Raw genomic sequence first — 460,595 nt, forward strand, 5'->3', positions numbered from 1 at the left:
CACACTAGTTTTCCATTGCCCAGAAATTAAAACCCTATAGTATCTCATTGCTTCCTCTTACCTAAAAACATTTAAGTCACTGTGTTTAGTATCCTTGGTTCTTGTGCTGTTTTCTGTAACTATGCTGCCTCAAGTCACTTCTTGTTGAAGAGCTAGCAGTTATGGGACAGAATTTGCTGCGTGGAATGTCACTTGAGTTCAGTTTGTCAATAGAAAAGCACTTCACCATTCGCAGCCAGAGCTGCTCTGGTAATCAGCAAAGGCCAGATTCCAGTTGGATCCCCATCTCTGCTCAGCCCCCTTCTCCTGTCTTTTCCTGTTATCCTCAGCCTCTTACCGGTTCCTCTGAGAGCACTTCCTCAATAAATCACTAAGCAAGAAAGAATCCCTGCCTCGTGCTCTATTTCTAGGAAGCCTGAAGTAAGACAAGGCTTTATTAAAATTGCAAAGTACATCTAGGGTAGTGATGCCATAGGAAGATGAATATTGTTAAATGCCTCCAGTTTGGTGGCTTTTTACAAAAACGTTCACTTTATCTTTGAAAGGTATCACATTAGTAGCCTTTCATGACAATGCAGGTTTACACACTGATTTTTATAAAATTATTATTGTGAAATTTAGGGGGAAGATGAGTATTAAATTTACAGAACAGGGTTAATCTGGCTGGGGGAGGAGAGTCTTACATGTAACTAAATCACATGTCAACTAAATTTAAGAAATCATGCATTTGTTTAGTTTGTTTCATTGTTTCCTAAAACCACATTGCAAGTTAAGAGAATATATTGTCATGACTATAAATGCTTTGTTGAATTTGATCTGTTTTTGTAACTATGTATGAAAAATGAGACCTAACAGCCTTTATTCAGAATCATACTTTATATTGCTTATAAGTGGCTCTGTAACAGTTCATAAAATTATATAGCATGTTTGGATATGATGAAAAGTTAGCATTATCTAATGCAAAGCCAAAAGAGAGAGATGTTGGAGAAATCTAGTCCAATTCTTTTATTATTCAGTTGAAAAAATTGTAAGTTACAAATATTAAGTGGTTTGTCCAAAATCAGAATGGTAATTGGTGTCAGATCTGGAACCAGAAAGTAGAACAGGGTTTAGGAAACATATTCATTATGAAGTTTAACTGTTGTAATTGTGGCTATTATTGAAAAAAGAATAAAAATGCATTGAAAATGAAATGGATAATTGACAATTATCAAAATAATTGTTTCAAATGACTCACTTATCTACATAATTCAGACAAAAGTCAGCATTGTAGTTTCTTCCTAATTAAATAGATATTTAATACTAGTTTTCCATGGCATGCAAATTAAAACAGAAAACCCTTTAGAATCTTACTGCTTCCTCTGATTTAAAAACATTTAATTCATTGTTTTAAGTAGTATCCTTGGGCTGCCTCAAGTCACTTCTTGTTGGAGAGCTAGCGGAGTTACGGGACAGAATTTGCCAGTGCTGTGTGGAATGTCACGTGAGTTCAGTTTGTCAATAGAGCAGCACTTCACAAACTTAATGTTCATAAGAATCATCTGGAAGTCTTGTTAAAAGGCAAGTTTTAAAGTGCATGGCCACAAAAATGAAATTAATAAGATTTCAGAATTTTATTATGAGAATTATATAATCAAGAATAAATATTTGGAAACAGTTTAACAAAAGAAGTGCAAGACTTGTAACTGAAAACAAAATAATTGAAACTGAAAGCAAATCATTATTGACAGAAATTGAAGAAGATCAAATAAATGGTAAGCTAGTCCACATGCATGAATGGGAAGATGATGTTAACATGGTAGTACTCCCAAAATTGGACTACAGATTCAACACAATCCTATCAAAATCCTAGCTGTCTTTCTTGCAGAAGTTGACATCGCTGATTATAAAATCCATATGGAAATGCAAGGGAGGCAGTAAGAAGAGCCAAATCACTCTTGAAAAAGAACAAAATTAGAGAACTAACACTTTAGAGTTCAAAATTTACTACAAAGCTACAGTAAACAAAACAGTGCAGTACTGGCATAAGGATAGAGATATAGGTCAATGGAATCTAATGAAAGTACAGAAATAAACTAATACACTGATGGTCAATTGAATTTTAGCAAGGTTGCAAGACGATTTAGTGGTAAAAAGAATAGTCTTTTCAGTCAATGATATGGAGACAACTGGATATCTACATGCAAAATAATAAAATGGGACCTCTACCTCACATCTTATACAAAAAAAAAAAAAAAAAAAAACTCAAAATGGACCAAAGACCTAAATATAAAAGGCAAAATTATAAAACTCTTAGCCAAAAACATAGCAGTAAGTCTTTGTGACACTGGATTAGGTATAATACCTCTTAAATATAATACCTAAATACAAGTAATAAAAGAGAAAATAGATAAACAGGACATCATTCAGAAAAAACTTTTGTATTATGAAGAATACTATCAAGAAGTAAAAACCCACAGATTGGGAGAAAATATTTGCAAATCATATATCTGATAAAGTTATAGTATCCAGGATATATAAAGGACTCTTACAACTCATCAATAAAAGACAAGTGACTCAATTAAAAAATAAAAGATTTGAATAGACACTTAGCCAAAGAAATAAATAAATGACCAATAACACAAGAAAAAAATCTCAACATTATTAGTCATGAGGGAAATGCAAGTCAGAATTACATTGAAATACTACTTCACACTCATGAGGATGGCTCTAATCAAAAACATGGACAATACCAAGTGTTGGTGAGGATGTGGAAATGTTGGAACCCTTAGACATCGCTGATGGGAATGTGTAATAGTGCAGCCATTTTGGAAAACAGTCTTGCAGTTTCATTTTGAAAAACAGTCTTGTAGTTTCATTTTGAAAAACAGCCTTGCAGTTTCTCAAACGTTTAAACATAGAGCTATCATATTATCTAGCAATTCCCACTCCCAGGTGTATATATACCCAAGAAAATTGAAAACATATATTCACACAAAAACTTCTATATGAGTGTTCATAGCAGCATTATTCATAATAGTCAAAAAAGGGAAACAAGCCAAATGCCCATAAATTAATGAATGAACAAAATGTGGTATATCCATAAAATAGAATATTAGCTATAAAAAGGATTAAAGTAGTGATACATGCCACAGCATGAATAAATCATAGAAATACTAAACGCAATGAATTAAATGTTTTTAAATAAGAGGAAGCAATAAGATTCTAAAGGGTTTTCTGTTTTAATTTTCATGCGTAGAAAACTAGTATTAAATATCTATTTAATTAGGAAGAAACTACAATGCTGACTTTTGTCTGAATTATGTAGTTAAGTGAGTTATTTAAAACATTTATTTTGATAATTGTCAATTATCCATTTCATTTTCAATGCATCTTTTATTCTTTTTTCAATAATAGCCACAATTACAACAGTTAAACCTTATAATGAATATGTTTCCTAAACCCTGTTCTACTTTCTGATTCCAGATCTGACACCAATTACCATTCTGATTTTGGACAAACCACTTAATATTTGTAACTTACAATTTTTTCAACTGAATAATAAAAGAATTGGACTAGATTTCTCCAACATCTCTCTCTTTTGGCTTTACATTAGATAATGCTAAATTTTCATCATATCCAAACATGCTATATAATTTTATGAGCTGTTACAGAGCCACTTATAAGCAATATAAAGTATGATTCTGAATAAAGGCTGTGAAGTCTCATTTTTTATACATAGTTACAAAAACAGATCAAATTCAATAAAGCTTTTATAGTCATGACAATATATTTCTTAACTTGCAATGTAGTTTTAGGAAACAATGAAACAAATTAAACAAGTGCATTGTATATACAGTCTGTTGTTGAACCAAACTTTGTTATGCAACGCCATGACCGTATTTAAAGTGTACAATGCAGTGGAGTTTCTTGTATATTCACCATATCATATGATCATCACACTACCTAATTCCAGAATATTTTCATCACTCCAAAAAATAAATCCTGGACCCATTAGCAGTCACTCCTCATTTGCTCCTTCCCTAATCCCTAGGCAACCGCCAATCTCCTGTCTCTATGAATTTGTGGATTTGCCTATTCTCAACATTTTATATACATTCATGTAAATTTCATATAGGTGAAATAATACTTGGCTTTTATCACTTTAAATAATATTTCCATGAAATTTACATGAATTTTAAAAATAGAAGAAAGCTTATAGAATAAGGGTATAAAGCATATGTAACAAACCTGCACGTTATGCACATGTACCCTAGAACTTAAAGTATAATAATAATAATAAATTTTAAAAAATAAAATAAAATAAATAAATAAAAGAATAAGGGTATAAAGAAAATATTTTTGTATGATGTGTTTATGTTTTAAGCTGTTATTGTGACAGAGTCAAAAAGTTTTAAAAAGTTAAAATATATAAAGTTTACACTAAGTTAAGGTTAATTTACTATTAAAGAAACAAAAACATGTTTCATAAGTTTAGTGCAGGTTTAGTGTACAGTGTTTATAAAGTCTACAGCAGAATATATATACAGGAATGTCATAGGTCTTCACATTCACTCACCACTCTCTTGTTGACTCACTCACACAAACTTCCAGTCCTGCAAACTTCATTCACAGTAAATGCCCTTTATAAGTGTACCATGTTTTGTTTATTGTACCATCTTTTTACTGTACCTTTTCTATATTTAGATTCACTAATACTTACCATTGTGTTATAATTGCCTACGGTATACGGTAAAGAGTATAGTAACATGTTGTACAGGTTTGTAGCTTAAGGGCAATAGGCTTATAGCCTTGGTATATAGGCTATGCCATCCAGGTTTGTGTGAGTATGTACCCGATATGGTTTTGCTGTGTCCCCACCCAAAGTCTCATGTTGAATTGTAGTAATCCCCATGTGTTAAGGGCAGGACCAGGTGAAGATAATTGAATCATGGGGGTGGTTTCCCCTATTCTGTTCTTGTAATAGGGAGTGAATTCTCATGAGATCTGGGGATTTTACAAGTGGCTTCCCCCTTTTCTCGGTTCTCATTCTCGCTCCTGCCACCATGTGAAGAAGGGCGTGTTTGCTTCCCCTTCCACCAGGATTGTAAGTTTCCTGAGGCCTCCCCAGCCATGCGAAACTGTGAGTCAATTAAACCTCTTTCCTTTATAAATTACTCAGTCTCAGATATGTCTTTATTAGTAGTGTGAGAATGGACTAATACAGTATCCCTGTTGTTAAGCAATTCATGACTGTAGATAAACCTTACAGAATATGAAATAGCTTATATGTAAATTTTTAAAAACTCATGTCTAGAGTGGGGCTCAGGATTCTGGTTTTCTGAAAGCTCTGGGGTGATATTGATGCTCCTTGGGATTAAAAAGGGCTTATAGAACTCATTTCAAGGTCTGGTAAGGGATATATCACTGTACTTCTGAACATAACACTAGTGATATATAATTTTTCTGGAAAGGGAAGTTTCTCTTATATCTACACTGTTAAGGTAGTAACTCTGAACAACAGCTCTTGGGTCAATGTGTGATGTATGTATCTTGCAATGTGACATAGACCTGGCATCATTAAGATGGTATCTGTTTCACGAGGATCACAGTGGGCTCTAGTGGAGGGAAAATCAGAGATACAGAACATCCAGGAAACTGGACAGTAGGCTGAAAACTGTGTCAAGCAGGGCCCTACCATGAAAATAGAAACAATTCTAAGGTATTTAACACAGAGGAAAATTTACTGGGAATTGGTCATACAGGTGATAGAGGAACTGAGTTGCCAAATGGAGTGGTGAGATACCCTAGAGTTTACATATAGGAGGAAACTACTAATAGCCCTTCACTGGAAATCAAAGGAAAGTGCTGTGTTAAGGAAGTCTGTGGGCCAGGTTATACCTAAGAAATTGAAGCCGCAGTGAGTCTGTCTGGCAGGAGCTGGAGACACAGGAGGACACAGCTAGAGGCACCACACAGAGAGGGGAAGAGACACCCTTTCTCCCACCCTCCAGGTTCCTGGAAGAGCCTCCCACTGGATATTGGGTGAAGCTCTTTGGGAACCAGCTATCTCGTGAGCCTAGGAAAGAACCTATGGGTATCTATCCCCCAAAATGCACTACCCACAGCAAGGAAAGAATAATGGTTTGGAGGGCAAATAGGCCAACACTGGCATAAGACCATTAAGGATAAGGTGCATTTGTAATTTACCATCATAAATGCCAAGGAATAACAAAATGGAAATGGCTACCTTGAAAAGCTATCAGCCTTCATGCTTCCCAACTTTGGTTGCACGTTAGAATCATCCAGGGAGGTTTTGAAAATTCCTTGCCCAGGCAGCACCCCGGACCAATTACATCAGAATCTCTGGGGATGGAACCCAAGCATTAGTATTTATTAGAGCTACCCATAATATTCCAACATCCAGCCTAGGTTAAGAACCACCACTTTAAAAAAAAGAGATTGTGCATATAATATTTCTATGTGACTTACTACCAGGAATTATAATAATAGAGGTCATCATTTTTCTATTAGCCTTGTATTTCAGTAGCAAAATAACTACAGCAAGAGGAAAAAGGAAGGAAATAAGGATAGACAAGGAATCTTTGCAAATTGAATCATTTTTATGGTGAATATAATATTGTAGAGAGACACATGTAAAAGGTAAGCAAAATGTTGGGGCAGCAGTCTATAGCAGAGGAGCAATTCAAAGGGAGAGTCTGATTAGGAGGATGGAAAACATCAGTCTAAGCTCATGGAAACAAGAGAAATTGAGGTAATACATTCAAGAGAAATTGGACAAATCAGCCAGACACTGGAAAGAGAGCCACAAAGAAGAGAAAGGGCAGAACTGGGGAAAGTGAGAGGACCCAAGCACATCATAGAAAAACTACAAGTAGGGTTGCAGTCAGTAGGCATGTGCATGTGCTAGTTCTGGTTGCTCAGGCAACAGAGGCCCTTTCCTCATGTTAATGGCAGTATAATGAGGAAAGCCACATGCAGATGTAGTAAAGAATAATTAGAGGTGAAGTCACACCTGGTCCAGGGAGCGTCTTCCTTTGGGGAATGCTAAGTAGGAATTTGGGTGAGATTTATGTGAGAGGTTATGAAGGTGTAAAGGGGAAAAATTTGATTTTTGTGTGAAAGCAGGAAGCTGAACCTTCTGTAGAGTGTCTGGTAATGGGGTATGAACCATGTGTCTACTTCTCCATATTGTTTCCTGATGCACTGTGTAAGTTCACCTGGGGATGGGGAAATCCAGACATCTGGGGCTTGGTTGGCTTTTCATTCAGGTAGCAGAAACACGCTGATTTTAGATGCAAGAGGGAAAATTACAATCTACAAAGATCACCCTGGCCTTCTTAAGATACGTATTTTTTTTTTTTTTAACTCAGTTGTCCTGCTTCCCAAATTATGGGAAAAATTCTAATTTTGTGTTTAACATTTGAACATTTAAAACTATTGTTTAATATTGTGAAACGACTATCTCTACAAATTGTCTTTGGTATTTGAATCCATTTTCCAGTATTTTTTTGTGTATTATACAATAAATTTATGAGATATGTTACTTTTTAAGCGGTTTCTTTATCAGTGATTGAAGCAGAAGACAAAATGTTTAAAATCTTAGAGGAATGTTTCAGAAACTTGAATGTGCATAAGAATCACCTGGAAATATTATTAAATTTCAAATTCCGCTGGTCTGAGGTGCAACCTGCCATTCTGCATTTCTAAGTAGCCCCCAGGTAATGCTGTTGCTGCTGATCAAGGACCTCACTTTGAGTTGCAAGATTTTAATTGATTATGGTAGTTACTAGAATCTATAAATGGTAATTTGATAGTTAAATATTAATCAAACATAATATTTTTGTTTTATGAACTTTTTTCATTTGTGGAAACAATTTTTGTCTGATTTATTTTCCTTTTATAAATTATACAAGTAACTTTTTTTTAAATTCAAAAATTATAGAAATATATAGAGTAAAAGTAAAAGTCCATCTTTATTCTTCATTGAAACCTTTTCTCTTTTCTAATTTCTCTTCTCTGTGGATAATATTTTGGTACAATAAACATACATATAAATATGCACAAATACACACATATGAAAATAACTGAGAGTAGTATAATGAATACTTTGGTATTTATAGAGAACTTTTACAATGCATTTAGAAGTGGATACACACATGTGCACACATCCATGCATATAAAATAGAAAAGAGGATCACATTATGTGCAATTTTTTTCCATGTGCTTTTAAAAAACTTCAAATTGACATTTTTTCATGTCCATGTTTATTTAATTTTGTGACTGCATACTATTCCATTCTATTGATTAAGGTTATTTCCATTGGTCACTTTTTAAAATAACAATCATTTTTACATGTATTTTTGCACATATGTATTTTAGTAGGCTAATGGCTAAGTTAAAGTTAATTTTTAATTTGACTAGCAATGCCAAATTGATTTCCAACATTGTGGAGTAGGAAGCTATTTTCCTACTTCCTCATGGAACATTGAATATCAGAACTCTTTTAAAATTTTTGTAAACTTTATAAATGTTTGTTGTTATTTTTAAATTGCATTTCCCCAATGTGAGTTTGAACATTTTTTCATACATTTACTCACCATTTTTTCTTTTGAAAATTGCTTATAGACCCTATTCCCATTTTTACTTTTATTGAGTTGTTTGTTTTTAATATTGATTGGTGGGAACTTTGTATGTGATGGATGTCAATCTTTTGTCCAATATTTGTATACACACATGTATATTTTTGCCAGAGGCAGCATAGCATGCTGGTAAGTAAGTGAGGAGCATTGGCTCTGAGTTTGCATCTTGGTTTCACCACTTGGCAGCTATGCGATCTTTGACAGGCTATTTAACTTCCCTGTATTTCAGTTTCCTCAACTGTGTAAAGTGTAAATGGAATAATAATGGTATGTACCACATATTTAAATACCGTTTATTTATTCCTTTTCTACTCACATGAATGCTATCTTTATTATAATATTTCTGGCTGTTCTTATGCACTTACTCTTAGAGATAGCATTTTGAATCAACTGGAATAGCTTCATTTAAAATTACCCTTAGAGTTTTAATAGGGATAATGCTGAATAGATAGATTAAGAAAAAATTTAAAACTTATAAATGTGAGACTTCCCATTTCAAGCCATGTTACTCACTTTCTTATGTTTAGGTTTATTTTTCTGACCTTAAATATGACTTTTTAGTAACTTTAAGGTTTTGTGGGGAAACGGGTATTATGCTTTTGTTGTATTTTGAATGGTATCTTTTTGTTGATGGCTCATTGTTGCTATATTGAAATGATGGTTTTTGTATGTTTTGTTATTCCTAGACATCTTGCAAATCTATTTCTTTAATGTGTTTTTATTTCATTATTTTAAATTTTAATGTGAAAGGATTTATTTTTTTCTAGTATTTATCAATGTTTTGGTCTCTTTTTATAGGACCCTCAGGAGTATTTTGAATAATGGGGATTTGTGGAATTATTGCCTTGCCTGTGATTTTAATGAGAATAAGTAACATTTTATCACTGGTTTGACAGTTTTCTTGAAGGCAATCTGTCAAACTTAGGAAATGTCCTCTTTTTCCCAACTCCCTGAGAGTTTTTAATTTTTTAGACAGCGGTGGCTAATATAGTCTGTCAAATACTTTTCCAACGACTGTTGAGATAGTATATGTTCAGCTCATTTATTCTGTTAATCCAGTGCTTTAAGCATGCATGCATTTCCTATTACTACAACATTCTTGCATTCCTAAAGTAAACCTTCCTTGATCGTCATGCATTGTTAATACTTTAAGATGTTGTTACAATAAATTTGAAAATATTTTATTCATTATTTTTATTTGCATCGAGCTTAATGTTTATTCTCTTTACTGGTGCTCTCTTTATTGGGCATAATATTAGCATTTGTCAAGCCCACATGTAATTATTTAGGAAGGTTTTCATCTTTTTAGTGTTCTGGAATAGATTATAAATGTCAAAGGGATTATTTATTCATTAAAATTTTTATAGAAATCCCTACCCATAAACCAGTAAGACTTGCTGTCAAATTAGGGAATATGGGGATGCAAAGACTAGATCTTTGATTTTCATCTCAAGTTCTTCAATAATGTTGATTTTCTAAGCTGGGCATGGTGGCTCATGCCTGTAATCCCAGCACTTTGAGGGGCCAAGGCCAGCGGATCACCTAAGGTCAGGAGTTTGAGACCAGCCTGGCTAACATGGCAAAACCCCATCTCTACTAAAAATACAAAAAAGTTAGCCAGGCATGGTGGCAGGCACCTGTAGTTCCAGCTCCTTGGGAGGCTGAGGCACAAAAATTGCTTGAACCCGGGTGGCGGAGGTTACAGTGAGCCGAGATCATGCCACTGCACTCCAGCCTGGGAGACAGAGTGAGACTCTGTCTCAAAATAATAATAATAATAATAATGTTGATTTTCTAATTTGAAGTATATTGAAAGTCAATAAGCAAACATTCAAAACACTCGTATGACTCTCTTGAATCTTTATTATTTAAATAGTTTTCTATTGTACTTGAAAAGATTCGAGGTATATCCCTCTGTGTCCAAAAGGTCAGTATAATATTATGTACACATTATCTTCATAGCACAACTATTTGGAATAAGCTTTTCTTCAGAGATGTATTGGCATAAAGGAGCTCTGATTTGTTTAAATATTTTAAAAGGTATTAAAATATCTTTTCGTTTGAGAACCTCCCCTATATACTCAGGAAAGCTCACCTTTTCAAAACCTGAGTGTTAACTATTTCCAAACATTCTGTAATGTTTATCAAAAACAAAAAATAATGAATACAGATGAACATTATTTTGGAGAGCCCCATTGTCTTCATCTACTCAGATCATCCACAATCACTGGTGAGGAGGCAGAATTTTGTCACTGGGACAGCAGTCACTTGACCCAGAATCCTCTACAGATTCCCTCCAGGGAGCCCTTCCCATTGGCTCTTTCCTAATCATTTCATGTTTTTTAGTTTCCTCAGTAAACCCTTGGTCTTAGCAAGAGTCTTTATTCCCCTATTATAATTATCACCCTAACTACAGGCAAGAAAAGAAAAATAATCTGCCACTTATATCAGTCAACTATTGCTGCTATAATGCTACGTTATAGATTCACCCACAAATTTGGTGGTTAAAATAGTAAGCATCTGCTCTCATGCTTAGGTTCTCGAGTTGACTGCTATTGACTCATTTAGAATATGCTTGATTGGGCAGCTCTATTTCTGTACTTATGTTCCAAGACTGAAGCTCTTGGCTATGATGGGTTCAAGTTCGCTCCACGTTTCTTTCCAGGGCCTAGGCTAAAGGAGAAGACATAGCAGCCCATGGGACATGTTCGTTTCATGGATGATCACGATTGCTAAGAAGATAAGCCAACATACAGGTTATGCTATGGCTGCTAACAACTTCTTTTCCAAAGTAAGTTAGATGGCCAAATCTAGAATCAACGGTGGGGCAGTTCACTCAGTACACTAGACAGAGGTATGCATTTATAACTTAATTAAGAGGAAATGAAGAATTGGGGTGAATTTTAAAAATCTATGATACCACTGAGAGTATTTCCTTTCTAGTTTCTCTCTGCTCTGCCATGCTTCCAACCGTGGTGAAATCCACTGCGTTTAAGACCCATTTTCATATTTTGTCACCCAACTTTTCTATCAGAAAGCACTCATCTTTGAGTGGTTCCGTCTTAGTTATGAATCAGAACAATGACTAGTAAGAGAAAATTTAAAAATACCCATCAGTCCCCATGTGGTCTTCACAGAAACAGAGCCAAACTGTTGTTATTTAACCTAGTTCAGTGAGGTTCTTGGTTTATAGGTGAAAGCAATAAACATGTTGATTTCTTTTCTTTCCTCATTTGTTCTTCAGCAACAGCAAAGGGGATTTTCATTAAAGGGATCCAATTCCAGTTTAAAGATTTGGTCTGCAAAGTTTAACAAATAGTCTCAGTTTCAGAGTTCATTTTAACTGCCTCTAACCTTTTACTAATTAACTTATCTTCTTTCCTTCTAGATGCCAGAAGAGGGCTGTTGCTATTGTTTTTCTCTGTGCTTAAGGATTTTTGTCCTTTGCAAAATAATCTCAGAGTGTATCATAGAAGCAACTGATGCCCCAATCTATGCCCCTCAGCCAAATGTGTGGATTCATTGCAGTTGCGCGACACATCTGTGTCTTTCTACCTCAACCATCCATGCCTCTCTGCCTGTGGGGCTTTCTTGGCACTAGAGGAGTTTGCTCTGCCTGTATGCAGGGCAGCCTAGAAGTGTAATGGGTTTAATTTCCCCAGCAGCAATTTTCAACCAGTGAGAAACTGGAACTGGTGCAAAAACAGTCCAGCTTCCCTATCCCTCTTTGGGCCACACTCCCAGAAAGCTTGAGATAGCAGTAACCTGCTCCCTTGTGCACACCTTTCATTGGCTGTCTTCCCTTTTCTACTTCACTCCTCACTCCCTTGTTGCACTTCCTGGGATCACCTCTCAAACTACCTGGGGCATTGTGACAAGCATCTGTAGTCCCAGCTACACAGGAGGTTGAGGTGAGAGGATCACTTGAACGCAGGAGTTCTAGTCCAGCCTGGGCAACATAGCAAGACTCCTGTCTCTTAAAAAATAAAATAAAATACATGTATCTACATCCTTTTCTCAGGATTGGCTTTTGGAGGAGCCTAAAGTAAGACTGTAAGCAGGAAACGCTGAGAGCTCTCCCTAAAAGGCACAAAACTCAGAGAAGCTAAAGCAATAAAGCAACTTAATTTATGTGTAGATAAAAAGCAACTTAATTTATGTGTCTCAGAGATGGCATTGTTCTGTCAGAGCTGGCAAGTTAAAAAGCAGCCAAATACAAAAAATGTGCACAGAAGAAAAAGAAAAACACTCATCCAGGTGTTGGTCTGTGTTTAAAGCACAGAGAGGTGCAGTTTGGTCTTAGGCTTCTTCTGTACCCTGGTACATTAGTCTGTTCTCACTCTGCTATGAGGACATACCCGAGACTGAGTAATTTATAAAGTAAAGAGGTTTAGTTGGCTCACAGTTCAGCATGGCTGGGTAGGCCTCAGGAAACTTATGATCATGACAGAAGGGGAAGCAAACATGTCCTTCTTCACATGCCAGCAGCAAGGAGAAGTGCCATGCAAAATGGGGAAAAGCCTGTTATAAAACCATCAGATCTCGTGAGAACTCACTATCATAAGAACAGCATGAGGGTAACCACCCCCATGAATAAATTGCCTCCCACCAGTTCCCAGCTCCAACACATGGGAATTACAATTCAGATTACAATTCAAAATGAGAATCTGCGTGGGAACACAGCCAAACTATATCAACTGGCTTCTTCCACTCCCTAACTAGTATTACCAGATCTTTTCTCTCTATGGGTGCCCCTTTCTCTGACTATTGCCCAAAAGGGATGAATATGGTCCTTTGCTCATTATTTCAAGAACAATAGATTTGCATGAGACTCATGTGCTTCTGAGAGTTGATGTTGAACCACTCTTGTGTTGTAGCTCACATCCTCTTGGCCACATTTTTACAGCAACCAGCTTTGTGATAGTGTCACCGCCAGCACCTTGCATCAGTTGCAGCACTTATCTCTTGCTTCTCTGTTACCATCTGTTAAGATGCCTTCTGCAAACTACTCAGCCATTCTGAAGCAGGTGCAACCTTTGAAGTCCAAGATTGTGAACACCTTCTGGGCCAACATGACCAATGGTAGAAGAGAGCCAATGGATCATCCTTCCTCTCATTTGTCCTTCTGGTGGACAATTTTGAAGTGTATTCTGTGTAGTTTCTCAGAGTGTCCCCTGGAGAACTGTGTCTCATTTGCTCACAGCATTGTTCAGATTAACACATCTTCGTGGTTTTACTTTTTCCTGCATGTACACACTTGTGTCCAACCCAACTTTCTGGGGAACACTATGCTGCTTGGGTCCACATTTCCCTGTTTCTCCCTTCCTAGTGGCTCCTCACATACCCCTGGACCAATTGTTCTGACATCAACATGGTCTCCATCCTTAATGGTCTCCACCCTTAAAATGTAAAGTTTTAAAAATGAGAGTCTTGCTGCTGACTCACTACTCTGAAGGTATTAACCATGTGTAAAATATTGAACAAATGTTTATAACTCTAACTTGTTGAATACTTGTTGACATACTTGTTGAATTTGTTAAATTTTAAAAAACTTCCTGATTATACTTGTTAAAATTTTGAGAACTCTAATTCTTCCTCAAAATTGGTCCTTCATTCATTTTCACTTCTCTTTGGAATGTACAGTATTTACAACTATGGCTGCAGATTTTTTTGGGGGGTGGTTATTGATTCAGAAAAAAATGCTTATTAATATGTCACTTGGGCAGGCACTATTAAGAATACAGAGTGACTAAAATGCAGTTGCTAAAATTTAAGGATAATCTAATGATGAAATAGGAAAAGCTTTACAAATAACCAGAGCAAGTGAAATACAGAGTATGATCAGCATAATGAATAAAGTGTTGACATAATACATAATACATGAAGTCCTAATACATAATGTTATGGTGACAAGAGAAGCCCATCTGGTCAGAAGCATAGACTGCACACTGTTTTTCGGTTGGCTCATGAAGGATGCTCCTCTTGGGCTGTGCTGAGACTAGCAAAGGCAATTGGCGAGTTTTTTTTTTTTTTTTTTTTTCCACAATGACAAAATGTTTGTATTTGGTTGGCTAAGACATTTTGAAGAAACATTTTTCAATTTAATTGTTAAGAACATTTTGATGGCTCTCAACATCTCAAGCTCCAAGGATATTTCAACAAGTTTCAGTGCTGTGTCATCAAACAGCATGTTTCTCCTTTCCAAGGTTGAGCTTTTAAGAGTTATGGGGTCTATTTTTCCTGAGGTCATGAAGTCCTAATACATGCACTTTTGAAGCATGATGACTCTTCATGCCTCCTGGGTATTTCTGCTTCTTTATGAGAATTTCATTGTTATTCATGTGTGGATGACAGTTTGAATGACCTAGAAAGAACAAAACATAAAAGTAATGATTACATAATTCATGCCTTCTCTAATTAACTATGTTTTATTTTCTAAGAGCTGCAGATGTTATATTACTCATAAAAGTCTGTTCATATATTATTTATGCCACACGAATAAAATGTTTGTTAGCTTGAAACACTTAAGCAAATTCTCTGGGTTTCTTTAAATTAAAAAAGCAGGTATGAGGGTATACTAACCTTGTGTCTTTTGATTTTCTGTATTCTGAAGGCTTGACATCCAGGGCCTTGCTCCTGCCTCACAGGATTCACTAATTTCTAGAGATAGTAAGTCAACAACTCTCCTGCTAGCAAACCTTTCAAACGCAAACCAACCAATTCAGAGCCCAATCACTTCCTTATCAGGTCCTTCTCATACACCAGTCTCTCCACCTGCCCAAATCTCCCCAGGTACCAGACAAGGAAGGATGAGCCCCGTGCTCAATATTATTTTTACAAGATAAGCCCATACACATTTCACAATAAGTCTAAGAAGAACATGGGAAGAACAAATATCAAGCTCTGAACAGTGGTGACCTCAAGGGCAGAGTATTAGAGAACAGATTTTTGAGTTCTCCCTTTCATAGGATTTTTTTTTTAATGTGAGAATATAACACATTTTTATTTTTATATTTTTTCACTATTTTCAAATTTTTAAAAATATAAAGAGAACTGGTGAAATTAGTTTACTTAAGCACATACTTCATAGCTTTGTAAATATTTTTATATCCTCCAAAGTTTCAGTCTCCTTTCTAAAATAAAATGAATACAATTAAATGAAATTTTCTCCTTGTAATTACACCTGTAAGACTGATAAAAGGTATGAATTTGGTGGGCAGGAGGAGCGTGCGAATTATGGTACCAAGTTGGGAAGAAGGAAGAACACAGAATTCTATCCTATTTTTTCATTTTAAATTAATGCCATTTGGAAGGGGAGGGGGACAACCACATTGAAGGAAGAGACACCCTACTGTGTTTTCTTTGATTTGAGGTGCATAAATTGTAAGTAAATAAATACTGTCTTAAAAGTTTTTTATGACACTCTTTTGAAAGACATATTTGAGAGTTCTATATATTGTCTTTCTCCCCTGAGCCCCACCTGTCCCTCCAGGGATCTTTGACATTTAAGGTTTTAGGAAACAAGGCACTTGAAAATGAGAAACTAAGAATACTGAGCCAGGATCAAGATGCAAATAATTTAGTGAGAGCCTTAAACAAAATTAGGAAGTGACCAAAATGAAGAAAATAGAATGAAAAAATGACCAAACTCGGTCAAACATTTGGATATATTTTTAGTGTTTATTTTCAAGGATTCAAGTGGTATTATCTTTTAACCCTGCAATTTCTCGCTGTGGCTGCATGTGGAGATTACATCTGGAATAGGATGAGGCCTGCTATAAATGTGAGGCCTGAACCCTGCCTCTCACCCTCCCCATGGCAGGCACTGATGGACAGACCTCACTAACTCCTCCATCACTGAGAAACACAGAGTGGAAGCTGTGAGTCCACTGTACTATGCATGTGCTTAGAAAATGTCCAGTATTCATTTCCATATTTCTTATGATAATGAGGCAAATTTTATCTCACTTTCATGAAGTAATAAATTTAAAATGAAATTAAATGAAATAAAACGTTCTTATCTGTTGGGGAAGCTATGAGCAAAACCCAAGAGAAACTGTTGCACCTTTCTTATGTGGGGTCAAAGCAGTGCAGTGAGGAAGCGATGAATGTATAAAGTATTTTCACTTTTTAAAACACTCGTCTATGCTGTGTAAGTGTCTCTAGCTTAGTGTCTCCTAAATTGACATGCACCTGATAAATGACTATTGATTGAAAAGATAAATGAACAAATACATGATGCAATTTTGGGGAGGAGGGGACCATCTTGTAAGCCATCCAAGAGGACTGAAAATTCATGTTGAAGTAGGTTATTCAAATATTAGTTTAAGTACTATGTACTTGTAGGGAATTCCTTATTCCTACTGGTTATCAAAGACAGCCGCACTAGTTATCATGACAGACAAACAGATCAGCATGGCGATGGTACGATTCTTTCTTTTGGCAATATTAAATGCTTCTGTGTCTCTCACTACTTATTGGGAACCCAAATGTGGTCATATATATCCATGTTGTAGATAAAATGAGGGATGACTGTGCTATTTGAAACTGGCTTCCTTCAGCTGTGATCGTATAGTGGTTAGTAGTCTGCATTGTGAAACTGACGTTCTTCAAACTTAATGGGAAAATCTAATTACCACTCATAATAGAACCCTTACAAAGATATTAACCTTGATGCTTTGATCTAAAAATATTTAAGTATTTAATTTTTAATGCAATTCTCTTAACATTTAAAAATAATCTAGAACATGCTAGGTGTTACAGATTTCTAAAACAATGAAACATGGCCCTGACCTTGTGAAGCTTGGGGTTTAGTAGGGGAGTCAGGGCTATATATACTATCACAATACAAAATAATGCTATACTTAGGAGTGTCAACAAAACAATATTAACTCATAGAGGTGGTGATGATATAGGAGTTAAGAAAAAATTATTTAGGCAGATAGTAAGGGTATGGAAATCCTTGGTAAAGTTTTCCTTTTAATGAAAACCAGCCCCCAAATCATTTTCTTTTCTAACAAAGAGCAGCCTGTAAAATCGAGCTGCAGACATAGACAAGCAAGCTGGAAACTTGCACAAGTGAATGCCAGTAGTTGTGCCAAGAAGAAAAGTCTACCTGGGACTAGGCATGTTCAAAATGGTGACTCCATGTTCCCTTCTTTTGCCAGCTATGCGTACAGTAAGGAGCAGACAAGATGGCCCCAGCAAAATGAAAAGCTGATTTGCATAATAAGATTAGGGTGGGCTGGCCAGCCTTCCTTGTGCACTGTGTAAATGTCACACCTGGTCCAACCAATCTGTGGGCCCTAGTAAATCAGACACTGCCTCTTCAAGCCTGCCTATAAAATCTGGTGCAGTATGCCACAGGCTGGTTTTTCCCTTTCAGGAGCCCCTCTGTCTCACAAGAGAGAGAGAGCTATTCTCCTTTCTCTTTCTTTTAGCTAGTAAACCTCCACTCCTAAACTCCCTCCCCTTGTGTGTCCCCTTAATCTTCTTGGGGGAGAGACAAACCTTGCGTATTTACCCTGGATAATGGCACAGCTTCAGTGAGGTCACTAAAATGGAGAAATTTTAATTTGAACTTATTTATTTATTTATTTTTAGTTTCAATCTGTTTTTGAGTTCACTGGTTAAAAAAAGAGAAGAAATGAATAAGTGAATAAATAAACGTAATGCCTCTAAGAGACAACAAGGGCAAAGGCAGAGAGGAATTTAAAAACATGGTATCACAGCACACTCACTGTGCAGTAGCTGGAAATAGAATATAAATCATACATTGTTCTTCAATGTCAAATTACTGAAGGCCATATGGTATCTATTTGGCTTGTTTAAACTGCACTTTCAAATACAAGAAACAAAACAAATTGTATTTCAACTTACTTGCTTCTTTCTTAAGGAGGAACCTACCTACCCTTTCTAATCTCCTTGTCTAGAGGGAACAAACAGGTTTGCATCAGCAGCTATTCTGTTGGTGTAATATGCATGTCCAAAAATAGCACCAAATCAAATAGTTTTAATCCTCAATTTTGTTAAATAGCTGGATATACTGGATATTTTTCCAAAATAAATCTAAGTAAATATTGAAAAACAAATACATATACCAACATGGTATACTTTGGAACTCTGAGTGACAGTCCATGGGGTAGCCAGGCAGGTGTAGAAACAGATGTTGCCCAGCACAAAGTCTCTGGGTCTGTTTCTTCCAGCCTCCACCCATCATCACTCTGGCTGGACTGTTTGATCATCAGCCTTTGTGTTCTACTCATGATTGTACCTTTTATTCTTTATTTTTATTTATTTATTTATTATTTTTTTGAGACAGAGTCTCACTCTGTTGCCCAGGCTGGAGTGCAGTGGCACGATCTCAGCTCATGGCAACCTCCGCGTCCTCGAATCAAGCAATTTTCCTGCCTCAGCCTCCCAAGTAGCTGGGACTACAGGCACCCGCCACCACACCGGGCTAATATTTTTTTGTGTGTTTTTAGTAGAGACAGAGTTTCACTGTGTTAGCCAGGATGGTCTCTATCTCCTGACCTTGTGATCCACCCGTGTTGGCCTCTCAAAGTGCTGGAATTACAGGTGTGAGCCACTATTCTTTGTTTTTCTCCATTTGTCTTACTACAAATAAATATATAATCTAATTTCCCAATAAGCCCATATTTTTAAAAAAATCATATATGGACATACAGATAGTTCAGAAAGGAATGAAACGAAAAAGGAACTTCTCTCCTTCCCCTGCAAGTTTCTTTCCCAAAGAAGTAATTGGTATCAATTTCTTGTGATTGCTTCTAGGAAGCGAATGTGTAAATATGTGCTACATTCTGCGACTGGAGTCAATCCTGGGAATTCTGTTTTTCAATACAATCCTCAATATCAGGAAAAATTTCCAATTTATTTGTAGTGTGCACCATACTTTCTTTGGGTAGTTTTATGTTCCTCTCTGTTTTTGGTTATTCTTCATTTTCAAATTTTAATATTGTGTTTTTTCCTTTTGGTGACCAGGTTCATTAGCAAGTTACTTATAGACGACTTCACTCTTAGTTACTTATTTTCAATCTATTTACCCACTTTGTTTCCTAATTAATTAATTTTGCTTTTATCTTTATTATTTTCTTCCTTTTCTTAGGTTTATTTTGTTATTATTTTCTAACTTTTGGTCTTGAGTAGCTAAATTCTTTTGTTTTTATTCTTTCCTGCTAGTTATATAGATATGCAAGGGTAGGTATTTTTCTCTGCTTTTAATTTCTAATATTTATTGTTTTAATTATAATAATTTCTAAATACTTTGCAATTATAATTTTGATTATTTCTTTGATCTTAGACATTTATAGGAAGAAAATTACAAATTTCAGGGTGGTTGTAGTTTTTCTCCCTGATTTTCATTATTATCTTTTATGTTTTGTGTGTGGTTGTGTATGCACATCAAGAATGTAGTCTGTACTATTTCTGCTTTTCCCCTAATATACAGCCAATTGCTTTATAAATATAAGTGATTAAAGTGAAGTATATTCTATAAGACTATAGAATTTAATATATTTTCATTATCTTACCTTCAATTATTTTGTGCAGAATTTCAAATTTTTTCTTATCTATATTTTTTTCCTAGCATTTCTTGAAATTTATGGTTTTGTCATTGTTTTTGCTACGTTATTTATTGTTATCTTATTATTTAGGTAAATGCGTGTTCTAAATGTTTCATCTTTATGTGTTTAAACTCTTTTAGACTCTTCCTTGAATTCAAACTTCTCTGACATTAGTATCATACTTTCAAATTTGTATTAATATTTTCCTGGTCTGGATTTGTTTAAGCTTTGAAAGTTTTTACCCTTTTAGAATTTCCCTATATTATCCATGTTTTATAGGATATGTGTTTGCTCCTTTTTTTTTTTTGAGATGGAGTCTCACTCTGTCGCCCAGACTGGAGTGCAGTGGCGTGATCTTGGCTCACTGCAAGCTCCACCTCCTAGGTTCACACCATTCTCCTGCCTCAGCCTCCTGAGCTACTTTTTAATTTAATTTGTGAAAATTTTTTATTCATTTTAATGTATATCTTGACATGTTTGAGAGCAAAGTTATATTTAGACTTAGTTCTGTCATCCTGACATCTTTTCTGCTTTTGATACTATATATTCAATTGAACTAGCTTTTGAATCTGCAAACTAATATTCATTTTAGTTTTGTTTTTATTTTTTCCTCATTTGGACTCCAGCTTTTGGTACTGGCAGTACTATTTGAACAAAGCATTTTGCTACTTTGTTTTTACTGCTTCTTACTTATACCTTCTTTCACTATTTACTTTTTACTATGTACAAATTTACTAGTTAGCTAGTCTAAGGTATAGGACAACGAGACAAGAAATTCATTTGCTTACTTAATTCAAACACATTTTACAGAGTTTCTATAAATGTGCTTAAGTCAATGAATTATCTCACAACTACAAAACCACTGTAAGTTTGATTAAATCTAGCATGAAAACAGCAGTTTCTGTGGGGGGAAAAATTAAAAGTTTCTTAGAAAGCACTGAGATATTCTAAAAAAACACTGCACCCCCAGCATGAGTTGGCACAACTCAAAAGCAGTAGATGAGAATGATAAGTAGATATTACTGCTTATAAGCTTATGGGTCAGCTGGATGTTCTTGTGATCTCACCTGGACTCCCTCATGCATCTGTGGTTCACTGTGGGTCAAGTATGCAGCTCTGCTAAACTCGGGAGCCTCTCTCCATGTTTGGGAGACAGGTGGCTATAGCTGGTCCAGGCTGGCCTCCCCTGGGATGGTTGCGATCTGCTCTTCATGTGCTCCCATCCTCTAGCAATCTTCTGAAACTTGTTCCCAAGATGCTGGCAGGACTCCAACAGAAAGGGAGCAGAAGTGCCAGGTCCCTTGAGACCCAGGCCAATCTCAAGCTGGGTCTCTTGAGATGCAGGTTTAAATCTCTATTGGCCTCACCAAGTCCAGAGGCCAGCCCAGATTCAAAAATGGAGAAACATATGCCACCACCCTCTGCAGGGAGGAGTTTGTTGTAGTGTCACATTGTCAAGACCACAGATACTTGAGGAATTGAAATGCTTTGTCAATGGGCGCTCCATATACTGCTACTTGGAATTAGAATCCTTTTGTCTTCATGCTACCCTCACCCTGACTCATGCAGGCCAGGCCTTGTCAGGGCCTGGAGCATTTTTCATTAAAAGGAAGACTGTTTCATCACTTTAAAAAGATAGAATGAAGTCTGCTGTGTGGCAATTCATTTGGGGGCTCTTATTAATGTGTTGTTCTGTGACCTATGTCAGTATGTTCACTTTGAAGTTTCAAGATGATCTCCACCCTAGGATAACTGAAAATGTGTACATACCAATTTATGAACTTTGCAAAAGACTATGCTTTTCAAACTAAAGACAAAATTGTTGGAGAAAATTTATATTTATTCACATTTGTATTTTATATTAGTGTTTATAAAACATATATTTAGGAAAGTTGGATTTTATACATAACTGCTCATTGATTTTATTATAGTCATGTCTGTTTTCAGGGATTGTATTTTTCACTGAATGATTAATTTATATCTCTGAGATCTGTGATATATAAACACAGTTCCATGATTCCACAGCAGTTATGTTTATATTATTTTTCTCGAGCATACTGTAAGTTCTCTCCAGTTAAATGAATCTAGCTCTAAGAAACATAACACCTAGGAATAAAAAGTCTTTCCAAATACATTGCCTAAATTTGGCAGGCTTACTTCAGAAACATAGTCTTGTTTGTGTGTGTGTGTGTGTGTGTGTGTGTGTGTGTGTGTGTGTTTTAAGACAGAATCTTGCTCTGTCACCCAGGCTGGAGCGCAATGGTGTGATCTCAGCTCACTGCAACCACCACCTCCTGGGTTCAAGTGATTCTCCTGCCTCAGCTTCCCAAGTAGCTGGGACTACAGGCGTGGTGCCACCACACCCAGCTAATGTTTGCATTTATAGTGGAGATGGGATTTCACCATGTTGGCCAGGCTGGTCTTGAACTCCTGACCTCAAGTGATCTGCCTGCCTTGGCCTCCCAAAGTGCTGGGATTACAGGCATGAGCCATTGCTCCCGGCCTAAGTCTTGTTTTAAAATAAAAATGCACTTGGCTCTTTTGAACTTGTCAAAACTACCAATGACATGAAATCACTTATTATTATTTGTTATTATTATTAATTTGTTATTAAATAAAATCCCTAAAGATCAAAATTCAAAATGAAAAATAAATCCAGGATATATGTCTCAATCATTTATTTCTTTTCTTTTCAGCAAACCATTCACACATAAAGTGAAATGGAGAATTTTAGCAATCCTTAAGTAGTTTAACAGGACTACTTGACTGAATTTTAGTAAGTCTCGAGATATTTATGGAGATAATTATCACATATATTAAAAATGAGGAAAAAATTACTTGATTCAATGGGATATTTCCTTTGTGGTCAATATCTATTAGGTGGTATTATGCAATGGAAAATTTGAAACAATTATTGTGTACCAAATGATTCATTAAATGATTAGCTAGTTGATCATATTTATTATAATCTATTTCAGTCAATGGTCTCTAAGGATGAGAATTAATATAGGAATGCCATTAGCCATTTATAAATGAAAATTTTTGCTTTATTCTTAATGGCAACTGACTACTAGCTAAAGGCAAAGTACATTAAGTAAGTAAACCCAGTAGAAAAAAACTAGAATCTATAGAGACTGTAGTCTAGACAAATTGCAGTTATGTAATTTCAAAACTACCTAACAATGTTTTAGTCAACAACCACATATATGACAGTGGTCCCATAAGATCAAAATGAAGCTTAAAAATTCCTATTGTCTAGTGAAATCGTAACCAACACAACATCACAGCACAATGCATTACTTAACGTTGTTTGTGGTGATGCTGGTGTAAACAAAGCTACTGTGCTGTCAGTTACATGAAAGCATAGCACATACAATTGTATGCAGTACATAATAATGTATAATAATAATAAATATGTCACTGATTTATGTATTTACTATACTACAGTTTTTTTTGTTGCCTTAAGGCACGCTTCTTCTACTTATTAAACAAAAAGTTAATTGTAAAACACCTTCAGGCAAGTCCTTCAGGAAGTATCCAGAAGTAGGTAGGCATAGTTACCATAGAAAATGACAGCTCCATACGTGCTATTGCCCCTGAATATCTTCCAGTGCGCAGGCAGAAAACAGTGATCTTGATGATCCCGACCCTGTGTAGGCCTAGGTAAATGTATTGTTTATGTCTTAGTTTTCAACAACATAAAAATGAAAATAGAATTTTTTTCCAAAAATATGGATACAAAGAAAATATTTTTGTACGGTTGTATGCTGTGTTTGTATTTTGAGCAAAGTATTATTTTTAAAGAGTTGAAAAGTTTTAAAAATTAAAAATGTTTAAGTTATAACAAGCTAAGGCTATTATGGAAGAAAGAAAAATATTTTAAATGAATTTAGTGTAGCCTAAGTGTACAGTGTATATGACGTCTACAGTGCACAGTAAGGTTCCAGGCCTTCACATTCACTCACCACTCCCTCGCTGAGTCAGCCAGAGCAACTTCCAGTCCTGCAAGCAGCATTCATGGTAAGTGCTCTTTACTGGCATATACCATTTCTTATCTTTTATACCATATTTTTACTGTACCTTTTCTAGGTTTATTTATGTTTGATACCTCTGTGTTACAATTGCCTGCAGTGTTGAGTGTAGTAACTTGCTGTACCGGTTTACAGTCCAAGAGCAATAGACCATACCATATAGCCTAGGCATGTAGTAGGCTACACCATCTAGGTTTGTGTAGTACACTCTATGATGTTTTCACACAATGATAAAATCACTGAACAATACATTTCTCAGAAATTATCCCCCTCTTTAAGTGACATGTGACTTTGGTTGTATACATAAGGATATCTATTTTATAATTAATATTTCCAATTTTGTTTTCTGATAGTATCTCACGTAATGAACACAGCAACCCATTAGTCAGTTCAGGCAAGTTTTACTAAATAACTATATAGACTTGTGAGTTTACATGACTTGGCCAAAGTTCAGAGCCAGTCTGTGGTTGACTCATTTTCCTTGCACCAAAGCCCCTGTTCTCTCTACCAAGACAGTACTGCATTTGGCCTCATCTGTGTGCACTTCTGGGAGAGCTTAGCCATTATCAGGGATGATGGAGGAAGAGAAAGAAACTCAAAGAACGTATCGTGGAACAATTTCCAGCCTTGAAAAATGGCATAGAAAGAACTCAGTTTCTTCTTTCCAGTAAGTGGACCTGATTTCTGTTCAATGGAAGTCATTAAAAAAACTCAAACATTTAAGAATATGGACTTCAAATCCTATATCAAACTTCACTCAGGCAATGTTAAGCCTGCATTTTATTTTACATAAAATAAGAATAATATTGGTAGTATTATTGATTATGAAAAATTTTATTCTGTTACATTTTATGGGTATATTATATTGTTGTTCAGCAGATATATATTCACCACCTCCCTCCATGACTTCTGTAGACAGCATGCACTTCTTTGCCCCACTGATGTTGAGCCCAGTCATGTGACTTTCTTCGACCCATGGAACATAACCCAAAGTGACAATGTGCCAACTCCAAGTCTGCACTGTAAAAGTCAACATGTGTCCCTATGTCCTTCTTGTGCTCCAGCCATCCATCACAAAGAGAAGATCATGCCTCATGTAGCTGCCAGTTCAAGAAGGAAGGGGGACCTGTGGACCAGGCATTGGGCCCAACCTGCAGCTTGGAGCCCAGACTAGCCACATTTAGTTTAGGTCAGCTGAATCTCAGCAATGCATAGTGAAATCATTGGTAATAAGGCTGGAAAGATAGTGTCTAGAAAACTAAGAATACCAGATAAAGTTATTCACAATTACTCTATTTTAGGTGAGTGAGAATTATTACAAGTCTTTGAGCACAAATTTTTCCAAGATTATTCTGGCAACAATGTGTAGGGCATAGGGCCAAGACTTCAAATGGAGTCTACGTCTATAGCTCCCAGAGAAGAAATAAACCATGCCGTTAGTTTGATGCTAGGATTTTGAGCATGCATGAGACAATGTGAAGAATAAATGGGCTTTGGGAAGAAGTCATGCTTGGAAATTTACAGCATGATGGCTTAATACCCAACAGAAATAATGAACCTGAATCTCTGAGAATATGATTGTCACCTAGTTCAGGAGTCTCCCTTAAGAACAATCACATAGTAAATATTCTGCAATTGTTTTATTTTGTCTTTACTTTGGTATCTCTTGATAAGAACCTTCAGGTTAGGCTTTCAGGTCATTGTTGTGTTTTTACATTTGAACAATCTTCTTAAGAATTAACTGGCCGGGCGCGGTGGCTCAAGCCTGTAATCCCAGCACTTTGGGAGGCCGAGACGGGCGGATCACGAGGTCAGGAGATCGAGACCATCCTGGCTAACACGGTGAAACCCCGTCTCTACTAAAAAATACAAAAAACTAGCCGGGCGCGGTGGCGGGCGCCTGTAGTCCCAACTACTCGGAAGGCTGAGGCAGGAGAATGGCGTGAACCCGGGAGGCGGAGCTTGCAGTGAGCTGAGATCCGGCCACTGCACTCCAGCCTGGGCGGCAGAGCGAGACTCCGTCTCAAAAAAAAAAAAAAAAAAAAAGAATTAACTGCCATTAAGCATGAAGTGAATTGTTGACTCGCCTTGTTCAAGACTGAAAGCAAATCTGATAAATGTGCTACTGAATTGTTATGAATTGTTTTTAATTTATCTAAGAACATACCATACTTATTTGTAGGATTTCATGGTGTGGCTTACTAACATTGAATTCTTCATTACAAAAAGCTAGCTAATCAATGTAAATATACTATGGCTTGAGTGTGTCTCTCAAGATTCATGTGTTGGAAACTTAATCCCCCATGGTAACAGTGTTTGGAGGTGGGGCCTAACAAGAGGTGATTTGTTCATGAGGGCTCTGTTGTTATAAATGGATTAATGTCATTATTGTGGGAATAAATTAGTTATAAAAGCAAGTTTGGCCACATCTCTCTCTTGCTTTTATGTTCTTTTGTCCTTCTGCTTCTGCCGAGGAATGATGTAGCATGAAGGCCCTCACAAGATGCTGGCACCATGCTCTTGGACTTCTCAGCCTCCAGAACCATGAGCAAAATAATTTTTTATGAATTACTCAGTCTCAAGTATTCTGTCAGAGAAACACAAAACAAACTAAGATAAGATACTTCATGGTTATCAGTGCCAAGAACAAACCAAATGATCAGACTAATATAATTCAATGACTGAGAACCTAGGGCAGTAGTTTTCAATTGTAGCCACAAATTACAATCACTTGGTGATGTTTTTAAAATCTCCATGTCAAGGCTTTACCCTAGAACCAAAAAACTATTATTTTTAAATACCTTGCTGGTGATTTTATTATGCAGCCATGGTTGAGACTGGGCATATATGTCCTATCCAGTTTTTAAAAGCCAAATAATCTGGAGAGTTTACGTATACAAAATACCCCTGTGAAGACCATCATTCCCCATAGCCTAGTTTTTATAATCAGGCAAAAAAATAAATTATATATACAATTCAATTACATAATTGAGTTATGCCTATATAGATAGATATCTGTTATATCTGTATATAGGTATCATTATATTATCTATATTATTATCTACAATTATATATCTATAATATAATTATATAGATAATTTAACATAATATAATTATCTATATACAGACAGATATAACAGATATCTATCTTTATAAGTAGATATATTTATATCTACATATATTATATACATATAATGAGATTAACCCAACACAAAAAATGGAAAAAATATGGGGAGGTGGACAAAACCACAATTATTGGGTGGAAATTGTGCTCTGAGTGCTTCAAGGTAACTGGTTTTGAAAAAAAGTCATTTTTTTTAAAGAAAAATAATTTTATAGATGTCGACACAGCTGGCTAGATTATTGGGATTTTGAAATGATCCTCTTTAAAGTCAATTTGGAGACTTGTCCTGTATTTAACAGCACTGCAGCAATAAATGTGACATTTTATAATTATAAAAAAAATGCCAGGGCCAGGTGCAGTGGCTCACACCTGTAATCTCAGCCCTTTGGGAGGCTGAGGCAGGCAGATCACTTGAGCTCAGGAATTCAAGATTAGCTTGGGCAACACGGTGAAACCTTGTCTCTACAAAATAAAAAGATACAAAAATTAGCAGGGCATGGTGGTGCACACCTGTAATGCCAGCTACTGGGGCTGAGGCAGGAAGATAGCTTGAACCTGGGAGGGCAAGACTGCAGTGAGCCGAGATCACACCACTGCACTCCAGGCTGGGTAACAATGTGAGACCCTGTCTCAAATAATAATAATAATAATAAAAGCCAGAATATAATTGATCTAATTTCTTTTTTATTATTTTTTATTGTGTTCAAATATACAGAATGTAAAATTTACCGTCTTAGCCATTTTTCAAGTGTACGGTTCAGGGACATTAAGTTCATTCACATTGTTTTGCAACCACCACCACTGTCAATCCACAGAACTCTTTTTCTTCGGACAAAACTGAAATCCTGTACCCATCAAACAACAATGCCCCACGTCCCCCCTCCCCAATCTCTAGCAACCACTATTCTACTTTCTGTCTCTATGAATTTGACAACTCTGTATACCTCATATAACTGAAATTATATGGAAGTATTTGTCTTTTTGTGACTGGCTTATTTTATGTAACATAAAGTCTTCATCCGGGCACGGTGGCTCACACCTGTAATCCCAGCACTTTGAGAGTCCGAGTTTGTCAGATCATAAGGTCAGGAGATCAAGACCATCCTGGCTAACATGGTGAAACCCCGTCCCCATCTCTACTAAAAATAAAAATAAAATAAAATAAAATAAAAGTTAGCTGGGTGTGGTGGTGCGTACCTGTAGTTCCAGCTACTTAGGAGGCTGAGGCAGGAGAATCTCTTGAAACCAGGAGGCCGAGGGTTGCAATGAGCCAACATCGCACCACTGCACTCCAGCCTGGGTGACATAGTGAGACTCCATCTCAAAAAAAAAACAGTTTTCAAGATTTATCCATGTTGTGGCATGTGTAAGAATTTCCTTCTTTAATGCTGAATAATATTTCATTGAATGAATACACTACATTTTGTTCATACATTCGTTCATCAATGGACACTTTAATTTCTTCTGCCTTTTGGTGTTGTAAGTAATGTTGCTATCAACTTTGGTGTACAATATGTACACCAATATGCTTTCAATTCTTTTTGGTATATGCCCAGAAGTGGAACTGCTGAATCACATACACTACTTTTTAATTTTTGTGGAACTGGCATGCTCTTTTCCACCGTGGCTGTACATAAAGTGGCTGCACCATTTTATGTACACAAGAGTTCCAATTTCTCCCATTCTCAACAAAACTTATTTTCTGCTGCTCTTTAAAAATAGTAATCACTCTAATGGGTATAAGGTAATATCTCACTGTGGTTTTTATTGAGCATCTTTTCACATCATATTGGCCATTTGTATATCTTCTTTGAAGACATATCTATTGAAATCCTTTGCCCATTTTTTAACCAAGTTTTTATTTTTGTTGTTGTTGAGTTGTAGGAGTTCTTTATACATTTTGGATATTAATCCCTTGTTAGACACATGATTTGCAAATCTTTTCTCCTATAATGTGGGTTGCCTTTTTACTCTGTTACTTGTGTCCTTTGATAAAAAGTTTTTAATTTTGAAAAAAAATTCACTTTTTCCCTGTGTTTTTGGTGTCATACCCAAGAAACGAGTGACAAATAATTCATTTACTTTTAGCAAATTCTGTCTGATAAGTCAAAAAAGATTATTTACAATGCAAAACAATTAGATTGTCTGGCTTTTCACATTCAAAACACAGGATATTAAAAATAAACAAAATCGAAGTTAGCAAACTCTGGGACTTTATTGAAACTTTAACTTTTGAAAAAACATTACTTTTTTTTGTTTAGTTAATTACTTTACCTGAGGTTTCTAGTTCATGTTTAGTTCATGGATGCTTTCAAATAGAAATAAAATGAGAACTCTTTTGAAGTCTACATCTATGTGTTATGTGTCTTTGTTTTGCCAAACCCCCTAGTAGAGTTAATAGCAAAGAATAGCTACTCAATATACCCTTAAAATAATATTAACCCAGGTGGTACTCTTTGATAGTATTTACACCATATATTCATTTTATAGTTGAACAAATTGATATCTTGGGAGGCAAAATAATCCAAGTGATTAATACTGAATATAAAACAGATACCTTGCTTGTACATAGAACAAAAATACTTGGGTTTAGATGTTTAGATAGCCTGTCTGAACACACAGGACAATGGATACCTGTGGGATGTAGGTGTGCATATCATGTTGCACTTTAATTGTGAGCAGGTGGTGCAAGGGGGACATGAAGATAAATGTCGGGCCCCCAAGAAAATTTATTCTAAGAATTTACCGTTAGTCCTATAAGTGCTCCTGAAAACTCTTACCCTGCCCCTTGAGGCTTCCCACAACTCATGCATTTCCCAGGTATTAGCAAAGTATAGTGACAGATGCTGAGAAACCATCTGTGTAAATTGCCCTCTTGGCCGACCAGGTGTCTTTTCTTCCCCCCTCCCCCCGCTCCAAGATGAAGTCTTGCTCTGTTGCCCAGGCTGGAGTGCAGTGGTGCAATCTCGGCTCACCGCAACCTCCCCCTCCCAAGCAATTCTCCTACCTCAGCCTCCTGAGTAGCTGGGATTACAGGTGCACATCACCATGGCCAGCTAATTTTTGTATTTTCAGTAGAGACGGGGTTTCACCATGTTGACCAGGATGGTCCTGCATTCCTAACCTTGTAATCTGCCCACCTCAGCCTCCCAAAGTGCTGGGATTATAGGTGTGAGCCACCGCGCCCGGCCAGCATCTGACTTTTAAACTCATTTTGTTTGATAACATTTATAGTAGTTTAGGCCTTAAGGGTACTTCCAAGGCATTAGTTTCATATGTCCTTCTTTTCAGATGGAGAAAAAGAGGCCAAAGGAGGCAGTCACTTGATACAAATAAACGGCCAGTAAGTGGTGTGGTCCAGATCCTAAAGGGACTCCCAGATCCAAATGCTTTTACTGTTATCCCTCTGTATTCATGGGGGATTGGCACCAGGATCCCCAGTGTTGCCAAAATCTAAGGATACTTTAGTTCTTTATATAAAATGGCATAGTATTTGCATTTAATCTATGCACATCCTCCTGTATACTTTAAGTAATCTCTAGATTACTTATAATAGCTAATACAGTGTAAATGCTATGTAAGTAGTTGTTATACTATATTTTTAAAATTTGTGTTATTTTTGTATTGTTCTTTTAAAATTTTTTTGAATATTTTTTCATACATGGTTGGTTGAATTAACAAATGTGGAATCCATACATAGAGAGAGCCAACTGTATATTGCTAGAAATGTCACCAGAGGCAGAAACAAAAAAGGGACTATAGATATGCATTCCAGGAACTGACTTTCTCCTTGTCTTCTAGAAGCTTGCTCACCCTCAGCCTTCCACAAAGGCAGAAAATCTTTGGCTTCTAGCACTCTGACTCTCCCAAACCTACTAATAAAGCCATGAGGATCCTGAACATGGGGACTTCCTTACTCCAGCCCCAGGGCCTCTTTAGCTGAATCCACTGCCACCAGAAATGTGATGGCTGCACTCTTTCCCAATTTTCTCCACTCTCAGCTACCTTTGATGAAGGGGGCTTCATTCTGTAAAGATTAGCATAGCTTGCTACTGGAGGTTTTCCTGTTGCCGTATTCACAAAAAATTGTATTGGCAAGATTGACAATTTTCTAAAATGCTCAAATTTATCTGACCTTACAAATAACATCCACTGGAAAATTATCAGACATCTGTGAGAGTCATTTTGGGTTGAATTAAATTTTTGATGTGCTGTGAAATTGGGTCAGTGCATTAGAATTACATTTTAATCGTTACGAATGCACTCATAAAATGTTGTTCTTCCGTGCAAATTGGCAACACTCCCAGACTTGAGGAAGCTTTGAAGAGATGAATTTCAAAATTCCTGATTAGCAAATATGTGCAAGAAGTCAAAAAAGACACATCAAGAATTTTTTAATAATGTACACAATAATTCTTGATTTATCTTACTATTATGATCTTAAATGGGGTATTTGCACGGAAAAAGGCAACATTATTCAACGCTTTGTGTAGAAAGCAGGAAATTTATAAAAGGAGAAGCTGATCTTTCTCCTTAGAGTTTGTGGTTCCTGTGAAGTCATTGTACTTAGTCAACTGTTTTCTGGATTGCTTAACAGAGTAAAAATAGGACAAAGCAATGAAAGTTGTGGAGACTCAGATTTCCACTGTATGTTATAAAGAACTTCTTAACAACACACTGCCTTGTGAGGGAAAAAATTGCAGCTCATGCAGAATGGCTAAGCAGAAGGTGGACAACTATCTTTCAGGGATATTATAGAGGAGGAGTTTCCAATCTTTTGGCTTCCCTGGGCCACATTGGAAAAATAAGAATTGTCTTGGGCCACACATAAAATACATTAACACTAATGCTAGCACATAAAATACACTAACATTAGCACATAAAATACACTAACACTAACGCTAGCTGATGAGCAAAAATTATAAAAAAAATTTCATAATGTTTTAAGAAAGTTTATGAATTTATGTTGGCCCACATTCAAAGTCATCCTGGGTCGCAGCCCCACAGACCGCGGGTTGGACAAGTGTCTCATAGAAGATACCGCATAATATTGGATGAGAAGTGGACTCAGTGACTCTCAAGACCCTTTTGAATTTTAAGAGTGGGCTGGCGTAGTCTAAAAAATAGAGCCAAAAGGTTCCTAGGTTGCCTGGTGGAATCACTGATGAGTAATAAGTCTCAGAAATGAATTTTCACCTAACCGAATTTATAAGTTAGTAGTACTAAACTTACCTTTCTGGAACCCACATAGAAACTAAGGGACAGACAGCTTTGGATGCAAAAATAACTCAAGTGGAGCTGGAGGAACCTGGCAGGTTACACAAACTTAAACTCCTTGCAGGGTCAGCAGGTCCTCTGAAGCCAGGTATAAGACAGGAGTGTAGTGGATGTTGAGGACCAGCTTCAGAACATGTTCAAAACGTAAAGCATTTTTGATTTCCTTTCTTATCAAATCATTGCCATCAACCCTAATCCCTTACATTAGAAACACATAGGAGATAAACAAGAGAACTCTGGAGCAAATGGCCAAGACCACACAAGAAATCTTTGTTGGGGTCCAACCATGACCCATCCCCAGTGAATGTTAGCACAGTAGAGTGTAGAGTTTTCTTCAGTTTCTAAAAGCTTACACAAGGCAAAGGTGAATGTTCACCTCGGTGCCCTTCAATTTCATCACATCCTGCATTTACATCATGTCTCTTTTCCATACTCCTCTTCCTTACCCCTGCCCCTGAGTTCTTCCCCGTGATACCTGACTTCACCAGTGCCTCACATGCAGGACCTATTCTTCTGCCTCCTCTGAATCAACATTTACCTAAGTTATTACTCATCCCTCTAGTCCCTCTACATATGTTATGGAGTAAAATAATGGCAAGATTTAAAGACAAACAGAAACATGTTCTGGGCGCCTCTTCCCAGATATTTGCATAGTAGTCAAGTTTTCTTATAACTGAAAAACCATTTCATTAAGTACTGCTTCCATAATTGTAAATTCTATGCAGGTAATCAGCAGTTAAGGGTAATTTTTTTTTTTTTTTTTTTTGAGACGGAGTCTTGCTCTGTTGCCTAGGTTGGAGTGTAGTGGCGCGATCTCCCGGGTTCATGCCATTCTCCTGCCTCAGCCTCCTGAGTAGCTGGGACTATAGGCGCCCGCCACCACACTCGGCTAATTTTTTTGTATGTTTAGTAGAGATGGGGTTTCACCGTGTTAGCCATGATGGTCTCCATCTCCTGACTTCGTGATCTGCCCGCCTTGGCCTCCCAAAGTGCTGAGATTACAGGTGTGAGCCACTGAGCCTGGCCAGGGCAATTGTTTAAGGTATTCTTCGGTTGTGCATCCCCCATCCCACCAGGTAGGTCAGCCCCTCTACTTCTGTGCATAAACCTGGAAATGATGCAATGGAGATGATTTTAAAATCCCTTACTACAATCTGTACTCATTCAACAAAATTTAATCAGTTTCTTCTGTGGAGGAGCTATTGTACTCTTCAACAAGCAGCATTACTGATCTATGGATAACATTATTATACTAAAGCACTTTATTTTTTTTCTAAAAGTTTATGCATTTATGGCCTCTGAGGTTAAGCCTATTGTTTTTCCTTCACTGAGTATGATTTTGCTATATTTTTAAAGGAATTCATTTAGGTGTTATTTGACATTTAGACTGAAATGATTTTTCAGTTTGTTTGGAAGAAATACTTTTAAAAAGTTAAGAAGTCAGAAGTCTACAAGTCAATGGAGATAAAATATGAAAACAAGGACTTGGTTTTAAGAAGTTGTAATCACAACTGCTAAAATTAAATCAACTTACTAGAACCTTCTGAAAACAAACATATATGCAAATACTGTAAAATATATGGATTTATACCACAAAAACTCAAACACAGGGAACCTATGGTAGCCATTTTTTCTATCAAAAACCAAGGCAAAACTGGTCTAATTTGCTTCCATTGAACCAAAGTTGTGAAATAGAATAGGGATGATCAAAGCATCCATTTTCTCAAACTTTCTCTTACACCAAACCTTTTAGCCAAACTGCTAGAGAAGATTAAAACCGAAGTTTCATCCTCTTTTTCCCTTTGTCTAATCAGTGCTTGGGAGAGAAAATAACATAGGTAGGATTCCTTGGTTTGCTGGGTAATTGAGACTCTCAGCTAAAAACAAAAACTTTTGTAGTATTTATAGAGGATGACAACTCCAGTTTTGAAATCTAGAAGGCAGTGATTAAAAGAATTTGTTTTTCTCCTCTCAAGAATGTATCGTACTTGCATTAAGAAGGAAAATGAAGCTCGGTGTCTAACATGCTCACCTTAAAAAGTACCTCTCAGTCAGGTGGGTGCAGGGTTCTGGGAAGTCCTCACATGCCTCCTCCACCGCAGGGAGCTCCTCGCTCTTCAGAAGAGGGGACCACTCTCCTTGGGCAGGGAAGACCCTTCTCCTACAGCTGGAAAATGGACCGGAAGCAGCTTGGAGCTGACTTTCTTTGCGCCACCTGCCAAAGGCTCCTCAGTAGCATTGCGAGAATCCAGCGCCCAGAATCAGGGCTGGTTGAAGTTACAGTTTTTTTCCATCTCCGCTTTGAAAATACAGAAAATGACCGAGATGAAAATACCAATGACAGCCATTAAATAAAAGATAATAAAAATGGCCAAAGCAAGCATGAGATCCACAATGAAAATAATCAGTTTTGCCAACATGTTGGCATTTCTTCTCGTTCACAGAATGTATTTCAAAAGTCCCAAAGGCACCTACCATGTGATTATGTCTTTGTAAAATGTGGGCAGGAATAAGGACATTTCTAAACATGCTGAAGAGTGTTGTAATTCTTCTAAGTATCTACCAGGAAGGCTGGTTTAATGAAAGTTTTGATTTCCCAACTGGTACAAAACAGTGGCTAAAGGTAAAGTGTGGAATATTGATTCGCTGTGGGGACTCTAATGGGGAGAAGTCCAAGAATTTATTTCATCCTATAACTGTGTAATTACTGATTTTAATTTCCACAGGGTATAGACACCCTAATGTGCATTTATAGCATAAAAGGCTATTATAGATATCTGATGTTTCTTAGAAAATTAAAATGTGCCAGTCCAGTGTAAAGGGAAAATAAAGCCATTTTCAAACATGCAAAGCTTCAGAAAGTTTATTTCTTTTGTGTATTTTTTTTAAAGTTACTAGAGAATATAATTCAATAAATTATTTTGCTTGCTGAAAGAGAAATACTTGGCATGTAAGAAACTGCAAATTTAGCCAATAGAGCAATGAAATTAAATCCCAGAATCATAGCTCAGCAGCAGACATAAAGGCAATAAATTCAAATTAGGAAAGGAACTTAGTGAGCTACCAGAGATAGTCTTTAAGAAGACAGTCACTTTCGTATGTTAAGTGGTATGATGAAAAAGCATGATGATCTAAAAATAAAATGGCCAGTATATATCTTAGTTAACGAGGTAAATGAAAGGTAAAAAGAGAATTCAAGAAAAACCACAACGTTGAATAATGAGCCATGATCCTCATATGAAACAAACTAAATTGAAGCACAATTCTGAGAAATTGATAGAATACAGGAAATGAGACTTTATTTGTCCTTAATATTCAGAATGTTTCTTCTTTAAGTAGCACAGATTGAGAGTGGGAGATTGTACTTCCAAAGGGTTCAATCACACTGCTTGACTGTACAATGAAATTGCCAAACTCATAATATTTCAAATACTGTCACATGTTTTACATTTCTAGAGACCTAAAACAAGACAAGAAAATTAAACTTATTAAAGAGATAGAACAAAATAAAAAGGTTATGAACTTTAACAATTTAAAAGTAATGATATAGCTTGACAAAAGTTGGGAGGCATGTGGGAGAGGTGGAGAGAAGTGAGGGAATATTAATTTCCACACCTTGCATAGCTGGAATTCAAAGGATATTGTCTAATACTAGTGTAAGAAAAGAAGAGTAGGTATAGTTTTCAAAATAATAAAGAAGACTGATGGGAGATCTAAAAATACATATTTAATGAGATTTGTAAGATAGAATGCGTAGCACAAGATGTTGAATTCTTCATCTTTTTGGCAGGAAATTAGCAAATACTGTTTAAAACTGCTAAACAAAAAATTTGATTTATTTAGCATATTATCTAGATCTTTACTGTCCAGTATGATAGCCACTAGCTACATGTGGCCATTGAACACTTGAAATGTAGCTAATCTGGGGCCGGGCGCGGTGGCTCAAGCCTGTAATCCCAGCACTTTGGGAGGCCGAGATGGGCGGATCACGAGGTCAGGAGATCGAGACCATCCTGGCTAACACGGTGAAACCCCGTCTCTACTAAGAAATACAAAAAAAAAAAAAACTAGCCGGGCGAGGTGGCGGGCGCCTGTAGTCCCAGCTACTCGGGAGGCTGAGGCAGGAGAATGGCGTGAACCCGGGAGGCGGAGCTTGCAGTGAGCTGAGATCCGGCCACTGCACTCCAGCCTGGGCTACAGAGCGAGACTCCGTCTCAAAAAAAAAAAAAAAAAAGAAAAGAAATGTAGCTAATCTGAATTAATATGTGCTATAAGTATAAATACAGTTAAGATAAAACATAAAATTTAAAATATTCATTTTTAAATTTGACTATGTCGACTATATGTGAAATAATAAAATTGTGGATAAATGAGATTACATAAAATGTATCATTAACATTATTTTCACCTGTTTCTTTTTACTTTTTAAAATATGGCTACTAGACAGATTAAACGTGGTTCACACTATGCTTCTATTGAACAGCAGTGATTTAGAATTTCCAAGCTAATCATCACAAGAACCAAAACCAAAAAATGTTAAACATAGTCCTCTTTGCAAAGTAGGACAGTTGTAGGGATAGAGAAAGACTTTATATTTTTATTTTGTGCTCTTTTGCGTAGCCTGAATTTTTATTATCAAGTCCATGCATTTATTGACTGAAATACACATAAAATATAATGTATAATGAATAAAAATTATAATACATTTTTAAAGAGTGTATTAGCGGGGTGAACTGAAAGCAAAAATCAAACAAATGAAATAAGAAGAGTAATTTAGACAAAATGTAAAAACAACACACCTATAGGAAAAGAACAAAAGAGAAGTGTAGATAATTATAATTATATTTTAGATACGTTTTAGATATTAAATTTAGATTTTAAAACGTATTATAGTAATCAATAGTGCATTTTTTTAAACTTACCATCCAGTTTTAGAAATCACTGGGTAGTTTTCTACATATTGGATTAAATAATAATTTTTAATAGCCAGTAGAAGATGGCAATGTAATGATTAATACAGTGTACTTAGCATTATGCTTAAGTAATACACACATGCTCCAATTTAACAAAGAGATAAATTTGGCAGTAATCGTTCTCACTAAGGAAGCTTGTCCTCAACTAAAAGAACCAATGAAGAATTTCAGAATTGAACACCCTCAAGTATTACCTCAGCTTCCACTCCCTAATTTCACAGAACTGCTAGAGAAGTAACAAAGGCAGGGAAAGGATCTAGATTTTTCTAATTGCAATTTTTAAGGATAGAATGAAAGTAAATTCACATGCAACATTTACTAAAATCAAATGTAGAATCAACATTTCTCAGGAACATCAAGTAAAACTAAATAAATATTACTATTAATTGGAAAAAATACTGAGTTCAGTCTTTCATAATGAAGAGCAAATTTTTAGAGGTCACTGGGGAGAAAACTCTGTTCCTTTAAGAATTTGTTCCATCAAAAATGCCAGTAAAGTTGTGAGAGGAGCAGACAGAAATGTAACATCCATATGAATCAGCTGTCCTTTTGAATATTTGTTTTTAAATTTGCTCCACTGTGTGATTTTAAAAAGAGAGGAATATATCCCACTTTCACTTTCAGTTGTTTTAATTTCCCTTTAGATCATCCTTCCTTTGGCCAAAACTTTGTTTTCTACTGATACTTGCATATGATGGCCTATGCTAGTAGGTTAAATATCCTCAGCCTTTAAGGTATCTGACGGTGAATTTTAATTAAAAATAACTTCTTTTAAAGAATAGATTTTGAAAGAAAAGATAGAAAAAGATGAAAAGATAGGAAAAGAGAAAAGGGGAATTGAGGCATTAAGAAACATCATGAAATTCAAGGCCGGGCCCGGTGTCGGAAGCCTGTAATCCCAGCACTTTGGGATGCCAAAGCTGGAGAACTGCTTGAGTCCAGTTTGAGACCAGCCTGGGAAACATAGTGAGATCCTGGTCTTTATAAAAAATAAAAAAATAAGCCAGGCATGGTGGCTTATGCTTGTAGTCCCAGCTACTTGGGAGGCTGAGGTGGGAAGATCACTGGAGTCCCCACTGCACTCCATCCTGGGAGACAGAGGGAGGCTCTGACTGAAAAAAAAAAAAGAAAATAAAAGAAAGAAAAAAAGAAAAGAAAACGATACAGGAAGAGTTGGGCTCAGAGAAGATTATAGCAAACTTCACCTCCTCTACAGATTTGGAACTCCAGGTGCCTGGCTAGTGTGAGACCATGAGGGCATGAATTGGAATTGTGGCTTTTAATGTCCTTCCACATAAAAACTGGTGTGATTTCAATTGTAGATTGATTTGTGGCTCAAGACTAAAAGGATCACAGAAATTCTTTTCATCAAGTTCAAGAACTTTGGGTTCTTATCATAAAACAGATTTAAGAAAAAGGTTTTAGATCTAGGACTAAGTATGGTAGAGAACAACAGTGCTTTAAGATATAAAGAGGTTTGCTGACATGTATTTTATTGATGGATGAGTTTTTTCTGAATATAAATCAGATCTTATTTTTAACTGCCAAAAATCACGTTTAACTTGTCACCCTAAAGAGCTCCCAAAATATACTTCCAATTATTTAAAATGCATTTTAAACTAGTAGCAATGAAGGCTGCAGTCCATTTAAAACTACTGCAGTTGACTGTTGCAGCTAAATCACCCATTTAATATCTCTTACTTTTCAGATCATCAAATGCCATAAGACTTACTATAAATCTTTTCACTTCCACCCCAAAATGATTTCGGCAGATACATTGTGAATTAAATGATGCTGTAACTTGATTTATGTACATCTGGACTTTCAACCCAATGGCTTCCCAGAACTCAATCAATCTTTATGAAGTCCTGGTAACGTACTCGAAAAGGACTGCAATGCAGTGAGTTATAAATGAAGCCTGGATTTTTGCCAATGTTACTAAATAAGGAGCTGTGCGACCTGGCCCGTGCTTTATAGCTGCTGATGGAGGAGCACTTCCACTTTGGGCTCAGCAGCTCCCTGGGCTATGTTTCCTGCCCTCTCAAGTCAACTACCATGCCCTGAAATGACTTTTTATTTTTTTCACTGTGCCACTGCTGAGAAAGGTTGAGAAGAGTTTCAATGCTTAGACTCCTTGAATTTTTATTTTATAGAGTTAGTTGAAGTTTCTACAGCTTGCTTGTATTTTCACCCTATTAATTTATTCAGATAGGAGCCTCCTTATGCCTAATATAATGTAATTCAGTAAGTCTGATCATTACATTTTCATTCCCAATATTAGGGGACTCTCCATTCTTTTTTTTTTTTTTTTTTTTTGAGACGGAGTCTAGCTCTGTTGCCCAGGCTGGAGTGCAGTGGCCGGATCTCAGCTCACTGCAAGCCCCACCTCCCGGGTTCATGCCATTCTCCTGCCTCAGCCTCCAGAGTAGCTGGGAGTACAGGCGCCCGCCACCTCGCCCGGCTAATTTTTTTTGTATTTTAGTAGAGACGGGGTTTCACCGTGTTAGCCAGGATGGTCTCGATCTCCTGAACTCGTGATCCGCCCGTCTCGGCCTCCCAAAGTGCTGGGATTACAGGCTTGAGCCACCGCGCCCGGCCGGGGACTCTCCATTCTTACAAAGGATTAAACTTTCCTTCCCCATTGACATCAGGCTTGGCCACATGACTTGCTTTGGCCAATGAAATGTGGTCAGAAATGTCAGAAGCCAGTTCTGAGCCAAAGCTCTAAGAACCACTCTGTGGTTTCACATTATTTTCTTCTCACAGCCAGTGGCCCGGTAGGTCCCAGGTAGGGGCTGCTCATTCAGCCTGCGTGGGTTCCAGATACAAGAGCCTAAGTCAATCTATGATTGACATGTAAAATGAGAATGAAAGAAAACTGTTTGTTGTAGGCCACCAAAATTTGGAGGTGGGGGTGTCTTTGGTGACTGTAGCATAACACAGCACAAGCTGACTCATACAATAAGCATCCCACATAGGAACTGTAAGAAACGCTTGAACAGGAATAAACCAAGAAAGCTCAGCAAAGCTTTAGCCAATGAGAGTGGTATCTTATTTTCTTAAGATTTGGGACTTCTATACTTCTGTCCTATCATCCTTACGTATCCTTGGGAAAATATTGGAGACTGCTCAAGTTGCTTTCAGGAATGCTATATTGCCTATACTTGAAGGCATCTAGTAATCTCCTTTTTCTTGCCAAAGTGAAGACAGGTCTGAAATCTTAAAGTCTGAAGACCACTCTCTTTCCCCTTTTTCCTTGAAGTCAGCATTAAACTGGCCACTATAGACTTCTCAGACAAGAACTTGTAACTGGGAAGAGTCTTGGAAGAGCAGGCTGACTCTATTTATTCTGAAACCTACAGAGATGGGTGGGCATGAAATTCCAGATAGCACAGTGGTCAAGTGCAGAGAAATATCTGTGGTAGACCAATCTACCACAGTCTGTGTGTAGATCAGTCTAGATGGCACTTATATTCAAGGGAGATGTAATTTCTGGCAAGTCAGGAATTATCCAAAGAAAAATGAAATGTGATTCAAGGAAGATCATCAGGCCACAAATCATTAATGCCTTGGTTCTAAATTCAGTTGCACCTTTAATAGCTTGTTATATAAACTTTAATGTCCATTTTTGCCTCTAAAAATGATATGCAATGATTGTGTGAGTTTTTCAGACTATCTGAGTTTTAATTCCAGCTAGCTTAGTTGTTGTATATCCTTGGGAAGCAACTTAACTTTTCTCTATTTTAGTCTCTTTGTTGGAAAAGGGGGAAAATAATAGTACCTACCTCATATAGCCATTACAAGATTAAATAATTTAATAGGTATAAAGTGCTGGAAAAGTGCCTTAAGTATTCAAACTTAAGCTGGCGTTATTAGCGATCTTTCCTATCTTAAAAAGTTGCTTAGATTATCAGGTGCATAGAAAGAACTTTATAAACTTTATGAAGCATTATTTTCATTTTTTGTATATATTTTTTAGAGAGAGAGTCTCACTGTGTCACCCAGTCTAGAGTACAGTGGTGCAGTCATAGCTCACTGCAACCTCGAACTCCTGGGCTCAAGCAATCCTCTTGCCTTAGCCTCCCCAGTAGCTGGGACTACAGTTGCACACTACCACACCCAGGTGTTTATTTATTTAAAAAAATTTTTTTAGAGATGGAGTCTTGCCATGTTACCCAGACTTTTCTCAGATTCTGACCTCAAGCAATCCTTCTGCCTCAGCCTCCAGAGCTGCTGGGATTAGAGGTGTGAGTACCATGCCCAGCTGAGACATCATTTTTGTTGCTCCTTATTTCTCACTTTACTGTACAATGCAACTTATTTTTCTTTGTTTGCAACTCTTCGAGGGGTAGCAATAATTGAAGATACTTAATGAATTAGTTTGAAGAGGCCGGTATCTTCTTGTATGTCCACTGGAATCAGAAACAATTTATCTCCACAAATCAGTCTGAAAATTCATGTCAAATATGGTAAAATATTCTTAATTTGGTTGATAATTTGTGTCAAATTTTAATCCCAAGGTGACTTCCTCTTCACAACTGGACATCTTTCCAAACCATGAAGACTGATTTGACTAAACTAACACTAGGATGATAAATACCATCACAGATAAAAAAAGAAACAAATCCATTCTCCATGCCTAAAGCAGTACTTTAAAGAGACTTTGCTATTTATTAACTATTCATATTGCTGCTTTTTCCTGTACCATAGCTAATGCTTCTTTTGAAAACTATTTTTAATTTTATGGAAGTTTATTGCAAATTATCTTTTTACTTTATAAACTGTATTAGTCCATTTTCATGCTGCTATGAAGAAATACCTGAGACTGGGTAATTATATAAAGAAAAGAGGTTTAATTGACTCACAGTTCCACATGAATGGGGAGGCCTCAGAAAACTTACAATCATGGTGGAAGGGGAAGCAAACATGTTCTTCCTCACATGGTGGCAGGAGAGAGAAGTACAGAGTGACAGGGGGAAAAGCCCCTTATAAAACCATCAGATCTTGTGAGAACTTGCTCATTATCACCAGAACAGCATGAGGGGACTGCCTCCATAATCTCCCTCCCACAAGGTCCCTCCCCCAACATGTGGGGATTACAATTAGGATTACAGTTCAAGATGAGATTTGAGTGGGGACACAGAGCCAGATCATGTAACAAACTTCAAGAACTATTTCCAAATAGTTCTCTTCCCCCCACCCCCAAAAGATAACTGTGGAATAATTCTACCAAATGTTATGGAAATCAAATGTATTCTGAGGAGCTTCTGAATATCCTCTATTTGCAAAGACTCCTATTCCAGTGGGTGTATTTATCTCCTCTGCATGTGGATGTCTTTTAGGATCAGCTGAGCAATATGAGAGATCTATTGAATCCTTGCAACCTTCATATAAAAACGACATGTTGGCCATAGCTTTGGCCTAGAACACAAAAATTGAGCACTTCAGTTCAACAAGACAGTGATAAGTGGTGGAGCTCAGACAAGAGAGACAAAGAAATGACACTGCCACCTTTTGGAGAATTCAGAAGTTAGGGAAATGTGTTTGTCTTGTGCTCTTTCTGGAAAATATTTTCCCCCTATGCGGCATCGTGTCTTTTGCTGGGCATTACACATAGCAATAGCACCACCTATTGCCTATTCTGTTGATTTGCTGTCAGGAGGATTTTCCTAACGACTCATATACAGATACAGAGGATGCAGCTTACAGTTTGGCATTTATCACCCTACCGTTGTTATCTTAATGAGCATCTTTGTTGTACAGCAGTTTTATGGTTAGCTCAAAAGCTCACCACTCTTAAAAAGACATTTTAAAATAAACCATTTCTTAGCTCCTAAACTCTCTCTTCTTCAAAATAACAAATTGTGTCAGTAGAGGGTGACTAAGTGATTCATCTCAGGAGGTATCTAAAGTTAACTTTAATAACACAAGCTAACTAACTAACCTAATTCTGTTTTATTTCCTTAACCTCAAGTACTGTTTCTGCTTTCAGGAATAGACATGCTAGAGTTATGAGTTGATGTTAGCTTCTTTTTTTTAAATGCAACTACTCTTTTTTTAAGTACAACTACAAGTTGTACTTGGTATTTGTATGCAATGGAATCTTGGAAGAGTTTTATGAATATGTTATTTATTTAAAGATCCTTATTGGAGAAGGCATGGAAATTCTGTTTTATTCCTACTTTTGCTGAATTGTGAAACTGACTGGATGAAATATGAGTCAAGATGGTTTTGAAGTTGTGTGTAATGATCTTCAGATCCAGAATGACTTCTAAAGAAATAATTAAAGTGAGCATGAATAGTCTTACCTACAGCTTCGTGATGTTGGGCTATATTAAGGCAATGACTCACACACAGTAAGGGATGTGAAATGTTTGAAAAACCAGGGAAGGGAAGATGGAATTAGTATAGAGATTATCGAATCACAGCACATGAAGTGCAGGCTCAAAGCAGAGCCTAGGACAGGGATCCCTGTGTCTGTGTGATGTACTGAGAAATCACTCTTCAGGGTAAACCCCCAAGGGGATTAAAAGAGATGAGGAAGGATTGCAAGGATGTGGTCTCAGGCAAGGTCTAACCTCAGGCAGATCCCAACCTGAGGCAGATCCCATGGGGGGAGCTCTAAAACATAAGCCCCACCACAGATTTATGTCCCCATATCACTCAGTCATTGCTGTTTGTCCATGGTTATGTAGAGGGAAGACAAAACTTTCCTGGCAAGACACCCCTTTTGCGCTGAAAGTAGTCCTCTGGGGAAAGAGTGCCTGGAAGCCATTTGGCATCTAACCTTCACAGCAACTGGGTGATGGGCATATGGAATGCCTAGGAACTGAAGGTAGACTTCAGACAAGAGTGCAAGTGGAAAGAACCCAGGCTGTTGCTGATGAGCTACACGAGGCATTAAATGCAAAAGACAAAGAAAGGACTGATGGGAGAGACAACTGCTTTTTATTCTTACCTAACATGTGGACAAAGCAGGGGTTAGGGAGACTGACCCCTGCACAGTCTAAAATCTGTGTATGACTTTAGACTCCTTCAAAACTTAACTACTAATAGCCTACTATTGATTAGAAGCCTTTACTAATAACATAAACAGTTGATTAACACATTTTGTATGTTATGTGTATTATCTACTGTAGTCTTATAATAAAGTAAGCTAGAGAAAGGAAAATGTTATTAAGAAAATCCTAAGGAAGATAAAATATATTTACTATCCATTAAGTGGTACTGGGTCATTATAAAGGTTTTCAGTCTCATCATCTTCCCATTGAATAGGCTGAAGAGGAGGAGAAAGACAAGAAATAGGTCTTGTTCTCTCAGGGGCGACAGAGGAGGAAGAGATGAAGGAGATGAAAGGGGAAGCAGGAGAGGCAGGCACACTGAGTGTAACTTTTATTGAAAAAGCATGCATTTAAGTGGACCTGCACAGTTCAAATCCATGCTGTTCAAGCGTCAGCTGTGTATTATCAGCCAGTTACGTTTAAAATAAAATTTTGAAGCTGGATATATAATTCATTGCAAACTTATTTCTAATTTAACCAGACTAGTTAGAGTTATAACCCCTCACCCCAGAGATTAATTAGAACTTTTTCCTGCCAAAGGATCATGAGCAGGTGCCTCAACCATTTATTCTGTAGATAGCTCTGAACCAAGTTGAATCTTAGGCTAGGAAGCAAGACAATATAGAAGAATGACCCTTGTGTCTAGAATCACATAACTTATTTCAGCCTTGACTAGCGCAATTTAAAATGGATATAACAAAACTGTATTAATCAGTGTCCCAACATAAACCAAATGGAATTCTCGCGATAGGATAATTCCAAGAAGTTTTAACAAAGGGGCTGTTTACAAAAGTTTGGGTATAGGGGAACCATAATAGAGGGTGAAGTTGGTTGCAGCCACAATGATGAAGGAAGTGAGTGGTTCCCAGAACACAGAAGGAGAGACTCCTGTAGAGTTTGCTGCCTTGCAAGGAATGGTGACTTTTAGTAGATGGATGGAGCTAGCCCAGGATAATCTGTCTCTTCCCTCCCTCCATTTTTTTGGGGCTCCCAATTGGCCCAGAGCAAACAAACAAAGTCAGAGGACACAGCAGTTCCACAAATGTAGCCAGCATAGGTCTGACTTCCGGGGAGGAGAGTAGGATGACAGAGGAAGAGAGAGGATCTTTATCTTAAGGGGCAAATGGAAGATGTCAGGCACAATTACTGAGGTGTCACAAGGTCCAAACTTCAATCATGAGCATCAAAGCATTTTGTAATCCACAGATGGCTATTGATACATGGGATAGTGGTTACTTGGTTGTTGTTTATTATTATTCTTGGCAAGCCCCTTCTGATTTAGGAAGCAGTTGTTTAATAGATAGGAGATTCTGTGGAACTTAAAAGAATAAGCATTTGTCATCAACAATTGAGAGAGTTGGCTTGAACATCTGTAGAACTTGCCTCAATAATGAGCCATATTTTTCCAACTTTTTCAGTATCTATTGATTCTTTGTTTTCAGAACTGAGCAAATTAGTGTAGAAAGCATGCATTTATCTCCAGAGTTTAGGAGATTACATTTCTAAATTTTGTATTTATAATCTATTTTGCAATCATAATGTCAATAGAGATTTCGTCTTAGTTTCATGTTTAAATGCATTTGAGATTTACTATCAATCATTTTATTTAACATTTCTATTCCTGAGTTCTTCATTTTTTTTCAACTCCAAATTGACTGGACTTGATCCTCAGGAATTTCTTTTTTTCCAAAAAGAATTCACAAGCATGATAGGTTGTATACTTGAAAGGTTTGTTTCATCTTTACATTTGAAGGGAAATTTAGGGGGTATAAAATTCTTGGGTCACACTTTTTTCTTCTCAGTGGTTTATAAATATTACTCTAATCCTGTGGTACTTATTATTTCTGGAGGGAGACAGAAGCTAACCTTTTTCCCATGTATGTCACTTACTTTTTCTGTCTATAATTCCCATATGATTTTTTATCTTTGAAACACTGTAATTTCAGCAGGATATATGTTGGTGTCTGTGTTAGTTTGTTTTCACGCTGCTCATAAAGACATAGCTGAGACTGGATAATTTATAAAGGAATGAGGTTTAATGGACTCACAGTTCCACATGGCTGGGAAGGCCTCGCAATCATGGAGGAAGGCAAAGGAGAAGCAAAGGCACATCTTACATGGTGGCAGCAACAGAGCTTGTGCAAGGGAACTCCATTTGTATAATCATCAGATCTTGTGAAACTTACGCACTACCATGAGAACAGTATGGGGGAACTGCTCCCATGATTCAATTATGTTCACCTGCCCCACCCTTGACATGTGGGGATTATTACAATTCTCAGTGAGATTTGGCTGGGGACACAACTGAACCATACTGGTGTCCATGGGAGGCTGACTGATGCCCCCTCTCCCCAAAGACAACCACATCTTAATCTCTAAAACTTCTGCACATGTAACCTTATATGGAAAAAGGACTTAGTAGATGCAATTAAGGATTTTGAAATAGTGAGATTGTCTTAGATTAATCTAGGATGTGTCATCACAGTGTCCTTGAAAAAAAAAAAAACAGAAGGGGACATGAAGATGAGAGCAGGGCTAGGGAGGAATTTGAAGATGCTATACTGCTGGCCTTGAAGATGAAGGGGCCCCGAGGCAAACAATTCAGGCAGCCCCTAGAAACCAGAAAAGGCAAGGAAGTTATTCTCCCCCGTAGCCTCCAGGAGGAAAGCAGCCCTGCTGCCTCCTTGATTTTAGCCCAGTGAAAACCATTTTGGGTGTCCAACGTCCAGAACCACAAGATAATTAACTTGTATTGTTTTAAACTGTTAAGTTTGTAATAATTTATCACAGAAGCAATAGGAAGCCAACAGAGTCCACCAAAATGTATCTCCCTATAGTTCCCTTTGTATGTCTTCTGTAACTATCAATTCCTTTATAATTGTTTTCAATGCTCTTTTCCATTTTGTTTTGTGTGATGTTTTTCAAGCCTGTCCATCATGATTTTGATTACACTTTCCACAGTGATGTTTCAATACCTGTTGTTACTAGTGGGCCCTTTATCTCAAGGAATGCTTTTATATTTTCATTCTGTTTTTTCTTTAGGCTCCACAAGTTGATTTTTCATCTACTTTGTCTTACAATTTTGTTGCTTGAACTCTTAGCTTTTGTTTGATGACATCCCTTAAAGGGGTGATGTTTTTTCTTTTTGTTTCTTTCTTTTGTAGTCATCATGGTACATGTCATTTTTTTGAAAATATGGGGACCTGTAAGTTTCTCTGGGACTCCTCTTGTTATACACCATGTTTTCTTCATCTGCCTTTTACTTACATTATATCCTTTCCTTATTTTTATTTGGTGGTGTCTGTTAACAAGTCTCAAACTGGTACCTAATTGATATGCATTTTGACTGAGTACAGATATATGCTACATAATTTGTAAGGGAGTAAATCAGGGAGGTTCTGTGACAGTCTGGCTCTAATAAAATCTGTTGTTTCTGGCACCCTTTTAATACACATGATTTTCCTTTGGGCCTTTCATATATATCTCTACTTACAGCCTTCAAGAAATTGATATGGTTCACAACTAAATTTTTTAATTGCAAGCTGTCATTTGAAATTGACAATCACTTTCTCTTTTTTTCAGCATCGCAACCAGAGTTCTTGTATCTCACTTTAAGACTGGTAATGCAAAGCCATGTTTGTGCAGATTTCAGTTTGGGGCAACTACATTTCCAAGGTTTGAGGTTGTAGCTCCCTTTTCCTTTCTTTCTTTTTTTTTGTACAGTTTTAAAAATTGAGACAATTAGCATAATATAAAATTCACCTTTTTAAAATGTACAATCCCAGAACATTTTTATCACCCCAAAAAGAAACGTTACACTTGTTGGCAATTACTTCCCATTCCCTCCTCCCCCTAGTTCCTGGCAACCACTAGTTTACCATCTCGATGTATTTACTTATACTGGACATTTTGTATAACTGGAATCACACTGTGTGTGTGTGTGTGTGTGTGTGTGTCTGGTTTTTTTCACTTAGCAGAATGTTTTCAAGGATCATCCACATTGCAGCATGTATCAGTACTTTATTTTTATTACCAAATAATCCTCCTTTGTGTGAATATACCACATTTTATTAATCTATTCATTTTTTGATGGACATTTGTGTTGTTTCCACTTTATGGCTAATTATAAAGAGTGATGCTACCGTGAACATTTGTGTACACATTTTTGTATGGATATATTTTTAGCTCTCTTGCATACTCCTTTCTCTTTTGAACATTTTCCATCTCTGTTTATTATTCTTTTTTGATACGTTTCAAGAGGGAATTGAAATAAAATGTTTTTACTTTTCCATCCTTTGTCAGAAATATCCTTATCTTATCTAAACCACAGTTATGAAAACCAAAATCCAAAAGCTTACGGAAATTGCTGAGGGGCATCAGTCAGTTAACAATAGAGCTGGCAATAGAGGGCTTTTTGACTTCAGGACAGAGCATTTTATTCTCAGTTTCCATTATGTTCCCATAATATCTTGATTATTTTCTCCAAATCCTTCAGTTAGCTATTGCTGCATAATAAAATATCTTTATGTTTAGCAACACAAAACATAAACCATTTATTATTTCTCTGGAGTTTTCAGGTCAACTGTGTGGTTCTGCTGATCTGAGCTAGGTCTGGTGGGTCTCACTCACTCATTTTGGTCAGCTCTGCTGGTTGGCCAGGTAGCTTCATTGATGGTTACTGTGCTCTTTGACATATCCAGGATCTTGGCTGGGATGACTTTATTGCTGTTTCTCATGACCTCTCATCTTCCAGCAAGCTAGCCTAGACTTGTTCTCATGGCAAAGGCAGGTTTCAAAAGAGAGAAGAAATATGCAAGTTCTTTGAAGGCCTGGACTCAGACCTGGCACACCATCCCTTCCTTACACTATGCTGGTTCAAACTAGTTACATGGCCGGGACCAAATTCAAAGGGTGGAGAAATAGACTCCACCTCCTCCTGATGGGAGGTGCTGCATCTTAGTCTGTGTGGGTGTTATAGCAAAGTACCATAGTCTAGGTGGCTTATAAACAGCAGAAATTTATTTTTCACAGGTCTGGAGGCTGAGAAGTCCAAGATCAAGGTACCAACAGATTCAGTGTCAGCTGAAGGCTCACCTTCTGGTTCATAGAGGCTGTCTTCTCACTGTGTCCTCCTATGATAAAAGGGGTTGAAACCACATTTGCAAAAGTTATATCAGTGAGAAAATTATAACAGTAAGCTAAGATAACCCAACCCCCATGTTGCCTTCCCTTAATTATTCCTGGGCTATTGGGCCAAGCTAAATTTGGAAGACATTTAGGCTGTAGTGTAAATGATAATTGGCCTTGCTTTATAAAGCTAACGGGAAGCCATCAAGCTGGGGGAAGGAGTGGAGCCTGAGTCCTGCTAAGGTGCAGACATAAACAATTGTCAGCCATTTTGCTGATGTTATAAGATATGCATCTTCTGCAATTACTCCTGTGAATATCACCGTTATTGTAGGTTGGCCTTTTGAGATAACTTTCCACTTTTTTTGCATGTCTGACATCTGTGGGTCCACTTGGACTGCCAACCCAGCTCCTATGGCCCTACTCAGAAGCCATTCAGCCATCAGGAGGACAGCTTCAACCTCCTGTGATTTCATCTCCTCCTCAACCAATCAGCAGCAAGCACCTGTTACCGGGCCAACTCCACCCCTTCCACCAAAATGCCTTTGAAAAACCCCTAACCTACGAACTTTGAACAAGATGCTTTGAGTACGAACTCCATCTCCCACATGGCATTGCCAGCCTCGTGTCTATTAAACTCTTTCTCTACTACAATGTCTGGCCTTTCTTTATGCAGTGGGCAGGAAGAACCCCTCGGGTGGTTACAGGGTGACTGAGCTCCCTAGGCCCGTTTTTAGAAGGCCACTAATCCCATTGCTGAGGGCTTTGCCCTTATACCCTAGTTACCCTCAAAGGCTTCCCCTCCTATTACCACCACTTTAGGGGTTAGAATTTCAACATATTAGTTCTGTGGGGACACAGATCATAGCAAGTTGCATGCTCCCATAACGTGGATACAGGAAGGGGTGAAAAATTGGGGTCATTTGGCAAGCAATCTACCATAGTGCTTGTACTAGGAATTATCTTGCCAATAATCATATGACAGTTGACAGGGAAATGGCAAAGAAAAAATAGTTTGAAGAAAAATAAAACTAGCACTGTGTATGGAGTTCTTATTGGAGTCAAATACCTATTTAGGGTTTTCTAGTAACACTTTATTCTAGATAGGCTGGTATGCAGGCTGTCCTTCAAATCTACTCCAATTCTCCTGGTCTCCACCATGGTTTTGATGGTGCTTCTTGTATGGCATGGTGTTCTGCCTTTCCAAATTCCACCAGCTCTGGACTCTCAGCAGCATCTAGAATGTTCCTCCTATAACACATGTGGAAGTTGATTATACAAATTGTGCCATTGTTGTCACACCCAACTAAATCAGAGTTGAGGGGCCAGGAATAAAAAGCACATGAGACACTTAGCACCTGATCCAAAAATTTTATTTTCCACAGGCCCAGCTGCTGAAACAGCCTGCTGTAGACCTAAGACCAGTTTTACCTCATAGCTACTGAAATGACCTGCTATGATTCTAATACTAGTTTCACCTACAACCCTCACTTACCATTAAGAACCTACCAGCTCCCAAAAGCTTCCCTAGTGCCAATGAGCTTTCCTTCAAAACAGCGTACAACATTTCCATTTCTAATAAATGCCCCAATCTTCAGGCATACTGAAGGCCACCCAGTCTGTGTGTATACCCCAAATTGCAATTCTGCGATTCCCAAATAAAACATTTAATTTAGAGATTTGTCTCTGTATTTTATTTTGACTTTGACACACATTCCTATAATAAATTTACATGTCTGCTCACCACATCCTGCCCCACTAGACCAAAACTCCTTGATGACAGAAGCATTGCCTAATACCATTTTGAATCATCTAGACTGTGGAAGCAGTTTAATAAATGTTTGTGAAATTAATAAATTAATGAATGAAGCCATAGCTGCCTTCTCTGACACATTGCGATTTTTCTCCTATGGCTTATTTTATCTGTATTACTCCATCTTTTTCCCGTTGTGATATATTGTACAATCTGTGTGTATACATACATATATGCACACATATATATACACACATGCACAAATACACACATTTGTGTATGTATACATCTTAATACATACACCTACATTTTTGGTCTTGTATGGTTATTTAATTATTCCATTGTTGTTTGCTTTAATTAACTAATAATATGTAATATTCTTAACTCTAATTCTTAATTTATATTCTACATAATTTTAAAAAGAATTTGAGTTGACTTTTTTAAAGATATAAAATCGGTCATTATAGGTAAATATTTTTTGAAATGGAAGATCCTTTTAATGGTAGCAATGTTCTGCAAACTCAATTTCATATCATTGCTTTAGCAATTATAGTAAGTAGGGAAAAAAAACTAGAGATCATATTTACAGAGAAACTCTTCTAAGAGGAATTGACATGGCTGCTTATATAAGGAGTGTCATGGAATATAATCAATATCATCTATAAAAGTAGTTTTGTAACATAAGCAGAAAATTGCCTCACATGGCCATTTTTCACACTGACCTTCAATTAAACCCAAAGTATTAAACCATAGCTTAATGAAGGCTTTCTGTGGAGAGCCAAGCTCAAGTGGCCCGGGAGAGCTTTTTTCAGGTGTTCCAGCTCAATAATGGTAAGGCTTAAAGAATACAGGATAACAAGGAACTGTTACACTCCTGAAGAAATGCCCTCAAGAATCTGCAACCTTCCTTTCTAATGGAACGATTTCAAGATCAATGAGTTTAACATTGAACTCTCTAAAACATTCCAGAAATATAGGTTTTCCTTATTGATTGAAGTGTGATCCACAGTAAAGTTCAGATACAGGTTACTAGAATATATTACTGACATATTGATAAAAATTAGTTTCACAATAGAGGGCTTCTAGCAAAATACAAGAGGATCAAAGAAATGCTTCCAAGATATATTTAAGCAGGTATGCTTTCTCGCATATCTCAATGATCTGCTCTTTATGAGTAAAGCTTTTTCTTTTGTTTCCCCAAATTTAATAATGCAACCAATGAATCCATGCTGAATACATGAATGAAGACACTGGAAGCTAGGATTTTGCTACAGTGGGGCCATTATTGATGCTAAAGATGCAGGGAATAAGGAAGGCAGATGCACTGGCCATTTTCTTTTGCCCTCCTTCCATATCCATTCTCAGCCTTCTCTGCTCTGCTCTGTGCCCCGGGAGGCTCATGACTCTAAATGGCAATACCTGCCTCCCTTGCACCTTGGCTTTCTTTTGGATTTGAGCAATGGGAGGCCCTTCTGGAGATCCCATGGTGAGAAAAGAGCTCAGAGTCATTTCTTCCCCACTCCCTGTCAGCTTTGACTTTCCAGTTCTAGAAATGGCTGAGTCCTTGCATAACTATAGCATCTAACTGACAGTTCATCTTCCATGGCTCCAGCTCTCACTTGGCTGGATAACTTCATCACTGCCCTGCATCCTTTCAGATCTATGGATGATAGCCATGGATGCCTCATCTTTCCTCTTTTTGGTTCCTTTAACGCTGCCCATGCCTCTGTTAATAGATTCTTCATTTGATGTCTTTCACTAAATCATCTGAATAGAGTGCTGTTTCCTGCTAGAAATCCACTTACTAATTATCTATTGCAAATTTGTATTCAATTGTCATATCCTATCTCCTGTTTTAGTAGAGTTCTAGCAAGGAAACAGTGATGAGGAGTTTAATGTTATTTATAAAATTATATAACCTGATCATCTGTTTAGAAAATAAACGTATATTTCAGAATATTTGCTAGGCCACCATAGAGTTAAAGTGTGAGTGGAAGGCAAGATTTAGGTATTGCAATTAAAAGAATAGTGGGAATAAAGATGCAAGTCAGCTCCAACCTGGGTATGATGCTGTAGATATGTGCAGGTGTGCGTGTGTGTGTGTGTGTGCGCGTGCACGCTCATGTGTGTATGTGCATATGTGTGTGGTGTCTTTGCATGAATCAGATTAGGTGAGGGGATGAGATAATCCAGATATATGTTTTCCTGCAACAAACACTTGGCTAAGTATTTTAAGGTAGATATCAGGAAAAGAAAGCATATGAATTCCTATTTTAATTTCATAACCATGACAAAGGATTAAGTGGTAAATAAAGACCCAATGAGAATTAACTGGCAAGACGGTGGCTTCAAGGGAGAAACCCGTATTTTTGGTTTTTCTAGGAGCCAGAATATACAGGCTTTTCTTTCTCTCCCAGGAGCTACCACTACCGTGCCTATCAGGACAAACTTTTCTTTATAAGCCTCCAACTTCATCTTTCACAGAGTGATGTAATCAACAGATGGAGTTAATTGAAGGCTGGAGAGGAGAAGGGACTTCAGCAGAAGCTACCAGTCACTCTTTGATAGAGTCTGGATCCTGTCTGTGTGCTCACTTTTTCCTCCTTATTGGACATTCTTTCCTTTCCAGGGTTACAGTTAAGATTCATTGAGACAATGTTACATGAAAGCCCTCAACACTGTGCTTCACCTGTAGAGGGCAAGCAGTAATTTTATTTTTCTCTTCTGTTGCGAAGGATGATGATGGTGTAGTGTCTGAGGACACAGATCTGAGCTTGAACCCGGCCTCTGTCTTTTTAGCCCTTGTTAGCTAAGAGATCTTGAGCAGATTATTTAACCTCTCAAACTTTCAGTTCCTCATTGGAAAAGTGAGAGATCAGAATACGACTGGATATGTAATTCATGTGCAGCAAACACCATGTCCGTCTAAGCCCGGGTTTTCTCATCACGATAATTATCCTGATTCCATTGGATTGTTGCTGGGAGTAAATGAGATGACACATGTGCCAAGAACCCTCAAGGTATGTTAGTCTTAACCCTTTCCTCAACCCTCATGACTTTGATTTATGAATGAATGATTCTATGCCACACAGAAGAGCCCAGTGGCAAGGCAGGTTTGTGTCCAGTTAACTTGAGTATAGGAGGCCCACCAGAGTATTTTAGGCATTTCATTTGGCCCTAAAATTTTTTTTAAAAAGGCAGAAATGGGTAAAGGCACAAAAATGGGAAAGCACAAGACCATAATCTAGTGTTTTTGCAGGGAGAGAGCAGGAGAAATATTGAGGAATGATGACTAAAGCCAAAATAGGAGGGATGACCTTGAATGCAAGGCCAAAAAATAGGTTTTTATTCATTAAATGGTACAGAGCCATGGAAAGTGCTTAGGACAGTCAAAGATCTGATCATACTGGATCCAGGAAGGAAGTCAGGCATGAAGAGGGATCATACATACTTCCACATTTTGAATGAAATCATTATTACTGTCTACTGAAATGTGAGAGTATAAGCGAGTCCCACTGAGTCTCATCAACGTGAGTGGGAAGAGAGGGGTGGGTGGTGGGAAGAGAAAAGATTATTTTGCTAACTGTTGTGTCCTCAAAACCAGCATGAAAAAGGACCTTGAGGTGACTTCCCCACGTGCCACAGCAAACATTCTATAGGTTACTTTGCAACTTATGTTCTATTTGCTCACCTTCCTCCCACCAACCAGACCCACTGTTTGCCCTTTCCTGCCCTGTTTTAGATACTGGGAGGGCATGCTGGTAATGGTGTCTATGTACTTCCTGGCCTAGACTCTTTTGTCCTCTGGTTTCTAGTTGGATTTGAGAGTCAGCAGCAAGAGACAGGATGGTAAAAGGAGAGAGGGAGGTCAGGGCATTTATTCCCTTGACTCCCTCTCTGTCTTTGCTGTTTTTGTGGCAGTGGTTGCCTTGAGGTCCCTACTCTTATTAGCTTCATTACCGCTGCTTCCTCCCCTTTCCCCTTCAGGCCTATGGTGGTAATAACCTCCTACCATGGCAAGTCCCTGGATGCCATAACAATCCTGTGGTTTCCCTTACCCTACACATACCTCCTAAGAAATCTTCTCATTAAAGTCTCTTGAGCAATCTTCATTAGGTCCTGTTTTCTGTTTTTTTTGTTTGTTTTATTTTGTTTTTGAGATGGAGTCTCCCTCTGTCGCCCAGGCTACAGTGAAGTGGTGCAATCTTGGCTCACTGCAACCTCCGCCTCCCAGGTTCAAATGATTCTCCTGCCTCAGCCTACCGAGTCAGTGGGACTACAGGCATGGGCCACCATGCCTGGCTAATTTTTGTATTTTTAGTAGAGATGGGATTTCACTGTGTTGGACTGGCTGGTCTCGAACTCCTGACCTCAAGTGATCCACCTGCCTCGGCCTCCCAAAGTGCTGGGATTACAGGAGTGAGGCACTGTGCCTGGGCTCAGGTCCTATTTTCCAACAGGATCTTGACTTACACAGTTGCTAAGCCCTGATACTGATATTAGTGCCAGGACATTCAAACATCCAAGAGGTTTTGCATTCATCTCTATTTATTTCCACTCACACTTCCTCTTGTCTTGACTATCTCAGTAAATGGTTCCACCACTCACTCACTTGTTCAAACCCAAAGGAACTATTATTCTGGTTCTCTCCACTTATATTGGCCAATCAATCTATTGCAAAGTACCGTAACCTCTTTCTGCAAGGTATATCCTAAATCTGCCCATTTCTCCTCATCTCCTCTGCTAACAACTTTGTCCAAGCCTCCATCATCTCTATCCTGGAACGTTTCAGTGGCCTCTTGACTGTTCTCTTTAATTCTTCCTTCCAATTCATTTTATACCCAGCAGCCAGAGGGACATTTCTAAAAAGTAAATCAGACTACATCATGCACCCCTGCTTCCTCCAAAGCCTTATGTTGCTCTTAGATTAACATCAGCATCTTGGCATGAAATAAAAGTCCCTTCATCATCTAAGTTCTTAAATAACCCCTTACCTCCCTGCCTTTTTCTTCCTGGGATGCAACTACCGAAGCCTTCATTCTATCTTTAGAACACATCACATTTGTGTTCTCAGGGCCTTTGCTCTTGCTGCTTCCTCTGCTGGCATCTCCACCCACAGCTTGTAGGTATCTGGCTCCTTCTTGTTATTCAAATCTCCACTTAAATGTATCCTCCTCAGAAAGCCACTCCCTGATGGATCATCCACTGGAATTCACTGCCCTTCTCTGTTACTATCACATCACATGTTCATTTTCTTCATTGTCTCAAATTCTCATGGATGCTTTTTGAAATTTCCTTGTTTTTTTATTAGTTTATTTCTTGCCTCTCTCAGTTTCTCCAGAATACAAACTCTAAGGGAGCCATGGTGTTTGTCTGTCTTGTTCACCACCTGCACTCACAATGCACAGAAAAGGGCCTGGCCACAGTGAGTAATCTATACATATTGGTTGAATGTGCAAATGAGGAAACATCCTAAAAATTAAGAAAAAAGCAGAATATAAAACTCAAGTGGCCAATCAACAGTTTAAAAGAAACTGAATCTGATTACTTTTCAGAAAAATGCAAGAATTTTTTTAAAAAAAAGAAAGAAAAAGAAATGCTAAACTCATCCATCTGATGGGGAAATTTTTTTTTTAATCTGCTAAAACCAAGTCTTGGCAAAGTATTGAAAACAGTGAAACTTCTAATCATTGCCCTGAGAATGTCAAATGAGACACCCATTTTAGAGAGCTATTTGGCAGAATAAAATTGAAAATGTGCTTAGCATTTGACTTAACAATTCCACTTCTGAGAATTCACAGTAGATACATGATTGCATATATGCATAAGCAGATGTTAGGAGAGTGTTTATTGCAACAAGTGTACATTACAGAAAAATTAAATCAATCTAAATGTTCATTAATGAGGAAATAAATGAAATATAACCTATTTATATGGTGAAATACTATACAAAAACCAAAAGAAATGACTGTTATGTGTATGTACATAAACGTATAAATATATGAAAATCAAATTGCTAGATCTCCAAAATATAATTTTAAGAAGAGGCAAGATACACTTTGATACTATTTATGTAAATAGTAAACACATATATTTTATATTCTATTATATTTATTGTTTATGTGTAAAACATGGAGTGGAAAGAAATCCACCATTGACCATTGTTCCCTCTGGGGAAGGAGTTAGAAAAAACCCAGGAGATTTCTGACTGAAAGGGACCACGTTTCTAATATTTTATTTATTTCTGAAAGCAAATATAATCAAATATTAACAGTTGCTAATTCTGGATAATAACTATATGGGCGTTTTTACCATTTTAAAAATCATATTTAGTAATTTTTAATTTATAAAATTAAAAATAAAATAATTACTGTGACATAATAAGAAATATATAGGTAGTCTCTGTCCCCAGTTCCCGACACAGAATTCCTAAAATCCTTGTAATTCTGGGGGACAGAAGCAACTTTTGTACTAATGAGGTGGCTCTTAAAGGTTGAGGGCTGATCACCCCAGGAACCAACTATATGATTCGAGGGTTGAAAATTCCAGCCCCACTCCTGACCTCCAAGGAAAAGAGAGGGGCTGGAGATTGAGTTAATCTCCATAGTGCCAATGATTTACTCAATCATATTTATGTAAAGGGGCCTCCATCATAACCCTAAACAAAAGTGTTCAAAGGGCTTCCACGTTGATGATGCATCCCCATGCTGGGAGGGAGGGTGGTGCACTCCAGCTTCACAGAGACAGAAACTCCTGTGCTTCACCTCGCCCTGTGCCCCTCCCCATCTGGTTGTTCTTTTGCATCATTTATAATAACCGTTTTAAAAAACAGTAAGTCAAGTATTTCCCTGAGTTCTATTAGCCATTACAATAAAAATCCTCTATTAGTAGCCAAGTCAGACAGAAGCATGGACAACCTGGGGACCCTTTACTAGTGATTGGCACCTGAAGTTGGGGGCAGTCTTGTGGGACCGAGTCCTCAATTTATGGTGTCTGCACTAACTCTGGGTAGTTAATGTCAGAATTGAATTAAATTGTAGTACTCCCTGTTGGTGTCTTCAGAGAGTTGGAGAATTGGTTGTTGGTGAGAAAACACACACACACATATTTGGCGTCAGAAGTGTTGCAAGTAGAGAAACAATTTTCTGTTTAAATGCCGCTAAAAATGGAGTAAATTATTTGGAAGTGGAAGCCGATGAGACAGACCATCAGAAAAAAGCAGAGACAAAGAGGAGCTGCGTCAGGCTGTTATCTGCACTGAAGGGTCTGGGAGGGGATGCTACTAGGCCTTGTGCCGTTTACTGGCTGGGCCCGTACACCCACGAGCCTGTGCTGCCAGTGTCCGTGGCTGCACAGTTGTCCTGTTTTCTGTAGCCTTGCTTGACCTTGCAGCCCCTGAGCTGGGTTACAGAAGACCGGAGGCCATTCTCAATTCTTGTACTCTTCATAAGGTCTGGATGAATGGCTGAGATGACAGTTCGTATGTCCATGGGGATTTTATTTCAAATACTTCATTAAGTCTTCCAGTACTTAAGATGAATTCTCCGAGCTTTTCCTTAGAAAGCCTAACCCGGTGAGGTCTGTAGAAGAAGAATGGATTCAAAGTAGTTCAAAGTGACAAAAAAATAAATTCTAGACCCAGGAAGGAAAAGATCTCTTATTTTTACCATCCATCTGATCTCAATTTGTTGAGGCCCCCTAACCCTAATATGAAACAGATACACTCATTCTACAATTGCAACAACAGCAACACAAAGTGTAGTGCCAAGAACCAGGAAATGTCAGTACATTTAATAGTTTGACTATATTCCCCCTAAAATTATAGGATTATGACTGTCTGATCATCTACAGGGAGAAGATTTGAAATCCAGAAGTCAGCTGGACCCTGCAAGGGAAGCCAAGTGCACTGCCTAGTAAAGTGAACCCATCTGCCAGAGACACACTCTGCTATCTAGACCATGTTGCCAAAGGCAGGCCCAGTACCTAGACAGAGAAAGCTGTGTCCAAAGACCCCTCACCGTGCTACCTGGAAAACCATAGTAAAAGCCCCTGCCCCTATCCAGATTCATGATGATTTTTATATGGAAAGTTTCAAAGAACTAGACAGAATTGGACAGGATACCGAGTTCCACCATTGAGTAGCTACCGTGGGCTATGAGTAAATTACTTAACCTCTCTGGGCATTTCTTGTTTTGCATGTAAGATGAGATCTAGAAGTTGAAATAATGCATTACATGAATCCACACTAGGCATGTTGTCAAGGTCAGTTCCTTTTCTCTGAGCCAAGGCAGGCTTGGCTTGGCCTTAATGGCAATACCTGCTACTCCCTTTGGCCAGGGCCTGCCTTTATGATGCAAGATGATGGCTGTAGTGAGTGCATTGATGATCCCCTGTCCCACCACTCTCATGAGGTTTCTAGCCCTGAATATGCTGCCAACTGTCTTCACTACCCAGGAACTTAGGCTAAAGTGAGGCTATGGGCCATTTTTTCAATACCATACTCAAGCACTTAATTAAAAAAAAAATTTTAGACGTATGTGTTATTTAAGAGCTTGCAGTTGCTCTTATCCTCCATCCATATGTAAAGTAGCACAATCACCATAGCTTATCACCAGGAGAGGTTGGAAAATTACCTTGGAAAAAAATTCAATTCCCTTTGCTTTCTCCGCCCATTCCGGAGTGGCTGCATGTTTGCCTGATATAATGCATTTGGTGGCAAACAAACTGGTAGATGTTATCTCATGTAATTTTGGGATATTGTTTCATTAGTGGGTCAAACAAGGATTGACTGTTTCCCATTTTCTCACTCATATCTTTGCCCAAATTTATTTATTTTCCTCCTATTTACTCTTTTGCTGGAAATATTTTGACATTTCAACTTCCTAATAGAGATGGGTGACTGAACACATTCATTTTCTGTCCCCCTGTAAACCTTATTCATATAACAGTAAACTAATTTTTTAAATTATACTTTAAGTTCTGGGGTACATGTGCAGAGCATGGAGGTTTGTTACATAGTTATACATGTGCCATGGTGGTTTGCTGTACCCATCAACCCATCATCTACATTAGGTATTTCTCCTTAATGTTCTCCTTCCCCTAGCCCCCCACCCCCGACAGGTCCCCGTATGTGATGTTCCCCTCTCTGTGTCCATGTGTTCTCACTGTTCAATTCCCATTTATGAGTGAGAACATGTGGTGTTTGGTTTTCTGTTCTTGTGTTAGTTTGCTGAGAATGATGAGTAAATCAATTTAAAAAAAAGGAGGCCGGGCGCAGTGGCTCAAGCCTGTAATCCCAGCATTTTGGGAGGCCGAGACGGGCGGATCACGAGGTCAGCAGATCGAGACCATCCTGGCTAACACGATGAAACCACGTCTCTACTAAAACAAAAAAATACAAAAAACTAGCCGGGCGAGGTGGCGGGCGCCTGTAGTCCCAGCTACTCGGGAGGCTGAGGCAGGAGAATGGTGAAAACCCGGGAGGCAGAGCTTGCAGTGAGCTGAGATCCGGCCACTGCACTCCAGCCTGGGCGACAGAGCAAGACTCCGTGTCAAAAAGAAAAAAAAAATAATTAATTAATCAATTAAAAAAAAAAAAGAATGCAAAATCTCTGTGAATTGTGTAAAAAACAATTTTCATTCTGTGATGGCCTTCATTGATAAGCATCTATTTGAAGTTAATCTAGCACTGAGCGAGAGTCCTTGCTTTCTAATTTGCTTTAGTTTTTCAAGAAGCATTTTTAAATTCCAAGTTGCAAAAATAGAGATGCAAACCTGTGCTTGTGATTCAACGGTAACTATTTTAGCAATTTATCATTGTTCTGGTAACATGATCATCAACTTTTAAGGCAATTAGGCTGTGTAGAAATCACCAACATAAAGGAAAAGAAAAAATGAACAGCAGTTGGTCTTCAAAGCATTTCTCTTTTGCATGACAAGGACGATGTGGGCTTAATCAATAAATTGGCATAATGAGAAAAATTGTACCTCCTTTAACTTCGAGGGCAAAAATTATTTTGGCACATCACTTGGAACTGCTGTGGAATTTTTAGGCATAAAATGTAATGAAATCACATAGGCTTATAGGAACACTCTAAATGCTGTTTTGGGGACAAGTAGTTAACCTAAGCATTAATGCTGGCAATACCAAAATACTAACATAGCTTCCTAAGTATGTTAATTTTAAAACAGTTGCTCAACAAACATTTTTTGATTACATGTTATATTTCAGGCCTAAAACTCACTACAATACCATAAAGATCAATGAGTCATTATTGGTGATGTAAATTTATAAATGTATCACATGTTATTTTTAAGTCACAACTTTTCCTCTGCCCAATACTCAGACCTTACCTGAGTAATTAAAATAAATAGAAAGCAAAGTTCAAAGGGAAATTTAGTATGCCTCCTTTCCTTTAAAATTTCTGATTGCTTAGTTTTCCAAGGAATCTTTGTAAGTTAACACAGTGTGCATGTGTACAAAGGAAGCACAGTCATTTTCTTGGTGGAACAGGGAATGAAGAAAGACTCCTGGGGAAGAACATGGAAACTAAATATTGCTAGAGACAGCACAGATTTTAGAAACTGGATGAAATTAGGGTAATATAGTTTCTGGTATCTTATAAAATTTATCTTATAAAGTGGAGAAACCAGAAAAGGCATACATATCTGATTCCAATATGTATTTTAATACAAAAATAAGTCCACCCAGTGCATTTTTAAAAGCTAACTGGGGCTGAAAGACAAATCTCTGTTTGCACAGTTCAATTCCCATTTCTGTCTTGCCCTGAGATTGTACATTTAATTCACTGAATTCTTAATTATAAATTTAAAAGGTACTGTTTCACTAGATCTTTAAACATTTGAAAGCTTCTATATAATTGTCATCTTAGCAGAAAAATACTCTTCTTTCTACAGATTCTTAATCTCCAAATTGCATGTGGGTATATATATATACTTGTGTGTGTGTGTGTGTGTGTGTGTGTGTATGTGTATATATATAGAGTCCACTTTCTATATATCATAGGTTTGGAAAAATACATCAGGAAGCCATTTGTGTTAGTTATTGCTACTGATGGAGTTCAAGACATACTACCTCAAAATATGGCACCTTGGCATATTGAATTTGTGAAGCTGAAGGAATCTGAGGAAAGGGCAGAAGCCAGAAAGTCATTCTCACCTTCACCTCACCATTCTTTCCTTAAGCAGGTCATAAAATCTAGAAAGAATTATCTGACTTTCCCTTGAAGCAGATCATAAGACTCCTATTTGAGAGATGTCCTCTTCATACTCAACTAAAAGAAATATCTTTATCTCTGAAGATGCAGCGTCACAGAGAAGAATGTGAACAAACAGGGCTTGCTAACTTCCTCCCAGTTTATACCACGAGATTATACCCCCTTGTCTATTACATTTCTCTATTACTGTCCATTCTTCAACAAACAGCATAAAAATATACAAGTTTAACTGTTTAACTGTTTCTTTGGGTCTTCATTTCCTTATGTAAAACCTATAGCTGATGGGTTTTTTTCCTCACTAATCTGTCTTTTGTTATAGGGGCCCAAGCCATGAACCTAAGATAAGTGAGAAAAATGTTTTCTTCCTCTGCTACATGACCTAACAACCATCTCAGAACCGAGTGACTTAAAACAACAATCATTTATGATTTGTCAGGCCTCTACAGGTGGGTTGGGTGTTTCTGCTGATGCAGCCTAGACTCAGCAAGGCTCACTTGTGTGTCTGTGGTCAGGTGTGGGTCAGCTAGGTACTTGTGGTAATCTTAGTTGGACTCTCTCACATGTCTGTCCCTTGGTTGTCCTAACTGGGCCAACTCAGCCTGCTCCTTTAGTCTCTCATCCTTTAGCATGCTAGCATACATGTTCTTGTGGAGAAGGCAAAGGACCAAGAGTGAATGTGTAAATGTAAAAAACACTTTTTCAAGTCTCTGCTTGCCATTGTCCCATTGACAAAAGTAAATCACATAGTCAAGTTCAAGACCAGCATGGGAAGGTGTAACAAAAAGAGAAGTTCAGGAGAGAATGAGAAAAGGAGTGTGACCTTCGGTGGAGGAATTCCAAAAGTCTGAAAAAAAAATCCCACAGAAAAAGTAACACAGAGAAACATACCCCAAACTCTAGGAGATTTGCTTTGGTGAGCATTCTGTCAGCCTAGAATGCTGCCATTTGGTTTCTCTCACTCAGGTCTCAGTTTGCATGGTCTCCGTTGAAGAGGTCTTGCCTCACTATGCTGGCTAACTAAAGACACTTCTCCCTTTTTATGGTTTGCTATCACAGCACCCTTTTGCACCCTTTACTAGCTGCCAATAATGAAATAATAATCTATCACAATATTTATTTCCCCATTTGGTTATTGATTTTTCCTGTTTTCCTTACTAGAGCATCAGGTCCAGTGACATTGGAACTGGCTTGTAGCAGCTCCTGAGGACCAGTTGCTAAATTTCCAGGAATTCTGTGAAGTGTTGACATCATGTTCGTAACTTGAAATAAGGCACAGTGGGAATATTTACTTCATTGAAAGTGGCATGAACTACAAAACAGTTCTTTGATTCTGGGAGAGGTGAGTGAGGAGAGACAGATGTTACACCTTTACCAGCACATTTTGGTCATACTTGCATGAAAGCAGCAGTGGTGTGTCTTTTTCCTCATCTCCTCAGTGTCTAACACACAGCCTTCACATATTAGCACTCAATAAATATTTGTTGAATAAGTGAATGAATTGATAAATTAATGGACAAATACACGAATGAATGGATGAATGCCAAAGGGCAAATAGGTAGAAAATGGTTCTAGGTAGTAGATTTTCTGATTTCTAATCCTTTGAGGGCTCTGATAATTTTGTAACATTGAGAATTCCCACCTATCTGACACCCAATGGGCCTTGACTTGCCACAGTGCAGCCCTCCATGCCTGTCATTATGATTATCTTAATTAACCTTGTTTACCTGGAGGCTATACTTGTACTGACTCAACTACCTGCATCTCTCCTAAACCCCACCCCATCCTGACACCACAATATGTGATGACATATGTTCTGATGACCCTGTTACTCTAGTCTGGGTGATCTCTGGATTCTGCCTAATTTACTCCTCATCCTATTGGGACTCTTTAAGTTCACTTCTTCATAGGAAACTCAAGACTCTGATGATCTTGCATCTCCAAATATGTTTTGAACCCTTCCATGTTCTCAAATCTCTACTGACACCACCCCAGTCTTAGCCACTGTTATCTCATGCCAGGACAGCTGCTGGATGCTCCTAACTGACCTATCTCATTCACTATTGACCATCCTCCATCCACACTCTCAACTACCACCTTAACACCCACCTATCCCCACCCCAAGTAAAAGATTCCCAGACCCTCCTGCTCCTAGGATGAAGTCAGTGCTCTGTATGGTGGCCAGCAAAGCCTGTACCCTTGGGGCCCTACATACCTTGCTAGCTCTTGAACTGGGCTTTTTGTGTTTCAGTCACTGGAGTCTTCTTTCAGGCTCATAAATTGTCATACTTCCTCCCTTCACAGGCCCTTTGACATGTTCTCCTCTCTGTCTCTAATCCACTTCCTCCACTTACCCTTTCAGATAACTTCTACTCGTCCTGCACCATCAAACTTGACATTGTCTTCCCGGATATGTCCAGCTGCAATTCTATGGATTAATAGAACCATTTTTCTCTCTGTTTCAGAGAGCATTGATCACAGGTGCTGTTTGTATGAGTATTCGTTTTCATTATTAGGTTTTACAAGCATTTGCTTACCCTCCATTCTCCTTACTGGATGGCTACACAGTGAGAAGTTAGGTGCAGGAGCCAGACCTGGGTTTTCTCATCATTGTCTTTCTCTTACTCGCTTTCTCTCTCTTTCTCTCTCTGTCTCTCTCTCTCTCTTTCTCTCATTTGCTGGCTCCCTCTCTCTCTCTCTCACTAGATCATAGAATGGATGAAAAAATGACGGGAATGCCACAGAGATCAACATAACTAGGTTATCTATTAACCCAGGAACATTTTATTTTATGTTTTCTCACAGGAGTATAAGACTATTCAAGAAACAGATCTCTCTGATTTCCTCCTACCCCTCATATAAACATTCCCACATTCTAATCCTCCCCAGTTACAGCTCAGACAATTGCTGTTCAGCTTGTGTCATCCTTGCTACAATGAAATCTCTCTTCTAAGTTCGTCAGTGCCCCAATTTTGCCAAGCCCATAAATCTCTCATTTCTTTTCTTTAGAGACTTTGTCATAGCATTTGACACTATTTGTTATCCTCTCTTTTTTTTTCCACTGTTAAAAAATTTGATTATAGTAAAATGCAAATAACATAAAATTTATCATCTTAACCATTTTTAAGAGTGAATGAATGACTTTTACTTCAGTAACTTATGTACGGTTCATATTCTCATGACAATAGTGCCAAGTCAACAATTAAACCCTGTAGGATGCCACTGCTTATGCCTTCTTTTTATGCTCTTTCTTATCTGTTGATTCCATTATACAGGAATAATGCAGAATTAGAATCATGAAAATGATTATAGAAAGAATATTTGAGCAAAACTAAGACATACTGTGAAATGGTCACTTTAATATAATTATATGTTAGGTCATAGAATTATGGAATGTTCGAGGTGACAAAGATCTAGGTATCACCAAGTCTATTTCAGTCACTTTACAGGGAAGGAGGCTCTAAGCCAGGGAAAAGATGCAACTTGTCCAAGTTGCATAACTAGTTGGAATCAGAAACCAGCTTTTCCTTTATGTCTGAAGTGACAGTCATAATTTTTTAAATGGTAAGTAACAGCAAACAATTGACACTAACTTCTGGAAAATTATCAGCAATGCGATTGAGAAGCTGGTAGATTGCAGTCATGGCTTGATCTAGGGCTACCAATAGTTTTGTTTCATTCAACTTTCTCTTTTTCTTAACCATTTTTAAAGTGTATTGCTCAAGAGTTTTCAGTCCATTCACATTGCGCACCTAATCTCTACATCTTTTTGATCTTGTATAACTGAAACTTTATACCCATTAAACCATTCCTCATTTTCCCCTATCCCCAGCCCCTGGAGACTATCATTCTATTTTCTATCTCTATTACTTTCATTACTTTCGTTACCTCATGGAAATATCTATGTCCTTTCCTTTTTGAAATTCTTTACTCTTTTGCCTTCCATGACATCAAACTCTCCTGGTTTCCTCTACAGCCTCTCTCCAAAGTTCCCCCTTCTTGGCACTTGTTTTCCTATGATAGTTTGGGTTTCCCCACAAGCTGACCCTGAGATAAGAATTTGAGTGCAGTAATTTATTTCAAAGGGCAATCCCCTAAACAGTGTTATGGAAGTGGAGAAGTAAGACAAGGAAGGGAAGCACTGATAAAATATGTATTATCAATAAAAGGTACATTTGTAGACATTTGGAGCTCAATTCCACTGGGGGCTCTGTGAAACAGTGTAGGACATAGTTCAGGGTTGTCCCAAGCAAGCAGGGAGGAGGCTGGGGGAATCTATCTACCAACAACTCCCAGCTTTCACCAGCTGAGGGCTCTTCCTAGGGTAATTAATTCTATGGCATTTCCAGCCTGTTCACTGCATGTGCAACCATCTTCCAAGTACAGAAAGGCCTCAGATAGAGGGTGTAAGTGCTAGGAGAGGAGATCTGAGGGGCACTAAAAATATCTGCTCATGTCGCCATTTGTTCCTTACCCCTTTTTCTCTACACATGGTTTTGGCTGTTGCATCTTAACAATGCTCCTGTCTTCCATTACCTTCCATTTACTGAAAACTTCCAAATCTTTGGCCCAGATTTTCTTCCTACGATCTGACCTCTTAAGTTTATCTGTTTACATCTACTTCTGGGGGAGCTTATGGCATCTCAAAATCACCAAATCTCCTCCTCTAATTCTAACTTTGGCTATTGGTAACCCTGCTCTGGTTCCTGCCCTTCCCCCAACCCTGGCTAATGGAACTGTGACTCTGCTGGTCTTTTGGGCCTCAGCATCCCCGCTGCTCACAGCACTTCTTAAGGATAATCAGTTATTAAGACCTATCTATTCTAATTCCTTAAAAGCTCTCTAATCCATCTCTTCCACTACCACATTTATTTTCTTAATTCAGGTTCTTATCATCTCTCACCCTGACCACTGCGGTATTCTCCTAACTGGACCTCCTCCTACCTGTAATTTAAACTTCATCCAGTCCATACCCTGAGTAGCGGGAAGAGTGACTTTATTTTAAGTTATAAGAATTCAATTGTTGCAAATCAGGTCACATCACTCTCCTCTTTTAATTCTTTGAGTGTTGCAGTCATTTTTAAACTCTGTTTTATTTGATCAATTACAGAAAGATGGCCTTTTCTCTTTTGCTAGTTTCTAGAGGAAGTGGTAAACCATAGACTTAATCCTTTCTTAAACGTTTGGGAGATCATACTTATAAAACCGGTTGGATCTGGGGGCATTTATGAAGAGGAGGTCTTTTCTTGAATTCTTACTGGTCCATTTTAATTCTCTCTGATTTGTGACAATTTATATTTTCTAAGAATTTGTTCATGCCATTTATATATTCAAATTTAGAGACAATAATTTACAGTATTCTTTTTTATTTTACATTTCTGTTGCATATATATATATATATAGTCTATCCTTTTTACTTTATGGATTTGTTTATTTGCAAATTCCCCCTTCTCCTCTTCAGTCTCCCCAGAAATCTGTCCTTTTTATTAAGCATTTCAAAGAGCTAGTTTAATTATTGCTACTTGCCATTATTTCTATTTTTCACAATTTCATAGATTTCTGCTATTACCTTTATTTCTATGTCCTTGCTTATTGGATGTGCTTTCCTGCAACCTTTCCTTACTCTATTTGAATGTTTGACTCACTTTTTTTCTGACTTTTTGGTTTCTTAATACATGTTTTAAGCTACACATTTTCTTCTGTGTTCTACATTTATGTTCCCAGAATTTGACATGTGGTGTTTCATTCATTCCTAAATATTTAATTCAGGTGTTTTGTAGAGTAGGGAAGTAGGAGTGAGCAATCTAACCTCTTAGATTCCTGAATACTGTCAAAGGAGGAATCTCTTGAGCAAGATTCTAGGAGAACAAAGCAAAGAGGTCATTAGAGACACTGAAAGCTAAAATATCAATTTCTTTCATGTGTTTAAATGTAAGCAATTGTTTTGGTTTCTCAACCTTCATCCCTAGAAAAGGGAAGAAAAGGACCTTTGAATGAATGAAAATGAATCTAATTCATTTCACTTTAACTGGTCTGTTTTCTAGGATTAGCCCTTGTTCTGGATACAAATCAGAGGTAACATTTTGTGAGACTTCTTTCACATTTGTTGTTATTAAATAAGAGAAATAAAACCTTTTATCAAATAATATCATGAGCTATTTATCTTGATTACAGTAACCTTAGCTGGTTTCATCTTACAAATGTCACATTGTTTTTCTTGCAATTAAAATAATTAAATTATATACTTGCTGTTAGACCGATTTGTTTTTTAGCAGTTTCTGCTTTTCTTGTAAAGTAAATACATTGAGAAAGTTCAATCATGGGATCTAATAAAATATAAGAAATTCTTTCTAATTTTTAATGCAAGTCTTACTTCATTAATCTCAAAAACAGAACAGCAGAATACAACATGCACACAAACACAAATATACTCTCATACATACACACAAGTCCAGATGTGTAAATAAGTATATATTTCAAAGAAATGGCAAGTTTTCTCTCATATTTCATTGTTTATAAGTAATTCATAATTTTAGCTACATTGAATAATTACAAATTAAGTAATGGAAAATAGTATATTGATTTGTCATTTTCATTTTATAACATCATAATTTTTTCTCATGTTTTTGGTAATATGTACCTCAAGATACATTCAGTAAGACAGGTGTTTTCATATGTATCATAACATACCTGTTTGTATTGATTTTTGTTTTTTTGTTTTTCGGGTTTTTTTTTTTTTTTTTTTTTGAGATGGAGTCTCGCTCTGTTACCAGGCTGGAGTGCAATGGCATAATCTCGACTCACTGCAACCACCGCCTCCCTGTTTCAAGTGATTCTCCTGCCTCAGCCTCCTGAGTAGCTAGGACTACAGGCATGCGCCACCAAGTCCAGCTAATTTTTGTATTTTTAGTAGAGATGGGGTTTCACCATGTTGGCCAGGATGATCTCAATCTCTTGACCTCCTGATCCGCCCACCTTGGCCTCCCAAAGTGCTTGGGATTACAGGTGTGAGCCACCACGCCCAGCCATCTGTTTGTATTGATAAATAATGTCCCACTTTTGCTGACAGAGAAAATGGGTTTGGCTAATAAGTTTTAAAATTAGGCCTAGCTTTGCCAGTTAGGTCATTCAGGGGACGTTTTAACTCATCTATCTATACCTCTGAGATTTTGATGAAAAAAAAATGTATTGAAGGCATGTGATATCTTAAGACATTTTAAAAGCATTTAAGAAAATGCTTTTTACAAAGTACAATATAAAGTACAGAAATAAGCAATATTTTGATTTTCCAAAGCTTTTCGGAGTATATCTGTGGTTGAAAGAGTAATACACCTTGTAAATAGTAGTTGATTAGCCTTTTTGCTATTTCTCCCAGATATTGGGATTTTGAACTATTCTAGGCATTGGGATAGAAATCCTTTTACAAGTCTGAGGATTTCCATTTATGAGCTTTCAGCAAAATTGACAGAGGGCTTCATAAAGCTCATAGCTGATAGAACCATTAAAAGGGTTGTATGATGGACAACAATGTGATTTTGGCATATATTTGGAAAGTTCAAACAATTGAATGCCATTGCTGTATTAAAAATCCCTTTTACTCTTATGTACTTGTTTATAAGAGCAAGCTTTCACAGTGACTATACATATATATACATGTAATAATACAAATAGAGTCCATGATTAGACCTGTGTTCTTTTCGCAATAAAGAAATATTTATGGGCCGAGTGAAATGGTTCACGTCTGTGATCCCAGCACTTTGGGAGGCTGAGGTGGGCAGATTTCTTTAGCCCAGGAGTTCACGACGAGCCTGGGCAATGCGGCAAACCTTGACTCTAAAAAAGAAAAATAGCTGGTGGGGTGTTGGACACCTGAGGTCCTAGCATCTCATGAGGCTAAAATGAAGGATTTCTTGAGCCCAGGAGGTGAAAGAGGCTGCAGTGAGCTATGATCACACCACTGTACTCCAGCCTGGGTAACAGAATGAAACCCTGTCTCAAAAAAAAAAAAAAAATTGTAACCTTTATAGATATCCACAAATACATGAATTGGGAAACGGTCCCATTTATCTCATTAAGAGATACATTTCTGATAAAATTTACTTTTATGTTTAATACTTATTTATCAAAATTTGTGATAGTTTTATAATACTTTTATCAATTGTGAATCACTAATAATTATAATTTTATTTCAATATATTTTAAAATATTTCACACTTTATGATCATCAACAAAAAACTTCAATTTGTTATATATATTTTTGATGCTCATAAGAATGTAGAATGACTAAAAACAATTTTCAAATGTAAAATAAATTAGGATAAAACTCTGTAGGGGAATCATACTAAAAATTTGATTTCAGGTAATAAAAGAAATGATGTAAATTTTCTGACTGTCATTGGAGAGTTTGTTCTTTTTGATGAATGATGCTAAATTTTAAAATGTCATTTAGTATTGGGATTCCTTTGGGTATATTTAAAATATGATGTAAGAGTGTTATTACATCATTGAATTCAATTTAAAAAGTTGTGAGAGGATCTATACCTTTTCCAGATTAGTTTTGGAATATGGCAACAAAATATTTAAACAAAGCATGAGGATTGCTTGAGCCAAGGCATTTAGAACCAGCCTGGACAACATAGTGAGACCTTGTCTCTACAAAAAATAAAAAAAGTAGCATGTGTGGCACACACCTATAGCCCCAGCTACTCAAAAGGCTGAAGTGGGAGGATCGTTTGAGCTTGAGAGGTTGAGTCTGCAGTGAGACCCTGAGTGAGACCCTGTCTCAAAAATTTTATTTTAATTTGGAAAAAATAACATTCAAAGACCATTATTTTGAGATGCCACTTATAGGGAAACAGGCTCACATGTGGGCAGTATTAGGGCCCATACAGCATCCCAGCCACAAGTGGTAAGAGTGCTTTGAAACTGGGATGAGTCATGGTAGAAGTTCCATGCAAATATCTCAGGAACAAAGCCCTTTGGCATACTGGCTGCCAGCACAGCCAAGCTCTCATCTCAGTTTTCATGACTCTTCAAGTGAAACTCAAGTTCTTACAATTCATGGCTCCTGCTATTATGAAAAATTATCCAAAACTTTGCATTTTCATGTCGTGCTACAGTATTATTTAATAAACCTGCCTGCGGTTCATCTGAGGCTCTAGGGCAGTGTGGTCCAAGAGAAATCTCTGTGATGATGGGCATGTTCTCTATGGGAGCTGTTACATATGGCTGAACACCTGAAATGTGGCTAGTTTCGCTAAAAAACTGAACATTTAGTGTACATAAGTTTAATTAATTTAATTTGAAATTTAAATAGCTACATGCAACCTGACTACTGTATTGGATGAAACAGCTCTGGCATAATGTACCTTTTTTTGATTCACTATTTCCAATTGATTAGGGCCCAGACTGTAATCAGAAAAGTTAAATGTTAACTTCTCAAAGACTGGTAAATTACAAATGATTTCTGTCCTGTACTACAGGGCAATAAAACAGGGCCACAATTGTATTTCCCTGTAGTACATTAACTAGATTTGTATCTAATTAACAATCTTATTTCAACATTCTTTCACTGATAATATGTGCTTCAGTCTATCTAACCCTCCTTTGAACCAGGTTTACCATCCCACTGTTTCTGCCATTAAGGAGTTTCTGCTACAAATTGACACACCTTTCCTATGTATTTATGAGAAAGTAGTGCTTGTGAAGTTTTCGGAAATTATACTCTGGTGTTGCATCCCATCTGACTTCACTTACTATTTACTGAGTTCTGCTAGTCCTCACATTTTGCTCCTGGCTATGATCCTGAAGCAACCGCTAATCACTTAGATTTGCTTGGGACTCAATTTCTATTTGCATTTGCTAGAGGAAAGAAAGTGGCTTTAGAAGTCAGATAGAGTGGATTAAAAATCCAGCTCTGGGTGGGTCGCAGTGGCTCATGCCTGTAATCCCAGCACTTTGGGAGGCTGAGGTGAGTGGATCACCTGAGTTCAGACAGCTTGAGTTTGAGACAGCTTGGCCAACATGGTGCAACCCCTTCTCTACTAAAAATACAAAAATTAGCCAGGTGTGGTGGTGGGCGCCTGTAATCCCAGCTACTCAGGAGGCTGAGGTAGGAGAATCACTTGAACCCGGGTGGCGGAGGTCGCAGTGAGCCAAGATTGCACCACTGTACTCCAGCCTGGCTGACAGTGAGTGAGACTGTCTCAAAACAAACAAACAAACAAACAAACAAACAAAACAAAAGAAAGAAAGAAAAGAAAAAAGAAAGAAAGAAAGAAAGAAACCCCAGCTCTGTTGCTTATATCATTGTATAACCTGAAAAAAATTATGATGGTAAATATAATAGGAACTGTCTAACATGGTTGCTATGAGGAACAAATGATGGTAATTTGCTCAGTGCACTGCCTAGCAATTGTAGGTGTTCAATGAAAAATACTGCTTCACTGGTTTGAAGTTTCTAGCCCTATCTCCTTTCTCCATATCCACTGGCCTTTTGCGTTGCAGAGTTCCCTCACTCTGGAAGCTTTCTTCCATCCCCACTTTTTTCTGAATGGCATTTACCAAAAGTCACCGTTATGGTCTGAATTTTGTCCCTCCAAATTCATTTGTTGAAGTCCTAATCCCCATTACCTTAGAATGTAACCATATTTGGAAATAGGATCTTTAAAATGGCAATTAAGTAAAAATATGATCATTAGGGTGGACTTTAATCCAGTATGACTGGTGCACTCATAAGAGGAGAAAATTGGGACATAGGCATATACAGAGGGAAGGCTCTGTAAAGACATAGGGAGAAAATGGCCATCAATGAGCCAAAGAGAGAGGCCTCAGAAAAATCCAACCTTGATGACACTTTGATCTCAGCCTCCAGGGCTGTGAGAAAATGAATTTCTGTTGTTTAAGCCACCTAGTGTGTAGTACTTTTTTATGGCAACCCTAACAAACTAATTCTGTTTAAAGATGAAACATCTATCATCTCAGTTAAAATGTAGAGGTCTGTTAATAAGAAAAATACTTTGTCTATTAATCGTTTATACTACAGCATGAAGTTTAAAGGTTTAGGCCAAGTATTGAAGTGAAAAAAATCAGGGAAATGAGACAGGAGACTTCGGTTTCGAAAGAGTTACTGCAGAACTGTCATTGGGTTAGGGGAAAGGTCCACTGGTGGGTCAGTTTGAAGCCTCTGCTCTAGGATGGCTTTGACCTGAAAAATTCAGCTCTCTTTCTAAGGGCCTCTCATCCTTTCGCAAGCTAGCTCAGGCTTGTTCTGCTGGTGGTGGCAAGGATGGAAGAGTAAAAATGGAAGTAAAGTCTCTGGAGGCCCAGCCTCAAAACTGTAACACTAGTTTTAGCTCATTCAATTCACCAAAGCCAATCCCAAGGCCAGTTCAGAGTTACTGGGTGGGGAAATCTCTTGATAAGGAAGAGTGGCAAAGTCACATTGGAAAGATAGTGGATTCAGGAAGGGGCAGATAATTAGAATCATCTTGTAATATACTAAAATATAAGCTGATTATATATTACATTTTGATGTTTTTGGAACTTCTGCACTTTTTTTTGCGTCAGTGCCTTCATAATATATCTTTATATGTCCTTCGAACAAGATGTGCTTTGAGAGATGTGAAATGTGGAAAATTAAAAATTATGCAGGTTGAATTCTCATTCTCTTCAGTGTCCACCTAATACAAACAGTTATTTTAAGCATGTCAGAACTGCCAACAGATAAGGATTGTGCTTGTTTTTATAAAGAAACTGAGGCTTTGATACTTTGCAGGGAGAAAGATAGCTCAGGATATGGGTGAGAATGAGGGCAGAATGAGAAATTCCTCAATGGACATCCTTTGAAAAAGTCCACATTTGAACCTAGGGAGGAAATTAGTAGACCTACTAAATACCTGAAGGTGATATCCATGAGTCCAAGCCCAAGAGGGCATACAGGAAATCAGAGAATGACCCATCAGGGCCAGGTACCAACCTACTTCATTGGAGCAAAGAGTTGCACTTATTACTGAGAAACCTGCAGAGCAGAGGTCTGCAAACTGTTTCTGAGAAGAACAAGACAGTAACTATTTTCATATGGTCAGAGGTCTTATGGTCTCTGCCACAATCACCCAATCCTGACCTTATAGTGTGAAAGCAGTCATAGACAGTAGGCAAATAGACTGGGTGTAGTGTCTTGTGCTTGTATTCCCAGCACTTTGGGAGGCTGAGATGGGAATATTGCTTGAGCTTAGGAGTCTGAGACTGGCCTGGGCAATATAATGAGACCCTGTCTCTACAGGCTACAGTGCAGCCTCAAACAACTGCACCACTGCACTCCAGCCTTGGTGACAGAGGGAGACATTGTCTCAAAAAAAAAAAAAAAAAAAGAAAGAGAGAAGAATGAAGACAATTTTCAAACTAATGGAGATAGCTGCATTTCCTTCATTTGTAAATTTACTTACAAAACATTATTTATAAATACACTTCATTTACAAAAATAGGTGATGGGGCCAGATTTGGCCTATGAATCGTAGTTTACCAATTCCTGCTCTAGAAGAACATTCTTCTGTCATTGAAAAATACCTCATTGAGAATGCAAGAGACTTCTGATACTGAAGACTCAAGTAAATAAAATGAATGAGAATAATTAATCAACAGAAGAAAATAAGAGTCCTCTAGAAAATGCAGAAATTGAGGTAACACGTACTTGAAAGGTGGTTTCGACCTGTTGGGAGAGGCTAGTGATTCTATGAGAACTAAGAAACAACAAATACAGAAACAAGTAAATACAGAAGAGCAACCATGTGTTTCAGGCGTGAAGAATGTGATTCTTTCAGGCAGGCCTGAAACAATGGATCGTGGGATGCCACAAGCTACATTCCCTGTAGACTGCAGGGCAACCCTGATTCTCACGAAGAGCCTTGTGAGTGAATAACTCACAGTGCCTTATCAAGAAATTGTTCATCAGCCATTTTCTTCTGGAGGATGTTTCTTCTAGAAAGAGACAAAATGAAAGACAGCACAACAGTTTTATCAAACTTTAAGACTACCTTAAAATCAATAAAAATTGTCAAATATGAACAAAAAAAGCAGCAAAGACTTTTTTGGGGGAGTGAAGATCAAGATACAAAAGAAAAACTTCTATGAAGAAGTTTCTAACTGGAATCTTTTCAAAAATGAATAAAATAGCCAGTGAAATGCTGGTAGGAAGTGTACTTGTTGTTTTTGGGAAAACTGGAAAGTATAAAACGCAAAACACAAAAGAAAACAAATAAAACAAAATCAAACAACCAGAACAAGGTGTTGGAAGGCAAAAAGTTGATAAAATATCACAAATATTTTCAAGGAATTTTTTGAAACTTTCAAAGCCTTAGTGAAGCTAAGCTCAGCAAAGAGAAGGTGAAGTCTGGCCTCTGAAGGTTAAAAAGAAAAATCTAAGACCTAAAGAAGGCATGGAGCCGTACCACAGGAAGCAGAAAACTGGATGAAGGGAACACTTGACTGAGAGAACTAATCAAACTACAGTTTATTATAAAATTCGGAAAGGCCTAGAGGAAGCTTGTTTTTTTTTTAACCACACACAAAAAAGAATTTGACATTTTGAATAATTGCATTGGGCAGCTGAAATAACTGGCAAATCACCAGAGTGAGAAGATAAAATAAATCAGAGATGACGGATGATATATATCTCCTGGATAGAATCTTCGTTAACAATAGCTAGAGAAGATTGAGGCCATTTCCCATCCAAGCTGAAGGATAAGGTGTCAACCAAGCATGGACTGGAAGAACAAATAAAGAAAGTGAGTTTTGCTCACTGCGTTCAGCAGAGCTCTCCTGGAAAATGAATGCAAAACCTTGCAGCACAGTGTAGAAATCCTGAAGGGACATAAAGACATACTTCTGTAAAAGCAGCTGATTTAGGAAGAGAATACATGGAGAAAGAGAGCAAAAGCAATCAGCTACAAAGGAGATACAAATTATAGAGGCAGAGAATTCAAGAAACAGAGGAAGAATTGCAGAAATTAGCAACGTCCGTATGCAATTCATAAGAAAGCCCATCATTACTTGAGATAAAAAATAATACCAATGCATAAAAAGAGAAATACTCCGAAAACCACAGACTCTAAAACTCAATCCAGGAATACATAATCATGACAATCCCCCCTGCAACAAAATTTCTAACTTGGGGGACAAACTATATTATGCATTAGAATCACCACGAGGCTAGGGCTAGATGAAACAAGGATGGTTGGTCCTCATTACACGTTTCTGATTCAGTAGATCTAGGGTGAGGTCTGAAATTTTTAAAGAAATTCTTGACCAGACGCGGTGGCTCACACCTGTAATCCCAGCACACTGGGAGGCCAAGGCGGGCAGATCACAACGTCAGGAGATTGAGACCATCCTAGCCAACATGGTGAAACCCCGTTTCTACTAAAATACAAAAAATTAGCCCGGCGTGGTGGCGCGCGCCTGTAGTCCCAGCTACTTGCGAGGCTGAGGCAGGGGAATCGCTTGAATTCGGTAGGCGGAGTTTGCCGTGAGCCGAGACGGGGCCACTGCACTCCAGCCTGGCGACAGAGTGCGACTCTGTCTGAAAAAAAAAAAAAAAAGAAAGAAAGAAATTCTCTGGTGATGCTTATGCTGCTGGTCTAAGAACCACACTTTGTGAACCACTGCTGTAAACCAATCCTGGTCACATATTAGAGTTACCTGGACCAGTTGCACACCTATTAAATCAGAATCTCTGTGGGCGGGGCTCAGGTATGGATATTTTTTGAAGCCTTCATAGGATTATAACATAGCCAGGCTTAAGAACCACTGCAGTCAGCCAAGTGTATTCGACCAATACACTAAAATTGGAAACATATTTGCTGTCATCCCTACTGGTGACATATTCACCTTTGATGTCTTTCTTTTCTCTTAACAGAGGAAATTTATCCAGAAATGAAAGTGTCCAATGCATGATCCTCCACCTAGTCTTAGAGAATCATCTGATTTGTCAGTGAAATAGTAGCTGCCTCTGATTTGCGTTCTGGTGAAGCTTCAATGAGAAACTCAAGGAGCCACTTAGAGGATAGATCATGGATTTAATTCCAGTGCCAAGTCCCCCACCTCCTTAGCCATCCTTTCACCCTTTCCTAGGTATGCTGAGATCTCACCAACAGGAGGATGCCCATCACCTTCTGACCTATCTAAACCTCTTCCCAAAGCCCAGGGAACTCATCTGTTTTCACTCTTTCTTTTACCTCTGGTTTTTGCTGTGCATTTATTTCTAGACCTAAGTAAATTACCTGGGCTTTGACCTGAAATAAAGAACTTGCCTTTCACCCCTGTGAGAATGGATTTGGGCATCCAAGATTTAGATATTCAGACTCTCCTGGTTCAAGAAAGTGCATTTTGTCTTATCTTAGATCAATATCTCTAACTTCAATCCGTAGACAAAATCCACATAGCTTTTCACCTCTACCTTAGCAAGATCCTTTTCAGCTTTGGGTTTATCCGCATCCCTACCACATGTGTGAGCACATGCATGCACACACATCCACACTTCATAGCAGTGCAAAGGACAATTCATAGGTCTCCCTCAGGCTTTCTCGTTGTTTAAGACAGTACATAGATGATTTGAACATTTCACTTGATTCAAAATCTCATATTTTTTCACTTTTCTTGACGTAAAATGTATAAACAGAGCAATGCCTAGCTTTTAAATACAAAATTGGATGAATTTTGACAAATGTAGCATTACCCAAATAGAAATTTTTGTCATCTTAGAAAGTCCTCTTATGCCTCATTTCAGTCAATTCAATAAGTAACCTGTTCTGATTTCTATCACGATATATTAATTCTCCTGTTCTTGAACTTCATAGAAATGAAATCATACATTAAGTACGTTTGTGTCTATCTTTCTTTGTTCAGCGTAATGATTATGAGATTCACCGCATTGTGTGTCTCAGTAGTTCATCCTTTTGTGTTGCTGAGCAATATTTTATTATGTGAATATAACATAATTTATCCATTTTCCTGTTGATGGACATTTAGGTTATAACAGATTCTGGCTGTTATAACAGGTTCTTACTGTTATCAATAAAGCTGCTATGAAAACTCTTGCACAGATCTTTTTGTCGACACATGTTTTCATTTCTCTTAGATAAATTTTCTTCCAGGAGCATCAGGTTGTAAATGTTTTAACTTTACAAAATATTTTTCTTTTTTGTGAAATTGATTGTACCATTCTATATCCCAAAACAGCAATGTGTGAGAATTCTAGTAGCTCTCCATATATTCTCACTAACATTTGGTGTGGTTACTCTGTTGGTTTGGCTTTTTCTTCTTCACTTTAACCACAGTAGGTGGTTTGAAGTGCTAAGCTTTACTATTTTTGCAGAATTTTTAAATGTATGCTGACCTGAAATTGTTCGTATTTGAGCTGAGAAAAGAAATTTTGAGGTTCATACTTAGTGTTTACAATTTTGCTGTAAAGGCGTAAGGATGATACAATGGACTTTGGGGACTTAGGGGGAGAAGTGGGTGGGGGCAAGGGATAAAAGACCACAAATACGGTGCAGTGTATACCGCTTGGGTGACAGGTGCACCAAAATCTCACAAATCACCACTAAATAACTTACTCATGTAACCAAATACCACCTGTACCCTAATAAGTTATGGAAAAAAATAAAAATAAAACTTAAAAAAATAAAAATAAATAAATAAAACCTAACTGGGTACCATGCTCAGTACCTGGATGATGGGTTCAGTCATACCCCAAACCTCAGCATCATGCTGTATACCCAGATAACAACCCTGTGCATGTACCTCCTGAATCTAAAAGTTAAGATAATAAAAAATAATAAAAATAAAACTTTGCTTTATATGCAAATCATCTTTTGAGTTTCAGTCTCCCTTATAATATGATTTGACTGGCTTAAATTTAATTATTTAGATCTTGCAATAGTAAACTATGTACAGTATTATAGAAATACATAAATGCCTTTTAAATAAAGATAACTTAAATGACCAGAAAATGGAGCATGGACTGGAAGGGAAAATTGGACTATAGAGCGTAGATGAACCTGATTTAAAGGTAAAACTTGGCACTGAAGACTAAATAAAGGAAGGTTGTGACATTCTAGATCAGTATTTGGTAAATGCCTATTGTGAGACTAACCTGCAAGTTCCATGAGCATTTCTTTATTGCTTCTTCAGCATTAAAACACAACGAAAAGTTTCCTAATTAGATTAATACTAAAATAGTGTTAATTTGTTTTTGTAGTACATGCTTTCTATTTTCTTTTATTGTTTTTATTAACTTTTTGAGTGGTATGAATTTAAAATTATTTTTCATAAGTGTTCTGCATGAAACAATTGCTCAAAGTGAGAAAATCTGGTGTGCATGATCGACAGTAGTCATCCTCCAACTTCAGTGAATGTCAGAACTTCGTAAAAATACAAAAGCTCCAGCCCTGTCCTACTTCAGGAGACCTGGTCGTATTCTTTATTAGTTGTCCGGGGATTCTGGGTTTAATAACTACTGCTCTAAAGCATGTTCCAGCAGGAGACCGCATTGAAAGAAAACAAAATACAGCTTAATTATGGTGTAATGTCAGCAGTGGCCGACAGGTGGAGCACTCGTTCACAATGCTAGCGAAATGGGAGTATTAGCATAACAAGCCATTTCCAGAGAAAAAAGTAACAAGTGGAAATAAAAAGTACAGCTATATTTGTAGAATAATTAAAATGACCTTTCTTCTTTAATGTCTTTGAACTTGTGACTCCTAACAAATCTTCTAGAGAAACATGTAGGGACTTCCACTCTTGAATCTAAAAGTATTTCTTTCAACACCAAAAGTTTCGCCGTCATCTTTCCTAAGAAAAATTCAGTTGTGTCAAGATGAAATCATCAAGAAAATGCTCCATGCATTATCCTGCACTTGACTTCACCAACAGGTCAGAAAGTGGTTCATTCTGCTATAGTTGTGGCTCACTAGGCTGATTAGCCTGAAAGGCTCACACTGGGAATTACTTCGAGGATTAAAAGGCTGCCTCTTAGGCCTGGCTTTAATAAAACGGATCAATTGTGGTGAGTCTGGCCACACAGTTAGCTTGCTTTGAGTTTGCTGAAAAAGTACATGCTAGGTGGAAGAGCACAGATTATTTTCTGGGCAACAATAGGCAAGGATAATGACTTTACTCCAATGCCCCAGTCAAAGGCAGTGATTTTCCAGATATGTGCTTGCAAGTAGAGTTCAAATGTCCAATTCAACTTGGAATTGTTCCGCATGCTCATATTTTCCAAATAAAGGGGTCGAATAAGCCTGGGAAATACACTTTGTTTATTCACTGATCATGAGTAAACATTTGCTCTGCCAGACAATGAGTAAGAGCTGAGCATTAAGATATAAAAGATATAGCTTAGGCTTGGAGAAGCCAAGTGATCAACTTGCAACAGTAGAGTGACACTCCTCACCCATGTAACTGATCATCCATGCCTGCCTTTTTCACTGCTCCATCCTTTTGGCCTAGCATAATGCTTAGCCCATGGCACTTACTTACTTACTTTCTCAACTATGTAGTTAATATGTTTATAGAACGTATCCCAGATCTGTAAGAGAGCACAAAGGACAGGTACATAACTCAAATGCGGGTGTGAGACCTTGAAGATGTTCCCGTGGATTAGTTTCCTTTGACTGGCTATGTTTATAGAACAATCTTTACATTTGGGATTTTATAGTAAAACGGATATTACTATGCCCATATTCCTTCAACACTCAACTTTTATGCTACAGACAATTTACCGGGAACATCAAACATTCACCACCTGAGGGCTTCTTCCTGGTTTTGGAACACACCCAATTACTGCCTCAGTTTCCCCAAAGAAGCCCTCAACCAGCGACTTACAGGAGTTGGTGGATAAATATCCCAACTTTCTGACTTTGCAGTTGAGACAGCTCTGAAGTTGTTCTACACTGTCCTTTAGAGTTCCTCTGCAGGACAGAGTTTCTCTTCTTGCCCATAGTGGTAACTGGTTTGATAACACACACTTTATCAGATTCTTTCCATTCTCTGTCTCACTTCCCTTTTCCCTACTAGTGCTTCCTGGCATTAACTCCCACATTAAAAACTCACACTCAAGTTCTTGTCTTAGGATCAATTTCTGGGGGAACCCAACCCAAGGGTACTTATTAGCTATCCTTAGGCAGGTGGATGAGAGTTTGGGAGGTGTTGGGGACATGCTTACAAACAGAAGCATGAGGGAACTTGAGATTGTGAATAGTTTGCAATTGACGGAACATAGGGCACAAGGGTTGTAAGTGATAGTAATGGATCCTGCATGCTAATCTAAAGAATTAGGTGGGCGGATCACGAGGTCAGGAGATCCAGACCATCCTATCTAACATGGTGAAACCCCGCCTCTACTAAAAATACAAAAGTTAGCCGGTGTGGTGGCAGGCGCCTGTAGTCCCAGTTACTCGGGAGGCTGAGGCAGGAGAATGGCATGAACCCAGGAGGTGGAGCTTGCAGTGAGTCGAGATTGTGCCACTGCACTCCAGCCTGGGCAACAGAGCGAGACTCCATCTCAAAAAAAAAAAAAAAAAATTTGCATCTTAGATTATGCAAAATTCTAAGAATGGAGGCATTGGGGATCCACTGAAATATTTGCTAAACTAAGGGAAAAAAACATGTTATGACCAGCTATAAGGTTCAGGCAAGTATATATGAAGCTTCCAAAGTGAACAGACAGCATGTCATTCACTCAAAAACAGACACACAGACTGACGGAACAGAGTAGAGAACCCAGAAATAAAGCCACAGCCATCTGGTCTTCAGCAAACTTGACAAAAATAAGCAATGGGGAGAAAACTCTCTATTTAATAGATGGTGCTGGGATAACTGGCAGAAAAATGAAACTGAACTCCGACCTATCACCATATACAAAAATTAACTCAAGATGGATTAAAGATTTGACTGTAAGACCTCAAACTATAAAAATCCTAGAAGAAAACCTAGGGAATACCCTTCTCAATATCAGCCTTGGCAAGGAATTTATGGCTAAATCCTCAAAAGCAATTGCAACAAAGCTAAAAGTTGACAAGTGGGACCTAATTAAAGAGCTTCTACACAGCATGAAAAACCATCAAGGGAGTAACAGACAACATACAGAGTGGGAGAAAATATTCACAAACCATACATCTGACAAAGGGCTAATATCCAGAATCTATAAGGAACTTCAGCAAATCAACAAGCAAAAAAACAAATAAATCCGTAGAAAAGTGGGCAAAGGACACAGACAGACACTTCTCAAAAGAAGACATACATGTAGCTAACAAACATGAAAAAATGCTCATCATCACTAATCATCACATAAATGCAAAATCATAAACACAATGAGACACTATCTCACACCAGTCAGAACGACTTTGTTAAAAAGTCAAAAAATAAAAGATGTTGCTGAGGCCACAGAGGAAAGGGAAAACTTATACACTGTAGTAGGAATGTAAATTAGTCCAGCCACTGTGGAGAGCAGTTTAGAGATTTCTCAACTAAGAGTTGAGGTATCCTTCAACTCAGCAATCCCATTACTAAGTATATCCAAAGGAAAATGAATTGTTCTACCAAAAAGATATAGGCAAGTGTGTTCACTGCAGCACTATTCATTTGATAGCAAAGGCATGGAATACACTCAGGTGCCTATTAATGGTGGATTAGATAAAGAAAATGTGTTACATATACGCCATAGAATACTAGGCAGCCATAAAAAAAAAAAGCAGAAAAACAAAATCATGTCCTTTGCAGCAACATGGATGCAGCTGAAAACCATTATCCCAAGGAAACTAATGCAGAAAAAGAAAACCAAATACCACATGTTCTCACTTATAAGTGGGATCTAAACATTGAGTACACAAGGACATAAAGATGGGAACAGTAGATAGCGGGGACTACTGGCGGGGGAGAAGAGAAAGAGCTGAAAAATTACCTATTTTGTATTATACTCACTATCTGGGTGATGGATTCATTCATACTCCAAACCTCAGTATAACACAATATACCTTTGTACCAAACCTGCGCATATACTCCCTGATTCTAAAATAAAAGTTGAAAAAAGAAAAAAAAAGTGAATGGACACAGGGGTACTCCTTTTAGAATGTGATAAAAATTGTCATTTTCTCCACATAAAAATGCGCATAAACACATACATACCATCTTGCAAAGGAATTCCCAGATGTTCACAGATCCATTTTGAAGCAGTCATGGACCGCCTCGAGGTTTATGGAAGGGGGAATAAGAACTCTATGAGCTGAGTAAGAAGACAAAGGAGGCCAAGGAATTGAGGAATTGAGAACAATAACCTCCAAAGTATATACAGGAATAAAGAAGGTGGAATAAAAAGCTGCCATACAACAGGAAAAGACTCAAAGCAGAGTCTTACAGAGAAAACCAAAAGATTCTCTTGATTGAGCTACTTTTGAGTAGTAGATTTTGGAAGAAGATGATAGAAGACTATTGCTCTTTTGTTCTCTCAGTTTTTTAGTTGCTCACTGACAGTGAAAAAGAATGATAATTACCAACCAGGAGATATTCCATGGCAGTGGACACAAACCAACCTTTCCCAAGTGAAATTCAGTTAATAGAAGTATGCACTGGCTCCGATAATGTTAGTTGTTGTTAGGCTATCTGTCAACATCTAAAAATAAGGAAGTTTTAGATACAATTTTGAATTTCCAGATTTTTTTTTTTTAGGATTAAGTATCAAAGTATCAAGGCCAGCATTCCCAACCAGTTTTCATGATCTGGGAGAGCTGAAAGGTTTTGGCCCCCATAGGCTATTGTATGTTGCTCTCCAGTTGGCCACAACCACTTTTACTTGTTGACATGTCCTGCCTGTCTCTTATATACTTTAAATCTTTTGAGTCTTTGCATTCTTACAGTAAACATTCATATCTCAACAGCCACCCCAGTATTCTTTAATTCATTCAGTTATTCATGAGCATTTATTGAATGACTGTTTCATGCAAGAAACCATTTCGGATGTTAGAAATACAAAGACAAAGCTATTTATAGAATGCCCCAAGCTGTTTATAGAATAGCTAATAGTAGCAAAAAAGAAAGAAAAAAAAAAGGAGACTAACAAATCCTGGTTGTCATTTGTACAACAGGGCTCAGGGCACAAACTTTATATTATTGTGCCTTGATCACAAAATTTAAATGTCTATTCTTTCTTGATAGGCCATTACTCATTCACAGGTTGGGTCAATTACTGAAAGAATTATACAATCACTCATGTCTTTCAGGAGTGGAATGAAGAAGAGCTTGAGAAGGAGCTCTTCTGAAGGAGAAGAAGAAAGTAATTATTTAAGAATACTGCAAGGCATTCTCACTTATTTGTGGGAGATAAAAATTAAAATAACCGAACTCGTGGAGATAGAGATAGAAGGATGGTTACCAGAGACTGGAAGGTTAGCAAGGATGGGAGTCTTGGCGGAAGTGGGGATGGTTAATAGGCACACAAAAAAATAGTTAGAAAGAATGAAGAAGACTTTTATTTGCTAGCACAGCAGAGTAACCACAGTAAAAATGTAAAATTACATTTTTAAATAATTAAAAGAGTATAATTAGATTGTTTTTAGCATGAAGGATAAATGCTTGAGGTGAAGGATACTCCATTTACCCTAAAATGGTTATTATGCATCACATGCCTGTATCAAAATCTCTCATGTAATTCATAAATGTACACACCTACTGTATACCCACAAAAATCAAAAATAAAACAGAATAAAGAATAAAGAATAATGCAAGATAAAGCAATCAGGAAGTTTTCCAGGATGGAAAAGAGAAGGGAGGATGCTTTTGGATCTTCACAGTCAGGCTGGCGCACCCATCTGCCAGGGTACCCATACCTCAAGTTCTGTAAACATTGGTTGCCAATGATGCATGACTGCCCTGTTCTGCACAGAACTGCCCTTGGCCAATGGGAGCTGCCTTCTACAGTAGGTTATAACCCTTCCTTCAGATGGAAGGGGATATCCAGCAGCCATGGGTATGACAGATCAGGATAGAAGGGTACAAATCACACTGCAGAACTCCATGTGGGATGAGGCTGAAGCCGAAGGCCAGTTGAGAATGTGTCCTTGCTTAAGTTTTTTCTCACGTTCTGACCTGTTCCTCTACTCCTTTTCTCCTAAGAACACTTCCTCAGTCACCTAGTCCTGAATCTCTGTCTCAGGCTCTGCTTCTAGGCAATTCTGGCCAAAATGAAATACAAAGACCAACAAAATATTTGTTTCTGATTGTATCATTAGCAGAAAATAGCACAATATCAGCATCTTAGGATGGGATCAGATTTTGTGAACTTAGATCACAACATGAAGACATGCTAATGGAACTGCTTGATTTATATAACACAAACTCAAAATTAAATGTGTAGTTCTCTTTAGAGACAATAGTATACTGTCCTAGGATTATGTACATTTCCACATTGAAGATGAGAAGTTGTTAACTTTAATTTCCAATGAGAAAAATGTGCCAGTCGCCTTAGGGTTCTGAGGGACTTCCTGTGAAAATGACAGCAAAGTTGATGTCTGTTTGTGCTGGGCAGATGGATTAGGGTCCTAGGCAAAGTCAGTGATTATTAGCTCTGGCCTTCTTATTTCCAGCAAATGCTTGACCTACAGATCATCTAGATTCTCATTAATTCAGTAGATGAGGAAAATGAAGTCAAAATGGAAAAGGCTGCAAGATCATGTTTTTAAACATTAAGGGAAGTCTTCATGTCCTTGTGCAAAAATTTTAGCAGCCGCCTCATTATCTTTCCTTCTACTGCTTTCAAATCTCCTCCTACTTCTCTTTCCACCTCCACTTATTTTTCAGACCACATGATGCTGGGAGGTAGTCTGCATTTTCAAAGGACTGAGAAGAATTAGAATTCAGTATTTAGAAATTTCCATTTTTGACCAAATAAATATCAGGATTATCTTGTCTATTCCAGCTTTTCTTAAATGCACTTGCACATCTGGAGTATGCACCCAAGCTCCCACACACACTCAATTACTCACTTATTCACATTCTCTTCTCCAAGTTGGTTTAAAAAGGTACAATCCTATTTGAGCAAAGAGGCAACTGGGCTTCTGCTGGAATGACACAAAAGCCAAGCAGAAGGAAAAGAGAAGAAAAAGCAAACCAGTTATTGTCCAATTGGAACTGTTGAATATCAGATGCTCAGACAAGTACATAAAAAATTCTTAAAGTTGTCAAGCATCATGTAGAACATTTTCTGAAGCGTATCAATCTTCTGTCACCAGGTTTTGCGTCCATTCCCAGAGTAAAAGCATACGTTGACAGTCTCAGCTGGGAAACAAAATTTCCATTATTTGCATTCTTACCTTTTTCAGGTAAGTATCCCATTCCTGCTGTGATGGTTAATACTGAGAGTAAACTTAATTGGATTGAAGGATGCAAAGTATTGATCCTGGGTGTGTCTGTGAGGGTGTTGCCAAAGGAGATGAACATTTCAGTCAGTGAACTGGGACAGGCAGGCCCACCCTCAATCTGGTGGGCACAATCTAATCAGCGGCCAGCAAATATAAAGCAGGCAGAAAAACGTGAAAAGGTGAGACTGGTCTAGCCTCCCAGCCTACACATTTTTCCTGTGCTGGATGCTCCCCGTCCTGGAACATCAGACTCCAAGTTCTTGAGTTTTGAGACTGGCTCTCCTTGCTCCTCAAGCTTGCGGTCAGCCTATTGCGGGATTTTGTGATTGTGTAAGTTAATATTTAATAAACTCATATATATATATATATGTGTGTGTGTGTGTGTGTGTGTGTGTGTGTGTGTGTGTGTGTGTGTATCTCTCTTTTTTTTTTTTTTTTTTTTTTTTTGAGACAGAGTTTTGCTCTGTCACCCAGGCTGGAGTGCAATGGTGCAATCTCAGCTCACTGCAACCTCCACCACCCGGGTTCAAGTGATTCTCCTGCCTCAGTCTCCCAAGTAGCTGGGATTACAGGCACATGCTGCCATACCCAGCTAAATTTTTGCATTTTAGTAGAGACAGGGTTTCACCGTGTTGCCCAGGCTGGTCTTGAACTCCTGAGCTCAGGCAATCCACCTGCCTCAGCCTCCCATAGTGCTAGGATTACAGGCATTAGTTCTGTCCCTCTAGGGAATCCTGATTAACACACCTGCCAACATGATCCCCCTTGTTCATTTTAATTTCTCCATAAAACATATCTCTACCTAACCTGTTATTTTATTGTTTGTTGTTTATTGTTTGTCCTCTTCTCCCACCATAAGAATATAAATGCCATAAACCAGGGATATTGTCTGTTTTGTTCACTCTTCCATCCCCAGTCACTAGATTGGTTCCTAGCATGTAGTAGGTGCTTAATAAATAGGTGCCAAATGAATGCACAAATGATAATGGCAATCTCAGATGTATGGATTGCAAATTAGAAAAATGTGGAATGCAAGAACAACAAGTAATAAAAGAAACATCTTGAAAAGTATCTACACCATTCTAGAAATATCTTTATCCCATTTTCTAATTGTTTAGACAGATGCCAGTGCATTCCTTCCTTGTAGTACTGAAGCAGATCATGAAAGCAAATCCTGGGAAGGAATTTTTTTTTCTTCTTAGTAAAGAGTTAATTCTTGGGGCCAAAGTAAGCAGACCATACAACGTGCTGTTTTCAGTTAGGCGCTGAGGGTAAGAAAACAGTATGAAATGGCCTATGGCTGAATATAAGCCACATCTCTTGTTAGCTGTGAGACACACTTCAGTTAGGTAAGTCCAGGCCCAGAGTGAGAGGAAATCTAAAATGACTCAAATAGCACTTACATATTTCTTTCTTTCTCATGTAACAGCAGTCTGGAGCTACTAGTCCTGAATTGGAAATGCAGCTTCAAGGTCACCAGGAACCTAGGCTCTTCCTATTTTTTGGCTCCACCATGTTAGCATATGGCCTTCATCCGCAAGGTCACCTTGTGGTTAAAGATGGCTGCCAAAGTTTAAAAACATCGAGTGATCATAGAAGGTCTGACAAAAGAAGGGAGTCAAAAGGGTGACAAGTTCTTATCTTATAAATTGCTTATTTGCTTGAAGTCTCAGCTCTCATTTTCCATTGTCAAGTTCTATACCACCTTCCTGTATACATCTCCTTGGCTACATGCTAGTATCCTGGCCATACCTACCTTCAAAAGAGGCTGTTATTTTTATTTTTCAAAAATTTTTGTAGAGTTGGGGTCTCACTCTGTCACCCAGGCTAGTTTCAAACTCTTGGGCTTAAGTGATCCACCTCAACCTCTCAAAGTTTTGGGATTACAGGCATAAGCCATCATGCCTGGCCAAGAGAGGGTTTTAGCTAACTGCATTGGTACCCTACATGGAACTGAGTCTCTATTGCAAGAGAAGAAATGGAGAATAGGTATTGGATAGCAAATTGTAGTCTCTCCCGTACCTCAGGTTAAGTTAGTTATTCTTTTCAAGCCTCAGTTTTCTCATTTGTAAAGTAGGAATAAGAAAGTTATTGAGAACACTGCATGAAATAATGTATACAAAGTCTGTTCAGTGCCTGACACATAGTAAATGATTCATGTTAAGGATTAGTGTTAATTGATGGAATTGTTTTTGTTATTACTATCCCTGGCCTTCCAAGAGTTTAATATTTTCTAGGAAAGACAAGTCAAGCAAAGAAAATATGTAAATGACAGTGAAATTCAGTAGAGAATTTTATTTCTGAATCGGTAGGGCAAATGAATATTACAGGTATGAGCAGGGACTATGGGGTTGGGGAAGCTTTTAGCTGTGTCAAGCAAAGCTGGTAAGGTGTCCCGAAATGTCTTCAACAGCACTTTTCTGAAAAAGCCTTTTTATGCTTGTGATTTAGTTTGCTGAGGATAAGTCAATAACATAGCATCATTGATAAGAGTCATTATATTTACATTCCTAGTAAGCTAGCAGCCACTTTGTGATTGGATAAGGAGGAAAGGGGTTGTTTTGCTATATTTTTCTCTCTGATTTTTCCTGACGTCTTTAAGGAAGAAAAAAGGGTGAAGAAGCTGCATCCAAACAGAGAATTTCTTTATAGAAGGCAGTCACAGAATAATTCCCATAATTAAGAATCCATAATAAACAGCTGCGATATACTTCTACCCTGATAAATTGATCTACCTAGAGTTAGACCAGTGTTACTAAAAGTGTGGCCCGTGGACCAGCAACACTGGCATCATCCGATAGGTTGTCAGAAATGCAGATTCTCAGGCACCATCCCCGACCTGCTGAATAGGAATCTGCATTTTTCAGGATCCCTGTGTGATCTGTGTGATCTCAGTTTGAGAAACACTGCTATACAATACACTTCTGCTTTCCAGAAGTTAACATTTGAGGAGAAATAAAACATAAAAATTAGCAAAAATAGCAAAACAGGAAATGCACACAAGCTTTCAAGTGATTCCAGGATAACAAAGGATCCAAACTGATCTGATACCAAACTGATGTGAACATTTAAACTGTGCCAATCCAAGAGAATTTCATTAGGAACAGCTATTGTTTGTTTGCCTAATATCCCTTACTTTTTCTGAGAACTGCAGCATTCCCTTCTGGCAACTTTGGCATTCACTTTATCCACATAGTCCTCATGTTGTAAACAAAGAAAGCCTTTTATCTGACAGCCTCAGCCCCCAGCCCTGTTCATGAACCCACACTCCCTGGGAGGAACCTGTGCTGTGGAGAACAGTCCTTCATTAAGAATAGGAGAAACGCCAGGTCCTTGTTGATGGCTTCTGTTTGCTTTACTAGCATTGTCTTCAATCCAATTTTCTCTGGAGGGAAACTATATAAGCCACTTGTCCATTTTACATGGTTTTATTTTGTTGTAACAAGATCATCTATAAATCACTTAAACTGGCACCTGTAAACTCAAATCTGTCATGACACACAGAAGTCCAGCAGGGGCGCTATTGCCAATTCCTCAGCAATGTAGCATTTCACTCTTTTTCCTTGGGGTACTTTGGGTACGTGTGTGACACTTGACCTTCCTGTGGATACATGACATCTAAACCAAGGGAGGGAACCAATGCAAATGGGCATATTAAATATTTTTGTTTCCTATATTTTCTTCTGGCACCCAGTGGATTGTTTTTAGCAACCTCACAGCCCCTTAGACGCCTCTGGTTTAAATTCCAAAACACTGCCAGTCGCAGCACTCACGGGTACCTGGGAGTAGCATAGCTTGCTTATAGGAAAAGATCCTAAGGAAGTAAATGTCTTTTTGTGTGCTGAAAACGTAAAGCTTGTTAAAAAATACTGCCCAGAAGTGGATCAGGAAGCGTAAGTGAAGACTTTATCAGATGTGAATAATTGTGTCTTTGTTCAAGGGAGTGTGAGAGCTGCAGAGACTGTGGAACCTCATGTTGTCAGCTTGGACAGAATAAATTATCTTCTGAAAATCTGTGTATGTAGGTGTGGCCGAAGATGGTGGTGGTGCTCCAGAATTAGAAGTGAGAACAATGTCTGTCATGGAGCTGAGAAGCTGGAATAGCTGGGGTATTTTATAACAACATACAGCTCATGTGTGGCCCACATATAGGTACATAGAATACTTCAAGCTTTCACAAAACTTTTTGCTTTCTCTCAGTGGACTCGATATCAATGATTTTTTTTTTTTTTTTTGAGCTCTGATAGCATTGCACTAAATTCTGAATTTACTGTAGATCCCCCTAGAAATTAATAAGTTAATCAGGGAAATGAACTTCACCTCATCAAATTCTAAAGTATTTTATTGCCTATACTTGGCATAGATTTTTAAAATTAACAAACAGTATAATTGGCTCTCTTTCTGGTGTATACTTCTATGAGTTTTAATACTGTATAGATTGTGTAACTACCACCACATAAGGATACAGAACATTTTCTTCTGCCTAATGTACTCCCTGAGAGAGATTTCTACAGCCTCTCCCAAGCCAAGATAATGGCTTAGATTTGCCTTAGACTTGTGCATTCTACCTTCACAAAGATTATGCTCCTCAGTGCCTACAACATCCCCTCGTCCATAGCAGTTGTTGCTGCTACCCTGTCCATGAATGGCTAAGTTACCTAGTCTCCCTGTGACTTCATCCACCTATTTAGATATACCCTAATAGCTTTTTAAATTTGTTTCCCCACTAAACAGTAAGCTCAGTCAGGGTAAGAGCTATATCTGTCTTGGGTATAGCTAAACTTTAGACCATCAATGTCTATATAATAAAGGAACAAATAAATGAATTCTATTTTAGTGGAAACTATTCAAAGTCCTCTCTGTATTTACCTGACAATTACCATGTGTATCAGTTAGCTATTGCTGGGTAACAAACCACCCAAAAGCTCAATGACTTAAAGAAAGGGTCAAAAAGCTTTTTTGTGAGGGCCAGAAAGTAAACATTTCAGGCTTCGCAGGTCAGTCTCAATTGCAACTACTTGTTGCAACTACAGTTATAGGTAACTCTGCCATTATAGCATGAGAGAAGCCATAGTCAATATGTAAACAAATGAGTTTATCTTTTGCTATGGTATGAATGTCTGTGCCCCTCCAACATTCATGTTGAAACTTAATCCTCAGTGCAGTAGTGTTAAGAGGTGGGTAATGGCTACAAAAATACAGTTAAACAAAAGAAATAAGTTCTACTATTTGATAGTACAGTTGGGAAATTGTGGTTAATAATAATCTATTGTATATTTCAAAATAGCTAGACGAGAAGAATTTCAGTGTTCCCAACACAAAGAGAAATGTTTAAGGTGATGGATATCCCAATTACCTTGATTTGGTCATTACACATTGTATATCAGTATCAAAATACCACATGTATCCCAAATATATGTACAATAGTATTAATGCCTTATAAAAGGGCTTGAGGGACCAAGTTCATCCTTTCCATCTCTTCCATCCCTTCCACCATGTGAAGATACAAGACAGCATTCACCTCTTCTACCGCGTCAGGATGCAGCAATAAGGCACCATCCCTGAAGTAGACAGAACAACTCTCACCAGACACGAAATCTGCTGGTGCCTTGGACTTCCCAGCCTTCAAAACTATGAAACATAAATGTCTGTTGTTTAAGCCACCCAGTCTATAGTATTTTGTTATAGCAGCAGGATCAGGTGAAGATAGCTGTGTTTCTATAACACTTCATTTACAAAAAGAGGCAGCAGGCCAGATTTGGCCCATGGGCCAAGGTTTGCTAATGCCTGGCTTAAAGCAACAGCCATGTAATTATTGCTGATCAATTTATGGGTTGGTTGATCTTGGGCCACTCATTTGTCTGTGGTCAGCTTGTGGGTAAGAAGAGGGCTGGATTTCTCAAGGATGGCTCATTGGTCTGCCTGGGATTTGGCCTGGCTATTTCTTAGAGATGCGATGACAACTAGCTTAAGCTTGATCACACAGCAGAAGTAGAACTGAGAGAGAGAGCACACTAAAGTGTACCAGGTCTTCTGAATTTTAGTCTCAGAAGTGGCGCTTGATCACTTCTGCTGCATTATGTTGGCTAAGTAAAAAAAAACTCCACCTCTTGTTGGAAAAGGCTTCAAGTTTACATTACAAAAGGGATGGTGAGATTTGGAGCCACTTTAATAATCCACCTATCATATTATCTCAGGATGCTATCCATAAAGAATGGCAACCCAACCTTGCAAGCAGCAGGACTACTCCTCGTGGTTGCTCACTGCAAGGTCTGTGGCCATTTGCCACCCAGATCATCCTTCCTTGACATTATTTCCATTAATCTTTCCATATCCATTAATTTTACTACTATAATTAATCCAACAACTCAAACTGCCTCTCAAGAAGAAAGAGTAAAACATGTTTTGAATGTGCAATAATTAATGGAATATTGTTCTCAAAAGCTCTTCTCAAGGAGCCTACTAGCAGACGAACTTTGGTCACCAAGAGCTAGATACATACCCACTCGCATATAAAATTAAAATAACTGACAATAACTTTGGCAAGGATATAAAAGCATAAGAACTCTTATAATTGCTGATTGGAGTGTAAAAAGGTGTGTTTTGGAAAAAGATTTGACAGTTTGTTATAAACTATCCAGTAATTCCAAGGAAAATAAAAATATATGCCCAGAAATGTACTTGTACACATTTATTCATAGCAGCCTTATTCATGAAATCCCGCCATGAAACAACCCAAATGTCCATCAATAGAATGGATAAAGATATAATCATATAGTAGTATGCTACTTAGCAATATAAATGAACAAAATATTGATATGTATGACAAAATAGATGAATGTCAAAATGAAGTACAGTGAAAGCAGCCTTACGCAACAGAGTACATACTGATAGACACATTTCTATGAAGTTCTAGACCAGGCTAAACTAATCCATGATGAATGAATCTGAACACTGATTGTTTCTGAAGGTGAGGGAAGGCAAGAAGGAATTTATGAAGGATGGAAATGTTCTATAACTGGATAGAATTTTAGGATACTTGGGTGTATGCCTTTTCCAAAATCCATTGCTAAGATCTGTGCATTTCATTGTATGTAACTTTGCCTTAATTTTAAAATTAGAATAATTAGATACTAGATCAGATGAGGATGATTGCTTATATGTCCAGATCTGACAGTGTGGAATGCTCTGTGGCCAAAATCGAGGGCTGACTCCCAGCCTGAAATGAACCCATCCACGTGCCATGGGCAAAGCAGCCGGAAACTGCTGCCTCTCCTATGACAGGGCTTGGGAGGCCCTGCTGAGTTACCATACCATACAGGGGCAGCAGCAGAGAAAACATCCAAGGCTCTCAAAGGCGCTGGTCCCAGAAGACATCATCAAGAGGGTCTGGACAGCACATAACAGTAAGCTTTTTGCTAAACAGATGTCATCTGTCAGAGTAAGTGAGAAACAGAGAGATGGGCAGAAAATTTCTCCCAATGCTTCCAAATGGCTGACATTCCTCTTAGGGATTGAGGCAGGATCAAAGGCAAGTGGAGAAAATCTTTTTCTCCACAGGTTTCTACCAAGTTAGGCTGCAGAAGAAAACTGCACGTGTGTCTTTTATACCATTAAAAAGTCAGATTTTGGAATGCCACTTAGGCCAGTACCTCTTTTATTTGCTTTAGAACTGCTTCTTCTCCAAGCTTCTTCGAATCTTTGCTACTCCTCAGAGTTTGCTGCTCAGTGAAAAACAAAACTGAGGCCATCAAGCAAGAGTCCCTTGCCCTCACTTGCCCCCACAAAACCTTCCTCCCTCCATTCTCAAGACAGGAAGCATTGCTTCTCTCATCCAAGACTAAACCTTCTCCTTATTATCTTACTCCCATACTCTTACCTATTTCAGCCACTTCCTTCATTTATTCCTTTTCTCTTCTGTAACTTCCACCAATCCTCTGTGTTGGTTCCTTCCTCTTCATCTATAAACTTATTCCATTCTTTTCTATCCTAAAAAAACCCTCCCTTAATGTTGCATCCTCCCCCAGACACTACTCTTCTCTTTCTTGTCACAGCTCAGCATCTCCAGAGTGTTGAATCCTCACAGCTACTCCTTCCTTTCCATCTGTCCACCCACTGACCCACTGCCTCCTGCCTCCACCATTTCACTCTAACTGCTATCCTGTGGGTGAAAATACCTCCCACTCTCCAGACCCAGTAGATTCAGCATTTCAGCTATTCCTGACCAGAAGACAGAAGCAGAGTTTCAAGTCAGAATGTTAGGTCGGCATCCTCACTCAAACACGAAGTAGTAGATGATGTAATCTTAGGCTAGTTAGTTAACCTTAGCCTCGGTTCTTCTTTTGTAAAACATTGATAATAATGATGAGTTTGGAGTGGTATGTTGAAGATTAGCAATAATTTATGCAGTAGGTGCCCCATACTTTTTATTATTATTGTCATCATGATTATATCTTTCTTGACCTGCTATGACATTTGACTTTGTAGCTATCCCTTCATACTTAAAGCTCCCGAATGGCCTCCAGGATATCACACGCTACTGCTTCTCCTCTGATAATCATTATTTTGTGTTTTCTAGCTGAACTGTCTTCTCTTCCCTGACAGTTAAATAACTGGTGTTTTCTGGAATCTCTTCTTCACTCATTCTAGGCATTTTTCATTGCAATTTTCCTTGTTCTTTTGGGCTTAAATACCCACTTAAAAGCTATACCCAAAGGTCCCTAGCCCTTATTAATCCCTAGGGATTTAAACATACAGGTAGAAATTCCTCTGGATATACCCACATGATTGTTCAGGGGGCATGTTTTCTGAAATGTTTCAGTTGACATCAATGTTTGCACCATTTCTTGTCCGTACCCCAGCACCCACATCCAAGTTTTCTGAACACAAAGGGTTGAATTTTCAAAGGAGACTCACAGAGTTATAGATCCTACCCAATATTAAACATCACTAATAATTCAAAGGAAACAGAAAATCAACAGGCACAAGTGAAATGTGAATTTCTTGGAGGAATCTGACAAAGTGAGGCACAGATCCCAAAAGGCTATTTTTCTTTTTCATTTAATTGAATATTTGTTTCAGGCAAGTTACTTCCTAAGCAATGTGTGTAGAGAAACTATTCACGCAAAGAGATCCATTCCTGTGTTAGAACAGTCCATTTATATTCTCTCAGTTACAGTTTATGGTATGACCCTTCATTTTTCAGCCATTCATGACCTACAAATACATAAATTCCAATTTCGTGTTATGATAAATAATCAAGAGAAACCAGACATATCCCATTAAAAAATGTATAAGTCAGGACTCCCTGGTATCATTCCACCAATCAACACCATTACTATGTTTACCAGGGGGTCTTGTCTTGGAGTCATTACCATATTCACATGAAGACTGGACTGAATTCATTACTTCTGGATGTCTCAAGCCTGCTGTTAATCTTTTCATTTCCATAACAGATCTTGAAATTCCACATTCTCCATTTGTCACAGTTTTGTCAGACAACAAGAAGCTAAGTGCTTTCTTAGAAAGGGCTCCTTAATTTAGATTATTAAAAGTTTATTGAATTTTTCCTGTGAGAGAGTGGTTTTGTAGGGGACAAGGGGAAGAATTCACACATGTTTGATACCTATCATAATGTACACACCATTGTTCTATATACTTTATTAATTTGCTTTCTTTGAAACAGATTAATGTAATTAGAAGATTTTAAAATCTTTTGGAAATGAACTCATTTTCATAAATAAAATAATTACCTGCTTTGAAATGTGTAACTCCTCAGAAAAGGTAGTTCTATTGTTGATTGCAGCGCTTATCAATCTGTGTTTTAACATACCACATCCCCTGCCACTACTGATTTTGATATACTTTCAAATTGAAGAATGGTTAGAAAACTTTGTGATATGATTTCAAAGGTGTAAGCAATCTCCAATCTTGTTTAAAACTCCAAATTAATATGTTAATTCACTTGAATATTAACTTAATCAAAAATCAATATTTAAAGTCATATCAGGAGTGGGGAGGGGAATGGGAATGAGAATACATTTGTGAAAAAGGAGCACCAAGAAAGCCACAGAATAAAATGAGACAACATATGAATTATGATTTGTAGGGAGGAGCAAGAAGCCAATAGCAGATCATTGCCACTTCCTAGAACAGAAATAATGGATGACCAAATAGCACTGTAGGAATAGAAAGAAGGGGTAAGAGACAGTAGATATTACTCCCTAGAATTCAGCACCAGAGCAGTGGGGGGGCCTTAAGCCATCAAAGTAATCAATCTAATATATCTATTATTTGTGAGTGGTTATTAGTAAGCAAATATTCTTTCCATTTAGGGATTATCCCCAAATAAGTATAATGCAAAGCCTAGTTTCAATCATGGAAGACAAAAGGAACAGACATTCTCTTCCATTCCCTGGAACCTAGGGCATGATCACGTGGCCTAGTTTGGGACAACAGGATGATCCCTCCCAGATTTTGAAAGACCCAGACCATGGCTCCTATGGGAGTGGGGGCCAAAAGTTCCCTGAGAAGTGTCCAGTAGCCAACAATGGTGCCCTAATAGGAGTCCATGATTTAGCCAGCCGCCTAGCTACCCTTGACTACTGTTCATTTTTCAAACTTGTTTCTCTAGAACTTTTGTTCATTCTAAAAGCTAACCAAGATATTTCAAATACATGAATTTTTTTACTTAAGTTAGCTAAAGTCATATTTGGTAGTTTTCACCATAAAGTCTATGGTCTGCCACCCCAGGTCTTCCATAAAGCAACCCACGTGGTCCTAACTTCTGTGGAGCACAGTCATTGCTGCGTTCTGAAAGGCCCTGGGTAAAACAGATGTTTCTCCAGAGCAGCTGATAGCAGCTAGGTAAGGAGAATCACCACCATATAATTAACAAGATGTGCACGTATCTTAACAGTCAGTTTTAATTTTCAAATCAAAACCTACTGACACAAAAGAATCTCCCACGGAAAAAATATACACATACATATAACTAGCTAGCTAGATAGACAGACAGACTGATTGATTATTCATCCCACATTTATTGTGTTCTTACTATGGACCAAACTGCTTAGGCCTTAGGCATAAAAAAGACAAACAAGATACCACCCCTCCTTTTCAGGAGCTCACAATCTTGGTAAGAGACTGAAATGTGACGGGGTTATGGCAATAACTTTTCTAGGTGCCAAGATGGCAATATTCTTAGAGGACTCAGAATGTCACAGTACAGCTGGGTGCTGTGGCTCACGCCTGTATTCCCAGCACTTGTGGAGGCAGAGGTGGGGGGCTCACCTGAGGCCAGAAGTTTGCGACCAGCCCGGCCAACATGGTGAAACCGTGTCTCTACTAAAAATACAAAAATTAGCTGGGCAGGGTGGTGTGTGCCTGTAATCCCAGCTACTCGGGAGGCTGAGCAGGATAATTGCTTGAACCTGGGAGGCGGAGGTTGCAGCCTGGATCGCACCACTGCACTCCAAACTCCAAACTGGGTAACAGAGTGAGGCTCATCTCCAAAAAAAAAAAAAAAAAGAATGTCACAGGACAGGTGACTTTTCAGCAGGGTTTAAGGGAGTAAGAATTTTTCAGATGTGCAAGAAATGGTAAAAATATTCATGAGTACAAGAAAACGCTTTAAAGGAAATGCACTTTTCAGTCATACATAGGGCCATTCATGCACTGTTTATTTGTTGATATTTAAATTTCCATTTTCTGACCTCTAAATCAGTGATTCCTCAAGAATTCTCCGTTTAATAGGGATTAAATGAGAAAACACAGAGGAGGTACCTGAGATGATGTGGGCATTTACTTAACGTTGGTTCCTTTCTTTTGTTATTGATGTGTTTAAGAACACTCTTCATCAAGGCTGTGGTCAGATTCCAAGGAAGCCCAGTGCTTGTTTTATTGATGCATAGTATTTACACATATTTACCAGGTGCATGTGATAATTTTGTTACATGCATGGACTGCATAGTGATCAAGTCAGTGTATTTGGGGTGTCCATCACTTCAAGTATTTATCATTTCTATTTGTTGTGAACATTTCAAGTCCTCTCTTCTAGCTATTTCGAAATATACAATACATTGTTGTTATAGTCACCCTCCTCTGCTATTGAACATTGAACTTATTACTTCTATCTGAATGTTTGTATCCTATTAATCAACCTCTCTTCATCTTCCCTCCCTCCCTGACACACACCAAACCCTTTCTACCCTCCAATATCTATTATTCTACTCTCAGTTTCCATGAGATCAACTTTTTTAGCTCCCACATGTGAATGAGAATATGCACATTTCATTTAATACAGTGACACTTGTTGCTGCAAATGACATGATTTCATTAGTTTTTATGGCCGAATAGTATTCTATTGTGTATATATAGCACATTTTCTTTATCCATTCATCCTCTGATGGACACTTAGGTTGATTCCATATCTTGGCTATTGTGACTGGTGCTGCAATAAGCCTAGTAATGCAAGTATTCCCTTGATATACTGTTTTACTTTTCCTTTGGATAAATACCTAGTGGTAGGATTGCCAGATCAAACGGTAATTCTATTTGTAGCTTTTTGAGGAATCTCTACATTGTCTTCTGTAGTGGCTGTACTAATTTACATTCCTACTAAAAGTATATGAAAGTTCCCTTCTTTCCACATCCTCACCAGCATCTTTTTTTGTTTTTTTTTAATAGCCATTTTAACTAGGGGGAGATATTTCATTGTGTGAAGTTCATTGCTTTATAGAAAGTCTTTTCCTTTTTCTTCTGTCAAAACAATTAATACATTACCTGAAAATGTTTTTTAAATGCATTAGTCAGGTAGAAGAACACATAGAAGGACTTGTAACTGAAAAAGTATTAAAGTAAATTATTAAAGAGGAGGACAAGAAAACACTGGAAGTCTTTTATGTAGTTACCAAGTTAAAGAATAGCACCCCTCTACTATCCAGGATCAAGTTGGATCTAGCACTCTCCTTGTTTTATATGAGGAACTAGGAGCTGGAAACCATGCAAAGCACAGCCCAAGCCTCATAATATCTTCCACTATTTTTCTTCCTCTAGTTTTCAACCTCACTGCTATAGGAATTTTAATCCCCAGTGTTGGAGGTGGGTACTGGTGGGAGGTGTTTAGATCACGTGGGTGGATCCTTTGTGAATGGCTTGGGCCATCGCTTTGGTAATACCTGAGCTCTTGCTCTGAGTTCACAGGAGAGCTGGTCCTTTATGTGGCACCAGATGGGTGCAGGGGCTCACACCTGTAATCCCAGCACTTTGGGAGGCTGAGGCGGGTAGATTACGCAGTCAAGAGATTGAGACCTTCCTGGCCAACATAGTGAAACCCCATCTCTATGAAAAATACAAAAATTAGCTGGGCATGGTGGCATATGCCTGTAGTCCCGGCTACTCAGGAGGCTGAGGCAGGAGAATTGCTTGAATCCAGCAGACAGAGGTTTCAGTAAGCTGAGATTGTGCCACGGCACTCCAGCCTGGGTGACAGAGCAAGACTCCATCTCAAAACAACAACAACAAAAGAAAACAAACAAAAAACCTGTGGCACCTTCCCCTAACTCTGTCTCTCTCGCTTGCTCCTGCTTTTGCCGTGTGACATGCCTGTTCCCTCTTCCCCTTCTACCATGATTTTAAGTTTCCTGAGGCCCCCCAGAAGCTGAGCAGATCCCAGCACCATGTTTCCTATAAAGCCTACAGAACCATGAGCCAATTAAGCCTCTTTCTTTAAAAATTACCCAATCTCAGGTATTTATAGCAATCCAAGAATGGCCTAATATACCCACCAATCCCAAATCATTTCTTATTTCAAAATAAAAGCTGAATGGAATCCAGAAATGTGATCACAGAGCCGGTATGACAGTGTAGGATTTTTTTTTAACATGAAATTCTGGAAATGCTGCTTTTCTTTAATGTAGGAGGAAAATAGCATTTGGCTTAAAATTGTTTTCCTGACATGTTACTTTATAATAATAATGCTCAAATACTTTCCAAATGATTAAAATGAAACTATTTTAATCCTTGTCACTTAACATTAACATTAACATTAACTTAACATTAACTTTAGTCCCTGTCACTTAAATATCAGGCTGCTAATGGTCTCTGTTTTTCATTTACTACCCTTTACATACTATCTGTGATTTCTATGCTACTCTCTTCCTTATAGTAGTGTTTATAACCAACAAAAGCTTAAAATTAATGAAAGCAAATAAATTGAATATTAAAATAGACAAGACTTTTAAAAGTAGAAATGGAAAATGATATGCTTCTTTTAACAACAACAGGAAAATTAATTTACTAACAGCGTCTAATCTCCACATGCCTTCTGATTTTATTCTTACACATAAGAGGTATTTTCTAAATGGAAAACGTATTTGGCATAATGCAAGGGCATGTGAGATTTTACTCTCTGGCACTCCTTGCTGAAGTATTAACATCAGCTTTTATACGGTAGGAAATCAGATTAAGGGTAGAAGAAGCAGTACTATGCAGGGTGAAGTCAATAAAACCTCAAAAAGTTTAAGTATGTTTAGATGAAAATCACTTAATTTACACAAGTCTTAACCATGGTAAGTCTGGCATCTCCTTAGCTCCATTTTCCCTAAGTCATTTATGAATGTTCCAGCACCTCGGCTGTGTGGCATTACAAGGGGTAAGCCCATTTTCTCCAGCTCTGCTATGCAAAGCACAAAGGCATATCCTCCAGAGCCAGTCAAGACAGAAGTCTCTCATTGGCTGCAGTTACTGGATAATTCTTACTCTCACAGTCTTCTACATAGGGCAGCAGAATGTGGGATAATTTCTTTTGTCTCTTGGATATAAAATGGTCATTTTAATCCTCTAGTGACAATAAACGATCTTATATGCCTTTCAAAACTGACAGTTAAAAGTAAAACAAAAAAAAATTTTTTTTTTCACCTTCTAAGCATGTTCAAATATTTACGATAAAAGAGAAAATCAGAACATGACAATTCTTTTAATATCCTGTGTTAGGGAATTTTCCTATTGAAAAGGTTTATTAAAGGAAAATCTCCTTTACTTGCTGTCTTTATTAGAACTATATCCTTTTTCACAATGGAGGAACCAAGGAGACTAAGAGTTATCAGCATAGTTTTATTAAATTAAAACGCATACAGCTAAAATGCAAAATTATCATGATGTTGGGGGTATATTCATTTAACTATATTATTCAACAAAATATATTTTTATTAATTATAATAATACATATTATTTTATAATAAAACTATTATCATTGTATTAGTTATCAATTACTGTGTAACCAATTACCTCAGAAAATATTTTAGTATTGCTTGATATGCTTTGGCTTTGATTTCCCACTCAAATCTCATGTCGAAGTGTAATCCCCACATGTTGGAGGAGGGGCCTGGTGGGAGGTGATTGAATCATGGGGGCAGACTTCCCCCCACTTGCTGTTCTCATGATAGTGAATGGGTTCTCATGAGGTCTGGTTGTTTAAAGGGGATAGCACATCCCTCTTAACTCTCTCTCCTGCTGCCTTATGAAGAAGGGCTTGCTTCCCCTTCCCCTTCCACCTTGACTGTAAATTTCTGAGGCCTCCTCAGCATTGCCTCTTGTATAGCCTGTGGAACTGTGAATCAATTAAACCTCTTTTCTGTATAAACTACCCAGTCTCGGGTAGTTCTTTATAGCAATGTGGGAATGGCTTAATACATTGCTGTTCAAAAAATAACCCTCAAAACTTAAAACAAAAAACTTTCACTATTTCATATTTTCTGTGAGCCAGGTATTTGGGAGGCTTAGCCAGTCAGTTCTGGCATGGAGTCATTCATGAGGTTGCAGTCCAGGTGCCATCAGGGTTACAGTCATCTGAGGGCTGGACGAGGCTAGAGGACCTGTTTCCACGATGTGCACTCACTTGAGTGGCAACATGGTGCTAGTTGTTGGCCAGAAGTCTTAGTTCCTCACCACTCGGGCCTCTTCATGGATCTGCATGAGTGTCCTCACAATATGGTAGCTGGCTCCCTGCAGAGCCACGGATCCAAGGGAGCCAGATGGAAGCTACAATGAACTCTATAACCTTGCTTTGGAATTCACATGCAATGATTTTCTGGATATCCTTTTGGTTATAGAAATCAGCCTTATTTGATATGGAAGAAAACCACAGGAGGCCATAAAGACTAAGAGGTGGGGTTTTGGGGAGCCATCTTGGAGGTCAGCCACTATAGCCATTTACAAAGGAAAGGAGATTTTTAAATGTGTATTCTATTTTTTCAATAATACTTACAATTCTATGTTTAAATATTCATCATTAGATCTCTTATGCCATTACTTTCCCAGTCTGGAGATGTTTTTATTTTTTTCAATTCTCTAGTGTTTTCATTTTTCCAGAAAGGGTATCATGATATATAGGCTCTACATCCTTGCATAGAGGAGAATGTCTTTCTCTTATCTAATATACATTGGAGGTTTTGGCATTCATTTCAACCTCCTTCTAGCTTACTGACAGGTATTTTATACAACAATTTTTCTCAAATTATCCATGGTGCATAACAGTTTCTTTTCAATCTGCCACAGACCAATACTTTTGTAAAATACGATAAGTACTAAAAAATAATAAAATTTAAAACACAAAAATAAGCCTCATTTAAAAATTATTATATTCAACAGACTCTACTACTCTGTTAAATAGATAAAAGATTTCTAAAGAGCTACTTTTAATTACTGTGTGTACCATTTCTTTGACAACTAACAAATTGAGACCTGTTGCCAGTCCATGAAACACATTTTAAATAGCACTGCTATGTGGCTAGAAAGCTGAATACTGCATTTCCCAGACTTCCTTGCATCTAGGGTTTTGCATGTGGTCTTCCTGTCAACCAGAAATACCCTGAGATATGAAGAAGTGAAAATGAAACCATAATTCCATGGACACATGGGAGACAGAAGAATTTCTGGCAAGTATATCCCAAATACAGCAGACACAGAAAGACAAATATTAGATGATATAACTGATATGGTTTGGCTATGTCCCCATACAAATCTCATCTTGAATTGTAGCTCCCCAATCCTCACGTGTCATGGGAGGGACCTGGTTGGAAGGTAATTGAATCATGGGGTGGGTTTTTCCTGTGCTGTTCTTATGATAGTGAATAAGTCTCATGAGATCTGATGGTTTTACAAAGGGCAATTCCCCTGCACGTGCTTTCTTGCCTGCCTCCATGTAAGACATGCCTTTGCTCCTCCTTCACCTTCCGCCACGATTGTGAGGCCTCTACAGTCATGTGGAACTGTAAGTCTATTAAACCTCTTTCCTTTATAAATTACCCAGTCTGTGGTGTGACTTTATTAGCAGCGTGAGAACGGACTAATATAATCACCTATATATGGAATCTAAATATGTAAAATGTGGTGAGTACAGCATGGTAAATAAAGTTAGCAGTAATGTATGGCAAATGGTAACTATCATTAATAATAAGGTATAATAAACTTAAAATTTTCTAAGAGAGTAGCTTGCAAGTATTCTTACCACACACACATACTTGGAAACTACATAAAATGATGGATATATTAGTTTGATTGTGGGAATCATTACAAGAGGTAATATGTACTTCCATCAAAAAGTCATATTGTATACCTTAGATACATGTAATTTTTTATTTGTCAATCCTACCTCAATAAAGCAGGGAGGGGCAAAGCATGGGCATGTCTTGTTTTATTATGGTTCACTTTACTGCACTCCACAAATATTGTGTTTTTTACAAATTGAAAGTTTGTGGCAACCCTGTATTGAGCAAGTCTGTCCATGCCAGAGTTTTCTTTTTTTTTCTTTTTGAGATAAAGTCTTGCTTCTCTGACCAGGCTGGAGTGCAATGGTGCAATCTTGGCTCACTGCAACCTCTGTCTCCCAGGTTCAAGCAATTCTCCTGCCTCAGGCACCTCAGTAACTGGGATTATAGGCATGTGCCACCACTCCTGGCTAATTTTTGTATTTTTAGTAGAGACATTTCACCATGTTGGCCAGGCTGGTATCAAACTCCTGACCTCAAGTGATCCACCCACCTCGGCCTCCCAAAGTGCTGGGATTACAGGCACGAGTCACCACTCCCGGCCATCTCCGTCCACACCAGCGTTTCCAGTGCCATGTGCTCGTTTTGTGTTTCTGTATCACATTCTGGTAATTCTCTCAATATTTCATACTTTTTCATTATTATTATATCTGTTGTGGTGATCTGTGATGTTGCTGTTGTAATTTTTTGGGGGGTGACGCAAACTGTGCCCATGTAAGATGGGGAAATTAATCGATAAATGTTGTGTGTATTCTGACTGCTCTATCAACCAATGGTCCTCCCATCTCTCTCCCTCTCCTCAGGCATCTCTATTCCTTGAGACACAACAATATGGAATTTAGGTAAATTAATAACCCTAAAATGGCCTTTAAGTCTTCAAGTTAAAGCAAGAGTCACACATCTCTTACTTTAAATCAAAAATTAAAAATGATTAAGCTTAATAAGGAAGGCATGTTAAAGGCTGAGACAGGCCAAAAGTTAGTCTCCTTGTGCCAGACAGTGAAGTTGTGAATGCAAAGAAAAAGTTTTTGAAGTAAATTAAAAATGCTATTCCAGAGAACAAATGATAAGAAAATAAAACAATCTTCTTGCTGGTATGGAGAAAGTTTGAGTGGTCTGGATGGAAAATGAAACCAGCCTCAATGTTTCCTTAAGTCAAACCCGAATCCAGAGCAGAGTTCTAATTCTTTTCAATTCCATGAAGGCTGAAAAAGATAAGGAAGCTGCAGAAGAAAGGTTGAAGCTGGCAGAGGTTGTTTCATGAGGTTTGAGGAAAGGAGCTGTCTCCATACAAGTTATCCAGATCTAGGTAAGCTCATTGATGAAGGTGGTTCTCTAAACAAAAGATTTTCATTGTACACAAAGCAGCTGTCTATTGGAAAACAATGCCATCTAGGACTTTCATAAGGAGAAGTCAATTCCTGGCTTCAAAGATTCAAAGAACAGGCTGACACTCTTGTGAGGGACTAATGCAGCTGGTGAGTTTAAGTTGAAGCCAATGCTTATTTATCATTCCAAAAATTCTAGAACTCTTAAGAATTATGCTAAATCTACTCTGCCTGTGCTCTAGAAATGGATCACAAAGCCTGGATGATAGCACATCTGTTTACAGCATGGTTTACTGAATCTTCTAAGCCAACTATTGAGACCTATTGCTCAGAAAAGAAGATCCTTTTTAAAACATTACTGCTCACTGACAATACAACTGGTAACCCAAGACCTCTGATGGAAATGTACCAGGAGATTAATATTTTTTTCATAACTGCTAACACAATATCTATTTGGCAACTCATGATTCAAAGAGTAATTTTGATCTTCCAGTCTTGTTAAGAAATATGTTTTGTAAGGCTTTATCTGCTATGGATAGTGATTCCTCTAATGGATCTGGGTAAAGTGAATTGAAAACATTCTGGAAAAGATTCACAATGCTAGATGCCATTAAAAACATTCATAATTCATAGGAGGAGGTAAAAATATCAACATGAACAGGAATTTGGAAGAAGTTGATTCCAACCTTCATGGATGACTTTGAGACTTTATTGGAAGAAGTCAGTGCAGATGTAGTGGAAATAGCAAGAGAACTAGAATTAAAAGTGAAGCCTAAAGATGTGACGGAATTGCTGCAATCTCTTGATAAAACTTTAATCGTTGAGGAGTTGCTTCTTATGAATGACCAAAGAAACTGGTTTCTTAAGATGGAATCTACTGCAGAAGATGCAGTGAACATTATTAAATGACAACAAAACATTTAGAATATTACATAACTTAGTTGTTAAAGCTGTGGCAGAGTTTCAAAGGATTGACTCCAAGTTTTTTTTTTTGTTTTTTTTTTTAAGAAAAAAACAAGAGGTATATTCAAACTACAAATACTTGACTTGAAGGAAAAACTATGTAAGATTCTTATTTTTTTTTAGAGTAACGTATCCCTACTTAAAGACAGATGGTCCTACATATAACAGCTATGTACAAGACTAGTTGTAAAATTGTTATTGGTTTTACAGTGATAAATGTAAAACTGAAAAAATCTGTATGACTCATTTTGCTGGGATATACACTTTATTGCAGTGACCTGGGACTGAACCCATAATACCTCTGAGATATGTCTGTGTGTCACAGGAGGACTCAGATCTGAAACAGATGGATCAGAGACACTGGGGTTCTCTTTCTACTGTATAGCTGCCAAAGAGTGGGTGGGTATGGTTAGTTGTTTTCTCTGACTGCGTGGTTCTTGAGTGTATGATGGTCCTCCCAGAAATTCTGTAGATGAGCAAAGATCTTTTAGCAAAGGCTTGTCTGCTAAAACTCCCTAGAGAAGATTCTTTTGTCTGCCACTAAGAAACCTTATTGATGTAACTGGCTACCTGAGTCTTGCATTAGTCTTTTCTCCATAAGCCAGTGTAAATAATGCACCATTAGTTTCCGATTTTTAAAAGCTGTAGATAAGTCATATGAGGAATTTTCTTTTTTACTCACTATTTTATTTTTATTTCCTCTTTGATTCTTGTAAAAGTTTGTTTCTCTCTCCTTGAAATGAAAAATGCCACCAAATATATATATTTCTTACATATTTTTCTTTAATTTGATCTCATTTATTATAACCTCCTTAGAAATAATGATTTAATTTCTCCTCTGGCTTTAAAAAGCAAATAACTTTTTTATTTTGTCGTTATAATTATTGTTATTTTATTTTTTTTTGAGACAGAGCTTTCCTCTTGTCACCCAACCTGAAGTGCAATGGCACGATGTCGGCTCACTGCAACCTCTGCCTCCCAGGTTCAAGTGATTCTCCTGCCTCAGCCTCCCCAGCAGCTGGGATTACAGGCACCTGCCATCACACCTGGCTAATTTTTGTATTTTTAGTAGAGATGGGATTTCACCATGTCAACCAGGCTGGTCTCGAACTCCTGACCTCAGGTGATCTGCCTGCCTCGGCCTCCCAAAGTGCTGGAATTACAGGCGTGAGTTTTTTTTCATTATTTAATCTGATTTTTTACATTATAGATAATAAATTATTGGGTTGTTTGCTTTCTTTTTCTTCTTCTCTATCTCTTTCATTTCTCTACTCGTCTTTTTATGTCCTAGAACTTTACCTCTGCATTCTTGGGGTTTTTCTATTTAAAGACTTGCTTTTCTGCAGTGTCTTATTATTTTTAAGAAGGATTATTTTATGACTTATTGACATGGAGTATTTTGAACATTTTAAAACTGGATAGAATTGCATAATGAGCCCCCATGTATTTCATCCATCCTCAACATCCATCCATCCATCTATCTATCCATTAATGCCTTTTATTATCTCTTATCTCTATTTATTGACTAAGACTGATTTTAATTATCCTTTATAGATTTCTCTAAGTTCTTACCATATTCTCGTCTTTTACATTTTCTGTCTTCCTTTAATCTATTTTCTTTCTACTTGGACTCATCTTACCTTATATTTGAGTTTTATTTTTTAGAATGTATGATTTCCTGAATGTCATTAAAGGTGTAAAGATGATACTTTTCATCTTTATGTTTATTTTCTAGACTTTAGAGTATTTTTTAAGTATACGGGCTTGCTCCATATCTTAGAGATGATACATCTAATCTTTTATTTACTCCATCTTTTTTATAGCCTCTTTTTTTCCTGACTAGTCATCCCTGAATGTGGACTTGTCCATGAAGTTCTTCTACTGCCCAGAAAGAGCGTGCACACTTCCTTAGTTCCCATCAGCGTGGTGGGAAAGATATTCCTACAGAGGCTGAAGAAATAACGTTCTGGTGCTTTTTAATGCTTATCAGTGCAGATCTTTCACCTGGGGAACAATCTGTTGTTCCCACTACAATAAAAAATATGGCGTTTCTTTGATAAAAAATCTTAATTTGTCCCTCCTCCTCCTCCTCTTCCTCCTCTTCCTCCTTGTCCTCCTCCTCCTTCTTCCTCTTCTTTGCTGGAAGACATGCATATCTGGCCCACTGTAAATATGTGTGTCAAAAGGTGCTGCTAGAGTCTATTTTTTCTAACTGCTCAATTCAGAATTCAAATATAATCACCATCCTCCATCCCTCAAGCCCCACCTGCTTTCATCCTCATGTTTATTACTTTGGTGCACTTCGATTTAGTGCCACAAATCACTATTGTAAACATCTTAACACCTTCATGAGGGTGGGGGTGACATGAAAGGGCTCTGCTAGAAAACAGCTCCCATGTAATAGCTACATGGGTGGAGGTGGGGGCTCCTCCCTTTAGGGACCAAATTCCTTCATCTGTAAGTTAGGTACAGAGTGGGGATAGACAGGGAGAAATCTTTTTCTTTGCTTTTCCCCTAGATGGCTCCACCATGCTGCTTCACACACTCATCCTAGCTTTGGATAAAGCAATCTCCTCCTTTAATTTTAAGATTAGTGTAAAAATAAGATAGTCCAAAGTGATTAATAAGACTCATTATAGGCTGTGCTCTATGCTACGCATTATTCAAGGGTCATCTCACTATACTCCCACCCTATAAGGCAGGTACTATTATTATCCCCATGTTATAAGTGTGTAAGCTGTCACTTAGAAAGATTAAGGATGTTAATCAGGGTCATGTAGTCTTAAAGAGTAGAGGAAACTTTCAAATCCAGTGAGCCCACTTTGGCAGCTCAGGCTCTTTGTTGTTGTTTTAACTATGCTAGGCACCTTATATACATTTTCATGTTTAATACTAATAATCATTTTTATTTAAAGACTACAAAATTTTTTAATGTTAGCATAAGTAGGCAATATCAAAAAGTCTCCTTATTATCCTTAATGACTATATGGGCCAAGCGTGGTGGCTTATTCTTGTAAACCTAGCACTTTGGGAAGCTGAGGTGGGAGGATCACTCGAGCACAGGTGTTTGACACCAGCCTGAGCAACATAGTGAGACCCTAATCTCTACAAAAAATAAGAATAATAGCCAGGCATGGTGTTGCACACCTGTGGTCCAAGCTACTTGAGAGGCTGAGGCAGGAGGATCACTTCAGCGAGCCTAGAAGATTAAGCTGAGTTGAGCTGTGGTTGCAGCACTGCACTCCAGCCTGGGTGACAGAGCAAAACCCCGTCTCAAAAATAAAATAATTTTTTTAATTTAAAAAAATGTAAAAATTGTATCACTCCATTATTCTTCCATTTCAAGTGGATCATTTTGAGATATATATACATGGTCTACGCCTCATTTTTGTCCTTCAACAATAAATCTTGGAGATTTTTTTCACTCCAAATCATAAAATTCTTTACCCTGATACCAAAACCAGACAAGGACACAACAACAAACAGCAACAAAACTATAGGCCAATATCCCAGATGAACATACATGCAAAAATCCTTGAGAAAATACTACCAAATCAAATTCAACAACACATCAGAAAGATGATACACCATATTCAAATGGGATTCATTCCAGGGGCAAAAGATGGTTCTACATATGCAAATTGATCAACAGGATACATCACATCAACAGAATGAAGAACAAAAAGCATACAATCACTTCAATAGACACAGAAAAATCATTTAATAAAATTGAATACCCCCTTATGATAAGAATGCTAAAAAATTTAGAAGGAATACACATCAACACAATAAAGACTATATTCAACAAACCCACAGCTAACACCTTACTGAATGGGGAAAAGCTGAAAGCCTTTCTTCTAAGAACTGGAACAAGAAAATGATGCCCATTTTCACCACTCTTATTTAACATAGGACTGGAAGTCCTAGCCAGAGCAATAAGGTAAGAGAAAAAAATAAAGGGCATCCAAATCGGAAAAGAGAAAGTCAGATTGTTCCTTTGCAGATGACATGATCTTCTACCTAGAAAAACCTAAAAACCAAAATTCTCTGGAAAAGGAACAATGAATGCAGCAAAGTTGCAGTACACAAAATCAACATACAAAAATCAGTAGTATTTCTATACACCAATAATAAAGTAGCTGAAAAGGAAATCATTGTCTTTATTTCTTTTTCAGCTACTTTATTATTCAGCTACAGGCAATGATTTCCTTTCCATTGGCAACCCAATGAAAGCAATCCCATTTACAATAGCTACAAAAAATAAAATACCTAGGAATAAATTTAACCAAGTAGGTAAAAGGCCTCAACAATTAAAACTACGAAACATTGATGAAATAAATTGAAGAGGACACAAACAAATGGAAAGGCACCTTTGTTCATGGATTTGAAGAATTAATATTGTTAAAATGACAATACTACCCAAAGAATCTAAAGGATACCAATGACATTCTTCAAAAAAATAGAAAAAGCTGCAGTAGCCAAAACAGCATACTATTAGTATAAAAAGAGACACATAAACCAATGGAACAATATAGAGAAACCAGAAACAACTCCATATATTTACAGCCAACTAATATTTTACAAAGATGCCATGAACCTACATTGGGGAAAGGACATCCTCTTAAATAAATGGTGCTGGGAAAATAGATATCCATGTGCGGAAAAATGAAACTACATCCGCATCTCTTACCATACACAAAAATTAACTCAAAATAGATTAAAGACTTAAGCATAAGATCTGAAACGATAAAACTACTAGACTGGAAGAAAACATAGGGAAATGTTTTAGGACATTGGTCTTGGCAAAGATTTTATTGCTAAAATTTCAAAAACACAGGCAACATAACAAAAATAGCTAAATTAGACTATATCAAACTAAAAAGTTTCAGTATAGCAAAAGCAACAACGGAGTGAAGAGACAAGAGATAATCTGTTTAACAGGAGAAAATATTTGCAAGATATTTGTTCAACAAAGGACTAATACCTAGAGTATAAAAGGAACTCAATATAACAGTAAAAATTTTTTTAAAAATCAGATTTAAGAGTGGGCAAAGGATCTGAACAGACATTTCTCAAAAGAAAACACACAAATGACCAACAAAGATTAATATAAGTATATTATAGCTTTGATATATTGAATGTACTTTTTAAGTGCTCAACATGGGCCAGTTGTGGTGGTTCATGCTTACAATCCCAAAACCATGGGAAGCCAAGGCAGGTGCATTGTTTCAGCCAAGGAATCTGACTGGGCAACATGGCAAAATCTCATCTCTACAAAAAATACAAAAATTAGCCGGGTGTGGTGGTGTACTGCTGTAGTTCCAGCTACTCAGAAGGCTAAAGTGGGAGGATTGCTTGAGCCTGGAAGGTCAAGGCTGCAGTGAGCCATGATCACACCACTGTACTCCAGCCTGGATGACAGAGCAAGATTGTCTCAAAAAAAAAAAAAAAAAAAAAAAGTGTTCAACACCACTAATCATCAGGGAAATGGTGCAAATCAAAACCACAAAAAAATATCATCTCACCCCAATTAGAATGGCCACTATCAAAGAGACAAAAAAATAACATTTGCTGACATGGATGCAGAAAAAAAGAACTTTTATACACTGTTGATGGGACTGTAAATGGGTATAGCCATTATGGAAAACAGTGTGACGGTATTTCAAAAAACTCAAAATAGTGCTGCTATATGATCCAGCAATCCCACTAGTGGGTATCTATCCAAAGGAAAGGAAATCAGTACATCAAAGGGATTCCTGCACTCCCATGTTTATTGCACACTATTCACAGTAGCTTAGATATGTAATTAACCTACATGTGCATCAATAGATGAATGGATAAAAACAGTGTGGTATATATACACAATGGAACACAATTCAGTCATAAAAACAGAATGAAATCCTGTCACTCGTGGTAATGTAAATAAGCCTGAAAGATATTACGTTAAGCAAAATAAGTCAGACACAGAAAGATAAATACCACATGTTCTCATTCATATGTGAGAGCTGAAAAAAAAATTGAGCTCATTGAATGTGGGTTACAGAGGCTTGGAAGGGTAGGTGGGAGGGAAGAGTGTGGAGAGGTTACTTAATGGGTACAAACTTACAGCTAGATAGGAGGAATGAGTTCTGGTATTCTGCAGCACTGTAAAGTGAATATGGTTAACCATAATTTTATGTATATTTTCAAAAGCTAGAAGACAGGATTTTGAATGTTCAAAGCACAAAGAAATGAAGTGTTTGAGGTGATCGATATGCCAATTACCCTGATTTGATCTTACACATCATATACAGGTATTGAAATATCACTTCGTATCCCATAAATATGTACAATTATTACCTGTCAACTAAAATTTTTTAAAGCATAAAATTCTGCCTCATTCTTTTTAATGCCTATACAATATTCTATTTATGGGTATACCATTATTAATAGTGCCTTATTCTCATTTTTCAGCTATTGTAAACATTAAAGCAAATAATAAACTTAGACATATGTCACTTCACACATGCATACGTGTAACTGCAGAATATATTTCTTGATGTACTGATAATCAAAAGGGTGGGTAAAACCCACTTGAGCGTTTTAGTAATGGTGCTTGGGGGTGAGGCAGAGTGTGCTGATTACAGAGGTCATGGAAGTACTGGGAAGACACATGGGAATATGTAACAATCTGAGATTAGCTGCAGCAGGAAGCCGCTACCACCCTAGGCTGATGTGAGATAGGGAAGAGGCAGTGTTAGTGGAACCCAAGGGATAGGTGTTCCTGTACAGGTTGGAACCATCATGGCATAGAAGAGCTGGAGCCACACAGGGAGACAGGGCTACTAAGATATCATCCGCTCAAGAGGAAGAAGGATGACAGAAGGACCCTTCCTGCACCTTTCTAACCACCACCAGTGCCACCATAGGTGAAATCCCATCGGAGGGGGCTGGCTGACCCATCCTGAGGTATAGAATCTGCAGGAATCAGCCTCGCCTCACCTCTAATTCTAGGCAGAACAACAAAAAAAGGGTTACAGGAGAGATAAGGAATATATCTGTAGACTGTCAGGCCCAGGTCTAGTACAGTCAACCTTTGTATTTTTTAATTCACCATGCATGTTCTCTCCAGTGAACATGTATACATTTCTGCTCATCAATCCAGCCAAGGAAACACAAAGTTCCATCAGACATGGTATTCACCTCATGTTCAGGATTGCCAGACATAAGCAATCTTCCTAGATAGGTTCACATGTGGCTCTTTATGATTTTGTGAATTTGACAGTCTTACAAAATAATAGAGAATATTGAAGGGGAAAGAAAAAACCAACTGATTAATATAGAGTTTTTTTTCTTTTCCTTTTTTTTTTTTTAAGAGATGGAATCTCTGTTCTGTTCCATTGGTCTATATGTCTGTTTTGGTACCAGTACCAAGCTGTTTTGGTTACTGTAGCCTTGTAGTATAGACTGAAGTCAGGTGGCGTGATGCCTCCAGCTTTGTTCTTTTGGCTTAGGACTGTCTTGCCAATGCGGGCTCTTTTTTGGTTCCATATGAACTTTAAAGTAGTTTTTTTTCCAATTCTGTGAAGAAAGTCATTGGTAACTTAACGGGGATGGCACTGAATCTATAAATTACCTTGGGCAGTATGACCATTTTCATGATATTGATTCTTCCTATCCATGAGTATGGAATGTTATTCCATTTGTTTGTGTCCTCTTTCATTTCATTGAGCAGTGGTTTGTAGTTCTCCTTGAAGAGGTCCTTCACATCCCTTGTAAGTTGGATTCCTAGGTATTTTATTCTCTTTGAAGCAATTGTGAATGGGAGTTCACTCATGATTTGGCTCTCTGTTTGCCTGTTACTGGTGTATAAAAATGCTAGTGACTTCTGCACATTGATTTTGTATCCTGAGGCTTTGCTGAAGTTGCTTATCAGCTTAAGGAGATTTGGGGCTGAGAACAGAGGCCTCAGAAATAACACCACACATCTACAACCATCTGATCTTTGACAAACCTGACAAAAACAAGAAATGGAGAAAAGATTCTGTATTTAATAAATGGTGCTGGAAAAACTGGCTAGCCATAAGTATGTTTATTGCAGCACTATTCACAGTAGCAAAGACTTGGAACCAACCCAAATGTCCATCAGTGACAGACTTGATTAAGAAAATGTGGCACATGTACACTATGGAATACTATGCAGCCATAGAAAAGGATGAGTTCATGTCCTTTGTAGGGACGTGGATGAAGCTGGAAACCATCATTCTCAGCAAACTATCGCAAGAACAGAAAACCAAACACCACATGTTCTCACTCACAGGTGGGAATTGAACAATGAGAACACTTGGACACAGGAAGGGGAACATCACACATTGGGGCCTGTTGGGGGGTGGGGAAAGGGAGGAGAGGGGAGGGATAGCATTAGGAGATATAACTAATGTAAATGACGAGTTAATGGGTGCAGCACACCAACATGGCACATGTATACATATGTAACAAACCTGCATGTTGTGCACATGTACCCTAGAACTTAAAGTATAATAAAAAAAATAAAAATAAATGAGATAGAAATAATAATGGAATTATAATATCACCAGAACAATAATTATTTTAGGCAGAAGCATGAACTATCATTAAAAATACTGAGTAAAAATTTGAAAATAAACAGCGTTTCCCCAAAAGATGCATATTAAACTCAGAATGGGAAAAAAGTAGCTTTATAGTGCAGAAACTTGGCAGATACCATCTTAACTGAGTGATCAAAGTCAAAATCACCATTAATGATGGTGTGTCTCCTGATATGATGTACTGAGAAGGCAACAGCACCTCTGAGGTTGATACAGTTTGGCTCCGTGTTCCCACGAAAATCTCACATGGAATTGTAATAATGCCCATGTGTCAAGGGTGAGACCAGGTGGATGTAATTCGGTCACAGGGGTGATTTTCCCCATGCTGTTCTCATGATAATGAGTGAGTTCTCATGAGATCTGATGGTTTTATAAGCATTTGGCATTTCCCCTGCTGGCACTCTTTCTCTCTCCTGCCGCTCTGTGAAGAGGTGCCTTCCACCATGATTATAAATTTCCTGAGGCCTCCTCTGCCATGCAAAACTGTGATTCAATTAAACCTCTTTTTTAAAAAAAAAAAAAGAGAGAGATGGAGTCTCACTCTGTTGTCCAGGCTGGAGTGCAATGGCACGATCTCGGCTCACTGCAACTTCCACCTCCTGGATTCTAGCAATTCTGCTGCCTCAGCCTCCCAAGCAGCTGGGACTACAGGCACACCCCGCTATGCCCAGATAATTTTTTGTATTTTAGCAGAGACGGGTTTTACCATGTTGCCCAGGCTGGTCTCGAACTCCTGAGCTCAGGCAATCCACCCGCTTTGGCCTCACAAAGCTCTAGGATTTTTAAAAAAACACACATAGTGTTATACTCCTTACTTCTTTAACTGGCCTTGATGTACAACCTTAAGGTAATTATTTAAAGTTTCTTCTGTACCTGTAATTATTTCCTCCTTGTCATTTCCAGAGTTTACCTGTGTTTGCTTTCTACTCTTTTCCTTGAAAGTCAGCTAAAAGTCTCTCTCTCTCTGGATTTATTTATTTCGGGATTTTTGCAGTGTGATCAGAGCATATTTTTGTTAGTTTTACATTTCAAATATTACTTATATTTTTCTCTAAAGTATAATATTCGATAACTTCTGTGAGTATTCCTAGGGTGCTTATCTAGAAGAATTAATATTCGGTTTTCAGGCAAGAAGCAATGTGTATGTATATATAAACATGCATATGAACCCATGCAATCAATTATATCGTTTAAGTTTTATAAATTTTTATTTTTTTCTACTTATTCTGTCATGGAATGAAAGAAATAAATAAAAATATTAGATTATAAAATTTTTATGTCCATTTCTCAGTATTATAGTTTCAGCTTCTAAAATGTAAGTACTACATTATTTGATGCATACATATGCATACGTCTTAGTTCTTCATTGTGGATTGCACATTTTGTTATTATAACGTTCTATTTGGGAATTATCTAATATATTTTAAACAGTTTTATTGGGATATAATCACGTATAATACAATTCAACCATTTAAGGTGTATAATCCAATGATTTCAGTATATTTACAGATACGTGCAATTATACTGACAATTTTAAAACATTTTTATGATCTCAAAAAGAAAGCCTGAAATCTTTAGGTATCACTCTCCTATTCTTCCCTGCCTCCCTCTCATCTGAGCCCTAAGCTACTACTAATTTACTTCCTGTCTCTGTAGATATACCCTTTCTGGATATTTCATAAAGTCTTTTGCAACTAGCATTTTTGCTTAGCATAACGTTTTCAAGATTCATCATCCATGTTGTAACATGTATCATTCCATTGTGGTCAGAGAAGACACTGTACTGTCTGAACTTTGTTAAATTTAGCAAGGTTTATTTTTGGCCCAGCATAAAGTCTATTTTGGAGAATGCAGAAGAATCAAGACAAATGTGTGGTCTACTGTTGTTAAGTGTGGTCTATAAATGTATGTTAAGTGTAGTTGGTTTGTAGTGTTGTTCAGGCCTGTTTCCTTGTTGATCTTTGGCGGAACTGTATTCATTGGAATACAGTAGAATATTCAAGTTTCCAAGTGTTTTGTTGTTGTTAACGATGATGATAAACTCCCTATTTCTCCTTTCCTTTCTGTCAGTTCTTGCCTCTAGTATTTTGGTAGTCTTTCATTGTATACAAGCTTATAATTGTTATGTCTTCCTGATGGATTGACCTTTTTATCATTATTAAATTTTCGTTTTTATCTCCAGTAACATTTGTTTTTGTTTTAGAGCCAAATTTGTTTGATATTAGCACAGTGACTCCAGCTTTCTTATGGTTGCTGTGTGTATGATTCATCTTTTTCCAACTTTGATTTCCAGTGTAGTATTTTTGAGTCTAGAACGTGCCTCCTGTAAATAGCATATAATTGAATATTTTTAAAAATCCCATCTATTTCTGTCTTTTTATGCGGTTGTTCAATCCATTTACATGTAATGTGTGATTATTGATGTAGATGAATTTACAACTGTCATTTGACTTTTTGTTTTCTAAATGTCTCATTCTTTTGGTTCCTCTATTTTCCCTTTATTGCTTTCTTTTGTATGGAGTGAATATATTCTTATGTGACATGTTAATTTCTTTAGTGATTTATTTTACTTTATTTCTTGAGTTATTCCTTTTGTGGTTGTATCAAGGCTTTAATTATAAACACCAAACTTACCAAAACCAGCTTCATATTTATACTAACTTAATTCCAGTGACATAGTTTTTGTGCTATTATAACATTTACAAATGTTACAAACCCACAATAAATTGTTATAAACAGAACTTTATGATTTTATGCCTTTTAAAGAATCTAAAAGAAGAAAAGAGAGCAAGTATATATTTATAGATATTGCTATATTAATATCCTCATTTATCATTTCTGGACCTCTGTTTCTTCCTCTGGATTCAAGTTACCACCAGTAACTTCTTTCACCCACCTCCTTTGTGCTGTGTTTGGCAAATACATTATTTTTTTTATGTCATAGGTCAAACAATTCATTATATACATATTTTTATACAATTACTTTAAAAATAATTAATAGAATAAGGGACAGAAATACACATTTATAGTATTTATAATTACAAAATTATCATCACCATTGCTCTTTATTTCATCATGTGAATTTGAATTACCATATGGTGTCACTTGCTTTCAGCCTGAAGAACTTCCTTTCGTATTTGTTATAAGGCAGACCTCCCAGCAACATTTTCCCTGTTTTTTTTTTAATGAAAATTCTTCAGTTAACTTCCAGTTTTTGAAAGACAGCCCTGCTGATTATAGAATTCTTGATGAACTATTGTTTTCATTTTGAGCACTTTGAATGTTTTCCCATTGCCATCTGATCGCCATTGTTTCTGACGAAAATTCAGCAGTTAATTGCATTGGGGGTCTATTTAAAAGACAAGTTAGTTTTCTCTTGCTGCTTTCAAGATTTTCTTTTTTCAGCCATCTTCTTGTCTTTGGTTATTAGCATTTTTACCATGAGGTGCTTGTTTGTGGATCTCTTTCTATCCTACTTGAGATTCTTGGCTATATAGATCAATGTTTTTCAATAAATACTGGAAGTTTTTAGTCATTTATTCGATCATTTTTATCCTCCTTCCTATTTATTCTCTCCTTCTGGTTCTCTCATTACAGATATGTTGGTTCCCATAATAGTATCACACATTTCTCTGAGGCTCTGTTCACTTTTTAAAAGAATAATTAATAGACTTTATTTTTAGTACAATTTTAGGTTTACAGAATATCATGCGCGTCCGTGTGAAGAGACCACCAAACAGGCTTTGTGTGAGCAACATGGCTGTTTATTTCACCTGGGTGCAGGTGGGTTGAGTCCGAAAAGAGAGTCAGCGAAGGGAGATAAGGGTGGGGCCGTTTTATAGGATTTGGGTAGGTAAAGGAAAATTACACTCAAAGGGGGGTTGTTCTCTGGCGGGCAGGAGTGGGGGTCACAAGGTGCTTGGTGGGGGAGCTTTTTGAGCCAGGATGAGCCAGGAAAAGGAATTTCACAAGATAATATCATCGCTTAAGGCAAGGACCGGCCATTTTCACTTCTTTCGTGGTAGAATGTCATCACTTAAGGCGAGGCAGGGCATTTGCACTTCTTTTGTGATTCTTCAGTTACTTCGGGCCATCTGGACATATACACGCAAGTCACAGGGGATGCGATGGCTTGGCTTGGGCTCAGAGGCCTGACACAGAATATTTAAGGATATAATACGAAGACTTCCATATATCCACTCCACCCAATTCCTCTACCCTAGCACACAATTTCCCCTATTATTAACAGTTTGCACTGGTATGGCACATGTGTTACTGTTGATGAACTAATATTCGTACAATATTATTACCTATAATCAGTAGTTTACCTTAAGGTTCTAGGAACTCCAAGTTTAAAACTGTTTATACTTTGTGTTATACAGTTCCATGGGATTTGACTAATTATGAAACATATCTATTACTGTATTTTCATACAGAATATTTTTACCACCCTAAAAATCCCTTGGGCTTAACCTGTTTATCTCTATCCCACCTTCCACCAAACCCCTGACAACTACTGGTCGTTTTAATGCCTCTATTATTGTTTTGCCTTTCCCAAAATGTCATATAGTTGAAATCATAATATGTAGCCTTTTTCAGAGTGTCTTTTTTCTTTCTTTTTTTTTTTTTTTTTTTTTGAGACGGAGTCTCGCTCTGTTGCCCAGGCTGGAGTGCAATGGCCGGATCTCAGCTCACTGCAAGCTCCACCTCCCGGGTTTACGCCATTCTCCTGCCTCAGCCTCCTGAGTAGCTGGGACTACAGGCGCCTGCCACCTCACCCGGGCTAGTTTTTTGTATTTTTTTTTTTTTAGTAGAGACGCGGTTTCACCGTGTTAGCCAGGATGGTCTCGATCTCCTGACCTCGTGATCCGCCCGTCTCGGCCTCCCAAAGTGCTGGGATTACAGGCTTGAGCCATCGCGTGTGGCAGATTGTCTTTTTTCACTCAGCAATATGAGTTAAGTCTCCCCCATGTCTTTTCATGGCTTGATAGCTTATTTCTTTTCTCCCTCTGTTCTTCAAGTTGTGTAATCAATTTTGATCTATCTTCAAGTTTACAAATTCTTTCTTCTGCCGTTCAAATATACTGTTGAGCCCCTCAAGAGAATTTTCATTTTCATTTTATTTTTCCCTTCCAAAATTCCTACTTTGAAAAATCATTTCTCTTTATTGTTGTTTTTTATTTGATACAACATTGACATTGTACCTTCTTGTGCTCTTTAAATTGTGATTTCGGTTTTTTGTTTTTTTTTTTTTTGACCATATTTATAATGGCTTCTTTGAAGTTTTGTCTGTTAAATCCAACATCTGGTTTATCTTACAGGTATTTTCAGTTGCCTGCTATATTTTCAGCATATTGATCATGCTTTGCTGTTTTGTTTTTGGTTTTGTTTTGCATGTGTTGTAATATCTTGATGGAAACTGGACATTTTAGATTATATATTGTAGCCACTCTGAGTACCACCTCTACCTTTCTAGGGCTTATTATTGTTATTTTATTGTCTGTTTATTTAGTAACTAGATAGGCTATTTTAGCGGTATCTATTTTCCTCTCGTATTGTTTAACTTATGATAACCTTCAGGGGCTGCAGCCTTGGATGGGCCTATGGTCACCTTGGGATAACTGGCTCTAACAGAGCTCTCTTTGTCTATCACTTCCCTAATCAAGCCCAGCTGTTAAGAGCCTTTAATTGCTGTCTGATTGCTCTGTTGTTTTCAATAGTATTCTAGGGCATAAATTGTTCTGCATACTAACACTATCAAACTAAAGTCAGTGTTTTAGATTTGCTCTGACCTCAGGAAAGATTTTTCTTAGATGTCTCCTTCCCCATTTTTCTGGAAAATCCCCTCATCCACAGTTTAATCTATATCTCCAATGAGTAGCTACTATTTTCCCAATACCTTTCACCACGAACTTTATCCTTCTTGAGAATGCCCTCAGGATTAAACATCTTCACACTCTGTTGCAAATGAAGCCACTTGCTTTGCGAAGAAACTAGGAGTTACCTGTTTTAAGGCCTACTTCGACCTTCAGGCAGAATCACTGAGCCAAGGCTCTGGAAACTGGCAAAGGGTAGCAGATAGTGGGCAGTATGGAACAGTGATGTACTACTCTCTAAGTGACATCCCTGCTTTAGGAGCTGAGCTTTAAGCAGAAGAGGAGACAGTAGTCTCAGTTAACCTCTGCTTGCTTCTCCTAGCATGAAACCATGGCTTTACAAATGGAAACAAGGAACCCCAGTAGTCTCAAAGGTGCTGTGCCCCAACAAGAGCCTCCGTCTGACCAGTGGAGGCTAGCAGGAGGAGGGAAACCTCCCTCTTGGCTAAACGTTCAAAGAACTTAGCCTCATCCACAGGTAGCTGAAGGCAGGGTGAGTAAGGCTGAAATCCTCCCCTTTCCAGGAAGCTAGCCTTCCAAGCTAGGAACTGGGGGTAGGAGGAGCCTTGGGTTCTTGGCTACACTACACTGGAGTGAAGTTTTTGTCTTGCTGAGCTGATGAGGGAAGGAGAGAATGGTCTTGGTTCAAATACTACAGACTCTCACTGTTTTTAGTGAATTTTGGCAGAATATCTTGAATAGTTGTGTCATTTGCTGTATACCCTTAGAACCATTTCCAGAGAATGTAAATAGTGTGTGTGCATATATATATTTTTATATATATATATATATATATATACATGTATAATTTTTACCAGTGTCACCGGGGAGTAGTCCCACAAACTTTCTCATGTCATGCTGAAAGATGACCTTGTAATCATCCAACAGGTTCTTCCTGCCTGCTGCACAGGAAAAAATTAATTCATGGAGACCATGGCATTGCCATACAGAAAGAGTTTAATTGACGAAGGCCAGCCATGCCACTTAGGAGGTGGCATTATTACTCAAATCAATCTCTCTGAAGACTCAGAGGTGTTATAAATACAGTTTTGGTGCCGCAAAAGAAATAGCACTTGAATATAAAATTTTCTTTTTAATTCTCAGTAAAGCAAGTGACTTCTCTAGAAGGGTGCACCCTTACAGATGGAGCAATGGTGAGCACACACTTGGACAAGGGAGGGAAAGGGGTTCTTATCCCTGACGCACGTGGTCCCTGCTGCTGTGTCTTTCCCCTATTGGCTAGGATTAGACTGCACAAGCTACCCTAATTCTGATTGGCTAATTTAAAGACAGTGACTGGGTGAGTGGTTTGGTGGGAAAAATGGTTATGACAGAGCAGGTAACTGGAATGAGTCAGAGTGGAGTAGGTAATCAGAATGAGTCTGGGTGGAGCAGGTAAATCAAAAAAGGTTGCTTTACGAGGAAGTTAAGTTTAAAAGTAGAAGGCAAAGAATTGAACATACTGACATACTGATTCTTTGAAAAGAAATTGAGAACTCATATCTAACAGAGGTTAGGGGTTTTCAAGGATAGTTTGGTCGGCAGGGGACTAGGGAATGGGGAATGTTGATTGGTTGGGAATAAAATCATAGGGATATCGAAAACAGTCCTTGTGTGCTGAGTCAGCCTCTGGGTGGGGCCACAGGAGTAGTTGAGTCATGAGTCCAGAGTCCAGGTGGAGTCAGTCTGAAATATATCTCAAAACAACCAATCCGCTGGGCATGGTGGCTCACGCCTGTAATCCCAGCACTTTGGGAGGCCAAGGCGGGTGGATCACAAGGTCAGGAGATTGAGACAATCCTGGCTAACAAGGTAAAACCCCATCTCTACTAAAAATACAAAAACAAAATTAGCCGGGCATGGTGGTGGGCACCTGTTGTTCCAGCTACTGGGGAGGCTGAGGTGGGAGAATGGCTTGAACCTGGGAGACGGAGCTTGCAGTGAGCAGAGATCACGCCACTGCACTCCAGCCTGGGTGACAGAGCTAGATTCCGTCTCAAACAACAATGACAACAATCTTAGGTTTTGTAATAGTGATGCTATCTATAGGAGTAATTGGGGAAGTCACAAATATTGTGACTTCTGGCCACATGATTCCTGAGCAGTAAGGGATTATAGAAACTACACCCACATCTTAGCAGAATTCGGGACCCTCTCATAATCCTAACCATGTGGTCTTTCATTCGTTTTACTTGCAAAGGTGGTTTATTAGTAGTTTTGGAAAGGGCTATTATGGTCTTTGCCTTAAGGTTAAACTATAAACTAAATTTCTCCCAAAGCCAGCTCAGTCTACACTCAAGAATGACCCATGATAACTTGAAAGTTAGAAGCAAACTAGAGTCAACTATGTCAATTTCCCCTACTTTTATAATTTTACAAAGGAAGTTTCAATCTTTCTCTTATCAAACTGATGCTTTCATCTGTAAATTCAACTTTGTCTGGCATTAAGACTGTGATTTCTGTTTTTCAGTTTGGATTAGCATTTTCTCATGCTTTTGACCCTTTTTTATTATTATGTTTCAGATCTGTCTTATGTATGCTACAGATAGCTGGATTTTGTTTCTTGGTCTTAATGTATAATCTTTTATTTTGAAATTTTCCTTTTATCTTCAATACCTAGCACCATACTTAGCATTTATTAACTGTTTAAGGAAGGAAGGTTGATTTCTCTCCTGAGTTCTGGGCAGGGTGGGATCCCTCTAGGCCTCATTGGAAAGCCCCATGAGTAGCTAAATGCTGGATGCTGCTTAGAGATCACTAAGATCAACGTCTCTGAAAAAAAACATTAACAGTCTTATCGAAGTATAATTGTCATACAAGAAATGTCCCTATTTAAAATATATAATTTGATAAGATCTGACATACATCTATATGTCACATACACACACACACACACACACACACACACACACCAGGAAACAATCACCACAATCAAGACAGTTAACATGTCTATTGCCCCCAAAAGTTTCCTTGTGTTTCTTCCCAAATGAATCGTAACCACTGCCCTCATGTAGCATATGTGCTAGTGTTTATTTATCTTGATGCTGTATATATCTAATCAGGTCCAAATACAGAATAGCTCAATCAGATCCTTTGGTGTCTTATGATATAATTATTTGAATGTCTTAGCCCAGTGGGCTGAGAGAACTGAGTTTGTTTAAAGACTCAAGATCTATTTTCAATGACCTTCCCTAGTACTGGGTAAAATAATTAATGAAATTGTTCAATTCATCCATTTTTCTAGGAAAATGAAATCTCATGTATTTGATCTTACTACTTGCAGAACTACAACCCTCTGTTTCTCCTGACTTTTCCATATTTTAATATTTTCCTTTTGTACTCGTCTGAATGATTCTTTGAAAGAGAATGTTTTCGTGAGAATGAATAGGGGAAATAGGCTCCTTGTTAGGTATTGCCAGCTGCTCAATCTAGTTCTCCAAAGCGTCCAGAATAAATATATTTTTAAAACCTTCCAGAACATATTTGTTGAGAAGCGTCATGGCTGGCTAAGCTTGCCTATTTAGTATAACAGATGTTAATTTGTTTACCCAGAATAAAGGAAAAATCTAAGTATATTTGTTCATAGTGTCGCATGTGGATGACACAAGCATTTTTATTAGTCCAGACAGAGTTTGTATTTTATTTTTATGAGAATATTTTGCCTAATACATTTTATGTTCAAATATTATGAATTTATGGCATATTTTAAAAAAAACTAACAGGAATATGTAAAGTAGTTCTACTGAACCTAGAGTTCTCTGTTATGTGTAATTAATTTCAAATCTTGGTGGGGGTAGAGGGGAGAGCTACTATTTTAATTGGCCAAGTGCACAGACTCTAGAACAAGATCATCTGAGGTATGATAACTATCCTGCCTGTTACTACCCGTGTGACTTTGGGCAAATTGCTCAACATCTCTGAGAGATGATTCCACATCTTTAAAATGGAGACAAAACCTACCTCACAGAGTCTGTTTTTCACACTGATATAAAGATACTATCTGAGACTGGGTTATTTACAAACAAAAGAGGTTTAATGGACTCAGTTCATCATGGCTGGAGAGGCCTCTGGAAACTTACAGTCATGGAGGAAGGTGAAGGGGAAGCAAGGCATGTCTTACAGGGTAATGGAAGAGAGAGAACACACAGGGGAAATGCCAGGTACTTACCAAACAACCAGATCGCAGGAGAACTCACTCACTATCGAGAGAAAAACATGGGAGAAACCGCACCCCCGCATGATCCAATCACCTCCTACCAGGTCCCTCCCTCAACATGTGGGGATTACAATTTGAGATGAGATTGGGTAGAAAATCAGAGCCAGACCAAATCTCAGAGTAATTAAGAAAATGAAGTGTGATGATACATGTACAATACTTACAACAGTGTCTGGATCACAATAAGTGTTATTTATGTTAACTGTTATTTTGTGTATAAAAATAATGCTATTTGAAATGAATGTTTTCCTTTATGTCATGATTCAAAAAGCAAGCCAAGTCAGTTATACATTTGAATTTGGAATTTAGCTTTGAATATATTAATATTAAAATATTATTATGTGGTTTACATTATTGTTGAATGTTTTTTCATCAGTTTGGGACACAGTGACAACTCAAAATATATTAGGCAGTGAAAGTTAAAAATAGTTGACTATTTGGAGGGAGCTCTGTCCAAGAATGTTGAGTGAAAAAAAGAAAGCAGATATTAATTATTTCATGTTGTTCTACTGAATACTTGTTACTTAGGTAAACTCTCAGCTTTGTGGTCAGAAATCTTTGTTTTAGGTAGATCTGGCTATTTTTCCCAGTATTTCTTAGCCTAATGCATACATATAAAGGGCCTTTTGTAACCATCTGTTGACTAATTAAAGTGGCATGTTCCTATGCTCCTTGATCCTCTGTACTCCTGAACCCCATGTGACCCTGTATGAGTAACAAGAGGAGGAGGGGCCATGATGGAGAATGTGGCAATGGTCATAAACATGTGCATGAGCTTGCTACTTGCTACTTCCTGTGATGACCATGCTCTGGAAATGGTCCCTTAATTCCAGAGGGCAGATGCTTATCAAATGGTACTAGTGGCCAAAACAGCAAGTACTCATCTGTGTCCATTTCTTCATTTTTTTTTTTGGCTCAAAGCCACGTTATATCTCCCAGCCTCCCTTTCAGCTAGCTGCAGTCATGTGATGAGTTCTGATCAATGGGATGTGAGTAGAGGCTATGGATGCCTCACCCATTAAAAATATGGCATTCTTGATACTCATCCTGTTTTTCCCATCCACTGACTGAATAAGTGGATTTCAAGGACCTAGACAGGGGACACATATGGAAAAAGTCTGGCTTCCTTAAATAACAGATTAAGTATCTGATCTCTTTCAAATAATGCTCACCCCTTTATCACGGCTATTAGGAAGACTGTATCCAAGTCCATTGCTGGGTAAAGTTATGAAGAAAACAACTTCTTATAAGAGAAGACAACTTTTTTTCTCAGATTCTCTATACTCTTCTCCCTTTGATGATAATAATTAACTCTTATTGAGTATGTATCAAACATTATGCTAATTTGTTTGTTAATTCTAGATATCATGACATTTACCCTCCATATCAACCATATACAGTATTATGCACACAACTGAAGGAATGAAGCACAGAGAGGTTAAGTTATGGATCACTAGTGGACAATGAAATCAGGATTTGAACTCAGAAAATTCACACCTAATCACCAAACCAAATGACTCACCAATACACTCTAAGTGTCCAGTTTCTCTAGTTGTGCATACTATCTACAGGACTTGCTGTCTCAGATGACTTCCCAAAGCACATAACTTTCCACCTGTTATGTCCTTCAAAACACCCTACCCTAAATCCCATTCTTCAAACATTTATTATGCAAAGAAATTAATGGATTAATTAAAATTCTATTTTGAGCACTCACTATATTAAAAGGATTAGTGTTAACTGTAATGGGCTTGATAAACTTGGCAATATTATGATTTGCTACCTGAATTCCAGATAATTTCAGTCTCTTTATCATCTGGCCACCCTATGCTGATCTAAAACCAAGAAAGTTAGAGTCCTGGGGTGCGGTTTGGAGAATCTTCAGCCCATTATTCTTATGAGTAATATAAACTATATCCAAAGGTATCAGAGAAGTAGGTCCAACTGAAGAGCAAAATGGGAGGGTCAGCAGTGAGTGGTGTTGGGAATCCACAATGAAATAAACAAGAGTTAGAAAGCTGGAGGTGGGAGAACAAAAACATGCGAAAAGAGGTAGGTGGTCTGGCATAATTCCAGAAATGAGTTCACAGTGCACTATACATTTTTCATCATCTCCTGGAGTATGTCTATATGACGAATCTGGGATCGCTCGAAGGGTCTGCAACAGGTATGGGAAAATGTCATATAATTGCATAACTGGTACATAGGGGAAAAGTAATGAATATGCTGATGGAAGTTCAGATAATGTAGTATGAGGGTAAATGTCTTCTGTCTGAAGGATATCCATACAGATTTTTTGAAAGAGGTAACTATGGTGTTGGGTTTTCCTGAATGCACAGAATTGGGAAAGTGGATATTGGAGAAAGGGCAAAAAAGGCACCACAATAGGTAGTGGAACCTGTATAAGCAAAGGCATAGAGATAGAAATGTTCAAGCTGTGCAACAGAAATAACACATTGTAGAATTTTCAAGTGTAAATTACACAAGGGGTAACACTAAGGGACAAAGGTGAGAGCTAAACAAGGGAAATGGAGAGCTGACAGGTTATCTGCAGTCATAGTGGATCCTATCAGAGAAGAAGAGCTCCTCAAGTAAAAGAATTTAGGGAAAGAAGGAAAGGGGCCAAGGATAGAAGAAAACTTTGGGAGAAACTTTAAATGTATTTGAAAAAGAGCTAAAGAAGAAGGACTCAATGGAGATTTTTAAGACATTGGGGTGGGGAGAATAGAAGTTGCAAAGTGCTGACTAGTACTTTTTCATTGAACATTCAGCTCTCACCCGCAAGTGACTGGAGCTGTACCATGAACTGGATATAAAAGGCTTTGCACCAGAGTTCTTCCATGAGGCTCCATCTAAGGCCAGAGGGATTAAGAAATAAATGACAATGATGAAGTGGAGGTGTGGGTCGAGGCTATTTTTCTCCAGGGAAATACTTAGAGGCTCAGAGGAATTGCATAAGGGAGAGCAGATGCGTTTTTAATTAGGGAACACTTGAACAGGTTTCCAGCCAGGAGAAAGATAGACGGCACGGAGGAGAAGGATAGAAGAAGATAGTTGATGGAGGAAAACAGAGAGTGCAATTTAGCAAGAAGGAATCATGGGTTAATATAGAAATCCCATTGGTGGAGAAAGTGCAATGGAGGAATCCAAAATCACATATTTGACAGGACATCAGGTGTCCTCAGAGAAGAAGGGGTTGAAGGTTGGAGCCCAGGAAAATGGAGAGGTTTGGCATAGGATTTGGAAGAATATCTGCAAAGATTGTACTCAATTTTAGTCCATCAATCACCACATATTTATGAAGCATCTAGTCTGTGCCCTGGGTTGTACATTGCAGCTTTCCAAATTGCTGGCAGTTGCTGCCAACTTGGCAATATCAGAAAATGTTGAAAAATGTGTTCTCTGCTCCATCATGGAAGTCACTAATAAAAATAAGGAGTAACTTAGGATCAGGCCCCTAAAGCACCCAACTTGCTCTTTCTTTCCTGTTTAAGACCAATGCACTGAAGGCTCCATTTTTAAGTCAATGTTGTTTTTTGTGTTTTTTTTTTTTTTTTTTTTTTTTTTTTTGAGACGGAGTCTTGCTCTGCCGCCCAGGCTGGAGTGCAATGGCCGGATCTCAGCTCACTGCAAGCTCCACCTCCCGAGTTCACGCCATTCTCCTGCCTCAGCCTCCCCAGTAGTTGGGACTACAGGCGCCCGCCACCGCACCCGGCTAGTTTTTTGTATTTTTTAGTAGAGACGGAGTTTCACCGTGTTAGCCAGGATGGTCTCGATCTCCTGACCTCGTGATCCGCCCGTCTCGGCCTCCCAAAGTGCTGGGATTACAGGCTTGAGCCACCGCGCCCGGCCTTAAGTCAATGTTATTTATAGTGCTATTTCATTGTGACCAACATTTTGCATGCTTGGCTATGAGTTCATCTTCTTAGCTTTTTATCACAACTGGGCATAAAATCATGCATGGTTTCACAACATATTACTCTCTCATTATAATAAAGATATGAAGTTATGAGTGTTCAGTGGTACAGAAATTACCATTTTGACTTGAAGATCAACGAATTTGTGGATCAATGATTTAGTTAAAATGTAACAATAAAAGAAAATTAGAGATATGGGGCAGGAGTTGAAAAGGACAAAATTATCAAGATAGACTGAATAAACTTATAGAAATGGTGAAATTGAAAATATTGGAGGACGTTAGAGGGCAACAGACACTGTCCGTTCTTTACCAATATCCCTTCAGCATTCACCTTCCCATTGCACTCTGAGGCTTTCTCTGGTTTCCGGGGCATCACTGGCTAGAACACAGGCCAGGCCAGAAGTGCTATGAATTAATGCCCATGGGAGAGTCCTTCAACCAATAATGGATATGATTTAGCATATAAATATTCCATGTTCATCATCCCCAAGGTGAAACAACTCAAAAGCACATTCTACCTCATCTCCTGGAGGTTCCCAGTAGGTTGAGCCCCAGTTGCCCACAGTGGCAACCTATTCGTCAACACATATTAGATTTCTTTCACTCCCTTTCTTACTGCCCTCTTCTCTACTCATTTTCCACATTGGCTTCACCAAAATGATGATTGCATTTAAATCTTTGTCTCAGGGTTTTCTCTAGTGGAATTGAGCCTAAATCAGAGAGGGAAACCAAATTCCTCTGAAGAAGAAAAAAAAAAGAATCCTCCAACATGTACTATTTCTTCCCTGGTAAACCACATCCTGTTGAACCACCATCTACACAATTCCCCAAGATAGAAACCCTAAAATTATCATTGAGAATTATCTCTTCCTTCTATCTTATATTCAAATCATTGACAACTTCTACAGATCTATCCTCTAAATATCTCTCAAATCTACTTATTTCCATCTCTGTCTGCACAGCATAGGTCAAGCTACTTCATCTCCCACCCAGACCTCCTAACTGGTTTCTATATTCATTTTTATTTTCTTCCAATTCTTTCTCCACTTAGCATCCCCAAAGCAAACTTCTCGAAGCTAAGTCTAATTTTTTACATCCCACACCCTGCTTAAAACCCTTCAATGGCTTTCCATCTGTCTTACATTACAGCCAACACTCCTTAACACAGCCTGCAAGATTTTACATAGTCTGGACTCCCCCTACTTTCCACATTTCCAGCTTCCCCTTAAACCACACTTTTTTTTGCTTTAAACTTTCCAGCTCTCTACTCCTTCTTACATTCAATGCCTGTATGTTTCCTGCTCCCTTGCACCAAGGGATGCAGATTTTCTTAGAAAAGTCTTTCCCTGCAATCTTTCCCCTCCTGTGACCCCTTGTCTAGTTAATGCCTACCTTGTCTTCAGTTCTCAGGTTCAGAGTTACATTCTCTAAAAATTTTCCAAACATCTTTTATTAGGTTAAATATCTCTTCTACGGGCTGTTATAGAAATATGTTACTCTACTTTTTTTCCACCATTGCAATTTTTACATTTAAATTACTGATTATTAAAGTTAGTCTCCTTGTCTACACTTTAGCCTCCTTGATGCCAAGGAAGATAAGCCAATGAATGCATGCCTGTGAATTTTATATTTATCACTGTAAGAAACAGGAATAGTCTGTGGGGGAAAGGAACGTAGCTTCTGGGGAAACAAAAAGGACGCATGAAGGGGAATCATGCACAAGCTCTCATATAGGATAGCTTTGCTGTTCTGCCCTAACGTTGGTAAGATTACAGAACAGAAACTTGCAATGAGACTAATATACTTGCCTCTTTAACATTCTCCAACAATGTGGTAACAGGATAAAAATAAAGCAGATTATCTAATGCTAGGGAGAGTAAATACAGCAAATTAGAAGGCTGTGGGTGTGTAGGATGTGGTCATTGTCTCTTTTTTCCAAAAAGAAGTAGAGACAAGGTCTCGCTATGTTGCCCAGACTGGTCTCAAATTCCTGAGCTCAAGCAATCCTCCTGCCTCAGCCTCTCAAAGTGCTGGGATCACAGGCATGAGCCACCATACCCAGCTCATATAGTCATTCTCATATGTGTTGCTAATGTATTTTTAAGATGTTTTGTTTTCTCTTTCCCCGTTTCTGGGAAGAGATCTTCTTTAGCATAAAATTGTCCATAAGCTATGCTCTAAGAGTTGATATATATTCACGAGAGAACATTTTCTTGATCTTGGAGGCATTTTTCTGGGAGAGAACTGGAGGACCTGAAAGCTGCCTCCAGAAGCTCTGCAGTATATAAATGACCTAATAGAGATTCATCTCTATGGGATGGATGCAGGACCAGAAAGAACCTAGTGATGGAGAAGTGAGATCCTGGTGGTAGGTGGCCCAGAGGGAAAAAACCCATGGAAGGGTCCAGGAAACAAACTATGAATGAGGGAGACCACCTAACATGTACCTAACATGAACCCTGGAAAAACCAATGAGAAACTTGATAAGAAAATTAAAGCTCTGTTTTTCACAGAGATTCGGACTCCGTGTGTACTTGTGTCCATCTAATAGTGACTTTGTTGTCATGGATTTATTCCATGTCCTTTTTTGAGACTCTGTCACCAAACTGGGGTGCAATTATGTGATCATAGCTCACTACAGCCTTGAACTCCTGGACTCACTCAGTCCTTCTGCCTCAGCCTCCCATTTAAGGATATAACTAAAGAATTGCATGCACTTAAAAAATCTTGCTGAATGAGTGAATACAACATCATGTGGCCATTTCAATAAGCACAGAAAGGATGCTTCAAAAGAAAGATTAAGGGATTTGGTTAAGTAAGTGGAAACCTTAACTTGAAATATCTTCCTTGGGAGAATAGGAAATACAGTAGATAAAAAGGTTCTTTTGTAAGGGTTAGAGGAAACTAATTTGGAGACCTAGAAAAGTGATAGTAGGTGATTCACTTGGATGATTGTGATCTACCACCAGGATCTCACTTCTCCATCACTAGGTTCTTTCTGGTCCTGCATCCACCCCATAAAGATGAATCTTTATCAGGTCATTTATATACTGCAGAGCTTCTGGAGTATATTGAGTAAGTATATAATATAGGGTGGGATGGAAGTCAAGGATACAGAGGAGTGGCAAACCAGTATTAAAAATGATAAAGACGAAAGTAGATGAAAAGAGATATAACGAAGAAAAAAATACAAACTGAAGTAAATACATAAAAGGATGAAGATTTGAGGTAGAAGATAGTTGCAAATACATGAAGTCAAGTATTTTTACATTTTATATATAATAACTAACATTTTATGATTGAGATGGTTCATTTGCTTTTGTGGCATAATAATTAACTTTTTAAAACTTATTGTTATTGCTCATTAACATACACTTATTTTCAAGGTGCCTACAAATGAGCCTTTCATGAATTGTTCCAAAACGTTTCCAGATACAGAGTCATGCTAGTGTGTCTCTGTTTTCCAAATTTAAAAAAAGGAAAGTACTGCGGATATTTAAGAAACTTTCTCTCCTAATATGGAGGATCCACAGTCATAAAAAATCTGGAGCTAAATCATGAGAGGAAAATTATATTTCAGGTCTCCAGTAATATTATACTTGCAAAGAGCACCATTGGTGGATTATGATAGAGAGAACTGCTCCATATCATGTGGTATAACTCCATCTGCTGTCTTTTAGCAAGCATCCAGATGGATTCCGTTTCTGGTCTCCAGAAAAACGAGACCAATCAACAGGAAAAGCTGTGTCTCTGATTATCCATCACAATCATCCAAGGAGAATCACATTTTTTTTTGTTTTGTTTTCTACCCATCTTTTTTGTGAAGAGACCTGTGGTTTTATTTTTAACCATGAAATCCGTCTGTGCATTGATGAGCAATGCCAATGCCAATGGTCTGTTTTTCCCCTGGATGTGTTTCTTATGGTGGTTAGGAAAGCCTACCTTGAACATGTCTTTCCTATTCTCTTTCAAAAATCTTTAATTCAGTTTCCTGAGGGACTGTTTATGCTTCTGGTAATTATAAGACTTAAATATACTTATGATATTATTATGACTTGAAGAACATTGCAGATTGAGGAACCAAACAAATGGCTTGAATTGGAATACAATGCTGATGAGAAATAAGACTTATAAAAACAAACTCATGTTTGAGCATTTTTATTTATGCACTCAAAGTACTTATTTATGTTATCTCTTTTTCACATCGGTTAAAATTGTATCACCATCTCTATAACATGGCTGGTATCAAAAAGAAAGAACTCTGTAGATTTCTAACTTACACATATTCACAGACATACATACATCCCCCCCACTTCTCTGGGATAGATCCACACTGTTAGTAAATTTAACATATTTATTTTTTAAATCGATAACATTCTAACCAAAGTTTAGGAAGAGTCTAATGAAAATGCTTATTTTCTTTTATGTCCCAATAGTGACTGCTTTAAGCTAAAACTTTGTTAGAGGTTACTTGCATTTTAGATTTTTAAAAATTCCCATTTCTTTTTTTTTTTTTCCCGACTTCTGAGAAAGAAGAGTGACTGTTGCCACAAATATCTTTCCCCCTTCTTCTCTTTCTTCAATAGTAAAGCTTTCATTTCAGTTGGGCATGTGACTAATTGGAATAAAGATTTTTTCCAGCCTCCCTTGCAGCTGGGTCTCGTCATGTGACCAAGTGTTTGGCAATGGGATACAAGCAGAGGTAGGGTGTGCACTTTCTGAGAAGTGCATTGCATCTCTGCTTCGATCCTCACACCTTCCTTAGGCCGTCACGAGAGACTGGATTGGTTGGAGCTCCAGCAGCCATCCTAGAGTATAAGATAAGTCTGAGAATAGAAGCCATGCCTGGCGGAGCAAGATAACAGTGCCTTGGGTCTTTAACACCATGGAGCACCATCTTAACTCTGGATTGTCACCCAGAAGACCTATTGAATGAATTTCTGTTTTAGAAATAATAGCCTTATTATTTTGGGATTCTCTATTACCCAGGGCCTATTATATATGTTTTTTAAAAATTGGATAGTGTCCTACTAATAAAAGATGATTCTAGCAGATGTCATTGCCAACGGTGGCCCTAATACTGATACATATATGTGCAATGGAAATTTTCAAGAGCACTAACTCTTTTAGTATTATCATTAGGCAGTCAAGAACTTTTAACATAAAGAAAAATTTAAAAGAAAATGAAGTTGTATGCGTGTTATTTTATCGTTAAAGATTCTTTTCTTTTTCAAGTTCCCCTTCCACATTCTATCTACTAACCTGAACTTATGTAACTCAGCACCAAAAACTCTGACTTCAACTGCCAGCACCTGTTAATGCTTGCTTGTTCGGGAAATAGAAACTGCTCTTCTTAAGAGAGGGGCAGGAGAGATGTGTTGGAAAATTAACACACACCTCCCAACTCAGGAGAAGCCCTGAAACAATGACTGAAAGGACACCATGTGTAAGTATCCCAGCTCCTTTGTTCTTTGAGTGAATTAACTCAGAGTCCTTTGTTCTATACTTGCTCGCGGAGTTCTCCACTGGGATTGAGATCAGAGTGGTGACTGACTTGCTAGCATGCCCTTTGTTATTTTATTTATTTATTTTTTTTTTTTGAGACAAAGTTTCGCTCTTGTCGCCCAGGCTGAAGTGCAATGGCGCAATCTTGGCTCAATGCAACCTCTGCCTCCTGGATTCAAGTGATTCTCCCGCCTCAGCCTCACGAAGTAGCTGGGATTACAGGAGCCTCCCACCATGCCCAGCTATTTTTTTTGTATTTTTAGTACAGACGTGGTCTCACCATGTTGGCCAGGCTGGTCTTGAGTCCTGATCCACCTGCTTCGGCTTCCCAAAGTGCCAGGATTACAGGCATGAGCCACCACATCCGTCTGCCTGCCCTTTGTTGACAGCCTTTTTTTCCTTTGCCTCAATTCTCTACTCCTCTATGCTTGTTTTCTGGGTTCACATCCTAAATAAACTATTACATGTGAATCTTTATTTAAGGATCTGCTTTTGGGGACTTAGAAAAATGCAGACTCATTTGGTGAGTATTTAATATATTGTGGAGATGGAAGTTAGGGAAACAGAGGAGTGGTATAACCAATATTAAAGGTGATAAAGACAGAAGTAGATTAGGGGCACTGGAACAAAGGCATAATACTTACATATTGTGTGAGTGGCAGCAAAAACATTTATGATCAGGGGAATAATATAGACAATGACATGACATAGTTGCATAGTAAGCCAAGAGTACTTTTGCCTCTTTTTACTTCAGTCTTCAACGGTAGAACAGAGCAAAACTTTAACCACACCCCTACAAAAAAAAACAAAAAAAAAGGATTAGTAAAGTCTTGAGAAAATGTAACCCTAAAACCCTTAGAAGAGTAGGTTTTCACATCCTTTAAATAAGATTAATTGGCTTAGGATGAAAGTAAGCTACAATAATTTCTTCAGAAGAATATAAACAGGAATCACTGTGCTTAATATTTTCCCCCAGTATTGACAAAGTGCCCAGATATATAGCAGTTAATTAATAAATATTTGTTGAGTAAAGTATGGTGGAGAGGAGAGTGAAATAAAGTTAGCAGACTGGTGAATCCAATGCACTATGTTAGTTATGGAAAATCAAACATTGCAGTTGGAGAATATATTTGCGATACATAACCAATAAAGGAATTAAATTCAGAATATGTAAAGAATTACAAAGGCATTAACCCATAGGAAAAACATGGCCAAAATGTACTCCACATGATCATACCTAAACGGTCAATAATCATGTGATAACATGTTCATCTTCGTTAACAGAGCAATGCAAATTCAAACAACAGTGTAATGCCACGCCTTCTAACTAGATGGATTTAAAATAAAAAGATAGTGTAAAGTATTGGCAAAGCTGTGGAACAGCTGGAACTCTCATATACCACTAGTGGAGGGGTAAACTAGTACAACTAATTTAAAAATTTCTTTCGCAACATTTACTAAATAAATGTCAGCATATATACCTCCTATGGTCCAACAACTCCACTTCTGGGTATACAGCCGACAGAAGTGCATTCATGGGTTTATCAAAAGACATGAACTAGAACATAATGTAGCAACAATATCAATAATAATCCCAAACTGGGGACAACCCAAATGTCCATCCACAAAGGAATGAGAGCATAAATTATGCTATAGTCAATGGACTGTTCTACCATAATGAAAATGAATGAACTACAGTTGCACACAGCAACATGTATGACTCTCATAAACATAGTATTTGAGTGAAAGAAGTCAGATACTAAAGTACAGACTGTATGATTCTAAATACATCAGTTCAAAAATGGCAAAACTACTCTATGCGGCCAGAAGTCAGGATGGTAGCTATTTTTGGGAGAAGGTAATGATTTTAAGGGAACAAGACGGGGTGCTTCTGAAGTGTTAGTTATTTCAGTAATTCTTTGACCACTCACTAGTTTGGGAATTTGCTGGAAGAACTAATAAAATTCAATATAATATTATAGTCATGGTTAAGATTTATTATAGCAAAGGATACATGCAGTAATAACAAACAATAAAAAGATACTATACGGGCAAAAGCTAGAAGGTAAGTAAGTAAGAAGGTAAGTAAGGACAAGTAAGTAAGCTTACTTGTCCTCCTTCTCTGAGGAACTCTGGATACATCTCCAGCTGTGAACTGCAGGGATCTGTGTGAGATAACCATGCCCAAGAGTGCTTGCTTGAATTTTGTGATCCAAAGTACTTAAATGGAGTTGGTCACATTCCTTCCACGTAATCAGCCATGGTGCAAACCCTACACCAGGTCCTGGGTGCACATCACAAACCTTCATGTTTTTCATGTTTACTGTAAACATGTTGATAACTTGGTTCATCTTGACCCATTACTTTGAGCATGTAGATTAGTGTCATTAGCCAGTCAGTATGTAACATTCCAGTAGTTTAATTCTCAGAGTTGACCAAGAGTCATTGCCATGGCTACAGAGATAAATGAAAATTCAGTGAAACACATCCACTGCATAAACTCCTTCTGTTCACTTTTAATGCTGTCTTCCTTGCTTTGGGACTGATTGTATTGGTATGTTTAGTTTGTGGTTATGAATGCAGATAATACTGAAAACACTATTTAAAGAAATTATTCAGATACTAGTAATTCAGAACCATCACTTAGAGCTTGTTCGAGCAGATAAATGTTTTTTTCCCCAGGTTCCTGTGAGATTATTGAGACCCTGGGAAGTTATCAAAATAAGTTTGGGAAGCCATTGGGTAATATCAAAAAACAGAGGTTACTCTAAATATAGGAATTATTAAAGTGATGTGAAGACAAAGAGAAAGAGAATTAAATTTGTGATGTTGAGTTTCAGAATATGTTTAAGTAGGCATGTGGTAGTAATTTTGTTAAAACAAAAGATTGTATTTGGATGTTTTGGCTATTCCTTAATATGTTTGAAGTGACCAAATAATCAAATTAAAAACGAACTTATGATCCAGATGTAAACCTTTATAGGAATTTAATTGATTGCATATTCTGCATTAAAAGTTACCAACAATGATTTTTAATAGATTTTATTTTTAGAGAAGTTTTAGGTTCACAGCAATACTGAGCAGAACATACAGAGATTTCTCATATACCCACTCCTCCCACATATGCACAGTCCCCCCATTATCAATATTCCTCACCAGAGTGGCACATTTGTTAAAATCGATGAACCTACCCTGACACATTATCATCACCCCAAATTCGTAGTTTACATTAGGGTTCACTCTTGGTGTTGTACATCCTATGGATTTGGCCAAATTTATCGTGATTTGCATCCATCACTACAGTATCATGGCAGAGTAGTTTTAAATGTTTATGTGTTATGTTTATAATTTTAAAATTGAACATTAAAATATATATGCAATAAAAAGTCGGTAGTTCTGAGTTATGGCACCATTTTACTACTTATTAATGTTATGACTTTAAACAAGTTTTTTAACCTTCTGCTTTCTTATCTGTGCAATAAACAGGGGCAATAGTGTCAATGATATAGTCTACAGGGTTTTTCTAGCAGTACAAGTTTATGTTTTAATAAATTACTGCCTCAGTACCATTGACTAATCCAACAAATAGTTTGTGTATCCACTATAATGAAGGAGTTAGGCTGAGTGATATGGGGAAAAAAAATGCTGGAAAACAGGATTTCTGGTTTTGAGAAGCTAAATTTGGTGAGCAGGGCACCCAAACACCACAACTTGTAGCAAGGGAGTGAGGCTAGCATGAAACTGGAGAATTAAGAAAGACCACATTGTTCAGGTAGCACCTGAAAGGAAACATCGTGAACCAATAGGATTTTAATAGCGAAAAGAAGAGTAAGTTCATGTCAAGGGAACACTTAAGCAAAGGCTTCCATCATGAAAATGCTTAAACAGAAAATAGTCCATTTTTTTCTGACTTGGGGATTGAGAAACAACTACAAGGAAATGAGGAAGGAAAGAAAGATTGATATCAAATCGTGAAAGGCCTTAACTTTCATGCAAAGGATTCTGCAGTCAATGAAGACCTAAGAAGGTTTTTTAGGATGATGAAGAACATAATTAAATCTGGTTTTCAGATTCATATTTCCCAAATGTAGCAGGTTGGGTTGTGCAGAAAGCAGACTTAGAGCCGGAGTTTAGTGTTTAAGATGTATATTAGGAAGTGTCCTTGGGACACAACCCCTAAGGATGGAGAAAGAGGAAGCAGACATGAGAGCTAAAGGCTGCCTGCCAGTCACATTCCCAGGGGCAAGAAAACAAATCCTTCCTTGAAGGGGTATCTATGTGGTACATCAGGGCATCTGCCACATCAAATTTGTGCTTTAGAAGCACTCAGGGACTGTGAGAGGCCCAGGTTTCACTCTGAATTGGTAGACATCAAATACAGTCAGACACTATTATTTTAAATAAACTTCCCAGATGATTTTGATGCACAGAAATCTGATAACTACTCTTTTAGACATTCATTCAAAATCATTCAGTGAAGACTCCGAGCCAGGACTTTGAGCTTTGCTTGTAGGACACGTCCTCTGCCTTACGGTACCTTCCTTTGATACAACAACTCCACGAAAAAAGCAGAACTGGCATCTGTATTTTGCAAATAAGGAAACTAGCTTAGAAAGCATAAGTGACCATGCCCAAGGTCAAACAGCTGCTAAATATTATTCAGTCTCAAACTTGCCCCTTCTCACTCCGAGTCTTTCTCCCTTTCCCTCTCGTTTCCTCTCTCCCTTTTCAATATATTTTAAATTTACCGCTGTATAGGTCATAATGTTCTTAGAAGAAAATGACTGTCCTTATTATCCTTAGAAACATTTCCAATGTTATGTTTGTTGCCCATCTTACAAAAATAAAAGTTTGTCCCTGTCATGGTAAAAATAGACTCTCTGCTATATTCTATCTGGCATAGATGGCCATACAGTCCTGGCTTTTCATCCTGGCAACAGCTTTTGCTTTAACTCCCAACACCAGATACTGAAAAGAAGGTGCAATACTCTCTCATCTGTCTTCTCTGAATAAATCCTTCTTAGATCTTCATAAGATTCTGATGGATCTTCATAAGATTGAGTTGAGTTTTCCAGAAAAAGGGGAGCCTTTTAAATTCCCTTCCAAGAGGCAACTAAGGCTTTAGGTGGCATCAGTGAGGATGTGCTTTAAAAGAAAAAAAGTTAAAATGAGAATAGGATGAATTTAATGGGCAGAGAGTCTGTTGTTGTTGTTTTTAATGTGAGTATGTGATACCTTCTTCAAATCTTCCATCAATTCCTTGATTCTCTCAAAATCACTGCACTTGTGCAAAACAGAGAGGTGCCCTACAAACCCTCCAAATGAATCCATGCTGTTCTTGATGCTGACAGCTTTACTAAATGACAAATGAGTCTTAATTTTTCATCAACTGAGCATGGCCTAGGGACAGTGATGAAGATACTCTGGATACACCATTGGTAGATGAGGTTGTGCTTTATTTTCTACCCTTCTAACTCAAAATTAAACCATGGTTTGGAGACACATTAGGGGACAATCTTTACATGGCAGTGTTGATGATGACGTTTTTCTTCTTAGAGAAAAAAAATGTCCAGTACTGATGTTCATCAGCATGCTGGGATTTTAGCAGGTTAGAAGCAATTAAGTACACTTGTGTATTAGCAACTTACACAACAAAAGCTCTTAATTGCTTGTCTGGCACAACTTGAACTTTCTGAGCTATGACGTATAAGCAGTGAATGCTTTAATGTTTCAATATCTGGCAATCTCATTCAGAATTCCTAACCTTGTTCTGGAGTGAAGTTTGACCCAAATCATTCAAGGGCATTTCATCCAGATTTTACAGACTCCCACTGAAGTCCATGGCCTTAAAGTTACATGGGTTTATTTCCCTTTCGGAAAGAGGATAGAGCTCACCAAATGGCATAAAGTAATTTACTGTTGCTTAAAGCCACAGGCACATACGGCTCAGTTCTACAGAGCTTTAGCTATCATCTTTAACCCATACAAATATATTTTTCTTCACTGATTTATAATGCCACCCTTATTATAAACGAAATTCTCAAATGTATTTGGGTTTATTTCTAGACTCCTCTGTTCTATTGATGTCTGCCAATTTCATATGCTGATGTCAAAATATTGTGCTGTGTGTGTGTGTGTGTGTGCGCGTTTGTGTGTGTGTGTATGTAAGAGACAGGGTCTCACTATGTCCCCAAGCTGGAGTACAGTGGCACCATCATGGCTCACTGCAGCCTTGAACACCTGGGCTCAAGCAATCCTTCCACCTCAGCCTCCTGAGTAACTGGGACTACAGGTGAGTACCACCACACCTGGCTATTTTTTTATTATTATTTTTTATTTTTGTAGAGACAGGGTTCCTCAAACTGGTCTGGAACTCCTGGCCTCAAGAGATCCTCCCACCTAGGTCTCCCTCGTAGTTAGGACTACACGCATGAGCCATCACACCTTGCCTCTAAATGTTTTAATTTTGGTTTCTCTCAGGCTAGAAAGAAAAGAAGGAGAACTGTATGAGTATTTGTGAAAGTGGACTGACTCCTCCCTGCTCAGGACAGCAGCTGACCCACCGGCCTTCTCTAGGCTGCTTCTGGTTTTCTTCGTGTCACATCTCTAGGCTCTCTTTCTCAATGTCCTTATGGTCATTTCTTCCTCCACTCACCCCTTTCATGTTGGTGCTTGCCTGAGTTACATTCTTGGGCCTTTCTCATTTGATGTAGTTTTCCTGGGCAATCTTAACTCTATTTTTGGTTTCAGGTAGCACCCACACTGGTATGTCTTCCACGCTTCCTTGCCTGGCCCCAGATTTGTGCTTCTTACTGCCTCCTTGACTGGTCTGAGACTTTGGGGGTTTCTCAGGCCACTCAATCTCAACATGTTAAAAAAGTAAAGCCCTACATATTCTACTCCAAACTCACTCTTTCTCTTTCATTAACTGTCTCTGCCCCAGTAGCGCCACCATCTAGGAGCTATCCCAGTCAAATGTTTGGAAGCTATCTCCAAGCATATTAGTTGTGACCCTATCATCTACATCCGTTTGGATACATCTTCCTGATCCTACCTCTTTAATGTTCATTAAATCTATTTCCTTCTTCCCACTCCTACTTCCACTGCCCTATTTGAGCCATTAGGTATTCTTCTCAGGGGCTACACCTGTAGCTGCCTAACTGGAGTCTTGCTGTATCTAATCCATTGAGAGGCAAGTGGTATTTTATTTTATTTTATTTATTTTTGAGACACAACCTTGCTCTCTTGCCTAGGCTGGAGCACAGTGACATGATCATAGCTCACTGCAACCTCAAATTCCTGGGCTCGAGCTACTCTGGCCTCAGCTGCCCAAGTACCTGGGATTATGGCGCACCCCATCACACCCGGCTAATTTATTTTTAAAAAAATTTTTGTAGACAGACTCTCACCACATTGCCCAGGTTGGTCTTGAACTACTGGGCTCAAGCAATTCCCATTCCTCAGTCTCTCAAAGTGCTGGGATTATAGATTTGAGCCACTGTGCCCAGCCTGCAAGTGATATTTTAAAGATGTCAACCTACTTATGTTGTTCTTAAAACACTTCGACGTTGTCTATAATCTTCATGATGAAATTGAAGTGCTAAGGCATGGCATCTGAGGCGTTCGCCATCCAGACCCTCCCTATCTCTCTATATTCACTGACTCTGCCCTGGCTTACCAAATGCTTGCCTTTCCTGAATGTCCTTTCATGTCCGTGTGCCTTTATAAATCCTGTTCCCTGTACCTGGGACAGTATTTCTCCCAAATCACCAAAGTCAAGAGGCTTTAACTCACCCGGCTTACATTAATTGCCTTGAAGACTCAGCTCAGGGTATTTCATTTTGCAAGGATTTTCTCACGACTTTAACTCCAGCTAGGTCAGGAGTCTCATCTTCGAGACATAAAATAAATATGAGCAATCCTACTCTGGCATAGGGTTTAGAATATTGGTATGTTTATGAGCCTCCTTTAAATAGACTTAGTTTCTGGAAGACTCGTGTTCATTTTAGGGTTGCCAATACCTTTCCTAGTAATTGACTTATAGGACTGTGCTGCCCAACATGGTAGTCATTAGATACATGTGGCTATTTAGACTTAAATTAAATAAAATTAAAAATTCAGTTTCTGAGTCACACTAGTTACATTTCAAGTGCTTAGTAGCCACACATGGCCAGTGGCTACTGTATTATTCAATGAATATATAGAACATTTCCATTATCACAGAAAGTTCTGTGGGACAGCATTGACATAGGAAGTGCTCAGTAAATGTTGGTAAAATAAGTTAGGGATATATGAATTACTTGTGTTTGTTTGTTTTGAGACAGAGTCTTTCTCTGTTGCCCAAGATGATCTCGGTTCAATGCAACCTCCACCTCCCACATTCAAGCAATTCTTGTGCCTCAGCCACCCAAGTAGCTGGGATTACAGGCATGCGCCACCATGCCTGGCTAATTTTTTTATTTTTAGTTATGTTATGTTATGTTATGTTATGTTATGTTATGTTATGTTATTGAGCCTGTTGCCCAGACTGGAATGCAGTGGTGTGATCTCGGCTCACAGCAACCTCTGCCTCCTGGCTTCAAGAGATTCTCCTGCATTAGCCTCCCAAATAGCTATGATTACAGGCACCCACCACCATGCCTGGCTAATTTTTGTATTTTTAGTAGAGACAGGGTTTCACCATGTTGGCCAGGCGGGTCTCAAACTCCTAGCCTCAAGAGATCCCCCTGCCTCAGCCTCCCAAAGTGTTGAGATTATAGGCGTGAGCCACTGCACCTGGCCATGAATTACTTTTTAATTGAAATTCTTATTGAGATAATTGTAGATTCCCATGTAGTTCTAAGAAACGCAGAAAGAGCAGTGTATTCTTAATCTAACTTTCCCCAACATCTTGCAAAACTATAGTACACTATCACAACCAAGATCTTGACATTGATGCAATTCAGTAATCTTACTTAGATATCTCTGGTTTTGCTTGTACTCATTTCTCTCTCTCTATATATATACATGTATATCTATATATATGTATATATGTATAATACAAATATATGTATTATATATAGTATATAATATGTATAATATATTATTGTATATGCATTATATATAATATATAATATGTATAATATATTATATCTGTATATTATATGTATTATATATAATGCATATATAAGTATTATATATTATATATAATACTATATTATATATAATACATTAATGTTTAATACATGTATGTATATATAATAAGTAATATATACATATATGTATATATACACATACATATATAGTTAACTACACACACAGAGAGAAATACATACACAATACAATACATACACAAATACATAAATATATATACACACATACATACATATATACATACATACAGGTGTGCACCACCACACCCGGCTATTTTTGTATATGTATATGTATTTGATGTATATGTATATGTATATGTATGTATGTATGTATTTCTCTCTCTGTGTAGTTCCACAATTACACCCCATGTGTATTTCATATAGTCACCATCACAGTCAAGACATAGTTCTATCACCACAGGATACCTCCTGTCGCTATTTTATAACAACATCCACCTTCCTCCTGCACCTCTCATTCCCTCCTTAACCCCTGACAACTATCAGTCTGTTCTACATTCATAAAATTTTGTCATTTCAAAAATGTTATATAGATAGTATATAACCTTTTAGGGTATTTTTCACTAAGCATAATTCCTTGCAGATTTATAATCCATGGTGTGGCACAAATCAATCACTTCTTTTTATTGCTGAGTACTCTTTCATGGTATGTATTAATATGTACCACAGTTTGTTTAACCATTTACCTATTGAAGCCTGTCTCCAATTTTTGGCTATAATAAATAAAGCTGCTCCGACAATTCTTGTTCATGTTTCTGTGTGAAAGTGAATTTTCAGTTTTCATTTCTCTGAGAGGAATGTCTGTCTTAGTTCATTCAGGCTATTATAACAAAAGACCAAAAACTTCTAACAAAAGATACAAACAACATACATTTATTTCTCACAGTTCTGGAGTCTGGCAAGTCCTAGATGAAAGCACCAGCAGATTCAGTGTCTGGTGAGGGTCTAAGTACAGTGGTCTTCTCTCTGGAATCTCACATGCAGGAAGGGGAAAGTAGCTTCCTCAGCGCTTACATAAGGACACTAATTCTTTTCATAAGGGCTTCACCTTCATGACCTCATCTAATCCTAATTATTTCCCAAAGAACCCATCTCCTAACACCATCAAACTGGCATGTAGGATTTCAAAATATGAGTTTTAGGGGGATGCAAGTATTCACCCCATAACAATGCCCAGAAATGTAATTGCTGGATCATATGACAACAGTATATTTAGTTTTGTAAGAAACTACCAAACTGTTTGTTCAGAGTGGTTGTACCATTTTACATTCCCACTATCAACGAATGATTTATACAGTTTCTCTGCATCCTCACCAGCATTTGGTGTTGTCACTATTTTCTATTTCAGCCAGTCCGATAGGTGTCTAGTGACATCTCATTGTGGTTTCAATTTGAATTTCCCTAATGTTTAATGACATTGAACATCCTTTCGTGTGCCTATTTGCCATCTGTATATTCTCTTGGGTGAAATGTCTGCTCTTGTCTCTTAACCATTTTCTGTTTAGATTTCTTTTTCTGTTGAGATTTGAGAGTTCTTTATATACTCTGTATGTCAGATAGATAGTTTGAAAGTATTTTCTTCCAGTTTGTACCTTGTTCGTTCATCCTCTTCACATGGTCTTTCACAGAGAATACGTTTTTAATTTTGATGAGGTCTAATTTATCAGTCTTACTTTTTATAGATCATGGTTTTGGTGTCAGGTCTAAGAACTCTTTCTGAGACCTAGATCTCAAAGGTTTTCTGCTAATTTTTAGAGCGTTATGTTTTACATCTAAACCCATTTTGAGTTAATCTTTGTGTAAGGTATGAGGTTTAGGTTGAAGATTTTTTTCTGTTCAGTTTGGTTTTGATTATAGTAAAATATTCACAACATAAAATTTAACATTGTAACTATTTTTAAGGGTACAGTTTAACGGCATTAAGTACACTCCCCTTGTTTTGCAACCATTACCACTATCCATCACTACAACTTTTTAATCATTTCAAACAGAAACTCTGTATCTATTAAGCAATAACTCGGCATTCCTCCCTTTCCCTAGCCTCTGGTATCCACTAGTCTACTTCTTGTATCTATGAATTTGACTATCCTAGACACCTCATCTAAGTGGAATTACACAATATTTATCCTTCTGTGTTTAGCTCACTTAGCGTCATGGCTTCAAGGTTTATCCACGTTGTCACATGTATCAGAATTCCATCCTTTTCAGGGATGAAGATTATCCCCTTCCATGTGCATACCACGTTTTGTTTTTTCATTCATCTGTTGATGGTTGGGTTGTTTCCATCTTTTGGCTATTGCAAATAATGCTGCAATAAATATTGGTGTACAAATATTTGCTCAACTCCTTGCTTTCAGTTTTTTGGGTATATACCCAGAAGTGGAATTGTCTATGTTAATTCTATGTTTATTTTTGAAAAACTGCAATAGTGTTTTCTATAGAAGCTGTACCATTCTACATTCTCACCAGCAGTTCACAAGTGTTCTAATTCTCCACATCCTTGCCAACGTCTGCTATTTTTTGTGTTTTTAAAGTAGCCATGCTAATAAGTGAGAGGTGGTATTTGTGGTTTTGATTTGCATTTCTCTGATTAGTGACGTTAAGCTTCATATCAGGTGCTTATTTTATGTCTTCTTTGGAAAAATGTCATATAAGTTATTTGCCTATTTTATATTAAAGTTTTTTTAATTGTTGTTGAGTTTTAGGAGTTCTTTCTATCTTCTGAATGTTGATTCCTTACCAGATATATGATTTGCAAATATTTTTTCCCATAATACGGGGTGCCTTTTCGCTCTGTTGATTGTGTCTTTTGCACAGAAGTTTTAAATCTTATGTAGTCCAACTTATCTAATTTTTCTTTTTTATTCTACACTCTTGGTGTCGTACTAAAATTATTGCTAAATTCAAGGTTGTGTAGGTTTTCCTTTATGTTTTCTTCTAAGAGTTTTATGGGTTTGGCACTTATGTTTACATCTTTGGTAAAAATGTAGCTAATTTCTGTATATGATGTTAGGTAACAAAGGGCTCATCTTCACTTTTTGCAAGTGGATGCTCAGTTTTCCCAGTGCCATTTGTTAAAAAGACTGTTCTTTCCCCACCCTGAATGGTCTTGGCAACCTTGTCAAGAATCATTTGACAATATGCAAGGGTTTATTTCTGGGCTTTCTATTCTACTTCATCAGTCTATGATTTAATGCCAATACCATACTCTTTTGATTATTGTTGCTTTGTAGAGAGCTTTGAAATAAAAATGTTAGTCTTTTAACTTTGTTCTTCTTTTTCAAGGCCTGTTTTGGCTGTTATCAGTCACTTGAGATTCCCTATGAATTTTAGGATAGATCTTTCTTCTGCTGCAAAAACATTTGGATTTTGCTAGGGATTGCATGGAATCTGTAGACTGCTTTAGGTAGTATCGATATCTTAACAATATTAGGTCTTCCAATCTATGAACATGGGATGTCTTTCTATTTATTTATGTCTGTGTATTAGTCCATTCTTGCATTGCTATTAATAATTACCTGAGACTGGGTAATTTATTTTAAAACGAGGCTTAATTGGCTCATGATTCCACAGGCTGTATAGGAAGCATGGCTGGGGAGGCCTCAGGAAACTTACAATCATGGTGGAAGGCAAAGAGGAAGGAGGCACATCTTACATGACCAGAGCAGAAGGAAGGGAGTGAATGGGAGGTGATACACACTTATTAAAAAAAAAAACAAACAAAAAACAGATTTCACTCACTATCATGAAAAGAACAAGAGGCAAATCCACCCCCATAATCCAGTCACTTCCTACCAGGCCCCTCCTCTAATACCGGGGATTTCAATTCGACATGAGATTTGGGTGGGAACACAAATCCAAACCTTATCAGTCTGCTTTAATTTCTTAAGAAGTATTTTGGGCCAGGCATGGTGGCTCACGCTTGTAATCCTAGCACTTTGGGAGGCTGAGGTGGGTGGATTACCTGAGGACAGAAGTTCAATACCAGTCTGGCCAACGTGATGAAACCCTGTCTCTACCAAAAATACAAAAAAAAAAAAAAAAAAAAATTAGCGGGGTGTGGTAGCACACGCCTGTAATCCCAGCTACTTGGGAGGCTGAAGCAAGAGAATTGCTTGAACCTGGGAGGCAGAAGTTGCAGTGAGCCGAGATTGCGCCACTGCATTCCAGCCCAGGCAATAGAGTGAGACTCTGTCTCAAAAAAAAAAAAAAAAAAGAAAAAAAAAAAGAAGTATTTTGTAGTTTTCAGCATACAAGTCTTTCACCTCTTTGGTGAAGTTAATTTCTAGGCATTTTATTCTTTTTAATGCTATTGTAAATAAAATTGTTTTCCTATTTTCCTTTTGAGATTGTTCAGTGTTACTGTATAGAAATGCAACTGATTTTTGTGTGTTTATATTGTGTCCTGCAACTGGGTTGAATTTGATATTAGTTCTAATGGGTGTGTGTGTGTGTGTGTGTGTGTGTGGACTTGTTAGGATTTTCTACATAAGAGATCATGTCATCTGCAAACAAAGGTAATTTTAATTCTTCTTTTTCAAATGTGGATGTTTCTTCTTTTTTCTTTTTCTTTTTATTTTTTTGCCTGATTTCTCTTGCTAGCACTTCCAATACCATATAGAATAATAGTGGTGAACGTAGGTATCTTTATCTTTGTCCTGATCTTAGAGGAAAAGCTTTCAGTCTTTCACCATTGATTGTAGCTGTGAGGAGGTTGTGTTTTTTGTTTATTTGTTTTTTTTTCTTGTGTGTGTGTTTGTTTTTGCCTATATATGTTCAATTGTTATAGCACCATTTGTTGAAAAGCTATTTTACTCCAATAAATTGTTTTTTCACTTTTGTCAAAAATTGGTTGTTCATATTTATATGGGTCTATTTCTGGGTTCTCTATTCGATTCCATTGATCTATGTGTCTATCACTCTGCTATTACTATGCTGTCATGATTACTGCAGCTATAGAGCAAGTCTTAATGTTTGGATAGAGTGATTCCTCCTATCTTATTCTTCCTGGTCAAATTGTTTAGCTATTCTAAACCCATGCCTTTCCATATAAATTTTAGAATAAATTTGTCTATATCTATAAAAATACACTGACAATTTTGTAGAAATTTCACTAATTATATAGATCAGTTTAGGAGAAATTGATACCTTTGCTATACTGAGTCTTCTAATCTATGAATATAGTATGCCTCTCCATTTATTTAGGTCTACTTTGACTTATTTCATTTGTATTTTGTAATTGTCAGCATACAGATACTGTATATAATTTGTTAAGTTTAAACCTAAGTATTTCATTTTTTTAGGAGCAATTGTAAATGGCATTGTGTTTTAAATTGTATTTTCTGTACGTTCATGATTAGTACACAGAAGTAAAATTTTGCATGTGTGTTGATCTTTTATGCTGCAACTTTCCAGAACTCATTTATTATTTCTAGGAGTTATTTGGTCGATTCTTTGGCATTTGATTCCTAGACAATCATGTAATCTGCAGATAGAGACAGTTATTTTTCTTGCCTCATTTCAGTGAGCTAGAATTCAGCTAGAATTTTCATTACCATATTGAGTAAGATTGGTAAGAATAGTCATGCTTTCCTTGTTCTACATCTTAGGGGGAAAGCATTCAGTCTTTTCACCTGTAAGTTTGATGTTAGCCAGAGGTTTTTTGTAGATGCTTTTTATCAAGTTGAGGTCATTCCCCTCAATTCCTAACTTGCTGAAAGTTTTACTCATAAACATGTGTTGGGTTTTGTCAAATTTTTTTCTGCATCAATTGATGTGATCATATTACTTTTTTTCTTTTTCAGTTTTTAGTATGGTGAATTACATTATTTTTCAATAGTAAATCTGCCCTTAATTCCTGAAAGAAGCCCCACTTGACAATGTATAATTATTCTTATACATTATAAGACTCAGTTTGGTATCTTTTTTTTCGGGATTTTTGCATCTAAGCGGTAGCACATGCCTGCAATCCCAGCTACTTGGGAGGCTGAGGCAAGAGAATCGCTTGAACCTGGGGGGCGGAAGATGTTTGTTTGTAGTTTTGTTTTCTTTCCTACTGAATTTGTTTGATTTTGGTATCAGGGTAAGAGTGGTTTCATTAAATGAGCTGGGAAATATTCTGTTGTCTCGAGAAAATTGTGAAAAAAATGATGTAATTCTTATTTCACAGTTGGTAGATTTCCCCAGTAAAACACTCTCACTAAATTATAATTAAACACTTCATATTAAGAAAAGTTTATAGCCAGATACCTAAATAGACAATATCCTCTCAATTGCTGATTACAGGTTATTTGTCAAGTTTAAATCTCTGGATATTTCATTTTAGGGAGCTTTTAAGTTATGAATTCCAATTTCATCAGTGGTTCCGGGACTATTCAGCTTACGTATTTTATCTTACTTGAGTTTTTGTTAGTGTGTGGTTTTCAGAAATTGTCTATTTATTGTAAGTGGTTGAATTTATGAACACAAAGGTTTTCCAAGTATTTACTTAAACTATCCTTTTAATGACTTCGGGATCTGTACTTTTAGTCCCTATTTTATTCCCAATGCTGGTGATTTGTGTCTTCTCTTCATTTTTGTCTAAATGAGTAATTTTAATCCAGACTTATTTTAATTATCTGTTTTCATTCCATTTTCATACTCTGTAAGGCTTTTTTTTTTAATTAAAAAGCTATTTTTAGGAACAAGGTCTTTGTTTTTCAGGCTGGCATTGAACTCTTGGGTTTAAGTGATCCTCCCACCTCAGTCTCCTGAGTAGATGGGACTATAGGCATGTACCCCTGCACCCAGCTTTCTGTAAACTTTTAATACATTAAAAAAAGAAATAATATTTTGGGATATTTTGAAGAAAATAATGGCTTATTTTTAAAACACATACATTTATTGTCTAACATTTCAAGCAATTCTAAGGAATATAGAGAAGCAAACAATCAACTCAAAATCTTTTCGTCAAAAATATCCCTTGGTTTATAATATTCCATAAATCTTCCTGTATAGAAAGAGATAAAAGTATAAGGTAGGATAAGTTGACAGATATACTTTTTCAAGTATCATCCATATGTGGATGATAGCACACAAGCTACTTTAAAACTAAATTATATTTAATCTTATTAAAATTAAATAAGAAAAGAAGCTAAAATGTGCCTGTAGTAATTTCTCAACTTCAGAAAAAGGCTTTTTTTCATATCAAGGGAGATAAGTTTGAAACATATTTCCTTAAAGGTAAGAAAAATAGACTGAAAAAAGCATGATGAGATTGGAGGTGGGGTTTTCTATCTATCTGCTGCAACTTTAATAATGTACATTGACCACTTGATGAGGAAATTATTATACTTAAACATCCTTACAACTCCCTTCCTTCTACCTTCAGGTTTTAGTAAGTTATCCAATGATATTGACATTGTCAAGGTTTATATTTATGTTCTGATTTAAAACTGCCAAACACAGTGGTTTAGTCTTAGATTTATTTTAAAATAAATATGATTATCATTATCACAACATTTGACCACAGCTTCATCGTTCATGAGATTTATGTTTTAAATTTATCTCTTAGTTGTATAAATTTGATGATGAAGTAGAATATTATAAAGGTTTTTGTCTGCTGTGTATACTGATTTATTTTGTTTGAGAAAAATTGACTATTGCCTTGAAAATCTGAAGAACACCAGTGTAGGAAAACAAACATTCTTAGGTCACCCTTTCTTTCCCTTAGAACACCCTCAGGCATTGCTTGATGCTGTGAAGAAATCTAAATGTACACTGATTTTCTTTTTCTTATATGTAAATTGCCTTTTCTGTCTGGATATTCAGAACATTATTTGTCTTTGAAGTTCTGTAACTTCAGTAGGATATATTTTAGGGTTAATTGTTCCAGATTGATTCTTTTTTTTCCCTGAGACAATTGTGTTCTTTCGTTCTCCTGATCTAACACTCTCTATTTCAGGAAATTAACTTTTGTGCTTCCATTATATCTTTGATCACTTTTTTCTTTTCCATTTGATCCTTTTTTTTTTTTTTTTTTTTTTTTAACAGCAAAGGTTGTAAAAAGTAGTGTTCTGGTAGATATGTAATAATCAGTTGTCTGAAAACAAACAAACAAATAAACAAAACCCTGATTTGTAGCATTTGTCCATTTGTGTGGGGGTAAATACTTCCACAGTGGCTGATTTCAAGCTGTTACTGAAAATGGAGTTAGGAAGCACTACATATCCCCGATCAGCTCTTGCAAGCTGGTGTAAGCCAGCTCCTGCATACTACTGGTTGTACATGTGTTGGATCTCCTTTGTTTGTGTTTCATAAAAATGGTCTGTGATTTGTTTTATACCTTATTTGTTAGTAGCTAAGTACTTGTCTATCTATCACTGTGTTTTCAGTTGTGGCTAGTCTTTTTTTTTTTTTTTTTCCTATTCTCTTTCTCTCTTTCTTTTTCTCTTTCTTTCTTTTTTTTTTTTTTTTTTTTTTTTTTTTTTTTTGAGACAGAGTCTCACTCTGTCGCGCCCAGCTTGGAGTACAGTGGCGCAATCTCAGCTCACTGCAACCTTTGCCTCCCAGGTTCAAGTGATTCTTTTGCCTCAGCCTTCGGAGCAGCTGGGATTACAGGTACCCGCTACCACACCCAGCTAGTTTTTTGTATTTGTAGTAGAAACGGGTTTCCCTATGTTGACCAGGCCATTCTTGAACTCCTGACCTCAGGTGATCCACCCCTCTTGGCCTCCCAAAGTCCTGAGATTATAGGAGTGAAACACCATGCCCGGTCCTTAGTCTCTCATCTTTTGAGTGGTTTAATGACTTTTATTTTTCCCTGAACTCTGCTAGTTTATCTTTCATTTAGTCTTATTGTCTTTAAATCCTTATATTTCTTTATGGTGCTTTTAAAAAACATGATTCACATTATACTGCCTTTCATTCCTTTGAAACTCTGGGAAAAATTATTTGTCTGAACGTTTTTTTCTGTTTCCTTGGGGGAATTCTTCTTTAGAGACCTATACTTCATATGTTTTTTGTTTATGTTCCTTGAAACATTCTTTTCCATGTCCTGTTCTTTCCCTACCTCCACTATCTGAGCAAATGTCCTGTTTCCATTCTAGACTCCATGCTGGTTCCCTAATGGTTGTGGATCATCTTTCAAGAATTCCAGCCATTTGTAGATGCATAGCATGGAGAAGGTAAAGAGAATAAGTCGGGTAGTCTGAACCTGGGTTCCAGCATGCTGTCTTACATCCCTGTCAGACAGTCTACCAAGTTCTCCACCCCTCAGGTTCATCTTGTCACAGTTTTTGGTGTTAACGAGATTTGTTGACATTAGTTTCTCATGAAATCTTTACTAGTTGGTAGCTCTGTTTTATTGAAAAACACACTTCTATTTACTTTCAAACACTTATTCCTACCCCATTACAAATTATAAATACAGATTTTGACAGTAGAGAAAATTATGTCTTAAATGGTAGACAATAAATACATGCCTGCTCAATAAATCATAATTAAACTCCTCCTATAAAAAATGCATACAGTCAGATACCTAAATAGATAGTATACTCTCGAAGGCTGATTATGGGTTATTTTCCAACTTTTAAATCTTTGAGCCAGAGAGAAAGTCTACTACTTATTTAAAAATAAAGTTTTACAATCTCTCTGACAAATCAGTAGAGTTCTACTTTGTGTGTTCAAAAGTGCTGTATTCAATAAATATATCAATGTGGTGGACAAAGTAATGTTTTGCCTAAATTCCCCTTAAGTGAAGGATTTGTTACTGCAGCTGTAGGGACTACAGCTGACGGAGGTCTTTAGCTGTCATTGCCTTTAAGGATTGCCAGAGCTGCCTGTCTTAAGTTCATGCCCCTCCTAGGAACAGCCCATGCTCAATGATTGATGTGGATATAAAAGACTGACTATCTCAGACCAACTCATGGTCATTCTGAAGAATCATCCTAGCTAGTGAGCTCCCTAAGGGGCTGACAAAGACTGCAATTGGCCTGCATCACAGCTTAGCTTCCACCTCTGCCTGCTCCTGCTTCCTGTATCACTCCCACCCACAGATGTTGGTCGTTAGTCAAATACTGCAGACTAAACTTTCAAGAAATGACATTACATACAAAGAAAACCCTTAGGAATTCATGCAATGCAGTATTTACAGAAATAGTATTATTATTCATCTATAATTTTTACCTTGCATGCTTCCAAAATAAATTTGAGGCAGCTAACAATCATCATCATATTTAACTAGCAGAAACAAACGTACGAACACAAACTTTATGTATAACAGGAAGGCTATTTTAAGTGATTAAAGTTCAACATTCCAAATAAAAATTTTAACTGATACTAACCAATGACAAACTCTATCTCAGTAAAAATATGTTCTGGCTTTTGCATCTATGTGAGCACACATATAAGAAAATCAAAAGTAGAGAATACTTATGCATATAGTTGTGGGTGTGACAGTGGTGGCAGTGGGTAGGTTGTTAGGGCTGTGTGCAGCTTTGAGAAGGAAGAGATGAATTTAGAGGCTCTTACTCCTCTAAATGGAAAAAGAGAGTATGATACACAAGGACACAGGACTACTGAGGGAGAAAAGTAATCATCCATTTATCCTGTGGTTTCTGTTTTGAGATGGCCAGTACGATATTAAAGGTACTAAGTGAATGGAAAACAAGCAAAGGGAAATGATAACTGTTATACTATTAGCTAGAAAACTGTCTAAGGTCATTGAGTATAGTAGGGAATGGCAAGATACAAATCCTTATTTTGTAACCTGCTATCTAGTTATGGGATCAGATTCCGTATCCACTACTAGCTCATAAGGGTACCCTTGTGGCAGCTGAAGACAGACAAGGGCGTGGTTTCTTCATTTCCAAGGGTGAAACCTCAGGACTACTTCGTGAATGTCTTTCATTCACTAGAGTCTTGATAATGCTGGAGACTTCAAGAGTCTGGGAGGTCAGTAGGCAACTGGGAAGTTTAAGTTGAACCGCCAAATATCATTGCAAACTTCAGCCCAAACATCACTCAACACAAAGGCTTGTCATCTCTTGGTCCAAAAATGCGCTATATGTTTGTCATAATCTGTCAGTTTTCTTAACTGGGCAAGCCCAAGCTCGCTATTAGACAATAAACACTTTGATGCCCAGTCTGAGTTTTTGTCCCAGCTCAGGAAAGGCAAGGGGACAGCCAAGGCAGACTGGTTCAGACTTGATCAGGGCAGCTCAACCAGCAACTGGCTTACTAGTCAACTAGCAAAGTGAGCATGAAAAGGTCCAGGAATCCTTCTTCCCCTGGGCCTTAAATTGTAAATCAGACAGCAGCCAAGGAGAAGCTGGGTGGTCAGAAGCTTCGTGGAGCCTACCCCCACGAAGACTCCTTCCAGGGAAGGCCCAGCAACCCCAGGCTAGAGGAGTCTCTGTGGACACCAGAGACCATTGCTGGGCTGGCGGATTGAAGGATGACCACTCAGAGGTCACAGATAAGGGGTTATCTAGATCCTTGCTATTCAGAGTGGTGGGAGGGCCAGCAGCAGCAGCATCACTTGGGAGGTTGTTAGACTTGCAGAATCTCAGGACACAGCCAATTGAATCTGAATCTGCATTTTAATTCACAGGCACATTAAAGTTTGAGAAGCACCGGTCCAGGTGGTGGCAAAGCAGCCAACCCGATGTTCTGCTTCTCAGCCCCTCCTCCTCCCCACCTCTGCTAGCCTCTTAAGCAAAGCTCAATCCTGCAATGGTCCTGAACAAAATTTCTGCAAATCCCGAGTGCTGGGGGAGAGGGCGTGCAGGAGCTGCTCCCGCCGGGGACCGCTGGGAGTAAGCGTGACTGGATTGGTCGCCTGCTCCAGCTCCCGGCTCCTGCACCCGGAGTGTAGACACGCCCCCCGACCCTCCCCCTCACCTCCACCCCCGGCCGCAGCTACCGCCTGCCTCCCGCCGGCTGCAGCGAAAACCCGGAGCAGCTGCGTGCGCTCATGGACAGTCCTCCGAGGAGCGAAGCCGGGCAGCTGGGCATGCTCAGTAACTGGGGGAGGTTTGGGTGGAGAGTAGAAAGCTGTGGCTCTGCCTCCCACCCCCTCCCGCTGGCCCCCGCCCCCCTTGCCCCTACCCAGCCCGTAGTAGTTCCCCAGCGTGCGCCCGGGGAGACCGGGAACATGGCGCTGGGAGCGCTGTAGCAGCTGAGAAGGGGCTGAGGCACCGCCGCTTCGCTGACAGCCGGCCACCAGGTAGGCAGGCGCGCCTGTCGGGGCTGCCTGGGTGGGTGTCCGCGCGAGGAGAGGCGCCTGCGGGGATGCGCGCCGCTGGTACCCGGAGCATCTCGCTTTGACGGGAGAGGATGCGAAGAGGACCTCCGTGACAGCGCGATCATGCATCTCCTAGGAGATGCAAAGGCTAGGGACCTGCTGCCTGGAGGGTAGGGATAGGGGACCGCCCACCCCCAACCCTTGCGCTACTATCCAGCCTGGGCTCTCTACGGGTCAAATAAAGGATAGTTCCATTTTGCTGGGCGGGAGGGCGTGGAGGAGAACCCCGGATTCCAGCCCTGAGATCCTGCTGGTACCCCGAACCGCTCGCAAGCCCAGCACCAGTTCTTTGTGTGTATACAGCCGCGCACACCCTGGGGGTGTCACGGCGCTGCTTTTCCCGAGGAGTGCTGGACATATTGCCAGGGCAGGATTCCCGTATGGTTTTTGTCTTTTGGCAGGTGTGGACTGGAGGATGCAATAGCTGAGCCTTTATGGGGCTGTGTTTTCCTTTGTTATTTGTGTGTGTGTGTGTGTGTGTGTGTGTGTATGTGTGTGCGCGCGTGTGTGTGTGCGCGCGCGCGCGTGGTGGGTTGTAATGGAGAGAGAGAGAGAACTTCTGCTTGTGGGCACCCTTGTGGGCAGGGCGTGGAAGAGGATCTCGGTTCCAAACTCTTGTCAAAATTGTGTGCCATGTCAGCCTCCTAGAGGGTAAACTTGAGAAGTCCAGGGATCATCACTGCTCAGTTTGGAGGATAAGCGCGATCGCCCTTCTTGAAACCGTGTGTGTGTGTATATGGAGCTTTCAACTCGGGCTGAGTTAATTTGTCAACATTAGATATCAATTAAGGAAACCTGAATCGCTGAGGCTATTTATGGTGATCTTTTTATGGCCAGAATAATAAACAAAAAGAAAAGTTGGCACAAAGCCAGAGGAAAGTGTCATTGTTAATAGTTGATGACAGCTTGAAAGACTGAACACACTTTTAGGGAAATCAGGAAACCTGGCATTCTACAGAGTTCTACCAAGATATAGCCACAGGGTCTTAGGTAACTCACAAAATCTCTTAGTGCAACCGCTTCTCTTTTGGGGCTTGGAGGCTGTAGACACTCTTTTTCTTACCTGATACAGATGGACAAGATGCTTTTTAGAAGCCCCTCCCACACTAGAATTATATGAAAATGACACCCTATAATAACAGCTCTGCCACCTTAGATTTGTGTATCTGTTATATTCAATAGTACAACAACTCAATGTTGGGGAGAAAGGTAAACAGGTTAGTTAGGGAGAAAGGTAAATTTAAAGTATGGGTTTATCTTTTGCTTTATAATATAAAGGATAGGCATCTTGGATATGAAGTTTGGAGACAGTTTCCTCTGCACTCGTGCTATTTATTTTTATAGTCTTGTTAGGTGGCGAGAATGAGTCAGTATCATCAAAATGAAGTGGAGGAATACATAAGGAAAATGCATTTAAGTAAATCAAAGCCATAAATGTCCAATCTGATGATAATACCTTGACTTGGAATACATATGTGCAAGGCAGGTGCACTGCTAAATGGAAGCAATAGAAGCCAATGGCAAGTTCCTGGGTAATGCTGACCTTAGACTAAAAATTGTGTGTTCTTCTGTGAATAGGTAGAGATTGTACTAGGTCTCTGCAGCTTGTTATTTTATTAATAATGTGAGTTTTAATTGCTATTAATTAGATATCAATTGAAAATTGATATCTAAGCATTGAATCAGTTAATATCTAAGCACTGAAAATCTAGTCTGGCAGTGCCTTTCCACTCTGTCAGGGCCTGCTGAAATGCTGTAGGTATGGGAGGCAGGCATTTGAAATCTGACTCTTCTGTGTTTAGCTTTGTGATTCTGGGAAAATTACTTAACTTTCCTAAGCCTCAGTTTCCTCACTTATAAAACAGTCCTGGGAATAGTAAGACCTACCTAGATGAGTAGATGTATGGATTACTCATAATTTAAATCACCAGGAAAATGGTGATGACCATTATGAGTAAGAGGGAAATGGATATTTACTGAATCTATACTATGTGTCCTATATAATGATTCAGGCTCAGTTAATTCCCTTAAATTTCCCAACTATATTAGTTTCCTAGGGCTGTTATAACAAGTTACCAAAACTGGGTGGCTTAAAACCACAGACATTTATTCTCTCATAGTTCTGGAGGCTAGAGGTCCAAAATCAAGGTGTTGGCAAGGCCGTGCACCCTCCAAAACCTCTAAGGGAGGATTCTTGCTTGCCTTTTCCAGCTTCTGGTAGCCCCAGGTATTCCCTGGCTTGTGGCAGCATAACTCCAATCTCTGCCTCTGTCTTCACATGGCATCTTCCTCTCTGTCTCTGTCCCTGTGTCCAAATTTCCCTCTTCTTATACGGACATCATTCATAGTGGATTTAGGACCTGTTCCTTATTCAGTATGACCTCATGTTAACCAGATTACATTTGCAAAGGCCTGACTTCCAAACGTCATATACACAGGTTCTGGATGGGCATGAATTCTTGGGAGACACTCTTCAGCCCAGTACACCAACATCCCTCTGAACTGTGTTTAATGACCACATTAACATTATGTTAGCATAAGAGCAGAAGGTAAAGATAGAGTAGCATAGGTTCAGAAAATACTTTAAAGATTATTTAAGGGAACTAACCTATTTGAGGCTTTATATACACAACCATGGTAGGGAAGAGCAGGGTTCAAAGGTACCTCACTTATACATGTCACTTACCTGGGAGCCACGACAACCCAGGACCTGGGTCTTCTAGAGTATCTCAAACATACTCTGTCCCCAAATGATTTGTTGATGTTGCCTTCCATCCTTTTTGCTACCCTTCCAAGCAAATGCAAAACAAACAAAATGCATTAAACAACAAAAACAATAATAGCAACAAAGATAAGCTAACAACTTTCTAGTCCTTCTTAACCTGGTAAATGGCACCACTATCCATGGAGTTGCTTTAACCAGAAACCCAACCAGAATCACCTTTGACACCTCCATTCCCTTGACCCTCCACATTTAAAACCATCATATAGTCTCATAAATGCTATTTTCTATATAGATCTCTAAATACATCTTAATAAATTCTTTCTATCCCCGCCACCACCACTATCAAACTTCAAGCTACCATCTCTTACCTGGACCACTAGTATAACTTCCTAACAAGAACCTTGGTTCCTTGCCTGGCTCTTCTAATCCTTCATGCAGAGCAGATAGGATAATGTCAGTTCCCTACATAAAATACCACCCACATACCTGGGACAGATTCCAGAGACTCCTAGAGCCTTTGGTACTTGGCCAGCCTCATCTTGTGCATCTCTTCCTCTTGATGCTGTCACACTGACCCTCTGTCTGTTTCTGAACATCCCCAACCATCTTCCCTCTATATTTTACCAGTGTGGGTCATACTCATCCCTTGGGCTTCCTTGACCTCTCTTCCCCACCAACCCAACTCTCTCATCATCCTTTTACTTTTATTCCACACACTTATTCCAGTTTGCAATTGCCTGTTTGTTTGTTTGGCTATGTCTGTAAGCTCTATAATGGCCATTTATTTTATGTCTTATATGCAGAAGGTCCTCAATAAACATTTGGCGAATGAGTGAAGGAACGAATACTCTGCCTCATAGCATTTTCCTGTGCCAACTTAAAGATCTGATTTTTAGAAGGTTTTTTTTTTTCTAGTGTAGAAAGAGCAATTTAGAACCTTATTCTGACTTCAAAAGGGGAGTATTCTTGGCTTTAACAAATGCATCTTTTAAGAACTGATTTAGGCTAGAAGTTAAGAATTGAGTCAAAATATTTTTTTGGCAACTGAGGTTTTTGTAAAAATACATCAATCAGTCAACAAATATTCTGCAAATATTTATTGCATGTGTATATTTGCCATGCTAAGGCCCTTGGAAGACAATGGTGAGCTAGACTTTCAGTCTTCTGGAAATTTATAGTAAACAATAATTAATAATCATTATGTATAATAATAAATAAATAATACACTTAATTATTTGTTGAGCTTCTGTTATATGCCAGTGTCTCTTCAGTTCCTGTCCATAATCATCACTATAGCCCTCTAATCTTTCCCAATAACACAGAACCCCACACTTACTAGGAGCACAACAAATATTTTGTGAATTAATGATTTGTTGGTACTATTATCCTGATCTTTTGAAACAGGAAATGTATGCTTATCTGGGGAAAAAGGTATCTGCTCATATATAGAAGAGCATGCAATTGCTTTCTCACTATATATTTTATATATATTTTAAATAAAACATTTAAAAAATGTTTTATTTAAAAAATCATCCTGGCCATTATCTCTGGAGTTAAATTAGGAGACAAATTACTCTTTATGTGGCAACAAGTTGCTGGTGTGTTTCTGTCAAAATTCTGAATTGTTTTATTTTGTTTAATTGTTTTAATTTGTCCTGTTTAATCCAAGTGAGAAGTGACTTAATGTCTCTCATTCAGAGCCCTTTTTGTAGTTTTGAATAGTAAGACTGAGTGCCCAAAGAAAATGAATGTAGTTCAGCAGAGGAACACGTGTTATGTTTTAGATTTCTAAAGTGGCTTCAATTTCAGGTCTTTATATTCATCTCATAAAAGGGTGATTTTAAAAAAATAGTAAAATAGTATTTAATACCTATGCTTAAGTGAAGCTTCTCATATAAGTAACCAAAAATTAGACAGTGTGTCTTGATTTTGTTTAAAAGTGATGGATACACCATGGGATCAATTAAAACCTAAAGGAACTGGTATGAAATTTCAGTAAGGTTGTTTGTTATAAAATACATGTTCAAAAATCGATGGCCACCCTAAATGCCAGTGTTTTATTAACTAAAAAGTAGAAGGGAAAATGATTCTATTCATGAATTAACTAATATATATATTGAGTAGGAACAATAGAAAACGAACATAAAATACTTGTGAATAATAAGAAATATATAAAAGCCTTTGTAGAAAGCTATACAATTTTACTCAAACCAATAAACTGAGAAGCAAAAAAAGAAAGATATACCTTATGCTTTGGTGGAAAGATGAATATTATGAAACGGTTATTTTTCCCAGATCAATTATATAGTTTTATTACATTGGGATTTGGGAGAACCTTACAAAATGATTCTAACATCCATCTGGAAGAATCACTATATAAAAATAAAAGAAAACTTTTCCAAAGAATAGTAGTGGTGGTGGGGAAGGTGAGTGGTGGTGGTAAGATGGGAGGTGGTGGTAAATACAGGTGGTGTGGGGAGTGGAGTTTTGGGGATGGTGGAGGTGGGGGAAGTTTGACGGTAGAGATGAATACATGAAGGTGGTGGATGAGGTGGTATGGATGGGGGTGGTGGGTGGTGGATGTGGGTGGTGGGGTGAAGGTAGGTAAATGGGAGTGGTAGTGGTAATGGGTGCCATTGTTGAAACAAAAATAAATTTGATCATTGAACTACAATCATTATAGCAATGTAGTACTGGTGTAAGAATTGATTAATAGCTCAGTGGAGTAGAAGAGCCTGGAAACAGATTTAGGTCATTCTTAGAACCAGAAATATGACAGAGAAAGCATTATGAACCAGGGAGGAGTATTTGACGAAAACGTCATGGAACTTGGCTAAGTGTATAGAAAGCATTCAACTAAGAACCTCTGTTTACATGACCCTCCAAACGAAATTCCACATAAATTTTAAGTTTTTATGCAAGGTGGAAAACAAAGCTAGAATAAAATATTTAACTAACTTTAGGGGAAGTACTTTTTAAATATAAAATCAATGGGAAGAATCACAAAGCAAAATAAAGATTTGAATATATTTTAAACTTTCATATGCAGAAATGCATGCATTTTAAAGCAGAACAGAATCATGGAAAACAATATTGACACCAAACGTGATATGACAGTTCATGATAGCCTTGAGGAACTCTTGCAAATCAGTGAGTAAACAATAGAATAGCACCCCAATAGAATTGTCCAAATATCTGAATGCATAATTCAAAAGGAAGAAATAAAAGACCAATGCACACATTTAATAAATGTTATTACTATTAATCACAGAAATGCAAATTAAAATAAAAATGAGGTGCTGTGTTTTATGTATTAAATAAGTAAAAAATACAAAAAATAAACTCAATACTGGCAAGGATGCAGTGAGAAGGACAATCTCTTTCATTACTTGTGGTGGGAGGGTTACATAATACAACCTTCCTACAGAAAAGTTTAAAAATACTTATCAAAATGTCTGCCAGGCACGGTGGCTCATGCCTATAATACCAGCACTTTGGGAGGCCAAGGCAGGTGAATCACTTGCGGCCAGGAGTTTGAGACCACCCTGGCCAACATAGGAAAACCCCTTCTCTACTAAAATACAAAAAAAAAATAGCTGGGTATGGTGGCACACTCCTGTGATCTCAACTTCTTGGGAGGCTGAGGCAGGAGAATTGCTTGAACCTGAGAGGTGGAGGTTGCAGCAAGCCGAGATCGCATTACTGTGCTCCAGCTGTTTATTTTAATAATTGAAATTAATTGAAATTAAAATGAATGACATTAAAATTAAATGAAATTAAAAAAAATTGTCAAAAGCTTTTAAAAGTTCTAATTATTTGATGTGCTATTCCGCTTGCTTTTTATTTTATGTTTGCTTTTGTCTTTGGTAAAGAAGTAGATGCAGGTAAAGTTGTGTATTATAATATATTTCATAGTAATAAATATTAAAAAGAACCTATATAACTAGAACTTGGGAGCTTGGTAAAGATATTTAAGGTCCCAAGATAACAGACTACTATATAGGTATTAAAATTAATCATTTTGAAGATTATATAGTGACATGAAACAACCTTCACCACAATTTTAAGTGGAAAAAAACAAAATGCACTACTACATATATTGTATTGTTAATACGTGTTTTGTGAAATGAAAACGTCATGCAAGTATATTAAAAAAAAACAGAACAAATTCAAAAGTTAGGCAATCTCTAGTGGTAGAAGTATGGATGGCTTTTATTTTGTTATACTTTTCCAAATTTTAAAAAATGTAGTAGGTCGGGCGTGGTGGCTCACACCTGTAATCTCGCCACTTTGGGAGCTTCAGGCAGGTGGATCGCTTGAGCTCAGGAGTTTGACACCAGGCTGAGCAACATGGCAAAACCCCTTCACTACAAAAAATACAAAAGTTAGCTGGGCATGGTGGTGCATGCCTGTAATTTCAGCTACTCAGGTGGCTGAGGTGGAAGGAATGTCTGAGCCCATGAGGTGCAGATTGTAGTGAGCCAAGATTGAGCCACTGCACTCCAGCCTGGGCGACAGAGTGAGGCCCTGCCTTGAAAAAAAAACAAATTAGCCAATGATGTGTTGTTTTATGAATCAGAAAAAAACCCACTATTTTACAAATAAGCAGTGATATACATTTAGGTTGTAATTATTCATTTATGTAACAAACATTCATTGATTCTCTCTTGTGTCAGGGGCTCTGCCAAGTGTATCAGCAATGACTTTTAGATTGCATGCAAATGAAGGAAACTCTGCCTAACTCCAGCAAAAGGAATTTACTAGAAGGATATCAGGTAGCTAAAAGAATTGCCAGGAATGTGGCAGAGGGTAGGGAATCTCACACACACACACACACACACACGCACGCGCACACACACACACATCCCAAAACAGCTTGGAAGCAGACGAAGCTAGTTAGCTCCAGGTCTAGATATCAGGAGCTTTGGAAGAGACTCTAGCCAAGAATGACTTGTTCTGAGCTTGACCACAGTCCACTGGTTGCTATGCTTGGGGTTCTTCCCCTACACCCAACCCACTGGGCATAGGATAGGAGTGGGAGTACCTTGATTAGTAGGCCCACTACCCTTTTCCAGTGAAAGAAACACAAGAGATGTGATGGGTGCTAAAAAACCAAAACCAAAACAAAACAAAAAAAGACAACAGAAATGCCCATTACCCTAGGACTTAGGGGCAAACAGGGTTGAATACCAGTCATCCCTCTCTTCCCTTCCCACAGGAAACATTTGCTATGACATGGGGGTTTAACTTAAGGTTCATGGTGTAATGTTCACTGTGATGTGCATCATTGAAGGTACAATATGGGTGCCCCACACAGAACGTACTTTTTCCTCTTGGAGCCAGCAGTGACATGTCAGGAAGAGTGTGGCTTTTCAGCTTGATCCTCATATACCAGCAGGAATTTTGAAAGGAAGGTCCCATTTTCTCAGGTAAGAGAAAATCCTAGAAAGGTATAATCTGAAAGAAACAGTGAAGCAGAAGCAAGAGATACAATTTGGAAATAGATCAGGCACCAGCACGGGTCTGGCCTTCTTTTCTGAATGATCTTACATTCAGCAAGCCCAATAGTCATGTTTGAGTTTAGTTCACCATGAATATGGCCCTCTTGGTTCAATTAGCTTTGGTTAATAAAGTTATTATTAACTAAATATGAAAAGATCATACTCAGATCAGTGCATATTCTTACTGTAGCTCTCATGATAAATAGGAAATGTCTGTGGCTGTCCAGGTAACTTAACAATCATGTTGTTGCTTTTATAACTCTTTATAAACTTTTCTGTGAAGAAAGATGATTTGTAAGTGGAAGAGAAAAAGGAGGTAATTGTTCTTCACTTGCACTAAAAACAGGACAGAAAAAATAATCTTAAACTAGCAAGAGAGGTACCTGTACCGGTCCCTGCATATTAGAGGGCTCTGCTACTCTGTACTCCAACTTCTCATCAGCTGGACAGCCCTGCTCCTCTGCAACAAAGACCCCACGTTTCCCCTGGAGCCCTTTGCCTCCCTCTGAGTCTTGCTCTGTGTAGCTGGGACCTTGGAATTCACTGCTCATGGGGCTCCTGGGCCCCATGGGGGCTGAAAAAAGACTGTTGGTGGGAGGTGTAAATGGAGCTTGGACTTGTGGACTTTGTAGTCTCCACACAGGTGCTGAAGGCCATGGTTGAAAGAGGAAGGGATGGGGAGGAGACCAGAGACTGGGTCTCCTTGCTTTGCTATGTTCCCAAATTTAAGTATTCTAAATTTAAATCTGGCTTCTAGGTTGTTAGGAAGGGATTATTTGTTAAGCCAGGAAGATATAACACGTTTAAATTAACATTTTTTAGCTTGATTTATAGTATTTAAATATTGAGATCTGTAATATGTGGGACTCCTTTTGTACTCTTGTCTCTCAAATGTTAGGATCAGGCCTGCTCAGGTAACTGTTTTAGAAAGGTACCACTCAATTGTTGAGACGCACATGCATAATTAGCTAATTGTGCAATGGCAATGTAGATGATAAGAAAAATATACTTTTTGTGATTATAGCTAACATATTGAACAAGATGTGTTAAGCCCACATCCAAGTGTTTTACCTGTGTGTATTAATTAGTCTTCATAAGAGCCCCATAAAATAGGTCACTCAAGGCAAAATATCATTCAGCTAGATAGAATCAAGAAGCCCCGGATCATCTGAATCCAAAGGCCATAAACACTGTGGTATACAACAATTCAATGGATAAGAAAAGTTTTGTTTGAGGTCCTTGAACCTCCAATAATTTAAAAGTCATTGGATTAATCAACCCACTTTGACTCTCCAATACTGTCAAATCCTCAGATTCAGCATTCCTGTTCGTGTAGATTTCCTCATGAAAAGGGAGAGTAAATGCATGGACTGCCTTGCTGTGTTTGGTATTATGATTAACTGAATGTTCCAAACCAAAAATCAATATTTCGTTGCTTGTATAAGAAGCAAATTTAACTTACCTTTTTAAACAGATGTCCAGTTGTGGGATTTCCTTTGCTAATTTTCAACGGAATTGCCATTGTGTCATTGATGATAAAGGTAAATTGGCCATAAGGTAAATTGGCACTGGTTCATGCCCCTACTACTCTTCTATTACCCTATTGTCCAACTGAACCAAGAAGACTTTCTGCAATCGATATTGGTTCCATCACTCTTTTGATAACAACTTACATAATGGGAGAAGGAAAGGAGGAAGGGAGGGAAGGGGAAAGAGAAAAACACAGACAGAGAAACTCCCACCTTTGGTTCCAAATATGAGATCTCTGATAGACACAACAGTTATTAGCTTCATTTCCAATTAAAATTCAAGGTTGGCATACGATTAAGAAATTATTTAGCTGTTTTCTAGTGGGAACTTCCTGTGTTTGTTTCTAATGGTCACTGGAATCGTGCAAATGGTGTTTGTATAATACTGATTTTTTAGCTAATTGTTTTTAGCTGTCAGCTCTGTTGCCCCCTTATTTTATAGCTACATTACAGTTTACTGACCCAGGAAGTGAACTTCCTGAAAGAATAGAACATTTACACTTTATTTGTTTAAAAGAAAGATTCTTCCTCTAAAGTAGGAACAGTTGTTATGTGGGTATGATTTAACTTCTAAAAATAAGAACACTGATGGAGCAGGGGGATTTAAAAAATTTTACAGAAACACAACTTAGAGTTTTTCTCATCCTGGTGGTTTTTAGGACAATGTTCTCTCTTCTTTAGGTATTAGAGATAGGGAAACAAATAAAAAAAAGAATTTGCCAATAATATTTGAATAATAGTTATTCATGCCTTAAGTAGTGGTTTAATCCTTTTTGAGAGTTTTTAAGATAACAGCTACCTACCTGCAAGTTGTGTGCTATCTCTTTAGGACTCCAAGTAGAGTCTACTCTTCTCCCACCCTCACAGCCAAGCGGTATCTAAATTGCAACTTGGTTGGGCACGGTGGCTCACCTCTGTAATCCCAGCACTCTAGGATCACCTGAGGTCAGGAGTTCGAGACCAGCCTGGCCAACGTGGTGAAACCCTGTCCCTACTAAAAATACAGAAAAATTAGCTGGGCATGGTGGCGCACGCCTGTGATCCTAGCTACTCGGGAGGCTGAGGCAGGAGAATTGCTTGAACCCGGGAGGCAGAGGTTGCAGTGAGCGGAGATTGTGCCACTGCACTCCAGCCTGGGCGACAAAGCAAGACTCTGTCTCTAAATAAATAAATAAATTGCAACCTAAAAAACACTTTTTGCATGTGCCCTTCCCTGTCTCCACTGCCACTCCCCTTTGCATCTCTCAATTAGATCTTGTGTCAGCCTCCTATCTCTTCTCTTTCATTCCTACCCCCAAAATGATCTTCTGTTATCTGAGTATCACCCCTTCATTGAAAAGTTTCCGTCCAGCTACCACCTTCTCCCACCCCACCCCTATCCCAAAATCCTCCCACGTGGTTCTGGATTGTTCTTCTCAAACAGACATCACAATGTTTTGTAGATTTTTTTTTAAACTTAACTCCCTTCTTGCACTAAACTGGGAAATCTTCTAAAGCAGGCATCTTGTTTCTTCATCTTTGTATCCCCAGCACCTGGCTTTACACCTACACATGTTAGGTCTTTAATAAATGACTATGGATGAATGGATATTACCCAGGCTAAAAAATTTGAATACGAATGAGAAAGGGTGGTGCCATGATTTAAAGGGCCACTCAAGGCAAAATATCATGCAGTTAGATAGAGTCAAGAGGCAGAGTCAAACCCTGTATCATCTGAATCCAAGACCATCAAAGCTATGGTATGCAGCAACTCAGTGGATAAGAAAAGTTCTGTTTGGGGTCCTAAACAAAAGTTGGCTAATCTAAAATTAACTAATCTGAAAGTTATCTCATCCATTTTCTTTAAAAATACACAAACTAGTTTCACACTAATATTAGTTTTCTATTTTCTGTGAATAAAAAAGAGGCAGAGAGAAAGATTAAACCCTCTACCTGTTTCTGGTTGGAGAAAGACAAATATTCCAATATTGGATGTGGATATAAGGTGGAGATTCTAAACACATGGAAAAGAGAGAAAGTGATGAAGCAAACTATAAGCTGAGAGCCGGCTTCCCAACAATAGAGCAAATAAACTGAGCTTCTTGAAAAACATTGAGAATAATTATTTGATTGCTAGATGCAGCTTAACACCTACTGCTCTATTGTCCCAAACCTGGTATGAATATGCCTAATTGGTGGTGTGATTCCTGCTCAAATATCACTTGATTTGTGTAGTGAAAGGTGGGGTTTTATATGGTTCTGCCCAAGTCTTCGGCACCAATGTTTCCATAGCAACAGATGCACTATGAAATGAGGAAGAAATCAGAAAGTTTGGGAGAGAAATAAATCAAAGTGAGTGATCCCAGCAAGGGGTTCCCCAGGGTGAGTCCCAAGGGCTTTTCAGGCTTCTGGTCAGATATGTTTACGGCAGAATTCTCGGAGATAGAGGATTCTAGGATGATAAATGCCAGGGATTTTTTAAAGCAATATATGGGTACTATCTATGACAGCAGTTACCTTGCGTGCTTCAGCTTGGATTTCTAAGGCAAGGTCCTGTGTTGGGATATTAGGAGTCTACACTCGTTGAAAGAATCACTTACCATTTAGAGCCTACTAATCCCTAGGTAACAGGATATGAAAACTGGAGATTTTTACTGTCTTTTAAATCGAATTGAGCTATTCTTCTAAAGTTGGAAGGTGTAGAACACTGTGAATTCTATTAGGTACTAAATATTTGACTATGTCAATTTAGAGCAGTATCTAATTTTGTGGTATAAATGTGTTCTGTTTAACACAGACAGTGTGAAATTTCCCAGAAAAAAAAAATCTAGATTTCTGGCTTCTCTTATTCAAAAAATCACACACACAAATACACACACATACACATAGTTGCAAAATTTGTCAACACTGACCATGTTTCTTCATGACAATCATATGCTGTAGCTGAGTAGCAGCTGCCTCTAACATGGATTGGTCATGGAGTCTTCACTTTGTCACAGTCCCCATCACTCCCTACTGCCTATAATCAGGCCATTTTAATTGTTTATATTACCCTCTTGGTCATTAAAGTATTGAATTTATTACCTTTGAATTTGAGTGAGTATTGCTCTATATTTTTTGCATCGTTTTATCCTTATATATTGTACCTTCTTAATCTCGCTTTCCAAAAATGTGGACCAACTTATTTAATAATTTAAATATAAGGCAAGTGACATTTTAGAAAGATGCATTTAAAAAATTTTATCCTAGAAAACAAATGTAAAAGTAAGACTTTATGCTGGTATGAAGTTTATTTAAAAGCAAAGAGTTTAGAGATATTTGGTGAAAACATTTGCATAGTTAGATAGGCTTCTGCAACTACTTTTTCAATATTTCTTTCAACACTGGACAATTTTTGAAAAAATTTCTGGTGTGTTTTATTTGAACTAAACTGAAATGGAAAAATAAATCATATGATTTATTTTTTGAGCTTGAGCTTGCTGGAGGTAGGGATTATCAAAACGCAAAAGGATGGTATCATGTTTCATATGATATTATCATCTGGAAAATATAAAACATTCACAACGCAACTGTGCCCACAGCAGTGAAGTAGAACCTTATAAATGATATGCATTCTATAGAATGGCTGGAAAAATCTCAAAATCATTATTGGAATCACCCAGGGTGACTAAGAATAATAATATCACTGTACCTTACTAAAAAATAATGAAAAACGAGTCAGATAGAAAATTCCAGAGTTGTCCCTAGAGTTTTTATTTGCTTAGGAAGGATGATAGCAGTAACTTCCCATTTCTTTTCAGACCTCAATTTTATTTTAAACACAGAACACAGTCCACCCGCTGAAAAGAATTTTCTTTTCTACAAAGACCAGGGTGTGCAATGACTGTGAATATCACTGTAAAACAGAAGAACATTTGGCTCTAAGTTACTCACTTAACTAGTCGGATTAAAACAGGATAATTGGATCTGTCTATTAGGGTGGTGTCTGTTTATGTCTGCTTTCTCCTGTGAAGGCTAGATTAAAAAATAGGAAACAGATATTACAATGAACATTCCCAACTAGTCACTCACCCATTCAGCAGCTACACCTTGAGTACTACTCTGCTTACTTCAGGTGGCATGTACCATGAGGGGGCACATCAATGAACATAGAAGATAAAAATGTTCTTCTATGAACATAGAAGATGCAAAAAGAAGGAAAGACAGGCAGGAAACAGCATAATAAATAAATGTATAGAATGCCAGAAGGTCATCAGTGCTTTGATAAAATAGAGTGGGATAAAGGAAATCAAAAGGGCTACGATGGGTGGCGGTAAAGGGCGTGATTTTAAATAGGATGGTCAGAATAGGCGTAACTGAGAAAGTGACATTTGAAGGAGGAGAGAAAATTACCATGTAGATACACATGGGACAGCATCCCAGGTAGGGATGGGGACCATTTTTGCACTGCACTCCAAATTGCATATGATTTGTCTCCTGCAAAGACTCTCACGTTTTTTCATTTGGAAGTAGAATTTTAGTGCTGGTTCAAACCCTAACCTCATTCTAATGCTGTTAAGGACACCATTACTCCAGTCCTGCCCGGTCTTCTCTAGATAAACCATAACTGCCTTTGGAAATTTTTTTTAAGAGACAAGGTCTCACTTGTCAAGACAAGTGAGACACTCACAAGACAAGGCCCAGGCTGATCTTAAACTCCTGGCTTTAAACAATCCTCCTGCCTTGGCCTCCCAAAGTGCTGGAATTATAGGCATAAGCCACCACACACAGCCTTCCTTTTGGATATTTAATATTTTTCCATTTTGGTTTAATTCAAATGAAGCAGAACAGGGTTTTTTTTTGTAATTGTCTAATGTTTAAAAAGTATGAAATTATAACACATACTAGGTACTTGATAAGTTTTTTGTTGGGTTATAGAAAGAAAAGATATGCCTCAGAGTTAGAACAATGATTGTAACAGTAACCAAATTCTTTGAACATGTATTATATGCCAGATATTGTGTTACATGTTTTATAAACACTATCTTATTTGATTCTTGCAGTAGGCTTATAAGTTAGGTGTTATCATTATTCCATTTTATGGCTAGTAAATAGATTGTGCTGCCTTGCTCTATTGACTAAAATTAATCTTCTACAAGCATAAAAAAAGGTAAAAAGTATTTTCTCAAGTTCTAAGTGTAAGTCCTTTAACTTCCTCTATTTTAGTTAGGAATCCCCCCCAGAAACAGACCTTGAGGCAAGGATTCAATAGCAAGTAGTTTACTTGGAACGTTCGTGGAATACCATTAAGAGAGAAGGAAAGTAACACATGGAAGGAAAGTTTATTAGTCTGTTCTCACACTGCTAATAAAGACATACCCAAGACTGGGTAATTTATAAAGGAAAGAGGATTAATGGACTCACAGTTCCACATGGCTGGGGAGGCCACACAATCATGGTGGAAGACGAAGGAAGAGCAAACGATCATCTTACATGGAGGAAGGCAAGATTACTTGTGCATTTATAAAACCATCAGATCTTGTGAGACTTATTTACTACCATGAGGCAGTATGGGGGAAACCACCCCCATGATTCAGTTATCTCCACCTGGCCCCACCCTTGACACATGGGGATGGGGATTATTATAATTCAAGGTGAGATTTGGTGGGGACACAGCCAAACCATATCAGAAACTGTCAGTCCGTTCCTGCTACTATAACAAAATACATTAGACTGGATACTTTTTAAATAATAGAAATTGATTTCTCGTAGTTCTAGAGGCTTACAAGTCCAAGATCAAGGCACCGGCAGGTTTGGTGTCTGGAAAGGGCTTCTCCTCCGCTTTAAGATGGAATCTTGTTGCTCTGTCCTCCAGGGTGAAAAGAATGAATGCTGTGTCCTCACATGGCAGAAGGGTAAAAAAAGGGATAAACTTGCTTCCTCAAGCTTTTCTATAAGGACACTAATCTCATTCATGACAGTGGAGCTCTGATGGCCTGATCACCTCCTAAAGACTCTTAATATTATTACCTTCAGGTTTAAGTTCCAACATGTGAATTTCAGAGGGACATACACATCTAAATCATAGCAGAAAAGCTGCCAACATTGGAGTATTAAAATAGAGAAACTGGGAAATGGTATAAAACTCATGCCTCCAAATCAGTCCACCCAAAGGGGAGGGAACTGAGGTATTTATACACCAACTCCCATCAGTCATTAGTTGAAGGCTGCTCCCAGAGAATGTTAATTTCTCTGTACTTCCAAGCTTCCATGATTTGGAAAAGCCCTTAGGAACACAGATACTGACTGTTGGAAGTCAGTAGGCATATGGGTGGATAGTAATCGGGCTTGCTACATCTATACCAGTTGCCTCCCTGGTCATGTGCCTGCCAAACTTCAGAGATCCTTTAGAAGTTGTTGTAAGAAAAGAAAAATTTATCTTCTTGATTGGACCATTTATTAGTGTAGATAAGAACACCCCAGGTACAGTGGGTAAAAGAGCATTGAGCCAGAGTGTTAAGTTGCTCTCAAAGTCATTTCCAAATGAACAAGATGATGTAACTATGGGTGCTCAATTGTACATAATTAAGCATGGAGCTGTTATTATAAATGCATCTAATGTTGAAAAATGAAACAGAAGTAAGGCTACAACTGACCTTGTGATGAAACAGAAAGATGAAATATTCCTGAGAGTAAATCATTTGCCCGTGTAATGTAATTGCTTTTTTTTTCTTTCTTTCTTTCTTTTTTTTTGGAGACAAAAGTCTCACTCTGTTGCCCAAGCTGGAATACAGTGACAGGATCTCGGCTCTCTGCAACCTCTGCCTCCTGGGTTCAGGCAATCCTTCAACCTCAGTCTCCCAAGAAGCTGTGACTACAGGCATGCACCACCACACCTGGCTCATGTTTTTTATTTTTAGTAGAGAAGGGGTTTCACCATATTGCCCAAGCTGGTCTCGAACTCCTGAGCTCAGGCAATCTGCCCACCTCGGCTTCCCAGAGTGCTGGGATTATAGGTGTAAGCCACCATACTGGGCCTGCATTCTTGTAGGATACTGGTGGACCAGTCGTTAAGCTGTATCTTCCATGGCATTATTTGGGAACTCTATATCCCCAAAAATGTTGTTCATGCCCATGATCATTTTTAGGAATAGCTATCTTGAAACTTGGGAAAGCTGGAGAATATATAATACAAAATGATTTTGAGTCTGTCTTGCAAGAAACCACAAACCAAAAATAATTTTGCATGGAGAAAGAAGAGAATGTAACAAGTATGCTGAGAGCAGAAAGGCAAGTGTTAGTCCTCTGTATGTGTGGATAAACAGTAAATGTCAGTGAATTTTAACTGAGTGATGAAGTGCATTTGATCAGGAAAAAGTAAAGAATGGATGTTGGGCAGTTACCAGCCTGAAGTGGGATTCAAAAATAACCCAGATGGCTTTCTTGATGAGAATGTATCAGTTGAGGTAGTTTAGGATAGTAGAGACAGTGTTTTAAAATTAGCCACCTGCTTCCAACAATTGTGGAGCAAGAAGGAGATTCAAATTTGAGGTCGTATCAGTGATTGCCAATAGGATACTCAGGTTAGGCAGGCTACAAATTATTGTGCTCTGAAAAGAATCACAGTTAACCTTGGATTTGAGATACATGTTGGTTTTAAGAAACTCATCATCTTTTTTTTTTTTTTTTTTTTGAGACAGAGTCTCACTCTGTTGCCCAGGCTGGAGTGCAGTGGCATGATCTCGGCTCACTGCAACCTCCGCCTCCCGTGTTCAAGCAATTCTCCAGCCTCAGCCTCCCAAGTAACTGGGATTACAGGTGCCCACCGCCACACCCAGCTGATTTTTGTATTTTTAGTAGAGATGGGGTTTCACCATGTTGGCCAGGCTGGTCTTGAACTCCTGACCTCAGATGATCCACCCACCACAGTCTCCCAAAATGCTGAGATTACAGGTGTGAGCCATCGCACCTGGCCATTATATTGGTATGGACAGGAAACCTGTTTTTCACACCAGAGGGCACCATGGGTGCTAGAGTTTCCCACTTGGAGTAACAGAATATTGTTCAAAATTTCTGGTGTTCATAAATATTCTTTATTCTAAGAGAAGAAATTTGGGGAGAGCTATCAGGGCTGGAGGAAGAGTGGTGCTTAGGGGCTTTGCATCACCAACATTGAGCCTTCCTTTACCACTTTGGATTGCTCTAATTGTTGAACCTGAGTGTTACAGTTCTGCTTTTCCCTGGTTCTCATTTCAGGGCTCCTCATTCAGTTCCTTTAGATTCAGGGCCTCCATGTTACACAACTTCAGAGGACAACATTCACATCTGAGGTGATTCCACTTTTGTTGACCCTGCCTTGGTCCATACTTTGTAAAATGGGTCACCTTGCTTCTTAATTATGTGTGTTTTGTTCTCTTTTTTTGTCCCATTGGACGGGAAGAGGCTAAATTTTATCTAGTTAAGTTAAAGCATCTTGCATAGCACCTTCCACGTAGAATTGCTCAGTAATTTTTTTTTTTTTTTTTTTTTTTTTTTGAGACGGAGTCTCACGCTGTTGCCCAGGCTGGAGTGCAGTGGCGCGATCTCGGCTCACTGCAAGCTCCGCCTCCCGGGTTCCCGCCATTCTCCTGCCTCAGCCTCCTGAGTAGCTGGGACTACAGGCGCCCGCCACCGCGCCCGGCTAATTTTTTGTATTTTTTTTTTAGTAGAGACGGGGTTTCACTGTGGTCTCGATCTCCTGACCTTGTGATCCGCCCGTCTCGGCCTCCCAAAGTGCTGGGATTACAGGCTTGAGCCACCGCGCCCGGCCAGTAAATTTTTACTAAACAAATGAGTTCAATAAGAATGCTGTGACCTACCGAGACTTATGTCTCCTTTAATCCAAATAGCAGCCCCATGGGGTACATATTGCCTTCATTTCTCCTTGGAGGAGATGAGGTATAGATCAATGAATGGAAGCAGTGAGTAAAAACAACTCCATCAAGAATTTTGACATGAAGGACTAAAGAGAGTTAAGAATAGAAGGTATAGCTAGACTAGGATGTGGAGTTGACGGGGAGAAATTTATATAAAGGTCAAGGGACTTGACTTTAAAAGTTGACAGGGACGATTCAGTTGGGAAGATGGAAGATATAGTTGAGAGTACTGTTCATTGACATTGTTGAGAAGGTCCACAGAGAAGAATCCAGAGGACACAGAGGGAGTAGCCCTAGAGAGGACTGTTCTACTGGAACAAGAGGACAGGAGAGAGTGGAATAGACTCAGGGAGATTTGGTGGTGAGAAGTTGAAATTCCCGTCTGACATCTTTTTAATCTTTGAAGAAGGAGGCTGTATTAGTCTGTTCTCATGCTGCTAAAAAAGATATACCAGAGACTGGGTAATTTATAAAGGAAAGAGGTTTAATGGACTCACAGTTCCACATAGCTAGAGAGGCCTGACAATCATGGCAGAAGACAAAGGAGATCTAAGGGATGTCATATGTGGCAGAAGGCAAGAGAGCGTGCGTAAGGGAAGTCCCCTTTATAAAACCATCAGATCTCGTGAGACTTATTCACTATCATGAGAACAGCTGAGGCAGAGCCAGGGAAAAACCCACCACCATGATCCAATTACTTTCCACTGGGTCCCTCCAAAGACATGTGGGCATTATGGGAGCTCAAGAAGAGATTTGGGCGGGGACACAGCCAAACCATATCAGAGTCAAAGTCATTTATTGAATTTGAGGAGGAAGATCATGGTTTTCATGACAGTGGTGATAACAGAGATTTAAGTAGAGTGGAGAAGGTATGAAATAGTCTCTTCAGAAATTCAGAAAGACTGAGTCAATCAGAGACCTGAGCATTTTTATGGACTTCTGTCAGTTTGTATTAATGAAACCACAGTGGCAAGGTAAAATTCTCTAGTGCACATTTTCTTTGGATCTATCAGAAAAATAGGTTGTGGCCCAATTTAATTAGACTCTAAAGTAGGAGAGGCCTTCTGCATATAGGGGAAATCTGAGTTTTATAAAATACATTTAAAGAAAATAAGCTTTCCTTCTCCTTATTTCTAACTCTCGCTTCATTTTCATGACAGTTGATATTATGAGAAGGAAATAATGAATAGATTTTCGATAGATTAAACTTGTCTTTGCAGCTGGATGTTATGGGAAGCGGAGAGTATCTTCAACAGGATTCTTTTGTTTGAAAGGGACAGAAACCCAACTCAGAGTGGATCAAGAAAACCAGGAATTTGTTGACCTGTATAGCAGAAATATCCAAAAATACAGTTGGGTCAGGAGCTCAAAAACATTATCCTGGTGTCATTTCTTCCCCATCTTTCAGCTCTGCGTGTTTCTGTATAGGTTTCTTTCTCAGGCAAGCTCTCTTATTTTTCTGGCAACATGGACAGCCCCCCTACAGCTCTTGGGTTTAGATCCTACTGATCTCAAAATCCAGCAAAAAAATACTCTCTAGCTGAACAGTTCTAACAAAAGTCTCTGGATTGAATTTCAGTGGTTCCAATATGACCTTTGTGGGTCGTGTGCCAGTACTGGTTCCTAGTCTAATTACTGTAGCCTGCGGAATGTGTGGCTTTTGTATGCCCACCTGGGTCAAAACCCACCCCTAGAGTCAGAAATCAGAGTGGAGTTACTTTCTCCCAAACCACCTTGACAGAGAATGGGGGTAGAGAGGATGTGCAAGGATTATCAGGAGGCCATTATCAGAAGCATAGCAAAGAATGTGGTCAGTCAGGCAAAAAAAAGAAAAAAAAGTTTTTAAATGTTCATTAGAGTAGGTAAAAGTAAAATTGAGCAATGTAATTATAGTCTCCACAAAGATTTCTGACCCAGTGAAATTTCTCTGGTCACGTAGTTTGTTGGCCCTAATTTACGGGACTGATTGCATTTGAAAATATCTATCTTTCCTGGAAATGAACTATAAGTTACCAAAGACACCATACAGAGATTCTTTAGCCCTATCCTCTTGTGATCTTAGCTCTTCATCTTTGTGTCCTATTTTGCCATTGTACTGCTGCTTCTATTTTGAAACCTTGGTAAGAAATAGATTTGTGTTGGTATACTGATTTAGTCTGAAATTAAAATGAAAAATCATTTGCATATTCAGAACCTAACTTAATGGGAGGAAAATCAGTGATAAAATTGCATCCTAAACATTTCTCAGGGAAATGAACTTATAGTGAGTTAGTGAGGATATATTGTCATTACAAGGTAACATGAAATGTATGCACCCAAGCCCTCAACTTATCCTGATGCTTTCTTTCTTTGGCTTTCTCATGCAGAGTATATTTTCTCTCAGTGATTTAAATGATTTGGTATTATTTTGTCCTATATAGCTTCATGTCTTGTTAGATGAATTCAACTTTTGGACAAGACAAATTGGAAAGTAACTTTGATAGTTACTATATGTTATTAGGCCATTATTATTTAGTTGAAATGATGTCCAATACCCTTGTTTGTTTATATTTGCAGTCCTTCATGCCAGCCTGTGTTCTATTTTTACAGTGATACAGCTATCATTTTGTTTGGTTTTGGATGTTCATGCATTCTAGAGAAAGTGGAAAACTTAGAATCCTAATTAATGATTGTCTTCTGGACATCTGAGACCATGTTTCTAGTGTTTTCCATGGAATATTATCAGGTGTATACTTTATGATAATTTTCATCCATTCAGAGATTATATATTAAATTGCCTTAGGAATATTAGGGTCTGTGTGCATCTGTTCAGATATATTTGCTTTCCCTGGAATGCTTTGAATTCTTGGTTCTTGCAGATTATCAGTCTCCTCCAAGATTCATCCTTGTGAGATACTGTTCCCATGTTGATGGAGGGTGTTTCAGTGATACTCGTTAAAGCAGAGTACAAAAGACTTTATTTAGGACCATCATGATAGGTAGAGGGATTGAGCAATGAGATTTTGCAATGAGGGACAGAGATTGAGCTTAACTCTGAACACAGCATGGACAGGTAGGAATTTATATTGCCAAGGAGCAGAGTGGGAGTGAATGGAAAATTACCAAGAGGAAATATCTGGGTAAGGAGGATGTCTAAACTGACCTAATGGGATTCTTGCTTCAGACAGTCCAGGATGATCAGACATACCTGAGGAATAGTGGAAGATGAGGAATAATCTGATCAGATATGGGGAGTGATCAGATGTCAAGGTGGGGGGACTTTGCTAAACTGAGTTAGCAGGGTATTTTGTTAAAACTGGATTTTATAAGGAAATGAACAGATACCAAGGGTGTTTATTCTGAATTTGCATTTCTTCTTTTGTGTTTCTTGTTTTAAAATCATTCTTTGATTTTACAACAGAAGGAGTTAAGTATTTGTTTTAGATAAATAAAAGCTGGATTTTATGTAACAAAGATAGCTGATGACCCCCAGTTGCTCTGTGTTCCTATGAAGAAAGTCCCAGTGCCAGAGATTGGTCATGCCTGGCCTTCACCAGGTGTGACCTCATTAACTGAGAATTGATAGCTTTGGAATTTGACATAAATCATAGAGTATGTGCAAAGGCAGTTTACGTAATAGGTAAGAGATTGGATTATGGACTTGGCAAGCATGGATTGCAGACCCTGTCCAGACCACGAGCTGTGAAAATTGGTCAAATTTATTAGTTTCTCTAAGCACTGATTTCCTAAGCATTAAAAAATATTATTAGGTACCTGGTTGGGGCTGCTGTGCGTTGCCATCATCCCCATCCAAAATGTGACTCTGATTTACTTTCTACGTATTTTTTTCACCATCTGAAATTATCTCATTTACTTATCTGTTTATTTTTTGTTGTCTTTCTTCTTCCCCAGTAAGATATCTTTCGCCCGAGATTAAGGATCTTGCCTATTTTGTTTGGCCCTCTATCTCCAGGGTCTGGCACATATTAGGAGATCACTGTTGTGTGTGTTGAAGGAAGAAATGAATGAATAAATCAGGCTTAGCATAGAAGTAGGCACTTAGTAGGTGCTCAATAAATGTACATTATGACATTTGCTGATACCTGAAGCTCTTAAATGTGTAGACTTGAAAGTCTTTCATTTGTATAGGATTTTTTAAAAAATTGTACGTATTTAAAATCATGGAAACTGAGAGCTTGAAATTGTAGTTTTGAGACTTCAATTCAGCCAAAAACTTATTATGTTGAGTGTTCTTATTTACATAATTCTTTATTTTAATTTTTTGTTATTTATTCATTTAGTTAGGTTTAGAGACAGGATCTCACTATGTTGCCCAGGCTGGACTCAAACTCCCAAGCTCAAGTGATCCTCCTGCCTCAGCCTTCCTAGTACCCGGGACTATAGGTGTGCACCACTGAGCCTGGCTTCTGTAATTCTTAAACTCATATTATACCATAAGTTTCCTCCTGTAAAAGAAATACTAGAGAAGTCAAGAGATTTGTTCAGGTCTCAGCAGTTAGTAGCAGACACAAGATTCCAGGCATCCCATATTCTCCATACCTTGCTTGCATCATCTGCATGGTAATGGTTATAGTAGAAAAATAGAACTAATACCAATAGTAACAGTCATGGCTGCTGTACTAGTCAGAGTTCTATGGAGAAAGGAGATTTATTATAAGGTATGGTATTGGCTCACATGATTATGGAAGCAGCGAAGTCCCATGATGTGTTATCGGCAAGCTGGAGACCCAGTCAAGTCAGTTGTGGGGTTCAAAAGCCTGAGAACCAGGATGGATTCCAATCTGAGTCGGAATACCTGAGAACCAGGAGTGCAGAGGGCAGGAGATAAGACTGATGTCCAAGCTCAAGCAGTTAAGCAGACAGCAGATTCAACCTTCCTCTGCCTTTTTGTTCCGTTCAGGCCCTCAGTGGATTGGATAATATCCACTCGTGTTGGGGAAGGCAGTTCACTTTACTCAGGCCACTGATTCAAATACAAATTTCTTCTGGAAACACTCTGATGGACACACCCAGGAATAACGTTTAACCAGATATGTGGGCATTCTGCGATCCAAAGTTAACACATGATGTTAACTGTCACAGCAGTTAACCTGTATTTCACTATTAATGTGACAGATAATGTACTCATCATAACCCTATGAAGTTAGTACAATTGTGATTAGTGTATTTATTTTTTATTTTTTATATTTCCTAGGAACATAGATTCAAGTTGCCCTGAATATATGCTCCCTATAATCACATATTTCAGATGGCAAAACTGCGGCTTTAGAGAAGTTAAGCAGTTTGCCCAAGACCACACTGCCATTTTCTGAACCCAGTCAAATCTCTCTCCAGAGCCTGACCTCATAACCCTGAAGTACTGACCCCAGAGTTCCAATCTGCTATAATTCAGAACTTTCATGAAATCAGACTGACGTTTAGACACCAATGACTCAGAACCAGGGGGTTCTATTGTAGTGTGATTTTGGAGCTCTCTGAATGGTGCACGTACTTTCTGTTTTACAGAGCAACCTTCGTTATGAGAAGCTGTGTGTCTGGCCTGAAGGAAGGGAACACCAGAGAAGGGGTTGGTTGGTTTGAATTATGTGAGAGTCTGGCAGGAACTGTCATTTGGCATGTGAAATAGAAGTGTATTGGATTTTATTTTCCCCTGAGTAGGTTGGTGGGATTAAATTTAATTACCATTTTAATAAGCAGAAGAAAGGAACGATTCCAAATAGTAGAAACAAAAAGAATTGCTATGGTAGACCACTAATTATTAGAAAGACTTATTTTTGAATCATGAGGGACCACAGTGAGAAAAACAGAAAATTCAGAACACAGAGATTTATAACTGATGGGACCATTACAAAATTATACCTGAACGACAGTTTGACCTATAAAAGTCATTACTGTTCCATGTCAGAGGTGGGGAGGGTATGTCTTAGGGGATTCAGCAATGAGGATGGCCCAAACCTGAGTGTATGGATTCGTAGAGCTGCTTCAGAAGGGAGGGATGGCCCAGTAATGTCAACTGAGGCCTAATCATGCCTTTCTTCCCAAGAAACTCCAAGGGCTACACACATGCATTTCAGTTTTCACTCTGTGTTCCCGAGGAATGATGGCAGGCATTCATATTCATATCTTCAGGGCAGATATTAAACCAGATTTATATGGTGCTATGGTTTGGATATGGTTTATTTGGCCTTGCCAAGTCTCTTGCTGAAATTTGAGCCTGAGTGCTGGAGGTGGGCCTGGTAGGAGGTGTTTGGATCATGGGGGCGGATTCTTCATGAATTTCTTGGTGCCATTCTAGAAGGAGTGAGTGAATTCTCACTCTTATTTCCTGCAAGAACTAGCTGTTGAAAAGAGCCTGGCATCTCCTCCTTTCTCTTTTGCTTCCCCTCTTTCCACGTGATCTTTCTCTTTTGCTTCCCCTCTTGCCACATGATCTCTGTACATACTAGCTCCTCTTTGCCTGCCACCATAAATGGAAGCAGCCTGAAGCCCTCATCAGAAGCAGGTGCGGGTGCTATGCTTCTTGTACAGCCTGCAGAACCATGAGCCAAAAAAACATTTTTTTCTTTATAAATTACCCAGCCTCAGGTATACCTTTATAGCAACACAAATAGACTAAGACATATGATTAGCAGTATAGATAGCAAAAGCATCACATGATTTCCAGGTGTCCACCCTCGTGTCATTGCTGTTGCCTGCACAAATGCTCAAAATATGGCATTTGAGGGTTCTGAATCCAAAAGTGATTCACAATAGTCAGATTATGAATGGACAGACATTTTAGTAAGAACTTAGCTGATTTGTTTTTCTTATATATTTATCTTTTATGTATGTATTTTATGAAAGAGTGGCATATGATGTAAATCTCTGACTCAGTAAATCTAAAAGAACCCTTTTACAAGGTAAACTAAAAACTCTAATAGTTAACAGTGTTGTGATATTTTAATTGGCAACTCTTTTTTCTTTCTCAGTGATTCTTAAAATAATGGTGCATCTTGCAATTCTTGGTATCTTGGTCAATGAAATTCTTGGTCAATGAAATATGGCAATGTTAACCACAATCATTTTTTCAAGGCATGCTAGACACAGTATTAAGCCCTTCACGTACATTGTATGATTTATTTTCATTCTCATTTCACTGATGATGAAACTGACTCAAGCAGCTAAGAAACCTCACAAAGACGCCCATCATTTCATAACAATTCCTATGTAGAATCTTTCAACGGCCTCACTTTGGATCTAAATAAAATGTAAACTCTTTGCCTTATCTATAGTATCCTTTTCTAACATTGTCCTACCTACTCCTCCCACTTCATCTCATACCATTCTCTACCTGGCCATCCTGTTTATGTCCGCTGCAATTGCACTTGCCATTCTACCTGCCTAGAATGCACTTGACTGAGAACCTGATGGATCCAGCTCATTCTTGTTTTTCAGAGCTCAGCTTATATGCTTCCTATTCAGAAAGGTGTTTCTGACATCCATCCTAAAATAGCCAGTTAATCTCATCTCTATCCTATCATACGGGTTCACTTTTATTTAAAGTAATTTTTTGAAACTTAACATATACACAAAAAAGGATACACATTTTAAGGATATAAGTTGATGAATTTTCACAAAGTGAGCACACCTTTGTATAAGCACCCAGAAGCCCTTGTTGGATTTCCTTCTAGTTGTGCGCTACACCCAAGGGCAAATGCCATCCTCAGCTCTGTCAGCATCGATTAAAATTGGAATCGTAAAGTCCTCATTTGTGCCTGGCTTCTTTCATTCACTATGTTATTAGTAAGATGCATCCATGTGGTTTTGTGTAGTTGCAGTTCACTTATTCTCATTGCTATATAGTATTCCATTGTATGAATACACCACAGTTTTTTCTGCTCTTGGTGAACATTGGCTGGTTTTCCATTTAGGGCTATTACAAACACTGCTGCTACGAACATTCTTGAATATTTTTTGGTGAACATCATGTGAATTAATTTTAACTGTATTACTTAAAACTATGTGGTATGTATTTACCTATTTCAACTTTTTCTGTCCAACTTTACCCCCATCACAATGTTATTCCTAAGACGGTATAGACCTTGTTTATATTTTTTCTTATTTTATTTTTGAGCTTTATTGAGATATACTTGTCTTACAATATACACCCATGAAATTGTTACTGTGGTTAAGAAAATGAACATATCTCTCACCCCCAAAAGTTTGCCCTTGTTCCATAGCAGTCCCTCTCTCCTGCTTCTCCCTGTAGCTCCTATATCTCCTACCCTAGGTCCCTATTGCTCTGCTTTCTGTGATGTTCATTAGTTTGAATTTTCTAGCATTTTTTATATAAGTGGAATCATACATGAGGTACTCTTGTTTTGCTTTCACTCATCACAGTTATGTTGAGATTCACCTATGTTGTTGCTTATATCAATAGTTTATTTCTTTTTATTTGTGAGTGACACTCTACTGTAAGGTTATACTATATAATTTGTGGTAGATTTCTTTTAGCTTTAGATTACTATTAAACTTTTTTTATTTTTATTTTTATGGATACCTAATAGTTCTACCTATTTGTGGGGTACTTGTGAAGTTTTGATGCAAGCATACAATGTGTAATAATCAAATCAGGGTAAATGGGATATCCATCACATCAAGCATTTGTTATTTCTTTATGTTAAGAACATTCCAATTTCACTCTTCTAGTTATTTGAGATATACAATAAATTATTGTTAAATGTACTCACCCTATTGTGCTACTGAACACTAGATCTTATTCCTTCTAACTATCTAATTTGTTTATCTATTCATCTGTTGATGTGCATTTGAGCTGATTCTAACTTTTGTCTATTAGAAATGATGCTACTGTGGACATCTATGTATAAACTTTCACATATATGCCTCTACTTCCCTTGGGTATTCATCTAGGAGTGTAATGGGTGGGTCATATGGTAGGTGCATGTTTAACTCTACAGGAAACTGTCAACCTGTTTTCTGTCTGAGAGTTCCAGTTGTTCCAATAATTTATAGTAAGTCTTTTTAAAATTTTGCAATGACTAATGATGTTGAACATCGTTTTTATGTGTTACTTGCCATTTGTACATCCTCTTTGGTGATATTGTCTATTTGAATTTTATGTTTATTTTAAACATCTTTTTTCGTTATTGAGCTTATGAGATTTAAAAATAAATATTCTAGATAGAAGGCCTTTTTAAGGTATGTTGTTCAAATATTTTCTCCCAGACTGTGGCTTGACATTTCATTTTTATAACAGTCTTTTATTTTAATGCTGTCTTACTAGGAACTGGAGTAGTTGGCACATGTTGGTGCTCAAGAATTTTTTCTTGAAAAGACCTAGTGAAAGGTGATCCTCTAGGAAATATCTTAGATTCTAAAACAGTTTTGAGTGACCCCATTGCCCCTAATCTTATCAATATACATTACACAACTAGGCATGTATATGATGTAGGTGCTATAATTCATTTTCCTTATGAGAATAAGGAAACTGAGGCAGATGGCGATAAACTCACCTTATTCAAAGTCACCAAGAGAGAAGCCAGTGTTTGAAGAAGGCAGTCTGACTCCATAGTTTTTGGAGGGTGTGGTTTGCAGAAGGGATATAGAATGGTTAGAAGGAGCATAGTAACTTCTTCCATTGTCCAACTTTGCGTTGTTTCAGCAGTGGGGTGAAAACATGTTATTCCTAAATTTTGGAAGTGTGCTTTAAAGATAATATTTTAAAAGAATACATGTGTTAAAGTGCTGGACTACATAATTTGAATGTATAGATAGATACAAGATTGACTGAGTTTCTAGATGTATAGACCAGCTAGGTTGAATGCAGCCATTCTTGTTCAGTTCTGTGGGCTGTCCAGTCTCAGGCAGTCATGCAACTTTTACCAGAGTGAAAGTGGTTGGCCTCTGGTCATAGTGCCACTTCTCCCTTCTGTTCTCACTCCATATTATTAGACTAATATCCTCTGCATGGTAGAATTTGTCCTCAACTGTTCCTTTTTAGTAAAAACAAAAACAAACCAAAAGCTTTCTTTTTTACCCCTGAATTCTAGGAATACATATTTCTTTTTGGGGTGGGGGAGAGAGAGAGAGAGGCAGAGAGAGAGAATGTTTTAGTAGTATTTAGGAGTTACTGGGCAGCCTTTGGGAAGTGGCATCCAAAGGAGAACTGTGAGGCAGTATACAATGTCACAATGATAAGTACATTTCAAGAAATCAAATTTGATCATATTTTGGGGCAGATTAATTCATAAGGAGGGGATCATTGGCCAATACTTTGTAAACAATCTGGTGCTCATTTTACTCAATTTAAGTATTCCATAGTCATTAAATAGATATTCAAGTAGTGCTTAGACAGCAGAGAATATATGAAAGTCTGTAGCAAATCATACTATCCACATAAACTATTATACTGCTTCTGTGGCTGATGTGGCTGCCAGATGTCTCTTTTGTGAGCTGACTTCCATAGTGTTTTTCAAATCTCTAACATTATTTGGATAGTTACTTCTTGAATATCTAGCAACTGTGCATGCATATGTATATATATATGTATGCATGTGTGTGTATATATGTCTGTCTATGTGTATGTGTGTATATATACATGGTGAAACTTAACTTTGCAAGTCTTTTATTCATTTCTGTGAGATATGGTAAAACATGACCTTGTACATTTTTATTAATGCAGGTTGGGAAACAGATTCTCCATTGGGGTAATAGCAGAGAGGGTACATTTTGGGTATATTTTGCAATTAGACAATTTTAACAGCTACTGGTCAAAGTATTATTTAAATTTGGCATCACACTTTAGAAATATAAACTGTTGTGTCTAAATTAAGCCTAGTTAAACACTGCCCTTGATACATTCTTTCTTTCTTCCTTTTCTTTGGAGACAGGGTCTTGCTGTGTCATCCAGGCTGGAGTACAGTGGTGTGATCATGGCTCACTGCAGCCTCCCACCTCCTGGGCTTAAGGGATCCTCCCACCTCAGGCACACACTGCCTGGCTAGTTCTCTTAATTTTTTTATAGAGACAGGGCCTCACTGTGTTGCCCAGGCTGGTCTCAAACTCCTGGACTCAAGCAATCCTCCCGCCTCAGCCTCTCAAAGTGACTGGACTACAGGCATGAGCCACCACGGCTGGCTGTTTGATACATTCTTGGTTTGCCTTGCTATTTGTATTTTCCTAAAAGAGCATGCTGGGGTCACTTTTGGTGCTTTCAAATGTATAACCTCTGGATCCCATTCCATGTGATTCTGGTTTTACTGATCTGGTGTGTAGTGCTGAAGACCTTCCAGGAGCAGAGGAGGTTGGGAACCACTGCTGCACAGGTCGAAGGAGCCTGGAGGGGCATCTGTGATCACGGACTTAACTCTGACAAAAATAAGGTGGTAAAATGAAAGGAATGAGTCTCTGGAGGATGTAGCAATGTAATTTTAGCATTGGAAGGGAGAGCTTCGGCATTAGGAAAATGCTTACAAAATGGAATGTCAGAGGAAAGATAAATAGAATCCTATGGCCAGAGTCTTTCCAAAGTTTGACAACTTAACAGAATGGAGAGGCTTCCTCAGAGTAAAATTCTGACCTTGCAACCATTCAAGTAGTATTCTCCAAAGAGTGGTTCTGGTAAACCTGATATGTTAGGTAGTTCACAAGCTTTTAAAAATCAGTGACAGCTATGCACTTATTTAATACCTATTAAACGTATAAAAGGCACATCAAACGTGATTTAATGAAGGTATTTGTAATAGGTGAGGATGATTTTCAAAATGAGTCAGTATGAAATTGGTTTAAGTGAAATTGTAAATAAATAATTGTACGGGTGCTATGTGGTAGAAATAAGGAAGGTGGGATGTGAATAGTTTAAAAAATGTTTGAGAAACAGCCATTAAACACAAAGCATCTTAAAAAAACTAAAATGACAGCACGAAGAGCTCCTGAGCTCAGAGTTTTGAAGGAGTGGTGCTTATAAATACACCCAATTAAGTCTCTGATGGGAGGAAAAAAATCTAGTTATTTGCCTGAGTGTGATCATTCAGTTGTCTCAGCTGTTACTTTCTAAAAGCAGATATTTGTGGCCTCATGGTATGTTCTTGTTTTCTCCTTTTAATTTTTTTAAACACAAAGTTATTCCCAAACCCTAGAATTGGAGTCATTATCATGATGAGCCTGCCAAAAAAAAAAAAAAAAAAAAAAAAATTTTGGATTGCCTCAACAGAAAAGTAGTATCACTTGTTCTCTAACTGAATTGTTCAGCAAAATCACCTAACCATTTTTCAGGGTCAAGTTGCCTTTCCAGAGAGTCTGATTTGAGAGATCTGGTGTGAGGCCCTGAGATCTATATATACTTTTTTTTTTTTTTTTTTTTTTTTTTTGAGACGGAGTCTTGCTCAGTCGCCCAGGCTGGAGTGCAGTGGAGCGATCTCGGCTCACTGCCAGCTCTGCCTCCCGGGTTCACGCCATTCTCCTGCCTCAGCCTCCCAAGTAGCTGGGACTACAGGCACCCGCCACCGCGCCCAGCTAATTGTTTGTATTTTTAATAGAGATGGGGTTTCACCGTGTTAGCCAGGATGGTCTTGATCTCCTGACTTCGTGATCCGCCCACCTCAGCCTCCCAAAGTGCTGGGATTACAGGCGTGAGCCACTGCGCCCGGCCGAGATCTATATTTTTAAGTAAGCCTCATAGGTATATCTGGTGCATGCCAAAGGCTCAGAATGTTGGCTGAGAATTTGGAGATGATGGTGATGTTTCCCACACTGGCAAGGACACCCATCTCCCTTCCAGAAGTATCATTTAAACAAAATTATAAGCGATTTCATCACATACAAAATAGAAAGAATAACATAATGAACATCGATATACCCACTACCCAGTGTAACCAATAGCATATTACTAATATACTAGTTGATTCCTGCATACTTCTCCCCAGATTGCATTACTTTCTCTTTTTCCAGAGATAATCACTCTTCTCATTTTTTAAAATAGCAGATTTACTGAGTTATATTCTTATTGCATACGATTAAAGTATACAATTCAATGATATTCACGGAGTTGTACAACCATCACCACAATCAATTTTAGAGCCTTCTCATCAACTCAGAAAGAAACCTAGTCATCACTAGCAATCATTCCCTATTCTCCCCTACCCCACCTAACTCCCAGCCTTATACTCCTACCAGTTTACTTTCTAACTCTATGGATTTGCCTCTTCTGAACACGTCAGATAAATGGAATCATACAATACTTATTCCTTTGTGAGCACTTCTTTCACTTAGCATAATGTTTTCAAGGTTCATCCATGTTATAGCATGGATCAATATTTTATTCCTTTCCGTGGCTGAATAATTTTTGTTTAGCCATTCTTCAGTTGAAGGACATTTGAATTGTTTCTGCTTTTTGGACATTATGAGTAGTGCTTCTTTCATGAACAGTCATGTACAAGTTTGTGTGTGAACATACATTTTCAATTCTCTTGGGTACATACCTAGAAGTGCAATTACCAGGCCATATGGTAACTCAGTTGAGGAACTGCCAAACTGTTTTCAAAGAAGCCACTCCCTGGGTGTTGATACTTCTTATTTTCATACATTTTTTTGTACTTCTCCCTGTGTATTTCTAAACAGTATGTAGAAATGTTATGTATTCCTTCAAACAATGTAAGGAATTTCATTTTATATTATATATAACCTGCACCTTACTCTGCTTTTCATTGTGTTTGTAAGTTCATCCCTGGGTACACACAAAGTGCTAACACATTCAGTTTCACTGGTGGTACAATATTCAGTTGTCTAAACACACCTCAACTTGTCTATTTTCTGTCTTGTCTCTTTGTTCATTTTACTGTCAGAGTAAATAATACCATCTCTGTTAATACAGATTCCCAAAATCCACAATAAAATCTTTTGTATCATTCATGTGAAGTTCAAAGTTAATGCTTCTGGCTGGGCAACTCTCCTGCATGTGCTAACTCAGGGATCTCAGGTTCCTCCATCTTGCATGATTGTCATTTTCTAGGTCTTCCCTTGAGTATATCATCCAGCTGTCTACTGAGCTAGAGGGCAGGTTTACATGGGATTTATTATTATTATTATTATTATTATTGTTATTATTTATTTTTTGCCAGAAGGGAGTCATTATTGTTGCCCACTTTGCATTGGCCAAAACCTAGCCACAAGGGCCCCAAATTAACTGCAAAGGAACCTAGAAAACATGGTCTTGCTTTGTATTCAGCAAGGGAATGGGGAATGGTTAGTATCCCTGCCACATCGATTTATAAGTTTATTCCAACTTTTTGCAGCTGTAAACAATGCCACTAAACTTTTATTTTTCTTGTTCATGTGGGTCTCAGTTTCTCTGGAGTATGTATATATTTGTGGGATTGGGTCACAGAGTGTGTTAGTGTTGCATATTATTAGGTACTTTCAAGTTTTTCTCAAAGGTGTTTATGCTAATTTAAGCTCCACCCTGCCGTATGGGTGCTTCACTTTCTTGCCAACACTGAGTATTTGCCAAACCTTTAAATGTGGGGCACCAACTGTTAAAAGGGAGATGACAAATGGCATGGCATTTGAAAGGGAGGAAACTAGGATACTAAAAATATAGAATAGTGTATGTGGTAGACGGAATAATGGCTCTTCAAATATGTCTACATCTCAATCCCCAGAACCACAGAACACATTTCTTTTTTTTTTTTTTTTAATTTATTTATTATTATTATACTTTAAGTTGTAGGGTACATGTGCATAACGTGCAGGTTTGTTACATATGTATACTTGTGCCATGTTGGTGTGCTGCACCCATCAACTCATCATTTACATCAGGTATAACTCCCAATGCAATCCCTCCCCCCTCCCCCCTCCCCATGATAGGCCCCTGTGTGTGATGTTCCCCTTCCTGAGTCCAAGTGATCTTATTGTTCAGTTCCCACCTATGAGTGAGAACATGCGGTGTTTGGTTTTCTGTTCTTGTGATAGTTTGCTAAGAATGATGGTTTCCAGCTGCATCCATGTCCCTACAAAGGACTCAAACTCATCCTTTTTGATGGCTGCATAGTATTCCATGGTGTATATGTGCCACATTTTCTTAATCCAATCTGTCACTGATGGACATTTGGGTTGATTCCAAGTCTTTGCTATTGGGAATAGTGCTGCAATAAACATACGTGTGCATGTGTCTTTATAGCAGCATAATTTATAATCCTTTGGGTATATACCCAGTAATGGGATGGCTGGGTCATATGGTACATCTAGTTCTAGATCCTTGAGGAATCGCCATACTGTTTTCCATAATGGTTGAACTAGTTTACAATCCCACCAACAGTGTAAAAGTGTTCCTATTTCTCCACATCCTCTCCAGCACCTGTTGTTTCCTGACTTTTTAATGATCGCCATTCTAACTGGTGTGAGATGGTATCTCATTGTGGTTTTGATTTGCATTTCTCTGATGGCCAGTGATGATGAGCATTTTTTCATGTGTCTGTTGGCTGTATGAATGTCTTCTTTGGTGCAGTGAACACATTTCTTTATATGACAAAAGAGATTTGTGGATATGATTAAGTTAAGGATCTTGAGATGCAGAGATTATCTTATGTTAACTGAGTAGGCCCAACGTGATCACACAGGAGTCCATATAAGAGGGAGGCAATAAGGTCAAATCAGAGGAAATGTGATGACAGAAGCTGAGGTTGGAGTGATGTGCTCTGAAGATGACGGAAGAGGTCACAAGCCAAGGAATGTGGTGTAGACTGTAGAGGCCGAAGAAGGCAAGGAAATGGATTCTGTCCTTGAGCCCTCAGAAAGAACTAGTTCTGCCAATACATTGATTTTCATGCATAAGACCCATTCTGGACTTTTGACATCCAGAACTATAAAATAATAAGTTTACGTTGCCTTAAGTCATAAGTTTGTGGTGATTTATTACAGCAGTGATAGGAAATTAACATAATATGAATAATAATAGCTGGCATTTATTCAGTCACACACAGTCATGCTAGGTTCTCTTCTCTGTGGCTCATTTAAAGGATAACACACTCCGTAGTGTCACCATTTTAGAGTTGAGGATGCTGACTTAGAATTGGAGAGGACTCAGTGAAAAGAGAATGTAACTTTGCAAAGAGCTACCTCTTTGCAGGACAAACTCACGTTCGATGGGAAAGCCCACACAGTGACAGAGCTCTAAAATACAGTGAGTTACAGAAATAAGGGTTATGGGTACAGGAGGTAGGGTCTTTATGTTCTGTCCCTGGTTCTGGGAGGGCTCTCAAAGAGGTGCCTTTTGACACAGGACTTGAAAGATACAAATGCTCTGCCTTGTGTCTTGAAAGAAAAAGAAAATTCAAGATGCAGGAACTGGAGCAAAGCTAAGGCCTGGCAAGTTATTTTTACCACATCATTCTCGATAATATTAAAGACCATATCTACTGGCTGGGCACAGTGGCTCACGCCTGTAATCCCAGCACTTTGGGAGGCAGAGGCGGACAGGTCACTTGAGGCCAGGAGTTCAAGACCAGCCTGGCCAACATGGTGAAACCCCATCTCTGCTAAAAATACACACACACACACAAAAAAAAAAAAAAAAAAAAAAATTTAGCCAGGCATGGTGTTGTGTGCCTGTAGTCCCAGCTGCTTGGGAGGCTGAGGCACAAGAATTGCTTGAACCCAGGAGGCAGAGTTTGCAGGGAGCTGAGGTCATGCCACTGCACTGCAGCCTGGGCAACAGAGTGAAACTCTGTCTCAAAAAGAAACAAACAAACAAACAAAATATCTAAAGGTTTTGTACTTCTTTTCTGCTTACAACAAGCTTCATTCATTCATTCATTCATTCATTCATTCATTCATTTAAACCTCATCATAACTTTGTGGCCTAGGATTTGATAATGAGAAAACAAATCTATACAATGAAAATATTAGGAGGTGAAATTATGTGACCTGTCCAAGGTCTCACAGCTTATAACTATCAGTATTAAAAACCTTAGTCCAGTAGTTTCTTATCTTTGCCTCCCACTTGTCTATGAGACATTTCCAAAAGAACAATATGTGCATTTGCTCTTTGCATCCACACATCCACTTTTGGAGAAAGTTGGGTGAAAACGGATCTCCAGGCTTGGTTGCATGCTATGGGATGCTAATGTAATGGTGGGTTTTTTTAGACACACCTAAGATTCATCAAGCCGCTTTCCAGCTTACACTTCAGCCTCAGTCTTGAATAGTGCTCTGCTGGTCACACAAACCCAGCTTTAGAATTAAGAGATTTGGAAGCTGTATAACGGCATCACCTTCTTGGCTAGATGCCCAGTCTTTGTTAAAAATTGTCTGCAACACTCATGTGACAGAGTTGTAAACTCTCAGCTCCTCATCCATCTCTCTCGCTTAGCTATTAAACCATTAGTGTTTTCTTTGGTAGTACTACTACCACAACTGAATAAAAAAGGATTTGCATGAGAACTGCACCTGATTTTGATTGTTAGACTATTGAAAGAGTTCTGCAACCAACACTACTATCTAATTTTAGAACATTTTTTATAATCCCCAAAAGAAATTCTATGCCCATTATCAGAAACTTTCCACTCTGTCCTCCCCCAGGCCCCTGCAAACACTAATCTTCTTTATGTCTCTATGAATTTGCTTATTTGGGATACTTCTTGTATGTGTAATTTATATCTAATGTAAATGGAATATGTGGTCTTTTGTGACTGGCTTCTTTCACATAGCACAGTGCTTTCAAAGTCCATCCATTTGCAGCATATATCAGTATTTTGTTCCTTTTTATGGTGGAACAATATTCCATTGTGTGAATATACCACATCTTGTTTATCCATTCATCATTGATGAACATGTGAGTTGTTTTCACTTTGTGGCTTTTATGAATAATGCTTATTCTATGACCACTTTGTATAAGTTTTTATGTGAACGTAAGTTTTCAGTTCTCTTGAGTATATATATACACCTTTAAGTGGAATTGCTATGTCATAAGGTAGTTTTATATTTAACTTTTTGAGGAACTGCCCTGTTTTCTAAAGTGACTGTACTTTAGACTCTCATTTTATATTTGCCTGAGAGTTTTGATTTCTCCACATCCTTGTTAACACTTGTTATTATCTGACTATTCGATTCTAGCCATCCTAGTGGGTGTGAAGCGGTATCTCATTGTGGTTTTGATTTGCATTTCACTGATGACTAATGATGTGAAACATCTTTTTATGTGCTTATTGGCCATTTGTATTTTTTTGGGAAAAATGTCTATTCACATTCTGTGTCCGTTTTTAAATTGAGTTACTTGTGTTTTATTGTTGAGTTGTAAGAGTTTTTCATATTCTGGATACTAGGCTATTATCAGATATAATATTAGTATTATTTTCTCCCATTTTGTGGGTCACCTTTTCACACTCTGTTTTTTGATGGCTGTTTTTGTTTGTTTGTTTGTTGTTGTTTTTTTAAATAGTGACAAGGTCGCACTATGTTGCTCAGACTGGTCCTGAACTCCTGGCCTCAAGCAATCCTTCCACCTCAGCCTCCCAAAGTGCTGAGATTACAGACATGAGCCATCACACGTGGCCCACATTCTGGATAGTGTCCTTTGCATGAAAGTTTTACATTTTGATGAAGTCGAATTTACTGTTTTTCTTTGGTTGCTTGTGCTTTAGGTGTTATAAGTGACGAACCACTGCCAAATTTGATGTCTTGCAGATTTGCTCTTATGTTTTCTTCTAAGAGTTAGATAGCTTTAGCTTTTACATTTCAGTCTTTGATCTATTTATAGTTAAATTTTGTATATTGTGTGAGGTGATATGGTCAATTTTATTATTTTGTATGTGGACGTTTAATTGTCTCAGCACCATTTGTTGAAAATATGATGTTTTCCCCTATGTATTGTCCTGGCATCTTTGTCATAAATCAACTGACCATAGATGTATGCATTTTTCTTGAACTCTTAGTTTTATTCCATTGATATATATGTCTATCCTCTGTGCCTGATTTGAAAGATTACTTGAAGCATCTACATGGCTGATTTTGGAGAGTCAGTAAGTTTGAAAAGACACTTGAAAATATGTATTTTATCATAAGCACTACCATGTGACTCTGGGGTCAATATTGAGAAACTAGGACAGCACCTCTCAGACTTCAATGAATATACAGATCACTGGAGCTCTTGTTAAAATGTAAATTCTGATACAACAAGTCTGAATTGGGGCCTGAGATTCTACATTTCTAACAAGTTCTCAGGTAATGATGATGATCCACAGACTACACTGTTGGTGGCAAGGGGCTAGGAGGTCTCCCACCACAGCACGATCCTAGGCCTTCCAGGTGGGCCTCTGGAGGAATCACTAGGCTTAAATGAATATTTGAATTTTTTTCCCATGTTAGTTGTTGCCTTTATTTACTTTTATACCACCAAGATAACAAACTTCTCTAGCTCATATATGGTACCTTACATACCTGATTTGAGGGGATGAGTTTTTGAAAAGGCTTTAGGATTTTATTTCTGGATTTACAGAAAAAGACATGGAGTTAGTAGTGCTTGATGGAAAAATGAATTCATTGGATTCTAATAATGTTCCCACTTGTTTAAATGCTACTTTTTTCCAGAAGGGGTATATTAGCAGGTTATTTTTCTCTTACAATGATACTTTAATGCAGATATGTAATTGCATCATGTTTGCCTAAAAATTGGTTTAGATAAATCACAAGTGCCAGGTTACATCAACTTTTCCAACATCCACTTGATCTACCTTTATTTCAAAGGTTTGTTTAGAAGGCTGACATGTTCTTAGACTCCTCTTTTTCTGCTGTTTGCTTTCAGCAAGTCATTCCAATTATTTGCATATAGAATATCTCCATTTTCACATAGGGACCCCTTATTTGTCCCTATATTCTCTCAGGAAAACTGCTATTTCTCAAGTACTTTGGTAGAGGATTGCCCTTTATAGTTCTCAAATGTGTGCTCGGATGTGCCCTTGCATATCCTTCCATGCTTTCTGGACTTGGCGTAGTAAGTGGTCATTGATTTTCCGTTCAAGGGGTTTTGTAGTTTCAGGCAACTGCAGCTGTTAATTCTGGATGTCAATTTCTGGTAAACCTACATTTATAAAATGAGCTGCTCTTGTGCAGTGTTTGCTTTCGTAACGCTAGCCATGTTCTCAGTTACAAGCACTTGCTTTGTTTGCTTGTTTTTGTCCTTAATTGTTTTCTAAACATTTCCGGAAGCTTGGGTGTTCTTCAAATGATAGTGTCTTAAAGTTAGTGGTGATTTTCTGACTCAAAATATTTTTGGTTCAGTAACTTAGTGGCTCTCCATTTAGCTTGTATTTGAGACATGGTTTAGAGCTTTTTTTAAAAATTTGTACTAAATAGTGTTTTTACTATTAGTAATTCATACACACACACACACACACACACACACACACACACACACATATATATATATATATAAAAGTACAAAAGAGAATAAAATGAAAATTAACCCTGTTTCTAGTTCCATTCCTTCTGTTGGTTGCCACTTAGCTTTAAGCAATATTTTGGCATCTCTGTTTGTTGATTGATGCAGCCTCTTCTTCAACTACTCCTAAAAATGAGGGATGCAGAACAATCACATCTCCTAACTTTCCCACCCCTCTCCAATGCCCAGTTTTTCTCTACTTCCTGAGGTTATATTTTTCTTCCTTGTGATTTTAAAGTATGTGCTTACATTTTTTTTCACAGAGTTTCAAAATTATTTAATTCTTTGAATGGGAAACATTCATATTCAAAACAATCAAAAATCAAATCACAAAAATGTATGCAGCAAGTCTCTTTACCTCTTTATGTATGAAGTTACTGCCTCCAACAGATAACCAATGGGAATTATTTCTGGGGTTCCCTTCCAGATGCTTTCAATGTGTAGGAAAGCAGATGTGTGTGCACACTAAGTCCCTTCTCCCATATTTATAAAATGTCTGTGTTTATCATTGTTCATATGCCCTTCCAGTCATCTTGCCCTCACTGTCTCTTCTTCCAATCACTGCAATGACCACTAGCCCATTAAGACCTCCAGCCATTGTCTCATGAGTACAACCCAGCTAACCTCACATGATGCCTAAGCCATATGCCCCTTGCCTCCTGCCCCAGATTGTCCTTGTTTCTAGCCAAAGCATGGGACACCATGAGATCCCACTTATTGACCACAAATGCACAACCCAGAAGTATGAGAAGTTCATGCCCTATTGGGCTAATCTTTGACCCAAGGGAAACAAAAGTTGGTTAAAAAAATTATTTCTCTTTTACTTTCCTAGACTTACTGTCCTAAGAAGCATTTCTTATGGATTCTCAGAAGATGGTTCTATATGATCAAGCAAAATCAGCCACCCTCATTGGTGGCCAGCACCATAAAGCATTTTTGTATTGACTCTGTTTGCTTTCTTGTTTTAGTTCTCCTGTCCCTCACTCTTGCTTCCTGAAACAGTACTCCCAGATAAAGTAGCAATACATGAACCTCTGTGCCCTTTTCCTAGTTACTTTTATATGTGGAATTAATTTTAAAGTATCTCAAGCTATTTGGAATTGAGATAATTTAACTCATATTGGCCTTTCTTACTAGAATGAATTAATAAATTTTTATATACTGAAATGTTAATTCTTACCAATATCATATTTAATTAAAATAAATTTGAAATCATGATGAAGATGGAGATAGGAAGAAAAATTTTAGTTTTTCTAGTTGGCAGAAATAGTTTACCTGGTTATATTATATATTCTATAAATATAAAAGTCTATTAAAATCTATTAAAAGCTCCATATGAACACATGATTTATATGTATATGTGTGTGTATATATAATGTAATGTGTGTATATATATATATATATTTTAAGTCTCACAGTTCCATAAGAACAGAAGATTTCTAGGCAAAGCAAATTTCTAGACAAACTTCTTAGACAGTTTCTTAGTCACCTGGAAAAAAAATCTATGAAACAGTTCTATAAGAACCAGATTGAAATATATTTATATCTATGTAAATTTTTTGACATTGAAGGAATTAGCTGTGTGTGCTATGCCTAATATTTTCCCCCGTGGCTAGTAAATATTTATAGATAGTGTCCCTTTTCTCCTTCTAGGTTGCAGTGAAGGAGAAGAGTGACCCACTAAATTACTCCAGCCATGACTTGAAAAAGTTACATGGGAGGTTTTCATGATTTGTTTTCTCATAGGGACAACAGTAATATTGAAGTAGGAAACTTCTGTCTATGTCTTATTCTTTACTGATTCCATATCTTACTGTAAAAATAAAAGCACATAAGAGTGAACAGGAGAACTAGATATCACCCTTAACTTACCTGAACTATTATTAGCAGACTTTTGAAACTCTCCTGCAATCTTTGAATTTTCGGAAGATGCCTTTATATTTATTTCTTTCACTAGTTAGCTTCTGCAGTGCATCTTAGCTCTCAATGGTGTCTGTCCATCTGGAGCTGGGAATGTGATGGAGAATCTCTAACTCCTTAGTTGGGGGAGCTTTGCAGATGAGAGAGGCCAGTTAGTCGTGTTTGTGATGTTGGGTTAATCTCTTTAGGAAAAGAGCAGGCTGGCAGCAGGTTGATGTTTGCAACTTTGATTTACTTCTTGGAAAGTAGATTGTGGAGGTTGCAAGGTTGTTAGGCCATAATCAGTCATTTCGTCAGCCATGGAGAAGTTGGAAGTAAATCTACCAAAAGAGTCACAATGAACTGCATTATTGTAAATTCAAACAGTAGTACCAGTGTTACATGTTAATTTTTTTACTTATTGGTAATATTTATCATTCTGTCAAAACTCATCCTGCTGCAAGAATGTTGGGAACTGAAAGGTCTCTAAGTACATTCTTCTTGTCATCCCATAAGCATGAAGTTCAAATAGATGTTAAATGCCACAATAAATGGTCATAAATTTAAAAGATGTTTTGATAGTGGTTAGCTAATAAAGTCAAAGTTTAACAAACAAAAGTGACCTTTAACTCTGTGCTTGAAGCTAAATGAGAATATCAAATCATTTGGTTGGAAAAACAAGCTATGATAGAAATTTCAATAGGAAAACAGATAAAGTGAGTTATCTCTATGAAAATGAAGCTTAGAACCCTCAAAGCATCATGAATCTCAAAGTTAGAGAAGAAGGTAAAGATTGTTGTTCTAGTGTTCAGCTAATATCATTCAACCTTGGCTAAGAAGCCTAAAGGACTAGCGAAGACAGTTCTATTTTATTAGGAAGGGTTTTTATAGATTGTAATAAAACTTGTCTTCTTATAAATTCTACCCTTGAATCTTTTAAAAAATTATGATGATGAAGACTACACTACCTTTCATTTGTCGACTGTTCAGATCTTCCTTTCTTTCTTTCTTTCTTTCTTTCTTTCTTTCTTTCTTTCTTTCTTTCTTTCTTTCTTTCTTTCTTTCTTTCTGACAGAGTCTCACTCTATTACAGGCTGGAGTGCAGTGGCATGGTCTCAGCTTACAACAACCTCCACTTCCTGGGCTCAAGCAATCCTCCCACTTCAGCCTCCAGAGTAGCTGGGACTATAGGTGCACACCACCACACTCAGCTAATGTAAAGTTATTTTTGTAACAGATATTTCTTTATGGGCATCATGCTACTCTCTCATTTCTTTATTCTCTTCCTTTCACAAAAGTCTATATTCTAGGCCAAATATTCCCAAAACATTCAGCTATACCTCATGTTCAGTGGCTGAGGAAAGGCACATTATCCTTAGAGTAGAATTTTAGATTATAAATAGCTGTCTCACACTGTGGTATCCAGAACTGAATATAAGACCCACAGAAATCTTCCCAGGACAGAACTGAGTGGAAATATCACTGATATTCAACCGCACACACATTCTTATTAATGGAGCTATAATCATACCATTGACTTGTTTCATGTTGCAGTTAAAACTCTTCTGGTCCTTTTCTTACATGTTGTTGAGAAGTAGCTCTATCCTTTTCATGTACATTTCATTTTAGGGACATAAGTTCAATAAAAGATAAGCAAACAAATAACAACACAAAAACAACCCAAAGATACCATTGTCACCTATTAAGTGGATAGCAGTGAAAAAAATTGTTGAGTAAGCATATATTACAGTGGACGTTTTTTGCCCTATGGATGACTTTGTAAAGTGTTTGGAAGGCCATTGTGCAATATGTATTACAGTTTAAACTTGCACACCTTTTATTCAAGAATCATACTTTTTAGAATGTATTTTTCTAAAAGTGGCTGAGATATCTATAAAGGATGCCTTCACTACTTATCTAGTTTTTATTCCATGGATCATCAGTATAATCATGGTCTTGCAGATACTTTTTAATTCTTTCCTTTCTCTCCCACCTTTGTGTTTATGCAAAGCTCTCCCTAGATTTATCATTCTCAAACGTTTAAGATCATCAGAATCATTTGAATGGTGAATCTTGTTAAAAAATATTGCTGTGTCCTATACCCAGGTAATCTAATATTAGTAGATCTGGGGTGGGGCCCAAGAATTACCATTTTTAGTAAGTTATCAGCTGAGGCTGATGCTGCTGGTCCAGTGACCATGCTTTGAGAACCATTGTCCTTGATGAACCCAGCCACTCATGATTGTTGCTTGCAAGAGTCACTTGGCAGACTGATCTCACTACAAATTCACGAGCCCCAAATTTAAATGGACATAAAACACTACCCGGAAATTCTAGCAAGCTACTTTTTCCATTGTCTGTATAGAATTTTAGACCTCAGCTTTCCTCTTCAAACTTACCTGTTCTTCTCACATGCACTAGTTGCACGGCTTTAAGCTGATGACTTGCCTCATGCTTTCTTGAGAAAACAGAAACCACCAGAGGGAAGATTCCTGACATCTTCTTATTACAAATGTGTAAATCAGCTGGTGTCTGAATCCTGTTTTCTCCTTCCTCTTTTTTTCCTGGAGAAAATCAAAGGCCAGCCCTGTACTTTGAATCCCATACAGTCTAACCACTACATTCAGTAGTTTGCCTGTTTATTCCCCTCTCACTATATTGAATTATTCCCATTAATATATAAATTTGCTCCAGGATTTCCCATCTTTACATTACACATGTAGCAATAACTATGAACCTTTTTTTTTTGCCCCATAACTCATTCAGTTACTCTACTTTTTCTGCAACCTTGCAAAGTCAAACTTCTCCTAAGAATTGTCTTCCTATACTTTCTATTCCCTAATAATTGGTAAACCCATTCCAGTCTTGCTTTGGCTCCCACATTGCCACTGAAGTAGATTTTCGTTTGGTCTCCCAACCTCTCAGTCTGACAGAGTTCTTAGTCCTCCTCTGTGTAACATATGCCACAGCTAATAGTTCTACTGACTTCTTTTCCAGAACAGCCTTCTCTAAATGGTCTCCACAGGTTGGGGTACTTCTCTTCTCTCAACCTACTTTTCCCATGCATTCTTATTCATCTCTCTCTGGATGATGTACAACCGTTCATATACTGGTGAATTCTTTATTTTATATCTAGCACAAAGCTTTATGCTGAGATCCAGACCCTAACATATACAGGTGCCTAATTGGCATCTCCACTTGGTTCTCCAAAAGGCAACCCAAAACTGACATATCCAAAGTGAAACTCTGAATTTCCTCATAACTCACTTCATCTCCTCTCCTTCTTCTCCCGTTTTAGAAAAGGTGCTACCTAGTTGCTAACAGTCTGGAAGGAGTAATTTAACAATTCCCCATCTCATCTGCTACATCAAATCTATCACAAAATTTTGACCATAGCCTTTGATCTTCCACACATTTCCATTTCCACTGCCCCCACTCTAGACCAAGCCCCACCACTGTCACTTCCCTGTTTCCTGTGATAACCCCAACAAGTTTCCTTGCTGGCTTTTCTCCAATCCTTTTTTTCCTGCAGCAGTAAGAGTGATCTTTCAAAAATGCCAATCTGATGGTCACCTTCACTTAGTAATTTCCTACTACATTTGGAATATAATTTAAACTTTTTATTTAGCATCTTACAAGATCTGTTAATCTTCCATCTCTCCAGCCTAGCCTTGGGATACATGCTGTATACAATAGCCATGTCCCTTGTCTTCCAATTTCCTGGAACCAAAGTCTCTCATGGGGGCATTTGTGTCTGTTGTTCCCTTTGCTTTGATGCCTCCCATCTCTTTGCAGCCTGGCTCTTTTTCATCTTTTAGTTCCCAAATTATTAGTTACATCCTCAGAGGGACCTTCCTACCCATCCAATAGAAGCCTCTTCTGTTGTTCCCTCTGTTCTTCTCCCTCATAATGCAAATTAATATTTGAAAAGATATGTTCATTTTTGCTTTTTTGCTTGTCTGTCTCTTCTAGTAGATCTAAGAGTTCTTTAACTGTCTGAGGTTAGAGATCTTAGCTGATTTGTTAATGTCTAAATTCCCAGTCTGGCTCATTGTATGGCACATGGTATTTGTTGGGGGATTGAATAATATTTATTAGAGAATTCCTTTTAACAGTATAAAATCAGGCTATAGTGTAAAGGTCCATCAGTTTAATGATTAAGTTACAGGATGATCCATTGTAAAGAAAGAAGTAAGTTTATATATGTTGATATGGACATACATTTAATAAATATTAAGTGGAAAAAAGCAAATTGCTAAACCTCATATAGAATAGTACCATTTGTTCTTAAGTGTATTTCCACATTTATATCTGCATGCTGCATGTTTCTTTCTCTTCCTCTCTCCCTCTGTGAGTTTCCAGGATTTCTACTGGGACTTCTTCCAGGTAATGGCAATACAGAGTGACAAGAATTTATTTTATTTTACTCTTTCTGAACTATTGGATTTTTAAATTTTTATAAGTTGTGTGTATTCCTTTTATAACATCCTCCTTTGAAAGCATAAAGATGTTTTAAAGTGTAGTACAAAACATTATGTGTGTTCATTCACTCTGCAAATTTTATTCAACATCTACTATACACTGTGTACTGCTAGAAGCTGCATATATAGTGAGATCCATTTATTGTATATAATTGGGTGTCTACAAAAGGTAACTTTATGAGGGTTTGTTTCTGGCAGTGGTGAGATTATGGTTGGATTTCATTGGACCTTCTCATTTTCAAATTTTTGATGGTAAACATAACTTTGAAATTACAAGTTATTTTTAAAGACATTTAAGTATTTATATGGAAAAATGCTCAATCATTTTAGAACAATTGACTTGGACAGGTGAATACTTATCAATTTAATGGAAAAAATAATTGTATAAATGCCCTTTGTATAGATGCAATTATTAAAATATGTGTAGTACATATAGCTTAGAAAGTTTATAAATAGGTGGTTGTTTCCAGTAGGAAACAGGATACTCAATCTTTCTTTTCTTTGCTTATAGACTGATTTCTTCAACATGGCCTAGTAATGAGTTCCTCTTGGAAAATGAGTAACTAGGAGAGATTCAAGGTTCTGGTTAATGAGTTAATATTTGTAACATATGCCTGAGGGTATTTATGGAAACCATGTATTGAATCCAGAAGGGCAAAACTCTCTGGGTGGTGGAAGCTGAGTTGTAAGCAGTGTGTGTTGAGAGGAGGCCTAGGGGATAGAGACTGTCATAGCTTCATGGGAAAAAAAAATTAAAATGTGCTGTAGGAAAGGGAATGAGAGTGAGAAGAAAAGCCGTCCAGGGAATCTCATATACTGAAAGTGTGGTTTTTCTTTCATCGAATGTATTATACTTGGAGGAACAAATAAAGATAATATCAGATTTGAGAACTGTTGCCTTAAACAATAGATTAAATGCTGACTTTCTGCAAATATCTTTATGACCAACTTTCCAAAAACAGGGAAACTCAATGTGCCTATGTTTTTTCCTCTGGTTTCTTAATTCCTTGATGTTCTCATTTCCAGTGACCTTTTTATACCCTCCCAAGATCACATGTTGTATGCTATTGTAACCAGAAGTACCACCACGTCCAATATCACAGTGCATATGTCCTGCTCTCTGACTAAATGTTCTAACTCACCTGCTTATTTTCTCCTATAAGCAACATTTCTCCTTCATCAAGACCACAGCCTGCTAACCCACATTTTCCCTCTATTCTTTAACCTTGTCCTATTAGTCTTCATTGCTTATGCAGAGACATTCAATGATTTACATCCATTTTCTAGCTCCTCCATCAGTTCTTGTCTTTTTTGCTTGTTTTAAATTTTTTATTTTTTTCTTTAAGTTCTGAGATACATGTGCAGAATGTGCAGGTTTGTTACATAGGTATATGTGTGCCGTAGTGGTTTGCTGCACCTATCAACCTGTCATCTAGGTTTTAAGCCCCACATGCATTAGCTATTTGTCCTAATGCTCTCCCTCCCCTTACCTGCACCCCCCACATGTCCCAGTGTGTGATGTTCCCCTCCCTGTGTCCATGTGTTCTCATTGTTCAACTCCCCCTTATGAGTGAGAACATGCAGTGTTTGCTTTTCTGTTCCTGTGTTAGTTCGTTGAGAATGATAGCTTCCAGCTTCATCCATGTCCCTGCAAAGGACACGATCTCATTCATTTTTATGGCTGCATAGTATTCCATGGTATATATGTGCCACATTTTCTTTATCCAATCTACCATTGATGGGCATCTGGGTTGGTTCCAAGTCTTTGCTATTGTGAATAGTACTGCAGTATATATACATGTGCATGTGTCTTTATAGTAGAATGATTTACAACCCTTTGGGTATATACCCAGTAATGGGATTGCTGAGTCAAATGGTATTTCTGGTTCTAGATCCTTAAGGAATCACCACACTGTCTTCCACAATAGTTGAACTGATTTACACTCCCATTAACAGTGTAAAAGTGTTCCTATTTCTCCACAACCTCACCAACATCTATTGTTTCCTGACTTTTTAATAATCGCCATTCTGACTGGCATGAGATGGTATCTCACTGTGGTTTTGATTTGCATTTCTCTAATGATCAGTGATGATGAGGTATTTTTTTTTCGTATGTTTGTTGGCCACATAAATGTCTTCTTTTGAGAAGGGTCTGTTCAAACAACCCCATCAAAAAGTGGGCAAAGGATATGAATTCTTGTCTCTTTCTCCCTCTGGAACTTGTTTCATAATTCTAGAACACTCTGAGTCAGCTCTCTTTCTACCTTAACTGACCAACCTATAGGTAACCTATTGGTGTAGGTAGCCTGCCCAGTGTGCTACTTTGTAACAGCATACATTGATACTATTTACAAAATTTTATCTTTTAAAAACATGTATGTGTTTACCAATTTGTTTTGTACTTCTGTTATGAAACAGTGAGATTCATAAAGTCAATAATATAGTTCATGTCCCCAGGAAGTTAGCACAGTATCTTTTGCAGTGTGGATGCTTAAATGATGGGTGAATAAATGAATAAAGTCAGCTCCAAAGAAAGAACTGAGAGGTAGAGGGAGTGACCAGTGTATTGATATGATGCATAAACTCTTCTGCCCACATGGAAAAAAGATGGCATCCTGGTTGTGCTGTGCAATTGATGAGTCACTACCAGTTATTAGAAAAAAACCTTTCCCCTTAAGTTTTCAAGGTATTCTGCTGAGGCAGTGGAGTGAGCTTGACTTAGTCCCTTTTCTCTAAATGAGCATCATCTCAGTTGCCTGCCTGTTTGCCTGCCTGTTCACTTTTTGCCAGAATGTTTGATTGATTGAGTCATATCCTTGCTTCATTCCTAGAAGGATTCCAGGTGCCAACTTCCACTTGATCCAAGGTTAAATATACCTCCTGTAACATAGGAGTCTCTCAGTCTTGCTTTCTGCTGTTGGAGAATATTACCATAACATGTAGTAAAATATAAATGGAATATCAGTCATCTCTGAAGTGGTAATATATTCTCCAGCTTTTTATTCAAATATTTTTCTTTGAGCTTGTTTCTTTGGGATCTGTCGTTAGATATTCTCAAAAGGATTGCCTCCACTTCACATTTCTTGAAAATTAAATTGTAGATGTGTTCATAGATGTGTCTGCCATAAGTTACTGTCCCGCTTGAAAAGTTCCTGGCAATTTTTGGATACTTCCTCATGCGAAAATAACTCCTGATACTGTCATGGACTGGGGAGTATAATTCCTACAAATAGCGCTTCTGAAAAGCACTTGGCTCATGGCTGTGTTGTAGAACTATTATGACTTCTTGACAGAAAGTGTGTTTTCAATTTATAGGCCAGGGCCAGAGATTTGCTCACCATAATTATCAAACTTCTCCCACAACCCTTTGACATGGTATCTTAGATTGTATGACTTTCTGCTTCTGGTTTTCTTTAGTGAGAGATGGTTACTTGGAATGATCCTTAAATATTCAACACATCTTCACTGATTTCCCCTGCTAATATGAAGGTGTTAAAAACATTTTCTTTTTACATTGTTAGCTCATTTATTTATTTATCCACCTAATAAATAAGTATAGCATGCACTGCATGCAGTGGGGAGCACAATAATCATTGAGTCACCCCTCAAGGTGCTTACAGTCTGGTAGGGGGAAAGGCAGGCAATAAATAAGAACAATGATGTGGCAGAAGTTCTTAGATCAGGAGGGAAGAGTGTGTTCTATCTGTGAAGGAGGTACAGATAGAAGAAATTCCATAAATAGGGTTTCACATGGATTTAGTTCTCAAAGACAAAGTCTTGCAAAGACATGGGAGGGAATCACTCCGGCTGGAGTCAGCAGTTTGAGTGAAGCCCTGGAGATGTGACCCAATCAATAAGGAGGCATCCTTGGGACTGACTGTTGCCTCTATGAAGCTCATGGGTCACCTACCAGATGCCTTTTTAAAGGAGTCTTTTCTTTGTCTTATCACCAGCCCATTGGCCTTAGCTATAAAGCAGATTTATGCAAAGTAATTATAATAGAGCAGTTTGGTTTAGGCACCAGTGTGCTGTTTGAGCTATATTTTCTAAAAGGATTGGATCACCAGTGCCTGAATTATTTACTGCTCTCGTTAAGAGTCAGGTCCAAATTCAGCCTGATGCACAGGTGGGAAAAGAAGGACTCAGTGGTCAGAGAAAAGTCATCAGAGAGATGAAGGGGCCAGCACTTGGAAGTCTTATATAGGTCAAGCAGACATTGTCCGGGGAGGGGGTGGATGTGACACACGGCACACACCTGCCCTGTTGGCACTTGTCGGAAAGGCAGGAATCCAAGTTGTGCCTAAGGTCCTGCTTTAGGTGACTGGGTGAGTGGTGGGTCTTTTCCTACAACTTCAAATGGAAGAGAAAGTGGAACATGTGTGTGAGGACAGACAAGGAGTTCAACTGTAGACAGACATATGGACTGTGAGGTGCCCAAAGGCGCCCTGCTAGGTCTTTTCAGGAAGCAAGGATTTTGGAGTGTATGCCCAGGGCTTAAAGGTGATGTCTGGACTAGAACTTAACATTTCTAAGTCATCTACAAATGAGTTGTGACTAAAGGTGATGAATGAATATGCTACACAGTGAGAAAAGAAAGGTGAGAGAATGATGCTGAATATTGGAATTTACCGCCATGTAAGGAGAAGGCAAATGAAACAGGGACTGAAAACTGATGTCTATGAAGTAGGAGCAGAAACAGGAGAAGGAAGGTCATGGAAGCCAGGGAATGTAACCCATTCCCAACACCCATTCCCAGTGCTGTGGAGAGGCCATGGAAGATGAAGACCAGATCCCATTACAGAGTGGATGGTACAGAGTGAGATATCTCCACAAGTGCCTAGTACCTTCCCCCTTTCATATTTTTTTTTGTTCAAGATCAAACTATAAAATAACCAAATTCAGCTGGGTGCAGTGGCTCACACCTGCAATCCCAGCACTTTGGGAGGCCGAGATAGGAGGATCGCTTGAGGCCATAAGTTTGATACCAACCTAGGAAACCTAAAGAGACCCTGTCTACGAAAAATAAAAAAAATTAGGTGTTGTGGTGTGCACCTGTAGTCCCAGCTACTAAGGATGCTGAGGTGGGAGGATCACTTGAGCCCAGGAGTTGGATGCTGCAGTGAGCTATGACCACATCACTGTACTACAATCTGGTCAACAGAGTTAGACCCTGTCTCTAAAATAATAAAAATAAAATTCAACTCTTTATAAGCTGGCTTTTTTAAAGAGATCATTCTACTTTTGTGTAATGTCCCCAGACCAAACTTTCTATCCTCCCATTCCCCTGGGCCTTGTTTTCCCTCTCCCCTCTTTTCCTCTTTTCATGTATTATCTCAAAATGTAACTTTTCTGGGGCCCCTTTATACCATTTGCACTCTGACAAGCAAACAAATTTGATTAATTTGTTTACATAAGATGCTATAGCTTAATAATGGCATAGTGTGTCTTCGGCACCAATAAGATTTGTATTGTACTTGATTCTGAAAGCCTTGAGATAAAACAGTAGATTGCGGGAACTTCAAACACAATAGTAGGACCTGTAGAGGAAGTTTTAGGGGTACAGCTTACTTTGCTTCTGCATAAAGTAGGCTCTTTGGGCTGTCATGGAAAAGCTGTTTGGGAAACGGGGTAGACGATGCTGGAGAATGAAACTCCTTAACTAAACTCTGCGAGCTCTCTCCTCAATTTGCTCATTCATTTGCTTGCAGCTGAGCATAAAAAGGCCTCTCCTTTCCTGACCTGCATTAGCATCTTTCTGCAGTCCCCTGTGGTTAGAATTAGGGGGAAATGAGCCACTTCATCTTGTTAGTATCATTCCTGGGGCAATTTTTGACTGATGCCAACCCATATGGTGATCAAGAGTGACTTTGTAACAATCACTGGAGGTTAAGGGAGAAGGGATGCTTTATTTCAGCTTCTCCTAGAATGTCAGCAAGAAATTCAGGAGACAGTTTGTCTCGCCCCAAACTCCTGGTCTTTCTCATCTTCCCCAGACCATCATATGTGGAACCAGGGAAAAGGATCCAGATGTGGAACCAGCAATGTCCACTAAGTGTCGTGGATCCTTCCTGGTCTGAGATAGGTCTAGCTTGTAGTGCTCTTGAGGTCACCTCTAATATTGACTCTTAATAATGGAAAAAGTAAAAACTGTATATAAGCAATGTTTTTAGAAAAATTAGAAAAGAATGGCTGAAGGGAAACTTTTTTTTTTCATTCAAATAACTGAGAGTTTAAGTGAGTTTTTAAACTTAACGTATAAATGCTGACACCTTGAAGAGCCAAGCCTAGTTTTTCAGTTTGAATTGTGAGGGCATCTGGTGTGTGTTCTGAAAGGAAGAGCAGTTTGATAGCCATCTGTCCCCAAGAAAAATGCAGCCTTGGAAGTAAGCTGAAACAAGAATGACACCTGCTTAAGCTAAGAGTTGTGAATAAGACATAACTTCTGTTACATACAGTATTTTATAAAGAAGAAAGAAAGCACACCAAGTAGAGATCTTACAGAAACTTTCAGATGTACTTGAGTCACCAGGGGCTTGCCTTCATGGCAGCCAGTACAAACTTCTACAAATAATTGATTTACCCTAAATGGCATACTGAGAACTTCCCACAGAGCTCAGCTAGGAACCCTCTTTACACCTTCCAGTGGAGGGAGGGGCTTCTATCTTCCATTGGGTGTATCTTTGCAAGTAAACCAAGACATCTTTGTGGATAGTGACTGGTCTTTATTCACCTGCATACCTTGTACATCCATAGTGTGTGTTTGATGGTTGTTGAAAGCTCTAAGACCTGAAATTCACCAACATGGCTGTGTTCCCAGCTGCTTTGCTCAAGGTAAGTTTTACTCCCCTGGGTTTAAATACTGGGCTCTCTGCTTCATGGAAGTAGAGGCTGAAACTCTAGGATTAAGTTGAATCTTGGAACCCCTTTGTTATCCAAGACAAGAATAGGAAGAAGGTCTTTCTGTGACCAATAGAGTTATAGATAAAATTGTGTCCACATATCCAGTTTCAACAAACGTGAAAGTACAACAGTGGCTTTGATAAGACCAGAAAATACAAAAAGACAAGGCACTGTATGTGATGCTGTTTTTTGCAAGGTAATAACCAGGTGTATCTCTGCTCTTCATCTGCCAAACAATACCTTTTATAGAAGAGATTTTATCTTCCAATTCTAACACTGTAGGGCTTCTCTCCTGTTTTCATCATATTCCCTCTTTGGAATTTAATATAGTTGAAGAGGGTTAGCAGTTTAGAATCTGGGTGGTAATGGGGATGAATTTCATCCTGACCTCAATTTAAAGCTTATCTGAATCTGTAATGATTTTAGTATGTGCCCTGACAAGTTTCTGGAAACCTGTCAGAATGAGGTATCAGTAAAGCCACCAGGCATCTAGTGTGACCAAACATTCATCAATGGTAGGTTATAGCCTTTTTACTGGAGACACATTTGCTGTGGTTCCCTGGTTGAGACGTCTGTGTATTTCTTAGTTTAACGTGTCTAGGATTTTCTGCACATTACCATTGAAGCTGTTACTATAGTCCTCTATGACCATCACTGGTACAAAATCTCATTGAACAAAGTCAATGCTTTCTTTAATTTGTTTCTATTTAGAGAAAACAAAGAAAATATTGTGACTTTCCCCCCCATCAATAGCACTAGCTTTTGTTTATTCAATTGTATATGTGTACACACACATGCACCACACACACACACACACACACACACACATCTGGGCTGGAGACAGCTACTTTTTAGCTATTATTAAAATTAAATTCTATAAACATACAATTAAGTAAGTTTTGTTATAAAACAAAGAAATAAACCCTTAAAAGTCACCAATTCCGCATTATTTTAATACATTTACTATTATCTGTGATTATGTGGTTATTTACATCTATTGTATCTGTATGGGGGAAATACTATACCATCGTGTCTACCGCAAATCTATTCCCAAATCTGCACTTAGCAGTACCAAGAATTTTTTTTGGAAAGCCAGTAGTTAAACATTTACCAGCACACCACTGTAAATTTATACACACACACACACACACACACACACACACACACGCATGTCCTTTTCATAGCCATGCAGGGTAAGAATTAGTTCTTCTATTTTATAGATGAAGAAACTTAGGCTTAGAGAGTTTAACTTACCCAAGAGACCACTCCCATGCTTTAGCTCTCCTACTCTAGAAATATAAAATAAGAAGCACAGGGAATGGTTAAGGATGACTGAAGATATTGGGATAGAATTTAAAAGCAGAGGTTTGCTAGAAGTGAGAGCAGGAGAACCACGTGGAAATCTAGACAAGCACTCCAGGCACAGGGTACTGCCAGTGCAAAGACCTGGAGGTGGAATTGTCTTGCTGCTTCTAGGGATAGTAAGGGTACTCTCAAAGTTGGAGTAGAGAGAGGGAGAGGGAGAATAGGAAGAAGTGAGGTAAGTAGGGCATGATTGCTAACTACCTTTATGAAACCATGCAAGTAACTTGACCCCTCTATGCTTTATTTGTCTTATCTGTAGAATGTATCACTTCATGCTCATGGTAAGAGTATATGTGAATTTACTGTGCTTTAGGTAAGTTATTGTTACTAAAGCTAAACCATCACTGTTGCCCTACTAGTGCATAAATATAATTTTAAGGAAGAATAACTTTTTCTTGCCATCTTCAGCAGCTGTATGAGGAGTGATTCAGAAATACTTAAATTTATCCCTTGCAAGTACCTATTAGCCTATTTTAAATCTATTTAAAATCCACAGTGCAATGCAGTTTAAATTCATCTGGGATTAATGGGCCTTGCCTTTAGCTGTATTACTGATGGCATGATAGAATCCCAACAGGAAACTTTTGTGACATTTTTCAAATGTCCAGTCTGATGGATTATACAAGACTAAAATTCTGTATTTTGAAAACCCAGGTGTACTGGTTTTGACAGTCATTACTTATTCATAAAACAGATTACCATATCTTCTTATCACATATCAATTATATAGGTGTATCTTAGAGTATATTTAAGTAATAGCATGACATAAATATCATGAGTTTTTGTGGCTTTGATAACTTTCAGTTTCTTCTTAAATGATGTGTTCCTTTTTCAAAATTGATCAGGCTGTACACTTAAGTTTCATTACTTTTCTGTATATGTGCTATACTGCATTTTTAATAAAATTTTTCTTAAAATAAATGAGTACAGCTTTGAGAAAGGGGAAAGTGTTTGCTCTTCTGGATCAAGGAAGCAAGGTACAAGATGAGATGAGGCCAGCATTAGAATGAACATGGCATGTGTGTGTCACAGCCAGGACACAAATCATCCATGACATGTAAATATTTGTTGAGCACTTCCTGGGGGTCAGTATGGAAGATACTATAAACTGGGTACCCTAAAATCGTTCTCAGCCTACTTCTTCCTTGAACACTCAAATACTCAATTTCCCAGCCTCCCTTCCACCTGGGCATGGGAATGTGAAGTTGTTGAATATGCTTCTGGAAAAGCCTCTTAAAAAGGGACACTCAAAGAATATACTTCTTAATTATTTCGTCTTTTGCTTTCTGCTTTCTTCATCCTGCTGGAATCAGGCTGTGATTCCTGGAAGCAGGTCAGCCATCTTTCAACCACAACATGACAAGCATCAGGACAAAGGCTTATGTACTAAGAATGGAAGATGGACAGATGGGAAGCGTGAAGGCCCCTGGAACTGTGCCACTCATTGGTTGGGGGTCTGACTGATAGGCAGGTGGGGAGGGTCAAGGATGTGTGGGTCAGTCTATTCTAGGACACTGCTTTTCTGACCTTCAGGCTACCCAAAAAATTGCCCTTTGGGAATTTTGACTTCATCTACAGACACGCCACTTTAACAGTTATTTGTTTGTTTTGACATACTGGACATATTCTTGAAAGGGACAACACGTGATCAAATTAATCAAAGTTTTGTTAGTTGCCAGCTTTTTCAAAGTTACTAGCAGAAGATCTTCACAAATACAAACACTTTCCTATACTTTAGACATTTTTTCCCCTCTAAGATGGTAATCTTATGTCATCCTCATCTTTGAGCAGTTCTCTGTAAAATGAAACCTTTGCAACATTTCCATATCTGGAGATAATACTTTATCTTCACTTGGAGACTTGATAATTTTCCAAGGAGATACACTCAGAGGGAAATACAAAGAATGGAAAAGAATTTATTAACTTGAAAAGTTGGCAAAACAGATGTGCTGTGATTCTTTCAGTTGAGCTAGCACATTTCAGCATAGCCATTTTGAAATATAACATTAAAATTCTGTGCTCAATGTCCCTTGTCACCACACCTTTTGTTTCTGTTTGCATTTTGTTGTTGTAATCATACACATCATAAATGAGCATAACTAAGGCAAGTGATAATGTGTATAATAAAATACAGTCAATAATAATTTGCCACCTTTGGGGTGAAAAATGATTTCCATCTGTGTAATAACTATGGAATAAATATTCTACATCCTTACCTAAAATGAAGTATTAATGTCAAGAATTCTTATGATGATCATAGGCTATAGACTAGAAAAATAGCCAGGGGTTATGATATTTGATTAAAGTTTTAACTTGATACATGTGTTTTAAAAGCCAAAAGATACAGTGAAAATTGAATTGAATCCAGTATAATATGAAGACTTACTGAAATTATTGGAAAGGAGGTACTACATTAAAATAAAGAAAATGTCTTCCTTTGAGATTAAACTGCCATTTTGTTCAATTTGATACACACTTGATCCACCTATTTCTTTGCCTGTAAAGAGTAAGAGCTTAGGTAAGGCAGACTGAAATTCAAAGCCACAGTGTGGCTACATGTTTTTTGGCTTCTTCTCTTGTTTTTTTGCATGTGATCCTGCCTTTCACTTCACAGAGAATACAATCCATCTATGCCTGACGTCTTCCCTTCATCCTGCAATGAGGCTCCTATATTAATAATATCAAACCTCCTGCAAAAGTTTGATGCTTAGATCTCATGCATTCCTACCTGATCTAGGACTTGGCTTCTCCAACTGAACCCTACATTTTACTTGTATATTCAAAACATTTCTTTCTTGGCTTGTCCTCAACCCACAAATACTATTTACAAAGAAGATTTTTCTCTGCCTTTATCTACAGGTTTCTGTCTCCCAGTATAATCATATCCAGCCCCATGGCTCTTACTGGGGCCTCTAAAATGTTTATCACCAAATCTGTGTCTGCAGTTCCAACCTCTTCCCTGAGCATCAAAGCTGTATTTTCAACTTTTGCTGGATGCCTCTATCTGGGTAATATCTTAAGCTGAATTTATTCAAATATATATTCAAAATGGAATTCATTTTACATCTTCCTCTTATCTTTGAAGCTACTCTCATCCCCAATCCTGTATCTCAGCAGTGGCAATCCTGTATCACAGCAGTGGAAGCTAAACAAGTTCCCTCATCATATGGTAGAAGTACAACCAGAGCATCAAGAATAGTCCTTTTAATTAAAGTTTAAGCCAGTAAAAACCTATTTTATCTATTCTGAGATTCCCATTATTTCGTTTTATCATTGTAGATTATTCAGAGGACACTGGCATCTGCTACTTAATTTTATTTTTTTTAATATTTAATGAGACTTAAATTACAGTCTCATGGTAGAATTGTAGTTAATTGGTGTACCTTATTTCTTGCCAAGATTCTGTTTTAAACAATTTGATTAATGTATTGAATGGCATGAATACAAAACTTGGGTTGGTTAAAATAATTTTTACAGATGGAAGATTTTTAGCATGGTTAAATCTATTAAATGGGGAGGTAAGAGCTGTTTTGGCCTTCAGGGTCTTTGAGAACATCGTGTTAAGTGAAACACAATCACTGTTTCTAACTCTTCTTTCTTAACTTACTGAGAGTTACAACATTGTATTGCAAATTATAAATGGGATCATAGAATTAAAGAATTTAGACTTAAAGGTGTCACGTATTTTTAGCCTGTGTAATAAATATCACTAGACATTATTTTAACACAATGTTCCGTAAAATATCTTCATAGGAGAAAACAAAACAGACAACTTTCCTGAGGGTGAAGTTAACCTTCTTGAGAGTTATTTAAGCAAAAATAGAATCGAATATGTTGAGATAGAGAGGTTCGTAGAGTTCCCTGCCTCCTTGGTTAGAATTGATAAAACAGAAATTCAGAACATCACACGGTGCTTAGAGGCAGAAATGGAAAAAAGAATCTGTTGCCCAAATTCATACTTCAGGTAGGAGGCAAGCAGCTATCTGTACCTTAAATCATTCTCTTGATTGATTGATTGATTGATTGATTGATTGATACGCAGCAATACTTTAGTTGGATACATTATTTGGTGCCTCTTACATCAATACCCTGATGTTTTCCATTTTCACAGTTTGGAAATAAGAAAAAGTAGACAACCTTGGCCGGGCGCGGTGGCTCACTCCTGGAATCCCTGCACTTTGGGAGGCTGAGGTGGCTGCATCACCTGAGGTCAGGAGTTCAAGACCAGCCTGACCAACACGGAGAAACCCTGTGTCTACTAAAAATACAAAATTAGCCGGTTGTGGTGGCACATGCCTGTAATCCCAGCTACTCGGGAGGCTGAGGCAGGAAAATCGCTTGAACCCAGGAGATGGAGGTTGCAGTGAGCCGAGATTACGCCATTACACTCCAGCCTGGGCAACAAGAGCGAAACTCTATCTCAAAAAAAAAAAAAAAAAAGAAGAAGAAGAAGAAAGAAAGAAAAGAAAAAGTAGTCAAGCATGCCTACTCTCTCTTTAGCTTTGGAAGTGTTTGATGATGGTGGTGGGTGGAGCCTCCTCTGGGACCCCTATAGTCATCACAGCAGTTAACACATTATAATTCAATTTCTGATTCTTTGTGAGACTTCCTACTAGACTGAAAGTTCCTTTTGAGAGCAGGAACTGTTTTCTTTTCTGTTACTGTATCTACAATGCCTGATGCAAAGTAAGTTCCCAGGAAAGATGAGTTTAATGAATGAAAGGGAGAATGGAATCAAAAGTCAGAACACCCAGGGACCCCTCTCCTGTCATCCTGTTTTAACCCTGTGTTGGAGGTAAGGAATGATACTCCCAGATAAACACTGCCTGCCACCCACATGTGGATTCCAAGGTACACATATTTTTATATTTTAACATTCCTGACATCAAAATCTACCTTATAATCAATAGCATGTCATAGTAAGATAATGATATGACTCACAGTTGATGGCTTATTGGATCCAGTGAAGAGTATTATGTTAGTAGGTGATAAGCCCATACATAAATGAGAACAGGTAAGAATCATTGGATGGGCTGGGTTGGAGTACAGTGGTGGAAGGGGGGTTGCAGTAATAAACAGGATGGCCCAGGTGGTCATCATTATTAGGGACATGAGATTCAAGAAAGACTAGAAAGAGCTGAGGGAGGGGACATGTACCTATCTGGGGGAAGAATGTTCCAGGAAGAGGGAATAGATGATAGTGCAAAACACAAGTGCACCTGGGACCCAAGGAACATGACAGGAAGCCACTGTGGCTGGAACAAGAGGAAGGTAATAGAGACAATGTCATAGAGAGAAAGGGAGGTGGGGAGTAGATCACATAAGGCTCTGAAGGTCATTGCAAAGACAGATTTTACTCTGAGGGACATGTAGGGCCAAAGCAGAGTTCTGAGCAGAAAGTTGAAATGACTTAATTCCCTTAAAAATTATTCGGACTGCTGCGCTGAGCACCAACTATATTGGGGAAAGGGGAGAAATTAACAGACCTGTTCCAAGATATTGGTATTGAAGCAGGAGAGAGTGGGTGGTGGCTCAGGACAGAGGTTAACAGTGGAGGAAGTGAGAAGTAGTTGGAATCTGGATATTTCATGAAGATAGAGCCAACAGGATTCCCTGAGGCATGGGATGTTGGTATGGGAGAGGGGGAAAGGTCAAGGATAGTGCCAAGGTTCTTGGGACGAGAACTAAAAGGAAGAAGTTGCCATCCCCTCAATGGAGACAGGTGTGGGTGGAATTAGCTTAGGAGGGAAGATCAGGAATTCAGGTTTAGGCATATTGAGTTTGAGTTTTCTGTTAGGGGAGTATTCCAAGTGATATCTAGAAAGCTGTTGCATATTAGAGTCTCGGTGTGGGAAAAGATGTCCGGTCTTAATACTAGTTAACCACAGCATCCCAATTTAAACAAATATAGTGTGTGATATCTTCTTATCTTATTTGCCTCTCCAGGCTCCAGACCAGGCAAACACAACATCGTTTTAACTTTCCTTTCTCACAGTGGCCTTCTCTGGGTGAGCCGTCACATTGAGACCTGACCCACATAAACGTTTCTAAAATTTATCCTTCTATTTCTTTATACCTTATTTTAGGCAAATGGTCCATTCTATCAGCAGTAAATTCATGAACAATTATGCATACCTTTCTCTCAGGCCTGCCCAATTCTGTTCCTAAAATCTACAATTGAGACAGTAATGGAACCCATTTAGATGTGTAGTCAATTAAGATTTAATACTCTAAAAAAAGAGGCTTCATTTGTCAAATGCTATACAGTTGTATTGATAAATATCAGTGATAGCTGCCAATATTAAAAAAACCCATATATTATCTATTTGAATATTTTTCTCTATTCCTGAGGATGCTATATTAGGCACTGCTTATTTCATGAAATAAAGAGACATTCAATCTGAGACCTCTGTCAGTAAAGGAAAAATAATCACCATAATATCTAGATAAGTAAAGGCACTAGCACATTAGGGTTTTGATGATATATGAGAAGATAAAATAATAACATATATAATTATACATTTCAAAGTGTATGACATGAATATAGAACACACTCAAAACAAGCTAAATCTCTGTCTACTTAACATTCAAATGGTTATAGCATGTGAAAAGATTTGTTCACAGAAAACTACTATTCAGTGTTTCAATGGTTTAGAGTAGCAACTTCCGAGGGGGGTGTGCACTATATGAGAAAATGGGTGTGGGAGGAAAATAACTAAGATATATTGTTTTATGTATTTATACATATATTTATATGAATATAGAAATCTTACATTTAAAATCTTAGTCATAATACATGTATACATTTAAAAATAAATATAGATATGTTTATGAACAAGTATGTATAATAATGAATTATACTCCATGTCAATTCTAATACACATATCCTATAGTAAAATGCATGCTTTAACATATTTAAGCTAGACTCCCAACTCTCAATAACCCAGTCTTATTGGGTATATAAACATCTCAGCATCTTCCAAGACATGGATAACATTTTGCTTTTGATTAAGAAAAATATGATTTAGATTCAAACTAGAAATGGAGTTAGCAAAAGAATGAATAAACTTTGCTTTGAAAATGAAAGCTCAAGAAGCAAAAGATGAGCCGTTTTTTCCTTAGTAAATTTTGGCCTAACTTTCTAAATTGCACCCTATTATGTCATATTTATTTCTGATTTTAGCTATCATTTTCTTCCTCTGATTTAGTCTTTCACACAAATAAACCAGAGGTGAAAAGGGTTCTAGAAGTGTTATTTATTGTGTATTTTTCATCTAATTTTGCCCCATGTTAATAAAAGCTCACTTAGAGCTACCTTCTTACCACAAATCTAGAAAAGTTATTTTTGGTCCTTGGACCCCTAGTCTCCAGAGCATGCAGAAAATGTGTCTAGTGATGTCAGTAGCTTCATGGGAGATTTTTTAAAGAAATGTTGTTATTGAGAGTTGGGAATCTAGCTTAAATATGGTAGAGAACGCATTTTACTGTAGGATATGTGTATTAGAATTGATATGGGGTACAAATCATTATTATACATACTTATTCAAGATTTATGCATTTTGTGCTTTGATCTATTAGTAAAAAGCATATGATTATAATAATTATCTTGGTTAAGGTGCATTAATACATTTGCCCTTTGCTGCTAATTGAAAACAAGGGTCTTTAGTAAAAAATCTTCTACTAACAATGCCATTAAGTGTTTTAAGTTGTAGTAATAGTTCTAAGGGGCTACAATTAATTTTGCCTGTATTATTAAATATAGTATAAATATAATTAGAAGGAATTATGTAAAGATGGGTACTGAGCTCTCTATCCCCCTTCCTCCCCAACTAATGCCAAGTTCTTAGAAACTGACAGAAAAGTTATAATCAATTTAATGTAGTAGCAACCAAAATACTAATATAATTTTATGAACCATCAAATCCAATGCTAGGATGTATCTGAAAAAAAAAATGCTTAGGACAAAAGCCAAGAAAAATGTGAAAAAAGAAAAGTACTGAAAAATCTAGCCCAGATATCAGAATGTATTGTCATAATTTTAAGTGAACTATAAATTTAATTATATTTTAGATATATATATAACTATATATATAAGACATATTGTCCATTATATCAGCAGTAAATTCTTGAAGAGCCATGCATAGCTTTCTCCCAGACCTACCCAATTCTGTTCCTAAAATTTAGAATTTAGACAGTGATGGAACCCACTTAGATACATAGTCAATTAATATTTAATACTCTAAAAAGAAGAGGTTTCCTTTGTCAAATGCTAAACAGTTATATTGATAAATATCAGTGATAGCTGCCAATGTAAAAGAAAGCCATGTCTTGTCCATTTGAATATTTTTCTCTATTCCTGAGGATGCTGTTCATTTCATGAAATGAACTGTTCATAGGCACTGTTCATTTCATGAAAAAAAGAGATGCTAAACCTGAGAGCTCCATCAGTAAAGAAAAATAATCATCATAACACCTAGAAAAGTAAAGGAACAAGAAAATAACTATCCCAAAGGCCAGAAGAAAGATTACGTGTAGGGAAGGGCAAGAGGTTATACATGGCAATGGATATTCTGAGGGTTTAGAGGGGCTCAAAATGTTCTCTACCTCAACTTACATTGTGGTTTCCTGAGAGTTCACTTTATAATTATTTATTAAACTATGCATGTATAGTTTAATACATACTTTTTTTGTGGGTGGACACCTTTTCTGTGGGTGAAAAGGGTATAGAAAAAGAGTATGGTCTAGCCACAGGAATAGACCAACATGTCACTGGAAATAATTGGTAGTCCAGGAATCAACTCATGTCTATATGAAAACTTAGTATTGGTAGCATTTCCAATTAGTATGGAGAAGGGGAACTATCAAATGGGATAACTCCCTGCCTCATTCTACATACTACCATAAAAGTTAGGTCAAGGAACTAAGTGTAACCTAAAATCTCCCAAAATATTGGCCTGTCACGGTGACTCACACCTGTAATCCCAGTCCTTTAGAAGGACAATGTGGGTGGATTGGTTGATGCCAGGAGTCTGAGACCAGTGTGGGTAATACGATGAGACCCAGTCTCTACAAACAATTAAAAAATTAGCCAGGCATGGTGATGTGCACCTGAAGTCATAGCCACATGGGAGGCTGAGGTGAGAGAATCACTTGAGCACAGGGGTTTGAGGCTACAATGAGTTTTGATCATGCAATTGTGCTCCAACCTGAGCAAAAGAATGAGGTCCTATCTCTTAAAACAACAACAACATAAAAACCTCAAAATGTAAAAATATTGAAAGATAGCATTGGAGAACTTACTCATCATCATGGGGCAGTTATACACATGAACATGGGAGATATTATGAAAGACTCAAGACCCAAATCAGTAAATTAAAAATAACACAGAACACAAGTAGTGTTCTTTTGGTTAATATTTTAAATAATAGTTAAATAATTGAACACTAGAATGCATTTGTGCAGGGAATTTTATTCTACTTATGAGTACCAGCCAGGCCATTTCCTCATTCTCATGCCCACAGAGCTTCACATTAACCCACCCAAGTGCTCAGCCTACATCATCCCTTCTTGTCATGATGCAGGAAATATCATTCTTGTCTAACCCCTAATTTGTGCCTCTGTTTGCACATCCTCACCTTGGTCATTCTCTCCTTTTTAATGAGATTTTTCCCATCCTCACACATGCATAAAAGAGCAGCAGCACCACTGTCCTCATCAATGATCCTGGCATAGCCCGTGCTAGATTCCCCACTACTTTTGTTCTCCTTTCTAGCTAGTATTTCAAGAAAATGTATGTATATAATGATTTTACTTATTTCTTTTCAGTTATCCTTTATTTTACTCTAATTGGGCCTTGATTTCTACCACTATGCTATAGCTAGTTGTGTAAGTCTGTTCTTATGCTGCTAATAGAGACATACTCAGGACTGAGTAATTTATAAAGGAAAGAGGTTTAATTGACTCACAGTTCCACATGGCTGAGGAGGCCTCATAATCATGGTGGAAGGTGAATGAGCAGCAAAGTCACGTCTTACATGCTGGCATTGCCTGCCAGGGGAACTGCCCTTTATTAAAACATCAGATCTTGTGAGACTTATTCATGATCATAGAGCAGCATGGGAAAAATCTGCCCCCTTGATTCAATTACCTCCCACCAGGTTCCTCCCATAACACGTGGGGATTATGGGAGCTACAATTCAAGAGGAGATTTGGGTGGGAACACAGCCAAACCATATCACTAGTCTTACCAAGGGAACCAGCTACCTCTATGCTGCCATCCAATGAACAGTTCTCTTTTCTCATCCTTTATATCTCGAGTGAAATGTTCTTGAACTCCTGGGCTCAAGCAATCCTCCCATCTCAGCCTCGCCTCCTGAGTGGCTGGAACTACAGGGATGAGCCATGGTAGCGGGCTTCAAGTGAAATGTTAAACTCTCAGAGATGCCTTCTCATACCTAAAATTGCAGTAATACCTTTCCATTTCTTTCAATCCTTTGTTTTCTTCCTGGCACATCTTATATTATTAGCTTACAGTGAATGTATCTTTATTTATCTATTTAATTGCCATGTAGCAAATTACTACCATGTTTATTGGCTTAAAAAGCATTTCTTATCCCATAGTTTCTATGGATCAGAAATTCAACAGCAACTTAGCTCGGCGTCTCTGGCTCCAGTTCTTTCATGAGGTTGTAGTCAAGGATTGATCATGGCTACAGTCTCATCTGAAGATTTAACTGGGGCTTGCGGGTTGGTGGGAGGTCTGCTTTCAGGCTCATTCACATGGCTCTTGGCAGGAGGTCTCAGTTCCTCATTTCATGGGCCTCTCCATAGGCATAGGACTGCTTGAGTATTCTTATAACATGGCTGCTGATTTTTCCATCACAAGTGATCCAAGAGAAAGTCACGTGTGTTAAGACCATTCCTAGAAGTGATATACTACTTCTGACTTACTCTATTTGTAACCAACAAGTCACTAAGTCCAGTTCACACCTAGGGGGAGGGAAATTAAGTTCTACTTAGTGAAAACAGGAGCATCATATAATTTGTGAACATAACTTAAAGCCACCATACTCCCCATTAGAATATAAGCTCCCACAGTTCAAGGAATGGGTTACTGCTTACGCTTACATCATTAGTGCTTAGAACAGTAGGCACTTTGATAAACATCTGTTTAATGAGTAAATGGATGAATGTCTCTTACTCTTGGGCAGCAAAAATATAGGCTATGGAGTTATCTAGACCTGGTATGAAATTCTGACTCTACATTTTACTAGTTCTGAACTTTGGACATAACAGTTTCTATGAGCCTCAGTTTCCTCATCTGTCACCTGTGCTATATTCCTGCTTCACAGGAATGCCATGAGGATTAATGAAATTGCATATATAAAGCACTTCTTCAAGCATTCAGCACAAGATAAACATTCAAATTCTAGTTTTTCTGATTTTTTCCATCTTTCCACTTTCCCCAAAACCTTCAAGAATCACTATTTCTTTACTACATGATGTCAAAATTTTCTATTTAACTTTCTCATAATGAATTAATCATACGTTCAATTATTTACATGTCGAAGAAAAATCAATTTATCTTAGATTTAAAGAATTTTTTCATTGGTGCATAATTTCTATTAGCCGTTTCTTCCCAAGAGAATTCTGATATATACATATGGAGGGGAAATTAACAAATGGGCCGGTTGGAAGGAAGATTCCTTAGTATAGGAGGTACAACTGCAATTTAGATTCAATATTTGGTCTAAAAGAAAAGTATGTTACCCCATAAATATATATATACCTACTGTGTTACCACAAAAATAAAAATAAAATAAAAAATAAAAGTGTGATATTTAGTACTTGAAGGAAAGTCACAAGACTCATGTGTAGTTGCATCATTTTTTCTTGTGGAAAATGACAGCAGAATGAATTTGGGAAATTATTTTGTGGAGGGAAAATGAGGCCGTGGGACCCTGTGGGTGGAATGAACAGTACTGCTAAACAGCTTTTGTTGAATCAGAAACTGCAGCAAAGAATTTACCAAGCTGCCCTGAAACTTGGTATCATTATGAGTGAGTCTACTGATGCAGCTCTTTTTTTCCCCTTAAAAAATTAGGTGTAATTTACATTCAGTGAAAGGCACAGATCTAAATTGTATAGCCTTATGACACATATATAAATATGTATAACCCACACCCCAACCGAGATAGAACATTTCTATCACTCTAAAATGATCCTTATGTCTCTTTCCAGTCATTTGCCACCACTCCCAAGGTAACCACGGATCTGACTTTTACCATCATTAGTTAGTATAACCTGTTTTAGAAAGTATGCACTTCTGCGCTTATTGGTTATGCCTCTGAGATCCATTGTTGTATGTGAGTAGTTTTTGTTTGTTTGTTTGTTTTGTTTTTGTTTTTTGTTTTTTGAGACAGAGTCTCTCTCTGTCACCCAGGCTGGAGTGCAGTGGTGCCATCTCGGCTCACTGCAAGCTCCGCCTCCTGAGTTCACACTATTCTGCCTCAGCCTCCCAAGTAGCTGGGCCTATAGGTGCCTGCCACCACACCCGGCTAAGTTTTTTTTTTTTTTTTTTTTTTTTTTTTTTGTATTTTTTAGTAGAGACAGGGTTTCACCACATTAGCCAGGATGGTCTCGATCTCCTGACATTGTGATCCACCCGCCTCGGTCATCTATCAGTTCCTCTAGTGAGTAGTTCTTTTTTACTTTGCTGAGTAGTATCCCAATGTATGACTATATCAGAGTTTGTTTATTCATTCATCTGATGAAGAACATGTGGATTATATCCAATTTTTAGCTATTATGAATAAAGCTGCCATGAACAATCCTGTACATTTTTTCTTTGGGATCAATACTCCATTATTTCTCAATGTAAATTCACATTAACCACATTTACCAAACAAAGGGAGTAATGCATGCATGAAAAGCAATCATGCTGATTTATTAATATTCCATGAGAAATACAACCACCAGAAATCCCAAGTATGTGTGCTCTGACAGCGGCAGCTTCTTTCTGGTCATATCCAGATGAGAAGCCAGGTTATCTTCACAAGGAGCTGGTGACATGAGCTTCCTGGCTGGTGTCATTGCGCTCTGTGGACCAATGGCATGCATCCCCTAGCGGGTATATTCCTTCATAGGGATGGGCTACAGACTCCTGCAAAAACCCTCTTTCTTGGATTTGACTCTGTTTTTTCTTTTTATAGACACCTTGCTGACCATCCTTCTCCTAATAGTGCACTTTCTTATCTGTAAGAATTATATTTATAATCAAAATCCAATTGTACCTCCCCCAGATCGTCTTATTTTAGTTTTGAGGGTCACCCCTAATCGCTTGGTCATAGCTCTAGATGGCTGCTCTCATCCATTACCTTTGGATTCTTTATCATTTCTTCACTAGAGGTTAAATTTAACCTCAGTTTTAGGAAATTTGTTGCTGTTAACTCCCATAGCTGCCTGCAGACATTTTCTTGATAAAATAAAAAAGTGAGTATAAGAAGTGGGCAATAGTTTATTTTTATTTTTTATTGTTTTGAGATAGGATCTCACTATGTCACCCAGGCTGGAATGCAGTGGTGCGATCTCTGTTCACTGTAACTTTGGCCTCTTGGGTTCAAGCGATCCTTCCACCTGAGCCTCCTGAGTAGCTGGGACCACGGGCATGTACCAACACACCTGGCTATTTTTGTATTTTTTGTAGAGATAGAGTTTTGCCATGTTGGCCAGGCTGGTCTCAAACTCCTGCTCAGGTTGATCCACCCTGCCCAGGACTCCCAAAGTGTTGATATTACAGACATGAGCCACTGTGCCTGGATGGCAATCGTTTATTTTTAAAATATTTTGAATCATTAGATCAAGTGTGGTAGCTCATGCCTGTAATCCCAGCACTTTGAGAGGCTGATGCAGGAGGATTACTTGAGGCCAGGAGTTCGAGACCAGCCTGAGTGTGGTGGCACATACCTGTAGTCCCAACTCCTTGGGAGGCTGGATGGGAGAGTCCCTTGAGCCCAGGGGTTTGAGGCTACAGTGAGCAGTGATTACAACACTGCATTCTAGCCTGAGTGACAGAGCAAGACCCTATCTCAGAAAAAAAAAATTAAAACATTATAGATCTCTGCTCTTTCTTGACACTTTGCTATAGTAGAAAGAAAACTGGAATACGTTAGGTTGAATGACATGAAGTTGGCAAGATTCAACCATTTTTGACATATAAGAGGTCAATTTCATATAGTTCAGCCAACATAAAGACAATAATGTTCCCTATCAAAAAGTGAGTCAAAATATCTCTGTTAGGGCTATGTGGCTTTTAAGCAGATCCTCCCACCTCTCTGGGTCTTAGTTACTCACCTGTAAAATGTGTTTGACTAGATAAATTATAGGAGCTTTCCCACAAGTTTTATGAAGGTTGGTCATTGCTATGGCTGCTGTAAGAAGTCTTGTTTCAAGGATGTTTTTTCTTGTTGTGACATCTTGCTTTCTTATATTCACGTTCTCTTACGTTTATACCCAGGAGTCTCCTCTGTCCTTTTCTAATCTTTCTCTTGCTGGACAGTTTTTTTTTTCCTTAACACAGCTCTATCTGAGTTGTTTATCCCTATGGCAGCCATAAACAATAGAGTAACTATCTTTGCTGTTTATCTAGCCTTGACAACTTGATACCCAACTTGGCACTGAGGATAACTTTTTGAGGGCTCATATTTCCTTTAGGGCCTCAACTCCAACAATTCTTCAAACCCACTGTGACCTGAAGTCCATGAATACTACTCCCTTTCTGTTGTCTCTCACCCTCTTCATGTCCCATGTCCCAATTTTCTACTGTTTCAGCTCAAATTTTACTCTACATTACTTTAATTACTGTCTTGCATTTTCTAGGCACACATTGCTCCTTTCCCCTTCCTTTGTAATCACTTGGCAAAAGTCTAGCCCAGATTACATTCAACTCTTCATGCACACCTTGCCTAAGCTCACCCAGATGAAAACACAGACGGAGAGAAATACACCAGTGTGCTGGCTGGTTTCACTTTACAGCCATGACTACAAACCAGGCATGGGTCCTTAGAGCTGCTGAGTAGTCAGATTATGTTTCTGGAGCCCATTCACATTCCTGTTCTTTTAGGTAACCATTTTATACCTTATCTTCTCCCTCATTTTCACTCTCAGCTGATTTTCTTGTTTCTTGTTTCTTCAAGAAAATAGAAGCCATCAGAATGAGACATCCCCATGTCCCCACCATCGCACTGTCAACCTCACATCTGCACTCATCTGCACTCATGTTCTCTGCCTTCATTTCTTTTTCTTAGAATGAACTGCCTGCACTTCCTGCAGAGTCCAAGCCCTCCTCTTAGGAAGTCGACCATCCTCTCTTGCCTGCCCAAGGACATCACACTGGCAGCTCTTCCCCCTCTCCTGCATTATCTGTTGGCCTTTCTGTGTCATACACATAGGGTCTATTTTTTCCCCATCTAAAAAAGAAACTCTTTTGACTCCAGGCCTCTCCAGCTACCACCCTACTTTTCTACTGCTCTTTAGAGAAAAACTCCTCAAAAGACTTATTCTCACATTTCTGCAGGATAACATCACACATTCTCCTAGTTCTATATTCTTTTACTAACTACTAATTTCTTTGTACCATATTTAGTTTTTAAAGAGCTTCTTTCTCTATAAATATTTCATTTCAATGCCAGAGGTCATATCAGATGGAGAATGGCTGGTTGGTGGTTTAAAAGCGATTAAAAGAAGAGGAAAAGCAGCCAAATATTTAGAGAAAAGGCAAAGCCATTCCATTGCATCACCTTTGTTGGAGCATTTCAATTTGCTCTCTACCTTAGATGTGCTCTCTAGCCCACAGCTGAGCTAAAGGTATATTAAGTCTGTCTAACCGGGCTTGAAGGGAAGCTGGAAGACCATTTGTTCTTTTAAATCTCTTTAGTTTGCAATTGTCAGATTCAATTTTGAGGGGAAGAGTTCAGAGCATCATTGAAAGTAAAAAAAGATGGGGGAAAGTGATAGCCACATGATAAATTATGTCAAAGTCAAAGTCATCACCCTATGGCAATTTTTGCAACGAAGTATTTTTAGCACTGATAGCCAAAGGGTAGAGCATGTCACAGGGACACCTGTGTAGTTATGCATACTGGCAGGGTTGTAGAGGAACTATTAGAACCCCTGCCTTGTGTATCAATGGCATATTTTATCCATGGGCAGAATTAGCAGATAATATTCACTATACTGATTAGGAGAGAAGACAGTTTCATCTCCACACAGCTGGAAATGTGTCCTGCTTCAATGTCAATTTGTTTATGCTGTGGGCCAAGTCATGCCCCCGTATGCCTGTATTTTCACATCTCTAACAGATATTAATTGCACTAGATTTGCTGTGCTGTACTTTCGATTAGTCAGAAGTTCGGCCTAATAAGTTATAACTCTGGGTTCTCACTGTGTTAAAGGGATGCTTGTCATTGTATTGTTTTGAAATTGTTTAAAAGATACAGTTAGGGAGGAATAGTCCTTGATTTTTTTAAAACCCTTTTAAAGAAATGAGCGGGGCAATTAGAAAAACTGAAAACTTATGGACTTTTATTGTTTAATTTTTAATTACTACGAGAACATAATAGTCATGTATTCTTTCATTCTTTTTTTTTCTCCCTTCTTGTTTAAGTTAGGCCACAGTCCAGTTTTCTTTACGTTTTTTTTTTCTTTCTTTCTTTATTTCTTTTTCTTTTTCTTTTTTTTTTTTTTTTGAGACAGAGTCTCACTCTGTCACCCAGGCAGGAGTGCAGTGGCGTGATCTTGGCTCGCTGCAACCTCTGCCTCCTGGATTCAAGCGATTCTCCTGCCTCAGCCTCCCCAGTAGCTGGGACTACAGCTGTGCGCCACCACACCCATATAATTTTTGTATTTTTAGTAGAGACAGGGTTTTGCCATGTTGGCCAGGCTGGTCTTGAACTCCTGATCACAAGTGATCCACCCACCTTGGCCTCCCAAAGTGCTGGGATTCCAGGTGTGAGCTACCACGCCTGGTCACTTTATTTTTATTTATTTTTTCTAATTTCAACTTTTGTTATGGATACAGGGGGTACATGTACAGGTTTGTTCCATGGGTATATTGCAGCAGGTATGGGCATAGTACCCAACAGGAGTTTTTCAACCCACAGCCTCCTCCCTCTCTCCCCCATCTATAGTCCACAGTGTCTATCATTCTTGTGTTTATGTCTACGTGTACTCAATGCTTAGCTCCCACTTATGAGAATGTGTGAGATTTGGTTTTCTAAACCCTGCACATGTACCCCTGTGTCTAAAATAAAAGTCGAAATTAGAGGAAAAAAAAAAAGAGTAAAGACTCTGGTCTAACTAAAACAGGAAGAAAAAAAGAATTAAAAATTATATGACTATTATGTGCCCATAGTAATCAAAAATTAAAAAATAAAACTTGTCCATAGGTTTTCAGTTTTGCTATCTAATTGCTCTGTTTCTATAAGAGGATTTGAAAAGATCAAGGACTATGCTTCCCTAATTGTATCTTTTAAACATTAAGTCACTTAGGGTAATGGCCTGCAGCTGCATCTGTGCTGCGCAAAGGACATGATTTCATTCTTTTTTATGGCTGCATAGTATTCCCTGGTGCAGATGTACCACATTTTCTTTATCCAGTCCACCATTGATGGGCACTTAGGTTGATTCCATGTCGTTGTTATCACGGAAGTGTTTCAACAAAACTAGGTGAAAAAATATCCCCTAGAATCCCAAGTACAAGGAGCAGAGGACAAACACCCGATACCACTGACCTGCATGGACTATATGTGGCGGCAAGAAGCAGAGGGAGGCAAGGGGGGTGACTGAAGAACCAGAGAAGGGGGGAACCCCAAACTATCCAAGAAGTACTCTGCAGAAAGCTTAAATATTGCCTGGAAATGGGCACTTTTATGAATTTCCCACTCTGCTAGGCTCAGTTTTAGATACTAGAGAGGCCACATTGAATGAAATGGGAAAGGTCTCTACTCTTACAGAGCCTATGTCCTAGAAAAGAAACATAGACAAATGATACCATTTCAGACACACAGATGTGCTGAAACAAAGGAAGGCAATAGAAGGAACCCACGTGGCTGGGTGAGGAAGTTCTGCTTTTAATGAGGAGGTGACATTTAAGCAGACAGGTGAGTGGATCTTAGCAGACCTGATTTAATAAATAGAATGATGAGGATAACTTCGTTGATTATTTGATCCATGATTGAACATTATTCACTTAAGTAGTTTAATTATTCTCCTTTATTATCTCATCTTTCAAAATTTTCCTCAATACAATATCAAAGGTTGCCTGTATCCAAAATCAAAATGAGTAATTTTGATGACATAACTGTATGTGGCCTGATAAAAATTGTCCTTATTAAAATGAAGTCTGGAAGGGGTCCCAAGGTGGGTGCAGTGGTTCAGCCTTGCTGCCAAGGATCCAGCTCCCTGCAGTGGGTCGATGTAGACCCTCAGGTCTGTGTATTTTGGCAGAACGTGGTGGCCATGGTCAGGCATCAGCATCTCATGTGAGCATATCCTAATATTGGAAGGAAAACAAAGTTCGTCTCTTTTCTCTCTTGTCTCTTCTCTCTCTTAAAAAAAGATTTTAATGAAGAAATGTGCACACATTGTTAAGCATATACAGCTTGATATGTTTTCACCACTGAATGCATCCAGCATGCAAATCAAAAAGCAGAATATCATTAGTACCTAAGAAGTCTCCCATATGCCCCTTTTCAATGACTACCTTCTCCAAATGTAGTTAGTTGCATGATTTTAAGTTTCTAACATCTTAGATTAATTTCACCTATTTTAACTTTTTGAACTTTAAATGGAACTTCACACTATGTACTGTCTCATGTTGGCTTCTTTTACTCATTATGTTTGTGGGATTCACAGCCATTTTTGTGGGTAAATTATTTTTATTGCTATAGTATTCCATTGTCCATTCTACTTGATTATATATATATATATATATAATATATACATATATTTTCCTTTTAGAGATGGAGTCTCACTCTGTCACCAGGCTGGAGTGCAGTGGCACAGTCTCAGCTCACTGCAACCTCCACCTCCCGGGTTCAGGTGATTCTCCTGCCCCAGCCTCCCGAGTAGCTGGGACTACATGCACACACCACCACACCCAGCTAAATTTTGTATTTTTAGTAGAAACAGGGTTTCACCATGTTGGCCAGGATGGTCTCGATCTCTTGACCTCATGATCCACCCACCCAGGCCTCCCAAAGTGCTGGGATTACAGGCATGAGCCACCGCGCCCAGCCCATTCTACTTGGTTATCATTTTAAACAGTAACCAGTTTGGGATTATGAGTAGTGCTGTGGTGAGCATTCTAGTGCATGTCTCTTGGTGACCATATATACACATTTCTTTTGCATATATAGACAGTTTCAAGAGAGAAGACTTTATTGAAGTCCTGTATCTAATTTCCTCTCAAGTCTTCTTGGTCAACATTAGGTCACATGCCCTTCCTATTTGCAGTAGAATCTGGGAAAGAAAATATCTATGAATGTGCTGTTAAATGTTCAACAACTAGCTCTTGGCAGGAGGGTTGGGCAGGGGGAAGCAAGGAGAGGGTGGCTTGGTGGGAAGAGGGCTGATTTGTAGCATTTGCAGTTTCTTGGTGTAAATACTCCCATCATGGCCAATTTTAAGCTACCAATGTTATATCAACCACATTGCAAAAACAGCTCTCATAGAATTAGTGTAAACCAGCTCCACGATGCCACAGAAAATAGTTAATATTTTCACTTTTTATAATTGGAATTTGCCTCTGCCAGAAAAAAAAAAGGAGGCTAGAGAGGGATAGGAAATGTTGTTCCACAGGCAATCAGTATTTTTCACAAATTATTGAGTTACTACCACAAATAAATTAATAAACTACTATCCTAACCCAAAGATTATTCTTATAAATTTTAGATTATTGGTGAAAGTGAAAACTGGCTTTTAGATACTGTTAAAATAGGCTAGATTTATACTGTGGTTAAAAAAAAAAACCCCAAATTCTAGCAGTTCACACATAGGAGTTTATTTTTCACTCATGCAAAGTCCACTACAGGTCAAGAAACTCGCTGTTCTTCATGCAATGATTTAGCAACCCGGACAGCTCATTATTTCAACACTCAGTCTCCATGGTCACTGCTGGAGCGAAGGAGACAGGTGAGGGTTATACATGTGCTTGTAATACCTCCAGTGCAAAAGTGATTTATCAGTTCCACTCATAGGTCATTGCCTAAAGCTAGGTACTGGGTCCCTCCCAACTGCAAGGACAATTGGTAAATCTATGGGTATACGATGTACTATAAATGTCTCTGCCACAGAGACCATCCACTCAGAGCCATCTGTTATTTTTTAAAGGTCCTAAAACGTGCCTTTAAACATATTTAATTCTATGCATTTCCACTCTCACATATATCCCGTTACTCTAGAAAAATAATCACAACTGTATTCACGGTTATCCACCAGTAATGCATTATCTCAGAAAATAGAAGAAACTGTTTCTTAAGCAATAACAGGATCAATCCTAATTAAGACTCTTTTCTATATATGAGTTAATTGGCTTTTATATTGGACTCTAATCTCCAGTATAGGTAATACCTTCAGCCATAATGCTTATTTTACAATCACCATAGTAATAATTGATGTAGGCAAGAGTCATCAACAGATGCTAAAACCACTGGGCTAAAGGTCACAGAGAAAGAGAATATTTACATAGGCTTCAAAGTGTCACCCACAGAGTATTTATTACTTACAAAGGGGAAAAGATTGCATTAAAATGGAGAGATTTGGCAGACATTGCCTCTTCCAATTGATCAAATTTAATATTGCCAATAATGGGGCAAACTAAAACCATGTGCCCCATACGATACACTGAGAAAGGGACCTAATGTCATCTATACAGTATGCCTACCAACACTGTTAAATATGAACATACTCTGAAGAAAAAACTCAGATAAATCCTAATTTAGAACTGTTTTGAAAAATCTCAGCTGTACTCTTTTAAAATGTCAATGTCATGGAAGCCAACACAGTGTCCTTGAAGAAAGGAGATCAAGAATAATGATGACTAAATGCAGTGTGTGATTCTGGTTCAGATCCTGGAAAATGAAACTATAAAGGACATTATTGGTTTAGGGTGGAGATTTTGATTATAGACTATATATTTGATAATAATATTGTATCAATGTTAAATTTCCCAAATGCAATTAGTATGTCCTAGTTATACAGGAGAATGGGTTTGTCTTATGAGAAATGTGTTGATTAGTGGTGAAGTGTCATACCTGCAGATACGTTCAAGTGATTCAGAAAAAAAAGATATGCGTATATTTATATGTGTATGTGTGTGTAAGTATATGTGTAATTATATGTACATATAAACACAATATACACACATACAGAGAAAGCAAATGTGGCAAAATGTTAATCTTTGAAGAATCTAGGTGAAGGTTGTCTGGGCATGAATTCTTCTACTCTTGCAACTTTTCTTCAGTTTGAAATGTTTCAAAATAAAAAAAAATGGGAAAACACTGTTTGTTCCATTTTTCCTGCAGTTTTGCAACTCAATTCACTCTGTCATATTTTGCTAAAACATCAGTCTTATTGGGACCAACTTCATTGTGTTGCTTAATCTGCACTGTTTAGTCATCAGATGAGAGTTGAGCTTCAAGATTCTTTTTTCTTTTTTGTTTTTCATTTAACAGCTTATTAGTTTATGTGTCTGTATCAGTTAGGATAAGCTAGGTTTTTTAAAAGCTACTTTTTTGCAGTATAGTTGACATGTAAAAAGCTATACATATTTAATGTATACAACTCAGTGAATTTGGGGGTAAGTATACACCTGTGAAGACATCGCCACAATTAAAGACGTAGGCATATCCGTCAACTCCCAAAGTTTCCCCTCACCCTGCCCCTCTTATTATAATTTCATGTGTGTGCATGTGTGTATGTGTGATAAGGACACTCACATTCTACCCTCTTGGTACGATATAGTATTATTAACTATAGGTACTATGCTACATAGTAGATCTACAGAACCTATTTATCTTGTATAAGTAAAACTTTGTGCCCTTAACCATTGCTTCCCCATTTCCCCTTCCCCTCAGCCCCTGGCAATCAGAATTCTACCTTCTGCTTCCATGATTTTGCCTACTTTAGATTCCACATATAAGTGAGATCATACAGTATCTGTCTTTCTGTCTCTGGCTTATTTCACTTAGCATAATGTCCTCTAGATTCATCCATGTTGTTGCAAATAGCAGGATTTGTTTCTTTTTTTAAGGCTGAAAATATTTCATTGTATATGTACACCACAGTTTAAAATCCACTTTCCTGTTCATGGGCATTTAGGTTATTTCCATATCTTGGCTACTGTGAATAATGCCACAGTGAACAAGGGAGCACAAGTATCTCTTCAGCATCCTGATTTGAATTTCTTGGGATAAATACCTAGAAGTGGGATTGCTGGGCCACATGGTAATTCTATTTTTAATTCCTTGAGGACCTTCCCTTACTGTTTTCCATAATGGATGTACTAATTTACCTTCCCATGAATGGTGTACCAGAGTCCCATTTTCTCTACATCTTTACCAAAACTTATTATTTGTTGTCTTTTTTATAGGAACCATTCTAACAGGCATAAGGTGATATCTCATTGTTATTTTGATTTGCATTTCTCTGATGATTAGAAATGTCGGGCACCTTTTAATGTAGTAGGCCATTTGTAAGTCTTCTTTGGAGATATATCTGTTCGGGTCCTTTCTGTGCCCATTTTTAAATCGGGTATTTGTTTTATTTTATTTTGCTATTGAGTTGTCTCAGTTTGTTATAGATTTTGGATATTAACACCTTATCAGATATAAGATTTGCAAATATGTTCTACTATTCCATAGGTTATCTTTTCACTTTGTTAATTATTTCCTTTGCTGTGCAGAGGCATTTTAATTTGATGTAGTCCCATTTGTTTATTTTTGCTTCTGTTTCCTATGCTTTGGGTGCTATATCCAAAAATTAACTGCCAAGACCAATGTCAAAGAACTTTTTCTCTGTGTTCTTCTAGGAGTTTTATATCTTCAAGTGTTACATTTAAGTCTTTAATCCATTTTAAGTTGATTTTTTTTTTGTGTGGTGTAAGAGAAGGGCCCAATTTTATTATTTTATATGTGAATATTCAGTTTTCCCACCACTGTTTATTGAAGAGGCTGTTCATTCCCCTTTTTGTATTCTTGGTGCCCTTGCCAACAATTATTTGACTTTATATGCGTGGGTGTGTGTCTGGGTTTTTCATTCTGTTCAATTGGTCTATGTTTTTTTTCTTTTTAAATTTTCCTGTGCAAAAGAATTATCAACAATTTATATGACTACTCTACATTTAAGGAGGTGGAGTATGACTCCCAGTCCATTTTTAAAAATTTAAGGTATGCATTTAAAATATACAATGTTATGGGAGATGTATAGATGGTAAAATGATTACAATAGTGAAGAAAATTAATATATACTTCATCTCACATAGTTACCCACTTATGTGTCTATTTTTATGCCAGTGTCATGCTGTTTTGATTACTATAGCTTTGTAATATAATTTTAAATTGGGAAGCATGGTGCCTCCATCCTTGTTCTTCTTGCTCAAAATTGCTTTGGCTATTTGGGGTCTTTGTGGTTTCATATGAATTTTAATGCTGCTTTTTCTACTTCTGATGTTAATAATTGCATCTATAGATTGTTTGGGGTAGAATGAACATTTTACCAATATGAATTATTTCAACCCATGAACACTGAATATCCTTCCATTTATTTACATATTCTTTAATTTCATCAGTGTTCTGTAGTTTGTGTACAGATATTTCAAGGGCAGGGATTCTTAATCATCACCACCTGATTCTAAAGGGGCCTGTAAAACAGGAAAGAGCCCACCCAGAAGCAGAGATGACTTTCTGTGTTTTTGGATTGGACATTCAGTTAATACAGCATCATGCCTGGAAGATAATATTTATTTTTCCTTGAAAAACAGTGGGATCCGGAAAGCAAAGCTAAAGATAACTTTCTCCTTTTAAACTTCTGTTGGGTTAGATTAGCCTGTGGTATTAGAGAAAAAACGTATTTGTCTACTCTGAAATGACACTAGTGATACTTTATATGCTTATGCTGTAAGGAAAGCTACTTAGCATAATCTGTAGTGTTAAATGAATGTACTGCCTTCTTAGAACAGGCCCTGTAATTTTGTGAGTAGAGTACCAATGTTTCACTTTGGGAGGCTGAGGCAGGCAGATCACTTGAGGTCAGGAGTTTGAGACCAGTTTGGCCAACATAGTGAAACCTTGTCTCTACTAAAAATACAAAAAAATTAGCTGGGCATGGTGATGCATGCCTGTAGTTCCAGCTACTCAGGAGGCTGAGGCACGAGAGAATCACTGGAACTTGGGAGGTGGAGGTTGTAGTGAGCTGAGATCGTACCATTGAACTCCAGTCTGGGTGACAAAGTAAAACTCTGTCTTAAAAAAAAAAAAAAAAGAATATAAATGTCAGATGAATTGATATAGATGATGAACTTCAAAAAGAAGCTAAACTCAAATATACACTTTTTTCTCAACCATCAAAAACTTGAAATTCTCTGTTGAGAACTTCTGGGATCTTTTCTAACCATTCTGTCAGGAGCAGCTCAATAGATTTGTAGAATTAATGTTGACACTTCACGCCTTTTATGAGTCCCTATCCAAATGGGAGAACAGCAGATTTATATCAGACAGTTTTGCTGAGAATTGAAAACAAGAGCCATTTTTTGGCTGTTAACCAGAATGAATTGTTGATCAAGTCGATCATTTAGCCCTCAATACTGGAACTCTTGATGAATAGCATGGACAACTAAATGATAAAGTTTCAAGATTTTTTCACTATTTTGTCATTGTCCTAGAAGTCTGGAATGAGCTTTTTAAGTTTCTGTCTCTCTTTGTTTTTGGTTCTAATTTTTGACATCCCCCCACAAAACAAACTAGTCCTTCAGTTATTGAAAGCCATTATGATTTGCAGTATATATGTCTCATGTTGCTATAACACTCTGGTGGTCACAGCTACCCAATAACATCACATGGGAAGGACAGCTACATGGTTCAATTTAATTACAAATATTTACACACTTTCAATATAAGCCCTGGAAAAAATTAGTGTAGGGGGCCCCCTCCCAGTAGGATAGCAGCTTATCATAGCTCAAAGCTGTATTCTTTCCTAAAAGGTTTTATTTGACTAAATGGCTGACAGGCGGATATTGAATAGAGAATGAGATGGTTGGTATATGTTACGACTTGAATGTAACCCTAGACACAGAGTTTAAAATAGTCTCCTGGTGTCTTATAGGGACTTGTTCCCCATGATCCAACATTCCTGAGACCAGGCAACATTCTCTTCTTGCCTCCAGGGAGTCATTTCTCAGCTGGGTTTGGGTAAACATTGTGGGTTTCAAAAGAGCCCCATGCGTGGGACCAGGAGAGCCTCCTTTTCCGACCTTGCACCACAAGCATCACCAACTACTCAAGATGTAACATTGTTCAGAGCAGGGCTACTCAAAGTGAAGATCCCTTTCCTTCACCTGGGAGCTTGATAGAGATGTAAATTCATGGACTCCTCACCTACAGACTCTGAATCACTGGGGTGGGGCCAGAAATCTGTGTTTTAACAAGCTCTCCCTTAAATTCTGTGAAATATCACAACTTTAGATTTCCCATAGGTGTGAGGCAATAGCAGACATTAGCTGAATACTTCTCAGAAGATGATCATGATCATCTGTTCACCTTGCCAAATAAAAGTTTCCCATAAAGCGAACAGATGAACTTATCTATAGGATACGATAAGAAACAGGTTCTGACAAATGTAAATGTGCTACAAAGTAATTTTATTAAAACATGGTGTTATCAGATGTTTAGCAGTGAAAAGAGATAGTAAAATTAAAAAGCACAGCTACATTCTGCATCATATTACATAACTCGGTACCCTTTCAATTAGTATTTTTTCTGGATTTGTTATCTTGTAGGACATAGTGTCAAGTGAAATCTTCCTTATTTGATTGTGTTCTCATATTGAATGCTTGCTTGCTTTCTCAGTAAGAGTTCCTAGGAGCCAAGCAAAGATTACATTAGTGCGTAATTCCTCCAGGGACTGTGTTGTGGCTGGAGTCACAAGGGGTTCTGTCCCCTTTGGAGAGTAGACCTGGAACTACACTCAGTGGGCTCTGAAACCTGAGTCCCAGGGCCTGTTTTGTTGGTAAAAACTTTGCTGCCTTTCTTTTCCTTAGACCATGGCCTCCAGGAAGAAGACAAAGTAGACAATTTATAAAGAAGGGAGCCTGTGGATGTCATAGAGGCATTTCTTATCCTTACTGGGGCAGGGACATAAATAGAACACATTTTATTTCTATAAGCTGCTATGTTCATTTTAGTTACCACACATTTAGTGGTGAACTGGTAAATATTTAACAACCTACACTCCAAGGGGGAAAGCCCCGAATTTTAGCATTGGCAAATTTTCAAAATCTACATACCATGGCCAATTTCAAGCTACCAATGCAATGTCACAAAGTCACTGTAGTGGGGCTGAAACAAGAGGCTGGCATTGTCTGTCACTATTCTATGCGAGCTGCCTTCAGCATACCACTACCCAAAGTACTCCCTTCCAGGTACTCACTGAGATAGAAGATGGGAATTGAGCTAGCCCATGGCGGGCATGGATAGGAAGGAGAAATCACTATTGTTGCACAGGCTTGGCATGTGGAGAGATCTGTTGGTGTTCAGTACAGGAGAAAACATGCATGTGTTTGATGCCACTCCCTTCTATGCTAATGTTTTGGCCACCTGTGTTGGGGAGGTAAAATGCTGGACTCTATGCTTCTGTTAACAGCACGATGAGTTCGCCACAAAGCATAAGGCTAAAAAGGACATCCATACCTCAGATCTTCAGATAAATGACTTAGCAACACTATTATTCCCTGCTAAGGCTGCCTCAAGAGCAAAAGCAGGCATGCACACAATTCTTTGTTGCCCTAGAAAGTATCGCATACATTTGCTATCATAGGAAAGCATTAAAAAGCTTGCAATCCAAATAAGGCTATGAAGTAGCTCCCAAGGGCAGCATAACTTCTGAAGCAAACTCCTTCTGCAAAGAATCTTGTTATTTATATACCAAGAGCAACAAACATCCATTTTTACTTTTGTCTGTACCTGAATTCAACATTTGATTGTTCTTGTCACTGTGGGGCTTGGCGTCTAAAACACTGTAATGACAGGTAATGCAGGGTGAAATAATAAAGAGTGGGTGCATTTTATTCTATTACTACCAAAGTATTTTGAAAGAAGAGGTAGAGAATTCAAGTAGAAGTTTAAAAATAGAACAGCATGAAGGAGATCAGTATACATGTGCATAAAAGTGTTCTTGGAAGACCTGGAATATGGAACATTTCATTAACGTATTCATCAGTACATGGTTGTTGAAATCAGGCCATTTTATGAGGGAGAAAATGTTGAAGCGCCTGACCTAAGGATTCAAGTCCATGCTGAAATATGACAAAACCCTCTACTGAATCTCAGAATCTCAAACTCTGGTATTTCCTTGAAAAATCCAGAGCTTCCCAAACAAAATCAAAGAAGAGGACGGAGCTTTAAAGTCTTACTAAAGACGGGGCTGAGTGGAAACCAATAAAATATCTAGAGTGGGGTTAAAGTCTGTATTTGATCTGATTAAATCTAACTTTTATATTTTCTTTTTATATTCATCATATTTTATTTTCAACCTATCTTGGATAAAGCAGGAAAATAGGTCTGATAGTCATAAGGATATCCCTACACTTCAGCTTTAAGAAGTTGTTAGGTTTGGCTGGGCGTGGTGGCTCACGCCTGTAATCCCAGCACTTTGGGAGGCCGAGGTGGGTGGATCACGAGGTCATGAGATCGAGACCACGGTGAAACCCCGTCTCTACTAAAAATACAAAAAATTAGCCAGGAATGGTAGCGGGTACCTGTTGTCCCAGCTACTCGGGAGGCTGAGGCAGGAGAATGGTGTGAACCCGGGAGGCGGAGCTTTCAGTGAGCCGAGATCATGCCACTGCACTCCAGCCTAGGCAACAGAGCGAGACTCCGTCTCAAAAAAAAAAAAAAAAGTTGTTAGGTTTATGAAGACTTGTAATAAAACTCCTTGATGAATTAATTAAAAGATGTGGAATATATGTAATAGAGGTGGTTTTTTTTTCATATTGTCTTAATTTGGGTTGTTCCACAAGTAAACCTTGAGAAAGCATTCTAACACTTTATTGAGGAAGTAACCCCAGGAAATACCTAGGAGAGGAGAAATGAGACAGGGAAGGGAAAGAATTCTGTGAAAAGTGTGTTTTCAAAAGTGAGTTGCCATTATGGACAACTGGTGCTCAATCCTACTGGGGAACTCTAGGAGACATTGTAGAACATGCCCCTGAATTGTCCCAAGCAAAAGGCAAGAAAGCTGGTGTAACCAGTAGCTCTTTTTCTGCCATCAGTTAAAAACTGTTTCCAGAATCATGAACTGTTTGACACTACTGACTTGCCTTGCACTAGGGCTAGGTGTGTTCCTAGAGTAAGATAAAAGCCCTCTGGGTAATAAGTAACAGATGTTTGCAGTAAGGGGCCTTTGCTGTGTAGAGAGAGGACATGCCTTAGTTCAGCACTGTCCAAAAAATTTAATGTGAGCCACTAACATGAGCTACATATGTTGTTTTAATTTTTTCAGGAGCCAATTTAGATGTAAAAAGACACAAGAGAAATTAATTTTAATAATATATTTCTTAACCCAGTACATCCCAAATATCATTTTCACATGTAGACAATGTAAAAAGTGTTAATAAGGTATTTTACTTTTGTCCCAGAACTTTGAGATTTGGTGTGTATTTTACAACACATTTCATATTTCAACAGATGAGCCACTTTTCAAGTGCTCAACAGCTGCCGAGATAGGGGGTGGGGGTATGTGGCTACTGTATCAAACAGTGCAGTTGTAGGGGAGTGCACCTGTGCTTGCTTTGCTATTTACTGGATTTGGGGCATGTGTCCCAATTACCCTCTGGGCTACCCTGAAGTCCAGCTCCACCAATGCATCAGAGAACCAGATACGTAGATACATTTTTTGGCTCAACCAATGCTTTACTTTCTCAACTAGATTGTGCTCCTCTCATTTCTGAAGACATAAAACCTGGAAGATGTTATCTTCCACATATTTTATAGAATATTAACATTAGTATTTTGAAAACTGACATTTTCAGTGTCTTCACAAATGCATTGCTGCTGTTTTTATTAGTATAAGTTTGGGATTTAATTAGCACAAATTCGGTCCTCACTTACTCTCTGTTTCTCCCTTCACCCACCAAATACTTATTGAACACTTCCTGTGGGCCAGCACAGGCCCTGTGACCCCTCAGTGATGAAACAAAACCCTGTCTTCATGGAGCTATGTTTCCGTGATGGGGAAGGCAGACAGTAAACAGAATACCATATCCATATATAAGAGCCATGAAGAACAAGTTCTTGGCAAATTGTTTCTGCAATGTGTTGCCAGGCTTTCTGCAATGGGTTGCCATCTTACTTTAATCAAACGCCATATGGAAAAACAAACAAGTTGGATAGTGGTTATTGGTTTTAAAAGAGGATTTCTCACTTTTTAGTGCGTTTCATCTCAGGGTTCCTTTCATGAGAGCCTTGATTTGGATTCTTGCTTTGAACTCATTTACAGGAGACTTTTTAGGAACTGAACTGAATTATAAAATGAGTTGAACTGTGTCTGGTTAAGAGGGTTGTGTACACACACTGCCGTATTTTGCATCTCTGCATGCCTAATTTAAGGGCAGCTCACACGCCTAATTTAAGGGCAGCTCACACCTCTTCCCCACAGGCTGTCAGATGCATGGCTGAATCACGGTTTGTGTCATCTTCATGGCATAAACTTTACAGACCTTTGAAAACTAGCTGCCAGCAGGGCAGGTCAAAGACTGTGTCTTTGCATATCTCCAGTGGAACCCTATGAGGCATTTATTTGAGTTGCTAATGTGAATGAGGCTGTGATCTCTCTATTAATTAAGTCTGTTTTATTCATTGGGTGAAATGTGAAAGCATTTAATAATTTAAAGACTTGATGTTTTCAAAGCAGACTTTTGAGGTTCAAGACACTAAAAAAAGGTTAACTTGAAGCAATGGCACTTGCAAAGATTTTACTGCAGCTGATTGCACATGCAGGATATTTCTGGAGTCATATATTATGCCAGAAAGATTCTTTCAGGAGGATTTAACTGCCTGAGTATAATAAGTAGGGTGTTTTATTACATAATAATTGCCTTTAATGGGTATGGGTATTTCATTTGGCTATTGAAATCATGCTAATGTAACTGTAATTGAAAAGATTACATTTACTTTTTAAACATCTTTGTTAACAATCAGATTGGGTCAGCTGATGCAGTCCTTAAAATCATATGTTTCATTTTCACAGATTTAATTTTCTGGGATATATTGCCTCTTGAAACTTTTTAAGACATTTCCCGATAGACAAAGATAGTTGAGTTCCTTTCTATATAACTTATTGAAGCTGCCTTTGCAAAAATTTCAACACGGAGAAAATTGTGACAGTGAAAGAAATCTGACCTAACCAACTCCATCTTCCTTGTAACCTCCAAACTGTCCTTATTCATTCCTGGACACGGGCCTAACTTTGGGAGGAACTTAGTTTATAGTCTAACTTTGAAACAAAGATGACAATAACCCTTTTCTAAAACAAACCTCCTTCTTGCCTATGAACCAGACTGCCTTTGTAGGACTCATAAATTAACCACAAGATTATAAATTATGGTTTAGGTGTCATGAAGCTAGAGGCCACAAGATTCTAAACCTCCCCAGTTGCTCCTAGGGATAACACGTCTCTATCGTCAAACCTAAGACTGGTGCTCAAGATATTTTTCAGACCTTGCACTCAATGGATCACCTGGCGCCACCCAAATCAGTAAACTAGTTCATCTGGTCTTGTGGCCCCACCCAGGAATGGACTGAACAGAAGAGGACAGCTTTGATGCCCTATAATTTCATCTCCAACCCGACCAGTCATCGCTCCCCACTCCCTGGCCCCCTACCCACCAAAATCATCCTTAAGAAACCCCAGTCTCCAAATTTTGGAGGAAACCGATTTGAGTAACAATAAGGTGAATTAAACTTTTTCTCTATTGCAATTCCCCTGTCTTGATAAATCCATGGTTGTATTAATATCTGGGCAGCGGGCAAAATGAACTCATTGGGCATTATTTCCTGGTTTTCAACGGTTGCCAAAAAAGAAAAAACTGACGCTGACTATCTTAAGCAAAAATAAACTTTCTGGAAAGCTGTGGGACTGGGAGAATTGATCAGAGCCTTGAGTACCAAACTTTGCAAAAAGGCATCTTAGGTAGGAGCCCCTAGATGCAGACCTGAGATGTAGATTCTTTGTGCAAATGACTTACTGAGGGAATGCTCTCTGGAGAAAGCTGTAAAGGAGTGAGGGAAGCTGGATAGGCAGGAAGAGAAGCCAAGCACAAAATAAGGATTCAGGTGAAGTCTAGCCTCTGGATCCATGGGGCGCATTGGAGTTTAAATAATAACATCAGAGAATTGTTTCACCGTGAGGCTAAGGGCAGCCTCGGTTTGCTCCTGTGTCAGTCAGTCACTGGCTGTGGACTGCCCCTGGGTGGAACATAACCTGCAGGTAGCAGTATGCACATACGGTGGCTTACTGGGGCTGTGAGGGCAGGGGTGAGGGAACCAGATTTGTAGCACTTGCCAGTTTCCATGGTGTAAATACTCCCACGTTGGCCTATTGCAAGCTACAAATGTGAAGTTACTAAATGTGGAGTTGGGAAGAAGTGTGCATAATACACTCTTGAGAGCCAGTCTGAGCTGGATTTAGCAAGTCACTTCTCCCAGGCATCTCCTAGAGATGGGGCTCCTTTCTGATAAGGGCAGTTCTTTGGAGTATGGAGGCAACTGTAAGGTTTTAGCAGCCAACACTCACAGCAGCTGGGGATGGGTGCACTGGGCCGCTAAGGAAGATCCAGGAAACTATGAGGGGCTGACTTGTCCTCAGGGATCATGGTGAACCTCAGTAGCAGCAACTCCCACAGCTGCTGGCCTCCTCCTTAGTTATCTGTTAACTGCTCTTGCATCACTCACTCAAAATTCAAAATTCAAAGTCCTGAAAGAAGGGCAAATTTGATTCTGCCTAATGTATCCTCTGGTTGTACCAGGAAAATCTGAGGGAAGATTTGGTCCATTGTGCTTCGTGTTAGAAGGCAAGCACTAACTTCCACCGAAACCACATAATATGAGGAGAATGGTGATTCCCAAAAGGGAGACTGGGAACTCTTACTGATGGGAAGTGGAGGCTGCATAGCATCAATAGCAAATATTTACTCCATATGGATAGAGGTTGGCAGAATTGGAACAAAAAGAACTAACATTTATTGAGGTTTTTTGTTTGTTTTTGCTTTTTGAGACAGGGTCTCCCTCTGTCACCCCGGCTGGAGTGCAGCGGCATGATCATAGCTCACTGCAGCCTTGAACTCCTGGGCTTACAGGATCCTCCTGCTTCAGCCTCCTGAGTAGCTGGAACTACAGGCATGTGCCCTCATGCCTGACTAAGTTTTTAGTTTTTTATAGATGGGGGAGTCTCACTTTGTTGCCCAGACTGGTCTCAAACTCCTGGCCTCAAGCCATCCTCCTGCCTCAGCCTCCCAAATTCTGGGATTAAATGCATAAGCCACCATGCCCAGCTTGGGTATTTTTTTTTACTTCAACATCAGTACTACTTCTTTTCCAGCAACTGTTTAGCTATTCCGTATTCTGTGGCAGAAATGTTGGTTGCTTCCCCACCACACTTTCTTCCAAAACTTCCTTTTTGATGGCAAAATCCTGATAACTAACATTAAAAAAGTTAAAATGCTAGCTATTGATTTTTCCAGCACCCTTACAGAGCACAGGCACATGACTCAATTCTGACCATGGGTCCTGAGGGGAGGTCTTTTGGGAGGTGCGTGTTCTAGGACAGATTTGTCTCCCTTATGAAAAGAGAGATGGATAAAGGGAAAGTCCAACCTCTTTTCTTCCTGCTTTGAGTGATGTCATGTTAGAGCATGATGCTTGGAGTTGTGGCAGCTGTCTTGCGATAATGAGAAAAAACCCAAAGAAATCACAGAAAAGCTGACTTGTAGCCCTGACACTGTATTGTTAGTTTAACTCTGAAACCTCATCTTTTTTGGTGTTATTGTTCCATGAAATCTTAAAAACTTCTATTGTTTACTTTTTTGGATTGGGGGCTCAGTTACTTGATATACTTATTCTATATCATTTACTTTTCACAATATGCTGGGAGGGATATATTTTTATTTTTCTTTCACATATGTGAAAAGTGAGGCAAAATCATTAAGTAACTTGACTGAGGTCTGTAAGACATTCAAACTTTTGTCTGACTCCAAAGTCTACACCAAGCAGGTTTTCTAAATATCAATAACATTTCACATTTACCATGTTCTGTATGATGCTATCCTCTGTCAGTTCTTTTTTTCTGCTTTGATTCTACTGACATCCAATCAGTTACTGCAGTGAAACCTGAGTTATTCAGAAGTTATTCTCATGGAGATCCCAGGCTAGAGGTAAGGATTACATCCTGTTAGCAAGAAAACCATCTCGGAAAGTAGGGAAACAACCAATGAATATCAAATTCCATTAGAAGAGTTCTAAACGAGAGTGGAGTGGCCACTCCCAACTCGAGCTGTGATTAGCTGTGACCCAGGTGGGAGAAAGGCTGATTCATGGATGAGAGTTTCAGGTTCTAGTGTGGCATGGTCTTCACTGCTCAGTACTTCTCGGTGTTCTTGAAGAAACGGTTAAGGTGAGGAAGTTCTGGTACTTGATGAGAAAGCTCTCACTTTTATAGAAAATTCAGTGCTCCAGAATGGCAAAGTAATTACTCAGTGACGCCAGCATTTGGAAGGTTTCTTGTACCTGAACACAAATTCTGTAATTGCCACCTTCTCCTCTGAGTTTTGCTCTTGGTTATGTTTTCATTGCAGACTTAAACATTTCTCTTTTCTTTTCTACAGTAGTCCAGATTATTTAGGTAGAAAGCAGAGCAGCAGTTACTCCCTCTGAGCACATGCCCAAATATGGTATTAAAACAACTTTAGGTAACATCGGTGATATGACAGTTGTTAACATGAAAATGAAAAGACATTGGAAAAGGCATTGTCAAGCACATGATGGAAACATCTGGGGCTAGAGTTTGAGTCACACGGAGAAGATATTCAAAGGAGAGTGTGATTTTTATGTGCCCGCTCCCCCACGAGCTGAGGGTACAGTAGTGTCCCCTCTCACCCCCTACATCCTAAGATTAGAATGTGGCTCCTTTTTCTTCATGCCCTTTCTTTCTGCCTTTCTTTGGGAAAGTTGGCAAGAATCTAACTTTTCCTCAATTCCTTTTTGTTTATTTCATGGGATTAAACTAATACTGATACTCAGTTTAGACTGAGACCTAGACTAGAGTGAGACTTTGAGATTTAACTTTGGAATTTTCCTTGGCTTTATGTTGTATCCCATGTAAATTACTGATGCATGGGAAAGGTAAAAGACTGTGAGCCTGCCTATTTTCTAGGCATTATGCTAGGTGGAATGTGGTGGTGGGGGACCCTAATAAACACAGGGTTCTTCCTTTGTGGATATGCGATGTCAGAGTTGGGACATTCGTTGATGCTATACTATTTTTAGAGATGAGTAAATTATGTTGCAGGGAAAGGAAGTGAGCTGGTCAAGGGCACGTTATGGCCCAAGTGCTTGTCTCTCTGGTCTTCTTCCAGTGTTCTTTCTCCTGCAACAGTCTACAGATGAGCACCTACTTGGGATCATGTTTTCAGTAGGCTTTGACAAAATATAAGAAATATATTTTGCTCTTCGTTAGCTTTTTGATTAGGATTTCCCTTGATGGGGTATCACATTTCATACAATGGTGGGATTAGGAGAGGAACATGAGTATGAGTGAGCGTGTGTGTATGTACAATGTCCTTGCTTGGTAACATAAGAAGTTAAAACTGTATGTTATTGGCCCCAAGAATTAAGAAAAAAATACTCCTCTGTGAAACTCTATATACACTCCAGCATTCTTACTTGGCATTATCAATGTGACACTTAAATAATAGGAATTTATCATAAAGTTCATTATCAGAAGTCTTAATATAGACCCAACCTCAAACAATACATTACACTATATGCTCAAGTAGCATGGCCTTTTTCTGATGATAATAAATCTTAACCAAGAAAACAAATGCAAACTTTCTTAAGTAGGGTATTGCACTTTTATAAGTTATATAGAGTAAACATACTTGATTCTTTACTTTCCCGTTGTGACAATAGATTATTGCTATGTAACACACAACTTCAAAATTTAGCAATTTAAAACAACAAGGATTTATGTCGCTTATTGGTCTGCAGGTTGTCTGGGGAATTATTGTGCATCTAGGCTGAGCTGGGTTGTTGCCAGCTGGTTGGCTCATGTGTGTGAGGTCCGCTGGAGATCAGCTTGGAGTTGGCTGGTCTGGCTTGCCCTCTTCTCAGATGGCTAGAACTTCTGGGATAACTGAGGTCATTTTCTATGTAGTCTGTCATATTGCAGAAGGCTTGTTCTCATGCCAGTGACAGGGTTCCAAGCGAGAGTGGAAGCTGCAAGGCTTCTTGAAGCCTAGCCTCAGAAATTTTGGGGTGCTTCTGCCTCCTTCGATTGGTCAAAGCAAATCACATATCCAAGCCTAAATTCAAGTCATGGGGACAACAGCTCCACCTCTTGATGGGAGGGGTTGTGAGGTCACATTGGAAGGGCTTGGATACAAGGAGGGATGGCAAAATGTGGTCATTTTTGCAGTCTGCCTCATGCTGATTTCCTTTGTTAAATCAGTAATTCTTACATGTTTTATCATTCAATTTCCTTAGTCTTATTTTTAAATGTTTTTAATTGATAAGTACATATTTATGGGCCATGTGTGATATTTGATGCATGTATACAATGTGTAATGATCAAATCAGAGTAATAGGATATATACCACTTCAAAAATTTATCATATCATTAAATTTTTTAAAACATTCATCTACCTCTTACCGCTGCTAATCCAAGCCACCATTATCTCTCCCCTGCTAGACCACAGTAACTCGGTAACTTATCTCCCCACTTCCACTCTTGGCCATCCCTAATCTGTTCTTCACACAGCAGGCATGATGATCTTTTGAAAATATAAAAAAGTTTCTGCTTCTTGCTCTTAGAATAAATTTATGCTCCTTTCTGAGGCCTAAGAGTTGCCATAGTGATCTGCCACTTGACCAGCTCTAGCTGGTATTACCTGTGTCCTTAGAAGTCCTGGAACCTAACGAGCCCCTTCTGTTTCAAGGACTTTATGATTGCTCGACCCTGCCTCTGGCATGTGCCTTCTGCAACTTTTCATATGATTTATTTCTTTTCCTACAACCAGATCTTCCTGAGCCACCTATGTCAAACAGAACTCCCCTGATTACTTTCCACAGTGTAGCTTTGTGTACTTCCTTCACAATACTGTTCAGTTTGTCAATTTGCATGTTTATTGCCAATCTCTTCCACCAGACATGTGCTTCATCAAATCAAACACAATATCTATCTCAAGACGTTTGGTCATTTACCAAAAAAAAAAAAAAAAAAAAAAAAAACCCAGCGTCTGATTATGCACATCATTGCACACATTAGTTGCTAAGTAAATGTTTGTTGATGTCTTACAGAGCAGACTCCCTACATGAAATTTTTACTAAAAACAAAACAGGAATCCTTGTAAGCTTTCCTTTTAAAACGGGTTTTTTATTTCCACATTTTCATAGCAACATCATAAGTATTGATCATGACAAATGGTCTTTTGTTCTGGAAATAGAATTGGTATGGTCCAAGGAGTTAAAGGCAGATGTCTTTGATGCTGTGTATATAGTGATGACACTTACAAAAGAAGTGTATTAGTCCATTGCTTACTTGATACAACGTAAGCAAACATTTTCAGAAAGGGGTCTTTGCTAGAAAAAGGCCTCAGTGTTCAGAGCCTCATTTTCCAAATGGAGAAGAAAGTACTGTAAAATTGAATTTTTTTCATGCTTCAGAGAGAAATGAAATCTCTCCATCATGAAAAATGGGTATCAGGTGCTTTGGATTTCCTTTTATCAGCTGCTGATCGGAAGAGATGAGGAGAGAGAAGCAAGCTAATGAAGAAACCAGTCGTTTCAAAGACAGTTGTATTGTAGGAATCTTTGTGATTGTTAATTAGATGATGGCCTTGGGAAATATATTGTGAGGGAGAGAAATGGAGGAGGAAGTTGAATATTGCAAAGCCTCTCCTGAGATGGAAAACATCTGAACGTGTTTGTGCTAAAATGTTTTGAGTCATAAGAACTACATTTTGAATAAGACATAGTGTTTTGAAGACACTAGAGGACCCTTTACCTCATGGGTTCTGTATTCATTAGTAATGATTTATATCTATACAGTAGTAATTATTCATGTAATCTCTTAGCATGAGTAATTTGGAAACACGTTGCAGTGCACATTTGTAATTTTGGGAAGCTACCAAATATCTGCAATCCCTTTTCTAGCTGGGAGAACTCCTTGTTTTGGGAGTCTGCAGAAGCCAAAAATGCCCTACACTGTCAACTTTCTTTGTAGCTAGGGCACAGACATGTGGCCTGGGCTTGGGAAATCAGATAAACCTACTCTAGACTATGTTCTAAAGAAGTGGAGCAGGAGAGAATCCATTTTATTGGTGGAGGTGGTATCAATTGGGACCATAGGGATGGTAGGAACTACGATGAGTACTGATGGTGGTTACGGTGTAAGCTATTGTGGCCCTTAATAGCACATGTGTATCCTCATTGGGCAGGTTGGGGTGGAATTCTAGTCATAGAATCTACTGCTGCTGTAGCTTCTTTCGATCCTTGCTGGTTCTTTAGGCAACACTGTGAGCTATCTGTTATCCTTTCAATAAGTTCCATAAATTACTTTATTCTTCTAGAAAGCAAGGTAACTTTTGGTTGCTTATACATAAGAACCATGACTAACTCACTCCAATAGAAAATGCTAACCATTTTTGAGTACCATATAATGAGTAGTTGTATTTCATCAAATACATAGTGCTTTATACAGTTATGTTACCCAGCACCACCCAAATATTGAGAGGATTTATTTAGAAGGATTTAAAAGTTTTGATGCATTGGCTTTCCAATTCTTCTTTTACTAATTTAAAAAACCATTACCATGATTTTAAAATTAGAGCCTCCTTCGTCAACGTTATGCTTCATGCTGTCTGTTTAAAACGATGTCACTATTATCTTAAGGCAGAGTTTTGTTAAATAGAATTAGACTATTTAACAATATTTCTGCTGAGTCTGATCATACTCCTTGTATGTGTTTGGAGGTGTCAGGGAGGCAAACATTTGCTGCCACCAAGAGAGTAGTAATTTCCCTCTGGTAGAATGTTTAGACCATACATGAAAAAGGGTGGTGCACTCAATAACTGAAGATCTATGTGGCTCAACAACAAAAAATATTTTATTGGATATTTACTAAACAGCCAGAAGCTATAAAACACTGAGAAGTCAGAACTGAATAATGCTTGGAAAATTCTTCTTTACGTAATGCAGCTTTTAAGAACTGATAACGTAGGGCAGTGATGCTCAAAATCTGGCCTGAGGACGTGTGCGATCTGCAAAGTGAGTATTACTGGTCAGCAAGGAGATATGGAACTTGGGCCACCATGTAAATCATTTAACACCCTGTCTAGCCCAGCTAAACTGTAGTCCAGCTGATGCTTCTGTCACATAAGACTTCCTTGACGAAGGAAGCAATGAATTGATTTACATCCTTGTGCAGATTCCTTATTTTGTCATGGATCAGAACAAACAGTTTGTGTAGTGGCTACTTCGAGTAGCAATAATTTAGTGGGTAATAAATATTATAAAAGGCAGGAAATAACTATGATTACATCAATCTATGGAACAGCAATAATATGACTTCCCATTAACATTCATTTCAAAACAAGCATTTAAATTAGTACTTATTTCAGAACCCTCATTTATTATTCTTTGCTTTCTATGAGTGAACCCTGGACAGGTGCTATGTACAAAACAGTTTTCTGTATTTTGTCAGATCTAAAATAATCATTGTCCTCAGGATTTTTCAGCCTCATAAGTGGGAAAAGGCATAAAACCAATTGTATACATTCAAATATCAGATATGTTTTATAAGAATTATAGATTATTAGAAAGTTCTCTGTCTATATTATTTTAAACGAATACTAGATAAGTTGAAGTTATATTTTTATTTGAATTGTGTGTGTGAGTTGGTAGCTCTCAATGGATATTTCAAAAATTAATTACTGCCAAGTGAGAACTAGTAAGTATTTGAAATAATAATGCCAATGATAATAATGATAGTAAAGGAAGATGTTGAGTTTTCTTGTGCAAAGCTATGGGGTTATTTCTTAATTGTTTTCGTATTATTCATCCAAATAAAACACCATATCTAAGAAACTAAAATGTGTTTTCAATCACAATAAATTTAAACTAAAGATAGCCAAACTAACCTGCAGTAATGGAGGCCAGAAGAGGAGTTAAGTTTGGAGGATACTGGCAGGAACAGGGCACGAGAGAAAGTTCTGGGGTACTGGAAATGTTCTAGGGTTGTGCTGTTCAACATGGCAGCCACTAGCCACTGTGGCTATTTGAAATTAAATTAATTAAATAAGTTTCTCTGTCACATTAATGAGATTTGAAGTGCTCATAACACTGTGGCTAATGGCTAATGAATTAGACAGTGCATAATTATGTTTTTTTATGGAACATTTCCAGCATTGCAGAAAGTTCTATTGGATGGCATGGCTTTAGATCTTGGTCTGAGTTGTTGTTACGTGGGTGTCCAAATATGCCAATATTCATTGAGCCATACACTTAAGAATTGTGCATTTTACTGTAGTATGTTATATGTATTGTAGTAAGCCATATGTCAATTTGAAGAGTACATTTTTAAAAAGTTAGAGATTTGGTACTGTTGGCTTTTCTGGTTCAGCTCAAGAAATGTCTGTGCAGTTCCTGGACAAGAAAGCCTGGGCAGGGATGTAGGTGATAGAGAAAAGAAGCGTTACAAGACCTGCACCGCCATGGTGCAGGTGGCCCTCGATGGGAAAGCGCCTTAAGGGGCAGGTGTCCAGGACGTGTGGGGCAGGGCAGGGGTATGGCTGTATGAAGTCTATCAGCCACAAGGGGAGTGTCTGTGAAGTTTCTCCTTTGGATAACAAATAAAAGGCTATCTCAGTCTTTAGAAGATCATTACCAGGTAAGAGAAGATTTTATTCTCTATATGGGAGATGAGAAAGTTTTGGGGACATTTTTTATTAACATTGAGTTTTCTCTGAGTCATTTTTTAAAACTTTCTTCTCTTTGCTGCAGATCCTCTCTTGACTATTGATTTTTAGGGGAGAAAAAGCTGAGGCCACAAGTACTGAGAAAACAGTGTATATTCCACCAAACTGGATTCATGTTTCTCTTTTGCTTTTAGTTGTTACATTGGCATTCCCCCTTCTTTTATTATCTCATTTTTCTTTTTAGATTTAGAGGATTTAGGCAGAATTAACTCTCTTTTCTGTTCTTCATTCATTTAAAGCTTTACTACATAAAATGTAATCCGTGGAGTGGCAGCATTGGTATCACCAAAAGCATGTTAAAATGCAGATTTTTGGGTCCTACACCAGACCTATAAAGCTAGAACCTGCATTTCAACAAGACATCCATGTACACATTATAGGTAAAGACGCACTAGTGTGGAAGTGTAAGATCAATGCATGAAAATTATACAGAGTACCCAGAATATCGCAATACTAATAAATTAGGTTAATCATTTTGTAACCCATTCATTAGCCAAGATGAGTTATAGATATTAAATTGACCACCTATTATTTGCTTAATTTAATAGCTGTAAAGGAATTTTTCCTTTTTGTGGCACTTCTCATTTCACAAACTGAGTCACCAATGTCACGGTTCTACAAGCTTGTTCTAAGAGGATGAACTGTGACACTGGTGATATGTCGAATGTGTTTCATATATTAAAAGCAAAAATTGCTTTTTGATATGGTGTCACGGCAAAAAAAATGACATAAAAAAGATAAGTGCACCATTTTCAGCTTTTGATTAAATGATGGCAATTTAGTAAGAAATAATTTGATACTGACAACTTTCAATTAATGGCTAAGATTGAAAAAAGAAAAAGAATGAATGAGCCCCAATGTCAGGTAATAAATATTACTTATAGTTAGCTTCGTAATGTATGTTCTGTTTACTTTTGACTGGGGATGGCTTCATCTCAAATCAAATACTAAGAACGTACTCTGAAAATGGGACTTGGAAAGAGTGAAGTGTCTGTCTACTGTCCTCTCTCTATCCCAATTCTCCTGCTGTTAAAACTTTTTCAGCAGTTTATACCATGGACAACCTAAACCACTCATTTCCCAAGATGCCTCTCAGTATAGTTTAAATGAGCTGATTTTGCTGAAACCACAGAGCAGGAACCAAATCACAGTAGCATGAAAAACAAAACTTGAAATTTGAGAGTGACGTGGAAACAAAACAAGAACCAATGCTGAGTGCTGTGGGTGTGTCAACCATTACCCCAAAGGCAAGAGGAGACAGGCGGAAGTCACAGTATGCACAACCTTGAGCTGGTGTGGAACATCATTTAAGCTGGTGGTTGACCACACACATGTCATTCATGTGAAGTTCTGCCGTGATGCTGTGTTTCTTCAGGGAGATAATCCTAAGAGTCTGCCAATTTTCTATTCAATCCACAGTCCCCCATTTAGTCAACCATTGCTGATGTTTATTCCAAACTCTTACTTTGTTAATATTTTAACTCACTTATCCACTTACTAAACTTATTTTAAAGGTCTATGAAGACTGGGAATACCAATGTCATCAGAAAAGTCTTTGTTGATAATGAGCTTAAATGGTCTAGCTCTTACATTAGGAGCACAAGCCAGTTTTGCCAGTTGAATGAGCTATTAGGCATAAATTATTTGTTCTAGAAGAAGCCATATTGCTTTCTTGGGTTTTTGTTTATGTTTAATGAACTGATATTGCAGAGTCTTGTATTAATCTTTAGGCTTTGTATTCATTTCCTATGACCACTGTAACCAATTACCTCAAACATGGTGGCTTAAAACAGTTGACATCTATTCTCTTACTCTGGGGGCCAGAAATCTGAAGTCATTATCAATGACCTAAAAATAAGGTATCTACAGGGGTCCACTTCCTCCAGAGGCCATAGGGGATCATCTGTTCCTTGCTTCTTCCAGCTTCTGGTGGATTCCAGCATTCTTTGGCTTGTGGCCACATGCTGCTGTCTTCAAGACCAGCATCTTCAAATCCCTCTCTTCACATTGCTATCTCCTGTGTGTGTCATTTCGCTCTGTCTCTCTATTGTACAGACACATGTGATGGTATTTAGGGTGTACCTGGATAATCCAGGATTATCTCGCCATCTAAAGATCCTGAGCTTAATCACACTTGCAAAGTTTTTGCCATGTAAGGTAAAACTTATGCGTTCCAGGAATGAGGACGTGGATATCTTTTGAGGGGCAATTTTTCGGCTCACCACAGACTTCAAGGAATTAGGGTATTTCCTTTGAAATTTTCACTTATTCTTTAAGAATAGATATTGTGACTAGCACATTGTTGCTCCACAAAGCATCATGGACCCTACCCAACATTGAAATGTCACCGATAACTAGCAAAAAAAAATATGAGCGAATCATAAGCACAATCGCAGTATTCCAGCGTCTATTTCTGAAGGGGCCTTGCACCTCTGATGCACTTCCTAAAGCTCCCCTTTTCTGCACTGGGATGCATTTTGGTTTAGGAGTCACTGACAGGCATTACCTAAGAGTCTGATACAAGTTAGTTTAGATTAAGTTATTTAGATTTAGGGCTTCTCCAGGTTGTTTGTTTTGTTTTTTTTGTTTTGTTTTGTTTTTGGCTTGTTTGCTTGTTTTGAGACAGGATCTTGCTCTGTCCATCACCCAGACTGGAGTGTGGTGGCATAATAATGGCTCACTTCAGATTCAACCTCCTGGGCTCAAGTAATTCTCCCACCTCAGCCTCCCAGGTAGCTTGGGCCACAGGTGTTCAAGACCACGCCTGGCTAATATATTTTTTATTATTTTTGTAGAATCGAGGTCTCCCTGTGTTGCCCAGGCTGGTCTCAAACTCCTGGGCTCAAGCGATCCTCCTGCCTCAACTTCCCAAGGTGCTGGGATAACAGGCATTAGCCACCATGCCTGGCCAGTTTTTTATACTTTGTTAGTCACACAGGTAGGGAGCCTACATGAATAAAGTCCATTCTCCAGCAGACTATGTCTCATAAATTCCAGCTAATTGCCTGAAGCAATCAAGGCAGACCAGGAATAACCTGCTAAAACCTTAGAGAAGTTTCTGGGTTTATCGTCCTGTTAGTAAATTGCATCACAGTGTTTACAAGGAGATCTAGTCTTGTCTAGGTCAATGCTTCCTCAAGGACATCCCAAGGAGGAAGAACAAGTGACAGATCCGCTGTTAATTATTTTTCCTACATGTGAATTATGTTTTAGGCACGTTTGAGGAATGTTTGCTTATGACTCTACCCAGACATTGGTGGCACTTTTGAAATCTTACCATTTGGAGACCAAGTATGTAGATAAATCCAGATAACCAAATTTTTTTAGGTCCATCCTGAAATGAGAGAGAGGGAGTTTTCTGCAACAGGAGTACAGGGCAAACAGCAGAAATGAAAGAGGACTATGTAACAGCAAAGGTTGTGAGTGGAATGTCTGCAGTTTGACCGGAAATTGATATATTTGCTTATAATGAAGATGCCTCAGGGACTTCAGCCAAGAGAGTGATCGTCAGTGTGTATAATTTATTTATAGGATATTTAGATGCTTTTATTGCATAAGATTAAAACAATTAAAGCCCACTTCCATCTGATTAATGAGAAAGTGACTTGGGTGGAATAACGGGGCTCTTATTTTTATTATGGGCAGATCTGCTTCAGTTTCACAGTTAACCTGTATATGGAGACAATAATAAAAGTAAGATGATTCTCTTTCACTTTTTATTTGGCTTTTGCATAGAAGAAGCAGTGTACACTTGGCACCTGCTATTTACAGTGCCATCTGTCTGTTGGTTTTCTTGCTGTGCACAGATTCACAGTAACATTGGGGTAGGGGGAGGATCCTTATTTGAATCTTCTCTAAGAAGGTCAGCTCTGTGTGGCACCTGAATGCCCTTGGGTGGTGAGGGTTGGATAACACATGACTATATTCAGCTCTTCCTGCTCTGTGCCTTAAGAAAATCTGTTCACCTTGGGACCACTATTAGCTTCCAACCTCCATTTATATTTCCAAGGTGGGGTTTAAAGTAAGGACACAAAGGCAGGATCCCTGAGTAGCTACTTCCAAGGGTAGCCTGATATTTTTCCAAATATTGCTTTCAAGACAGGAAAGAGGGAGGAATTTTTTTTTCTATGCTAGATCATTGGAATCCTGCTTAGTGTTGCTTGAAGAAGTGCATGTATCAAAGATTCCATGGAAGACCTTGAGAGATCCCCAGGTCTTAACTAAGTTAGTTACCTTATCACTTCCCTAACAAAGACCTTTGCCCTTAGCAACTGTCCTCATGATAGAGCCTAACATTTTCTGAAGCACGTTAGGGTTTTTAAAGCAGTGTTACAGATGTTGTCACATTTTCTCCTCAGAATGACCCTCTGAAGTAGTCTGGACAGGTATTAATCTTAAATTTATAGATGAGAAAATTGAGGCTAAAAGGGGTCAAGTAGCTTGCCCAAAGTCATATCATTCTTAACCAAGAGAGTGGAGACTTGAGCTCATTCCTCCAAAAGCTTAATCCAAAAGTGTTATTGCTAACCATGCTAGACATACTTAGATTCCTCCTGGGACTGTGTGGATAATGTAACTGAGTGAGATTGGCTGGGATAAGAAAAATAACGGTGGACTCAAGGGTGATCTAAAGGAGTGTGCACAATTTGTTAAGGTATTGGATTGTCTTGTTTCCTTCTTATTTCCTTCCTTCTTGTGTTTCTTCCCTCTTTTCTTTCTTTCTTTCTCTATTCTCTGTAAGCAAATGGAAGCTTTACGGGGTCTCATGGAGCCATAAATTTGTCACTCCTGTCTTTCAACTTTGCAGACAATTTAAAAAGTAAAGGCACAAATCTTGTAAATTATAATTCTCCAGCAGATGACTTTGCATAGATAAGTTTAACTTAGAGGCAATTGGTAGGGTAGAGTTTGGCAGTGCATTCTGTGATAGGTACGTCTAAGGTGACAGAGAAACGATTTTGATGGGTCAGTCCAAGACCTTGTGTTGGTTCAGTTGCAGAAGGCTGAGCTATATGGCACCTGAGAGACCATCTAGTTAAACCCTTTCATTTTCAAACATTTCAGACAGCATGGGTGCCCTATCAGTTATCTACTGCTGTAGTCAAGCTGCATAACGAACAACTACAAAACCTTAGAGGCATATTGCAGTAAATGTTTATTGCTCATTGATTTTTGAATCAGCTCTTATGATCTTGGCTTAGCTAGGTTCACTTGCATTTTTGTACTTGGCTGGCTGTTGGGTGATTGAGGCTGGCCTCAGCTGAGAAGACTGGGGCCACTCGAATCTGCTCTGTCTCTCATCTTTCAGCGGGCTAGCCAAGGTATGTTCTCAAGTTGAGGGCAGTGGTGCAAGAGCAGAAGAGAAAACACACAGGTCTCTCAAGATGTAGTCTTAGAGGACAAATACGTTACTCAGTCTGTTGGCCAAAGCAAGTCACATGGGGTAGAGAAATATACCTACCTTTTGGGGAGCCACTCCAATGTTACATGGCAAAAGGTATAGGTAAAAGGAGGGTGAATGATGGAGGCATTACCAAATCTACAGGTTACCTAGCAGGTTAGGGATAGAAAAAAGAGCTTCTGTTCCACCTCCACACAAATGCCTTTCACATCGTTTCTAGAGAATACCAATTTGTCTTAGACATGGCCCATTCCCCAAATAAGCCCCTGGTATTTAGAGCCTTCACAATGCTGCCAGGCTCCCTTCTAATCCTTCACTTGTGCTAGGGCCTTGTTCTCTGCCAGCAGTCACCTAATCCCTGCCAAGGTATTAACACTTAATTAAGGTGTTTGCTGATAAAGTCCAGTAGTGGCTCCAACATTTTTCCACCAAAGAACGCTTTTAATTCCCTTTCCCTGTAGACTCCATATTTGGAAATTGCTTTGTACCAGAGTTCTTAATAATTATTTCTCCCTTTAAAATATAAAATATGTGCAACAACGGCCAAATATAGCTTCTGGTTGGCATGAGATACTGAACTGAGCATGAAAAGCTAGACAGAAGCAAAAACTGACTGCTTTAGTGATGACCTGTGTTTTCATGGGTAGATGTCCAAGTTTGATTAGGCCTTTTGACCCTCACTTTTATCTTAACTGATTCCAAATTGAGACTTATGGTGAGAAAATATGCTTGGTTCTTGAGCATTTTCTTGTAACTGGACTTCTCTGAGAACAAAACATTCTTCTCCTCTATCCTTCAGTCAGTCTTGTATACTCTCAAATTATGCTTGGAAAATTATTGATTATTCAAAAAAGATTGATTATTCAGTCATACTCAGGTCACTAATCTGACTCCTGAGAAGAAATTGGGGCAGAGGTACAGGTTCATATCGAAAATTGATGTCATTTAGTTTTTGGAAAAGACTATTTAAAAATCAAAATAAAGTATAGCATAAATTAAAAATGGTACTGTCCCTTGGGCAGGTAATTTAGTGTACCTGTTTCTGAATTTCTGGTGATTTGAAATTCAACTCCCATAACATAAACTAAAGATGATGTTAGAAGTGCCAGCAATCTCAGTTTAGTAATATATTTCACAAACATGAGTTGCACTCCAAATGCATGCAAGTTTCTCATTATCTCTGTATAACAAGAGAGATTAAATACAGAGATCATTTTACACAGCTGGAATGTTTGGTCATTTCTATAGCTCTAGCCAAGTAGAGAAGTCAATGAGCACTTAGAAAATGGTTGCAAGCTGTGATTTTAAAAAAAAAAAAAAAAAAAAAAAAAAAGCAGAGAAAGAACCTGTGTTGATACAACTACAGAAAGACAAATTTTTCACTGTGGTGTGGCATCATGATCTTTGAGAGACTTTGCATATATTACAGAGTACTGTGAACACTGGATAAAGTACCTGAAGCATTTGTGAGAGGAAGAATAATCCCTGTGTGCTTGTAAAATTTATCATTCACTTATTAAATACAGTAGAGGAGTTAGAACAGTGGTATCTAGAAGAACTTTCAGCATTAATGGAAATGTTTATATCTGCACAGACCATACAGTAGCCATTAGCCTCACATGGTTATCAAGCACTCCAAATGTTACCATTGCAACTAAAAAACTGAATGTTTACTCTCCTTAAAAAAAAGAACAGCATTATTGCATTATAACTGACACACACGCACACAAAACTGCCCATATTTAAAGTATACAATTTGATACATGTTGACATATGTATACAACCATGAAGTCATCAATTTAATCAAGATAGCAAAGATCTCCATCACCCTAAAGTTTTATTACAACCTTTTAAAATTTCTCACTCATGCCTTTTCCTATCTGCCCAACCTCTATCCCCAGGAAACCACTGATCTTTTTTCTGATACTGTATGTTAAGTTGCATTTCCTAGAATTTTATATAAATGAAATCATTCATTATGTTTTTTCCTCTGGCTTCCTTAACTCAGTGTAATTATGCTAAGGTTCATACATGTTGTAGCATGTGTCAATATTTTATTCTATTTATTGCTTAACAGTACTCTATAGTATGAATATAGCACAAGTTGTTTATACATTCACCTGTTGATGGACATTTGTGTTGTTTCCACTTTTTGGCTATTAAAAATAAGTTTATTATAAATGTGTATATAAGCCTTTGTAGGCATATGCTTTCATTTCTCTTGTGTAAATACCTAGGCATGAAATGGCTGGATCATATAGTAGGCATATGTTTAACATTATTAAAAGCTGCCAAACTGTTTTCCAAAGTGGGTTATACAATTTTCCATTCCCACTGAGAATGGGTAAGAGTTCCAGTTCCTCTACATTGTTTCTTATTTGTTGTTGTTCATTTGTTTTTTGTTTTTTGAGATGGAGTCTTGCTCTCTGTCACCAGGCTAGAGTGCAGTGGTGCGATCTTGGCTTACTGCAACCTTCGGCTCCCAGGTTCGAGTGATTCTCCTGCCTCAGCTTCCCGAGTAGCTGGGACTACAGGCATGTGCCACCACGCCAAGCTAATTTTTGTACTTTTGGTAGAGATGGGGTTTTACCATGTTGGCCAGGATGGTCTCCATCTCTTTACCTCGTGATCCGCCCACCTCGACCACCCAAAGTGCTGGAATTACAGGCCTGAGCCTGTACAGGCCGTGCCCAGCCCTAATTCCTCCACATTCTTACTAACACTTGGTCTGGTTAATCTTTTTAATTATAGCAATTCTAATGAGAGTATAGTGATACTCTGTTTTGTTTTCATTTTACGTTTTCCTAATGACTAATGATATGGAACATATTTTTATGTGTCTAGATGTCATCTCTAAATATTCATGAAGGGCTGTTCATTAAAGGCTTTTCAAAATCTTTTGCCCAGTTTTTAGTTGGGTTGCTTGGTTTTTTTAATTATTAGTAATTACTACTGAAATTAAAACATTTTCTGTCTATTCTATCAGTTATTGAGATAGCATTAAATGTTCAATAATAATTGCATATTTGTCTAGTTCTCCTTGCAGTTCTATCAGTTTTTGCTTTATGTATTTTGAAACTGTTTTTAGTCATATAAACATTTAGGATTGTTTAGTCTTGATGAATTTTCTCTTTTATTGTTATGAAATTTATCCTTGGTAATATTGTTTGCTCTGAAATCTACATTTTTTGATATTAATAAGCATTCCAACTTTCTTTTGGTTAGTTCTAGCCTATCCTTTTCCATTGTTTAGTTCAATTTATTTGTGTCTGTCTATACACTGTGTTCCTTATGGGCAGCACAGAGTTGAGTCTTGCTTTTTTATCCAAACTGATATCTCAGTCTTTTAATGGGGTTTATAGACCATTTACATTTAATGTGATTATTGATATGGTTCAGTTTATGTCCATCACCTTGCTATGTCTTTTCTATTTGTTCCATCAGGCTTTTTTGTCTCAAAATATCTTTATTTCACCTTCAATGTTGTAATATGTTTTTGTTGGACATAGAACCCTAGATTGATAGTTTTTTTTTTCTTTCAGTAAAGATTTATCTCTACTGTCTTCCTATTTGCATTGTTTCTGATAAGAACTCTGATGGCAACTTTATTTTTCTCTGTTCATATATTTTCCCCCATTGGCTTCTTCTGAGACTTTCTTATTATCATTGTTTTTGAGCAATATAATTATGATGTGTTATAGTGTCATTTTCTTCATGTTTCTTGTGCTTGGAGTTGTGAATATAAAATAACATGGAGACCAGACTTCAGAATTCTCTGAACAGACAAAGCCAATTAGGCCACATAAACGAAACTTAAGTTATTTCTTGTAAACACCTCTGATCATCATAAACCAAGCTTACGTTGCCTTCTAAAGATGGTATAAGATGAACACTTTCAACTAATCCTCTGTGATCTTGAAACTTTCATGATAAAACCCATCATTTTAAAGGTTAAAGGTTAAATAACCCATCATTTTAAAGATTTCTTCTGTGCAACTGGGGCAGCGCTCAATCTAGGGTAATTATTACCATCTATTTCCGCAAGACCTTCCTGAATACTTTACCTAACGTCCATGAAACTTCAGCCTGAAGTTGTGATCTTAAAAGTTGTTTAACCTTTAAAAACTTCCCCATTTTTGCTGTGTAAGCCAGTCTGTAACATCATGCCTCTGAGCTTCCTCTTATGACTGGGCTTTGGGTCACCTAGTTCTTGAACTGTTATTTTACATGCACAATACACTTTAAAAATTTTTAATTTGATCTGATTTTATTTTTGACAGTATTCACTGGGCTTGTTAAATCCTTAGATACATTATTTTCATTAAGTTTGGAAATTTATTCAACCATTATATTTTCAAATGCTTCTTCTGTCCCTTCCTTTGTATCCACTTCATTAGAAAATCCATTGACACATACATTAGGCCACTTGAAGTTGTTCCACAGGTTGCTCATATGTTGTTCATTTATTTTAGATTATTTTTCTATGTGTTTCATTTTAAATTGTTTCTATTGGCCCAGCGCAGTGGCTCATGCCTGTAAACCCAGCGTTTTGGGAGGCTGGGGTGGGTAGATCACCTGAGGTTGGGAGTTCAAGACCAAACTGACCAACATAGAGAAACCCTGTCTCTACTAAAAATATAGAATTAGCCAGGCGTGGTGGCGCATGCCTGTAATCCCAGCTACTTGGGAGGCTGAGGCAGGAGAATCACTTGAACCTGGGAGGTGGAGGTTGTGGTGAGCCAAGATCATACCATTGCACTCCAGCCTGGGAAACAAGGGTGAAACTCCATCTCAAAAATATCTATATCTATATCTATATCTATATCTATATATCCATATCTATCTATCTATCTCTATATATATAGTTTCTATTGCTATGTCTCAAAGTTGTATTTTTAGTAGAGATGGGTTTTCGTCATGTTGACTGGGCTGGTCTTGAACTACTCCTGACCTCAGGTGATCTACCCACCTCAGCCTCCCAAAGTACTGGGATTACAGGCATGAGCCACTGCGCCTGGCCAGTGCTGGTTATTTTTATAGTCCTGTAAATATTCTTGAGCTTTGTTTTGAGACACAGTTAAGTAATGTGGAAGCTGTTTTTTGTTATTTTTGTTTCTGTTTTTTTGGTTTTTTTTTTTGGTCTTGCTTGAAGATTTCTTCTGTGCAACTGGGGCAGTGCTCAGTCTAGGGTAATTATTTCCATTTATTTCCTCAAGACCTCCCTGAGTACTTTACCTAACATCCATGAATCTTCACCCTTTCCAGTCTTGCTGATGAAAACAGAAACTGTTATGGCCTTGTGTGAAGGTTGGCCACTGTAACCTCTAAACGTTTTAGGTGGTTCTTTCCTCAGCCTCAAGTAGTTTCCTCACATGCTTGAATTGATCACTACTCAGTTGAATACTTGAGGGAGACATTGTACAAATCTCTGATTCTCTGGAATTTGTATTTTTTCCTTTCTCTTGTGCCTCACTTTCCCCCTACCCCGGTCTCCAGCTCTCTCCTCTGGTATTCCGTCTTGAAAACTCCAGCTACTTTTGTCTCTTTGGTCTCTTAGCTCAGTCAACAAACCTCAGGGAGCTGATCTTTTTTGGGTTCCCCCTCCATGCACCACTTCCTGGAAATTCTGTCTTAGGCCTTGATTTTTTTATATGAAAAAATGAAAGTGTCTACAACCAATTGGTAGGGTTATTTTAAAGAATGAGATCTGATCTTTAAAGCACAAAGCTAATAAATACTCAATAAATGAAAAACCCTCTTCCCATACATAGCATTAAGTATTATATATACTTTCCTCAAGAATAATTTTGACAAATGACGATTCATTAACCTCTTCTGAGTCAGTCACAGGGAAACCTGTTTCTCCCTTTTTTTGTTGTTCTGGGGCTCGTGTAGCCCATAGCATCATCTCTCACCAGTGTGGTTGTCCTAGACTGGTTACCTGTCTCTTCCTTCATTTCTGCAAAATACCTCTAATGCTAGGGGAAATATTTGCTAGCTGACTTGAGATTTACAGAGAGTAGTTATTACACACAATGAGAGAAAACTTTTAGTTCAGTGTTGGTTATTAACATTTCTGAAAGCATCAGACATTTTTAGCTACAGGGAAATTCTCACTGGCTGTGTGAATTATTAGCAGGTCCTGGGGTTTTTCTCCAACTCCCACCCCCTGGCCTGTGTGTATGTGTTTGTGTGTTTGTGCGTGTGTGTGTGTGCACGCACGTGCATGTGTGTGTCTATCAGTCTTTTTCTCTCTCCTCTTGCTTTCTTCTTATATCTTTCTGTGTACATATTTCTCTTTTGTTTTTCCTTCTATTCCCTAATGTCATTTTCTGTATCTCTGTCTGTTAGTCTGTCTCTCCCTGTATGTATCCCTTCTCTTATCGTTCCCTTTTTGATTTATTTAATTTCCCACTCACCATTACCAAATTCATTTTACTCTTCCATGGAGGCCATCCTAGCTCTTTGACTTTTCCCAAACAGACCTTTGACCTACTTTTGCATATACTGACACTCAATATAGAGCTTCTGGTAAACAAAGACCCAAACATTTCCCCAGGTTTTCAACTTTCCTCATACAGAAAGCTGTCAGCAACTTTGATATTACAGCTTTTCTTTTAGCATATCTGAGATCAACTTCAAGCCCACAGGAGAGTTAACAGGATTAATTCATCTATTACCACAGAAAATCTAATAGAAGCTTCCCCAAGTCACCTTCTTCTCTATGATGGCCTTTGGAAGGATTTCTACTTCACATTAAAAGGAGAGCATCCTCATGTTAATGATCCAACCTTAGGAAGCCATTTAAAATGTGTTAAAACCAGTATAGGAACTCTCCACACAGATCATTGTGTTTGGGCTTTATTTTTAATTTTTATTTTTACTTTTGTACCACAGTGGTATGCTTCTGAGCAGAGAATCAGGTCTGGAGAGATGGGTAGAGAACTTCCTGAATTCTTGCCAGTCTTTCAAATGACTAGCCATCATGGCAAGAATGAAGATGAGTAATGTTGTTTAAAAAAAGAAAGAAAGAGCCAGGTGGGGTGTCTCACACCTCTAATCCCAGCACTTTGGGAGGCTGAGGCGGGTGGATCACTTGTGGTCGGAAGTTCGAGACAAGTCTGGACAATATGGTGAAACCCAGTCTCCACTAAAAACACAAAAATTAGCTGGGTGTGGTGGCACCTGCTTGTAATCTCAGCTACTTAGGAGGCTGAGGCAGGAGAACTGCTTGAATGCAGACGGCAGAGGTTGCAGTGAACCGAGATTGCGCCACTGTACTCCAGCCTAGGTGACAGAATAAGACTCTGTCAAAAGAAAGAAAGAGAGAAAGAGAGTGAGAGAGAGAAGAAAGAAAGAAAGAAAGAAGAAAAGAAAGAAAGAAAGAAAGAAGAAAAGAAAGAAAGAAAGGAAGGAAGAGAAAGAGAGAGAAAGAAAGAAATTGGTAACTATGTGAGGTGCTGAATATGCTAATTAGCTTGATTATAGTACTTAATTCACAATGTATACATAAATTATCAATTATACCTCAATAAAGCTGAATAAAAGTAATGTGTTATCTCAACATCAATATTCACGCCTCCAAATAATTTTTCCCAGTGTATAATTATGTATGCATTTGTTTAATTGATTACAAACTATCTTCCTTATTAAACTATTACTTCTGTGAGGTCAAAAGACCATGTCTGATTTGTGCACAATTCACTATCCAGTCCCTAGCCAGTATCTGCCCTTTTAAACAACGGATACATATTTATTATTGAATCTAGTTGTGAGAAAGTAGGTTCTTCCATACACAAATTAGTGTCTAGTAAAATACAAAGTGTTATCTTTATCAGCTAGTTCCAACAGTATTGGTAAGAGAGAGAAGTTGATGTTTTCTCTGGATTATACTATTGTTTTGGGATTGTAAATAATCAAAGATGATAATTGGTGTCTCTATGGGGGGAGTTCCTAAGCACCATTTCTTCTCAAATCAGGGAGAATTACAAATCTTAGAGCTAACTGGAAGAAAGCATGTCCAGACAGAGGTCTTACTATTTTGGGGATTTTGTTCGGGAAATGATTGAAGAGGATGGAGTGAGAGGAAGAGCAAAACAGGAGACGGATACTGACAGACCAACCCAAGATTAGAGAACCCTTGAACTCCCTATAGCCCTTGGGTAGACAGCTGCGTAGGAGAGGGGAAGTGTGTGGGTATGTATGTATCAAGTGGAATTATCAGAGTTATTGGAGGAACCAGATCTACAAGAGAGCTCACATGAGTTTATTTTATCACAAAGACTTGGCAGTAATAATTATGCTAATTTAAACCTGGAAGGATGTATACTAAAATGTCAACAATGTCTTGAGTACTGGGATTCTGAGTGATTTTTTTTCTACTTTGTGCTTTTATGCATTTTCCCAATTTTTCTACAATGAACACATGAATAATATAGAATCAGAAAGTTTTAAAAATGTATAACGTTTTCCGTTTATGTTTTGTGCAAACTATTTGTTTCATAATCTCCTGGAATGCAAATGAAAATTTATCCTAGAAAGCACACACTTTAAGTATTACTGAGTTATCAGGTAATTTGGCAGCCTTAATGCTTGAAATATTTTATTGATGTTACAGTAGTTAAGCTATTAAATTTTTTTTTACTTAAACTGTCAGAAGAGTGTGTTTTTTCCATTTTTGACACAGTACTAATTTTTGGCTAGAAGTTTTACAGCTTAACATGCCACCTGACCTCTGTACCTTCTATTTGACCTAATGTATCTATAGATCATTTAAATGAGCTCATTTGACTCAAGAGAAAATCCTTACATGTCAATTTTCGATGTAAATGAATTCTGTTCTAAAGACTAATAATTTCATTGGAAGCTGATTATAAAATTGTGCTATTAATTTTGACATTTTATATTCACTTCAGACTTTCTATATTATTATGTTTTATTATCCATGCTGCAGAATATAAATAAATGTGTTTTATTATTTGCTTGGGATTTTAACTAAGGCTTAATGGATTTTATTCTGGCATACTTTAATGTCCCCAAAATTCCTCTACTTGCAAAGTACTTTAGTTACAAATGAGCCAATTTCCATTAACATACTTCCCCTACACTGAAAAGTATCTGCTTTAGAACAGGCATATTTTTAAACTAAAATAAAACCCCAACTAGTTGGTGTCAGCTTTTGTCTTGCTAGTATAATTTCTATCAACATGTTTTAGAAATTTTATTAATCTGTTATATTTGAAATGTCATTGTTTTCTTCTCTGGTTACTACCATTCCAAAGATCCTTTAACCATCACAGTAAATCACAAAGTTCCTCTAGACTTGAGTGCCCAATACAGGAGCCACTAACCACTGTGGCTATTGAGAACTTGAAATGTGGCTACTCCAAATTGAGATGTGCTGAAAGCATAAAATGCATACTGGATTTTAATGGCCTATTATGGAAAAATGAATGAAAATGCCTTACTGATACATGTGGAAATGGTGATATTTTGTTAAATAAAACACATTATTAAAATTAAACTCAACTCTTTATTTTTCCCTTTTTAATGCAGCTACTGGAAAATTAAAAATTATATTTGTGACTCACATTTGATTATAATGTGATTATAAAATTGTGCTATTAATTTTGACATTTTATATTCACTTCAGACCTTCTATATTATTGTGTTTTATGGTTCACATTATGTTTCTATTAGACAGTGATACTTTAGAGCTTGTTTCTTCACCAAGGAGACATGCTCAACCAAAATGTGTTGGTGAATGAAGCCCCCAGTCCCTACATACATCAAGCCTTGTCAAGATAATATCCACCTACGCTTTCTCCCACTATGTCAGTGTTCACTGGACCTCACTGAAGTTTCTTGCTGAACATGGCAGCACAGGAATTTTCTCCTGTCTGACCTTTGGATTTGCTTTTGAGAAACATTTCCTGTTAACCGTTGGCAAATGTGAATCCCAGGCATTTTTCATTAGATGAGGCTGAGTCCTTACATAATAGATCAAGGGTTAGCACAGCAAACCAGCATACAAGAATTTGAAATCAGCAATCAAGAGCTTAGTGAAACAGAAAATCACTTGCTTGGGCTAACAGTGGTTGCTTGTGTCTGCAATTTAGTGTCTGTATGTGTATGCCTTCAATCCACAGGAGTCAGCATGACATGTAAGAACACACCCATATCATCATAGCTTCTCCAGACTGTTGTCAAGAGTTTTTACCTTTTACAAAGAGTCTTCAGAGCCTGAGACACTTGTAAGCGTGCACATATTCTTGCTTTTTTGTTAAAGGTTTGTGATGCAGAAGAAATTATAAATACCTAAATTGAAAACAAGGGCTTGACATTCTTGAGTTTCTTTTGTAACCGAGATATTGTTTAAAAGCAGAAGGTTCCACAGAAGTGTACTTTTAAAAAGTTTATCTGAAAACATAGCAGTATAGGAACACTAATAAGTTGAAACAGCCTCTTGTCATGGTAATTTTATTGATGAAAGCTGGCATTTAGTTTAAAAATAGTAAATATAAAAACATCAATTTGAATTGTACTACTTTTTATTGGAGATATAAACTGTTAATAGCTCTTGAGTATTTTAATTTATAGGTTGTCACTTCTAATATACTCTTAATACATACTTCTAATATATATTTAATAAAAGTAATCTTAAATCTTTTAAAATCTGCTATTATATAAATAACTAATTAATTATTTTACTATTTTTATTTAATTATTATTAATAATAATTATTAAATACTAATTAATTATTTAGTCTATTTTTATGACTGTTTTTAAGAGAACATGATTTAGCATTTGTTTGAAAATTCTAATTCTCTTTCCTTTTTGAAACAATTCTCTCTCTCTCCTTTTTCTTTTTTTGCTCTATTGCCCAGGCTGGAGTGCAATGGTTACAATGGTGTGGTCACAGCTCACTGCAACCTCCACCTCCCACGTTCAAGCATTCCTCCCATCTCAGCCACCAGAGTAGCTGGGACTACTGGCACACACCACCACACCTGGCTAGTGGTATTTTTGTATTTCTTGTAGAGACAGAGTTTTGCCATGTTGGGCATGAGTACAAGAATATGTGGGGAAAAAAAAACAAAAACAAAAACAACAACAAAAAAACAGCAAATCTACCACAGGTTTCTTCTGTCTTTGAGTTCTACCTGAAGTGGGGATGGATACATGAGTTCTTTCTCACTTCATGGTCCAAGAGGACTGCTGAAACTCCAGTCATCACATTAATTTACTAGACAAGAATCAGTAGAGGCGGGGAAGGTCAAACAGGGCTCATTCGGCCTGCCGTCTCATTCTAAAGAGCTTTCCCTAAAGTCTCACTAAAACACTTGTACTTACATTCCATTGACCACCTGTGGGTACGAGAGATACTGAAAAATATGGTCTTTTATATAATACCTCGTGCCTATATAAAAATCAGGGTTCTGATGCTATGGAAGTGGATATTGAGACAATAAGTCAGTATCATACATATTAATCAAAGGTACCAACTTTCAGCTTGCTCTGATTGTTGGCCAGCATTATCAGACATCCTAATTTTTCAAAAGAAACAGAAATTGTTTGTGAAATCTCCTGTATTTTAAATGTTAGCATCTCATTCAAATACTTTTAAAATTTTTATTATGAATTTTTTTTTTGTTTTCTGAGATGGAGTTTTGCTCTGTCGCCCAGGCTGGAGTGCAGTGGCACAATCTTGGTTCACTGCAAACTCCGCCTCCTGGGTTCACACCATTCTCTTGCCTCAGCCTCCCAAGTAGTTGGGACTACAGGCGCCCACCACCATGCCCAGCTAATTTTTTTTTGTATTTTTATGAAATAATTTTAGGCCTACAGAGAACTTGCAAAAAAATGGTATGAATATTTCCGTGTATTCTTCATCCCTAATATTAGCATTTTGTGTAACCATAGTACAATTACCCAAAATTGGAATTTTAAATTGGCACAATACTATAAATGACGAATTTGTATTATTCTGTAGTGAGCCAGATAGGAACTGTTTTAGGTGTCTGTCACTAAGGCTTAATTCCACTATTGTAGGGAGAAATTAGTCACAGACAATGCATAAACAAATGAAGGTATCTATATTCCAATAAAATTTTACTTATTAAAAAAAAAAAACAGATCTAGGAAGGATTTGGCCATGGACTATAGTTTGCCAACTCCTGCTGTAAACTAAACTTATAGACCTTATTTGATTTCATCAGTTTTCTCATTAACATCCTTTTTCTGTTCAGTCCAAGATCCAAAATGTGTTTAGTTGTTGTCTCCTTAGTGTGTTGCAATCTGAGTTATTTTTCCTTCCTCTTTTGTGAATTTGACTCTTTTGAAGTGTACTATTCAGCTATTTTGTTACATATCCCTCAATTTGGATTAGATTCTTGTGATTAGATTGAGGTTGTCTATGATACAGATGTGTACACATGCATGGGTTAGTATACATATGTATATTTCCTAACTCTGAGAGAACCTACAGTTAATGACACTCCAGTAGCAAAGAGCACACCTCTCGTTTTAGTTTATTTGTGCACTATAACAAAGAACCTGGGATTGGGTGACTTAGAAACAACAAAATTTATTTTGCGTGATTCTGGAGTCTGGGAAATCCAAGATCAAAGCACTATCAGGTTCAGTGTCTGGTGGAGGCTCCTTCTTCATCGATGGCACCATCTCGGTATCTTCACAGGTGGAAAGAATGGAAGGGCAAAAGCAGCTCTCTGAAACCTCTTTTATGGTCATTGATCCTGTCCATGAGGGCAGGGCCCTCATTGCCTAATCACCTCCGAAGGGCCCCACCTCTTAATATTATCGCCTTGGGGGTTAAGTTCTAATATATAAATTTTGGGGGAACACATACACTCAAACTATAGCACTTAGCACCCAGACTTTGGTGGTTTCTAAACACCATTCTCCAACAAAAGAAAACAAGGTTCCTTGAAGAGTGATTGATTCCATGACTGGGGCAGGGAAACTATGAGAACTGCTCAGAATTTTTGTGTCGCCAAAAAGGAAGGTAGCACTCAAAAATAATAAGAACATGTACACAGGACACGGAAACCAACATGCAGGAGCTCCAAGTGGCCGAAACTAGAAAAATTGGGGCAACCAAATATAAAATTGTTTTGCATTATATACAAGAATTTTACATTTTAACCCTTAGAATAAAATAAATATCCACATGTACATGGTGATATAAATAAATAATTGGATAAATAAACAAATGGGGGAGAAGGGACAGCTCTCCTTGACTGAAGAATTCTAATTAATAAACATAGAAGGAATGAGAGAAACAGAAAATTACCATTTGTCAAAGAGTATAGTAATAATTGTGGCAGACACAATCTACTGACAGATACTAAAAATATTGGGACAAAGTTTGTAGAGAACAGGATGTTTGCATAATCTTGAATGTCATCCTCAAGATATTTATTGATTGCAAAGGGAAAAATATAGTAACATTTTACTGTGTGACAGACCACACCTTCAAATGAAGAAGGTTAATGTCACCAGTAATAACACATGACATCATGAACCTCCTACTTCAAACACTGATTTGGTTAATCAGTGAAAAGATTTTGCCCTTGGGTCATCAGTTTGCAACATTTACCATATGGTACACTTTTGATAGTACTTGATTTGCCACAGCTTTGCCATTATAAAAGTAAAATAGAAATAACTTATGCTTTTCTACCACTTAAAAATAATGTATTTTTTTTTTTGCCAATTAGAAAAATGTTGAAGTATGACTCATTTACAGTAGGTTAAATGAAGTATATACATGTTTGATACTCTTTGTATTCAAATGCTAGGATTGGTAGAATTTCTAGAAAGAAAACAAAGGTCATACAACTTCAGTAACTACACTAGATTTAAAAATTATGAAGAATCTAATTGGCGAAGCCTTTGGACCAGGCATTCCAAACTCACAACTTCTACTTTTACTATTCTGTTGAATTAATCATATCCCAGGGCATACCTCTTTGGTGTCTAGCATACATAGCTGATCATCATTTTTAGTCACTAATACTTTTTTTCTTTTACTCTAAGTTCTGAGATACATGTGCAGAACATGCAGGTTTGTTACATAGGTACACATGTGCCATGGTTAGTTTGCTGCACCTATCAACCCGTCATCTAGGTTTTAAGCCCTGCATGCATTAGGTATTTATTCTAGTGTTCTCCCTCCCCTTTGGTCACTAATACTTTTAAATACTTGGTAAAAACCCTTATGCCTTTCCCCTTCAGCCATATAATCAAAGTTGTATCTATACTTTTATTTGCTTAAAAAAAATCCCTGTACTCAATTTTGACCTGCATTTAGTTAACATCATTTTCACTTAGAACCACTTATTCTTATTAGGATTTCAGTTTATTGAACACTACACCCAAGGTAGATGAATTTCAGAAGTTAAATCGCTATATGGAAACCATCACAAATATAGACAGAGCTGCTGAGCATATTACTTTTTGACTATGATGTTTCTAAGTCAATTGAACTGTCGTTGTCCTTTATATATATTTCAGTTGACTTCTTAAATTTAAACTTCTAAGCAATCATATCCAAGAAAAGTAGCCAATGGCCCACCAAACAGGATCCATAAACCTTAAAAGACGTGAGTTTAGAAGTTGCGTCTGTGGATTCTAACTTAGTTGGGAATTTGTTTAGAATGGGAAAATTATTTATGACAAATTACCAAGTTATAAAGCTGACAATGCAAACATCACAAAATCAGAGAGACAATGTACCTTTATTAAGAAACTGCCCACCCCACCTCTATAATACCTTGACTCCTACAAATATGGGCTGTAAATGTTTTGATCATCTCTCTACCTTCAAATATAAAAATTATTTTGAAACATCCTTCTATAGAGAAAATAGAAATATAACACAGCCATTCCTCTAGGATGTCAGATTACATTTTTTTCTTATTACTGAAATTTTTAAAAATGCCTTTTGGTATCATAACTTGTTATTTGTAATGGCACATACTTTTTTTAGAATTATCCAACTCTGGAAAATCTTTGTTGCATTTCTTTACTATAACATATCAGTGCACTTAAAATTTACTCGTGTAATGGTTAGTTTTAATACTCTTTAAACTGATGAACTACATCACCAGTTGCTCATCAATGTCTTCCTTGTTCTGACTATGATGTGTTTATGTTCTCTTCATACTTGTTATATTTTGTGTCAAATCTGTAAGAATTTAAATATTTCCCCATGTTCATGATTCACTCTTCATTAATTAAATTTATCAAATAAGAACCAAACCGTTACTTCTATTCAAAATTTTCCTTCTAATAAATTTTTGCTTTTGGTGTGTGCTGAAAATTCTTTTGCTGTTAAGGGCTTCTTGATATCAGAATAATTTTTATCGATTTAATCATTCGATTGTTTTTTCATGTTCCATTCTTTCTTAGCTTTTCTTTCATTATATAATAAATAAATTTAAAGATGACCAAAAAGGTACAGTCTTATTTTTATGCAATCAAAGCAGAAAAGTTTAATTTTTCTCTTGTTTTAATAATAACCTTCAAAACATCTTTCTTTATTGCAGTTAAATGATATATTCTAACCTTGTCAATTTTCTAAAGCAATTTTTTGTAATTACCTTCTAGCATCCTTAGCACATAGTTGCACCCGTGTTGCAGGGCTTATTAAGCTATATAAAAGGCAGACTTCCTCCAGGCACATACATCTAGTGCTGCAGGGCAGTTATATGCAATATGCCCTCTTGTCCTGCATCCTTGTTTTTGTGTGTGTGTTTCATTTTATTTTTTAAATTTTTTAAATTTTTAATTTTTATGGGTACATAGTGTATATATTTATGGGTTATGTCAGATAGTTTGATACAGGCATGCAACGTGTGATAATCACTTCTGGGTAAATGGGATATCCAACACTTCAAGCATTTATCCTTTGTGTTTTCAACAATTCAATTATACTCTTAGTTATTTTAATATGTGCAATTAAATTACTTTTTACTATAGTTATACTGTTGTGCTAGCAAATACTGGCCTTTTTCATTCTTTCACCCTGGATCTTTGTGCTGTGATGCCGGTTGAGTCAGCACACGGAGATGCTGGAGAACTCCTAGAAGCCATTCCTACAGTGGAATGACTAGCAAGGATGAACTATAGTGGAAATTGAGTGCAAAAAACATAAATATATCCCATTCATTACAAACCAAATGCATCACCAACAACCTTCCTTTTAGCTGTAGCCCCCAAATAACCATAGCTACCCCAACTCCAAGCAACACCTAGAGAGAAATGTGATACTGAAAGCTGGACTGGAGAGACAGGATTATCTTAACCAGTCATTGTTAAAAATTCTTGTTTTTATACATTTTGTGAAGATATATAACCATGTGAATATATTTCTAGGGTTTTTCCCAGGCCCATAATGTCCATGAACAAGTGAGTGGCCTTGAACTTTTAGTTTCATTGGCTTCATGCAACATACACCTCGGTTCCTTATTGTGGAAGAGAATATCGAAAACCAAGTCAATGAGGACATTGATGACAAATAAGTAGCTGAGGGTTGGCGATTCAAAGAAAACAAGTGCCTTGAAACCTTGCACTTGAGAGAAGTTTGTCAAATTTGACAATAACTTTTAAAAATATAATAATTTGGTACTAAAAACATAAATAAACATTCCTAAACTACAAATTAAAAAAACTTTTTTTTTTTTTTTTAATCAGCCAAGCTGGACCTTTTTTGGAATAGGCCTGTGGAAGTAAATAACCTGGATTTTGTGGTTTAGTCATTCATTTATGATTCAGTTTCTGTTACAAATTTTCTGATACATTTGCAATGTGCAAACAATCTAGAATGGAAGGGCAGTGCTCTGTTTTCCACAGACTAAGATCAGCTGACATGAGGTGCTACTGCATTACTCATATTTGGGTGAAGAGGAAACATCCTGAGTCAGGTCTCTTTTGCCATGAAAATATTACATAACAAGAAGCCACACATTTATTTATTCATTTATTTAGCTCACAAACCTGCGAGGTTCAGCTGATCTAGTCTAGACTTGCTCATGCATCTTCAGGCAACAGCAGTGGGTAGACTAGATAGCTCAGGTGCTTTGCCAGGGTTTGTACATACTTGTCAGGTGACTGTTCCCTAATCTAGGAATGCCTTTGGCTGGGGTGACCAGGGCCACACGGCTTCTCTTCTTATGTTTCTCATTCTGCATCTGCCAGCCTGGACATGTTTTCATGATGATGGCAGAGATGCAAGAACAGTTTGAAATGCACAAGTATTTGAAAATATGGGGATGTCGGTAATGTCCCATGGAGCAAATCAAATCACATAGCTAAACCTAGAGCCAGAGAGGGAGTGACCTATAATGTTACCTGAAAAAAAAGGATGTATACAGTGAAAGATGAAGAATTGAGGCCATATTTTATTTTTATAATCTATCATGGCATCTGGAACTGAACCCTTGATTTTTCTAACCAACACGTTTAAATCTGATTCTCTCCAGCTCAGTAAATAGCACTCCCATCCATCTTGATGCTCAGGCCAAAATACTTTCCCTTGCACCTCAAAGTCATCAATGAGTCAACTAAAGTTTCAAAATACATCTAGAATCGAACCACGTCTCACTGTTCCCACTACTACTACTGCCCTTGTGCAAACCCGCTGCCATCCTTCACTTGTGCAAACTTGATAGCCTCTTAACTAATATTCCCACTTTCATTTTTTCCCTCCTGCAGTGTTTCCACCAATTCCAGGACAATTTTTAAAATGTGAATTAGGTCATGCACCTGCTGCTCCAAGCTCATCAATGGCTTCCTCATTTTATTGGACTTTATTGTAAGACCAATAAAATCTTCCAACAGATACCAGGCACGGTGGTTCACACCTGTAATCCTAGCACTTTGGGAGACCAAGGCAGGAGGATCACTTGAGGTCAGGGGTTCAAGGCCAGCCTGGCCAATATGGTGAAACCATGTCTCCACTAAAACTACAAAAATTAGCCAGGCATGGTGGCACACGCCTGTAGTCCCAGCTACTCGGGCAACTGTGGCAGGAGAATCACTTGAGCCTGGGAGGTGGAGTTTGCAATGAGTTGCGCTCCAGCCTGGGCAATAGAGCAAGACTTCATCTCAGGACAAAAAAAAAAAAAAAAAAAAAATTCTTCCAAGGGATTCTACTAGACTTAAAGTAAAATCCAAAATATTTACTGTAGCCTGAAAAGCCATACGTGGTCTGGTCACTGGCTACTTACCTTGCCTTGTTTTTATACCTCTCTTTCCTCACTGACTCTGCTTCAGCCAAACAAGTCTTCACTGTTATTTATAAACACTGATGACCTCAGGACATTTGTACATGCTAACTCACTGGCCTGGATGACTGTTGACCCTGCTGCTGCCTATAACACTCACTCACTCAGCTTGTTCAAGTTTCCCTTCGAATCCCAACTCTTGGGTGCCTCCTTCTTAACTTCTTTCTCTAGTAATTTTCCGTCACTCTCATTCTAGACCAACTCTTTTTCTTTCTTAATAGTACATGTTAATAGTGGATATTATAACATATATTTGTTGAATTTTTAAAAATAACCTAAAGGAATAAAGTTCTAGAAGCATTACACCTAGAATGAAGATATTTCCAAATCATGATGTATGGGAGAAGTGACAGCACAGCAAAACCCTACCACTGAAATATTAAAGTCTATTGCTTCTGGACATTTTAAATATGTAGTTTTTGTGATAGCTAAGTATTGCCTTTACCTGGAAAGCTTTAGGTCATGCTCTATTTTCTGTACTATATTTCCCAGTTAATATTGGAAGTACATTTTAAAAACACACACACACAAAACTATGCATGGCTTTGATAGCAAGCCTTGTGCTACATTTTTTTTTTTTTTTTTTTTTGAGATGGAGTCCTGCTCTGTCACCCAGGCTAGGAGTGCAGTGGCGTGTTCTCAACTCACTGCAACTTCCACCTCCTGGCTTCGAGAGATTCCCCTGCCTCAACCTCCCGAGTAGCTAAGATTATAGGCACGAGCCACCATGCTTGGCTAAGCTATTTTTGTATTTTCAGTAGAGATGGGGTTCACCATGTTGGTCATGCTGATCTCGAACACCTGACCTCAGGTGATCCGCCCACCTCAGCCTCCCAAAGTGCTGAAATTACAGGTGTGACCTACCACGCCTGGCCAACATTCTTGCTCCTATGTAACTGTGGAGCCCTCAGGGAGCACTCTGGCTTGCTAGGAAAATCTGGATCACTGTTAAGTGATGCCAAGCCCCAGTCCTTCAATTGAGCCAAGGGAAGAGGAGCCCATATAATGGTGGGAAACCGTTTATATCCAGGGTTTAATCCTTCTGCTGTGCTACAGAGGTCTTTGGCAGTCTCCAGAAGACCAGGGGTCAATTTTTAATGTTTTATTTGGCATGTTTATTGAGATAAAATGTATGAAACATAAAATTAACTCACTTAAAATGAACAACTTAGTGACGTTTAGTACATTCAAAAAGTTATGCAACTACCACCTCTATCTAATTCCAAAACATTTCCATTTCTCCAAAATAAAACCCTGTACCCATTAAGCAGTTACTCCTCATTTTCCTGTTCCGAAGTCTCTGGTAACCACAAATCTGCTGTCTGTGTCTATGGATCTACCTATTCTGCATAGTTCATATAAGTACACTTATAAAATATGTGACTTTTTGTGCCTGCCTTCTTTCCCTTGACATGTTTTTGAGGTTCATCCACACTAGCATGTATGCATACTTTATTCCTTTTTATGTTGAATAACATCCCACTGATTGGATATACTACATGTTATTTATCCACTCACCTCTTGATGGTCATTTGAGTTGTTCCCACCTTTTGGCTGTTATGAATAGTATCATTATGAACATTCCTATACTACATTTCTGTTCAGTGCCTGTTTTTCAGTCTTTTGGGGTATATACCTGGGAATGGGATTGCTGTTATCACAGTGGCAACATAATTTTTTACTGTGTAAAATAAAATATCTAGGATTATTTTTAAAAGGCAATAATGTCGATACAGAGCTATCAAAACATGAAATAAAATAAATGTGTGTTATGGTGATATATATTTCTTGATTTTGCAGTATAAGAAGATCTAATGGCAAGTTTACTAACTGCCTTGCATTAAAGTATACATGATATTTCAAGGCATCTGCAACACTTGTAATATGAAAGGGTTTGTGTTTTTTTGGTCATAGCTCCTTCCAGTATTACTGGGATTTGTTGCCTGTTAAAGACTAATAAAAATAAAAATAATTTTTTTTCTATCCAAATTCATGGAATCCTTGAAGTCTATCTAATTGGGCCCAGGGACAGTTATGACCCCCAGTTAAGAATCCCTGTTTTAAAGAAGGAGAGTGGAGGGGCAGTTCCAAGATGGCCGAATAGGAACAGCTCCAGTCTACAGCTCCCAGCTGAGCAAAGCAGAAGATGGGTGATTTCTACATTTCCAACTGAGCAAATGGCACACCAGGAGATTATATCCGACGCCTGGCTCAGAGGGTCCCATACCCATGGAGCCTCGCTCATTGCTAGCACAGCAGTTTGAGATCGAATGGCAAGGTGGCAGCAAGGCTGGGGGAGGGGCGCCTGCCATTGCTGAGGCTTGAGTAGTTAAACAAAGCAGCTGGGAAGCTCGAACTGTGTGGAGCCCACCACAGCTCAAGGAGGCCAGCCTGCCTCTGTAAACTCCACCTATGGAGGCAGGGCATAGCCAAACAAAAGGCAGCAGAAACCTCTACAAACTCAAATGTCCCTGTCTGACAGCTTTGAAGAGAGTAGTGGTTCTCCCAGCACAGAGTTTGAGATCTGATAACGGACAGACTGCCTCCTCAAGTGGGTCACTGACCCCCAAGTAGCCTAACTGGGAGGTACCCCCAGTAGGGGCAGACTGACACCACACACGGCCGGTAACCCTCTGAGATGAAGCTTCCAGAGGAATGATCAGGCAGCAACGTTTGCTATTCAACAGTATTTGCTGCTCTGCATCCTCCGCTGCTGATACCCAGGCAAACAGCATCTGGAGTGGGCCTCCAGCAAACTCCAACAGACCTGCAGTGGAGGGTCCTGACTGTTAGAAGGAAAACTAACAAACAGAAAGGACATCCACACCAAAACCTCATCTGTACGTCACCATCATCAGAGACCAAAGGTAGATAAAACCACAAAGAGGAAAAAACAGAGCAGAAAAACTGAAAATTTTAAAAATCAGAGTGCATCTACCCTCCAAAGGAACGCAACTCCTTGCCAGCAACAGAACAAAGCTGAATGGAGAACGACTTTGATGAGTTGAGAGAAGACGGCTTCAGATGATCAAACTTCTCCAAGCTAAAGGAGGAAGTTCGAACACATCGCAAAGAAGCTAAAAACCTTGAAAAAAGATTAGACGAATGGCTAACTAGAAAACCAGTGTAGACAAGTCCTTAAATGACCTGATGGAGTTGAAAACCATGGCATGAGAACTATGTGATGAATGCACAAGCTTCAGGAACTGATTTGATCAACTGGAAGAAAGGATATCAGTGATTGAAGATCAAATGAATGAAATGAAGCAAGAAGAGAAGTTTAGAGGAAAAAGAGTAAAAAGAAATGAACAAAGCCTCCAAGAAATATGGAACTACGTGAAAAGACCAAATCTCCGTCTGACTGGTGTACAGAAAGTGACAGGTAGAATGGAACCAAGTTGGAAAACACTCTGCAGGATATTATCCAGGAGAACTTCCCCAACCTAGCAAGGCAGGCCAACGTTCAAATTTAGGAAATACAGAGAATGCCACAAAGATTATCCTTGAGAAGAGCAGCTCCAAGACACATTATTGTCAGATTCACCAAAGTTGAAATGAAGGAAAAAATGTTAAGGGCAGCCAGAGAGAAAGGTCGGGTTACCCACAAAGGGAAACCCATCAGACTAACAGTGGATCTCTCAGCAGAAACCCTCCAAGCCCAAAGAAAGTGGGGGCCAATATTCAACATTCTTAAAGAAAAGAATTTTCAACCCAGAATTTCATATCCAGCCAAACTAAGCTTCATAAGTGAAGGAGAAATAAAATCCTTTACAGACAAGCAAACGCTGAGAGATTTTGTCACCACCAGGCCTGCCCTACAAGAGCTCCTGAAGGAAGCACTAAACATGGAAAGGAACAACCAGTACCAGCCACTGCAAAAACATGCCAAATTGTAAAGACCATTGATGCTAGGAAGAAACTGCATCAACTAATGAGCAAAATAACCAGCTAATATCATAATGAGAGGATCATGTTCACATATAACAATATTAACCTTAAATGTAAATGGGTTAAATGTTCCAATTAAAAGACACTGACTGGCAGAAAGGATAAAGAGTCAAGACCCATCAGAGTGCTGTATTCAGGAGACCCATCTCACATGCAGAGACCCACATAGACTCAAAATAAAGGGATGGAGGAATATCTACCAAGCAAATGGAAAACAAAAAAGCCTGGGGTTGCAATCCTAGTCTCTAATAAAATGGACTTTAAACCAACAAAGATGAAAAGAGACAAAGAAGGCCATTACATAATGATAAAGGAATCAATTCAACAAGAAGAGCTAAGTATCCTGAATATATATGCACCCAATACAGGCACACCCAGATTCATAAAGCAAGTCCTTAGAGACCTACAAAGAGACTTAGACTCCCACACAATAATAATGGGAGACTTTAACACCCCACTGTCAACATTAGACAGATCAATGAGATAGAAAGTTAACAAGGATACCCAGGAATTGAACTCAGCTCTGCACCAAGTGGACCTAATAGACATCTACAGAATTCTCCACCCCAAATGAATGGATATACAGTCTTCTCAGCACCACATCACACTTATTCCAAAATTGACCACATAGTTGGAGGTAAAGCACTCCTCAGCAAATGTAGAAGAACAGAAATTATAAAAAACTGTCTCTCAGACCACAGTGCAATCAACCTAGAACTCAGGATTAAGAAACTCATTCAAAACTGTTCAACTCCATGGAAACTGAACAACCTGCTCCTGAATGACCACTGGGTACATAATGAAATGAAGGCAGAAATAAAGACATTCTTTGAAGCCAAAACTCCTGAGACTAAACCAGGAAGAAGTTGAATCCCTGAATAGACCAATAACAGGCTCTGAAATTGAGGCAATAATTAATAGCCTACCAACCAAAAAAAGTCCAGGACCAGACGGATTCATGGGCAAATTCTACCGGAGATACAAGGAGGAGCTGGTACCATTCCTTCTGAAACTATTCCAATCAATAGAAAAAGAGGGAATCCTCCCTAACTCATTTTATGAGGCCAGCATCTCCCTGATACCAAAGCCTTGCAGAGGCACACACAAAAAGAGAATTTTAGGCCAATATCCCTGATGAACATTGATGCAAAAATCCTCAATAAAATACTGCAAACCGAATTCAACAGCACATCAAAAAGCTTATCCACTATGATCAACTGGGCTTCATCCCTGGGATGGAAGGCTGGTTCAACACATGCAAATCAGTAAATGTAATCTAGCATATAAACAAAATCAAAGACAAAAACCGCATGATTATCTCAATAGATGCAGAAAAGGCCTTTGACAAAATTCAACAGCCCTTCATGCTAAAAACTCTCAATAAATTAGGTATTGATGGGACATATCTCAAAATAATAAGAGCTATTTATGACAAACCCACAGCCCATATCATACTGAATGGGCAAAACCTGCAAGCATTCCCTTTGAAAACTGGCACAAGACAGGGATTCCCTTTGAAAACTGGCACAAGACAGGGATGCCCTCTTCCACCACTCCTATTCAACATAGTGTTGGAAGTTCTGGCCAGGGCAATCAGGCGTGAGAAAGAAATAAAGGGTATTCAATTAGGAAAAGAGAAAGTCAAATTGTCCCTGTTTGCAGATGACATGATTGTATATTTAGAAAACCCCATTGTCTCAGCCCAAATTCTCCTTACGCTGATAAGTAACTTCAGCAAAGTCTCGGGATACAAAATCAATGTGCCAAAATCATAAGCATTCTTCTACACCAATAACAGACCAACAGAGAGCTAAACCATGAGTGCACTGCCATTTGCAATTGCTTCAAAGAGAATGAAATACCTAGGAATCCAACTTACAAGGGATGTGAAGGACCTCTTCAAGGAGAACTACAAACCACTGCTCAACAAAATAAAAGAGGACACAAACAAATGGAAGAACATTCCATGCTCATGGATAGGAAGAATTAATATCGTGAACATGGCCATACTGCCCAAGGTAATTTATAGATTCAATGCCATCCCCATCAAGCTACCAATGACTTTCTTCACAGAATTGGGAAAAAACTACTTTAAAGTTCATATGCAACCAAAAAAGAGCCCGCATTGGCAAGATAGTCCTAAGCCAAAAGAACAAAGCTTGAGGCATCACGCTCCCTGACTTCAATCTATACCACAAGGCTACAGTAACCAAAACAGCATGGTACTGGTACCAAAACAGAGATATAGACCAATGGAACAGCACAGAGCCCTCAGAAATAATACCACACATCTACAACCATCTGGTCTTTGACAAACCTGACAAAAACAAAAAATGGGGAAAGGATTCCCTAGTTAATAAATGGTGCTGGGAAAACTGACTAGCCATAAGTAGAAAGCTGAAACTGGATCCCTTCCTCACACCTTATACAAATATTAATTCAAGATGGATTAAAGACTTAAATGTTAGATCTAAAACCATAAAAACCCTAGAAGAAAACCTAGGCAACACCATTCAGGACATAGGCATGGGCAAGGACTTCATGTCTAAAACACCAAAAGCAATGGCAACAAAAGCCAAAATTTGCAAATGGGATCTAATTAAACTAAAGAGCTTCTGCACAGCAAAAGAAACTACCATCAGAGTGAACAGGCAACCTACAGAATGGGAGAAAATTTTTGCAATCTACTCATCTGACAAAGGGCTAATATTCAGAATCTACAAGGAACTCAAACAAACTTTCAAGAAAAAACTACCCCATCAAAAAGTGGGCAAAGGATATGAACAGACACTTCTCAAAAGAAGACATTTATGCAGCCAACAGACACATGAAATAATGTTCATCATCACTGGTCATCAGAGAAATGCAAATCAAAACCACAATGAGATACCAACTCACACCAGTTAGAATGGTGATCATTAAAAAGTCAGGAAATAACAGGTGCTGGAGAGGATGTGGAGAAATAGGAACACTTTCACACTGTTGATGGGACTGTAAACTAGTTCAACCATTGTGGAAGACAGTGTAGCGATTCCTTAAGGATCTAGAACTAGAAATACCATTTGACCTAGGCATCCCATTACTGGGTATATACCCAAAGTGTTATAAATCATGCTGCTATAAAGACATATGCACACATATGTTTATTGCGGCACTATTCACAATAGCAAACACTTGGAACCAACCCAAATATCCATCAATGATAGACTGGATTAAGAAAATGTGGCACATATACACCATGGAATACTATGCAGCCATAAAAAAGGATAAATTAATTTCCTTTGTAGGGACATGGATGAAGCTGGAAACCATCATTCTCAGCAAACTATCACAAAAACCGAACACCACATGTTCTCACTTATAGGAGGGAATTGAACAAGGAGAACACTTGGACACAGGAAGGGGAACATCACACACTGGGGCCTGTCATGGGGTGAGGGGAGGGGGCAGGGATAGCATTAGGAGATATACCTAATGTAAATGACGAATTAATGGCTGCAGCACACCAACATGGCATATGTATACATATGTAACATACCTGCACGTTGTGCACATGTATCCTCGAACTTAAAGTATAATAATAAAAATAAAAAAGAAGGAGAGTGATGATGAAAAACTCACTTCCTAGTAGCACATTTATCTCTGTATAACTCTGTCACTACTCTTCTCCCATCTCATCTTTTGTCTTAGGAAATCTAAACTCAGCAGGATCAGCTTGGACAGATGCAGATTCACTGAAGTGAAGGTTAGCGAATTCACACACTTCCAAGACATTACGATGCAGCTTTAAACTGTTATCTTTTACCATTTTAGGTGTCAGATTAAATTTAAGTTAATTTCCGTATAACTTAAACACAGGAATTAAAATAGCTTTCTAAACCTAATGTTGTGTAGTACCTTGGAGTATCTAAAGTTCTCGCACACACATCATTGTATTTAATCCTCTGGAAATTGTGTAAGTAGGTGTTATAGAGGAAGTACATGCTGTTATTACATTGGTTTTAGGATGAGGAAGCCCAGAGACAGACCAGTTTAGTCAATTAAATTTAAAAGGCAAGCACAATGGGCTAGAACCTGGGTCATCTAGTTAACACAGGCTTTAAGTGCTTTTTCTATTGGAGCAGAAAAACCAATACATCTAAACATAATTGTTCACTTGACTTTTCAGTGTAAAGAAGAGTTACTCCAAAAATAAAAACCAACACATTATAAACTGCTCTCTAGATGGAAAAAAGAAAAAGAGTAGTAATGTGAGAATATTATAGTTCATAGTCCTAGAAAGCTCAATATTTCTATTGTCTCAAGGGAAATGTCTCAAAGAGGCCAGAAACTCAAACCAGATATTTTCCTGTAGAAAAAGGTGAGGATGTTTTCAAAAACTGAGTTTTATTATTAGCTGAAAAGAAAAATAAAATAGTGCTCAATCTGTATTTGGGGAAATCCCAAAACAGCCTATAGTTCTGTATGCTCTGAGAACTTTCTCTACAGGGGATTTCCTGCAATTGACAAACACATAAATAATTTCTGCAAAAATGCAGTCCCATATGTCACAGCGTTCTTGTTTTGAATGAAAGAAAATCCATTTGTGAGTGGGTTAGGTTTTCTACATACCAAAAGTTATTCAAATTTTTAGAGTTTCTATTATGTTGCTTTCTCCTCTGGATGCAGAACATACCTTATTTCAACAGTGAAGGAAAAGATGCTGAGCTCTGGCTATAAATATTTTATCGTATATAGAGACAAAGATCACAGAGGGGCAGATGAGTAGCAGGAAACAAATGTGATGTTGTTTTCAAATCCTCAGAGGAGGTTTATATTAAACTGTCTCTGCCAGCTTGTTTTCTGCTTGGCTTTTACACTGTCAAACCTGGTAATGGAACCCTTTTGTGTACTTGGAGTTCACCTACTGGATGAGGAATGCAGCATCTAACTGAAAGTGTTAAAATTATCCTTGTTATAAAGTATACACACAGAAAAACTGGCAGAGTGATGAAGACATATTTCTAAGAAGGATGATCCATAGTGGATTTTCTTTTGGAAAGGTTCTATCCTAGTAAAGACAATAGGTTAAAAAATATGTTATATGTTGAGTTTTCTCAATTCAGTTTCTTCTTTTTCTCCTCTTACTCTAATGTCTCAGAGTTGTTGGAATGTTTTAACTCAATGGGATTTAGCATCTTTCATGATTTCATAACCCACTGGAGTTTATTTGGCCAGAACTCAATATTAATGAGGGCAAGGTCTTGAGCCCATTCTCCTTGAGGGGAGGACAAAGTCCTATTTTCCTAACATAATGGCACAGACCACGCATCAAACCTACTACTTACAAAATTGCATCTCTGGATATAAGGAAAAGTGGATGAAAGGGTGAGTAATACACCAGCTTTTCTAAAATTGCAGATCTGATGGAACCCTTCCTGTCTCTAAATTACCTTGAAGTGTATTTGCATAAGGGGCTGCCATCCTTGAATGTCAGAAGGGGAAAAAAGAATGCAGAGACTGTTTATACTAGTAGAGCTGATAGTAAATCTTCCTACTGTTTTATATACAATAGAATTTTAGAGTTTAAAAATTTTTAAGTTTAAATTTTAGAGTTTTAAAACTCTAAAGTTCTATTGTATATAAAACAGAAGAAGGTTCATTAACTCTGAGATATGGATATATTATTTATATTGGTCAATTACCAATGTGCCTAATAGTATATTCATATCTCAGAGTCGGGTGCCATATGTTTTGAAGGTATATTATGAATGAGCATCTGATGGCCAACATCCCCAATATAGGAGTAAAATGTCCAGAGAATCTGTGTAAATAAAGTACAAAATGGTGGCCGGGCACGGTGGCTCAGGCCTGTAATCCCAGCACTTTGGGAGGCCGAGGCAGGTGTATCACCTGAGGTAAGGAATTCGAGACCAGCCTGGCCAACATGGTGAAACCCTGTCTCTACTAAAAATACAAAAATTAGCCAAGCATGGTGGCAGGCACCTGTAATCCCAGCTACTCGGGAGGCTGAGGCAGGAGAATCACTTGAACCTGGGAGGTGGAGGTTGCAGTGAGCCAAAATGGTGCCACTGCACTCCAGCCTGGGCAACAGAGTGAGACTTGTTCCTTGGTCTCAAAAACAAAACAAAACAAGAAAACAAAAACAAAGTGGCATAAACTTATGTGAAAGCTTAGTTATGCTTCTCTGATGGGTGTACCCCTTTTTATAACACACACACACATCTCAAACCATAGAGATGCTTATCTTACATGTAAGTCAAAATGTGGGTAAGCTAGGACATTTAGGATTGTTTGTTTGCTTGTTTCTGTTTCAAATTATTCACAGATATCAGGCCATTGATTTTTGGCTTGAAGAGCTAAATTCAGTGACTAAAATGCTGCTTGGAGTGATTTTGTACTTGGTAAAAAATGCACACTAATTTTTTTTACTATTCATTATTGGCCAGGTACTCTGTGTAGGCTATTTTATAGGAAATGGTATTCATCTCCATCTTTCAGATGAGTAAATAATCTCAGGGAATAATAAATTGCCTCAAATCGTGCAGCTAGTAAAAGGTGGAGCCAGTCTGTGGATACAAAGCCAACTCCTTACTCTTGAAGGTTGGAAATGCAAATACTAAATTTAATTGACATCTGTACCTTTTGTTAAAATGTGCATTATCAACATGTTCAGAATGGTATAGCTGTTGTCTGAACATAGTCTACTAACATTCAGCATTCAGATTTCTTTCTTTCTTTCTTTTTTTTTTTTTTTTGAGATAAGGTCTGGCTCTGTCACCGAGGCTGGAGTACAGTGGTGTGATCTCAGCTCACTGCAACCTCTATCTCTCAGGCTCAAGCCATCCCCCTACCCCAGCCCTCCCAAGTAGCTGGGACTACAGGCGTGCACCACCACACCCAGCTCATTTTTGTATTTTTTGTGGAGGCGGGGTTTTGCCATGTTACTCAGGCTGGTCTCAAATTCATGAGCTCAAGTGATCAGCTTGCCGCTGCCTTCCAAAGTGCTGGGATTACAGGGTGAGCCACCACACCCAGACCCCAGATTACTTTTTAAGTCAGTAATGGTAATATGGCTTTAGCAGAGGTATATGGGTAAGGGCTTCTTAATGGCATGTTTTAAGAGGAAGAAATATGAGAGGAGAGTTTTAGTGATGATTTGAGAATGTCTTAACGTAATTTTATGATATCTAATATTTCTTTGATTAATTTGGCTATTTGTAGTGTAAATAGAAAATTAAAAGTAGTACGAATTCTTAGAAAATAAACTCAAAATGGTTATATAGAAAATGTAATATAATGATACTAACAAAATACAGAAATTTACAAAATGCATTTAGTTTTATTTTTCTGGATCAAAGTATTACTTCTGTCAAATATGTTGAATTATCTTACCATTATGCAGTAGACCCACACGATTATATCAATTTTAAAATTGCATTCCTTGACAAGGTGACTTGTCTGCTGATACTCTAAACTATTTGAATGGGGTATCGAAAGATACAGAAAAGAAATTACGTCTACTTGTATTTTAGCCTATTTTGAATTAATTTAAAAGCAGCTGTCTGAACCATCCTTCTAGAATTTCTCGTTGCCTGTGTAAGGCATTGCTTTTTACTAAGCCCTACAGATCCTAGCGATAATAGTTTAAAACACAGAGCATGTTTTTGAGAAGATAATTTTAGCAACAAATTACTTTCTATGAAGTACAAGTAACTCAATGTTAAAGGTAATTATTTTAAAATACTAAGAAGTAAACTAAATTGGAAAATATTTCTAAGGGGGCCTTAAACATTTTTCAAATGCACTGGAAAATAGACATGTAAAGTGTGATCCCTCCATTGTACCTCTCACAGAGTACTTGCATTTTTACAGAAAATACAAGGAACTAAGTATGAACCTTCTGTACTTGCAGTTAACTGGTGTATATAATGAAATAAAAGCTGGTATTTCTTATTCTTATCCAAAGAGAAAAATGGAGCAATGTTGTAGGAATTTAGGTTGACCTATAATGGACAAGGCAAACTATTAACCTATAATTATTTTCAGGAAAATTTTCTTTGAACTTGTCTGAAAATTGGAGGAGCAATAATTAATATCATGCAGAAGAAAATACCTGGGCTCTGGAATTTCATTTTTTATAGATATGTCATAATTGTACATATTTTGGGGATATATGTGATGTTTTGATATATGTATACAATGTGAAAATAAACTCAAGGTAATTGAAATATCCATCACCTCAAACATTTATCTTTTCTTTGTATTGGGAACATTACAATTCTTCTCTTCTAGTTATTTTGAAATATACAGTAAATTACTGTTAACTGTAATTTTCCTACGGCACTCCCAAGTATTAGAACTTATCCCTTCTATCTAACTGTATTTTTATACTCTTTAATCAAATTCTTCTCATTTCTCTTGCTCCCTACTTTCCTTTCCAGTCTCTGAAAGTCATAATTCTACCATCTACCTCCATGAGGTCTACATTTTTTTAGCTCCCATGTGTGAGTGAGAACATTTTCTTTGCCTGGCTTGTTTCACTTAATGTAATAACCTGCAGTTCCATCCATATTGCTGCCAATGACAGAAATTAATTTCTTTTTATGGTTGAATAGTATTTAAATGTATACATATACCATATTTTCTTTATCCATTCTTTCAGTGATGGAAACTTAGGTTGATTCCATATCTTGGCTATTATGAATAGCACTGAAATAAACATGGATGTGGAGATATCTATTCAATACATTGATTTTCTTTCTTTTGATATATACTCAGCAGTGAGATTGTTGGATTGTATGGTAGTTCTATTTTTAGTTTTTTGAGAAACCTCCATGCCGTTTTCCATAATGGCTGTATTACTTTACATTCCCACCAACAACATACAAGTATTTCCCTCTCTCTGCATCCTTGCCAGCATTTGTTACTTTTTTTTCTTTTTGATAATAGCCATTCTAACTGGATTGAGATAATATCTCATTGTGGTTTTGATTTGCATTTCCCTGATGATTAGTGATGTTGAGCATTTTTTCAAACACCTGTTGGACATTTGTATGTCTTCTTTTGAGAAATGTCTATTTGGGTCTTTTGTTCATTTTTAATTGGATTATTATTATTTGGATGGTTTGCAAATATTTTCTCCCATACTGTAGATTGTCTCTTCACTTTGTCAATTGTTTCCTTTGCTGTTCAGAAGTTTTTTAGCTTGATGTAATCCCATTTGTCTACTTTTGTTTTTGTTGCCTGTTCTTTTGAGGTCTTACCCCAAAAATCTTTGCCTAGACCAATGTCTTGTAATGTTTCTTCAATGTTTTCTTCCAGTAGTTTCATAGTTTAGGTTTTACATTTAAGTCTTTAATCAATTTTAAGTTGATTTTTGCATATAGTGAGAGAGAAGGGTCTAGTTTCACTTTTCTGTATATGTATATCCAGTTTTCCTAGCATCGTTTATTAAAGAGACTGTCCTTTCCCCAATGTATGTTCTTGGAGCCTTTGTCAAAATTAGTTGCCTGTAAGTGTGTGGATTTATTTCCGTGACTTTTATTCTGTTCTATTCATTGGCTTGTCTGTTTTCATGCCAGTACCATGTTGGTTTGGTTACTGTAACTTTGTAGTATAATCTGAAATCAAGTACTTGAATGCCTCCAGTTTTATTCTTTATGCTCAGGATTGCTTTAGTTATTTGGAGTCTTTTGTGTTTCTGCATGAATTTTAGGATTCCTTTTTCTATTTCTGCAATTAATGTTATTAATATTTTGTTAGGATTGCTGGAATTTGTGTTTTTAATAGGACAACAGAGAATATAAGAAATAATATTTGCTTTCGGTTCCTGGGTCTTTCATGAAGAATGTAAAATCTGTATGTAGTCCCTTTCTACCCTAACTATAATATTTATTATTTACTCATTTAAATGGCAGGGGTATGCTGAACCATAAACAAGGTTGGGAATTTGTATAATCCTCATATAACTGTGATTCAGCCAATATGTATATAGTTGATTCTCATTATTTGTGATTTCATATTTACAGATTTACCTTCTCATAGCTTTTACATTTTTGTGCTTAATGTTGGTGATTCCATGGTTTGAAATGGCCCCATAGTGTGGGTTTGACATGCTGTCTCATGTTCCTAAGCACAATAGGCTGTCACGTGCCTTATGGAGAAAACACATGTGTTAGAAAATCTTTGTTGAGGCATGAGCTACAGTGCTGTTGATTGTGAGTTCCATCTTAATAAATCAACAATATGTATACACACTGACACACATAAAACAGAGTTATGTATTGATTATTTGACAAAAATATTGGAGCCAGAGACTTGCAGAAACCTAACCCTCTATTTCTCCTAGGAACAATGCTTCAGTATTTGCTAACTTAGTGTTTGTGGTGACTTCATAATCATAACTACTGCAAATATCAAGAATTGACTGTATTGAAAATGTATGATTACCAGTTTGTGGGCTAGGCCCCAGAGATTCAGGGAGCAAACAAGGTTCGCCATCTATTGGAGAGATGGATTTGTGATAGAATAATTATTCATAGTGGAGAAAATGCTGTGGTACAGATGCAGCCAAGGTACTAAGAGGAGTCTAATCCTCCCTAAGGTATCCAGGTAATAATACACAGATCTGTAGCTGCATGCCTGAGAAAATGACAGAAACAGTAAAAAAGAATGCACTGCATGTGGGAGAATGTAAAGTAAATGTGGCTATATGTTTTGTTTATTTTTAAGCACAGCATAATGTTAGTGGGGTTCTGAGTCATTTTGGTACTATATTGTTACAGAAATACATTGTGGTGAAATGCTTCCACCTCTTGCCAAAATGAACACTGAGAAAAAATGAAGAAGACTGACAAGCACCAACGAAAAGCTGCAGAATAGAAATAGCCACACTCCTCTGGAGTCTTTAATTCATCCACAGCCATCATATAAAGGTAGGGGAATAAATTACCTTATGGTTTTGTCCTTTTAAAATGTATTTTAAATTAAACAGTACTAAAAACACGGAAACATGCATGTATTGATTCAACAATATTCTCTGGGTGACTACTATAGGCCTGCAAACTATTGTAGGCACTGGAAACTAAAAGGGCAAGCTTATGACCTTGCAGAAACTGACATTCCAGTGATTTCAGTGGAAAGGGTAAGTAAATAAATGAAAAGGAAACTGACAACCATTGATAATGTTTATGAACACGACAAGCAGGTTAATGAGATAAGGGATGAGGGACTACTTTAGTTTGAGTGTCAGAGCAGAACACTTAGAGAATTTGAGCTGAGCACTGAGTGATAGAAAAAATCCAGCTGAGTAGGGTTTGAAGATCATACCTTCCATGTGTCACGAACCAGGATCCATGTGGATATATTCAAGGTTTGGAAACCAGGCCAATATCACTTTAAGAGAGGGGCTTTGGAGAAGCAGGATGTACGAGATGAAGCTTGAGAGCTGTTTAGATGTGGGAAAGTGTCTTCGTTTTATTTTAATAAAGATGGAAGTTATTGGAGAGTCATTAGCAGGTGAATGAAAGAATTTATATTTTTTAAAGGCCATTCTTCTTTATTATAGCCAACTAGTATGAATGGGGTTGCAGGAGCTGAAAACAGGGTGCTCTTACCCACATAAAAGATACTGCTGACTTGGCTTAGGGATGTGGCAATGGAGATGGATGAATTTGAAAGATATTTGGGCATAGATGACCACCCAAGCTCCTTATGAATCTCCAAATATAATTCTAATTTCCATATGCAGGGTATGCTGTCTATTGGTGTTTTAATACACAATAGTCAGATTATAATTTATTCCACTATTTCAAAGAACTGTTTATGATGTATATGTCTGTGGCCTGCTTCTGAAACTTAGAGGGTGTTGATGTCAAATTGTGAAAATAAAGAAAATTCTGCCCTGAAATCTCATATTCTAGGTGGGTTATCTTGTAACACTCAGAGACTTGAGCATTCCAGATGCGTTTGTAGCTCTTCTCCTGCTTCCTGGATGGCTCCTGACTTCTAAGAACATTGTTGCTCAAGACACTGAGAGGCAGCCTGTGGGAAGGGTGTCCTTCTAGATGAGAAACAAGAGTTTTTTGAGGACTAGTGGCTTAGGTCAGTCAAGCATAACTTCAAGATTAAAACTTTCATACTGGGTTATTCATAGATGCAATGTTGAAGGGAAAATTAAAATCCAACTTCAAATTGGTGCTTTAAAAAGATGAGAATATATGGATTTAAGCAATGGTTACCAGAGAAACGTATCCTCTGTGCAGTGAGGGTTTCACATCTTGGATTATGTAACCATTGTGCAATGTCCATAGGGGAGGGAAGGGAGGAAAAGAAATGTATGCTATGACCTTGTAGGTCCAAATTTGCAAGAAGCCAACAGCTACTGTTGGAGGGTGGACAACCCTAAAGTCTGTGCTCAGAAGAGTTATTCTTGATAGCTCAACTGAACAGTATTTTAAGATCTCAGCAAAGTGCAGCTTGCTTTCCAATATTCATAACTGTCTGAAATGGTTCTAAACTTGTATGGTGCAGGAATTCTTCCTTCCTCCACCCCAGATCCTTCTGTAAAGATTTTGGTCATTAGAAAACAACCCCAATGCAGCAATTATACAGTGCTGGATAATTAAAAAGTCTCGTGAGACCCTACAAGTTCACAGGAGAGCCAAGGCTCAAGCTTACTGAGGGGTATTTTGTACCACACAGCTCAGGTAGCTAAACGCAAGCTTTGTTAACAAGTAAACAGGTGCAAACCATCAATCAGTACAGTTTTGATAAACAGCATAGACAAACTGGTACAGGATGCTGGTGGGGTTTTAGACTTTTCACAGCACCTTATACATCACTAGCTAATACATTTCACCTCTGACTTGGCCAAAATCAATACCATGTTTCCAGGTGCCCATCAAGATCTGCAAAGAGCTACCCACGGTGCACAAGTTAACCCTTTTCTCATATACTTAGAGAATTGAGCCAGGATGAAAACAGAAGACCTAAATATGACATACCCCATTCTGTGATTAGTCTTGTCATCCACTGGACTAGATAAATATCTTTGATTAGCTGGAGAGATCATTAAGAGGCTAGGCCTTTCGAATGGAAGTCAAAGTTCCTTAAGAAATGATTGGATTCTGAAGCAACAAGACTAACATAAACTAGAAAGAGTAATGGTGCCTTAGGTTAATTTGTTCAGAAGCAGAGAGTGAAACAAAAAAAAATGGAGTGGTGTTTAATCGGAGGTGATGCCAGCATACATTTTTAGGGTAGTGCAGATGTGAGACAGAGGAAAAAAGGAAGACAAAAAAGATGCCTTATCATTTCTGTGATCAAGAGGGGTATAATCACATTAGATAACTTTGGGATACAGCACAGAACATAACTTGGATTTATCCCAACCAAAGGCATGGAAATTAGGGTATTTAGCTATCTTCTCCCATCTATCTCAACTAAGGGCTGCTCCCTTAGGTGGAGGTATGGAGTGTTAACTCCCTGGTATTTGTAACTTACCATACGTGTAGACCAAGAAAACTCTAGCAGCCAGAGGAAGCCCTCAGGCAGAGTCCCAGATGTTTGCTATTGAAAGTCACCATCAGGTCAACTTGCACAACAATAATAACTGCCAATGAGATGAGAACAGAGCACCTACAGTTTCTGCTAGAAGAAGTGACAACAAAGATGATGGTGATGATCATGATCATATGAATAGAGCTATCATTTATTGAGCAACTAGAAGCCAAGTCCTATATTAAATGCTTTACATGCATTTTATCATTTAATTCTTATCTGTTGGATATCCACTCTGTGTCAGGTGGAGATATTTATGCATGATTATATATCTATATAATATCACAGTCTTGCAGGATGTATATTATTCCAGTCTTTAATTTAGAGATGACCACACAAGGCTTATCAAGGTTAACCAAATTGTCTGAAGTAACATTTGAAGTTTGGGATTCAAACCTGGGTTTGTCTGCCTCCTAAAGAGTCCCTTGGCTTAGACAACATTATAATCCTTAATTAACTAATTAATCATTGATATTTTTCTGACACTCATCTATTAAAAAGTCAGCAGGCACTATTTAGATTCTGAGATACAAAACAAAAATTGTCCTTGTTCCCAAGGAGTTCTGTGTTTATGGAAGAGAAAGACAAAAAAAAAAAAAAAAAAAAAACAAAAAAAAAAAACTATAGTATTATAAGAGCTGTAATAGAAGTATGTTGTAGCTATTGAACATGATCAAGAAAGAGAGTATCACTTGTTGCTGTATAACAAATAGCCCTATAACTCAGTGACTTAAAATAATAAGCATGTGTTATTGATCATGAGCCTGTGGGTGAGCTGGGGACTTCTACTGACTTGGACTAAGCTTGGCTGATCTTAGCTAGGTTTGCTCTGTAGTCTGCTGACAGGTTGGCTGGGGCTGAATAGTCTCAGATGCTTTACTCCCATGTCTGGTGATTGACTGGATGTGGCTAGGGAAAGTCACTTCTCCAGCAGGCTAACCAAGAGTTATTCAATGGCAACTGAGCCATGTGGATCACTCATTCAAGAGAATAAGTATAAGTGTGCAAGGCTGCTCAAGGCCTGGCCTCAGAACAATCACTTCTACAACATATAGACCAAAGAAATTCACAGGCCAGCTCAGATTTAAGGGATGTGGAAATAGACTCTACCTCCTGGTTAGAGGTTCAAAGTCACATTGCAAAAGGACATTGATAAAGGAAGGGGAAGAACTAGACTGCAAACAATCTACCAGGAAGAAAATATCTGGATAAAAGATTACAGAGTAAGTAGGCATTCCCTAGCCAAATAAGATAGGAAGAGAATTTAAAGCAAGAAGGGGCTGGGCACCATGGCTCATGCCTATAATCCCAGCACTTTAAGAGGCTGAGGTAGAAGGATCACTTGAGCCCAGGAGTTTGAGACCAGCATGGGCAATATAGACCCTATCTCTACAAAAAAAATAAAGTAAATTAGCTGAGCATGGTGGCACTGCCTGTGATCCCAGCAGAGAGGTGGGAGGCTGAGGTGGGAGGATCACTTGGGCCTAGGAAGTAAGCTGTGATCGTACCACTGCACTCCAGCCTAGACAACAGAGCAAGACCCTGTCTCAAAAGAAAAGAGGAAAGGCAAGGCAAGGCAAGGCGAGGCGGGGCGGGAAGGGAAGGGAAGGGAAGGGAAGGGAAGGGAAGGGAAGGGAAGGGGAGGGGAGGGAAGGGAAGGGAAGGGAGGGGAGGGGAGGGGAGGGGAGGGGAGGGGAGGGGAGGGGAGGGGAGGGGAGGGGAGGGGAGGGGAGGGGAGGGGAGGGGAGGGGAGGGGAGGGGAGGGGGAGGGGAGGGGAGGGGAGGGGAGGGGAGGGGAGGGAAGGGAAGGGAAGGGAAGGGAAGGGAAGGGAAGGGAAGGGAAGGGAAGGGAAAGGAACAGAAAGGGAAGGAAAGGAAGCAGGATAGTTTGTATTTAAAGACACGGGAACATAGTGTTCCATAATGCTGTCAGGTTACTTGGGAATTAAGGCATCTAATGGTGAGGGAGAGAGAGGAGGATTAAAGACAAGAAATCTGTAAAATGTACCAGAATTCAGGAAAATAAAAGTTAACTTGCAGACAGAATAATATGTTTATGAAAAAGTGACAGGCAAATGGGAAGATGAACAAAGTTAGGTCAATGGATGAATGAATGGTTGATTGTACAGACTATTGTGGTAATAGGGTTACCAAAATTGTTAAGATTATATCTTAGAAAAAAATTTGTAGGTTGGGCTTGGTGGCTCATACCTGTAATCCCAGCACTTTGGGAGGCTGAGGCAGGTGGACGACTTGAGCTTAAGAGTTCAAGATCAGCCTGGACAACATGGCGAAACCCCATCTTAAAAAAAAAAAAAAAATTAGCTGGGCAGGGTGGCGTGCACCTGTAGTTCCAGCTACTGGGGAGACTGAGGTGGGAGGATCACTTGAACCTGGGAGGCAGAGGTTTCAGTGAGCCAAGATTGCACCAGTGCACTCCAGCCTGTGAGACAGAGCAACACACCCTGTCTCAAAAAAAAGGGGTTTGTAGAATGTGTATTTATTTCAACAAGAAAAGAGGAGGGAGGAAATACCTTTATAAGTGATTGAAGAAAATAATGTGGTTGAAAGCAGGCCTGAAGGAAATAACTTTTCAGCATTTGACTGTGTTCGAGGCTTCACGGAGCTATTGTGATGATGCAGATTGCATGATAGAAACTCTTTCTATGAGACAACTTTTATAAGCATGTTAAGCATAGTGAGTAGGTTTTTGTGAAAACTAATGAAGAGTTTGGCTTATGGTCACAAGCAAATTCCAAGGCTCTAGATTCTCATAAGGCCAAGTCTCTGTGAAGACTGTTGATGTCAGAGATATATTTATATAGAGATTTGTGCATGTGTGTGTTTCCATTGGGGTATGTGTGTGAGCTGGTAATTTTCAATTCATGGATTTCTCCACTCTGAGACTGAGTTGTGTAAATTGAATAGCAGCTCTATTCTACAGTTTTCCAAAGCCACTTTCATTGTACTCCTGGGTCTGCGTTGCAAGTGTGGAGCTCGCCCAAGTCACCAGGTGCAGCAGATTTTACTGTGAAGCATAACAGGCTAACATTAGCATCTCAAGCTCCTCAGAGGCAGAATAGAAATTTCGTAGTTCATTTTCACAGCTAAGTAATACTACATTGTGTTAATATATCACAGTCTATTTTTCTGTTCTTTTATAGATTGATATTTCTGTTGTTTCCATTATCTGCTATTATGAAAAATGGTACTATGATCATTTTTGTATCTCTCCTGGTGCCTGTGCAAGAGTGTTTCAGGGAAGTATATGTAGAAGTGGATTCCTAGGATGTAAGATGTGTAGGTAACCAACCATCTCGGTTTGCCTGGAACTGAGGAGTTTTCCAGGATGTAAGACTTTTGGTGCTAAAACTAGGACAGTCTCGATCAAAATGGTATAAGTGGTCACCTTAAATACACATATGATCAATTTTACAACATAATACATATTAAACTCTTTCCCACAGAATTGGTAGCAGTTTACACTCCCAACAAGTGGTATATGACTATTCCCTTTGAACACCATTCTCTTCATGCCTAGTGTTCTTGATATCTTAATTTTTGCCAATCAATTGAGGGTGAAATGGAATCTTGCTGTGATTTGATTTTCCCTGGTAACTAATGAGGTTCGGCATCTTTTCGTGTTTAGTTTTCCCTGTGTGTGTTCTCTTCTGTGAAATGCCTTCCATATCTTTCATCTTTTCTTGTTTTGTTTTGTTTTTTTTTAAATTAGACACATCTAATTTATCTCTTCAGATTTTCTTGATTTTTCCAGCACTTAGATTAGGGTCTCTCAACGGCAGCAGTGATGGCATTTTGGACTGCGTAATTCTCATGGGATACTGTCCTGTGCCTTGCAGCACATTTAGCAGCACCCTTGGCCTTTACCCACTAGGTGCCAATAGCACCCCCAAGTAGTGAAAATAAAAAATGCCTCTAGACATAAAACTACCTCTTGCCAAATGTTTCCCTAGGGGCAAGATTGTACCTGGTTGAGAGCATCTTGCTCCTGTGGGAAAGAGAAGGTAGCCAAGCAGGTAAATTCCGTTTCCATTTCTCTCTCTGATGAACTCTTTCTCAAGTACAGCATGTCTCTGTCCAGCATGTTTAGAAGTGTCGCATGTCACATAGCAGATGCATTGCTGAACCACTGGCTCTATTTCTTCATGGTAATGCGGTGGTCACAGCAGTAACGTCTCACTTTGTCTTGCTGCTCACCCTTCCCTGCTTCATTTCCTATCTCTTCTCTTTCCCACCTTTGGATTGCATATTCCAATTAAAACCTCAGCACTTAATGCATGTCTCAGGTTCAGTGTCCTAGGGAAACTGAATTAAAGCAAGTAGTTACAGACAAGATGCCCTACTGGTAGGACTTTGGAATTTGATTACTGACGTGTCTGAAAGCAATAGGGATCATATATTTAGTTTTAAATTGAGATGAAAATAAACCCTAGCAGGCAGCAGCATTAAAATTACTTAAACTCTCATCTGTAGTAAATTGGGATATGGCTTAAGTGGGAGGTCAGGTGTTAGGAGACCTAGTAGCTGCAACACACAGTGGCTATTAAAGCACTGATAATTATGCAGATTGTGAAGTAGATGGCTACTTTTGACCTGAAGAAAGAAAATGTTAAGCTGAGGATGGTTCATTGCCTACTTAAGGCATGCTCTGAAAGCCAGAGGGCATCTATGGCTACTTTAAAGGAGACTAATCTCTGGTCACTGCAGGGCAGACTGTGATGTAACCCAGGCCCAGGATCTGACTATAAGGCTGGTAGGGCTGCCAAGGAGACAGGATACACAGCTTTGTAAAATCTCCTATTTCAAACTCAGGGCCATGATCGGAATAAGGAGACGTGGGATGAGTTCATTTGGATGGATGAGATTGAGGACCTTAAACCCCTAAGTTCCCTTAAACCACCCTGGAAGACAGGAGTCATCCTTCTTTTTCTGACAGAGAAGAACAGCTTTCCTTGCCCAACAGTTGTGTAGGAATCTCACCTGAAGCAGGTGCCTTATGAAATCGTTCTTGCATGCCTTAAGATCTTTCTCTGCCACTGCTCATTGTTTCCATGCTGATAACTAGAGTGTAGACTCAGCGGAGAAGTACCAGCCACCTCCAGGGGGAAATAGCCTACCCACTGAACAATTGAAGTACCTTGAAACCCACCCGGGACTGGACCTTGAGTGTATTAGAGTGGAGAGGAGTATATATGTTGTGCTGAACTCCTATTGACTTCAGTGGGGATGGCACCAGGTTCAAGAGGCAGAAGAAGAGACCCAGAGCCAGTAAACACGACATGGGGTCTCATGAAGGGCTTACATACAGGGGAAAGAGTCCAGTGGTGGTGAGCTGGACAAGAGAATCACAACCACTTGCAAAAAGCATGCAGTTTATATAGCATGTTCACTTAGCCCCCTCCCCTAATAACCTCTACCTGGAAACCTTTTAACCCCACACACAGGGCCTCAAACCCCTGTACAGCCCACATTCCACAGGACAGGATGGGACCCAGATGTTCCTCATAGGAAAGGAATAGCTCTCTGGGTTATTAATCCACTCCTGGATTCCCTAGCTCAGAATTCCCAGCTGCATTCAGGTGCACCATACAGGGTCGTTCTTAGGATATGCTTAAGTGATTGTTATCAGGTGCGTTTACCATAGAGTATAATGCTAGATCAGAGGGTGTTCATTGATATAGAGGCACTCACTCATAAGTCAAGTTTCAGTTGTTTGTCAAGGACACTTGGAGCTGATCCCAATAGTTTTCTGGGATGGTTCTTCAAATTCTGTATGTTCTGATGGCCAATAGCAAATGAGGAAACGCCACAAGTTCTTTAACAGTCTCAATAAAGTGTCCGATAGCTCAGAGAGGACGGACGTTAGAATGCATGTTAAAAAGGTTTTAGGTACAATCTTCAAATCTATCACTTGACTATTTCTAACGAAGAAGACCCAGAGGACACTCCCTTCACAAAGACAGTAAGGGATCCTGAAGAGGAGTGCTGACGCATTTGAGAAGCTGGTCTGAAAAGGCTGCCATCTATGGGCTGGGGTTGACATTTGAAGAAGCTGTCCAGGAGTTGATCTTCCTAATATTGCTCGGATGATGGGGCCCAGAACAACAGAGGCTAAGTAGCGGTGCTTACTATTAAGAATTAAGGTGGCCTTAACTACTTATAATGCGTAGCAAAATTGAAGTAGCAGTCAGGGTGCCTTGAGCCACAGGAATCTAACAGTGGCTAAGAGATCCTGGAAATCTTTGGGACAAAATAATTGGGCAGCTAATAGATCTGCAGTTTGGATAATGGGAAAACAACTGAAGGGTTATAAACTATGGAATTTCATGGACCCTTTCCAGGTTTCCACATCTAAGTCGGTTCAGAGATGGCAAAGGAACCGTGGCAGTCAGCTCGTGTTCATGTTTCATGTTTATTCCATTTTAAATTTTTTGTACATTTTACACATCGTTATTGCATATCTACCTGCGAATTCTAATACATGATGTATAGTCGGTTGATTGTTATTTGGTCACCTGGGGCTCTGGGTGACCAATACTCTCCATGTTTCCCCATGGAGACTATTTCTTTGTGTTCTCTAGGAGTCAGGAATATTGGCTGTCTTCCGGGATTCCACGCTAGGGAGGGGCTGACTCTCAGGCTTGGCTGCTCTGCTTTCCATTGCCCAGGGCCTAGGCTTTGTCTTTACAGCAGTGTTGTTATCGTCATATTCCTTTAGAGCTACCCAGTCATTTTCTTTAGTTTAATTCCTAAATCGTTTCTCTGGTATTATTTCTCTAACATTTATTTTTGTGAGCAAAGGTGGAAGGAAGCTCAAATATTTCATTTACGAACTACTGAGCCTAGCATAATGTATTACTTCTTTAAAATTTTTTTTTGAGACAGGGTCTCTCTCTGTTGTGCAGGCTGGAGTGCAGTGAAACAATCATAGCTTACAGCAGCCTCAAGCTCCTGGGCTCAAGCAGTCCTCCTATCTCAACTTCCCAAGTGTCTGTGACTACAGGTGCAGGTCACCACACCTGACTAATTTTTTTTATATTTTTAGTAAAGATGAGGTCTTGCTGTGTTGCACTGGCTGCTCTGGAACTCCTGGACTTAAGTGATCGTCCTGCCTCAGCCTCCCAAAGTGTTGGGATTACAGATATGACCTACCATGCCAGGCCATCAAAATTGATCTTTTTATAAATGTATCCAGGATATATTTGCATTTTAGCATAGGGATCCTTTAAATTACCTAGACTGCATACTACCAAAAATGAAGTAACTTTGTCTCTCTACTTGCCTGAAAATGACTTAGAGCAATTAGCAATTGCCCAGTGCACCAATTATAACGGCATTGAGTTTGGTCCAGGAAGTCTTTAATTGAATGAATCAGAGGGGTATTCTTATCCCTTGTTCAGTATCTTTTTCACATGGTTAACAGGTATTGATCAGAAGACTGGGCCTGTAGGCCTAGATCCTGAGTGACGTTTCTCTAGTCAGAGGCAAACTCAGCTGGTCCCCTCTCCACACATTCCTTATTTATGGAACACACACATTCAACATGTACTGAGCTGTCCCTCTTATTTAGTCATTTTTTAGAAACATGATAGTAAGTGGTACATTTCAGGAAGATTTTCACACATTTCAAAGTTTGACATGCACAAAGACAAATTTTTAACTGTTCAGAACACTTTCATCTTCGGAACTGCCAAGTCTCTATATTTTATATATAGAGAGAAATGTGAATGACTTTGATTAACTGGTCAAAGGGTAGAGCAGGGTTCTCATGCCTATGGAGACCGCACAGTGTAAGGGAAAACTGGCAGGGGGTGAGAAGTTTGCAAAGAGGGAAACGTAGGCCTGTGTAAATGCAATGGCTCCTACCTATCTCCAATCTGTAATTGCTCTATGGGAATGTGGGCCAGATATTCTGTTTTTTTAAAGGAAACTGGAAGCTTGAAAGCTAGAGTTTTCTAATATAAAACCTCCTAATTTTTAAACATTGGTTTATTAAAAAACAAAAATAGGCAAACAACAAATGACCTGATTTTCTGGGGGAAAAAAACATGTTTGGGGCACCCTATGTGCTGAATCTAGCCTGCAGACAAGTTCAAATATGCAGCATGTAGCTTGAGATGGATGAGTTTCAAAATGTAAATCCTATCTACACTGGCAATTGGATTATTTTGTGTCAAGGAAAATGACTTTTTTGTCTTAAGGTATTTTTGCTTTTGATTGCTGGTTTTATTGCTTGGGATTTTCTTCTCCCTGGTATAACTGAACAGCCTAGTGGATACTTTATCATCTAAAACTACATATAGGCCTATACTATGATCCAGCAATAGCCCCCCTAAGTGTATGCCCAAGGAAAACTAGTACATAATGGATCTATTCAAAGTAATACAAAACTGGAAACAAGCTAGAAGTTCAACAACAGAAGAATGAGAAATAAATCTTGGTTTATTCATTCAGTGGAATGCGGTACAGTAATAATAACACACTTTTGTTTTGAGACAGAGTCTCACTCTGTCACCCAGGCTGGAGTGCAGTGGCACAGTCACAGCTCACTGCAGCCTCAACCTTCCAGGCTCAAGCAATCCCCTCATCTCAGGCTCCTTAGTATCTGGGACCACAGGTGCTTTCCACCACGCCCAGCTAATTCTTTTATTTTTGTAGAGACAAGTTCTCACTATGTTGTCCAGGCTGGTCTCAAACTCCTGAGCTCAAGCAGTCCTCCCACCTCAGCCTCCCAAAGTGCTAGGATTACAGCTGTGAGCCACTGTGCCTGGCAGAACATGCTGTTGATACACACAACAACATGGATGAATCACAGACATTACGTTGAGCAAAAGAGGCTGGACCCCCCAAAAATGTATTATGTGTGATTCCACTTATACGGAGCTCAAAAACGGGCAAAATTAATCTTTGGTGTTAGAACTCAAAAAACTAGTTTGATATGTTGAGTTAGCTGTCTCCTTTTGCTGCTCAGGGGTAACTGCTTAGTAATTTGAAGGAGGTTCTCAAGTATCCCTGTTTGCCATAGGCATGAGGGGACTGGGTGCTTGAAGGTCCACCCTTCCAATCCTTCACCAACTGAGACGTCTCCATCACAATGCACGCATATAGAGGGGAAGGCACTCTGATTCCCCATGTGACATGATATTTCACTTTTTTCCCAAGTCCTCCAGGTTCCCTATTTGTGAAATATAAGTTTTTTTTATCTATCATAGAGATGTACAGTTTTTTTTTATTCCTACCAAGCTTGAAGGAGTGGCTCTTTGTGGAGTGTTACTTATGTATATGTTGATTTCACATCTTCCCCAGAGCATCCTAGTCTCTGCACATTAAAAAGAAGAAGAAGAAGAAGAAGAAGAAGAAGAAGAAGAAGAAGAAGAAGAAGAAGAAGAAGAAGAAGAAGAAGAAGAAGCAGCAGCAGCAAAATAACCCTTCTCTTTTCACTCACAAGCTTAATATTTTTTTTTCAAGTTTCAAAAGGAATAGACTAAGGGGAAGAAAATACACACCCAAGGCTATTTCTCTACTACTAGGAATTGGTGTTTCCATACAGATGGTTTCTCATACCCCGGGGACTAGTAAGTGCAGCCTTGAAAGGAAGCAATTGGAAAGTACCTAAAAGAAGCTCCCAGCCTATTTTATTTGGCACCTGCTCTCTAGGGCAGAAAGTGAGACGAGGAGAGTCTGCAGTAAAAACCAAAGAAGTAACTGAAGAAGGGGAAACATACACTGAGCCCTTAAGCTAGAAAGACCTCTGATATTACAACCAGGACTGTGTATTTCAAACACACGTGTAAATAGTGGTGGCTTATCGCAGCTGATAGGGCACGAAAGACAGCAGCCAGAGATCTGGTTGTAGTACGGGGGATGCAGAGGAGGGTGTTGTGACCATTCTTTAAGGATTTGTTCCTTATTCAAAGTGTCCTATATCCCTGCATTATTCAAACATCACTACTCAAAATGGAAAACATGGAAATAACTCAGAATCTATAAAGTGCTTCACTTGCTTATTTATAATGCAGGAAAGATAGGGAAAATTCAAAAAATGGTTTTGTTAACTTCCAGTTGTTATGTCTCTGTGTTTTAAAATTAAGTTATATCTCATTACAATAAGCTTCATGGGAAATTTGGCATTTTATTCCATGGAATTCTCACTGGTCAAAATCAAAGGTACTTGACCTAGGTGGGAATCAGGTGTCTTCAGTCATGCTTAGCTACATCACTTCTAGATGGCAATGCAGTCTTGAGTTTACTTCTTAACCTCTCTGAGCTCCGAGTGAAGCAAGGTGAAATCCATGCTTTGTCTGTTCCTTAAGTTTGGTATGTAACAACAAAACCAAAGGCATCCTAACAAAGTGTCAAGTGTGAGGTGAATGGGAGTTGTAATCATTCTTACCCCCGTGGCTTAGAAAGCAAACCAAATGGCATGTCTGCAAACATTCCTTAGATGAAGTGCTTTTTGATTCTTGTAATTCATGTTTGGTTTTTATTGGAAAATGGATGTAAGTATCATTGGTTATGGGAAAGAAGTTAAAGACCATGCATTCGGAGGGAGAAAAGGAGCTATACAGTTGCAATAGAAAGCAGTGGGATTTATTCTATCCTCTCTTTCTGGCCGGCCAAAGAGTATAATTCCATGGAGTTGTTTTTCCTTATATCTAAAATAGAAATACCAGTATCTACCACCCTGAACTACTTAAGAGGAATGTTGTAAACATCAAAGGAAATCATGTGTGAAAAGGCTTTAAAAGTTCAAATAAAGTAAAAGAGTATATAGCTGAGGGGTTATACCACTTTTCCCTCTTGTTCTCAGAAAGGTTTCTAAGCATTATATTGAAGATTCTGGTAAGCTTAATCAAGCCCTCTCCCACTTGTAATGCTATCTGATTTTTTTTCTTCCTTTTATAAATCTAAATAAGTAAAGATAGTATCTAGCAAAAGGCATTGTATGTGTCAAATTTATCATATGGTTAAACAGTTCTAACATCATGGGCTCATGTCAATTAGCTCATGTCAACATTTTATTGTATTAAAACATTGGTCAATGTTTTACTATATTAACGTTGGCCATAACTTGGGAAAATGTGTATTGTCCAAACCAAGACTGGTTTGAGAGTAAAAAGGAGAGCTGTTAATAATTATGTCAGCCTAACAATAGTCAACTGAGACTGTTCTTGGAAAACAATTATTGTCTAAAAGCTTCCTTTTAAAAATAAGTCATAATTATGCCTAATATGTTCTACAGACTAATAAAGGCATGGGGAAGATTTTTTAATGAGCAAACTAAATGTATTCCATGGTTCTAGCCTTCGAGAAGCCACAAGTCTATATGGTAAGAGAAAGCTTATGAAATATAAGGATGCAAAATTAGTAAATGAAAGGCATCATGCTAGCTAACATGTGTTGGATTAAGTGGAGTAGAATCTTGGAGATTTAGACACGACAATGAAGATTCAGACAACCTTGAGTTGTTGGGGAGCTTCTCTGAGAGGGCCAAAGTCTTTAACTGGGTCTGGAAGACTGGTGGGATCTCAGTAGATACAGGGAATAGCATAGTTGGAGGTATTTGGGGCAGGTAAAACATTGTGGAGAAACACACAAATGGATGAGTTTCCATGGCTGTGTGTAGAGGGGAGAGACAAAAGGGCTGTGATTAAATTTTATAAGGATAAAATCTATTGTTTCAACAAATAGTTATTGAGTGTCTGTTACATGATAGGCAGTGTTCTAAATTATAGAGATATAACAGTGAACTAAACAACATATTTACCCTTATGGAGTTTATACTCTAACAAAGGAGAACTTCCCTTAAAATCTGCACCTTCTTTAAATGAACGTTTAGATGGCAAGAAGTCTTTTGGGGAAAGGGGGAATGCTACTTAAAAAGCAGAAAATGAATGATTCAGGTCATTTTCTGTTAAAATAATAAGGGATTTCTAGCAATTGAGCTAACTTATCTTCCTTAGCCAGAATCTAAGACATGGAAAAAGGTTTATTGAGCATCCATCTATCCATTCATTCATTCAACAAATGTTTATTGAAAACCTACTAGGTGTCTGGCTCTTCTACGTGCTGGGGATACAGCAATGAGAAGTTTGGAGAAAGTTCCCTGCCTCTGCAGAGATATTCATCTAGTAAAAATGGATCCTCCCAGATTGTATATTCTAATCCACAAAAATGAAAATTAAAAAAAAAACTCTTCAAGTACTTCTTTACATATTCACTTTCTACAAACAGAGCTAATAAGATGAAAGTGGTTATTTGCTTTTCTCTATAATACAATTTCCTTGCTCTGATTATTACTGTGTGGGTCCAAGTCTTCTTGGAAATGTAATAGATGCCTGTGGCAATTGAGAATCATTAGGAAATAGAAAAAAGAAACTTTCTCCCACACGTCTGTCTCAGAGAGTAGTAGACCATTTGTCATGCCATGGGCAGCCCTATTTGGAAGATGGGAGATGATAACCTGACTATGAGGTTAAATACTCCCCCAAAATGCTTCTGCTTCAGGCAAGACAGTATATTTACAATGTCATAATACAGAGTTAATGTCACTGTATAAAACAAAAATGTGGGTCTGTTACTCCTAATTTGAAAACTGGGGCACATATGAGAATAACAGAAACACAGATTGCTAGACCCACCCACTAGAGAGCCTGATTCCAAAAGAATTTTCATTTCTCCCAACCCCCGGTGGTGATACCTATGCTGATGGTCCAAAGGTTGCACATTGAGAACCACTATGTTCTTCTTTCAATATGTGGCTGTCATATAAATATAACATTGATTGACCTGTAGATAATGTAAATTGTAATATTTATAAAGGAGGTCATTGTATTCATGTAACTGTCTATGGCTGGGCTACCCAGTATGGTAGCCACTGGCCACATGGAGCTATTGAGTTCTTGAAGTGTGGCTAGTGCCATATGTTGAAATAAAAATATTTTGGATATTTTATGTTAAATAAAACATATTATTAAAACTAATTTCACTTGATATTTAATTTCAATGTGGCTACTAGGAAATTTAAAGTTAACATGTATGGCTCACATTGCATTTCTACTAGATAACACTGGTCTATGGAGCTTTTCTAAACATGTATATGCTGAGGGTTGGTTTTTATAGAACTGAGAAATTTTTGTAGAACTTAAAAGTTGAATTTTTTTTTTTTTTTTTTTTTTTTTTTAGAATTTAAGAGTTACCAGCAGAGGAAAAGAAGGTATTGTGCTTTCTTTGTAAATAACTTCTCAACAATATCTTTTTTATTCACTTGCTTTGAATAATAGTTAACAAGATAATATTCACTAGAAGATGACTTCAATAGAGGTTTGCCAGCTCTCACATCTTAATTAATGTGGCTGTTGGGTCTGTTTCTCCTAAGTTTACCTCAGTTCCTTGGAAGTGTTAAGAAATGCTCTCCTTCAGAAGGAAGGGTTATTAAAGGTCACTGCATTTCCCTTTTTAGAATCCATTCAAGCTCCAGTTGCAATACACATAGATCAATTTCAGATAGATTGTAAATCTAAGCGCAGGATAATGCAGTATGAACTTGGTGGGAGTAAAGACTTTTTCAACAGGACATAGAAGGTAATAAACATAATGGAAAAGATACATAAATTGGTCTAAACTAACATGTGTTCATCAAATACATCTTTGAGCATGAAAAGGAAAACCATAAAGTGGAAGAAAACATTTCAGTGCATTTGTTCAACATATCCAGAATTTATAAAGAACTCCATCAAATGAGTAAGAAAAAGGATGAGAACCTAATGGAAAATGGGCAAGGGACTTGAACAGATATTTCACAAGAGAGGAGATCTGCATGGCCAAGGCACATGAAAGAAGCTCAAGCTCATTAGGGAAATGCAAAATAAAGCCACAATGAGATGCCACTACACACCCACCAGAATGACAATCATAAAAGGATTGACAATTGGAAATGTGGATGAGGACGTGGAGCAACTCAAACTATTGGCAGGAGTGTAAATTGAGCACTTTGGAAAGCTGACTGGAGTGCTCTACTGAAGCCAAATATACTCATATCCTTTGACACAGCAATGCTACTACTAGGTATGTATATACCCAATAGTAATGCATCATACATGTCACCAAAAGACATGTACTTGAACATTCAAAGCAGCATTATTTTTTAAAGTCCCAAATTAGAAACAACCCAAGTGTCCATCAACAGTAAAATGAACTTATAAATTGTGGTAGAGTCATGCTATGATATACTAGACAGCAATAAGAAAGAACATGGCCTATCACGACATGAATTAATCTCACAAATACAAAATGTTGAATCAAACACACTTAGAATTGTGTGATGTAATGATTCTATTCATATGAAGTTCAAAATCAAGCAGACCAATCAATCTCTGGTGAGAGAAGCCAAGATAATGGTTTGCCTTTGATGGAGTTGGTTACTTGGGCACAGCTTGAGGAAGGCTTCTAGCATTTTTCTCCTTGGTCTGCACTGTGGTTTCAGGAATGTGTTCCCTTTTTGAAAAGTCTTTAAGCTGTACCCTTTTCTGTACACATGTTATACCTAAATAAAATGTTGAACAAAAAGAGAGATGAAATACAAAGTCGTACCCCATGACCCTCCCAGAAAAAGTAACTCACCTCTTTGAAATACACACACACACAGACACGCACACACACACACACTCACTCACACATGGCCATCACTGTATCTCACTACTTAAAACTTAAAAACAATATAGACTTTTGTTTTATACTTAAAACTATAGTTTGCAGTTGACAATCAGAAGTTGTTTTAATATAATAAGATTTTTTGCACATATCAGTCCAATTTATTTATCTTAAATTCCTCATTGGACATATATCATTGAAAATCAAAACTAGAATTATAGTGTAAAGTTAAAGTGTAAGTAGTATATTGTTCTATATTCAGTTAAATGTCATCTAGCTAATAGAGATCTTATGTGATTCAACCTGTCCTGAAAAACCTTAAAAAAAGGACCTTGATGATAGGTAGGTTCTAAAGACCATAAGATTTGAATAATTCTCTATACAGTTAATTCCAAAGATTTATGACAATGATAAATTTATGCAACTGACATACAATTATTTACATTAGATTGAAGTGAAAACTAGATAGAGATATTATTTTAGAAGTATACATTGTTCAACACAGCTTATGCAAAAGTCTTTATGAGTGCATGGTTATATTCCTTACTGGTAGGAAGCTGCTCGTAATGCGTATCTTTGTGTTAATGAGGTTTATTATATGACTCAAAATTTATTTGCTCAAAATTTATTTGCTCAACAGCATTTTTGGTTTTAGTGTGTAAATGTATGATTACAACACAGTAACATATAATATCTAAGCATGACTATATTGAAATGCTTCATTACTGACAAGTTTCCACTAATGTGAACTATATGGCTCTTTGAGTTAGAAATGTCTGTAATTACTGTTCTTTGGCTTTATTAGGATTACTTACGGGGAAATTGTGTAGTGTATGTGCATGTGTGCGAGAAAGAGAGAGAGGGGGGAGAGAGAGAGAGAAAGGGAGGGAGGGGAAGATGGAAAGGGACAGATAAAGGAGAGATGAAGAGGGAGAGAATGGAAGCAGAAGGGAGGAAGGAGAGAAACTACTACAATGAATCAAACTTGTGTTTCTGCATTGACTTTTTGCATTTGGAGAATAAAAAGCCAAAACCGTTTCTCCTTGCCATCTGTGTTTCCAAGTATCACTTTAAGAGGGTCTTATCCCACTCTTAGATTATCAAGAAAAATGTCAGATTTACAAGGAGTGCCACTTTTATCCCTTTCCTGAAAGAGGAATATCTATTGCCTTCCCAAAGGATCAATTGTATTCTCTTATCATAAATGACTTATTTGCAATCCATGGAACCAGGAAAGTTGCCATTCTTCTTTGCTTAACCTTAATTCAATTCAACTGCAAGACACATAGAATAAAGTGGAAATATATTATAATATTCACCCATGATTTACTGGTAGAGGAGAAACTAGCATTGCTACAGTGGCAGTCACTTTATGTACTTTATTTAATTCTTTTAACAAACCCATAATATAGACTTTTTGTTTTGTGAGTTTGTGTGTTGTTGGGGAGGGAGTAATGTATTTATTTATTTATTTATTTTTAATGAAGAAACTGGGGATAGAAGAAATCCAGAATTTGTCTGTCAGGCTCACACAGCTGCCAAGCTGATATTGATTGGCCCAAGTGAACTCTCACTCCTTCTAGGATAACATCCTTCCTCTCAGGTTTGGAACTTTGTCATGACCATGCCTACATCTTTTAAAATGCCAAAATTTCCAAAGTTTGTGAAGATATATTTTACAACTATTTAAAAAGGCATCATGAATACTTAAAAACTAGGGTGATGATTACTTTCCAAAATTTCCCCTCTAAACTAATTACATGAATGACGTTGAATCATGTGTTTTTAAAAAAATCACTGAGAGTTGGAATTCCTTTAGTGTCAAACACCTTAATTTAAATTATATTATATAGAAGTGTATCCATGGAATAAAACATAACCTAACTGCCAATTGAAATAAAATTGAGGCTGACCCTTCCAAAGTTCTGTAGATGAACTCCTATGCATACAGTAGCGAGGATGAACACTTAACACTCCTGAATCCCATTCTGAGAGCATATTTGCATTTTCATATGGAAGGTGTGATGCAAACAAGTAATTTCAAAAGCTAATTATAAAAGCCATCTTTAACCTTCTCATTACTTTCACACAAGGAATGTGGCTTTAATATTTCTTGATGTTACTGTACAGCGATACTGATGAAACAGGTCCTCTTATCTGGCTGTTTTCTTTTACATGAAAAACTCTGAATACGCTCAAGTACTCTAACAGAGTGAGCAATTGCTTCGATATTAATTCTCTGGAAGGAAGAATGTATAATCAGCAAAGTTTGAACAATTAGTGATATATGTACCACTATGTACCTGGGCACGTTCAGTGATTTCTTTGCACATGGATTTAAACATGATGCTGCATAATAAGGTAGGCTTTGCAATCTTAGAAGCTTATAGAAGCTTTAATCCTAATAACAACTTTTCTTCTTTACCCTCACTCTTCCTTTCCTCACTCTCTCCCACCTCTGTCTGAGTGTCCTCAGTAATCAAGTGCTTTCCTCTTTTGGTACAGATATTATATGTTGGGACTCTGGGTTTTATCCTGGTAACTCATGGCCCCCTGCATTTGAAACACCTGCATTTGAAACAAGTGCATTTCTTCTTAGGCGTGTCCGGGAATATGTTTCTAGGAAACTAGCAGGCAGCTGCAAGGAGCACAGATGTTGTTGCCCTGCCTGTAGCCCCTTGGCTTTCTCTGGCTGCTGAGCCTGTGTGTGGGGGCAGACAGAAATGCTGAGGAAGGTTGGGCACAGTGGCTCACACCTGTAACCCCAGCACTTTGGGAGGCCAAGGCAGGTGGATCACCTGAGGACAGGCGTTCAAGACCAGCCTGGACAACGTGGTGAAACCCCATCTCTATTAAAAATACAAAAAATTAGCTGGGCATGGTGGCAGGTACCTGTAATCCCAGCTACTCGGGAGGCTGAGGCAGGAGAATCACTTGAGCCCGGGAAGCAGAGGTTGCAGTGAGCCTAGATCATGCCATTGCACTCCAGCCTTGGCAACAGGAGTGAAACTCCGTCTCAAAAAAAAAAAAAGAAAAAAAAGAAAGAAGGAAAGAAATGCTGAGGACTACCCCTGGGAGAATCTCTCAAACCTCTCAAACCAGTGATGGATAAGAGCTGATGGACAAATGCTGCAGTGTCCTAGATCCAGGATGGGAAGCAGGGGCTAGCAGTGGTATCAACTCTGAGGTACATTTACCTTCTCTCCAGAGAAGGTCCCCAGCAGGATGGAGGCCCAGTTGCCCACTGCACTCACTTGCTTCTTCACTCACCTTGCATTGACAGTCTTCCTTTCCCTGAATTATTTCCCTACATCCCTACCGTTGCTTCCTGGGACTAATTCCCAGATAAACTACCTGCACTCAAATCCTCATCTCAGAGTCAGCCTTCTGGGGAAACCCAATCTAAAACACATATTTCTTCTTTCAAAAATGACATGATATACCAGACCAATGCTGATTTTCATTAGAAGGTAATTGTCCCTAGGAATTAGCAGTCCACATTGAAGAACAGCGGCCACCACCCACCCCATGTGGGGGCATTGTAAATGGTGTGTCGCTGTCAGCCTGCCCTCGGCACAACTCCACCTGGCATTTTGATTCTTCTTCCTGTGACCACAGCTCTCCTTTGCCTTTCTCACTAGGGACAGTTCTACTGACAGTTTTTCTATCAGCTGACCTAAGTGAGTCAATTCCTATTTTTATGATACTGTTGTCTGACTGGCTGAGCAAAGAAGATTGTTTTTGTGAGGATGGAGAGGGGTATGTTTTTTTTTTTTTTTTTTTTTCCAAATATCTAGAGCACAGCATCTTGTTATCCTCAAAGAAGAACTGATCTTCATGTGAAGGCATCTATATGTAAATGTTCTTATGAGCTCTGATGCCTGCAGGCCTGCTTGGCAATCATGTGCCTCAGAATGACCCAGAAGCCCAGATGTGTTCCAGTTATCTCCATGCACAACTATAAATAAGCACATAGGAGTCTGCACATGAATTCGCAGAGATATCTAAGAGAGATTTAACTGTTAAACTCCTCTACTCACTCTAATACCAAGATACTTCAAACCCCAAGGTAATAATTATGGATATAGAGGATCAGAAAGCCATTTCAGATAAAGACTTAGAATCTGAATACTCTGTTTTTCTAGCTCAAGTTACCAAAATAGCTTTCTCCAAGCCAATCTGCAGATGTCCCTTGCTTATCAGCAGTTTCATTGCTGAGTTCCAAATCATTAAACACTTGAAGCATGAAGGCCAGGGAAACGAGTAATTATTGGTTTGGTGAAGTTGCAAGGGAGGTTAGGAAACCCAAGAGAGAGTTAGGCTGCCGGATATAGACACAAAGGAAGAAGAGGGGTGAGGGAGGAGAAATAATTAAGAGTCTGCTTGCAATCAATTGAGTGTCCATCTGCTATTGAAGTCATCGTAACACCAAATTCTGGTAATTGGTATTTGGCTGAGTAGACAATTAGGCTGGCCACAGAATGAAAGGAAGCCAAAGACTGGTGAGTCTATCCTGCAACCTTATTTCCTCCTCTTTCTGAAGCAGAGTTTGAGGACGGAGAAGTGGCAGACAGAACCTCCCACGGTTTCTGCAGAGGGGAGCGTGTTTGCAGAGCAGTGACACCTCCTGACTCAGAAAACAAATGAAGCAGTACCTGAGGAGAGAAATGTTCAACTACAGACGTTAATTATTAAAACAAAGGCAATAAGGGCTGGCGGTTCTTTGGAAACAGTTTGAAGTATCACTTCTGTTATATAAATGAAGTTGTTATTGTGATGGAACTATTTTCTAATGATTCAGAATACACATTTAGAGTCATATGACTGAGTCCACATGAATGCCACTGCATCTGCAGTGATGAAGCTACATTGGTGCAGTGGTACTTTATACTTAATTGAGGCTCCTATCACTTGGTAATCTGAGAATCATCATTGAGTAGGACTAACTAGAAAAATGTAAGTTAGAATTTATATAGCCCACGTTTTTGCCAGGCACTGTCCTAAATTGTTTTATATGACAACACGTTTAACAACTCCAGATTTTTTTTTTTTTTTTTTTTTTTTTTTTGCTGATGGGGAAACTGAGGAATAGAGCTACACAGGTGAAATGTTGGAGTGCCGCTGACTTGCTCCCCACCCCTATCCTGTGTTCATGCTATGTGAGCTTCAACCTCTTAGTGTCCTGGGAGGAATTACCAATGTTTCCTGGACTCTGCTTGTCCCTGGCTTTGCTTGGATGACAAGAGGAAGGGGCCATCAGGGGAAGACAAGGGTGCTATCAGCAGCAGGAAAGAAGCCCCAAGCAGGGGAGCCCTGTGCCCACCCAGGACAGATGGGCAGTCAGCAGGAGAACCAAGGACCTGAGTCAGAGTTAGTTACCAATTGAGTGGACACACAGGCATTTTCCCTCCGTTCCTATAGGCCTTGGAGTATCTCAGGTCTCCTTTGAAGAAGCTGCTCAAGTTTAAAGAGATTCTCTGTGCTCTCCTAAATAATACAAAGTGTATTGGGGGGGGTGGGGGAGGGGGAAGCAGAATTTGTTTGAAGCAAGACATTTCCTGCTGGCTCCTCATGGGACTCTCAGAAGAAGTCTAGCTTGGAAATAGGAAGGAAACAAAGTCTGCCCTGTGTTTAAATCTGCATTTTCACCCTGTGCCTGCCCTTGGTTTCCACCATGGCTGTGCTCTGGCCAGTTTTAGACTACTCCTATTTCCCCAAAGGGCTCTGGCCTCTCACCTTGGTGTCTGCTTAAATATTTAGCACATCCTTATACCAGTCCCTGCCCCCACCATCGCCAATCCATCCAACCCTTTCCCCACATCTCAGAGCCTTCCTGGGCCCAGCATTCAATTCTGGAATGGATAATCCCTACACGCATACACACAGATGGACACACATAACACACACACACACATACACACACACACACGCACACCTCCCTCTCTTGGCTTCTCTTTATCCAAGTACTTGTTACACCCCAGTGCAATTAGATCATTGCTTTTTCAGGTAATTGTTTCTCTGAGTGCTCATGGCGACAAAGATTCCCTACTCTGTGCATCTATGTGCTGGGCACCTGGTGGACGCAGAATAAATGTTACTGAATGGAAAATGAACTCACCCTAGTGCCTCAAAGAAAGTGTTTGGCCATATCTGAAGCCGAAGCCACGATGTGCAGGTTTCAGACTCACCATGTATTTCTATGTCTGGCCCTATACTTTTGAAAAGCATGAAACCTGGAGAAACTCTGACTCAGTTAATATCCAAAGAGGCCCCTGTATGATGAGCGGCATGTAAAGTAATATTTTTGATAGGCAGTGAAGGAAATCAGAATTCAAAATGACATGGTAAAATTGGAGTTTTAGAATAAAATCCAGTAAAAATAAAGAGCACAAGGGACCATGATTGGGCAGGGGAAATACTTTACAAGTTAGACGGAAAATGATAAACTACAAGTTAAAGTGTCATTTGAAGATATCCAGGAGGAATGATATGACTCAAGCTTCCTGAAAATGAGAATCTTGGCACTGTATCTAAAAAGAAAAATATGCAGACTTGATATATGCAGTAGACGCTCTCTGAGTGCCACCCATATACATTGAGCTTTTCCATTTGCTCTCAGCTGCCAATCTGGGCAGCCTTGGGACTGAGGCCTCTTTTTTTCCATCCTGAGCAAAGCTATACAGTCTGGGCATAAGATAGGCTAGAGGCTTCAGTGAACTAAAGCTCCCCAAGAGCAGCTCTCTGCCAGTTAATCTCTCAGGAGCGGGCAGCTCCTTGGCCTCTTAGGTGAGATAATTTGGAAACACTTGTTTTGTACCTATTCTCAGAGTTCCCTAGCAGAACTGAGCCTCGGTCACACACTATTATAACTGGCTCACCAGCTCACCCTTAATTAGCTTTCTTCTCTTCCACATATTACATCTTTGCTTCCCTAACAATGGTCCCTGTACTTCCTAAATAAACTCATTGTACTAAATGCTTGCCTCAGGATCTGTGAGAGGGGCAACTTTGAACTTCAAGAATGTATCAGTCAGGACACGGGTAAGAAAGGGAATCCATCCCAGGTGGTTCATGTGAAGGGATCTCAATGCAAGGGTTACCTGCAGAGGTATGGAAGCAAACAAAAGATGTTGAGGCCTCCAGGGACTAGCAGCAGCAGGAAGCCTTACTGTTCCTAGGTTGAAGGGGATAGGGGTTGCAAGTGTTTTGTCCGGAGCTGTAATCATAGAGGGATGCAACTATTTCCAATGTGCCAAAGTGAGCTGCAGGGGCTCACACCTGTAATCCCAGCAGTTTGGGAGACAGAGGCAGGAGGATTGCTTGATACCAGGAAGTCAAGGCTGCAGTAAGCTGTGATTATGCTACTGCACTCTTGCCTGGGGTGACAGAGCAAGAGCCTGTCTCAAAACAAAACAAAACAAAACAAAAAAGATACCAAACAGGGAGGGAAAAGGAAGGAAATACCCTGGCCTATGTCTCCTCCTGCCCTCACAACATCTACCAGTGCCTCCCGGTGACCGAACCCACTCAGACACCAGTCACCAAGGGAGTGTCTGTCAAATGGTCCACATGGGTCAGTTTCCGAGGCACAGAGAAGGGCAGATACTGGATTTGGCAAAGCACACAAATAATGAATAGCCCACATGGTTTTCCTGTTTATTACATTGGTGACTTGGCTCCTGCTGGCAGCACATCAGATTCTAGATTCTATTACTGAAGAATTTGGAGAGCCTTTTTTTGCCACTATAAAGATAATTAAAACATTAAGGCATTGAGACCCATTAAGAAAATTATTTAAGGCTCATTTAGCTCAAAGAAAAGCAGTCTGAAGGACCAATTAATATTGTTCATTGCATGTAGCAACACTTTGCTAATGAAGAAGATGGGCTCCAACATAATAATTTTTTAATCAGAAACTTCCAGGCCAGGGATGCAGGCAGAATAGGGCTGTACTTCATAACACAGAGGATGTCATTGACATGACATGTTCAGTAGATAAGTACTAGCAGAAGTAGTACCAGCTAATATTGAGCACATGCTATGTTTTAGACACTGTGTTATGAGTACCATATCACATCTTGAAATTCTGAGAACATTCCAATTATACAGATACTGTTATCTCCTTCGTATTCCTTTTCTGGGGCTACTATAACAAAGTACCACAAACTGCGTGACTTAACAGAAATTTATTGTTTCCAAGTTCTGGAGCTGGAAGTTCAAGATCAAGGTGTCAGCAAGGTTGGTTCCTTCTGAGAGTTGTGAGGGAAAAAATCTGTTCCACATATTTCTCCTAAATTCTAGTTGTTTTCTGGCAATCTTTTACTCTCCTTGGCTTGTGGATCTCTTCTTTCATGATTATATGTGGTTCTCCCTATGTATATCTGTGTCCATATTTTCCTTTTCTATAAGGACACCAGATATATTGGATGAAGGCCCAACCTAATAACTTCATCTAAGTTAATTACATCTATAATGACTCTATTTCCAAATAAAGCCACGTTCTGAGACACTGGAAGTTCAAAATATGGACTTTAGAAGAACACAGTTTAACCCATGGCACCACTGTCAGATGGGAAAACTGAGTCAGCAAAAATCGAAGTGACATAAGGTTTGCCCAGTTAGAAAATGCTTAAAAGATATTCAGTGTGCTAGAAAATATGTGTCATAAGCCTGCAACCAGTGCTATGGAAAGGCAAGGGAAGAGTTGGATTCAGATTTTTAGAGATGTTAAAATCAACTATATTCAAGAAGGAAAGAGATTAAATGAAGGACTGGAAGGAGAGAGTGCATTTATAGTCATGAGAAGTGGGGACTGGAAAGTGGTCCTAGGAGAAGGAAGGGAGAAAATCTGGTTAGATCCTGTATACAGCAGCCTCCTCTGAGAATGAGGGACATTTGCCAAGGCAGGCATATTCCCCACTTCCACCCCAAAGATACCCAATGGACATCAGATCTGCCTTCCAGCCAGCTTTTAGTCTTAAGAAAACCTTCCACCTATTTATTGAAATTCCTGGAAAAGAGGAGAAAATGCTATCTATTAAGAGGCTTAAAAATACTAATGCCTAATTGAAGAAACATTCAGCAGGAATGAGTGTAATCAATTTGGTCATTAGTTTTTTTGATTGAAGTGGAGAATAGAAAAAAATGCATTTATAAAAAGCAACAGAGGCCATGCAGGATGCAGTGCAAACATCTAAATGTCCCCGGGAGGAAGGAAAAGAGGGTCATCATGTTACATTAGCAAACCAACATGCCCACATGCTTCATAATAAAGAAAACTGGCAAGTTATCAATAGCTTTTCTTCTGCACATTTCTAAACCTTGAATACTGCCCTTCCTTGAAGTCTTTCATGTCTTGACTTTCATATCTTCAGTGCCCTCTGATTTAATCTGAGCAGGCACATCACTATAATGAACAGCTTCAAAATTCTCAGTGATTTAATGCAATAGGAGTTTCTTCTTCATACCCCAGTCCAGTGTACATTCTGGAACCATAATCTTTAGGGAGTTTCCCAGGGTCACATAACTAGTATAAGTGGCAGAACCATAATCTGAGCCCAAACAGTTTATTTTCAGAGAGTCGGTGTGCTCCTAACAACTACAGCTCCTGGTTCCGGTAGCTCTATAGTCACAGTTGGCTACCTTCTATGACAAACAGTTCAAATTCCCAATGGTTTAGCACAATAAAGTCCTATTTCTCATTCACTTCACAGACCAATGGGACTAGTTCTGGTTGGCAGTCTTCTTCCACATGCTCCATCAGGGACCCAGGCTTTTTGTGAGTCAAGATTCCACTCTCTTCTGTCCACAGAGAACTATCTATTCAACTGGCATGTGAGGAGAAAGAGAAAGCTAAGATCAGTCAGGGGAATTTTGTGGGCCATTCCCATAAGTCAAGTAAATGCACTACATTCATATTTCATTGGCTTCAGTCACATGACCATATTCCAGTACTTTGGGAGACTGAGGCAGGAGGATTGCTTGATCCCAGGAATTCAAGGCTGCAGTGAGCTATGATCACGCTACTGCATACCTGCCTGGCTGACAGAGCAAGAGCCTGTCTCAAAACAAAACAAAACAGAACAAGAAACCAAACAGGAAGGGAAAAGGAAGGAAATACCCTGGCCTATGTCTCCTCCTGCTCTCACATCATCTACCAGTGCCTAGACACAAGGGAGACTGGGAAACATAATCCACTATACGCCTAGGATAAAAAGGGAAACAGATTTGGTCACAACTTTATATCTCAGACACATCTATGTGTAAGAAGACAACAAGGAGGAGGAAAAAGAAGAGGAAGAAAGAAAAAGAAGAAGAGGATAGATTCCCCCAGGTTTTACAATATCCCGTAAGGAGTTGTATTTACCTTCATCTGGTCCTGTATTAATGGAAATTACATTGCAGCTGCAAACAGGCAGCATCACTTTCTGAAATTTCTGAGAAATACAGATTATCTTCAACATGAATGAGCTAGTTGTAGAAACTTCATTCCCAAGAGAACAGCTAATTGGGTCTCACTCTATGTAAAAATATAATTATTCACCGACTGTGGGGCATGTATTTTTCTATTCCTTCTGAGAACAGAGCCAGAGACAGGAAACTAAATTGCAGCATGAGATATTTTTGGTTAAATAGAAATTTGAGGGAGTGTGTGTGAATATTTGAACAGCATTTCTAAGAAGGTTTGTGGAATTTGCTCTGGAGATTTCTAGTGAACAATATAGAATCACTTCAGTCCCTAAAGGGAAGAGTTTCAACCCAACTATTAGTATCCAAGTGTTCCGAGAGTGCAAATTACTTAAGTGCTAAGTTTTAAGCCCTAGCATCCTAATGTCTGGAATGGAGTTAGAGTAAATCCTACAGCTTCTTTCACAGAATATATAAAGCTACCTCATAGAGCTTGAACATTGTTAGACATTTTTACTTCATCTGTGAATCATCCCATATATAAGATGTTGTCATTCCAATGGGTGAGGAGCTGTACACAATATGCCAACCTCCTCTTGCCTCCTTTGACCATCAAAGGGAATATATAGGCAGAGACTTCCCTTCTTACACCCATTTAAGAACATAAAGAACTTGTGTAAGAACATAAAGAACCTCAGGAACATAAAGTGGCACAGATTGTGGGGTTCACCTCAATATGTTTTCCCTTTCCCCAGGACCTTGGGTCCCCAAGTGTTTGTAGTCCTAATATTCAAGTTGTAATTCCCCAGACCAATAAAACCATTTCAATCTAAGTTCAGTGTTGCAACGTTTTGGCCACTGCTTTGTGCTTCACTGCTTGGGTTTTGAATCTGTAATTCTTCTGAGTTAAGAAATGCCTTGAGAGGAAATGAAGCTCAGAATGTCAGATTCACCTCACATCTTTCTCTTCTCAGCAAGATCCTCACCTATTGAGTTCTGGCTGCCCTAGTAGCTTTCTAGTACCTCTCAATATAACTTCAAAATAAATTGTCAAACTCTTCTCGTTGTAGGTGGAAGGGTTTGTACAACACCCTTTTCAGACAATAGAATTACATCTTTATGTTCTGAAAGGAAACCTAAGACTCTCTATATAGTGAAGAAACCTCCAAAAATTAAGTAAAATGGAGGTGTTTATGGACTAACAAAAACAGGGCATTTTTCACCAGGAGACCTGAACTGAAAGGAGAAATTTAAGCAGAGAGAAAATTAAGAGGGAGGGATACACAGACATGCAGAAAGGAATAAAGTGTAAGAAAAATAACAAATGTAAGTGAATATTAACTATATTAAATAATAATGTTTTAATAAATGACTTTCAGTTTGTAAAGTATTACAAAAGATAGTATGAAGCAAATGCAATTCCAAGGCTCTTAACATCGAACATGAAATAGTAAGCTTACTAACATATAAAAGACTACAAAGAGATAAAGACTTGTGTTGCCATCTCCAGGGAAATTATTCAAAGAAAAGCAAAATAATATGCAAGTATCTAGCTAATAGAAGGGGGAAAAGGAATGATAACAAATACTTGATTGACCCAAAAGGCCAGAAAGCAGAGAAAAATAAAGATAGGACAAGTTGGGGGAAACATCTTTGAAGCAAGATAGTTTATTTAAACCCATCTATATTATATTAAATATGAAGGGACTAAACACTTCAATTGAAATTCAGAATGTATAACTGGATTAAATAAAAAAGAAATAAGAAACATATGTTGCTTACAAAATACATACCTTAAATATAGTGATACAGAGAGGTTGGAGGAATAATACTAATAAAAGAGACCATGCAAAAAAATAAAATTAAAAAGCTGAAACAGCTAAGTTTACATAAAAACTCAAGTGAATTTTAAGGCAAGAAGCACTTTTAGAGATAGAAATGTATTATACTTTATTGAAGAATCATTCCACCAGAAAGATATGATTTGTAATATCTATGTACCAAATAATACAGCCTCAACATGGATGCAAAAATTGATAGAATTCAAAGGAGACACTGGCAAATTCACAACTCTTGGTAACTGTTAAACAAACCAAAAGGAATAAGAGAAGATTTGACAAAATCGTTTGCAAACTTAAACTAATTGACATATATAAAACACCACACCTAACAATTGCAGAATACACATTCTTCTGAAGTGGACATAAAACATTTGCTAACGCTGATCCTATCCTAGGGTAGGAATGTTCCTTTTTGAAGACACCTCTCAGGCAGCCTGTCCTTGGGAAAACCTTCTTTGGCAGCACCCCTGCTCTGGTCTGGAGCAGACTCAGTTAGGACTCCTTAGCATTTAATATTCCGCTACATGTCCATATCTTCTTCCCGCAAACACTGGGGATTCTCTCCTGAGGACTTTTTCTGGTCACAGAAACATGCTCAGGGCCATGCACACTTCAGGGTAGAAACGCCAAAGAGTTAATGTGTCAGATGCAGTTCCCAACCCATAAAAAATGGGAATTGCTGAATAAACATCCCACTTCCTTACCCTTCAGATGGGACCACCCTGGGGTACATCCTATACTACCTCTCAGAAACCCTCATCAGGACCGAGCTCCAGTTGCTGACAGTAGTAACCTGCTGGAAACATACTCTGCACTGGCTGCTTTTTTGGTCCTATCTCACTTCCTCATGTTCTTACCATTCCTCCTGAGATATCTCAGGTAAAGGACTTGTACTCAAACTCTTGTTTAAGGATCTGTTTCTGAGAACCCAAACTAAGACAGGGCCCCATCTGTGCTCGCTAACATAACTTTAACTTACTAAATTATAGTGTTCCACCTTCTTTTGTGAGCTCTTTGATGGTAGAGACGATGCTTTTATCTCTGTGACATAGCGCCTGGCACATGACACATAAGAAGTGCTCAACTAGTGCTCAGTTTAGCCATTGTTTAATCAATGACTGAAGCCTGATTTGAAACTCACCATCCATCAGCTCTCAGCACAAGGCTGCCTGAACAGATCACATAGATAGGTTTTGAAAAAGAGAGAGTAGAGACAAATCTGAACTCTTAGGAGGACAGGCCTAGATTACGTGCCACAGGGAATATCCCTAAACATGCTAGTATGTCCAAAGAACCCAGAGGACCTGCTATGCAGATGCACATGGCATCTTCATGGAAGAAAATCTAGGCTGATGAAAAGGGATGTCAGCATTCCTGAGATGGGCTTTTGTCCATCACAATTTTGCCTGGAGCCAGCCCTGTTTGTTACATGAAGACATGCTTTGTTCTGTTGGTATTTTATTTGAAATCAATTCTTAATTTGATTTTTAAGGGAGGCAGTGATGCTGGAAAATGAGAGCACCACGTTATTCTCAGAGATTGTCCTTGAAACTAAATGGGTCTGCCACACCACTGCATGACTCTACTGTTTTGCCCTATTTATAATGCTTTGTTTATCTGTTGTTCCCAGGAAAATAGCCTTACCCTGACCACTTAAGCATCTTTTGAATGTCAGCAATATGAGAATTACTATGCCAGGAGTTCGGAGATGAGAAAATAGGTGTTTACCATCCAGAAACATAAGGTGTAATGGAAGAGACAGATGCACAGACACAAAATGTTTTCAAGATTGAAGATAAGGCATGTACCAAGAATCTTAAAAGCACAAAGGAGAGACAGTGGACCCTCGAACAATGTGAAGCTTAGGGGTACTGACCTTTACACAGTCTAAAATCCATGCATAACTTTTGACTCCCCCAAAACTTAAACTACCTATGGCCTACTATTGACTGGAAGTCTTACTGATATCAGAGTCAATGACACATATTTTGTATGATGTATGTATTATATACTGTATTGTTACAATAAAGTAAACTAGAGAAAAGAATATGTTATTGAAAAAATTACAGGGAAGAGAAAATGTATTTACTATTCATTAAGTGGAAGTGGACCATCATATATATCTTCATCCTTGCTTTATGCTGAGGAGACTGAGGAGGATGGGGAAGAGGAGAGGCTGGTCTTGCTGTCTCAAGGGTAGCAGAGGTGGAAGAAAATCTGCATCTAGGTGAACACATGCAATTCAAACCTGTTTTGTTCAAGGGTCAACTGTATATTCAAACTCTGCCTGGGAATATTAGCTAAGGCTTCTGATATGGTTTAGCTGTGTCCCCACCCAAATCTCATTTTGAATTGCAGTTCCCATAATCCCCATGTGTTGTGGGAGGGACCCAGTGGGAAGTAATTTAATCATGGTGGCGGTGACCTCCATGCTATTCTCATGATAGTGAGTGAGTTCTCACAAGATTTGATGGTTTTATAAGGGGTTTTCCCCCTTTTGCTTGGCACTTCTGTCTCCTGCTACCATGTGAAGAAGGATGTGTTTGCTTCCCCTTCTGCCATGACTGTAAGTTTCCTGAGGCCTCCCCAGCCATGTGAAACTGTGAGTCAATTAAACTTCTTTTCTTTATAAATTACTTGGTTTGTCTCGGGTATGTCTTTATTAGCAGTGCGAGAATGGACAAATACAGCTTTTTCAAACTTGCTTTTTCTAATACATTCTCAAAGGGCACAATTTCCCACAGAAATAAAGATCCCAAGGAGCTATGAGATCAAGATACAAGGTTGTGAACAACCAAAGACTCTTTTGGAAAAAATGAGCATCTTGTTAGAGCAGAAACATAGAGAAGGTAGAGAGGATTGGTAGAAACTGAGGCTAGACAGGTTCTTGACCTTTGCTTGTGCCATGGGGTGGCAATCTGATGAGTCCATGTTCCCTTCTCAGAATAATTTCAACTATAGGTCATTGAGTTTTTCAGAAAGTTGAAAAAATTATAATATGATAGCATATATGCTTCTTTATTAACACATTAAATAACAAGACCTAGCTGTAGGCCTAATACCTACTATAATTTTAAGTAATGATGAGCATAAACAGTATTTCAAGAAAGCCACCATACTGTCCTATGATATTTAAATACCTTTATTTCCATGAGTGAAAGAGTCACAGGTACTGCTACTATTATTGTGGTCTGTTGCTTACATGCATAGTTTAGGAAAATATTAGTTTCCATTCACAGTTAAAAAACATATAGTTAACTTAAAGTTAACTTTTCTGGTCAAATCTCACAGCCATTCTGGACGAGGTTAAGAACACATGGGTAAGAAACTGGCTGATATTCAAAAGAGTTCAGACTTTTATTTACAAGTAAATGGAAACTAGTGAATGTTTACAATGGAGGGATTGCTGGAATCAACATTGTTTTCTAAACTTAAGTGTGGTCACACCCAGGGTTTCATGTCTAAGGCCACCTGCTGCAGCATAGGGTGCAGGCCCTGCTCATAAAAAATCAAAGTAGAGAAAGAAAGAAGAGGCCAATATATCTGAGAGTCTACAAGCCTGAGCTGCTCAGCCTTAGCTCTTCTACTCCCTCTAGTAAGGACAGAGCGTTATGCTGAGGCTGGAGTGCAGAAGCCAGGGTCTGAATGTGATGCCTCCTATTAGAATGCTGAGTTACATTAGATTTGTTGGAAGAGAGAACCCAAGTGTGGAGGAAAACCTGAGCTTCATATTAAAGCTGAATACATTATGAAGTGAAAGAGTATATTTTTATTGCTTTAATTTTTTAAAAAAGACATTCCTTTCCTTCTGTCCTCCATGCAAAATAATAACAGCAAACACACACACACACACACACACACACACACACACACAAACACACACACACACACACACACCCTGATTTTGGTTTCCCTGTGGTTTTCAGGAAAATATATTTATTTTCCTCTGTCTTTAGATATCCTTCAATGGTAAAATGTTAGGGTCTCTGAAATGCTACCCAACACCCTTTTGGACTCACTATTCTCTAATTTTATTGTCAGAATATCAGATACACATTTAATGCACAAAACATAAGCATATTAAATATCAGCAAATATACAAAACTGTGAACACAATAGAGAGTGCTTAAACAAATTTCTTTGTTCTCCTGGGAACTGAATTATCACCAATCAAGATGATTTCATATCAAAGCCAGGACCGTGTTTCATGTATATGTACATATTTATATATATGTGTGTATACTTATCTATCTTTTCAATATTCTCCTAAAGACTTTCCTTTATTTTCATATTGAGAAAAAACAATTCAGAATTCACAACCAGTTTCTTTCTCCCTCTATTTCACTTCCCAATCATATTTTCCAGCGAAGCTGAAATTGAAACTATCCTGTTTTCTTTCCTGTTTATTAAAAAATGACATCAATAATGTTCATCCAGTTCCCAGGAATAGGATCCTAATAAACTCTCTCTTATTTTTCTTTCTGTAGAAATTGTAATTGTAGTTTATTAGGTCCTTCAAAAATAATAAATCATAATTTTAAAAAATTATCAAGTGTAATATTTTAGTATTCACATTAAATATATAGATTGACCCAATTTAAATAATTCATATATTGCCTAAAGCAGTTTGATATGGTTTGGCTGGGTCTTCACCCAGATCTCATCTTGAATTCCCACGTGTTGGGGGAGGGACTCAGTGGGAGGTAATTGAATCATGGGGGCAGGTCCTTCCCGTGCTGTTCTCGTGATAGTGAGTAAGTCTCACGAGATCTGATGGTTATTGTAAGGGGGAGTTTTCCTGCAAATGCTTTTTTTGCTTGCTGCCATCCATGTAAGACCTGACTTCCTCCTCCTTGTCTTCCACCATGATTGTGAGGCTTCCCCAGCCATGTGGAACTCTAAGTCCAATTAAACCTCTTTCTTTTGTAAATTGCCCAGTCTTGGGTATGTTTTTGTCAGCAGCATGAAAACGGACTAATACACAGTTTTTGTTGCCTTACTTTACCAATTTACAATTATAGCTATGTTGTAAGGAAGTGTTACAGAATTAAAAATTAAACATTGCTCATAACAAGTTGTCACCAAATAGCCTTGTGACTAACAGAATAAGCAGCAAGACACATGGTATCAGTTGACTAATTTGTTTGTTATCCATAAATATTTTGGCTGACTATATAGTTTGCTTTTCTTCTTTAAAAACATGCCTTCCTCTGGTAAATGTTAATTTTAAAAAATGTGAACTGAATAATGTAACAGAATGGGGAAGAAATGAATATTGGGAACAATTATTAATTGGAGATGGGCATGGTGCCAGGCACCTGTAGTCCCAGCTACTCAGGAGGCTGAAGTGTGAGGATCACTTGAGCCTGGGAGCTCAAGACCAACCTGGGCAACAGAGAGAGACTCCATCTCTAAAATAAATTAATAATAAATAAATATATAAAATTAATTATTAACCTGTGAAGTTTTATCCATTCATTTATTCAAATATTGAACAAATATTTAAAAGCACCTCCTGTGTGCCATGCCTTGTGCTAAGTACTGAAGTCCTATTTGCCCTTTTGGTTTTAAGTTAGAGCTTTTGTCACCGTCAAGCTGTATTACCCTTATCTTGTTGTCCTTGCATTAGAAAAGAATCTCCTCTGTGCTTCTGTGAGTATGCAACTGGACTGCTTTAACTCTTCTCCTCTTTGTATTTTATTTTTTGTCATACATATTTAGTTCTGTCTACTCAGAAAGCTTCTAGGATCTCCATAGCCTTGCAATTCTCAGTCTGAGGAAACCCGTTTACTCAATTAAAATACAAACAATTTGTAAATGTACTGTTTTCTCCCGGGAGCCAGAGTTCCTGTTTAGGAGGAAGTGTGCAGATGTTGTAAGTGGCTCACCCAGATCCCCAGTTCCCCCTCCTTGGGCCACCCCAGCTGCTGTGAGTGCTGACCACTAATGACCTGCAGCTAGCTCTTTCTCTGAGGCATTACTCTCAGCCAATGAAAGCATCGCCACCCAAGATGCTAAACTCACAGGCGATGACTGACATGGGTTACAAACATGACTGACACGAGGTACAAACTCCTTTTGCCTGGGAGGCAGCTAATGCTCCAGAGCTCCCTTGATATTAGGCTGAGACTAGACTCCAGCTCAGGCCACAGCCTGTTCAGCTCCCACTCCCACCTGCCCTGCTTCCCTGAGAGCAATCCCTCAATAATCTCGAGCATTTAAATCACTGCTTCAGGCTCTGCTTTTGCATACCCAACTTAAGGCAGCAAGAATCCTGCCAAATTTTGCCTTCCTTTGTCTGCCAAACCAGGACATCTCAGCCTGTTCCATATAACTTTCCTCATATTCAAATAACAAACTCAGTTAAGATTCCAGTGTCAAAGAAATGTCAAAGATTATTCCCCAGCAAGATCTATAGAGGGAAGAACCTCAGAGGGAAACATGTAAGATAGCTTATATCTTATTCTTCCTCTAGTATTGATCCCCAAGTACATTGACTTAAGGACACATGGGGTCTCAAGTTCTTTTTTGGGGAGTAGGCAGGGAGAGGGTTCAATTCCACATACGCCTCTTGAATCTCTGTATCTTAGTAAGCAGAGACTCTTGGATTAGCTCAGAAAAAAAAGGGTGAGGAGTCATTGTTAGAACTGTGGGTCTCAAGGATAGCTAAAAATAGGCCACAGTAGAAGCAGACTTGGAAACTAAGTCTTACTCCCTTCAGCAAAGCCATGCCATTCTCGTTCTGTTTATACCACTGGACTTCCTGGCTTTGGGGGACTTTTCTTTCCTCGTAATTCCCATTTACATGGGGTCATTATGCAGCCCAGAGTCTTCTGTAGCACAACACATCAAAATGTATTACATCAGTCCCATTTGCATGCTAACTAGCAGAATCTCCTAGTTTTCTGATTCTGAATCCGTGTTTCCAATTAGCCCAGTTTAACTTTTCTCACCAGATTTTAAGCTCCTTATTGGGCAGCTTATGAGTAGACTGCACTGGGATCAGTGGCCCTCCTAGGAGTGCTGGGGGTTGGTAGGGTAAGTATGTTGTCTACAACAATTAGGCTTCCATTCGGTAGGATTGTGGGCAAGGGAAAATTGCCCAGAGGGGGTCTGTGGGCAGAAATGTCCCATCAAAACTGTAATACAGTATACTGATGGACAAGTAGGAGCTCGAAAAATAGTTTCAACTTGATTATCGTGAGAACAGATAATGGGAAAAATTAGGAGACAGATAAACTGCCATTAAGTCAACCAGATAAATTATAGTAGAATCATTTATAAATACTGTTGACATCTCTTCAGATAACATATAACGTCCAAGGCTTTAGAGATGTACTATCCAGTGTGGAAGTTACTAGCTACATGTGGTTATTTAAATTGAATAAAATTAACGAAAATTAAATATAATCTAAAAAATTAACTTTGCAATTTCAGCAGCCACATTTCAAGTGCTCAAAACCTCCATGTAGCTCATGGCTACTCTGTTGACAGATGTTGACACATGTCCAGCACATATATTATTGAAAAAAGTTCTCTTGGAATGCACCTATTTTTAAAAACTATTGCTTTTATTTAAGGAAAGAGATTTGAGAGATTCATTTCTTTTTTAATTCTTTTTTTTTCTTTTCCAGTAAATATGATAATAAACACAATTTAAATCCCTTTCCTGGAAACACATTAAGGATTAGGTGCCAGGTTTCTTCCATCTGTTATAACAGGAAGGCCAACTGGTATTTTGTAGTTATTTTAAATGTAATAAGATGTCAAACACACTAAAAACATTCTATGTCTGTCACTTAGCGTTAAGATTTCTCTCTTGCCCGTGTTATTTTTCCCCTTTTGTATGGGCAATGGTTTTGCATAAAGATGGATAGGTAGAGAAAAGAGGAGGTGAGCATTATTCTTTGAGTCTCTGTACCTTAGAGTTAGGAGGGACCTCAAGGATCTAATAGACATTTCCCATCTAATGCAGGAATTGCATTTGCTGCCTCCTTTATAGGTAAAGTTATTTCTGCTCAAGAATTACCAAATGTAAACTACTGTTCAAGAGCCATCTATTTGTATCTATACTTCCTACCTGGATATGTGGGCAAAGTGAAAGGAAAGGAAACATATTATTGTAATTCTGAGATTGAGCAGATTCTTATTTTTAACTTTTTGCTTTTTAGGATTTACTGGGTGTATTAGTCTGTTCTCAAGGTGCTAATAAAGACATACACGAGACTGAGTAATTCGTAAGTGCAAGAGGTTTAACTGACTCACAGTTCCACATGGCCGAGGAGGCTTCACAATCATGGCAAAAGGCGAAGGAGGAGCGAAGTTACATCTTACATGGCGACAGGCAGGAGAGCGTGTACAGGGGAACTCCCCTTTATAAAACCATCAGATCTTCTGAGACTTATTCATTATCATGAGAACAGCACAGAAAAGACCCACCCCCATAATTCAATTACGTCCCACAGGCTTCCTCCCACAATACGTGGGTATTATGGGCGCTACAATTCAAGATGAGATTTGGGTGGAGACAAACTATATCACTGAGTGTCTAGTATGTGCCAAGATTTCACATGTATATTAAATAAAATAACCTTACACACTGAAATATATCAGGCATTCATTAAATGTTATTTACATAAATGGGTTGCATTTCCAGTTTTTCCAGTTATTGTTGTATAAACATAATTTGGAGTAAAACATTTTCATGGAAATTATTTTTAAAATTGATGCATTAGTTCCTAGGCTGCCTTCAAAAGCTGAATTAATCTATAATATATGGCTATATCAAGATTACCTCTGTAGGAAAATCTAGTTTTTTCATCCTTCCTCTCTGATTATCTCTCTTCCTTCTTTCATTTGTTCATTCCTTCAACAAATTCCACATTCAGAGACTAGGAGCAAAGCTCTTTGTTATCTAGATTTCCATAGGGTGTGGCTGATTTTCATCTTAAGGATCAGGAGTGCTTTGACAGGAACAGGGCCTATTTTAAACTCAGGGGTACCTATATAATAATTTAGGCTGCCTGGGTTTCTTCTTATAGGGTACATTAGAAAACAAAATCGGAATTAGCTTGTGGCCGCTTCTCAGCACCCAAACCAAGGCAGAGATGCTCTCAGCTTGGATATTGCCTAGATGATGATAGATAAAGCCCTTCTCTCTTTTCTCGAGAAAAACAATATTACTTTTTTATATACCTTCCTACAAAAATCACCATGAGAGATTTATCCAGATTTTAATTCAAGAAGAAGTTCTAGTCCTAGCACAGTAGAGGAGGACTTTTAACATGATTGCACCTAAATATAGAAGAAAAAGCATATGTGAACCACTTAAAAATAGCATAATCACTTAAAATAGAAGTTAAAAAGGGAAATTTGGTTTCTTTAAGATATTTCTAGAAGGAGGCTTGTTATATATCTAACACTGTCATGTATATATAGGTAAGTATATAAGAAATAGAAACTAGCAAGTAAATATATTGGTAATCTGAGTTCAAGAGAAACCATCCTAAATACACTTTTTATTAGATCTAAAATAAAAACCAAATGACATTTTACCTCCAAAAATGGATATTGCCCACTGTTTGAATATTTTCTATGTATGTCTTAAAAGATGTATTACATATATTGCATTACAACATGTGTAATTATGAATACAACCATATTTATTGTAAATGGCTTTTATTATAGACATGTCCACTGCTTCTACAATCAGCACAATGTTGGATTTTGTGTTCCATTATACATTAAAAATGTCTCTTATGATCCTTTGGATCCAAGGAAAAGATCTCTCAAATAGGCCATGATATTGGGCACCGGGAGGCCACTGAGTCAATGCTGATCTGCATGCAGGCTCTTCGTGCCTTCCCTAGCAATGCCCAGTATAAAAGTGGATATTCCCTTTTATTTCTGTACTTAGTTAACTGCCTTAATGGATGCAGATCAAATTAACAAAACTGAAAGCATGTTAATAAAATTTATCAGTAGAACAGAGATGATGATGTCAGTGAAGTAAATGGCACCCTGGTATCCAGGAACAGCTAATACCACTTCTAAAAGTTGCTTTTGTTTATTGGTTTGAGCATGCCACTCCAATGTGCAAAAGTGTGGTTCTCGTTCTCAGTGTTATGCTCTCATAAAATTCACAGGTTCCCTTTCCAGGTGGCCAGTCCCCTTGTTACTGGTCCATCTGTTGACTCCCTTATCTAATCCTGGCTATTTTCCTTCATTATAAGAAAGGGCAAAGGAAAAAGAGTGGATGACTCAGCCTTCACGATCTGGCATCCTGCTGAAGGCAGGTGGATATCATCTTTGTGTATAAATGTAACATTATATTTTCCATCTAACCATGAAGGATTTAAATTCAGGCAAGAATGAACTCCCTTACACATTCTGCAGGCAACATATCACAAAGGAAAAAAATGAAAATATTCCATTAGGCTCAAGATTTCCTCTGAAAAAAACAAAGACATAGATGTGTACATGCTTTATGTTTAGGTTTCTATCACCACTTCAGTTGGATTTATGTGCTTTCAGTATGAATTTAGGAGTACCTGTGCTATTATCTGAAGTTGTATGAGACAGCTATGAATTTAAGTTCTTAGAGGGATACCCCAACACATGACTTAGAGAAAAATTTTGTGAAAAAGCAATTCTTAAGGAAAATAGTTCTTTCCTCTTGTTCTTAGTGGAGGCTATCATGACTCAAATGGTTCAAGGAGATTCTACTCAAATTTCCATTTCTCAGCTTCTGATCTATTTGGTATAATTATAAACTGTATATTCAAAAACAAGTAACTTTAATACTAGTAAGCTAGTATTACTAAGTGATTTTAGATACTATTAAACACGTTGGGCAGGAAATGTTTTGAAAGGGTATTAACAGAGAATGCAACAATTTATCGTTTCATATGTGAAACCATTTGGAATAAACACACATATATAAATCTGCATATATACATTATGGGCTTTAAGTTAGGAAATTCTATGTTCTAGTGATCTACTGCTGTGTAACAAACTACCCCAAAACTTAGTTGTTACAACAAAGACAACTTTATGATATCTCATGATTCTGTGGGTCAGGAGTTTGGTCAACATTTGGTTGGGTGATTTTTATACTCCACAAGGTATTGTTAGAGCTTCCCCAGTGGTATGCAACTAGAAGATGAACTTTCTGGAAAATCCAAGATAGCTTCACATATGTAGACCTTGGTGGGAACAGGTGAAGGGTTGGGCTCAGCTGGGACTGTTGATTGGAGCACTTGTACATGGCTAATGCAGTGTGATGGCCTCAGGGTAGTTGAACTCAATACTCCAAGAGCAAGTGCTCCAGGAAATGGAAGCTGCTAGTCTCTTAGGGCCTGAACATAGACTGGCAAAACATAACTCTGCCACAGTCATTATAGGCCTTCCAGGCTGAAGAGGAGGAGAATTATACTCTACAATTTTTTTCTTTTTTTTTTTTTTTTTGAAATGGAGCTCTGCTCTTGTCGCCCAGGCTGGAGTACAATGGCATGATCTCAGCTCACTGCAACCTCTGCCTCCCAGGTTCAAGTGATTCTCCTGCCTCAGCCTCCCAAGTAGCTGGGATTACAGGTGCACACCACCATGCCCAGTTGATCTGTGTATTTTTAGTAGAGATAGGGTTTTGCCATGTTGGCCAGGCTGGTCTCAAACTCCTGACCTCAAGTGATCCACCAGCCTCAGTTTCCTCAGTGCTGAGATTACAGATATGAGCCACTACACCCGACCTACTTTACATCTTAATGAAAGAAAGGACACAAAATTTGCAGCCATGTTTAATCTATCACACTCTGTCCTGGCTGAGAAGGAGAAATGTGGCATCATGGTTAAGAATGTCGAAGACTAGATCTGTCACTGATTCACTGTGAGGCTGTCATCTTTTCATCTAAAACTAAGAATAATAACAATACTCATCCATATCTCATAGAGTTATGCTAAAAATCAATGTGACAATCTACATACCTATACATACACACAGATACAAACACACATACAAAGCACTCAACAACTTTTTGCTATTTTGTTTTGTTTTGTTATGCATTTTGTTTTGTTTTTCATTGTTCATCTGAGCTTATGGTGGTGGAAGTGGGGAGATACTGTAGCCAGAAGTAAGAAGGCCACTTGGAGAACAAGGAAATGGGTATCATTGATCAGGCAATCCAATGTCATAACTCAAAATGTAGTATTTCCGACTTGGTTTTGCTTTTTGTTTTGGTTTTTGTGTTTTTTTCTTTCTTTTTTATTCTTTTTTTCTTTTTTTTCTTTTTTTGAGGCTGCCTTTTGGTGGTTGTGCTTTTGTTGAAGTTTTTTTTTTTTTTTTTTCCAAATTCCCACTGCATTGAAGAATGATGCCTGCCCTTTCATTCTTTCTGTTATTCTCACTGGACTCCAGCTTACTGTTAGTGGCTTCATGTGGGCAGTTAGGAGGCTATATCATGCTTCTTTCAATACAGTAAATCGCCAATTTCAATTATATGACTCAAGTTATGTCCTCAAAAGGAGTGCATGTGTGTAAATATCTTTGTTAAGTTATATTGGATTCTTTCTTATTTCTGTTATTCTGAGAAATAGTGCTGAACTCTTTTCCCTTCCTCCTTCCCTTTTTCTTCAGCTCATTTACAACTAAACAGAAAGTACTTTCCTGGCAGGCTAGTTAAGGAAAAGACTGAGATATTATAGCAAAGAGTCTTAAAACATCCTATACATTAAAGATGGAGGCTTATTTCTCTTTCTTAATAGCCTGGGCCATGGAGACAAGTTCTGTTCCACAACATAACCCAGGGGTTCAGTCAAACTGAGAGGCTCTGCCGTCCTTAAGATATGGTTTCCAAGGCTCTTCTAATTATCACCATTTCTAAGCAGTGGGAAGGAAAAATAGGGACCAAGTCCTGGGCAAGCATTTCTGTAACTTTAGAAAGATGACCAGCCATGCACAGTGGCTCACACCTGTAATCCCAGCACTTTAGGAGGCCAAGGCAGGAAGATTGCTTGAGGCCAGGAGTTCAAGGTCAGCTTTTGGACAACATAGCCAGACCCCATCGAAAGGAAGGAAGGAAGGAAGGAAGGAAGGAAGGAAGGAAGGAAGGAAGGAAGGAAGGAAGGAAGGAAAAGAAAAAGCGAAGCCTGGTGAGGTGCACCTGTAGTCCCAGCTAATCAGGAGACTGAGGTGAGAAGATGGCTTGAGCCCAGGAGATTGAGGCTACAGTGTTCTGTGATTGTGCCACTGCACTCCAGTCTGGGTGACAGAGCAAGACCCTGACTCAAAAAATAAATAAAGGAAACCTAGAAGTCACACATAATTTCCACTTATCTTAATGGCAAGAATTTCACCACATGTTCACAGCTAGCAGCAAGGGAGTTTGAAAATTAAAGTTTCCAGCCAGCATTCATGGGCCAGGAGGAAAGGATTTGAGGGCCTGGGGTAGTGGGTGGATGAGATATTAAATTGAATGCCACATTTCCTGCTTTATCAAATAACTCAGCGCTTTAATAACTAATACACAATGGTGACTATCCAGTTGTCAGTTGTCCCTTCAAGTCTCACAAGTTGGCCAGGCACAGTGGCTCATGCCTGTAATTCCAACACTTTGGGAGGCCAAGGTGGGAGGATCTCTTGAACCCAGGAGTTTGAGCCCCGCCTAAGCAACACAGGGAAACTTCATCACTACAAAAAAAACAAAAAAAAAAAGAAAAAATTGGCCAGACATGGTGGTGTGCACCTATAGTCCCAGTTACTTGGGAGGCTGAGGTGGGAGGATCACTTAAGCCTAGGAATTCAAGGCCATGATCATGGCTCTAGCCTGGGCAACAGAACAAGACTCTGCCTATTAAAAAAAAAAAAAAAAAAAAAAAAGAAAGAAAGAAAGAAAAAAAAGAAGAAGAAGAAGAAAGAAAAAAGACTCACAAGTTGTACTACCAAAATATGCTTCCCATACCCATTTTTGAGGGATTTTTTTTTTTTTTTAGTAAAATAATTAGACATTTATGGGTGAAGGCAGCGTCTCAATGGATGTTTTTCTGATTGTAATGTCTTTTAGCCTTGTATTTATGAGGCTATAATATGTAATATGAAGCTGAAGGCTGTGAACCATTTTTTGTTTTTTTTGGTTTTTTGTTTTTTGTTTTTTGGTTTTTTTGAGATGGAGTCTCGCTCTGTCGCCCAGGCTGGAGTGCAGTGGCCGTGTGAACCATTTTTTAAAACAATAACTATCATCCAAGCATGAATATTGCCTTTGGTACTACTAAGGACACAAGACTATAACTACAGAAGAATGTGGGTGAAATAATTAAAAACAACAGCAGCAGCAAATCTCTTGGTTATTTTGTAAAAACAAAATGATGTTCCCTAAGGTTTAAAGGATATCTGACAAAGTTCCATTGTGCAACCAAAATGTTTGTTTCTGGGTAGATAATACAGTACAGATACTGTAATATTGCAGTTTTTCAGCCATTTTTGATACATGCCTTGTTGATTTCCACAGTCCTGATTCCCAAAACAGCTAAGAATCGTAGAATTTTAGAGCTGGATGGGACTGACTGAGGTCTGATTTACTGGAGGGAACCATTGGAGGTTGAAGCATTTCTTGTGATGACTTTTCTCATGTTCTTTATAAAGAGGGTGTCAACCCATTGAACAGTTTAGAGAGAAAAGGAAATGCTGAGCTCTTTCGAATTTACATTAAAGCTCTATGCTCTTGGTTAGGATCTATGGAGCCCTGCTCAGGTGAGACAATTGAGCCCCAGAGAAGAGACTTCATTCTATGTTGACCATTCTGATATGTCGTCTGGGGCTCTTTCCATAGTACAGTGTAATCTTGATGGAAGGGACTTTCTGCCTGTGACCTATTTATAAAATCCCCCATCATAAGATAAAATATGCACTTATTTGTAGCTGCCTTTTTTTTTCAATCAACTTTATGTTTGTGGAATTCATTGAACTTTTCCAAATGGTTCTTTCTCCCTGCTATGTAGCATTGTAATGTAGGAATATACCCCCATTTATTTATGCATTTTACTACTAATGAGTCTATGGATAATTTCTAGTTTGTGATTCTTAAACAGGAGGCAACAAAAGCCAGTTACACATAGAAAAGTAGAAATACAAAGCAATATCTTTAAACACTCTTGTTATTCAAAAAGTTCGCCTCTTCTCCTACTGAGGGAATATATTTTAAAACTGACCCTCTCAATGGTAGTGTAAGGTTCCTTATCTTTTACTCGAGAGCTCAGAAAAAGCCTGCTGGATATGGTCTCGAAAGTGTAGTCCTGTCTTACATTTCCAAAGGGAAGGGTAATTTTTGCTAAGTTTACATATTTTATAAATCTGACATTATTGAAAGTAGGAGCAATAAGCCCCTTTCCTTTTTAAAAGAGACTGAGATCCCACTGTTCTACCAACTTACCCAAATTAAACAGTAGTATTAAGTTGGAGAGGGAAATGAATTTTGGCATTTTTCAAAGATTTGAATTTCAAAGGTTTATTATTATGCATAACAGAGGGAGGGAAATGACAATGCTATTTAATAAACTTCGCTAGAAACTTCACATTAAATACCTCTTGGACACAGCTTCAAGTACAGAAATTAGGAGTTATTATTCTAGCAATATTTCCTTCCTCGAGATTATTTTACCAGACCAACAAGCTGCCAGTCACATGGTGGGATTGCTTCGTAGGAATGTAAAACTTCTAGACTAAAATCAAGGTTGGGTAAAAACAAAATATTGCCCCAAAGCACTTCAGATTTTACCATTGCAATGGTTTTGCCTTCATTGATTTATACATTTAAAGGAGCAAAACTTAAACTGCTGTAATATATTACAATAGAATCCATCTTCTAAACTATATGATAATTTTATTAACAACTCTGTTGACAGTCTTCCTTAAAAATGTTACTGCTGAAAATTCACATGGTGGCTAATAACCACCATTGTTGCCATTTTATATTTGCATTTCATTCTTTGGCTCACTAAATATAATGTAATAAACATATATTAAGAGCCAAGGGAGTTTGACATGAATCCTGTATCTGCCACTAGCTAGCTGAGTGACCTTAGGCAAGTGATTTCATTCTGATACTTAGATTTTTTTCTCTTTGATGTGAGGCTAATGCCTCACTATGCTGACAGCATAGTGTTGTTATCAGAAAAAAAAATGACAAGTGTATTAGGGTAATGCCCATTGTTATAACAACTAAACCCCAGAACTTCATTAGTTTAGTCCAGTAGAATTTAATTTCTTTCTTGCATGAAGTCCAGTGCAGGTGCTCCTGGTCAGCAAGTGGATCTCCTCCATACAACAGTTGAGGGATCCAGCCTCCTTCTACCTTGAAGTTTTACCACCACTCCTGTACTTCATTCTTCTCTGCATCCAGCCAACATAAAATCCCTAATCTGGAAGCGGATTACTGCACTTCTGTGCACATGCTATTGGCCAGGATGAGTCACATGGCAATACTTGGATGCAAAGGGAGCTGGGCACCTAATTTCTAGGGTGAGTTCTATATTACAGAAAGGAGAGCATATGAAATCCATATACATTGTGAAGTTTTTTTGCTGTTGTTGCTGGTGACATTTCAGGTAGTCTTCTTGTTAGCACCATCATCCTACACTGGCATTCCCATAATCATATTGAACATGGTGAATATCATCATGTTATCTTAGAAAAAATGACCAAGAAGTGATCACAGTTGGAAATGCAATTGCTATTAATTCCCAATTCATGGTGTATAGCACTGACAATATTTTGCTGATTTTCCCATCACATAGGCACCAAGTTATGCTAAATTATAAATTAGATATATTAAAATTCCAATGCCAAAATTATTCAAGAATCATAGTAAAAGACATCTACAGTAAACCCAAGTTTTTACTGCAGCATATAGTTATCGGAAGGGCCTTCTCTCTTCCAGGATCAGCTATTGTCCAGAGAAGAGCCCAGAGGGGCTGAAGAAAGTCCCCAGGAGACCATGCTAAGGAGACATATCCTAAATGATCATTTCACTGTGCTATCTTTTGTGCTGTAGGAGCCATAGGCTTTTGACCCCTAAAGATTCACTGAAAAATCACTGACATGAGGAAGATTGACTAGCGAAAAGACATACAAATTTATTTAATGTCTTCCGTAGAGGCATTAAATAAATGCCTTTAGAATGAAGACTCCTCTTCCAATAGGTTACAGAAACTTATATTTTATCTTGAGGTTAAAGAAAGAATGGGAGCTTGTATCCTGGTAAGACCAGTTATGAGAGGTGGGAGAAGAATTCTATTGAGGGGCAATAAATGATAGAATGGGGAATAAATATTAATTTGTAAATAGCCCTCTCTGGAATTTAAATAATCATTGGAGACAATTCATTATGCCCATGAAAAGGTCTGCTCAGGTGTGGTCACATCTTGCTCAACTTTTCTGCAACAGATAATGAGATAACAGGGAAAGGAAGAAAAAACAATTGTTCACCTTGGTGGGTCTGGATCTTAGGCAGATAAAGGAACTTCATCTTCTTTGGGAGAGACTTTGGGTGGTGGAGGGAGGCCAGAGAATCCTTGAGGCTTCTTCAGTTCAGCATGTCAAAATGCCATATTTTGGGTTATTAGTCTCTGAGCCCCAACATTGTCTAGGAAAATAAATATACCTGGAAAACATACAATCACTTAATTACATCAAAACTCAAATCTTTGTTTTAGATTAAGTAATTAAAAATCAAATCAATTTTCATTCCACTCAGAGAAAAAAATCTGAAGCCCTGCAGTGGCAGCTGATGCCCTCAATTACTGCTTCTCAGACTTGAGTGCACATCAGAATCATCTGGAGAGCTTCACTGAAATGGATGGCTGAGGCTCCCTGCCCCACCTCTCAGAGCTGCTGAGTCAGTAGGTTTGTGGTGAAACTCCAAAATTTGCATTTTAAAACAAGCTCCCCAGTGATGCCAATGTTGCTGGTCTGGGACCACACTTGAAGAACTACTGCCCTATGTGGTCTGACTTCCTTTCTATCTCAGTCTCATGTCCCTCTGTTTGGCTCTTTGCTCACCCTTCCTCAGGTTCCCAAGCCTCTTTGCTATTCCTTGAACCCACCAGGCATATCCACATCTCCAGGCCTTTACACTTGCTGTTGACCCTTACTAGAACTCTTTGGCCAGATACTCTAATGAATTGTATCCTTTCTATCTTCAAATATTTGCTCAACTATCACCTTCTTAGGGACATCCTCTCATCCCTAGCCACACAATATAAAAATTCTATTCCCCTGCCACAGCATTCGCTATTCCATTTTCTGCTTTATTTTTTTTCTCCCGGACTTTATCATCTTCTAATATACTACGTAATTTGCCTATTTACTTGTTTATTGTTTTCTCTCCTATCATGAGAGCCCCATAAAGGTGGTAAGGATCTTTGTCTGCTTCCCTGTTGCATCTTCAGTACCATGGACAGTACCCGACTTCAGCGGGTGCACAGTAAAATATTTGTCAAAGAAACGATGGAGAGAGGCCTAAGGGAAGAAAGAATGGAGAGAAAATTAAAATAATCTTAATCTACCACAGATTTTTGCTTGGAATGCGAATCACTTCTCACTTGCACACAGCCAGTTAACCGTGTAATCCACGTGCAGTGCCTCTGCTTTGCTGTATAATTCTGAAAGCCTTTAGTGCCCTGGTTGCCTTTATCCCCCTCATGCCAGCATTATCCTCAGGTTCTTCTGGGGTTTGAGAGCCTCAGGTGGCAGGCCGTAAGTGAGGATCTGAAAATATTTTACAATAGAAGTGGGCAACTTCAGATTTGGAAGGGAGAGACAGTCAGAAGCTAGTTATTGTTGTTTTTGCTGCTCTTATTGGGACTCTCAGTTCGTCTGACTTAGGCTGCACAAACCAAGCCCATTCTTGCCCTTCCCCTTTGGCTTACCTGCTCTTATGGAGAAGCAAATATGAAGAAAAGAGCCAGAAGGTGAGACTTATACACTATAGCAGGGGTTTCTATGCATGGAAAGTTCAGTTTGAAGCTGACATGTCAACAGGACTACCATTTCTATTTGCTCAGAATGTTGGATTGTTTGGGGACAAGGCAATATCCAATGATAGATTCTAGTGGTTTAAAGAAAGAAACAGCAACAAAAAAAGCCCAAGAACTGTGATTTTTTTATCTAAAATTGTACTACAACTTTTTAGTATTTAACTGCTAAGAAGATTCCATTCTTTACTCATAACAGCAAATTCCTTTCTTATTTGGCCCAGTCTTTTTCAACAGGAAAGTTTCTTACACCCAATACTCTATTGTTTAAAATTCATACAGTCAATGACATTAAAAGTGGCCAGCTTGGCCAGGCGCGGTGGCTCACGTCTGTAATCCCAGCACTTTGGGAGGCCGAGGTGAGCGGATCACGAGGTCAGGAGATCGAGACCATCCTGACTAACATGGTGAAACCCCGTCTCTACTAAAAATACAAAAAAAAAATAGGCAGGCTTGGTGGCGGGCGCCTGTAGTCCTGGCTATTCTGGAGGCTGAGGCAGGAGAATGGCGTAAACCCGGGAGGCAGAGCTTGCAGTGAGTCCAGATCGTGCCACTGCACTCCAGCCTGGGAGAGAGAGCGAGACTCCGTCTCAAAAAAAAAAAAAAAAAAAAGTGGCCAGCTTGACAACTTATTTCTCCCATAACTTTAAGAAAATATACAGCTCTGAGGTTTTCAAACAAATGGTAGCAGTAACTTATTTTTGGAAATAAGTCAAACACAATTGCAGTTGCCCATATGAAGCCCATATTCTCACCAGGAGGTGGTGCTAGCATATGACCCTCAGATGGAAAAGAGCAGAATTAGGCAACTGTTTGTGTGACCCATTTGACCAATCTAAATAAAGCAAAATTAAGGTTACATAAGGTTATTTGGCTCGATGTGAAATTCCTATGCATCAGTTTGTATCTTCTTGAAGACTGAAGGAAAGAAAACAGGCTCCGATGTTGTTAAACTTGACAGTGTTTCCAATTATGATTTATGGAAGGTCTCATTTTGATTGCCAGCTGTGTGTACACCTGCACACACACCCACAATACCATTTTCAATCACCTGAGAAGATTGATAATTAGATGAGAACGACACCTGCCACGTATCTCATAGTTACTGTTGCAGACTTCTAAAGTCTTTATAGCCAATTATTTGGGGGGCTTTTTACCTGTTGCTGGGACATGTAGCTCCTTGAAATTGCCTTTTTAAGAGAGGGCAGAAGATCTCAGTGTGGTATCTTGAGTGGTGAGTTCCAGTAATTACAGCATTCCTCTGCCAACTACCAGAATTAGAGTTTATTCTTAGTGTATGCTGGAGCTGGCTCACATGAGCTTGTGAGAGCCAATTGTGCTCATCTTTAAAAATATTTTTTTCAATTAAAAAAAATGTTCAGCAATGTCACAATGGTAGCTTGAAATTAGCTTTGTGAAAGTACTTGCACCATAAAAGTTGACAGACATTACAATCAGGGTTTGTTTCACCCTTTTCCAGAGCCAGTTTTTAACCACTTAGCAGCATGCCACTATTACTTACTGCAAATATAGTCCTAATTCTCTATGTCTCACAGTAGCCAATCATTGGCAATGTGACATTGAAGCTCCTTCCTTTGAAAAGCAGACTAATTTCCCCACCCATTGAATCTGGGCTGGTCTTATAGCTTGCATTGGTTATAGAAGCTAGTGGAACCAATCTTACGTGCCTTTTCCTAGCCTAGGTCTCAAGAGGTGTTACATCTGTGCTCTCTCAGAACCCTGATACCACCACAAGAACAAGCCCATGCTACCCTGCTGAAAGATGAGAGTTCATGTGGCCATCCCAGACCAGTCAGTTTCCAGACAACCCATAGCTGACCACAGAACACATGAATGAGCACAGGCAAGACCATAAGAACCACCCTACTGGACCCAGCACAAATTATCAGCCCACAATATTTGGGGCCAAATAAATGGTTGTCATTTTAACTCACTAAGTGTTGGGATGGTGTAATATGCAGCAAAAACTAACTGATCAACTAATCTACTCATAATTCACAGTAAGTTTTAAACAGACAAATAACAGTGATATTTCCAGGATTAAATTATGGGCCAGTATCTGTTTGGGGAAACCCTACTTCACTAAAAGACTTACTGTGAAAATACTTTATCAAGTTTTCCTATTCATTACCTTCAGAAAGTAGATGGGCGTATTTGGATATTAGTGTCATTGATGTAAAATATTTTTTAAAACTGGAGACTCTGGGACTATCTATACAATGTTTACAAACGGTGGACCACTTCATTCTCTTCTTAAATAAGTATTGCTTTAGCCACAGGAGCTGCTTTTGTTTCTTGAACAAGGTAAATCCTTTTCTCTCTTGAGTACTTTATCCTTGGTTACTTTTGCCTGGAATGCTCTGTCTCAAGTTCACAAGACCTGCCCCTTCTTATCCATAAAGGCTGAACTCAAAGCATTCTCAACCCAATATCTGTATCACAAGTAGGCATGCAGCTGCTCTCCTACAAGTTACATTTTCATAATGCTATCCAGTAGAAATATAATATAAGGTACATCTTCAATTTTAAATACTCCAGTAGTCGTATTTTGAAATATAACAGAGGTAAAACTAATTTTAATTAATCTGTTTCATTTTATCCAAAATGTTTACCACTTTAATATATAACCAATCTAAAAATATTAGTAATACAAGTGATCAAAAAATAACCTGTACAGTATTATTCATACCAGCTTTATTTGTAATAGCCAAAAACTAGAAACAACCAAACTATCCCTCAGTGAGTGAGTGGTTTAACAAAGTATGGTACATGCATGCCATGAAATACTACTCACCAATAAAAAAGAATGAACTATTGATACACGCAACAACGTGGATGGAGTGTAAGGGCCTTGGGCTGAGAGGGAAACAGGACCATCCCAAATGGTCATATAGTCTATTATTTCATTCATATAATAGTCTCAATATTATGCATTTGTGGAGATAGAAAACAGATTACAGGTTGCCAGGACTTAGCGATGGTGGGGGTAGTGAGGGAACATGTGACTTTAAAAGGATAGCACATATTTGTGGGGATAGAACAGTTCTATACACTGATTGTGCTGGTAGTTACAGGAATCACTACATGTGATAAAATGGCATAGACATATATACATACATTGTACCAATGCTAAAGTCCTGGTTTTGATATGATAACCCTAACTATGTAAGACGTAACTATGGGGGGTACAATTAAAGTAAAATGTACACTTATATGTGTACTTTTTAAAACATTACAAATTCACAGAAAGTTTTGAAGATAGTATGGAGAGATTTGTGGGCCCTTTATCTCTGTAACATTTTATTTCTTTCCTTTACAATAATAATAGCTAACAATTATGGAATGCTCATTCCGTGCCAGGCAGTGTTTCATGTGCTTAACAAGTGTTAACTCATTAAATATTCACAACAACCTTTTGACACGGATATTAATTAGTTGCACTTTATTAAAAAGCTGAGGCATAAAAAGATTAAGTAATTTGCCCCAGTAAGTAGAAGAGCAAAAGTTTGAACCCAGAAGACTGACTCTAGACTTCACTGTGCTTGTTTTTTCTTCTCCCTTCTACTCTATAAGGTCTTGATCACCACTGCCTTGCCTATAGTGCTTGGTATACAGCAAGTAGTTAATTAAAATTTTTAGAGGAGTGATAAAAACATACGAGGAAAAAATCAAAAAGGACTGGGTCCTCTCTCTCCCACTCTGTCCCTGAAAAACTGTGTGTTTATCTGGGTTCCTTAGAAGCATTTGGGATGCATTCCTGTCATATGCTGTTGATCTCACCCTGTGTGCTGCCTGCTTGTTAGAAGCCAGTCTGCTTGAACCATGAATTGTCTCTATCAAGGGAAATGTTTTGTCTCAGTGACTATTCATTCAACAAATATTATTGCTTATCTACTATGTGCCGGGCACAGATAAGATCAAGATGACCTTAAGGAGCTTATTACTTGCTAAGGAAGACCAACTTTGATTTCCAACAATGTTGGTAGGAAAGGAAAGTATCTAGGCTTTCTGAAAGGCAACTTGCTAGCATTTTAAAAAGTTTTGAACATGCTTGCTTTTATGGGATGAATGCCGTCCACCTCCCAAGTTCATATACTAAAATCCTAACCTCCAATGCCTCCAAATGTGACTGAATTTGGGAGGCAGGGACTTTAAACAGATGATTAAATTAAAATGAGGTCATTAGTTTGGCCCCTAATCTAATATGGCCCATGTCCTTTTGAGAAAAGGAAACTTGGACACAGTCATATATAGGGGGAAGACATCATCTACAAGCCAAGGAGAGAAATCTCAGTCTCAGAAGAAACCAACCCTCCCGACACCTTGATCTTGGACTTCCAGCCTCCAGAAGTGAGAACAAAATTTATCTTGCTTAAGCCAACCAATCTGTGTTACTTTGTTTTGGCAGCCCTAGGAAACTAATACATATGCCTTTCCTCCATTATTTCCACATCTGACAATCTATGCCACAGACTTGCTCATATTTATGCAGAATGATACACCTAGCAGAGTTCTAACAGCAATGGTGTTTTTTAGAGCCCCAAAACTTAAATGTTAATCAATAGAAGAATCAATAGATGAATTATAGTACATTGCATTTTATAAAATGCTATGGAGACTTTAAAAAGCAAGTGTGATATGTGTGCTGATATGGAAAGATAGCCAAGGTTTGCTTTTTTATTTTTTTTTTAACATAACACCCAAAATAGGCTAAATGACTCAAAAAAAAAAGCAAGTCCCACCCAGTGTACTTAGAGTGGTCATATATTTATGTATAAAAAATCAGGATGTGTGCAGGGATAACACAAACAAATAGAAAATGGTCTGAATTTGAAACTTTGCAATAAGAACAAAGTAGTTCCCTTTTAGCTTTTACTTTGTGTGCTTCTTTTTGTTTGAACCATCCACAACTGTGAGCTTGGATAAGGGGTTTGGATTTGTGTGTAATGACAATGAGAAGTCATAGAAAATGTTTAGGAGAGCGAGCATAATACAGACATACATTTTAGAAACATTGGTCTCCCTACAGGGTGGAGAACTGCTTGGGCAGGTAAGTCTAGTGGAAGGGAAACTGAGCTAGACAACTTTGTGGCAGCCTAAGAGAGAAATGATGGTGGCGTGGACAGGGTAGACAGAATGTGTTCATGTGTGTCTCTAATTTGAAATAATCTTTTCTCTAGCACTATAGACAAGGAACTGTGGGAGCACTTAAGAAGAAAGGTATTCTGAGGTCTAAAGTGTCCTCCCTAAGGAAGTTCCATTTGATCTGAGGCCAGAAAAGAGACTTTGGCTGAGGGCCAAGATGAGAGGGTAGAGACAGGCAGGGGAGGGCGAAGTTGGGGGGTATGGGGGATTTTAAGGTAATGGGGGTGACTAAGGATGGTAAGGCTTAATGAAAGGGAGAAGGAATTTATGCAGTTAGAGAGGTACCAAGGGATGGTCCCGAGGAGCCTTGTAAGCTCTGATAAGGAGTTTGGTTTTGTTTTTAAGGTCAGTGAGAAGTCATAGAAAAGGTTTAAGAGAGAGACAGCATGATACAGACTTATATTTTTCAAAAGATTGATCTGCCTACAGGTTGGAAAACTGCTTGGCAGGGGCAAGTTTAGTTGAAGGGAAACTGAGCTAGATAATTTTATAGTAGACTAGGAGAGAAATGATGCTGACATGGACAGAGCAGTGACAGTGGGTGTGGTAGACAGAATAGTGCCCTCCTTGCAAAATGTCAGCATCCTAATCCCTGAAATATGTAAGGGGAATTACGGTTGCAGGTAGAATTGCTGTTGCTAATAAGATGACTTTAAAATAGGGAGATTATCCAGGCTGGTCCGATATAATACAAGAGTCCTTAAAAGTAGAAGAGAAAGACAAAACAAGCGAGTCAGAGGAAAATGGGAAAGATGAGCCAGGCACGATGGCTCATGCCTGTAATCCCAGCACTTTGAGAGGCTGAGACAGGCAGATCACCTGAGGTCAGGAGTTGGAGACCAGCCTGGCCAACATGGCAAAACCCCATCTCTACTAAAAATATAAAAACTAGCCAAGCATTGTGGTGCATGCCTGTAATCCCAGCCACTCGGGAGGCTGAGGTCAAAGAATCACTTGAACCCAGGAGGCGGAGGTTGCAGTGAGCCGAGATCACCAAGATCACCAAGATCACACTACAGCACTCCAGCCTGGGGGGTGGGGGGTGGGGGCAGCATGTGACCCTGAGAAAGAAAGAAAGGAAGGGAAGGGAAGGGAAGGGAAGGGAAAGGAAAGAAAGGAAAGAAAACAAGGAAAAGAAAAGAGAAGAAAAAGAAAGTGGGAAAGATGGAATAACAGTCAGAGAGAGATGCAGTATCAGCTGAGGAATACAAGTGACTTCTAGAAACTGGAAGAGACAAGGAAATGTATTCTCCTCTAGAGACTCCAGAAAGGGACATACCTCTGCCAATGCCTTGATTTTTACCCATTGAGACTCATGTTATACTTCTGACTTCCAGAACTGTAAGAAAATAAATTGCATTATCTAAGCTGCTAAGTTTGTGGAAATTTGTTACTTCAACTTTAGGAAACTAATACAGTGGGAATTCAGAGAGAGGTATAGATGTAGTGAACATCTGGAGAGAAGATGCAATTTAATGCAATGTGGTGCTATCTATATAAGGATTAAGATATGTATGAAAGAAAGAGGTAGAGCAAGTAGGAGATCATGAGTTAAGTTTTGGAGATGCTGAGTGTCAAAAATAAGAATAATCCAAGAGGAGCTTTGGAAGAATAGACACGGAGCTTAAGAGAGAGGTTTGGGCTCTGTCTCCATATATGGGCTGATTGGCATAAAGAAGAAGTAAACTTATAGTAAAGAATAAAACCATGGTGAAGTAGTGGCTTTTGATTGTTATATTTAACACATTTCCATGCAGTTTTTCTGAGTACTTACTGCATTGATGGTACTCTAAAACCCATGATTTTCTTCTTGCTATTATCTCAATATTACATTGTCATTCTGACAATGTGAAAATGATTGAAATTTAAATATGTTTTCCTTAAAGTGTGCCTTTTGTCAGTACTGGATATTGGATAGCAGAAAGTTGAGAAGGATGAGTTGAAGCCAGGGTGAGGAGTTGAAGCCAGGATGAGGGGTTGAGTTAGAGCAGAAAGGTATGATAATGTTGAGGGTCTAGAAAGTGTGCAGTTCAGATGGATGTATATGCTAAATCCAACTGTGGGCACAGATTTCAGAATCAGGGCAGAATCAGAAGGCTTAGATAAGAAGAAACCAGCAGACAGGTAAGATTCAAGCGTCATGATCAGAGGGAAGGGTCTAAGACATTCACAGAAGTAGAGAAGGACAAATAAGAAACAAAGATTCAGGTATGAAGTCAGGGTTTACATCCCAGTGGTAGAAATTAGAAGCCAGCTCACCCGGCTAGTTTTTTGTATTTTTTAGTAGAGACGGGGTTTCACCAGGTTAGCCAGGATGGTCTCGATCTCCTGACCTCATGATCTGCCCGTCTCGGCCTCCCAAAGTGCTGGGATTACAGGCCTGAGCCACCGCGCCCGTCCCAACTACTCGGGAGGCTGAGGCAGGAGAATGGCCTAAACCCGGGAGGCGGAGCTTGCAGTGAGCCGAGATCCGGCCACTGCACTCCAGCCTGGGCGACAGAGTGAGACTCCGTCTCAAAAAAAAAAAAAAAAAAAAAAAAAAAAAAAGAAATTAGAAGCCAGAATCAGATCCACAAAAGAAAAAAAGGGGCTACAGCTGTTTCTACACCTGTGGAGAAGGCAAGTGTGTTTGGATTATGACACAGGTCAAAAAAACAGGCCCAGGTCACAAAGCAACTGAATAATGAGCATCTGTACAACAGAAATGGGGACCAGGTACAAGGATAATCATTTTGTTGACCCAACAGGCTTTAATACAGTTTCTTCTGGAGTGGGAAGCACCCAGTGGAATATAGTGACTGTCTGATGGGTCCTGTTAGGAGACACTGCAATAGATGAATCCAAGGAGAGGAAACTATGTCATTTATAACAACTTTGACGCATAATGATATTTTTTTTTAGAAAACAACTTTATTTTTAGATTATATGATGAACCCATCCCAAGATTTTGTATTTTCCTATGGATCCCAAATATGTAATCCAAGTTGTATTTTCCCTAAAATCAGCATAGCTAAAAGCCTGGAGCATCTTTTGTTCTTGATTCTGAGGCTATAATGAATGTACACCTGGGCAATGACATCTCAGAAAGGGGATGGTGTTGTTGGTGCCATCCCCTCTGTAATGTGATTTCGGAAACAGCCACCTTTCTCCCATAAGTGACTGGTCAGTCATTAAATCTAAATTATATGAACACAGGTATGTATTTCTAAAGTACTTAAATTTCCGTTATTACATTTACCAAGTTCTGAAAAAATAGGTCTGAGACTAAGAAAAGAAAAATCTCTCTTCATGAGGGAGTCAATAAGAAAAGACTCACTCTTAAGAGGTATGTTAAAGTCACCATTTTAAAATTCTGCGGTCTTATTCTCTCTACTATGTCTCTAGCTGGCTGAATGACTGGAAACCTTAATAGTTCAGTAATTACATTGACTCTTCACTTTATTAGACCAACACCGTTTGACATATTTCTTTCTTAATCCCAAATGTTATATTACAATTTGAGATTTTTGAGGGGGGATATGAACAAAAAGATTTTTTAATAGGTGAACTCCTGCTCTGCCTGCCCCACCACACCCTGTGCCTGCCCCAACCCATCTTCAGTATGGCTCCTGCCTGCCAACTACTTCCTTCCATGCAGTCAAAGCTCCTGGGGCATATCCATGTCATTATCTTTTATTACTATTATTATTATCATGAAATATACAAAACAAAAAATTTACCATTTTAACCAATTTTTATTGTACTGTTCAGTGGCATTAAATACATTCATACTTTTGTGTGACCATCACCACCATCCATGCCATTAAACTTAAAATGTTACCATGGATGGGAAACAGGACTGAGCCATGAGTCATTGTTTTGAAAAGGTTGAAGAATGCTGGAACCTTCTCGATTTGTAATAGGGGTCAAGTAGCTACTCCTCTACCTCTACGTGTCCACCTGATGTGACGAGAGATGGCACTTCAGCCACTGATTGGACCTGGCTTGTAGTAGGGTTCCTACTCCATTCCCTAAAATCCTGATTTGGATTGCATTTGCTAGGAGCCAGACTCTTCTATGACTTAAGACTTACCTTTCATAGAAGAACATAGGGTGACTGAAACCATCCATCAAAGCAGTGTTTGCTGTGAGTTTTGCAATAAACTTTGAGAAATGAGGATTCTGGGATCTGTTTACTATCCTCCTCTAGGAACTAAACTAATATTAGCATAATAAAGACCTTGAAATGTCCCACAAAAGGACCTTATGTAATTCATTGTTTCCCAAACTTAGTTAGCTAAGGCACCAACTTGGTTAATGCTGAATCAAACTGCCAGGTGAATGTTCACATAATGAAACAAATAATAAAGTGTTTAATAATGAAACAAAGAGATGGATAAATATTTCACATTAATTCTTGAATTGCCTACTTTTCAACCTGTGGCTAACTTTCTGTACTGAAAGATACCTACCCAGCTGTTAGGAAGTAGATCTGCTGGACACGGAGGAGTGGAAGGAGGTATGCTGTGCCCTTGGTTTACATGGGTGCTGAGCAGCAGGGATCTTTTCTTCTATGGAAGAGGCTGCTCAGCTTCACCTGCTCAGTGACACAGTTTGTAGTTTCTCAGAAAGCGCCTTTCTGGAGAGACGTGACAGGACCCAAGAAACCTCACTATCCGTACCAACCGGATTCCCTAAGAAAGGTAGGATGGTGTAACTGGCAGAGAAGGTAAATACAGGGCAGCCATACATTGCTCTCACAAGTGATTAAAAGCTTGTGTTTTGAGATTCTAAATCTCCAGTTTTACAAGTTTCTAACCTGGGCTCTGAGCATCTGTTTCCTCTTCTATGAAAGGGCGATGATAATAACACCTCCTCTGCAGAAAAGAGTTAGTCTAGCAGGCTTGAGGATGCATATCCTAGAAAAAAGCCTATTTGCAAGGTTGGCCCTTGGTTGGCATCTGGGAACTTGGATTTTAGGAAGTTCCTCACCATTCCCTGATAAAGAATGGCTTATTGTGCCTAAACTGTTTATGCAAAAAAAAGAAAAAGAAAAAAAAAAAGGTTTATGTTGAACTCCTGTTTTCCTCCTGGAATTTAAATATGGACTAAGCAAGGGTGCCTATGTGACCAGTATCAAATAAAATCCTCAGGCCCTTCATCTCTGATGGGCTTCCCCGGTAGACGGCATTTTACATGTGTTGTTACAATCAGTCCTGAGAGAATTAACAACAATCCGTGTGAGTTCTCTAGGAGAAGACCTCTGAAAGCCTGCACCTGGTATCCTCTGGACTTGGTCCCGTGCCCCTTTTCCCACTGCTAATTTTGTTTTGTATCCTTTCACTGTAATAAATCATAGCCATGAGTATGACTGTATGCAGAGTCCTATGAGTTCTCCTGGTGAATCATCAAGCCTGGAGGTGGTCTTGGGGACCCGTGACAGAGGGCTGCCATGAATGTGGGATAAGACGCATTGAACTTTTAGTGCCCTAGTAGGTAGACTGAGCATGAGCACATTACAGAGAAGAAATCATCTGCCAAGCAGATCTTCACTTTCCTACTAGGCGTCCCTCTGTCCCATGGTGCTAAAAGGCACTAGGACCCTGTCTCTGTCTTTTACCTGAGTGTGGGCCTCCTCCTTTCTAACAGAGCAGTAGACACTGCTGATAGAATGTCACGATCCATCTTGGAGATTTGTCTCTGCATCTGTGAACTTCCCAGGAATAATTGCTTCAGGATTTAGAGCTGTTTTGTGTTTTCCTTTTAAGTTGTTCCTTTGTAACTCTTTAACTCAAATTTACTGGAGAGATAGAACTGTTTGTTTGACCATTAAAATTATAGTTGTGTGGTGTCACAGGATGTAGTGTATGTAGACTAATTCAACTGTGAATTTCCTCTCCACAACTCTCTTATTTAAACACAGAAACAGTATTAGTTCATTGATATTTTCTTTTGAATGCTGTCATTGAGTGGCATAGCAACCACTGGGAAATTCACAATGAGAAAGGGAATAAAAAGACATTTCTATTCTGCCTCTAAAAATATTTGGCCTAGCATTTTCAGTGTTTGTTCAGGTATGAATACAGGCCAAATAACTCTTCTCAAATGATTTTTCTGAAATAATTTCTGTCTTGCTTTTTTTAAAAATGGTCATAGCTAAAGTTTCTTAAACTGTCAAGCAGACTCAGCCAACAAATGGCCAAATTATATTTTCAAATGTATTTTATGCTCACTAAATAATTCTGAGAGATGGTGTATAGAGCTAATTATTGGTGTAATTTCCTGCCACTGAAAACGTTCCAGGTCTTCAACCAAATAGTAATATCACAATCAAAACTCCTTTGAGTTAGCACTCAATTGTGTAGCAGCTAATATAGTTACCCAGATTGGATGTTGTTACTTGAAACTCTGAAGCAGCTAAAATAGAAACCTAAAAATGGCAAGCATCTGAAGATGCAAGGTAGAGGATGATAATCAGGGTTTTTATTATGTTGGCTTTTTCTGTATAGCAGTCTACTCCAAAGCATAATGGTTTAAAGCAAAAAAACATCTATTTGTGTCTTGATTCTGTACTTCTAAGTCCAACTGGGTAGTTCTGCTGGTTTTGACTAGGCTCTGTCATGTGGATAGCTGCTGGTCAGCTGGGCAGCTCTGCTTCTCAGGGTCGACTAGTTGCTGGCTGGGGAGACAGGTAACTGGGATACACAGCCCCTCATCTTCCAGCAGGATAGGCTGGCTTTGTTTTCATGCTGACTGCCGTTTCCAAGGACAGCAAGAGGGCGAGCAAGCCCCAGTGTGCAGGCACTGTGCGTATTGGTGTCATATTTTCTCTTGTCTCATTGGTCACATCAAATTTTATATCCAAGTTCAGAGTCAGTGTGGGAGAGGCCTCCTTGAAGGCATGGATACCAGGAAGAATGAAACATTGTGGGCCATTTCTGCAGCAGTCTGTGACAGCAGGGTCCCTTTACTTCTTTACACTTTGGTTTGGGTGTGCCCGAGTGTTTAAGGTCAGCTCACTTGTATTTGTTGACCTACTTGTAGTAAAGTACTTATAGAATTGTTTTAAATTATAATTATATTTTCCAGGAAAGATAATGTATCAAGGTAGTTGAAGTCCTTATAATCTTTCATCCATTTTCATTACAGCCCTTCCAAATTAGTCTGAAGTAACAAGCAGAATGAATGTGATGGGTTTTGATGGAGTCCAGGGAGTGAAGGCTGTGAATGATCTGAGCATTGCTGAGAGAATATTTATGTAGGTAGAGGATGGAAAAAGAACTTGAGAAAACTGGAAGGCATGGGAAGACCCTGCTTACTACACAGGGACAAGTGTTTAAAAGAAATAACAGTTTTAACAGAGAATGAAGGGAGGTAGAGAAGGAACAATGGGGAGAGTGAGAGAACACGGAGCTCCAACCCCTTGTGCTATTTACTGAATAAATGTGCTGTTCAGGGTGATTTTAGTCCATCAACAAATATTTTGTGAGCCCTACTATAGGTCAAGCAAACAGTAATGAAAAAGCAGGAAGCATCCTTTCCCTCATGGATCGTACATTCTAGTAGTTAAAACAGACACTGAGCACACCATTACATGTAATTAATTACTCACAAGTGGATAAATGCTGTGAAGAATATATACATAGAAGTGTAGGAATATGGGCGCAGTGGCTCATGCCTGTAATTCCAGCACTTTGGGAGGCCGAGGCGGGCAGATCATGAGGTCAAGAGATGGAGACCATCCTGGCTAACACGGTGAAACCCCGTCTCTACTAAAAATACAAAAAAAAATTAGGCGGGCATGGTGGCGGGCGTCTGTAGTCCCAGCTACTCGGGAGGCTGAGGCAGGAGAATGGCGTGAACCCGGGAGGGGGAGCTTGCAGTGAGCCGAGATTGTGCCACTGCACTCCAGCCTGGGCGACAGAGCGAGACTCTGTCTCAAAAACAAAAAGAAGTGTAGGAATATATGACCCACTATTCCAGTCCAAGGACTGAGATAATCTTCCTCAGCAAATCAACATGTAGGCCAAAACATCATCTTTTACAATGCCCATGGCAGTGTTGTAAGGATTCCCAAAATGATGATTGTTCTATTCACAGATGAGTAGCTGCAGAAAGGAAAACGCAATTACCTGGGATCACAGTGAATAGGTGACCTACCTGGGATGCAAACCCGGGTTACCTTATGTGTTTGCAACATCACAAAGCATACTTTGCCTATTTTACATATTTTCTGGAGGTGTTCTAGTCACTGGCTATGTTTCACCTGGGTAAACGATGTTGTTTCAAACAGGCAAAGTACACTGTAAAAAATTGTAAATATAATATGCAGTGAAAAGTGAGTCTTCCTCCCTGCCTTCTTCCCCTGGTTCCCTTCTCTGCAGGAAATATCAGTCAGCTTTCTTGTATATTTGTCCAGAGGTGTATAATTAATACTTGAAGTAATTACTTTGTAACAGATGTTTTTCTAAGTGCTTTGTAAATATTTACTTGTTTGATCCTTTATGTGGTGACTATCATTATCAACCCATTTTTCATGTATGTATATATTTTATTCCACACAAATGTTTTGGATTTTAAGTACACACCAAAGTTTGAAATGTTTCTTCCTGTGTACTGGTCAGCTTTAATAATGCTATATAACAAACAAGGCCAAAATCTCAGTGGCTTCATTACATACATTTATTTCTCATTTGCGAGTCAGCCGTGGCTCAGTAATTTCTCAGTTGGGCTTGCCTGGTCTTGTCTTCAGACTGGAAGCTGGGCTTGTGTCTGCCCTCTTGCATCTCTCCTTCCAAGACCTAGGCTGAGGAAGTGTCATCTACCTGAGAGAGAGATCTTTGTGGCAAGAGACAGGAGCACAAGGAAAAAGTGGAAACATACAATGCCTCCAAAAACTTCTGCCCTGAACTTGCTAACTGTCTCTTCCATCCACAGTCAAAGCAGGTCACATGGCCAAATCAAAGTCATTGCGGCAGGGAACTATCATCCACATGGCAAGTTTAAGGAGAGAACAAAAAGATTTGAATAAAATTATTTAATTTACACACCCTGAAAATTCAACTTTTATCTTTTGCAGCTGGGATCTAGAGGAATAACTGAAAAGATGCTGCCCTGAATGAATTAACAATAGCTTTCTCATGGTCTTCTACTGGCAAGATATAAACAGCTGACTCTTTTCTATTTATATTTCCCAGGTTTTGGCATCATGTTTGGGAAGAAAAAGAAAAAGATTGAAATATCTGGCCCATCCAACTTTGAACACAGGGTTCACACTGGGTTTGATCCACAAGAGCAGAAGTTTACCGGCCTTCCCCAGCAATGGCACAGCCTGTTAGCAGATACGGCCAACAGGCCAAAGCCTATGGTGGATCCTTCATGCATCACACCCATCCAGCTGGCTCCTATGAAGGTATGGCGAGGGTTCCATCTTTGGGTGGGTTTAAGAATCCTGCTCTTATTTGATGCACTGCATCAGCTTTATAAGCAAGCTATAAAATGCCTAAACCACATATTTTTTTAACATTCACAGATTATTCACAATTATTCTTTCATGATTATAATTTTCACCATTTCTTATAAATTGCAGCACATGAAAAGGAACTTTGGCTTTAGATGTGATTTTTAAAAAATCAGACACATAAAATGCGATCACAAAATAGGACACTTTTATTTCGGCTTTAAATGGTGTTTTTGTTAGACTTTATACTGAAGCGTATTATCCATCCACTCTGGTTAATATTGGCAATAGCCTCTGACCAACATTAGACCACATTTTGTTGTTTTCCATTTGCTCTCAAAATATTTAAACTTTTCTTTCATATAAAATTTGCTGCCAATGGATTTTAATAATAATATTTATAAATATATATACACATGCATATATAGGCATATACATATATATGTTTTATATGACCAAATAAATATGTGTATATATATACACACAAACATATACACACATATTTATTTGTCTTTATAGCTTTCAAATTTGTCTTTATAGCCTAAGAGAGAGCTATTGCAAATAAAAGCAAGTAATTTGAGTCCTAGAATAAGATATAATTTATCTTAAATATGTAGCTAGGAAATTTTTGGCAATAAATTTTCATAAAAGTAATTACATGTAAGCAGACAGCAGACCCAAAAACATTTCAGTTACGCAAAGTTACTACAAAGAAAATCCAGGAATTGCAGTTTTCTTCTGCACTTCAGAATGATAAGAATTCCATAGACTGTCAGGCAATTGCCCAAAAGTTCTCTATGGGAGTTAAACATCATTGAAAATTATAATGATATTATCCAGTGGTTCACTCCAGAGTTTCATGATCTTTACAAAACTTGAGTTCAGATTCTTCCCTTGCTCATTATATTAGTAGATATCTGTGCTATTTGAATATGTTATTCTGCGTTAACATGAATACTGCATAAACTGTATTTGAATAATATGCAGAACAAAACTGAATGCATTTTTAAAGGGATGCAAAGAAAGAGTGGAGCTGATACATTATGGGAAATGCTTATGAAATATCACCTGACCTGACTAAATTAGAACTGTGAGTCCATTGTTCATGCATAGTGCTGGTCATTCTATTCTGGTATTGAACATATGAGTCTGTTCTGCCCAAAGATTCATACAGAGTCTTATAATTCTGCATTTTGTGAGTTTGATTTTCTGGTAGAATTTCAAAACTTTTCAAACCAACTAAAATGTTAAGTACACACACACACACAAATGGATATTTGAGAAGATAAAGCTTTGGGAACAAAAAGAGGCTGTCATTTTAAACAGATATCAATTGATATTTATTAGAAACTGACTAACCAACTCTACTAGTTTGTATCTAGCAATATCCTACCGTTGAACATAATTTTCTCCCTAAGAGAAGGCTAACACTTAACTAATGATCATATAATAAGGTGGACCATATCTTTAAAAAGTTGGGATTAGAAAAAAATCTGCTTGTTTAGTTTCATTATTTTTCCTATATCCCAAGTTTTTACACAACCCAGAAAATGGAATGAGCAGTGTGCCCTGAAAAGTCTTCTACTATTTATCACCATGGTGAAGGAAAAATTCTCACATGAAACTAGGACTTATTTTCTTACCCTGGAGTATCATTATCATTATCATTGGATAAGAAACATTCTAGACAGAAGCAGAGTCTTAAAGAAACATTCTAGCTGAAGACCCAGGACATGCGCCGTCTTGTTAGAGTGTATGCATTATTTGGTCAGGACTAAGTGTCATTTACTTCACCATGGTTTTTCACTTGTCCAGATCCTAGCAGGTCCTGTTTGGGAGCAAAGAAAGAGGCTCTCGTCTTAGTGATAACACATCATGTTCAGTGGATGTGGATTTAGTAGAACCTTCGACTTCATTTCTTCCATCTCCTAGGTGGGCTGGCTCGTTATCCTTTCCTCTCTGACAATCATTCCCACTGAGAGTTGGAGCAAGATTTAGCAACTTCTAAGCTGCTAAACCTTGTGCTTCTCTTACTCACTAGCATGGGCTTTCCAGCCCTTGTGCCAAATGCATGAGCATTCAGTCCATATGAAATGAAAAGACTAAAATATTAGTTATAGACACTTAAATGTTCACTGGGTGATGACTGGAAGATACATCTCAAGTATAGAGCAGGTCCTGGATGTCTGCAAATGAGACTTCAGGCACAATTGTACCCCTCAGGGAAAAAATAAAATAAAAACGGACAAGGAGTGACAAAAACAAGATCCAGCTAGGTTGGATCTCACCCATAAAGATTAAGATTAATCAAATCCATTTAACTGAAGGACACCCAAAAAATCCAGCACCTCATACTAACACTAAACTCCCATAAAGCAAATCTTATCTTTCTCCAAATATGAGTATAAGTATTTTGCCACATATGAGTTCAGTTAACACCATTAGCAGACAGTAGACGATATTGGTGGTCAAACAGAATCCTGTGACTACCAGACTCTTACAATAAGTAAAAATTAAAAGGTTTAAGGGGCCAAACTATGTCATATAGTTTGTATGATCCAGTTTTTCAGAAATGGCTTCTCTGGAAAAATCTTACAAGTCACCTAAGAATGACATATTATAAAGTATAGAGAATATATCTCAGAAGTCACAAAAGTCCTTGAAATAAGAAGTAATGAATAAATGGGCAGAAAAGACTGAATATAGTCATGCATGTTTAAAGCCATTTTGGCAAAATTATTTAAGTTAAATAGAACTAACCATTCTAGTTGGTTTGGTCAAAGTGTCCTTTAAATTGAGAAAGGAAAATGAGAAAAGAGATCATGACATAAAAACAGTCAGTGGAGGAAGTGTGTCACCCCGGATGTTGTGGAAAATACCAGTTCTTCAGTACTTGTCAGCAAGCTTCAGCAAGCTAGTTCCGAGTGGAAATCTGCCGTTGCCACCAACACTCTTCCTTGATTAGTTAGGATTTCAGCTGTTCCTGTTTAGAACCTCGTGCTTACCCATTGTCACGCTTACCAGGACATACCTTTCCTCTGTGTACACTTATTTAGGCCAGGGTTTCTCCAACCATACAGAAGATCAGAATCACCCAAAGAGTCTGATAAAACACAGATTGCTGGGCTCCATTCTCAGAGTTTGTGATTCAGTAGAACTGGGATGGGGCCCAAGAATTTGCATTTCTAATACGTTTCCAGGTGGTACTGATGCTGCTGGTCTGAGGACCACACTTTGAGAGCTTTGATTTAAGTAGTATAAACGAATGTACCCACATAAGGTATAATCAATGTGAGTTTACACTGGCCGGGATTTCCAAACTGTCAGAAATTTAACCAGAAGCCACAAGTTAGCTTGTACTTGTGTCAAAAGTTTGTGTGCCCAAACTTTTGGGCTAGCCATGTAGGCCATGTAGGCTAGCCAACATAACCTGAACACCCGGAGGGGGAGGTTCCCTTTAAAACATTTGGCAAATATCATTGAGAAATTCCTTTAATATCTAATGTGATTCTGTCCATGAGAACATCATAAGCAATATTAGCAAAATCTGTGCTGAATTAGATGCATTACGTAAAGGGCAGGTTGAATGGTTATATTTGTTTGTGATTGCCCAGTAGTTCTCAAGCTTAGACTTTCATAAGAATTTCCTTGGGGGTGTATTATAGCTCACATTTTCAAGCCCCACCCTAGGGATTTTGATTCAGTATGTCTGGAGTGAGCCTGATAACTTGCTTTTCTAACACGCTCTCAGATGCTGCTGGTGCTGCTGATGGATAGACATACTTTAAGAACTGCTGTTCTAGGTGGACTAAAGCCACGACATAATGATCACCCTTTCCCTTTGTTACAGCCTAGAAATCATTTGAAATGCTAAAAAAAAAAAAAGAAGATAATATTTAAAAGCTTTTGTAGCTTCTACCTAAAATGAAAAAAGCATATCTTAACATTTGCTTCATATTTCTTTTTAATTTTCAAGTAGAATTATATAAATAATGTTAAATAGCTTTATTTGGCATATCTGAATTTTATTAAGTGATGTCATAATGTATATAATCTCTAACTTACTTTTTTACTTAATATTATTTTGAGATAAATTCACACTGATGTGTAGAAAATGAGTTTATTTAAAAATTACTCTAGCTTTTTTTCAATCTATCCATTTCTCTACTAAGGGATATTGTCAAGTATTTGCTACTATAAATATTAATAATATTGTCATGGACATCTGTGTTTGTGTCTTCTTGGGCCTATGGTGAAAAGTTTTCTTGCAGTGGTTCTCAAAAGTGTGCTGTAAACCTATGGGGGTTCCTCAGACTCTTTTAGGGAGTCTACAAAATTAAAGTTTGCTTTTTTTACTCTCGTTTCCTGTGTATACAATGGAGAAGCTATATTACAAGCGATAATGTCATTGATTGATGGATGCTTAATGGATCGTGTGCTTTATATTCTTATGTTTTAAATTTTCTTGACTGGGCACAGTGGCTCATGCCTGTAATCCAGCACTCTGGGAGGCCAAAGCAAGATTGCTTAAGTTCAGGGGTTTCAGACCAGCCCAGGCAACATAGCAAGACCTCATCTCCACTGAAAAAAAAAAAAAAAAAAAAAATTAGTCAGGCAAGCTGGTGTGCACCTGTCATCCCAGCTACTCTAGAGACTGAGGTGGAAGGATCACTTGAGCCTAGGAGGTCAAAGCTACAGTGAGTCGTGATGGAACCGCTACACTCCAGCCTGCATAACAGAGCAAGACCCTGTCTCAAATAAATAAATATATTTATAAGTTTTAATATCTAATGCAGTGAATATTAATAGATATAACATAAACTAAGGTCTCTTTTAGGTCCTCAATAATTTTAAGAGGTTTTTGAGACAAAAAGGTTGAGAACGACTGTCTTGGAACTTATATTAAATGTGATTGTCTGTGACTTCTGCAACTTACCTTGCCCACACTACTGACTTTTTTGTTTTTTTAAATGAAAATAGAGACTTTTGTCTTTTTTAGTTGGCCAGCAATCTTCTAATCTCTACAACCTTTTCAAAAATTATTGAATACAATATTCCATCCCTTTTTGTGTATACTATATAATTTATCTGAACCAGCTGTTTTGAAGCTTTTTAAATTGTTAGATCCTTATTTACCATTCTTTTTCTAATTTTAGCCTTCAAAGCCTTCCTAACAATCTTCTTTTTATCTTTTAAAGATTGAAGAGTCACAGAGAAGACCAGTGCAAAACTGGCTCTGACTTAGTTTTCTTTGTCTTTGTAGTCTTCGGTATTTTATAATCTTTCAAAGCTGAGGTTCCGTCCCTTCCTTTTTTTATCGACTGCTGCTGACTACTGCTTTAAAAACCTCTCTATTCACAAAAGCAGGTAAAATCAAGAGAGGTAAATCTTTAGGTCTGACCATCCCATTCTTGAAGATCACTGTTTCATTTTCTCTCCTGTCGTAATCTATGTTGAAAGCTCATCCAAGATGGAGTCTACTTTAATTACTCTGAAATTCTCTACCTTTCTCTATTTTTGTGATTCTCAATTTTGCATTGTGTTTAGAGCTATATCTTTTTTCTTAGTTTTATTTCCATGGGATTCTCTCTTTCCTTGAATAGTTTTTAAAATCTGCTTTCCCAAAATACAGGGCAACTATCTGACATTTTCTAGCAGTATTTCCCTTTGACCTAAGGTAACAGTTTTCCCAAAGGTTCCTCCTCAATTACACATAACTGATGTGCTCTTCCTTGTTACTCAGAGTTAAGCCAGAAGGAGTTATTTCTTTTAGTGTCTCCTTTACTTTCTGAGAGTTGCTGCCAAGCAGTTTAAACTGTTTCCAGATGTTTGCCATGCTCCTAGCTGAGTGAAGCTCCCAGCCATTCTGAGAGCTGGGGCTGCCCCCTCATGACTTTTCTGGCTCCCTTAACAGGTCTCTTCTTAAAGTTCATAGATTAGATTCCCCATTACTTTCCTATCCTCACAAATCAGTGTTTTTTGTTTGCTTGGTTTTCGTTTTTTGTTTTTTGTTTTTTTTTACTCTCCCTTCTTTTAGACCTGTTTCTGCTAAAATATAATGTTGAGCCTAGAATCATCTTTTTTGCAACATGAAGTCCAATGCCTTCATGTTCACTGAGCTGGGTCACCACTTTTCATTTCTAAGTTCTCATCTAGGTGAACATCAGGACACTTCTAAGAGATAACAATGGAGCCAGGAGAAGATCTTGGAAAGAGATATATTCAAAGGAAGGAGGAAGAGCTAGTCCCAAGACCCTGTGGCAGGAACAAGCTTGAGGAGTTTAAAGGAAAAACAGATCATCTGTTGGGTAGAGCAGAGCACGATGGGTAGAGACGTGGGGGATACGGCCAGATGGACAAGTAGGGATTGGATGGCACGGGGGCACTTTTGGAAACCACAGTCATGAGTCTGCTGTTTTGTGAAGCCTCTGTGCATGAAGGACACAGATCTCAGATGAAGAAATGGTCCTATTACGAAATGAATTGATTTATTTAAAGGTCAGACCCAATGTATAGTGTACCAAATATATTGATCTGATGTGTAATCCTGCAGGTGTTAGAAGTATATTAGTCAAATGGTTGTGAACAGCTGGGATGCCGGAAGTCCTTCCATTTTAATGATTATCAGAAGACATTTAATAAAAATACAAACCTTCTTAAAGAGGAAAGAGTGTATATGTTATAAAGATAGTTAATTTCACTGCTAAGCAAAATGTAATTATAAAATGAAACCCATTAGGCAGATTACCTATGTTTTAAAACCTCTCGTCAAAAATGTCACTTCAGAACTGCATTGAGTTCTTCAGAACCAGGGCCCTCAGCAGGAGGAGAGATTGCTGATCCTTTGCTAAAGTTGTTTATGTTATCTTTATACTTGCAAAACCAGTGAGGACAACGGACTTGGACACTCACATTTCTCTCAGTGCCTATTACTTCCTGGAATCCCTCGTTCCAGTGTCAGTATGCCTTTTCAGCCCTCCCACCACCACAAAGACTGTGCAGTAGGAACATCACATGGGCCCCCATTTTCTTATTTGCCTAAATTCAGGAGATGTGGGCAAGGTACCTTGTTTCCAAATAAAAGAAGAAACCCAAAACCAAAGCCAGATTTATCATATTTCTTCATTTTTATGATCCCATCCAATCTGGAAACTTCAGCAAAGCAGTTTTTCATTGTATTAATGAGGTTATTATTTGATGTGTACCATGTCAACACACCATCTTTCCCCATAAATGTCTCTCTCTCACACCCCTTTAAAAGTAACAAACTACATCAGCCACTAATAAGAACCATCTTTGTTTCCATCAGTGTTTTGCAGTGTTTTACGTAAGTCACTTTAAGGTTTCCTTAAACTTTGAACAAACTTGAGCTCACATGGTCTAGTTGTTACTCTAAAAAACAAAAGCTGATGTTTTCAGAGAAGACAGTATCACCCCAGGGAATTTATCCCTGCAGGTAGCCACCTCTTCCTCCATTTGGCGGAGGCCAGTGTTAACCACACACCTCCAGGCGTCTTGGCAGGGCCATCCTGGTACCCAGTGTGACGGCTCTGTAATCACAAATGGGTGATGTCACAGCTGTCACACCTGCAGCTCCCTGGAACCAGCAGAGAATAACTGGACATTCATGGTCCATGATCTTGGCATTTGGAAGACAGCTCCTAGGCTCCCAACTAAAACTGGGTCACTGAGACCCTATGAATGAATGCTCTCAGTTACTCCCCATCAAGGAGTAACTGTAATCTGTTGCCAAGGATTATTAGAAAATAATCCTTCTAAATCCAAAGAAAAAAGGCATGTGACTCTCTGTGACTCCCACTCATGCTTGGAACTTGAAAGATTTAATCTCCTGCCACCCTCAAGACCAAGGTAAACACAAATTGAACGTACCATTTTAAAGCAATTGTCAGTTATAGGTTATATTGAAAACTTATTTACTACCAATTGGTGGTTAGATCTATTCCTGAAGCCCTCTTCTCATGGTTCAAAATGCCGTTCCCAGCATTCCTGCAGTGGCTGTGTTCCCCTACTGTAACTCCTGGGAGGAAGCGATAGAGAAGAACCCACACAGGGATTGCATATACTGAGGGGTCCTGTGAGTACCTCCACTTGAGTGTTTTAGCCCAACTCTACTCCCAGAGCAGAAGCTGGTGTGAAGGCAATGCAGGTGTCAAATCTATAGTAATCTCTAGTTTTTGTTGAAATCTCTTAGGTAACAGGCCTGACCAAAATCAAGAGTATGGTTACCAAACATCAGATAGTGTTTTACAGAGTACAAAATATTTAAGATTTATTCTTTTGTGGCACTTATAATAACAAATAGTTTTAACCCAGTTGTACAGATAAGTCTTGACTGAGTATGATTGATTTGTTCAAATTCACCCAATTTCTAAGTTGAACCCAGGTATTTATTTATTTATTTATTTAGAAACAGGGTCTCACTCTTATCACCCAGGCTGAAGTGCAGTGACACGATCATAGCTCACTGTCACCCTTGTATTCCTGGGCTCAAGCAATCCTCCCACCTCAGCCTCCTGAGTGAGTAGCTAGAACCACATATGCACACCACCATCCCTGACTAATTTTTTATTTATTTTCTTATGAACACTGGGTCTGGCTATGTTGCCCAGGCTGGTCTTGAACTCCTGGCCTCAAGCAATCCTCTGGCCTTGGCTTTCCAAGTCAAGAACCCAGTTCTAATACCATAAACCCAGATGCATTTGGTTGCTACATACCCATTGTTTATAACTCCTGTGCTCTTCTTCCCTAAAGTGTTAATGATTACTTTGTGTATTCCCTCCCTCAAAGTATTTGCTTTCGAAATGAGGAGCATAGGAAAAAGACAATCATAATTCCAAAAAGAGAAACTTATATTGCAATATCAGACAGGTAAGTGGGATGGTGGTATTTTTGAGCAGGGGACATTTTCCAGTTTGCCTCAAGTAGCACAAGAAAGATTGATAGGCCTGGAGAATGTTGGCAAAAAAAAAAGACATAAGAGATATCACTTATTACTCACGGCCCCATGTACCACATGCTGTGTTCCATAGGTGCTTCACATACACCATCTCTGTAGACTAAATTATTAAACTCGATTTTTTGGCTGGGCATGGTGGCTCATGCCTGTAATCCCAGCACTTTAAAGGCCAAGGTGGGTGGATCACTTGAGGCCACGAGTTCAAGACCAGCCTGGCCAACATGGGGAAACCCTGTCTCTACTAAAAATACAAAAAATAATGGGACATGGTGGCATGCACCTGTAATCCCAGCTACTCTGGAGGCTGAGGCATGAGAACCACTTGAACCTGGGAGGCGGAGGCTGCAGTGAGCAGAGATCACGCCACTGCAATCCAGCCTGAGTAATGGAGTGACACCCTGTCTCAAATACTAAATAAATAAACTCAATTTTTCATTCTTCTCACCACAGCCTCATAAAGGGCTGAGTTCTTCCCCACCCCTTAAATTTGCATGTGACTTGCATGGCCAATGGGGTGATGTGAACAGACTTCTAATGGACAGCTAAGATTTCCCTCTGTGCTTATGCCAACATCATAAGAATATGCCTTAGATGACAGACTGCCTGCATCTCTGAAACTTGAAGCAGAGCCACCCAGCCCAACCTCATTGTATGAACCTGAGTGTGGGTGGTTTGTTGTGCAGCCTTATAGGACAACTGACTGATACACTATCTTACTTAGCCCCATACCAGCCTTTTCAATTAAAGAGTAGTAACTCCATCTTTTGGGTAAGGAAAGCAAGTCTTAGAAAGGTTAAAGGATTTGTTGAAGATCACACTTCTGTAACTGGAAAGGCCCAGGACTCAAACTTTAGACCTATCTGACTCCAAGACCCGTGCTTATAATCACCACACCACTGTGCCTCCTGGTAATAAGTATGTTTGGGCATGAAAAACTGTTATATGCATAAATGATGCTAAGTCAGAAAACAAAATTGCTTCCTTCTTACCTTTTCACCTTGCAGATTGTGTAACTGAGACTCAGGTAGGCACAGTGGTTTTTCCTAAGACCGCAGAGCACATCAATGTCAGACATTATTTCTGTGGTTAAGGAATGCTTTTGATTTGATCATGTAGAAATTCCAGATTTAGCCCATGAGCTCTCCCTTGAGAATCTGAAAAGGACATCATTATAAACACCTACCTGACTATGATTCCCTATCATTACTGCCATATGACTTTATTTTTCAGTTGTAGAGTACTCAGAGAGCTTTACGGAGTCTTTCATTATACATGTAATCCATGCAGTCTTCTCAAGTGAATTAGGCAGAATATTTAAATAGGAAATGTCAATGAAATCATACAATGAGAAGCAAATGAGTGAACTTTCAAATGTGTGCCGCTCACTCCTGCTCCACTATGACCTCGATGCTCCCTGAGCTCATCATATTTTAGGTCAAACAGCGCACCCTCCAGATCACAAGCGTGTCTCCAGAACGGTGTTGGTTTCCCATAGAGTGGACCTCTCTGAACTCCTGACAGCTGAACTCATCAAATAAGGACAGCTGTGCTTTGATAGATGGGAAATTCTATGTAATGTGAAATGATATTTTCGGGGACATCTTCTTTTCCCCAGCTCTTCTCTCCCAGCAGTAGTGACCTAACTGAAAATAATCCTTCTAAATGAAAAGAGAAAAGGCATGTGGCTCTCTGTGACTCCCACTCATGCTTGGAACTTGAAAGATTTAATTTTATCTCTCATTTAGCATCATATAGAAATTGGGACAGTAAGATGGCAGCTAGAGGCTGCTTTAGTGGAACTATCAAATCCTATCCTTTTTAATGTTTTATTGTGTAATTTTAAGTGGAAGCATTATGCTGCCAACTTTATACTGATGATAAATCTATCACTTTAAAATCATTTCCAAGCAGCACATCATTATCTAATTGATTGGCTGCTACTACTGTTACCTTTAAGATTAAAGCCTGCCCAAGAAGGTACCTAAGTGTTTGCTGGAATCACTGAATCCATCACCTGTTGAGAATCTTCCTATCAGCTTTCTATTACTGTATGACAATTACCACTAAGTTAATGGCTTCAAAGAACGCATATTTATTATCACAGTTTCTCTGAGTTCAGATTCTAGGCATGGCTTAACAGGATCTTCTTGCTCAAGGTTTCACAAGGCTGCAATTAGGGGGCCAGCTGGGCTTCATTCCCATCTGGAGGCTCAAATGGGGAAGAATCCACTTCCAAGCTTATTTAGTCAGAATTCTGTGGGCAGAATTCTTTTCTTTGCAGCTGCAGAATGCGTGACAGCTTGCTTCTTCAAAGCTAGCAGGAAAGCAAGAGCTAGTCTGCTTGGGATATATATATATATATATATATATATATATATATATATATATCTCATAATGTACTCACAGAAGTGATATCCCATCAGCGTTGCCATATAATGCAAGGTAACCATGAGAGTGACATCCCATCACCTTTGCCATGTAACATAACACAGAAGGCACAGCCTGTTACCTTTGCTGTATTCTATTGGCTAGAAGCAAGCCACAGATCCTGCCTATACTCATGGAGAGGGGATAATCAAATGATCACTAGGAGGTGGGAAACATTGAGGGGTCACCCTAGGGTCTATCTACCCTGGTTCCCAATGTCATTCCCACATGCAAAATACATTCATCCAAGCCCAAGATCCCAAAATCTCATCCCATTGCAGCATCATCCCAAAGTCCAAACTCTCATCATCTAAATTGTGATTAGGTATTGATGGAGTGCTTGGGAGTCATCTATTAAATGTAGCTGCTGGGGCACAATTCCTCTCCATCCATGGACCTATGAAGCTAAAGAGACAAATTATATGCCCCCAGCCTTTCCAACATATAATGGCAGGACAGCGCAGGATAACAGGTGTAAAAATTCTGATTCAAAATGGGGGCAGGGGGAGGGCAAGCAGGCGGAAGGTAAAAAGAAATTACCGGTCCGTGGCTCTTCTGAAATCCAGCCAGGCAAATGTTAGGAGTTCTCTGATTACATTTCAAGGCTTGGGAATGGCCCTCTGTGGCTTAGGCTCCATCCTCAGGGTTCTTGGTTCTGCCCTTCTTTTTCATGAAAGGCAGCACATGTTTGCATCCTGAGTAGTTTTATCAGCATGCTTTCCAATGCTAGTAGAATGGGAAGGGTCTGAAAGCCTCCTTTATTTCATACTCTTTTTGTCCCTTTCAGGCCAAGTGGTCAGTATTCCTGATGAAACAATTTCTTAAGAACTTTGTAGAGTTTGTATGGATTCACTGCAGTTCATTCCACTAGGTGAAGCCATATCCACAGATATTTTAAAGATAAACCTCCCTATTCCTTGGCCTCCTTCTGAGATGACTGAGGGACAATGCCTATATGCTTCCTTGAGGTTTTCTGGCTCGATTAAGAAGATCTATAGGGCAAACCCTTAATTTCTTAAATGAGCCTTTCATATAGCTGCATACTTTTGTCTTCTGATCTTTCTAAGTTTCTAACAAAGAGCTGTACAGTCACACTCAGACTTTTCCCTAGTGCATGCTCTCCTGAGAGTGAATCTCTTCATTTTAGCATCTGTGCCATCTAGAGATCATCGGAATTTTTTACATTGTCAGATTCTGATTCGGTTTTTTAAGAAAAATTGTCCTCCCAATTTTCCTCTTTCTTCACACATTTTACTATAAGCAGAAAGAAGAAACCAGGGGGTTCCTTCAACACTTCTTAGAAATCTTTATACAGCCAAGTTTATCACTTTCAATTCTGCTTTCCAGATAACCTCAGGAGACTATTTCATCAAACTTTACATTACAAAAAATTCTCCTTCCTCCTTCCTTCAGTTTCCAATGAGTGTTCCTCACTTTTGAGCCTTCACCATCAGCATCCTCAAAGTCCAGATTTCTGCTCTGAGTCTGTTCATGTCATTTAGGCTTTTTCTACCATATTCCTCAAAATTCCCCCAGCCTTCACCCACCTGGTTACGAAACCCCTTCCACATTGTTATGGATTGAATTGTGTCCCTCCCAAACGTTTATGTTGAGGTGTTAACCCCCAATGTGACTTTGTTTAAAGATACAGACTTTAGAGAAGTAATTAAGGCTATGTGAGGTTCACAAGGGTAGGACCCTAATCCAATAGGACTGGTGCCTTTATTAAAAAAGGAAGAGCTCAGTCATGATGGCTCACACCTGTAATCCCAGCGCTTTGAGGGGCCAAGGCAAGAGGATCACTTGGGTCCAGCAGTTCAAGACCAGGCTGAACAACATAGCAAGACCCTGTGTGTATTTTTTAAAAATTAAAAAAGAAAAAAAAGGAGGAGGAAGAGACACCAAAGGTGCCCACCCAGAGAAAAGGCTATGTGAGGATATAGGTAAGAAGGCAGCCACCCCAGTCTGTGTTATTTTGTTATAGCAGCCCAAGCAAACTAATACTCACATTTTTAGTAGTTCCCCACTTCCAGGTATCAAAAGCTATATTAGTTTTCTATTGCTATGTAACACATTACCATAAATGTAACAGCTGAAAACAACACACATTTGTTAATATCCTTGCAGTTTCTATGGGTCAGGAGTCTGGCACAGCTTCACTGACTCCTCAGGTCTCAGGATGCTGAAATTCAGGTGTCAGCTTGGCTACATTCTCCACTGCCTTCCCATCCAGAAGCTTGACAGGGCAAGAATTCACTTCGCAAAATTCATTTCCTTGCAGCTCTGAGGGAATGGGGTACTGAGGCCAGAAAGGAGAAGAAGCCTGGTTTGTTGATGAACAGGCAACCCCATAGGCAAGCAGGCTCAGTTGTGCCAGGGATGCTCTGAGACCATGTGGAGCACACCTCACAAGTAGCCCAGCAAGGAGCAAGGAAGCTGGGACATCTACCCACCAACTCCAAGCTTTCTTGGTTGTGGGTTGCTCCCAGGAGTTAATTCCCTGACAACTCCACACTTGGTCGTGCATTCCCCAACAGCCAGAGGACACCTTGTGGTAGAGAGACTCAGGGAACCTTCAGCATGGATAGGAAATGTCTGCAGGTGGCCTCTGGGGTGGACTGAGGGGATAAACGCACGACACCGGTGGCAACTGCTATCAGTATAATATCAACTTTCATTTCCTTAACAGATGTTTATTGTGCACCTACTATGTTCTGAGAGAAAAAACAACAGTATTTGGTCTTCATCTCCATAGCGTGCACAGTCTAGTGAGGGAGAAAGAATTGTAAAGACAAATGAAAACATAATGTTATAACAGAAGTGTACATATTTTGTTATGAAAGCTTTAAGAACAAAATGACTATACTTCCTAGAAAATTTTGAGAAGATACCACTTTGGATTTTATGGAAGAGTATAATCTTATATTCATACCTAATGAATGAATACTCCTATGTAAACCAATAGTAACTTTACAAAGAGGCAATGACAATGTATTGCTTAAGAGCCCTCTGGAGCCAAACCGTCCAAGAAAAATTAAAAATCTTGATTCTTCATATTCCGGCTATATGACCTAGTGCAAGTTACTTAACCTCTGTGAGCTTCTGTTTCCTCATCTGTTAAAAGTGGATATAACAGTACTACCTCACAGGGCTGGAGTAAGGATTGAATAACTTAATACATTAAAACATTAGCAGTCAAGAAATAAAAAATGAATCAAAGCAAATGGTCATATGTACAAAGTATAATGAAAATTCCCTTTTTAAAGAGGAGAACAATATTTTGAGTTTTTCTCTCTCAATTAATAAAACAAAAAACGTACATGTCTGTCGTCATCATTTTAGGAATACTGTTTGGAATAATTTATATGTTACTCTCTAAACCATACAAGTGTGAGTTCTTAGAGTTCTTATAAATTTGAATGGAAAGGCCAGGCGCAATGGCTCATGCTTGTAATCCCAGCCCTTTGGGAGGCATGAGGCAGGAGGATCACTTGAGGTCAGGGGTTCGAGACCAGCCGGGCCAACATGGTGAAACCCTGTCTCTACTAAATTTACAAAAACTACCCAGGGGTGGTGGCGAGCACCTGCAATCCCAGCTACTTGGGAGACTGAGGCAGGAGAATCACTTGAACCTGGGAGGCAGAGGTTGCAGTAAGCAGAGATTGTGCCACTGCACTCCAGCCTGAGTGAAAGAGCGAGACTCCATTTAAAAAAAAAAGAAAAGAAAAAGAAAAAACATTGAATGGAAAAATACCCCAGATCTCTTTCACTCGTGGGTGCATTCAAGTGTGAAGTTTCTAAGGGCAGGCTTCCAGTGCTATCTTTCCCCCGAAACCTGCAGGCTGCTGCAGTGCTGCAGGCCATTGCTCCCACCTAGGAGCAGGAGGCAGAGCAATGACTGCTTGCAGCAGCATCTGACATCAGCAGCCCTCACCTCCCGCCTCATGGGTCAGCAGCATCTTTGCATGTGAGTTGTGAGGCTGGAAACCTCATTGGCTGGAAACCACAAGCCAAGTTCACTTTCTGAAGTCTGTAGGTGTGGGGAAAAGGAGCACTTTTTAAACAACACTAAGGAGAGGTGCATGAGGAAATAGCTTTCTTCAAATCTCCATGTCCTAAAGCCAGATCTCACTTAGGTTAGAGCAGAAAGCTGGAGAAACAGCTGAATGTGATAAACCTTCTCTAGAAATGAAACCCTGTGGTATGTTTAGCAGATATTTTTATCTATAGAAGAAAATGTGCTTCCTTTGAGAGTTATTTCTAAAAACCTTTCATTTTTATGTTTTCACCACTTGAGAGCACTAAGTATTCATCATAGGCAGCTTAGCAAAATTAGAAAACTACGGAGAAAAAATAAAGACCGGTCATTTTTTTTGAATTTTGAATTTTGATGTATTTCTTGCACCATTTTAACACAGACACATGTGCGTACACATACATGGAAGAATGAGATTGTTGACTATATTTACGCAGTTTTGATTTCATTTTTTCACCAAATTTCAGGGGTTACCAAAGTTTCTTGGTTCTCAGTAACTTGTCACAGCACCTCCTAGAAAAATAAATAAATAAAAATAAAAGCCATTCCATTTATTAGGTAATTCAGTCCAAACTGTATGTCATAACAACAAATACATGTAAATTGCAATTTGTAAAATACTTATATTTCATTCTGAAACACGTGTGAAATGTGCAGGCCTGCTGGACACTGCCTCACTTCTCCAACCTAGGAACCAGGCTGGATACCACACCCTCACCCTCATTTCCTGTTCCACATTGATTTTCACACAGGACTTTCTGTTTGTTTTAGGTCATGGCAACTGCCAGATACACCACTTTACATTCGATGTCATCAAAATACATGTAGTATAATCTAATGTTGAAAGATGCACTAGTAATTTAGAAGGTATCTGACAAGTTAAATGTTGTTTCCTTCAAAATTTTAAAATAGTCTGCCACACCATTGTGAGTTTGCTTCAGTTCCCTGGGTTACCTTGGCATATAGTTTGGGAACTACGAACTTAGTCTCATTACACTGACTGCAAGATTATTTTTATTATTTTTTTTTCTCTTTCTGTTTTTGTTTGTTTGGGGTTTGCAATATTATTTTTAGTGGCCACATTAGAATTCTACAGATGTGTCATAATTTTAAAACCCTCTTATGGTTGGAAATTTATGTTGATTGTTAGTTTATTTTTTATTGATAATTTCATTGTCTTCAAATGGGTAAGAAACTCCATTCTTTTATGTAAAGGTAGAGTCTTTGAATCCACAATTACTACCCATAGTTATTTGGCCTATTTATATTCTTACCTTGCAGTTTCAGAGCCCAGTTAGCCCAATTAGCTGGTGGCACCTGCAGTCTTGAATGCTATGATTATCCACCTTCTAAATCCTATGATCTTCATGGTTTTGTCACTGATTTGATTTGGGGAACAATGAGCCTAAAACAGGAAACTACTTTTTAACCCATCAGCTGTGCTTCAGATTTTCAAGTTAATGAATAAAAATAAAGCCAAGGAATTGACAAGCCTATAAATTGTCAGCAACCAGAGAGAAATTAAACCTAGGAGAACACAGGGAAGAAATGAAGACAGAGCCAGACACAGTGGCATGTACCTGTAGTTCCAGCTACTGGGGAGTCTAAAGCAGGAGGATCATTTGAGCTCAGGAGTTCAAGGCTACAGTGAGCTAGCATGGTGCCTGTGAATAGCCACCGTACTCCAGCCTGAGAAACATAGAAAGACCCTGTCCCTAAGAAAAAGAAAAGCAAAATATATGAAGACAAATAAAAATCATTGTGAAATTCAAAAAAAGTCTTACTTTTGGTAACTTCATACCAAAAACCTGGGCACAGCACTGTGTCCTACACCATCCGTGGGTACGGTGCAGCGAGGGAAGATGTCAGGGGAATACCCAGGACGGTGCATAGCTTCTTGGCACAGTGTTGTAGAGTGGTTCATATTTGAAATTAGCTCTTCAATTAAGGGTAGATCCTCGATGGATTATTATTCCATTAGCTTTAAGCTAGCACGAATCAAGTCAAATGAGAGGGCATCGGGGGAGAGAGTGAGAACATCAGGATAAAGGAGTTCTCATCAAATATAAGGAGATGGTGTTGAAGCTAGAGCTTATGAAGGTGGTGGAGGTCATTGATGGTGGGGGAAGAAGTGGTTTGGAGGTGATGGAGGTGGTTGAAGGTTGTGGAAGTGGTGGTGGAAGCTGTGGAGACAGTGATGTCAGTGGAGATGGTTGGTGGATGTGGTGGTGGCAGTGGTGGTAGTGGTAGTAATAATACTTTTTTAACCTTCATGAAAGGCTACTTGTAGATGTAAATGGCCCACATCTATTTTATGCCCAGTTATAAAGTTCTGTTGCCCACAAACCAATGTGAAGAATCCTTATGGAATTGCTTATAACAGATTCATTGTTTGTTTGTTTGTTTGTTTGCTTCTGTGAGATGCGAACTCACTTTAGGATACAGGACTGGGGCTCATAGTTAGTGACATATTTGAATACATATTACCTCATTTAAGCCCCTGTGAGGTAGGTATTATCCTTATTTTACAGACTGGGTGATCTGAGGCTCAGAGAACCCAAAGGACTCACCAGTAGTCACACAACTGTCAAATGGCAGAGCTGAGGCATGCTCCACCCAGCTCAGGAGACTCCAGAGCCAGGGCCTTGCCACAAAGCACAAAGTTGTGTTTGAGATGGCTGTGAGTTGTCAAGGGTATAATGGGAACACTAGCACATTATAAGAGAGAGAGGTAAGGAGAAAACATGAACCTTAATTTCAAGAAAACAGATAAGTTGGAAGAAATTCAGTTGCCTTTATCTCTATAATATTTCTACCCCATCCTGGACATGGCATAAAAATCTTCCTAGAAGCAACTTCCAAGTGTTCAAATTCTACTGTTTTCTAAGGTACTCACCATATCAATACCTTTGTTAGGTATTCAACGTTCAATTTGTTCAGCATTTTTGAATACCCAGCATGGGCTAGGCATGATGTCAGTGTTTGCTGGGGTGTGAAATTGAGTATGTCAGTGACTGAGATATTGATAACCAGGAGAGGCTAAAATTTCTATAGGACTGGACAAAAGTTGCATTTTCTGATACATTTCTCCTATGCCTTACTTATTTTTATACCAAAAACTGTTTCTGCCAAATTTTGAGAGAAATATGTTTAAGTCTCTCTCTAGAATTGTGATTTTTCCTATGTTTTTCTTACAGTATTTTATTGTCTAATATTGGGCTTCATATTCAGCATTGGATTAAAATTGTCTTGACTACAAGACATACCATGACCCTAAAGTGAAATTGCTGGATCATAAAGCATTTGTACCATTGAATTTAGTAAGTACTGACAGATGGCTCTCCAGAATGACGGTACCAGTATACTCCCCATCAGTAAAGCACAAGGTTGCACATCTTACATCTTCACCATGCCCTGGTATTATACACTGAATATTTGCAGGTCTAAGGAGGATTTCATTGTGGTTTTTATTTCCTTTCTCTTTTCACTATTGTGTTTGAGCATCTCTTCATATCTTGTTAACTGTTGGACCATTCATTTGGTGAATTGCCTATTCAAATCCTTTGTCAACTTTCCTGTTGTTTTGCAAGAATTCTTTCATTAGTAAGAGTTTCTTTAATCATTTCACTTTAAGTGCCCCCTTGTCTTATACTTTCAAACCTGATTTCTTTTTGTTTCTATCTATCTTAGTCTAATACTGTACTTTTATTTGGGTATCTGTAAGTATTTTCTTATAAACAGCATATTGTTGTTTAGTTTTATGTTGTTTTGTCTTTATTCAATCTGACAGTTATTGGAATAATTTGGTACATTTATATTTAGTATCATAACTCATCCATTTGATTTCATTTCTTCCATATTAATGCTTTATTTAATGTACATTTTTATTTTTTCCTCTTCCTTATTTCTTGCTGATTTGATCATGTTGCTTTTCATTCTGTTCTTCTCCTTTATTAACTTGGAGTTTCCACTTTTCCATTCCACTAATGGATTCTCCCCTTTCTGTGCTCTTATGATCAGATACTTTCCTTTTTTACTATATTTTTAAACAAACTCCCAACTAACTCCCCCAATAATATTAACTTATCTCTCCCCACAAAATGCAATATGTCCTCCCTATTTCTGATTCCAATAAGATGAGACAATTAGAAAAATGTCATCCATTCGTCTTCTTCCCTTTCTCCACTCCTTGTGACAAACAGACTTTGAAAAACTTTTATTTCCCTCCCTCCTAGATGTTGATGAACTCATTTTATACGTACAGCACTAAACTATTATTAGAATTTTCTGTACATTATGTTTTAAGAGCCCTTATTTAGCAGTTTTATAATGCATCATTCCTAGACAGTCTTACTTATCCACTCAGAATTAATTCAATAAAGAGAGGGAGAAACAGAGAGAGAGAGAAACAGACTGAGTGCACACCAGATGTGTTGCTTAACACAGCTGTCCCCAACCTTTCTGGCACCAGGGACCGGTTTTGTGGAAGACAGTTTTTCCACAGACAGGGGTGGGGATGGTTTCAGGATGGAAGTGTTCCACCTCAGATAATCAGGCATTAGAGTCTCATAAGGAGCGCACAACCTAGATCCCTCACATGATTGGTTCACCATAGGGTTTGCAACCCTATGAGAATCTAATGTTGCTGCTGATCTGACAAGAGGCAGAGCTCAGCTGGTAATGCCCACCCGCCTGCCACTCACCTCCTGCTGTGCGCCCTGCTTCCCAACAGTCAGCAGGCACTCCAGGTATGAGTCTGCGACCCAGGGGTTGGACATCCCTGAATTAACAGGTGTTCCCCTCCACCTCATATTTACTTCATCTTGAGGTCAATGTCTAGATTAGCACTATTCCGTAGAACTTTCTGTGATAATGTAAATGTCCACTAGGGTAGCCACCAGACACATGGAGATATGGAGCTCTGGAAATATGATGAGGATGACTCAGAATTGAATTTTTGATTTGATTTGATTTTAATTTAAATAGTCACATCTGTCTAGTGGGTACCACATTGAAAGGGAAGATCTAGATCATCTGTTATTTGGATATAGTCTTCACTGGCATTACCTCTAAAATGGTTAGAGATAATTGTAATATATGATCATGATTTGCTTTCTTAAGTCTAACATATAATCATGTATATATTTCTTTTGGTTTTGCTGATAAGTGAATATATTGTGGTTGAGTATAGGTTTCTCAGTCCTTTCCTCTCAGGTAGGGCTTCCCAGAAGAAGAACCTCAGACCGGGGTTCCTCTACAAGGGACTTACTGAGGGAGATGTCTCAGGAGGCACCCATGACAGAGTAAGGTAGGCAGGACAGTGCCGAAGAATATTATGGACGGAGCTGTGATTTCAGTTCCAGTCTAACCTGAGCCTGAGACCATGGGAGCTCTGGAGTATCAATGGCACCATGGGGTTGTCTCACCTGGAGATAGCAATTCTGACTTTTATTACCATTTTTCAATAAGTCATTGGCTGAGACCACCCCCAAAGAAGGGCATAACACCCCAGGCCCTGTGCATGAGGCTGTGAGCACTTTCTGGATAACTGTGGGCCATTCTCAGGAGGCGTGGCCTGCCATTGCCCGTCAGCCACCACACTCAGACCTAAGTCAACTGCAGGACTGTACTTACTCAAACTTCAGGTTTTTAGATAATAAGCCCATTAGTATTCTCATTCTTTCTTGGAAGTATATAACAGTTTTTTTCATTCTTAAGAATTAAAGAATTTTCTAGGATATGCCTATGTAAGTATTTTTTATTTTTTTTCAAATCGGCCCATTAATATTCTCTCTTTCCTGGAAATATGTAAGAGACTGTTTTTATTCTAAGAGTGAAAAATTTTTCAGGATATGCCTAGGTGTGTCTTTTTTTTTTTTTTAAATCAGTCCTGCCCTGAACCTAATGACATTTTTTTAAACTGCCTATTCAGGTCCTTAGCTCAGGGAAATTATCGTCCATTATTTGTTAAATTATGCCCGCCATCTGTTCCTTTTTATTCTTCTGACACTTCCTTATTTTGCATGTTAAGTCTCTTTTTCCCCTGTGACTTTCCTTTCTTTGTATTTTTGCATAGGTTTTGAGACATCTCTTCTACTTGTCAGTCTCAACCTCATGTCTCAGCAGTGACCATCTTCTCCTTCAATCCATGCTTTGAATTGCCTACTTCCAGACATTCTCTTTTGTGTCATGCTTGAATCAACAGAGATGCTCTTGTTGCTTTTTACATTCAAGTTGTCATCTGTCTCTTCCAGTAGCTCTGTTTTGTTGGGCATGGTTTAATCTGTTCTGAGCCATTGTCCTCTCTCTCTCTCTCTCTCTCTCTCTCTCTCTCTCTCTCTCTCTCTGGGTGCTGGATATCTTTGGTTATAATATATTAATATACATTTTTTCTGGCTACTTTCTTTCTCTGTGTGGTAGTAGTCCCATGATTAGAGGAAGACAAAGTGGAAACTACACCTGGGGACTGATGGCATGATGCAGGCAGACTGTCAATTCCCCATTGAGATGCATGGAGGAAGTCCCTCTTTTCCTCCACCATCTCTCAGACTCTCCCAGCCTCCAGGGCAGCGACTCTGTATAGCTTCTAAGCACCACCTCTGCAGAGCTGGGAAATCCATGCTGCCATAGTTCACGGTCTTGGGTCCCCACATCACTGTGAGCCATGTTCTTCCCAGGACCTGAGCCTGCTGTCCACCCATGTGCACCTCTTCCCCATCCAGGTGGAAGCAAGCCCACAAGCTCTCTCTGTTGAGATGTCCTCAGCACCCAAGCCTTGTTGATCCAACTGCCCATCAGCCCCAGATGGCATTTGTTCAAAAGAAGTGGACACCCTGGAGTTGAACATGGAGGAGAGGGAGAATTGTGTAGGTCATCATGGTCCCAGAATCCTCCTGCTTTCTGCAACCATTCTGAAGAGATATGAATTCAAATGTTCATTCTTCCCTTTCAGGATCTTTGTTTCAACAAATGCCAGCCACATACCAAGCCCAGTGCTGAGGACACAGCATTGAATAAATCGGGGATGAGTCCTTCCTTCCAGGAATGTTTACTCCAAAGGGGAAATAATTATCCATGTGATCTAGTTCTAATTGCAGAGTGTTATGAATGGGCAAACAAAGGCTGTGGTGGAAGGGCAGTGTTGCTGATTCATATTTCTGCCCTCACTTCCTGTACCCCCCCTTGTTACAACAGAACTTCCTGCCATGTTATCTGTACAATAAAGGTGTCCATTTCATTCCATGTCATCCTTGGACAATGTTTAACAAGTTGCATGTGAAGAAAGGTGGCTGAGATGATGGAGAATCTAGAATTCAGGTGATCCGATGATTGGCTGAGAGCACTGATGACTGGCTGAAAGCCCTGGTGGTCTTCTGTCAAAGAATCAAGGGAGGGAAGTAAACAATAGATTTCTTCAAACACTGAATGACTGTCCCATAAGAGGGGAGTTTAGTAACCTCTAGGAATCCCCTGGAAAGAAAAATAGGAAGAGGTAAGTTGAGGCAGCACAGAGAGACTCCAGTACTTCACCTCAATAGGGCAAGACTTGGAAATGTGTTCTCCAGCAACACAAGGGGCTGCCTCGGAAAGGTGAGCTCCTCATCTTTAGGAACATTCAAATATTGATCCAACGGCACCCGTAAAAGGGACCTGAACACAGCAGACAGGGCAGGAGAAAAAGCCAGGAAGAACTGGGAGTTGAGAAGTTTGTTAGGGATTTGGTGTCTGAGAAATGAGAGTATTGGGCAATGAAAAAGGGTAAGAGAAGTGTGGCCAGGATTGCCAAGTGTGTCTCCTTCAGAGAGAAGTGTGGAAGGAGTAGAATTGTTTTTCAGTTTTATCTTGCCATGCCCTAGATAATAACTAAGTTTCCTAAAATCAAAAACAGCCATGGTTTTTTTCTTCCAAACTTTCTTTGTTTCTATTTTCTCTGGTTTACCTGAAGTAAAACAACAGTAAACAATAGGATCTGGCCAGGCACGGTGGCTCACACCTGTAATCCCAGCACTTTGGAAGGCTGAAGCAGGCAGGTCATTTGAGCTCAGGAGTTCCAGACCAGGCTAGGCAACAAGGAGAAATCCTGTTTCTACTAAAAATACAAAAATTATCCAAGTGTAGTGATATACACCTGTAGTCTCAGCTACTCAGGAGGCTGAGGTGGGAGGATCACTTGAGCCAGGGAGGTCAAGGCTTCCGTGAGCCATAATCCGATCACTGCACACCAGCCTGGGTGACAGTGAGATAAAAAAAAAAAGAGAGAAAGGAAGGAAAGAAGGAAAGAAGGAAAGAAGGAAAGAAAGAAAGAAAGAAAGAAAGAAAGAAAGAAAGAAAGAAAGAAAGAAAGAAAAAAGAAAGAAAGAAAGAAAGAAAGAAAGAAAGAAAGAAAGAAAGAAAGAAAGAAAGAAAGAAAGAAAGAAAGAAAGAAAGGAAGGAAGGAAGGAGAGAAAAGAATCTGAGAGAAGCCATTTTCTACCTTCCTTTCTTCCTCTTAAAACCTCCAGTCCTGAAACATATGATATGTTATGAAAATATCGATTCATCTAAGCTTTTCCTTAAGTTGCTTGTACTTATAGAACTGTACCTGTCACCGTGCTCAATAAATATTTGATGATTGAATTAAAATAAGTTCCAGCTGGGCGCAGTGGCTCACGCCTGTAATCCAAGCACTTTGGGAGGCCAAGATGGGTGGATCACGAGGTCAGTTCAAGACCAGCCTGGACAACATGGTGAAACCCCGCCTCTACTAAAAATACAAAAAATTAACTGGGCGTGGTGGCACATGCCTGTAATCCCAGCTACTCAGGAGGCTGCAGCAGGAGAATTGCTTGAACTCGGGAATCAGAGGTTGCAGTGAGCCAAGATTGCGCCATTACACTCCAGCCTGGGTGACAGAGCTGTCTCAAAAAAAAAAAAAAAAAAAAAAGGTTCCAGCTTCCAGCCCATAATAGTCTGTCTTCTGTATCAACATATGTCTCAGCAATAACACTGGGCAGGGGATCTTAACAGAAAACTCTGTAGCCACGTGGAGTGGAGCTATGTTTTATCAATTTGATTATAATTTTGTGGGCTGATAAAACTTAGGGGGTACCTGATTTTTTGGAGTTATGTAGTATTTACTGTATCTTCTTCTGGCACTTCCTAGAGCTGTTCCTTTTCCCTTGATAGTATCGCCCCACTCTGTATGTTCCTTGGAGTATGCTGTCATCTAGTTGCGTAAGAGCCACATTACAAGCCTATTTGTCACATACTTACATAATGTTTATTTTTCCTTATACTAATATTAGCTCCACTGAATGTTAATTCATTGTAGCATTTCTTTTGATAGGTTCGACCTTTTCTTCTGAGATGTATCTTCAATTTCAGGACACAATTTAGAGGCTTAAAGGTATCTTTGATGCTTTGACAACAAACCTCATGTAAACTTTCACTTTTTTTACTTTTCATGCTTTGGTAGAAAAGCTGTTCAGATAAGAATGGGGATTCTTGGGTGTCATCCCTGCAAATTGAGTAAATCTCTCAGTTTCAGTTTTCTCATATTATTACAATTAAGCGCTTAACTGTGCTAGCTGTTTCCAATGTCATCACATTAACCAACTGGTATAAAAATAAAATCGTCTGGGAAGAATTACTTACAGTACAAATCTGGGGCCCAATCCCCAGAGTTTTGACTCACTGTCTTTGAGAACCACGGGGCTAACTCGTTTCTTTCCACTGAGTGAAGTTTTAAATGGCTAAAGCAGCCTGGCTTTGTCAAGAAAAGTACACGGGCGCCACCTAGTGTCCTTGAAAAGTTCGTACAGCTCACTCATCGGATGTATTCAAGCTTTAACTTGTCAGGGTTACCAGTTATAAATGCAATCGAATTTGCATTTTAATTAGTGAAGTCGATTATGTATTGAGATAAACAAATGTTGTGCCATCGACTCATTTGGAATAATTAGTTAGATCTCACTTTTGATTTATGACTTGGCATTTTTCTGGACTCAGTTATGCCTCAGGCTTATTCTGTCTGAATCACACACAATTGCAATAGTCCAGCTTTTTGCAATTATTTATATTTTTGTACAACTCCAGAAACACAAAAGTGAAAGAATAAACAAAAAGACTTTCCCAGAAGAAAACGGCAATTTCTAATATCTTCCTATGCCTATTGGCATCATGGGACAGACTGCCAAAGAATTCAACCACATTCCATCCACCACCCACCCCTGGACTTCTATCCTTAGACTCTCACTGCCCCCAGAATAGGGAAGGTTATCAGGCCCCCTAAGGAAGGAGGCATGCTTTGCTTGGGTCTTCGGGCCTTGTCTGGGCACTGCACCCCAGTGTATTATCACCTGCTGTGCCATAGAGCCCCACATCCCACAGTGCAAGCCACAGGCTAGCAGCAGCAGCATCCCCTGAGAGCTTGTTAGATGTGGAATCTCTGTCCCCAGCCCAGCCCTGAAGGATGAGAATCTATTTTAGCAAGATGCCCCGGGGATGTGTGCAGGTGTTAAAGTTTGAGAAAACCTATCATAGAGAACACAAAGGCTTTAGCCAAAGAGAATGCCGATTCCCTTCCCAACGTGCTACTTGTCTTTGCTGTGTTTCCAGCAGCATAAAATAGTCTGGAAGGATGAACATCGGGCACATCTGGCATTGACATTAGAATCTGCTACTTGCTACTGACGTAATTTGAGCAAGCACCTCAAACTCTCTGTGCTTCCAGTTCCTCATCTGTAATATGGGAACTGTCCTTTTTAATGTGGGAAATTGTTGTAGGCTAACATGTGTACTGTATTTGACATAATGCCTGGTTCATAGTGATAAATATTAATTTCATTTCTACCCACCCCCTGCTTCCAGGTAGAAGTACAATGGAGTATAGTTTCAACATTGCTTTATTTTAAAAATTAGCCACAGTGTCTTTGACATGCTTCCCATCAGAGGTGGTGTCTACCTTCCCTCCCCTTGACTTGGGACTGGCTCATGATTCTCTTGTAACCAAAAGAATGGGGAAGAAGTTACTCTGAGGCTTCTCAGCACTAGAAAAGGAAAGGTCGTGCAGCTTTCACCCAGTTTTCTTGGGTTGTTTGCTGTAGGGGAAGCATGCAGCACTGAGAAAACTGCCATGCTGGAGAGGCCTCATGTGGTATTCCAGCAGACCGCTTAGCTGTGCTGTGCCCCCAGGCAAGAGTCACCGTTCACTGCCAGCCCACATGAGCGAGCATCATGGATGTCCAGCCCTTGTGCCCTCAGGTGGCTGCAGCCCCAGCCAACATCTGACTGCAGTGACTGACAACTGCCCAGCAAATGCCCTTCCAAAATTCCTGACCCACATGATTAAGCAAAATCAAAGACTTGTTTGGGGGTGACTTATTATGCAACAACAGTAACTGAAACACACTTTGGTTGGTTGTTTTTGTTACTGTTTTTACTCCTTCAACAAAGAACTTATTCTAAGTCAAGATTCGACAAACTGTAGCCCTCTGGCCAAATCTAGCCTACATCTGTTTTAGGTTATTGTGAATTTTCTTTAATAGACTTTGTTTTTCAGAGCAGTTTTAGGTTCACTGCAAAATTAAGTGGAAGGTACAGAGATTTCCATATGCCACCTGCCCCTACACATTCACAGCCTCCCTCATGATCAACATCCTCTACCAGAGTGGCACGTTTGTTATAGTCAAAGAACCTCCATGGACACGTCATTATCACTCAAAGTCCATAGTTCACATCAGGGTTCACTTTTCATTTGCACATTCTATGGGTTTTGACAAATGTCTGACCTGTATCTACCATTGTCGTATCATAAGGAATAGTTTCACTGCCCTAAAAAAATCCTCTGTGCTCTACCTGTTCATCCCTCCCACACCCTAACCCCGGACAACCACTAATCCTTTTATCGTCTCCTTAGTTTTACCTTTTCCCATGAGTCCCATCATTGGAATCATGCATTATGTAGCTTTTCTCAGATTGGCTTCTTTTACTTAGTAATATGCATTTGTTTCCTTCATATCTTTTCATGGCTCGGTAGCACATTTGTATGTATGTTAATACATTGCTGCTACAATTATTTTGAACAAATTGATCTGTTACATTAAGAATAACAAGCTAAAAGTTTCATTTTACCTTCACTTATTTCTTCTCTGGTGTTCTTTCTTTTGTTATGTAGATATGAGCTTCTGACATATAACCATTTTTATTGCCTTAAAGAACTTCTTTTAACATTGAGTAAGGCAGGTCTGCTGGCAACAAATTCCCTGAAGTTTTGTTTGTCTGAGAAAGCCTTTAAGTCTCCTTTATTTTTGGAGGATAATGTCACAGAGTAGAGAATGCTAGATTGGTGGAGTTTTTTCCTCAACACTTTCACTATTTCACTCGACTGTCTTCTTGCTTGCATGGTTTCCGTGAGGTCAGATGAAATTCTTCCCTCCGTTCCTCTAAGGAGGTAAGGAGTTTTTCTCCTTTGGCATTTTTTGGGGTTTTTTTCCTTATCTGATTTTTCTGTAGTTTGAAAATGATATGGCTGGGCTTAATTTTGACATTTATCATGGTTGGTGTTCTGTGAGCCTCCTGGATCTGTGGTTCGGTGTCTGATTTTCAGTCATTATTGTTTCCAACATTCCATATGTTCCTTTCTCTCTGTCTTCTCCTTTTGGTATTCCTATTAAACATACACCTTTTATAATTATCCCATAGTCCTTGGATATTCTGTGCCTTTTTCATTCAGCATTTTTTTCCCTTTGCTTTTCAGTTTTGGATGCTTCTACTGAGATATCCTCAACCTCAGACAGTCTTTCTTTCCTCAGCTGTGCCAACCCTACTAGTGAGCCTGTCAGAAGCATCCTTCATTTCTGTTAGTGTTTTTGATCTCTCGCATCTCTTTTATTCTTTCTTAGAACTTTGATCTCTCTGTTTACATTGCCCATCTGTTCTTGCTTACTGTCCACTTTATCCATAAGAGCCCTTAGTACATGAATCATAGTTATTTTAAATTCCCAGTCTCATAGTTCCAACATCCCTGTCATAGCTGAGTCTGGTTTTGACATTTGCTCTTTTCAGACTGTGGTCTTTACCTTTTTGTATGCCTCATGATTGTTTGTTGATAGCCAGATGTGATGCACTGAGTCAGAAACGGTGGCAAATAGGCCTTTGGTAAGGTGTGGGGAACGAAGGGTTCCATAGCCCTGTGATTAACACTCAGTCTGTAGACCTGTGATTAGGACCCAGTCTGTCTTGAGCCTGTGCCTGGACTGTGAGCTTCAGCTTCTCAGTTTTTCCCTGAGGTGGAACAGGGTGGCTAGAGGGGAAATGGAGTTGGGTTTTTCTTTTCCTCCAGGTTCATTAGGCTCTGCAAAAAAATTTTAAAACCAACAGTTTGGGCTCTGATAAAATGATTTCTCTTGAGGGAAGGCCTTGTTAAGAACTAAATGCTATGGCATATTTTTAGGTGGTTTCTTTTTCCCTCCTCTTGCCAGAAGAATGAATAGATTTTTCTCTGATAGTCACTGTGAGAGCCTGGTTAAGCTCCTGGAGATAAAACTCACAAAAGGGTGGCTGCCCCCTCAGACTGGGCCCTCCTGGAGATTTTAACTCTCAGATATGTGCACACTGAGCTCCCAGCAACTCCTCAATCCCAGTTCAGATTTCCCACCCAGTACTGGTTCCCATGGATGGTTCTGCCTGTGGGTTTCTGCTCTGGTAAGTTGTGATCTTCTGTATCTTCCTGTCTGCCTTTCCAGATTTGGAGGAGCAGTTTGTCCTGTGGCCTTACTTCTCTGACAGAACTAAGAAGATTCTTGAAATGTTCTGTTTAGTTTTTAAATTATTGTTAGGATGGAATGACAACCTCCAAGCTTCCTACGTGTCACTAGAAAATGGAAGTCCCATCCATTTTTGTCAATAAAGTTTTATTGGAACACAACCACACTCATTCGTTTCTACATTTTCTATGGCCGCTTCTGTGCTGTGGCAGAGTAGCTGAGTAGTCGCCACAGAGACTTGATGGCCCACAAAGCCTAAAACATTAGCTCTTCGGACTTTTGTAGATAATTTTTCCTCACATCTGTTCTAGGTAATAGGGATTGATTTATATGTAAAATAAAGTCTGTTTTTAATAGATTGTATAGTCTAGTGAGGGGGACGATACAGTAAAAACTAATAAACATCAGGTGGTAATAAATGTCATGAGGAAACTAGAAAAAAGGAGAAAAAGTGACAGGGTAATAGGGTGGTCTAAGAAGACAAAGTAACGTTTCAGCAGAGATGCTGAATGGGTCAGAGATGAGAATGGGTCGAGAGAGTGCCTCTGGGGGTAGCTGGGTGATATGGTTTGGATCTTTGTAACCTGCTCAAATCTCATGTTGCATTGTAATCACTCATGTTGGAGCCTGGGCCTGGTGGGAGGTGATTGGATCATGGGGGTGGATTTTTCATGAACAGTTTAGCCCCATCCCTCTTGGTACTATCCTCATGGTAATGAGTGAGTTCTTGCAAGATCTGGTTGTTTACAAATGTGCGGCCCCTCCCCACTCTCTCTCTTGCTCCTGCTCTGGCCGTGTGACGTGCCTGTTTCCTCTTTGCCTTCTGCTGTGATTGTACATTTCCTGAGGCTTCCCCAGAAGCTGAGCAGATGCCCACACTCATGCTCCCTGTACAGCCTGCAGAACCTTGAGCCACTTAAGCCTCTTGTCTTTATAAATTACCCAGTCTCAGATGTTTCTGTGTAGCAGTGTAAGAATGGCCGAATACACTGACAAATGTTCTGTCTAGATGGAGAGGACGTTAACAGGAAAGGCGCTAATTGTGCCAGGAGGAACAACAGCCAGGGCCCAGTGAGAACTGGAGCCATGTGTAGGAGCTGAGGATGGGCCCCAGAGGATGGGCCTCGTTGAGAGCATTAGATTTGGGGGTCTGCTGTCTGCTCTGTTTCAGTGTCTAGTCAGCACATATCCCGGAAGCATTTTCCATGGGGGACCAGGCACCCTGTGGCTTGGGGGCTTGGGGGTGGCAGAATAACATTGTTGTGCCTGTAAAGAGGAGAACAGAGTTTCTCAGGATGGCTCCCTGGAAGAGACATCACAGCGGTAATTCCTGCACAAAGGGTTTATGGAGGAAGTGTTCCCAATAAAAACTGGTAATTAAATGCAGGAAATAGGCAGGAAAGGGACAAAAGTGAGTAATGGAGAATCTCAAGTAAGTTCCCACCTCTGTCTGATTCACAGGAAGCTCTGTAGCATAAATAACTCCTTAGACTTTCTTCTTTCTTGAGGCGGAGTTGGGCTCTCACACTCCCATATAGGGGAGGAAAATCTTTTTCCTCTCTCCTCTGGGTGCTTTGGCTGAGGCTCTGCAAATTAGACTGATGAAAGACAGGTTAAGAACAACAACAAAAACAAACAGACAGGCTGAAGTTTATTAGCACGTGTAGCTCGCACACATGAGGGAGAACTCAGTGGTGAGTAACTTAAAGGGGTGATTAGAACGTGGGGCTTATATGGCATCTTAACAAAGATTGATAATTTTGTAGAGAAGTGGCAAGAAAAGGGTTTTTGACGATTGAGGTGGCAAATTGTGGGAAGGTAAACATATGGGGAAACAAATAAAAGATAGCGTTAGTGAGTAAGGTGTGTTTGTGTAGACTCTCTCAGTACCATCTCATCTCTGGTAATAAGGCCATTATCCCCTTCCTGGAGTGGGAATTTGGGTGGGGCGGGGACACCTTCACAACAGGACTTTATGTTCTGTTTTTGGGCAGATAGGAGGAGAGTAGAGAGTTCATTCTGAATCCACTTTTTTCTCACTTGCCTCCACTCAAAATAATTCCTATTCCAGAGTGGCGTATTACTCCCTGGCATTACCACCTCTCTGCCTGTGCAGGCTAATGGATCCCAATAGGCCAAGGACAGTCCATTGAAGATGAATATCTTGGTCCTTTCCTGCTGCTGTAACAAAATACAGGGATAGGAAAATTTACAAACAATAAAAATTTATTTCTTGCAGTTCTGGAGGCTGGAAGTCTAGGATCAAGGTGCCAGCAGGTTTTGTGTCTGGTGAAGGCACAGTCTGCTTCCAAGATGTCCATTTGAATGAGCAACGAAGGATAAATAGGCCAAAGGGGGCAAAGGTCATGTCCTCTCATGGCAGAAGAGATGGAGGGGAAATGGTCCCACCTTAATCTTTTATAAGGGTGCTAATCTCATTCAAGAAAACGGCACCCTCATGACATAGCCACCTCCTGACAGCCCCACGTCGCACTGGGATTTCACTCCCAACCTGTGAAATGTGGAGGGACACATACATTCAAATGACAGCAATAAATTATGGGCACAGACTGTAAGAAACAAAGCACACAGATGCCAAGGGAGGGACATGCCAGAACAGTTAAAGAAATCCAAGCCCATCTATGCAGCCTATCAACAGAGTCTGCTACAAAGACCAAAAAGGAAATACCTTAGTATCTTTTGCATATGTCGACGTCTTATATTTGCCTATTTGTAATTCAAACATCAGGTACACCCCCTGTTTGCTATTTTGCTAAATATATTAATATATATGATCTTAAGTAAGAATGCTGCAAGCACACTGCACCATGCAGAATCGGTCTACAGTCATGGAATGGAGCAACATCAAAACCCCATGCCTGGCAATTTTGTTTTAGAATGCCAGAGAAGCACAACAGAGATAGCTGCCAGTACAGGCTCACTGTGCAAGGCCACATTCAAGCTCTACCTAGGGGCAGCGTACAAGGGAAGTGTTTAGTAATGAGTATCTGGAGGATGCAAGCTAATTCTTCCATTTCTTTGATGCCTTCCATAGTGGCTATACCAATTCTGAATAAATTCAATATAAAAGTAACTGTGAAGTTTATTAGCCAATTATATACATTCGGCTTTGTGTATAGCAGTGTGATTTCAGCTCTCACGAAGATACTTTCAGGAAGATGCCTTTAAGCCCTTGCGGTTGCTTTTATCTATCGTCCCACCAGGGGGCAGGCTTGAGTCGTTTTTACTTCCGTTGTGTGCTGTTCTTAGAGAACAAAGGCTGTGTCTTATTTAAAACAAAACAAAACAAAACAAAAGCTACTACACTTGGTTACCTCAAAGGAAAAGTACCATTTGGCATTTACTTCTACCGTCACAGGCTGATTACAGACCTTCCATAGAATGGATTCGGAGTGTTACATATCCATCTGTCCTGTCTGGATTTCTTTCCACTCCATTTGGAACCGTTTTTGAGGATCTATTTGAATTGTAAACAGGAAGACATACTCTCTATGCTTACGTTCCACGGGCTAATATACAGGTCAAGGTTTCCAAATTCCTAAAATTGAAAATTTGTCAACATTTATGGTCATTTTTAATGTTTTGTGTTGCCGGTGTAAAGTCTTCCAGGATATCATGGCCAGTGGCCAAATGCAAAAACACCCTCATGTTCCTGCCTCTGACGGTTTTCACCGCTGGTGGCTGAGGGTTGGCAGCAGAACTCCAGGACTGTGCCCTGGTGGACTCATTTGCCCCATGTGACCCCCACCATAAGCGCAGGCCTTGCAGAAGGAAAGGAAGAGTTTGCATCTCGGCCTGCTCTGTCCCTTTCAGTGTCTTTGCCTGGAAAATATCAGTGTTTTCACACTTATGTTTTACCCTGGACCTGGATATGTGGGCACCTGTGCAAGGTTAAACTGTGATATCTTTCATTTTCATCAATCTGGAAAGTGGTGGCACGAGCTCAGTTGCTTAGGGCAGGACAAAAGAGGCTGCAACTGTAGGTGACATCTTCATTTGACTCATGCTCTTGGCTCTGTCTCTAACTGAAAGCCAACTCGTCAGCTTGCAAATTACAGCCACTGAACTGCGCTTGGGTAGGCAAAGGCACGTCTGTCTTCATTACTAGAGAGGCTGTGTAAAGTGCTTTCCCCTTTCCACCCCAGCATCACGTGGTTGCCAATGCCCTGTTACAGAAAGCTGAGGTATCTGACTGCAAAGAGAAGTGGTTCTCTCATCCCAAGTCCTGCCACCAGGGGGTTGAATTCATATGTTCCCGATAATAAGTACAACTTGGTGAAGAGGCATCACTAATTCATGAAATCTGTAGATACGTTGCTTTATTCTTCATCTTTCCATTACCAGCTGCATTAGATAGATGAAGGAGCAGCAGCTGGACAGTTTAATTTATTAGGGTTGTCAGGGCCAATCTACTGCTGATAATAGAACACAGTGGAAGTGGACCTGTCCAGTAAAGCACATTTAATCTAAATGATTCAAATAGTGTTTCGGCAGCTTCCTATAAATTAATTCATTTTAGAATCCCCTATTAATCTTGCTTTTAATTTCAGAATATGTGCACATTGCACACACATTTTTCTCTTAAAAATACCCTGTCTGGTCATGCAGAGAAGATATTTGATATTTTAAATATTTTTCCTTTGATTTTGAAAACAAGATTGAAAGTCAAAATAAAAGACATCACTTGAGATCATGGGTGTCTGAACACCGTGTCTTACCTAGAGACCACGGAGGATTACTTGTCAGTTCAAATCCACACCAGGAAGGAATGCTTCCACTTCATGTTCTTGGACTGCCTGGCTGTCCTCCAAACTCTGGAGTCCTCTTGTCTAAGGCATTCATAGAAACTTCCTTACTTTTCATTATTTCAAATAATCTAAAATTTACAGAAAAGTTGCAAGTACCATATAAAGAACTTTGCGTCCTGAATCTATTAAGTTGCCAACCTGATAGTCTGTCACTTCCAAATACCATAGTATGTTACCTACCTGCTATAGAATGAATACTTGTATCCCTCCAGAATTCATATGTTGAAATCCTTACCCTCAATGTGGTGATGTTTGGAGGTGGGGCCTTTGGCAGGTGATTGATTAGGTCAATGAGAGCAGAGCCTTTATGAATGGTATTAGTGTCCCTATCAAAGAGACCTCATACAGCTACCTTGTGTGAGGTTATAGTGAGAAGATGGCTGTCTATGAACCAGGAAGTGTGACCTCACCAGACACTGTACATGCTAGCACCTTGATCTTGGACTTCCCAGCCTCCAGAACTGTGAGAAATCTATTTCTATTGTTTAAAAGCCACTTGGTCTGTGACATTCTGTTAAAGCAGTCTAAATAAATTAACAGTACCAAAAAGAAGCATCATTTTTTCTTTCTTTCTTTTTTTTTTTTTTTAGACAGAGTCTTGTTCCATTGCCCAGGCTGGAGTGCAGTGGCATGATCGTAGCTCACTGCAGCCTCATCCTCCCAAGCTCAAGTAATCCTCCCACTTTAGCCTCCTGAGTAGCTGGAATTGCAGGCACGTGCTACCCACCATGCCTGGCTAATTTTTTAAAATATTTTTTGTAGATACAGGTTCTCCCTAGTCTGGTCTTTAATTCCTGGGCCCAAGTGATCCTCCCACCTTGGCCTCCCAAAGTGCTGGGATTACAGGTGTGAGCCACCATGCCTGCATTTTCTACACAGCCACATGCCACCATCAAAATTAAGACATTAACATTGAGACCTTACTGCCACTTATTTCTCAGGCCTCAAGAAGGTTCTCCAGTTGCCCTAATAATGAAGATCCAATTGAAAGTCACATGTTGCATTTTGTTGTCATATCTCTTTTTAGTCTTACTGATTCCAGAACAGTTCCTCAGCCTCTCTTTGTATTGGCCTTGGCACTTCTGAAGAGCACAGGCCAGTTGTTTTACAGAATGCCCTTCCATTTGCCTTTGGCTGACACTTCCTCATAGTCAGGTTCAGGTGATGCACCTTTGGCAGGACTATCAGAGAAGCCATGGTGGGCCTTACCATTGTTCCAGATTCAGTGTGTTTCACGGCTGGCGGTGCTTGCTCTGATCACTCAGTCAAAGGTGGTGTCTGCCAGGCTTTTCAGCTCCAAGGTTACTCTTTTCCCTTCTGTAATTAGAAGGTATGGGAGGAGGAGGAGGTTAGTAGAGAATATGAAATATAGACTTTCATTTTTAAAACTTAAATCAGCAAAAGATCCTTTATATAAAATTTTAGTTAATTTTCTAAAATTGATTGGCATTCTTAAGTCTCTTTGTTTTAGATGCATGCAGAAGAAATTATCTCTTGGTGTCTCTATGTTTCTCATTTCATAGGCAGGCAGGTCCTACAATGCTTGAAAGCCAAGGCCTATACTCTTTCACCCCTATTTGTTTAAGTTTTAATTGACATTTAATATATTTTTTAAGTGCACAAGTTATTAAGTGTACAGCCCAACACATTTTCACAAAGGAAACACACTAGATCAAGAATCATGATGTTATAAACCCACCCCAGCAGATTCTCATCTTGTGTCCGCTTCCATTCTCAATCACCCCCATGGGTCACCGATGCCAACTATACATTTTGCTGGGTTTTTAACTTAATTTTCATGGAATTCTGTAGTACCTGTGCGATTGTGCCTGATTTCTTTCACTCAACATTATGATTAGGAGATTCAGCCTTCTTCATGCCACTGTATATAATTGTAGTTATTGCCCCTCCTGGGCTACTGTCCACATGTGGGGTATTTTACTCCTTCCTTCACTCAACAAGCACTTGTATATTAATCCATTCTCACACTGCTACAAAGAAATAACTAAGACTGGGTTATTTATAAAGAAAAGAGGTTTATTTGGCTCACCTCCTCTGCAGGCTGCACAGGAAGCATGATGCTGGCATCTGCTTGGCTTCTGGGGAGGCCTCAGAAAACTTACAATTATGGGGGAAGGCAGAGGTGGAGCAGATACGTCACATGGCCAGAGCAGGAGGAAGAGAGGGAGGCAGGAGGTGCTACACACTTTTAAACAATGAGATCTTGTGAGAACTCACTCATTAACATGAGACTAGTACCCCGGGGATGGTGCTAAACCGTTCATGAGAAGTTCACCCCCATGATCCAATCACCTCCCACCAGGCCCTACCTCCAACACTGGGGATTACTATTTAACATGAGATTTGGGCAGGAACACAGATCCAAATCATATCAACCTACTAATTATCCAGAAATTTAAGCAAAGTGAGGAGCACTGGTGCTTACACTTTTGACCATCTAGTCTGTCTAAATTCTCTTCACTTTTTTTTTTTTTTTTTTTTTTTTTTTTTTGAGATGGAGTCTCACTCTGTCACCCAGGCTGGAGTGCAGTAGCGCTATCTCACACAACCGCCACCTCCCAGGTTCAAGCCATTCTCTCACCTCAGCCTTCCCAGTAGCTGGTATTACAGCCACATGCCACCACACCCAGCTAATTTTTTGTACTTTTAGTAGAGACGGGGTCTCACCAAATTGACCAGGCTGGTCTCTAACTCCTGGTCTCAAGTGATCCACTCCCCTTGGTCTCCCAAAGTGTTGGGATTACAGGCGTGAGTCACCACACCTGGCAATTCTCTTCACCTTTAACCCAGTGGGGAAGCAATAATAGTTGTCTACTGTATACCTGGCACTGTACCAGGTGTTAACACATACCGTGTCTCACTTAATCCTCCCTCCAATCTAGCAATATATCATTATCTCTGTTTTTTAAGGAAGGAATCTGATATTTACAGAGAGGTTTCCATAGTTCGCATAAGACCTTATTGTTAGGTGACAGAGCAGATATTCAAACCTACATCTGTCCATGTGCAAAGCTGGCTACAGCAGTCATGAAGATGCCGTGCTTCATATCCCCTGAATACACCTGAGTTTAACTGCAGCTTTGGTGGACTCATCTCATGCACACTAACAGCTTCTCTTTGCTCTGTGTCCAAGGGCTTTCTCTGACCTAACGAGTCTGCCCAGAAATGCCAGGGAATGAATGCCCCCAGAGATAATCCTCAACCAATGTGGAAAGGAAGTTCTTGGATAAATACCCCCACTTCTCTGACCTGCATTTGACATGGCTCTGCAGGGCATCTGCTGCAGCAAAGAGGCCCAGTTGCCCATAGCATTAACCAGCTCACTGGGGCACCCAATGTGGATTTCTCTCATTTTCGTTGCACTTTCTTCAGTCTCTCATGTGGCTTTCTGGAATCTCCTCCCAAATAAAGAACCTGCACTAAAGTCCTTCTTCCTTGGGTTACTTTCAAGGGAACCCAAATTAGAACACCTATCCTCTCTACAATTCCTTGCACGGGATACCTAGTGCTTCTGAATAAAGCTGCATCCCAGATAACGCCCCGGTAAGGAGTTGTACAAGCCTGGGCTTTTCCTCCCTGTCACAGAATGCCTAGCCTACAGCATCCCGTGGCCCCTCTGGAGGAGGAAAACTGTCAAGACAACCAGGTGTCTTTTCTCTAAATGTCTAAAGAGGTATGAAAAAGAGGTGTCGTTTTGGTGTGTAGATGGCAAAGGGACAAAGCAGATCAATCTGAAGGGACTCACAATGCAGGAGTCATCAGGGGTCACAGGTTTGGATGCAGGGATGTGAATAAGGATTTCTAGCTAAGAGAACAAGCTTTGGCTCTAGAGAGGCCTGGCTTCAAAATCTGATTCCTCCACTTAAACTATAGCTTTGTGACCTTCACTGAGTGACTTATCCTCCATACTTCCGTATCCTCATGCCATATGCTGTTGTGTCAAATCTCTGTTAACCTCAATAGCAAAGGGACCACATTCAAGAGGCCAGAGAAGAGACCCAGAGCCAGAAAATGAGACATGGGGTTTTATTAGGGGGCTCACACACAGGGGAGAGGGTTCAGTGGCAGGAAAACCGCAACTGTTTGCAAACAGCATGCAGTTTACATAGCATGTTCACTTAGCACCTTCTCCCTAACAACCTCCAGCTGGCAACCTTCATTTAACTCAAAACTCAGGGCCTCAGTGCCCTAGACAGCTTGTATTCCACAGAAGAGCCCATGGGCTCTGATGTTTATCACTGACAAGGAACTAATCAGGTTGGCCACTCCCAGATGCCCTAGCTTGGAACACACATTCAGGTGCATCTGCCATACAGGGTTATTCTAAGAGTATGCTTAAGTTATTGCTATCAGGTGTGTTTACCCTGATAGGTGGTGTGGTGATAATAATTCTGTCAATCTTATGGGATTTTTGAGTGGATTAAATTTGAAAATATATGTAAAGTTCTTAACATAACTGTCAGGAAGTAAAGCATTTTTTATGATGTTAGCAATGTGAATGTAGCAGTTAAGGTGTGGGTTCTGTAGCTAGATGGCCTGGGTTCAGATGCACAACTTTTCTACCTCCTGGCTCAAGACTCAATTTCCACACCTGTAAAATGGGGATAAAAGTGGACATTTCATACGGTTGTTATGGGGATTATATACAGAGAGAGAGGGAGAGCATGCACTTCAAAGAGTGTGTGTAGCAGCACAGCATATGCACTCTAATGTTATCTGTAAATCTAGAAAAATAACTTGAATCCATAAGCTATCTGGAGTCAGGAAAGTCCAATCATGGGGTGAGGATGTACACAGCTTTGCTTAACTAATGTACAGCTCATCAAGAAGACCAATATGGAAAGACAGTCTTAAATGTTTTTCTCAGGCAGAAGCTGTATGTAAACTGGGGATCAGCCAGGGAGAGGCAGAAACCTTAAGGTGCCAGGAGGAGCTGATTCTCTGATGTAAGTAGGGCAGAACTTGGAGTCTTCAAGGAATGTGGTGGAATGAATGGAAGGGATTCACAGAAGCAGGAAGAAGAAAACAGAGAAGGTGGAGTTGACACAGATAAAGAAAATGGATGGCTAACTCCTCTCTACCAGGTAAAGCTTGCTGCTGCCAATATGTTCTCCCTCCCCAACTAGAAGCACTTTCCAGGAAAGGCCAAAAGTGCTTGCATTACTCCCTGAGAACTCCATCTACCCCGAAAGCCACTGAGTCATTGGCAGGTAGCTTGTAGGTCATGTGGCCATTTTCCACACTGGAGGTGTCTGTGATCTTTCCCCTCCAGGGCACCATTCCTTCCAGCTTACTACACTTCGTGATGCTTCCGTGTTGAAAGTAGTCCCTTCCACCTTCCTGGGTTCCTTGCCAAGATAAAATGAAGCAAAATAAATCAACTTGGCTTTCCCATCAAAGCCACCTCTGTCTCAACCATCTGTGACTTACAGGCATTGGAACTAAAATTCATGAGTGATGACATCTTATTTTTGTTTTGTTTGCTTGCTTTTTGGTTTTTGTGTTATTTTCTAGTTAGAGTAGATTGAATAAATGGATCGTTTTGCCTGCTAAAGCTCTATTACATGTACAGTTCAGGCAAGATGGGGACTATCCTTGGATTCAGTTCTAATTATTCCCTCAGAGGAAACCAAACTTTGATTGATGAAAAGGGTCCTTTCTGTGTTCAGCTCAGATGCTGTGGTCACATTTGACTGATTTGGAGCAGCTCTGAATCTTGGCTCTGTCAAATATTGCATGTAAACCAAGCTTTTTACTAGCTACTAATCTAGCATGGAAAAGTCCTGCCGTGCAAAATGAAAAGAATAGAATGATCTGCAAAAAGAACTTCTAGATTCTCAGAAACTGACTGACCAATCAGCCTGAAGCACTAGTCATAAAAATAATTAATGCATGACAGGTGAGCATCTGTAATAAGCACATCCCAGACACCAAGAGGCTGTGCTCCACCTGAATACAAGGCAGCTAGCCATGGGCACTATTATTCCCTAGATTGTACGATAGCAACATTAGGAGCAAGGGGTCTGCAGTCAGATATTCCTGGAGTTTATTTTATTTCATTTTGTGTATGTATGTATTTATTTATTTATTATTTATTTTTGAGACGGAGTCTTGCTTTGTCACCAGGCTGGAGTGCAGTGGTGTGATCTCGGCCCACTGCAACCTCCACCTCCCGAGTTCAAGTGATTCTCCTGCCTCAGCCTCCCGAGTAGCTGGCACTACAGGAGTGCACCACCACGCCCCGCTAATTTTTGTATTTTTAGTAGAGACAGGGTTTCACCACGTTGGCCAGGATGGTCTCGATCTCTTGACCTCATGATCCTCCTGCCTCAGCCTCCCAAAGTGCATTCCTGGAGTTTAATCCCGAGTTCACCAGTGTATTAGTCAACTATGGTTGCAAAAATGCTACATAGCAAACAACCCTACAAATGCTAATGACTTATAACAAACATTTCTTTTTCTTGCTCATGGATCTTAGGCTGGTGGGGTTACTCTGCTTTGAGGTTCAGGTCACTTAGAGTTGGCTGCGGGTTTTAGGTTGGGTTCAGGTCTGTTCTGGACGCCTCTTGGCATTTGTTTTGGACCAGCAACTACCCAGGCCAGGTTTTTTTCAGGGCAGATGGCAAGGACTCAAGGAACCAGTTAATATGTATAATAGTCTCTGCTTCTGTCAGTTCACCAACATTCCACTGGCCAAAACAAGACACATGACCAAGCTCAAAGTCAGTAGGTCCCACTCTACTGGGAGACTCTTAAAAAGTCACATGCAGTGGGTGAGATATATCATCATCACAGGGAAGGAGGGAAGAAATGAGAGAATATTTCATCTACTACAACCACTAAAGAGCTATGGAACCTCAGGCAATGCTTGTAACTTCTTCTTTCTGATTTGTAAAATGAGGTGTAATAATAATATGTATCTCCTAGGGCTATTGGGAAGATCAAATGCAAGAGACAGATGATAGCACATAAAGATAAATAAAGGGGAACTTTTTTGTTATAGAACAAACCCTTTCTGTTTTAAACCTTTTTGTCTCCTGACCTCTTTCCTTCATTCTGGTAGCAACTCCCTTCCTCAATTTCTGAAATCTTGGAAATTCTGCTTGCTTTCCTTTCATCTCCAGGACTAATTCAAATTATTATGCTTACACATGAGGTTAAGGCAATGTGAATATCTTTGCAGACTCTTCCTTGTAATAGGCTGTGGAAAAGATAGATGGGAATCCAGATATCAGCTTTATTATTATAAAGCCCCATTTACTAAGGAGGCCTTGTACAATATACACCTCCACCTCACCCTCCAGCTTAGATATAAGAGAGAGCTCTGCGAGGCTGATACTGGTCAGCCTGCTACAGAGGAGTCACTTTACACACACTTGTCACCTGCCCGTTTGGGTCAGAGTGGGACGCTTAACCTCCAGAAGAGAAGTTCTGGGTCCTCACCCCATGGAAGTAGAAAACACAGGCTATGCAGACAGGAAAACTCTCCAGAAAAAATGAAGAGAAGGTCCTTCCAGCCATGCATGGGCCCTGACCGTTCTCCTTTCTCCCCTACCAGATAAGCCACACTCCCTGTCACATGCAGATGAGTAGGGGAGGTGTGAGAGAGCAGAAGTATTATTCCAGTGGAAGACTCTGCAGGGAAATGTGAGCGCAGCAGAGAAGCAGTTCCCCTGACAACCTGTTTTGCAGATGAGAAAGGTTAATCCCTTGCTGGGAGCTTTCTATCCAGTGGAGAAGTCAGCAGCCTTAGAGTCAGTGGCATGGAATAATATCAATAATGGTCATCTATGATCACAAATAAGTCTGTGTAACAAAGCACTCTGAAGCTAAAGAGCTTAAAACATATGCAAACTACAAAACATTACTGACAGAAAGAAGGCATAAATAAATGAAAAGACATCCTCTGTTCATACATTGGAAGATGTAATATTGTTAAGGTGAAAATGCTACCAAAGTGATCTATAGGTTCAATCCAATCCCTATCAAAATGTCAACAGTGCTTTTTACAGAAATCAGAAAACCATCCTAAAATTCATATGGAATCCCAAGGGGCCTAAATAGCCAAAACACTCTTGAAAAGAACAATGTTAGAAGATTCACACCTCCTGATCTCAAAACTTACTACAAAACTACAATTAAAACCAAAATAGTATTATACATGCATAAGAACAGACATCTAAACCAATGGGATAGAATATAGCACTCAGAAACAAATCCTCACATATGCAGTCAGATGCTTTTCTACAAGGCAGCCAAGACTATTTAATGGAGAAAGGATAAGCTTTCCAACAAATGACACTGGGAAAACTGGATACCCACAAACCTAAAAAGTGAAGATGGCTCCTTATCTTATGCCATATACAGAAATTAACTCAAAATGGGTCAAAATGTAACCATAGAAATTAAAACTATAAAACTTTTAGAAGGAAACGTGGCGAAAGCTTCATGACATTGGATTTATTAATGATTTCTTCAAAATTATACCAAAAGCGTGAGTACCAAAAGAAAAAAAATGATAAATTAGACTTATCACAATGTAAAACTTTTTGTACTGAATTACACTGTTAAGAGAGTGAAAAGCCGTAGAACACAAGAAAATACTTACAAATAAGATATCTGATAAGGGATTAACACCCAGAATATATAAAAATCTGTAACAACTCAGCAACAATAAAAAGAAACAGCCCAACTCAAATATAGGCAAAAGATATAGCTAGATATTGCTCCAAAGAAGATACATAGATGGCCAATAAGTGCAAGAAAGAAACTCAACATAGTCTGAGAAAATGCAAATCAAAATCACAGTGAGATACCACTTCACACCCATTAGGATGGCTGTTATAAAAATAGTATTTTTAATGGAAAATAACAAGTGTTTCAAGGATGTGGAGACATTGGCATCCTCATGCAGTGCTGGTGGGAATATGAAATGGTGCAGCTGCTGCAGAAAACAGTTTGTTGATTCTTCAGAAGGTCAAACATGCACTTAACTCTAAGACCCAGCAACTCCACTTCTCTGTACACCCAAAATAGTTCAAAACAAGGACTCGAACAGAGTATTGTATATCAATGTTCACAGGAGCATTATTCACGACAGCCAAAAGGGGTGACAACCCAAATGTCTGTTGACAGATGAATGAATGGATAAACAAAATGTGGTAGATATTATTCAACTTTTAAAAGGAATGAAATTCTTATACATGTTACAACATGGATGGACCTTGAAAACATTATGCTAAGTGAAATAAACCAGAGACAAAAGAACAAGTCTTGTGTGATTTCACTTATATGGGGAACCTAGATAGGCAAAGTCATAGAAACAGAAAGTAGATTTGAGGTTACCAGGGGCTGGAGGGAAGGGGAGTTATTGCTTAATGGGTACAAAGTTTCTATGTGAGATGATTTAAAAAAGTTCCAGAAAGGAATAGTGGTGATGGTTGTACAACATTGTGAATTGACTTAATACCACCAAATTTTATACTTAGAAATAGTTAAAATGGTAAATTTTATGTATATTTTACCACAATATAAAAGAGTTTAAAACAATAAGCATTTATTCAAATTTAAAAGAAAAAAACATACAACCCTATCAAACGTGGGCAAAGAACATGAACAGACACTTCTCAAAAGAAGACATTTATGTGGCCAACAAGCATATGAAATAAAGCTCAACATCACTGATCATTAGAGAAATGCAAATCAAAACCACAATGAGATACCATCTCACACCAGTCAGAATGGTGATTATTAAAAAGTCAAGAAACAACAGATGATGGCAAGGCTGTGGAGAAATAGGAATGTTTTTACACTGTTGGTAGAAATGTAGATTAGTTCAACCATTGTGGAAGACAGTATGGTGATTCCTCAAGGATCTAGAACCAGAAATAGCATTTGACCTAGCAATCCCAATACTAGGTATATACCCAAAGGAATATAAATCATTTTATTATAAAGATACATGTGAGTATATGTTTCTTACAGCGCTATCTATAATAGCAAAGACATGGGATCAACCCAAATACCCTTCAATGATAGACTGGATAAAGGAAGTGTGATATGTATACACCATGGAATACTACACAGCCATAAAAAGGAATGAGATCACGTCTTTTGCAGGGACATGGATGAAGCTGGAAGCCATCATCCTCAGCAAACTAACACAGGAACACAAAACCAAACACCACATGCTCTCACTCATAAGTGGGAGCTGAACAATGAGAACACATGGACACAGGGAGATAGGCCAGGAACACAACACACACTGGGGCTGTGGTGGGGGGAGGGAGAGCATCAGGATAAATTGATAATTCATGCAGGGCTTAATGCCTAGGTGAGGGGTTGATAGGTGCAGCAAGCCACTATGGCACATGTTTACCTATGTAATAAAACTGAACGTCCTACACATGTATCCTGGAACTTAAATTTTTTTGAAAAAAGTATTTATTGTTTCTCACAATTCTGCAAGTTGGCAGTTTGGCCTGTACTTGACCCATGTTTCTTCTAGCCTCATCAGGGCTCACTCACATCAGCTTCTGAGTTGGCTAGAAGCTGGCTGGCCTAGCATGGCCTCAGCCGGAAAGACTGGTCTCTGTTCCTTGTGTCTCTCATCATTCACCAGGCTAGTACAGACTTGTACACATGGTAACCAGGCAGGAGTCAAAGCTGCACAGCCTCTAGAAATGTAGAGTTGAATAAGCACAGCATCATCTCTGCTGTATTCCATTGGCCAGAGCTAAACCGAAAGTCAAGGGAAAGGGAAACAGACTCCATCTCCTGATGGGAGGAGTCGCAGGGTCACACTCCAAAGGACATGTATACAGACAGGAGAGGAGAATTGGAACCACTTTGGCATCAACCTACTCGAGTTTGGGTTTGACATTGTTAAGAAGGTGTCAGGACACCAAATGGCATGTGGCAGGATGTACTCATGTAAGTAACCTAGGATTTGTTCATGTAAACGGTCAGTGCTTGTTTTAGGAATTTAAAAGTGAAGGAAAGCATATACAAACCTCAGTTCACGCATATAATTTTGTCTCCCAGTAGGTAAGCACCCGTCAGATTGTTTTTCAATCAAGCCAGCTGCTTTGCACTTTGTAGGAGCTGTAGCTATCTGGATTAGCTGAGATATGGAGCTGAGACATAGAGAGAACCTTCAAAGCAACAGAATTTTGAAGCTATAAGGGTGCCAGGGAAACTCTCTCAGTACAGACAAGGACCATAGCCCCAGCAGGGGAAAGTGATTTGGTGAAGGCCTCATAGTTGCCACAGACGAAACTTGGACTAGAATCCAGATTGTCAGATTTATAATCCAGCACTCTCTCTGACACGGTGCTGATTTCATTTTCCCTGGAACATGTAAACCCCAGTTCAGCCACCAAGGGAACACAATCTATTCTTTGAGACTTTGCAACTAAGAGCATGCTCTGCAGCCAGCAGTATTAGCCTCACCTAAGAGCTTGTTAGAAATTCAGAATATTGAGCCCTGTACCAGACCTGCTCTCTTGGAGGCTGCTGTTTAAGGAGACGCCTGGGGCATTTATGTGCCAAGTAGGGTTTAATATGCACTGCATTAGGACACTGGTTTTCAACCTCAAATACTCAGTGGAATTGCCTGGGAGAGGTTTAAAACTACCACTGCCTAGTCTTTACTCCAGAGATTCTTATTTATTAAATATTTGCTCTTGGGTACAGTCTGGGCTAAAGGATTTTTGAAAGCTCCTCAAGCCACGATTTCTCTGTAGTCTATTTCTAAGATGCTGAAGACATTGGCAGCTTTTTATATGGTTTTTCTCTCTGTGCAGTGGAGTAGTATTTTCCTAAGGAGTAAACAGCCTTCAGAAAACCCTAGTTGATGAACCTGCTCCAGCATCCTGGGTCAGATGTAGGATCAAGGGATTTTAAAGTTGCTGACTATTTAAATATGTTTTCATAAGGGAGGAAGTTAAAGACCAGAAGTGGTCATTGAGAGGAATTTTTAAAAAATCAACTTTGTTTCCTAAGTGGGATAGCATTAATGTACAATGAAATTCCATATCATAAAGGTGTGGCAAATTATATAGTTCAACAGTGAATGCCAAGAAACATGTAAATCATGGAAGAAAGAAGAGACAGAAGGGAACGCAAATAGACTACAGGCACACATGAACAAAATCAATAATTAAACTATAAATTTGATTTTTTTTTAAGCCTCTGGGGAGTCCAGTTGAAACAGTTACTAGATTTCTATCAGCAGAAAAGGGGAGTGGGAAAAGCAGAATTTCCTGTAGGAGAGCCAAGCTTTCTAATTCTAATTTGTAAATAAATGTGTCATGAGGCCTTTCTAGGGAGACACTTAATGAAGTAGCGAACGATGTCTTCAAGAACATGCCTGGGCCAAAAACACCCCTGGATTTTATGTTTCTTGTAGTGTCTTTTGTTAAATCTGTGGTGTTTATGTGAAAACAACTGATAGAATACAGTTTTGGAAACAGGAAAGATAATGTTGTTTGAGTCTCTTCTGATGTGTTTTTATTGCTTTAAGATATAACTAAGCTTTATCTAAGATATAACCAAGAGAAGAGGAGCTTCAATTTGGCAAGGCAGCTTGGAGAGGAAAGAAGTGGATTATCTCTCTTTATTGGTACAAGGGTTCCTGCTGTTCTGTTAGTATCATTGAGGGAGTCAATGGGATTATTCGGTAAACTCTTTTCAGAGTCCTGCATTCTAGACTTAAACTTGCCCTCTTGGATAAACACATGGGATAATTACACTCCATCATTCAGTCACAGAATGCATTCTAGGAGCATAATGTCCAGAGGTGCCCTTGGCGTTGTGAATCAATCATTTTTCCCTTTCTGTTTTGAATTACTGTTTCTTTTTCTATTAAATGAAAGAATGACCCTATTAATCTGGAGTTTAGGGGCTAGATTTTTTTTTTCTTCAATACCATCTCTCTCTCTCTCTCTCCATATATATATATATACACACACACACACACACGTATATATACATACATACACATATATGTATATGTATATATATACATATATACACACACACATCTAAATACACCTAAATATACATATATCTAAATGTATGTGTATATGTGTTTATATATATCAGTAAGCTCTCTCTCTGTAATAAATATATGATTTTATATATACACAAAGGGAATGGACTAATTTTAAAATCCCTATTGAGTTGAAATGGTTTGGGTCATGAAAAGGGGACCTTAGGAGTAAGGAGTAAATCAAAGGCAAATGGTTGTTGACCAAAATTAGGGCTGTCGAGGCAGAAGTTGATAAAAAAGGTTTATTGGAAGTCAAATGTGAGAACTGACCTGGGAAAACACACCAGCAAAGTTGGGAATGATCCAATGTCTGTTACAAGTTGGAATATTTTATAAGAAAGTTTGGGAGAAAGGAGAGGGACTCTCATATCAGAGTTGTCTTTTTTCATTGGAGGGTACAATACAGGGGTTATTGTCATTGTCTACAGATTGCATCATACAGGCTAACACATCTATGTGCAAAACAATCAGTGAAACTTCCTGATTCAGATACAAACCAGCAAAACTTCATAATTCAGAAACAAATCAGCATCCTTTTCAATGTCAGTAGGTTACACATTAATCAGTGTGTCAACAAGTAAAGGAACTCGGATACAATTCTTTACTCAGGGATAGGATGTTGCCAATGAATCACAAGACCTCCCCAAGGCAGACTAATTTGGAAGTCTGCAAATGTGACCTGCAGGTTGTCTTGGTCGACCCATGCTGTCCAGACTTTAATGTACATATTAATTACCTGGAGATTTTGTTAAAATGCAGATTGTGATTCAGTAGATCTGGATGGGGCTGCAATTCTGCATTCCTAACAAACTTCCAGGTGATGGTTATGCTGCTGGCCTCAGGACCAAACTTTGAGTGGCCAGGAGAAGTTCTAGCAATATGGTTCCCAAACTTGGCTGCCCATTGGAATCCCCTGAAGAGCTGCAGAAATTACTGAACCCTAGAACCATGATCAGAGATGTAATTGGTCTGGGAAGAGACCTTGGCCTCCACCCTGATGATTCCAATGTGCATGACCAGGAGCCACTGCAATTGAAGCTGCCAGATGAAGCAGAACCTCTTACTGCCTTAGCCTGTCCTAGGGGTTATTAGAAATCCTCAAGGTGCATTCTTAAACCTTCCATTGGGTTTCAAAGGAACAAAATCTTTTAAATGTGAACACATTTCTTACCACGGAAAGAGAGAGAGAGATGTCCTTGGGATAAACGTCTCATTTTGCAAAAAGACATGATTTGATTCTGTATATAGCTTATCTAAATGAAAGAAATGTTGCAGAGTTAGCGTTTCTGCTGTGCAAAAGGAAAGCACCTTAAGGAATCGCCACACTGTCTTCCACCATGGTTGAACTGAGTTGAATAATGAGAACAAATGGACACAGGGATGGGAACATCACACACTGGGGCCTGTCTGGGGGTGGAGGGCAAGAGGAGGGAGAGCACTGGGACAAATACCTAATGCACGTGGGGCTTAAAACCTAGATGTAACAAACCTGCATGTTCTGCAAATGTATCCCAGAACTTAAAGCAAAATTTTTTTAAAAAAAATTAAAAAATAAGAAACGGAAAGCACCATAGACTTGCAGGTTTCTCTGGGTAAGCCAAGTTAGTACATAGGGAGGCATCAGGCTCCACTGGTGAGACTGGTAAAGAGATTGAGGATAAAGGGAGCTTAACCTACCAACTCTTTTCTTTCTTTTGATACAGGGTCTCACACTGTCGCTTAGGTTGGAGCACAGTGGTATGACTATAGCTGACTGAAAACTCCAACTCCGGGGCTCAAGGGATCCTTCCACCTCAGCCTCTTGAATAGCTGGGACCACAGGCACTTGCCACCATGCCCAGCTATTTTTTTTTCTTTGTAGAAATGAGATCTAGCTATGTTGCCCAGGCTGGTCTGGCAGTCCTGACCTCAAGCAGTCCTCCTGCCTCAGCCACACAAAATGCTTGGATAGCAGGTGTGAGCCACCTTGCCCAGCTCTGCCGACTCCTAATAGTATGAATAGCATCATTTCTTTGGCATTTGCTAAGAGTTACTGGAATATCTCAGCTACAGGCTTGTATCTCTGATTGGGTCTAAGAGATGGGATTTTCTTCCCTTCTGACCCAGCCACCCACCCATAGCCACATCCCACAACACCTGTTCTCTCTCCCTTAGACTTTCAGTCTTTGACCTTGCTGCCTGCTCCTTACTTATCAGCACCCTCATTTAATAATCTCCTTTCAACTTAAACTGCATGGTTCATCCACATTCTAGTGCCCATTGCTACCTACCTACCTGCATGACAACTCCCTGGCAAACACCCATTCTGAATACATCCAATGTCCCACCTTTGCAGAAGCTGCCCATATTTACTGGAAAAGTCAAGCAATCTTTTGGTTTGGTGCAATTCAAGTGTATTTTGACAAAGGAATCATTTATGCGTAATAAGAGATACAAATCATAAATGTACAGTGTGCCAAATTTGTGTGTATGTATGTATTTGTGTAACCACAACCAAGATCAAGATATAGAATATTTTCATCACCCAGAAAGTTCCCTTGGGCCCGATCCCAATAAGCACCTTTCCCCTAGGGGTAACTAGTATTCTGACTTTGATCACCAAAGAGAAATTAGTAATGAATGTCAAGGAATGTTTAGTAAAGCTGACTAAGGTACATGTGCTTGTTATTACATGGATATTTCATGCATAGTGGTAGGGGTTCTGCTTCTAGTGTACCCATCACCAAAATGTTGAACATTGTACCCAACAGGTAATTTTTCAACCCTCATTCCTTATCCACCATCCTCCATCCCTGCTTTTAGAGTCCCCAGAGTCTATTCTCTCCATCTTTATGTCCATGATGACCTTAATATTTAATGGGGTTAGAAGTTTCAAATTTCTGAGACATATGGAAGACTTGGATTGCAACTTTTCTCCTCTAGTTTTTGCATAGGGCATACTTTTTTCTTGGCATCTAAGAACAGTCAATTTCTGAAATATGAAGTACAGTACATAGTTATAATACCAAATTTATATTTTAAAATGTTATTTGACTGCCTGCCGGTTTTATTTCCAGATTAACAAGTTTCTTAACATTTATTATGCCTCCAAGAGATAATTTCCACATTTGTAAAGATTGCTTGAAATGTCAGGTAAAACAACAACAACAACAGAAATTTAAATTTAGGACATGCAAAGGTAAATTTTTCTTGGCCAAATTTAAAATAAATATGCCTTATGCTATATTTAAAATAAATATGCCTCGTGCTCTATGAGAAAGCAATTAATAGTGGCCCTTAACATTGCATATTAGCAATATTTAAAGCATAATTTAATCAGTTGGTTGATTTGGGGAGGTAGTTGCAATTGATATGTAGACTACATGTTTTATTAGTTATTAAATTTTTAAATGTCAAAATCTTGAGTAAACGCAATGTAACATTTCCTTTGTTACAGAGAAAGAATTTTCAGGTTGCATTAAAGACTAATTATTTCAAAGACCAGTCAACTTATTTTTCCCCAATTCCCATGAATTCTGAGTTTTAAGCACCCTTTTTTAAAAAACTTTGTTTCTGGAAATAGTTTATATTCTGCCCCCCATAGAATATACTTACATTTCTTTCATTGTATCTCAGAGAGTCTGGAGCTTGTCCTCCTGAGCTTTGACTGTCCTTTCTACTCCTGGGAGTTAAAGTTGAGGATGCTGACAGGGTGTTGTGGTTTTCACATTCTATAGAGAGGCAGCATTTGTAACAGGTAGGTGTGAACCTTGCTTTCAGACCTTCCACCTGCCGGCTGAGTGACACTTGGAAAGTTCCTTGGCCTCTCGGAGCCTCACTTTCCTCCTTCTTATAAAGGGATAATAATGCCATACATTGGAGTCATATTATGATGATTATATATGGGAAAAATACTTCTAATCACCTTGGCACACGACAAGTGTTTAATCCGTGGTAGTGACTAGAAACTCTGTTAAACCAATTTATGGATTGGTGGCAGTCATTTTATTCATCAGCTCACAAATTATTTAAAGTTCAGATCATATGGAGATGTCCCCCCATTTGGGCATGAGGGAGGAAATGATGGATTCTTGTTTATGCCCACAACACCTACTGTTGCCTAAGATGACCTTACCACCCAGCAGGAACTTGGCCAGTCTGCTTCTCAGATTGCTGTTCCAGAAAAGCTCATTTGCGAACAGTGTTGGGTTGTTTATTTGGGTTGTTTATTCTAGTCAATTGACTTGGCCAACAAACTGCATTTCTTCAGGAGTGGAGAGAACTGTATTTCATGTCCTCCTCTGTCACAGAACTGCAGACAGTAAACCAAGTGATGCCTGTGGTGCCATATGATGCTCTCCCTCTAAGAAAGCACATTCAGCTTTTGGGGAGGCTTCTTTATTTTTTTGGCACAGCCCATGAATCAAATACTAGAAGAGTTTTCCCTCCAAAGATGAGACCTGTATGTCTAGATCAGGGTGCAGCAAACTTTTTCTGTAAAGGACATGATAGTAAGTATTTTACACCTTGTAGGCCATATGGTCTCTCTTGCAACTCAACCCTACCATTGTGGTGCACAAATCTAGCCATACACTCACCATATGTAAATATTGACAAAAACAGGCAAAGGGCCATGAGCCACATAGCTTGCCGACTTCTGCTCTAGATCAATTCTGCTCAATGCAAATAAGATGCAAGCCACATATTTAATTTTACATTTCCTAGTAGCACATTAAAAACAATTCTTGGCTCATACCTGTAATCCCAGCACCTCAGGAGGCTGTTGCATGAGATCACTTGAGGCCAGGAGTTTGAGACCACCCTGGGCAACATAATGAGACCTCCTCTGTACAATTTTTTTTTAATCAATCAGACATTTTGGTACATGCCTGTATTCCTAGCTACCCAGAATAACTTGAGCCCAGGAGTTTGAAGCTATAGTGAGCTGTGATTGCACCACTATACACCAGCTTGGATGACAGAGCAAGACCTTGTCTTCAAAAAAAATTTTTGTAATATATTAAAACATCTTGATTTTTAAAGATAAAATGTTTTTAAGTCTTAGAATAGAAAGAGACAGATGCCTTACCTTTATGAGTAACCTAAATTTGCTGAGACCAGCCTAGCCAACATGGTGAAACCCCATCTCTACTAAAAATACAAAACTAACTGGGCATGGTGATACATATCTGTAATCCCAGCTACTTGAGAGGCTGAGGCAGGAGAATCGCTTGAACCTGGGAGGTAGAGGTTGCAGTGAGCCAAGATCACACCATTGCACTCCATCCTGGGCAACAAAAGTGAAACTCCATCTCAAAACAAACAAACAAAACAAACAAACAAAAACCCAGAAATTGGCTTTTTGGATTCCATGTGATTAAGATTATTACATAATTTGTTAAAAAGGGATTTTCTGATTAGAATCCCTTACCACTACCTCCACTCTGAAATATGTTGCCTGAATTCTCTTATTTTCCAGTGATATGTGATTCTCAAATGTTCACCCAATTACCCCACCCACTGTTGTTACCAAATGAAAGATATATATAGAGAACTGAAAGAAAATAGATGAAATATCTATTGATAATATCAAATGAAAATATTTATTGAAAATATCTAATGATATTACAAAATCCAAACAAGAGTTACCATTTCTTCCTACAAGGATCTAAGTAGATCAAATCTGTTTGTTGTGATTATGTTCCCTGATGTTTCCAGCTACCTCCCTTAATAAAAACAAGGAAGCCGGTTCTTTACCAACAGGGTAAGAATTTAGATAGACAGTTTAAAAGTACATACATTCTGAGAGAATCTTGGTTTATACTTCAGTTGTGGAAATATTTAGCTTATTAACCTCCTGAGCTGTATTTACCCGAAAGACAAAATGAAACACATGTTTGAGGCACACAGAAGATATTGCTTTTGAAAAAGAGATGTGAGGTCCTATTAGGGCAAAGCTGTTAATTACACACTTCATTATTGTCAAGGTTAATACAGTCTGTGAGAGCAGAGGCACTTTTTCATCTCTTTTCGGGGAACAAGGGGAGACAGCTGTTTTCATGGACAGATCCATTATAGCTTATCACCAGCCAACAGCCTGCGGAAGGAGCACTATGAAATATGGCCACTGTCACTGGGAGCCTGAACAGATGCTGAGCTGGTCCAGGGTACAGTGAAAGACAATGAGCACCATGGCTTCAAACTCAAATAGATTGGGTTGCATTGATTTTTAATGCCTGGAGGTTCCGTGGTATAAAATCCACCAATCCTCTTGCAGTTACTGTATTATTGATCTCTATAAAAATGCACAATTTTGCTTTAATAAACATCAGAGACAGATAATAATAACGAGTGGTTCTTCTGTTTGGAAGCCTGGTTAAACCGTGCTGGAAAATTCTGCATGTTTGAATTTTCATTATTACTGCTTTGCCACTTATGAGTCTATAAAGTGAAACCTGTATCAGCAAAACAAATACTGCCTTGGTTCTGATTTAACTGGTCTTCTTTTCTTTTACTTTTTTAGGTGGGGCAACAGTTTGTTTTTAACAAACATTTACATTTTGCAAGCCCCTGATTATTAACACCGAATTAATAGTTTTCATTGAAACAGAAGAGTGTGTGCTTTATTTAAAGTGTGATACATTTATACCATCAACAAACATTTTCAAATGTTAAATATGAAAATGAAATCCAAGAAAAGACTGTCTTAGGACATGCCTTAGTTTCTTTGCCCTTTTGTTTGTTTGGTTGGTTGGCTTTTAGATTTTGCTTTCATTTTTTTACTGTTGGTTGATTAAAATTTCTTCTTTCCAAATGTTTGTAACCACATCATATCTTTTGTAGTGTTCAGATTTTGTTCATCAATAACTCTAAGGCTTATAGCCTTATAGTAAGGGCATGAGGCTAAAAAACAGGTGTACCAAAATGTGAAATACATGAAAGTCATCGTTTTGGTTAAGCTGAAGAAATGTTTCATCTTCATAGGGAATGAGAAAATGAACACGCAATTCCCAATGTGTATATATAGTGTAAATATACTTAGTGCTATGTATGTATATATAGAACACAATACATATAGTACATTTAACACTATATTATATATAGTTAAGAAAATGCTTATTTAATACAATTATATATTTGTATGTATATACATATAATGCTGACTCTTCTTGTACAGAAAAGCATACTTCAGTCTAACTTTTTTATTATAAAGGTAACCCTGATTGTAGAAGATCTAGAAAATGCATTAACCTTATTGTATACACAGTGTAACCCTCAGACCAGCATCATCCTCATCACCTGAGAGCTTTTTGGAACTCTGGCATCCCAGGCCACACCTAGACCTACTGAATCAGAGTCTCCCTTTAACAAGATGCTTGGGTGATTTGTGTGCACTTTAAAGTTTGAGAAGCACTGGACTAAAATATAAATCACCATTAGCCTTCCCACCCTGAGATGACAGCGGCTATCAACATTTTACTATATTTCTATCAACTTTTCTTTTCTATACCTATCTTTCCATTTAAATCTTGAAAGTCTAACTTGGTTAACTTTTCTGACTCATACATTACATTTTTAAGAAAAATAACTATAGAATGTTGATTATTAATTTGAAAGTATTCCACTTTTTAGATCTCGGAAGGAGTATTTATGTAACAATTGTAATTAATTTGAGATACATCTGTTTAAATTCAAGAAATATGTATTTTGTATCTAAAGTTACTAATAGTACTTTAAAGTCTCCCACATCAATTATCCCTTTTTTCCCACCATATAAAGCTAGATTTGTTTCTTCTAGCTGTTGTTTGTAGCTTCCTTTCTTCTTCATTTATTATCAACCTAAATTTAAAAGTAAAATTTACCACCGCCGCTCCCCATCCCACCCTAGCCAATAGTTAAGTGACTAGCACTTAAAGTACTTTGTATATGTCAGGAATCATGCCAAGTTTTTTACACATATTACTGTGTTAAATAATCACATTAACCCTGTGAGGTAAGGATCTAGTCTCAATGATTTATGGATTAAGAGACAGTGGCTTAAAAAGATTAGATAACACTTAATATTACCTATCTCATAAGTGCTATAAGCCTAAGATACAAAATAATGATAATAAATACTACATTTTTAAGCAATGTTTCTTATAAATTGGTAGTCTTTATCGTTTCTTCTAAATAGCATTTAGCTCATAGCAGTATTAATATTTTCTCTGTATATGTGGTGACAAGTGCACAGATACAGCAGGTCCCCAGTTCTGAGGCCACACATTAATTTGTGTGATGAAATAGTGACCCTCTATTCTCCTATAGAAATGTTAATGAACACACTTGGGAGACAAAAATCCCTATGAAATTGTTATTTATTCCTTTTGTTTATTAATTTCCTAAATATAAGATATTTATAGCACAATTAGTGACAGAAAAAGCTCTATTTAATAGGCCTTCATTATGTTGTTCTTAGTGGTTTAAAAATATTTATAGATAGTATAGGCCTAGACACATAGATACTATAGTTCTCTTTTTTATCCATCTACAGATATTTTAGGATAAATAGATGCCTCTTTTTGACATGTAAATTTTATTATTTCAGTATTTCTCAAAAATGAACTATTAGTTTAAAGTCTACCCAATCAACTCATGAATGAAATTGGAAGGGTTTTAGTGTAAAAATAGGGAGATTTAAGGGACCCAGAACTTTCAAAGGAGGTATTCAATAATGCTCTTTTCTCAAAAGAATCACACAGGGAAGGTTTTTTTTCCTCCTAAATTATCTGTAGTGATAATTTACCTTGTAGTGAATTTCCAACACTAACAGTCTACCCCCCATCATAGCCAGTTGTTAATTTGTGAAGATGAACTAATAGGTTTTTTGGACATAAATTCCAAACAAATAATTGGGATACTAATTCGATATGAGCAGAGAGCCTTTCTTCTGTATTCACAATTGTCATCCCGACCCCAAAGATGGTAGCATCTTAAGGCATACAGATCACCTCTGAGCCTCAGTTGTCCAGTAAATGATGAGCTGGTGATTATCTCTTTTTTCCCTCCCTCTAGTTACATCTATTGCTTCCTCCTAGATGTGCTTCATAGTTCTATTCTTCCAGAAACTTTCCCTAGACTTTTAGCTTTTCTCTGGTCGTTTTTAAAATAATCTTCATGCTTTTCCTAGCCTTCATTGATGAATGTGTCAAAATTTTCTAAACTCATATCATATTTACACATTTCTGTCATTGAGGGCATTAGGATGTTTTAAAATTGTTCTGTAGCCCCTCCTTCCATCTGCATCTACAATTCCAGGGGGAAGGGGATCACTAAATACCATCAAGTGATAATATCTCTATTACCAATAAGAGAATGGGTAATGAAATAGAGAATGAAATTAAATCACATAGCAAGTGTGTACTGAAATTGAAATTGGAATCTAGAATTATCCATATTCCGTACATTCAACAACTAATTTCTGAGAGTGGAGTGCATGATAGAAATATGCACCGCAATGACCAATGGCCAATTTGCTGGGTCATGATGTCACACGCCAACATTGCATTGCTTACTGGTACTATTTTGTTTAGCTCAAAAGAGTCTAAAGCGTACCATAGAAAGAGACTTAGACTGGGGGAAAGAAGACTTGGGTTCAAATCCCAGGTTTGTTAAATATTGTTGGCAAAGTCAACTCCAGGTTTCAGGTTGTACTCAGTAAAAAGAAGAGGTGACCTAGACTCTTTCCGAAGTTCAGATGCTGGAAATGATTCCATAGTACCAGATTGAGTATTTTGTGTATTCAGAGATGGGAAGGCATGGGGGGCAGACAAGAAAAAATAATTGGAATATTGTTTAAGATGGATAGAATTTAAAGAAATAATATTTTTCTAGGATATAGAGTTAAAGGTAACATTGAATACGAAAAAATCTAATATAGTTAAGTATTGTTTATTAAGTTCAGAGAAAGTCTAGATAAGATAAGATTTTTGCTAAAGGACTACCTGAGTAGGTCCAGTGATTCAGAAGTCCCTTTAAGACCTTGGTGTCCCTCACACTCATTACCCATGTGGCACTTCTGTCAACACAAATGCCTGGGATTAAATATACCAGGAAGCTACTTTTGGAGGAACCATGAATTCCTGATAACATTTTGTTTGAGTAACCTGCCTTTTGTTCATAAAGAGAGAGAGTAGAAAATGTGCAAGAGTGTAATTTCTGTCCAAAAGGAAATACTTTTAGTTGATACACTGTGATATAAACAACCTGTTTCTGTTTTCTTTAAAAACAGTGCAAGACATTATTGAATAGGAAAGGAGGTCAGAGTTTAAATCCATAGAAGGTAGCAGAGCAGATGTCTAAGAGGGCTTGAAAGCCACCCTGAGAAAATAGAGAAGTGGTAAACAAGGCCAAGCGCGGCGGCTCATGCCTGTAATCCCAGCACTTTGGGAGGCCAAGGTGGGTGGATCATGAGGTCAGGAGTTTGAGACCAGTCTGACCAACACGGTGAAACCCTGTCTACTAAAAACACAAAAATTAGCCAGGCATGGTGGTGGGCACCTATAATCCCAGCTATTGGGGAGGCTGAGGCAGGAGAATTGCTTGAACCTGGGAGGTGGAGGTTGTAGTGAGCCAAGATCATACCACTGCACTCCAGCTTGGGTGACAGAGCAAGAGACTTTCTCAAAAAAAAAAAAAAAGTGGTAAACAAGGAAGATACAACTGAAATGAAATAGGAAGCTGTTGAAGTAGACTTGATATTTTTAAGGCTGAGTTGTAGTCGTTTCATCCTTTCCTCTGCCAAGACTGCTCATCTTTTCCTCTTCACAGTTATTGTTTCTCCCAAGTTAATCTGTGGGGTGAGCATGGAGGTTGTTCCTCTGAGGAAAGGTCCCAGGTTATATACATGATTCTTTCTTTCTCTAAGGGTGGCTCCAACAGAGCATCCCCTACTTTGGCAATCAATCCATCAGTTTATGCACCACCCTCAAAAATGACTACATTCCATATAATGAATTCCACACTGTGGAATAAAAAAGGAATAGGCAAAGAAAAGAAAGAAACTAGGCTACTAGTTTGTGAACATTGACTATATTATGCTCAGTGAAAGAAGTCAAACTGAAAGGCTCCAGACTGTATGATTCCATCCATATGATATTCTGGAATAGACAAAACAATAAGGACAGAAAACAGATCAGTGATATCAAGGGTTTGGGGAGAGGGTAATGTTTGACAGAGGAAACTCAGGAGATATTTTTGCAGCTGGTGGCACTAATTTACATGGCACTCTAACACTGAATGCACGATGCTTTGCACTTGTCTATACCCATAGAGCTTTGCAGCACAGAGAGTTAACTAATGTATGCAGTTTCAAAAAACAACAACAAAAAATAAACCAGAAGATCAGAGGATCCTGGGACAGAATGCAGAGTGTGACCAAAGAATCCAACAGCTACACATATATGACATAACCTCATTGAAGGGGGTGCAGGAAAGAAGACACTAACTTAAGGAATTTTGGAAACAGTGCTTTGAATGGAAACTCTAAGTGTAAAGTAATTTTAAAGAACTAGACGTAAACACTGTACTGGAGCTGACAAAGTTGTTTCTCATGGTAGAGTGGGTTAATCTGAAACTGCTGAACAGTTAGCACTGAATAAGCAAATGAATGGCAGATGGTTGGGTCCATGTTTTTTACTGTTACAGAGCGAAGTTACAGGTAAGTAACGAAATGGCTAGAATGAACTATGTGGTACTTGATCAGATTCAGAGACATTAATATGGATTTATGCTTAGGTTAATATAGATGCAGATGGACAGATATAATTATAGGTGTGTGAGTGTATTCATGAGTTAGTCTACAAACATATTATTTCGGAGCTCTGTTTGCTGAGGCCTGGCAGTGATACCCAGTAGCAATGAGTATTCCCGGAACCAAATCTTAATTTCTAATACTGTTGGGGTTCCTTGGAGAAATGCCTGATTTGGGGGGAAGGGCAGGGAAAATAAAAGATAAACCTGGAGCTTCTTGTAGTGACAGAAAGTCAGGAAGTGCTCGAAAAATAAAAGGAAGAGGGATTGTGAAAGGGACACAGCAGGCAGCCTGAGAGAACTCTCAGTGACAGAAGCTGGAACCACTTGAGCAGCAAGGCAAATAACATAGTTTTGGCTTATAACCCAAAGTATAAAATAAATAACCATGAGTCCATCCATCCTTATAGATAAATAGATAATTGAATAAGTAGGTAAATGGGAGCAAATAAGCAAGTCTGTGCAGAATAATTCCAACTACTTTATATAGATACCCCGCAACATACACACACACACCCCAGAAGACAGAGCTTAAATCCCTGCCCTTTGAGTAGAGGCTACACTTATTGACTTGTTCCCAAATAATACAATATATGGAAAGCTAGGGGAGGGGAGTGGGACAGTGTGTATAAGAAACCTGGCAAATACGACCTCACCCAGGTAGTCAGGGCTAACATCATCATTACTAAGTCATGTCGATGTTATGTACCCTGAACATCATGTGATGAAATGTGACTTTACTCTCTGGTCTTCCTCTTCAAACCAAATAACCTCTGTTTAAACATGGGAAAAACACAAGAAAACCCCAACTGAGGAACATTCTGCAAAATACCTGACCAGTACTCCTCAAAACTGTCAAGGTCATCAAAAAATAAGGAAAATCTGAGACACTGTCAGAGATCAGAGGAAACTCGGAAGACAACAAATAAATGTAACGAGATATCCTGGATAGAACTCTGGAACGCTAGAAGAAAATTAATGAAATCTATAGGAACATGGAGTTTCCTTAATAGCAATGCAAGATATTAACAGAAGGGGAAACTGGATGAGAAGTCTATGAGAACTCTGTATTCTCTTTGCAACTTCTCTGTTAATCTAAAACTATTCTAGAACAAAAAATGTATTTGAAAGAAAAGGGTATAGAACAAAAGCATTAGTCCAGGACTCTGAGAGAAAAAAAAATAAAGCCTCTGTTTCACCATGGATAGATTTATAAAACATCAGCTCCAGGAAAACTTTGACTTCCTCCTCCAGTTTGAAGTCTTCTATTGTACCATCCAAGATGGTTTTGAACTCCTTGCTAGTTGCTCAAAGGTATTTTTCTCCTAAAATCCTGGAAGTCTGAAGTCACAACACTTTGTTCTTTGTTCTTTTATCCACCCCCATCATATTTTCCTGCGAATCCTGTCATTGTCAAGGAACAGCTGACGGTTTTGTAAGTGGTTTGCGATGTCTTTCAGTTCCTGGTATTCTTGTGTTATTTAGGTTCATTAAAGGGAACAATTTGTCACTAAGATCCAGGTGCAACCATCATTACTAAGCCACCCAAAATTCAGCGATGATGTTACGCAGAAGTGTGGCCAGAGCAAACAAGCTGTATAGTATAAGTATATATACTTAATAAGAATATCACATTTCATCATAAATCACACAAATAATCTTCAGGCTGTTTCCTAATTACAGTTTCAAGAAGTGCCTTCCTCATCTATAAAATTTCATAACCTCAGTTATTATGTGTCTTCCATATAAGGGTAAAAAATGTACACCCATTTCTAGTTATGTTAATACTTGGGCGACAATGCCTTCTGGTTTTGAAAATCATCTGAATAATGAATGTAAAACAGTAATAAATATTATTTTTTATTACCAAACAGTTATAGAGTGTTAAATTGTAATTATCAGCTCATCTATAGATGGTTGGGGCTTATTATTTAGGTAGAAGAAGCAGGGGGAAGGGATTTGCCTGTAAACTGGTAAATGAAACAGTGAGAGCCTATGTAGTCTCGTACATGGCTTTTTGGTGGTTAATTGATGTCTCTATTGAGATAGGTAGGAAGAAAATTGCAATTTGAGATTATTGTCTACTATTTCATTTATTTCACCACTACAGTTAATCAACGATTTTTTCTTTGTCATTTTGTATTAAGTGTTCCTGGGGTCTTTTTCCTTCTGTAGTTTAATTTGGATGGAGTGGGGGTGGGATGCCGCCGTCAACTTAAAGTCATGAAATATTTTCCTCAAACAGTATTCCTTTTATTATCCCCAGACAATCGTTAGAGGAAACAAACCCTGCAAGGAAACCTCCATCAACGGCCTGCTAGAGGATTTTGACAACATCTCGGTGACTCGTTCCAACTCCCTAAGGAAAGAAAGCCCACCCACCCCAGATCAGGGAGCCTCCAGCCACGGTCCAGGCCACGCGGAAGAAAATGGCTTCATCACCTTCTCCCAGTATTCCAGCGAATCCGATACTACTGCTGACTACACCACCGAAAAGTACAGGGAGAAGAGTCTCTATGGAGACGATCTGGATCCGTATTATAGAGGCAGCCATGCAGCCAAACAAAATGGGCACGTAATGAAAATGAAGCACGGGGAGGCCTACTATTCTGAGATGAAGCCTTTGAAATCCGATTTCGCCAGATTTTCTGCTGATTATCACTCACATTTGGACTCACTGAGCAAACCAAGTGAATATAGTGACCTCAAGTGGGAGTATCAGAGAGCCTCGAGTAGCTCCCCTCTGGATTATTCATTCCAATTCACACCTTCTAGAACTGCAGGGACCAGCGGGTGCTCCAAGGAGAGCTTGGCATACAGTGAAAGTGAATGGGGACCCAGCCTGGATGACTATGACAGGAGGCCGAAGTCTTCGTACCTGAATCAGACGAGCCCCCAGCCCGCCATGCGGCAGAGGTCCAGGTCAGGCTCGGGGCTCCAGGAACCGATGATGCCATTTGGAGCAAGTGCATTTAAAACCCATCCCCAAGGACACTCCTACAACTCCTACACCTACCCTCGCTTGTCCGAGCCCACAATGTGCATTCCAAAGGTAACGTTTGCTACCTCCTTTCCCTGAAGTGTACAAAAACCTCCACAAGGGTGGTGCTGGGATGATCTTTTTATACGATCAGATTGCCAACTACTTGTTTGCCTTTTAAGGGAAAATTAATATCAAAACCCACCCTGTCTCCACTTTTGAGGCCCCAGGGCAGAAGATTTAGGATAAGGCATATATATTCATTAAAATCAAAACCTATCTTTTGGGCCCTCCTACCTGGTTTCTCATTAAAAGGCAAATAAACTTATTTATTTGAAAGATATTCTGATATATGAGTGATAAATATGATGTGACTGTATTTCACTAAGTTTCCTGTTAAGGAGTGGATCAGTCATATAAAATCATAGAGCATTAGATCAAGTCATACAGTGGTTCCTATATCCTGGCAAAGTTTGCATGGACCTGCCAGAAAGGAAAGAAACTCAGGATGACATGGTAATTTTTAAATAAAGCTAATTTTATTCAACTCAGGGGATGGTCCTTCATATTAAGAGTGTGTACTTTTTACTATATTTGATTTGAAATATTGGTTTTTGTAAGAAATTTGGGGGTGACAGATGGTTGCTGGACCGCTGGAGCGTTTTTGTCTCCTTTTTACTTTGTTTTGTTGTAATTCCTCTTTTAAATTTTGTTTAAATGTTAGCAGATCCAAGTGTGCTTTCAAATTTGACTGGTCCATGATATCCTAAAGTTTGGAAATCACTGCCAGAGAAGTTACTGAAACTAAATCACAGACAAAGGTCTATGGGTCCAAAGGTCTGAAGTCTTGGAAACTTCCTTTGAGAATGTGCAAGTGATTTATTTTTCCCTGTCATTTAGAAATGTTTTTGCTACCTTACCTGTCCAGCAAAAGTGAACATGGAGCATTGGGTGTGGATTGTGGATTACATAGAGGTCTTGAAGCAGGTGAGAGGGACGTGCCTTCTCACAGGGCAGTCATGTACCTTATTTATACCAAACTCTCGACAGTTTGGTGAGCAGCACAGAAAACTCTGCAAGCCAAGCCTGCCTGCATTCACCTGCTTTATTGATTATAGATAGTCGATATTTTTCCTTTGCTTCTTATTTCTCATTAACCTCATCCGAGATGTTGAGGAGAAGTCATTTAAGTGTATTGTTGGAGCTACTTCAGCCATTCTTTAGAAGAAACAAAAAAGCTACCATCTTAGTTCCCAAGATATAGAATGAAAAACAAATTTTGATAAATAAAGGCCTGAGATATGTTCCCCATTTCTTGTGCATATCACTTGTGCATTTCTGTGAGTGATATGGAATAAATAAGTTAACATGTTCGATAGCTGAATTGAGTTACATCCTCAGGCTTTGAACATTGGTGGTTATTTTTTATCTAAGATTTTGTGTGTGTGTGGCTTACTTGCATGTTAAGCTTACTTGCTTACTTGTGTGTTAGGGAGTTGTTTGGGGTCATAGTCACAGAGAAAACATTGCCCAGATGATGCTGCTTTTTGGCCCTGGAGGCTTATTTGGCTCCTCCTGGATGTTGGAAATGAATATTGGGTGGGCTACACCTGTCCATAGTCCAAATAGTTTTAGAGGTCAAGAGTTTTAGAGCTCTTAATTTGGAGTTTCAGTCTTCTCTCTTTTTAAATTTTTTTTTTTTAAAGGATGAACTGGTATCCCTGAGTCCACATTTTCACATAGCATGGGCTTTTGAGATTTAATGTCACTGCCAGCAATCCCCGCGCACTCATTTCCTAGAAGGGGAAACTGAGGCCCAGAGAGCCACATGACACACTTACAGTTTCACAGTTAGTTGTTTGCAAAACAAGGACAATAACTCAAGTCTGGTGTTTCTCTCTGCTCAATATTTTCCTATTACTTGGATATATGTTATTTCGGGGATTCAACTGCATTTGCCAAGAAAATCTGTGAGAAGTCCCAGTGGCCACCAGAACTTTAAGTGATAGAAGAAGGAGGGTGAGAGGGGTGATTCACTTTAATACCCTGCAGGTTCCCTCTATCCTGCAGACTTCCAAGTATAAGACAAGGCAGACCTGCCCTGAAATCTGGCTCTGCCAGCCCAAAAACAATGCAATGCACAAACTATTACGGCTCACCAAAAAGAACAACAACAACAACAACAACAACAAAAACCGCATATTCACTCATGGGAACTTCTACCAAGGGTGTTCAGCCCTTATAATCAGAAATACAAAGAAGCAAGCTGCTGCTCCATGTTTCACAGGAAACTCACGAGAGATTCATGAGCAGGTTTTGTGTTTTGTGGGAGGATAAGAGGTGGGAAGCAGGTTAGTAATTAAAACGTTTACTTGATTAAAAAGATAACATTTCTCTAAAAAGACCATGGTCCCTGTGTCTTTAGAACTGTACTCTTAGAAAGTACCAATCACATTTGGATTTCCAGCTGAGGGAAGAAATAGCGGTCACGACTCAGATGAGTTGGCCTTGCATTGCAGAGACTCCTAGAGGAGGCTGGGTCATGTTCTCACCTCCAAAAATAAAAGGAAGCACAAAACTTGTGGAGGTCTCCAGATAAAGCAGAAATGAGGAGGGTCGTGTGTATGTGTGTGGGTGCACGCACGCATGTGTGTGTGTTTGACACACAGTTTTACATTTTGTCCTGAAGAAAAAAAAAAGATTAATGTTAACCCACAGGAAAAAAAAAAACTCCTTCAATATTATCTACCTACTTAATTTCCCTGCTAGCATGACAGGAATCAAGAATGTTATGAGTCTGTTGATGTTGGCCTCCTCTCACTACATTTAAGTGTATTTTGCTGGAACTAAGCAGATGAAACCCTGGGGTTGGGAGGGTGGGAAACAAAGCCAAACAAAAACCATATAGCACCATACCCACCATAAAAATAAAAACTGCCAGAAGTGGAGAGAGAATGCTTTCCATCCTCGCCTGCAGACAAATCTGCCTTCCAGGGAAGGAAGCTAGCTGGAGAAATTGTCACCATGTATTTGACTTTGCTCATTCCTGTGCTCTCCAGGGACCAGGCAGCCACCTACTTGTGTCTTTGTATTGGCCCAGCACATCCGTTCCTTGCGGCAGCCACTGAGAAGCCCCCAGCATAAAAATCCCACCAGTGCATTAAGCATTTGCTGTGTACCAGATACATGCCATGTTTTCTTGAGCCTCACAGATCTGTAAGGCAAGAATTCTTGATCCCTTTATACAGATGAGGAAACGGGTTTTGAGAGGCTCAGTGTGCTCACAGCAGAGCTGGGATTCAATTCTTTGAGCTTAAGCCTTTCACCAGACATTGCATGCATTTCCAGTAGCACAGGGGCAGCTTCTGAGGGTGCAAAGCCTGCAACCTGCCTGATTATAAGCTCCTTTTAATACCTGAAGCAATGAAGTTGCATTAGCAGTTAATTAGCAATTAATTTCACAATTAGGTTGCATCATCCCCTTTCACTCTGTGGCACAGTCCACCACCTTGACACTATGAACATTTTGGACCTAGTAATTCTTCACTGTGGGAGGCTGTCCTGTGCATGATAGGATGTTTAGCAACATCTATGGCCTCTCCCCACTATATGCCCATAGCATCTCTCCCTCACTCATAACAATCAAAATATACCCAGATACTGCCAAATGTCCTACAGGCAGAGGACAGTAAACTTGGCCCAGTTAAGGACAACTGTTCAATAGCTATCATTTATCAAGCATGTTTTGGCAGTTAAGGGTATGGGTTTTGGAGATAAACTGCCTGGGTTTAAGTCTTGACATTGCCACTTACTAACTGGGTGAACAAGTTGCTTAACTGTGACTCCACTTCTTTATCTACAAAATAAGGATAAAGACAGCCCATGTCTCATTATATAGTATGAGGGTTAAGTAAGTTAATAAATTACAGCATCTTAATTACTAATATGAGTAGTCTACACATCAGTCTACCTGTGGAGCATGTAGATGAATGGTGGCAGTGATGTGAGGGTTACTGTGTTCCAAGCACTGTGCTAAGCATTTTGCAAACATGACTCAACTTAGTTTTTGCAATTCCAGAAGAATTCAGAATCACCTCTGCTCTACAGTTGAGGAAGTTGAGACTCCAAATCTTTATGGACTTCCCCAAGTTTATAAAGGCAAATAACTGAATATAACTGAATCAGGACTCCAAACGAGGTCCCACTGACTACAAAGTCTATGTGTTCCAGAATATTCTCATTTCCACAGAAGAAAATCCAGGGGCAGAAAGGTGGACATGAAGTCTCCAGGCCCAGACACAAATCCTACAGGCAGCCTCACCTTGCTGGTGAAGAACGGGTGGTGACTGACAGGTGGATTTGCAGTGCCCATGGAGTGCTATTTATTCTTCCTGTTCTTGGTAGGATGGAATCCTTGAGAAGTTCCTTAATGTCACCCAGAGTGTAAACTGTGGGCAAAAGCTGGAACTATGGGCTGTAAAGGAAGCATTAGGTACAGAAATCCCTAAGGGACTCACATGCCTTTATTCAACCTTAAGTGGTAGCCTTGTTTGATTTTTTAAACGATAATCCAGTTTTTCTCACCCATTACAGAAAAATGCAAGTTCTATAATCAGATTCCCTGGATTCAAGCCCTTACTAGCTGTATAATCTTCTCCGTGCATCAGTTCCATCATCTGTAAAGTGTTTCAGTACCTACTTTGAAGTTGTCCTGAGGATTAAGATTAATAAGCCTAAAGGAGTTAGCACATGGCAAGCACTCAGTGTTAGCCATTATTCTCAGGAATATTCTGGTTAGAAGACACATCACCCTATCAGCTAACACCAGCCATAGGAACGTTCTCTCTGTGCCATCTTTTACATATTTTCAAAATATGGGAACAAATTCTGTCACTCTGTGCAGCCTATAAGTACAACTGTTCTCACTTTAGAAATGTGAGTCTCAGAAGGCCAGAGTCACAGAGTCACTGTGTGACTTGCTCACCTCCATGTGAAGCTTCAGCGACTGAGCTGGCCTGAGGACCCCAGTGCCACCCCAGTGATTACTCTGCTCTCTAGAATGGAAATAAAATTCTCAGGCTTGCATGGAAGCCAGATGCTAAACAAGCAAGAACTGACATAGCTATACATCTCCAACCAACCCCTCCACTTCAACCCTGCCATATCTATAAGGCAGGAAAAGTGACCACAGCTGCAGCCTAGGATATCCCAAACAGATGGCGTAGTAAGAAGTTCTGAGTGAAGAATGAAGGATGTGCTAAGTGCAGTGGCTTACACCTGTAATCCCATTACTTTGGAAGGCCAACATGGGAGGATCACTTGAGGCCAGGAGTTCAAGACCAGCCTAGGCAACATAGTGAGATCTGGTCTCTACAAATAAAATTTAAAAATTAGCTGGGCATGGTGGCACACATCTGTAGCCCTAGCTACTGGGGAGGCCAAGGCAATCCTTTGAGCCCAGGAGTTCAAGGTTGCAGTGAGTTATCATTACACTAGTACACTCCAGCCTAGGCAACAGAGTGAGACCCTGTCTAAACAAAACAAAACAAAACAACAATAAAAAAGGGTGGGAAGAAAAGGATGGTGTGATTTCCCAGCACTTCCTTCTGGGGTCAACAATACAATGTATTTTCACTGCTTAGCTATCACTTTGCTTTCCCTGGAAGGAAAAAGCACTTGAACCAGTGGGCCCAGTCTTCCCGCATCAATAATTTAATGATTCACTGTTCTTTGTGGTACTTGCTATGTCCAGATTCAACCACCGCTCCAACAACAAAACAGCAACTTCTTTTCTACTGAGGATCCCTGCAGAACTCCATTCAGAGATCCATTCGGGGCTTGATGGGTTATGGAATGACAGTGCCTAGTGAAAACTGATGGGCTGCACCAAAAATCTGACGGGGAAAGAGAGAAGAACTTGATCCCTTAATATAACAGTGGATATATTTAGATTTGTTTTCTTTACCTATAGGGTGTTCATTAAGGCTCATAAAACATCCAAGGACTGACTGAGTGCACTATCTCTAACATCTGTCCCTTCTGATGGAGACTTTAGGTGTCCTTTGCATATGAATGGACACTTCTTCCCATGAATGCTCTTGTGACTCAAAGTAAATTGTATTTCGGTCATTATGAATGGGTTTTCCCATTACCAAATTAAAAACAAAATGAATTTAACCTAGCATTGTCCGTCCCTACCTCTCTCGGAGGCCCTGACATATTTGAACAATATTCTGAGGCCGCAAACCAATCCCCAAAGACGAAAAGTCCCTCCACATCACTGCAGGCGATGACGGATCGCAGGCCAGAGCAATCTGCTGTGTCTCACTGCTCTTGAATAGAAGATGCATTCTTTGAGTTTGAAGCAGCAACTGCGGGGGGTTAATTGGATACGCCAATTCAGAGGTGGAGGAAGAGCCTGGAATACCCGTATGCCTGAGCCTGCACATCTCAGATTTATTCAATGCTTCATATAGCTAGGCTTTGCTTGTTTGTAGGGTCATGACTTGTCCAACTCTCAGTGTGCATTTGCAGGGCACAACCAGAGAGACAGATGAGTCACAGGGTTTAATGAATCCCATTCCCCTAATTGCCAGTCTCTATCGTGTCCCTACAGAGAATGTGAGTTAATGATTCTCTCCAGACTTCTTACAAGCAGTCGTTTTCCCTTCCCAAAGCCAAGCCTGGTCCTGTTAAATTTTCTTTTGAGTCAAGTCAGGACAATTTAAGATGCCCTTTCCATGCTCAGATAATAGAGGACTGTGATTCACTTTTATCTTGCATTTGATTTATGGAGAGCAAGCAGCACCCCGCCTGGCGTTTTCATTTTTGAGATGAGCAGTCTTTGTTTTATTGTGCTCGGAAAAGGTGTATTGGAGCATCACATTCAGGCTCTGGAACCAGCTGCCTCCCACTCCCTATAACTCACCATCTTTCACGCAACATTCCGAGGTCCTCATTCTGTGGGCGCAGACCCACACCATGGCCGTGCCCACACACCCCAGTTGAGCACACTCCAGCCATGGCCCCCCTGCCCTCACAACAGAAGGCCACAGTGACAAATAGATGCTGCTGCAGGATTTTTTTTCCTTCTCTTCTTTCTCCCACCCTTCCCTCACCAAGGTTTTTCTCCCCCCAGCCTTGGCATAAAATGGTCAAATTATGTTCTACTGCAGAATTCAATTTCACAGTTCAGTTAGGTCCTTGATTACACTGCCAAATTCAGATTAATGTGCATTTAACTAACATGGATCAGGGGAATTCTGGCTGACAGCCAGCTGTAATCGGAGCAATTGATAGCTGTGTGGAGTTTTATGCCCCGTCCACCCCAGCGTACCTCTGGTGAAATTGATTGATTAAACGAATTCATTGCTATAATTATTTATAATTTTGATACATCACAAGCCTGTGTCTGACCCTATCTTTAGAGATGTTGAGCTCATTGTAGAAAGGTAGTCTGACTGAGTTGTTAATGGGGATTATTTATTCCCTTATATAATACAACCTCTCTTTTTTGCTCTTTTTCTTTTTTGATCATGTTTGTATAGAGACATGACAAAGCACAGTTTTTAAAGAATTACTTTATATGGTATACAAAAGAGTGTCCGGAAGCTAAAAAACAAGTGTATGTTATTAGCCATTTCAAAAAAAAAAGAGGAAATCACAATCACGACTCCTTGTTCATTTTGTCAGTATTTCTAAAGATTTCTGTAGAGAGAATTCCTTGTTAAAATGTATCCAATTTTCAATGACAATTAATGACCTGGTAACCCTGCAGCTAAGCAGTTTAGCAGCCTGGGTGATAATTTGCAAGACGATTGATCTGGCCTTCTCTCATTACATCATGCCATATGGAAATTCCCCTGAAAACTTTGCAGACCATGGTCTCCTTTGTAAGGAGTTACTCGTTCACAAAATCACAGCACTGTTCTCTTTGGAGGGATGGGAAGAATGCCTTTGTTGTTTTTCTCTTACATTGCAGTTTCCCACCCTTGCTCTGCACCCCGTGCCCTTGCTGTAAGGTCTGCAAGGGTAAACTATGTACATAAATCTTTTGGAAATGGTTTGGATCATGGGTGATGAGAGATACATTGGATTTACTTATTAAATGTCGTTCCTTTCACTGGTCCAATTCCACTGCATTGTGGTTTCACTAAATAATCAGATCTCAAATTCCTTTCACAATACCAAAGATAGGTCTGCTTCATTTTTTTTTTCTAGAATGTGTTTGTCAATCAGGTCATAGAAAAGATTGCACAGTTTAAGCTGGACTGCTTTGCACATCTTTCTCATGTATATGAACATGTGTGTGTAAAACAGTGGGAATAACAAATTCATCATTTATGTTTTCCGCCTTCCAAATATAGGCTATCACGAGAAAGACAACTTAGAACAGGACACTTACATGATTATGAAAGTCCAAGAGCGATGTGAGAGGGCAAGGAGGTCTCATCACAGAAGAAAGTTTGCACTTTCTTCCTTGAAAGAACTTAAAAGGAAGCCTGAGTGGTTTTGGAACAATGCAGATTTCCGCTTTGACCAAAACAAAAAGGAAAATGATGAATGATGTACATAGATAATCAACTCGTTTTGCTGTGATGACTACTCTTTTTTTTTTTTTTTTTTTTTTTTTGAGCTCATTTCTCTAAGCCAAAACTGTTCAAAACAAACAAGCCAAAAACAATAAGAACAAAACAAAACCCTTAATTTGTCTTTCATCCCCTCTCCTAGACATTATCATCCATCATGCTCTGGTCCAATTCTTGCATTTTGCCCCAGGCTGCCCAGACATCTGGGCCCCTAGTGAAACACCCTGACCAGGCTTTATCTCTGTGGTTGTCGTTATCCCCCGCTCTGCCTGCCTCTGTTAAGACCACATCCTCCCACCCCCATCATTGACGCCTGTCTCTGTGAATTTATCAAGGACCCAAGTACTGAAGCAATTCTGTCTGGATTTGAACCCCAGTTCTCCCTTCTTTGTAGCTTTGGGACTTTTGCATGACCTACTTAAACCCACTGTGCCTCAGTCTTCTTATCTGTAAAATGGAGGAATTGCAGAGCTTATTTAATTGTCCAACTTGAGGTTTACATGCAAGAATGTACATAGTGTGCTTAGAACAGTCCCTGGCATGTAGAAAGCACTCAACAAATATCAAGCATCATTATTCTTATAAATATTTGTTACTACTGCAAGGATATACTTCTAACAGAGCAGTTGCTTGACAGAAGAGGCCCCACGATGGCTCCTAGGAGAACCCCTGTGCATTTTAGTGAGGAGAGAATGCCCAGCCTTGATTATACAGACCAGGGAGGTGACAACGAAGGTTGGAAATGCCAAGGCAGGCAAGGGAGCCGGCTTGTGGGCCAGTGTGCTGGGTGCCCTCCCACTGGGAATGAAAGACTGACCCCGGCAGATAAACCAGGTTATGTCGATCCCTTGGAAGTGTGGGGCTGTTTGCCCTGGATTGCTTGGGGGCAGTTTTATCTCCTTGTGCCTCCATTTTATCAACCACAAAATGGGATTTAGTTGTCCCTTGCTTGATTCCCAGAATAAAAGAACAAGACCTGTCGAAAGTGTGTGGGCCGGTGATACGCACCATCATGGAACCCGCATGTGGGTTAAGATCCAACAGAAGGCAATGGTTCAGCACCTTGGTGGCCCCAAATGGGGTCACCCATGCATTTCTCCTTCACAGAGTCAGCTCTTTGTCCTCTGAGGGAAGACCACGTGTTCCCTCACTCGAAGTGAACAGTTCGTTCCCTGATGAGTATGCCTTGAGTTTTATTCAAAAAATTGTCTCTTGTGATACTGACTGTTCCTCAACCATTGCTTTTTTAAGAGTCTGCGCCTCTTACCAGCAGCCATGAAAGACAACAACACCTTTTTGTCTCATGGCCTAATTTTGAAGATGGTTAGCTTTCAGCAAAGAGCTCTGCATTCCATCTTTGCCTGGAAATTGTCCCCTTGGTGCAGGCAGACTTCTTCTTTATGCCATACGCCGGCTGTTAAGTGTGGACTCTGATAATGCTGCTGACAGGTGATAAGAAAGAAAAGTGGCCTAAATGAATGCAAAGTGGTGTTTGTGATTCCTGCAGGATGCAGCTTGCCCATTTTTAATATATATTCAGAGATCAATTATACATGCTTGTGGGGAATGAATTCTTTCGTTGAAAGTATGGGAACAAGTCCTCCAAGGAAGACACAGGGCGATAATGGCATCTGATGGCTCCCAGGACACACTTTCAGATATAAAAGCCAAAAACCCTATTTCCCTTCACACCCTGCCTTGCTGACTAGCCTAGACTTGACTAATCCGAGTTTATTAAAGGAAGAATCCAGTTGTTTAACTTACACTGACACTTCTTTCTCCCCATTCCATCGTACACACACACGCACACACACACACATCTTCCTTGTGTAGCACAAATACAGAGGCTTTGAAAATAATCAGCTTGTTTTTGAATATTTTAACTATACATTGTTCAATATATTACAACTAAAGACACCTTGTCTTATTGCTTTGAGTATTAATGTATAGGAATATATATACCACAGGGGCATTGTATGTCTTCGATAAATGCTAGCTAGTTTGATAATATTGCAGTTACTATTTATTTTATTTTGCATTCTCATTACTGTATAAAGTGTCTCATCACTTCATGTAATAATAACACCAAGTAGAACTTACTGGCCAGTCATTGTTTGAATACTTAGGTGTGTATTTGATCCTTTAGAGTTCACAGTGACCAAAGGAAGTAATTATTATTATTATTCCATTTTACAGATAAGGAAACTGAGACTCAGAGAGACTGATTTGACTAAAATTATCAAAGTCAGAATTCATCCCTATGCCTCTCAAAAGCATGTGTTGTCTCTGCAACCAGGGCAGGAGGGCAACTTAGCAGCTGCCCTGGTTCCTGCTGGTTGATGTCAAGGCTGTCTGAGTGGTGAATTCGCCTAGTAAAGTGTAGTGTTTTTGAGGCTGGAAGAGCTGCATTGCTCAATGTTCAGCAGGCCAGGCACTGTCATTGTAGAACCAATGGGCAGTGTGGGGGTACTGAGAATGGTGCTATGGTAGCAATTTTAAAGAGCCCACTGTGTGCAGTTCTTGCTCCATGATGTGATAGAACAAGCATCTTCTTATGCAACGTGATGGGGTTGGAGCTTGAAACACCTATTTGCCTCTACCATGTCACCAGATCCGATGAGCAACATGCCCCATCCCACTTCTCAGTGGCATTTGACAGGATCCATTAGCCCTTCCTTCTTGAAATACTTTCCTCCCTTGGCTCCAGGACACCTTGCTTCCTAAGTTTCCTTCCTATAGCACTTGTCACTCCTTCTCTGCTCCTTTCTGCAAGATCCCTCTGCTATTTCTGGTATCTAGACATTGGGGTCCTCAGACCATCTCTTACACATTCAGCATCATGACTTTTAATATGAACTAAGCACTGATGACTATCAGATTCATGTCTTTAGCCTTAAGTCTTCCCTGGACTTGGGGCATGTCTAAGTCTCTTAAGTGACACCTCCACCTGGATGTCTAATCACTCTCTCAAACTTAACATGGCTAAAAGAATTCTTGATTTTCTCTCATGTATTAGCTATCAATATTGCTGCATAACAAATTATCCCAAAACTTCATGGCTTAAAACACACTGCCTCATGAAGCAAAAAATAGTGCTGTTCAACTATTTCCCCCTAAACTTTAAATAGCAAACATTTACTATTTCACAGTTTCTGTAGGTCACAAATTGAGAGGGCTTAGCTGATTGGTTCTGTCTTGGAATCTCCCATGAGGTTGCAGTCAAGACATCAACCAGGGACACAGTCATCTGAAGGATCAACTGGACCTGGAGGATCCACTTCCAGAATGGCTCACATGACTGTTTGCTAGAAGGCCTCAATTTCTAGCTAGCTCTTAACAGGAGTCCTCAGTTTCTTGCTGCATGGACCTCTCTATTTTATTATCATTATTATTGAGACAGGGTTTCACTCTGTCACCCAGGCTGGAGCACAGTGGTACAATCATAGCTCACTTGCAGCCTTGATCTCCTGGGCTCAAGTGATCCTTCAGTTTAGCCTCCCAAAGCTCTGGGATTACAGGCATGAGCCGCTGCACCCAGTCCTTCCAGAGGATTCTTGAGTGTCCTCATGACATGGCAGCTGGTGAAAGCCAAAATAAATGACGTGAGTAGGAGACCAAAGGAGCTTGCCATCATCTCTGCCTTATTCTTTGATCACTCAGATTAATTTCAACGCAGTGTAGAAGAGGACTACATGGAAATATGAATGTCAGGAGGCACATGTCATTGAGAGCAATTTGGAAGCTAATTACCACACTCCACAAGCCTGTTGCTACCCCTGGATTCCTTATCTCATTAAACACCCTGTTGCTCAGGCCAAAATCCTGATAGCCATCTTTGACTCCTGTCTTTCAAGATCTCATCCAATCCATCCACAAATCCTGTCAGCTCCACCTTCAAATCTTGCCCGAGATTTCACCGTTTCTCACCCCATCTATGATAACTACCCTAATCTCAGCCCACATTAACTGTGATAAGCTGTTGGCATCCCTGTTTCCACTCTCGCCACCAAAGTCTCTCCTCCGCAGCCAGAGAGAGTCAGACCGTGTCACTCCTATCTGCTTAGCAATCCCCAGTGCTTCCTACCTCACTCGGAGCAAAAGCCAACATCCTTGCCAAGGTCTTCATGATCTGCCCCTGGCAGCTTCTCCGTCCATCTTCCTTAGCTGACACTCTCCACTATAGATGAGCTTCTGCTGTTCCTCAAACACTAAGCCTGGGTCTGCCTCAGAATCCTGCATGTGCCACTCCCACTGCCCAAACCACCCCTCTTAGGAGAGGGATCTTGCTTTTTCCCTCACTCAGCCAGGCTTTTGCTCAAACGGAACGCCCTCGGAGAGTCCTTCTGTGACTACCCTATCCAAGATGGCATCTCGTTACTTTCAACCCCCTCACTCTGCTTTATTTTTCTTTATATTATTCATGACTCCTGAACCACACACTGTGTATTTATTGGTTTTCTTTATTATTATCTGTTTCCTTCTCTGGAACATAAACCCCAGGAGGGCAGAGATACCATTCATTTTGACTCTTGGTGGACCCTCCCCCCTCACACCTAAAACAGTGCATAGCACATCACAGTTGCTCAAATATTAATTTTTGAAATAAATGAATGAATGTGCTGCATGGGAAGAATCAATTCATCTAGAATAGTGTCATCCAATAGCCCTTTCTGCAATTAGGAAAATGTTTTATATGTGTACTGTGTGATGTGGTGACTACTGAGTTCTTAAAATGTGACTAGTGTGACTGCGAAACTGAATTTTTAATTTTTAATGGATTTTTGTTTACTTTAAATTGGCACGCGTAGCTTGTAGCTACTATATTAGAGTAGATCTAGGTCCTTGGGGTGGATGGAAGGGGAGTAGGATAAGTTAACGCCATTCCATTTACACCCAGTAGAGTGACAGAGACTTTCTGGGGCACTGCATTAAGAAACAGCCTGAAGTCCAATCAACAAATCTTTTCTGAGTACCTTCTATGTATCCAGCACTGTGTTGCCATCAGGATCTTCCAAAACAGAGTGCATTGATGGATTAGCACTTTCTGCCCTGGGCAAGGAGCATACCACATGACGAGATGTGGTATCTTTACCATCCAGGCCTCAGCCATTCCAAGAGTGGCCAGAGCTCCTTCCTGATTCTTTCCAGGAAGTGACTGCTGGATCTACACATAGTATCATATACCAGTAATACCCTCACTGGCTTCCCCACTCTCCTCCACAAAATCCCCTCATCCCACTCTTCCAAGTCAGAGTGGATGTTCTTTGCTGGGGTCTCTTTGGGGTCTAGCCTCATTTTCATTTCACACATACCCCTGCAAAGACTGGTCACTCTCAATTTTATTTGTACTTATTTGGTGAGAACATTGCACATGTTCACCCTGTGGTTCACACCCTTAGCACAGGGAGCCATGTTTTCCCCTGTACCTACATCTGCTGTGTTATACATATGTTATACATAAATGTCCATACCAGCCTCTAGTATTTGAATTCAGAAGCATGGGAAAAGGCCTCCTACCCCGGAAGTGTCTCCCCAAAATGCTAGCTGAAAACTAATGTCCTTTAATGAGGGATGAGATTTTTCATTCCTGAACAAGAAAATAAGGCTTATCAAGCAAGCACACCTTGGATAAGATACACGTGAGCTAACCTCCTACTGTGGTGCACGTGTACCAGAGAAGGCCCTTCCCTAGGTGTGGCCAGTCCTGTTGGTGCCCCAGGCAGATCCTCTCATCCCGCACTGGTGATCCTCATTCTGCCAGCTGTCGGTCAGCTCACTCACCTCCTGGCTGTGGCATTCAGATCTAGCATGTGAATATTCTCTATCCATGTCTGTCTTCCCAGGTGGATTATGATCGAGCACAGATGGTCCTCAGCCCTCCACTGTCAGGGTCTGACACCTACCCCAGGGGCCCTGCCAAACTACCTCAAAGTCAAAGCAAAGCGGGCTATTCCTCAAGCAGCCACCAGTATCCGTCTGGGTACCACAAAGCCACCTTGTACCACCACCCCTCCCTGCAGAGCAGTTCGCAGTACATCTCCACCGCTTCCTACCTGAGCTCCCTCAGCCTCTCATCCAGCACCTACCCGCCGCCCAGCTGGGGCTCCTCCTCCGACCAGCAGCCCTCCAGGGTGTCCCATGAACAGTTTCGGGCGGCCCTGCAGCTGGTGGTCAGCCCAGGAGACCCCAGGGAATACTTGGACAACTTTATCAAAATCGGGGAAGGCTCAACGGGCATCGTGTGCATCGCCACCGAGAAACACACAGGGAAACAAGTTGCAGTGAAGAAAATGGACCTCCGGAAGCAACAGAGACGGGAACTGCTTTTCAATGAGGTAAAGGGTGTGTTTGGGTCATCCTTTCTCTCCTTTGTAACATTTATTTCCCATTTCAAAAGTTATACACGTGCATTTTAGGACATTAGAAAAGCACTGAAAATATAAAGACAAAAATAGCGTCCCCTGTAATATTTCCTTCTAGTCTTCTTTCTGTGCACATATATGGCTGTTACCTCTATAAGGTACTTCATGTGTGTCAGCCGCTGTACTAAGCATTAATCTAGTTTGATCCTCACAACAATTCTGTGAGACAGAAATATGTTATCATCATTTTAACAAGGAAACCTGGACTCAGGTAGGTGAAGAGACCGGCCCAGAGTCAAGCAGGTTGACTGCAGAACTAGGACCTGAATCTCTGTCTAGCAGACTCTAAATCTTATGCTACACTGTATCTGTGTGGATTTGTATATATTTTATACTATTATAATATCATAATATACCCTCCATAAACAATTTTTAAAACAGTAGACCAGGGTCAGTTTACCAATGAACTATTACTCTTTGGGAACTTTAAAATATTTTTCCTAACTATAAAAATAATGAATTCTTCCTGTAGAATATTTGCAAAGTAAAGAAAATGTCCCACAAACATCCCAGTCAAGTAATAGCCTACATTAATATTTCAGTGTTTCCTTTCTATATATTTCTATTTACAAATTTCTTTTGTTTGAGATAATTCTCTATATATGTAGTTTCATAACTTTCTAAATTTCAATTAATATTAACATGAATACTAATAAAATTAATATCAAATAAAATATATTGAGCTGTATTACTTATATTTATTACTGTAAAATAAATTTAATGACCATTGTAATGGCCTTATAATCTTCTATCATAGATCTGTATCAAATTTATTAAACCAGTCACTGATTTAATAAATTTGAGGTAACTTTATAGTATGTGGTTTTGTGACTTTCTAAATTTCACCTAATGTTAACATTAATACTAATAAAATTAATATTAAATAACATATATTGGCATATATTACTTATTTTTATTAATGTAAAATAAAATATATTAACATATTCTATTAGCTACATGTCAAAACGCACTTTTAATAATCTTCTATCATTTACACGTATCATATTTAAAACCAGTCTCTGATTTATCCTGTTTCCAATTTGTCACTTTTATTATTTTGCAGTGAGTGTTGTTACACATAAGTCTTTGGCTTCATATCTGATAATTTCTTTTTTTTTTTTTTTTTTTTTTTTTTTTTTTTTTTTTTTTTTTGAGACGGAGTCTCGCTCTGTCGCCCAGGCTGGAGTGCAGTGGCCGGATCTCAGCTCACTGCAAGCTCCGCCTCCCGGGTTCGGGCCATTCTCCTGTCTCAGCCTCCTGAGTAGCTGGGACTACAGGCGCCCGCCACCTCGCCCGGCTAGTTTTTTGTATTTTTTAGTAGAGACGGGGTTTCACCGTGTTAGCCAGGATGGTCTCGATCTCCTGACCTAGTGATCCGCCCGTCTCGGCCTCCCAAAGTGCTGGGATTACAGGCTTGAGCCACCGTGCCCGGCCCATATCTGATAATTTCTTAGAGTCCTAGAAATAGGATGAACAGATCAAATGATATATAAATGTTTTTAGAGAAATGATATACAATGTTAATTTCCAGAAAGTTTGTACCAATCTAGACCCTCACTAATAGTACTGTTTCACCTTCACTAGCATCGTTGATACTGTCATGTTATCTCTGTTCATCTGCTAGACGTGAATAAACCTTACTGTTTTCATTAGCACTTTTATTACTAGTGTAGCTGAATTTAATTTTATGTGGTTATAGGCCATTTTTCTTTCTTCACTAAATCATATGTTCTGTATACAGTTTTCAATTAGGGTGCTAGCATTTGTTTTCTCGATGTGTAAGAGCTATTGATATGTTAAGGAATTAACGCTTCTCTGTATATTTGTTGTACTTTAACATTTACCTTCCACTTTCTCATTTACCTTTTAAACTTATCACTTAGGAGCTCTCAAATAGGTGGGGAAACATGAGTAATTATGTTAGAAAACACATAAAGTATTTTGGAGTAATATTCTTTTAGTAATTTTATGAGAGCACTGAGGGGAAAGATAAGTTTTTGTGGATGACAGATCTAAGTCCTAAAGATATCAAGTCAGGATATCAGTGTTAGATGTCAGTCTCCAGGAAAGCATGTACAATCCACATCTTCTAACTCCCAGAACAATCTATGGCTGCTTGACCTCTTCGTCTTTCTGTTGTAAGCACTCCCATTCTCTGAGAAGTAAGAAGGTGTTTGGTCCATAAACAGGCACTGTACAAATACACTCAGCTACAATTTCGAACTCTGTTTTTCATGGAGGCTCATGTGAAGGCCCCAGTGGCCTCCACACATCTCCAGCTCCCACAGGTGCTTATTTCTTACACATGCTCCAAATCTCACAGAGAGTTCCAGGTGACTGGGCTTCAGCATCTTCCCAGTCCACCATTCCTGATTTCTGGAATTTATTTTCCAAACCATAATGCCAGAACACACAGAGCAATATGATGTAGATAAACAATTCTGTAATTTATTATTTAACACTAACTCTGAAAACTCGAGTGGAAACAGCCACAGGGCAGCAATTTCTGGAAGCTCTCTCCAGCAAGCAGGCTCCTTAGCCCTTTTAATGTCTATGCCATATTTATTTTTATCTTCAACATATATTCTTTGAATTCAGCCCAAATATCTCTCAGGTTCAACCCATATCTTCTTCTAAGGAGAAATTAAGTTGGTCTTGTGTGGCTCCAGTTCTAATAGATAGTTTACTTCATTCACTTGTGGGACTCGTTCCCTCAATTACTACAAATTGGTGACCCTTTGCTAGGATAACCAGCAGAGGACTGTGAACAGTGCATTCTAAAGGAGATCCTTAGGGATATCTGATCATATCCCCAGACTGTCAACCAAACTCCCTCTTGTGAATGCAAATCTTGCTTTAGTTCTACTTGTTTTCATTTCTCTCTCTGTGTCTCTCCAATGTCAGGGTGACCTGCCATTTTCTCTCAAATTTGTTACCTTGATTCCTTTTATTTCTACTAGTTACCCTTGATGCTTTTTGTCTATAATAGATTTCTGAATAAACTTCCCCACAGTCAGTACCTCTCAATCAGTTTACTTACAGTTGTAGGTGTGGCCACAAGAGAACAAAAAGCAACTTCATCTTCACAAGTCAAAAGTATCTTTCCCATTCCCCCAGGTCGTGATCATGCGGGATTACCACCATGACAATGTGGTTGACATGTACAACAGCTACCTTGTTGGCGATGAGCTCTGGGTGGTCATGGAGTTTCTAGAAGGTGGTGCCTTGACAGACATTGTGACTCACACCAGGTAAGCTTCTTTATTATCCAAATAATTCTAGGTGCTTCTTACTCTTCTCCAGGATAAAGCCTCAGTGACTATGAACTCTTCATAAATTGTGGGCACTTTGGAGTCAGGGAATATGACTACCCTTTTCCCCACATTCCCTGGAGGGCCCATTATGCTATCAGGCATGTATAGTTCATTCATTCGGTTAACGTTCTCCCTGCCTTCAGAAGGGCATTAATACCCATTGATTTAAAATAAGCAACCTGCTAAGAATGAAGCTTCAGTGACAAATAATAGAATTTCCTGTCACTATATAGATTTAAAAGCGGAATTTCATTCTCCCGAGTTACCCTACCATTGCTGCGTGCTAAGACCACCAAGGATGCCAGGGGAAGGAAGGGACAGGGAGAGGATCACTTGAAGTTTTGTATCAAAATAATGAATCGACGAGGCACGCAGAAATTCTTCAATTGTGTTTTAAAATATTCTTGCAAGTAACAATGGCTAATTACAGCCTATTGCTTCAGCACCTCCCTGATGTGCCAGTTCCAGCCATTTCATTAAGTATTTATTGAGCACATTTTATGTGTCAGGCTCTTTTGTAAGTGCTAGAGATGCAGAAGATACAAATGTATATGCCTCAGACATATCCCCTCAGGGACATCACTGATGAGAAAAACATTATAATACCTATATTGATGTATTTTGATGTATATTGATCTATATTGATGTATATTGACCTATATTGCTGTATATTGATGAGAAATACATATATATGTATATATATGCATATATATACATATATGTGTGTGTATATATACACATATATATATGTGTGTGTGTGTATATATATCTTTCTTCCTAATTCTGCACAGGTATTACAATGTATTTCTCATATATATGTGTATATATATGTGTGTGTGTGTATATTTATATATATATCTCTAGCATAGAAGGATACCTAAATGTCTCTATCAGAAAGAGTCAAGAAATATTTCTATTTAATATAAGGTGACATCTGAGATGGATTTTGAGAGACGAATAGCAGTTTACTAAGAAGGCAAGTAGGAGGAAAAGGGCACTGAAGACAGAGGAAAGAATATGTGCTAGGACAGTGCCTCTTCAATTTCGTGTCCACATAAATCACTGTGGATCTTATCAAAATGCATATCCTGACTCAATAGAGAGGGGTGTAAGACTCTGCATTTATGGCAAACTTCCAGGCAATGGCAACGCTGCTGGTTCATGGACCATACTTGGAGAAGCAAGGTTCTGTGGAATAGACATACAAAATAGCATGTTACATTTGGGAAACTTTAACTTTGGTTTTGATGGTAAATAAAATGCCGAAAAGTTAAGAAAGGGTTGTCATGAGGAAGAGGTATTGAGTGTTAGCTGCTGTTATTGAAATGGTGCCTGAATCAAAAGTGGATCCAGGTATCTAATAGGTGGAAAGCAAGATAACAAAGTACTGGGAAACTCTGTGAGGGATAGAACATGCTGCTTTTTCTCCACTAAAACGAGAGGTTTCGTGACTCTACAGTTCTCAGTCTGGAGTAGGCCATCTCAAAATGAAGTGTTGTGAGTGAAGACACTGAACGTTTATCACCAACAATTTAGCTGGCAGACTCTTGTTGGTGTAGCAATAAGACATGCCCAACAAAAAAACATGTAAGATCATCTTAATTGGTAGAAACAAATATACTGGAAAGATCTAAGCCTAAGGCAAATATGATATACATTTTTTGCTTTTCGCATATAAAGCAAAAAATAAAAATATGTTCAGGGGAGAAGCTTATTTCTTGCCTTCCGGAGCTTCATGTAGCCACTCAGGTCTCCAGCTCTACCTTTGTCAAGGTTCCTTTCCATTCTTATTTTGTATCGGTGGAAACCACTCAAGAGAGTGTGTCCCTAAAATCCACTGTCTTTTCTAATTTTCTCATCCAGGATTGTCAACTAATTTCCCTTTTAAAGACCCACTAACTCCAGAGACAAAACATTAATTGTGTGTCAAGGAACACCATGAATATTTGGTATTCGAAATCTTTTTTTTTTTTAATTTTATTTTGTTTTTGAGATGAAGTCTCGCTCTGTCGCCCAGGCTGGAGTGCAGTGGCCGGATCTCAGCTCACTGCAAGCTGCGCCTCCCGGGTTCACGCCATTCTCCTGCCTCAGCCTCCCGAGCAGCTGGGACTACAGGCGCCTGCCACCACGCCCAGCTAATTTTTTTGTATTTTTAGTAGAGACGGGATTTCACCGTGTTAGCCAGGATGGTCTTGATTTCCTGACCTCGCGATCCACCCGCCTCAGCCATCCAAAGTGCTGGGATTACAGGCATAAACCTCTGCGCCCGGCAGGTATTTGAAATCTTAAACTGATAATTCAGAGAGTTTCTTATAGTAGATGCTGAATAACTGCTTTAATGAATGATTTATTGATCGGCTGATAAAACATGTAACCCCTTGCAACTCCAAGTGCTGTCTGAGGACCTGGGAGCTTGTTAGAAAAGCAGAATCTCAGGTCCTACCCCAGACCAACCAAATGAGAATCCATGCTCTAGCCAGATGCTCAGGTGTTTCTTATACATACTGAAGTGTTAGCACTAACCTAACATCTTGTTAAGTAAGATCCTTCTAACTTCCAGGAAACAAAGAGTTCCAGAAGGGAAACGAAAGTGCCAAGCACCATCCAGCTTTTTATATATTTATCATGTAACCATCACATATTTCTATGAGGCAGATGCTGATGTACCTGTCTGCCAGGTGATGAAGCTACAACTCAAAGAGGAAAATTATTCTTGGCCAGGCATGGTGGCTTATGCCTGAAATCTCAATACTTCGGGAGACCAAGGCAGGAGGATCACTTGAGGGCAGGGGTTCGAGACCAGCCTGGGCAACTTAGAGACCTTGTCTCTATAAAAAAATTTTAAAAATTAGCCGGGTGTGGTGGCATGTCCCTGTAGCCCTAGCTACTCAAGAGGCTAAGACAGGAGGATCACTTGACCCAGAAGTTCAAGGCTGCAGTGAGCTATGATTGCGCATTACACTCCTGCCTGGACAACAGAGCAAGGCTCTATCTCAAAATTTTTAAAGGTATCCTTCTCAAGACCACACATTTAATAACTGATACAGCCAGGATTTGAATTTGAAGTTACTCTAGAACTGAAGCATTTTTATTCCATGCCAAACTTTTTTTCTATACAAAAGAAGTAGAAGTAGAAATACACCAGCCATTCTCCAGTTGGCAGTGTTAATTTCAAAGGCATTGGATTAGGAAGTATTTGTCACATGTTCCAGTCAAATGGGATATTTCTGTTAGTGACTAGGGGTTAGATTCAAGTAATTTTTGGTATAGTCGACCGGTAAACAATCTTTATACCTGCTTCAGGTAACTCAAATTTCATGGAATTCAAGAGAAAATAATTTTATTAAAGATGGTGGTTCTTGGTTCTGAATTAATTTGAAGGTATATGTGAGCTTGTCCCTGTTGCAGATACTCTAAACCTCTGAGGAATGTGTTTTTCCACATGTGAAAATGGTCATGTGAAAACCACTCAGGATAATGACCAACATACCACAGAACACAGAAGTTGTCAGTTTCCTCTGTTTCAGGCAAGAACATTTCTTCTCATCTGCCTTCATATGAGACTGGTGCTGTGGAATCCTCTTTTTTTTTTTTTTTTTTTTTTTTTTTTGAAACAGAGCCTCATTCTATTGCCCATGCTGGAATGCAGTGGTGCACTCTCGGCTCACTGCAACCTCCGCCTCCCAGGTTCAAGCAATTCTCATGTTTCAACCTCCGAAGTAGCTGGGATTACAAGCACGGGCCACCATGCCCAGCTAATTTTTTGTATATTTAGTAGAGACAGGGTTTCGTCATGTCGGCCAGGCTGGTCTTGAACTCCTGACCTCAGGCAATCCTCCCACCTCAGCCTCCCCAAGTGCTAGGATTGCAGGCATGAGCCACTGCACCTGGCCAAATCCTCCTTGAAGGGAAGGATGTGTTTCTTCATACTCATCAACTTTATACCTTTGATATTCTCCTAATTGGCTACCTCTTTATACCATCAGGATTTTCTAGCATCAACTAGACTGAAATGAAAATTCAAAGCCATTCATTTCCTTATTCTGCTGACCTTAGATTTACCTGGGGTTACTGGAGTTTTACAAGGTTGTCCTTAAATTTGGGCTCCGGTCATTTATATCCTCTGTCTCTCCTGGCAGCCTCCTCTGTTTGTATGATAGTTTGCTTTAGGACCTCTTTTACTTTTATTATTTAACATGGAATAGGGAGGAAGTTTTGCACATAGATGAGTTAGGCAGCTGCCTAAATGAGTCATTTTGAGGGCACTGAACAACCTGTGCCATCCAAATAATTCTCACCTAGATTCCTCAGTGGCTGAACTATTTCAGCCATTAGGAAAATCCATTCATTCGAGTGGTGAGGGCAGTGTGGGAAAATGGGAAAGTGGGAAAGCGTGGGTTCTGGACTAAAAAAGAGGTGGGGTTTGAATTGTGACCTGGCCATTTCTTAGCTGTGCAACCTTGGGCAGTTACCTGACCTCCCCCTCCCCCTCTAAAACTATGGAGAAGGAAAAACTTTCTCCACAGGAGTGCAGTGATGAGATATAGGAGGCCATAACCAATACTTCACTTCCTTTCTCATTCCCATGGTCCATTTATTAAAATACTATCCATTCACACTTAGTTATTAGTAACTTCCTAGGTCCAATTTCCTTTTGAGAGAAGGGACCTGAAGCAACAAAAACCTCTAGCTCCTTGGGGGAAGAAGAGAGAGGGTGAATAGGAAGTAGGGTAGGTCCCAGAGGGAGGATTAGAGATGCAAAGACCACTTTGCCTGAGCTCAGCCTTGAAAACTGTAGCTCTCCCCATTTCTAAGATGAAGAAAATGAGGCCCAAGGAAGTTAAAGGATTTGCTTATGATCATTTAACAGCCACGCCTGAAATCTTCATCCACCTATTCAATGTGTTGTCTCTGTGGGACCTGGAGGCTTGTTCATGCCTATGGAATGATCTGTTAAGAGTTCATGGGGCCTGGCACAGTGGCTCCTGTCCTAGCACTTTGGGAGGCTGAGGCAGGCAGATCACCTGAGGTCAGGAGTAGTTCAAGACCAGGCTGGCCAACATGATGAAACCGCATCTCTAAAAATACAAAACCCCATCTACTAAAAATACAAAAATTAGCCGGGCATGATGGTGGGCACCTGTAATCCCAGCTACTTGGGAGACTGAGGCAGGAGAATCTCTTGGACCCGGGAGGCAGAGGTTGCAGTGAGCTGAGATTGTACCACTGCACTCTAGCCTGGGCGACAGAGCAAGACACCATCTCAAAAAAAAAAAAAAAAAGAAAAGAAAGTCAAAAAGGAAGACTGCACTCCAGCCTGGGTGACAGAGCGAGACTCCATCTCAAAGAATAAACAAATAAATAAATAAATAAATAGAGTTCCTGGAAGTGCATTTGCATGAATGACCAAAAAGCTGACAAATAGTGATTTCTTTCCTTTCACTTATATTTGGTCCCTGTCATATTCTCGGTGCCAAGCGCCTTTGTTCTGGGAGTCAGATCCCAAAGACTTCCTTCCCTTGTCTGCAGATTTTTTCAGATATGGGCTGGAGCACGTGCACTGTTTCATTAAAGCACAAGGGAGCTGCCTCTCTTGAGCATTTCAAAGATGTTCTTAAACCTGTCTTGTTCCTTAAATGTTATTTCCTTTCCAGAATGAATGAAGAACAGATAGCTACTGTCTGTCTGTCAGTTCTGAGAGCTCTCTCCTACCTTCATAACCAAGGAGTGATTCACAGGGACATAAAAAGTGACTCCATCCTCCTGACAAGTGATGGCCGGGTAAGATGTTCATGTTTGGGCCCTTCATAGTTTTTCTTGTCACTCTATCTGTCATGGGCATAATTTTTTAGAAACACTTTTTTATAACTCTAATTTTTCTGAGTCACAAGTCACCCACTTCTCTTCCCAGAAGGCTTACAAAAAAGAAATTACCATCCCTTCCTCTGTGTCACCTTGTTAGTCAGAATTGCCTGACTTTGATGGATAATTTGCCTCCTTAACAATGAGTATAGGAAGTAATGGAAACTATGGCTATTTCTTTTCCTTTCTGCCACATCCATTTTTGTTGGAGGAGAAGAGCTGACTCTTCTAGGGGTGCATCCAGCCTATTCACATGAATACATGTGTCCCCAGTACCTTCCAGAGCCCCTGCAGGTAACAGATGATCAACTCCACTTGGGTAATTTGAGGATGGTGTAATAAAGGACAGTTTACAAAAACGTAGGCAGATATAGAAAAATCATAAGGAATAGTGTATGAGAATTAGTTCAGTATTTTAGAATGGAACATTACTCCTACTACCCCATGCCTGAAGCGGTGAGGTGAGGTCCTGACTACTAGAATCTGGAAATGGAGATTGCTGTAGATTTCGGGGCTGCCTGACGGGAGCTCTGATCTTTGGTAGAAGCCAAACCAAGATGAACCTGCAGGATGAGAGCTGAGAGAATAAATCCTCCAACCTCACTCTTCCTCCTTCTAGTTTCCTACTGATGCTCCCTATTGACTGGAATTAGCTAGGAGCCAAAATGCAGTCAATATAGGTTAGTTTCCTAAGACTTAGAGGACGGAGGAAAATGGATCCAGAAGGACAAACAGTGGATGTTTATCACACTGGCATACCTCAAGGCCCAGATTTCTGTATTTCATATCACCGCAACCTGCACAAGGGATTCTGCTGAAACTCATCAGCCACCCCTGGGCAGAGAGCATGGAATATAACAGCCAAGGAAATAACCAGTTTACATTCCAAGGAAGGCTTAGTTAAATGGAAGAGTTTCAAAGCATAGCTCTAAACCATTAGGCTCTTTTGAGTCCCCTGAAACTCCCACCGGAGGCAGTGGCCTTGGCATGAATGGAGCCAACCATTCCTTTGATGTTCCTCTCTTTTACACCCAGCAACCCCTGCCATATGGAAAATGTTTATGTCATATCAGAAATTGCCCAGGAATGATCAGAGGGCAGCCAGAAGAAACTAACCAAGCACTTTGGCTTTTCTTTCTTGTTGTTTTAAAAAGATTGTAAATATTATTGTAGAAAATTTAGTAAACTCAAAAAAGTATAGAGGATAAAACAACGATCATTCCTAATCCCATTACCTATTTTTCCCATATTTCCATGTACCTGTATATACAATTTACAAACTTGGGATTGTATTTAATGGGGAGTTTTAAGACTTGCTTTTCACATTGCTCTAACCATTGCATTGCTTCTCTTAAGAAAGAAGGGTACAGTAGCATGTATCAGTCAGGTTTTGCGACATCCACTCAAAGTGACTTAAAACAATCACCATTTATTTGCTCACAAATCTGTAAGCCACCGTTTGGGCTGACTCTACTGGGACGACTTGTCCCTGCACCAGCTCATCTCTGCATCATGTGACATCAGCTGAGCTCTCTCTTACATTGTGATCAGCCTATGCTGATGGCCTTACTCATTTGCTTGGCAGTCAGCTGGCTCTCAGCAGGGACAGTGGAGGTAACAGGGCCAAGTATCACTCATCTCCCAGAGTCACCTGGACTTATTCACATGGTACCTGTGGCAAAGTTCCCAAGGGCACCAAAAGAGGCAAACCCTGATGTGTAGGCCCTTTTAAATCTTCTGCTTATATTATATTTACTGAATATCTAAGACCATACTCAAGGGGTGGGGATATAGACTCTCCCTCTTGATAGGAGAAGATGCAAAGTCACGTTGCACAGGGATGTGGATACAGGGAGAAGACTGTATGCATTTTTTCTCAGTCTCCCATATAAGTGGGGCAGCTATGAGAAAAGATCAAGAATCCTCCCTGTCCAGACTCAGGAAAGCTCCTATGCAAGGCTCCACGGTGTCAGAATGCAATTTGCAAAGCATTAAAATGGTCTACCAGAGCAATTTCAAGCCAGACTTTCTTTCCTTGTTTCTAGAAATTTATGTTACAGGCTTCCTTGCTGTAAGAACATATCCAGTATCAAAATCCAGTATCAAAATGAGAGTAAGATAAGAAGTCATTGTTTAATCAAATTACTTAAAGATCACCCCTCCCGTCAATGTACAAGATTCTTAAATCATTCAGTTGTCATTCTCAAGAGCAGAACCTTTGTCTCGAACACCTCCTGCACCTTTGTCTCGAACACCTCCTGCACCTTTGTCTCGAACACCTCCTGCACCTTTGTCTCGAACACCTCCTGCACCTTTGTCTCGAACACCTCCTGCACCTTTGTCTCGAACACCTCCAGCAAAGAGCTCATATAAATAGACACATTGTAGGTGCTTTTAGTCCTTATTGGTTTGTTCCCTCATTCATTTGCTGAATATTTGCTGAATGTCTACTACGTGTAACAGACAGTTCTAAATCTTAGGGATGAACAAAGCAAAATCACTTCCTCTAGTAAGCTTATTTGTGGGCTGGGAATGTGATAATAAACAAATAGATAAATAAACAAACAAAATCCCCACCAAACAAGGGTTGATAAGTACTAAGTGTCCTAGGATTAATTTAGGCATAGTAAGGAGAATGGGGAGTGATTGGAGGGGTGGGGCTCTATCATGGAGGCTGATCAGAAGATCCCTCTGATGTGGTGGCATTACAGCAGGCACATTGGGGACGGGACCCTGTGGCTGCCAGAAACAGGAGCATTCCAGACAAAGGAAGCAACAGCATGTTGGGTGGATCTTGTGCCTCTTGGCCATTTTGTCCAGAGTTTACCCATTCATGTTCAGAACAGTGCATCTTATTGGGTCCAGTGGTTTCTCCAGTGTCTGTAGGAAAAGGAAACTTTTCTTTTAAAAGAGAGCAGAAATGGAGTATGGCTACTCCAAGAAAAGGCTGAGAGTACGTTTTTATACTAGTCTATTAGTGTACAACATTATATAGTAGAGAAGACTTTTTCAATTATCTATCGCTATTATAACGAAGCATCTCAACATTTAGAGTCTTAAGTCAACAGTCACTTTAGCATTGTCTCTTACAGATCCAAGAGTTGGCTAAGCTCAGGAAAACAGTGCTGCTCTGACTTGTGGTTAGGTAATGCCTGGGGCCAGAGTCATCTGGAAGTTATCCTCGCTCACATGTCAGGTAGTCAGTCCAGGCAGGCCAGTGGGAGCTGTTACCAGAACACTTACAACGTGGCCTCCCCATGTGGCTTGAGCTTCCTCATGGCATGACAGCTGGGTTCCAAGAGTGTGTCCCAAGAAAACGAGGTGGAAGTGCATGGCATTTTTATAACCTAGCCTCAGAATCATATGACATCACTTTCACCATGGTCACAAGCCCTTCCAGATTCAACGAGGTGGAGTATAGAATCCTCCTCAGTGTGAGAAAAATTAAGTCATATTGTAAGAAGAGCTCATGGGATGGGCAAAGTTATTGTTGGCATTTTTGGAAAATACTGTCTGCCACACAAGATTTATTAGGTTCTCTTCCTTTTTGGAGATGTTCAACATCATTAGCCTTTGAGAAATGCAAATTAAAACTACAATGAGCTATCACTGCACACATATAAGAATGACAAAATGAAAAATAGTGATAACAACACTCATTCATACACTGCTCATAGGAATTTAAAATGGCATAGCCACTCAGGAAAATACTTTGGCATTTCTTTTTCAAAATTAAAAATGGACTTGCCATACGACCAGCACTTGCACTCTGAGGCATTTATCCAGAGAAATGGAAACTTATTTTCCCACAGAAACATGTACACAAATGTTTATAACAGTTTTCTTCATAATAGCTCCAAAGTGGAAACTACCTAAATGTCCTTCAAAGGGCAAATGGTTAAACAAACAGTATTAATATATCATGGAATACCACTCAACAATAAAAACAAACAATTGATACACACTAGAACTTGGATGAACCTCAGGAAAATTACACTGAGTGAGAAAACACCAATCTCAAAAGGAAACACACTATAAGATTCCATATATATGTGTGTGTGTGTGTGTGTGTGTGTGTGTGTGTGTGTGTATTCATGAAATAACATAATTATAGAAATACACAGCAGATGAGTGTTTGGCAGGGATTCAGGGTTGTGGGAATGTGTCTATAAAGAATAGCACCAGGGAGTCCTGTGCTGATGGTAAAGTTGGGTATATTGATTTTGGTGGTGGTTATAGTAGGTTGGTGCAGAATCAGTTGTCATTACTTTTAATAGCAAAAACCACAATGACTATTGCACTGTTCTATACAGTCTCCCAGACTTTCTCAGCAAGATCAAGTTCTAGTTGCCCACCATAGTAACTCTTCAGGTAACTAGCCTCCTCCTGGTTAGTTGACTAGTTGGCAACACGTGATAAAATTTCCGAGTATACTTACATACACTACACACACAATGAATTCATTTGTAACTAATGAAATTTGAATAAGTTCTATAAATTGTACCTAATCAATTTATTGGTGTTGATATTTTACTGTAGCCATGTAAGATGCTAATGCTAGGGAGAGATGGGTGCACATTGCCACTTCCTGTGGATTTATCATTATTTAAAAATTTTAAAAGTTGGCTGGGCATGGTGGCTCACATCTGTAATCCCAGCACTTTGGGAGGCTAAGACAAGAGGATTGCTTGAGCCCAGGAGTTCAAGACCAACCTGGGAAACATATTGAAGTCCCATCTCATCTCTACAAGAAAACTAAAAAATTAGCTGGATGTGGTGGCACTTATCTATAGTCCTAGCCACTTTGGAGGCTGAGGCAGGAGGATTGCTTGGGCCCTAGAGTTTGAGGCTGCAGTGAGCCAAGATCATTCCACTGCACTCCAGCCTGAGTGACAAAGTGAACCCTGTCTCCGAAATAATTAAAAAATTTTAAAAGCTTTTAAAAGTTAGGAAAAATGACTGAGAATTGCTTGGGTTTAAAAGAATGAATACTTTCTGTCCTCTCAAAAGACTAGACCAATTATCTTCTATCAAGTAAAAGTAAATCATTCAATTATTATCTATGACATAAATAATATCTAACGAGTCACTAATTTGTGTTAAGAAGGGAGAATGTGGTGTTTGGGATTTGAAAGAGGAAAATAAATATATTTCATAGAGTGGCTTAGGAATTAATAATGTAATTTGTGTAAAACCTACAGAAGTATACCAGGTACAAGGTAGATGCTAAGTCAGAAGGCATTTCTTCTGCTCTTGTAATTAAGTGTTGTGTAGAATCATCATGACCTTTCCTTGGCCTAGGGCCAACATTTGATAAATGAATTACTTAGGGGCCAGTAAGCAGTGAGTGACTGACTTTTGACAAATTCATTGGCCGGAATTCAAACCCATGACCTACTAAGTCCAATTAGTTTATGGAAAAGAGATGCACACAAGTGATCTTTATGATCTCTTTTTCTTTTTACTGTAAATTGATTGCCACAAATCAAAACTTGGAAGATGTCATATAAAATTTCAGATTCCTGTCTTCCTTGAAAAATCAAAGGGTCTGGCAACACTGTGCCTGGATTCACACATGGTGATAAGGGAAGTGGTATAAGAACGGTGAGTTGTACCATAGCAAATGACGTTGGTGCCCCGCCCAGATCTTCCTGGAACTTCCTATTCCAGCGATCATTAGCTTCACCTCCAAATACCACCATCTGCATCTTTATGCCTGAAGACATTTTCTGGCCACTGTTATCTGCTTTTTCCATAAAGTTCTCAAACTTTACTGAGCATCAGAACCTGCTGGAAAGCTTGGCAAGAAACAGATTCCTGGGCCCCACCCCCAGAGATTCTGGTTCACTCAGGCTACATGGTACCCAGGAAGCTGCATTCTAAAAGGCTCTCAGGTGAGGCTGATGCTACACACGTTGTACATTGAGTGTCATTGCCTTATAAGGCACACAAGCAGCCCTCTTTTGCATTAGCCAAGACCCTAGAGCAGGCACAGAATTCTTTAGAGTGCATGCAATTTACAGAGCAAGGGTTTTTACATTCCGTCTTTAAACCTGTAGCTGCCCTGTGGATAGACTCTCTTTTGCCCACCCTCACTACCCCGAACCCTCCACCATTCATTTATGGGGACCCTGACTCCTGGCCAGGACACTGAGAGATGGATAGGATCTCACATTTAAATAACAGCTTTGTCTGAGCTCTTAACTAAAGTTCCTTGTGTAACAAGCTACATTTTCTCATTTTAGGGGGCGGACAACATACTAGCGGTAGTTCCTTAGCCTAACTGCATTAGTGAGACGAAGGTGGTTTCCTAAGCAGCCCAGTTGCACAATTCTACCCAAAGTAAGGCTCAGCTTAGCATCTATGTGATTTGCTTTTAAGATCTGCCCACAGTGCTTTATTATACTCATTACTTGAGTTCTCATTATCTACTTGCAGATTTATTTGGACAAATGTTGTGTGCAATTATGTTCTTTTAGAAAATTGTCCCTTTTATGTACTTGGATGAGTAAAGAATCATGCAAAAGCACTTATACTCCTACAGCAGAAGAACAGGCCTCACTTTCAAGTGTCGAGTTTCAATTGCTCATCTCACATTTTGTCAGGGAGATGGTTATTAGGATGCCAGATTTTGAGGGGTTTGGATATTTTTCAAGTCAGCAAAGAGAAACCCACACTAGAGATGTTGAAATTTAAAACTGCCAATAGCAAAATGCTGATACATTCACCTCCTTAACCATGCAGGTTTCTTAAATTTATAGGCAAACAAAATTGATTGGAACGTTTGTTCCTCCTCTACTCTCTGTGTATTGGGGTTGCAAATTTACTCACACCCTAGTTTTGGAAATACACACACACACACACACACACACCCCACAATTATAGTTTCTATATTTCCTAAAACTAACCCATACTTCTTCACAGAGTCCTACTGGCTAGATTCTTTTCAAAAACATCTATTTTAATTCAATGCGTTAAATTTAGTTGGCTTGAATAATTTGAACATTGTCTATCAAAGTTCAACTACATTATTGAGAAGTATAAATGATACCTTTATAAACTCAGCCTTTCAGATTTAACCACCACCTACTCCCTCCTCTCCTCTCCACCACCACTTATTCCCAAGATGGAACGCAGGTGAAGGAGACAAGCATGGCTCATGGAACCTCAGGGTGAAGGAGATAAGAAGCATCTTCTTGTCCTTTCCCCTCCCTGCCTTGCTGTCATTGGACTCTCCTGCTACCCGGACTGGTGACCAGGTAGCAGGATTGACTGGTCCTATCGGTGGCTGGGCTATCCAGGGGCACGCCTCTGCTCTACTTCACAGTCACAACCTCTTCACTCATGGGTTGAAAGGTGCCCTACAGGCTGCCTCCTTGTCCCAACCACAGGCTTGTGCCAGACCCTTCCCATTCCCTCACTGAGATTTAGAGGAACCTCTGAACCCCTGCACATCCCACACAGGCCATGGAAGCCAGTAGCATTGCCGCAAGCTCATGTCCACCCACACTATTGTACCGTGTCTCCATGGAGTACATTTTACATGCTGGTATAAAATGAAACAATATCTGAGACATGTGTCAATCAATTTAGAAGTTTATTTTGCCAAGGTCAAGGACATGTCCAGAAGAAAAAAAAAAAAAACAAAAACATGGATTCATAGAAACTGTGGTCTGTGCCTTTCTCCAAAGATGAATTTGAGGGAAAGGGGAAACGTGGGCTGGAGGAGAAAGAGGGAGGTATGGTCATCCACTTGTTGCAAGAGAAAAGGAGCAGGTGGGAGAACTGTCAATTATGTATTGATCTCATGCTCAGCAAATCGGCACTTTACAGAATATAATGTGAACATAGAGTCACTACCTGTGAAGATATTTACATATGACCTGTAGCTGTCTACTTAGAAACAAAACAGAAGGCAGCTTCTCGCAGGACTCGGCTTTTAGTTTGATTTTTCTTCTTGGCAGAGTGAACTGGGGTCCTGAGTTTTTAATTTTCCTTTCACACTGGGTGTGGCCAAGGCTGGTGTTCAGTCAGTTTTACTAGCATGTCTACACCCATTTTAAAAATATTGCAAGCTTTTCATGCTGATTGGTTGACAGTCACTGCTTTAAGTCCTTAGACTATCCCCCATCACTCCAGCCACTTCCCAAGACCCTCCTCACCTCATTAAAAATGGTAATCCTTCCCAGGGTAACTCTAGGACTTTGCTTGACTTTCTATCTAGGTTCCAATTGGCCTACATTAATCTGGTTATTGAATATTTTGAATATGACCTCTGAACCCATGCTTGTGGGACTTCTCCTCTCCCTTATTTGTATGGGAATGTATGCAACACAGATATTTCCAAAGCCCACCACCAACTGCTTGGAGTGAAGAAAAGTGGTATATCATAAGGAGGTCAGGACCTCACATAGTCAACATCACTCCTCTTTCTCCCCTTCTGTAAATTATCGCAGACTACAAGGGGTGGACTGTAGGATGTTTACTTCTATGCATTATTGACTCCTCTTGTAATAGGGCACCAAGGATTATGGACCAGGTATCACGACTACGAGACCCTCTTTTTCATACACATGTGGAATTCTATGATCTGAGTCCTCTGGGATTGATTCTTATTAAAAAATTGTGAATATCACGTCTCTACTAAACCAGCTTTCTCCAGCATTTCTTTGGGCATAATCTAATCCCTTCCAATTCAAATCATACCACCATTGGTCCAAATCACTGGCCTTAAGACGATTAGTGAGAATATCATGAAGAAGGAAATTTAAAAAATCACATTGATAATTTCCAAAATGTTACTTTCATTTAATCTGTGTTCCAACTTTGATTCTAGCAAGAGCTATCTTCAGTATGCTTCAGACGTTTTCAGAAAGAGCTTCAGTGTGTCTTCTGTCACCCGGTGTACTATTATGTACGTGTGTCAATATAAAATAAATCTAGTAGCATGTGTTTTCTGAGTTTCTACTGTTTGTTTGCCCAGCTCTTAAGGAACACAGTAAGGCTCTGCAATCAGAAAGCAGAGTTGTTGTCCCCAAGGAATGTCATCTCTAGCTAGAGGCGGAAAATCAGCACCAGAAAACAGTTCAGGATTGAATGCTTGCCAAATTCTCTGAATTTGGAAAGGAGAGAGATCAACATGGGCTCCTGAGAAGAGTTCTGGAGAATATTAGATTTGATGAAGCCCTTGATGTATGCCTGAGAGTTGAATATGCAAGAAAAAAATCATCAACGAAAACTCAGAGTTGGGAATGGACTGTAAGGTGACCACCTCTTTCTGATTTGCACAGAACTTTCTGAGTTTTAGCACTGGAAATCCTACATTCTAGGAACAGTCCTGGTCCCTAAGAATGGTTTTAGTGTGTGCAGAAAGCCATGAAGAATGAGGTTGGCTATGTGAAAAGGCACCAGATTACAGAGGACTTTAAAAGCTGTTCAGGTGGACTGTAGTGTGTTTAGCTCAGCAGGAGGAAGACGGTGTGGTGAAAATGTTAAGGCTTTTGTCAGAATGCTAAAGAGATTAGACTCTGTGCAAACAAATGCCCCTTCATCCCCACCTGTCCGTGTGACCTCCTTCCTCTTCTGTTTCTTGGCTGAACTGTGATCTCCTATGACTCAAACTATAATGTGTACACCAATGGCCTGGGGATCTTGTTAAAGTGGAAACTGTGACTTCAGCAGGTTTGTGATGGGGCCTGAGGTTCTGCAAATCTAACAAGCTCCCAGGTGACATTGCAGCTGCTGCTATTGATGAAGATGATGCTTTAAATAGCAAGACCCTGGATCCTGTCCCATCGCTCCTACAGGGATGCTTTAAAAACCCTATCATCAGTTACCCTCACTCTCTCCTCTTTCTTCAACATCTACCACTCCAGTAACTCCCTTCTTTCAGCCTGTAACTTTGCTCTTCAGTACAGAGTGGTGATTAAATTCCTGAATCCTGGCTCTTTCCATTACTAGCTCTGTATCCTTGGCAAAGTGGCCTAAGCACTTCTGTGTTTTGGCGTACTTCTCTGGAAAATGCAGATAATAATATTTCCTACCTTGTTAGTTTCTTGGGAGCAGTCAAATGAGATAATACATGTAAAGTGTTTATAGTGTTACCTGGCAGGTCGTAAGAGCCCAGTGAGTGTATTCGTTTCCCAGGACTGCTATAACAAATTGCTACCAATTGAGTGGCATTTTCTTCTCTCTGCATGAAATGTATTCTCAAGGTTCAAGAGTCCAGAGGTCCAAAATCAAGATGCAGGCAGTGTTGATTCCTTCTGGAGGCTCTGAGGAAGAAGCTTTATATACCTTTCTCCTGGTTTCTGGTGGTTGTGGCAATCCTCAGTGTTGCTTGGCTTGTAAACTCATCCCTCCAGTCTCTGCTTTACCTTCACATGGTCTTCTTATCTGTGTGTCTGTGTGTCCTCTCCTATTTCTATATCAGTCATGGGATTTAGGGCTTGTCCCCAATCCAGTATGACTTCACCTTCACTAATTAGACCTGCAAAGACTCTTTTCCAAATAAGATCACATTCTGTGGTTTGGATGGATGTGAATTCTGGGAGACATTCAATCCACTCTAGAGAATAGTGATAATTATCATTGTCATCATTATCATATTCACCACATTTGTAACTGCTGGATGTCTTCTATCTGTAAAATACATCTCATTTCTTGAAAAGCAGTCCAACTGAGATCTACATGACTACTCTCTGGATTCCACCCTGACTCAACCTGAAACTAGAGGCTACTAGGGATGCCCTCATTGCCAAGCACAACAGAGACTCTCAGTTCTTACCTGGTTTCATCCCCCTGTTGTGTCCTAGCTGCTGCTATCCCCACCTTGGCTTTCCCAATTTATTCTCCATTGTTTCTGATTTCTTGATATCTTTCCCTTCAGTCTCCAGTAATGCTTCAATTTCAATCACCCCGGGTGCCCAGTATTTCGTATTTGACTGTCTTGTTTTCTCATGCTATGGCCCTTCAAGGGTTTGACTACCACTCATATCCCACTGATGTGAGCATCAGTGCCCTAGCAATGGTGTTGCCCAGATCTTGGTAGTACTGGGAGGTCAAAACTCATCGCATGATAAACCTAAAGTGTGTACATTTCACTCTATATAATTTTTAAACTGTTAAAAATAAACACACATTGAACTCCAGTTAATGCTCAATTAGGAGTGAGGTGTACTGCTGTCATCAATTCAGTTTGAAATGCATCAAAAATTAGATGATTAGATGGATGGATAGAGTGATAGGTGTATGATAAAGCCCACACAGCAAAACATTAATAATTATAGAATCTACTCATGCATATAGGGATGTTCACTCTGTAATTCTTTCAGCTTTGCTGTACGTTTGGAAATTACCATAATAACATGTGTGGCAGGGGGAATCTTGTCTTTGGTTCAGACCTCCCTGCTGAATCCTGGTCTTTATAATATATTAATGCACTTGTTCTTCATTTGCAGAGGCCTCTTTCACTTCTTATGATTAAGGCTCGTCAATTCATGCAACAATTTTGATTTTGAAAACCTATCATGGGCAAAGCACTATCGTGGGTCCTGAAGCTACAGAGATAGTTTTTTTTTAAACTCTAACCAGGAAGATTTGGAGCGAGATAGAGAGAAGAGTCAAGGATGATTTTCATGGATAGATGTTGGTGGATGTTGGTGTCATTCACTAGAACAGGATTGATGGAAAAGGGGTCAGGTTTTGGAGCAGAGAGAGGGATGCTGAGTTTGGAAGTACTTGTGGTCATCCATATAGAAATATACACTAGTTGGAAATACAGGTTTTGAATGCAGGAGAGAGGTCTGAACTAAGCATAGAAAGAAAAAGAGTATCCAGTAAGAGAATCTAAGAAGAGAAGATGTGAGAGAGGAACCCAGAATCCTAGGGAACCCCAATATTTAAGAGGTGGATGGCAGAGGTAGAGCCAGGGAAAAAAAAGGTTGAAAGAGGAAGTTCGGGGAGGTGTGAAGAGAATTAAGAGAGAATTCATACCTTGGAGACTGTACTATTGATTTAAAAAATTTTTTTAACTTCAAATGGTCATTCTGAACCATTCTTTTCTTTTGTGTTCTATTATCACCAACAATTCTAAGTGGCTCTTTGATATCTCTTTCATAAGGCTGTTTGAAGTTCAAACCAGGTCATCATGACTAGAAATTAAGGCTTCCAGAAATAAACTGAATCCTGGTCATCTAGAATTCATAAACCAGCAGGGTGCTTAACTGTGCAGTATGTTCTTAAGAGTACATGAGCTCTGGGAAAGAAATTTCCAAGTCTTTTTTTCTCCTCGATGATATCTAAGGTAAATAACATGTATATACACTGAGCCCTTCGGATGACCACCTTAAACCCCTTACAACCAAGTGCTGACACCCGGTTTCTATGCCTATGTTTCCACTTCCATTGATGTTCACCTTGGTAGCTTCAACTGTCATGGACAAAGGGTCAAACCAAAAAGGGAAGGGGATCCAATACTAAAAGTGACATTTCCACATCCTGAGTAAACAAAGGCCTTGCAATATTTCAAATATAGAGAAGAGATGGTTCTTTGATTTGCCTCACGGTACATAGAAATCTGAATGTGCTCAACTCAAAGGAACCTAAATTTTATCAGTTTGTTCAAAATTCACATTGAGAATAGCAATTTACGTATATGAAAGCATCATCTGTTATATTACATTAAACTTGTGGGCTTGGGATGTAACAAATTTGTTGTTTCTGGTGTATTTAATTTGTAAAGTTTTTTGTTTTTGTTTCATCATTTTATAGAAGGAATGTAAGCAGCAGGAGTTTAGACATTTGGAAGTTGATCCTGGTGGGCCCAGGAGAAGTTTCTCCATTAAAATGGACCATGCCTTTCCAATAAAAGGGTCTGACAGTCCCTCCCCTTATATGACCAAGGCTTGTTGATGAGACTGTTTTGTTTGAAATTTGAAACTCTCTATGTTTGTATTTTCATGTCTAGCAGACATTGTTTTAAAATTGCTAGTTTATTGCATTCCTTTCCTTTTCAGATCAAGTTATCTGATTTTGGTTTCTGTGCTCAAGTTTCCAAAGAGGTGCCGAAGAGGAAATCATTGGTTGGCACTCCCTACTGGATGGCCCCTGAGGTGATTTCTAGGCTACCTTATGGGACAGAGGTAAGGGGGTCACAGTCATAGTCAGGAGTGGCAGGACTGGGACAGGCACAGGGTTCTGAGATAGTTGGTGACCACAGGAGATGGGGGCAATGACTTTTGACTCCACATTGGATCCCCACTCACTAGAGGAGGCACAGATGTAGGCTATGGCAGGAGGGAGCCTGCCCACCCCGGGGTAGATCACTGCAGTATTTATCCAAGGGCTCTTTATTGCAGTCCTACAGTGGACACTGTGGGGAAGTCACTCCAACTCTGATCCCACTCTCAGTAGCAGGCACACACAAAGCAAGACAATGCAACTTGCAAAGTGACTGGAGACATGCAGATGAGCAGGCATGAGGATTCAGAGGAAGGAAAGAGGATCAAAGAAAGTACCACAAAACAGAGGTGATATTTAAATGAGCAACTGTTTTCAACACAGTTTACATCTCACAGTGAAGGACCTACATAGTGTTTTCTTATAGGAAAAAAATAATATGTGACTCATAGTCAAAAACATGGCACAATTTCTGTTCCCACTGGAATGAAAATAATCACTCATAATCTTTTAAGGGGTAGGGCCTGGAAGTGTAAAAATGCAGGGTCAGAGGGAGTAGAGGAAGGGCCTTCTTGGGAGGTAATAGCATGGGTGGAAGCTCAGAGGCACATAAGGCTACATACAGGTGGAAGCCAAAGGGCATGCTTCGGCTAGCCATAGGGTTTCCACACTTTGTAGTCTGGATGGTGATTCTGGGAGAAGAGAAGCATGAGAAGACATGGCAATGAACTAAGGACATCAGCATAAGTTACGGCAGAATCTTTTTCTCTTGTTTGCTTGACCTTGGATGAGTCCTCAACTTGTTTTTCTCACTGTGGTCCTGAGAGATAAATTCTCAGTGAAGGTCACTGCAAGGGGTGATAATAGCAATACATTCATCAGATAAGAGGTATAAAGAGGCCCTAACGGGGAAGTGAGTGGAACTGGGAGTTTATAGCACAGTGATGGCTCCTCATTGTCCTGACTTCCCATTCTTTACTAATTGCTTGTCATCTCTTCCTTTTCTTTTCTCCAATCCCTGAAAATGCTTTTGTAAAGCGAGGTTTTGTGCATGCTGTTTTGAAATGATAATAAAAAGTAGGGGGAGGAAATTCCCAAGTAGGGGAGAAAAGAACTATTTTTAAATCTAATTAATAAAAGAATCAGAATATATTCTGCTTCCTGCAAGGTAGCCCTTTGCAGTTTGTTACAAATATGTCAAAACTTTCTTGTTTGTTTATGGTTTAAATACAACCTTCTTCTCCATTCTCATAGCATTAAACTGGAAGATTTTCTCATCTGCCCTAATAGACAGTTAACTACTAAAGTTTACAGAGTAAAAATTAAAGTGCTAAACTTTAGAACGTTAAGATATTCATTTATATCTGAAGGGTGGAACCCTCACTGAAGTTGTCCATAAAAGGCAAAGGTTGTTAGCAAAAACTCAGTTACCCAGCAGTTTAGCCTATAAATCTGTATTGTAAATGTTGAGAGGTTACAAATACCATATTCATTTGTGAATGAGTATGAACGTCTTGGGTTCTGTGGACGCACTTGACATTTCAGAATGTTCTCCTTGCCCGAGATAACCAGTGGGATGTGCCCAACAGGTGGACATCTGGTCCCTTGGGATCATGGTGATAGAAATGATCGATGGTGAGCCCCCCTACTTCAACGAGCCTCCCCTCCAGGCAATGCGGAGGATCCGGGACAGTTTACCTCCAAGAGTGAAGGACCTACACAAGGTGAGAAGCAGCAGCTATTGCTGAAGTGCAGAATGGTTTTTGGATTTTTCCGTCTCTCTCTGGTTTTTAAGACTGACTTACCACATCCAGCAGGGAGATCCTGGTTTATGGGCATGGGTTTTGGAACTAGTCACTTAGGTTTGAATCTCTGTTCTTCTATTCTTTTACTGGGCAAGTGACTCAGCCTTTCCTACCCCAGAGTTCTTCATCTATGAAATGGGTTACAATTGTCCTCTATCCCAAAGGTTTGGTTAGAAGAGTAAATCAGGTGCTCTATGCCATACTCATTCATTCAGCATCTATTACATGCTGGGGACATCTAATAGCTTGGGACGTCACCATGCATGACCCCAGATTTTCTGACTCTGGGGTCTAGACTCTGCATTCTAGTTGGGGAAACAGATAATAAACCACAAACAAACAAATAAAATAATTTCAGAGTGTAGTACATACTATGAAAGAAAAACATACTGTGATGTGATGGAGTGTGCAGGAGAAGGGATTGAAAGCTGGTTGTGTGAGTCTGTTTTTACACTACTATAAAGAAATACCCAAGACTGAGTAATTTACAAATAAAAGAGGTTTAATTGACTCGCAGTTCCACATGGCTGGAGAGGCCTCAGGATACTTACAATCATGGCAGAAGGCGAAGGGAAAGCAAGGCATGTCTTACATGGTGCAGGAGAGAGAGAGCACAGGGGAAATGCCAGACACTTATAAAACTATCAGCTCTCATGAGAATTCCCTCACTATCGTGAGAATAGCATAGGGGAAACTGCCCCCATGACCCAATTACCTCATACCAAGTCCCTACCTTGATATGTGAGGATTACAATTTGAGATGAGATTTGGGTGGGGACACAGAGCCAAACCATATCACTGATTTAAGCTGAAGACTGAAGGAAGCCATTTCTAGGGAGGGATCAACAGAGCTGGGACTTGAATAGGAAGAAGGTACAAGGCATGTAAAGATCTTGGAGAAAAAGGTCCCAGGCAGGGGGAGCATCAAGTGGAAAGGCCTTAAGCCAAGAAAGAAGGCCTATATTGCAGAGCAAAGTGAGCAAGGGGAAAAAGGTAGGCCTTGTTGGAGAGATGGGCAGGAGCTAGATTGTACAGGGCAATGAAGGTCATGGTTAATATAATGCTTGTAAGAGACTGAGTGGAGTCTTTCCTGTTTTCCAAGGATTGCCAGTTAGGACGAGCTCAGAAAATAATGATGCTTCATCCAAGAATCACCACTGTAGGAGCTGCGAGATTTCCACTCAGAGGATCATTTCTGTAGGACTACTACTATAAACACTGGCCCCATACACACCTCTCCTCCTATCTATTTTATGACAGTAAAAGAGAGTGTGTGGCTGCCTTTTGGAGGAGAATTGTTTGCAATGGTAATATCTCCTCCTTCCTCACCCCTAGGTCTTAGGGAAGAGCCCCAGTGGAATCACTCATATAGGTTATGTGGACCTACAAAAACATAAACAACAACAAAAAAAAGAGATTGAAATTTTTACTGGATTGGACTAAGTTTAAATAATGAAAAGCAGCTGGGCGTGGTGGCTCACGCCTGTAGTCCCAGCACTTTGGGAGGCCGAGGTGGGTGGATCATGAGGTCAGGAGATTGAGACCATCTGGCTCATTCGGTGAAACCTCGTCTCTACTAAAAATACAAAAAATTAGCCAGGCGTGGTGGTGGGTGCCTATAGTCCCAGCTACTCAGAAGGATGAGGAAGGAGAATGGTGTGAACCCGGGAGGTGGAACTTGCAGTGAGCCAAGATTGCGCCACTGCACTCCAGCCTGGGCAACAGAGTGAGACTACACCTCAAAAAAAAAAAAAAAATTGACTAAAAATATATCATATGAAAATAGTCTCATACCCAATGAGATGAGTGCCAATGTTCTTTAAAACCATGTACAAGAATAACTTTAATCCTAATGGTTTCAAAAAACTGGAAACCAGCCCAAGGTTGTTTCCCAAATGGATAAGTAATGTGTGGTATAATTGGACAATGAATACTACACAGTAATGTAAAAGATATAACTTTTGCCACACATCGGGGATGAATCTCACAGATACAACGCTGAGCGAAAGAAGCCAGACGGAGAAAAAATCAAATATATGACTCCATTTTGGTAAAGTACAAAAGTAAGCAAAACTAAGTTATGCTATTAGAAATTAAAATAATGACTATGTCTTGATAGGAGTGGAAAGTAAATAGGGGTAAGTGTATGTAAAAAATCCATTGAGCCATATGCTTAGTATTTGTGCAGGGGAACTTGAGCATGCTGGCACGTGCTTGTACTCCCAGCTACTCAGGAGGCTGAGGTGGGAGGATCACTTGAGCACAGGAGTTTGAGCCTGGGCAACATAGTGAGCCCTCATCTCTAAATATATACATAATGTAAGATATACCTTTAAAAAGTAAATTACAAGACCTTTAAAGAAAAATAATGAGATGTATTAGATATCCTTACAAGAGCTTTTTTCTCCTTTTTTTTTTTTTTTTTTTTTTTTTTGAGATAGAGTCTCGCTCTGTCACCCAGGCTGGAGTGCAGTGGCGGGATCTCAGCTCACTGCAAGCTCTGCCTCCCGGATTTACACCATTCTCCTGGCTCAGCCTCCCGAGTAGCTGGGACTACAGGCGCCCGCCACGTCGCCCGGCCAGTTTTTTGTATTTTTTTTTTAGTAGAGACGGGGTTTCACCGTGTTAGCCAGGATGGTCTCGATCTCCTGACCTCGTGATCCTCCCGTCTCGGCCTCCCAAAGTGCTGGGATTACAGGCTTGAGCCACCGTGCCCGGCCGAGCTTGTTTCTCTTAAAGAAAGGGATTCCACAGAGCCTGTGTGGTTGCAGTTGTTAGAAAAATAAAATGGCTCCCTGTTTTCACCATGCTTCATCAAGCATGTGCGACCAGCACCTGCACATACTAAACATTTTGTAATAGCTGTTCTTATTGCTGTGATTGCCACTGTTATTGTATTTAGTAAATAAGTTTTCATTCTTAGTTGATTTGTCATTTACACCTATTATTTCAAACTTGAAAAAGGTAAGGAAAAAGTGGAATTTTAAAGGCAAGACCTGCTTTTGCTTTCGTAACATCTTTCTCCTTAAGGTAACTTTCTGGAATTAGAAGTTGTTGATAGGATGAATGGGGAAAACATTTTGGGGACTGGGTTAGGTGTCTGTGTTAGTCCTCAGATCGGTATCTGTGTGTTTCCACAGGTTTCTTCAGTGCTCCGGGGATTCCTAGACCTGATGTTGGTGAGGGAGCCCTCTCAGAGAGCAACAGCCCAGGAACTCCTCGGACATCCATTCTTAAAACTAGCAGGTCCACCGTCTTGCATCGTCCCCCTCATGAGACAATACAGGCATCACTGAGCAGAGGATTCGTGTAGGTGGCAAAGCTAGATGAGGACATGAGAATAATTCAGGAGAACAAAAGGAAACACAGAACATGCAAAAGGCCTGTGCATTCTAGACCAGCCAATTGGTGGGACAGTGTGATGACCGGCAGGGTTCGACAGACCAGGGCATCTTCTTGTGTCTTAAATAGGCATCTCTCCACTGACAGGTGGCGTGGTCATTTGGAGCACGGCTTTAATAAGTCATTAATATATTTTTCAGCCCTTCATCCAGCAAATCAGAAGGACTCAGTACAAACTCCGTTATGATATATCCTAGCCACATGCAGGGTAACATGTAGGATTTTCTATATTGAAAGAATACTTTTCTGGCAAAAAAAAAAAAAAAGAAAGGAAAACAAAAAGCACTTTTTTCTTAATGGTAGCAGTATAATGTATTTTGCAACGAATTTGTAATTTTTCTGTACGATAGTTTTGATAATTTATAGTACTTTGATGTCATGTAGCCATTGTATCAGTTGAAGTAATACTTGTTTACTAGCAGGAGTTTGAACAAAGCCTTTCCTACTTTTTTATCCCTTTAAGAGAACCAATGATTCTTTAGGAACTTTGAATACTGAATGACTCTCAATCACCGTCAGCTTTAGTAAAATATCTTTCTTATCCTAACAAGTGTCTTATTTGATGGAAGAAGAATTAAGAGTGATGGTGATAGTGTGCACGTTTCATTAATCCAACCAAAAATAATGAAATAAAATTTGAGCCACAGTATACCACTCCTTGGGATAAACCTAAATATTTTTAAAAATCACGTTTTCCGTCAACGCTTCTAGTAGCAAACCATTTTTTGCACACCACAATGTTTCCCTCAGTGCCCTTTCTCAAATGGGTACAATGTTCCCTTGTGGCCAAATTTCCCTCCCAGGGAGCAATTTCAGTGCTAGGATCATTGGACTCAGTTCCCAAAATAGAATGTTTCAGTGAGACCGTGAGAATTCCAGGCTCACAAAGGGAAAGGAGAGAACAGGGCAAGACGTTTGGTTTCGTTCGTCACCATTTTTAAAACTCTGTATGCTAGCACACCAAACTCTTGTCTGTATTTACCTTTGTACCACAGTATTAATCGCTATTGTTCATGTATCGTGCTGGAAGTCTGAACTGACTCTAGAGGACGAATTAGCAAGAGGGTATTTTACCAGGTATGATCTGACTTCGGTTGTGCCCATGTTATAATGTGTTTCCGACATAGGAGAGTCGTGCTGCTGTCTAGATCTTCTTGAATGTTGATAAAATGAATGACTACTACAATACATTTTGTGTTGCTTGTTGGATGAATTTGCATGTTAATTGTAGGCCAATATAGATTTGCCTTTAAAACTCTGGAAGAGCTACATAGTCATCATTAGTTTCTATTAATTATGCATCAGACAAAAGCCATTTGTTACCAAACTGGAAAAACAGAGGCTTTTCTTAACTATTTCATATACTGTAACAAATATGAATTTAAATTTGTGATAGCGCTCTCGTTGCTCTAAGCATAATTAAGAACTTTTGTAATTACTAGGTTGCTAATTATTTATTACTGCTAAAAAGGAAAAAAAGGCATAAAATGACCTTCTACTGATTAGATTTTCAGTTTTCCTTCAAACTGGAAATGCCTCCATAAATAGGATCTATGATTTTGCTTCATAAAACACAGCAAATCAATGTTTTATGTAAAATATTAAAGTATTAATATAAATATGCGAGAATAAAAACAATCTAAATCCAGAAAATTGCAGTCCTAAATGTTCATGAGACAGATTGTATTAATTTAACCAGGACTATGTAGAAGTAGAAAGAAAAGAAAAAGAAAATCTTTTTTAAACCAGAACAAATATTAAAAACTATTGCAGAAAATAGTGGATTTTGGATTCCAAACATTTTTGACAGTGTAATGGAAATTTTTCTGTAATTTTCTTACCATCAGGTATTTTTTAAAGTTCATTGAGTTTACCAAAAGTTACTGTAGCTTAAAAGGTTTTGTGAGCACTAACTATTGGCAGAAACTGCATTTGCAAATAAAAATAAATGTTTGCCTTTTCCCCATTGTGTTACTGGAAACAGTGATTTCCCAAATTTATTTTCTTGAGTAACCAAGAATGATTTCTTTGTGATATCGGGGAGTGCAAATGAGTTGGTACAAAGTTGTATGTAACATTGTGATGACATGACCTAAAGACAAATATATCCATCCCTAGAGATTGTAAAGAGTGTAAGATGGTGATATCGATACCACTACTGAAAAAAAAAATTACTAAATTCTGGAAGGCCAAGTTCAAGGAAAACCAGGTTCAGGGCTAAAGACTCTCATTCTACTTCCCTGTTCCAAAGATGCAAAACTGATCTGAGGGATATTTATTTATTTATTTATTTATTTATTTATTATACGTTAAGTTCTGGGTGACATGTGCAGTACGTGCAGTTTTGTTATATAGGTATACACGTCTCGTGGTGGCTTGCTGCACCCATCAACCCATCACCTACATTAGGTATTTCTCCTAGTGTCATCTCTCCCCTAACCACCCACCCCCTCACAGGCCCCAGTGTGTGATGTTCCCCTCCCTGTGTCCATGTGTTCTCATTGTTCAACTCCCACTTATGAATGAGAACGTACGGTGTTTGGTTTCCTGTTCTTGTGATAGTTTGCTGAGAATGATGGTTTCCAGCTTCATCCATGTCCCTGCAAGGGACATGAACTCATCTTTTTTGTGGCTGCATAGTATTTCATGGTGTATATGTGTCACATTTTCTTTATCCAGTCTATTATTGATGGACATTTGGGTTGGTTCTAAGTCTTTGCTATTATGAATAATGCCACAATAAACATACATGTGCATGTGTCTTTATAGTAGAACTTGGATTCAAGAGGGTGTGGTGAGAATTCTCTGGGAGCCTAGAAGAGAATGTTGGGCTCTTTCCTCCACTTTGGGAGACAAGGAGGATATTAATATTGATCTCATGAAGTTGGGGGGTGGGGGAACTTGTATATAAACAGCCTATTTCCCATCCAGAAATGTTGGAAGGTGAAAACCCTCAGGGAGTAGTCTGAGCTAGCAGGATGAAAAAAAGGTATTGTCTATCGCGTACCAGGGCAGACAAAGGCGGAGGCAACCTTCCCTGGACTGATCTCCTCTGCCTTTACTGGGCATGGAAGAGACATGGAGTTCCCTCGAGTATGTTTGATGGGACATGGAGAGGACAGCAGGGAATGTGTCAAACCACTTAACTAAGTAACAGGATGCCCAACCTGCAGAGTGATTTGGAGGAGTGCACCATGGGGGCAACCGAAGGGAGATATGGTTGCTTTTCTGCATGGAGACAGGGCCAAGTTGGAGCTGACCCTTACTCTAAAAACCACATATGTCATCTACACAAAGACCACTCCAAAAAGCAGAAGCTGTAGTTTTTAGTGGAACCAAAATGAGACTCAGGCCTCTCCCTTTCCTCCAATAGCATCTCCAAGGCAGCTGACTACAGCCAGCTAGGCTACTGGAACCTCCCTTCCCCACTGGTCCACATAGAATAGAGCCATGTGTTAGTGTGAGACCCCATGATTTGAAGAAGGTATTTAAGAGAAAGAAAGGGAGAATACAAGAGCACACCCTGTATCCTGCCACTACCTCCCAGTTTCTACCTCTTCCTCTAGTAGAAGTTTAACTTGAGCAAAGGAGAGA

The 460,595-nt window shown here is 38.8% G+C and overlaps 1 protein-coding gene and 2 long non-coding RNA genes across 6 annotated transcripts; 2 read left to right on the plus strand and 1 right to left on the minus strand.

Moving 5' to 3' along the window:
* Positions 1-10,487: 10,487 nt before the first annotated feature.
* Positions 10,488-35,062, minus strand: LOC102136035 (uncharacterized). The gene is made up of 2 exons (XR_281390.5): positions 34,689-35,062; positions 10,488-15,006 (listed from the first exon to the last, which is right to left on the minus strand). It is a non-coding gene; the product is annotated as an uncharacterized lncRNA (long non-coding RNA).
* A 121,255-nt stretch (positions 35,063-156,317) lies between these two features.
* PAK5 (p21 (RAC1) activated kinase 5) lies at positions 156,318-458,963 on the plus strand. Of its 4 annotated transcripts, XM_045362506.3 has the most exons (11): positions 156,318-156,530; positions 289,270-289,419; positions 305,252-305,282; positions 352,332-352,546; positions 413,716-414,501; positions 428,861-429,352; positions 432,557-432,690; positions 438,408-438,534; positions 451,632-451,757; positions 453,384-453,518; positions 456,740-458,778. In XM_045362506.3, the coding sequence occupies exons 4-11, from the start codon at positions 352,343-352,345 to the stop codon at positions 456,893-456,895; spliced, it is 2,160 nt and encodes a 719-aa protein (XP_045218441.1). In that variant the 5' UTR covers positions 156,318-156,530; positions 289,270-289,419; positions 305,252-305,282; positions 352,332-352,342; the 3' UTR covers positions 456,896-458,778. The 4 variants fall into 4 exon arrangements, with proteins under 4 accessions (XP_045218441.1, XP_005568415.1, XP_073860878.1 ...); XM_005568358.5 differs by lacking the exon at positions 305,252-305,282 and having other exon boundaries at positions 456,740-458,963; XM_074004777.1 differs by lacking the exon at positions 413,716-414,501.
* Positions 374,765-375,172, plus strand: LOC141407899 (uncharacterized). Its single transcript, XR_012419163.1, has 2 exons — positions 374,765-374,900; positions 374,987-375,172. It is a non-coding gene; the product is annotated as an uncharacterized lncRNA (long non-coding RNA).
* Positions 458,964-460,595: the final 1,632 nt, after the last annotated feature.

Source organism: Macaca fascicularis, chromosome 10 (assembly GCF_037993035.2).
Source record: "Macaca fascicularis isolate 582-1 chromosome 10, T2T-MFA8v1.1".
Lineage (NCBI taxonomy): Eukaryota > Metazoa > Chordata > Mammalia > Primates > Cercopithecidae > Macaca > Macaca fascicularis.

Bases quoted from the DNA above. Each gene is read 5' to 3' on its own strand.
- PAK5 (XM_005568358.5), top strand. From the start codon at position 352,343: ATGTTTGGGAAGAAAAAGAAAAAGATTGAAATATCTGGCCCATCCAAC. The intron at 429,353-432,556 runs GTAAAGGGTGTG...CCATTCCCCCAG, and splicing joins GGGAACTGCTTTTCAATGAG to GTCGTGATCATGCGGGATTA. The intron at 453,519-456,739 runs GTGAGAAGCAGC...GTGTTTCCACAG, and splicing joins GAGTGAAGGACCTACACAAG to GTTTCTTCAGTGCTCCGGGG.